The sequence below is a fragment of the Capra hircus genome, chromosome 6, assembly GCF_001704415.2.
Source record: "Capra hircus breed San Clemente chromosome 6, ASM170441v1, whole genome shotgun sequence".
NCBI classification, from domain to species: Eukaryota; Metazoa; Chordata; class Mammalia; order Artiodactyla; family Bovidae; genus Capra; species Capra hircus.
The window spans coordinates 86899102-87475817 of record NC_030813.1 but is presented as its reverse complement, the minus strand read 5'-3'; the positions used below and the strand labels follow the sequence as shown (position 1 = coordinate 87475817).

The following is a 576716-nucleotide window of genomic DNA, read 5'->3' as shown; positions in this document are numbered from 1 at the left end:
GTTATGATCCACACAGTCAGAGGCTTTTGAATAGTCAATGAAGCAGAAGTAAATATTTTGCTGAAATTCCCTTGCTTTCTCCATGATCCAATGAATGTTGGCAATTTGATTTCTTATTCTTTTTCCTCTTCAAAACCCAGCTTGTACATCTGGAATTTCTCAGTTCACATACAACTGAAGCCTAGCTTGAAGGATTTTGAGAATAACCTTGCTAGTATGTGAAATAAGTGCAATTGTATGGTAGTTTGAACATTCTTTGGCATTGCCTTTCTTTGGGACTGGAATGAAAGCTGACCTTTTCCAGTCCTGTGGCCACTGCTGAGTTTTCCAAATTTGCTGACATATTGAGTTCAGCACTTTAACAGCACCATATTTCAGGATTTAAAATAGCTCAGCTGGAATTCCATCACCTCCACTAGTTTTGTTGTTAGTGTTGCTTCCTAAGGCCCACTTGACTTCACACTCCAGGATGTCTGGCTCTAGGTGAGTGATCACCATCATGGTTATCTGGATCATTAAGACCTTTTTGTATATTCTTCTGTGTATTCTCTCTACTTCTTAATCTCTTTTGCTTCTGTTAGATCTTTACACTTTCTGTCCTTTTCCATGCCCATCCTTGCATCAAATATTCCCTTGATATTTCCAGTTTTCTTGAAGAGATCTCTAGTCTTTCCCATTCTATTGTTTTCCTCTATTTCTTTGCACTGAACACTGAGGGAGGCTTTCTTATCCCTTCTTGCTATTCTCTGGAACTCTCCATTCAATTGGGTATTTCTTTCCCTTTCTCCTTTGTCTTTTGCTTCTTTTCTTTTCACAGCTATTGGTAAAGACTCTTTGGACAACCACTTTTGCATTTCTTTTTCTTTAGGATGGATTTGGTCATCACCTCCTGTATAATGTTACAAATCTGTCCATAGTTCTTCAGGCACTCTGTCTACCATATCTAATCCCTGAATCTATTCATCACTTCCACTGTATAATCATAAGGATTTAATTTAGGATATATCTAAATGGCCTAGTGGTTTTCCCTACTTTCTTTAATTTAAGCCTGAATTTTGCAATAAAGAACTCATGATCTGAGCCATAGTCAGCCTCGGGTCTTGTTTTTGCTGTCTGTATAGAGTTTCTCCATCTTCGGCTGCAAAAAACATAATCAATCTGATTTCGGTATTGACCATAATCAATTTAATTTCAGTACTGACCATCTGGTGATGTCCATATGTAAAGTCATCTCTCAGGTTGTTGGAAAAGGGTGTTTGCTATGACCAATGTGTTCTCTCGACAAAACTCTGTTAGCCTTTTCCCTGCTTCATGTTGTATTCCAAGGCCTAACTTACCCTTTTTTCCAGGTACCTCTCGGGTTCTTACTTCTGCATTCCAATCCCCTGTGATGAAAAAGACATCTTTTTTTGCTGTTAGTTCTAAAAGATCTTGTATGTCTTCCTAGAACCATTCAACTTCAGCTTCTTCAGCATTAGTGGTTGAGGCATACTTGGATTGCTATGATGTTGAATGGTTTGCCTTGCAAATAAACAGAGATAATTCTGTCATTTTTGAGATTACACCCAAGTACTGCATTTTGGACTGTTTTGTTGACTATGAGGACTACTCCATTCCTTCTAAGGGATTCTTGTCCACAGTAGATGCAATGTCATCTGAATTAAATTTGCCCGTTCCCATCCATTTTAGTTCACTGATTCCTAAGATGTCGGTATTCACCCTTGCCATCTCCTACTTGAACACATCCAGTTTACCTTGATTAATGGGCCTAACATTCCAGGTTTCTATGCAATATTGTTCTTTACAGCATCAGAGTTTACTTTCACCACCAGACACATTCACAACCAAATGTTGTTTCCGCTTTGGTTCAGCAGCTTCACTCTTTCTGGAGCTGTTAGTACTTGCCCTCTGCTCCTCCCTAGTAGCATATTGAGAACCTTCTGACCTGGGGGGATCATCTTCTTGTGTCTTATCTTTTTGCCTTTTCATGTTCATGGGGTTCTCCTCGCAATAACACTGGAGTGGTTTGCCATTTCCTCCTCCAGTGGACTACATTTTGTCAGAACTCTTCACTCTGACCCATCCATCTCGGGTAGCTCTGCACAGCATGGCTCACAGCTTCACTAAGTAACCCAAATGCCTTGGCCATAGCAAAATGGAGCTGGGACTCACAGCTGGGCAACCTGACTCAGAGCCCTTGTACTCAACTTGTGTACCACTGTCTCTGCCCACTGGGCATGGTACTTAAGGAAGAGTAAATTCTCTAAGTGATGCCCTGGGTTATGATAGAAAAAAATTATTCATGGTTTGGCCAGAAAGGCATTATCTACCTCTATATTCTAACAGCCAGGCTCATTTAATATGTTTTATCTGGATCCAAAGCTTTTGTTTTCCTTCCTTCCCTTCCTCACTCCCTCCTGTCCTGTTTCCCTTCCACCTTTCTCTCTCTCCTACTGCTATAGTTATAAAATTGGTGAAAATGTGGTGGAACTTTTTGCATGTGTCCAGCATACTGCAGAATTGAAGGTGATAACAAAGAAGACACTTGGTAATGGCTTCCACCTATGAGAATGGCTTGAAGAAGTTAGGAGACGCAAAATTTTAATTAAATCTCTCAAATGGCACATATAGCCAAGAAAATTCCCCAAAATCCTAGAAATGGTTTTTCCTGGTAGAAGCCTGTGTGTTTCTCCTAACTCCGCTATGTTTCCAGAAAACACCACCAAATAAACAGTTCTAAACTCCTCCAGACATTCAAAACATTGTCTGAGGCAAAAGAACTGAAGAAACAAACCAGCAAGTGTGACAAAGAGAGAAGAATCCACTATTATAAGTTATTGTCCAGTTCAACCATAGATTCAACGAGTGAAAAAGAAAGTGAAAGTGAAGTCACTCAGGCATGTTCTACTGTTTGTGACCCCATGGACTGTAGGCTCCTCCGTCCATGGGATTTTCCAGGCAAGAGTACTGGAGTGGGTTGCCATTGCCCTCTCCAAGCCAGTTCTTAAATATTTAAAAGTTTATCATGGTAGATTTTAAATGCTATCTAATAGGCAAAATTAATTTATCTAAAATAGAAAGAATAATCTGTTTTGAAACAAGTATCATTGAAACTGGTCACATAACTCCTCTACTGCTCTGACTATAACAGCCTAAGTTGTATTTTATATAATGTATGCTGTGTACTCTATTACATGTACTCAATTAACCTTATTTTATCCTAGTAACTTTCAAAAATACTACTTCCAACCAGCAGTCTACTTCCAACCAGCATATTTCTAGGCTATTGTAAGTTATCAAGGGCCCAAGAAATGGAAACTTATTCTAGTGCAAGCATTAGAGAAAAAAACAAGATTATATAGAAGGAGTTACAGACATAGCCATCAAATATACAGTTATGGAGATATAGATGAATATCCATATTACAATATACCACTTTGCCCTTCTATTAACATAGCTAAGAAATGACTGCCAGAATGGGAAGTTGAATCTATTACATATACTGAAAACCTCACAATACTTCAGGCAAGTACTTTATTCTGTATTCTGTAAATTGAAAAGACTCCTTTTTCCCCACTGTTGGAATGCCAGAGAAAAAGAACACTAAATTGAAAGGGAAGAGACTGGAGTTTTATCCCAGTTTTGCCACCATCATACTGCATGACCTTGGAGATTTCATTCAATCTTCTCAAACTCGCATCTGTAAAATGCTAACAATGGACTGTATAACCTCTACAATTCGTTATTCATGCCACATTCTCTGACAACAGTATACATCATATGAGTTTGATGCTATTCTATGCCCAGTATCTGAAACTTTTTTTAATATTTATTTTTATTTATTTGGCTGTGCCAGGTCTTAGTTGCGGCATGTGGAATCTTCAGTCTTTACTGCAGCACATGAGATCTTTAGTTGGGACCTGTGAACTCTTAGTTGTGCCATGTGGAATTTAGTTCCCTGATCAGGGATCGAACCCAGGGCCCCTACACTGGGGATCACAGAGTCTTAAGTCACTGCACCACCAGGGAAGTCCCTGAAACTTTTTGAAAACCGTTAATTACTCAGTTGACCACTAGATGGTAGCAGATCCCTGGTTACTATGTGATTGCAGGCAGCCAAGTCAACCTTTATAATTGTGAATTCTAGTATCAAAAGGTTCATGGAAGAACTTGGCCTTGGTCATCGAAAGATTGAGTTTTATTCAGCTCTGCCTCTTATTACTTCCATGATCTTGGAAAAATGGGCCTTTTGGGGTTTCTGATTACCTACCATAAAATCAGAGGTCATCTTCTAGATCTAAAACTATGATTGAATATCATTACCTTAGCAAGAGCAAGATAATTTTAAATAGTAGTGTCCTCTTTTTCTACCTTGAACTGTTCAAACAGTTTTCATTTGACAGAAAGAAAAATTCTATTTTCTATCCATGATATCTTGGGCAATTAACAATATTTGTATTTGCTCACCTGTAAAATGGAGAAAATAAGAGTACCTCCAAGGGATATTATAATGAGTAAATAGATACAGCGATTAAAGTAGCTAATAAAATCAGTCATTTTTAGAAATTGTTTATTAATTATTTTTTCTAATTATTCTGATTGTGTTGTTTGGCATTTGGACTCCCTCAGACCATTATTCTTACCATACCTTTCCCCGGATATTTGAAGGTATAAGCCAGTGACTTTAGGCTGACTCTCATTTATGTGTTCAGAGTCTACATAGAACAGTATGTGTGTCCAGAAATACCTCTCGAAATCCTCTTTAGTCCGAGTGGCTGCAAAAAGTCCCAGGCCTTGGATCTGTAAGTCCTAAAAAAGTCTAGGCATTTTGCTTTAATCGCTCCTCACCAAAACTCCTTGATGCAGAAACCAATGTAAGTGGTTTGTCCTTGAACTGGCTCTGATAATTATTTAGCACAATCATCAATTACATTACTTCTAAATAAAAATACTATTTTACATATTGTGTGACAAGAGCTGCCATTTTCTCTTAGGTATTCGTTTAAATTCTTGAAGACATAAAATGCATGAAAAGGCCAAAGACGTCAGGTCATGAAAACAAATAAAATCCCTAGGAGCCACTGTGTTTCTTTGCCCTCATTAGCCATCATCACTTTGAAAATATTGGATGCAATATTGGATGTAATTGAAGTGCAAAGCAGAGCAAGAACTAGCTTGAGTTCCTAGCATGAACTATGCCTTTACCCACTCCATCTCTTTTTTCAAAGAAGCTTACATTGCAACAAATTTCTCTGTTTTTCTTTCTTTTTTAAAATAATACAGTGTTTAGCACATAGTTTATTTAGCAAGAATGTAGGTGTATGCTGTTAACTTGTTCTATGGTATAACAGGGTGAGTGCATCAAAATATCAGTGCTGACAAAGAATGGTGAGCCAGAGGACATGGCCCAGAACAGGGCAAATGCCAAGGAGGATATAGCCCAGCCACTCAAGGTCAGAGGAGGTGATGAGAAAACAAGACCAGAGATGAGCTGGGTCTAGAAATATCTAGCACCCTTTAGATTCTGGCAGGGTTGAGGACAAGAACATGAGGCAGTGGCACTCCAAGGTCTGAGGCTGCCAGGGATGTCGAAGAAACCAGAAAAAAAAATAATAAAACTGTGCTCATCCCTTTAATGAGGCAGTATGGGAAATCTATTCTGTAATAGCTCTGGGTTCTTTATTCGCCGTAGATGCCTTGTGCTAAGTTGCTTCAGCCGTGTCCGACTCTTTGTGACCCTATGGGCTGTGGCCCACGAGGCTCCTCTGTCCAAGGAATTCTCCAGGCATGAATACTGGAGTGGGTTGCCATTTCCTTCTCCAATAGATGCCTCAGAGAGTTCAAAGGCAAAAGCAAGATTAAACAGTTCTTAAATGCATATCTCTTATTTAAAAAGAATAATGAATACAAAATAGAATAAAAAATGTAAAGAAAAAAGGTTGGCCTCCAATCATACTTTTTAGCTCAGGAGAAGTTCTGCAGACACAGCCCACACTACACTGAACTCACTGAGGGCAGAGAATGAACCTGGCTTACCTCTTTTATTATCAGTGCTCAATCTGGTGCTTGGCACACCTGCTCTCAGCCAATGTTTGTTACTGTTGTTGTGGATGATACAACCAAGTACATACCCAAAGCAAAAGCCTGTGATAGTGTCCTGCTACGGGGCCAAAGTGCAGAGTCACAAACACCCTGATCTTTAGCCCTCTCCAGACCTTTAACCTGAATATATATGGAGCATACAAAGGAATTCAATCACTTCAAACAAGAACTAAAGTTGGGATGTAGGATTCAAAATGACATCAACTTCCTGCATGCCTCTTACATCTGTGTGCCTCTGACCCCCTAAACGCCATCCCTACCAATGGTGAGTTCTGTAGAATGGCTTTATAAACATGCCACACTTGGCTGAAAGTCAGAAGACCTATACCCTATGCCTGGCCTTGGCATCTACCAGCTGTGTGACCTGGAGCAAGCGATTTAATTGGAGTTTTTCATACATTAAACTAACGGTCTAATTTCAGCAATAATCATCCATTTCAGCAATAATAGTCTGATTCTAAGCTGATCGTGAAGAAGAGAAAATTGGATTCAACTGGGCCAGCCAATGCTCCTGATCTTTATAAATTCCCACACAGTCTTTCACTCTCCCTAATCCACATACTTTTCAGTGTGTGAACAACTAAACTGCTTACAGGAGATTTACTGGTGACAAACACAAGGAGGATTCCAGCAAATTACATGCAATCATCTTTCTGTGTGCTTTAGAGCAGTACGAACTCTCACCATTTCCATATGCTCCTACGCTGGTTAGCTAAAAACCTAAAACAAAAATTTTAACACCTTAAAGTGAAGCTATAAATATATAAGGATTCTCACACTTTATCCAAGAAATCTTATAAGCAATGGTTTTCAACTTTACTACAGAGGTCACATGAAAATGATGACAAAATTAGCAAATGTGACCAATGAAGCCATCAGTGACTGGAAAAATAGGGCAATGGAGGTAGAATTCTACGATGATCATAGGCCACTAATGTGACACAGAGGCTTATGGTAAAATGTGTCCCTGAGTCGAAAAGGACGCCAATCCTTTAATATGTAACTTCAAAGAAGGCCAGTATAGCGAGGCAGGAGAGAGAATAGGGGAAGAGGAAAATGAGTTTGACAGCTGAGGCAACTCTGGGTGATATTATGAAGAAGAAGCTATTTGACTTTGATTTTCATAGAACCCCTCATCATCACCACCATCAAAATAGAGAGCTAATGACCAACTGCAAAGGTTCATCATCAGTTCCAAGTGCATTACCTTCCAATCTAATAAAAATATCCTATTGAGTTCCTATTTGGAGTAAGATAGAACAAACACATTCTATCCTGTCTCTCTCCCTGAATGTAGCTAAGAATCTAGACAGATGGCATGGGCAGCTATCTGAAGACTTGGACCTGGTAGGAAAGGGGACAAAATTGAAATACCACTGATACAACGTGCAGTTACCTTCCTCTTCCACGGGTATCCCCTGGCCTCAACTCCAAGCAGCCTAAAACCCAGAAGTAAGCCTCAGTGAAAACAGAAATAATACCTGGAAAAACTCTTTAGGCTCGAGACCTGAGTAAGTTGTCATCTGAAACTCTGAAGGTGGGGGAGAAACTCCTCCCCACTTGGAAGAGCTACGGTCCTAGGACCCAAGAGGGTAGGGTTAACCTTCACTGTTTTGCTCTCTTTCAACCACCAACCCGCAAACACTGGTGGAGTCATGAAAAATACCTGGCATAGCAGAGTCAATCAACTTCCAGCTTTCTGGCAGCAGGACTGAAAAAGTGTGCCTTGAGGAACTGGAGAGAAATAGGGAAATCACAGAGGAAGGAGTTCAGAAAGCAGCTCTATAACATTGGCCATGAACTCCTGGGCTCACACCCAAGTCGTATATGCATCAACCTAACCCTAGTAAGCATAGAAAAGACTCTAAGAACTACGAGTCAGATTCTATTTATCAGACTGGCCACTGAATAAAACACACAGAGGCCAGATCCAAACAGGGAAGCAAGGATTTTGAAAATAGGAGTGAAAGAGAAAATGTCATGACAGATTCTTCAAACACTGAAAGGAAATTTAGGGGATACCAACCAGAGACCTATGCATACAAATTTGACAGCCTAGGTGAAATACACTGCTCCCAAACCACAAACTATCTAAATTCATCCAAGATGAAATGGAAAACTGGAATAGTATCATAAGTATTAAGGAAATTAAGCATAGAGATATAAACATTTCAAGTAAGAAATCCATAGGGCCAGATTGTTTCACTGGTGAACTTCACCAAAACACTGAACGAATAACAAAACTTCTACACAATCTCTTCCAAAAATTTGAAGATTAAGGAACACTTTCCAACTGATTTTGAGGCCAGCACTATTTCCATACCAGATCAGACAAAGACAATACAAGAAAACTATAAACTAATAACCCTTATAACATAGGTGCAAAAATCCTCAATAAAATGTTAGCAATTTGAATGCAGCAATATATTCAAAGGATAATGCACCACAAGTAAGTTGGGTTTACCCCAAGAACCCAATGCTGATTCAGTATAAAAATTCAACCAATGTAAACCACCATTTTAACAATCTATAGGAAAAAGAAAATATAAAATTATATCAACTGATGCTGAAAAAGTATTTGACAAAATTCAATACTCATTCATGATTTTTTAAAAAAATTTCTCAGCAAACTAAAATGCAAAGGCAACTACCTCAATGTAATACTACTAGTACCATATTTAATTGTAAGAGATCGAATGACTTCCCTAAAATAGGAACAAGGCAAAGATATGACTCTTACCACTCGTATTCATTAACACACTGGAAGACCTGGCCAATGCAACAAGGCAAGGAAAAAAAAAACCAGAATGTATATAGATTGGAAAGGAAGAAATAAAATTTTTATATTTACAGATAACATGATTGTCCAGTTAGAAAATCTCTAGTAATCTAACAGAAGGGGGAAAAAAGCTTCTAGTACTGATAAGTGACTTTAGCAAAGTTGCAGTGTACAGTCAGTGAACAAATATTACTCATATTTATATATATTAACAATGAACAAGTGGAAAACAATTTTTTAAAACCATGATTTATAATAAGTTAAAAAAAAACAAATACAGGGTGTGAGTGTAACAAAAGAGATTCAGACTCTATGCTGAAAATTACAAATGTTAATTAAAGAAAGCAAAGAACTTAAAAAAGAAAAACTGGATAGACATACCATGTTCATTATTTGGAAGATTCAATTAATGTAGTAAATGTAGTAATGTAGTAAAGATGTCAATTCTCCCAAATTGATTGACTCAGTGTTATCCATGCTTCTCATGTTATTAAAGAAGCAGAGAGGTACAAAGAGAAAGATGAGGCAACCAAAATATGAATATCACAACCTTGCAAATGGCAGGTATATTGGCTTTCCATTGCTGCTCTAACAAAATAGCATAAGCTTAGTCATTTAAAATATTTCATCATTTGGAGGATGTGTAATTTCATCGTTTTGGAGGTCAGAAGCCAAAAATTAAGGGTATTGGCAGGACTGTCTTCCTTTCTGAACACTCTAGAGGAGATTCCCTTTCCTTGCTCTTTCCAGCTTTTAGAGGCTAGAGGCCACTGGCACTTCTTGGCTCATGGTTCTCTTCTTGTATTATCAAAGCCGGCCACACTGCACCCCCCTCTGCCTTTCATCTGTAAATGTGTTTCCCTCTGACTGCTCTTCTGCTTCCTTCTTCCATTTTTAAGGATGCTTGTGATCATTTTGGGCATATCCAGACAATCCAAGATAATCTCTCTATTTCAAATTCACCTAATAAGCAAACAATTTCACTTTGTTTTGTAACAATGTAGTCATAGCTTCTGGAATATAGGAGGTGGATGTATTTGGGGAGGGGTATTAATGTACCTAGAAAAGCAGACTTTTTACCAACTAAGTTTAAGAATTTGACGAGGAATTTTTAAAGATAGTGAGATATTTAAGACAAAGCTGAAGCTCAGGAGGAGTTCCACATGGAACAATGAAAATTTATTTATATATGACTTAAAGTTGAAGTGTTTTTATTTTGTTCTTATATGTTCTCCTTATCTCATTAATACTACCCAGAAAGTCAATAACTGTTTTAGGTCAGTAACTCCATAAACATAAAGTTGAATAAAAAGTCCATTTGGTGTTCTGTATGGTTAGGAAACCAAACAAGTGCATCACATACTATAAAATATAAGCCTAAACTGAATTTAGAAGCACATCATAGCACGATAAATGTAATCAGAGAATGCAAAAAGGCATTACTTACTGATGTACCTGCAATAAAATGAATATAATTTCATTAGTAGAAAAAACTTTAGAAAGAAAATGGAATGATGAATAGAAGAGCACCATAATAACCAAAATTTAGTTTCAGTTCAGTTGTTTAGTCGTGTCCAACTCTTTGTGATGCCAAGGACTGCAGCACGCCAGGCCTCCCTGTCCATCACAAACTCCCAGAGCTTACTCAAACTCATGTTCACTGAGTCGGTGATGACATCCAACAATCTCATCCTCTGTTGTCCCCTTCTCCCACCTTCAATCTTTCCCAGCATCAGGGTCTTTTCCAGTGAGTCAGTTCTTCACAGCAGGTGGCTAAATATTGGTCTTTCAGCTTCAGCATCAGTCTTTCCAATGAGTATTCAGGACTGATTTCCTTTAGGATGAACTGGTTAGATCTCCTTGCAGTCCAAGGGACTCTCAAGAGTCTTCTCCAACACCACACTTCAAAAGCATCAATTCTTCGGCGCTCAGCTTTCTTCACAGTCCAACTCTCACATCCATACATGACCACTGGAAAAACCATAGCCTTGACTAGACAGACCTTAGTTGGCAAAATAATGTCTCTGCTTTTGAATATGCTATCTAGGTTGGTCATAACTTTTCTTCCAAGAAGTAAGCGTCTTTTAATTTCATGGCTGCAGTCACCATCCACAGTGATTTTGGAGCCCACCAAAATAAAGTCTGACACTGTTTCCACTGTTTCCCCATCTATTTCCCATGAAGTGATGGGACCAGATGCCCATGATCTTAGTTTTCTGAATGTTGAGCTTTAAGCCAAATTTTTGACTCTCCACTTTCACTTTCTTTTTTTTAATCAATTAAACAACTTTAATATTATTAACAATATCATTAGATAAGTCTTAGATATTATCTTTCCAATCAGTTTGATTTTTTTTTAATTTTTATTTTTACTTTATTTTACTTTACAATACTGTATTGGTTTTGCCATACATTGACATGAATCCACCACGGGTGTACATGTGTTCCCAAACATGAACCCCCCTCCCACCTCCCTCCCCATAACATCTCTCTGGGTCATCCCTATGCACCAGCCCCAAGCATGCTGCATCCTGCGTCGGACATAGACTGGCTATTCGATTCTTACATGATAGTATACATGTTACAGTGTCATTCTCCCAAATCATCCCACCCTCTCCCTCTCCCTCTGAGTTTGAAAGTCCGTTATATACATCTGTGTCTTTTTTCCTGTCTTGCATACAGGGTCGTCATTGCCATCTTTCTAAATTCCATATATATGTGTTAGTATACTGTATTGGTGTTTTTCTTTCTGGCTTACTTCACTCTGTATAATCGGCTCCAGTTTCATCCATCTCATTAGAACTGATTCAAATGAATTCTTTTTAACTGCTGAGTAATACTCCATTGTGTATATGTACCACAGCTTTCTTATCCATTCATCTGCTGATGGACATCTAGGTTGTTTCCATGTCCTGGCTATTATAAACAGTGCTGCGATGAACATTGGGGAACATGTGTCTCTTTCAATTCTGGTTTCCTCGGTGTGTATGCCCAGCAGTGGGATTGCTGGGTCATAAGGTAGTTCTATTTGCAATTTTTTAAGGAATCTCCACACTGTTCTCCATAGTGGCTGTACTAGTTTGCATTCCCACCAACAGTGTAGGAGGGTTCCCTTTTCTCCATACCCTCTCCAGCATTTATTGCTTGCAGATTTTTGGATTGCAGACATTCTGACTGGTGTGAAGTGGTACCTCATTGTGGTTTTGATTTGCATTTCTCTAATAATGAGTGATGTTGAGCATCTTTTCATGTGTTTGTTAGCCATCCGTATGTCTTCTTTGGAGAAATGTCTATTTAGTTCTTTGGCCCATTTTTTGATTGGGTCGTTTATTTTTCTGGAATTAAGCTGCATAAGTTGCTTGTATATTTTTGAGATTAGTTGTTTGTCAGTTGCTTCATTTGCTATTATTTTCTCCCATTCAGAAGGCTGTCTTTTCACCTTGCTTATATTTTCCTTTGTTGTGCAGAAGCTTTTAATTTTAATTAGATCCCATTTGTTTATTTTTGCTTTTATTTCCAGAATTCTCAGAGGTGGATCATAGAGGATACTGCTGTGATTTATGTCGGAGAGTGTTTTGCCTACGTTCTCCTCTAGGAGTTTTATAGTTTCTGGTCTTACATTTAGATCTTTAATCCATTTTGAGTTTATTTTTGTGTGCGGTGTTAGAAAGTGATCTAGTTTCATTCTTTTACAAGTGGTTGACCAGTTTTCCGAGCACCACTTGTTAAAGAGATTGTCTTTACTCCATTGTATATTCTTGCCTCCTTTGTCAAAGATAAGGTGTCCATATGTGTGTGGATTTATCTCTGGGCTTTCCATTTTGTTCCATTGATCTATATGTCTGTCTTTGTGCCAGTACCATACTGTCTTGATGACTGTGGCTTTGTAGTAGAGCCTAAAGTCAGGCAAGTTGATTCCTCCAGTTCCATTCTTCTTTCTCAAGATTGCTTTGGTTATTCGAGGTTTTTTGTATTTCCATACAAATCTTGAAATTATTTGTTCTAGTTCTGTGAAAAATATGGCTGGTAGCTTGATAGGGATTACATTGAATTTGTAAATTGCTTTGGGTAGTATACTCATTTTCACTATATTGATTCTTCTGATCCATGAACATGGTATATTTCTCCATCTATTAGTGTCCTCTTTGATTTCTTTCATCAGTGTTTTATAGTTTTCTATATATAGGTCTTTCGTTTCTTTAGGTAGATATATTCCTAAGTATTTTATTCTTTTCGTTGCAATGGTGAATGGAATTGTTTCCTTAATTTCTTTTTCTACTTTCTCATTATTAGTGTATAGGAATGCAAGGGATTTCTGTGTGTTGATTTTATATCCTGCAACTTTACTATATTCATTGATTAGCTCTAGTAATTTTCTGGTGGAGTCTTTAGGATTTCCTATGTAGAGGGTCATGTCATCTGCAAACAGTGAGAGTTTTACTTCTTCTTTTCCAATTTGGATTCCTTTTATTTCTTTTTCTGCTCTGATTGCTGTGGCCAAAACTTCCAGAACTATGTTGAATAGTAGCGGTGAAAGTGGGCACCCTTGTCTTGTTCCTGACTTTAGGGGAAATGCTTTCAATTTTTCACCATTGAGGATAATGTTTGCTGTGGGTTTGTCATATATAGCTTTTATTATGTTGAGGTATGTTCCTTCTATTCCTACATTCTGGAGAGTTTTTATCATAAATGGATGTTGAATTTTGTCAAAGGCCTTCTCTGCATCTATTGAGATAATCATATGGCTTTTATTTTTCAATTTGTTAATGTGGTGAATTACATTGATTGATTTGCAGATATTGAAGAATCCTTGCATCCCTGGGATAAAGCCCACTTGGTCATGGTGTATGATCTTTTTAATGTGTTGTTCGATTGTGATGGCTAGATTTTGTTGAGGATTTTTGCATCTATGTTCATCAGTGATATTGGCCTGTAGTTTTCTTTTTTTGTGGCATCTTTGTCAGGTTTTGGTATTAGGGTGATGGTGGCCTCATAGAATGAGTTTAGAAGTTTACCTTCCTCTGCAATTTTCTGGAAGAGTTTGAGGAGGATAGGTGTTAGCTCTTCTCTAAATTTTTGGTAGAATTCAGCTGTGAAGCCGTCTGGACCTGGGCTTTTGTTTGCTGGAAGATTTCTGATTACAGTTTCAGTTTCCGTGCTTGTGATGGGTCTGTTAAGATTTTCTATTTCTTCCTGGTTCAGTTTTGGAAAATTGCACTTTTCTAAGAATTTGTCCATTTCTTCCACGTTGTCCATTTTATTGGCATATAACTGCTGATAGTAGTCTCTTATGATCCTTTGTATTTCTCTTGTCTGTTGTGATCTCTCCATTTTCATTTCTAATTTTATTGATTTGATTTTTCTCTCTTTGCTTCTTGATGAGTCTGGCTAATGGTTTGTCAATTTTATTTATCCTTTCAAAGAACCAGCTTTTGGCTTTGTTGATTTTTGCTATGGTCTCTTTTGTTTCTTTTGCATTTATTTCTGCCCTAATTTTTAAGATTTCTTTCCTTCTACTAACTCTGGGGTTCTCCAATTCTTCCTTTTCTAGTTGCTTTAGTTGTAGAGTTAGGTTATTTGACATTTTTCTTGTTTCTTGAGGTATGCCTGTATTGCTATGAACTTTCCTCTTAGCACTGATTTTATAGTGTCCCACAGATTTTGGGTTGTTGTGTTTTCATTTTCATTAGTTTCTATGCATATTTTGATTTCTTCTGTGATTTGTTGGTTATTCAGAAGTGTGTTGTTCAACCTCCATATGTTGGAATTTTTAATAGTTTTTCTCCTGTAATTGAGATCTAATCTTAATGCATTATGGTCAGAAAAGATGCTTGGAATGATTTCGATTTTTTTGAATTTATCAAGTTTAGATTTATGGCCCAGGATGTGATCTATCCTGGAGAAGGTTCCATGAGCACTTGAAAAAAAGGTGAAATTCATTGTTTTGGGGTGAAATGTCCTATAGATATCAATTAGGTCTAACTGATCTAATGTATCATTTAAAGTTTGCATTTCTTTGTTAATTTTCTGTTTAGTTGATCTGTCCATAGGTGTGAGTGGAGTATTAAAGTCTCCCACTATTATTGTGTTATTGTTGATTTCCCCTTTCATACTTGTTAGCATTTGTCTTACATATTGCGGTGCTCCTATATTGGGTGCATATATATTTATAATTGTTATATCTTCTTCTTGGATTGATCCTTTGATCATTATGTAGTGGCCTTCTTTGTCTCTTTTCACAGCCTTTGTTTTAAAGTCTATTTTATCGGATATGAGTATTGCCACTCCTGCTTTCTTTTGGTCTCTATTTGCGTGGTATATCTTTTTCCAGCCCTTCAATTTCAGTCTGTATGTGTCCCTTGTTTTGAGGTGGATCTCTTGTAAGCAGCATATAGAGGGGTCTTGTTTTTGTATCCATTCGGCCAGTCTTTGCCTTTTGGTTGGGGCATTTAAACCATTTACGTTTAAGGTAATTATTGATAAGTATGATCCCATTACCATTTACTTTATTGTTTTGGGTTCGGGTTTATACACCCTTTTTGTGTTTCCTGTCTAGAGAATATCCTTTAGAATTTGTTGGAGACCTGGTTTGGTGGTGCTGAATTCTCTCAGCTTTTGCTTGTCTGTAAAGCTTTTGATTTCTCCTTCATATTTGAATGAGATCCTCGCTGGGTACAGTAATCTGGGCTATAGGTTATTTTCTTTCATCACTTTAAGTATGTCTTGCCATTCCCTCCTGGCCTGAAGAGTTTCTATTGAAAGATCAGCTGTTATCCTTATGGGAATCCCCTTGTGTGTTATTTGTTGTTTTTCCCTTGCTGCTTTTAATATTTGTTCTTTGTTTTTGATCTTTGTTAATTTGATTAATATGTGTCTTGGGGTGTTTTGCCTTGGGTTTATCCTATTTGGAACTCTCTGTGTTTCTTGGACTTGGGTGATTATTTCCTTCCCCATTTTACGGAAGTTTTCAACTATTATCTCCTCAAGGATTTTCTCATGGTCTTTCTTTTTGTCATCTTTTTCTGGGACTCCTATAATTCGAATGTTGGAGCATTTCATATTGTCCTGGAGGTCTCTGAGATTGTCCTCATTTCTTTTAATTCGTTTTTCTTGTTTCCTCTCTGATTCATTTATTTCTACCATTCTATCTTCTATTTCACTAATCCTATCTTCTGCCTCCGTTATTCTACTATTTGTTGCTTCCAGAGTGTTTCTGATCTCATTTATTGCATTATTCATTATATATTGACTCTTTTTCATTTCTTCTAGATCCTTGTCAAACCTTTCTTGCATCTTCTCAATCCTTGTCTCTAGGCTATTTATCTGTGATTCCATTTTGATTTCAAGATTTTGGATCATTTTCACTATCAATATTCGGAATTCTTTCTCAGGTAGATTCCCTACCTCTTCCTCTTTTGTTTGGTTTGGTGGGCAACTCTCCTGTTCCTTTACCTGCTGAGTATTCCTCTGTCTCTTCATCTTGGTTATATTGCTGCGTTTCGGGTGGCCTTTTTATATTCTGGTAACTTGTGGAGTTCTCTTTATTATGGAGCTTCCTCACTGTGGATGGGGTTCTATCAGTGGCTTGTCAAGGTTTCCTGGTTAGGAAGGCTTGTGTTGGAGTTCTGGTGGGTAGAGCTGGGTTTCTTCTCTCTGGAGGGCAGTGGAGTGACCAGTATGGGTTATGAGACATCAAAGGTTTTGGAATAACTTTGAGCTGCCTGTATATTGAAGCTCAGGGGAGTGTTCCTGTGTTGCTGGAGAATTTTCGTGGTATGTCTTGTTCTGGAACTTGTTGGCCCTTGGGTGGAGCTTGGTTTCAGTGTAGGTATGGAGGCATTTGATGAGCTCCTATTGCTTAATGTTCCCTGAATTCAAGAGTTCTCTAATGTTTTCAGGCTTTGGACTTAAGCCTCCTGCTTCTGGTTTTCAGTTTTATTTTTACAGTAGCCTCTAGACTTCTCCATCTATACAGCACCAATGAAAAAACATCTAGGTTAAATATGAAAAGTTTCTCCACATTAAGGGACACTCAGAGAGGTTCACTGAGTTACAAGGAGAAGAGAAGAGGGAGGGGGTAGTTAGAGGTGACTGGAATGAGATGCGGTGAGATCAAAAGAGGAGAGAGCAAGCTAGCCAGTAGTCACTTCCTTATGTGCACTCTATAGTCTGGACCGCTCGGAGGTATTTATGGAGTTATACAGGGAAGAGGAGAGGGAGGAAGTAGACAGAGGTGGCCAGGAGGATAAGAGAGAGGAATTAGAAGGAGAGAGACAAATCCTGCCAGTAACCAGTTCCTTAGGTGTTCTCCACCGTCTGGAACACACAGAGATTCACAGAGTTGGATAGAGAAGAGATGGGGGAGGAAAGAGACAGAGGCCACCTGGTGGAAAAAAAGGAGGAGTCCAAAGGTGGAGAGAGTGGTATGGCAGTAATCTCGCCCTCAGGTAAAATTGCGTAGTGAAGTTTGGGTTTTTAAATGTACATAATTGACAACAAAAACCAAAGAGCAAAGATTAAAAATCTAGAGTAGAGGTTGGATTTTCAAAAATACAATATTAAAGAAAAGAAGCAGAAGGAAAAAGGAAGAAAGAAAAAAAAAGAGGGAGAGAGAAAAAAAAAACAAGAATTATTAAAAAAAAAAAAACACACACACACCAACAACCACCTAAAGACTATATATGGTGTTTGCCTTAAAAAAAAAAAAAAAGTCTTTTTTTAAATAGTAATAGTAGGTTATAGAAATAAAAATTAGAGGAGAAATAAAAGACTTAACAATTTTTTAAAAAGTTAGAGAAAAAAAGAAAAAAAAAGGAATGATTTTAAAAATAGTAAAAATGTATCTGGCCCTTCTCTGATGTTGTGGGCTGTGTGGGATCACTTCCAAGGCGGTTCCCTCTGTTTAGCTTCTTCTGTTTGCTGGTTTTTTAGGCTCACTAGTTCAGTCGCGCCGTGGGGAGGGGGGATGCTGCAAACAAATAGCACTGTCGTGTGCACACAGTGTCTCAGCCCCACTTGACCTGTCCCTTCTCGGGGCGCACAAACCACTCTGGCTCTACGATGCTCAGCCGGGAACCGTCTGAGGCCGGCCCTAGGCTGCGTGCACTTCCCCGGTCTAAGCCGCTCAGGTTCGGCGCTCAGGTAGCCCTCGGAGGCACAGATTTGGCTGGGACTGCGTTTTGTGCCCTTCCCAGGTCCAAGTAGCTCAGGAGTTTGGCGAGCGCGATTGCTGCGACTTGTCGCCTTTTCTGCCTCTGAGGCTCAGTTTTCTGGGTGGACCGCTGGCGCCCCTTGTGAGGCAGATGGTGACTGTCCAGCACCCCCAGAAGTCTTAGCAAAGAAGCTTGCTTGCAGTTTGGTAAGTGAAGTCTCTCCGGGTCTGCAGTTGCCCCTTTCCAGTCCTTACGGCTCTGGCTGCCTGTCCCTGGTGGGGGATGGTCTGCAGGCAGCTTTTTCCGTTCTGTCCTTTGTTCTGTGCTTGGTCCTGGCAGTGTCTTATGTTCGAGCTTTTCGCGTGGTAGCTATCCCACAGTCTGGTTTGCTAGCCCCAGTTAGATCATTCTGGTTGCGCGTGGGGCTTTCCTGCCCGATTCTTACAAAGCACTGCAGCCCGCGCCTCCCGCGCGCCCCTGCCCTGCCCCCACTTCCCAGTGGCGGATGCAGGCGTCTGTGCTGCTTTTCCGCTGGGGGAGTTACTGTTGGGCTTGTAATCTGTTGGTTTTAATTATTTATTTATTTTCCCTTTCCTGTTATGTTGGCCTCTGTGTTTCCAAGGCTCGCCACAGACTCGGCAGGGAGAGTGTTTCCTGGTGTTTGGAAACCTCTCTTCTTAAAATTCCCTTCCCCGGACGGAGCTCCCTCCCCACCTCCTTTCTCTCCTTTTTTGTCTTTTATATTTTTTCCTACCTGTTTTTGAAGACAATGGTCTGCTTTTCTGGTTGCCTGATGTCCTCTGTCAGCCTACAGAAGTTGTTTTGTGGAGTTTGCTCAGTGTTGAAATGTTCTTTTGAGGAATTTGTGAGGGATAAAGAGGTCTTCCCGTCCTATTCCTCCGCCATCTTTACAGTTCACCTCCACTTTCACTTTCATCAAGAGGCTTTTTAGTTCCTCTTCACTTTCTGCCATAAGGGTGGTGTCATCTGCATATCTGAGGTTATTGATATTTCTCCCGGCAATCTTGAATCCGGCTTGTCCTTCTTCCAGCCCAGCGTTTCTCATGATGTACCCTGCATAGAAGTTAAATAAGCAGGGTGACAATATACAGCCTTGACGTACTCCTTTTCCTACTTGGAACCAGTCTGTTGTTCCATGTCCAGTTCTAACTGTTGCTTCCTGACCTGCATACAGATTTCTCAAGAGCCAGATCAGATGGTCTGGTATTCTCATCTCTTTCAGAATTTTCCACAGTTTATTGTGATCCACACAAAGACTTTGGCATAGTCAATAAAGCAGAAATAGATGTTTTTCTGGAACTCTCTTGCTTTGTCCATGATACAGCAGATATTGGCAATTTGATCTCTGGTTCCTCTGTCTTTTCTAAAACCAGCTTGAACATCTGGAAGTTCATGGTTCACATATTGCTGAGGGCTGGCTTGGAGAATTTTGAGCATTACTTTACTAGCATGTGAGATGAGTGAAATTGTGCTGTAGTTTGAGCATTGTTTGGCATTGCCTTTCTTTGGGATTGGAATGAAAACTGACCTTTTCCAGTCCTATGGCCACTGTTGAGTTTTCCAAATTTGCTGGCATATTGAGTGCAGCACTTTCACAGCATCATCTTTCAGGGTTTGAAATAGCTCCACTGGAATTCCATCACCTCCACTAGCTTTGTTTGTAGTGATACTTTCTAAGGCCCACTTGACTTCACATTCCAGGATGTCTGGCTCTAGGTGAGGGATCATACCATTGTGATTATCCACGTTGTAAAGATCTTTTTTGTACAGTTCTTTTCTGTGTATTCTTGCCACCTCTTCGTAATATCTTCTGCTTTTATTAGGTCCATACCATTTCTGATCTTTATCGAGCCCATCTTTGCATGAAATGTTCCCTTGGTATCTTTAATTTTCTTGAAGAGATCTCTAGTCTTTCCCATTCTGTTGTTTTCCTCTTTCTTTGCACTGATCGCTGAGGAAGGCTTTCTTATCCCTTCTTGCTATTCTTTGGAACTCTGCATTCAGATGCTTATATCTTTCCTTTTCTCCTTTGCTTTTCGCCTCTCTTCTTTTCACAGCTATTTGTAAGGCTCCCCAGACAGCCATTTTGCTTTTTTGCATTTCTTTTCCATGGGGATGGTCTTGATCCCTATCTCCTATACAGTGTCACAAACCTCAGTCCATAGTTCATCAGGTACTCTATCTATCAGATCTAGTCCCTTAAATCTATTTCTCACTTCCACTGTATAATCAGAAGAGATTTGATTTACATCATACTTGAATGGTCTAATGGTTTTCCCTACTTTCTTCAATTTAAGTCTGAATTTGGCAATAAGGAGTTCATGATCTGAGCCACAGTCAGCTCCTGGTCTTGTTTTTGTTGTCTGTATAGAGCTTCTCCATCTTTGGCTGCAAAGAATATAATCAATCTGATTTTGGTGTTGACCATCTGGTGATGTCCATGTGTAGAGTCTTCTCTTGTGTTGTTGGAAGAGGGTGTTTGCTATGACCAGTGCATTTTCTTGGCAAAAGTCTATTAGTCTTTGCCCTGCTTCATTTCGTATTCCAAGGCCAATTTTGCCTGTTACTCCAGGTGTTTTTTGACTTCCTACTTTTGCATTCCAGTCCTCTATAATGAAAAGGACATCTCTTTTGGGTGTTAGTTCTAAAAGGTCTTGTAGGTGTTCATAGAACCGTTCAACTTCAGCTTCTTCAGCGTTACTGGTTGGGGCATAGACTTGGATTACTGTGATATTGAATGGTTTGCCTTGCAAATAAACAGAGATCATTCTTTCATTTTTGAGATTGCATCCAAGTACTGCATTTCGGACTCTTTTGTTGACTATGATGGCTACTCCATTTCTTCTAAGGGATTCCTGTCCTCAGTGGTAGATATAATGGTCATCTGAGTTAAATTTACCCATTCTTGTCCATTTTAGTTCACTGATTCCTAGAATGCTGACATTCACTCTTGCCATCTCCTGTTTGACCACTTCTAATTTGCCTTGATTCATAGACCTGACATTCCAGATTCCTATGCAATATTGTTCTTTACAGCATCAGACCTTGCTTCTATCACCAGTCACATCCACAACTAGGTATTGTTTTTGCTTTGGCTCCATCCCTTCATTCTTTCTGCAGTTATTTCTCCACTGATCTCCAGTAGCATATTGGGCACCTACCGACCTGGGGAGTTCCTCGTTCAGTATCCTATCATTTTGCCTTTTCATACTGTTCATGGGGTTCTCAAGGCAAGAATACTGAAGTGGTTTGCCATTCCCTTCTCCAGTGGACCACATTCTGGCAGACCTCTCCACCATGACCCGCCCATCTTGGGTGGCCCCTCGGGCATGGTTTAGTTTCATTGAGTTGGACAAGGCTGCGGTCCTAGTGTGATTAGATTGACTAGTTTTCTGTGAGTATGGTTTCAGTGTGTCTGCCCTCTGATGCCCTCTTGCAACACCTACCATCTTACTTGGGTTTCTCTTACCTTGGACGTGGGGTATCTCTTCATGGCTGCTCTAGCAAAGCGCAGCTGCTGCTCTTTACCTTAGACGAGGCGTATCTCCTCACCGCCACCCCTCCTGACCTTGAACGTGGAGTAGCTCCCCTAGGCCCTCCTGCGCCCCTGCAGCCACCGCTCCTTGGACGTGGGGTAGCTCCTCCCTGCTGATCCTGCGCTGTCGCAGCCTGGCACTCTTGGCCACTGCCCTGACCTTGGACGTGGGGTAACTCCTCTTGGCCGCCGCCTCTCGGACATGGGGTCCTCCCGGCTTCTGCCCCTGACCTTGAACGTGGGGTAGCTCCTCTCGGCCACGCTATGCGCCGGTCATAGCCGCCCGGGCTATGTGCGCCAGTCAGGAGACACTCAAACACAGTTCTGGCTCAGACTCCGTGGGGTCTCTGGGTCCTGGTGTGCACAGGCTTTGTTTGAGCCCACTGAGCGTCACTGGCAGGTAAGGGGTTTGATTCTAAATGCAATTTCTCCCCTCCTACTGTCTTGCGGGGGCTTCTCCTTTGCCCTTGGATGTGGGGTGTCTTTTTTTGGTGGGTCCCAACATTTCCAGTCCATGGTTATTCAGCAGAGAGTTGTTTTTTGAGTTCTCACAGGAGAAGATGAGCACACATCCTTCTACTCAGCCATTTTCCAGGTTAACTAAAATTGTTCTATGACCTTATAGAGTAAGTGGAAGGAATATTTACAAGGACAATATCCTTGTGTTGATCTGGCAATAGCAAATGAGAAACTTAATCTAGGATTCTTTTAAACAGAAGATGTCTATGTTACTTTTAATAAACCATATTCACAAGTCACTTTTGCTCCATGTTAATATGTGTATTCCTGGTGACAGATGCACAAATGATTCTCAACCTTTCTTACACAGTGGGCATTCTCAAGAGATAATGGCATTCATTAATGTGATGCATATATATGAGATTTAAGTTTAATATCCTGTATAACATTTCCGATGCCACCTCTTTTTCTCCTACTCCAGGTAATATAGTTGACAATTTGAGAATTAAATCCGTGTGATAATAGGTATAACACAGAAGCCCACTAGCTACTTGGATTCTCCCTCCTCTAATTATTTACAGTCTGAATCTCTACTATGTGTGGCTACACAAAGTCCAACGCCCTTTCAAGTCCTGAGAAGTTTCAGAGAATTTATGTTCTCCTGGTATTGGCTATGCCAGGCTTCCCCACCATTTTTGTCCATTCCACCATCTCATAATTACTCCCCATGCTGGCAAACTTATCTCTGTTTAACCTCATTCAAAACTAGACACTATCTTCCTTTTTCCAAAACACAGCTGACACAAGGTTTTATTCTTCAAAATACTTCACTGAAGGAATTCTGCTATGATATAAGCTACCCTCTGTCTGGAATCTGTCTGTTTTGTCACTATGTATCTTAAACACCTAGAATATTGCCTAGCATGTGGTATGTGCCCAGTGAAACCCTGTCAGATATATGAAAAGTTTGTGGAAACAGGTAATTACAGTGCAAAAAAAAAAGAAGGAAATATGACTCCTACAACCCATCAGTCATTCCCCAGCTCTAAACTAAATTCCTAGGACTCTATTACTCTGCTCACTCCCCATCTTTGTTCTAGCTTCCCTGGAAAATTCAAGCCATTTAACCCCATAATACTCTTTCAGAAATGTTATTGTGACCACAGAAACACAGCAGTCATTGCTTTGTGGAACAGTTTGGATTTCTGTCGTTTCAAATCCAGCATTCCAGAATAGGATTTTATCTTACCTTTGCATAATCAAAAGTTCATGTAAATATTTACTCCAAAAACCAAACTGCCTTCTAACACAAACTTGATAGGGAATTCATCTTTAGCAATATAAAGCATGAGCGAAGCTCCAAAGTCCCAGGGTTTTTTTTTCTTTAACATTTCAAAGAATCCAGATCAGTTCCCCGCCTCTTCCATTCCCCTCCTGCTTTGCATTCGAATGGCAGTCTGAAAACAGAAAGTGTTTCTCAATCCACTCTAAACTAATGGTTGGAAGGAGAAAATGGGTCTCTGTTTATGGAATCACAGAGGTCATGGCTCCCCTCTGCCCCATCATACACATGCAAAGATGACTTCGAATATCCTGTAGCCCTTTTAAAAATAAATCATATGCAAACACTCTTGAATGATATTATTAGTAACATACCACTAGAGACTTTTCCTCACAATGGGCCGTGCCAGTGTATCATGACACTTCAGCTGAGGGCACAAAGTATAGCCTGAGGTCGTCAGTCCCCTAGCTTTGTTTCCAAACTTATGCCTGAAGCAAAAAGGAGTATTTTCCAAAAGGCTTAGAGACTTGGTATATAAAGTAGTACATGTATATAATCAAAGCAATAACATTTTGTGTCATAAATTAAGAAAGGTCACACAATACAGGATGGCAGTCAAGAACACAGGGGGTACTTCATGCTCCCTGGAATCCCAAAAGGTTTCATGACAATACAAGGTGGTTCATAGTTAAACTGACAGATTTTGCGATCCAAAGGACTTGAATTGGATCCCAAGCTCTACCTCTTATTACTATGAACTTGAGCAAATTATATGACCTCTCTGAGTCAGCTCTCTCATCTGTAATGTTGTGTGCATGCTACGTTGCTTCAGTCGTGTACAACTCTGTTCGATTCCATGGACTGTAGCCCACCAGCCTCCTCTGTCCTTGGGGATTCTCCAGGCAAGAATAGTGTAGTGGGTTGCCAGTCCCTCCTGCAGGGGATCTTCCTGACGCAGGGATCAAACCCACGTCTCTGCATCAGGAGGCAGGCAGGTAGATTCTTTACCACTAGTGCCACTTGGAAAGCCCCTCACCTGTGAACAGACATTAATACAGGTGTTAGAAGGTGTTCAGTGACAGATATACAGCGGTGCTTCTAGAAAACCAAAGTTCCAAGTCCATTGGGCCTGCAATATCATCTTACACCCTTTTTTTGCTTTGGTCTCTGCTCCCTTTTCCATGGCTATTGTTCCATATGTTTCATTCTTCCTAACCCTGTGGCTGCATCTCACCTCCAATGCCACTGAGAAAAAGAAGCCACCCTAAGTAGGGTGACTATATAATTTATCATCCAGACTGAAACAATTTTGAGAATAAGAGATGATACTCCCATAATTACACCAGGATCAACCAAGATTTTCCCAGACAAACTAGGACATATAGTTACTTCAATAATAAACTCTCTCAATTTCCAATCACCAAACTGAAATTATCTCACCTCTATTTGTACCCATCTTTTTTTTCCTTGCCTCCTATTAGGGTGAAAAATGTGCCACCCCTCCTTTCACTGGCAAATCCCTCTGCTTATTCTCTAGACCCATCTCATTTCACTTCTAACCTTCCTAGTGTTTCAGCCTTGCTCTGTTACTCCCTCTTTGCTTTCTCTCCAACTTCTCTCTCTCTCTACTGGCTCCTTTCCATCAGCATTCAAATATTCTTCACTCTTTACGGTGCATGTATTTTGTCGCTTCTGTGTGTCAACTCTTTGCAACCCCATGGACTATAGCCCGCCAGGGTCTTCTGTCCATGGGATTCTTCAGGCAAGAATACCAGCGTGGGTTACCGTGCCCTCCTCCAGGGGATCTTCTCGATCCAGGGATTGAACCTAGGTCTCCTCTGTCTCCAGCTTGGCAGTTGGATTCTTTACCACTGAGCCACTGGGGAAGACCTCAATCTTTCCTAATTAAAAACAAAAGTGAAAAGTGAAGTCACTCAGTCATGTCCGACTCTTTGCAACCCTGCAGGCTGTAGCCCACCAGGCTCCTCTGTCCATGGGATTCTCCAGGCAAGAATACTGGAGTGGGTTGCCATTTCCTTCTCCAGGAGATCTTCCCGACCCAAAGATTGAACTGGGTCTCCCGCATTGTAGGCAGATGCTTTACCATCCAAGCTACCCAGGAAAAGGTCTTCCTTAATTCCATGTCTTGCTCTGGTCGTTATCTAATTTTTTTTCTCTCTTTTACAGAAAAATATATTGAAATCCTTCTACTTGTTTCTTCAGTTCTTACCATACCTCTACACACTGCAGTCTGGTTTCTACCGAAACCAGAAATGCTCTTGACAAGACCTCCACCCCTATTTCCAATACATTTTAGTATATATATGTATATGTTCTCAACAACATGAAACATTAGTGATGCTGGTCTTCTCAATGCCTTCTCCCTTAACTTTTATGATACCACTTTCTAAGTTTCTGGCTATTCTTCAGTGTCCTTTCCAGACTCTTTTGTTTTTCCTTATTCATAAGAATTCTTTAAAGTTCTATGTTAAAACTTTTCCTGTTCACATTCTTCTAATTTTCTTATGTAATCTTAATTTGGGGGTTGCAAAGAGATGGACCTGATTTAGCAACTGAACAACAAATGATCTCATCGACTCCCATGGTATCAATTACCATCTTCATGCTGATGGCTTTCAACTATATGTCTCTAGTCCAGATTCCTTTCCTACTTTTCAGATTTGAATGTCCACTCCTTTTTAAATTCATACTGGAACCTCAAACTCAACATATCTGAAACTACACATATCTTCTTCAAAATAGTTGTTCCAACTTGTTTTTCCAGCCTGGGTGAATGGCCACCATTCAGTTTCCCTGGTTTAAAAACTGGAGGTTTCTCTTCTCTCTCTTCCTCTATAGCAATCATTTCTACTCTGTAAGTGTTGTTCAAATTAGGTCATTTTATCATTCCCATTGATACTACCCTAGTTCAGATTATAATCATTTTTCATCTATATTATAATTCTCTAGAAATAATTTGTGTTAGGTGAGCTGACGTGGGTTGTGAAAGAATTCATGGAAGTATTAACAAGGAGGAAAAAAAAAGTGTTTTTATTCACTTTCCAAGGGAGGAAAGGGGCCAACGCACACAGTGGCATTGGCCCTGATGCATGGGTGTTTGAGTCTTTTATTGAGTTTAAAGAGCAAATTGTAGGAAAGAACAGGTAAGTTTATATCTATTGTGGTCCAAGTTCTGTCTGGGCTGGATGTGTTTCTATAGAATATGATTTTTATGAAACTTTGTAACTTTTTGCCTTCAGTAATTTTCCAGTCCTTGGGTGTTTGAAAGAGACTTGATAGGGTGTTTGAAAGACCCTTGACAGGAGCTTCTCTGTCTTGAACTATGTTAGATGAGTTTAAAGTCTGCAACTGCTTCCTAAATGTACGCCAAGGGGTCTACTGGTTTCTTCTTTGCTATCTTTGTAAGGATGGCTTATCTTTCCAAAAATGACACAAAGAAAGCAGAAGTAAAGAGAAAATAGATGCCTCTGGTAACGCATGACCCCACCCCCGCCCCCAACCTGCCCAGGCAAGCAATGCCTGAAGCCACGTTTCTCTCTCAAACTTTCCAGTTATCTGAGCCAATGCATTTCAATTTTCTTTTCAATTATGCAAATGTATTGGATTTCCACTACCTGAAATTTAGAAGCAATATAAAATCAGTTGACCAGGACATGATCTTTTATCCTTGGTTGCTAGTACAGTACCTGGCCAATGCTTAACTTGTTGAGTAAATGATGTATACAAACCACCTTATATTTATTTTTTACCTCCATGATAACAAACAGTAAAGTGCTCTCACTCATTCAACAAATATTTGTTCAATTTGTACTATGAATCACTATTCTAGATATTGGGAATACGGCCCTGAACAAAATACACAAAAGCCTTACTCTAATGAAATTTACATATAGTTTATTCAAAAATAATGAATAAATAATTAAGGTATGCTGTTTGGCAGAGGATTTTCTATTTTTGCTATAAATATTAGAAAAGCCCCTTGGAGTTAATACAGCAAGACAATATGTATGAACCAAAGAAATCCAAAGAAACCAAAGAAATTCTTCAGTTTTTATTTGTTAGTATAAGATATTTACATGAGAGTGAATCAAGGACATTATATCCACTAAATATCAGGTCCAAACAAACTTCAGGGTTTAAAATTCTATCAGAAACAAATTCTTTTATAGAGCACTGAGGATCCAGTTCACAGAAACTTAGATTCACAGACCCTTTAATTCAGTATTCAAGGTAACATAGAAAAAAAACCATAATATATCAAGTAGGCAGTCCTAGAGCTGAATCCTAGATTAAAATAAAAACTCTGTCCTTTGGGGAGAGTTTCCTATATTTTCTAAGTGTTATTTCCTCATGATAAAAGGAGGATTATAACAGTTAATTCACTAGGTCTGTTCATTCACTTTGAAAATTAGCCAGTGACCATTTGGTATGAATATTAGTTGAATGAATGCTAATATAAATATTAAATAAGATGATATGTGAAAGTGAAAGTCGCTCAGTTGTGTCCAACTCTTTGCGACCACATGTACTCTATATTTCATGGAATTCTCCCGGCCAGAATATTGGAGTGGGTAGCCTTTTCCTTCTCCATGCAGTCTTCCCAACCCCAGGATCGAACCCAGGTCTCCCACATTGCAGGTGGATTCTTTACCATCTGAGCCACCTGGGAAGCCCAAGATGATATATATGAAAGCATAATGTGCTATACAAACTTTGCTTGATTTGGTATTATTATTATTCCTGCGAGAGCCAAGGTTGTTGAAGACTTGCATAGGAGAGGGTACTAGAAAAAGAAGGAAGCATAAAAACAGACTTGAAAAGAGATAAATGTCTAAGTGTCTAAGAGGAAAGTGAGAAAGGCCAACAGTAATGAGCAATATACTTCAGAGTAGTGGAAGTCTGGCGTCAGTCTCTGGGCTCTTCTTTGTAACACTCATGATTCTCCCCATAAAAACTCCTAATCTTACACTCTGCACATACCAGTTTCACCTCTGCACTGCCACTTTTAAAGCTGGTTTTAGGAGAGCGATCTGCTTAAATAATAATGTTACAATGTCACAAAAACATTGCTATTGTAGCACTCTGCTGCTTTGGATTGCATCTTGATTTCTCTATGGAATGCCAACTCTCCCTGTAGTTACTTCTTAAGGTTAAAAACTTCCCTGTACAGAATTAGCCTCTGCATGGCATTTTTCCTTTTTGGTTTTGTGTTTTCTAATTTTCCTGTAACAATTTGGAGTTATAATGAAAATGAAAACATTACTTTTGAAAACAAGTTTTAATAAAAACCAAAATCCTCCAACAGTTGGGCTATGTCTTTTCCTTCTACATTATCAACTGCCAATTTAGATTTCTAATCATCAGAATGAGCTTCTTTAAGATGACTCTCTCTCTCTCTGTTTGATTTTTTCCCCCAATTAAACTGACCATTATTGAAATCTAAATGTTTTGATTCTTGGCAAACTTGTTTACCACCCCCAGATTCTGGAAATTTAGAAGAGAGAGGTAGCAATTTCTTGTCTTGTCTCATGTTGAGAATTTTTCAAGGTGAATGCTGAGTATGGGCAGGAACTATCACAAAATAATACCTTGGAATTTAGGAAAGAAGAGATTCCTCAAGAAAAGAGGAAGCCTAAACTAACAGACTTATATTCTCTCATTTCTGAACTATTTTTCAGAGTATCCTATTTACTAAAGCTGTCTAGAAATATTTTCATTTAAATAAATGACTTACTATTTAAATGTTATTGCTAGCACAATCAATACCAGGCACCCAATTAAATGTGTTGACTTAGTTTTAGTGTTAAGCTTTCTTTGGAATAAGCAGTGTTATTTTATACCCTCCAAACTTTCGAAATTTCTGACATAGCATAGCTGCTTGCTTATAACCTTTTAAAGCAGAAGAAATACTGGTTATGTCCAGCAGATCACAAGGAGAGCTGAGACAAGGCTAGGGGCTAGGATGAGGAGAAGACGCAGAAGTGGGTCAACTCAGGAAGGGGCTCAGAAGCTGTAAGTTACAGAGGGTCTGAACCCAGTGAGGTGTGAGCAGTGGAAGTATTCATTAATTCTCAAAGACTTGCAGGAATCAATATTAGTATGAGTGGTCACAGTAGATAGGAAATGTATGGAGCAGAGGTTAATAACATGAGCAGAGTTTGGGTTCAACTCCTGGGAAAGAGCAACAAGCAGAAGCTTTCCATTTTGCTAGCTTCCTGTCTCACCCACTGGTTTTTATGTGGTTCCTATTGAAACAGAGAGGAACCAGCATGATATGTCAAGGTGTGAATTAAAGAATGTGTAATCTAAGAATATGGGTGAGAGAAGAGAGGTAGAAATTTTAAGTTTGTTTTGTGGGGAAGGGCAGGAGAGGTACAGGACAATGTTATTTTTTTCCTTTTTCCCCATTTAACAAAGCTCTCTTAAATATCAAAAATAATAAGAAAAATAAAATTTCAAATGTTGAATTTGGGGATCAAATCATCAGAGCCCCATTTTGACCACCATTCTTACTTCCTCACTGTACCTTATTCTTAGACTTGGCAAGATTCAATATGCAAATTTAAGAAATTTTAGAAAAAGGACACGAAAAACTATTAATACTTTCATTATATCTACAGAAAGCAAATGCTATCCTAATATTCATCTTCCTGAGGGCCTTTAAAAGGCAATATTTAGTCACAAACTCATCTTGAATAGTTGGTATAAGGGGGTGTGCAGTACAGGACAATTTTCATCTCCAAAAAATACAATCCTGGGTTTCTTCAGTGTGTAAATGAGACCAATACTGTATCCTCCTTGGAGCAAAATGTTGCTATGCTGAAAAGAAGTGGCAATCTTGTCCAGGACTTACCAAGAGAAAACAGAATACTAAAACACTATTATCTTCCAAAGCCCCAGAGAACCAAAAGCACCGCCTTGGATTTTTTTTTTTTTTTCTTTTGGCTGCACATATGGCATGTAGAATCTTAGTTCTGTGACCAGGGACTGAACCCATGCCCCCTGCAGTGGAATCACAGAGTCTTAGCCTCTGGAATACCAGGGGATTCCCTTGATTTTTTAAGTTTAGTCAAAAACTCCCTCAAAGGCAATCTGTTCAGTTCAGTTCAGTCACTCAGTTGTGTCCAACTCTTTGCGACCCCATTGACTGCAGCACACTAGGCCTCCATGCCCATCACCAACTTCCAGAGTTTATCCAAACTCACGTCCATTGAGTTGGTGACGTCATCCAACCATCTCATCCTCTGTCATCCCCTTCTCCTCCTGCTTTCAGTCTTTACCAGCATCAGGGTCCTTTCAAATGAGTCAGCTCTTTGCGTCAGGTGGCCAAAGTATTGGAGTTTCAGCATCAGTCCTTCCTATGAACACTCAGGACTGATCTCCTTTAGGATGGACTGGTTGGATCTCCTTGCAGTCCAAGGGACTCTCAAGAGTCTTCTCCAACACCACAGTTCAAAAGCATCAATTCTTCAGCACTCAGCTTTCTTTATAATCCAACTCTCACATCCATATATGACTACTGGAAAAACCATAGCCTTGACTAGATGGACCTTTGTTGGCAAAGTAATGTCTCTGCTTTTTAATATGCTGTCTATGTTGGTCAAACTTTCCTTCCAAGGAGCAAGCGTCTTTTAATTTCATGGCTGCAGTCACCATCTGCAGTGATTTTGAAGCCCCAAAATATAAAGTCAGCAACTGTTTCCACTGTTTCCCCATCTATTTCCCATGAAGTGATGGGACCAGATGCCCATGATCTTCGTTTTCTGAATGTTGAGCTTTAAGCCAACTTTTTCACTCTCCTTTTTCACTTTCATCAAGAGGCTCTTTAGTTCTTCTTCACTTTCTGCCATAAGGGTGCTGCCATCTGCATATCCGTGGTCACTGATATTTCTCCCAGCAATCCTGATTCCAGCTTGTGCTTCATCCAGCCCAGCATTTCTCATGATGCACTCTGAATATAAGTTAAATAAGCAGGGTGACAATGCACAGCCTTGAAGTATTCCTTTCCTGATTTGGAACCAGTCTGTTGTTCCATGTCCAGTTCTCACTGTTCCTTGCTGACCTGCATACAGGTTTCTTAAGAGGCAGGTCAGGTGGTCTGGTATTCCCATCTCTTTCAGAATTTTCCACAGTTTGTGGAACAAACTTTGACACAGTCAAAGGATTTGGCATAGTCAATAAAGCAGAAATAGATGTTTTTCTGGAACTCTCTTGCTTTTTTGAAGATCCAGCGGGTGTTGGCAATTTGATCTCTGGTTCCTCTGCCTTTTCTAAAACCAGCTTTTTAAAGGCAATTTTATTCTAAGAATAAAACGAATAAATTAGGTCTTCTTGAAAACTATTACTTTTAATACTATTTTTTTAAAAAGAGAACGAAAGATCTTTTCTTCCACACTTAGAAAATCTCATACTCAATACTTGTCTATTCAGTTTGCTTGATCCGTGTTATTCTTGAGGAAGTGGTGGAGAAGATATCCATGGAAATAAGAATTCAGTATTTCTCTTAATAGAAATGGACTTCCCTGGTGGCTCAGATGGTAAAGCCTCTATCTACAATGCGGGAGACCCGGGTTCGAGCCCTGGGTTGGGAAGATACCCTGGAGAAGGAAATGGCAATCCACTCCAGTACTATTGCCTGGAAAATCCCATAGATGGAAGAGCCTGGCAGGCTGCAGTCTATGGGGTCGCAAAGAGTCGGACACGACTGAGTGCTTACTTTCCTTTCCTTTCCTTAATAGAAATAGAATGATCATATTCTATGTCATCTTAGGTAGCACTTTGTGTATTTGAGTAAATAGTGTGACAATTTCAGAATTAAAGACAATCATGTGAAAAAGTTAACTGGGATAAACAGTGACAGGCTTCCTTGGAAAGCTGGACTTTTACTTTGAAAATTTATAAAAGGAGCAAAGATGGGCTAATACGAATTTAGGTTGTTTGAGAGCAGCACTTCAGTGTGGAGAAACCTATTCTGAAGCAAGTAAAAAGAAGTTTATTATCTTTTTATTATGACAAGCAAATTAGTAAACTGAAAAAGGTTTTGAGGGGCCAGTACTTAATTAATCCCTAGAAATTCCTCGAAGCCAAGCGACAAACTTTTGACCTTTGTCCATAGTTCTTATATCAGCAATGAGTAGGTAAGAGGATAAGGGGCAATTCCTAGAGACAATGAATAAAGTCTGTCTCCTTCCAGGAGTCTAGAAACCCAAGTTTTAACAGCTGTGGGATCTGGAGTTAGTCATTTTCCCCTCTGAATTTTAATATCCTCACCAGAGGATGAAAGTGTGATATAAAGCATTATTTGCCCCCGTATTCTTTTTAGTAATAAACCACCTCAAGTTTTATCAAGGCACAAGGGTGCCCAGCTAGAGAAGAATTTCCAGGCTTCCTTTTAGCTAGGAAAGTGAAAGTTGCTCAGTCATATCCAACTCTTTGCGACCCAATGGACTATACAGTCCATGGAATTCTCCAGGCCAGAATGTTGGAGTGGGTAGCCTTTCCCTTCTCCAGGGGATCTTCCCAACCCAGGAATTGAACTGGGGTCTCCTACATTGCAGGCAAATTCTTTACCACTCCAACTGAGCTAGGAGTGGTCATGAAATAGCAAAGACGATTTTTGTAATTTTCTTATCATTCCTTAGAGATGAGGTCACCTGACTTGGACTCTTCTCTCTTTCATCGGTTGGAAAATGCCAACAACAGGAGTCACCACTTTATTTTATTTACTGTTTAAAAAATATTTATTTGGCTGCTCCAGGTCTTAGTCACAGTGTATGTGGGGTCTTTAGTTATGGCGTGCAAGCTGTTATTTGCAGCATATGGGATCTAGTTCCCTCACCAGGGATGGAACCCAGGCCCCCGGCATTGGTAGCATGGAGTCTTAGCCACTAGACCACCAGGGAAGATGCAGGAGCCATGCTTTAGACCCACTGGGAACCCACACACTGAGGAGGGCAGAGCTTCCTCTTAGCCTGGGTTCCTGAGTAATATCATAGAACAGAGAAGTCCCACCAGCCCTGCACCACTTCCCTTGGGACTCTTGGTGGTGGTGGTGGTGGTGGTGGTGGTTGAGTTGCTAAGTCAAGTCCGACTCTTGCAACCCCATGGACTGTAGCCCACCAGGCTCCTCTGTCCATGGGATTCTACAGGCAAGAATACTGGAGTGGGTTGCCATGTCCTTCTCCAGGGGATCTTCCCGACCCAGGAATCGAACCTGGGTCTCCTGCATTGCAGGCAGTTTCTTAACCAGCTGAGCTATGAGGGAAACCCAAATTGACAATAGTTACTGGTTAGTACATAGCCACATTGCCTTAAAGAACACTGGAGTGGGTAGCCTATCCCTTCTCCTGTGGATCTTCCTGACCCAGGAATTGAACTGGGGTCTCCTGCATTGCAGGCAGATTCTTTACCAACTGAGCTATTAGGGAAGCCTTTTGGGACTCTTAGGTGAGAGCAAAGAAAAAAAAATGCTCGTCTTCTTTTAAGCTGCTTTACTCTGGGTTTTCTTTGGTGCATTAGCTTAGCCTGAACCCTAGCTAAGGCAGAAGTTCCTGAACAAATAATCACAGAAGAATGTCCCAGTTCTGAATAGAAGAAACATAACAGAAGCAACAGAGTTTTGCTTCAGGACGAAAACAAAAGGTAGAATAAACCTTGTTATCCTGCCAGTGATGATCACAGCAGCACATGTTCAAGCTTAAGATCACTTTTTTAAATGATGGTCTTTTTTTCATTCTTAGCAACTCAGACTCCGAGGCCCCTTTATTATACCTTTTAATTGCTCTGTTAATCACTTTCAATGTTCTTCCATTTTACTACCATGCAGTATGACAATAGATTGCCTTCTCTACAAAGGCTATCTTTAAATTCCCACGGGCATTTAGTAAAGTTTTATTATCCCCAGACCTAATCCTATGAGAAGATTAGATCGCTAGAAGTCGTTTTCTGCCTATCAGCATAAGGCAGCCAGGGAGGGTTTGCAGACATATGGGGTTTGAAACCTTGAAATCCTGCAGCTTATGTGGGGGAGCCAGAGGAGCTCTGGGAAGTCACCTGAATCAGACTGGCCTTTGCTTATGCAAGTCATTGACCATTAAGGCACTTGAACTCTCCTGTGGCTTTGTAAAAACCCAGACTTAATTACTCGATTTTACCCAAATATTACACCTACACACAAATCATCTTTTTATTAATTGTCAAACATTTTTATTAGCAATACTCTCATTTGAACTTTTTAAAAATTTTATTTATTTCAATTGGAGGACAATTACTTTACAAAATCGTGATGGGTTTTGCCATATAGCAACATGAACCAGACACAGGTATACATGCATCCCCTCCATCCTGAACCCCCTCCAATATCCCTCCCACCCCCTCCCTCCAGGTTGTCACAGAGCACCGACTTTGGGTACCCTGCATCATCCATCAGACTCCCACTGGATTTCTGTGTTACATATGGTAATGTATATGTTTCAATGCTATTCTCTCAGCTCATCCCACCCTCTCCTCCCATTGAGTCCAAAAGTCTGTTCTTTATATCTATGTCTCCTTTGCTGCCCTACACATAGGATCGTCAGTATCATCTGTCTAAATTCCATATATATGCGTTAATATACGATGCTTGTCTTTCCCTTTCCAACTTACTTCACTCTGTATAACAGGCTCTGGGTTCAGCCACCTCATTAGAACTTTGTAATCTGTTGATATCCAAAGGAGAAAAACACAGTATATATGACAGATGAATTTAGAAGCTTAGAAAATTTCCCAAGAAAGCATTTTGCACAGGGAAGAGATTTGGGCATCCCAAAGGCCAGCTAAATGGCATTCAAGGCTGTTGAGTAGGGAAAAATATATCTAAGGGAATGACAAAAGGAATGCTAACAAAGAAAAGTGGAGGAACGCAATATGGTCTTTTAACCCACCTACTAATCCATCTCCCACACTGAAGCCAGAGAAATCATTTAAAAATACCAATCTGATCATTTTCATTCCCTGCTTAAAAGTCACAAATGATTTACTATAACACTTAAAAACATGTACAAAATCCTAACTTGACCTAAAAATATGCTGTCTGAACCCTAATTATCTTTCTAAAATTGCATCAGACCACAATCTCTTCTCCTCTCTGCAAACTAGGAACATGGGGTATTGTGGTTGAACTGTGTACCCTCTAAATATCATGTGTTGTTGTCATAACTCCCAGTACCTCAGAATGTGGCTTTATTTGGAAATAGGGTCACTGTAGCTGTAATTAGTTAAGGTGAGGTTACTTTGAAATAGGGTGAACCCCCAATCCAATATGACTGGTATTCTTACAAAAGGGGGAAATTTGGACGTGGACACAGTGAGGACACCATGTGAAGAGGAACACAGAAATTCTACAAGCGAAAAAACAGCAGAGATTGCCAGCAAATCTCCAGAAGCTAAGGGAGACAGCTCTCAGGAGGAACTAATAATGCCAATACCTGATCTCCAGAACTGAGACAATACATTTCTGTTGTTTAAGCCACACAGTTCTTTGTTATGGCAGCCCTGGGAGACTAATACTGTGGGTCTTCCCAACTCTCCATAGATGTTTGTTCATGCTGTTCCCTTTGCCTTAACAGAGCAGCTTCTCTAGCCAAGCTTGACATCTTGCTTTAAGCGTGTTTTCCTTGAGAGAGAAATCTTCCTTAATCTCCCAGACTAGCTAAAGCCCCTCTCCTCCTCAATCTACACTTACCATAAATTCAACAAGACCCTGCACTTCCTCAATGCCCTATGCCCTCCTGAGCTATCTGTTTACTTAATGTCTGTCTTTTGCATCTGGCTATAAGTCCAGGCTAGGACTCAGTGTGTCTCATTCACGGCTGTGTCCTCTGTGACTGGCATATAATTAGTGCTCAAGAAATATGTATTGACTGGTTCCCTTGATTTTAACTTGGAATCTTCTGTTCCTAAACATTGTTTCAAAGATCCCACATCCTTAGTTATAATTCCCACCAAAGTATTCCTTTCCTCATGTATATATTCATATGCCTGAAGGCAAACCTCATATTTCTATAATTTGTTGTTGTCATACCTAACATTTTATTCCATTCCACCACACATCTGTATAAGCAATAACATTTGTAAATGTACTAGTCTTCAGGAATGTTTTTGATTTGGGTCCTATATTACTGAAAAGAATCTCAATTATTTGGCAAGCTGACATCCTCATAAGATTCTATCTGTCCAGCAAGGCAGAGGAGGGAAATTGTGAGAGAACACGAAAGCAATGCAGCACTTTTTAAACAAACATTCATTTAATCTGATTCCTGATATGAAAATTTGGGGAGTTGTCCTGATGTGGAGAGGGAGGGATGATGGGAGATTTGCTGAAAATTGCATGAAATCCATGGAATAATGAAAGCTAATCTCAAAACATCTATATCTATGCCTATCTCTCTCAATAGACATAGATATATTTGTAAAAGGGGACAAAAGAGCAAATGATTCCAGGTAGGCTATTTCTCCCTCTCAGGTCACTTCTAAGTTAGTTTGAATTTGACTCCCAAAGAATTGCAACAGTTCTTGGACAGGGTCTACTTAAACAGACAGATTCAGAAGTCTCTTTGTAAAGAAGGTCTTAGTGAGTATATTCACTGAGTGGAAACATTTTGGTTTATCCTAAAGAGAATTTCCTAAGTAAATATGTGTTCAACAGATATGCTCTTAATGGAGTAACAGTTGGATATACTACAATTTTTAGTATCATATCTTCAGACAAGACTCTGTTGGTCACAGAAAGAGACAATGACAAACTGTAGAAAGAACCATTACTCTTGAGCACAGGAAGAATAAAATAGTTAGACTTGTCCTAGTCATTCATTTAGTAAACAGTTCTTGAGCATTTACTCTGTGTTAACAATTGTGGCAGATGCTATTAATACACAGTTCAATAAAATAATAATAGTAATAAGAATAGCTTATTCATACTGGTTGCTGATTTTGTCTAGGCCCCAAGCTAAATGCTTTACATACATTATCTCCTCTAATCCTCACCATAGCTTTGTGACATAGGTATCATTGTCCTCACTTTTAGGAAGAACTTAGGTCCCAGAGAAGTTTAGCAGTGTGTACAAGGGTCAAAGAGCTAGGCTATAAGTACAACTATGCCTGAGTCCAATGCCTAAGCTCCTACTCAGTGCAGTAGGCTAACTCACAACAGAGTGAGTCAATTACTATAATTTTTCCCCAAATCCGCAAAATTCAGGTTGAGCTTCTGATCTGAGGAAGATAACATTAACAGGGAGTTTGAGAAGGAGAATTTAATTCCACAGTAATACAGAAATGGCATTAAGTAACCTTTTCTTAGAATGAGTTTATGGACCATTTCACATAAGCTCCCCAAGTTCAAAAGTCAGGATTATAGTGATTTGGGCTCATCTCAAGTGAGCTTAAGAAAAACAGAAATGAAAGTAAAGGACTTTAGACCCTAAAGTCCTGTGTGTGTGTGTGTGTGTGTGTGTGTGTGTGCACGCGCACCCGCACGCGCACTGGTGTATGAATGCAAAACAAAAATAGTGCAGAAAAAAGACCTGAAGTTTTGAGTCAAGAAAGAAATCCATCTCTTTTTTAATCACTAGAGAAGAAATTGAGTTTGTATTTATTTTTGGTAAGAAAGAAGTCATACATTTCATGAAATTCTTTTAAAATACTCTGACCCCAAATTTTGAGCCAACACAGAGAGCAAAAACATATTTTTCAAAAATTTAGACAGAAGATGGCATACAAATGTAACTGTTAGAGATATCAGAATTTTCAAGACCATGTTAAGGCCACCTCAGAATAAGGGAATCACTGGCCTCTGCTTTGTCACTGAGCCTGTGTACTTCCTGACACATGCCATTTTGGTATGGTATCTTTTGTGTTAGGGAGGGCATGCGTCTTCCCCATCGCTGATCTTTCAGTTTTTTTAACACTCCTGACCTCTCTCTGCTTCCTTCACTCATACAGTCCCAGAAGAGAAGGAGTGAGCTAACCTGATTGGTGAATTTGAGAAACTGTGAAAGCTTGCAGAAGCCACAAACTCGTTCTCCTCTGCAGTTTGGGTGGGATCTGGACTTGGAGAAGAGGATGCCTGCTCCATTCTAGTGCAGACAGTGCTAAACAGGTGAACGTCCTCATTCTAGATTCAGTATTTGAGAACCAGCTTGTCCACAGATACAAGTCAAATTTCCAATAGCAGTTAAGTCAGTAATTAAGGTCATAATTTTTGGCCTCTACCTATTGATTTTTTTTTCTTAGCTCACCATTATTCTGAAACATGAGGACATAGTATACCATTTATTAGGTCTCTACAAAGACCCCAAACTGTAGCTAAATTGATAACACTATACTGTGCCTGCTCAGTTGTATCTGACTCCTTGACTCCCATGGAGTCTGCCAGGCTCCTCTGTCCACGGAATTCTCCAGACAAAAATACTGAAGTGGGTTGCCATTTGCTCCTCCAGGGGATTTCCCCAGACCAGGGCTCAAACCTGTGTCAAGCCTGTATTGCAGGCAGATTCTTTATTGCTGAGCCACTGGGGAAGCCTAACAGTAGCTTGCAAACAGGACGCAAAGAAAGAAAAGCTTATCTTTGGTATATTCTGGAAATAAAGAGCTAGAATTAGATAACTATATTGGTCCAATTTTCCACTCCCAAGCATTACTACTGTAGCTCTGCTTGGCCAAATCCTGTGTGACCATTTGTAAATGGGTAGGTTAACAGTTTAACTGGAGAGCCCAGAAAAGTTATAAGAAGATAGCCTCTAACTCCAGTGCTGCAGTCAGTAGAAACATTTGACAGAAAAGAATTAGAATTAACCTTAGAGGATTAGTGGGGATAATTCTGAGTAATGAGGGAAAGGGCTCTATGTATTATTCAGATATTTTATTTTCTAGTCATGCTGTCTTTCATCTTTCATTTTCTTGTCTATCCATCATAACTGAAGCAAAATTGTATGAGGTGTGGGGGCCGCCTTCCTTCTAAAACAGACAATGTAACTGACCAGGAGCCCCAGCTTAGAAATCCAGAGTTTGCTTTCAGGATGCCATTACCACAAGCTGTTCCAGCCACTGACTGAATGCTACATACAGCAGTGACATTAAGGCAGGTCCCTTTCCAGAGAGACATGAGACTTCAATTGGCCAACTTCATCTGGGGGGGACTCCCTGATGGCTTTGCTGGAACTGTGTGGCCCTCCACCCAACAGCAAGGAGATTAACCCAGTCAATCCTAAAGGAAATCAACCCTGAATATTCACTGGAAGGACTGATGCTGAAGCTCCAATACTTTGGCCACCTGATGCGAAGAGCCGACACATTGGAAAAGCCCCTGATGCTGGGAAAGATTGAGGGCAGGAAGAGAAGGGGCAACAGAGGATGAGATGGTTGGATGGCATCGGTGACTCAACGGACACGAGTTTGAGCAAACTTTGGGAGATAGTGAAGGACAGGGAAGCCTGGCGTGCTGCAGTCCATAGGTTCGAAAAGAGTCGGACACAACTGAGTGACTAAACAACCAACCAACATTCTTTCCCTCTCTCCTTCACTCTGGGTTAGACTGGCCAGGTGGTCAGAGGCATCCCCCAGCTTCCTCTGGGTACCTCCCTATTTCCTTTCACATGGGTATGTTCTCCTAAGACAGCCCTTAAATGTTTAATTCCATCCTAGTATCTGCCTCTCAAAGGACACCAAGGGAAAGTTCAACAGATTACACAGGTAGAGCCCACTGATGCTGGAAAGGAGCCAGAGCCCAGCATTTACACAACTTGAAGAAAGAGGAACAGAGTTAGTGAAAGCTTTGGAATATATTTAACACAATCCTATAGCCAATGCAGAATGACTCTGTACCTTTTTTTTTTCAATTTTAAATACAGTTTTATTTAAGACATTGAATTTTTTCTCTTGTAATACAGAGCTTGTAAAGTGGAATGTTTTTCCATGTGCACACACATTCCATGTTCAAGTATCAAGAATCCCCAGTTATTTACTATAGCAGCTCAAGTTTGTAACTGCCACGGGATTTGCTACAAATTTGGGTCCTTCCATGTTTTGTGTGGAACAATGCTATATCTATGCTAGGCTGGCTTAATCAACCTCTTCAATGGTGGGCCCAGAGAAGGCATCACTTGATGGAGGAGCTCCATCACCAGGGAAGCCTCCAGGCATTCCTCCTGGCATTCCCCTGGGCATGCCTCCTGTGCTCTGGTACAGCTTGGTAATGATGGGGTTGTAGAATTTTTCCAACTCCTTCTGCTGATGTTCAAATTCTTCCTTCTCTGCAGTCTGGTTCTTATCCAGCCAGTTGATTATTTCATTATACTTGTCAAGAATCTTCTGTTTGTCCTCATCATTAATCTTGCCCTGAAGTTTCTCATCCTCAACAGTAGCTTTCATGTTGAAGGCATAGGATTCAAGCGAATTCTTTGAAGACACCTTATCCTGCTGCTTCTTGTCTTCAGCTTTGTACTTCTCTGCTTCTTGAACCATCTATTCAATATCATCCTTGCTCAAACGGCCCTTGTCATTAATGATGGTAATCTTGTTCTCTTATCCTGTGCTCTTATCCATAGCAAAGAGATTGAGAATGCCATTGGCATCAATATCAAAAGTGACTTCGATCTGAGAAACACCACAGGAGCAGGAGGTATGCCTGTGAGTTCAAACTTGCATGGTTCACTCACCTTCATAAACCTGAATGAACACACCAGGCTGGTTGTCAGAGTAGGTGGTGAAAGTCTGCGTCTGCTTGGTAGGAATGGCGGCATTGTGCTTGAGGACACTCATGACTCCACCAGCAGTTTCAATTTCAAGGGAAAGAGGAGTGACATCCAACAGCAGCGAGTCTTGAACATTTTCAGATTTGTCTCCAGACAAAATTGCTACCTGGACAGCTGCACCATATGCAAGAGCCTCACCAGGGTTGATGCTCCTATTCAGTTCTTTCCCACTGAAGAAGTCCTGGAGAAGTTTCTGAATCTTGGGGATGCAGGCTGAGCCACCCACCAAGACAATATCGCGGATCTGAGACTTGTCCAGCTTGGCATCCTGAAGGGCTTTCTCCACAGGGTCCAGGGTGCCACGGAACAAATCAGCATTCAATTCTTCAAATCGGAAGTTGATTCCTTCATAGAGGGAATCAATCTCAATACTGGCCTGGGTGCTGGAAGAGAGAGTGCGCTTAGCAAGCTCAGAAGCAGTACGGAGGCAACAGACAGCCCTCTTGTTCTCACTGATATCCTTCTTGCGTTTGCTCTTGAACTCTGCAAAGAAATGGTTGACCCTGCCATTGTCAAAATCTTCTCCAGACAAGTATCTCCAGCTATAGATTTGACCTCAAAGATTCTATCCTCAATAGTGAAGACTGACACATCAAAATGCCACCACCTAAATCAAAGATCAGCACATTTCTCTCTGCTCCAACCTTTTTGTCTAAGCCATAGGCAATAGCAGCAGCACTTGGTTCACTGATGATTCTAAGTACATGGAGACCAGCAATAGTTCTAGCATCTTTGGTAGCCTCACGCTGAGAGTCGTTAAAGCAGGCAGGTACTGTGACAACAGCGTTGGTAACAGTCTTCCCAAGGCAGGCTTCTGCGATTTCCTTCCTCTTTGTCAGGACCATGGATGACACCTCTTCTGGGTAAAAACTCTTTTTCTCTCCCTTGTATTCTACTTAAACCTTAGGTCTGCCAGCATCATTTGCCACCATGAAGGGCCAATGTTTCGTATCAGACTGGACAACAGCATCATCAAATCTTCATTCAATAAGTTGTTTGGCATCAAAAACCATGTTGGTGGGATTAATCATGACTTGGTTCTTTGCAACATCACCAATCAATCATCCAGTATTAGTAAAAGTGACATAGCTTGAGGTGGTTCAGTCCCCTGATCATTGGAAATGATTTCCACCTTTCTGTGCTCTCCCACATGAGAATCAGTGGTGCCAAGATCAATGCCAACTGCAGGTCCCTTAGACATGGTTGCAAAAACGTAGGCCCAGCTCTGCTGGAGGAGAAAGCAGCAATCTGGAAAGCTATGGATGCATCCATTGAGCTGGCTCTGTACTTTAATGGATGGATTTTGAGCAATGTCAAAAAGGGATAACAACGTTTTGATTTGTCAGAACTGATGCTGACTTTTCAGCAATTGGAGAAGAATTAGTGAGATTTAGTTGAGAGAAATTGTCAGTGTAGACTCAAAGAATGTCAGAGACTTCCTAAGCCACACTGACTATAGATTTTATCAACACCATATACAGAAGTGATTGGTAGTTAACACTTGAAATATATTATTTGCCTCTATTTGGTATGGTTTCCAGAAAGAACAGACCAAGAAGCAACATCCTTTACAAATTAGTACCTTGTTTATGTATAGAACCTTTCCAGAGTAACTCCGAGTCTCGCCAGTCCCTCATTGGATCATATCTCATAAAGTAAAGTACAAAATTTTGTACTTGGGCTGTAGTGTATTGGTAGAAAGATTCGAGAGCTGTGCTGTCTAATATGGCAGTCACTAGCCTCATCTTATTTTTTAAACTTAATATTACTTAAATTTGAATAAAATTTAAAATTCAGTAGCTCACTATACTATTCATGCTACAAATGCTCAATAGCCATGCATGTTCAGGGTTCCTTCACCGAACAGCGTAGATATAGGACATTTCCAACATCAAAGAATATTTTATTCAACAAGGGATATTCTAGAGGAGAATTTCCCCCAAGGAAAAAAGTTATCTTATTTTTAAAAGTAATTCTGCTACATTTGGTGTGGTGAGAGAGTGTTTCAAAGTCACCAGTTCAGCCCAGCTCCTCCTCACACCTACAAAGGATACTTAATGACTGCCCTACAAGCCACTGAGATTTTTAGAAACCACCAAGGAGGGCTCAGTTGCATCTAAAATGAGAATCAATAACCAATATTTCACAGATATCTTCAGCTAATGTGATATTTTCTCACTCATTGCCTAATGAGATTATGTTTTAGGACAATGGGGTACCCTTAGCAACTTTGGGGTAAGTGAGCAATGGACATATGGAAAGGAGGCTGGACCACCTTGTTGTTGAAAGACAGGATTCATGTAGCAGTCTATGTGATGCTTAGTGTGTCTGAGAAGAATCAGGGTTTGGGAGTCTCTTGTAGCTAGGGGTAGAAATTGAGTTTCAAACAGGAAGTTGAAGGTAGTATGTCTCACTCTGCAGAGATACCATGGTCATGCTCCTGAGAGAGTCCATGTGTGCAGAGCCTGTTAGGCTTTAGACAGAGGGATGATATCTCAAACAGAAAACAATCCTGCTAGGATTGTTGACTCTGCTGAAGAAAGTAATAGGATATTAAACAGTGACTTAGATATGTTGATCAATGAAGATCTCTCAGAGAAGGTGAAACTTGAGTAGAAACACAAATTATAAGAGTCAGTCATGTAAAGACCTAGGAAACAATCCTGCCAGGTTGAGAGAACAGCAAGTATACAGGCCCTAAGGCATGAATGTGTCTGGCATGTTCTTGGGAGACAGAGAACCAGTGTGGCTGGAACAGTGTAAGAGAGGGAGAGACTGGAAAAAGATAAAATTGAAGAGTTTACATTGAAGTTTCATCAAAAAGCTTGGATTTGACTCTAACTGGAAAGGAAGGTCATTGGAGAGTTTGGAATAAGGGAGTGACCTTCTTTGATTTGTTAAGAATCTGCCTGTAGTTCAGGAGACTCAGGTTCGATCCCTGGGTCAGGGAAGATCCCCTGGAGAAAGAAATGGCAACCTACTCCAGTATTCTTGCTTGGAAAATCGCATGGACACAGAAGCCTGGTGGGCGGCAGTCCATGGGGTCGCAAAGAGTCGGGCATGACTGAGTGACTAACACTTATTTGATTTAGGTTTGCAAAAGAGCTCTCCAGATATTATATGGAACGGAATTTATTTCAGACAAGGTCCCTATAAAAAAGAGTCACGCTCAAAAGTGTTTAACTGAAGAGAGTTTAATGAAGGAACTGCATACAGAGTAATGCATAGATGAAGGCAGTTAACAAAGATTAGTGAATTCCCCACAACAGAGAGGAGTTATCACTATGACAAACCCTAAAGGGGCAAATACAATGTACAGAAGTACCTGAACCCTGCAGGGGCCAAAAGAAGAGGAGATCACCCCACAGGAGGAGTTCTTCTATGGAAGAACACCACCACTGTCAGATGATGGGAAGAATTGGGGCAAAATAAGTATGCTTCCTCTCTCTCTTTCCCCCTCCAGTCTTCTACCGGGACTCTCAATTATCTGGACTCAACCATCAAGGCAAGAGAGATACAGAGGCCAGACAATGTATTTTGTAAAACTGGGGGTCAAAGCAAAGCAGAAAAAGAAGTGAATGAGGAGGGCTGGGCAGCAGTAAATCTGAAAGAACAAATTGAGTATATAGCATGATAATAAGTACTATGGAAAATAAAATTTCAATACAGTATAAAGAGCATTTGTCAATTTTAAATACCATTTCCCGAAATACTGTGGTGGTGAGACATTTATGCATATTATGATTAACTAGTTTATTAACCTGGCTTCATTCTACCTAAAGAAAACAGTGCCTATGAAAAATAGCCTCAGTATCTTTTGAGATAAATAAAGGAAGAACAAGTTAAGTCAAAGTCATAAAAAATAACAAAAAGCAGGTCATATGGGAAAAATCTACTTTATCTTCTGGGTCTGTTCCCCAGGGTATTCATGCTGGCCTCCCTACATCTTAAACAAATATTCTCCCAGGTAGAAATATGAATGATAAATTATTGTGGGTAGATTTTAAAACCATGATTCCATGAGAAGCAAACATTAACTTCAAGAAGAATGTTCTCATAACCACGGTGCCTAAGACCCAATATTTCTCCCACTTTTGTAACATCTTAGTATTTTCTTCACTCTTCACTCCCAAGCTAAAAAAACTTCAAAACAAGTTGTGAAATGATTAAACTAATCCACTAATGATTTAACTGTATTCAGAAAATAATAAAAACTTTAAATGAACGCAGAAATAAATATCTAGCTCTCAAGAGCAAAATCAGAGGCTTAGCAATCATTAAAGAGATTAGATATGCAAATAAGCAGAAAAATATGACAAATGATCAAAAGTGTCATCAATAGAAACATATCCAGAAATAACAGAGACAAAATTAGAAGACTGAGACCTTAAAATATTACCATATATTTACTCAAAGGGGAAAAGTGAACATAACAATGAAAGAAATGGAAGATATACAAAGGAACCAAATGGGACATCTAGACATGAGAATCATAAAAATTAAATTTAAAATCTACTAGAAACAATTGTTTGTAGTTTAAACCCTATAGAAGAAAAATCAGTGAAATTGGGGCCATAGCAATAGTACTTATCCAAATGAAATATTGCACAAAAATTAAAAAGATGGAAAAATCAACAGAAACTCAGTGACCTGTAGAATAATATCAAGTAGTCTAACAGATAAAATTAGAGTTTAAAGGGTGAGCAGGAAAAATATTTGAATAACAAATGGCCAGGTATTTTCCAAATTTGAAGAATTCGATCAACAAACAGATCCAGGAAATTCAATGACACCCAAGCAAGATGAAAATAAAGAAAATCACACAAAAGCTATTATGCTTAAACTGTGGGGGGAGAAAGCATTAAAGAGAACATTAAAAAACAAAATCACATAAAAAAAGAGAGGCACAGAGGAAAAAAAATGAGAATGTTCACAGACATCTTGTCAGAAAGTAAGCGAGGTATAGAATAGTACAGAGAGAAAACTATCACCAAAAAACGTATATCCAGAGACAATATTCTTGGGGGGAAAAATTAGATTTTTATCAGAAACACAAAAGCTGAGAGAATTTAATGAATAAACTATTCATGGAAACAAATGTGTGAGTGCTCAGTCACGTACAACTCTTTGCAACCCTTTGGAATGTAGCCCACCAGGCTTCCTCTGTCCGCGAATTTTTCAGGCAGAATACCAGAGTGGGTTGCCATTTCCTACTTCAGGGCATCTTCCTGACCCAGGAATCAAACCCACATTTCCTGCATTGCAGGTGGAGTCTTTATCTGCTGAGCCATCGGGTAAGCAAAACAGAACCCGAAAACTATTAAGTTATTGAAATAAGGCAGGAAAGTGAAAATAAACACAGAGGATTCCCTAGCAGTCCAGTGGTTAGGACTCCAAAATTTCACTGCCAAGGGTACAGGTTCGAGTCCTGGTCAGGGAACTAAATTTTAAAAAAAAGAAAAGAAGCAAAGAAAATAAATAACAAAATGGTAGATTTAAACTTAACCATATCGATAGTTACATATAAATAGTCTAAATATTTAAATTAAAAGTTAGAAACTGTTAACTGGATTATTTAAAAAATACAACTATATAGTGTCTACAAGAAATTAATTTAAAAAAAAAGACATAGGTTAAAATTTAAAGAATGGAAGAAAGATGTAACTTGTAAACACCAATTATAAGAAAGCTGGAATGACTATTAATATCAATGTTGTGTGTATATATATATATATACACACATATATATACATATATATAATGTATATCTAACACATAATGCTATTATGAAATATTATACTTTTTTTCAAGAGCACAGAGAACATTCATCAAGGTAGACTAAAATGTCATGCCATAAAAACTAGCTTTGACAAATTTAGAAGGATTAAAATTATACCACACATATTAGGTGGCACTAGCAGTAGGGGTAAAGAATCCATCTGCCAGTGCAGGACATGTAAGAAACTCAGGTTTGATCCCTGGGTGAGAAAGATCCCCTGGAGGAGGAAATAACAACCTACTCCAGTATTTTTGCCTGAAAGATTCCATGGACAGAGGAACCTGGCAGGCCCCAGTCCATGGGGTCACAAAGAGTCAGACTACAACTGAGCATACATACACACATCACTTTACTAAACTAAATTAAATTAGACATTTTAAAAAAAAGTTAGAAAATTCCCAAATATTTGAAAAATAAACTTTTAAGCAGCATTGGTCAAAGAAGAAATCATACACACACACAAAAATACAAAACTGTTTTAAATACATGAGATTAAAACCTAATGTATTGGAATTTGTGGGGCATAGCTAAAACAGAGCTTTTAGAGGAATTTACAGCTTTTTTGGTTGTATTAGTAAAGATCTCAAAACACTGGCCTAAGTGTCATTCTTAAGAAGCTAGAAAAATAGGAACAGATTAAACCCAAGGTAAGTAGAAGGAAGAAAGTCATAAATAATAGAAATCAAGAAAAATAGAAGAGCAAATAGTAAAGAATCAAACCAAAATGAAGCTGCTTCAAAAAAAAAAATCAATGAAGTTCAAAAACTAGTGGATAAGCTTACAAGGAAAAAAAAAGAGAAAAAATTACCAATATCAAGAATGAAATTGAGAATATCACTAGTAATATAACAAAAAATATTGGCAAAAAAACTGGCAAACTTTGATGAAATGGCAAACTTTCTTGAAAGGCAAATTATCAAACATTGCCTGAATAAACAAAAGAAAATCTTAATAACCTTAAGTCTATCATTGTCGTCTAGTTGCTAAGTTATATCTGACTTTGTGACCCCATGGACTGCAGCACCTCAGGCTCCCCTGTCCTTCACTATCTCCTGGAGATTGCTCAGATTCATGTCCATTGAGTCGGGGATGCCATCCAGCCATTTTGTCCTCTTCTGCTGTGAGACCATTGTTAACACGTGGTGCCTGGGTCTAACTTAACCTTTTACTTATCCTTTCCTGAAATATGAAGTCCAGTCTTATCATTACTGCTGTCACTGTGGGCATTTGCTGCTAATTGTGAACCAGGAAGCAAAATGCACGTTGGAATTGCCTGCTCAGTGCAGTTTCCCAAAGTGGAAGCCTCTCCTGGTGCAAGCAAGTAGGAGGGCCCCATAGGGGCAGGAGACCTCCAGGCCTTTGGGGCTAAAAAGGATGAGGGCAGGGGCCCAAAGCTGCCAGCACCAGTGTGATTCCTGTTACCTAGTTGCTCTATTCCAATAAAGTAGAGTTTCTTACACATACGCACACCCAAAATGAACTGTCTAATAAGCTTAAGAGGACAGAATGACTCAAATAGTTAATTCTAGTAACTGTTTTCCCACCAAGATTGAGAGGAAGGTGAGAATGTCCACTGCTACTTCTACTTAAAATTTTATTGAAAGCTTTTATGCAAAAGGAAGACATTTTTAAAAATTCAAATTTGAAAGAAAAGTAAAATTCTTTCCAGAATACATAATCATGTCCACTTTTTAGACAACTAAGGAATCTAGAATCCCATGGACAGAGGAGCCTGGAGGGAGGGCTGCAAAGAGTCAGACGTGACTGAAGCAACTTCACACAAGGAATCTAGTTTTTTAAAAAAAACTACTTAAAACTAATAACCTAGTTATTGTTGTTCAGCCACTAAATTGTGTCCAACCCCAGGGTCTGTAGCCCACCAGGCTCCTCTGTCAGTGGGATTTCCCAGGTGAGAATACTGGAGTAGATTGCCATTTCCCTCTCCAGAGGATCTTCATGACCAAGGGACCAAACCCTGCATTGGCAGGCAGATTCTTTACTGCTGAGCCACCAGGGAAGCCCAGCAATCTAGTTAAGCATGATCAAAAGATATACATAAATCAACTCTATTTATATATCATAGCAATAAATAATTGAAATTGAAATTTTAAAATAATACAATTTCTAGCAGCATTAGAAACATGAAATGCTGAGAAATAAATTCAATAAAATATGTTCAAGAATTGTTTAATGAAAGTAACAAAATATTGCTAAAAGCAATTGAAGGAGATCAAAAGAAATAGACATAGATACCATGTTTCTCCCTGGAGTAGGGCACGGCAACCCACTCCAGTATTCTTGCCAGGAGAATCCCCATGGACAGAGAAGCCTGGAGAGCTACAGTCCATAGGGTCACAGAGTCAGACACGACTGAAATGACTGAGCACGCACCATGTTTCTGGAGTGGAAGAATCAGTATTTAGAAAACAAACCTTTCCAAACTGACTTCAGATACGGTATTCACCTTGCCCTCCTGCAGTATGTCATCCAGACTATCACTAGAGTGACCTTGCTAAATTGCAACTTTGATCATGTAATTCATCTACTTTAAAAACTTTTATGTTTTCCCAGGGCTGATAGGATAAAGCTTAGTTTCCTCAGGATAATACAAGGCACTCTGTGATCAGAACCCACCTGCTGCTCTTTACAATGCCTTTTGACTGAAATACCCACTTTTATCCCATTGGTGAACTCCTTTCTACCCTCCAAGATCCAGACTTGACCTTGATCCATGAAGACTTTTCTCATCTACCCAAGATTTAACCACTGCCTCTTTTAAGTCTATAGGACCCTGTGTTAGCCCTTTTCATCAATATTGCCATAACTTATTTGATAATCTCTATCTCCTCAAAACAGACTGTGGGCTCTTTTGTAATCTCCATCTTGAGGATAGGGACTGTAGCTCATTCATTTTTGTTTCTCCAGCTCTAGTATCTCACCTGGCACATAGTAGGCACTCGGTAATTTTTTTTAATAAATCATAGTCTGATTTACTGATTGGATGAAACAGAATAGGAGTTCTTTCAAAGATGAAAGACTCAAAACAGGTTCAATTTCACAAGTGAATGGGATCCCTTCTCTAAGTTTGGCTAAGATAAATATGAAAAGGACATTTCATAACAGGAAGAATTATTAAACATTCTTATTCTGGCTCCCTCCTCATCCTGGCTTTACTTCTAATCTAAAGCAGTTCTGAGGAAATTATGTTTGACCACAAGCTCCACAAACTATTTCTAGTTTCCCATACTAAATCCAAGAGATTTTTTTGTAATATGTCATCTATAGCCTCATTTTACCTCAATCTTCAAATTCACTCTCACCCCCTTTCACTCTCTCTTCTACACTAGACAAATTTCCCCAGGGAAGAATGGAGATATTTATAGCAGCCAAATAAAGAACTCTCTCCCAGAAAGTCAGGGACGTTTGACCCAAGGAAGTTTGCCCACTTCCTTTTCACCATCCACAGAGTATCAGTTTATGCCCACCTCTCAGCCCTCTGGAATTAGCTGTTCCCCTTTCTAGAGCTTGATTCTCCTGCATTTTCATCGTCTGTGACCTGTAGGTTTGGATGTATGCACATTCTTTTACAAATCTTTTCATGGATTTCCAAAATTACATTGACATAACTTTTCCAGATGAAAGAGTCCAGGCACCCATGAAAACTAATTTCCTTTTGGTATCTGGAAATAAACCTATTTGTGCTAAATGATCTTCAATTTTTAATAATTATTCAATACTAATATACTATTTGTATTTGAAACAAAGTCTGAATAATAGAGAGCTACGCAGAAAACATGACAAAGCTAAAATGAAGGCAGGAAGACTATTGGGAGAGTTCCAGAAGCTCCTGTTCCAACCAGGGCAAAAGGCTGGCAAAACTGACAGGGGCAAAGGCATGCCTTCTGGAATGGCTTGTCTCCCCCTGTGTGTGACCTGATGCCCTCTCACGTGGCTTTTCTCTCCCACCCTGTCAGCCAGCTCTTAGGAAATATTCTCAGATTTCTTCACCCTGAAGCTGTACCTAAATGTGTAGTAAGAATGAACGGATTTCTTCTCCTCTGGATTTGCCTTTTATAGGAGGACAAGGTCTTTCCAACCTCACTTTGGTTTAAATCCAAAGGAATTATTTTTAGGAAGAAGCAAAGCAGAGGAGAGAGGGAGCAGATTTATTACTTCCCTTACAGAGGAAGAGGAGAGTACAAGGAATCGAACCTGAGTCTCTTGCATTGCAGGCAGATTCTTTACCACTGAGCCACCTGGGAAGCCACCACATTTAATATTTAGTAAATGGTCTTAACCTTGCTTAACTTTTTGCTCCACACTGTGGGGTGAATATCAGGCCTGGTTAAATATCAGTGCTTCTGAAAGCTTGTTACCTCTGTCTTTCTAGAGGGAGCAGGTTTAGAATAAATAAAATTATAAGTGAAGAGAAGTAAGAGAATATATTTTGAGTCACAAAAGGGATTGTTCAGTAACTCCTTGTTTTAGTCAGGTAAGGAATGTTACAGTCCAGTGAGAGATGTGAAAAAAAAAAAAATATATATATATGTATGTATGTATATATGTGTGTGTGTGTGTATACAAAAAAATATTTAGGGACTTACCTGGCAGCCCAGTAATTAAGCCTTCACCTTCCAATGTAGGGGGTTTGATCTGTGTTCAATCCCTGGTCAGCGAGCTAAGATCATACATGCCTCTGGGTCAAAAAAACAAAACATCAAACTGAAGCAATATTGTATCAAATTTAAAAAAGACTTTTAAAATATGTTCTACATTAAAAAAACAACTTAAAAGAATATTTAAAGAAAGTTACTAAGGCTTCTAAAAGGCCCAAAGCAACATCTTAACTGGTGAAATAAAGGCTGAATTTTGGCAGAAGGAGAGGTGTAGAGTAGATAACTGGTCACCCACATGTACCTGAGGTGCCAGCAGGTGCCTAAACTGTAGCACAGTTGGGGCTCAGACCTGGGAAGAGACATTAAGTGCTCCACAAAAAAAAAAAAAAAAAAAAAAAACAACTCTCTAAAATGCATCCCAAGAGGCATCTTAAAATTCTTGGCTCCTTTCCACTCCCCTTTATGGTTATCCACGTGCCCCATTCCTCACTTTCTCACTTTCTTTAGATCTCTGCTCCATGTCAGCTTTTTATAGAGGCTTTCCTGATCATCCAATTTAAGTAACAAACCCCTAATACTTTCTCACCACCTAGCAGCTCCTTATCCCTCCTCCCTGTTGTGTTTTTCCTCATATTAATATTTGATATCCTATAGGTTTTGCTTGCTGATTATATTTCTCTCCTCTCTCACAAGTAAGCACAATGAGGATGTGAAAAGGTCTTTTTTTTGGTGGGGGGGGGGGGCTGGTTTTGTTCACTACTTAGTATCTGAAACAATAAGTATGTACTTCATGAATTAATAAATCAAAGAGTAAATGCTGATATTGTTTCATATATTTCTTTCTGCAAATTCACAGAATCTTTCTCTTACCCTTAGACGACTCCATCTACCTGAATTGTCTACGGAAGGTTCTAGGTGAACTTAATAACACTAGACTCATAAGATGAGAAATAACTGCCTAAGGTTTCTATTGATTTTGGTCTTAACTGTGAGATGAGGGATATTACATTTCCTGAGCAAAAGGGGGCCTTAAAAGGAAATTGAGAATTAGGAAGAAATTGTTTCTTGGTGGGAACAATCCTTCTAGTTATCTCTGGTTTTAATCCTGTTTTGTGGGGTACTTTACCTCTGCTTGAAACTATTCTTGGATCAGGCTGTCCCTCTGTTGTGAATAATCACTTCAAACATCAATGAAAACCAGAATAAGGGAAGTATGCATATTTCACTTAGAAAATTCCCAGAATGATTTTATGACCAAATTGTAATTAGATTTTTTGGTCCTAATGCTTTGTCTCAGGATAGAAAGTACAGAATTACACCATTAGGCCATTTGCTTTGTACAGTATCCAGCACAATGAGATGCACACCCACTTACAATTTCATGGATTTTTTTGGAATGATCACTGAGACATTGATTGTATTTTGCACTTGATAATGTGTTGGAATCATGGTAAATCCAAGAAATATAGTCTCTTCTAAGTAGATTACAATTTTATGTTTTACATAATACTAATAACCAAAAAATGGCTAAGTATTAGATAAATTTATTGAGTATGTTCATTTCACCATAATTTTTTTTCTTATTCTCCTCTTTCTTTGATAATTAAAGTTTCTCTTTGAATCAAGAGATCTAACATTGTTAGTGACTTAATGGGCAACCTAATTTTTATTTCTCACCTAGAAGTTCCATATCTCCATCCTAGCCTCAGTTTTGCTTCAGAATAAATTATAATTTAAAGTGAGTTTAGCGTGAAGGATCAAATTTAGCTCAATTTGTCTTTCAAAAAAGGATATTTATCCGGCCCAGGAAGTAGGAGTTAGTGTCAATTAATTAACGATCATGAAGTGCTTTTTAAATACTGACTGAGTGTTCACTCTTGTGATAATTAGAAGTAAAATGCAATGACTCAATAACCCATGTATTAGTGGTTAGAGATAAAATTCTATTGGTTATACACTGAAACTTTTTAAACTTTAATCTGTGCAAGTTTTATTGATAAAGCTGCTTATTTGAGAATTATGTAGCAGAACATCTGCATGAATTAAATCTATCTAATTTAGTACAATATGCTTTAAAATTCATTAAATCCCAATAAAACCATGGTTTTTACATCACGGGTCGCTTTTTCCAATGTTTAAGATAAACTATTTCAAACTTAGAAGTCTTAGAAGAAAGATAGCTTCAAATTACTCATTCACAGCTGTATATGCCAGAATTTATCCCAAATAATTTTTGTTGCCAATTCAGAATTTTTTTCTACCTTTATAACAGCATGTTTCTTTGTCAACAACTCCTGTCACTCAGTAAATGGAGTGCAAACTACACTGTAATATTATTAGGAGAAAACTAATACAAGGATGTTCAGTTCAGTTCAGTCACTCAGTCATGTCCAACTCTTTGCGACCCCATGAATGGCAGCATGCCAGGCCTCCCTGTCCATCACCATCTCCTGGAGTTCACTCAGACTCATGTCCATGGAGTCAGTGATGCCATCCAGCCAACTCATCCTCTGTCATCCCCTTCTCCTCCTGCCCCCAATCCCTCCCAGCATCAGAGTCTTTTCCAGTGAGTCAACTCCTCACATGAGGTGGCCAAAATACTGGAGTTTCAGCTTCAGCATCATTCCTTCCAAAGAAATCCCAGGGCTGATCTCCTTCAGAATGGACTGGTTGGATCTCCTTGCAGTCCAAGGGACTCTCAAGAGTCTTCTCCAACACCACACTTCAAAAGCATCAATTCTTTGGTGCTCAGCTTTCTTCACAGTCCAACTCTCACATCCATACAAGACCACTGGAAAAACCATAGCCTTGACTAGACGGACCTTTGTTGGCAAAGTAATGTCTCTGTTTTTCAATACGCTATCTAAGTTGGTCCTAACTTTTCTTCCAAGGAGTAAGCGTCTTTTAATTTCATGGCTGCAGTCATCATCTGCAGTGATTTTGGAGCCCCCCAAAATAAAGTCTGAAACTGTTTCCACTGTTTCGCCATCTATTTCCCATGAAGTGATGGGACCGGATACCATGATCTTCGTTTTCTAAATGTTGAGCTTTAAGCCAACTTTTTCACTCTCCACTTTCACTTTCATCAAGAGGCTTTTTACTTCCTCTTCACTTATTTAGTTCCTCTTCACGTAAGAGTGGTGTCATCTGCATATCTGAGGTTATTGATATTTCTCCCAGCAATCTTGATTCCAGCTTGTGCTTCTTCCAGCCGAGCGTTTCTCATGATGTACTCTGCATAGAAGTGATGTTAAGACAATCAACTAGAATGTTAGGACAATCAAAAAAAATATTTTTTCCCAAATCAAGTATAAAGTTTTTTAGATTATCTACACTGTTTTTCTCCTCCATGGATCATATGATAAAACATTGATTTTCATGAAAAGTTACTTTTATTTAGTTTTCACAGAATTAGAAACTTAACCCTCCAAGGACAATCAGGAGTGATGGTAGAGTGAAAAGAGTACAGCTTTGGGATCAAACTCTCTCCATGGTCTTTCCTCATGGTACATATAAATTACCCAGTCTAAGGTATTCTATCTTAGCAGCCCAATCGAACTAAGCCAGAAATTGGTACTGAGAAGTGGATGCCACTGTAACAAATACCTGAGGAAGCACTCACTCTCTGGGTGCTCTCAGCCCTGTGCTTGCGTTTATCTAAAAGTGAGTGCCTCCTTAAATGGAGAATGCTAGTGCCACCCCAGTCCTCTTTTAATCCTAGGTTACTTATTTCAATTCTTAAACTTTTTCATATGATTTTTTTCTCATGTAATGTTGTGGCTTGGTTAAATTATATGGCCACTATGACTGTTTATAAAGTCTTCAGGGCATTTGTGTTTTGATCAAGACAAAAGAAAACATGTATTAGGTATCTACACCTGCATAGCCGCAGTCGTTTGAAACTTTGACTGGGTTGAAGGATCTGCTTCCAAATTCACTAACATAGCTGTAGGCAGGAGGTTTCGGTTGTTGAACACCTGGTCTCTCCATAGGGCTGCTCATGACAAAACAACTGGCTTTCCCCAAATTAATGATCCACAACAAGAGAGGGAAACCAAGACAGGGGCTATGTTTCTTTTATAACATAATATCAGAAGTGACCCTGGAGGAGCAAATAGCAACCCACTCCAGTATTCTTGGGCTTCCCAGGTGGCACTAGTAGTAAAGAACCTGCCTGCCAACGCAGTAGATGTAAGAGACTTGGGTTCAATCCCTGGGTTGGGAAGATCCCCTGGAGGAGGGCATGGCAACCCACTCCAGTATTCTTGCCTGGAGAATCCTATGGACAGAAGGGCCTGGTGGGCTACAGTCCATACAACCACACAGAGTTGGACACGATTGAAGCAACTTAGCATGCACCAGTATTCTTGCCTGGAAAATTTCTATGGATAGAGGAGCCTGGAAGGCTACAGTCCAGTGGGTCTCAAAGAGTTGGACATGACTGAGCATGCATCCTTCAGATGTGAGAAGCCGTCACTTCTGCCATACTCTACTGGCCACACAGACCAACCCCGATACAGAGTGAGAGGGAGAAAGAGGGATCCTAGCAGGCCACTCTGGAGGTAACTACATCGATGTGTTTTTAGGAGTTCAGTTTTGATACTATCAATTAAAAGCCATTCATTAAAAGAAATGTTGTATTGCTTTTAGACCTCAATTGTCTGGTCTATAGAATAAGAATAACACATACAAAACCTGCTTCATCTTATAGTCAGATGAGTGGAACTCTAAGCATGAAAGTGAAAAAAGAGAAACAAGACACAAGAACAACAGAATCACAGCATCCTGAGGTAAAGCCAGCTGTTGACTATGGAAATCCAACAGAAGGGTGTTCATCTAGCGAAACTTCTAGGAGTTCAGGAAAGCCAGGAATTTCAACAGGATGAAGTTTCATGGAAGGTGCAGTCCAGGTGAAAGCAGGAGCAGACCCACATCAGGCTGGGTGCAGGTGAAAAGAGAAACTAAGCTACAAGTGACCTTTCCACACAGCAGCGTGAGCCCAAGGGGCCCATCCACAGAGCCAGACAAGGATGGTGGTTTAGAAGTCAGGATCATCAAATAAGAGTAACCTCCTAGTGTAATTCATAGGATTCCAGGAAGCTGTGGAGCTGTTGTATACCTCTCAAATGTAATGTGCTTAGGGTCGCCTGGCAGTATTGCTACAGTATGGATTCTGAGTCAATAGATTCGGGGAAGGATAGCGACTCTGCATCTCTTACAATTGCTCAGTTGATATCACTGCTACTGGCCCATAGATCAAATTGAGGAACCAGGTATATGCATGCTTATGTTAGGAACAACTGGGGTATTGCTATGGGTCTGGAAGCCAGGAGCCACCTGAAAATATCTACTCAAACTTTCGGAATCATCTCTCTTCATTGTGGTTGCTAGCTACCCCTCAGCTAATACATTGGACAAACAAGTCCCTGTAGATTGGATTGATTATTTAATCTTTATAAAATAGGTTTCAAAAAGTTGGAAAAGGCAAAAGACTAATCCTATACAAATAAAATCTGGTTTCAAATAAAACGCTCACTCATACAGGGTAAATAGCTCCTTCAAGGCTAAATGGTTCCCCAAATTGAACTTCCCTTTTTAATCTCACATGTCCCCTCTGTCCTTGAAACTGCTTTCCCTCAAGGGAGTATTCAATCTCTTAGAAGTCACATTTTATGATTCTTGATTCAATGTGAAGTTAAGCTAAATCTTTAAATGCATCATAAATATTGAAGCAAGGCCCTCAATATTTGTATATACACAAAAGTCAAGTATTCAAGTTGTTAAGAATAGTTAATTTGGGGTAAGTATGAAGATTACAGAAAATTTAAGCTTTCTTTTTTGTGTGAAATTCTATGTATTCCAAATTCTCTACAAGTAGAGTATGTCAATTTCATACAAATAAAACATATAGTCATTGTATATCAACTAATTTTTCTGGTCAAGCCATACAGCTATCATCGGATTTTGTCACCTCCCAAGATTCAAAAATCCATGGAACATAAATTAATTTCCACTATTGCCAACAAAGGTCCATCTAGTCAAGGCTATGGTTTTTCCAGTGGTCATGTATGGATGTGAGAGTTGGACTGTGAAGAAAGCTGAGCACCAAAGAATTGATGCTTTTGAGTTGTGGTGTTGGAGAAGACTCTTGAGAGTCCCTTGGACTGCAAGATCCAACCAGTCCATCTTAAAGGAGATCAGTCCTGGGTGTTGATTGGAAGGACTGATGCTGAAGCTGAAACTCCAATACTTTGGCCACCTCATGTGAAGAGTTGACTCATTGGAAAAGACTTTGATGCTGAGAGGGTTTGGGGGCAGGAGGAGAAGGGGATGACAGAGGATGAGATGGCTGGATGGCATCACCAACTCGATGGACATGAGTTTGAGTGAACTCCGGGAGTTGGTGATGGACAGGGAGGCCTGGCGTGCTGCGATTCATGGGATCGCAAAGAGTCAGACACGACTGAGTAACTGAACTGAACTGATGCTTTAGACACAATACTAGGAACTGGGGATGTGTACACACACACACACACACACACACACACACACACACACAGTCCCTGTTCTTAAACCAGTCAATGCTATATCCCAGGGTGCAGAGTAAACACAGGACAATGCTTATATCAGTCCAGCACCCAGGGAAGTCTTGAAGAACAAGTGAGTCTGCCAAGCAGAAAAGCATGGGGAAGACATTACAGACTAGGGAAGTGCATGAAAGACACCTTCACTGCCTAATTCCTCAGCAAGTCTGATTTTAAAGCACATTATCATCATTAACCAGTTAGTCCATGTCTAATCTCTAAGGGTTATTTCTGTGAACAGTAAATTTAGTTGATTAGACTTTGACGTTAATGAGAGCCCCAAGTTAATTGGATAGCTTGCCAAAAGAAAGTGTACAGAGAAACCAGGGTAATAACCCTAAAAGACTTTAATCCTAGCCCATAAGGGCATTCTGAGACAGGCAGTCCCAGGATTTCATTCAACAGCTAGTCCCAGGAATTTATTCTCCACTGCTCCTGAGAGTCAGGTTTTTGAGGATAGCTTTAGGAAAGTTGTTTTTTTCTTCCCCTGCAGCCTCCCCATCCACAAACACACACAGGCAAACTCTCTCCTCATCACCCATCACCACCCAATATATGCATATAACACTTAACTCCAGAGAAAACAACAGAAAAAAGATAAACTAGTCAACACAAAACAGCTTCACATCTGAAGGGAAAAAACCAACTCGAAATGATGCCCCATTAATATTGGTAGAGCAGCTTCGGTTAGCCCTTCCTTCCTTCATTTGTTTATTTAACAAACACCTACCAGGCCCTAAGGATTGAAATCTGATTGGACATGGTGTTTTCCCTTAGAAAGCTGCAGATCAGACCACAGCACACTGCAGTCAGTGCTGTGATGATGGATGGAGAAGGACAGTATGTTAGGGGCACAGGTATAGGGCATCTAAGTCATCCTGGGAGGACTTGTCCTGACAAGTTGCCCGGTTCCCTGGGAGACTGCAGAGGACTACAAATTGCTCACTACAGCTGGAGCCAAGGGTGAATGTGAAGGAGTGTGGGCAATAAAGCTGAAAATATAGAAAGAAATGGGGTCACAAAAGCCTTAGATGCTAAATGAAAGAGTTTGAACTTTCTCCTTGAAAGCTATGGGGAGCTATTGAAGGAGTTTAAGCAAGGAAATGGCATGATTAAAAAGATCAATATCACAGCAGTGCGGACAGATTGAAGGGAAGCCACTCGGGAAAGAGGAAACACAGTTGGGGGCAATTGGAGGACCTAGAGATGTTTAATGAGTACAAATTAGGGGAGCTTGTGTGAACAAAGCAAAAGGGAAAAATATAAGAAACAGCGAGAAACAAGATCTTCACAACAAAGAGAGTCATCAATACCAACTCCAGGTACTGAACGTAAGGGGAGAAAAATTATAGGGAGAGCATGAAGCTCATCTCAGAGGCTTTCCAGTTAGAATAAAAAGGTGAACGGACTGTTCACAGAGGAGATTGAGCATGTAAGGTGGTTTCTTAGTGATAGACCATGAGTTCTTGAGGTCCCAATGGAAAGTTTTGGAAGGTCTGGTGACGGGCAGCTTGATGGAATAGATTAGGAGGAACATAGGGCAGCTTAGAAATGAGTTTCAGATAAAGAAAGATAGGTTATCTGGGAGTCTTGACCAGGGATGTGGGTTTGATGTGGCCAGTCTCAGGGGTTTGAAGGATGTGGTGTATCTATGTTAGCCAAACTTATTTGACCATGACATGCTTTTAAAGTCATGACGTATTACTGGGACATCAAAAGGAGTTCACGAAATATGATGAGTTCTATAATCAAATGGTCTTAAGGATAAATAAGTTGCTATAAAAATGATCAAAAATGTTTTATTTGTATCATTTTAGTGCCTAACAGAGAAAAATTGGAGGAATCAAATATTTTTGTTTGTTTTAGTAAAAAACAGAAAAGAAAATTACAGGAAATGGTAAAGATAGATGTCTATCTCTGCACAGGGGGCCTCCTTCCATATGCCCAGAGGTTTACTGTGACCCCAATCCCACTCAGGTTAGGTAATTTCTACACAGAGTATCCCAGCCTTTTTTCCAGGTAGGTATCTGCCTTTTAGTTTCCTCAAAGGAACTTAAAATTGGACAGGCAGGTTTGAATTTAGAATGAGTGGATTTTGGGGAGTTTTGTACCTGAAGCTGATGGGGAAGTTCAAACTCCAGTCCTGGCCCCAGTCCCCAGCCTAAAATCCCTTCCTCACTTCCCAGCCCAAGCTTACCTCTGAATCACCAGGGTCAGCAACATGGCCTTCCCCATAGAAAGTCTCAGTCAGTCCCCTGGAGTACATTCACTCTGTTTGGATGGGGCATTCCAGGGGCCAAAGCATCCAGAACACAACTAGATGGAGAGGTAGGGAGGGGCGGCAAGGGCTTCAGATCAGCCCATCTTCTTGGCTCCAAAAACTCCTAAACCTCAGGAGAGGAGCTGTGCAGGAGGAGGGCAAGAGGGCCATCTTTTAAGGTTCAGGATTCAGAGCAGAGACCTTCCTGCCAAGATGAAGTGTGGGGTTGAGCCCAGAAATAAGAAAGAGTATAGTTGTTTCTCACCATATGCAGACTTCACCAACAAGCTATAAGAAAAAGAGTAACCATTGCTAAAAACAAGACAAGAGGACCAAAATGAAGGCACTTATGCTAAGCTCTTCATCACCAACCTGAGAATTAACTCAGTTATTCAGGTACCTGCTGAGCCCCTTGAACTTGCTGCCTGCTCACTGCCTCAGATGGTGGGTAAGACCTTCTAGGATCCTAGGGCTGCAGCAACCATCATTAGCAACTTTCAGGCTTTTTTGGATAAATTCTTTTTTCCCAAACTGGGCCTGGAAGCTACTAAGAGTTTAGACTGGGTTTGACATAAAAACCAGACAGGGTTCAGAATTGAACTGGATCCAACTTAGAAACCAAATTGAGTCCAAGGTTAGACTAGGTCCAACTTAAGTAAGCCTGCACCCAATGTGAGGCCTCAGGTGAACAAAATCCTGTTTGAAGGCAGAGAAAGCAGGTTAACCTTATCACAGATAATCTTGAATTATAGTGGCCATAATGGAGAAATTCTAACCTAGATAAGTTTATCCATTTATGAGGTATCTTAAGGGCTTCCCTGGTGACTCAGACGGTAAAGAATCTGCCTGCAATTCAGGAGACCTGGGTTCAATCCCTGGGTTGGGAAGGTCCCCCAGAGAAGGAAATGGCAACCCACTCCAGTATTCTTGCCTGGAGAATTCCATGGACAGAGGAGCCTGGTGCACTACAATTCATGGGATTTCAAAGAGTCTGACACAACTAACACATTAGACAAAAAGTGCCCTTAGTCAAGCACTACCATTAAGGGTGGAGGGAAAATTGTTTCTCCTCCTCTACAGTTTCTGATGACCAAGTTGAGAACTGCTGGGAGTAGCCACTCAGTCCAGAGCCTGCAGCCAGGATTCTGGGAAAACTGGCAGGAGCCAGCAAAGGGTGAGAGTTCTTACCAAAGTCTACTGTCCCAGATCTCTGGTGCCTGATTGAGAGAGGAATGTAAGATCGTCCTTTCCTTTCCAAATTCATATTGGTAGGCAAAAAACATTTGTAAGAATTAAATATCTGATTTGCTGCCAGGTACCTACTGGTTGTCAATTCTTTCTCTCCCAGGGACAGCTGTTGTCTGCTTGTGTGTCTCATTTCATGTCGTGAGAACCTGACTTGGCAACCATCAGCTTCAGTTCAGTTCAGTTCAGCTCAGTCATGTCCGACTCTTTGCAACTCCATGAATCGCAGCAAGCCAGGCTTCCCTGTCCATCACCAACTCCCAGAGTTCACTCAGACTCATGTCCATCGAGTCAGTGATGCCACCCAGCCATCTCATCCTCTGTCATCCCCTTCTCCTCCTGCCCCCAATCCCTCCCAGCATCAGAGTCTTTTCCAATGAGTCAGCTCTTCGCATGAGGTGGCCAAAGTATTGGAGTTTCAGCTTCAGCATCATTCCCGCCGAAGAAATCCCAGGGCTGATCTCCTTCAGAATGGACTGGTTGGATCTCCTTGCAGTAAAGGGACTCACAAGAGTCTCCTCCAACACCACAGTGCAAATCAATTCTTCGGTGCTCAGCTTTCTTCACAGTCCAACTCTCACATCCATACATGACCACAGGAAAAACCATAGCCTTGACAAGATGGACCTTTGTTGGCAAAGTAATGTCTTTGCTTTTCAATATGCTATCTAGGTTGGTCATAATTTTTCTTCCAAGCAGTAAGCTCGGGATCCCCCAATTATGACCAGGCAGGAATATGCAGCTAAGGTCCTATCATCTATTTCCAACAATTTTCTAAAAACATTAGATGAGTGTTGGCTACCATTACAGAGAGAATTTTCCTAATAAATCTGAACTAAATTTTCTCCCCAATTTCATTCAGGTTTCTATTTTAAGCGGCAAGAGCATAATTATATATCCAGAAATTCAGATTCAGAGAAAATATAAAAAACTTTTTAATCTTTTTTTTGTTATCATCATAAAAGCAAAGTTGGAAATAGACTGCCTATTCTTTCCAAGGACATTGAAAGCTGTGATCAAACTTTGTCCAAACTATTCTTTTAATGCTTTATTGCAATCAGGTGGTAAAATAGATGAAAGGAATGTGTCTGACAGTGACCTTGGTGATTTTCTTCCTAATTTATATTTCTAGTTATCTAGTTATCTCCTCCCATACCCCAGTTGGCTGAAATTCTAGTATGTGAGACAGAACTTGTTTTCTGGAGCTATTGGTCTATAGTCAGGAAGTCTCTCTTTGCCTTCATCTTTTTTTCTGAGTATCTCCTCCACTTCTTTGCCTTTACTCCTGATTCTCCCATTAGGACTCCATGTTCCTAGCAGCCTCAGTGTCAGCAGTTGGGATCAAGAATTTCTTACTCCCCATTTTCACCTCCAAACTATTCTTCCCCTTCTCTGCCTAAAAGATAATAATTATCTCTACTCCCTTTCAGGAAGGTAGCTCTCTTGGGGTGGGGTTGGCAAATAAGTTCCAGACCGCCTACTCAACCTCCCAGCTTTCACATAAACTGTTCACAAACAAGCAAAATACTCCTCCACAGACTCGTTTTTACTTTCCAGAAATGGAACCAACTTTCAGTTGGTCAGATCATAAACCCAAGAAACCTCCTTGACTTCTCCTTCTCCCTCAGACCTCAAAACTAAACTATTCTGTTTCCTTGCTATGTTTACTTCCTATAGATACCTTGAAGCCATCTACTTTCTTCTATCTCCACAGACTTAATGAGTACAACCACCATCATCTTTAGCCTGGTTACGTGTAATATTTGTCTTAATGGTCTAGCCACTCTAATCTGGTTCTATCATCCAATCTGCTCTCCATCCAGAGACCAGAGACTATTGTTTGCAAAATACTAATCTGATAATGCCACTACATAGAAAGCTTTCAATGGCTTCTAAAAACTTGTAGGGAAAAAATCCCAAATCTTTATCAAGGCCTTGCATTGTCCTACGTCTAGTACGATAGCACCATTAGCCTATGGGCTCCAGTCACAGTGGCCTTCTCTGTGGTCTTGGAACATGCTGTGTGCTATCAACCAACTAGTCCCTCTGCCTGAAATATAAGAACATTTTCTCCCACCTCACCCTACCTTTCCTAGACCCTAAACCCCTAATTTTCACTCAAATCTCAGATTCAATCACTTGCCTAGAAAATCTTCTTTGATGCCCATGGGTAGATGAGGTCAATGTCTTATATGTTCCAAGAATAATGGTTTTCCTCTAGAAGTGTATAATTGTATTAATTAGTATCTCCTCAAATCAATTATAAGTTCCACGAGGACAGAAATCATGCTTGGTTTTGCTAATTATTGTATTCTTAGCAACTGGCCTAGTATTCAGGACATAGTAAAATTTCGATTAAATTGTTAAATTGTATAGGACAGTATATTAATTAACTTTTGCCTCATGACAAACAACCAAAAATAACTTAGTGGTATACAGCAAAAAGCATTTTTTCCTGCACTCATATGTCTATGGGCAATCTAGTGTAGACTCAGCTAGCTGACTCCACCTTAGACCCAACTGCATTTGGCTTTAGGCTGAATGTTGCACTCTAGTCTACCTCATAAGTCTTCCCAATGACATGATCACATAGAAAAGTCAGAAGCACTAAAAGAAAAATAAGCTGCCTAGTCATGTCTGACTCTTTGCGACTCCATAGACTGTAGCCTGCCAGGCTCCTCTGTCCATGGAATTCTCTAGCCGAGAATACTAGAGTGAGTAGCCTTTCCCTTCTCCAGGGGATCTTCCCAACCCAGAGATTGAACCCAGGTCTCCCGCATTGCAGGCAGATTCTTTAGCTTCTGAGCCATCAGAGAAGCCCCAGCAGCACTAGATCCAAGCCAAATCGCAAATATATCTGTGGCTTCTGCTCATGTCAGGTCCACTAGCATTCCTTGGCCAAAACAAATGTCATGGACAGACCCAACACTTATGAAGAAGAGGAATGTATTCCACCCAGAAGGGGGAAGGGGAGCCAATATTTGTGGGGCAATAATTCAAACTTTGCCAACAAAGGTCCATCAAGTCAAGGCATGGTTTTTCCAGTAGTCGTGTATGGATGTGAGAGTTGGACTGTGAAGAAAGCTGAGCGTTGAAGAATTGATGCTTTTGAACTGTGGTGTTGGAGAAGACTCTTGAGAGTGAGTCCCTTGGACTGCAAGGAGATCCAACCAGTCCATCCTAAAGGAGATCAGTCCTGGGTGTTCATTGGAAAGACTGATGCTGAAGCTGAAACTCCAATACTTTGGCCATCTCATGCGAAGAGTTGACTCATTGGAAAAGACCCTGATGCTGGGAGGGATTGGGGGCAGGAGGAGAAGGGGATGACAGAGGATGAGATGGCTGGATAGCATCACCGACTCGATGGACATGAATTTGAGTGAACTCCAGGAGTTGGTGATGGACAGGGAGGCCTGGTGTGCTGCGATTCATGGAGTCGCAAAGAGTCGGACACAACTGAGCGACTGAACTGAACTGAATTCAAACTATTACAGATAGAATCAGAACTTACTGTAATTTAATTTATAAAGGGTTTGATGACATAAAGATGACATATTAATAAAGGCCAGTGGAATTCAGTGGAATTTGTTTCAAAGCTAGAGCATCATAAAAGAAAAAAGATTCATGAAAGAAGTTTCATCTCAGGTAGTCCTTGAAAAATGAAAGCATTTGAACTTGTAGAGACAGAGGTACCTAGATATCTCAAGGGGATGAAACAGTCAAAGCAAAGGCCTAGAGATAGGAATGTGTGAACATATTTAAATATTGAGTGGTTAGAACACAGAGAACCTCTAGGGCTGTAGGCAGAGAAAATGCGAAGTGATTTTATTCAGCAGTGGAAGTCAGTAAATGACTTTTATTGATTTATTTATTTTAATGGAGGCTAATTACTTTACAATATTGTAGTGGTTTTTGCCATATATTGACATGAATCAGCCATGGGTGTACATGTGTTCCCCATCCTGGACCCCGCTCCCACCTGACTTTTAAGCAGTGGAGTTACATGGTCAGGGCTGGGCTTTGGGGCTATCAATTTAGCAGTATTGCATGCATGAGACTTTCTAGAGGAAAAGAGATTGAATGGAGGAAGAACCATTAGTAAATTCTTAGAATATTTATGAAGGTATGACAACTGCTTGATCCGGAAAAGTATTAGTAAGAAATTGGCAATTAGTTGGCAGTAGAGAGTCAAATCCCAAAAGAATCAAAGATAATTGAGATTTTTTTTTAAATCAGTAGACTTGTAAAAGAGTAATAAAATTACCAGAAGTCAAAAACCTCAGAAAGAAGAAAAGACTCAGAGAAGATGAACAGTTAGTTTTCGATATATTCTCCTTGATACCTCAGCATGAATATCAAGATGAAGATATTTGAAAGGTGTGGAGATTAAAAGTGAGACTAGACTGAAGACAGATACTCACTCATCCATTCAAGAACCATGTATTACCAAGATCTTTTCAGGGGTCACCCCATCTTGTCACTATTGTATGTCTGGTATTAACAGGTTCCTGGTTTAGCACAGGCTCCTGGAATATACTAACTGAATGAATGCCAGGCAATGGACCTACAATGGTGAGGGAGATATAGATCATACAGATCTCAGTAAGTTCACATCCTAGATTTGAGTGTTATGTTAGAAGTCATGCTGAAGCCATGAGCAGAAATACAATCACCTAGAATCCTTTACCCAATCCTAACTGGCCCGAGGCAAAATCATCATGAATATGAACATGCAGGAGTGAAGGGGAGAGAACAAGGAGAAAGGTGGAGCCGTCAAAGGAGTTAATAACAGAAAAGAAGCCATGTTAAGAGAAAATGTTATATAGGTGAAGACTAACAGATTTTAGCAGGAAAAAAAAAAACTAACATGTTATTTGACTTAGCAACAGCAGGCCTGTGATGTTTTTTAGGATTTGAACAGCAGGTGCAGAAATGAGATAGCAAGATCTCAAAGAAACAATAAGTCTGTGTGAGTCAAGGCAGTACATTCGCTCTCAACTTTTTTTTTTTTTAATTGATAGTAGTTGGAAAACAAGGAATGAGGTAGTAGTTCAGGAGGTTCTAAATTATTGAATTAAGATAACCCATAACCATGCGTGAATGACTCACATTCTTTTTTTTCTTTTCCTTGTTCAGTGATTTTACATTCCATGCCAGGTTAATTCCAATGTCTAATCTTGTGACTTTCTTCCTCATAACACTTCCACTGGTCACTACCTCTTAAAGTCTTAGATTAGATTTTTGCTCTAGTTCAAATGCCAAACCTGTATTTAAAACATTTTCATCCAGGTCTTTTTCTTATAACGTTCCAAAAAATTGAATAATTTTCTATCCACTCCTTCCATTTTAAAAAAATTTATTTTCAACCAGACAACTGTTCATACTTCTACTTATTTTGTCTTATTCTTTCAATCTTGCCTTCCCCATAAGGCAATTGATCCATGAAGTCTTTATTAGTCTCCTCAATCCACTGTCTTTTTCTCTTTTCTTACTAGAAAGATACGAACACCAAAATAGTGAACAGCAGCCAGTAAGTATAGGCACTCGGAGGTTTTAAAAATAATACATAGATGATTTGAACAACTCTGTGTTTAAAAATTTATAATCTAAATTAAATGGACAAATGTTATGTTCACCAGAACACAAAATGTCGATATAAATATCAAAAAAACATAGTGCCTCAAATGGAATAGTAACAATGCAATTAATCTAAGACCTAGAGGGTTTCAGGTCAAGTTTATGAAATTCTTAATGAACAAGTAACCCTGTATTATACTAACTGTTCCATAATTTTAAACATGATTGGAGAAGAAGCTAAGAGATCTTAGGATCCAAGTATGGCCTTGGTCCCAAAATTTGTTTTTGACTGTAAAGAAAATTATAGGACAATTTCAGGGGGCTTCCCAGGTGATACAGTGGAAAAGAATTGCTTGCTAGTGCAGGACACATAGCAGACTTCGGTTTAATCCCTGAATCGGGAAGATCCCCTGGAGGAAGAAATAGCAACCCAATCCACTATTCTTGCCTGGAAAATTTCATGGACAGAAGAACCTGGCAGGCTACAGTCCATGAGCTCTCAAAGAGTTGGACATGACTGAGCACAATTAAGATTTAGATTTACAAAATACAGAGGAATCAGACATCAAATTGCCAACATGCCAACATCTGTTGGATCTTCAAAAAGGCAAGAGAATTCCAGAAAAACATGTATTTCTACTTCTTTATTGACTATGCCAAAACCTTTGACTGTGTGGATCACCACAAACTGTGGAAAATTCTGAAAGAGATGGGAATACCAGATCTCCTGACCTGCCTCTTGAGAAATCTGTATGCAGGTCAGGAAGCAACAGTTAGAACTGGACATGAAACAATAGAATGCTTCCAAATAGGAAAAGGAGTGCGTCAAGGCTGTATATTATCACCCTGCTTATTTAACTTATATGCAGAGTACATCGTAAGAAATGCTGGGCTGGAGGAATCACAAGCTGGAATCAAGATTACTGGGAGAAATATCAATAACCTCAGATATGCAGATGACACCACTCTTATGGCAGAAAGTAAAGAAGAACTAAAGCTTAAAGCTCAACATTCAGAAAACAAAGATCATGGCATCTGGTCCCATCACCTCATGGCAAATAGATGGGGAAACAGTGGCAGACTTTATTTTGGGGGGCTCGAAAATCACTGCAGATGGTGACTGCAGCCATGAAATTAAAAGACGCTTACTCCTTGGAAGGAAAGTTATGACCAACCTAGACAGCATATTAAAAAACAGAGATATTACTTTGCCAACAAAGTTCCATCTAGTCAAGGTTATGGTTTTTCCAATAGTCGTATATGGATGTGAGAGGTGGACTATAAAGAAAGCTTAGCACTGAAGAATTGATGCTTTTGAACTCTGGTGTTGGAGAAGATTCTTGAGAGTCCCTTGGACTGCAAGGAGATCCAACCAGTCCTTCCTAAAGGAAATCAGTCCTGAATATTCATTGGAGGGACTGATGCTGAAGCTGAAACTCCAATACTCTGGCCACCTGATTCAAAGAACTGACTCATTGGAAAAGACCCTGATGCTGGGAAAGATTGAAGCCAGGAGGAGAAGGGGATGACAGAGGATAAGACGGTTGGATGGCATCACCAACTCAATGGAAATGAGTTTGAGTAAACTCTGGGAGTTGGTGATGGACAGGAAGGCCTGGCTTGCTGCAGTCCATGGGGTCTCAAAGAGCTGGACATGACTAAGCGACTGATGTGAACTGAACTGAACTGAGCACAATCACACACACACACAGAGAACCATTTCATTTATGAATACAGACACCAAAGTTCTGAATAACATATTAGCCTCCCAATTCCACTTTTAAATAACAATCAGGTAAAGGTCAACTCAGATTGAAAAAAAAGATTGAATAACAGAAAAACATACCAAATCTAATTCACCAAATCAATGATTATCTGGATTATCATGTGATTTCTCCAATGATATGGGAAATAGTTGAGTATGTATTACTTAAAAACTAAAACAAAGCAAAACATTTCCAAGACCAGGAATGGAAACCTTGGAACTTCCATAATTTCAAAGGTTTGACCACCAAAATTCTGTATCAACATGAAAGGAATGATCTATTAGTGAAATTTCAATAAATCAGCAAGTTTTTAAAAATCAGTTTGAAAAATTAAAAGCTGTCCTCTCTACCAGGATAACCAGCTACCAAATGGAGATTCATTCACAATAGCAACATAAACTGGAATTAACCTTATAAAGAATGCCCAAGAACTCTACGAAGTAGATATTCCATGTTGGACAGAGGGGTGACCTAACATCTATAATTTAAAGTCATCTCAACCAAAATTTCAGATTTTTTTCACCCTCTTCTGAGACTTTTAAAAGCTTCATCCTTGCATCACAATTGTTATACACTTGTTTTCCTCTCCAAAACCTGAAGTCGTTTGAGGATAGTGATGTCTTCTCCATTTTAAAAATTCTTTGGCATGCCTTCTTGTATGATAGGTGCTTAGAGAAATATATGTTGAAGAAAAAGGAGGAAAGAGACTGATGGTATATTTTCCATTTTTCACTGTTTCTCCTAGAAGAGCTCTTAACATACGTGTGTAAAGTAGCACATCAAGCTTCTCAATTTCTGTTCCTCTCCTATAGCTTTTAATATTATGATCAATTCTGTCCTAAACTGGCTGAAGTGCTAATAAAGGTTTGGTATACTTATATTTATATAACACTGATTTTTAAATACAAATTTACTTATTTTAATTGGAAGCTAATTACAATATCGTAGTGGTTTTGCCATAAATTGACATGGATCCGCCACTGATTTTTAAAGAAATAATAAAATGGAGAAGACATCATTATCCTCAAATGACTTTGGGTTTAGGAGAGGAAAACAAGTATACAATTGTGATGCAAGGGAGAGCATTTTAGAAGTCTCAGAACAGGGTGAAAAAAATGTGGAATTTTGGTTGACAATTATATATTTGGGGAATATATATTATATATATTGCATATATATACTACATATTTGGAGAAATTATATCATTTTTAAAGAGTATATATATATATTACTGTTCCTTCTCTTCTTTACATACACAAAACCCACACACCTCTATTTTGTTTCTAAATTACTTATTTGAATCTCTTTAAATAGCATATGAATCAAGCAATGCATCTGGCAAATTACTAGCTTGTATAATGTCCAAATAATTCCTCAGTAGAAATAGAGCCAGAATACTCACCAAAATTATTCAATGGTATGAAGGTTGTATCTATTACATGAAAATTTTAAATTCTCAGGAAATTTATGAGCGCATAGACTCATAACTATTAGTCCTCAAAATCAATAATTAGATGAAGACAGAGAGGTTAAGTTACTTTCTCACAGTCTCAAAGAAGTTGGTGAAAGAAAAAACAGTATACACAATAAATTAATAAATCAGCTGTTCATTGACTACCCATACTTTTTTGCTCTTATCATGAAACTATTATTCATGGCAGGGTAAACTTAAGCAAAGTAATATAGAACCCACACAAAACTGTGAGCTCAGTAAGGTTTTCCTTTCTTTCACAAATTTCTCTTCAGTGGATACCAGTTCCTCACTTTCTGGGTAACCTTGGAACCATTACTTAACTTCTGCGAGCTTGATACTTTACATGTCTCATTAGAGATAATGCCTATTTATAAGCCTGTTGGAAAAATTAAAGGGTTAATATAAATCCTTGCTTCATGGTAGCTGATGAAAAGCATCTTTTCTTTCTTCATCTCTTTAAGACAATATGATTTCTTAGTCTCTTATGGTCTACTTCTATCAAATCAGGAAAAATATCTTGCAGTCTAAATTACTTTTTTTAATGTTTGACAAGTAAGTAAATGATTGAACAGATCTTCTGGAAACTGTATTGTATTTTTAATTATTTTTTTCTCACACTGTGTGGCAAGTGGGATCTTAGTTCCCCAACCAGGGATCAAATCCATGCCCCTTGCTTTGAAAACACTGAAATCCTAACCACTGGACTGCCGGAGAAGTCTTCTAATTTACTTTCTAATGAAGCTAATTTATATCATTGTCCAAAAATATTCCTAAGTTATTTTATTCTAAAATAAAAATTACATTTGGCTATATACAAGAATCATTGGCTAGGTTATTTATGTGAACTCCTTCTTTGTGTCTACATATCATACTGAAAAATATTTATTTAGATCCTGAACTCTGACACATTAGCTTTATTACAAATTTATGACAATCCAAAGGGAAGATATGGTAGAGAGAGAACTAGAGTCAGAGTCCGGAAAATGTGCCTCTAACGCTGGCTCTGCCATTATTAATCATATAAATTAGGGTGAATCACTTAATCTCCCTAGTTACTCCTCTCCTCATCTGCAGACTCAAGGAGCTGAGCTGGGTGATTTCTGAGGTTCTTTACCCTAGAAATGTCTCTGTTTTTTAGTGCCTTTACAGATGTTCAGTCTTCCTGAGATTTCTTTTTTCCTCATGTATTGTAACATACAAAAAACACACACTAATGCTAATGAAACTTACACAAAAAACAATACTAATAATACTGATACTTGTAATTTACACAAAGCTACCAAGGACTTTACCACTTCTCAGAGATTAGCTCTTGGAAATTGGAGACGCAGCCTAAAAATTACAGCATTCCAGGCAGATTCTTTACTATCTGAGCTACCATGGAAGCCCAATAAGGAAATAAGAAAACATAATTATTATGTTTATGATTATACAAATGCTCATGCATATGTAGAATAATTTTAGAGTCTTTTCTCACCTGAACTATTAAAGGGAAACATAGCAGTTTCCCTTAGTATATGTGTTAGACATAAAAAGACCTTGAAAGGTAAGAGTACCTACATTTTGCACTTAGTAAATGGAAAAGGCTAAGCTAACTGTCAAAGTTGTTACCATACGTAATTACAACACTGCATCTCCAACTTTCATAACCTGAACATTCTAAATGATAAGATACTTAAGCTCTCCTAAGTTTTTTTTAATTCCCTGGTTACAGCTCTCTCTAAAGCCAGAATTACCTTCTACTGGTGGCTCAGATGGTAAAGCATCTGCCTACAATGCAGGAGACCCAGGTTCGATCCCTGGGTCAGGAAGATCCTCTGGCGAAGGATATGGCACCCCACTCCCCATTCAATTTTTAAAAAATTGAATCCCTCCACTTATGCCCTAGATTCCAACTCTTTTAGCTACTCAAGGGAATTTCTGCAGCAATTCTTCCCTAACACACATAAATTTGTCATCTTTTCTGGATATTTCCCATTTGTATAAAAATGTTATAATTTCTCCCATGAAAACATTAACCCCTCTTGACTTCACAATCCCTCTAGTTTTTTCTTCTCCTTATAGAAAAATTCCCCCAAAGAACTGCCTATATGTCTTCTCTCCAACTATTCTCCATTTTCTCCTGACTCCTACCCCAACCAGGTTTTGGCCATCACTACTTAACCCAAAAAGCTCATGCCAAAGTCAACAATTGCATTCATGCTGTTAAATCCAACAGCCAAGTTTCAGTTCTCATTTTAGACAACATATCAGCAGTGTGGGACATAGATGGTCACTTCCTTTTCCTGGAAATGGTTTCTTCATTTAGCTTCCAGGATAATCATTATAAAAACAATAATACTGACTCCTATAAGATAACACTATTCCATTTTGAAGTTCACCTGCATCTACCATGATACATCTGGTTTTCCATAAAGGTGACTACAGATAAGTTTGGCTTTGATATGATGAAGGCTGAAGCTCCAATACTCTGGCCACCTGATGCAAAGAGCCAACTCATTGGAAAAGACCCTGATGCTGGAAAAGATTGAAGGCAGGAGACAAAGGGGACAACAAAGGAAGAGATGGCTAGATGGCATCACTAACTCGAGGGACATGAGTTTGAGCAACTTTTGGGAGATAGAAAAGGACTGCGAAGCCTGGCGTGCTGCAGTCCATGGAGTAGTAAAGAGTTGGACATGACTGACTGACTGAACAGCAACAACTAGCCCTCCATCTTATTTGTCTTCTGTGAGATTACTCTAACTCCTCCTGGGATGGAGTCCTGTGGCATTACTATGATTTACTACCTTAACTTGAGCACAGGGTGGGAGTTGGGAGGTGGAAGTCAGAGGTTTCCACTTGACTTTTCTTAACAGAACAGCTTGTATTCCACAGGTGAGGGAATCAAAGTGATCTTTCTGCCAGTTGCAGGGTACAGTTACATGATTAGACCCATAAGAACTGAAGAAATGACCCAGGTAGAGGGTGGGTTGGCCTTACTGTGAGTTGAATGTAGGCCAGAACTCCACTTGTTTCTTGCCCCTTTTGTTGAGCAGGGTGCCACGACAGCATTTCGAGGTCATTGGTATTAGCACTGGCTCAGCTTCCTTTTTCAATAAACTTCACAAGATCTGAGCATTTCCCCAACCCCAACATACAGTGCATTGGTACATTACTACATCCCTTTAGTAATAAACTGATAAGAAAAAAATAAATTAAAACTTCTGGAAATAATATTGTAGCAATACATAGCCCTTCCTCATGGAGACTAGCCTCATCTTCGACTTGAAGCAGTTGTCTTCAATCTTCTACTTACAAAGTCTTCATAATTTGGTTTTATAATTCAAGCAATCCTCTTATTGACTGCCCATCTCTATTGACCCTAGGAAGCCGTGGTCCATCAGCCATTGCCACAGGGCCCCGTAACATCAAGGCCTCCTGGTTGCTATCCAGCTATGCTTCCCATTCTAGTAATTACGACCACTTTGTCTCTGGTAGGTAAGGGCCACCACTGGGCCTCTTCTGTTCTAGAATCCTATCATCCCACTGATGCTAAGAGTTAGTTCAGCAATAGCACCTCCTACCAACAGAGGACTACCTTCACTGAGTTTCTTGGTGATGCCAATGCCCTCTCCCAACTCCCCCAGGCTCCCTGCCCCACACCAGTGCATTCTTCATTGCTTAAGTGAAGGACGTGTCCCCTGCCTTCAAGGGGAACATAGTCAGCTGCTTATGCTATAAATGTGTTCTAGCATGGCCACCCCTCTGCGCTTTCTGATCCCTTGTTCAGTGGTCTACCAAGGCAATTACAGCAGCAGCCTGGCGTACTGCAGTCCAAGGGGTCACAAAGCGTTGGACACAACCTAGCAACGAAACAGCCACCGCCTCTTTACTATCATTGGTATCTCCACAGTTTAAGCAGTGAAAAGCACAGCACATTAGGACCAGATCTAAGTGTTATTGTCAGTATGTTAAAACCTGAGTCATGATATGTTAAACTCCATAGCAACAAACTCTTCCCTATCCAGTCTTATATTTTGCCCCTGCTTCTAACATTCACTATTCCCATACACGCTCTCCCAGTCCCTGTCAGTATTAGCCATATACTACAGCTCTTTAGGATATAACCACTTCCTCCAATCAGACTGTACTTTTGGTTTTTCCACGCTAAGACTCAACCCCAGATATTGGCGTAAAAAACAATGAGAAAGGGGTAAGCAGAACTTGAGCAGGGCAAGCACCTTGGAAGTTGTCAAGTGAAGCCCTTACAAGCCTCCAGGCAATAGGAGCTGCTAGCCCAAGGGAGGGGCTGCTTCTATCAATTGTTTTGTTTCCTGGAAACCTCATAATAGCAAATGATACATGCCAGGATTATTATCACTCCAAATTGTATCAGCCATGGAATCTTTATCTCACCCAGAAAATGATGAAATTTCAGACCTTTTATTCTAAAGATCTTTTTTCTAGGACCGCTTTTCATACCAAATGTCTTCAATTGAGTTTCCTAGAGCAGGCTTTATACAGTCAGCAAAAACAAGACTGGGGGATGACTGAGACTCAGATCATGAACTCCTTGTTGCAAAATGCAGACTTAAATTGAAGAAAGTAGGGAAAACCACTAGACCATTCAGGTATGACCTAAATCAAATTCCTTATGGTTTTACAGTGGAAGTGAAAAAAGATTCAAGGGATTAGATCTGATAGACAGAGTGCTTGAAGAACTATGGACAGAGGTTTGTGACATTGTACTGGAGGCAGTGATCCCCAAGAAGAAGAAATGCAAAAAGGCAAAATAGTTCTCTGAGGAGGCTTTGCAAATAGCTGAGAAAAGAAGAGAAGCTAAAGGCAAAAGAGAAAAGGAAAGACATACCCATCTGAATGAAGAGTTCCAAAGAATTGCAAGGACAGATAAGAAAGCCTTCCTCAGTGATCAATGCAACTAAATAGAGGGAAAGAATAGAATGGGAAAGACTTGAGACCTCTTCAAGAAAATTAGAGATACCAAGGGAAAATTTCATGCAAAGATGGGCACAATAAAGGATAGAAGCAGTATGGACTTAAAAGAAGCAGTAGATACTAAGAAAAGGTGGAAAGAATACACAGAAGAACTATACAAAAAAGATCTTCATGATCCAGATAACCACGATCACTCATGTAGAGCAAGACATCCTAGAGTCTATAAAGTCAAGTGGGCCTTAGGAATCATCACTAAAACAAAGCTAGTGGAGGTGAAGGAATTACAGTTGAGCTATTTCAAATCTTAAAAGATGATGCTGTGAAAGTGCTGCACTCAATATGCCAGCAAATTTGGAAAACTCACCAATGGCCACAGGACTGGAAAAAGTCAGTTTTCATTCTAGTCCCAAAGAAAGGCAATACCAAAGAATGTTCAAACTATTGCACAATTGCACTCATCTCACACACTAGCAAAGTAATGCTCAAAATTCTCCAAGCCAGGCTTCAGTGGTATGTGAACCAAGAACTTCCAGATGTTCAAGCTGGATTTAGAAAAGGCAGAGAAACCAGAGATCAAATTGCCAACATCCATTGGATCATAGAAAAAGCAAGAGAGTTCTAGAAAAACATCTACTTCTGCTTTACTGACTACACCAAAGCCTTTTTTTAAATTTAAATTTATTTATTTTAATTGGAAGCTAATTATTTTACAATATTGTATTGGTTTTGCTACTTCCCTGGTGGATCAGATGGTAAAGCGTCTGTCTACAATGCGGGAAACCTGGGTTCGATCCCTGGATAGGGAAGATCCCCTGGAAAAGGAAATGGCAGTCCACTCCAGTACTATTGCCTGGAAAATCCCATGGACAGAGAAGCCTGGTAGGCTACAGTCGGGCAAGACTGAGCAACTTCACTCACTCACTCATACATCAACATGAATCTGCCATGGGTATACATGCGTTCCCCATCCTGAACCCCCCTCCCACCTCCCTCCCCATACCATCCCTCTGGGTCATCCCAGTGCACCAGCCCCAAGCATCATGTATCGTGCATTGAACCTGAACTGGCGATTCGTTTCACATATGATATTATACATGTTTCAATGCCATTCTCCCAAATCATCCCACTTTCTCCCTCTCCCACAGAGTCCAAAAGACTGTTCTAGACATCTGTGTCTCTTTTGCTGTGTGGATCACAACAAACTGTTGAAAATTCTTCGAGATGGGAATACCAGATCACCTTACCTGACTCCTGAGAAGTCTGTATGCATGTCAAGAAGCAACAGTTAGAACTGGACATGGAACAACAGACTGGTTCCAAATCGGGAAAGGAGAATGTCAAGGCTGTATATTGTCATCCTGCTTATTTAACTTATATGTGGAGTACATCATGCAAAACGCCAGGCTGTATGAAGCACAAGCTGAAATCAAGATTGCCGGGAGAAATATCAGTAACCTCAGATATGCAGATGACACCACTCTTATGGCAGAAAGTGAAGAGGAACTCAAAAGCCTCTTGATGAAAGTGAAAGAGGAGAGTGAAAAAGTTGGCTTAAAGCTCAACATTCAGAAAACGAAGATCATGACATCTGGTCCCACCACTTCATGGGAAATAGATGGGGAAACAATGGAAACAATGACAGACTTTATTTTCTCAGGCTCCAAAATCACTGTTGATGGTGACTGCAGCAATGAAATTAAAAGATGCTTGCTTCTTGGAAGAAAAGCTACGACTAACCTAGACAGCATAATAAAAAGCAGAGGCATTACTTTGCCAACAAAGTTCCCTCTAAGCAAAGCTATGGTTTTTCCATATCCATTCATGGATGTGAGAGTTGGACCAGAAAGAAAGCTGAGCACCAAAGAATTGATGCTTTTGAACTGTGGTGTTGGAGAAAACTCTTGAGACTCCCTCGGACAGCAAAGAGATCCAACCAGTCAATCCTAAAGGAAATCAGTCCTGAATATTCATTGGAAGGACCGATGCTGAAGCTGAAACTCCAATACTTTGGCCACCTGATGCAAAGAACTGACTCATTGGAGAAGACCCTGAAGCTGGGAATGATTGAAGGCAGGAGGAGAAGGGGACAACAGAGGTTGAGATGGTTGGATGGCATCACCAATTTGATGGATGTTTGTGCAGACTCCAGGAGTTGGTGATAGACAGGGAAGCCTGGCGTACTGCAGTCCATGGGGTTGCAAAGAGTCAGACACGACTGAGTGACTGAACTGAACTGAGTCAAGGATTTGGATGCAAGCAGTTTCCTTGGGGAGTAATTCTAGAAAGAAGATTAATGGTATAGCGAATTGTGACAGAGATGGAGGAAATCACATAACCAGAATGCTAAAAGGAAGGATTTCACAGTGAACAGCTGGCATATACTGGAAACTATAGAATGTGCCTCAGAATTGTGCCATGAAGGAACAAAGAAGTTAACGTATTCATCCACAAACTCCTGACCTTCACCATTGTTAGCTGAGAGGAGTGACTCTCAGCTACCTTCAGGCCCATCCCCAAGCCCAGGTCAAACAGGCTCCCTCAGTCAGTTAGCCAGAAGTGGGTTTGTATAGCCTTGAGATCCAGGGGGGCTGAGGAAAAGTGGCGGGGCACTGATAGGACCTACTACATATGCTACCATACACTGAAAACCTGCCTCTCCATCCTTAAAAAGAAGCAGGCTATTACTACTACAATATCCAGAGCATTAACCAAGTAACTGTGGGTGGAATGGACAAAGGGACAGTTTTGAAAGATCTTAATGAGGAGCTTATAGGACTCACTGACTGATAGAAAATGGGAATTAGATGAACAGAGGAACAAAGATATAGTTAATGCCTCTTCCCTTCTTTTAGATGTGAAAGTTAAGTGCTTAATAACAGTCAAGGGAAAGAAATCATAGACATCTGCATAAAAATCTACGACTCCTCATATTGAATTTTGAACTAAACTCTTCAGATTATTTTGATACTTACCAAAGTTTGAGAACCAAGGCCTAATACTAGAATTCCTCCATAAGAGATTTGGGTATCTTTAACCATCCTACAGGTATCAATACCCAGAACATTATCTATTTTAGGGGTTCAGTTTCAATATGGAAATTTACAAAGTCATATTAGCATGATCCAAAAAGTTTAACCGTACATACCTCAGACTTCCTGTAACTACCTTGGCACATCACCAAATGGTGTGTTAACCATTGTCAGACATCATTCTGAGCAGAAACTTCCAGCAAAAGGAAGGGAACTGGGAGAAACATTGAAAAGCAAAAAAAACAAACAAAAAAAAACAAGTTAAAGCAAAAAAATCCAAGTGCCAAGATATAAATGATTCTTACTCTGTCTCTAATAAGCACTGACTGAATATCAACTGAGGCAGCTCCAGGACAAAGCAGGATGGATTCATGATTGGCCACTCAAACTTTTGAATTGCCTCGTGTTAAATTCATAATATGGTACAACCTGATTGCCCTGTCACTAACACAAACCAGCTGTGACACGTTCCTTCCACTGGAGAGATTGACTTAAAGCACCATTCAACAAAAGACTGTATCTCTGTCACCTTTGCATAAGGATTTCTGGTAGCAAAAACGTAACATAAAGAGGCCACTTTTCCTCCAGCTTCCTAATTACTGAAAATGTTTAAAAAAAAAAAAAAAAAACCATGAAATTTCAGCAGAAATAAAAACTGTAGGTTCAGTATGAGAGAAGTTATTGACATTTTAGGGATGGGGATGGTAAAATATACATCCTGGAAAGATCTTTGAGAAAAGTAGAAACAAATATGTATTTCTGACTGGGTTGGTACAGCTTAATGCATCCAACAAACATTTACAGTGTGTCTGTCTGTATTTGACTGGCACTTTCTCTGAATACTGGGGACATAGCAGTGAACAAAGTGTGTCCTGTGAAAACCACAGTGGTAAATATTTAACAACCAGCTCTCCAGAGGGAAATGTTCTGATTTGTAAACTTCACTAATTCCCATAGTGTAAATACTCCAATTGTGGTTGACTTCAGTCTACTTACATGACATAACCAAGGAGCTGGGGAGTGACGCACACAACCAGCTTTCAGGAGCCCTAGGAGCAAGTTCCAGCACACCTCGGGAACATAGAGACAATGGGCTCTCTCCCCGCAAAAAGCTGAATTATGTAGAACACATGAGTTCTAAAAAACACTGTATCTTTTTATTATATAGGGCTTTCCTGGTGACTCAGATGGTAAAGAGCCTGCCTGCAATGCAGGAGAACCGAGTTTGATCCAGGGGTTGGGAAGATCCCCTGGAGAAGGAAACGGCAATCCATTCCAGTATTCTCACCTGGAGAATTCCATGGGCAGAGGAGCTTGGCGGGCTACAGTCCACGGAATCACAGAGTCGAACACAACTGAGCAACCAAGATATTTTATTATATATTCTATTCTTCTCTTCAAGGTTCTCCAAACACATTAGCCCAGTGAAAGTCCCATAGTAAAGATTTGCTTAGAATAACCTAGCCAGTCTTTCTCAAAACAATATGACCATAGAACTAGCTTGTCAGCCTGGATAATCTTTAAACTACATGATCAGCCCTTAAAGTCAGTCCATCTGACTGTGAAGGACTTAAAGGTTAGAATCTCAAAATCCTCAGACCAGCAAGGGAAGGCACACCTTAATGCAGCCAGAATAACTTTTCTCAAAGTGATTATGTACTCCAAAGATGGAGAAAGTCTGCTCCAGATATAAGTTGGTTCTCATCACCAAGACTTGTTTTAGTCACCATATACTTTATTTCTCAGTGATTCAGGGAACTGTCAGATTATATCTTCATTTGTGATGTACACAAATCCATTTTATTTCCTTCTCCTAAATTCTTCCTTGTCATCCATTTGAGGCTGATACAATTTTTTTTTAAAGTAAAAGTCACACTAAACCAGTAGTTCTAGTTGATAATAACTTGACGATAAAAACAACAGCAACCAAAACTTAGGCTTCAAAACTATTGATTAGGGGTGGGAGGTGGGAAGGAGGTTCAAGAGGGAGGGGACATATGTATACCTATGGCTGATTCATGTTGATGTATGGCAGAAACCAACACAATATTGTAAAGCAATTATCCTCCAATTAAATATATATATATATATTGATTAAAAGACCATGATTGGAACAATGATTGAGCCAATTGCCCAACAGCATTGATAACTGAAAAATTATAATAATTCAGTTATACTTTTGTGACAAAACTATGGAGATATTTGAACATTGTTTTTTTCTTAACTTAATATATATGTATTTTGAATATGAGACCCAGAACAATGAGGTACACTAGAAAATATCTAGCAGTGATTTTGTGTTGCAGGGTTAAAATATATACAATTCTGAAAACCCATATTCTATCAAATAATGCCATTTTCCATCTGAAGCTTTAAGAAAATTACAGAATGTTGAAAGCTTCTTGGATAATAATACTTCTACCTCTCTATCTATCTAAGTTTTGCTATGGGATCAAGATGCTAAAATATACAATATGTTTACATACACTCATGAAAATATTTCTAGATGTTTTTAATAGGGTTTTTTGCATATATCTAGCTTTTTGAGAAAATCATCCTATATAATTTATGGAAACTGTGATGATTAAGTCTTGGACACTAGAAAATAAGATTTCAAGAACAACCTGGGTAAGTGATAAAACGTGATGCTAAATGAAACAATATTTGAATTTAATTCAGTAAATTTTTACCAAGAACATGCTACAAAAGAGGGTCTGTGCATGACAAGGAGGAAATCAGTCCTACATGTCAAGAGTTCAAGTCTGTCAGAAGCCGAAGTGTTTTAAAATATTTTGATAATTTTTCCAAGGGGAACAGTGACAATGAAATAAATATTTGCCATATAAAATAATCTTAAAATGTTTTTGGTTAAAGAGAATCCATACAAATTTGGCTTTACCGCATTGATGAGTTTATGCTGGAGAGTTATTGACTCCACTCACAGTTTTTGTTAACTTATGAAGTCACTGCCTAGAATAGAATCTACCAAATATTATAGAATGCTGACCTCATCCGTCTTGGCAGTGATAGTTATTCTGCAAAATCTGTTGAAGCAACTGATTGCAGCCTTCTTAGATTCTGTTTAAAAGGTTTTCTGCTGTGAAATAGATGAATTTGAATGAAATATTGCTTCTGTGCTTTCTGACCATTTTTTTCCTTATAAAAATGAAATTTGTTATCTGCCTCCTCTATGGTTGCTAGGATAAAATGTCTCCTTAAGGTTGCTAATAGTAGTAGCAACAACAGCTGGTGAATCTAATTTGCATTTAAATGAACAGTTCACAGCTCTGTCTTTCAAGTCTTGGATGCTCCTGATGGATTCTCTGAGCATGGTTGCAATAGTAGCTGCAAGATGGATATGCAGTCAACAGTACAATCTAAAAGCGGCATCTGTCAAAGGATCAGTCCCGCTATGAAGGGCTGCTGATATATTCACCATCCTTTTAAAAAAATAGTCATCCCAAATCTAATGTGAGATCTCTATGCCAGCCTCTCTTCTTATATTTCAAGTTGTTCGAAGGTTAATTCCAGCAAAACTAGAACTGACATGAGTTACTTTACCAAGTAAAAAGGGCTACCAAAAATCCTTTATCCTGGTCAAGATATGAAACATATGATTATAGTGTTGCCCTGTACCCTTGGGTCTGGACCAACTTGTTAGCATTGTTTAGTGGTAACAGTGAGACTGGTGATTTGTACCTAATATTTGTGAGACCCCTGAAGTTCTCTCTCAGTGTTGCCAGTAGGGACAGACAGGTTTCAGTGACTGAAGGACATTCCCAGGATCCAACATGACATTATTTTCCAATTTCGAGTTTTCCAAGGAAAACATACAATGTGGCAATTCTTAAAGTTCCCCTGGTGCTGGATATGGGCTTCCCAGGTGGCTCCAGGGTAAAGAACCCACCTACCAATGTAGGAGTCACAAGAGAAGCAGGTTTGGTCCCTAGGTCAGGAGGTATCCCTGCAGGAGGCAATCGCAACCCACTCCGGTATTCTTGCCTGGGAAATCTGATTGTCAGAGGAGCCTGGTGAGCTACAGTCCATGGGGTCACAAAGAGCTGGACATGACTGAGCAACTACGCACGCGTGCACGCACACACACACACACACACACACACACACACACACACACACACACACACACAGCCTTTACAGAGGTACAACAATTGGAGCTCCTGGCAGCCACTATGGATTCCTATCGGTGAGACAGCTTTGGACTGTAAAGTATTTTCTTACTTAAATCCTTATTTTTAAAGTTCTTCTTAATAATCACCCTTACAAGGAATCACGTTTTTATGATCACAAATTATTACCTGCTTATCAGAAAGCTTGTGGTTTAGTTGCTAAGCAATGTCTGATTCTTTGTAACCCCATAGACTATCGCCCACCACAGAATTCCTCTGTCCATGGAATCTTCCTGGCAAGAATACCGGAGTGGGTTGCCATTTCCTTCTCCAGGGGATCTTCCCCACCCAGGGATTGAACCTGGGTCTCCCGCACTGCACATGGATTCTTTACCAACGTAGCCACCAGGGAAGCCACAACTTATTAAAACAACTTAAAGATGATAAAAAATTCTGCTGAACAAAATTGCAGTTACTAAATGGCAACCCACTCCAGTATCCTTGCCTGGAGAATCCCATGGACAGAGGAGCCTGGGAGGCTACAGTCCACAGGGTCGCAAAGAGTCGGACATGACTGAGCGACTTCACTCATTCACTCATAATCTTACAATTGAGAAATAACTATTCTTAACAGTTTGAGTCCTTCTCTGCCAGGTTTTCTCTTTGCCTTCAGTTCAGTTCAAGTTGCTCAGTCATGTCCGACTCTTTGCAACCCCATGAATCGCAGCACGCCAGGCCTCCCTGTTCATCACCAACTCCCGGAGTTCACTCAGACCCACGTCCATCGAGTCCATGATGCCATCCAGCCATCTCATCCTCTGTCGTCCCCTTCTCCTCCTGCCCCCAATCCCTCCCAGCATCAGAGTATTTTCCAATGAGTTAACTCTTCTCATGAGGTGGCCAAAGTACTGGAGTTTCAGCTTTAGCATCATTCCTTCCAAAGAAATCCCAGGGCTGATCTCCTTCAGAATGGACTGGTTGGATCTCCTTGCAGTCCAAGGGACTCTCAAGCGTCTTCTCCAACTGGGATCCATATGCTCATAAGAATTTTGCATTCTGCTTTTCAGGTCACCTTGATAACACTAGCATAACTCCCTTAGTAATGTCATTTTACTGATGACATAATAATAACACATGGATATCACATGATCACAAAAAGAAATGTATAGTTGAAATTTTCATTTATTTTCATTTTTTTCTCATCAACTTAAAGAAAAACAAATACCATAAGAGTTGTGAGTTTAAGTTTTATTCCACATCTCACTGAGGACTATAGTCTGGGAGACAACTCTGAATAACTGTCAGAGCTGTCTTAATTTCCAAAGAGATAATACCTGTGTTCACATTCACAAAAACTGTTGGATCACTTTGCTATCCTATCATATATGTTGGAAATATTTATCCCTTCTTCATCATATCTATTGGAAAACTTTTTTTTTTTTTGCCTTTTATATTTTTGGCTTATGGCATTTTATAATTTTATATAATCAAATTTATTATCCTTCCTCTCTGATTTCTGGCACTACTTTTGCTTGAAAAAACACTTCTCCTACAGACTTTTGATAATATACTAATTTCTATTTTTCCCGAGATTTTCTACAGTCTGATTTTTGATATTAAAAAGCATTTTAAACATTTCCCCAAATCATAAGCTCATTTTTTTAGTACCATTTATTGAAAAATTTTAACATATGTTAATATATGTATTATCATGTATGCTGTGGGACAATATCTTCCCTGGATTTCTCAGTGTTCTTGAAAAGTCCTGGCCTACTGAGGCATGGAAATAGATACACCATAAAAACTGAGATTATTTTGTTTGACTTCACCAGTAGAAAAGTTGTTTTTCACTTGTATCATTTGCTTTTCACTGAGTATCAGATGTTTGGCTCTCTACCTCCTTAGTGGTGGAATTTATTGCTCACATGCAAAGGATTATAAACGTTTATCCTTAAAAAGTTTCCATTCCAGGCTAGGCAGCTGAATTGAAGGAAAGGGAGACTGAGTAAAGCCTAGACCACTGAAGGGATTTAGAACGTTATCTTTCCATGTATTTACATTTCAAAACACAGAGTCAGAATCAAGGGCTGTAAATTTTAGAACAGGTCTTAAAATCCCTAAAAGAGATTTATTTGCATTCCAAAGGTAAGAACCTAGTGTCCTTCCCCCTCTTTCAGGAGAAGGGGCAGATATAGCCCCTTTCTGTGTAGGGGAGAATTTCACAGTTCTGGATCCCTAGCCAGCACACAATCCCACAGCACGTGTCGGATTTATTCATCTACCTCTCATCAGGTCATTTGTGGGTTCAGGCCCTGCAAGGGGACCTCTGATATCTGAGGGAGTATCTGCACATGTTTCTCCCTCTCTCTCTTATTTGACTATACTTTCTATCATTCTTGATAAAACTATAAAATAATCTTATATTTAGTCTTTTTTAAACATAAAAAAATAAATCCCTGACAGATTTAAGTGTCTTAACTATCCAATCACATCAACTGGATATAATCATTAAGTACTATTTTGGATTGTTTAGCACTGGAATTTCTAAAATACATTTAATGGTGAAAATGATTGTCTTAACCACAGAACTAGAATTTTTTTTTCTTGTTGATCTAGTCATGTATCAAATATGTTCATCATGAGAATTTGTAGTTACCAAGTACAAGAATGCCAAATCTTGGAAAGTGACATAATCATGACCACAACCTAGTAAAGGAGAGAGTAACTTCCCTAAAAAACTCAAAAACTTCTATACATCTCTACATCAGCTGCAGACTTCAGGCATCAGAGAAACGAGATAGCAAATGATCAAGAAATTGGTGGATAGAAAGTTTCTTGAGTCTCTGCTCTAAAAAACAATCTATATAGTTTAGTACATTTACAGACTTCAAAATGTGTGTGTAGTCAGTTGTTCAGTCATATCCAACTCTTTGCAACCCCATGGACTATAGCCTAACAGGCTCCTCCATCCATGAGATTCTCCAGGCAAGAATACTGGAGTGGGTTGCCATGCCGTCTTCCAGGGGATCTTCCCAACCCATGGATTGAACCAGGGCTTCCTGCATTGCAGGTGGATTATTCACTATCTGAGCCACCAGAGAAGGGGCAGACTTCAAAATAATTTTTCTCATTTTAATTTTTTTTAATTAGTGAATTTTAAAAAATTAAAATTATACATTTAAAAAAGAGAAACAAACTTTTTTTTTTTTTACTCATTTTAAACTCATGTCAAAGCATATATAGTACGGTGAAGAGTCCAACAAAACTCAGATGTGGCAAAGAAAAAATTTCTTCCCTATACAGGTACCGTACCACGATTCAACCTTTCTGAAGTCCTGGGGACCTTTGGAATATAGTTTCTGAAGTTTAAAGATTATTGGTCAGTGTGAATTATTTCTGATTTTTTGGGTTTGTTCCTATCACGTGAGGGTTTATAATGGAGATTAGATAAAACATATTAAGGTACCTAGCAGAATTTGTGGACCAAGGAAATACAATAAACAATAATCCCCTATTACTGTGGTGTGTGTGTGTGTGTGTGTGTGTGTGTGTGTGACTTACTTGAATTAAACTTTTGGTTTTACTAAACTTGGACTCACTTTATGGTAGAAATAAATAATCTATAATTTTTCCAAAAATGAGTTGTGAAATTTTTACATTCAGCTGTTGAGAATTCTAATTTTGGCAGTTATCAAGCAAAATATAATTTTTCATGAATAGCAACCAGTTTGTATTTGTCACAGAGTGCAAAATTAAAACACCAGATCCCTTATAGAAATACGTGCAAAATAACATTGATATAATGATTAATAGATTTCCTTTTAAAATCCATGTAGACTTTATACCTATTAAACCTAATATTGTGATTTTCTAAATTTAAAATAATCTCAAAAGCTATTCTACGGTTCTTATATTTGCCATATATATGTATCTATATTCAGAATGAATTGACACAAGGCAAATGGATGGGTGGATAGATAGACAGGGGAAGAAAGAAAGAAATCAAAGAAGGAAGTGAACAGAGAAATTTTTCTGTGATACTTTTATCAACAAAAACTGTCATTTCTTGGAATCTCAATTATTGTAAAGCCAAGGTTAGTTTTAAAAAGTCACTCATGATCTAGCATATAAATCAAACAGTTATACACTTACTGCCCATTTCACCAACATTTTCCACCTTATCAAGGATTGATTTACCACAAACTTCGAGGAGGAAAATTTGCTGCCCAGTCTATTACAAGTATTTCTGTTTTCTAAAACTTGGGTATTCAACTGGGAAAATTTGAGAATAAAAGCTAATAAAGCCAGTTCTTCTAGAATGCTTGTTTTGAAAGTGCAAATTTGTTCCAAGGTAACTGACATATTAGGGAGTCAGTTCAGTCCAGTTCGGTTGTTCAGTTGTGTCTGACTCTTTGCAACCCCATGGACTGCAGCATGCCAGGCTTCCCTGTCCATCACCAACTCCCAGAGCTTGCTCAAATTCATGTCCATCGAGTCAGTGATGCCATCCAATCATCTCATCCTCTGTCGTACCCTTCACCTCATGCCTTCAGTCTTTCCCAGCATTAGGGTCTTTTCTAATGAGTCAGCTCTTCAAATCAGATGGCCAAAGTACTGGAGTTTCAGCTTTAGCATCAGTCCTTCCAATGAATATTCAGGACTGATTGCCTTTAGGATTAACTGGTTGGATCTCCTTACAGTCCAAGGGACTCTCAAGAGTTTTCTCCAACACCACAGTTCAAAAGCATCATTTTTTTTTCTTGCAATTTAACACATACATTAACAGAGGTAGTAGATGTTTAAGATGTTTGCATGAATGTGTTTTGTGTATTCTGACTCATCTCAGTTCAGTTTGATCAATTTTTTTTTCTCTGCAGATAAAATCATACCTAAATAAATGTGAAATTCTCATTATGTCCCAAAATTTCACACAAAATACATTCATGCAAACACCTTAAACATCTACTACCTCTTTAAAGTACGTGTTAAATTGCAGGAAAAAAGATTGGTAAGCATATGGATTGAAGACCAAATAAAAGAAAATTAGAAACAATCTTCCTGACAGTCAGATAGAAAGCACTATCTACAAAATATACAAAGACCTTCAGCCTGAAAGTGACTCTGAAATTGACCTCTTAAATCACAACTTTTAAACACAGTGAGGCAGTCGGCAGTTTCAAACATGGCTAAGACTCCCAAAGCCTTCAGCTGTTGGAGGAAGCCAGAAGTAAAATAAGAAAGGCACAAAAAAAGTTTCCATTAGTGATACAGAATTTAATTGAAAGAAAAGACTATGCTTTAGACCAAATTTTTAAGAAGCAGGTGTCTATTCTATATATGCCTAGAAAGACCAACACCTCAAGGGTAGAGAAGCATGCCCTCGGGTTTAAGGTTGTAAATCGTATAACTCTGATGTTTGGCTCAAAGCCCAATAAACCACACTTACCCAAACTTTCCATCTGACTTCAGATACAGTCCTGCTACAGTTCCCAACAACTCACTAGTCTCAACCCTTCTGATGTCCACTTCCACAAACTTCCGATCCTTCTCAAGACTGTGTCCATATTTATCGTATTGCATGCATGCTTCCTCAGTCACTTAATTGTGTCTGACTCTTTGAGACCACATTACTGTAGCCTGCCAGGCTTCTCTGTCCATGGAATTTTCCAGGCAAGAATACTGGAGTGGGTTGCCATTTCCTCCTCCAGGGGATCTTCCCAACCCAGGGATCAAACTCACATCTCCTGCATTGACAGGTGGCTTCTTTACCACTGAGCCACGTGGGAAGCCCCATTTATCATAGTACTGCATATTAATCATTTAACATGTATAAAAGCATGCTATCATTTCTTCTTTATATATACATGCATATATATATAAACATGGCTGCTGCTGCTGCTAAGTCACTTGGGTCGTATCCGACTCTGTGTGACCCCACAGACGGCAGCCTACCAGGCTCCCCTCTCCCTGGGATTCTCCAGGCAAGAACACTGGAGTGGGTTGCTATTTCCTTCTCCAATGCATGAAAGTGAAAAGTGAAAGGGAAGTTGCTCAGTCATGTCTGACTCTTCCCAACCTCATGGACCGCAGCCTACCAGGCTCCTCTGTCCATGGGATTTTCCAGGCAAGAGTACTGGAGTGGGGTGCCATTGGCACTGATGATGTTTTTGAGCTTTGTGACCCCATTTTTCCAATAAATATTTTTGTTACATAATTTTCACAGCTTTTCCATTTTGAGGAATATATCTTGTTATAGCAGAACTGGCTGTATTTCCCTTCAAAGAAGTTCTCTAGCTTTCTACAAAGACAAGTCATCTATACATTATATGTAGCATGACAATTATCCAGAAAGAGTCTAGTAAATAAGATTAATGGTTCATCAGTAATGAGAAGGGTGACTTCCCTGGTGGTCCAGTGGTTATGAGTTCACCTTTCAACGCAGAAGACATGGTTCAGTCCCTGGCAGGGTAGCAATAAGCCTGTGCACCACAACTAGAGTCTGTGTGCTACAATGAAAAATCCTGCGTGAGGCAACTACACAGCCAAATAAACAAATAGTTGAAAAAGAAGAAGAAGAAGAAGGGCAGGGGTAGGGCGGGGAATAGGGGTTTCATCTCTATGCTGACAACTCCTAAATTTACACACTGAGCTCGGATCCTCATTCTGGCCCCCAGACTTAAATAATCAACAGTGTACTTGACATTTCTTCTTAGACATCTTGCTGCCATTTCAAATGCACTTCATGCACCCAAAGCCAAACTTTTCATCTTCTCTTGAAAAAATATTCCTCCTCCAGTTTCCATCATCTGAGCTAGCTGCCCCTCACTCTTGTCCTTTCTCCCACTCATGTGAATCTTGGTCATTCTGAATAACTTTCCCCCCTACTCCCTAATACCATTGGCATCAAAACTATCATGACGCCTGTCTATTCTATGTTCCAAATGCATTTCTCTCTCTCCTTTCTGTCTCCACTGCCCTCGCCCAGCCCACATTTCCCTGGGACCCCACAGCCTCTTCCTGAGGCCCTGCTCTAGGGTCTCCCCAGAGTAATTTGAGGGAAAACTAGGATCAGCTCACACCTCTGACTAAAAAAGTCAATATCTTTCTATTACAACCCACACAATTCCTTAAATTCAAAATTTCTTAAATAACATGACCCAGACTACCTCTTAAATCTCATTTCACTTTACTCCTCCTCATCACTCCCATTTCCTACTTTCTGAAACCTGGCTTAATGGAAACGAGTTCTTTCTTGCCTCACACCTCCACTCATACTGTTCATTTTGTGAACACTTCTTTCCTATTTAACTTCTACTCAGTCTTCAGATCTCCGGCAAATATCATTTTTTTGGAAATACTTTTCTACTTCCTACTCTAAATTAGCACCCCCTCATTCTCTTTCAGATATTACAATCACTCTCTTTCTTACCTTAGCCTTACCACAATACTTATTCACTTGTATAATTTGTGAGAAGATTGGATGGCATCACCAACTCAATGGACATGAATTTGAGCAAACTCCAGGAGATGGTGAAGGACAAGGAAGCCTGGCATGCTGCAGTCCATGGGGTTGCAAAGAGTTGGACACGACTTGGCAACTGAACAACAATTGTTAAATTCTCAACTTCCCACTAGACTAGGAATCCCATGAAGTCAGAGAGCATCTGTGTTTTGGTCACAATGTTATCTAAAACATGACTGGTACCAAGCACACAGTTAAAAATATTTACTGAATGAATAAACTCCTTCAGAAAATGCTTGCTCCTTGGAAGAAAAACAATGAAAAACCTAGACAGCATATTAAAAAGCAGAGACATTACTTTGCCAATAAAGATCCGCCTAGTCAAAGCTATGGTTTTTCAATTAGTCATGTATGGGTGTGAGAGTTGGACTATAAAGAGTGTTGAGTACTTCTGAACTGTGGTGTTGGAGAAGACTCTTGAGAGTCCTTTGGACTGCAAGGAGATCCATTCATGGACAGGGAAGCCTGACGTGCTGCAGTCTATGGCATCACAAAGAGTCAGATACTACTGAGTGACTGAGCTGAGAAAATGTTTAGATCTTGGGTTAAGTTTTGGGAGTATATCTAAGAACATATGATCTTTTGGGGGGAGACATTTAATTATGTAATCATCATAACAGCAATCATTAGCATGTTGACAATTTGTGTTGGATGATGCATTATCAAAATCCACCTCGATGGCAACTCTATGAAGTTGATACTATTGTATTATTATCCCCAATCCACAGAAGAGGAAACTGAGATTCATCAAGGATAAGCAATTTGTCCAGAGTTACTCAGCCAATCAGAGGCAGAAGTTTAATCACATGTGTTCTAATTTCTCTCTACAGAGGCAGGAAACACCTATCTGTCCCTAGGGAGTTGGGACAGATTGTAATAAGAAGTGACATTTAATCTGTATCTCAAAGAATGAGTCAAAGGTTTCCAGATAGAAAGAAGTGAAGGCACGCTGGAAGGAAGAAAAAGCAGAATCAAGTGTGTGAGAGAGCAGGGCATATTTGTTGTAGGGCAAAGAGTTCAGAGGAGCTGAAGTGCTAAGTCACACTGAAAGGAGTCAAAAGAAATAGGCTGGGATCAAACTGAGAAAGTCCTGTGTTAATTCTAATCTGATGAAAGGAAAGCCAGTGGTAGTTTTGGTCTAACAACAACAACAACAAAACATATTCCAGGTAACTTGTCTCTTAAAATACTAGGTCCAGATAGCACAGTAGGTAAAGAATCTGCCTACAATGCAGGAGACCCAGCAGCTGTGGGTTTAATCCCTGAGTCAAGAAGATTCCTTGGAGGAGGGCACAGCAACACACTTCAGTTATCTTGCCTGGGAAATCCCATGGACAAGAGGAGCCTGGTGGGCTACAGTCCAAAGGATCACAAAGAATTGGACATGCCTGAGCAACTAGCATAGCATAGCACATAGATTCCACTGCAGAAAAGCAAAAGTGCCAGACTTATTAAAAACACATGGATGATCAAAAACAAAATGCTAGAGATCCCTACTTACTAATAAGCCAACTGCTGTCTTCCTCTTCCCTTTACTTCCTTTCCTGGACACATCAGTCCCAGACAAACAGGTGTGGCCTAGCGTGGCGGGGGTCCACCTCAGCACAGGAGAGCCGCACGAGCCCAGAGCAAGAATATACAGTAAGATCAGGAGGAGATGAGTGTCCACACAGGAAGGCAGGCCAGGATGGGATGTCAGCACTCAAGCGGGGTGAGAAGACATCCATGGAAAGCAACTTTGTACATGATGTAGAAAACTGAGCATTTCCACCGAGGCATAGTCCCCTGCAAGATAAGAGAGCTTAGATGGGTAAGAAAGGACCCACAGAGGTGGGTACCTGGCACAGGAAGTCAAAGGCCAAGCAGAATGAAGAGGGTGTAAGTGGGGGAAGGGTGGCCTGGGATGGGGAACTGGAGCCTGAGTTGGGTGAGGAGGAGGTCTGGGTGTGGGGGTGATTCAGGTCAGAGTATCAGAGCCTGGGGCAGGGAGTCAGAGGCAGGCAAGGAGGGCTTCTGGATGGAGAGTGGCCCAGTGTGGGGCATGAGGGCCCCAATGGAGTAAAGAGGATGCCTGTATGGGAGAGGGGGCCAGGGCAACAGCGTAGCATGGGGACTTAAAACCTGAATGAAGTGAGGACAGCATCTCCAAGAGGAAATGGGCTGGATCAATGATGGGAGGGAATTACATACATACAGTTTAATCAATCGATAAACATATGAAGAGTAAATGGGACGGGTTTTTCACTGCCAGAGAATGGAGTTACCAGTACAGAAAGAAACCCTACGGTGTTGATCGGAATCAAACACTTCAGTGTAAACTCAGTGTTTTACAAAATTATCTATATGATGCAGAAATAAATAGAGATGTAAGTGTGTGCATGCGTTTGTGTCAGGGGGTGTGTATGTAATTCCCATCTCTGTCCACTAAGGTGGCATGGTAAGGGCAAAAGCAATATGCGCACCAAGCACCCAGACCTTCCTTTCTGAAAACTTTTATCCACTGGAAACAGGACTTCTTTGAAGAATTGGCTGATTTCAAGGCTGAGGAAGAAAAGGTAGAAGATGAGCCTAGAATATTTTGTGTGTCTGAAAGTGAGGGAGTATTAAAAAATGATGGGGGCCTGTCAAAAGCCAGATTGAAGGACTTCTACTGGACAAGTCAGGGGTAAGTTCAAGGTCAAAATAAATACACAGGAACAGATTAGAATCAATTAAACAGAACTGTAAGGAATGGACCACTCAGGTAGGGGATGATGACAATGGAGGAGACTATATGTGTACTTTCCTCTCCGTTTTGCTATGTACTTAAAACTTTAAAAAAAAAATCCTTTTTTTCTTTTTAAAATTTATTTATTTTAAAAAAATTTTTATTTTACTTTATTTTGCTTTACAATACTGTATTGGTTTTGCCATACATTGACATGAATCAGCCACGGGTGTATATGAGTTCCCAATCCTGAACCCCCCTCCCACCTCCCACCCAATATCATCTCTCTGGATCATCCCCATGCACCAGCCCCAAGCATTCTGTATCCTGTGTTGAACATAGACTGGCGATTCATTTCTTACTTGATAGTATATTCATATAAGTAATTAAATAAATAAACGAATAACTGAAATTGATGAGAATGGGGATTTTACAGTCTCAAAACACTTCAGGGGAGAAAAAGTTGTTATTATCTGCAAAGAGAAAAAGAGTAACTTCACAGTGAACAACACAGGTAGACACCACGTTGCTGAAGCAATTAAAGTAAACACCACTAACAAGAGGACAAAATGAAATCATGCCCCATCTGAGAAAATGCAAAAAAAGAACACAGCATCACTTTTGTGGTATTTCTACCAAAGATGCACAACTTGAATCTAAAGATAAGGAAATACTAGACAAGCCCAATGGAAGGACATTCTCTAGAGTAACTGGCCTGTGATATTCCAAAGTGTCAGGATCATCAGTAAGGGAGAGACTGAGATGTTCCAGATTGCAGTAGGCTAAAGAGATAAGGCAACTGAATGCAACAAGGGATTTTGAACTGCAGCCTTTAGCTGTGAAGGATGTCACTTCCATGTCGTCTGAGGATGAGACAGGAGTAAGATATCGATGCTCATTTCCTGATTTGGAGGGTTGTGTTGTGGGTTATGTCTTTGTAGGAAATGTACATTAAAGTAATTGGGATGCTGAAGAAGACCAGCAATCTACTCAAAACAAAGACAGGAAAAAAGTTCTCTGTTGGATTACCTACTGTAATCTAACCTTTTTGTGGTTGGAATGTTTCCTTTAAGTAAAGAAGCTCACAAACAATATCACACTGATGTCAGTTCTCCACAACTCAGCTTGAACTTGAATGTAATAAAAGAGAATCTTCATCTTCTAACCCCTGGCAATATACTGTTTCCCTCCATTACATACTGAATACCACATTCATTCTTATTTAACACACATCCTTAGCAAGTTATACTTGGTTTTCAGTCTTTCCTGCCAATTACTTATTACATCACCACTGTTGAGACTGACAAAGAGTACCAAGAATACACCTGGGAACAGAAAAAACAAACAAACGAACAGTGAGTTTATTTAGCTTGTACAGTAAGGAAGGCTGCAAGCCCTTGAGCATCTTAGCAGGGGAAGCTGAGAAAAGATTCTTGTGAGGTTTGAGCTCATGCTGGAGGATTCTAAGAAGTTGAGGAAGCAAGGACCAGTTCTGGACTAGAAGCTCTCAAGGAGCTAGGGAAGTTCAGTGGTTGGGAATCTTAACATTTTTCCTCTATGAGGTGGGAAGATTAAGTAGATCTAGAGTTGCCATTGTAAAGCAACTGTACCCTTTCACGTTAGCACTCAGAGAAGGGTGTTTATTCATTTCTGTGGTCACATACAGGCCTTGTCTATGGCTTGTTCTCGGTATTGTTTATGTTCTATTGAGAATACTGTGGTCTGGTTGTCATCAAGGCCATTTTTCAATTTCTCGCCAAAGGACTAGAATAAGGAGATAAATAGTACTAGAAGGGCAGACACAGTACTAACAGAGGAAGCAATCACTGACTACCTGTTATTAAGGGAAGAGTCAAAAATTAAAAAGAAAACATGGAACATCAGCTAAAATCATCGTCATCAGCTAAGGCTTTACATGCGCCAAATATTTTTAATTCTCAAAACTAAACAATAAATTAGCTGCTAACTAAACAATAAATAATATTATCTGCATTTGACAGATGAGAAAACTGAGCGATAGATTAATTTGCCCAGTGTCATTCAGCTAGCAAAAAGCAAAGCCAAGATCACTATGTAACACATTTGTGGATTTATATAGCCAAAGGCCAAATATTTACTAAAGTTACTACATACAAAGTATTGTCTGAACATTGCAAGGAATCATAGGATGGAAGCACACTCTAAAATATTCCTTAATCTCTCCCACAAACATTTGCCCCTCTCATTCATCCCCCTTCTCACATTTTCAGAGGATATAATCTAGTCTCTTATTCATGATTGAAATATGGGATAAAAATTAACTTTCCTTTAACTTTGACATACCCTTAACTCAGTCCTCTGTTTGCTTTCACTCTCTTCCCTTTGCTCACACTGTTTTCTTTTTTGAACTCTAATTGCCTCACATATGCTCCATGCCTAGTCTTGCAACTTGTTGATGTATCTGTGTCTTAGGAGACGCTCTTTATTTATGGTTTTGGCTATTCAGCATCTTCACTTCCTTTTGACAATTACTCTTACCCAGTGATAAGCTGATAAATGTTTAACAACTGGCTCCCCAGGAAAAGAAAATGTGGAGATGATAGATATATATATAGACCAATAGATAGAGTTATATAAATATACAAATTATAAATTTTGCTCATGTAAGGAGTATGTTCAGATTCTTCACCCTCTGAGCCACCAGGGAAGCCCCAAGGAATATGTAGCATTTTATAAACAATAATAAACAACAATATAAGACTCTAAATTCCATGTAGTCAATTAATTTTTCCAACAAAAGAACGCTTTTGTTGATTTTTTGGCTGAACTCTTACAACCAAACTACATTTGTAGTTGGTGAGTGAACATAAATACTACTCAAAGGTTGTTGGATTTCTTTGGGTCTATGATTGAGTAAGGCAAGGTGAAACAACAAAGACAGAATGTTCTTGTTCATCAATGACATAAAGGAGTTCTTTGCTGAATTTGATGATAGTTTTGAAAATACTAGAAGACCATTTCCTCAGTTTTTTGTGCTCTTCACAATGTAATGCCCACAAACATGAAATAATTTTAAGCTTTATCTGCATTATTTATATTTCTCCCTCACTTTTGTAATCTAGACAACACAGCAATAAACCAAGCACTACTTTGCAGCATTTGTGAACCTCTGTAGTGTAAAACAGTCCCACTTTGGCCAGTTTTGAGCTACCAATTTGATGACACTGAACACAGAGCTGGAAGAGACCTGCAGGCACACCCATATATGATATTTCTGCCTGACAGCCGTATTAGATGTAAACAACCTCAAGAACATAAGCAACAGTAAAATAGGTTAGAAGTCATAAGTCTTGAGTATTTCTGACCTTTGCTTTTAAGTATTATTTATTTAATAACTTTTCTGAAAATGTATTAATTGGCTCTTGTGAGCAATACAAGGTGGTCCTAACACACTACTGCTTCTTCCCCACTCATCTTAGGTTGGATGGAAGGTATCATCTTCCATAAAGGAGATGAAAGGAAATATATCTTCTTTCCACATTGAACCAAGGGACAGGCCTGGAACCTAAGCTTGGTCACTCTTCACTCGCTCATGGGGTTCTGAATGTGACTGAGACATTAAAGGAGAGAAGAAATAGTTGGAAACCAATCACCCATCATGGTGGCTGTTGCTAACCAAACAGTTCCTGCTATGGGACTGTGCCTCTTTCCCTTGCTACTGTCCAGAGTGCCCTTGGTTACTGCCTTTTTCTACTGTCTCTGTTCTCTCTTTCTTATACCTGTTCTCAAGCCTGTGATTCTCCCATGTTCTTTCCCAAAATTACATATAGTACGTTTTCATCATTCACAGGCAATAAATCTGTTACTGCATGGGTTTCTTAGGAACAAGGGCTGGATCATCTTCCTGTTTCTAAGTCTTGCACATTACATGGCTCTAGGACCAGGTATTTCTCATGATAGTCCTACCAGACTAATTTATATGCTATCAGAAATAAATATATACCAAAAATTAATATCAGAAAAAAGGTCAGTATTTTTCTCCCTTTACTAGTGTGTTTCATCAACTACGCTAAAGCCTTTGACTGCGTGGATCATGACAAACTGTGGGAAGCTATCAGTGCAGTTCAGTTCAGTTCATTTCAGTCGCTCAGTCATGTCCGACTCTTTGCGACCCCATGAATCACAGCACGCCAGGCTTCCCTGTCCATCACCATCTCCCGGAGTTCACTCAGCCTCATGTCCATCGAGTCCATGATGCCATCCAGCCATCTCATCCTCTGTCGTCCCCTTCTCCTCCTGCCCACATTCCCTCCCAGCATCAGAGTCTTTTCCAATGAGTCAACTCTTCGCATGAGGTGGCCAAAGTACTGGAGTTTCAGCTTTAGCATCATTCCTTCCAAAGAAATCCCAGGGTTGATCTCCTTCGGGATGGACTGGTTGGATCTCCTTGCAGTCCAAGGGACTCTCAAGAGTCTTCTCCAACACCACAGTTCAAAAGCATCAATTCTTCAGCACTCAGCCTTCTTCACAGTCCAACTCTCACATCCATACATGACCACTGGAAAAACCATAGCCTTGACTAGATGGACCTTAGTCGGCAAAGTAATGTCTCTGCTTTTGAATATGCTATCTAGGTTGCTCATAACTTTTCTTCCAAGAAGTAAGTGTCTTTTAATTTCATGGCTGCAGTCACCATCTGCAGTGATTTTGGAGCCCCCCAAAATAAAGTCTGACACTGTTTCCACTGTTTCCCCATCTATTTCCCATAAAGTGATGGGACCGGATGCCATGATCTTCATTTTCTGAATGTTGAGCTTTAAGCCAACTTTTTCACTCTCCTCTTTCACTTTCATCAAGAGGCTTTTTATTTCCTCTTCACTTTCTGCCATAAGGGTGGTGTCATCTGCATATCTGAGGTTATTGGTATTTCTCCCGGCAATCTTGATTCCAGCTTGTGTTTCTTCCAGTCCAGCATTTCTCATGATGTCCTCTGCATATAAGTTAAATAAGCAGGGTGACAATATACAGCCTTGACGTACTCCTTTTCCTATTTGGAACCAGTCTGTTGTTCCATGTCCAGTTCTAACCAGTCCTGACCTGCATACAGATTTCTGAAGAGGCAGGTTAGGTGGTCTGGTGGTCTGGTTAGGTGGGAAGCTATAGAGAGATGGAAATGCCAGATCATCTTACGCGTCTCTGAGAAACCTGCATGTGGGCAAAGAAGCAACAGTTAGAACCCTATATGGAACAATTGATTGGTTCAAGATCAAGAAAGAAATATGACAGGGCTGTCTGCTGTCACCCTGTTTTTTTAGCCTATCAGCTGAGCACATCATGAGAAATGCTGGGCTGGATGAGTTTCAAGCTGGAATCAAGATAGGCGGGAGAAATATCAGCAACCTCGGGTAAGCAGATGATACCACTCTAATGGCAGAAAACAAAGAGGAACTAAAGAGCCTCTCGATGAGGGTGAAGGAGGAGAGTGAAAGAGCCAGCTTAAGACTAAATATTAGAAAACTAAGATCATGGCATCTGTCCTCATTACTGCATGGCAAATAGAAGGAGAAACGGTGGAACCTGTGATAGATTTCCTCTTCTTGGGCTCTAAAATCACTGCGGATGTTTACCACAGCCATGAAATCAGAAGAGGATTGCTTCTTGGCAGGAAAGTGATGACAAACCTAAACAGTGTGTTGAAAAGTTCTCTCGACCAAGGTCCATATAGTCAAGACTATGGTCTTCCCAGTGGTCACACATAGTTGTGAGAGCTGGACCACAAAGAAGGCAGAACACCAAAGAACTGATGCCTTTGAACTATGGTGCTGGAGAAACACTCCTGAAAGTCCCTTGGACAGCAAGGAGAGCAAACCAGTCAATCTCCAGGGAGATCAACCCAGAATATTCACTGGAAGGACTGATGCTGAAGCTGAAGCTCCGGTATTTTGGTCATCTGATGCAAACAGATGACTCACTGGAAAAGTCCCTGATGCTGGGAAGATCAGAAGGCAGAAAGATAAGAGGGCATCAGAGGATGAGATGGCTGGGAGGCATCACCAATGCAATGAACACGAACTTGGGCAAACTCCAGGACATGGTGAGGGACAGGGAGGCCTGGTGTGCTGCAGTCCATTGGCATTGCAAAGAGTTGGACATGACTGGGTGACTGGACAACAACAACAGTATAAGATCTACTTACCAATCAATGAAGAGATAATTATTTTAGAAAGGGTGTCTATATGACACCCATTTGGGAGGGGGGGTGGAGCTTAATGACATAAACCTCTCCAGGACTACAATTTATCAGAAATGAAACATTTCCATATACTGCTTTATAAATAATACATCTCTATCTTGGCAGACTTTTCTAGCTCTCAGATTTGGAAGAAGCATGCTTTTCTTATGTTTCCACAGGGAGAAGCGTGACTGGACAATAATGCTGAACACTGATAAAACCTGGGAAATGTTTATGGATTGTGGAAAGTATCTCAGACTGTAGAATAAAGATGGCGGATTACATTTAGTGTTTTTGTGTATTGATTTAATGCCTCATTATTTATTCTAGAACATAAAGTGTTCCCAGAACACTGCTAAAGACTCTCCTTTCCTTTTTCACCTTGGATCCATTACCAACCAATTGTGCAAGCAGATGAGCCATTGTTACTCTGGAGGGAGGGCATGCGCGCATGCTCAGTCACTCAGTCGTGTCCGACTTTTTGCGACCCCATGGACTATAGCCCACCAGGCTCCTCTGTCCATGGGACTTTCCTGGCAAGAATGCTGGAGAGGATTGCCATTCCCTTCTCCAGGGGATCTTCCCAACCTAGGGAATGAATCCTTATCTCTTGCATTGGCAGGCAGAGAGACCTACAAAGGATGGGAATACAGGGGAGGCCAACACGGCAACGCCTGTAAGCTGAGCTGAAATGAATGAAAGAGGCTCCCTAAAGGGAAAAACCCAGGGCAAGGCGAGCCTCATGCGCTGCCGTCTATGGGGTCGCAGAGTCGGACACGACTGAAGCGACTTAGCAGCAGCAGCAGCAAAGGGAAAAATATATATATTTTAATTCCTTCTCCCATAACCCACAGTTAAAATTAAAATAGAGAGATTACCAGATGATATTGATACCATAAGAAGAAATGTTATCTAAAACTGTTAGGATAGGCTGGGACACAGGCACATAAACAAACATCTGTAAGCACCTGAGTAACTTCACACAATGCAGCCATCACTGGTCATGTTTTCTAAAATACCACCCCAAAATTCCTGAGTTGCAATGAATATTTTTGAAGGAAAAAATTTTTTTCTAAGGAACTTTTTAGTCAAGTTTAAGTATATTGTTTAAAACTGATCTCTCAAATAAAGTGTCTACCAGGGAAATATAGTATTATCAATTTCTATGATAATAGTAGAGATAAAAACTGGCTTCAGCCAAAATGATATGACATGGTAAGCCTGTCATATATAGACAAACATATTTGTGTATCTAAATAAGCAGATCTGACCCATCTGAAGAATACTGACCTGACGCAGGCTGAAGAGTCACAAGCCCATTGTCTTTTGTGATCCCCAAAAGGACAGTCATGAAAGGCACAATATATCTCCCAAGGGGGACTGCTGAATCTTTTACTCATTCTAGCCTGAAGACTATACAGGTTTTAATATTCCACTACTTAATTTGTTGGATATGTTTAAAAGAATTGAATGCAAATTGCTCTGGGTTCCATTGCTTAGAGCCACATGTGTGATGTGAAATAATTACATCGTTTGAGAACAGTAATGAGATTATTAGCTAGTGATGATGCAGGTGCTGGATCACTTTCATTTGGTCATCAATTTTTAATATCAGCTGAGAGATTTACTTAAAATGGCATATTTAATCAACACAGATAAAGAAGAAATAAGTCATCAACAGAAAAAGAGGTGGCCATTGCAGGTTATCTAAATCACTACCTAGGATGATAGATGGAAAGTAACCTCATGCTGTGTTCAATAGTAACCAGCCTTCATGTCTAAGCTTCAAAAACCATTCTGAAATGCAAACGTGTTCTTTCTCTCCACAATCTGTGCTGCCTTTTCTAGTCTGCCAGTGAGAAGACCTTTTTTTTTTTTTCTTTCATTTATCTGTTCCTGTTTTCATGCTTTCTTCCTTGCATTCTGAACATGTGTAAGTCCTGGACCCTACTTTATGTTACAGATAGTCTGTCAAGAATGTAGAACAGACAGAATGGAAGAGAAACCTTAGAGGTCCACATATGAAGAAATGGATAGATGTTTGGGCATGATGTTTTGGGAAGTATGAAATACCTATCTTGAAAAATTCAGATACATACCTAGTGCTAAAAGAGACAAGGGTTGGGATATAGAAAAAAGTTCTGGAATGGTTGATGTTTACTAAAAAAGAGGCAATGCAATGCACAGTAGAGCTTTAATAGGGTAGTACTTAATTAGTACCAAAAAGAACTTTGAACTCTGTTTACCTGAATCAGTACAAAACAAGAAGACAGTAACTCTAATAGAATTTCTCTGTAACTGAGCAAATACACCAACTTTGGACAACAGCCTCTGTATATGAGAGCAACTCAGTAATGTAATTACTACTATTACTGTCAGAGAAAGTGGAGATGCTCACAGATTTGGGAGAGCATGTGGTCTGATGGAAACAGGCAGTAAATTTAGACCTATGTGATGGCCACTGACATGTAATCTTGGCAAGTTGCTTAATCTCTTTGAGAACTAGCTTTTTTCCATCAATGAAGTGTGGATAATAATAGCCCTAAATAATACAGCTATTTTCAAAGGGCTAGTCACATATGGAAATGGTTCCAAGATTTAAAGTAAAAAAATGCACTTAAAGCACATAACTTAGTGCATAGATACATGAGAAACGTTAGTTTCCATCTTTTTTCCCCTTCTTCATGTACCTAGTTCCCTGTTCATAGACTCTGTGGCATGAATGAACAAAGGAGACAAATTAATCAACAACTACTTAAGCAAGAATGGTCAAACTGTTGGACATTCCAACTCCGCTGAAAAGAAGTCCCATAGCAGAGGAAATAGGTATGCTATTTCTCCCTGCTCGGATCTCACTTTCTGCAAGAAGCACACTTTCAACAATTTTGTAAAACTAATATGTTGACGTGAAGGATGAGGAAAAGTATGAGAGCAAGACCTCCAAACTGGAGTTAGAAGGCAGTCAAGGAAGCTGCCTGATCAGCACCTTGCCTTTCCCCTCCAATCATAGGGGCAGGTGAGGCTGCTGAGGCTCCCTCCCCCTGCCCCCCAAAAATGTTAGAACTAGAACCTCTGTCAAAGTAAACTTATCCAAAACTAATATTAAAATTCTGACCCCTCTCAAAAAACTAAAAATAGAATTTTCATATGATCTAGCAGCCCCATTTCTAGGAATATATCTAGAGAAAATTAATTTGAAAAAATACATGCACTTCAGTGATCACAGAAGCTCTATTTACAACAGCCAGGACATGGAAACAACCTCAATGCCCTCTGACAGAAATGGATAGAGAAGATGTGAGATATATATATATATATATGTACAATTGGGATGTCACTGAGTCCTGAAAAGAATAAAATAATGCCATTTGTAGCAACATGGATGGACCTAGAGATTATCATACAATGTGAAGTCAGAAAGAGAAGGACAAATACCATATGATAACATTTATATGTGGAATCTAAAATATGATGTGAATGAACTTATTTACAAAACAGAAACAGACTCACAGAGATAACAGATTTGTGATAGCCAAGGGCTGGGAGGAGATACGGATTAGGAGTTTGAAATTCACAGAAATAAACTATTATACATAGAAAGGATAAACAACAAGGTTCTACTGTTTAGCACAGGGAACTATAGTCAATATCCTGTGATAAACCATAATGGAAATAAATATGAAAAAAGAACATGAAAAGTTAAAGTGAAAATGTTAGTTGCTCAGTTGTGTCTGATTCTTTGAGACCGCATGGACTGTAGCCCGCCAGGCTTCTCTGTCCATAGAATTCTCCAGGCAAGAATACTGGAGTGGGTAGCCATTCCCTTCTCCAGGGATCTTTGCAACCCAGGGATCAAATCAAGGCTTCCTGTACTGCAGGCAGATTCTTTACTGTTTGAGCCACCAGGGAAGAATATATATATGTACAACTGAATCACTTTGCTATAAAGTAGAAATTAATACAACATTTATAAATCAACTATACTTCAATAAAATAAAATTTTTTAAAAGTTCTGCCCCTCAATCTTTTTTGTGAAGCTAAAATAACAAGATGGGCCTTTATGGCAGAGCATAGGAAAACACACAGCAAAAACATGCACACAAGGGCTAAGTTTCCTGCTCAATGCAACCTTTTTAGATGAGACTTAAAATCTTTAAATATTCTATTTAGAACAATAAAAGATCTGCCCTGATCATGAGTGATCTTTCTTGTGAATACCCAACATTATCACAAGTCATTCTTGCCATGTGCTTTAACATAAAAATGAGGGTGGAGAGGAGGACTGATTCAGACAACAGGTCTGAAGCATAATTAAACACACACTGGCAGCCTCGAGCTCTAGCTAGCAGCAGACTTGGGCAGCCAAGTTTCCTCAATGTTTGCAGGGAAGCAGATACTCTATGACCACTGGCTTATGCTGTTCACATAATGATTTCATCAAAGTCCTCCAACCCTCCTGAAATCTGAATTGGGTAAATCATGAAATCTGTTAAGTTTTAGTTTTGAAATCAGCCTCATATGAGGAGAAAATAATTTTCAACTGTTACATATTAGAGACTTAATAGTTGCTGATAACATTTATTTATATAGACCTAGCCATCAAATTGCCAACATTCGCTGGATCATCGAAAAAGCAAGAGTTCCAGAAAAACATCTATTTCTGCTTTATTGACTATGCCAAAGCCTTTGACTGTGTGGATCACAATAAACTGTGGAAAATTCTGAAAGAGATGGGAATACCAGACCACCTGACCAGACTCTTGAGAAACCTATATGCAGGTCAGGAAGGAATAGTTAGAACTGGACATGGAATAACAGATTGGTTCCAAATAGGAAAAGGAGTACATCAAGGCTGTATACCGTCACCCTGCTTATTTTACTTATATGTAGAGTACATCATGGGAAACGCTGGGCTGCAAGAAGCATAAGCTGAAATAAAGATTGCTGGGAGAAATATCAGTAACCTCAGATATGCAGATGACACCACCCTTATGGCAGAAAGTGAAGAGGAACTCAAAAGTCTCTTGATAAAAGTGAAAGAGGAGAGTGAAAAGTTGGCTTAAAGCTCAACATCTGGTCCCATCACTCCATGAAAAATAGATGGGGAAACAGTGGAAACAGTGTCAGACTTTATTTTGGGGGGCTCCAAAATCACTGCAGATGGTGACTGCAGCCATGAAATAAGACGCTTACTCCTTGGAAGGAAGGTTATGACCAACCTAGATAGCATATTGAAAAGCAGAGACATCACTTTGCCAACTAAGGTCCATCTAGTCAAGGCTATGGTTTTTCCAGTGGTCACGTATGGATGTGAGGTTGGACTGTTAAGAAAGCTGAGCACCAAAGAACTGATGCTTTTGAACTGTGGTGTTGGAGAAGACTCTTGAGAGTCCCTTGGACTGCAAGAAGATCCAACCAGTCCATTCTGAAGGAGATCAGCCTTGGGTATTCTTTGGAAAGAATGATGCTAAAGCTGAAACTCCAGTACTTTGGGCACCTCATGCAAAGAGTTGACTCATTGGAAAAGACTCTGATGCTGGGAGGGATTGGGGGCAGGAGGAGAAGGGGACGACCGAGGATGAGATGGCTGGATGGCATCACTGACTCGATGGACGTGAGTCTGAGTGAACTCTGGGAGTTGGTGATGGACAGGGAGGCCTGGCGTGCTGCGATTCATGGGGTTGCAAGGAGTCAGACACGACTGAGCGACTGAACTGGACTGAGCCACATATATAAGCTTACCAAATATAAACCCAGAAGCAAACAAGTTGCACAGAATGTCAAAATCACAAAGGTCATAAATGTGCACATACAGAGGACATAAGATCAACTAGTGTCAAAGCTGAAGTAGGAATTTGCTTCCAATTTTTTTGCCAGCCACCGTGAAAGAGAAGCATTCAATTCAACAAATATTAATTTTGTTAGGATCTGCTATGAGCCAAGCATTGTTCTAGGTGCCAGGAATACAGTAGTTAAAACCAAAAAAATGTCTTGGTTGCTCTAGCACAGAGTAGCCAATTATTTAATTCTCTTTGATAATAAGAAATAGCAATTCTTTAAGGCAGGTGAAGCCTTCCCCGGCATAGAGCAATAATTTCACTCAGAGTTTCACGAATGCAACAGTGTTGTGCTACAAAGACCTTGTCTCAGTGACATACCTATGAAAGTGCAATATTAAATTTCTTCTTGCATCATTCAATGAAAACTAAAGATAAGACACCAAAGTTGATCTCAGTAAAAGCAACCTGGCAGGAGGTTGACACAGCTTAGTGCAAATGTGTAATTTTTAGCTGATTATATTAATTGGCCTGGCATGCTGTGGTTTCAATTCAGTTCAGTTGCTCAGTCGTGTCCGACTCTTTGCGACCCCATGAATCACAGCACGCCAGGCCTCCCTGTCCATCACCAACTCCTGGAGTTCACTCAGACTCACATCCATCTAGTCTGTGATGCCATCCAGCCATCTCAACCTCAGTCGTCCCCTCCTCCTCCTGCCCTCAATCCCTCCCAGCATCAAAGTCTGTTCCAATGAGTCAGCTCTTCTCATGAGGTGGCCAAAGTACTGGAGTTTCAGCTTCAGCATCATTCCTTCAGAAGAAATCTCAGGGCTGATCTCCTTCAGAATGGACTGGTTGGATCTTCTTGCAGTCCAAGGAACTCTCAAGAGTCTTCTCCAACACCACAGTTCAAAAGCATCAATTCTTCGGCGCTCAGCTTTCTTCATAGTCCAACTCTCACATCCATGCATGACCACAGGAAAAGCTATAACCTTGAGTAGACGGACCTTAGTCGGCAAAGTAATGTCTCTGCTTTTGAATATGCTATCTAGGTTGCTCATAACTTTTCTTCCAAGGAGATGGCTGCAATCATCATCTGCAGTGATTTTGGAGCCCAAAAAACTAAAGTCTGACACTGTTTCCACTGTTTCCCCATCTATTTCCCATGAAGTGATGGGACCAGATGCTGTGATTTATGGGGTCACAAAGAGTCAGACATGACTGAGTGATGAACTGAACTGAACTGAATTCAAGGATAGAACCTGGGTTACTAGATGGAACGTGTTTCTCAATATCTGCATCAGGATAATCTTGGAAGACTCTGCATCATGTAGACTCTTGGACTGCATTCACAAAATCTTAGTGAATCAGAATCTCTGAAAGCAGGCCTAGTATTTTGTAAGAGCTTGTTTGGGATTTTCTTTTATACACCAAATGTTGAGAACTTTTAACTTTGAGGAAGAAGTTTTAAACTGTTTTCATTCTTCAGGGGTTCTGAAATAAGTTTAAGGGGAAAGCAATTACTTACGAAATAGATTAAAATAAGATGGAAAGAATGAAATAGTAAATATTAAAGTGCATTGTATTTTACTTAAATATTTACATAAATATTGCAGATAACATAAGAATAGTTTTGTGAAATTTTTATTTTTATGAATATGTTCATGCATTGGAGAAGGAAATGGCAACCCACTCCAGTGTTCTTGCCTGGAGAATCCCAGGAATGGGGCAACCTGGTGGGCTGCCGTCTGTGGGGTCGCACAGAGTTGGACACGACTGAAGCAACTTAGCAGCAGCAGCAGCAGCAGCAGAGTATAATAGGTTATATGTATAGCTTACCCCGTGTCTCAATCAAAATACTCTGAAAACAGTAATCTAAAGGTATATATTGACTTCAGATCTTTCAAAAACTCTCTGAAAGTATCAGTCTTTTCTGGTCTATTTGAGAATTAAAAGTAAACAGTTGTGTACATTATTATACAAGATGCATGTAATACATATTATATATATAATATGTATCACAAGTTTTTGCTCACACTAGCGATGGAAAACATCAAATATCCTTTGGCTACCATGGTGTCCCTTCATATTTTTTAAAATATGTATTGTTAAAAGAGTTGAGATGTCCCTCTGGAATAAACACTCTTGTAAAACATATGCAAATTCATTACCAACAGCAGAAGTCTTCTGGGTGTATCCTGCTGAGATGTTAAGAATAAAATAGAAATAAATTTTTCCTAGCCATTTTTATGTTCTTGATTTATTACTATACATGAAACAGTAACTCACCCCAGTTTTATTTATGATATTAGAAGATAATACTTAGAGCATTTCAATCCATTGACTATGATTAATGAACCTGAATTTAATTTTCTATCCAATTCTATATAGTCAACTCTTTGTAAATTGATTCTCCTCCCAAAATTATGATGCATGTCAGATTATTATAGCTGGTACTATTTCAGACAGAGCAGATGCTTCCCTTAGTTTCAATGTGTATAATATGAATGCCCAAGAATTTTGCAGAAAACATAACTTTCTAAGATTCACAGAGCTGAAAGTGGCTTTAGTACCTCAGGACTTCAATAATGATATTGTCAGTTCAGAAGCAAAAGTACTAAGACTCTATTTCCCACTTGAATACATTTTCCTTTTTTAAAAAATACATTTTCATGGTAAGCAATTTAGTTAACTATTAAGCATTCTTTATTTGGGGAGAACTGTTCTCCAGAGCAAGTGCTTTCAACAAAAAATTCACAGAAAAGTTTCAGCATCTTTGTGAAGTCTCTAAAATGCCATGAAGAATTCTGTGTATGTTGCTGTATAGATTTCTCTAGGGAATGAATTCACAGCTTTCAGAAGTTCCCAAAGGCATCCATGACAAACAAAAACATCACAAGACAAACTTTAACTGCTTTAAAGCCAATCCTTCTTCTCTCATTCCATAATTTAAACTTTAGATCTTTTGCATCTGTCTTCAGATAAGATCAAACACATTTTTTCCCTAATGTTTGCACAATTTATTCCCGAGAGCTCTCATTAGGTAACACTCTGACATGCTCTTCTCCAAAAGAGATACAAACAAAGCTCATTGCAAAGAATAATTGTTTAGAGGAATGGTCTTATATAAAATAAAATTGCCAAAGTCTGTTTAGAAAATTTTTTTCCCACTCTGGAGCAGTAGGATAAAGTACCAAACTTGCTGAGCAATAAGGTGTAACTTCCATAGTACTGAATGAAATCACAATGGAATGTCAAGCCAGGCAAGTCCTTAGGAAAGTATTTACCTTTGAGAAGTCAACACTTCCTTCAAATAGTGGAGATAAATATTAACATGTCTTCCTAGAAAATGGTATCTCTTTACCACAAATCATACAACAAATGTACAACAGAAGTCATTTTTGAAATATCTTTTAAAATCTGCAGACAGGGAAGTATAAGTATAGTAAAATGTGTGTGTGTGTGTGTGTGTGCATGTTCAATCACTCAGTCATGTTCGAGTCTTTGAGAATCCATGGACTGTAGCCCACCAGGCTCCTCAGTCTATGGAATTTTTCAGGCAAGAATACTGGAGTGGGTTGCCATTTTCTCCTCCACACATAATATATTGTAAAAGATATGTGGCAAGTGTCAAAAAATGGTGATATTCCCAAGTAAAACTGCTCTTTCTCCACTATATTAAGATAAGCTTAGAACATGATATCCTTATGTGGATTTTTATTAAGGAAATCCCCAAATGCAAAAACCCTAAGTATCCTTTGTTCAATAGAAGTTTTATCAGACATTTTCAAGGAAATGTCACACTTTTTAAAATTAACACTGTTTAGATTTCAATATGCATGTGTATGGCAATAGTTAGGAGTGATATTTTGGTTTGCTTTTTCTTAAATCATAGAAATTAATCAATCATTATCACATTGTATCCCAAATTCATTCACTGAACAGATCATTTGATGTTTATTATGTGCTAGATACTGCCCTAAGTGAGTAATAGTACCTAAGTACATGTAATGATGAAAAGGAACAGGAATGATTGCTTAACCCAAACATGAACAGAATGGATGGTAAATGAGTATATCATTTTGTCTTGGACAGGCATAGATAGTGATTAGGAAATTTGGAAAAATACAAGTCAGATATGAGAAAGTGTATTGTTTTAAATAATAACAACATTCTGTATGCTTCTTAAGTGCCAGCTATTCTACTAAGAAACTGAACAGGCTTGCTGCATCTACACTGAGCAGAAATCCATGAAGTGAGTATTTGTGATAAGACTCTGGATCACAAGGACAGAAACCAACTCACAGATCCCAGTATTTAGAATGCAAAGAGAACTTTCAAACCACTGCCACCAAACCGCTGGTTTTAGAAGGGCTCAAGGTCTTACTCTGCCTTCTCTGCTCCTCTTTGCTAGTCTCCCACAATCTTCTTTCTTGGGTTTCCTCTGGTCCTTGTGTCTATATGACAGAAAACAAGATCACTAATTATTCAGTTCTCAAATTTTGCATACCAATAAAAGCTATCCTTTCTGAGTTGCAATTTTAATATCCCTGGCAAAGAACCACCATTGAGCAAGGATTATTCAGATGCCCAACACCAGATCAGCAGGGTTTGGTAAATCCTGTCTATTATATCAAGCTAACAAGATGTTGAAATGTCAATCTTTAAGATTTTACTTATTTTCATGCACTTTCATTATTCCCCCAATTTGTCAGAGGAGCTTGGAAGCATTAGTATTTTTCTACAGGAAAAGCGAAGAGAAAAAAAATACATGTACTCTCATTTGTAGGTTTGGTTTGTTTGTTGGTGGTTGCTTTTTTTTTTTTTTTTTTAATGCTTCCTAACTAGTCTCTTAAGACTCAAAGGGAAGTCCCTGAAGGAAGTGGATCAAAGGGTTTATAAAGCAGAGATTAAAAAGCAAAAAAGAGGGAAGGAAATGACTCCAACTCCCACATTTGGAAAATGATGGTTGAAGGTTCCCTGGGCTGAGAGAAAGAGAAAAGAGAATGGTGGGGCCAACCTCAGAAGAGGACCAAACTTCCAGACCAGAAGGGTCTCAGGGGAGTTAGGGGTGAGAGGGAAGTATTACCATGGAAATGTGTTTAATCATCAGTAAGGGGTCAGCAGAGTGGAACCCAAGATAATAGACTACTCTTCTGCTTACAGAAAAGCCATGTCGGTGACTGTCATCATCCCTGGGTAGAGAATGGCTTCCATTACCAGCTGCTGCCTCTTTCTATGCTCAAGATTTTGTAGAGTCTTCTGTTTCACTATCTTTCATTCACCCAGGACACTCATAAGTACCTGAAAGTGCACAGAAACTTCACCCACCATATGACAACGGTGGTGGGAAAGGGAAAGTTCTAGTACAGTTATTAGGGAATGCTGAAGAGTGGGAAAGTTCACCCTTGTTTTACCACCCTGTTGGCTTAGACAGTAAAGAATCCACCTGCAATGCAGGAAACCTGGATTTGATCCCTGGGCAGGAAGATTCCCCTGGAGAAGGGAATGACTACCCACTCCAGTATTCTTACCTGGAGATTTCTATGGACAGAGGAACCTAGAAGGCTATAGTCCATGGGATCACAAAGAGTTGAGTATAATGGAGTGACTAACACTTTTTACCACCCTGGCAATTTCCATGACAGTCGGGAAGATCCCAGTAGGGAAAATCCACTGGAGAAGGGATAGGCTACCCACTGCAGTATTCTTGGGCTTCCCTGGTGGCTCAGCTGGTAAAGAATCTGCCCACAGTATGGGAGACCTGGGTTGGGAAGATCCCCTGGAGAAGGGAATGGCTACTCATTCCAGTATTCTGGCCTGGAGAATTCCATGGGGTCATGAAGAGTCGGACACGACTGAGCGACTTTCACTCACTTCACATGTAAATGTCAGGATAGGAAGGAGAAAGTCTCAGGAAAAGTGCTGACTTGGGTTACAGGGCAGATGAAAAAGTAGGAATCTCTTAGAACATAACTATTCTCATTTGATACATGAGGCAACTGATTCTTACAAATACAGCTACTGAACCAAGATCACATGGTCAGGAAATGCTGAGCCACAACACAGACCAAGCCAGTGCGCTCAACCAGATGCAGGGGAGCCTCCACACTCAGATCCCTGTGGCAGCTTCTTTATAAACAAAAATGAGCAAGAGGCATTTGTGGAAAATTTCTGCAATCACAATTTCAACTCCTGGCACCATAGGAGGCAGCTAGCTATCTGAGCATCCTTGGCGACAGATGGTTCTAAGATAATGTGTACAGTACTGGGAGAAGGGGTTCATTTTTTTCATTTGAAGAAAATATATTTATTGTTATCGATCTACATCCTGAATTCAATTGGCACTGAGGTTATTCATTATGAATTTTGTATATGTATATTTCCATGTTGATAAAAAACAATATATATAGAGAGAATAGATCACTTGACCCACTAAAAGGCAAATTTTCAAGAGACCGCAGCGAACCCAAAAGCCACAGAAAGTGTGCATCTCCAATGTGTACATTTTTTCAACTTATTCATGTCAATGTATAGCAAAACCAATACAGTATTGTAAAGTAAAATAAAGTAAAAATAAAAATAAAAAAATAAAAAAAATAAAAAATAAAATATCTTAAATAAAGTTTATGGTAATTGAAGGGAAATCTTCAAATGTGGATTTTTATGCTTCCAAATCATCATTTTAATAGATCTGTAGTATTTCATTGTTTGAATATGCCAGATACGCACTAAATGGCAAGTTGGAGAAATTGAATTCAAGTTAAGCAACAAATGGAAATTCTGGCTCATGTAGCTGTAAAAAATACTGAGAATATGATGACGTTAATCTCTCTCTTTCTCCATTTTGCATCTCACCCAGTTTCTGCTGATCCTCATTCTGTTCCTTCACATATGCATGAGGAATAAGGGTGTAAGGGGACTTTCCTGGTGGTCCTGTAGTTAGAACTCCAAGCTTCCACTGCAGGGGGGCCTGGGTTCGAACCCTGGTCAGTGAAATGAGATCCCAGAAGGCTCAAAGGGCAGCCAAAGGAAACAAAAAAAGAATAAGGCTATAGAAGGTCTGAGTTGATGACATCACAGCTCATTATTCAAGAACAAACGAGAACTTCTCTCCAGTGTTCAAATATCAAATTCTTTATATCAAATCAAATAATCCTAAAGGAAATCAACCCTGATTATTCACTGGAAGGACTGACGCTGAAGCTGAAGTTCTAATGCTTTGGCTACCTGATAAGAAGAGCTGACTCATTGGGAAAGACTCTGATGCTAGGGAAGATTGATGGCAGTAGAAGCGGGTGACAGAGGATTAGATGGTTGGATGTCGTCATCGACTCAATGGACATGAGTTAGAGCAAACTCCGGGAGATAGTGATGGACAGGGAAGCCTGATGAGCTGTAGTCCATGGGGTCTCAAACAGTCTGACACAACTGAGTGACTGAACAATAACAAAATAGCTACTTTGATTAACCCAAACTGGGACACATGTTCACTTGTGGATGAATGAATATCTGAGGCAAAGGGACAGAGCTCAGGGATGGGTTGTGTCTCATCCACATTTTGTCTGAGTGTTGCTAGTACCAGTCCCACCAGAGTCAATGTCAGGTAAGGAATAAGAGGTGTGGTACGCTGCCCCCAGCTCCAGCCCACTGGAGATGACTATATATATCTCCTCTCAACTCCAGACAGGTAGCTTAAAATCAACCATGGTGGAAATATCTATGCAACAGAAATAAGCATACACTGCAAACCAGGACTTTTTAAATTTCCTGAGGGCAGGTTGTTAAATATTTACCAGAAATTCTTGGACAGGAGTTTTTTGCCACAGGGCTGTGGTGAGGGAGACAAAGTGCTAGAAAGAGACATCAGTATGCTGGTACCAGACCCACTTGTTCTCTACGAATGCAACTAATAAGTAGTATTCATAAAACCAGCAGATGCATTAACATTTACAATGATTCTTCATGAACAGAATGCTGATTAAATAGGTCTTTTAAAACTTCCACCTGTTTTCAAACCATTCAAAGAAAAGTTTTGGAATTGTTTTTTTTAATAGCATCTACTCACCTCACCAATGTTTAAATAGAGGAAAATAAGATCAGCATGATCCAAGAAGAGAAAAATACCATCCACATTCTGATAATTCTGTAAAGACATAACCTGTAGACTATGGTATTTCACTTGAAAGAAATTTTGTATCAGCCTTTCCTCATATCATTTAGGGAAAAATAGCCCTGTTGTTGAGTCTGTCTTTGCAAAGGAAACTATCATGTCTTGATGCATATCACCCTCTGTGCTATTTACATACCAGTCTCTGGTGTCATCTTATTGCAAGAGTGAAACTTTCCTAGAGCCAACTTTTATCACTCTCTCTCAATGCTGATTTTTCCCTAAGATTTGTTAGAATCTGCTTGTAAAATGGCTCATGATCTTGAGCTAGGCTGCCTATTTACCTACTCAGATAACACACAGGGCCTCCTGGTTTTGCTTCAAAAAAAAATTTTTTTTTTCCGGGAAGAAACTTCCATTTTGCCAAATTTAGATGTAACTGCATTTAGTGAGCAACTATGGAATAACTTAACCCAGTAACACAACTAGCACTTTTTGAGCATTTACTAGTTTGCTAGGCACTGTGCTAAACATTACTTTCATCATTTTATTTGATCCACACAACAGCTCTATGAGACAGGAAATGTTATCCTCATTTAACATACAAGGACAAGAGATAGAAAGAAGATAAATAATTCTCTAAGATCACATAACAATTGAACAGCATTGCCAGGAATGAGATGCCTGTGTGATACCAAAATCCACTCAACTCCTGAATATACTGGTCATGCCATGCACTGAGGTGCTTACGTATTCTTTCCCATTTGGTTCCAAGTGTGACGTGGGTTTTGTTATTCTCCTTTGCAAATGATAACAACATGGCTCAAAGAGTTTAAGAAATGTGTCTAAATTTCCAAAGCCATAGATAATAACTGTACAAGGTGGATCTCAAATCCATACGTAACTCCTTGCCCAGGTTTTGTTTTGTTTTTTCTTTCCTACTATAATGCACCTTTCAGAAGAGGCAAACCATCTGAATATGTTCTAAGTTTAGCTATTTAAAAAAATTTAAGGGAACAACTTTTGAAATGATGGATATATACTGGTGTTCAGCTATATAAAAACATAGCATTTATTTGGAGCCTTAATTCTATTTCACTTTGAGGTAACACCAGAGAGGGAGGACTAGGTGAATCATCAATCCCGGCAATTTTGTGGGAAGGAGATGTCGGGGAGGAATCTGTGCTCCAGAAGAAGTAGAAATGTATTATATCAACGTCAGCCAGTAGAAATAGAAAGAGCCAAACTACTAAATCCAGGAGGCACTGTGCCAGTGAGACAGAACTTGAAGAGACAGAGAAAACAAGGAGAGAAAACAGGCAGAATCATTTGTATTCTTGAATCACAATAGTTAGAGTAGCCCAGAAAAGAGCAAATTGAGTTCATCAAAGCTCCACTGCACAAATTCAACTCCCAGTCATTCCAGCCTTGCACCAATTCCTTGTGGCAAGTTTCCTCATGAGAAAACCACATGCCAGTGAAGTCAACAGTGGCTAGGGGGCAGAGTTTAAGATGTTTATTACCGCCATCTTGAAGTGTCTGGGAAGGATTTAGGGGGATGTTTTGCAACACAAAACAAGAGTGATTATCACGAAGTGAAAGAATATGACGAACAGAAGAGTTACCTAGAGCCTGTGCAGTGACGAGAGGCAACCCAGATCCTCTGAGCTCTGCCACTTGCTGCTTCTCAAGTTGACTCGAACAGGAGTACATCTGAATAACAAGTCACACGTGTGCCCTCATTGTCTTGCCACGTGATCACTGTTTCTTGGAAGGAAACCCTGGAATTCAGAAACAATGGGCAGGGATGAAGAACTGGGAAATTATGCCATATTTCTCTTAGCAGAATCAACATCACAGAGATATCAGTTCTCAAGTTGCTGAAAAAAGCAAACACAGTGCCCTCATTTAAGGCAAGGAATACACAGGAAGCCAAGAAATTGGCCAGTTTAAATCACCTCAGAATCTTGAAATTACAGAAGGAAACTTCAAGAGAAATTGCAAGTAAAACACAGGTAACTGATCAGTAGGGTCCCTGAACACAGATTGGAAGGAGTTAGACTATCAGAATTCTACTCAGTAGGACTAGAATTCAACTTAGAATTCTAACAAATCAAAGAAAAAGTATGATAGTTAGGAGGTTGGAGAGGTGAGCAGTTGCAGGTAAGGGGTGTTGTAGGAGGTGTTTGGGGAGGTGGGCAAAGAGGAAAGAAACCTCTGGTCATGAGCCAACAGGCTCAGAAAATTTCAAGATCTATATTTAGATGCCCATGCACACTGGCAGATTTGTGGACTGAGAAATCTGGACCTTGTGTTTGCTTTTGGGAATAATCAAAAAATGGGATGCTTTCCTAAACCTCTCCTATCTAGATGAAGTGGTATGATCTTTACTTAGAGCTCAGGTAGCAGCTCTTCCCACACTCAGATCAGATCTTCTTCCCTCATAAGGCAACCAACCCCTCACTGACAGAGAGGTCTACAATATTTGTCTTCTGTATGCATGTATACCTATACATACACATATATACAATGGAATGCTACTCAGCCAAAAAAAATGAAATTTGCCATTTTCAACAACATGGATGGACATGGAGGGTATCATGCTAAGTGAAACAAGTCAGAGAAGACAAATACTGTACAATTTTACTTTATGTGGAATCAAGAAATAAATGAATAAGCATAGCAAAACAGTCGTAGATGCAAAGGACAAACAGGTGGTTGCCAGACGGGAGAGGGTTGGGAAGGAAAGAAATATGTGATGGAGATAAAGAGGTGCAAACTTCCAGTTGCAAAATAAATGAATCATGGTGGTGATTACTTTGAACTATATGGAAATAACAAATCACTGCATTAACAGAAAGAGATGGGAATACCAGACCACCTGACATGCTCTTGAGAAACCTATATGCAGGTCAGCAAGCAACAGTTAGAACTGGACATGGAACAACAGACTGGTTCCAAAGAGGAAAAGGAGTACGTTAAGGCTGTACATTGTCACCCTGCTTATTTAACTTATATGCAGAGTACATCATGAGAAATGCTGGACTGGAAGAAACACAAGCTGGAATCAAGATTGCTGGGAGAAACATCAATAACCTCAGATATGCAGATGACACCACTCTTATGGCAGAAAGTGAAGAGGAACTAAAAAGCCTCTTGATGAAAGTGAAAGAGGAGAGTGAAAAAGTTGGCTCAAAGTTCAACATTCAGAAAACGAAGATCATGGCATCTGGTCCCATCACTTCTTGAGAAATAGATGGGGAAACAGTGGAAACAGTGTCAGACTTTATTTTTGGGGGCTCCAAAATCACTGCAGATGGTGATTGCAGCCATGAAATTAAAAGACGCTTACTCCTTAGAAGAAAAGTTATGACAAACCTAGATAGCATATTGAAAAGCAGAGACATTACTTTGCCAACAAAGATCTGTCTAGTCAAGGCTATGGTTTTTCCAGTGGTCATGTATGGATGTGAGAGTTGGACTGTGAAGAAAGCTGAGCACCGAAGAATTGATGCTTTTGAACTGTGGTGTTGGAGAAGACTCTTGTGAGACAAGGAGATCCAACCAGTCCACTCTAAAGGAGATCAGTCCTGGCTGTTCTTTGGAAGGAATGATGCTGAAGCTGAAACTCCAGTACTTTGGCCACCTCATGCAAAGAGTTGACTCATTGGAAAAGACTCTGATGCTGGGAGGGATTGGGGGCAGGAGGAGAAGGGGACGACAGAGGATGAGATGGCTGGATGGCATCACTGACTTGATGGACGTGAGTCTGAGTGAACTCCGGGAGTTGGGAATGGACAGGGAGGCCTGGCATGCTGCAATTCATGGGGTTGCAAAGAGTCAGACATGATTGAGCGACTGAACTGAACTGAACTAAACCTACTGTTTTAGGTCAATTATGCTTTAGAAACAACAAAGTTATAGAAGAAATCAGATTTATGGTGACCGGACATGGGTGTAGGGAAAATGGCATCAGATGAAGGCAATAAAGAGGTATAGACTTTCAGTTATAAGTAAGTGCTAAGGATGTAACGTACAACATGAAAACTATAATTAATGCTGTAGCACATCATAAAAATTAAGAGAGTAAATCCTGGGCTTTCTAGATTATGCTGGTAGTAAAGAACCCGCCTGCCAATGCAGGAGACCCAAGAAATGCATGTTCTATGTCTGGATGGGTAAGAGGCCCTGGAGAAGGGAATGGCAATGCACTCCAATATTCTTGCCTGGGAAATCCTATGGGCAGAGGAGCCTGGCAGGCTACAGTTTATGAGGCTGCAGAAAGTCAGACACAACTGAGCAACTAAACACTATAAGCAACTAAGCACAACTAAGTGTGTGCACACATACACACAGATACATATGCATGTGTATATATACATGTGTGTGCTTAGTTGCTCATATATACACACACATATGTACCACATCTTTAGCCATTCATCTATTGATAGGCACTTAGATTGCTTCCACTTCTTGACTATTGTAAATAATCCTTCAATGTACATAGATGTATATATCTTTTCAAATTAGAGGTTTTTTTTCCCAGATAAATACCTAGAAGTGGAATTCACAAATCATATGGTAACTTAATTTTTTGAGGAATCTCAATACTGTTTTCCATAGTGGCTGCCCCAGTTTACATTACCACCACCAGTGCACAAGAGTTCCCTTTTCTCCATACCCTTGCCCACACTTGCTGTTTGTTGTCTTTTTATTAATAGCCATTCTGACACGTGTGTGGTGATAACTTATTGTTTTGATTTGCATTTGCCTGATGATCAGCAACATTGACCATCTGCATGCCTTCTTTGGAAAATGTCTATTCAGATTCTGTGCTCATTTTAAAAATTGGATTGTTTGGGTTTTTATGGATGTTCAGTTTTATGATTTCATTTATTTTAAATATTAACCCCTTAACAAATATATTGTTTGGAAATATCTTCTCCCATTCAGTAGTGGCCTATTCATGTTGTTGACAATTTCCTTCACTGTACACAAAGCTTTTGAGTTTGAGGTAGTCTTGTTTTTGTTTATTCTTGCATTTTCTTGATTCTTATAAGTATTCTCATCTGCCTTCTGGTATTTAATGTTGCTATGACAAAATCTGAGATCAGCCTTATATTAGTTTTCTAGTGATTCTTCTGAGTGATTTAATGCTTTGTGTGTTTGTTTTCCTGCCAGGCTATTTCTATCAGAGTCCAGTTAGAAAAACAGAAAATCCTTTAGATGTTTCAAGCAACACTTGCAAAAGTGTTGGCAGAACTGTAAGAGGAAAAGGAATTAGATGATGATATCCAGAGATCAGGAACTGTAGGTAGAAGCAATGACCTGTAGGAACCCACAGAACTATCCTTGCCGTGGAAACTGCTGGAATTGCTGCTCTGCACTAATCGGACACCCAGGAGCCAGCACTCACTGTTGTTGCTACTGAAGCCCTGGGTCCCTGGCAGAACTGGTGCTGCTTCTACTTGCTTCCAGCCTCCTAATCTCACAACTGGCTCCCACTGGCAGACTCTAACTGAAACATCTGGCAAAAAGAACCTGGAAAATGTGGCATACTCCCCACCAGCAATACACAAGAGAACAGCGTCTGAATAACAGATTATTTCTGGCATGTTTCCCAAAGGATAAAGGGAAAATAATTAAAGGACTTTCCTTTGAAGTCAACTTTACTAGCTATATATTCCAGCACTGGCTATTTTGAATCAATTTCCATGGTTCAAGAAGTATTCTTCCAATATATAGATTCAGATTTTAGCTCAGGGAAGTTTTCCTGGTTACATTTGTGAATATTGTTCCAGTCCCTCATTTTCATTTTATTTGGGAGGGGCTTTTCAATGGTATATACCTTGGATTTCTATTTCTCCTCCATGGGTGCTCAGTTGTGTCCAGCTCTTTCTGACCCCATGGACTGTAGCCCACCAGGCTCCTCTGTCCATGGGACTCTCCAGGCAAGAATACTGGATTGGGTTCCCTTTTCCTCCTCCAGGGTATATTCCCGACCCAGGGATCAAACCTGTGTCTCCTGCACTGTTGAGCCACCACTGTCCATAGTTCTTTCCTCCATTTACCTGTGATTTATTCCCAACTTCCTTTTATTTCACTTTGCATTTTTCTCTATTTTGTTTTCTGCAGTGTCCATTCTGCCTTGGGTTCTTAAATGTATTTTAATTTCTATAATAGTTTTTCTTCTTTTTTCAGTTCAAATTATATCTTTTCATTTTTCGTCAGCACTTTTTCTCTGAGCTTTTCCATTTTTTTGTGTGTGGTTTCCCACTAAAGTAAAACATTTAAAATTTTCATCTGCAACATAACATTTTTTATGGTTAGTGTTCTGTTAATAAGAATTTACTACTACTTTCTCTACTTTCCTTTATTAGCATTTCTTAGCAACTAAATTTTACCAGTTCCTTTTTATTACTTGTCACTAATGCCTTGGATTTTGCAAGACCAGCTGTTTTCAGTGGTCTCCAAGCCAAGGATGCATCGTGTTGTTATATTAAAAGTCTCTCCCATTTTTCAGCTACAGAAACAAACTGCTTCCAGCAAATATGGCTTGTCTGTGTGATTCCTCTGTAAACACAGTATCCTCTGCTTCTTGGAACCAAACCAGCTCCAAGGTAATTCTATCAACGTAGGTCCCACAACGCCCACCTCTGTGGTCACCAAAAATGTAAGCCCAGGATGACCTTCTTTATGAGCAGCTGCCACTGGCCCTCCCACTGTTAATATTTTTCTCAATTTTTTCTGATCTACACTTCTTTTCAAAAGGATGACTGTTCAGTTATAAAGGCCTATTGAAACCCTTTTATATAACTGAAGATCATGCTTGTCTATTTTCACCATAAATGGTATTTTCAGAGGTTCCCCCCACCCAGAGGTTTTGATCCTTATTTTTCAGTCATTTGTAGGAGGCTCTTGGCCTGTAACCCACAAGCCTGCAAGCCTTGTAGTTGCCCAATCTTGAAATTCAGGAGCCTGAAAACATGGACAGAAATGGAGGTTTATTGGACATGTGATCGCAAACATCTGAGTGAAAGGTCCTGGAGTAATATCTCACTGTGTATGGCAGACAGCTGGCAGGACATGACAGCCATCTGCATTACTGGGGAAGAAGGCCACCATTTATAGGGGGAATTGATGTCAGGTTGGCTCATCAGTTACCAGGGAAACCAGCACTAGGGCTCCTCCCTCACAGTCCCACTGCCTCCCTCTGCCCTATTTAACAACCATCATGGCTGCAGATACTTTCCTTCAATCAACTAGCAGGTTCTGGCCAAATGATTAGAACAATCACTAATTGGAGCAGGGGGAAGTACATTCATGTGGTAAGATGTAGGTGTAGTAGGGACTGGTGAGGAGGGGATGTACAGAGAGCACAAACACAGCCATATTGAGTGGCCTGACCACACACTCCAATTCTACATGCCCTGCATGACCTTTACAATCTTGGACCACCCCTGTTGGGTGATATCCCTGCGTTCAGGTACGCAGAGGTTCACTGCAACCAAATACCACAAATGCAATGCAGACACCAGCAGCTAAAGAACATCACGAGTCCAAGAGGTGGGCAATCTTGAGAGCCAGGCATTTATCAGGCCAATTTTTCATGGGCGTCCAGAGGATGATGACAATGGCATAACACAATAGACCCAGCAATCAGACTCAGTTCTCAGTGAGATGCCACCATTGTTGCCAGTCCACAAAGATCCCTCCACTCTAACTGGTACAAAACGTTTAACAGGCACAACCAGGGAAGATCATTATGCAAATTACGAGCAGTAACAGCATTCTGAGATAATACCACCCCTGCCTGTGGATTTTGCCCTGGCCTGCCATATCATATTGCCTGTCCATCCTCAGTCCTCAGAGCCATGCTAAATTCTGGACAGGCAGTATAGCAGACCATGGGGTTAATGTAACCGTGCCTTTCTCCAGTGGGGGCCCAGATGAATTACCTTAGTAGTCTTAGACTTCACCTGTCTTCTTCCTGGCCCCACTTGAGTCTCTAAGTCTATTGAGGACTTCCCTGCCAGTTCCAGGGCCATTTTATAACATGTTCCTCTAGGGATCATGTTATAGGGCAAAAGATTGCCCTGGTAGTTGGCAGTGGTTCTGGTGATTAACAGTTGACTAGTTAGTTGCCTCTGGCTTAACATAGCATAGGTACTGGGACAATTGCTCCTGAGATGTTCACTTCTTAGGGCTTGAGAGAGTGAATCTCCAGTATCAATTGTTAAGTAGTCCATTCTTCCTTTCAATTAGCCCAGCAGCAGTAGAGCTGCAGGGCAGGTGGAAGGAAATGCCAGTGCATGCGATTTTTATTGGCCCATTCCTGAACTTCATGGCTGGTAAAGTGGGTTCCTTGATGACTACCAATGTCCATGGGGGTCCCTGTGTCATTCACAGCTGTTCTAGTCCTCAAGTAGTGTTTTTTGCATTGCTCAGCAACTCAGGTAAGCTTTCTGTGATATCTTACACCCGTCATGATGCATTGTAGACTGTACATAGCTGTCCCATCACCCTAAATCATTGTGCTATCCCCTTCCATAGCTAGGACCAGAAGCCACAAGAGTACTCTTACTATTTTGCCATTGCCACAGGTCGCAGAAATACCCTTCCGGGTAACTGGCCATGTCTAATTCACAAACTGTCACTTAGTTAATATCCCTAAAGTCCACGTCTGTAATTATTCAGGGGTGGTGAGTCTGTGTTCATGCTCTGCTCCGTTGTACAACAGGCTGTCACGTTGTACACTTTGCAACCTCATGGACTGTAGCCCATTAGGCTCCTCTGTCCATGGAGTTTTCCAGGCAAGAATGCTGAAGTGGGTAGCCATTTCCTTCTCTAGGGGATCTTCTTGGCCCAAGGATTGAACCCCAGTCTCTTATGTCTCCTGCATTGCAGATTCTCCTACTGCTTTTCCACTGGGGAAGCTGTTTTTCTTACCCATCCAGATAACACCAAAGTACTTAAAAGACAACCCATATCCTTGTATTTTATCTGCTTTCACCAGCCTTCTCCATGCAGTCAGATGAGTCATGAGTGCCAGGCTGCTACTTCTCAACTGGAAAGAGACTGAGATTTTCATGTCCCACATGCTAAAGGCCAGTCAACTCTCTGTTTCTTGTTATTTCCCGACATCTCAGCCCTCTTAGGAGCTTCCTTGGCATATTGGCTAACTCACCAATTGTTGGGCTGCACCCCACAGACCTGTAAGCCTTGTAGCTACCCAGCCCTAAGACCAAAGAATGAGCCCGGAAATAGAGACAGAGATATCAATGGTTATTGGAAAGGGGCTCTTACAAGTCTGAAGCGAAAGTTCCGAGAGCAGCACCCTCCATTGTGTACAGCAAGCAAGCGCGGCAGCCATCTTTGCTCCTTGGGGGAGGAGGCGCCATTTAGCGGGGCAATTGATCTCAGGTTGGCTCGCCAAGTTACCAGGGAAACCAATAGCTGGGGCGTGTCCCTCACAGCCCCTCAGGCTAACGACCATCAAGAGGGCAACTGTTTACCTTTAATTAATTAGCAGGTGGAACTGTTCTGGCCTAAGGATTAGAACAATCACTAGCCAGGGGAAGGGCAAGCAGGCACCAGCTGACCAGGGGAGGCACAAGAGAGCTCCAGAACAGCCGTCTTGGGTGGGGGGAAAATGGTGATTTATGCAGCCATGTTCATATATGAAAAATCCTTGTGCTGGTGACCCATAGACACAATTACAGAGAAAAATCTTATATATTTATGGCCTGATTGCTATGCTGCAAGGCAAAACATATTCAGTATCAAATAAATGATACAAAAAATAAAAATAATATCAAGAATGACACTAGGAAAAGTTTCATAAAGGAGGAGGTAGCATTTGACGTGGGTCTTTGTTGAAAGGATAGTGGAAGGGAAGGATTCAGAGGCAGAAAGAACGACTCCAAGGCACTGCTTGGAGAACTGTGAGGCTAGCACATCTGAGAAATACGTGCATGCAGGTGAGTAGAGGGAGAGACTATTCACAGAAGCAGTTTATAAATCCCAGGACTATTCGAGTTTTAAAGAGGATTACTAACCCTGGAAAGTTAGATGGTGACACACCTGGATTGAAGAGATATTTTAAAGCAGCAGAACCCTCACATCCTACCACATAGATAAATATCTTTTTTTGACCGACTCTAAGATATCTGTTCACCCTTAAATCATATGTAAAAGTGAGTTTCTGATTGAAGCCAAAAAGCATCACTAAATAGTGTATAAATGTAATGAAAGCAACTGTGAATCTAACATGGACATCCTTTTAATTTATTTCCCTTCAGACTGAGGGTAAGGACAGTAGCTACTTTATTCAATCTTATGCATTAAGCATGTACCACAATACCATGTAATAGGCATTTGATACATAAAGGCTGAATACACTGTAAATAAATACATTCCCTAAGTGTAGCTTCTTAGAGTTCCAGTTCTTTCTCATACTGTTTTATCATTTGCAATTTTCCTGTGGTATATTAAAATGTAAACTAAATTGAAAGATTTTAAACCTGGAATTTAAAAATAATAACTTTTCCCCATCTCTCAAAATAATTGAAGTTAGTGTGGTGACTTAAATGGCAAGATAATCCAAAAAGAGGGGGTATATGTATACATATAGCCGATCCACTTTGGTGTCGAGCAGAAACTAATACAACAGTATAGAGCAATTATACTTCAATAATTTTTTTTTAATCTGAAAAAAAAAATTGGAATCAGTCAGAATCACAAAGTAAGGATTTGGACGGATATCAGTGCTATAGGCAGTTATGCTAAAGAAATTTATATACTCTCTTAAAACACTGTTTAACCATCAGAATGAAGGATTTTCATTTATGAACACTGCGTGTCTGAACAGATGTGCTCTAGAAAAACAAGAATTGATCAATATTGGCCAGAGAACAAAGAGATTCAGACCCGAATGATTTCCACATGTGGCCACTGCCTATCAATCACAGGCGACAGCAGTGACTGCTCTACTGTGACCAAAGAAGGCTGTACTGATTTCCGTTAGACATGCTTCCGCCAAAAGATTAATTCTTAATCATCAGAATCTGATTTGGGCTCAAGCTTAGCAGGCTAATTTTCAGCCTACGGGAAGAAAGTCATGATAATTTTTTGATCATTTAATGGAAAAGAAATGGGCAAAGATAAAAGAAAAACAACCGCACCAAGAGGCTACCAATGGCCAATATTTCCTGCTTCTCTGGCCTTTACTTGTAAATGTATAATTCCTTTAATAATTAGGAGTGGTATGGTTTTCAGGGTGCCTAATTTACTATCAGAAAAAATGCCACAAAAACAAGGTGAATTAAGCCTTTGCTTTCCATCAGAGTTGTTCTAGTTCCCAATGATTTGAAACAGTGTTCTTGGGCTATATTTTATTTCCAAAGAAAGATAGTGTGCTTTACAGCAAACAGTAAACAGAAAGGAATATTCCAGTGGAAACTTGACTTTTAAGCAAGTAGTAACTGGTGACTTTTCTTCACCTTACTTCTTACTTTGAGACAGCTGTGCTCAGCTCCATAACCAATTTGGCTAGAACACACATATTTATTAAATCCTTACATGCCTCCTGGAGGCATTTTGTGAAATAATGAACAAATTTTGTCCTTGGTGCTATGTCGTGTTGTTACCATTCATTCCTGATTTGATGCAATGGGGATACTTCACTTCTCTGGTATTCTTCCCCCAAACTCGTAATTCCAACTTAATCACAAGAAAACATCAGACAAACCCAAATTGGAATATATTTTACAAAACACCTGACCCTTTCTCTTTTAAATGTTGAGTTGTGAAAAATACGGAAACACTGATGAACTTCTGCAGATTGGAGCAGGCTAAGGAGGCATGACAACAAAATGCAATGTTGGGTCCTGAACTGGATCCTGGAATAGAAAAGGACATTGGTGGAAAGACTGGTGGAATATTAATGTCTGTTGTTTACACAGTAGTATTGTACCAATGTTAAATTCTTCAGTTCAGTTCAGTCCCTCAGTCATATCCAACTCTTTGCGACCCCATGGACTGCAGCATGCCAGGCCTCCCTGTCCATCACCAACTCCCAAAGCTTACTCAAACTCATCCCCATTGAGTTGGTGATGCCACCTAACCATCTCATCCTGTGTTGTCCCCTTCTCCTACTGCCTTCAATCTTTTCCAGCATCAGGGTCTTTTCCAGTGACTCAGTTCTTTGAATCAGGTGGCCATAGTATTGGAATTTCAGTTTCAACATCAGTCCTTCCAATTAACATTCAGGACTGATCTCCTTTAGGATGGACTGGTTGGATCTCCTTGCAGTCCAAGAGACTCTCAAGAGTCTTCTCCAACACCACAGTTCAAAAGCATCAATTCTTCTGTTCTCAGCTTTCTTTATAGTCCAGCTCTCACATCCATACGTGACCACTGGAAAAACCATAGCCTTGGCTAGATGGACCTTTGTTGGCAAAGTAATGTCTCTCCTTTTCAGTATGCTATCTAGGTTGGTCATAGCTTTTCTTCCAAGTAGCAAGCATCTTTTAATTTCATGGATACAGTTACCATCTGCAGTGATTTTGGAGCCCCCCAAAATAAAGTCTGCCACTGTTTCCACTGTTTCCCCATCTATTTGCCATGAAGTGATGGGACCAGATGCCATGATCTTCGTTTTCTGAATGTTGAGCTTTAAGCCAACATTTTCACTCTCCTCTTTCACTTTGATCAAGAGACTCTTTAGTTCTTTTTCACTTTCTGCCATAAGGGTGGTGTCAGTTTTGATAAATGTACCATGGTCATGTAAAATGTTACAATAAGGGATCTATAAATCTAAGATTATTTAAAGTGAAAATGTTAGTCGCTCAGTTGTGTCCAACTCTTTGGGACCCCATAGACTATCACCTGCCAGTCTCCTTGGTCCACAGGGATTCTTCAGACAAGAATACTGGAGCAGGTTGCCATTTCCTTCTCCAGGAGATCTTCCCAACTCAGGGATCCAATGCAGGTCTCCTGCATTACAGGCAGAGTCTTTACCATCTGAGACACAAGGGAAGACTTTAAAGCAGCTTTCTCAGCCTCTCCTGCCTGCAGCTTGCCCTCTGAAATAACCCAGACTTGAAATCACCTTGTGTCTAGGGCCTGGAGGGAGGGAGGTTCCTCCTTCCTGTCTCCGCCCTCAGCAGGGAGGGGGAGGCAAAGCCTAAGCAAGGCCCCAGCCACAGGCCCCTGAGAGGTCACGGGGCACCACCACATTGGCCCGCCAAAGGGCGCAGCAACTCCGGCCTAAAGGAGCGTCCATTTGGAGTGTTTTGGGATGAGACTGACATTTGAATTAGTAGTCTGAATAAAGCTGAGTGCCACCTCTAATGTGATGGGCCTTATCCAATCCGTTGAAACCTGAAGAGAACCACAAAGCTGACCCTGCTGGGTGAAAGGAGAATTCCTCCTTCCAGACTGCCTTTCAGCTGAGATGTTATTGTTGTTGTTCCTGACTTTGAACTCAAACTGAAACTCTGGCTCTTCCTGAGTCTTGAACCTTCCTGCATTCAGGCTTGAACTGTACCATCAGCTCTCTGGTCCTCAGGCCTTTGAACTTGGTATGGAGCTACACCATGAACTACCTTCTGGTTGCCAGCCAACTCACTCTGCCCACCTCAGGACTTGTCAGCCTCCATAATCACATGAGCCAATTCTGTACAATCAATGTCTCTCTCTCCCTCTCTGTTTTTCTCTCTCCACATCCAATTGGCCCTGTCTCTCTGGGATATTGACACACCTTAACTAACACAGTGATAAATATAATTATTATCTGTTCATTTATTTTTCTGTCTAGAATGAATTTATCGAAGAGTTCCAGTGGCAGAATTTGTTGGTGTGTGGTACTTACAGAGAACATATTTATCTGTTTTAACACTGATAGATATTTGTTCTGTTTGGGATTATTACAATATTAATTTGAGGATTATTATAAATAATACTGATATGGACATTCCTCTGCATGTGTCCTGCTACAAATGAACATAAATTCCTCTTGGATGTAAAACTAGGAGTAAGATTCCTGCTGAAGTAAATTCAGCATAGCTGTAGTTTTTTTTTTTTAACTCAACAAAAAGTTTTTTTTTAAAGAAGTTGACATGCTTATTCTAAAATATATATATGAAATCAAAGGATTAAAAATAGCTCAAACAGTGTTTAAAGAGAATAGAGTTATAGGACTTTACCTGACTCTAAACTGTGGAAAATTCTGAAAGAGATGGGAATACCAAACCACCTGACCTGCCTCTTGAGAAACCTGTATGCAGGTCAGCAAGCAACAGTTAGACCTGGGCATGGAACAACAGACTGGTTCCAAAGAGGAAAAGGAGTATGTCAAGGCTGTATATTGTCACCCTGCTTATTTAACTTATATGCAGAGTACATCATGAGAAACGCTGGACTGGAAGAAACACAAGCTGGAATCAAGATTGCCGGGAGAAATATCAATAACCTCAGATATGTAGATGACACCACCCTTATGGCAGAAAGTGAAGAGGAACTAAAAAGCCTCTTGATGAAAGTGAAAGAGGAGAGTGAAAAGGTTGGCTTAAAGCTCAACATTCAGAAAACGAAGATCATGGCATCCGGTCCCATCACTTCATGGGAAATAGATGGGGAAACAGTGGAAACAGTGGCAGACTTTATTTTTAGGGGCTCCAAAATCACTGCAGATGGAGACTGCAGCCATGAAATTAAAAGACGCTTACTTCTTGAAAGAAAAGTTATGACCAACCTAGATAGCATATTGAAAAGCAGAGACATTGCTTTGCTGACTAAGGTCCGTCTAGTCAAGGCTATGGTTTTTCCAGTAGTCATGTATGGATGTGAGAGTTGGACTGTGAAGGAGGCTGAGTGCCGAAGAATTGATGCTTTAGAACTGTGGTGTTGGAGATGACTCTTGAGAGTCCCTTGGACTGCGAGGAGATCCAACCAATCCATTCTGAAGGAGATCAGCCCTGGGATTTCTTTGGAAAGAATGATGCTAAAGCTGAAACTCCAGTACTTGGGACACCTCATGCAAAGAGTTGACTCATTGGAGAAGACTCTGATGCTGGGAGGGATTGGGGGCAGGAGGAGAAGGGGATGACAGAGGATGAGAGGGCTGGATGACATCACTGTCTCGATGGACGTGAGTCTGAGTGAACTCCGGGAGTTGGTGATGGACAGGGAGGCCTGGCGTGCTGCAATTCATGGGGTCGCAAAGAGTCAGACACGACTGCGCGACTGAACTGAACTGAAGACTTATTATAAAGCTACAGTAAACAAGATAGTATACTATTTGTGTCAAGATAGGCAAATAGAATAATGGAACAGAATATAGAGTCTGAAAATACACCCACACATACTTTGAATTGATTTTTAGCAGATACAAAGCAATCCATGAGGGAAGCACAGTCTTTTGACCAACAGTGCTGGAACAATTGTATACCCACGTGCAAAAAAACGAAATTTAACTGTTACCTCATATTATATACTAGAAATAGGCCACAGAGCCAATGGTAAGAGCTAAAATTATAAAACTTCTAAAAGCTCAAATATCTTAGGTTTGCTAAAGATTTCTTACATGCAGCACAAAAAAACTCCAAAATATCTAAAAGAAAAAAATCAATATGTCAGCCTCAAATGTTAAAGCTTTCACTATTCAAAGACACTATTAATACAATGAAAAAGCAAGCCCCATCAATGGAAGAATGACCAGTAAATATGCATACACATATATATTCATATCATAGAAAACTATATAACACTAAAAAAAGGAAATTAATGATATACACTACAACACGGATGGTTTTCACATATATTGTGTACAGCCAAAGAAACTAAATAGAAAAGAGTATACATGATCTTCTTTACATGAAATTAAGAACAGACAAAACTAAGGTGATCAAAGGCAAGAGACGTCAGGGTAGTGGTTACTTAAAGATAGGATAGCACTGCCAGAAACTCACAAGAAGAGCACCTTTTGGCATACTGGAAAATGTTCTACATCTTGATCTAAGTGGTGGTTACACATATGTATACAAATGTAAACTTTCATTGAGCTAATAATTAAATGTAGTTCATTTTATGCTTTAACTCCATAAAGATGTTATGGAAATAATGAAATAAATTAACATATAGGTTACCTTACATGGAAAATAGAAACCATGCTAGATAAAAATATTCCAATAGAAACCAGCAAAATCTCACAAGCAAGTGGTACCCTTACCAGCAATCTTTCTTCACTAAGAACCACCTTATCAACCACACCAAGTCTCCAACCCCATGGATTCTATCAATGCTCTTAATCAGCTGAAACAAAGCAGTCTTGCAACAGAGGTACATAAGATGGATAAAGTGTGTCTCTCTTTAGCTTTCTACTACAGGGCTGACAAGGTTAGGGTTGTATTAGATTTTATGTGTCCTTCCTCCATTTAGAAGGATTATACTTTGCCACCTCCAGTCTTGGTCAAGAACAGTGATTGGAAGAGAGGTGGGTCACTTGTGAGCGTATGATCGGAGAGCGGTTGCGTGTGCCGTGTTCTCCAGTCCCTCTACCGTGACTGGCCATGTCTCAACAGAGGCCGCTACATCAATCTACATTCTGGAATGAAGATAGTCTGGTGCAGGACCAAACTGATTTGTAGCCTGAGAAATTAATCTTTGATGTTAAAACCCACTACCTGTTAAGATTGTTAGCATAATTGACCTTCAGCTGATTTATACAGAAATTGCTTGCTTGCTCAGTCACATCTGACTCTCTGCAACACCATGAACTGGAGCATGCCAGGCTTCCCTGTCCTTCACTATCTCCCAGACTTTGCTCAAACTCATGTCCACTGAATTGGTGATGCTATTCAGACATCTCATCCCCTGTCATCCCCTTCTTCACCTGCCTTCAATCTTTCCCAGCATCAGGGTCTTTTCCAATGCTCTTCACATCAGGTGGCCAAAGCATAGGAGCTTCAGCTTCAGCATCAGTCCTTCCAAAGAATATTCAGGGTTGATTTCCTTTAGGATTGATTGGTTTGCTCTCCTTGCTGTGTAAGGGACTCTCAAGAGTCTTCTTCAGCACCACAGTTCAAAAGCATCAATTCTTCAGTGCTCACCTTCCTTTATGGTCCAACTCTCATACACGACTACCAGAAAAATCATAGTTTTGACTATATGGACTTTGTCAGCAAACTGATGTCTCTGCTTTTTAATACACTGTCCAGGTTTGTCATAGTTTTTCTTCCAAGGAGCAAGCTTCCTTTAATTTTATAGCTGCAGTCACCTTCCACAGTGATTTTGGAGCCCAAGAAAATAGTCTGTCACTGTTTCCATTAATTCCTCATCTATTTGGTGCCTAGAAATGCAGTTCTACTGCATAAAAACCTGTTATGTGACTTTAGTTGAGAGGCCAGCCTATGATGATGAGGAAATTTTGTAAATGGAGTCTGGAAAGATGACAATACGTATTATGCATTTGCAAAACATTTGATAAAACTGTTGCTTGCATTAACTTGGAAAACAATTAATGTTTTGAATGGTCTTTGAAATTCTGCAGAGAAGTTGGTAAACAAAGTTGCTGGTACTTCTTCCTTCTCATGCATACAAGACAGATTAATTTGTTTAAGAAAAAAGTCAATTTGCAATCAAAAAGGGAATAGAATTAAAAGATGCATTTATTTTCTCTTTCCCAAACATTATTTCCCAAAAGGTAAAATTGAGAGGACATTTGACCTAAAAAAAAGCATAAATAAAATTCACTTCATTCCAAAGACCGAATCAAATATGATCATAATGTCCTTTGTTAAAATTTTTGAATTAATTAAGATGGAGTTGTTTCAGTTGGAGGAACTAGCTCATGGATAAGAGATTAAAGGCATCAGTCTACTCACTTCCAATAAACCTGATTAGCTCATCACTTTAATTAAGTTTAGAGAAATAGGCATGTCTTGAAAAGAATTGCAGATGAGGTTATAGGCAAGTGAAACTGCTAGAATCAAATAAACAAAAAAGCCTTATTCTGAGAGTATTCAGTTCAGTTCAGTCACTCAGTCGTGTCCGACTCTTTGCGACCCCATGAATTGCAGCACGCCAGGCCTCCCTGTCCATCACCAACTCCCGGAGTTCACTCAGACTCACGTCCATTGAGTCCGTGATACCATCCAGCCATCTCATCCTCAGTCATCCCCTTCTCCTCCTGCCCCCAATCCCTCCCACCATCAGAGTCTTTTCCAATGAGTCAACTCTTCTCATGAGGTGTCCCAAGTACTGGAGTTTCAGCTTTAGCATCATTCTTTCCAAAGAAATCCCAGGGCTGATCTCCTTCAGAATGGACTGGTTGGATCTCCTTGCAGTCCAAGGGACTCTCAAAGTATTAGTTGAGACTAAATATGATTGCAACTGTTCTTGGCTAAAAATGACCCCAGTATTCCTGTGGCCAAAGGAAATTTCTGGGGAGGGACTCATCTGTAACTGTCAGCAGCCAGTTCACCTCAAATGAGAGGCTGAGTCCTGAAGGAGTGCTGGGAAGTGCATCACGGCACTGCAGTTACCATGGGCAATCACTTAACGTCTCTGGCCCTTGGTTTCTTCGACTATCAAATGGGAAAAATAATAGCACCTCTCTCATGGGGTTGTTATGAGGACAAATTAATATTTGTAAGGCATGTGGAATGTTGCTACCACATAGTGAGGCTACACATTTGATTGTTAAGTAATAATTGTCTAGTGAAGGTTGTCAGGAAATAACTTATTATAATTAGTCTATTAATTGTTCCTATGGATATAGTTGGAGAAGGCAACTGCACCCCACTCCAGTACTCTTGCCTGGAAAATCCCATGGACAGAGGAGCCTGGTAGGCTGCAGTCAATGGGGTCGCTAAGAGTCGGACGCAACTGAGCAACTTCACTTTTACTTTTCACTTTCATGCACTGGAGAAGGAAATGGCAACCCGCTCCAGTGTTCTTGCCTGGAGAATCCCAGGGACAGTGGAGCCTGATGGGCTGCCGTCTATGGGGTTGCAAAGAGTTGGACACGACTGAAGCGACTTAGCAGCAGCAGCATGGGGATAGTCAACCTGAAAGTGCTTTGATATGTTTGTGTGTGGGTGTGGGTGTGTGTGTTAAGTCACTTCAGTCATGTCCAACTCTTTGTGACCCTATGGACTGTAGCCCGCCAGGCTCCTCAGAGCATGGAATTCTCCAGGCAAGAATACTGGAGTGAGTTGCCATGCCCTCCTCCAGGGGATCTTCCAAGGCAGGGATTGAACCTGCATTCTTTGGTCTCCTGCATTGGCAAATGGGTTCTTTAACACTAGTGCCACCTGGGAAGCCCTTGACCTGTTTGAAATCAGTTAATTTCTCAAATAGTTTAGAAGTTCTCCATGGAAACCTTAAGAAAAGCATGAATTTGCTTGGAATCTACATTTTAGCAATCATGCAAATCTAAAATTTATCTCTGGCTTGATTCAAACAATGATAGATTTTGAATTGCTAAAATATGAATCAAAGGGGTATGATTTCTGACAGCTACTGTACTAAATACCTCACATATCTTACACATCTTTTTTCATTCCAACCACCTTAAGAGATAACTGTACTGTTATTACCTCTAGGTACAGAGGGGTAACTGTAATTCAGAAGGTTTTGCAAGGCTGGAATTCAAAGCTGACCTCAAAGTCTTGATGCATAACCTCTGTACTCCACTTGTTCCATTTAAGTTACCCACATACTCAGTTGTTTAAGTTTTTGAAATATATTTGATCTCTTAAGCATTGCACTCAAAAGAAGTAGCCTGCCAGTGTTATCCTTCACAAAGATTTATAAATAACTCCATAGCATCATTTTGCAGCTTCTTAATGGAAGACTCAGGGGTCGCAAAGAGTCTGACACAACTGAGCAACTACACTGAACTGAACTGAATGGAAGACTCAAGATTCTCTCCTCAGATAATAAATAATTAAGATCTTGAAATGCTAAACCTAACTTGTATTCATAATGAAGATGTCAGCTTTCATGGTATTCGAGAAGCATTTATAAAAAGATATATTTTGTATCAAATTCTGTATTTTAGTATGAGGATATGTATCATGGCATCAAACATACTCAGCACTTTTCTAATAATAGCATCTAATCACAGTCTCACCCTTCAAAAAGCTGATCCTTTAAAAACAACCTATATATAGTTACTAATCCCTTCATACTTATTTGTAGTTCTGCCCAAAGTTAGCAATTGTGTCTGCCAGTTGAGAAACCTAATCAATAATTGAAACTCCACCATGGCTAATGCTCAGCTGATGCAACCCCTTGATAATTCTCTCACTGAATCTCAGTGCTTGAAATACCCTGACTAAGCTCAGTTTTTAGCAGGTCAGCCTGACATTCAAGGTCAAGCAGGGTAAAAGAAGAACAACAGCATTACACATACTAGAGAACGGCTTGTTTCCAAAACCGAACATATCTCTGTGCTTCTGCAACTTTTGGCATCCATTCTCCCTGCCCTTCGACACCATCCCCGGCTGGTTCAGACGATAGACTGAGACTCTGAACTCAGGAAAGAAAGACCCCCAACCACAACCTGGCCCCAGAAGATACTGATCATATTCCCATTAGACGGTGGTTGATCTAAATGTGAGGAGTCGTTCAGATCTATCCAAACAGTCACAGGGGGCCTGCTGGGCAGAGCTTCCTTTCTCAGATATGAAGGTAGAGTCTAGTTAAGAGAGAGTCCTTTGTCTACTTGCTTTTACCTTTGTTGTTTTTTTTTTTTTTAATATCTCCATTTTATTTCTGCTGAAACAATTCTTTTTTTTTTTTTAATTGGAGTTGTCACACAGAAACTGTGTGTGTTTCTGCTGTACAGTAAAGTGAATCAGCCATACCTATACATATATCCCCTCTTTTTTTGGATTTCCTTTCCATTTAGGTCACCGCAGAGCACTGAATAGAGTTTCCTGCCCTATACAGTAGGCTCTCATTACCTATTTTATACATCAGTTGAGTTCAGTCGCTCAGTCGTCTCCGACTCTTTGAGACCCCATGAATTGCAGCACACCAGCCCTTCCTGTCCATCACTAACTCCTGGAGTTCACTCAAACTCAAGTCCATCGAGTCGGTGATGCCATCCAGCCATCTCATCCTCTGTCGTCCCTTTCTCCTCCTGCCCCCATCCCTCCCAGCATTAGAGTCCTTCCAATGAGTCAACTCTTCACATGAGGTGTCCAAAGTACTAGAGTTTCAGATTCAGCATCATTCCTTCCAAAGAACACCCAGGACTGATCTCCTTTAGAATGGACAGGTTGGATCTCCTTGCAGTCCAAGGGACTCTCAAGAGTCTTCTCCAACACCACAGTTCAAAAGCATCAATTCTTTGGTGCTCAGCTTTGTTCACAGTCCAACTCTCACATCCATACATGACCACTGGAAAAACCATCACCTTGACTAGATGGACCTTTGTGCGAAAAGTAATGTCTCTGCTTTTGAATATGCTATCTAGGTTGGTCATAACTTTCCTTCCAAGGAGTAAGCATCTTTTAATTTCATGGCTGCAATTACCATCTGCAGTGATTTTGGAGCCCCCCAAAATAAAAGTCTGACACTGTTTCCCCATCTATTTTATAAATAGTAGTGTATATATGTCAACCTCAATGTCCCAATTCATCTGACCCCACCCCCTTCCCACCATGGCATCCATCCATTTGTTCACTGTGTCTATTTCTGCTTTGCAAGTAAGATCATATATAAGAGTTGGACACGACTTAAGTGACTGAGCATATACCATTTTTCTAGTTTTGGTATGATGACTGAAAGTATAATAGTTCCCTTGTGAATATGAGTGCAACAACCAAGAGAATCACAGAGACGCCGGCCCTGAGAACATCTGGATACTGAACAAAAGCCAGAAGCTGCCTAATCCCAGACTGTTTAAGCCACAGTTAAAAGTTGCCACTTCTTCCAAACATACTGCTAACTGACACTGTGTTCCCACACGTCTCTCCACCTTTTCTTCTTCACTCCTTCCCAACACTCCTTCAGTCTCCTTCTACATTGTCAGGGGGTGATCTCAGTGGTTCTCTCGCATTTTTTGATGCTCCATGCTATTTCTATGGGCTGGTTCTGGATATTGAAATCAATAAATAGTGTTTCCATTATTATGACTGTGGTAATATTCTATGTTAGCATGATGGCTCTGTTAATATTCTAGTAGAACCAAATAGTGGGGTATAATTCCAAATTCAATAAAATTACACCTGAGCCACTCAAAGGGAGAAAGTCAAGTTCAAGTAAATTCTCTTTCCTTATATTCCATCAATAGTTCAAAATTTGTACATATTTGGAGTATTTACTGCTCATATAGCATTTATTTTTCCTGACATTTCTAATTACTTTTTTTTAAAGTTATTTATTTTTAATTGGAGGATAATTGCTTTACAATACTGTGTTGGGCTCAGCCATAAGTATACATATGTCCCCTCCCTCCTGAACCTCCCTCCCACCTCACACCCCATCGCACCTCTCTAGGTTACCACAGAAGAGTGTCTTTGAGCCCCTGAGTCATACAGCGAATTCCCACTGGCTATGTATTTTGCATGGGCTTCCCTGGTGGCTCAGAGGGTAAAGCGCCTGCCTGCAATGTGGGAGACCTGGGTTTGATCCCTGGGTCAGGAAGTTCCCCTGGAGAAGGAAATGGCAACCCACTCCAGTATTCTTGCCTGGAGAATCCCATGGATGGAAGAGCCTGGTGGGCTACAGTTCATGAGGTCGCAAAGAGTCGGACACGACTGAGCGAGCTCACTTCACTTCATGTATTTTGCATATGGTAATGTATGTTTCAGTGCTACTCTCTCAGTCCATCCCACCTTCTTCTTCCCCTACTGTGTCTACAAGTCTGTTCTCCATTTTTCATTTGGTAAGATAAACGTATGGCTTTATCACCATATCCCTAGTATCTTCCAGATTTACTCCTTCTAAGAATCTTGTGCATTCTCTTCCTTGATATCTGGTAACTTCTATTCCAATTTGGACTGCTTTCTTAATTTTTGGACCATGATTCTTTTGTGTAAGTTTTCTTTCCCCAGGATTTTGTAAATGTACCTTTTTTTCAATGCTTTTGTCTTACACTCATGAACTGTAGCCCACCAGATTCCTCTGGCCATGGGATTCTCCAGGCAAGAATACTGGAGTGGGTAGCCATTCCCTTCTCCAGGAGATCTTCCTGACCCAGGGATTGAACCTGGGCCTGCTGCATTGCAGGAGTAATGAGAGAATATTGTATAGCATAGGGAACTCTAGTCAGTGGTCTGTGGTGACCTAAAGGCAGGCAGATTCTTTATCATCTGAGCCACCAGGGAAGCCCCAAGTTTTCCAACATTCTAGTCATTTTAACCATTCCATGGAGTTCTTTTTCTATGTGCTCTCAAGCCTGAAGTAGATCTGTTACTGTGACTTGACTGTTCAATAAGGTTGGATCAGTTGCTTTCTGTGACCTTGACTGTCTCGGTTAAATTCCTCACAGTGTAAGTAATTTCCTAGAGGCAGTTGAACTGAAGATTAACTGTTTGGAATTTGGTTTCTATTCTATTCTGCCTTACACTTGATTGATAGGCTGGTTGGGTCAAAAATCTTAGGTTTAAAATTATTTTCCTTCAGAGTCTTTAAAAGACATTGCACTAATGTCTTCTTTGTTGTTTTTCAGTCCCTCAGTCACGTCAGACTCTTTGCAACCCTGTGGACGGCAGCACGCCAGGCATCCCTGTCCTTCACCATCTCCCAGAACTTGCTCAAACTCATGTTCATTGAGTTGGTGATGCCATCCAACCATCTCATCCTCTGACATCCCCTTCTCCTCCTGCCTTCAATCTTTCCCAGCATCAGGGTCTTTTCCAACGAGACAGCTCTTTGCATCAGGTGGCAGAAGTATTGGAGCTTCAGCTTCAGCATCAGTCCTACCAATGAATATTCAGGTTGATTTCCTTTAGGGTTGACTGGTTCAATCTCTTTGCAGTTCAAGGGACTCTGAAGAGTCTTTTCTAACAACACAGTTCAAAAGCATCAATTCTTCGATGCTCAGCCTTCTTCATGGGCCAACTCTCACATCTATACATGACTACCAGAAAAACCACAGCTTTGACTAAGTTCCAATTTTTCAGTTGAAAAGATTGACTTCACCTTGGTTTTTATGTCTCTATATGTGGTCCCTTTTTCTAGAAAATTTTAAGATACTCTCTTTTTGTGTGTTCTGAAACTTTATTCTTGGTAATGTGAAATCCAACAGTGCTATGAATGTGTATTTTAAATTATTTGTTCAGAGTTGTTCAGATTTGTATATGAAGGTGTGTAACAACCTTCATTTCTGATAAATTATATATTGTTACTGTATACTTTTTCTTGCCTAGTTTTTTGATTCTATTAATATACTTTGATATATTTCAGAAACTTTTTCTTTCTACTGTTAAGTTTTAGATTTGGAATGGAATTTTAAATTTCCAAGTGTTTTCTTGATCTTTTTTTTTTTTTACAGAATGATGGGAGTATAATTTTATGTTTTTCCTGCTTTTTTTTAAAAAAAATTTTACAATACTGTATTGGTTTGCCATACATCAACATGAATCTGCCACAGGCGTACATGAGTTCCCAGTCCTGAACCCCCCTCCCACCTCCCTCCCCAAGATTGTTCTCTTTTAAATGAACCTGTTCAAATTTTGTACTGGTGTTCTCTCAAATGTAAAACAAATTAGGATTTTTCTGAAGTTATTTCCTAGTCTTTGAAATACTTGTTTTCATAGGATTGGTGCTTTCTATTAATCTCAGTCTTTCTTGGTAATACCTATAGGATTTCTTCAAACATTTTGTAATTCTTATTGTCTATACTTATCTTCACATTTTAGAAGGAGAATATTTGACAGGGGGCTTTATGTCTGTGGGTGAGTCTTGTTGACTCTCAGGCTTTGCCTGTGTATAAAGAAAGATAAGTACTCATTAACCTCAGATAAGGAGATCTTTTTAAACAGAAGTTTTGAAGCTTTCCTCAGGAAATTTGTTATCTTGGAGACGAACCCTGATTTTTTTTTCCCCCAACGTGAAGCTAAGAGCTTGGTATTAGGCTTATTAGCAAGCAGAGGCAGGAGAGGATGTTTTATATATTCTAATATATATATATCCTACATCTTGATCTAAGTGGTGGTTACATGTGTATAAAAATGTAAAGTTTCATTGAGTTGAATAATTTAGTGTACGTGGTGCTCCAACTCTATAAAGATGTTATAGAAATAATGAAATTAATTAGCACGTAAGCTTCATCCTCTCAAATAGCAACCTCCTCACCAGCCAACGTGTTCCTCACTATGTCTGTGCAATGACACCCTGTCCCATGAACCTTTAACTTCTTCCCTATCCTGTGACCCCTTCTGCCTTCACTGCTGATTCCTCTGCCTAAGGCCATCTTCCCATCACTGTCCGCCTGATCCTCCACTCAGCCATCTCTTCCTGCCTCCCCTGTTCTTCCCACCTCCATTAGTTTCATTTTACTCTTGTATTACCCCGTCTTCTCTATTCATGGTACTATTCATAATTCATAACTCGAGTTATTTTTTATTTGTTCATTGTGTATCTCCCAGACCACACACTTCATCAGGGCACAAACTATTTTATTCACTGCTTTGACCAAGTAGAGAATCTGGTACACAGTGAATACATACATAGCAATTCTCTGCCCGGCACCATTCTCTTCTATACCTCCCAGATTTGGGAGGCCTTCATCCATTTTCTTAATTCCACTGATACCATTTGTCCAGCAAACATTTTCTCACCCAAACTGAACCATTGCCTTAGAAACCTTTCCTGACATTTTGGCCTCTTACTCTCAAAAGAAATTGATCACTTCCTCATATGGCCTTCCCTGTACCTGACACATATTTCTGTCACAGCACTTACAAGTTTTCATTTCACTACTTTCTCTACATGTCTTTCTTTCACACTTGACTGTAAGTTAATTGAAATTAGGAACCATATCTTATTTTTGTTTCTCCAACAACTACCCCATTCATTCAACAACTGTAAATGAATGAATGAACAAAAATGGAACATAGTTAATATTTTTGGTGGCCCCAAATCATTTTGAATATTAGTTGCAATATATTTTAACCTTTAAACATATAATCAACAGATTTCAATCAATATAAAACCAATACATTTTACATGTAAGACCTGCTCTGGTGTCCTTGCCTGTGTAATAAATAGCCTGATTCTTGACTTCTTGATTATGTTTTATACAGTTTTTGTACCATCTCTCTTCCTACCAAGACTAAGTTATTGATTCTTACTAATTCAGCTTTCCTATGAGAAATCCATAGATTATTAAGGTTCACAAATCCAAGCATTTTGAAAAAAATAAGTGGAAACATTTTGAATGAGGATTTGAGCTCTCCTCTCAGAACCATGGTGCTCAAGCTGTGGTTCTAGACGTTGGCATAGATGGCTTGGTATTCCAGAGGCTTCTGTGTTTTAGTTCCCGGTTCTCTCGCAGGTCAGGAAGCATAATGAAGGGTTGCTGAAGTATACATTTCTTTTTCATAACGTGCTAAATATAATGTGAACCTAATTTCTTGACTCATTTAATGCATCATTGGTAGATATGTTGAGAAACCAAATTCTCCCATATTATGATCTATTCTGAGTACGTTTTCTGCTGTTGCTTCCAGCTCAGTGATGCAATTTAAACCTCATCCCATGTCCAATGTCACCACCACTATCAGAATGCTCAGAGCCACTGTCTCTATGTTGCTTCCCGATTAAAAGACTGTTTTAACCAGGGTCCCAATCTCATGACCTTTTTTTAAAAAATGCAACTGTTTATTGCTACCAGTGGTTCTTTTTCATCCCTCCTATTTGTCCCCCTGACCATCCGCCCCCCCCCCCACCTTGCTACCATTCTCTTATTATAAGTTAGGGCTGAATTGATATTTCCTAGACAGTTCCAAATATTACATGGAACCCTGGGGAGGATGTATTATGTATCTTCTATGGAGCACCATTCTAGGATTTTAATTTGAATAATTTTTAGTAAGTGCTTATGCTTAGCAGTTTTTCTGCTTTGAGAATTGACTATATACATCAATATCACACATAGATTCATCTTCTATTTCACTAACTATATTAAGAAGAATAACAACGTCACCTTTTCAATAAACCATTTCATTGCTCTTAGTGGACATACTTTTTCTTGCTTTGAGCCCTTGCATCATAGTCCTTTGTTAAGACTTGAATAGATAATTCTTACAATTTCTTATTTTACATAATTTAGACATCTATTTTATCCTCTTGCCTAGAGTAATGAAAGGCAATCAGAGGTCAGGAGTTTGAACTTACTCACCTTTGTATTTCCCACATCTTCCAAAGGAGGAAAATAACAGGCACTTAATAATTATTTGAAAAGTTGAACAGAAGCACTTGACACTCATAAATGCATAAAGTTACTTTATTTTAAGTATACATTTAATTTTGAAAAATATAAATGCTAAAATATCTCATCTTCTTCATCTCTTAATTCCATAAAAGTCACAATAGAAAGCTTCATAAAACTGTAAAATACTATAATGTTATAGGAATTTAAGGTTTTATATTGGAAAAAAATTATTAGTAATATATTGAAATGTTTTCTGTTCTTTATCATTTTGTTCCACCATGTTGATCTACTTCATTTAAAATAAAAAGATGCATCATTTCTCCAAAGTTAATAAAGACTTAAGAGAATAAAAATAAGAATATCTGAAAGTGCGTATTGATTCTGAAAAGTAATGTGTACGGATATGTACCAGCCATGAAAATGGCTAAAAAGAGGCAACTATTCACTCTTTTCACATTGTAGGATTGGGACAAAGTTACTTCTGGCTCTAAAAGTTTCACTGGATGACTTTAGCCCTGAGTTGCAATATTTGCCTAAGAAACAGAATTCAGGATTTTTGTATGTACCCATGGAGCACAAAGAAATGAGCCAAAAAATAGAACATATCTAAATTTCTGGTCAAAAAGCAACTTGACTGGTTAGCATATATCACACAACTTCTTTATTTCAGGCTACAATGAACCTCAAAGAAATCATCATCTGAAAACTCCCAAGGCCCAAGCAAAATATCATTCAATTGTATTCAGCCACTTGGTGCCACTGGGCCTCATGCTCATACTGTGAAGAGTAGATGTGAAATCTCATGGAATAAACAAGAACATCTCAAGTTCCTGCACCAAAATCATGAAGTGGTATGGAAAGGATTGAAGAAAGCTTTGTCCCATCCCTGCACAATGTCAACCTCTGTAATACAACTCAAACAGTTTTGTTTTTGTTTTTGAAAGAGAGTCAGCAGTCAACACATTTCAAGTACTTAACACAGTTTTTAAAAAAAGAACCAAAAACTCGGAAGACAATCGTTCTCTGTTTTAAACACCAGTATATAGCTGATTAACGATTTACTCTGTGTGTGTTGGTGCATGTGCATAGAATACATACAAACTGAATCTCTGCTGGCAGACAATTGTTTCTCTTCTCTCCATTCTTTGAATTGGTTGGGGGCTGACTAGAGAAGGTTTGTGTTCCTACTTCTCTGACTTCCTCCATCCCCCTACCCTACGCCACTGCCTGACTGGAAAAAGAGGCAGGAACTGTACCCAGCACGGCACACAAAATAATTAGGATCCCAACTTGATCATTATTTTACATAGTAGAGTGACTTTTATCCAGGAAAACAGTGTCTCCAAAACATCTTTCCAATGTAAGACCACAAGTCTTTATGCTCTGATAAAGCAGATACTTTCCTTCCAACACTGAGCCAGTACAACCATAGGACTTTTAACAACTCTGCATGTACCCTTAGTCCTTTACTCCTAACATAAATCTTTTATCTCTGTGTTTACATCAGGGAGAAACACTTGATAAAACAAATTTACTATCGTATTCTGTGTGTCCAGTTTACATAAAAACAAAACCACCCCAAAATCTGCTTTAGTTCTTTGATAGTACATTCAGTTAGTGAAAGTGTAAGTCACTCAGTCGTGTCTGACTCTTTGCAACCCCATGGACTATACAGTCCATGGAATTCTCCAGGCCAGAATACTGGGAGTGGGCAGCCATTCCCTTCTTCAGGCAGGGGATCTTCCAAAGCCAGGGACTGAACCCAGGTCTCCCGCATTGCAGGTAGATTCTTTACCATCTGAGCCACCAGGGAAGCCCACATTCAGTTAAAATACAGATAATCTGGTAGCTCTGTGTGGATCTCAGGGTTTGTTTGTTTGTTTAGTTGGTAACTACTTGTGCTCCTCTGAAAGTAAGTGATTTTTAAAATACTTCCCTGGGTTCCAAAATATTAAAAAGATTTTATACTAACTATTCCTTTTAGCAAATACAAGGTGCTTCTCTGCATTCATGAGTATCAACCTTCCATCATAGAATATGGATAATTAATGAAGGTACAGGTAGTTTTATCTACTCAAAGGCTGAAATATTGAGTTAAGTTGCTTCAGGAGTCCTTTGAAAGGGACAGAAAGGGACACAAATCCTCAGATACTTGATTCATGATCAGAAATATAAATTATTCTATCTAGAATATAAAAGTGAACCAATGCGTCTTTAATTTAACAAGATGCTAAGTTAGGCTAATCTCAATATGCATGGCATTTAAACATTTTATCAATGCTCCCATTAGAAAGACAGAGAAAAGCCTCATACAGTTTTAAATGAGGATAATGAAAAATAAGATAATATCATCATTTTAAGAACAGCTCTAAATACAAACATGATGCCAAAATTTGGCACGTAAGATTTTAACAAATAATGTTTATTCTGCCACCTTTATTTTAATGAAAAAATTGTAGGTCATTTATGTCTATTTTGTATAAAATTAAAAGTTTTAAGATTATCAGATACTATAAAAGTAACAGTTAATTTAGGACAATAAAATTTTTATAATCAAAATTTCAAAAGGACAGAATTATAATTTAATTAATAAAAGAATGAGTGGGAGTCAATATGTACATATTATGAAACCAAAATAAGTGGTTTCATTCTGCTTCTAATACTCCTCCAACAACCTGTCTTAGTCAGGATACATCACAAATATGGTTTTAGGAATCCAAAATTATGGATTCACCATTTAAAATGCTATTTTTAATGCAGATTCATAATATATAATACAGACTATTAAGATATTACAGTTAGATAACATGCTAAATTTGGTTAAAGATCTAATTTTCATTTGTCTAATTTTCAATATGGTACTTTGAAATACACATATACACATATATAGACATATATATTCTAAATGCCCCAATCACAAAGAATAATTGCCTTTCAATCTTAAAGACAATGTGAGTATTGTTAAAATGTATACATATATAATACCTCTGAGATCTATCTGCATTCCCATAAACACTTTTTAAATGTGTAAATGGTCTATTATATAGTCTTATGGATTTTGTATTGTAAATAAGGGCTACTGTATCAGTGATAGTGACTGCTATCTGGGTAATAAAATATATTTACTCTCATTTGCATAATGGTAAATCTCTTGGACCTCTGATAGATTTTTCATAAGTGGTTTGGATTTTATAAAAACTGACACAAGAGAACTAGTAACTTTGCCTTTTCCCTACCATCACTCTGACTCTTTCTAACTTTGCACATATGTGCACCAGCCACACACAGAGTACATACACAAACACACAAATATTTTCAAAATGAAAAAAAGTCTAACAATACTGCATAGGACACTGACATGGTAATACAATCAGCATCTGTGCCTGGATACTATCATCAAAACATCAGTTATTCCCATTACAAAGGAGCGTCTTCCTTCTCCCTCAATCTCCTTCATAGAACAGTTAAATTTCTCTTAAAGAAAGGGAAAAATGGATGCTTAGAAACATGGTGTTTTCAGTCCAATCTAGCCCTCAGGCATACCCTAGAGATGGTGTGTGTGTGTGTGTGTGTTTGTATGTAAAAATCACATTATATACAATACAATTTTTACAGAAAGCCTGGCAGCTACAAATAAGAGGTAGAACTACTCAAAACTATGTTTCCTGCTGCAGGAAAAAATTCATTTTCTTTACAGTAATTAAAAAAAAGTTTAAAAAATTGACAAAAAATAAGTTGCAGGTTAGGCCCCATAATTTAAACAACAAAATCTAGGAAGAAAAATATTTTTCAATGTACTCAACAGATAAGTTCATTAAAGGGTTAAAAAAAGTTTGCATAGGAAAAAAGGGACATTCCAGCACTTGCTACAATGATGGCAATAGTTTCTCTAATGGGAATAAAGTACCTTTAGTTTTCCTTCTTTTGATAATTCTAAGATTAGGGTTTAAAAGCGAGAGCAAGTTAGAATAGCAGCACGTTTTCCAGTCCTGGAGAGCAATACAAGCGAGAAGGGACTGTCTGGAGGTCAAGGTTTGTTCGACCAGACAGAAACACAAGCCAGTAAGCACAGCTCCAAAGCTAATGTTGGGAGTTCCTTCAGTATTTTAAGAAAAGGTGTTATAAAATCCTTAATACTTTTGCCCTCTGCATAATAAAGGAAAATGACAGGGTCTGTGCATGTCTTGAGTGACAGAGGAATTTGGTTGTCAGAGGACGTATCTGAAAGTATAAGAACAAAAAGCGATTCTTCAGATGTTGTTTTTAAGGAATGGTGCGCTATTGTCTGGATTTTACCTATGCAAGAGAGAAGCAGAGAGAGAGAGCTGTAGTGTTTGGCCAGTGACCAAAAACCAAAAGAGAACAAAAATTTAAAAATAATCAGACAAAAAACAAGGACATAAACAACAAAAAGGTCAGTTTTAAGAAAGACAAACAGGTTACAATGTAGTTTCTGTTCCCTTGCTCCTCCAGAAGTAATCATTGTCTTCAGGCTCAAGTTCTATTCTAATTCGAGGCACGACTTTTACTGGAGTTCTAGGAGGACTAGAGGAAAAGAAAAAGAGGGGGAAAAAAGGGAAACAGTAAGTACAACAGAATTCCTTTACCATCTGTCAAATGTTTATGCGTTGTACAGAAGTCAAGTGGGTCCTTCTTTGTTCTCTTTAAATACTTATCCCCTCCTTCTGTATTAAAAACAAACACTTTAAAAATGGGCTGAAGTTACCAAATAGGAGTTAAGAAATTCAAGTAAGAGTATCATAAGCTCTCATACCTAGGTAAGAAAAAAAGCCAACAACTGAGAAAGAACTACCAGGTAGGTGACACTGTGAGGAGTTAAAGGACAAAAAGACTGACATGAAAAACACTCAGAGATTTCACGATTTTGAAAATTTGAAATCTCTAGAGCTGTGTTAAAAAGGAAGGAAACTACTGGAGAAGAGCCAGCAGGAAATGCCAGCTACCCTTAAATCAGAGATGACACTGGTATGATCCTGGAATTTAATGATCCTGAAAGATTTCATTATTTCTAAGAGTAGGTGGAACAGGTCTCTTAGAATGTTTTCTACAAGTAAAAGCTTGGATGAGGTCTGATGTCTTGGTAATTTTTCTAAGATAAATTTGTAGGGAGGATGGAGAACAGGGTGTCCTGCCAATAACCTGCCATTGATTCCATGTCTGCAGGGCAATCACCCCACAGAACAACATAAGATACTGGGCTGTCCTTTACCTTGGCATACCGAGTGACTGAAGGAAAGGAATTTTATCAGCATGATGTATGGCGTTCAAGGAATGTTGGTGATCTTTCTCCTAAAAAAAAAATTAAATGTTAATCATAAATAGTCATTGGTGAAGTATAACACTAGAAGGAAAAATTTTTAAGTCTTTACAAAAATGGATACATTTTTCACAACTGGAAATAGTAAGAAAGACAAGTTTACACAATTTAAATAAACACTGTATCAAGAATCTAAGAAGTGTGATGAAGCCAAAATCACTCAGTTTCCTTGATTCTAGGTTTTCTGGGATGGACCACTGTTGTTTTCAGTGAGAGGACAAGCTAAATAATTTTTAGAGGATGATAACATCTACTGAACACCTAAGTCTTTGCCCTTGGATATCCTGCCATCTTTAGCTACAACTTTATCCTGCTATTATTTGTGGGGGTAAAATTAAAATTTTGAGGAACTTGCTTCTACCGCAAATCCACTATCAATTTTGTTCTTTCATGGATTTATATGATACTAGAAAAGATTTTAGAATGATCATGGGTATTTTGCTTAAGTAAATTTCTCATGTCATATCCACTACTTTCAAAATATCCTTTTAAAGGTTTTTGAGAAAATGAAGAACAACTAGCAATAAATAATCAATCTGCCATACACTTTTTCCAGGAGCCTCAAATTCTATCTGGTAATTTTTTTTTTTTTAAGTGTGAAGTAAAAGCGTCAGTCACTCAGTCATGCCTGACTCTTTGTTACCCCATGAACTGGGGCCCACCAGGCTCCTCTGTCCACTGAATTCTCCAGGCAAGAATCCTGGAGTGAGTAGCCATTCCCTTCTCCAGGGGATCTTCCCGACCCAGGGATGAACCCAGGTCTTCTGCACTGTAGGCAGATTCTTTACCTTCTGAGCCACAATTCTGATTTTTTTAAAGCGGTTTTTAAATTGTACTTGGAAGAGGTGTGCCAGGTTATGATGCCAATAGAAGACTTCTACAGTCTCTTTTTGTTCTTTAATGCTCCGGAAACGAGAAATGAAACCAAATAATGGTTTGAGGAGTTTGAACTTAAAAAAATAAAAATTCAACCAAATGTTGCTGATAAGGTCGAGAAGAAAGTAGTCTCAGTCACAGATTACAGATTGGACACCAAAGGTGAGACTGCTTTAATTCTCTTTTGTTTAAACCAGTGTGGGAGCCAGTTTCCAAGATGGCTCCCAATGCTGTCTGCCTTCTGGTATTCATGTCTTTCTATAATTCCTCCCAACACTGTACCAGGGTTGGTTTGTGTAACCCATAGAATATGCACAGGAAATACATCATTCCTGAGACATTATTATAAAAGATTGCAGCTTCTGTTCTGGTTTCTTTCTCTGTTATCACTGGCAGCCATGACAGGGACAGCCCTAGCAGATATCCATGAGTGAAGGATCTAAAATCTCCTGCCAACCGCCCTGTGCTTGAGCCTGGAAGTGGATCCCCAATTCTGGTCAAGCCTTCAGACTTAGACCCAGAGAAGAGCTTGAGAGCTGCCACCTCTAGAGAGCCCTTGGGCCAGAATCACCCAAATCAGTGGCTCCTAAACATCAGGAACTACATGAGGTGATCCAAGTTTGTTGTTTTAAGCTTCTGAGCTTTGTGATAAACACCAAGAGATAATTAAAATACCCATTTGCCATAAATACTCATTCATTTCAAACTTTTCTTGGTAACTTCTTATTGAAGCTGAAATAGCACTGTCAAATAGAAATAAAAATGCTTCAACTGTCTTTTCCTGTAACAGATCAGGATACTCTGAAGTGCACCTGGAGCTAAGAGTATGTTTCCTTCAAATGAAAACTCAAAATAGTTTGGAGGCAATTGGTACTTGCTATCGAAAAAGCTTGAAATAGCCACTAATGTTACTGCGAAAGTGTTCATCCTTTTTAACTGACCTGTTAACTCAATTACAAAAAAAAAAAAAAGATGACATGTCAAAAACCATTACACCTTTGCCACCAGCTATTACCCCCAGAAAGACCAGTACAATTACAAAGATGATTTTGAAATAGCAGAAGGAGAATAAAGAAATTAGGAAGAAAAATGCAAATATCTTATAGGCTATACCCAAAGGCGGGTGGTAATATTTAATGATTGCCAATTTAATTGAAATAGCATTTATGCCAAATTCTCAGTATTAACAATTGACTGACTCATTGATCTTTGAGAAACCCATGATGCAATCTCTCTTTTGAGCTGATTTGATCATTGGTGGAAACCTAAGGAAGACAAACAGTAACAGACAGTGATGTAGTACTAGAAGCTGCCATTCTAGATACCAGCAGAAAAAAAGGAAATCAATTAAAAACATGGTTATGAGTTTAGCAATTCAAAGAAACTGGCGGTAACTTGGATCAGAGAAAAGACAATCAAATAAAAACTTAAATGGTTATGGATAAAAGGAAAAGGTAAAGAATAAAGATCAAGGAATGTAAAAATGAAATTTCATAATAATTAAGTATAAATCTGCACATAGAAAAAAAGGAAAGAAAACAGGGGAAGTGAATGGAAATGACAGTCCTTAAGTTTTTTCTCTGTAAAATGCAAATCATATTCCAGCCGGCATGCAAGAGGTTAGTTCTACTCACTGTCGGAAGGTTTGCTATCACTTAGGAAAGGTTGCTGTTCCATGATGTCCATTGGAATTTTAATACTTGGAACTTTTTCTGAGTATGGGCAGTCAGACTGTGAAAGAAATTTACAACAGTTTTATTTTATGCAGATCTCACAGGATGGATTGAACCTATCACATTATCATTTATGCTGCACTAAGAAGAACAGCCTTAGATTCAATCACTTCTCCTCTGCTGGCTTTTCAAGTTCTGTGGCATCTTCCCATCAGACTTATTTTCCTTTCTTCTAGGTTAAGGGAATTAAGTCAGTTAAAACTAGAACCACACAAACGGAGCTCACATTGTAAAGTTTTCCATAAGCTGGATTCACAATCAAATATTTATGGGTTAATTGTATGTGTCTTTGAAACAAACAGTTAAGTGTGAAAGATTAAATTTAGGAGGCTTCCTAAACTATATGTTCTTGAAATTTTGTTTCGTTTATGCTTTCCAACACTACCCCCAGGAAAATGATGATTTATCTTTCCTTCCAAGAGACGTAAGGATACTTTTTCTAATATTCACTCTTAAAGAGTCATCCATATAGACCTGAAAATAACCCTCCATCCTCTATTCTAATACTCTATCAAAACTATTTTGTACTTAAAGGTTCATCTTAATTAGCTTATTCCAAATATATTTGGGAATTTAGCAAAACGTGAGAAGATAAAGTCACAAGGAAGGTGCCTATGATGGTCAGATAAGGAGAAAAGAATCATCACCAAAATAAAAAACCATGAAGCTTCTTAAAAGAATGGACCACTTAAGCCAAAACTGTAACAGATTTCCATAGGATTAACACTTTACTGTTTTTCAGGATTCATTATACTGAATCCATGGCTATGCCTGAACCCAAAAGAGGGAATTCATCTCTTCACTGAAAGTACCAAGGAGATGACATTTAGTTGAAAGGGGAAAAATGGGAACTACGGATGAAAGAAAGTAAAAAACAAATCTTATCATAAAACTATTACACATATAGAAAATTCCTTTATGATAAATCTAAAGAGGATAATGATCCTTAAATATTAAATTAAAATATTGAATTAAAATATTTCAAAAGATTAAAATATTGCACTGGAATTGAAAAAAAATGAAAATGTCAAGAACAGGTTTTGGTGCAGTATTTGAAAGTTTCCCCAAATAATAGCATTTATAGATGAACAGAATGGCAGCTCACCCTTAATCATACATAGCCTAATGGATGGGTTCAAAAATGACTGAGTGGCTCAAAAGGTGAGCAAGCCATAATTTTTACTACTTTTGCTCACAAATATTAGAGTTGGAATTCTCATACCCTTGTGTGGCTCCCTATATCCGTGGATGCCAAACCATACAATGACCAAGTGAACATTAGGAAAGCCACATTTCAAATGGAGAATCCCAAATAATGGGCTCAACACTCAGAACTTATGGTACAGATATAGTGTGGCTGGATTCACTGTCTAGGATACATATATTAGCTTGCTTGGTTGCTTTTGTGGGGGCAAGGGGACAGGGGAAAGAGGAGAAAGAGGAAAAGAAACACATATCACACATTATCTTCAAGAAATCTGTTGGAAATATGGATTGAAAATGATACATATTATTAATAAACGAATAGCACTGCTTAAATAAGATGTGATTTGCTGAAAATCAAACCTAAGAATTAGAAACAGGAGCTCATTTGATCCAACCTCTGACATTAGAGAGCACTAAATTTAAAACATTCTTAAAAGTAGATATTTTATTACTATTTTTTCCTTAAAATTCATTAGAGAAGATGATTCCATAAAATTATTTCACACATTTATAACGTGTAATGAATTTTAAGTTTGGTGTCCATGTACATAAACTGAGGTACTGGTCTTGAAAATTCAAGATGAAATACTGCTTTAATTATCTCAGTATTTCAGGCAATCTTTACTTTGCCTTGAGTAGCCTAGAAATTGATTTCAAAATTTGATTTCTATCAATGTGTAAACGCATCTTTCTAGTTAACACTGCATCTTAATCTGTGCTGCAGTTTAAGCACATTCTCTCTTTTTCTGTCATCACTGGGAACAGAAAATCTATACACCTGTTCTCATTGAAGATGGATGATGACGGTCACAAAAGCTTCCTCAGACTCCTTCTCTCTTTAGCTAAATGTGCCTCATGTATTTAGCCTTTTCTTATTGGATCAATTTATCTAAAATCCAATTTCATCTGTTGCCTTCCTTCACTGTACTCTTCCCAAGTTCTCCAAAAAGAATACAGTATCAGACAACTTGACCAATTGAAAATAACCAGACAGGCCTGTATGAGAGCTTTGCTTTTGCCAATATGTGTATGCTTAGAAAAATGACTCAACATTTCTCAGTCTAAAGTTCCTCATCCGTAGAACAGGAACAAAAGTAAAGAGCTGTTTTGGCAATTAAGGACAAGGTATGCCTGATCCATCAAAATGATCAAGTACAGACCAGACAATGAAAACTAACAAGACTCTCATGTTAGAAGGATACTGGGGATTCCATTAGAATGGGGATACTGCACTGTGTAAAATCTAAAACAAATCTACAAATCTTCATGTAGAAGGTGTCATTTTGGCTGTCCTTTCAGAAAGCTATTGAGATAAGCTACTCGTGTGAGTGTGTGTTTGTGTGTGAAAGAAAAGCAAATCCCAGATTTTCTTCCAATCCTGACTATAGACTCTAGTGAAACACCAAAATTTCTGTGAAATGTTTTCCTAAAAAGTGGACAATCATTTTTTTTCTTAGCATAGTTATACAATTGCAAGAAGATCACCTAAATGACAACACTGACTATTATAATTATGTAAAAAGATCCCCAAATGCCAATTTCCTTTCCATTTTATTGAAGGGTTACAGCAAAGCAATCTCAAATTATGCTTAAGTCCATATGACCCAGTAATCTCACTACTGGGAATGTACCCTGAGAAAACCAGAATTCAAAAAGACACACGTACCCCAGTGTTCATTACTGCAGCACTATTTACAATATAGCCAGGACATGGAAGCAACCTAAATGCCCACTGACAGATGAATGGATAAAGAAGACGTAGTACATATATAAAATGGAATATTACTAAGCCATATAAAGGAACAAAGGTGGGTCATCTATAGAGACATGGATGGACCTACAGTCTGTATATAGAGTGAAGTCAGAGAGAAAAAACAAATAGCATATCATATATTAATGCATATGTGGGGAATCTAGAAAACAGTACAGATGAACCTACTCACAGGACAGGAATAGATGCACAACATGTGGACACAGTGTGGCAAAGTAGGGGAGTGCGACAAATTGGGAGAGTAAGACTGACATATATGCACTCCCATGTGTTAACAAACAGCTAGCGTGAACTTGCTCTATAGCACAGGGAATTCAGCTTGCTGCTCTCTGGTGACCTAGACGGATGGGATGGGAGGGAGGTCCAGGAGGGAGAGGATATATGTATACATATAGCTGATTCACTTCATGGTCTAGCAGAAACACACAACATTGTAAAGCAACTATACCTCAATACATTTTAAAAAATTATGTCAAAGTCCAGTGCAAGGATAAATAAAATAGCTGAGAAGCTTGTTTGAGAGCCCACTCAAATAGATACAGAGATCCCAGGAGGGGAGGTCACCAGCATTTGTCCTCATCAGGCTTAAAATTATACAGAACTGAGTTATTACCTCAAATTTAAATCCTGGATTATCAATAATAAACCCAATATATTTTATAGCTATGAAGCAAGCTTCCTTTTTTTTTAATCTAGGAGATCAGAGATTAAAGTTGTTTAGATATGGTGGGCTTGATTTTCTAGAAGTCATTATATCATTACTAGCATATTCACAGTTACAAAAGATTCCAGAAATATTTTTTAAAAAACAAAGAAAGAAAATAAAGGGCAAACAAAGGTGAAAAGTGACAAACAGCATGACCAGTAAACATTCTTGGAACTCAGACATACATCACACAGAAGGGTTAAAAAAAAAAAAATACCATTTTCACATTTGTTTAACCAACTTTGGAATTTTACTTCGGAATTTTAGAAAGCCCCTTACATCATCATTGTCACTGTCCAGACTTCCCTTCTTCTTTTTCTTCTTCTTCTCATCCTCCTTCTTTTTCTTGTCCTTTTCTGGAATGACATCATCGAGGAAGCTGAGGTCGTGCTGGGAGAAGAGGTAGTCCATGCCTTTTCTGACAGCTACAAGTGCCAAGATCTGGAAGGACAGATACAAAGGGTAGGAAAGAACGCATGTCAGAGCAGTCTGAGTATTAATACTGCTCTACCAAGATCAGTAGGAACGTTTTTGTACAAGGCTAAAGTATGACAGAACTTGTCTGGCTTGTATGGACTTATATTAAGTGGACCATAAACATTTTCTTCACGAGGAAGGTTGGTTCATAGAAGTCTTTGGCTCACTTAATTTTGTTCCCTGTAATGTATGATCCCTCCATTTGGAATTTCTGTGTGAAAGCATTATTTTTTAAAGCATTTTCTTCCATGTCAGATTTTCAATAAAATAACTAAAGTTTCAAAGGAAAAACAGCCTGCATATGATTGCTAATTGTTCAAAATTAAACCATTATACAGGTTTTTGAAAGTCAAAAAATGTGTACAATGCATAGTTCACAGAGACATCTCCAAAATATTAATAATGGGGAGTACTCATTGGACAGAGAAGCCTGGCGTGTTGCGATTCACAGGGTCACAAACAGTCGGACACGAGAACTCATTGGAAAAGACTGTGATGCTAGGAGGGATTGGGGGCAGGAGGAAAAGGGGATGACAGAGGATGAGAAGGCTGGATGGCATCACCGACTCGATGGACGTGAGTTTGAGTGAACTCCAGGAGTTGGTGACGGACAGGGAGGCCTGGCGTGCTGCAATTCATGGGGTCGCAAAGAGTTGGACATGACCGAGCAACTCAACTGAACTGAACTGATTTAGTTTAAGTTAAGTTGCTCAGTCGTGTCCGACTCTTTGCGACCCCATGGACTATAGCCCACCAGGCTCTTCCATCCATGGGATTCTCCAGGCAAGAATACTGGAGTGGGTTGCCATTTCCTTCTCCAGGGAATCTTCCTGACCCAGGGATCGAACCCAGGCTCCCGTATTAGAGGCAGACGCTTTAACCTCTGAGCCACCACTCAGACCATTTATTCCAATGGGGTGACTTTAATCACTACCTTTAACTGAATATTTACCCTTAGTCAGACACCGTGTTAAACTCTTAGACAATTTCTCATTTATTCCCATGATGACCAACCCAAAAGGTAGATGTTAGTATCTCTAACCCAAAGGAAGAGAAAACTAAAGCTTAGGGACATATGCAGGTTATCCAAGATCACAAAGCCAGATAAAGGGAGAAGACAAAAGGTCCCAGTTTTCTAACTTGAACCCCAGGACTCTTGAGCTCTGTCTCTTTGATTTTATGAACTGCTCTTGAAGGTATATTAAAGATGCTTTTGCTCAGCAGCAAAATTAATATGCAGTAAGACCTGGAAGTCCTGACTCTGCTTCAAATTAACAGTTGTCTTTAGATTATGCTCTATGTCAGCCTCTGCATCTCTTAGAGAAATGACAACTTAATTAAAAAGAAAAAAAAGCAAAAAAAAAAAAAGTAAAGCTACAGTAGCATTATTTCCCACACACACACAAATTCAATGATGAAGTCAAATACAGAGCTAGCATTTCCTTATGTCCTTCTTCATTTGTGATTCAGAGTTGAACGTTAGCTGTTTCACCTTCCTTCACATCATAACATGGCAAGGAGAGCCCAGACTTACCCTTACACTTAGCATGATACAAATTTGAAGAACTTCAAAAACTAAGCTTAGCTCTCCATTTCTTCTAATTCACTCATTGACCTCTTATAAGCTGCCAAACTGGTCCTCTATTATTTGATCTGAAGTGTACCTGAAGTGTATTCTGATTGACTCTAATGTACAGCAATATTTTAAAAATAACTAATGTCATGTGTACTTGTATCTACCATGTGTCAGGCATTATGCTATCCACCTTATATTCATTATTCATGCACATAATAAAACAAAGATGCCATTCTCATTTTACTGATGAGTTCATGGGGGCTCAGGGAAGTTCACAGGTCTGCATGAACCAGAGCCAATACCTGAACTCAGCTGTCTGACTACAAGGTCCAGCCTAGACAACCAGAGACCTGGGAACCCCAAGTTATTACCCACCAAACTGATTAGGTCAAAACTCAAAACAACAACAACAACAACAACAACAACTGGAACTATCCATAAAAGACACATGTGTCATCAATATTATAATAACTGCATGATGTTGGTGTGATCTCATGGGTAGGTTCAATCAGAACAATCCCTACCATGACTGGAAAAATGATAGCAGCCACGGTGGACTTGAGGATCCAGAGCAAGGCTAGACAGAGCACCTGCAGGAAAGTGAACAAGTGCACTCGCCGCAGCGGGACGTGACGCAGGTAGATAAAGTCAGGCTGATGCTTCAGAGGCATCAGGAGCAGCTTCAGACGATCCATGAACTGGGGAGAAAAGGGAAGGGCAGGACAAGCGCATTACTTCAAGGGCTGAGGCACCAAGTCATTTCTTTCCATCTAACTAACCACGGGTGTTTTATAGCCTGTATTTTAGGCAAGCAAGGACCTTGTTAGAGAACACTGGTCAGGAAGAGAAGATGCATCATTTAACATAGTAAGGCAGTACGACTCTTCCAGTTTTTGTTACTTTGCAGGAAAGTTATGCAGCTATAGGACAATATGAGACAAAGTGGCCACTAAAGAATAAAGCCTCAAAGTCAAATATAAACTCAAGATGTTCATCTCCTACATTTTTTTTAAGATCCTGGAGTTTTCCTTTCATTTTATTAAACTTTATTTATTTTTGGTTGTGCTGGGTCTTCACTGCTGTGCATGAACTTTCTTGGTTGCAGTGAGCAGTGGCTACTCTCTAGCTGTGGTGCACGGCTTCTCATTGCGGTGGCTTCTCTTGTTGCGGCTTGCCAGCTCGGGAGCACACTCTCAGTGGATGCGGCATGCTGGCTTAGTTGATCTACGACATGTGGGATCTTCCCAGAGCAGGGATCAAACCCACGTCCCTTGCACTGGCAGGCAGATTCTTAACCACTGGACCACCAAGGAAGGCCTCAGCTCCTATTTTCTACATGTACTATCTACACCTTAGGAGAGAAGAGCCTGGGCCTATGCTACTAATAACGTGTTAAAGGAAGATAGCTAACTCATGTATTTCCCTGTGCCTAAGCTGACTTATCTGAAAAGAAGAGGCAATGCTATGTATCACATATATTTCAATACTGTTTTAAGGATATAAAAGAAGTATCTGACCTGAAAATGGGAATGCATTGGTATTTTCATAAATTTTGCATTATCTATGGCATAACTTAACTAATATATTCAGCAATAAATTACCATTTCCCAGGGAAAAGCCATGTGAATACTGTAGTGACTTTTAGATCACCAACAACTAGTTACCTGACCTAGGAAAGGGTATTCCACTGTTATGTATAAACAGGTATTAAAATGACTACTGAACACCTATGTGCCCGGTGTTGTGCTTCAAAGAACAACTACTGAGTTTACATCAATCATGATAATAATGATGATATTTAAATAACTATCATAGGAATTTTCACATGGAATATGCTTACTAAACATCTGCTGAATCGAATAATCATTTATAAGAACTCTGAAATAATATCTCTACTTTCTCTCTAGAGGAAAGGGGAAAATGTAAAGTAAATAGGCTATCACAATCTTCCCTGAAGTGATTTCCTATTTAAACAGTTTTCTTCCTTCCTCCAAAGTTATTTTTGACTGATAGGAGCAGTCCCACCTATGAAGACTGAGGTACCAAAATTGTTTACTAACTCGAATCTTGCCCAAAAGGTCTAAAAGAGGAAGAGTCGGGAATTCCCTGGTGGTCCAGGGGTAGTTCTCTGAGCTTTCACTGCAGAGGGCACAGGTTCAATCCCTGGTAGAGGAACTAAGATCCCACAAGCTGCACAGTGTGGCCAAAATAATAAATAAATAAAATTAAAAGAGGGAGAGTCAAGAGAAAAAGTAAAGAGAAAGGGCAATAGGGCAATACCACAGTAGAATTGTAAAAATCCACTAGCTATCCTTTCAGCAAGGGATCTTTTTTCCCCTACTGTTATAAATTCACTGATTTTCTTTCCTTTCTGTTTAACTTAATAAGCTTGTAGCTCCAACCATTGATTATACATCTAGAACACATAAATCAAACTTTTGATCTAGACTGACTTATTTAGGCCAAATAAAAATATGAACTATTTGTTTGGGGACCATGTTTGTTTCATATTTTTACATTTAAAGTAAGAAAGAATATTTACTATGTTAGGTAAAAATATTTTTACACATTTATACTTCCCAGAAGTTTCATGGACATTCATGAAGTAAACCCACATTCACATTCTTCTAGCCCAGTCTATGAAGAACCACCTTGTATTGTGTAATAAATATACAAATGGTGAAGAACTCTGCTCAAAGAACTCTACTCAATAAAAGAGCCTTTCTCTTTTTGGAGTTCTGGCCACTCTATCAGACTCTAAAATCAAATTAATCTAAATCCAATAAATGAAAACAAGGATTCTTACAAAGGGGTTTAAATAAATTCTTATGATGCTCACAGGACATGCAGTCTTTTCCATTAAAACATCACTAAGTGCTAAATAAGGCTACAGTTAACAAGGCGCCAGAAAGCAGAAGTATTTCCAGTTTCCTGGTGCCAATTAAAGTAAACCTCAATTGAAAGACAAAGTCCCTTAAGGTTTCCTTAATGATTTTTTAAAAAGAGGAGGCCAGTTTTACCCAAGATGTGACAAGCTGAAATTTCTGACAAAAGTAGCACATTAACCATGTTGACTTGATTCCTTCATTGGTGCAAAACTCTTGATCAGTGATCTCAGCCATGTAAAAAGCAAATCAAGTAAGAATAGGTTGCTCTTTATAGGGTAAAGGCAAATGGATAAATAGTGTCTCAAGCACTATTTCTCAGGAAGGAAAGAAGGGAGGGAGGAAGTAAGGAGGGAGGGAGGGAGATCACAGAGAGATTTCTTATTTTCCTAGTCAAATGGCCTTCAACAGCTTATTTCAAGGATGAGTATACATGACAACATTTGTTAAAAAACTTACTTTTGTTAATTAAATCAGAAACACAGGTGAATGGTGGAGAAAACAGAAAATAAATGCATTTTTAGCACTTTTTTTCAATGATCTATTACTGGACTGTTTATACTACTACTAGAAAATATAACTAACTATGCTTAGATTGCTATGGAAAACTTACCTGCACACCATTAAGAGATGCTACTCCCATATACAGGAACACACCATAGAGTACAGGCATGGGAATAAACTAGGATGGAAAAAAATTGAAGAAAGTTTAAAAACAATAATAAAATAATAATAATAATAAAAACAGTAAAAGAGAGGGTCAGTTTAAATAAACGCTAAATCTGAAACTAAAAGATAGGACTTAGTAACACAGTGACCACTCATCAGTGTGCTTTACTCATCATTGATAAACTTCTAAACACTTTGTACTAGAAAGAAAGAAAGGAGGGTGAAGGAGACTTTCATATTGATGAAGCATCTGATGCTTGTTTGCACTTTTTAAAAACAATTAGCATGCATGACCTTAAAATGACTTTTTCAGTGGAGAAAAAGTCTGTTTCCCTTTCCCTTAAAAGGAATGACCACGTAAATCAGATGTTTGCATGAACTGTGCAGCAGAAAGAAAGGCAGAGGGTTGCCCCAGTCCTGAGACCAAATTTCTGTCCCAATAGTCTGCTGGCTTTTCTCTAAATAATTTTCACCAAGTGAAAATTACAGTATTTACTACACCAAATATCAGCTTGGTGTATATATGCCTCTTTCAATTAAGTAAACATCAAATGACTGTCCCCTTTCTTTTTCTTGGGAATATTAAGAGGACTAAGTAATGAGAATGCTGCTTAAAAGGAGCATAGAGCATCTGGAAGCAATTAATCACACACACAGATTAATACATATCCTTTAATAATGAATTAATACATTTTCATGCATCAGTTAGCAAGAATTTATACAGTAACGTAAGGGAAGTTCCAATATGATGTTTGTAGCTTTTGTCTATTTCTAAACCTTTGAAATGTTCCTAGCACTGTGGAAACAAGTCAAATCAGGGATGACTGTTTCTGGGAAGTCTTCTATCCGAACAACAACAAAAAAGGGTTCTCAAGCTTGGATTTTGAAAAGAAGTTCAAGTTCAGGAGTTCTCAAAGCTCAAATACTAAAACCACAATCAATTAAGTCCAGTCTTACCAAATCTGCACAAAGGAGGCTATTGTAGCCAGAAAACAGTATGACTTTAGAGTAATTTTTAAAGAACTATCACATGTATTAAGAAATTGAAGCAAAATGTTTATCAGCCTTTCCTTGTGATTACCTCAAACAGTTCTGTATCTGAGACCCTAGAGAAATAGGATAAATTCCAAAATAGGTCATAACTGCCAACTGTTATTGATTAGCCATAAAAACTTAAACTTATATAGAGAAAATATACCATTTTATGAAAACATTATGTGCCTCTTCTAAAGAAGACCAACAATGTTAACATAGCTAATCTGATCTTGAACTCAGAAAATTAAATGACTTCGAAAGTTGAAGGTGGTGGGAAGGGCAGTGTGAGTGGCAGCGAAGCCGTGCATCCTGTAATACCCAACAGTCACCACAGAGGTGAACGTATCATGTTCCAGACACTGGAGTCTGGACAGTTGTTTTCATTTTCTTTAGAACGTATGTGTTTCCATTCCTTATGATGCTTCCATACAAATTTATTTGAAAAAATACAAAATGAAACTAACAAAAAGACCCTTTCATATTTTGACTTGTTTTATTTTAATTAAATTTTATTGGCATATAGTTGTTTTACAATATTGTGCTAGTTTCTGCTATAGAGCAAAGTGAATCAGTTGTTTGTATACATATTATCACCTCTTTTTATGTTTTGACTTATTGTTTTGTTTTGACTTATTTCTTAATTTTTAAAATATCTTCCACAGACAAGGCCACTTCCATTCTCCCTTAATATATGACGATTTCTTATCATTTCATTTCTAATTTCTTGGGAAGAAATGAAAGGTGGAAGGAGAGAAAAGTAGTATATAGTTCATGGGAAACTTGTTAGAAATCCTGCCATAGTTACTTTTTAATCTGGCTTAAAAGAAAGTAATCACAAAGATGATCTTGGACCTTATCCCCACCTGTCACCTAAGCTTAGCTAAGCATTTTCTTGAACGTGGTTCTAATGCCAGAGTGAAGGCAATTTGTGCCTTGAGCCTAGGTCTGTTCTCTCTGAACTGATGATGACACATATTACCAAATTAATCACAAGATGAAATCAGAAGGTAGCATTAACTCAGAATATGGTATGAGGAGGAAAATAGCTTTAGATATTATCATGTTTTTTTAAAAAATTATTCTGTGGTAAAAATAGTACATATGAAGAAGGCTATTAATTTGATTTTTAGCTAAGTTCAATGTAATACAAATGTCTTATTAAATCCACCATTTTCTTATGATAGTGTGGTGTCTCAGTAAAAATCTTTCAGTTCAGAAATTTTGATGAAACATAACAGAATTACTGGGTTAGAGGATATTTTTTATTGGATTTGATTTATGAGTCATATCAGAAGGTCAATCCCTAAAAATTCATCACAATATAATATTAATCACAATAGAAATTTCCCAAAGAAAGGAAGAGAAGAATGTGCTTTAAAAAAAAAAGGATCCCATTTTAACTACTATGATATACATAGTAATATCAGGGAGACACTAATATAAAGCAAGACAAGAGAAATTAAAACATATAACACAAGGTATACTAAATTCACAGGCATATCAAGAAGTATCAAATGATAAAATTCTGCCAAAAATCATACAAATAAGCGATCATACCCAGAATGCCAAAAAAGCATAATTGTAGATAAATATTATTGTATAATGCTTTCAATAAACATTAAAAATGAAAAAAAATTAAATGCTTGATCCTATCACTAGGTAGAATAATGAAACAGAGATGAGATCAATATTAACATATCAGACAATGTTACCAAAATTTTCAAATTCTGGTGACAGTCTTCCCTTTGATTTTGATACTGTTAGATTATCCCCATAAGAAAAAAAAACGTAAAAATGGTAAATGCAATTTTCAAAAAAGGGGAGAGGGGTTTGAAGTTGTCCACAGCACAGATTTCAGTACAAGAATGAGGTCTCCCAGCAGAATCATAGTCAGTGTGTGTGTGTATAAAACCGAGAATGAGATCTTGATAAGAGCATGGGCACAGAGGTTAGACAGACGTGGGTTACAATTCTGGTACTTGCCATTGTGCAACCCAGAGAAAATGATTTAACTTCCCCAGTCTTCAGTATTCTCATCCATATAGTGCTTATGGTAAAGATTTGCTGTTGTTTAGTCACTCAGTCGTGTCCAACTCTTTGTGAGACCCATGGACTGTAGCCCACCAGGCTCCTCTGCGCATGGGATTTCCCACGCAAGAATACTGGAGCTTCCTTCTCCAAGGGATCTTCCTGATCCAAGGATTGAATCCACCTCTCCTTCATTGGCAGGGAGATTCTTTACTGCTGAGCCACCGGGGAAGCCCCATAACAAAGACTGCATAGCACAGATATTTAGTTCAGGGTCTGGCTCATAATAGATATCTGATGAGTACAGCCCTGTGCTGTGCTTAGTTGCTCAGTTGTGTCCAACTCTTTGTGACCCCATGGTCTGTACCTCTGTCCATGGGGATTCTCCAGGCCGGCATACTGGAGTAGGTTGCCATGCCCTCCTCGACGAACGTAGTACTGAAATCATTATCAAGAGGGCTTTTAGCGGCAGGTCGAGAAGCCTACGAGTGTAAAGCACAGGTTTCTTTGGCTCCTCTGTGGTGGGCCTGACATGGCAGGAGTTTAGGACAGAAGAAGGGCTACAAAGGTCAGAATACAAGACTTGGTTTTATCGAAGTTTTACAATATTGCTTTTTCAACACTAACAACTGTCTTCAGGAACATGTTATTAAAACAATATCCTAACACCCTTAAGCCTTAAAAATCAACGTAAGGAAGCTGCAGACTTGCAATCTGGTCCGTAATCACCGAAATCGTGGAGCAAGCTATGATGAAAGAGTTTGTAAAAAGTCTATCTTTCTCTATACTTGAGAGAATTAGATATTGGGTCAGAGACGCTGGGGAAGATCATCTCAAGGAAAATGAAAGTGAATCGTTCTTTGAGGGCAAATACTGTTTTTAATCTCAAAGGTGGTACACCACGTGGTTATGAGATCAGTTAGGCTTTGGACTCAGAACTGCCTGAGTTCAAATCTTGGCTCAAACAATTCAGGGAACTTTGTGACCTGGCAAGTTCCTCACAGTTTTTCTTAACTATAAAATTGATTCAGGTAGGGATAGTTAGGGAGTTTTGGATGGATATGTACACAGTCTAAATTTAAAATGGATAACCAACATGGACCTACTGTATAGCACCTGGAACTCTGCTCAATGTTATGTGGCAGCCTCGATGGGAGGAGAGTTTGGGAGAGAATGGATGCATGTCTGTATGTGGCTGAATCCCTTTTCAATGTTGCGAATCAATCACAACATTGTTTGTTAAATGGCTATTCTCCAAAACAAAATTTAAAAAAATAAATTTGAGATGTTAACAATACAGTAACTGGGTATTATATGGTTGGTGAAGAAATCCAATTAAAACCTTTTATAAGATTAAAAAAATCCTAAGTAAGTATAATTTTGGTAGGTGTTATTGGAGAACTAAATATAAAAAGTCTGTGCAGAGTCCTTAGTCTAAGTCCAAGTTGAATATATGAGAGCTATGAATACAATCATCTTTATCATCATCATTATCACTTCTCCTTGTTTCCCTGTTACTGAGCAGAGTGTACAGCATATAGCAGGAGCTCAACAAATGTTTGTCAAATACAATTTAAATGCTCTCCTCCACATTCTAGATCACTGAACAAATCTGAAGGATAAATTCTGGTCACTCCTCACGTTAAAGATAAACTAATTCAAGCAAAGGCAACAGAAATAGCAGTGAACTTTTCTTGATCTTTATTGCTTTAGGCCTGCCAGAAGAATGGAAAAAGAAAGCTGCAGAAACTGCCTTTCATCTTCTTCCTGCTCTTTGGTCTCCCTGAGTCTCCCCATACAGAACCCTAGCTTAACAGTCAGTATTTCCGCTGCAGAAACACAGATCTAAACTGTCTAGCCAGCCTGGGAAGTCAGTTATTCCTGCTTCTAAGCAGTTCTGTACTGAACCAGTGGTGAGATGTGAAGCATGTACCACTGATTGCTGGCCAAGGTCAAGGGGTGTCCTCCTGAACTTAAAGCTAGTACATTATGATTCCCTGCATTGCATTCTTCTCTGTAAAAAGACAGAGTTTGGCAAAGAGATCAAAACAAAAGTCATCAACTTCAAAGTAATCAATGCTCTCAGTAAGTGCCTACACAGGCATGGGGAATGACTACCCAGACTACTTAATGCATGGCAGAAAATATAACTAGCATCATCGGAGACCACCAAACCTGTGAGGGATCCAGGGAGTTGGGAGGAAAGGGTGGGAGGAAGTTGGGAGGAAATTTTAAAAAGTCACATGTTTCTTTCTGTTTCATTCATTTAATCTGCCTTTCAAAGGCAGCTCTTTGAAGTAAAACCATTCCTTAAAGTTGTCATGTGTTTCGTTAAAACACACAGTTATATAGACACATAGTCACATTCCCTCCTCTAAGTTAGGTGCTAATACTGCTTTCTAAGTGACTTCTGAGGTTAATTGTTAATCTTGACTTTTCTCAGTTATAACTTAGGTTTCAGTTAAACTACTCTCAACGTCCGTTTCTTCCTGTGTTGACTTTTCAAATGAGCTAACAAGGTTCCTGTAGTGAAATGCATGTAACTTAGCAAACTTCAGTGTTAAGAAGGGCACCTGATCTGAAACTGGCTGACCTGTTCAGATGTGGTTCCTGAAGTAAGAAATAGCCTCACTAACTGAAGTAATGAATTGCAATAGTCAATGCTAGACTATTGAACCCTTGTTTTTAATCTACATTTCCTACAATATGTTGGAAACTACATTAACAAAACAATTTCATTTCCCAGATCTTGGGCAAAATTTTGCCTGGCACAAATGATTGTTGAACTCCTTTTTTCACTTTTCACTGATTCTCATATTGACTCCTTTGTATTGACCGGAACTTGCCAGGTGGAAATAGCCACAATTATGGATACTAGTACCCGAATGAGGGGGAGCTAGAACATGAGTACTTAAGGAAGGTCAAAGGAAAAGCAAGCTTATACTCAGTGATCCCTTATACCTATATCACTCCTTTCTCTGCACTGTAATCTGTTCCTATAGATAGTAACATGTTTTACAAATCAGGAGCAAAAAGAATCAGCATAAAATGAAGAAATAAAGTTCTTTCAGCTTTAACGTCTCTGCAGCCATATTTGGGTGAGAAAAGAGTTAGGAAGAGACCGCGCATTTCTTCCTAAAAATAGCAGTTTATACACTATTTGTTCTCTGTGTCCCTTTGGAATCAGGCATGATTACTCAGTTGACAGATTCTCCAAGATAAAACCAATCTGCTATAACAAACAAAAAAAATTTGAACACATCTGACTTTTTTGAGTTAGGATTTTACACTGCATTCATGAAAAGAAATAATATAAAAATAAAAGAAAAAAGAGTGGGTGGGGATGAGTACATAGGAACTGATGGGAAGATTCTGACTTATCTTTACTAGTGGCTACGTACTAAAAGATCCTATAAAAGAAACTCTGCAGCTGTGTCGTGTGAGTGCACCTTCAGGGGTTCCAGGGGCAAATTCCTAGTAGAGCCTTCCACAACCTGAGGCCACAATGATCTCTCTAAGAGCTGACCTGTCCACATGAGGGTCCATTGGCCATGTGGGAAAAAACTGCCATTAGACTTTCCACCAGTTGATGTGCTGGGGTCTATGGGGCGACAGAGGACACACAGCACTTTAGCAGAGAATTTGATGCTATGAAACTCACAGCAAATCAAATCTACCCCACAACTTGCTCTGCATTGGCAAAGTGACAATAGATTTCCCTCTGTCCCCATAGAACATAAGATCTGTCCTTTTTTAAGGTCCTCTGTATGTAACCAGAAACAAATCCCCTGCAGTTACTTTTACTTCCCCACACATTACATGAGATACATATTCCTTCACGATTCCAGTCAAAAATTAATTACATGAGTTAATTGATATTGTGGAAATAAAGGGCAAAAGATGAATACTTAAGTATTTTACTGTTTATAAACTGTTTTGTGCATATTGTATGCATCAATCTAATTATTCCGAAGGTAAAGTCAGTCCTAGCTGTAAGTTGAGATCATATTTCTACTTTCCACGAACTCATCTAGTCGGCAATTGTCATATAAATGTGTGAACTTGAAAGAAATGACGTTTTGCCTTTCTCTGTACTTCTGTATTGTTTGAGTTCTTTACAAGAATGTACTGTTTCATTACTTGCATAATTAAATAAGCATTTAAAAAACCTTTTTTAAAATTAGAATTGTTTAAAAGCAAACAAAAATTTTCAGAGAAAAATTTGGAAGGATACTGCTAACAGTGGTTATTGACAGTTATTATTAGGTCCATAGGTGATATTCATGCTTTGTACTATAATGCCAAGCATAAGACACAAATTATAAATCACTGGCAAGTATTGTTTCTATAATAAAAAAGAATAAAATATTTGTGTTGCAAAAGAAAATGGGAAACTTCATGACACACACACACACACATATATATATATTACACTTTTTAGTACCATCTCTACTTCTAAATAGGCTTTCATATACAGTTTATACTTATCTGTTAAAGAGACATTCACCCCATCAATCAAACCTGCATATTGACCCTAACTTTCTAAATAATCTATCATTTTTATTCCTCAAAAGTTCATTTCTAAAGTTTTCCAGTTATAAATCAGTAATTTCAGTCTCTCTTTGTGGATATTAGGCCTTGTGATTTGAAGAAAATAGAAACAGTCAGCAATCATTAAGAATAAGAGAACAATTACGAAATGATCATCCTGAGTCATTCATGTTATCCAGGAGTCTAATGTGGGAAGGGAGGGTATGATTTAAAGACAAGTAAATGGGAAGTGATGGGAAGAAAAGATGTAGAGAGACTAGGAGTGAAAAATGCTGGGAGTGGAGTTCAGGTCGTAAGTGAACTATATGAAACTGCCCTAGCCATAGTCAAAAAACTCGAATAGTGGTAATTTAATATGGTTCAACCAAATTACTACAATAATAATAATAGAAGGAATGAAGGAGTGAGGAGATCAAGATAAAAGGTTTTAAAGTCTTCATTCTACCTGATCCCTGCTTCATTCAGTGTGTTATGCATGTGATAAGAAACTCGTTGATACTTCCTGGAGAATTCTATTCTTCACATATCCAGTTATCTGTCAGTATTCTGAGAAGGAGGACAAGGCGAGTATTTCATATATTTACCTTCAAGATGGGAGCCATAAAGACTGACAGACCAGTCAGAATAAACACAAGGGTTCCAGTGACTCTCTGTTCCCTGAAACCAAATCAAAAGATTACCAATCTACCTCTTGTTTTCATAAACATGCTCTTGTCTTTTCACCTTCAAACAAAAAGACTCTACATTGACCAAATCGATATTTCACAAAGGTGTGGATATCATATGTAATTAACACCTCAAGGACAGCTTATAGACTCAATAGAACTATAAAGTTCTCAAAGTTATTGCAGTGCGTGATCTGAATTCATCAAGGGAAAAAAGTAATTCTGTTAAATCCTTTGTCTTTTAGAATCAGGGTTAAAAAATCGCTTGCTCTTGGTCAATCAGTTACTGGCCTATATGAAACCCTTTTTTTTTTTTTTAAAACAAGTTGTACCATTATATAATTACACCTTCCAAAGAGCCAGTTATTACATTGCCCCACATTCTAATTAACAACCAGCTCAGGGAATTTCCCAAATGCAATAAATCCCATCAGTCTCATTTCCAAATCAACAACAACAAAAGTAATTTTTAACAAATATGATTCCCATACAACAACTCCCTCCCCCAGCTCCCAAGAAAGAATCACCCACTGTTGTGGCGTGAGAACTGATGGCCCAGTCATGTGAGCTAGTCACCCGAGCACTTAGGAGCAGAGTCTATTGCGAAAAATACACAGTAGAGTATAAAGGTCTCATAAAAGCCCTTCATGGCTACCCAGGTTGAACAGCTGGAGGTCAAGGTTTCTCAGTGCTTATGAGACAGAAAATTAAGTGGAAAATAAGAATTCCTTTCCTTTCATAGAATCTTGAAAATCATAAGCAGACTCAAGAGTTTTAGAAAGTCTCACCAGAGCTGAAAAATGAAAGGCTTTAGCCTTTAGTTATGATTATGATATACTACACACCACAGCTCCAAAATTACCTGCATGTTGAAGAAATTGAATGACCTGTTTGAGTTTTCACTCTGTACCATTTAGCCTTTTGCTAATCAAAGGAAATGTATGTAACTTGAGAAGTGAACTCAAGAAATTGTTGAAGACTCTCCCGAGTGAAAATTTAGTCCTTTCTAGAATAGCAAGCCCAGAATAAATCATTCGTCACCAGTCCTTTCTCCTCCACATTGGCCCATCTCCTTCTGACTGACACATAGATGTGTGGAGTGGCATGGTCTATAGAGCCATTTTTTTCCCCTGATTTAACATACCTCACTCCTAGGAACTTGGGCTGTTCTCCAGGTGCAGAAGTCTCTGTCTCCATCTTCAAACTGTCGATGTGAGCAATGGAGATGACAGTAGCAGCCACATACCACGGAAGGGCCATGAAGGAGCACACCACCATGAGGATGGCCACCCAAAAGAGATCCAGGTGATATCCAGCTCCTTTCTGCAGCAAGAGGTAACAAAGCCATGTGGAGAAAGCACACATACTTCTATCTAGTCATATTTCCAGATGGGAGTTAAGATTACCAAAAGAAACCAATGCACTCTGCTTGGAATACATATCTACCGAAAGGTGAGCTCCTTGAATGAGGCTTCATCTTCCTCATGCTATCCCTCAATAATTAAATGCAAAGCTGTCACATGATATACCTCCTTGAGCTAAAGTCACAGCTTGCTTGTTTAGTGTTAATTATCCTCTCTGCATCCAATCACATAACTGGAACAATAGAAATGTACAACTACCTTGAAGAGTTACTGAGATCCTCTAATAAAGTAACTGAGGCAAACTTTCTTGTGGGAGCATAAAAGGTAGTGATGGTTATAGAGTAGGAGCTCAATAAATGATGATAGTAGCAATAGTGATACTGATTGTTTTTAACATAAGCACAATAAGCTCCTTAAAAACAGATACAATGCACTCTTTGCTTGACTGTTTAGCAGTATGCTCTTCACTCAGAGAGTACTCAGCACACGTAGACTAGAGATCCGAAAGCAACCTTAAGAAAAGCAACCTTGGCACTTTATGTGGAATCTAAAAAAATGATATAACAACTTATTTACATGACAAAAATAGACTCACAGACATAGAAGACAAATTTATGGTTACCAAAGGAAAAATGGGAGTTGGGAATTAGGAGTTTGGGATTAACATAAACACAGTAATATATATAAAGTAGATAACCAACAGTGGCTGACTGTATAGCACAACCGATACTGAATCTTAAAAAGCAAAAGATTTGTATGTATATATATATATATATATGTATATATACAGATATATATATATCTAAAAATATATAATATGAAAAACTGAATCACTGCTGAACGCCTGAAGCTAACACAACATTGTAAATCAACTATACTTCAATTAAAAAATAAGGACAAAAAGTACATAAAAGACCATCTCTCGCCTTTCATAGTACAAGAAAATAATGGTTTAACAACCTATGAAACATTACACTTAAGGTAATTATACCCCCTTAATAAGAACAGGCTGATTTCAAACACTGCCAGAGAGTCACAACAACATTTACCGACTGGAAGAGCAGACGATGTAACAAAAGGTCTAGCTCTTTTACTCACTAAATAAATATTGTTAAATGTGTCCACGATGTTATTCTATGATTATATTTCTCTGCTCTGTTTGTGAAGAAATCCAATGCCTAACCCCCCTAAGGAGCCTGAGCAAACGGAGCAATCCATTTTCACAGCATGGGAGCGGCAGCGGCAAAAGCCAGTGTGCGAGCAACCTGAGCGGATGGAGAGGCTGACTGTAAAAAATGAGAGTGGGCTTTACCCTAGGAACCCGGCGACTGCTATCGTTCAGATTCTGTTACATTATTCCAAACACTATTCTCTTCTCACCGAAATGCCAAGATTTTACCCCTGGCTTGCACACATGGGTCTAATCATGTTCTCAGAGAACTCATCACAGGGAAGGGTAACTGACACAAGAAGGAAAAGCTTATTTTTACTTTGTCCAGGTTTAGCTAAGAATGAGAGCCTCCTTGAGAGATAAACAGGGTAATATATCTTCATAAAACCAGTTCATTGCAGTACAAAGCATAAGGGTTTGAACTGGGACTAGTTTAACGTAGGGGAGAGGAGGGCAAGGTAGTGACTAATGAGGTGAATATATGCTACATCTGAGGTTCTCAGTCATTCACTCTGTCAACAAACTCTGACTGCCAACTTATGAACAGACACAGGCTTAGGTGTTGGTGACATATTTGCAAATAAACCAGACAAAAATTCCTGCTCTAGTGGAGTTTCCATTCTACCAAAGGAGACACCGCTAAACAACATAAAAAAGTAATCTATACAATATCTAAAACAGTGGAAAGCACGAAGGAGAACAAAAATTGGATTTGGAGGCTGAATACTGCGGGAAGCCACTGTAGGGTTTTAAAGCAAAGAATGACGACATGACTTGCTTACATTCTAAACGCCATGGCTGCTGTGTTAGGAGCAGACGGGAGAGAACAGGAAGCGTGAAGAGGCTGCTGCCATGACCTGTGCAAGCGACTGTCATGGTCAGAATCAGGGTGGCATCAGTGAACAGAGTAAAAGCTGGGTGCATTCTGGCTTTATATTGAGGTGGAACATAGAGGATTTGCAGACTTCTGCCTGCGGGTGTGTTGGCCATTCACAGTCTGGCTTCTATTCACATCAGCAGCCTCATCTTTGACCTCTGTCCTACTTGGACCTTACAGCCACTTTCAACCAATTCCTCAAATATGTCTTACTGATGCCTTTGGCGTCTTTGCCCACATAACATCCCTCCCGAGTAAAGCCTATATTTTTCCCTTGGCTCAGTCCTACTCATTCTTGAATAAGACTTAAATCAGCCTTCAGGAATTTTTTTTTTTTTTTCCTGATTGTTTTCCTTTCTCATCCCAGGGGAGATAGGTGAGTTTGGTTAGGTTAGGTCTCTTCCTTGATGGTTCCCTGTTAATTTATGCTTTCCTCTATCATGGCATTCATCATGCTGTTTTGAAATTGTAGGTGTGTTTATTTGTCTTTGATATTTGACCATAAGTAACATGAGGACCTGGACGGCATCCTGAATACCTAAGCAGAGCACAGGACATATAGCCAATGCTCAACTGAAGGTTATTAAAAAGTGAATGACAAGTAGAATGTGTACATTCTTTTGAGTGGCAAATATAAACTCTTTGTTAGCAATACAAAAAATTAAAACTTACTTGCTGATTGGCAGAAATGTGAACCTTCTGTGGGGGTAAGGGGAAGGCGGACAACATCTGGAAATATCACATAGCTACAAGTTTTATTTAGACTAAATCACTCAAGACTATATTAGAAGTACCAACATGGTAATTGATGGGCAAAATCCCCATATCTTATCACCATGGAAACTGTAATAACCTAAGGATGTGCACACTGACCAGATCAATGGGTCACAAGAATAGTTGTTGCAGAAAAAGTCATGGAGGTGAGCTACCCCCATGTCTTCTCTCTCTCTTCTTTTAAATCAAGCCAGCTTTGTAACCTTTTTTTTAAAGAAGGAAAATTATTTATTTTGGGCTGTGCTGGGTCTTCATTGCTTTGCATGGGCTTTCTCTAGTTGTGACATGCAGGGGCTAACTCTCGAGTCACAGTACATGGGCTTCTCACTGCAGTGGCTTATCTTCTTGAGTGGCCCGGGCTCTAGAGTGTGGGCTCAGTGGCTGTGGCACATGGGCTTAGCTGCCCCTCGGCATACGGCATCTTCCCGGGATCAGGGATCACACCCATGTCTCAACAGGTGGATTCTCGACCACTGAACCACCAGGGAAGCCCCTCCATGGTTTCTTCAACTATTTCAAGTAAAACAAGTCTGAACTAGATATCCTGCAGACTAGTAAAAAGGGGCCACATAATACCAAAGAGGGTGGAATGAAGACTGTAAAAAGTAGAATACAAAGGTAACTGCAAGACCACCAGAACAAATAAAAGTTCTGGGACAAAGTAATTATAGACACATAATTACCCTGCCTCTTGACATCAAAAAGTCTTCTTTCCCTCAACTAGGCTGAGAGTACCTGATGCTCTTACAAGGAAGGGAGAACCATCAACTTGACCCGAAGGCCCTACCTGGTTTGTTTCCACACTGTTCTCTCTCCCTGCCCAACCCTCCTCCTTTCACTGCAGCCACAGTCTATTTGTCATTCATTCTCAGCAGGTTACCGGCTCTGCAAAGCCTGTTCCTACATAAGGAGTCCTGTGCCCTCCTGTGTTCCTCTTACTACCCAGGCTCGCTCAGCTAATCCTACTGATGACGTGTGAGATCTCAGTGTAAGTGCTGCTACCTTGGAACTCCCAGTACCTCTGGACTGGATCAAACCCTCTCCTACAAACTCTTCAAGCACCCTCCCCTGTCTTTCATACTTATCTGCAATGCTACAATGTGATTGATTACTGAAATTACACATCTCTCCCTCAGGGACAAGAAGATCCATGAGGACAGGGACCATGTGCAAAGTTATTCTCTACTACTGAAACTCCAGCACGTGACACAGAGCCCACCACAGAGTGGACACTAGATAAATGTTCGTTGGATAAATGAACGCATGTTAATTCATCTGTTCGGAGCCACTCTGCTAGATCCTAGAAATATAATTACAGCTAATACACAGTCCTTGTTCTCAAATGGTTTATAATAGAGTAATAAAAGAGTTGGCGAAATCAACAGGCGTACCACAGTGCTAAAGGTCTATAGTAAGGGTGAGCTTGCAATACCATGAGAAGGGGAGCACCTTTATTTAACTCAGCTTACAGTCAGGGATGGTTTACATGGGAGGTGGTATCTAAGCTGAGCCCTAAAACATGAGCCATAACCAGCTGGAAGACAAGACATAGGGAATCAGGGGCAAAACAACAGGCAAATGGGCTGCCATTTTGAGAAAATTAAGTTGAGTCGGTGCTTAGGTGGAGATGGGAAAGGTATAAAATAAGGCTAAGGAAGCTAAGAACTGGCATGTTTTGTTAAAGACTTTGGAAGTTTTAATTATAAGAGCAACGGGAAGCATTTTTGTAAAATGCCATGTGACATCTTCTTACCCCTCATCCCTAGTGCCACTGCCTTCTTCGTGTTCCTGGCTTCCTTTACATTCACTCAGCAACCCTCGACCCTCAGGGAAGCTCCAGTAGCCACAGAAACTTCTGCTTTATACTTGTCTCTGACAGTTCACTCTCCTCATAGAGTAATCTCGTTAAAATCTCAGTCATTGCATGGTTCTTCCCTGCCCTAAACCCTTAATGGCTTCTTGGTTCACTTAGAATCTAACACGTAAGCACTGTAAAATTCTCCTATATCAGTGTTTCTTATATCAGTGTTCTATATGTGTTTCTTACCATAACCATTTTGCCCACCAGGAGACAGGTAGTAATGCCTGGAGATATATTTTTGGTCACAACAACTTGGGAGAAACAGTGTGACTAGCATCTAGTGAAGAGAGGCCAGAGATGCTGCTAAATACCCTACAATACACAAGATGGTCATGACCAACAAAGAATTATTCAGAAAGACAATAATGCTGAAGTTGAGACTGTTTGTTCAATGGTGATTTGGCCCCACTCCCATTGACTTTATCTTGAATCACTAATTCCCAGAGGCTCTAGTCACACTAGTTTATTATTTGTTTCCCAACACACCAAGCTCTTCCTCATCCCAGGGCCTTTGCATCTGCTCATATCTTTGCTTAGAAAACTATTTTTTTAAATAAACATTCATTGGACACCTATGCTAGATCTTAGGAGATCAAACCAGTCCTTTAGGAAGGAGATCAGCCCTGGGATTTCTTTGGAAGAAATGATGCTAAAGCTGAAACTCCAGTACTCTGGCCACCTCATGCAAAGAGTTGACTCGTTGGAAAAGACTCTGATGCTGGGAGGGATTGAGGGCAGGAGGAGAAGGGGACGACCAAGGATGAGATGGCTGGATGGCATCACTGACTCGATGGACTTGAGTCTGAGTGAACTCCGGGAGTTGGTGATGCACAGGGAGGCCTGGCGTGCTGCGATTCATGGGGTCGCAAAGAGTCGGATACAACTTAGCGACTGAACTGAACTGATGCTAGATCTTGTGTTAGATAAAAACAATAAGACAGAATACCTCCCCTTGAAAGGTTTATAGATTATGAGTTGAAGCCAGAGGTGGAAAAAAAGAACTTACTGTTTGTGCAAGATATAAGTACAAGGTCAATTCCAACCTAGCGGTGGATATGAGTAGTGAAGAGGGGAAATCCATGAAACTCCTTCAGGGTAGAGATCATGCCTGAGACACCAGTGTTCTATACATAGCAAGGACTCAGTAAGCTCACAAAAGGTTAAGTCTGTCCTCTAAAGTTTATAAAAGTCTTTATCTTCATGGATATGAATCCAAAGGATGTTCTGCTTTCTTAAACTGGAGAATATTTTAAGTACAAGGACAGGCATTGAAACTTTCACTTCCTTTGGATACTATATGTACTTTGCCAACATAGAATACCAGTCATTCAGGAGTAAATCCACAAAAATAAAAAACCTCTGAGAGAAAATGACAAGCCCAACAGTGTATTTGGTAGAGAGATGATAACAAAGGGATTAGGGGCGGTACATACACATGAACAGATACAGAATAAACGTTCATGCTAAAAGCCCCCCTGGGTTCAGAGAGCAAGGTGGTTTATGGGGACACTGAGAACCATGACACAGTTTTTCCCACCAAGGGAGGGGACACAGATTTGTACATAAATTATAATGTATTCTAAACTGAGATTCAAAGAGGTCTGAAAAAGACACCCAAGAGTACAGAGTGTTCAAGTGTGTCTAGTGTGAACCCACAAGATCTTCCTGCAGTGATGACATCTAAACAGGGCTTTGACTAATACCAAAATTCTCACATTCCCTATGAGAACCAGAGATGGGTTGGAAGGGTCTCGGTTATTACCTACCTTACACATTGAGTTCAACAACTCTGAGGACCATGCGGCCCCAGATAACAAAATTCCTCAGTATGTGTTTAGTATATCTACCTTATGGAAATCAGTGTGATAGGCCACAAGAGAGCTAGAAAAAGGACTACAACATGGTCCTTGCCTTCAAACTGTTTTGGCTCAGAAAAGAAGAAAAGGAAATTATACTAAAAAAACTACTGTGCAAGATATTATGTGACCAGTGTCCAGCATGAATGTGTGTGTTCAGTTTTTCAGTAGTGTCTGACTCTCTATGGACTGACCCCATGGACTATAGCCCGCCAGGCTTCTCTGTCCATTAGATTTCCAAGACAAGAATACTAGAACGGGCTGCCATTGATTCTTTCAGGGAATTTTCCCAACCCAGGGATCAAACTTGCGTCTCCTGCACTGCAGGTAGATTCTTTACCACTGAGAAACCAGCGATGACCAATGCATAGAGTAGTACAAACATAATAAGAGCAAACACAGGTGTGATAGAAAGTATATATTGTATATGTGATTATATAAATATAATAGAAATTACATTATGAGTGAAGATTTCACTGACAAGTTTTTATAAGGATGGAGATGATTTTGATAGGTGGTAATCACTGAAGAGTGGAGAGGAAAGTTTGAATAATCAGCAGAAGAAACTGGCAGATTTGATGCCAATAATTCATCTGACCAGTACATTTTATAGTATGCGGAATCATTTTAAATTTCAGGTGAGATTGTATCACTTAAATCCCGAGCTAGGGCAAATGGACCTTCTTCAATGGGGAAAGGTTTAGAGGAAATAAAGTGCACAAACACTTAGAACTATAAGACTGACATATAAGAACAAAGTTTTTTTTAAAAAGTTCCAGGTTTCAAAATGATGCAAAGGAGATCAGTCATTAACTCATGGTCAAACCATTAGAATAGTCTAGACATGAGAGTAAAGGACTGAATCTAAGGCATGAGAGAAGGAATAGAAAGGAAAAAGCTAAAACAGGGCACCTTTTGTAGTTATCCAAGAAAACACAGTCAAATGAAAGGTTTTACCATAGAGTATATAAGAGAGATTTTATTGCTACAATGATCTAATATCTGTTTCTGGATACTGATTCCAAACGATTTTCCCTCCCACGTCCTATCTTTACACTAAAATCACTTTCCTTCTGAGGAGCATCCCTTGCTTTGAGGTCTGAAGCTCAGACTCTCTTTCTGCTTCTGCCAATGACTCAGGGAAAAACCTTGAAGAAGTTATGACCTTGCTGAACCTCGTTTGCTTTTGAGTGCTCTGCAGGAATAATGTGGAACATAACTGAGCAAAATGATGGCCACAAAAAGCCAAGGGCCTCGGTGTTCCTCGTCAGTACAGAGCTGATCTGCACAATGGAAAGGAGGGTCCCATTCCAAACAGAGCAATCAGCCAGCCAGGACCACTGGACTCACAGCCAAAGCAAACACCACCCCGAACATGCTGCTTGTCACATCGCAATGCCTCCATCTCTCTCACTGTTTCAGGTTTCTTTTTTGAATCAATTTCATAGCAGTCAAGTCTCTCTATCGTTTTAGACAGAATTTTCAATTTCCACATTCCACAGCCTCTTTCCAAACAAAATCTGAACCAAACAATATCCAGAGTGAGAAGCCTTCAATTCATGATCATGGTTCACTGGTATCTTTAGATTTGTGTCAAAACACTGGCACTTATTCCAGAACTATTGTCATTCAAAGGAAAGATTTCAAACAAGCAATTCCAATGGTGATGAAAAGATTTTTTAAACATATTCAGCTCCTATTTTAAGAGGTAAATCCTAATATGCCTTGATTTTCCAATGTTTTCTACAGGGAATAGAACAATAAAATTTCAATATTTTATCTATCCTAAATTTGCTAAATTCAAAATTCTGCATTTTATTAGTAAGGAAACTTAATGGGCAAAAAGAATAGGCATTTGCCTTCAAGGACACATACCAAATCTGACCAACTAGATCTCAAAAGTAAGAAGATGTTTCCAAATATTTTAGGAATAAAATATATTAGTCAACATCCATTTCTAGCCTTTCAAACTAAACAAAGACCGAAATGCCTCCCAGTATAGAACATCTAAAAATGCTCAGCAAAATACAGAAAATGTCTCATAGAAATCATGGTCTATCTGTCAGAAAGTAACAGAAATACTGGAAACAAAAAATAATGGCAGCAAGATAGAATAAATCTACCACATCAGTAAACCCAAGAGCTTGAGCCAGCCCTGTAACACTGGGCTAATCCTTGGGGAGCTCAGGCATGAGTTAGAATGACTGAATCCTAGGGACTGAACACCAATTCTAGGGACACATGAGGGGAAGGGTATAGATGGGAGACATCCCCTGAAATAAGACTAGGATACTCTAAACACAGTGTAGCCATTTGGTCAACTAGGAAAAAAAACAAAACACCCCCCTCAGAGAGAGAGACAGTGAAGATACATACTTCTTTTTGCCTTGCCACTAGATATAATGCCATTACAAAAAAATCTCTAAAGATATTCCTAACCATAAAACTACAACTGAGTTTGGGGCTGGAATTCCCATTACCTTTACAGTTTGGAAAACTTTAAGCCTAAAACACAGAGTGCAGTGATCCTAGCCTTCCGTGAATTAGTCTTACCACCATCCCCTCAAAAATATATCGATGGATATAAAGTATGAACGCTATATCCATCAAGCGTCTAAGCAATCAACAATATCTTCTTTGCCACATATTGTCCTGCAACGTAACATTACCATCCCTCCATCAAACAGCAGAGTCTATCCGCATCTCCTTGAATGGAGGATGACACTGTGACTATTTTGACCAATTGACTCTGGCAAAGGTTGAAGAAAACCCACACTTTTATTTCAACAGTTTTTCAGAAAAAGCATTTGTCTTTGCCTTCATAAAGGACAGTTACCAAGTTAAAATCAGAAGGATAACAGTTGCTTAGTGGTAAACAGTTAATGTTGCCCTCTCCGGTGGTGAAGAAAAGATGATTTGAAACAATCTTTTCCAGGATTAAATAAGGTCTTCCAAAAGTAGTACACTGAGGAAATGTGTCCACACAGGGTGATCTATGATGCTCTCAAGTCTTAAATAACATGCCAATTAAACTATCTTGCTTTTGAAGTAATTGGTATTTTTATGTAGTACTTACAAAGAAAGGAGAAGGCAATGATAGCTGTTGTTACGAACATTTACCTTGAGTTTGTGTTCCTTCCTGTTTACAATCACAGCTGTGATTTGCTGGTCCATGAAAATCAGGATGGTGACCAGCAAAGCAGGTATGGCAGCTGCAAGGTACACCCACCAGGGGTTTCCGCCAAACGGAGCAACAAACCAGCCTCGGTTTGGACTCGTTGGCTTGAAGAAGAGAGAAGACATTATTTGAAACAATATTAATACATACTCCATGATGAAAAATAAGTGGGGAAGACAGTTTTCTATTTGGAGAGTCAACATGTTAAAAAACAGAAACAGTTTTACTGATAGGTTAGACAAAGATTATTCACCAAAAACTTCCTAAAGGAGGTTATTTTTAAGGCAATGTTTTAAATGAAGGAAAACTAAGAATATAGGGTGATGGAAAAGAAGTAAATGTCATTTTGCATGTTCAGCATGATCAAAGTAAGACTCAGGAGGGAAGAAAGTGATTTAAGGGACAGCCGTAAGAAAAACCCAAATGCAATATTCATTAATGAGGGAGGCAAGAAACTACAAAGTCACCTTGAATTTTGTCAATAAGTTTTAGCAACTGCACTGAAGTTATGTCTACTACTGCCAAATTGAAATGATTTCATAATTAATACATTAAAAGCTACAAATATTTAATGTTATAGTAAATATTTCTTATTTTCATATTTTCCTATTCTTTTCCAAATTTTAAACCATACAAATAAACTAAAATAGAATCCTATCTATGAATTATTTTCTCCACATTTACTATTGAGAAATCCTCACTTCTCCTAAAGATATTTCTGTTTCACTTTGCTCATAACTCCATCACTGAACCTATACACATTTTACTACATTTACCAGGCTGTGGGGTTAGAAAGAAAGGAACTTTGTCTTGCTCTTCAATGTATTTCAAATCCCCAGCACAGGGCTTGACTTAAAGCAAACATTCAATAAATGCTGACTTAAACAACTGAATAAATGAGAACTTATCTCTGTTAATGTCAGAGAAAATGCAAAAAAAATTTTTTTGTTTGCTATAACACTGATATTCCTTTCTCATTAGGTAGTCATGAAGCTAAAACTGCTGTTAGTTTAATTTTTCTTAGCAAATATATGGTTATCAGGGATGAAGAGAAAGATTAGGGGTATTCTAGAAAATAAGTGAAAGACTTAAAATGGAAAATTTAGACAGGGATATTCAAGAATGACTGAAATGTAAATTTTACCCATTAGGTCTTCACATACCATCAGGTTTATAAAGTGAATAATTCTCATAACTTCTAATAATTAAAACTCACATTATATAGAAACGTGTGTTATAGCAAGTTGTTTGGTAGCAGGAAAACAGCACTGAATTAGTAATGTAACCTTGGATAGTTTATTTAATTTTTATAAGCTTCAATCTCAACTTCACAAAATCAGGATGATAATAGTTACATTACATCCTAGAAATATATGCATCAAGGTTACAAGTTGTTCGAAAATGTTTTGGATGTTTTAATACTCTAAATAGATAAAACAGATTTCATAATGTATGTATTTTCAATCAAAATCAGTATAATGTGAACCTTGCATTTAGTTCTAGTCAGGCATTTAATTTCAGGGAAAAAATAGACAAAATGTATAGCAAGAGACCTAACTCAGAGATAAGACAAAATAGAATAAGGGAAAGGAAACAAAATCAGGGAATGACCAAGAGACAGAAATTCACCTACCTTGAACTCACTTGGCACAATTAGTTTTGGAGTGTCCACACCTACTAGAGCATCTATTACACAAAAGATGAGAATGGACAAGATAATGGCAAAGTCACTGATGAGCTTTCTTGCCTGGGAAGAGAAAGAAGAAACAGGAACCTTTAAGCATTGGATATATGTATGTCATATATATATATATGTCTCTGTTTGAAGTGAATGAAGAATTCTGTTATTTGCTAACAGTTTCTAGTAACAGCTTCATCAACAAATTAAGGGAGGTGTCATACTGCAGGGAGATTATTATTATTTTTTTAAGTTGCTTTTGCATCCCTTTCTTATTAGGCCAGAAATAATCTAATTGCACCAAGCAGGTGTGTGTGTTGTATGTGTGTGCATGTGTGTGTGTGTTTAGATAAAGGAAGGGAGTCAAAGAAAATATATCTTTGAAGTACTGTACCCTCTTCCTGTATGCCACAGAAAGGAGAGCTGGATAAGGATGAAATTTCAAGACATGTTATAAAAATCTGCACAGAGACATAGACTTCTTTTTACTGTTTGGGAGGTAGTATTGTCTAAATGCACTGGAGAAGGAAATGGCAAATCATTCCAGTATTCTTGCCTGGAAAATCCCATGGACAGAGGACCTTGGTGGGCTATAATTCAAGAGGTAACAAAGAGCTGGACATGACTGAGTGACTAAATAACAACAATGATGAGTGCAGAGCAAGATAAATTCCACAAGGTAACCTGAAAACTCCAAGAACTTAGCAGGGAAGGGGTTATAGTTTCAGGCTAACGAATAGGACTGAAGACCTCAGAGAAACAAAAAGTGATGGAAGACAGAAATGTGATGGCTTCACTAAATTGGCCAAAGAAAGAATTTTTCACTCTAGGCTAGTGCTTAAAATTTCCTGCATGTGGAGCCTCTCTCTCTCCACTACTTAACTGTGGTTACCATTAGCTTACAGCCTTTAAACTTCCTAAGTACCGGCCTCTGGCTAGGACAAGGGCTGGGCTTTGTGGGATGTGCATTAAACTCAAGTCTTTGCCATGGAGTGGGTGCAGAATGGCCATATCTGATTCAGCAGGGGAGCATGGGACCACTGAGTTGATTGTCAGGGCCTCTGCAGTTACTAGTGGCACTGACAACGGCCTACAAGCATTACTGGAGCACAGACAGCTGAGTTTCCCAGTAAGGTATGTATTCACAGTAGTACATAATTTGATCATTCAACAGAAATTTACTTAGCACATTCAGCTCTCTGTATTCACAACTTCTGCTTCCATGAAAATGAAGGACCAACTCAACCTAATACTTTGCTTGATGCCAGGGATACAAGTGAACAAAACAGATACAATCCGTGTCTTCATGAAGCTCACAGTCAAGTCATAGTTAAGAAGCCTGCTCCTAAACAAAATCAGGATTGATTCAGCAGTGGTCACATCTCAGGGTGAGCAGTCAGCTTTCTGACGCTGCTAGATGAAGAGAGATCAGTGATGGGACTTAGTGGCTGCACAGTTCTTAGGACAGATGGTCTTTTGGAAGAGCAGTATGACTACGGCAAGCAGGTATTCAAGAGAAACTAAAGTGGAGAATGGAATTACTTGGCAATGTGGGTGTAAAGGACATGTCGTAGTTCCTCAGTCGCTCAGCTGTGTCCGACTCTTTGCGACCCCATGGACGGCAGCACGCCAGGCTTCCCTGTCCTCCACTTTCTCGCAGAGTTTGCTAAAGTTCATGCTATCTAATCATCTCATCCTCTGCCGCCCCTTTCTCCTTTTGCCTGCAGAGTTATGCTTAATTCTTGACTGTGACTGGGTGCCAGGAGCCTTGAGGACTCACTAGCAGCAGGATCAAAGACGACCCTTTTGACCAGGAGTTCCTTTCCCTCTTGGAGGACTGGTCTAGCTTTCTGGAGAAGTCCACACAGAGGAGCAGAGAGCCAGCTATGAGACTTTAGGGACAATTTAACACCAATCGCATACAATAATACAAGCACAAATAGATGGCAGGGATCAATTTGGGGAGCATATAGTATAGCAGTTAGAAACACAGTTTTTATAATCAGATTGTCTGGCTTGGAACTCCAGCATCATTATTTCCTAGTTGTAAATACTTATCCTCTCTTAGCTTTAATTACTCCAACCACAAAATGTAGCCAAAGTAATCCTTATGACTTCATCAGTTTGTTATAAGAATTAAATAGGATAAGCCATGAAAGTGCTTAGCATAACACCTGCAACACCATAAACTTTCCTAATATACATTAACTCGGGTTATTTCAAGTTCCACAAAGTCTCTTTGGCTGCAGAAACCACTGGAATAACTCAATAATCTACTGTCAGGAGGTCTTTGAAAGGAATCTTGAATTCTAAGAAACAAGAAATAAGAGCCCAGTAATAATATGAAACTGCCATGCAGAGCTCATTTTGGTTGGAAATATCTGGAATTGCTGCAGAAAAAAGAATGTTTCCAGGGGCTCAATATTGGAAGAAACACCCATTTCTTTAGTTTGTGCAAGTTAAGTTTTGACACAGGCAATTCGGGACGGTCTGGCAAGTGATGGTTATTGTGAAGCAGGTTTAATATCAAGATGTTACAACTGCTCTGGTCCAGTAGGTTGTGAATCACTGAAGACCAGAGGTCACTGCAAAGGCAAAACAAGAGCTCTCTCTTCTTTATCACCCTCCCAATCCTTACTTAGCAAGTCCAAGTTTTCGACAACTCCAGTATCCTAGAAATTGCTCCAAAAGAGGGTAATGACTATTAAAAAGTCAGTGTCTCTCCTCACCTCAGGCCCCACCCCCATAAACAGGAGGAGGGAAGCAGAGGCTAGCAAATGAATCCAATCTTCCATTTCTTGGTGGCCCGCATCTCTGGCCCTTCTAGGAGAAAGACCTGCCTGACTGAAATCACTACCAAGTACTGGAGAAATGTTGCTTCTTTACTTAGGAGAGGAGCCATTCTCAGCCTTCCACACATGAGCACCAAAGCCCTAAAACTGCTCTTTCAGTAGTTTTCTCCATCTTCATTAACGGCGATTTCCCCCCCCCCCCCCCCCCGCCCCCGCTCTATTGCTTAGGCCAAAAACTTTGGACCATCCAAACAACTCTTCTCTTCCTCTCACATCCTACACCTAACAGGTCAGCCAATTACCTTCAAAGATCCTGTCTCTTCTCATCACCTCCATGGCTATTCCCACCCTTAACCACTATCTCATATGGTTCCTGTATCCCATCTTCTTGTCTCTCCACTCTCCTCCTTCAGAACATTGCCAAGGTATTACCCAGGATAATTATACAAAAATTTAGGTCAGATAATGTGGAAGGTAGAATAATGCCCCAGTAAAGATGCCTAATTCCTTGACTCTGTGAATATGTAATGTAACATGGCTAGGGAGAATTTGAGTTGCAGGTAGAAATTAAGGGTACTAATCAGATGACCTTGCGATTGGGGAAACTAGGATTATTCCAGTGGGTCCAGAGTAATCACAGTAATTCCCATTAACTGAAAGAGGGGGCAGGAGAATCTATGTCAGAGAGTGATGCAACATGAGAAAGACTGGACTGATCACTGCTGGCTTTGAAGATGGAGGGAAGGGGCCAAGAGCCAAGGAATGTGGGTAGCCTCTAGAAGCTGGAAAAGGCAGGGAAACAGTCTCCCCCAAAACCTTCAGAAAGAACAGTCTTGCCAACACCTTGATTTTAGCCACTGAGACACATTTCAGATTTCTGACCACCTGATCTCAAGACAATAAATGTGTTTCTGACACTATGTTTGTCGTTATTTGATATAGCAGCCATGGGAAAATAATATAAACGGATAATTTATCTTAGTTTAATCATTAGTTTCACAAATTTATATATTATATATAAATTTGTAAGAACCCTTGGCAATGGCATTCTTGTTAAGTGTGGCAATATTACTATATGTATCATTGTTCTTCAGTCTCTGAATCATGTCTGATTTCTTTTGCAACACCATGGACTGTAGCCCACCAGGCTCCTCTGTCCACGAGATTTCCCAGGTAAGAATACTGGAGTGGGTTGCCATTTCCTCCTCCAGGGGATCTTCCTGACCCAGGGATTGAACTTGCGTCTCCTGCATTAGCAGGCGGATTCTGTACCTTTGAGCAACCAGGAAAGCCCATATTATGTGTGTAACAGTACCTAAGAAGTCAAATGCTAATAATTCAGGATTACATTTCTTAAAATGTATGGGGAAAGAAAAGGTACTCTATTCATAATATTGCTTAACTCCATTAAAAATCACAGCCAGGGTGATATGCTCTGTACAATATACTGGCTTCTATTTCCCCTTCCTTCCCGTTAAATTGTACAATACTATTCAGGAACAGCAGAAACCACCCCTGGAGGGTGTTTATTGTAAGACATTCATTTCTAAGATATTGGATCTAATTTAAACTTCATAGTCAAGGAAATTGATTTTTCCCTGGCCACTTCTGTATTCAACTCTAAATCCTCTAATTAGAGAAGGTAGGTAGGGGTGCTATTTTAGCAGGCTCTTCTTATCCTATACTAAAATTAACCTTTAATTTGAATGAGGCAAAACCAACAGCAGAAACTAAAAAAACAAGCATTAAAAATGCCCTAAAAATGTCAAGCACTGAGTACATCCAGTTTACTAGATATATTCTAGGACTCGAATACAAGAGCGTGGCATCTGACTTTAAGGAATAAGAATCACCCTCTTTGGGCTTTTCTCACATTTTCCAAACATATTTAGCAAAAGAAACATGGATGGGTTTCCTTTCATTTTTAGTTTATTTTATCCTCCCTTTTCATCAGACTGGATCTCCTTCAAAAACACTAAAATACTACTCTTTTATATAAAGAAAGAAATCAAATTAGAAACCCACAGTTCCTAATTTCCTACTAGCTATTATTGATAATGATTAGAAGTGCCAAAGTTTTCATGAGAAAACTGTTCCTACAAGATTTCATGCTAACCCTGTGGATTCAGAGGCCTCAACTTTAGCTTGGACAAACATCATAACTAATGGGTCTATCCAGTCAAATGCTCTAAGTCCCTAAGTCTCTCCAGGCTCAAACTTCAACATCCTAGGAGTATAAACTATTACAATCTAAGTGAAACACAAGTTGACTTATATATCAAGGACTAACATAAAAAAAAAAATTTCTGCTCTTTTTTGAATGGTACACAGATGTGCTATGACATATAATAATTCCTCCACTCATGAATGGTGAAAGCAAAGCATATTTCAGTGAAGACTCTTTTATATCAGAATAGTTTGAGGTTTTTTTAATTTACCATATTAGCCATCTCATGGGAAGAGTTGACTCACTGGAAAAGACTCTGATGCTGGCAGGGATTGAGGGCAGGAGGAGAAGGGGATGACTGAGGATGAGATGGCTGGATGGCATCACTGACTCAAAGGACTTGAATCTGAGTGAACTCCGGGAGATGGTGATGGACAGGGAGGCCTGGCGTGCTGCGATTCATGGGGTCGCAGAAAGTTGGACATGACTGAGCGACTGAACTGAACTGAATTATAAAAATGAAAAGAAAAATATTTCTGTCCTCTTCAGACTTACAAAATATCCCAATGAATCTAATAAAAAGCAACCTGGCTTAAATATTTAAACTACCAAAGCAAAGAAGAAATTAAGTGGATGGGAAGGAAAATTCAAATAACCATACGCTGTTCTCTTGTTCTTGGGCAAAAACAACCTAATAAATCTATTATACACATACTCTTCATGAAGAATGATACTATATTAATTATTAAGAGAGTCATAATTGTTGAGACACCAACAGTGAGAAGCTAGTTAATTTACAGGGATGAAAAATGAATTGGGTTCCTCAGAAGCCCCAGAGGGTATTTGGTTTTCACTTTGCGAGGATGCAGCTGCTCCCAAATTAACTGGGGGAGAGGCTGTGAGCCTGCAGAGTGGTTCTCAATGGATGGAGCTGTTACAAAGAGACAAGCACAGCAGCAGGCACCCTGTGGGTCCTCAGTAAATGTTAATTCATGATATAATTCTTCTCATGATTGCAGTGCATGGAAAATGCTAAACAACACTGTAAAAAAAGCATTTATTCTAGATGGGAAAAAAAAGTATGTCAGAAAAATATGTGCCTTTTGGCAGTCATGAAAAGGCAGAAAATATCATTAAAAAATTTAAAATTTGATCCCCTCAATTAGAATTAGAATTTGGGCTTCCCAAGTGGCGCAGCTGGTAAAGAATCTACCTGCTAATGCAGGAAATACCAGAGACTCCACGTTTGATCCCTGGGTCAGGAAGATTCCCTCAAGGAGGAAATGGCAACCCACTCCCGTATTCTTGCCTGGAAAATTCCATGGACAGAAGAGCCTAGTGGGCTACCGTCCATGGGGTCTCAAAGAGTCAGACAAGGCTGAGAGTGAGCACACACACACACACATAATTAGAATTCACTAAAAGGAAAGTCTGATTTAGACTCCAGGATTTCTATGTCATAAGCTCCAGAGTCAGAGAGATTCAGGGAACTAAGAGGGAAACTGGATTGTGTTATTTATCTAGGAGGGCCTCAGAGCCTACCAGTGAAAGTCTACCAGAAAGAGATTGTTTTTCCAAGCAGGGGCAGAGGGGAGTGGGCCTAAGAAAGTGGTTTAGCAGGGAAGTTAAGGAGACTTCAGCAGTCACAGCCTCTTCCTCCATTCTGCCTCAAACTGAGCAGAAGAAAAAGACCCATATGACTGAGTGCCAGACCCAACTAAGTAAATCACCTGGAAAATACTATGTCCCAGTCTGGTCACTATATTCTAAGTTGAAACTGAAAATTTGGAACTGATTCAGAGAAGGATGACCAGTAGAATAGGAGTCCAGAAAACATACCACAAAAAAAAAAAAAAAAAGATGAGAGACCTCAAGAAGTTGTAGTGAGTAAACTACTTTCACACATGTGCAATCAGTCACAGAAAAGAAAGACTACACTTGTTCTGTGTAGCTTCAGAAAGCGAGGGCAGACCCCGAGGACAGAGGCCATGGAAAGGTTGATTCGTGTTTCTATCAGGAATGCCTTGGAGACGTGAGGTTCCCTGAGAGTCATTCAAGCAGCCCACAAATGACACTTGTCAGGAATGAAGAGGCAACGTTGGGCTTGATGCTATTCAAAGTCCTAACACTAAAATCCGATGATTAAGACTCAGTTATCAAAACTTCTTGACCCTCTAATAGGGCCATCTTGGCTATATCTCCTCTCCCCCAAACCATGATAATAAAGGGTTCCAGGGCTTTAAAAGAAGGTGGTTCTATAATTTAATATTAAGGAACAAAAAATAAACATCTTAAACGAATAGTTAATAAGTTATATGTATAAATTAAGGGCTTTCCTGGTGGCACTAGTGGTATAGAATCTGCCTGCCTATGCAGGAGACATGAGAGGCTCGGGTTTGATCCCTGGGTCAGGAAGATCCCCTGGAGGAGGGCATGGCAACCCACTCCAGTATTCTTGCCTGGAGAATCCCATGGACAGAGGAGCCTGGCAGGCTGCAGTCCATAGGGTCACAAAGAGTCAGACATGACTGAAGCACTTCACGCATGTATAAATCAAACAATCTAGAAATGGCACAGGAGACCATTTTGTATTAATGGATAGATTTCAATGCTGGGGACTTTTCTGTGATGGATAAGTAAGTTGATAGTGCTTCTGACCCACAAGGTACCACAGCCAAAAAGGCTTCTTCTTTCCACAGATTACCTCTATGCAATCATTAAAACCTCTTACATCACATAGCAAAATGGACTTTGCAAAAAACAGACAAACAAACAAAAACTCTCAATAGACACTCCAGTCAATCAATGCTCCCAATATTTTCTTTTTCTTTGGGTTTTTCTCAATTTAGGTTAACTGTAATTTTTGTCATATGTCCAAAATCTTTGTTGAATATTGAACAGATTGGGTTGCATTTAAAACCAAATATCCCTTTGTCATTCCAAAGGGAAAAATATGAAAACCAGTTTTGGATTAAAAACAAATTTGACTTTAAAAATCATTGTTCTTGGTACAAAATAACACAAGAATTTGAAAATCTGATTCCCCTTCAACGAGCGCAAAGCCATTTTCTAAATGAGTTTCAATGGCAGGATGTGGTCTGATAGTTCTACAAGAACTAGCCAAATTATCACCTAGTGTTATTAACACTAGAATGTGATAAAGAGTACGGGCCCATTATTTCTTCCTCATATTTGGATACATTATTTATTTCAGTTTGACAGTTTTTACTATTCACCAAGAAAGCTTCTGAGAGAAAAAGAAAGTGTAGGGATGACATCCGATTCTTGTAAAGAGCTGTTTATTAACTAAACACAGCCAACATTAACAGAATTGTTATAGCCCAAAATGACACATAAGAATCAAGGTTCCAAAAATATAGCTAATTGTGGAATCCAGACTGTTCTACATGGATAAAAACTAAGTATGTCACCTAAAAAACATGCTCATTATGTTTTCATTCAAATTCCTGAAGCCCTACACTTTTTTCTCATCCATAAAGCCAATACCTCAAAGACCACCATCAGTTTATTTAGGTCACATAAAGTCACCAAAGTTTGATCCCACTGTAAGTATGAATGGGGCAAAAGATTAAATTGAATAATCTCATTTAAAAATGCAAAAACTGAACTTATTCAACAAACATATATTAAGTTCCTACTATATTCCAAACCTAGACAGCATATTAAAAAGCAGAGATATTACTTTGCCAACAAAGGTCCATCTAGTCAAGGCTATGGTTTTTCCAATGGTCATGTATGGATGTGAGAGTTGGACTGTGAAGAAAGCTGAGCGCCAAAGAATTGATGCTTTGGAACTGTGCTGCTGGAGAAGACTCTTGAGAGTCCCTTGGACTGCAAGGAGATCCAACCAGTCCATCCTAAAGGAGATCAGTCCTGGGTGTTCACTGGAAGGACTGATGCTGAAACTGAAACTCCAGTACTTTGGCCACCTCATGGGAAGAGTTGACTCATTGGAAAAGACCCTGATGCTGGGAGGGATTGAGGGCAGGAGGAGAAGGGGACAACAGAGGATGAGATGGCTGGATGGCATCACTCCCAGAGTTCGTGATGGACAGGGAGGCCTGGCGTGCTGCAATTCATGGGGTTGCAAAGAGTCGGACACGACTGAGTGACTGAACTGAACTGAACTGATATTCCAAACCCACAAATTACTTGTCTTTGTATCCTTATCATCTAGTATTATATCAAGCACACAGAGCCAAAACAATTTTTTCAATACTGAATGAATATATTAACTATAGGATATAGAATACCTTTTTAAAAAAGAAGGATCTCAAATAACATTCTGCTCAAATATCATCTAAATAAAGCAAAGAAATTGTCAAAGCTATTAATAGTACTTGGAAGTTACAGATTTTCTCTATTTAAATGACAATAACAACCAGGAGGATATTAAAGAATCTTATCATTATATCAATGCAAGGAAGCATTAACACCATTGCTTATTCTAAGAGGAAATTAAGTAGATCCTTGAGAAAAACACTTTCATGCCAATTACATACATCAGCCGGCCACACTGCATCTGACTATGCCAAAGTACCAATTCAGTTCAGTTCAGTTGCTCAGTTGTGTCCGACTCTTTGCAACCCCATGAATTGCAGAATGCCAGGCCTCCCTGTCCATCACCAACTCCCGGAGTTCACTGAGACTCACGTCCACCGAGTCGGTGATGCCATCCAGCCATCTATAATTCTGCCTAATTCAGAGGCTCTATAGATTTAAGAGTTCTAATCACAATCCTGCTCTATCTTTAAGCTGACTGCTTTCATTTTGCCACCATATGTTGCAGTGATGGCATCTATGCTCCAGGAGTAGCATCACTGGTTGGTAGCGGACTCTGGAAGAACATTTCCTGTTAAAGCCCCAAGGCATCTGCTAGGATCACCGATTATGCTGTGATGCTCCTTCAGGAAGTTTTGATGACAAAATATTGGTAAAAGGCTTGAGGCCGATAGAACAGAACAGGAAATGTATGGGACAACAGACCACTGTACCCCTCCTAAAGGGATGGGAAGCACAGGGGACAGTCGGGGGTGGGGGGGAGGTATTGCTACTCTACCATATTCCAGTGAGCATCTGGAAGTATCTGACAGATTAAATTCCTGGGACTTGCCTGGCAGCCCACTGGTTAAGTCTTCGCCTTTCAATGCAGGAGATATGGGTTTGATCCCTGATCAGAGAGCTAGGATTCCACATGACTCATGGCCAAAAAACCAAAACATAAAACAGAAGCAATACTGTAATAAATTCAATAAAGATTTTTAAAAGGGTCCGCATCAAAAATAAGAAAAAATCCTGATGGACTATTTATTAGTTAGCAAAAGACTATTAGTTAACAAAGACTATTAGTTAGCAAAATTCCTGATGGACTATTAGTTAGCAAAGGCAAACTGTTTCATCTTAAGTGCTCAAACTGATGGACTGCCAGAGGCTGGCTTCATGAGGGAAGGTGAGAGTGGATAATCAACCCTGATGTGGGCAAAGACAATGAGAGAGACTGAACGGGGGGACAGAGGCATACATGTAAGTGAAAGTGAAAGTGTTGGTCACTCAGTAGTATCTGACTCTTTGCAATCCCATGGACTGTAGCCTGCCAAGGCTCCTCTGTCCATGGCACTCTCCAGGCAAGAATACTGGAGTAGGTAGCCATTCCCTTCTCCAGGGGATCTTCCCGACCCAAGGATCGAACCCAGGTCTCCTGCACTGCACCCAGATTCTTTATCATCTGAGCCATCAGGGAAGCTCATGTAAAGGAGAGCTATTACAGCAGGATAATCAAATGGAGATGAGTTTAACTTGATAAAGAAAATCCTAGAAAGGTAAATATGATGGATATCATTTTTTGTCATATCAGATCCTTTTCGACTCTTTTCTACCAAGCTCATTGCCTTGGGAAGCTGACCTATGTGGTCTACGATAGGCTCCCTTGCTCTCCAGATTTCAGAAGATTTCAGCCCAGACAGGCTATTGGGGGAAGAGAGAGATCAGATTATTGATTCCCATAGCTATATCCCTTTGAGGTTGACTCAGGCTGGCTAAATTCCTCAAGCCAAAGGAGGTCACGGGGCCCCTCTGGAAAGCTCTACCACTCTCTCTTCTCCCGGGTTCTAGCAACCACTCCCATTCCACATCCTTTGAGTCAGGGATCATAACAATTCCACTGTTATTATCATTGGACATTAAATGCTCCCTTGTAGTTTCCTTCAACCTAATGTCACCTTTGTACATCATACTTTCATTAAGCCCCTCAGACCATCCTAATCTGAGTGTATAATTTTGATTTGCTAGATGACAACTATGGATCATCCACAGACAGAGGCTGGCAGCAGCTGCAAGGCAGACCTGGCCTAAAAATGGAGATAATAATGGACTCTGGGGAATCTGTACTTCCTTTTCACTGCTATAAGCACAAATTAAACATAGAGAATTTTATTTTAGGAGATGGAATCAGAAAAATCTCTTTAAGATTATAGAACATTAGAGTTTAAAGGATATTCACTGCCATCTAGCTGGGCTCTCCTGTTATGGGTGTGGACTAAAGTCCACAGTCAGCTATCAAAGGGTGCACTGTTAGTTACTGGCAGAGCTGGCCTTCATATCCACAGCTTCTGGGTTCCTGCATATGTGCTCTTTCCATAAATTGCAGCATTGACCTCTACTTGACTGGGCTCCACTAGCCAACAAGAATTGAGGGCCTAGCCTGCATCCAATCTGTTGCTAACTTATGTGAGGAATAAAACAGAAGTGTAAGAGTTTCCCAGCAATTCTCAATCTTGATTGACTAACAACTCATACAAACATTTATTTTTTTTTTTTAATTTTTAAAATGAAATTGCAGGTTTTTTCTTATATCTCGCAAGTTCATTTTATTTATTTATTTATTTATTTTAATTTATTTTTTATTTATTTATTTATTTTTTTTTAATTTTTAAATCTTTAATTCTTACATGCGTTCCCAAACATGAACCCCCCTCCCACCTCCCTCCCCACAACATCTCTCTGGGTCATCCCCATGCACCTGCCCCAAGCAAGCTGCACCCTACGTCAGACATGGACTGGCGATTCAATTCTCACATGACAGTATAAACATTTAGAAACAGAAGTACAAAAAGAGAGGGATGGCTGTGTGAATTCAAGGAGAATTGGACACTTTGTATGGCAAGGGCACTGCCATCCAAGATTAGCATTTTTCAATTTTAGAGGTTCCACATAAATTGTTGCTGAGAGTGAGGAAGTAGTAACAGTTAGGCTTGAATACTAGCACGGTAATCACATTTAAGCATATAAGTTTTAACTGTAGAATATAAAATACAAGTATGTACTATGCTAAGTCAAGTCAGTTGTGTCCCAACTCTTTGCAAACTTATGGACTCTAGGCTGCCAGGATTCTCTGTCCTTGGGATTTTCCAGGCAAGGATACTGGAGTGGGTTGTCATGCTCTCCTCCAGGAGATCTTCCTGACCCAGGGATAGAACTCATGTCTCCTGCAGGTGGGTTCTTTACCACTAACGCTACCTGTGAAGCCCAAAATACAAGTATATGAATCTATAAACATATTTGCTCCTACTTACAGAGATCATACTTCTAAATGAAAACATATTTTGGCAAATGAGAGGAAAAAAAGATGTTCTTATAATTTATGTATGTATATATTATTAGTTAGCTATAACTGTGAAGTGGGTAGGGGAGGGAGGTGATAGTGTGAAAGCCTACGCACTTGAACATTTCTCCTTGGAAATCAAATATATGTCCTCCTACCAGTTTACTTTATAATTTGGTGTAAGCAGCTGTAAACAAAGTTGAGAACCTTCTCAACAGGAATTGTAACTAGATTGCCTTCACTATTTTATTTTCACATATTCAATATTTTCCCAACTTTTCTCAACAGTGTTTATCAAGGTCTGAGAAACTACCTGCTTGGGCTCTTACAAGGAGAAATTTCTTTAAGTCCAAAGAGCTGTTATCAATTTTGGAATTTGCAGGGAAAAAAAGGTGATGTTTACATAAATAGTTAAAATGATCACTATTCATCTTAAGGTTGAAATTATTTTGCTAATTACGATTCACAAGTGCTTCGCAAATTCTTTTCACACTATGACAAATGAGAGCAATAAAAAGGGTGATGATTCCCAAAGTGTGAGCCAAAAAAAAAAAAAAAAATGTCCCATAAATTAATAATTAAGGAAAAATCTCAATAGAGAAGAAAAAATCATCTTCAAAGACCTTTACCCAGGAAACTGTTCTACACATAACAAACCACTGAAGAGGTGGATCGAGTAAGCACATTTCCCAGGATGGGAACTGGCGTTACAAGCTCAGAGTCTCAAGGACAAGCACTTAACCTGAATGTGTGAAGCAGACAAGTCTTAGACAATAGAGAGGAGTAGTAGTGAGAACAATTAATTACCTGCAAAGGACAGTTTCCACCTATGCCCTCAAGTGTGTGTGTGTGTGTGTGTGTGTGTGTGTGTGTGTGTGTGTGTGTGTGTGTGTGTGTACAAACTATGGGCTAAACAAAGAATGGACAAGGGTTGAATTCTGCCTAAGGACCACCACTTAGTGATGCCCTTTCAAGGCAGACAAAGTTGAACACTTCTTGCTACACTTCCCTTTGAGGAAATTTTTCATCTTTTGGGCCAGCTAGTTCAGAATATTTCTAATGAAATCTGCAGACCACAGTAACCTGCTGTGATCTGAATGCTGTCCTTCCAAAATCCATATGTTGGAATTCTAATCCATGAAGATGATGATATTAGAAGGTGGGGCCTTCGGAAGAGCATGAGGATGGAGCCTTTGGGATGGCATTAATGTTCCTATAAAGAACACCCCCACAGAGCTCCCCAGCCCTTCTGCCACCTGAAGACACAGTGAAAGAGACGCTGCCTAAGAACCAGGAAGAGAGTGCTCACCCAACCATGCTGGCACCTGATCGTGGACTCCCCAGCCTTCCGAACCATAAAAAATAAATCTGTGTTGTTTACAAGTCCTCTAGTCTCTAGTATTCTGTTATAGCCACCCAGACAGACTGAGACAATCATCAACTCTTGCCTTTATTTTCCATTTCATAAGAGATATCAGAGATAAAACATTTCCTAGCTGAAAGTGAATATATTAATTTTCAGTCTCATTTCCCAGGAATAAAAAAGGAATTTAATCAACTAAATCTCATGTCTTCCAAGTTCTCCCTCTCCTTCTGCACAGCTGAGGAGGAAGATTCATGAGATTCCAGTTGCAGAGAGCAGCTCACTGATAAAAATCAAGTATAATCAAGATTACTAAGAACTCCTGACATCCTGAATAGTGAGAATTGAACTGTAAAGCAAAGGATTAGCTTCATTCTGCAGGTAAGAAAACAAAATGCCATTAACTAAATGTTGGTCTTATCTTGTAGTCTCTCCAGGAACCACAGTTTTGACTTGAAGCTCACCCAAGCATATTACTGGGAGACAGGATGTCTGCACAAGACAAGCCAGCTCAATTATCTGTGTTTCTCTACCGTGGCATTCGTCACTATGGGAAGGGAAGGCTGGTTCAGATGACACCCATATCTTATACCAGTACTTGTGTAACAACACGGTTTACATTTATTCCCACAGCCCATAGCCCAACTACCAAATTACTCACAAGTACAGCTGATGAACAAAGAATTCTGTGTCAAAATTCCTAATTCATATGGAGAGAGTTTTTGCTTATATACTTAAACACACCATGGATCTCAAAGATCCGTGGATCTAAATGGTCTCGTGCATTTTTATATAGAATACACCTGCTTTTCCCTTTCAGTACAGTCAGAATTCAGACAGGCAGAATTTAGGATAGAATTATGTGAGCAAAATCCTGAAAGGTTTTTCAAAGCTAGACTATAATTATGTCAAAAATACGTATGCACAGAGACTGGAAAGCAATTTTTAACACACAAAATCATATTGGAAAGGTTGAATTACAGGTGCCTTTTTCATTTTACAAAACTGTACTTTTATTGAAACAGTGGGAATTCAATGAAAATTATTTAAAGCTCAAGTACTCACCGTGGTTGGAAAGTAAGGACTGGTTTTGAATTTTTTCAAAGCCATAGAAGAAGTGTAAGTGCCCAAGAAGAGGATGAAAGACATGAGTGTGATATCGGGAACAAAACCACAGTTGTTGCCCACAAGCTTTCCTCCATATTTCAAACACTCCTTTGTCGTCAGAAATGCCCAGTCAAAGGTAGCATTATGGTACTGCAGAAGAAAAACATGAAAATTTTTCTGGAGAACACTGTGACACATCAAAAGCAGCTTTTAATCCTTGATGGGCTATATGGCGATTTATGCTAAAAGTTTCTGTAAAACAGTCCAAGGATAAACCACTGAAGGGTGAAATCTAAGGAGGTGTTAATGGAATAACAGGTAAGGGGGGCCAGGAGGCTGGCAGTTATTGAAAATATAGTGAGAATGATGCAATCCATTACCTGGTTTGTACTACAACCCTACAATCACTCATCTGTTCAACAGACACAAACCACAAAGTCCTTTCCTGAACCTTCCTGAGAGTAAACCAAGACACAATAATCTCCTAAGTCTCCAAACGTGAGACTCTCTGAAACATCTCTGATGTCCAAAAAGCCTGACTTCTGTGCTGCACAGCTTCTTGTGCTTCAATCTGATGGCCCCAGGTTCAATGCTCTAAAGTTTATATTTGGCTAACTAATTTATCCCACACTTTCACAATTGAGCTATTTCTTTTCAAAATAACTAGAGATCGGTGACTTGGGGAACTAAACTCTAAAAATGTTGGTGATCTCTGCTTTTCCAATTGTGTATCCTAATGGAACACAGCTTTTCTTTTTGACTCCAGGGTCAGCATCATGAGCATCCATTGCTGGAATGTGTTGTGATGGAGAAGGATATGGGATCTCCTTCCCTGTGTTTCATGGCCTCAAGCTCACAAGGCCATTTTCAAACTTTCTTCTGTCTCCTGAATTGCAGTCACGTTGTCAGAGCTGTACTTCTCGACAGCAGTGGAATTCTGTTCCTATTCACTGTTTCTAAAATGCGGGAGAGTCCTTTAGCTATGGTACTAGATAAGGCCAGGATACCCATTCTCCAAATGCTGAGTTTTAGCTGTTATAAGCTCACAGCTGTCTTCTTCTCTAGAAAACTGCCTTTCATGACGTAAGAGCAGCCTCATTTGGAAGGTTATGCTCTCTTGCAGCCACTTACTGACCAATGCTAATGGGGTGCTACTGTTCGAATATCTGGGCTCTCCTAAAATTCATATGCTGAAACCTTACCCTCATATGTGATGGTATTCGGAGGTGAAGCGTTTGGGAAGTGATTAGGTCAAGAGGGTGGAGCCTTCATGAATGGGATTTGTGCCCTTGCAAAACAGAGAGCTCCTTGTTCCTTCTGCCACATGAAGACACAATGAGAAGACTATCTAGAACCAGGAAGCAGAGCTTCACCAGACACTGAATCTGCTGGTACTAGAAGGTCAGACTTCCTGCTGGTACCAGGAGGTCAGACTTCCTCTTAGGTGCAAGGCTAATGTGTATGTCATGCGCTAACAGAAGAGTAATTTGAGGATACCTCGCAAATAAATACAAAAGATAAATTTTTCCTGTCCTTTGAAGGCAGGAGTTCTACCTCACACCAAATGCATCATCAATATCCTTTACTATTCATGCATTTTCTTGATATAAGTAATCTAGTAATAAAAGAATATCACACACATAAAAGAAGACTCTCTGGCCAGAAAGAGTTCGTATTTTTATAGCACTCAAAATGTAACATTCTTTCATAAGTCAGGAAAAAAAATAAACTCTAGATTTTTCCCTGAAATATTAGTTTCAACTTGTAAACAGCTGAATTGCAAAATTACTCTTTTATCAAACTCTGTTTCTGAGAGGTGATTAATCATGTTTCATTTTGTTTTTCAGATTTCTGTAAATGGATATTTTTAAGCCCAATACCTTTAAAGTTCAGAGGTCATAACAGGTAACAGATTTCTTTGGTTTAAAATAAACAAAAATTTCAAATTCACATTTTAAATGCCTGTTTGCAGTGAGCAAGGAGCCAAGCATGCTGCTTGCAATGAGAATTTGGCTTCACTGGCTCAAATTTTTCATTCCACCAAAAGATAGGGCATTTGCCCACCGTCCAGTGATGTTTGCTGAAAATACTGCAGCCTGAGTGTAGACAAACTTCTCCTGAAGTTGCTGGAAGTTGTCTTATGTCTGAAGGTTTCAGGATCTCCATACATCTTTCAAATACTTCTTTTCTGAGGATGATCTAACTGCTGGGGCCCTTAAATACAAACCCATTCTTTGGATAGAGTCCTGGCCTGGTCACTTGTGTGTCTCCATTACTACCAGCTAGTATGGCATCATAGGTGTTTCCTAAGTTTTAAGTCTTGGGGGGAAAAAATACTCCACTAACATCTGCCATCTCCACCAGGAACTCTTTTCTGGAAGCTCCATTTATGTGTGTTCCCACTCTTCTCCCCATCTTCTGCACAATCACGTGCTCTTCTGAAGTAAAAATAATGTCTTGGAGTACGTAAGTCCCAGACTTACAAAAAGAAATAAAGCTATTATTTTCCCAGAAAAAAAAATAAAATAAAATAAACAAAAATTTACCATAATTTCCATACTTTAATATCAGCAGAATCCTTCATTATAGCTACAGCTCCCCAAAGAGGTGAGCGGCATTAAAACAATCTCAACAGGAAGCTTTATTGATTTAGAGATGAAAACTATACAGATGTGCATGAAATGACAGATATGTTTCTTGCTTATATCACCTTAAAATGCTAGTATCACATTTTTTGCATGCCTAAAATGATTCTTCGTGTCATTGTACAGAAAATATAGCCTCCGATATCATCTTCACTAAGGGCTCCAGCATAAACTCTTTAGGTAGCGTGTATAAACCTTGGTATCTACACCTTAACAAACAGTTTCCTACTCCCATAGAACTTAAACTCTAGCTAATAAATATATGCTCAGTTGCTCAGTGATGCCCAGCTCTTTGCAACCCAAGGGACTGTAGCCCACCAGGCTCCTCTGTCCACGGAATTTTCCAGGCCATAATACTGGAGGTTGCCATTTCCTTTGGACATGAAGATGTTTGTGGAGAAAGAACCCAGTTATGGGTAAAAAACAAGAATGGAGGAAGATGAAAGATTAAGATAGAGAGAGAGGAAGATTGACTAGGTTCTGGCCTCTCTAGACCACAGATGGGTAAACCCAGAAAGACTAAAGTAGAGTGTCTGCACACTGAAGGGACTGTGTGTCAACAAAAAAATAAGGAAGAATGGACCAAGACAGGGGCAGAATTCAGTTTAGGATATAGCAAGCACCAAAAGAAATCTTAGTTAACTGAATGAATGAAATCACTCATCAAGATCCTAATATTTGACATATTTAACGGAAGATTATCTATGAATATCGGAGAAGGCAATGGCACTCCACTCCACTACTCTTGCCTGGAAAATCCCATGGACGGAGGAGCCTGGAAGGCTACAGTCCATGAGGTTGCTAAGAGTCAGACATGACTGAGACTTCACTTTCACTTTTCACTTTCATGCACTGGAGAAGGAAATGGCAACCCATTCCAGTATTCTTGCTTGGAGAATCCCAGAGATGGCAGAGCCTGGTGAGCTGCTGTCTATGGGGTCGCACAGAGTCGGACACAACTGAAGTGACTTAGCAGCAGTAGCAGCAGCATCTATGAATATAGCTACTCTTTCTATCTGGAGAACAAAGTTAAAGTACAATAAACTCTCAGTTTAGATTATCAGGTAAAATAAAGTATTTCCAGTTATATATGAATTTCAAGTAAACAATGAGTAACATTTTTAGCATTTCCCATGTAATATGTGGGGCTTTCCAAGGTAGTGCTTGTGGTAAAGAATCTGCCTGCCAGTGTAAGAGATGAAAGAGACAGGGGTTCTATCCTTTGGTCTGGAAGATACCCTAGAGTAGGAAACGGAAACCCACTCCAGCATTCTTGCCTGGAAAATTCCAATGGACAGAGGAGCCTGGTGGGCTACAGTCCATGGGTTCAGAAAGAGCTGGACACAACTGAGCACACACACAACTATACACACACATACATGTAATATGTAAGACATACACTAAAAAAAAAAATTGCTCATTATTTCTCTGAAATACAAATGTAACTGGGACTCTATTTTTTTCTAACTGTGATGATGCAACTTCGCTTAGACACAGGCTATTCTGAGTAACAAAACAAAAAGTGGAAAATTTAGCCAAAAGAAAACAGAAAATGCACTGGGCCCCTATGACATGGATAACTATGATAAGCTTTAAGGGAGCAATAAATAAGAATAAAAACAACATTTTATTATTGGAGAAATAAAATATGTCCACTGATATATTAACTAATAATGCAAGGCAGTAAAATAAAGTGTCTAAACAAATAGTACAGAGATTAGTAGATCAGAAGAGGGACTAACTAATTTCATTGACCACAGAGAAAACAAAAGTTAAACTGCACCTTGAAAAAATGACCGATCTCTATGGAACTCTCATACTCAAAAGGCAGTAGGCAGAAGTATGGCAAGGCAACAGAACTCGAAAGGAATGCAGAGAGAGTAACGAAAGCCCATGGAGAGGGGAATAAATGCAACAAACTTTGGGTGTGTATTTCCTCTGTACCAGCAGAAACAGAGAGGTACACCATTAGATAGACACCATGAGCAAAGATGTGGATCTGGGGACATATGATGCTTCATTCACTTATCTAGTGAGTCCTTTAGGCACCACTTATGAAATGTCCACCATGAGGAGGAACTCAGAGTGAATGGACCAGTTGGGCCAGAGCTGAGTGTCCGTGTAAATGGGCAGTGAGAGAAAAGATACAAAGGACATGGGACTAAGTTGCCGAGGGTCTTAACTGAGCTCAATCTCATGAAAAGAGATGTCAACCTGTTTTTTTCTGAATCTCATTTTCTAGAGAATGACCCTATTTGTATTGAATGAATACATTCATAAACTTTAAAAGTAAAGTGTATACTGAAGGATTAATTTTAAATTTTAAAATACCACAGCATCCCCCACAAAGACAAAAGTGGGGGATATACGAACAAGAATGGGCAAATGTTTGACAGTCATTGAAGCTAGGTGATGTGTATATATGAGGATTTATTGTACTGTTCTATTTTAGGGCATGTTTGAAATTTTCCATAATATTTTTAAAAGTAGGAACATGTAATCTTTAAGGAGATTTAAGAACAGAATGGTTTGTGCACTTGACTTTCTTAATGAGATAAAATCACAAAAATGTTATGCACAGGAAGATTAATATGACATTCCATTTCCCATGAAAAGAATGTTAACTCCTAGAATCACCCTGAAGGTACATCAAATCAAAGCACTTGTGCTTCCATGTCTGACTGCCAAGTGGAATTTATGAGACTGTAATAGTTCCTAGGCCCATGATTAACAGCATCTCCATGCAGACATAATATGTGTCACTGGGCAATACAATAAGCAAAAATTCAGACATAAAAATTAAAGATTCTGTATAATCAGAAGTAAAATAAAATATTAAAAAAATTTTTTTAATTAAAGATTCTACATTGCTCTCTTTGAGTATCAACTGGTAAAATACATGGCTTTAAACAGTGTATGTGTGTGTTTACACAGCTATGGGTAATGCTATAAATAAAAGTCTCAAGCCTAAGTAGTTAATGTACTCATTTAGGATTTTTTCCCTGCAGTGGGTAAGCCAGATTTGCAGTGATCTGCAATCTTACTTTATGACCTATGGGACGTATATGAGCTGCAACTCTAGTTACATATATTGTTGTGAAATATCCAAAGTAATTGGTTGTCCTACTTATTATTAAGATATAGAAAGTTGCAGGAGACTGTTGTTAGTCCCAACCTAACAACCAAAGCACAAGGATAAAAACTGGAGTGGGTAGCCATTCCCTCCTTCAGGGGATCTTCCTGACCCAGGGATCAAACCCAGGGGTCTTGCATTGCAGGTGGATCTTTTATAATGTGAACCACCAAGGAAGTTCTCATAAGATCATAGTTTTAAAAATTCCACCAACAAGATAAGGATGTAAAAATCCTAAGTAAATTAAATGCCAAAAAGCTACAAGATCTTCATAGGAGAGAAGAGGTCCTTAACTGCCTCATCCCTGGCAGAGTAGCAGGTGGAAGGTCAATGCACTGGAGGTCTGGAGAAGTGAGCCACATCTTTCATGAATTTTTAATGATTCTGTAGACTGGGTGACAAGTTAGAATTCTGTGAAGCCCTCCCTAGGCATCAACCAAGCCTGCATCCACCCACCAAACTTTCTAAATGTCTTTGCCAAATGCACAGAGAGTTCATAAAAGGCTAGAGATTTGACAAGACAGCTGAGAGAAAAACTACTTAGACACAGAATCTCCATCAAATACAAGAAAGACACTTTCCTAAGACAGGAAAGGAGAGGAGAGAGAAATCCCTGTGAGGCTTTCACGCACTTCTGAAAGGGCTAAGGTATCTGCCCTCTAAAGGAGTGGAGTGAGCAGAGCAGTTGGGCAAAGATCTCCCAAGGCTCAAAAAGCAGGGTCCTAAAACAAGAAATAGGGCATTTCAGAGGACTTTCTGGGATGATGGAAATGTTCTCTATGTTGTTTCAGGTGGTAGTTACATGAGGTATAAAACTGTCAAAACTCACTGCAATGAGCACATTAAGAACTGTGCATCTCAAGGTATGACTGAATTTAATAAAAAATAAAATTATAAAAATAAATCTAACATGAAAAACAAATATCAACTGATCCATTCAATCATGTCTTCATAAGAGAAGCTTCTGACATTAGATTCTGAAATCTGTTCTCTGCCTCTGAGAGCTGGTAATCTCGATTACCAGCCAATCTCAACACTTACTGTTCAGATAGAGTGTGGATAAATTGTGGCTGGTCTCAAAGACTTACAGAGACCTTTGCAAGAATTTCATTTGCAGGTTAAAGGGATATTCCAAGTGAGAAATGCATGGGAAAGCTGATCAAAGAGGGAAAAATTTAAAGACACAATGATAGAAACAGATATAGAAAATAAATGTATGGACGCTAAGGAAGAAAGCAGGGGATGAGCAGTGAGAGGAATTGGGAGACTGGAGTTAACATATATATATATACTATTGATACTATGTATAAAATAGGTGATGAGAGCGCAGGGAACTCTTCTTAATGCACTGTGGTGACCTAAATGGGAAGGAAATCCCAAAGGGAGCAGAGATATGTACACATACAGCTGATTCATGTTGCTGTACAGTAGAAACCAACACACAACATTGTAAACCAACTATACTCCAATAAAAATTAATTTAAACAAAGATACAATGATTCCAACAATAAAAGGAAATGTGGAGAACCTGGCTTTTTATTCTTGAAGGGTTGTTATTCTAATGTTCTCACCTCTGTCTAAATGCTCTCATGCCCTGTTTTTCCTGCTCTTTCCCCTGAAAACATACCCACACCACTAGGAAGAAGAAAGCTTGTCTTCATGCTGCTGTTGCTGCTGCTAAGTTGCTTCAGTTGTGTACGACTCTGTGTGACCCCATAGACGGCAGCCCACCAGGCTCCCCCGTCCCTGGGATTCTCCAGGCAAGAACACTGGAGTGGGTTGCCATTTCCTTCTCCAATGCAGGAAAGGAAAAAGTCAAAGTGAAGTCGCTCAGTCATGTCTGACTCTTAGTGACCCCATGGACTGCAGCCCACCAGGCTCCTCCGTCCATGGGATTTTCCAGGCAAGAGTACTGGAGTCAGTTGCCATTGCCTTCTCCGTGTCTTCATGCTAATGAAGCTAAAGAACAAAGGCCTTCCTTGCTCTGACAGGATGTTCTTGGGACCCTGTGAGAGGGAGTCTCATGGTGCCCAAGGGCTGCACGTCACTTTTATAGCATCTTCTTTCCTGACCTAATTATTGCTGAATGAAAAGAAGGAAATGAAGCCCTGTTGACTGTAGGTCCTAGGAAAGGTTCAGGCTAGCCAAGTCACTTGACCTCACTTATCATTCCACTAGGCCACTTGCTACCATCACTTAGGTTGGTGGAGAGAAGAAATTGATGGTGGCAAGTGGCCTATAAGAACACCTGAAAAGAATAAAAACAGCACAGAACATTGACTGAGACAAGAATGTGCCAGCCACTTTGCTGGCTGCCTATTTATTAACCTGGCTCTTCTAGTGTCTCTGAGGGAAAGACTCTTCTCATCATCATTTTACAGATGGGAAGCTGAGAAGGTTCCACAGCTTGTGATTAAATTAGTGGAGTCTTGCATTTGCAACCAGGCAGTCTGGCATGAAAACTCAGTATGTGTAAGTGCTTCTACATGACATGCTATTCTGCTTCCCTAAAGAATGGAAATAGGCAGATTTTGGAGTTTGAAAGCCTGAGTTCAAATTCTGATTTTACTGTATACTGGGCATACAGGCTTTCAAAAGTTAGCTAAGCTTTATAAGCCTCTGATTCATCTATAAAATACAGGTAACACCATAACTAATAAAGGTATTGTGAGGATTATAGACAATTAATGTAAATAGCCTGGCCCCTAAGCAGGTGCTATAATTGATGATAATAAATCATATTACCTTTTTAACATTCATTTCTGGATCATATATATATAAAAAAGTTGTCCTTTATAATTACGTACACACACACATTACATATTTTGCCCTAATTTCTTCTCTAGAGGAGCTGGACATAGAAACTGGAAATATTAATTAAGGTACGTAATTGATACGCACATGAGGGGCCTATTGCCCCGGAGTATAGAGCATTCATAGGGATGAAGAGAGTAAACAATAGTAAACATTCCAATTTGAAAACACTGAAGCATCATGGTGCACTAGCAACACCACAGGTTGTGGAACCACCCAAATTTCAGTTCAGTCTTTGTTCTACTAACTTATGGCTACGTGACCTAAAGCAAGAAAAGGTTATTTACCTTTTGGGGCTTCAGTCACTCTCATTTATAAAATGGAGATAATTATGCCTGGTAGGTTGTGTAAATGATCACAATACACATTAAGGTTTACAATAATGATAATATGTATAAAACACCTGGTCTCTTGTAGACGCTTTATAAATGGTAGCTAAATTATTTAGTGTGAGTGTACGTCACAGTCATATCAGAAGTCAACCACAACTTCCATTTGTTTTCCATGAATCTTACTGTGACATCTTAGTATAATTACATGTCAATTACTAGAGTCTCTCTAAGACTTGCCCAAAGACAGGACTTAAAGATTTATTAGTTCAGGGCTTCCCTAGCGGCTCAGATGGTGAAGAAGTGGCTGATAATTCAGGAGATCCAGGTTCAATCCCTGGGTCGGGACAATTCCCTAGAGAAGGAAACGGCAACCCACTCCTGTATTCTTGCCTGGAGAATTACATGGACAGAGGAGCCTGGTGAGCTACAGTCCGTGCGGTCACAAAAAGTCAAACAGGACTGAGCAACTAACACTCACTTTAAAGTTTTACTTGATTAGCTACAAAAAGAATTAAGTTAGGAAACATTCTCTTTTCAAGTCATTGGAAGTAAATGTTTTATTAATTTTAGTCCATATTAACCATCTTAATTAGTTACATATATATTTTTAAGTTAGGTTTTAAATATGTTTCTTAAAAGTCTAGAAAGGAGTATTTTTCTCTGTTTGAAGCTATATCCTTTTAGACACCAGGTCAGCTGGCTCAAAGATTGAAAACTGAATTTTTTTCTCTATGTGGCCCTTAAGACATATACATATCTCTTTCATACACACACACACACACACACACACACACACACACACACACTTGTGCACGCATGCGTGCTCTCAAACATGGATGAAACAAAGAGGCAAAGTTTGGAGAAACGCAGAGAAAACAGTAAGGAAAGAAGTCAAGAGAGCCACTGAATGTGAAAACGAGAGAAACAGGGTCAAGTGAGAGATATTCAGGAAAGACACAAAGCGTCATCTTTGAAAGGGATATTGTGGGCACTGATTATATAATATCTACAGAAGTGTTCTGGTCTCCTGAGAGATGGGCACTCTATCAAGACAAAGTATTATGGTTTCTGTCTTTATAACTGAGAGATTGATATTCCTTGGTAAGATTCCATATCCAGTGCAGAAGGAACACAATCACAAGTCTGAAACAGCACTTGCCCTTTTTTCTCCAACACAAAAGTCTTCTTCCAGTGTGTGACCTTCCATGCAAAACAGCTCATTTTTAAAGCTTAGTTCCAGTCTCTTAAAGAGCCTTGGTTACAAGCCATGGGAAAGGATATCACGTGACAGAGGCACAGTCCTTTCTAAGTGACACGGGAAACATCCTGCTACAATCACCCTCAGTGAAGGGAACACAGTACCATCTGGTCATCAGAAGAATTTGTAATCGTACTAGAAACAAAGAGAGGATTCCATGCTCTCATTTCGCAACGTACCTCACTTTCCCTTGTGAAAATATTTCAAGCTGATAATTAATGGATATAGCAGTCAAATTCCTGAGAAGATTTGAAAATTGTGTTATAGGAATAAATACTGAAGTTTGAAAGAAAAAAGGAAAAGGAAAGAAAACAGTTGATCAGAATGCAGAAAGTGTTTTTTCTTTCCCTACAATATCACTGACTATTAAATATGTGTTCAGACTAAGATTGCTGAATGGTAGGAAACATCATATCATGAATATTATAATTAGCATATACAATATGCAAATGATTTAAAATATTAAGTCACTTACCATGTCAGAAGATGAAACGGTTGGCAAATCTTCAGGAGCTAATGTAGTATCATTAGACACTGAGATATTAACTGTAAGAAAAACACCATTTTTTACTATGAAAATAAGATTAAAGTGACCCATATTCATAATTAGCAATTTTAAAAAGCAGGAAATGGCATTTAAAAAATGTCTTCAACAAAAACATAAAGGCATAATAAAATTTTCTTTATTATAACTGTATTTACCTTTCACCTAGATAAAATAACCAAAAATTTGGACACATCTTTTATGCTCTAATTTGATAAGAAAGAATGACTAATATTTAAGGAGATGGTATTGTAATTTGTTTAAGGTTTCAAAAGAAAAAGAAAAATCTCCTCTATTACAAAAACGCATTCAACATATTTTACCTAGTAGAAAAAAATGACTGTTAATAAGTGAGGAAATTGGTTGATTATGGCTTCACATACAGTTAAATCTTATAAACTGAAGCTTTACTAGTTAAGAATCATCTGATTTTGGAACTGTGGAATTCATAGCAGGCAGTATATCTCTGCAAAATGTGTGCAAACAAAAGAATAGTAAATAGTAAATTATATATAATTTATTATAATGGGCATGTACATTTATTCTAATTTTAAGTTATCTTCATATAGTTTGACATCATTTGTGGAATTAATAAGATGTCACTTGCCTAACAACTTCTTGGGCTCCAAAATCACTGCAGATGGTGACTGCAGCCATGAAATTAAAAGATACTTGCTCTTTGGAAGAAAAGCTATGACAAACCTAGACAGCATATTAGAAAGCAGAAACATTCTTGCTGACAAAGGTCTGTCTGGTTAAAGCTATGGTTTTTCCAGTAGTCATGTATGGATGTGAGAGTTGGACCATAAAGAAAGCTGAGCACCAAAGAATTGATGCTTTTGAACTGTGGTGTTGGAGAAGACTCCTGAGGGTCCCTCAGACTGCAAGGAGGTGAAACCAGTCAATCCTAAAGGAAATCAACCCTAAATATTCATTGGAAGGACTGGTGCTGAAGCTGAAGCTCCAATACTTCAGCCACCTAATGCAAAGAACTGACTCATTGGAAAAGACCCCATTGCTGGGCAAGATTGAAGGCAAGAGGAGAAGGGGGCAACAGAGGATGACATGGTTATATGGCATTACCGACTTGTTGGACATGAGTTTGAGCAAGCTCTGGGAGTTGGTAATGGACAGGGAAGGCTGGTATGCTGCAGTCCATGGGGTTACAAAGAGTTGGACATGACTGAGTGACTGAACTGAACTTAACTATAGAAGAATGTAAATTATTTATTAAACCAACACTCCTCTTTGAAATATTTCATTGTTTTCTTTCCATTTATGAGGCCAAAATTAAAATACAGTCACAATTATTCTATAATTATAAGATTTTTCTTTATCAGATAAGCCCTTTTCCTATTACATAGAGTTTTATGTATTAGAAAATGTATTATTATGCAGAGACCTCTAATATATGGAAATATGAAAAAGCACATCAAGTTTTTGTTTTTGAGATCACAAACCTCATTCAGTATCCAAACTGCTAATTACTGTTTGGTCTCAGATCATTCCCACCCCCAACCCAGGCCCCAACATCTGTAACTTGTCCTCTTAGTTTGCCATGTTTTAGGTCTCACTTACATAAACTTTTTAGAGGAAACAAACAGGTTTATTTGACTGCTGAAAGTTAGAACATAAGAGCCCTAAAGGAAGGTAAAAAGGGGCATGCCCTATGCACTGTTTTTTCCCAGAATCTGCCCAGTCTGGCACTTAACTAACAGGAGCTCAAAAATATTTGTTGATTATTCAACCTTAAAAAAACCAAATCCTGCCACTTTCAAAAACATGGATGAACCTGTAGGACATTATAAGTCAGACATGGAAAGACAAAACTGCATGATATCATTTATATGTGGAATCTTAAAAAAAAAAAGAAGAAGAAGAAGTCAAACCCATAGAAACAGAATAGAGTGGTGTTTACCAGGACTTGGGGGTGACAGAAATAGGGAGAGTTGGTAAAAGGGTACAAATTTCCAGTGGTAAGAGAACTAAGGTCTGAGGATCTGATTATAAGATGATGACTATAGTTGATAATACAATACTATATAATTGAAATTTCCAAAGAGAGTATAACTTAAGTGTTCTCACCAAATACATATAAATATGTGAAGTAATGGATATGTTAATTAACTTAATGGAAATCCCTTCACAATGTATATGCATAATGGGATCATTGAGTTGTACACTTTATATATAATTTTATTTGTCAGTTATACTTCAATAAAGGCTTCCCTGATGGTGCTTGTGGTAAAGAATCTGCCCACCAATGAAGGAGACTGAAGAGACACAGATTCAATCCCTGGGTTGGGAATATCCCCTACAGTAAGAAATGGCAACCCACTCCACTATTCTTGCCTGAATCATGGACAGAGGAGCCTGGTGGGCTACAGTCCATGAGATTGCAAAAGAGTCAGACACGACTGAACACACACACACACACATACATACTTCAATAAAGCTGAAAAAATATTTGTTTATAAACAATAAAAGAAGCTAGGAATGGGGTCATGTAGTGACTACAAATGAACGACAGCAGACAAAGGCAAAAGAATTGAAATATGGAAAACAAATAAAAGGGAATAAAATACTCAGCTTCAGTCCAAGTTTTTCTCAATCCTTTCTGATCTTTGAAGGCTTTGAAATTGTTAACTTTTAACTTAATTCTAGCTGCTGCCAGGGAGGGCTTCCCTACTTCATCAGTAAAACTAGCGCACCTGCAGACTCAGTTTCCTCATTCTTAGTGTTTCATTACAGGTCACAGAAAGAATCAAAATAGGATAGAGGATGCTTGGCCCAAAGAACGAAGATGTTAGTAAAGTATTATTATTAAAGCTGAGAAGTCTATTACTATTATGTTCTAAAAACCTTCAAGTACATTTTCTTACATTATTCCATTTGTTTATTTTAAAACACAGAAGACATATGTAGCAGGTATACTTTTACACCTGTTTTACATTGGATGGGACTCTGAGGCAAGACATGCCAGGTTTCTCGCCCAGGGTTACACAGTCAACCAGAAGGAGAGCTGGTGCCAAAACCTTGCTCACCCTTTTTTCCCCCCACCTCGCATTTCTATTTATCAGAATCAAAATGATTTATGTTGGCCACTGAATTCAAGGTGAGGAAATTACAACTCACCCACGTTAGATGGCTCTCTCTACCATAAACTGAAATGTCTGACCTGTCTGAGCATTCGAAGAGAAATAGCATATGTGACCTCAAAGGGACTATTTAGCTGGTATTTGTGAAGCTGTCCTTTGTGAGCTAGATTCTTTAATGCAGTTTTGTGAGTTTCCTGTCATAAGAGAGTGCAGGTCGTTTTGTAACATACTTTCTGCCTAAACTCAAGGAGTGAGGAGGAAGGAGGAGGATATTCCAGGCTCCTTTTTTTGTGAAATAAATGACAGATAGTAAAGACCATTGAGTTCCAATCTGGACTTTTAGTAATTGCTCTCCAGTTCTTGATATACGTCAACTTGCTCATCTAAATACCTTTTGTCTTTTTGGTTTTCCTCCAAGACAAGCTATGCACACTGGCTCCCCAAATCCCAAAAGACCAGTATCAAAATGATAGTAAGAATAATATACTCTTGCTACTTATTACAATAAGTAGTTGCTTCAAAAGAGAAGACTTCGAAATAAACATATAAGCAAGCACTTCTATAAATACATATTGGCAAAATACGGTTGAGCCCATAAATAAGATTAAAAGTAAATTTCTATAAGCTCACAGGAGAGAAAATGATCAATTCCAATTGGGAACTTGGTCTACAAGAGCACTTGATCACCACTTGGATCCAGACACATAAAACGCAAATATTTTGGCAACCAACTGCAGAATGATCTGTGCATACAGAATCTGTAATATTCTTAATTAGGATTCTGGAAAGGTGAAACAGAAAAGCCAAACCACTGTATTCTGTGTCTTCACGATTTGCTCAGCACCACGGCTTATGAAGCAAAGAACACTTTGCCCTAGGAACCTGGCTAATTTAGAATGAGCCAGTTATCACTGGGACCGTCGGTGTCCCATACTTGGTCTCAGGTAATTTACACAGGTTGGTCATTTTACGTTCCTTGGACTTTCACATCTTGATCCTCTTTTCTGTGTATCAAATGCTAACTGGTCCTCTGGAATGGAGAAAGGAACATAGATAGTAACAGACATTTAAAAATGTGTCTGTCACACGGATGACCAACAGGTACATAAAAAGATGCTCAACACAGCTAATTATTAGAGAAAGGCAAATCAAAACTACAATGAGGTACCACCTCACACTGGTCAGAATGGCTGTTATTAAAAGATATTGGAGTGGGTTGCCATTTCCTACTCCAGGGGATCTTCCCCACCCAGGGATCAAACCTGCATCTCTGGCACCTTCTGCACTGGCAGGAGGATTCTTCACCATTATTGCCATCTGGGAAGTCATTAAAAAGTCTACAAATAATAAATGCTGGAGAGGAAAACCTTCCTACATTGTTGGTGGGAATGTAAATTGGCACAGACACTATGGAAAACAATTTGGAGGTTCCTCAAATAACTAAAAATAGAGTTGGCATATGACTGTAGTCCCATTCCTGTGTCCATATCCAGTGAAGTGAAAGTCACTCAGTTGTGTCCAACTCTTTGCAACCCCATTGACTTTACAGTCCATGGAATTCTCCAGGCCAGAATACTGGAGTGGGTAGCCTTTCCCTTCTCCAGGGGATCTTCCCAACCCAGGGATTGAACCCAGGTCTCCCGCATTGCAGGCAGATCCTGTACCAACTGAGCTACCAGGGAAGCTGTGCACATATCCAAACAAAACTATAATTCAAAAAGATACATGTACCCCAATGTGGACTGCAGCATTATCTACAAGACATGGAAAAACCTCAATGTCCATTGATGGATGAATAAAGAAAATGCGGTACAATGGAATACTACTCAGCCATAAAAAGAATGAAATAATACCATTTGCTGCAATATGAATGAACCTAGAGATTATCACCCTAAGTGAAGGAAATCAGGAAGAAGACAGCAAATACCATATAATACCACTTATATGTGGATTCTAAAATATGACACAAATGAAATTATTTATAAAACAGAAACAAACCCAGACACAGAGAACCCACTTGTGGTTACCAAGTGGGAGGGAGAGTGGAGGAGGGAAGGACTGGGAGTTTGGGGATAGCAGATACAAACTACTACATAGAGAATAGATTAGCAACAAGCTCCTCCTGCAGGGCACAGGGAAGTGTATTCAGTATTCTGTGATAAACCAAAATGGAATATGCAAAAGAATGTGTCTGTGTGTGTATGTGTGTGTGTGTGTGTGTGTATAACTGAATCACTTTGCTGTACAGTAGAAATTATCACACTATAAATCAACTATATATCAATAAAATATGTTGCATTTGAAAGGCACTTAGTAAATGTTAGTCAAACCTGAATTTGTATCTTCAACCTAACTTCTTAGGGGTGAACTGATTAACTTGCTCTGAACAAGAAAAAATTTAACAATATTCTCCATGATAATGAAACTTTAATGCTGTATTGCACTCTATTTAAGCAACATCTTAAGGTAACAGAGCAACTGGAAAATAAGCACAGAATAAAACTGAGTAAGTTTCTTGCCTGCATGGTCATGCCAGATTTATTTAAGGGTTCTGAAAAACTTGAGCACATGAGTGCCTCTTGATAACTCACATATTTATGGGTTAAGTGTCCAGATCAATAAAAGGGCAAATACGGATTTTCAAGGATGACAAAGTGAAGGAGGAAAACTTTGGGAGGAGTAACTTTTGGGAAATTATCTGTCATTATCCCAGCTTGAAGTCTTAAAATTAACAGAAAGTTTTTATTCACTATTTCTTGTTATTATCCTTTGTTTTCCTGCGTTAACTGAGCCTCATGCTTGGGATTTTCAAGGTCAATGGACAAGTTTAAGTTATGACGCTCTTTATTCCATGAACACTATTCACATACTCACTTATAATGTTGCCCTGGAGCTGAGCTCCTATCTGATATTAAGCTGGATGTATTTAGCCACTACTTTCACAAAAACTTCTCTTCCATCCCCACCCATCTTTACATCTGCAATATACATAAGACATTATTCTGGGATACATTTTCCTAGTCTGGATTTTACACAAACCCAAAGCTAGAGAATTAGCCAGGTCTGGTGATTATCCAAATTCATTGCTTTTCCTTTTCTGATTTTTGCAAGTGTTATACAGATGCTACTGAAATATAAGTTAGGTCAGTTAAAGGAAATTAAAATGATGGGTCTTTCAAATGTCCATGGTTATCTCAAAAGACCATGTTACCATGAAAAACAAATTGTCAGCTGTGCTGGTAAAGTAGCATGGCAAATGCAAACCTAAGCAAGACTATACCAGGAGGCTCTGCCCTTCCTCTTCAACCCTTAGACTACAATTTAAATCTACTTTATCTAAAGAGGGAATAACATATAACAAAAGTCAAACTGTATATAATATGATGCAGGTCATGGAAGATGTTAGGACTACCTTTTATGTCCTAATTTTCTTTTAATGGGCTAACTATGGGTGGCTCAGAGGTTAAAACATCTGCCTGCAATGCGGGAGACCCAGGTTCGATCCCTGGGTCGGGAAGATCCCCTGGAGAAGGAAATGGCAACTCACTCCAGTATTCTTGCCTGGAGAATCCCATGGACAGAGGAGCCTGGTGGGCTGCAGTCCACGGGGTTGCAAAGAGTCGGACACGACTGAGCGACTTCACTTTATGAAGCACTTTCATGCACGTGCAGGTGCTCAGCTGTGTCAGACTCTTTGCTACCCCAAGGACTATATCCCTCCAGGCTCCTCTGTCCAATGCTCAGTCGTGTCAGACTCTTTACCACCCCATGGACTACAGCCCACCAGGCTCCCTTGTCCACAAGATTCTCCAGGCAAGAATACTGGAGTGGGCTGCCATTTCCTCCCCAGGGGATCTTCCTGAATCAGGGATCACACCCACGTCTCCTGTGTCTCCTGCATTTCCTTCACTGACTGTAATATGGGACCACAGGGGACAGTGAGCCAGCAGTTCTTTTTTAATGGTTATGACACACAGGTGCATAGCATTTGCGAAGATAATAGAAAAATTATACACACAAAAAATAGTAATAAATTCCACTCTAGAAAGAACTGTTTTAGAGCACTTGGAAACCTCCTCAAGCTGTAGTGTGGCTATGGAAGCGATGCTCACTACCATCACTTGGTCTGACAGTTTCATGCCAGGGAAAAGGCCACATTTTACTTAGAAATACTAGACAGTAATGCACTGGGTGCCTGCGAGAGGTTTTATTCCTCTTCATCATTCATCCATTATTAAGCATGTTCTCCCTGGAACAGTCAACAGTGAATCAATAAAATATATCCCTTCTGTTAAGAGTAAAGTATCGCGTCTGTCCCCTTGCGGCTATTTTTCTTGCAATCTAATTTGCTTGTCATATTTAACAAGCCTTTTTTTCTCTCCAGATACAAAACCAACACCTGCTCAGAAAATTTATTTTGACCCTTTCCAAAACACTAACCATGCCCTTAGGTGTATAGTCAGTGCCACCCTTGACACATTAGGTAAATGAACACAGGTATTACAGTAGAAATTTATTTCTAAAGTCTAGGTCAAATGTATTTCTGACCTTATTCATTCTAAAGGTAATTAACACTATCTTAAAAGTACACTTTATAAAAAGCAATGCGCACGTGAGGGGGCATGTGTTCTACTTCATTGCAAGCAGCACAATTCTTAAGCAATGAACTAGAGATTTAGTGAATTTTTGTTGATGGCAGAAGGGGAAGGAAAAAAAGGCAGAAGAAAGAAGAAAAGGAGTAGGGAAAAAAGGGAGTCAAGTCTACTTCCTGGTCCTTATTTACAGAATTCTAGCATTACATTTTTGAATAGATAGTTTCTTCTTAAAGGAACTAAACATCTCATCTCTGGGGCTTGAAAGCCTTTTTCTACATGACTCTGTATAGTGAACAACACTTCTGTAGTCTTGAGATTGAGGGGAATAGTAGTAAATGATCTAACTATGATGCACTGAACTTAACATTTTTTTCTAACAATTTTGCTACAGTGTTTCATATTTATCTACAACAGTTCCTTGGTTTTTGTTTGTTTGTTGGTAAGCTTCCAGTGGAAGCCTGCTGCTGCTGCTGCTGCTGCTAAGTCACTTCAGTCGTGTCCGACTCTGTGCAACCCCATAAACGGGGGCCCACTGTCTCTGGGATTCTCCAGGCAAGAACACTGGAGTAGGTTGCCATTTCCTTCTGCAATGCATGAAAGTGAAAAGCGAAAGTGAAGTCGCTCAGTCGTGCCAGACTCTTAGGGACCCCATGGACTGCAGCTCCTCCGTCAGTCAGAGTCTTTCTAGGAAATTTCAGGGGAAGTTAAATGCTTGAATCGCTTTTAAAAAATACAACTAAAAGATTTAACTGCTGGGGCATCTTTTGTGGGATAATGGGAATGAGAAAAAGAACAAAATTTTACTCAGTGTCTATTATGAGCCAAATAATTTTACATATACTATTTCATTTAATCCTTATAGTAACCTCTAAGAGTAGGTACAATTACCAACCCGGCTCACAGGTTATGAAACAAAGAGATTAGGAAATTAGCTTGGTCCAAGATCACACTGCTAACTAGAGCTAAAATTCAAGCTCAGTTTTCTTTACTCCAACACACTTCTGGTTTACACTTTATCACACTAACAATTTTCTAAATTGGGATTTTGGTGACAAATAACATACTATGAGTTGCCTTTCAACTGGATATGTTTCAGTTTTCACTTTGGTCTTTAAAAAAAAAAATTAATTGACCTAATAGCTGCTTTGCACTTCCCAAGTGGCGCTAGTGGCTAAGAACCCACCTGCTGGTTTAGGAGACATGAGATGCGGGTTCGAGAAGATCCCCTGGAGGAGGGTACGGCAACCCACTCCAGTATTCTTGCCTGAAGAATCCCATGGAGAGTGGAATCTGGCAGGCTACAGTCCATGGGGTTCCAAAGAGTCAGACATGACTGAGGCAACTTGGCAGCAGTAGCACAGTTGCTCTACAATGCGTTGTTAGTTTCTACTGCACAGCAAAGTGAAACGACTATACATATACACACAGTCCCTCTGTTTTGGCTTTCCTTCCCACTTAGCTCACTACAGAGCACTGAGTAGAGTTCCCTGAGCTATAGGTTAGGGAACTAACTTATAGGTTCTCATTAGATATCTATTTTATACATAGTATCAATCATGCATGTATGTCGATCCTAATCACCCAATTCATCCCACTTTGGGTTTTCTGAACCATCTGCTTCCTTATACACCTCTGCAATGTAACCATCAAGGCATAGTGGGAAATAGAATACCTGTTACCTCTACATTAATTAATAACTATCATATTTCTAAGAAAGGTGAATGTAAGCACAAAAACCTTGTGCTAAAAACCTGATGTATCCTACGGCTAACTTCCCTTTTAGCAACTGAAGACTGAGGTTCCCTTGTCTTTCAGTATGTGAGAAGCTGAGTATATGACTTGGGTTTACTAAGCAGCAGATGGGGGTAGGAAGAAGGGAGGAAAAGGTGCCTTAAGAAATGGAAACTCAGGAAGTGATAAAGTTTTATGGAAGCAAGTGAGAACAAGAAAGATCAGGTAGGGAGGAGAAAGAGCTGTCTTCAAAAAGCACCAGGAAAAAAAAATCAAAAACCCACAATGTTATTGTGGCCATGAAAATAGTTTTCTTAGTGATTAAATGACCCTGATTTCCTTTCCTGTAAAATCATTCCTCAGTTTGCAGGATCACGACTCCATCTGCGCAGTTGCTGGTTCATTGTTACAGACTGTACCAGTGTTGAAAAACAAGTCATCCGCCAGTTTAAATATTATGGACTCATTGATTGAATTCTTTTACTAGGAGTGCATGTTGCGATGAAAGGCCAGTCTTTTGTTGCTTTTAGAACACTTACTCTAGCTGTACATGCAACTGTATTATTCTCTCACTATTGGTTTTCAGTTTGTTGTCAAAGTACCAAATGTATTGTAAGTCTATGTAGTCTTCTACCAAAAAGTATTAAGGTTGTGAGAGAAATACACAATCATTAATCTTAAAGTTTTGTAAAACATGAGATTGTCCTGGAAATGCATTTGCCTTTGTCCACACCAGAAACAGATTTCACCTCCATGGGTGTGTGTATGTTACTCAGTTGTGTCCAAATCCTTGCAATCCCATGAACTGTAGCCCGCCATACTCCTTGGTCCATGGGATTCTCCAGGAAAGAATACTAAAGTGGATTGCCATGCCCTTCTCCAGGGGATCATCCTGACCTAGGGATTGAGCCCTGGTCTCCTGCATTAGCAGGAGATTCTTGACTGTTTGAGCCACAGAGGAAGCCCATACTCCCTCACATTTATGTACATATCTTCCATGAGTACCACTTATCTGAATGACTCTAAAGCTAAGGGGTGCAAGCAACAGTCTTGTTGCAGAATGAGCCAACGGTGCCACAACATTGCTTAGAAGGGAAGATGATGAAGACTGGTTTGTTTGTCCTATTGTTCATACTTACAAACCCTAAATTTTTATAACAACACAATTATAATGGTTGTTAAGTGCGTAACATTTAATTATTTATTAGAAACTGTCCTAAGTATTTTGTAATGCCTCATTTTTTTCCTTCAAAACAATTCTATAAGGTAGGCGGTATTATTAACCCCATTTTACACATGAGGAAGGTGAGGCAAAGCTACCTTGGAGAAAGGAACTTGTCCAAAGTCATACACAGGGCCTTAGCCAAGCAGGACTTGAACACAAGATTTTCCGACTTCAAAATCCTGCTACCCTGCTTTACTGGTACCCCATAGAGGTAGCAGGAGTTGTCAGAATCCTTCCAAGACAAAAACTAGCTATTTAAGACAGGCTTGATACACAACCAAGGGGAAACAAGTCAAAGGAAGAATCATCACCACTTTAGCCAGCACTTGCTATACATGGATAAAATCGGTTCAAGCCTCAATACCAGTGTCTCAGGAAAACAGAGATCCTTCCTGAAAGGAAAATCACATATAAAACCTTTGCTGTATTTTTCACAGTGAAAATGCATTCAGGTATGTCTTCCTGGTTCCAAATGACCTACTCCACCAGCATCCAATTAAAACAATACATGCAAGTTTTTCCATCAGCCTCAGGTCGGTGTGGGGCTGACACCAGGGAGATCTTTGTGGCAGGTGTGCTGACAAAGCCCTCATCTGGCTTTATGAACACTTCAAACCTCAAACAGCTGGTAGTACTTTCTTTCCTCTAGAAATTCTTAACATACAATTACTCAGAATGCCTGAAAAAGTCAGCATGCAGACTTTTCCACAAGTAAAGAGGCATATAAATGCATAGAAATAAATAAGTAAAAGGGAAAGTCCAAAATCTCACTATTAAATATGTCTATGATCCAGTATTTTGCACATGTGTAGCTCAGACTTCACCTCAAAGTCTAGGATGCATGATTAAAAGAGGTCTTATCACCTCCTCTCCTAGGACGAGCTCTAAGACTTGCGTAATGGTAATACACGCCTTCTGGGTTTCTCTGGGGAGCATACTTAATTGATTCTAATCATATCTATCATGTATTGCTTACTCTTTCCAAGCACTTTTTAAGTTCTGAAGTACTTCTAAACAGTGTACATCTTAACGGTAATAGGCCTTTATATCTATGCCTGAATCTTTCAATTTCCACTTTTTACTTGTTTCTCCTTGCTTTTAAGCATAGGGTTTATTTTAATGTGAACTGACTTTTCTTAAAAAGAGAAAAAGAAACCATAAGTGCAAAGCGCAACAAGGCCCCATCTTGTCACCAGTGTCACTGACCGCCCCATCTGTAGAGAGATGCTGCTCTTTTTCATCTCTCAAGGTGCATATAGGTCTTGTAAGACTTCGCCACCAAAACGGTAGAGAACAATGCAGATTCATCACCAAAATATCTGAGAGTCACAGGACACAGCCTGCACAGGCACTGAAACTCTTTATAGGATCTTGTTGAGTTTTAAAAAATTCATAAGCATTGTTCATTCTCGTCTATAATATAACCATGTTTGTTTTACTGTGACTAGTAAGTGGTTTTTCCTTAGAATCTATAGATAAAAGTGGCCATTACATGAATGTGTCCAACTTTTAATGGGTTTCCCTGATGGCTGAGGGGTTAAGAATCTGCCTGCAATGCAGGAGACCTGGGTTTGATCCATGGATTGGGAAGATCCCCTGGAGAAGCGAATGGCAACCCACTCCAGTATTCTGGCCTGGAGAATTCCATGGACAGAGGAGCCTGACGGGCTATAAAGTCCATAGGGTCGCAAAGAGTCAAACACAACTGAGCAACTAACACTTCGACTCTGACTTGCCCTACTTAAGCCCAGGTGTACAAAGCCCTCAAAACACTGCTGAGCTTCTGGTGCTACAGGATCCTACTCAAAAAAGCATGGATCGTGCACTAATTTTTATTTTAAGCTAATGTAGCTAATGTTACAACCAAGGACCACTAGGACTGTTAGCATTAATTGTCTGACACAAGTGTTTACTCCTCATTCTACCGTGCTGTGCTTAGTCACTCAGTCATTTTTCACTCTTTGCAGCCCCATAGACTGTAGCCCACCAGGCTGCTCTGTCCATGGGGATTCTCTAGGCCAGAATACTGGAATGGGTTGCCACGCCCTCCTCCAGGGGCTCTTCCCAACCCAGGGATTGAACCCAGGTCTCCTGCATTGCTGGCAGATTCTTTACCATCTGAGCCACCAGGAAAGCTTCATTTGACTAAAGCAGATGTTAAAGCAACTTTACCTGAAGTGATGTTTTTTTTCCCAAATGCCTTCCATATTATAAAATATGATGAATTTTATAATTCCAAGAAAAGATTCAAAGAAAAATTATTCCAAGAAAAAATTCCAAAGACCAAATTTAGCACTTTTTTTGTGATGTTCTTATGCTGACTCAGGTTTAGCAAGATGGATATCAAAGTGCTAGGTTTTATAGAATCATATTCTTTACTAAGAAGTTATTTTTATATCTTTCCTAACTCTAGAATATAAATCTCCAAGACCATAATATTCTTCTTTCATTTCTTTTATTCCTTCCTTCCCTTTCCTTTCGTATTTACATTGTCTAGGACAGATGAACTATAAAGCTCTATTTTATCACTAGGTGATTCTAGTCTGAATTTTTTTTAATTTCTTGCTTCAAATTATATAAAGTGAATTAATATTTGTTTATTCTGTACGTTTAAAATAATCTACTTAGAATTTACTTAAAAAGGAGATTCCTAGCAAAATAAGAAACAGAAGTTCAGAGGACTAGGTTCATCTGGTCCTTATATCTGTCATAGAGATACAGAGAAGATCCAGAATAATGTACACAAAATTATTTCTCACCTATCAGAGACGATCAAGAATAAGGTACACAAAATTTCCTTGCAAATTCTGTCACTTGAGTTAGTTTCAAAGTATTGAGCTAATGTGAATGTACGTTCACATTCCCGAGTTCCTGGTTATACCTCCTGGTTGAATCACATGGCTAAGACACCTCAGGCAAAGAGACTATAAATTCAGCTGCATGGTTTCTCAGAGAAAATAAAAGAAAACCCTTTTTTGAGGATCATAAAACCAGGTGGAAAGTTTGCATGCATGGAGCCTCCGGCTTCTTCCAAATACAAGGTAAGCATAAACACTAAGCATGATGTTCTGACCTGGGTCGGGCGGCATACAAACACAGGAAAATTGAGTATTGTAGCCCACTTTGAAGTTGGAGTTGATGGGGTAGTAATCAGCTAGCTTGATCATCTTCTTGAAAGCATCGTAGATAAAAATGAAGCTAATCAGAGAGGAAAAGCCCTCTTCAGTGAAGCGAGTGAAGTACTGAACCAGAAAGCTGGCATCGGTGGCTACTAAAATCAGACACAGAAAGGCCGACCAGAGGCCAATCCAAAGGCGAAACTCCAAATAGTCAAAATTATGGTCCCTGGAAAGAAGAGAAAACGGTATTTAGACTCCTCCTCCGTGGAACACAAACTGCAATACAAAAGTACCAAACAACTGTAAAGTTATTGTTAAAAATATAAGATCACTTATAGCTACTAGATTTAAAGATCATTCTTCATTTTATCCAGGAAGTATTACCTTTAGGATTTGGCCTAATGACACTAGCCTGAGAAATAATTCACGTGTTTGAGAAAAAACACAAGAGTAATCGTACCATTTGAATGTAAATGACTCATTAATTTTCTTCTTGTATTGATTCTTTTATCATTATAGAGTGTCCTTTATCATTCTTTATGGTCTTTGTTTTAAAGTCTATTTTGTCTGATATGAATACTGTGACCCCCGCTTTCTTGTCATTTCTGTCTGCATGAAATATCTTTCCCTGTCCCCTCACTCAATCTTCTCATTCAAATTGAGGATCCCTATGTAGAAAAAATAAACAGTTTGAAAGCGTAACACTGGTACCCAGCACATGTTCAATAAACGTTTGGGGAGCTTTCTGGTTAAGAAAGTATTTTCTCTTCCCCAAGTCATCAAAGTCTACTGAGAAAGACATACTGATTAACATAATCACACCACAAAATCCTAAGTGATACCTAAAGTTCCCACAGAGTGTCACAGAAGTGGGACTACTTTGGGCTTGGCGAGGTGGTGGGGATAGATAATCTTGCAGAAAAAAACTAAAAGTATTTAGGGATAAGCAAGAACTTTTGAGATAGACCAGGGAGGGTCAGGTTAGGAAGACGAAAAAGAGTGCTCAAGGAGACGTGTGGCATGAACTGCACGCAATGCCCCTTGTGAACCGAGTGTCACCAGTACAGGGAGATGGGATCAAATGAATTTGAGTCAGCTGTAGTGAGGTGGACGAACCTAGAGCCTGTTACACAGAGTAAAGTAAATCAGAAAGAGAAAAACAAATATCACATATTAATGGATATATGGGGAATCTAGAAAAATAGTACTAATGAACCTATTTGCAGGGAAAGAATGGAGATACAGAAGTAGAGAACGGACTTATGAACACAGCTGGGGAAGAAGAGGGTAGGACAAATTGAGAAAGTAATATTGACATATATACACTATCAGGTATAAAACAGATAACTAGTTGGAAGCTGCTATATACACAAGGAACCCAGCCTGGTGCTCTGTGATGACCTAGAGGAGTGGGATGGGAGCAGGGAGGGAGCTCAAGAGGGAGAGGACATATACATACATATATATATATGTATATAAAATATATATAATTATGACTGATTCCCACTGTTGTACAGCAGAAACCAACACAACACCATAAAGCAACTGTCCTCCAATTAAAAAGTAAAAATAAACAAATGATTCAATATTTAAAAAAAGAATACGATGCCTCCATTTAAGCAGGCCATTTTTCAATACCCTTTTAACTTCTTACAAGTGAATTAGTTCAAGATTCATATTTAGGAAAACATGGGTCAAATGTTGGCATTTTACCATTTCACACTCATTATTTTACAATTATGTGGACAGGGAATTAAAATAGCTTTTTTATCATCATTTGCAATGAAAAAACAGATATTGGTAATCACATTTCTTGTATGAGGAAAAAATAAATCAAGGATCATGCATGCTTAAAGCTCTATGGCTTTCCTTTTATACAATGAGTTTCTGATAACTGACAGCCACATGTTTTAATGCTTCCCCAAAGACATCATGTCAACATGTCCATTACCAACAGCCTAGTCTCGGCCACCAAGAAGCCTTTCCCTGATTCTTGTAAGAACCTCCTTACTAATATCCATGATTGCTTTGCTCAAAGCTGTTTTCCACATCACAGCCAAAATAACCTTTTCAAATGTAAATCAAATGTCCTAGTTTAAAGTCTTTTGGTGGCTCTGCACTGCTCTTAGAATAAAAATTCAAATTCTCTTCCTAATACAATGTCTGGTGCATAAAAGTGTTCCAATAAAGCTATACCTGCAGGCTACAACTTGAAAGTTGTAGTGTCAGAAAGTTACAAACACTGGTTTATGAGCTATCACAGGTACCCAAGTGATGACCAACCAAAACTTTTTACTGAATATTAGAATTAAAAGTTGCTTGATTTCATATGTCAACTGGACTAGGCCATGAGGTACTCAGGTATTGGGTCATACATTATTCTGGGTGTTTAAGGGTGGTCTGGGTAAGGTTAACATTTAAATTGGTAGACCTGAGTAAAGCAGACTGCCTTCCATAATGAGAGTGTGCTGCATCTAGTCAGTTCTTCAACTGAAAAGAACAAAAAGGCCAGCTTCCTTCAAACAAGAGAAGACTCTCCAGCAGACAGACTGCCTTTGGACTTGATCGATAACATAGGCACTGCCTAGTTCTCCAGCAGAAGGCCTTGGAACTGGAACATAAGTTCTCCTGGGTCTTCAGGTTGCTAGGCCACCTTGCAGCTTTTGGACTTGCCAGCCTCTAAAACTGTGTGAGCCAATTAGTTACGATAAATCTCGTATAGATGAATACACACATTGTATTGGTTCTGTTTCTCTGGAGAATCCTGATTAATCACCAAGTGGCCATATGTGCCTCTCTTTATGGATGAAGATACCAAGGCCACTGGAAACTAAGCCATTTATCCAATGTCAAGGCTTTAATGGCAGAGCTGGACCAGAAACCAATTCTCTGTTCTACTGGACAGGTCCTTTTAAAAATTACAGCGTGGTTCTTCCTGTTCAATTTATATTCAGAGTGTGTGTGTGTGTGTGTGTGTGTGTGTGTGTGTGCGCGCGCGTGTGTGTTAGTTGCTCAGTCGTGTCTGACTCTTTGCGACCCCATGGACTGTAGCCCATCAGGCTTCTCTGTCCACGGAACTCTCCAGACAAGAATACTAGAATGAGTTGCCATTTCCTGCTCCGGGGGATCTCCCTGACGCAGGGATTAACTTTGGGTCTCCCGCACTGCGTGTGGACTCTTTACCATCTGAGCTACCAGGGAAGCCCTAGCACATGAGTGGGCCTTAAAATCGCTGTCCCCTATTTCCTTCCTATCAGATCACACACACTGGAATACATTCCCGAAGCAGGAGATTAGTAACACTTGGGTAGAAAGTTATCCTCTACAGATTTCCCAAAATCTTTCTAAAGACATCTTTGGCATTTCTTCACAGTTCCCTCCATGTCTGGAATCCCAGTGTTTGATCCTATGCATGTCTTTCTGAGATAAGCAGACTCTAGAAAAAGCTAAATTCTAGGAGCTTACACTATAATTTACATTATCACACAATGAGTCAGAGCCTAGAAACAGTTTTATTACTTCAGACATTTTCCTTAAAACAAAGTTTTAAACAATTACCTAGTTTTGCTTTCCTAACAAGATTAAAGTTAGAACAATCCTTAAAGTGTTCTAAGACTGCTAATATTTGTTTACAGAACTGATGTTTACAGGACAGGATAAGAAATAATCTAGTTATCAGCTAATGGTCAGGAACACTATCAGTTTGAGTACAAAGGGGAAAAGTGCATGCATAAACTTGAATCTTAGGACCTAAACAGGATACCCAAAACAGCTCCTCTAAAATACTTAAATACTCCCTGAGTATCTCTGTAAGAATAACCCACATAAATTCACTAATACCAACTACCAATCACTCCATTAGGAAAGTGATATGTTTACAGCAGCAAGAAGAAAGAGGAATAAAAGATGAGAAACTTTAAACAAGCCAATCAACAGTGATGACTACAATAAAAGGCAATGTTAATGTCCAATAAGATTATCAGGCCTTGGTGCCAAGTTTAAATAGCAATTAAATTATAAAAAGTTATAAGCTACAGAAAGGAAATGATAGTAGAGACCAAAGAAACTATGGTGAGTCAGAAGGACAAAATCAGTGTATATTTTTTTGGTAACACTCAATGTTTCTAGAGATTTACACGATAGTTTTGAGCAGCAGAAACCCAAGGGTATAGGAAAACCGAAGAACTTACCTTTGAAGCATGTTTCAGAAATCAGTCACTGACAAATATAAACTCCCTAAACTGAATGAATAAATCTAGGTACTTAATAGAAGACAATAATAATTTGAAGGCCTACAAGTAAACTGCTCAAGAAATAAATTAATAAATGACCAAATGACAAACAAGATAAATCCAACTTTAATCACAAAGTTTTTATATGACTTAGACCACACTGCTTAAACTCCCTTCAGATTTCTCCCAGAAGAAAAGGAAAAGGAATCCGATTTGTTGTTGTTAAATCATGTCCAACTCTTTTCCAACTCAATGGACTGTAGCCCACCAGGCTCCTCTGTCCATGGGATTTCCCAGGCAAGAATACATGAATGGGTTGCCTTTTCCTTCTCTGGGGGATCTTCCTGACCTAGGGATCAAACCCATGCCTCCTGCGCTGGCAGGTAAGTTCTTTGCCACTGAGCCACGAGGGAAGCCCATTACTGAAATACAGGGTGTAAAAATAGTTCAAAAGACATCGCAGAATTGGAGAAACAAAACTATGTGTGTTTTGGAAAGTTGTGAGCTATTCTTTCATTTTGTTACTAATTTTAAACAGTGACAACATATCATTCATATGCCTTTTTATGATTTTACAGTTGATAAGGCAAATATTAAATCCTGTATTCCAAGTCAGAGATAAATCTGTGGATTATTTGGAGTTACTGTTTGAGTCCATTAAGCTTACAAAACAAGAATTTATCTATTTCTCAGAAAAACAAAGAAGGTAAAATATGATGGGGAAAAACCTGGGCAAAAGATAGTAAAACACTTTCTTTACTGAAGGATTTCTCAGATCGCTTAGTAAACTGAAGGGTAAAGTGAATTACCAATAGGGGGATATAATAAATAATGTACAGCACTTTCTAGACTTTTTGGGATCACAGATTTTTCTTTTTCATTGAGAATCTAATGGAACTAGTAAATGATGAAACACACTTTGGGAAACAGTGGTCTACACAAATACTCTGTATCTAGACATATCAGCACTGCTGTTACCATATGTAAGCAAATGATACAGCATTGTGAATAAAAGAATAAGGTTTGCCCCGTAAGTGTCATATGTTACTTGGTGATAGATTTAAAGCACAGTTTCTCAAATGTCTCTTGTTGCTTTACAGCTATTTTCAAATAAATCACTTGAAACTATGTTTAAGTTTCCAATTTTGATGAAACAGGAGGGAAAGTGAGAAAGGAACTTGCTTAGCAAAAGGAAATAATCTCGATCCTACAATTATCTAAAGCAAACCAGGGTGCAAACATTTTCTGTAGATTAAGGCTCTGATCACATTGTATACAATAAATCTTTCTGCAAAGGTTGCACATTTGTCCCTGTTTATAGTACGTGCTTGTTTAATCTTCCCACAAAGGCCTTCTTGTCTCACATGATGTTTTCTTAAACATATAAAAACTGTTTGACTCTTTCTATAAACTGACAGGAGCAGAATTTTTTCCAATGGTCTCCTGAGAATTATAATGGAGGAATTTCTGGTAATGATCTACAGAGAACATAACTCTACTTAAAATCTGAAGCTTTCAGTGTTTGGAAGACCTTTAGTTTTTGCCCTCAACCCAGTTTTCAAAATGCTTGTTTTAAATTCTCATTCCCTCCTTTCTCGTGATCACTTTTGACAGCATACATGGCTTCTTTCTTTTTTTTCTTTTAGTAATTTTTATCCCTCTAAGTTGATTTTTTAAGATTTCATTTATCTATTCATCCATTATTTATGACCGCACTGTGTCTTCGCTGCTGTGCAAGGGCCTTCTCCAGTTGTGGAGCACAGGCTCTAGGGACATGAGCTCAGTAGTTGTGGCGCATGGCCTTAGTGGCTCCAAGGCACGTGGGATCTTCCTGGACTATGGATCAAACTCGTGTGCCCTGCATTGGCAGGCAGAGTCTTAATCACTGGAACACCAGGGAAGTCCCCACGCAATTTCAAAGCCTACTATTTGAGTCCTTAAGTCTACGAGGATTAACTGGGTAATAACATTTCTAACATTAAAATCCTAAAGCTATGTAATGGTAGAAGTATACGGAAATTCCAACAAGGAATGCTAGCAAGCCATATGAAGTTTTGCAATATCTGTGTACTGAGATCTGCCAGTAAAGGCAGTTCTCTCTCAGAGGTATCAAGTTCATTAGAAAGAAGCTGGAATTCCCAATTTGATTTTGAAGCCATTTGTGTGCTAATGTGGCTATTTAGATTATTTGGTTAATTCAATTTTCCCCATCTTAAAATGATCCATCAATTTCTAAAAGAAAATACTGGTACCACAATTGCCAAGCCCATTAGTAATGTCTAGTGATTCCACAAGAGGTTTAGGCTCTGGAGTCAGAAAGCAGGGATTCAAATCCCCGCCCTGCCAATGACTGGCTGATGCAACCTTCAGCAACTTATTAACCACTCTGCGCCTGCTTTCTCATCAATAGAATAGGATATAGTCCCTACTTCACAGGACTGCTATAAGAAATAAATGAGGGAGTACATGTGATGCACTTAGGACAATACTTGGAACACGGCCAAGCACTCAATAAATGTTAGCTGTTACCCAGTTGATTCTAGAAATCCATCATTAGTTAAGAACACAGGAATGGGGTTTAGGAGCCGTGGACCACGGGAACACCCGGCCTCTTCCACAGACAAGCTATGTCACCTTGAACAAGTCACTTCACTTCTCCAGTGTCAGTCAGGATCATAGCAGGAGATAGAAGGCAACCTCAGATGGGATTCAGAGGAAAACTTGAAAGATGTGAACTATTCACAGAGGAATGAGTAACAAAAATGGCAAGGTTCTCAGGGACTAGAGATGTCAGGAAGTCATTTCTACCCCCGTCCCCCGCCCCTGCAACAGCTTAGAAAGGCCAAGGAAAGAACAGTCACCAGAGCCTGGTGAGGGCAGAGCCAGGGTGGAGGAGCCACCGGACAGAACAAGCCAGTGCCAGACTGCCCGGGAGAGCAGTGACCGAGCGGAGTGGGGCAAGCAGACACGCCCTGACCTCTCTGCCTTCCTGTGCTCCTGAGGCTCTGCTTTAGCCAAACCCAACAGGAAGGCAGAGGGCAGAGGAGCCTGCGTGCTGGGGTCCACCGGGGTCAGCCTCCAGAGGCACAAAGCAGGACAATAAGGCAGAGAAAAACGGGGGTGGAGGAAAGGCAATGCGACAGAGGGACCGCCACTGAACCAAATGCTAGCACCTGCCGGGTGACTTAATCTCTCAGGGCCTCTCAATCTCCAGATGCTAAAATTTCCAATTTCCGCTTAACTACTATTCTGTGCAGGTTTCCCTGGTGGCTCAGACAGTAAAGAATCCACCTGCAATGCAGGAGACCTGGGTTTGATCCCTGGGTCATGAAGATCCTCTGGAGAAGGGAATGGCAACCCACTCCAGTATTCTTGCCTGGAGAATCCCATGGACAGAGAAGCCTGGTGGGCTACAGTCCTTGGGGTTGCAAAGAGTCAGATGCGACTGAGGAACTTTCAGTTCACTATTCCGTGCTCTATCTAGACTGTGAATGTTCTACAACTCAACAACTCTAATTTATAATTTGATATCTATATACATACTTGCTGAAATTAAATAGAAGCCTCTCAAAAACGAGAACAGGTCCTGTGCTGCTCAAAATAGTGAGTGGTTGACCAGCAAAGAGGCAAAAGATGGCTCCAGAGACAGCGGTGCCCAGGAAACTCTCCAGCACACCCTAATAGAAAGAAAACAGAGGTGTTAATAGAAATATGCCTTATTTCTTTTCATGTGTGATGTCACTAGGGGAATTAAACCACATGAGCATGCTATTTTGAGGGCTGTCACAAACATATCAAACAAATGCAAAGAAAGAATATTGATTTTTACCAATATGGATATCACCTTCTATTTCACACACATATGATTTAGCCATTCCTGCCTATTCCAAGGGTTGAACTGCTCCTAAGTACTAAAATGACTGTAATGACTAGCAGTTGACTACAGAAGGCAAAGGATGACTTCAATACTCTTTAAAAAAAATATTAATTGACACCTCCATACATAAAATCACACAATACAATCCCACCAAGTGTGTAGAAGTGATTTAGTACTTCTGGTGTTGTTCTCTCTGTGGTTACTTTCAGTATTTGTTTTAGCTGAATTTCACTTTGCACACAGCAGGTACTTATAACTAGCTACATTTTATGCACAATAGCTATTTTCTATAGAGGAAAGCTTTTTAAGAGGAAAGGAGAGCAAAGAGAATAGAAGAAAATGATTTGCCCTCTATCCTGCAGTCTCTAAGACATCAATTCCAAAAAATATTCTATTGCATATTCATTGTCCAGTGTAAATATACACAAGAGCTGCAAATTACTTTCTCTCTAGAGGTAATAAATGTGTGGGGACATGAGTAACTAAACCTTTGTGGCCACGTCGCCCTGTAGATGTATCTCTGAGAATCAACCCATTATTGCCCCTTAGCATAATAAGAACAAAGGATTATAAATATACATATATACATACACATATATATAATATCATATAATCATATAATGTATACAGATAATATAATTATTATAAAGAAATTGGTCTTTTAAAATTGATTTACAGACCATTAAGTGCTATCCCCACTAAAAAACCATCCCAGGAGACTCTCATTATGATGATTACTTGAAATATTTTTTAATGTGGCTTTAGAGCTAGTAATATTCTCTTCAAAATGACACTAACAATAGTACATCCTTCTCTTTTAAGGGTAGGGTTCAACTGGGAAAACACAGAAGTCCTTTAGCACAGCACTATGTAATAATGAGCTTGGGGTGGAGATGGCATAAAAAAAGCAAGAGTTGACAAGTAAAAAGACTAGCTCCTCACACCGTGTGCAGAGACATTCTAAATACCTCAGTACACCTACTTTTGCCCAAGATGTTTAGGTCTGAAGTCTGGCAGGTGAGTGTTTCAACAAGACCCTACTTACATAACTCTACTGCATGGCCAAAGGGTACCATCTTGTTATTTATAGCCTTTGCACACATAATCATTCTGCACACAGCTCATTCTTCCTAAGGGAGCAGCAAGCAGAATGATAAACAAAGCCAGTAGAACCAGGCTGCATTTATGCAGAGAAGAGAGAAAAAGGTTCCCCAGGGCCCACTAAATAGTATCAGTCTTGATCTCTCATCCCTGAAGATACGGAGCTTCAGGGGGTTAAATGATATGCACAAATCCATGCTCACTGTGGCACAAGTCTCTGGAGTACGGGCACCTGCCCAGCTACTACTGCGTCCCTGGCAAAGGCAAGAGGTGTGTACGCGGCTGGGATCTTCTCAGACTTGCACTTTTTTTTTTTACCTCCTGGGCATTGACACTGGGCTTTTTATGTCTTTGTCATTTATCTTTGTGTGTGTGTGTGCCTTATTTTAGTGTGTGTGACATGAAAGAGTAGGGGCTGGAAGGCTCCTCATGGCAGGACAAGCCATGCTCTGGGCACAGGTGACGGGCGAAGCGTCACTGCATCATTCTCTCTCAAGCAGGGATGAGTAACTACTTCTCATCACTACTGCAGGATCAAACTAAAGCACACAGCCTGGGTGTAGGAGAGAACACAGTGAAAAAAGGAGGAATATGAGATTAAGAACACTCTATTTGATTTGATGGGCCTCCCAGGTGGCTCAGCAGTAAAGAATCTGCCTGCCAATGTGGGAGATGCAGGTTTGATCTCTGGGTCTGCAAGGTCCTCTGCAGGACGAAATGGCTACCGACTCTAGTATTCTTGCCAGGAACATCCCATGGACACAGAAGCCTGGCAGGCTACAGTCAATAGGGTTGGGAAAGAGTTAAACATGACTCAGTAACTAAATAACAACAACAAATTTGATTTCATGTAGCTATTAACCTCTGTGAGAGGCAAGAGCAAGATGACACCAGCAGCATCTGTATTTCTCTTTCCCCCATCATGCTACACACCATTCCCCACATGCTCTCCAGGCACCCAGGAAACACTAAAGGAATCTAAGAAGACGCCCAAATCACACCCTAGGTCCCGCTTATCAAAGGCCAACAGCCATGATTGCTCATCCAATAAAGATAACAACTAATCTCTTCCCGAAAACAGCTTTTGATTTATGGAAAGTCATGTGATCGTTTAAAAGGTAAGATTATTTTTATTTCAGTACTTGATCCTTTGCTAAGTGCTACAGTTTCCATTTGTTGCTGACAATTTTAAAACAGAGACAGATGATTTATTATACACATTACACTGGAAACTTGCTTAAACTCAGAGGTGTTTCCAGTCTTTCTGAGAAAAGAACTATTTTCACCACATCTTGACATGTTGCTCTTGACAATATAGAAATTTTAAAAAATAATCTCATGCAATGAATAACTTTAACTAGAATTTAAAGTAATTTGTAAAGTGAACTATCAAAAAAGCCCTTTTTTGACTTATTATAGTCAGTGTTCATGAATATAAAAAAGAAATAATGTGTGGATGTGTGCATTTTTAATAGCTATGGCTCATAAAAACACTTCCACATCTGATTCCCCACAGAGGAACACACTCCCTAGCAATTCATGAGAATGTAATGTACATGGCTGAACTCTGAGCGGGGCAGAATCAGGTGCAGCAAAGCACTCCAGCTCCACTTTGATTGGGTTTTTATTTTATTCCATTTCCGATCAGATGATACCCACTGCATAACAGAGGAAGGAGCTAACAACTTGCCCTTGGAAAACCCAGAGACTGGACTCTCTTCTGCCACCAAAGAGCTGATGACCTTGGGAATGTCACTTAACCTTTGTCAATTTCAGTTTTTTCATGCAGGAGAAAAACATTGAGGCATAGTACATATACTGTACAGTATAAAAATGGACTCTGGAGTCAGATCACCTCAAGTTGACGTCCAGACTGTATACCATTTACTCTGTAATGACTTAAACAGGTTACTTAACCTCTCTGTACCTTGTAACGTGAACATCAGATTAGATAATGTGTCTAATGTTTATCACAGCCATTGACAGATGTGTTTTTGATGAACAGTATAGTCTAAAGGAGATCAATCCTGGGTATTCTTTGGAAGGAATGATGCTAAAGCTGAAACTCCAGTACTTTGGCCACCTCATGCAAAGAGCTGACTCATTGGAGAAGACTCTGATGCTGGGAGGGATTGGGGGCAGGAGGAGAAGGGGACGACAGAGGATGAGATGGCTGGATGGCATCACCGACTCAATGGACATGAGTTTGAGCGAACTCCGGGAGTTGGTGATGGACAGGGAGGCCTGGCGTGCTGCAGTTCATGGGGTCGCAAAGAGCCGGACACGACTGAGCAACTGAACTGAACTGAACGTATACATCAGTCCCTGATGCTGGGAAAGATGGAGGGCAGAAGGAGAAGAGGGCATCAGAGGATGAGATGGCCAGATGGCATCACCGATGCAATGGACATGAACTTGGGCAAACTTCAGAAGGTGGGGGACAGAGAGGCCTGTCATGCTATAGTCCGTGGGGTCACAAAGAGCTGGACACAACGGGGTGACTGCATAACAACATACACATGATGAATCTACTCAGATAAGAGATGAAGAGGCTGAACTAGGTCTCTTCCAAGGTCTCCTCCAGGAGGCTCAGCACAAAGAGCAGGTCTTGGAGTCAGGGATATCGGAGTTTAATCCTAGCTCCACTACTTATGAACTTCTCTAAATCCTAATTTTCTCCTCTGTAAAATCAATGGCTATTTCACAGGATAATTACTTGGACTGAATATGATAATACCATATAAAAAGCTAAGAATAAAGTAGAGGGACGATAAGATGCCGGTTTTTCTTTTCTTCCTGCTTCCGGTCTCCTTCTTCCCAGTTACTTCTCTCTCCTTCAACAGAGGAAGGAGATGGAGCGTGACAGTCAACAGGAGTGACAGGAAAAGATGAAGATGACTCCTCGGAAGAAAAGAGGGCAAAAGCCTCTAGATTCTCAGTGTTTCCAGGGATGCGTGTGCTGTTCAGTCATGTCCAATTCTGTGATCCCATGCACTATAGCCCTCCAGGCTCCTCTGTCCACGGCATTTTAGGGCCAAGAATACTGGAGTGAGTTGTCATGGCCTACTCCAGGGCATCTTCCCAGGGATCACACTCAGGTCTGTGTGTCTCCTACACTGACAAATGGATTCTTTACCACTAGTGCCACCAGGAATCCACAGAAGCCTTAGACGGCAATGTTCCAGCCACTGATTTTGGTGCTTCTTTTCATTCCTTGTAGTATCAAACACATGGAATCAGCCATGATAAAACAAAATGGTTTATCTCCCTTTATAGCAATGAAGTAAAAATCCACATGTAAAGCAATTTGTGAACACTTTTCTGCTCACACGAGGGTATAACATTAAACCAAAGATGTTCCTTATTTTATAGAAGGGCCAAGAAAGTTAACTGAAGCCTCAGAAAGATCAAGCATAAAAGAAATTTGAGGGAGGGAGGTTCAAGAAGGAGGGAACATATGTATACCTATGGCTGACTCATGTTGATGTACGGCAGAAACCAACACGATACAGTAAAGCAAGTGTCCTCTAGTTACAAATAAATAAGTTTTAAAAAGTGATAAGAACATGAAAAAAAGGAAAAAATCTCACCACAGGAGCAAGTTTCTTTAGAAAAAAAATCCAACCACAATTGGTAGCACCAGCATTTTGTCTGTGAGCTACTTGTGATAAGTCAAGGCCATCACACCTGTCACGGCTAACACAAAGCAAATGCATTCAAGATGATAAAACATTCAACATTTATGCTGTCAACTTTGACTTCAATGCAATTTAGTACATTTAATATCTTCATATAGCACTAAAGAATGACCTTTGTTGTTTTACGTCCTTTTTATTAAGAAATGTATTACTTGGATTAATAATTAACCCCAAACTGCCTTAAAATACAAGGGATTTTCTATCTCTCTGACAATTTTCAATGAAGTAAAATGAGAAACAGAGAAGGCGATGGCACCCCACTCCAGTACTCTTGCCTGGAAAATCCCATGGACAGAGGAGCCTAGTAGGCTGTGGTCCATGGGGTGGTAAAGAGTCAGACATGACTGAGCAAACTCCCTTTCACTTTTCACTTTTCACATGCATTGGAGAAGGAAATGGCAACCTACTCCAGTGTTCTTGCCTGGAGAATCCCAGGGACGCGGGAGCCTGGTGGGCTGCTGTCTATGGGGTCACACAGAGTCAGACACGACTGAAGCGACTTAGCAGCAGCAAAATGAGAAAAGAATATTTAGGGGGCAATAAATGCTAAAATATTCACCAACATTATTGTTAGATTTTAAGACTTTAATAAAAATGTCTACTAACCATAAAAAGAAATTTCAGCCTGTACTGGTTGTAATCTATTGAAACTGTGTAGAATGTTGATCCATCAAATTAAACTTCTCTAGCATTTGAATCTGAAATTTAGCCAAGAAAATTGATGCAGCCTAATGACTTTTAAACATGGCCATCAGAAATAAGCAAACAAACCTGAATTACCTGCAGATCAGATCCCCAACATAAAGCCACAAGATCAAAAATAAGTGATGAGATGATGCAAGTACCTAAATCAAATTTGAGTCACATGAAAAATATCTCGGCGGGTTGTTTTCGTTTGTTTTTGTTTTTTAGGGAAAAGAAATACTGAATTTTTATTTCCACTTTAGGCTTCCCAGGTGACTTTGTGGTAAAGAATCTGCCTGTCAGTGCATGAGTACAGGAGACACATGTGGGAAAGATTTCCTGGGGAAGGAGAAGGAAATGGCATCCATTCCAGTATTCTTGTGTGGAGAATCCCATGGACAGAGGAGCCTGACGGGCTTTTGCACGGGGTTGCAAAAGAGCCAGACACGACTGAGCAACTAAACACATCTTCACTTTGAACCACTAAATCAAGATCTCCAAAGATCAGGTCCCAGGAATCCATAGGTTTTCAAAGTTCCCAAACTGATTTTTATATGGTCCAAATTTGAGGTACACCCATTCAGGCAATCTTCCTTCTTCTATCAAAATAAGAACTACCTGCTAGCATGGTTAATGACCAGCAGTTACACAAACCATTCACCTTCACTAGGAAGGAAGACTGGATATACAACCCTCATTTTTTACTTCACTTGTGTAGCTACAGACTATAAATCAATGATTTCTCTCCTGACATATCACAGCTGCCAAATCCTTAGTGTGCCATCTCTGTCTAAAAGTGCTTTGTCGTCATAAACAGGATTTCTGTTTATACTGCCCAGCAGGAACAGAAAAAAGGAGGCAAGACTTGAAAAACAAATTATCTCTCTGCTTGAAGAAAAGTATGAGCCAAAATCTCTACTCAAGAGCTCCAGTTCCAAGTCCAATAGAATGGATAGCAAGAAAGAGAGGCTTTACAATATTGTTTTGTTTGAAGAGCTGTGAATATGTATCTAGATCCTCTGAAGTGTCCAAAAATCACATACCAGTATAACCTTACACAAAAATTAAGTCCAGATGGGTAAGAAATGTAAATGAAAACATAAAAGAACTAAGATATGTGGGTAAATATTTTCTAATCTTGGGGTGGGGAAACTGCTCTAAATATATCATGAATATAAGAAACTATAAAAGACTAAAGATTTTGACTACATAAGAACTGAGATCTTTACAGCAAAAGAAATCATAAATAAGGTTAAAAGATATATAGCAGATTTAAGAAAAAGACATTTGTGATATTTCTGACAAGCAAAGGGAAGATATCCTTATTATACAAAGAGTTCTTATAAGTCAATGAGAAAAAATAATGCCCCAAAGAGAAATATCCCAAGTGTATTTACTTTAAAGACACGTAAGTAAGCAGTAAGCAAGGAAGGATATTACCTCTCACTAAAAGTCAAAGAAATGTAAATGGAATAAAAATGAGCTGTCATTTTTAAGCCAGAGAATGACAAAAATGAGAATATGAGACAAATTCTGTTTTTGCAAGAAAGTGAGCAAGCCAGCTCTCTTGTTCATTACTGGTAGAAGTTTAAATCAGTATACCTTTGTGAAGTGTAACCTGAAATCAATATCAAAAATAAAATAAGTATCTACTGCAATTACATTCTGCTAAAAATTTAGCTAAAGAGGTAATGACAAAGAAGGAAAGTGGAGTTAAACACCAAGAGTGTTTACAAATGAAAAGACTGAAAAAAACTAAAAGTCTAATAGAGAATTTATTAAGTAAATTATAGCACATACATCATGTGTATAAAGAAATGCAGCCATTAAAAATGCTGTGTTCAAGACTCATGTTGAGGTGGAAAGACTTTCTTAAAATGCTAGTTACATATATGATTGCATATATGATCTCATTTACAGAATATCCTATACAGTGATCTGTTTATACAAGCATTGCAAGACACAGAAAGATATTCATGAACAGGTTAATAATGGTTATTCCTGGGTCATGGATTTAAGGGCAAAATGATCTTCTATGCAGTGTTTCTGTACTATTTGAATTTCGTACAATGCTTAATTTTATCTTATTCAAAACAAAGCTATTTCAAAATGATTTCAAGCTAAACACAAAATATCGTTTAGAATTTAGCATTGTTTGGGATCTTCACCGCTGCTCAAATGACCATCATTTTCTGACCAAGAAAATAAGAGTTGACAAAGGTCATTTACATGAAAAAAACAACCAAATAGGTTTCTGCTAAATGGAATTTGGTAAAACAAAAAAACAAACTTCAATCAAACAGGTTTCATTCAAAACTTATACATAAAATGAAGCAAAGTATCTAAAGTTTCTTCCAGGGACAAGGAATGACCAACATACCCTGGAGGCAAAAAAACAATGCGGTGCCCTTTACTTTGTAACTGATACACATTTATTGTTTTCTTACCAACACAACCTAAGTAGATCATTCCAATAGACAACCTTGCCCAAACTGGAATATGTTTCTGGTGCAGATTAACACGTCACCTTCTATTTCCACTTCAAGGAAGAAACACACTTTGGTACCAAAGTGTAACATTCAGGGAAGATGAAATTATTATATAGTCTTCATGCAGTAAAGTAATTATCAGTTGCTTTAATCCTGCTGTTACAAATTGCACATGATGCTTTGTAAAGAAGTGTCTATCTTATTGAGGAATATCATATATGAGTAAGAAATGATACATTTCCAACTTAAGCAGATTGATCGAATATTCTCAGCACAGCAGTATGTTAAAATAAAGCCTCAAAGTTGGAGATGCCAAATTTATATTTATAAATGTTCCTTATTATGAAACAAGTTCCCTTAAAATGTGCTCTGTTAGGCTCCATAAATATCACAAAATTCAACAAATTCTAAAATCCTAAAAAATCTTACGGTCTTCTTTTACTAAAAGGTTTGTGAAAGTAGGATTACATTTATTCCTGAAAAAAATTTAAATGACTTTCTTCACTCAGTCTTCACTCTAGACCGTGCTCAGTCATTCACAACCAACAACAGTCAATTTAAATTAAAGCACTTCTCTGTGTTTCATAAAGCTAAGAAGGACAGCTTTGAAATAACACAGACTTGCCACAAAGTATCAAAACAATGTTCCTTATATCAGTATCTTACCCACAGACTAACCTATTCATAAATATTTGTTAAATCGACATTTAACAATTTAATTAATAGAACAGTATACTCACTTGGCAACCAAGAATATAAATCTAATGCAATGAGTTCAAAGCATGGTCATAAGAGACTTTAGTTGTGGGAAGGACATGTTTTTAAGATAGTGAAGATAAAAGCCCTTATTTTTACTTAACAGTATGGCAGGGTTCAGTGGTAAAGAATCCACCTGTCAATGTAGGAGAAGCGAATTCAGTCCCTGGGGTAAGGAAGATCCCCTGGAGGAGGAAATTGCAACGCACTTCAGTATTCTTGCCTGGAAAATCCTACAGACACAGGAGCCTGGCTGGGTTGCAAAGAGTCGGACATGACTGAGGGGAGAGCTTCCCGGGTGGCTCAGATGGTAAAGAATTTGCCTACAATGCAGAATACATGGCTTGGATCCCTAGAGAAGGGAATGGCCATCCACTCCAGTATTCTTGCCTAGAGAATTCCATGGATAGAGAAGCCTAATGGGCTACAGTCCATGGGGTCACAAAGTGTCAGACATGACGGAGGGACTAACACACTTTCACTTCATGGCAAGGAGAACAGAGCATTCGAACAGTGGAGCTTACTGAAAAGGGCCATGAGAGCACTGCATCTTCTTGGACCTCAGAAAGCCAGTGCTCTGATACTTTGTTGCTTAAGAACAGGAAACAAGCCAGGGCTAGATCCCAGAAGAATTAAGGTCAACTCTTGGCAAAGCAGTTCAGTTACTCCCAGAAGCCCAGGCTAAACTTTAATTGCCTACACTTAAGGAATCCATGCACACCCACTCTGGAAGCTTCAGAGTCCTCTCAGAGAAGCATGATGGCTCAAATGTATGTGGCAAGTTGCAGAAGTCATGCAGCTATCTATGCTGCCATTATAATTTGATTATATCTGGAGAGAGTTCAGAAAAACATCTACTTCTGCTTTATTGATTATACCAAAGCCTTTGAGTGTGTGAAAGTGAAAGCGAAAGCTGCTCAGTCCTGTCCAACTCTTTGCGACTCTATGGATTATACAGTCCATAGAATTCTCTAGGCCAGATACTGGAGTGGGTAGCCTTACCCTTCTCCAAGGCATCTTTCCAACCCAGGGATCAAACCCAAGTCTCCCATATTACAGGGGGATTCTTTACCAACTGAGCCACAAGGGATCACAACAAACTGTGGAAAATTCTTAAAGAGATGGGAATACTAGACTACCTGACCTGCCTCCTGGGAAATCTGTATGCAGGTCAAGAAGCAGCAGTTAGAACTGGACATGGAACAACAGACTGGTTCCAAATAGGAAAGGAGTATGTCAAGGCTGTATACTGTCACCCTACTTATTTATTTAATATGCAGAGTATATCATGCGAAATGCCAGGCTGGATGAAGCACAAGGTGGAATCAAGATTACCTGGAGAAATATCAATAACCACAGATATGCAGATGACACAACCCACAGAAAGTGAAGAAGAACTAAAGAGCCTCTTGATGAAAGTGAAAGAGGAGAGTGAAAAAGTTAGCTTAAAACTCAACATTCAGAAAACTAAGATCATCATGGCATCTGGTCCCATCACTTCATGGCAAATAGATGGGGAAATAATGGAAACAGTGAGAAACTTTGGGGAAATAATGGAAACAGTGAGAGACTTTATTTTCCTGGGCTGCAAAATCACTGCAGATGGTAACTGCAGCCATGAAATTAAAAGATGCTTATTCCTTAGAAGAAAAGCTATGACCAACCTAGATAGCATATTAAAAAGCAGAGACATTACTTTGCCAACAAAGGTCCATCTAGTCAAAGCTATGGTTTTTCTAGTAGTAACGTACGGATGTGAGAGTTGGACTATAAAGAAAGCTGAGTGCCTAAGAACTGATGCTTTTGAACTGTGGTGTTGGAGTAGATTCTTGAAGAGTCCCTCGGACTGCAAGGAGATCCAGCCAGTCCATCCTAAAGGAAATCAGTCCTGAATATTCACTGGAAACAGTGATGCTGAAGCTGAAACTCCAATACTTCGGCCACCTAATGTAAAGGACTGACTCATTGGAAAAGACCCTGATGCTGGGAAAGATTAAAGGTGGGAGGAGAAGAGGCTGACAGAGGATGAGATGGTTGGATGGCATCACCAACTCGATGGACATGAGTTTGAGTAAACTCCGGGAGTGGGTGATGGATAGGAAAGCCTGGTATGCTGCAGTCCGTGGATGGGGTCACAAAGAGTTGAACATGACTAAGTGACTGAACTGAACTGACTGGAGCCTCTGGAGCCTCAGCTGATTTATTTTGAACACAGTTCCATGGGAAATGATCCATATGCCTCTCAAGATTTGCTTCAAAATAGGTGTGTGCATATGTATATACGCAAACATAATGTAATATATATATATTACACATATATGTGTGATTATTGAATTTACATAACTGAGAATGTATGTGAATACTAATTACATATATATTTCTCTGAAATGAATGCTTAAATGTAAATTCGTGTCATTGAGTAGGCAAGACCTCCTGAAGAGAAGTTGGCAGAAGAGTTTGCTTAAACGACACCAGTGTGGGTGACTCACTCATGTTTTCACAACATGCTTCTTCTGCCCAGCATCCATGTCTATTTGTAGCCTCACAATAAAGGTCCTACGTGAACGTCTCTCAGCTGCCTGTCTCTAAAAGCAAGGACACTGTACTCAGTTGACTCATCTGAGCTGCCTGTGCTTTTATGAATAACCCACTGCCACATTTATGAAGGCATGTGATACAATTGAAGATTATTTCAGGCTATGCCAATGCTTTTCTGCTCCATTCTGATCTAGTGTTTAGAAAGTCAAATGAAGAAAGATTTCACCCCTTTAAACAGGTCCACTACAGACCACTACTGGTATCTCGGGGGAGCATAAAAAAGATTGCTTTATCAACTCTAGACTGTAAATACCATCAGAATAGGGATTCTTATCTACTTTGCTCATGTTACCTGTATCCCCAGGACTTAAAACAATGCCTGGTACACAGTAGATACCCAATAAATATTCACAAAGGAATGTATCGACATCTGCCTTAGACTGGTAAAACAAGCTGGGCCTTGACACCAAATCCACAAAGTATTTTCTTTTCCTGATGCCAAGTCAAGAAGACATTTACTGCCAGAACATCAAAACCTCTGTATGTTATAAGATGGCCAACAGGCTCATGAAGAGATGGTCAACATCACTAATTGTTAAAGAAATGAAAACCAAAACTACAGTGAGAGTTTTCATCTCACGCTGGTCAGAGTGGCTGTCATTTAAAAAGTCTACAAATAACAAATACTAGAAAGGGTATGGAGAAAATGGAACCCTCTTACACTGTTAGTGGGAATGGAAACTGGTGCAGCCCTATGGAAAACAGGATGCAGGTTCCTCAAAAAATCAGGAACAGAGTTGACATATGATCCAGCAATCCCTCTCCTGGGCATATATTTAGGAAAAAAACCCCGGTAATTCAAAAAGATGCATGCACCCCAATATTTGTATTGCAAAAACCACCTCTGTATGTTAAAGAACATACCCTTTCAGTTTTGAGACACTCTTCAACATATTAAATTCACCTTATTCCCTGGTCTTCAAAATAGATAAAACCAATAGATACACCCATCTAAGTCATCTACCACTGCAAGAAAACCTAATTAGATGACTATAAGCAAAATTTTTCCATATTTAAATTCTAGGGCATGTAAAATTACTATGTAACTATTGAGTTGGATATGCATGTGCACGTCCTAGTCAAATTATATTTACCCATATTATATCAAAAAAACCCATTGAATCTATGAACTCATTTACTAACAGCATCATTCCACCCAAAAGAAATTCATAAGAGAGTATTCTGTTCAAGAAATAGCTATTAACGATCATTAATTTTTTAATCCCTGTTTTTCAATGTTTTTGCCACCCACTGAAAGTACCAAATTTTAGTATTTCACTCCACATAGTTCTTAAAACAAAAAAGTCTTCAGAAATGACAAGAAGACTAAATCTATGTATATATGAGTGTTAAATATATCCAACACTATTTTCATTCAGAGAAAGTTTTAAAAAAAACGAATTCAGTTTCAGTGAAACTATCAATGGAGGTTACACAATTTATTGATATAATGGTCCATTATGTCTGACAAATTATCCTCATAGGTTTCAATTAGATACTTGATTAAGTCAACTCCCAGAAGTAACATCCAGCAAATGGTCATTTTAATGGACATCCTGACACACTGCAAGCATTTATATTTCTCCTAAAATCTTTAGAATCCAGAAAGTAGCTTACTCCACCAGCAAGGCCTTTCCCATAACACTTGTCACAGAGGACAAACCCACAGTAACTATATATGTTACATCACTGAATCTTTACAGAACTCGCTCATATGCAAAATAATGCACCACGAGGAGGGATCAACAGCAGACTTGAACAGATCTCTCTCTCTCTCTCTCTCTCTCTCTCGTGTGAGATGCATCATTTTAAAGCTAAGTCTCACGAAGTTGAAGAGTTCCATTCAGCTTAAAAAGGTAAAAGGGTAACACGTAAGAAGCGTCATTATGTCTCCATCTCAATAAGAACATTTAAAAAAAAACCACATGTTGAAAAATTATCTTCACCTGAAAGTCTATCTATAGTGTACAAGACAGAAGGAGGTTTTGTTCTTGCTACCCTCTCAAAATCACAGCTTTCTGTGATTTTTCTTTTTTTTAATATAAATTTATTTCAATTGGAGGTTAATTACTTTACAATATTGTATTGGTTTTGCCATACCTCAACATGAATCCACCACAGGTATACACATGTTCCCCATCCTGAACCCCCTTTCCTCCTCCCTCCCCGTACCATCCCTCTGGGTCGTCTCAGTGCACCAGCCCCAAGCATCCTGTATCCTGGACTGGCGATTCGTTTCATATATATTATACATGTTTCAATGCCATTCTCCCAAATCATCCCACCCTCGCCCTCTACACAGAGTCCAAAAGACTGTTCTATACATCTGTGTCTCTTATGCTATCTCGCGTACAGGGTTAGCGTTACCATCTTTCTAAATTCCATATATGTGTGTTAGTATACTGTATTGGTGTTTTTCTTTCTGGCTTACTTCACTCTGTATAATCGGCTCCAGTTTCATCCACCTCATTAGAACTGATTCAAATGCATTCTTTTTAATGGCTGAGTAATACTCCATGGTGTATATGGACCACGGCTTTCTTATCCATTAACATGCTGTTCAGTCGCTCAGTTGTGTCTGACTCTTCGCGACCCCAAGGATTGCAGCATGCCAGGCTTCCCTGTCCTTCACTTAACATGAGGTTGCCTGTATTATCTTCTTCATGCTGGCCTCAGGGTGCTTCCCCAGTGCTTTTTTCCTCCACTTTTTTTCTTTTGAATGATGTATTTTAATTATCATTAAACTTTCATTTAGATGAAGAATAGCCACACAATTTGAATACAGACAGATTTTGTAAAAATACCATTACTGAATTACTGTTACAATTAATTTACTCATTTTTGTCTATGAATGAGGAAAAAAGGGGAAGACACCCTCTTCGTATACTTCATCTTTGTGTCTACAATGCTTGGCTTCTATCCCCCATACTTGGGAATATACAGCTAAGTGCTTTCTGGCCAGCACAACGTAATTTTTAAAATGTTGATCATTGGCCAATATTTCAGAATCACCAGATTTCACTTAAGAATTTGAATTCCAACCTCTCTTTGGAAATCAGAAAATGAATAATGAGTGTATATCCACATGGCAACAAGAAAAGCCAAATGGCAACTGCCCCCTTTCAAAGGAGCGGGAGGTCACGGGAGGCATCACAGTGCCCAGCTGTGAGAAAACCCAAGCCAGCCTTGGTACAGTCACAGGGGGAGCCCCCAGCCCCGGCAGCAGTCACGGGAGGAAAGAAGCCCTCAGGCAACTCCAAACTCAGCTGCCAAAACACTGCAAGTCTACAAGGACCAAAGGGAACCAGCCACCCAAGTCCATCAACCGCCAAAACCAAAAGAAAAAAGGAAAAAATGGTTGTTTGAAGCCTCAGATTTGGGGTAGCATGCTATGCAGTAATAGATAAAGACTAAAAGATGAAAGTGCTCTTAACAAGAGAAATAAAATTGTTTAAAGTAATGTCTCCCTTTTTGCTTGGGTCAACACAGATGTCACAGAGCGTCTCCATCTTAATTTTGTGTATAAGCAGAAATCTAAAATATGAAATGTGCCCAGGGGAGAAAACAGAAGTAGAAAAAAAGCAATCCTTTGGAAGCAGCTCTATTATTTTAAATAAGCTGGTTGGCAGCACTTATTAATGTCACATAGGTTAAACAGTAATAAGTAGTAACACAGAAGAACAGTGTTTGAAAAGGGCTTGAATCTGGTTCTTTTCAGCTTCACTCACTACTCTATACTCCACAACTAGCACAATGCCTATTTTTTTCCATAATGAATGGATCAACTAAAAGAGGTTTTGTACATATCTTTCTGATTATGGGAATTAAAAATATCTTTTCTATCACTAAAACTTCAGCTATTATGGCTACAAAAGAAGGGCAAATGCCACCTGCAAAGCAAGAATAAAGCTAGACTCTTAATGGCTTAATGAGAGGCAGATCCAGGAATAGGAACACCAAATCGTAGCTTTTATCCTTAAAGCTGAGTTCTTCTCATAAAGATACAAATTCATTCTTGAGCAAAACACCCATCGTCTGCTCACATGTAAAAGGAAGCTAACCAGGCATTCCCCCAAAACTTGATATATCAAGTTTAACAGCGTGGTCCATACATTCAAGGTAATAGAAGATCAAAACCTTATACCCGGCACAAAATTAAAACAGCTGATCTGCTTTTGCCCAAATAGAGCTATATATCCTCATTTCCTTCCCTTCTTTTCCCCACTTGTGACTCAAGCCAGATTTCATCGAGCTATTTTTGTAACTACTAAAATGCTGGAAATACAGCAGCAGACCAGAAGCAAAGTAAAATGCAGCATCCAGCAAAAGAAAGAAAATCACGCTGAGTAACTGAAAGGCCATCTGCTTCTCGCTGAGCTGCAGGGGTGAGGAAGGCAATCTGGCTGTACTATTTGTGTCTTCCCCAAAACCAAACCCACCTGCATGTTGTCAGTGGCATCCCCAAGCAGTCCTCCAAAAGTGATAGCATTAGTTACAGTTGCCAGATAAATGAAGAGAATTGCTGAAAGAGCCTGAATATTTAAAGCATCATAAAAATCACTGGCAAAAAATGGTGCTTTCCTCTTTATGTCCTTAATTAGTCCACCACAGAACCTGGGTAGGGAAAAAGCAAACGTGACAATGTAAAATAAAGTATCGGGCAATGAACCAAGAGATAACTTATTTAATCACAGAGAAGGTGTATTTAAAGTGTTTGAATCAGCAAGATACTATTTCAGCCCTTAAGATAAAATCAGAAAGCGGTAAAGGAATACATTTTCTTCTGTCTTCTTTTTGATCACCAAATTAGGCAGTCACATTCCCTAGACTGTTGGTCTTTAGATGAGAGTGAATTGTGTAGATGAATTCAGTGTCAGTGTCTGAAAGAAAACATCCCAACATGTGAGCCAGTCCTAAGGCCCTTTCTGATCTGGTCAGAACTTCCATCCCAGCCTCATTCATTCATTCATTCCACAAACGTGTATTGGTCATTTGGGATATGCCCAGCACTATTCTGAGTACTGGAAATACAGCAGTGAATAACACAGGAAAAATACCCACCCTCCTGGAGTTGTTTTCTGAGTGAGGCGAAGGAAATAAGTAAAATGCATGAGGCTAAAAATCAAAGAAAAAAATTAAGTGGGGATCTGGGTTAACTGCTAGAGTCGCTATGGCTGAAATATCAGAGTGGCCAGAACAGGACTCCTAAAGGGTGACTCTGGGGTGAGGATCGGAAAGAATGCAGGGAGAAAGCTATGCAGGTGCGTCACGGGGGAGCGTAGCAAGCTGAGCCTCCTCATATCCACAGGCAGGCCAGCTGCCTGTCATGTGCCAGCTCACTCCCTCAGCCAAACCTCACTCAGCTTTCCCCACGTGTGCCTTCTGCCTTTGATGTCTTCCCTCGGAGCGCTACAACCCTTGGAAGTCTTGATCCTCCACTCATGCTAAGACTTGCACTATGCTCTCACACATTCTCGGGATTGTGTGTCTGTCTGTCTTAGCTGCATTCAATGCCCTGCTTCAGTTTTCTTGGTATGTACAGACATAGTGCATGGTAGCAGACATGCAATGCACTTAGGAAAGTTAAAATATCAAAGATTACAGTCGGATTAAATAAAGAAGTTAAATCCCAGAAATTGTATCTATAGAAGAGGAAAAGGATATTTCTAATGGGAATAGTTTGTAAAGAACCATTCAGGGAAAAACTGGGGGAGAGAGAAGGTTCTGTTCTCTAGTCTTTCGGAAGAGGAGAGAAATAACATCCTCTTCATTTGGGAAACAAACCCAAGTGGGTTACTGGAGAAAGAAAAGAACGTCATTTCATTCAGATTCAATTGTCTGTTAAAAGGACATACCTTTGTGTTTTCAAAAATCTGAAGTGTTTTTTAAAAAGTCGTATCTTCATAAATGAGTATCCTACCTAAAACGGTACTTAATTCAGATTGAAATGGAGAACCTAATAGTGAAGGCATAATTCTAATAAAAAGAGATTTAGCCAAAGCTGCCTGAGGAACCTGAATTCCTCACTGCAGGCCGAGGAGACGGTGGCCTGGCAGTCGCTCATTTCTGTAACATGTAACTCTGTACATGTTCTATAACTCTGTACTCTGTTTTGTAATATGGGTACAGTTCTGAGTAAATGTATCAGGAAGAGATGGAATCAAGAAAGTCAAGGGCGGGGAGAGACTGGCCTTTCTGCCACACCCACCCCCCATCTCTCTCCCTAACAGCTCTCATTCATGCCACTGCCGTCATACTGGCCTCTGTGCCAACCCAGCACCCACTAGACACCCTGCTGTTCTCCATCCCCGCCCCCCCACCCTAGGATCTGCCTCCCCACTTCTTCAGGACTTTCCTCAAACGCTGCAATTCCCTTTATGGCCTTCCCTTACAGACCACACTATGTAAAATGGTATTACCTAGTACCTTTCGCCTGTTGCAAAACTCCCGACTTCTGCTTTGCTTTGCCCCATACAATCAGATTCACATTTCGTTATTTGCTCACTGTTTGTCTCCCACCACTACAAAGTAAGACCCCTAAGGACAGAGGTTTTCCATTCATTCACTGCTGCAGCCCAAGCACCTGTGACTAACAGATATACCATAAACCTGTGTTGGCTAACCGAACATACAAACCAGTAACAAAGCACTGATAGAAAGATTAAGGGGAATTCAGACCAGAAGGGAACCTCATCATGAACGACAGAAGAATCCATCGGTTACCTTCCAGTGCGTTGCAACTCCTCGCAATCTGCATGTCCTCCTCCTCCGTGGCCTCCATCGTGGGGCGTGTCCCCATTCATCTGAACATTCTCTCCACCTGAGTACATATTCTTTCTAATCAAGACAGCAGAGCCCAAGAGAAGATTAGTTTTATTTTATTCATCTGCCTCTTAGCTACACCGTGCACTAACTAATGAAGAGATGGACCAAAAACCCTTCGGGAGAGAGATCATTATTTCCTGCCACCATCCTGTGTGTGCTTAATCGCTCACTGGTGTCTGACTCGTTGCGACCCCATGGACTGTAGGTTCCTCTGCCCATGGGGATTCTCTAAGCAAGAATACTGGCATGGGTTGCCATGCCCTTCTCCAGGGGATCTTCCCAACTGAGGGATCGAACCCAGGTCTTGCACATTTCAGGCAGATTCTTTACCATCTGAGCCACCAAGGAATCCGGTGAATACTGGAGTGGGTAGCCTATCCCTTCTCCAGGGCATCTTCCTGACCCAGGAATTGAACCAGGGTCTCCTGCATTCCAGGCAGATTCTTTACCAGGGAAGCAGACAACTTTAATGTGTTCTAGTTAGAGCCAAAAAAAAAATGAGTAGATGAATAAAAAGTTGAATAAACTGTATGTTGTATGAAAGGGAAATTGTTTCATCTGGAAAACCACAGATTTCTAAAAAATGGCTTCCCCTCAATTATCTCACCCAATTTCTTAACCTCTTAAATCTACAGGGAGTCCCCTTGAATAAACTGATCTTTCCACCCATAAAGGGGTCCCAGAAACATCCCAAAAGAATCTCTACAGTGTATTCCAATATCATAATCTGAGATCTCTAATTTGTAATCACTGAAGAATATCACCACATGCTCATTTTCCAGTGTCAACCAAATGTCAAACGAAGGCACATGTGTGATTCATTTGAGATAATACCTCAAGTTGAATGGAAATATGTCAATATTAAGGCACTAGACAGAACCTCTTCCCTCTTCCAAAAAAAAAAAAAAAAATCTCCTTCTCAAAGATTAAAACTCCCAATGGCCTGATCATCTTACCTTTTGTCAGACGACGGAAGACTCTTAGGAGGCTCTATCCTGATTGCTGGATCCCATTCCCCAGGTGGAAGGACAATGACTTCGTCTAGGAACTCATCTATGCCAGCAATCAGGTCCTGCCTATCTTTCGCTTTATAAGCAATGTCATGGAACACCTAAAGAAGAAGAAGAGATGTGCTGATCCAACAAGAGAACTCTCCACATGCCTCAGATGTGGAGGCTGAAGAATGCAATCCATAATCTACTTTAACATTACTGTGACCATAGCCTCATATTTCCTACTGTTCAGCTTAATCCAAAATTTTTCAGTATCTAGATTATGAACTCGAAAAATATAGGTAGAGGCATGAAAAAACAGCTGTGCTTCTTTTATATGATTTTTTCCTAACAATACCATAAAATAGCATTGCCTTTCATCTCCCACTGGTATGTACTATTACTGATATGGTTGCTATGGAAGCCAGATGAAAATAGTTTAGAGGAATACACAGACAATCATTCCCTGAAATAAAAACTACTGGGCCAAACCACTGCTTCTAATTCAAGAAGGAAAAGTTCAAACTGAGTGCTAAGACTGGTTAAAACTCAAACTCTGCAGCTCTCAAACACACAAATAATTTGAGTTAAAGCAAAAGGGTTTTAAGTAGGTGATCATCTGTCTGTTTTTTAGGAAGCCAATAACCAAACCATCCAAGGTAGCAAATGTTCCATGTGTTTTATGCAAATATCCAAAGCAGGAGCTTCCAGACGTGCATCATACTCTTTGTCAATCATTCCATTCTTCTAACCTGCCTGATAAATCTGAAAGTCCTTTATACATAACCCAAGCCCTTCATACCTCGTAAGTCAAATTCTTTGGTCTCCAGGAAAGAAGATGGCCCCTGTTTGATACCCTTGGCTATTCTTAAAGATTGCTAAGTCTTTTCTCCTCAGTAGAATTTGTAAAAGCTATCAAACAAACAACACATAATGGTGTAGGGGTTTTGGGATTTATGGGAGATCATTCAAAGTGTAAGCATAACATCTGCAGTGGACACAACTGGCTACAGCCTTATTTTCTCTTGCTACTTCCCACTATGGAGGCTGGAAAGTCAGTCACTTTCTTAGCCTAGCCTGCAGGTAAGGATGGGTAGTTCTGACTCATGGGATTAGAAAAAAACGAAAAAAAAAAAATGTGTGTGGGGAGCATTAAAATACCAGTTCAAAAAGAGAGACACAGCTAATATACCCTGCCTCCTCCTTCCTGCTTTTCTATAGATGGTGTGACTGGAGTTGACAGCAGTAGCCACCTTAAGACCACAAAGCAAGAGCCTTGGCACTTGATTTACCATTAAGCAGTTAACTTAAACCAACTCCAGCAACTGCTTACCTCCAAATTTCCTAATATGTGTACAAAACAAACCCTAAATTGTTTAAGCCACAATAAGTCAGACTTCCTGTCATTTGCAGCCTAAAACATTTCCTTTTCTTCTTTTTCTTTTTTGCCTAACGCATTTCTAATCAATACATCTTAGGGTGAAGAATTAAGAAATTGGAAATATGCAGAAATAAATAAAAGAACCCACTGAGATGCTTAGTTGCCTCAAAGGAAAAAAAACAGCATTGCTATTCATCAGTGTTCCCAAATTAAGTAACCATCTGAGTAATCACCAAATAGAACTGCCATAACTAAATGCTCTGTTCTCCACTCAACACATGGAGAAGCTAACATATCAAACAATGAAGCAAAAACAAAACATTTGGCAAAATAGCAAGCTAGAAAGGCATAAAAGCAGAAATCAGCGATCCTATATTCTAACAGTATTTCTCCTACTATGAGACTAGTTCGGAGTTTCAACGTGTCTAAGATGTGTGTAGTGACATTCAAGCTATTATGAGAATACAGTCATAATTCCAAAGTGCTAGATACTTTGCAGAATGGTTGCTAATGCATTTTAGTATGTGTATCATTCCTTCCCACAAGATAAGAAAACCACAAAAACAGGTACTTGCTGATCCCTAAGGGAAAATGCATTTTACTATGCGTTATTTTATAAAACCCATTTCTGAAACAAAACACTTGAATTTGCAGGATGAATATATTAAACATTTTAACAGATTATGTTAATACAGTGACTTGAACCTTTTAAATAATATTTAACATACTTCAGTTTTCAGAACTGCAAATGTTTAGAGAAAGGAAAATATGACTTATTCTAACATAAAATATATTTTTTGAAAACTATTAAAAGCAGATGTCAGCTCATTTGCACACATGACTGTACCTCATGTTTTAAAGAAGGTTGGTAACTGCATAACTCTAATTGAATAAATTGTGACAGCCAACTCACAGTATGAGAACCCAAGAACGACATTCACAGATCACCATCTTCCCGATGCCCTACCTCATCAGACATCAAGGTGGCAATGGCTCTGCCGATCTCATGGTAAGACTTGGCTTTCCCCTTCGGACCTAAGAGAATGAATAAGAACCTAATGGGAGAGGAAAGAAGCAAAGGCTATAACACATATTTCGTCAAACTCAATACACATAACACTGAGACATGTTTAATCCTAACTCATAAAAAGGTTAGGTCTAGAATTCATCTTTAAAACAAAGGTTACAGTCTTGGTAATATGAAAGGCACTCTTCCACACTATTGTGAAACACAAATTGTTGTTCGTTTTATTTGGAAGCAAGGGAGAATTGAGCGTGGAACCCTAAAAAGCTTCTTCATGAAAAAGGAAAGGTTCACTATATGAGTAAGCCTTTCTTTTCCAAACTTTCTTTTCTTTCTCTTTCTTGTGACTTTTCAGAATCTTTGGAGAAAACCCATTAAGCACAATAACTGAAAGACTTAGCACATCTTCTGATTTTTCAGACTTTTCTTCACCCAATATTGATGGTGACAAATGATCCTCTCCATATTTTAAAGAAATATTTCTACTCAGAAGTGGCTGAAGAGTCAGCAAAATCCAGCTCCTCTACAATAAGCCACATGCTGACAACCAAAGCAAAAGAGGAAAAATATGAGAGAAATTCAATATAAAACATCATTCACAGTTAAAATTCTTTTACAGGATTCCTCATTTTCTTTTCCAAACTTGTTTTCTTGATAATGCACTGTTCCACAGTAGTTAGGTCCTAAAACTTGCAATAACGAGCTTATCTCCACTCAAGTTCACCCCTTATCATGTTGGAAGGAATCCCTCACTGATCACAAGGGCAAAGATGCAACTCTCAACTGGGGAGCAGGAAGTAAATAAATTCAAAAACAGACAAAAGGCAATACTAGACAAATCCCTGCCTTGCTTATTTATGCTCATATCTTACCTAACATGGAGTTACTAAGGACAATAAAAATGATCAGATCCTATGTCTGCACAGTTTTCTAAAGCTTACAAAGCATTTCACACTCACGTATCATTTAAACTCCTACTATCCTTTGCTATAAGGACACGTATCTCACTCCCATTTAATGGTGAAGAAACCTAGGCTCAAGGAAGGTAATGGATGGGGTCAAAGACTGTCCCTAATGAATGACACAGTAGATGGCTGGATGGCATCATGGACTCAATGAGCATGAGTTTGAGCAAGCTCTGGGATGTAGTAAAGCACAAGGAGGCCTGGTGTGCTGCAGTCCATGGGGTCACAAAGAGCTGGACATGACTAAGCAACTGAACAACAACAAGATAGATAGGACTTTTTACCTCCTGTTTTTTTTTTTTTCAGCACACAATTCTGCTTAATAATACCTGTGCAACCTATACACCAGAGAAAGCTATCCAACTATGACTTCCATTGGCCACTCTTGGAAAAGACGTTGTGGATACTTAGCTGGGGACAAGAAAGCTTAAGTAAGATCTTATGAAACCACAAATGGCTTAGGACATTTGTCAGCAAAATTTTCTTTTTTACTAATTTATTCATATTTTTGTTGTTTAAGAAAGGGCTATTGATAGCCAACACTCTTCAAGGTATTAGGGTCTGTTCTCAAATGCCCTTGAATAGATAATTTCATTTTTCATCATAAAATTTAATCTAAAGAGTAAAGAAAAAAAAAAACAAATTGAGAATGTAAGAAGGTAAATCTGAATGTCTGAATACTCAAAGTTTATACCAGAATAACCATAAAACCATTCAGTGTTTATTTGCTTAGAAACCATTTCTGGAGTGGAGCGGTGAACTCGCTTTCAAGTGTTATCACAGTAGATGAAATGGGCAAAAGCAATCAGCAGGCATGAAAGTCATTCAAGTATGAAGGAAGTCATTATTAGAACTGGGTTTTAATTCTTCTAACTAGGACTTGCTTTCTCTGAAGCTGAACCTAAATTATATGCCACCACATACAGTATTATCAAGAGCTTTTTTTATTGACAGAAAAGTACAATGCACTTTTCTGAAGGGATGGCTCACTGAATGAGTGCAACAGCTGAAAAAAATATTTAACAACTAAAGTAAAATACAAATCTCATTAAAAAACACCTACAGTGCTTTTCATATGTCCCAAGTCTATTTACTTGTCTACCAAGGGCCAGCTGTCAGGCAGGACAATAGGGCATAGCTTTAGACAGAAGTGGGCAAATGTGGTACAGCAAGAGAACATATATAACACCTGGACGCTTTACTTAATACATTTTTAAATAATGTATTTCTTTTGCCTGTCATTTTTTTTTATTATTTCAGGCTTCCCAGGTGGCACAGTGGTAAAGAATCCATCTGTCAATGCAGGAGACTCAAGAGAGCCAGGTTTGATCCCTGGGTCGGGAAGATCCCCTGGAGAAGGAAATGGCAACCCACTCCAATATTCTTGCTGAGAGACCCCGTGAACAGAGGAGCCTGATGGGCTACAGTTCAAAGGGTCTCAAAGAGTCAGATACAACTGAGCATCTGAGCACATCCAAATACTAGCATCTGAGCACTACACAATACCTCACCCTTTCCAGAACCACTGTCTACATCTTCCTACCCCTCCCCAGTATCTGCATCATGATTATTTTACATTTATAAATATACACCATGGAAATGCATATTTATCAACTGACACGTGAATTAATTATCAGGTTGACTATATGGCAACAAAACCAAAATAGTGTCTTATTAGAAAGTGCAGAAAATGCTCTCAGTCATTAATAGTCCTCAAATAAATTCTGGCAGACAATGGGCAGCTGGTCCAAGGGATAACAGAGTAATGGATCCTCCACCTTAAATCCTATGAGATGAGGGGATACATTTTCTACAAATATTTACTCTGCTCTTTACTAAAGAGCACCAAAGAAGAAATGGCAGTAGCAGACCAGTGGTGATCATTAAAAAACCACTTATCATAGTAGCAAACCCAGTATATGAGAGCTACAGTGTTTTCATTAAGTTAGATACAAAGGCATAATTCCTCTTTCCTGAGTAATGTGATTTTTATTAAAACATATATATATGTTCATATATATAAAGTATAAAGAAAATCATCGAGTGCCAAATAGAAATAAAAAGTGATGTATCAGTTAAAATTTTCACATTACTTCAGTCAGGAACCACTGAGTAGATAGAGAGGAACTCTGGACACCTACAAGTAGCAGGAAATAGCACCTCAGGTCAAGAATTTCATCTGTAGGGAACCAGACCCTTAGGAAGACTGTAATTTGAAGTGCACTGTTGAAATAGGGGTGAGAGATGAGAGATCTGGGAAAACTAACAACACAGAACAACTCATCGAGTTGAAGTTCCCTCTGCCTAAAACATGTTCTCTCCTCTTTAACCCTCCAAGACGCAAAAGCTGTTACAACTTGTATGGCAGAAGCACATCTTGCCAAACTCGGCTTTTATAACGTACTCAAAACTTCTTTCATGACTCAAGTGGTCTGTTTTTTTTGTTTTGTTTTGTTTTGTTTGTCAATGGACAGATGTTATTTTTAACCAGAAGCTTTTTTTCTTTATTAACGAATTAGAGTAAACATTACATTTCTGTGGTTGAAAGGGCACAGCCCATATTGCTGGCTCAGGGGAAATAATTTATGTTGCTGAGCTCTTTGTATTTGCTTATAACTAGACACAAGTCACAGAATTTATAATAGTGCCTGGCTGTGTCAAGAATCTTCATGAGGCCCTTCCACTCTGATGTGCTCCCTTTTCCATGTAACTAATCGTGCCTGGCGGAGAAGGCAATAGCACCCCAACTCCAGTACTCTTGCCTGGAAAATCCCATGGATGGCGAAGCCTGGTAGGCTGTAGTCCATGGGGTCACTAAGAGCTGGACACGACTGAGCGACTTCCCCTTCACTTTTCACTTTCACGCATTGGAGAAGGAAATGGCAACCCACTCCAATGTTCTTGCCTGGAGAATCCCAGGGATGGGGGAGCCTGGTGGGCTTCCATCTATAAGGTCGCACAGAGTCAGACACAACTGAGGCGACTTAGCAGCAGCAGCAGCAGCAGCAATTGTGCCAGGGGAGAATGCCTCTAGCATTCACCACAACAAAAATCAGTACCAGATGATCTGCATCCAAAACCAATGGACTATACTCATATTCACAAAATAATTATAGGCATAAACAGAGCATAATATCCGAAAAAGAGCCAGCCTTCCTAAACTACTCCATCTTTTCAGAGATGTGCACCCCTCCTCCTTCCTTATATATCACAGCCATTCTAAAATAAATTCAGCATGTACCAATCCCTTACTTCCTTTTTTAAAACAATAGTGAATCAAATGACCCATTATTCATATTTAGTGGCTCTGGAAAATGTGGCTAAACTGTAGCTTCCTCAATAAATTCATAAGGAGCACAAACCCATCATAACCAACCATACTGCACACGGTAAACAGCAGTGAGCCACTGGAAGACTGTTACACAAGACAGAACTGAACCAGCAAGACCTCCATCCCAATTCCTCTATTAGAAATTTTATGGTTTTGACAATTAGGCACAAAGAATTGCTTTCAGGCAGATCATTATTTATAACATAAAATAGATGTTAACTAAGGGTGACACAAAGGGGTAAACATTCTAATTTTAGAGAGGGCTAGAGCTCCCTTTATAATTATTTGCCTCAGATGTGAAAATCAAGGTAAGAAAAGCATAGATTGATCAAGGGCTTTGATTAGTCTTCATGGGAAAACCCTAAAGCATTTTATTGCAATCCATTCTAGGAGTCTCCTTAGATTTTCCCAAAGAGCCTGGCTTCAGAGTCAGAAATCTGCGCTGACAGTGCGTCATCCATGTGGCTCCATCTCTGAACTGTAAAATGGGAATTATATTCATCTCCATGTGGCCCATAAATATGACTGAGCGGCAGCCTCAATGGAACAGATGTAAGATGACAGCAAAGCAAAGTGCCTCTTAAGACACTAAGAAAATCATAAACATACCCAACTAAGTCCCAAAGAACAGAGTTTATCTGCTTTCACATGGATGACAAGAAGGTCCTCTGTGTAGAAAACATCTACACAGTTTGTAGGAGTCCAGCTGCAAACAGAAAGCTAAACTAAATCAAGCACAGAGCAGAGTGGATAGAGAAATTCTTGAACTCTATGCAAAGGGAGTGGCTATTATCATATTTCCTAAAAGATGCATGGTAGTAATGCTATTTATTATAAATAGTAAGAATAATAATAATAAGTAAAAGAGCCTGTCTTCCACCTTCAAAAGGAAAGGAAAAATGGAAAAATTTTTTCAAAAGAAAAAATGACCGTCATTACAAGATGTGCACAGAAACAGATTTCTCAGGTTTCTGTGCAAGATAGTGGGGTGGCATGCATGTTAAAGCACACAGCTGAGTGCAGAGACATCTTCCACAATGACCACCAGGCTCCTTGTGGGATTTCCTTTATTGGATTTCACAGGATGCAGCCATTGTAAGTGGCCCTGTATTACTCACACACAAAAAAGCTAATGAGACTCCCTTCTCAGTGATTATAGCTTGCCCTGGTTCAGAGGATAGCAAATGGATAAAACTATTTCCTGGAAAAACGTTAACATGCTAGGATATATTATTGAGATTACTGCCCTGAAATAGCTTTATGACATTATTGAATTATATTCCCTTGAATAGACTGGGCTCCTTTTCTCAATTCAAATAATGCTTGATTTTTACCTCTAGACTAGTACCATTGTCCAGGACAGAAAAAGATGAGCCGGAGAGGAGCAGATGATAAGAGGGACTCCAAAATGGTCATGACTTGCTACTTAATGAGCTTGTGTTATTGTTTAAATAAAAAACCTTTTAAAATATTTTTATTTGTAGCTTCTAGAGAAAAAGAATAAAAAAATTAAAAAGAGCAACTGAATACTTCTTGGCATGTCTTTTTCTTTCAAGCTCCAGAAAAGTTGGTCCAAAGAGACATAAATAAAACCAAAGGGACATGCAAGCTGGAGTTCAGCCATGACTGAGTCAGCTAGCTGTTCGCCAGGTGATTGCTCAGATGGACCTGCAAGGCTCTGCTGGAATGTTTTCAAGCAAAAAGCTAAGTTACAGAAAACACAAATCATGATAATCCCATTAACTGAATAAGCTATAACTATCCCCTTTCCTCTGCTATTTGTCCAATGACTGCTTATATTATTCCTATATTGTTATATGATAAGTATTCTCCCTGTTGTTAGTGTCTAAGAAATAGAAAAATGGGATAAAAATGCCTGCGTGAAAAAGAATGGCCTGTAATGTATAAAATGGAAGGCCATAAGGAAATGTTCTCCTAATTTTCCTCCTGAATTGGCTCAAAACAAATCTTGAGCCCCTTATCTTGTTGGTTTACCTTGTTCAGACCATCTGAGACCACTGGAAATCCAGAGCCTCTCCTGCTCACCTGGAGAAACCTAAAGAAAAGTTCCCTGCCCTTGCCCTGGGCACTAACCCCCACAAAAGGCCCTATTTTATAATAATTTTCTAATGTCAACCTGAAGATTATAGACTTCTCTTTAACCTTTTCCTAAGCACAAATTTATTTGAAGCATTAGCTTCCATTTACCTACTACACTTGACATAGAAGTCAAGCTTCCTAGCTCCTCTACTGGGCTCAGATACAGAGGAAAACAAAAAGGATGACTTCTAAGGTACTGTGCAGCATGAGTACATGATTGTAATAACACTAGCATACTTTCTTTTAAAATAAAACTTTATGATTCCTAACACATAACAGTAAAATATACAAATTTAAGTGTACAACTTAATGATTTTTACTTTTGTGCATATATATAATAAATATATATTGTTATTTAGTCACTCAGTCATGTCCAACTCTTTTGCGACCCCATGGACTGTAGCCTACCAGGCTTTGTCCACATTCTCCAGGCAAGAGTACTGGAGTGGATTACCATTTCCTTCTCGAAGGGATTTTCCTGACCCAGGGATTAAATCTGCATCTCCTTCACTGGCAGGAGGATTCTTTACCACTGAGTCAAAACACATATATACATGTCTATATATGTACACACAGACACATTTACATATATTGACATATATAATGTGTCAATGGCAACCCACTCCAATACTCTTGCCTGGAGAGTCCCATGGACGGAGGAGCCTGGTAGGCTACAGTCCATAGGGTCGCTGGGAGTCGGACACGACTGAGAGACTTCACTTTCACTTTTCACTTTCATGCATTGGAGAAGGAAATGGCAACCCGCTCCAGTGTTCTTGCCTGGAGAATCCCAGGGACGGGGGAGCCTGGTGGGCTGCCGTCTCGGGTCACACAGAGTCGGACATGACTGAAGCAACTTAGCATATGTATGTATGAACATACTCACTATCAATTTTCTAATAAAACAGAGAGCAAATGAAAGCGACTCAGACCTCTGAACCATTTACCATCTATATGATCTTAGAGAAGTTACTTAAACTCTCAAACTGTTTCTTCATCTATAAAATTCCATATAGTTTATACCTTAAAAATTATTATGAGTATTAAATAGGCTAATCCATCAGAAACTATTCCATAGTCCAATGAATTGTTATAATCATTATTACTACTACACATCTGCCAAGTCAACCAAGAGCATGAAAGTCAGACTGAACCGTTATTTCAAGTTAAACCTTTTCAACATGCTTGCTTTGGATGTACCCTCATCCTATTAGCTCTCTAGCCTGAGTGGGAGGAGTTTTCCCTATGACCACACTGTGGACCCCAGTGGGTCAGGGAGCAGCTTACCTTGTGGGCACAGGGACCTCAGTCAGGGCACCCAGCATGACTGCCTGCTGCAGCCGAACAAAAGCAATGAAAGGAGAATCCAAGAAGTCTACCTCGCCAACAAGCACGTTGGAAGCTTCTGCATCACGTGGCAGTTTTTTCATGAACTTATTCTTCAGCTGCATGGGAAGAGCCAAGAAGACACAACTTATTTCCAGAGAAGGGAACTCAAAGAAATTTCTTTATGAGTCTATGTGCACCAGGCAGGCCCTAGCTAGCCATTCATCTATTATGTCTAACCATTCTATTATAATAAGTATTTCTCTGTATTTTGGATTCAAAAACATTAAGCGTATAGTCATGCGGTTTACATATAAAACAATGTTTACATACATATCAATTCATTTACTTATTCAACTCAATAAACATGAGTTTAAGAGTCTCCTGGGAGCCAGGAACTGATCTAAGCCCTGATGATAAGGGATGTGTCAACTAATGACATGGCCTTCTTGAGCTCATATTCCAGCAAGGGAGAAGTAAAATAGAATTTAAAGTAGTGGTAAGTGTTGAGAAGAAAAAGTAAGACATGTAAAAGGATACTTCTTTAGACAAGGAGGTCAGGGAAGGCCCCTGAAGAAGCACATTTGACACTGGGGTAAGGGAACAAGCCAAGTAAAGATATGGGCAAAGAAAATTCTAGGCAAAGAGAAGAGAAAGTGCAAAGCCTCTGACCAGGCAAGAGCTGGGCAGCAACAGTAGGTGGCCAAGTGTGTGGGAGTAGAAGAGCACAGGAGAGAAAACACAGCAGATGAAGTTGCAGACGTGAGGGGGGCCAGCAGGTGAGGATCTTGAAGGCACAGTAAGGAGTTTCAGATGTTTTAAACAGAACTTACCCACTCAAGACAAGTCCATGGAAAAGTGGAGTACAAAGACCTAAATTTAGGAGATATCACCATGTAATCAGGATTTAAGACCATGCAATAAGATGACACAACCTTGGGTGTAAGTGTAGACAGAGGAAAGGGCTGTCCATTGACCCTTAACATCTGTCCATTGATCCTAAACCCTGGGCTACCTTACCTTTTATAGGAATGGAAGCAGATATTGGCAGAGGACACTGAAAAAGAGCAACCCGGCCTTCACCAACCAGGACTTTAGGTGAAGAAAGGGAACAATGAGGAGAGGATTATCTGCTTCAGCGTCAAAGGCTGCTGGAAGTTCAAATAAGATGAAAACTAAGAAAGGACTAATGATGGAACCTGGACCACGAGGGAAGTCCCAGTGGTCTTATGGGAGACTCCATACTCCCAACACAAGGGTCTTGGGTTCAGTCTCTGGCCAGGGAACTAGATCTCACATGTGACAACTAAGAGTTAGCATGCTGCAGCTATAAAAAGCATCACAGCTAAAAAGATCCCACATGCAGCAACCAAAAGACCCAGCACAGCCAAATTATTAAAAAATGTTTTTTAAAAGAAAGTAAAGACCAATGAATTTGACAAGAAGGACGGGCTGGATGATCCATACAACAGCGGACACCAGGCTACCCAGTAAAGAATAAGACGTGAAAAAATGGAGACAGGAAGTAGACAGAATTCTTCTGAGATATGTTGCTACCAAGAAAAGCCAAGAATTAGGAGGTAGGTGAAGAAAGGGATAAATGGAGATTTTTCATGGGGAATGTGATCACAATTTGGAATGTTCATGAAGATGATCTAGTAAAGACAGATTACTACTGTAGGAGAAATGGGCATAACTGCAAATCAGCTCAAGCAACCTTGAACTATTGAGAAGAGAGATATCCATGCATAGCTAGAGGGATTAAATCCAGATGGAACACAGCCATCCATTCTAACCAGGCAAGGCAGACTCTAGGTAGAGTCAGGGGTGATCTGGGAAGTCTATGGGGTGAAGATGAGGATTCCAAGGACTTACATTTTTTCAGTGAAATATGAATGACCTGATGGTGAGGAGGAGGAAGACGGATGTACACGGGAGCTTGAGGAGAAAGATAAAGGTGTAAAGTGCTTTTCTTGGAGAGTAACGGTTGCCTTTGCCAACAAAGGTCTGTCCAGTCAAGGCTATGGTTTTTCCAGGGGTCATGTATGGATGTGAGAGTTGGACTATAAAGAAAGCTGAGCGCTGAAGAATTGATGCTTTTCAACTGTAGTGCTGGAAAAGACTCTTGAGAGTCCCTTGGACTGCAAGGAGATCCAACCAGTCCATCCTAAAGGAGATCAGTCCTGGGTGTTCATTGGAAGGACTGATGTTGAAGTTGAAACTCCAATACTTTGGCCACCTGATGCAAAGAGTTGAGTCATTTGAAAAGACTCTGATGCTGGAAGGGATTGGGGGCTGGAGGAGAAGGGGACGACAGAGGATGAGATGGCTGGATGGCATCACTGACTCAATAGGCACGAGTTTGGGTAAACTCTGGGAGTTGGCGATGGACAGGGAGGCCTGGCATGCTGTGGTCCATGGGGTCGCAAAGAGTTGGATATGACTGAGTGACTGAACTGAACTGAACTGAAAGGTTGCCTAACAGTCACTTTGAAAACTTATCCTGTAGACGTTATTCATTCATTTCCCCTCCCAAACCAGCTCCCACTTAGAATAGGCTTGTTCAAGTATCCTACAATGAGTGGGAAACGTCTCCCAACAGCTCAAGGAAAACATCTCAACAATGACAAAAAGATAGAGATAAGAATTTTGCAAGAAGATTTCTGATATACCCTTCTCACCAATATGAATGTCTCCCCACTTAAGTTAAAAGTTACCAGTGAACTTTTTTCTGCCACAGGTTATCACCTCTATGGGAAGTAGGAGGCGTGGACCAATTTTCCCCAGTAATGAAAAATTACAGTAGAGTTTTATTTTCTATTTCCATATAAATAGTTCTCAAAAAGGGAAAATAAGTGCCATGAAAACTGATCCCCAAAACCATCACCTTCAGTAGCATTTTAACAAGATTCTTGCCTTTGGAACTTCATACAAGAAGAAAACTGAGAGGCAAAAAAAAAAAAAAAAGGAAGTTGGAGCTAATAATTTAGTGGAAACCAAAAAAAAGCCACAAAGGCAAGATATATATTTTTGGATGTTAGAAACACGACTACTTCTAGCAGTAAAAGACTTTTCCAAAGTTTACACCATTAATCCTTCAAATAATACTAATATTTCCAAAAAGTCTGTTTATTTCTACAGATACAAAAAGAGCAGCCATGGGAATAGTCTAAAACCATCAAATTGTTATTATAGTCAAAGGAAGTTGCAGTAATGCATTGCTCTTTGTAACACGGAGTAGAGTGTGGGATATGGTCAAGTGACCCAAAGGCATAATGTGCTAGAGTAATCTTCCGACTCTTTCCAGAGAGAGCTCCTATTACCAACACGGGCCATGAAGCTCTATAATCATCTGATTGTACTTGCCATTCTCTCCAGCACTCTTTGCTGTAGCTAGGTAGGTAATCTGATCATAATCTCCTGTTTCAGGTACTTAGCTTCCCACACTTAGGACCAAAAAACTGTCCTTTCCTCATTTCTACCTTTTCTAAATCTCCTTCAGAGTTCAGAACAAGCCTTTCCACTCTCTCAGCACTGCTCCTAGGGAACTCCAGAAGCACTCAATTCTTTTTTTAAAAAATTTTTTCAATTGGAGTATAATTGCTTTACAATGTTGTGTTTCTGGTGTAAAACAATGTCAATCAGCTATGTGTATACATATAGCCCCTCCTTCTTGAGCCTCCCGTATAACCCCCATCCCACCTGTCTAGGTTATCTCAGAACACTGAGCTGAGCTCCCTGTACTGTACAGCAGCTTCCCACTAGCTATCTGTCTCACACATGGTAGTGTATGTATGTCAATCCTACTCTCTCAATTTGTCCCAGAAGCATTCATTTTGGAATCATGCTTTTGCCAAGGTTGAAGTCTTTGCTCTTAGCTCCCTGAGGGTTAGAACAGTTTATCCCCCACAGAAGTGATCGCTTCCTTTGCAACATAAGTCAGTTATTGTAAATATTTTGAATGGAAGGAATGAGCTCTGCAGCATTTACAGTCAGACCATAAGAACATTAAATACCCAGGAAAGTTCAAGAGGTTTTAGAGGCCCATTCCAGAACATACTAAATGTCTGGATCTATCACTAAGCAACTACTGACTCACAGAACATGCAGAATATCCCACAGTCATATTCTTCCACAAAATGTTTTACTTGTATGGTACCTTTACTGAGATGACTACACCATTTTGGAAAAATTGAAGCATATTTTTAAAGCTAGAGGAACTGCATTCTATGTGCTCAGAAGAGAAGTAGTTATAAAGATATATTCTTTGAGATCAGCAAATCTCACACTGTGTTTGTAGGACACTAGTGTTCTTGAAGAAACTAGTAGCCATTCCAAAATAAAAATGTGTGGTGCCTGAGGTACCCTGGAACTTAGTCCTCAGATGACTCTTTTCTCTACACACGTTCCTGGATGATCTCGACAAGCCCCCTGCCTTTAAATTCCATCTGTGTCCTGATGGCTCACAGATCTATGGGCTTTCCTGGTGACTCAGATGGCTAAGAATCTGCCTGCAATGCAAGAGACCCAGGTTCAATCCCTGAATAGGGAAGATCCCCTGGAGAAGGGACCCACTCTAGTATTCTTGCCTGGAGAATTCCATGGACAAAGGAGCCTGGCAGGCTACAGTCCATGGGTCACAAAGAGTTGAACAGATTTACTTCAGCCAGGACCTCTTACCAGTCCCATTACATCTATCCTCAGAAGTCTAATCAGCATTGCAAATTTTACAAATCCAAAACCGAGCCCCCCTCCCAAGAGTCCCCTCAAACTAGCTCATCCTGGAGTCTTGCTCATCTGGTTCATGGCAGCTCCATTTTTCCAATGCCCAGGCCCAGACCTTGCTGTCATCTTCCACACTTCTCCTCCTCTCACACCCCATGCCTATTCTATCAGTGAATCCTGTTGGATCCACCATCAGAGATGTCCAACCATTTCTCACCATCTTCACTGCCACCACCCTGGGCCACGTTACAAGCACCTCCCTCCTGGGTTATGGCATTGGTCTCCCAGCTGGATTGTCTGCTTCTGCCCTTGCCCCCCGCCCTACTCCCGTCTGTTCACCGAAGCAGCCAGAGCAATCAAATCAGGAGTCAGATAAAACCTTCTGTTGGTCCCCATTCCACTAAGAGAGAGGGCAGTCTTATTATGACAAGCCACAACTCCAGCACCATCGGGCTCCCCATCAGCTCCCTGACCTTGTTTGCAGCTGCTTTTTCCTGGTCTTCTTCAGACCCACCATCCCAGGGGTCAAACCTTCCCTCTGACACACCGGGCACACTCTTCCCTCAGGGCCTTCACATCTGCTGTGTGTCTGAATGGAATGTCTGCAGGGCTCCCTTCCTCACTTCCTTCAGATCTTCACTTCTCAACACTGAGACCTTCCCTGGCCACATTTGTTAAAATTTCCACCTCCCCTTCCCCACAGGTCCTTCTTACTCCTCTGTCCTACCTTATGTTTTTCTTTGTACTTATTACAAACATGCTACAATTTTTACTTATCTTCCTTATTATCTGCCTCCTCACTAGAATGTAAGTGCCCTAATAGAAGGATAATACCCATCTCTTTTGTTCAGTGTTACATCCTTAATGCCTAGAAAAAAAGATGAAATATATGTTTGTTCATTAAATGAATGGTGCTTATTATTTCTTCTCTTTCCAATGAGTTTTCCTAACTCTTCTCTTAAAGCAGTTGTTTCTGGGCATCCCACCACCACCCAGTCCATCTAAGCGGACAAAAGGCCTAAATAGGACTCATCTTAGTAAACTCCCCCACTGAGAACAGGGATTGGTCCAAAGGATGGATGCACCATCTACACAGGGACCAAAACATTTTGGAAAATTAACATTCAAATAAATGTGCAAAAATCAATGTTTCCCTTTCACCTAAGGTTGTTACCCTCTTTGCTGGAAGGGCCTGTCACAAGATTGTCCACACTAGGAGAGAATGAGGTCAATGGCCAAAATGAAACACAAAATCGGGAGAGAAAAATGGATGAAAAGAGAGATTGCTGAGTCCCCAGCCTCAGGCCCTGAGGTCCTGTAGCTTCTCCATTCTGTGAACTCATCAAGAATTATTACTGGTTATATAAGCCAGAAAATTCCATTTGGGGCTTAAATTAATTTGAGGTGATTTCTGTCTACTGCAGTCGAGACCCTTTCACAAAAAAGTGTTTTGTCAAATGAATTTGAGGAGTACCAGGTCAGACAGAATTAAATAAGTTTCTGTGCTACACACTCTGTTAGAGCTTTGAGTAGGCATGTACGCCAAAGAATGCTTTATCTCCCACTCGGAGATAAATAAGGCACATTTTGATATGAAAGCAGATTTTAAAATGCTGTTAGGGACAGAAATTTTCTCATCTCTCATTTAATCCTACTCTCAGCTCCATTTAATTCTCTTTAAATTTAACAGGTGCCTCAAATGTTCAAGGCCTGATGTGGGCACTGCAAGGAACACACAGACTCTGCTCGCCTAAAGTTTAAAATCCAATGAAGAGAAGCAAATATAGAAATAGCTCTACTGAAATAAGACACATAAAGATAGTATGAAAGGTATATTGTTCAATGGAGGTCACAAAATACAGCAATAGAGTTCAAGAGTTCTTCTATGAATCAAAGTCTACAGATTCCTCTCATAAAGGTGGCTCATCAAATATTGATTCATATAGGTTCCCTTTTTCAAGTACCTCAACAATACCTGAGAACGGAAAAAGTAATGACTGAAGTATAAAAAGCAACTATGGGCTTACACAATAAAAAGTGAACAGCAATGAAGTACTAACAAAAACATTATTAACATTACACAGAATGGTGAAGAACAACTCACAAATTACAAAGAACAGCAAAAGATAATGAAAATAAGAACAAAATCAGGTTGAGGATCATTCAACAACCTTATCTGGATTGAATTACAAAGACAGTCTGACATTTCTTTCTTATAGATCACTAGTTGATGCTCCAAGGGATATATAGCCTGGATTCTATGCAGGGTCAACTATGAGAACACACAGCAGAAAAAATTGCTTTAGACAACCTTGATTCCAAAAGAAATGAATTTCAAAGGGCTGCATCTGGTAAGAGGTAATCTGGCTAGCTCAGGGGCTTCCCAGGTGGTGCAGTGGTAAAGGATCTGCCTGCCAACGCAGGAGGTACAAGAGATGCAAGTTTTATCTCTGAGTCAGGAAGATCCCCTGGAGGAGGAAGTGGCAACCCACTCCAGTATTCTTGCCTGGGAATCCCATCGAGAGAGGAGCCTGGAGGGTTATAGTCCATGGGGCTGTTCTGACCATCTCAGCAATTTGGGAACACTTTTTGTCTACCAGATAACAATACCAACTCTGTGAGTCTGGGGATGTACATTTCAGGTTCCTTTAATGCTAACCTGGGTTAGCATTGCTATAATGCTACAGGTTAGGTCTTGCTATAATAATTCAGTTAATTACTTTCTGATTGGCTTCCTAAGAACCCAGTGATCACAGTACCAGCGTAACAAGAAACTAGAGATTATAAACAGATAAAGCAGAACAACAGTGATAGCTTCTTGGAATGATCACCCTATGTGATGATGGGAAAGTTACTCATACTCAAGTGATATGCATCACATATAGCTAACTGAAAAAATCATACTGTAATCAATCTCAACTGACTGGGATAACATTATATCCTCCCACCCATACCATCACCCTCAGACCTTCAGCATCACCTGGTAAGTAGGTTCAGGCTATCATATTATTGTAGTCATTAGGCAAGTATTTAAACCCTACCTATTATTCTTTGCCATTAGCAGCATATGCTAAAATAAATGTAATAAAGTGTCATTTATAACCAGGAGCACTCACAATTTGTCATTTGAGTCTGATTTATTAGAAGGTGACCCTATAGGCTGTTCAATGCCCTTTTTAAAAATGAATAAACTAAAAAAAAAAAAAAGATGGAAACTTACATGAAGCCCCCAAAAATAGAAAATAAAAACATAATTGCCAATGTCATGTATATTTACATCACATTAGATGTTTCTCTTCACAGTTCAATAAAAATAAAGTTTGATAATACCTGAAAAAAATCATCTAATTTTAGTATATTTTCTCATTATTTTTCCAAAGCTAACACTGATGCTATTTCCCATTACATACATTCTCTATTCCTCTCAAGAAGAATGATTTTAATCTTCCAATCTATACTTATTCTCAATTCGCTTAATGCCTCATGTCAACAGGCTACCTGGGCAAAGAGCTGATGCCCAGCTTTCTTCCTGTTATTCTTTCCTCTCTTCTGTTCTTCTTAGCTTCTTTTTTTTCCTGCTGATCTCCTCCCTTCTATTCTCTTTGAAAATTGGCAGCTCTTATTCTTTGCCAAACAAACTCATCCGGCGATCTCAAAATCCTGCTAGGCTCACTCCACTACCATGCCTTTCCAGTGCAAAGGAGTCTATATGTGTTAGTGGTAAAGCAGGGTCACCATACTTATGAGTTGAGTCACATGTATGAAAGCCCCAGGTCACCCCCATTGTATTGGGGCAGATATTAATATTACCTTCTTTCATTCTCAAACATGTCTCAGGCTAAGGAAAAAACTATATGATCACCTCACACTTTAAGCTCACGGAGGTCAGCTCCTGAGCAGGATGCCTAGGACATGGCATTGGAAAATAGTTATATGCTATGAAGGCATAAAATGCAAGGAACTCAGAAGCATGAGGAAATGACTGGATCAAACAGTATCCTAGCAAACTATGCTCTCTGAGTATGAATTTATTTGTTTACTATATACAAACAATACTAACTGCTGGGGCAGGAAAACAGTGTTCTCTTGCTCACCATAGACGAAATAATTCTGCCTCTGCCCCCTCCCTATTTCTACACCTTGGGAAAAGTAGCCAATTTGATGGATTAAAGTTTGATAAAATTCACTTTTTCCTAATGAGAACGTTGTAGTGATGAAGACAAGAAGTACACTATTTTCTCTTACAGCAAGTCAAATGAACAGAAAAACAGAGTTACATCTTAATCCATGCAGCTGATTAAATAAGTAGATTCAGAGTCAGTTTCATATGCTTAGTTAACTACCAGAACTCATGTCTCTTTAAGTCTATCAATCTCAGAATTTATATTCTGTTTATGGGTGGTTTTAGGCATGGAGCTGTATATTTGGTGAACTAGAAATTTCCGACCTAATTGATGTTTCTAAGAGACTTCAGCTCCAGCTATCATAAATTAGCTTGTATCACACTAATCCTTCCAGTAAGAAAAACTGAAAAGCTGGATTTCTGTAATCTGTTTAAAGGAATCAGAAAATCACTATGACATTAAAGAAAAAAAAAAAAAACCCTAAGCAGCCATCCAATGTCCCTAAAGAAGAAAACTGCATGAACGTGAGGCTAAAATCAGCTCATCTGTTTCTCCTAAAGGCATCTGATAACTCCTAAGTAGCTGTAGAGATTCACTGAGTAGAGCCTTCAGCAGTCCCAAAGTGATGGGCAAACATGCCAAGCATTCAGAAGGGACGCCTAAAAGACAAGATTAAAGGCAAAAGGGAAAACTAGTAATAAATCAACCCACATAAAGACTTGGAGAAGGAAATGGCAACCCACTCAAGTATTCTTGCCTGGAGAATCCCATGGACAGAAGAGCCTAGCAGGTCACAGTCCATGGGGTCACAAAGAGTCAGACTAAGTGACTGCTGCTGCTGCTAAGTCACATCAGTCGTGTCCAACTCTGTGCAACCCCATAGACGTGGGCCCACCAGGCTCCCATCCCTGGGATTCTCCAGGCAAGAATACTGGAGTGGGTTGCCATTTTCTTCTCCAGTGCATGAAAGTGAAAAGTGAAAGTGAAGTCGCTTAGTCGTGTCTGACTCTTCACGACCCCATGGACTGTAGCCAACCAGGCTCCTCCATCCACGGGATTTCCCAGGCGAGAGTACTGGAGTGGGTTGCCATTGCCTTCTCTGGACTAAGAGACTAACACACACATAAAGACCAAAACCTAGGTTCCAATCAGTTCAATTCCAGACTAAATATAAGGTAGGCCTGCCCCTAGCCTAAATGCCAGCCAAAAGCAAAATAAATAATCTCTGAAGAAAATGTTATCTAAAGTATTAACTTAGCTCTAATATAAGTATAATATCTGACATTCAATCAGAAATTACTAGGCATACTAGTAGACAAGATCGAATGATGAGAACCCAAGAGAAAAAAACAGAAATTAGAAAGAAATTTAAAGGAGCTATATACTAGGTACCAGAGGTAGACTCTGAAATAATATTTTTAAAACACTGACGAGATGAAGACTTTCAGAAGAACCATTTAAAACACAAAGTAGATATCCTAGAGATTAAATTTTAACATCAATAACACCAATGACTTGTTAAAGTCAATATTATTCATAACATAAAAATGGGACATATCAAAATTTGTGGAATGCAGCTAAATGTACACTGAGTAAAATTCATAGCCTAAGTGCAAATATTTCAAAAGACCAAAAGCTAAAGTGTGATGATCTAAATCTATATCTCATGGAATAAGACTAAAACAGCAAATGAAACTCATAGAAGGTATAAAGAAGGAATTAAAAATAAGAGAGGAAATATGGCATTAAAAAACAAGTATACTATGCTGATCATGTTCTATTTCATAATCTGTATGACAATTATACAAGTGTCCACATTCTAAAAAATTATCAAGTAGATTTTATCACAAATATGTTTTACTTTAATAAAACAATGATACTACAAAGAGTATCTTAATAGATAAACTGTTATTTCATTCCAATACCGCTTACATTCCCTTGGCAGGAAACTTTTAAAAGAAATCAAGGACAGTGAAAAACAAAACTGTATTCCATAGCCCCACCTCATATGTCAAAGGCTTTTGTAAAGATAAGAAAAGGTAAGAGGTAAAATGCCTAGCAAGATACAAATACAAGGCTCACTCTTCCTGGCTTCTTTTTAGTTTCTCTAACATGGAAAGCAAACCTCTCTACTCCCTTCTTTCCTCCTACCATGCATATCCAGGAGACCACCTGACTGTGCTGTGTTGGAGGTAACATATTCCTGCTTTTACCTTCCAAAGGTGTGTGAACCCTATGCAACATAAACATAACTTAACCCAGTATACTTCCCTTGGGTTAAAATTAGCTTCCAACAGGGTTGGGAAGAAGAAGCAGTTCATCAAAAGCAGCCTTGTGAAAACTAATCCCTGGGGTAATTCTGAAGTAGGTTTGACCTAGCAAGTACTATGTGTATATATTTGGAACAGACCTACCATCTCAAATTCTGGGAATCCTGGGGTATGATAGGTGGAGGCCAGGCACTGGCTATAGTTGGCTTCTGTGGTTAATTGAAGACTGACACTATTGCCCATCCTCTCCCAGTTTTCCAGCAGCCCTCTCATCCCATATCTAAGGAAGAAGAGGACTGATCTGAACGAATTAAATTCTAAGTCAATAAGCTTACACTAGCTTTTCTCAGGCACTAGGAAAATAGTTCTTTTCACTGAAAGCTCTACTCTGGCCTTTCTTTGTGGCAGGGATTCTCAGTAAAAAAAGCATGTCTACTCAAGTCCCAAGTTCAAGGAGTATCTTTTGCTTCAAGGCTCTTTCCAGCTACTAAGATGAGGCAGAAGGCTCTGCCTAGGTCACCCAGGTTCTACTGTGGGGTTTGCAGTCAAAGTCTCAGTCTGTAGGAGTTCCCTGACCTTTGATTATCTGTGTACACATTTCTCATCCTGATCTTTTCAGGAGTGTTGGATTGAGAACAGGTTTGGGTGTTCCTCAGTAGCCTGGACAAATACCATCTTAAACACACCCCAGTGTTCCATTCCTAAATCTCACTTCTTTACTGTAAACTGTATAATTTCCCAACAAAGAAATGTCAGAGGAAGGGAAAAAAAAAAAGGAACTGCTGTTTTATAAGCTTAATAGAGTATTGCTTTTTATTTCAAGACTACATAAGAAAAATTATTTCAAAACTTTCCTGTTAAATAAAGACAGTCTTTAATCAACCCCTAAGTAAATTTGAGGCATAGGATTTTTTTGGTGTGATACACAGAATTGCTGGAATAAATTAGTTTAAACGTTTTTTGTTTTGTCTTTAATGATTGCCCTTTAGGTTATCTTCAAGCTGTAATTTAGAAGAGTATTTCCACTGGCTAAATTTAAAAACCATCAGCCTAATGTCTAAGGGGCCTAAAAAGAGGAGCTCTTGCTTGATTGCCTACAGAATCCAAAATTTAGACACTCACTTATGATGTTGTTAGTACTGAATTTCTGTAATATGGTCTGAGGTTTCCAGAGTGTATATAATATGAAAGAAGGAAGACAAAGTAATTAAATACAACAAAATGTCAAAAGGCTGTGGCTACATGTTCTTACTTCTTAAAAACTTTTCTACTTTTACTTATCCCATCTTTACAAATAAAAAATGAAAACAGGCCCCTGAGGGTGAAAATCTGATTTTCTAATTTTTCCTTTCAAATATAGCCATCTCACCACCATTAATGCAAATGATTCTGCAAAGCAGCACATTCACAAACGGCTATTAAACTAAATAAAACATTAAGCACAATCCATCAGTTCTGATTTCCTAAATAGGATGAAATTTCAAGTACTGACCTAGTTTAAAAATCAACTTGCCAAAACCTCTAGTCACATTTTCTTGTGTTTTACATCACTAAAAAACATCAATATGTTTCTAGCTATTTACAGTGTTTAAAACATTTTCACATTTACTATTTCACTTGAATTCTCACAGAAAGTTTACAAGAAATGTACTATCTAACTATTTCACAGATGAGGGAAACAAAAGTCCAAGCAGTTTAAAGGACAGCTCGATGTACGGGCCAGAATGTGAATTATGTCCACTGCACTACACTGTGAAACCTTCCCATTTCTGATGAATATATTTTACTACCTGAAGTTCAAAAAGAATTGTCCTAAAACTTCTAACCTTTTCATATAGTGCACTAATGCTAAGTGTTGACAATGGTTTATGTGCTTAGTCTCTCAGTTGTGTCTGACTCTATGTGACCCCATGGACTGTAGCCTACCAGACTCCTCTGTCCACAGGGATTCTCTAGGCCAGAATACTGGAGTGGGCTGCCATGCCCTCCTCCAGGGGATCTTCCCAACCCAGGGATCGAACCCAGGTCTCCTGCATTGCAGGCAGATTCTTTATCATCTGAGCCACCAGGGAAACCCAACAATGGTTTAGGCTCTGTAAACACATCCTTTAAAATTGTTAAGAAGCACATTTAGGATATTCAACAGGATTTAATTACATAAAATAAAAATAAGCCACACAGAGAGGAGGAACGCAGAAAGTCACACAAACACAGTACTTTAAAAAAGTATTTAAAGAAAATTGGGAATCTGCAAGTTCCAGGTGCTGGGTAAGTTAAGTAAGGTTCTTTTTTTTCCCTCTTTCATTGCTGTGTCATGAACCCCACACACATAAACACAGGTTAGGGAAGGAAACTTGAAACACTCATCAATCTACCTGGTGGAAAAGGCTCTCTACCTGGATGTCTCTTAGATGGTACCTGTACGCTATACCTCTCTAGCCAAGTCTGACCCTGACTGCCCCAATTTTCTCTGATTTCATTTATAGTGCCCTTGCCTTCCCTCTGTGATAATATACTTTTCACCAATGTATTCATCAGCTGGCTTGACTGTGATTCTTATTAGATGAAAAGTATCTTTTCAAAAAAGGGTTCTAAAGTACCCTATAAAAAGAAACTACATATTATTCAACTGTGTTTCCCCAGTGGCTTATAAAGGCACTGCTTCACAGTAAATGTTCACTCCACATTTCTTTAATGCATGGAATCCATGTGATCATACCTGTGCTGTGTCATTTTTACAATCCACAAAGATAAAAGCAAGGATACCAAAAGTTCCAGGAAAAGTCCTCCATTTGGTGGAAGCAAATTTAAGAAAGGTCTCTGGTGAGACACAAAGTTCAGTTCAGTTCAGTTCAGTTCAGTCGCTCAGTCGTGTCCAACTCTTTGCGACCCCATGGACTGCAGTACCCCAGGCCTCCCTGTCCATTACCAACTCCTGGAGTTTACTCAAATTCATGTCCATTGAGTCAGTAATGCCATTCAACCATCTCATCCTCTGTCATCCCCTTTTCCTCCTGCCTTCAATCTTTCCTAGCATCAGGGTCTTTTCAAATGAGTTAGTTCTTTGAATCAGGTGGCCAAAGTATTGGAGCTTCAGCTTCAGCATCAGTCCTTCCAATGAATATTCAGGACTGATTTCCTTTAGGATGGACTGGTTGGATCCCCTTGCTGTCCAAGGGACTCTCAAGAGTCTTCTCCAACACCACAGTTCAGGAGCATCAATTCTTCAATGCTCAGCTTTCTTTATAGTCCAACTCTTACATCCATACATGACTAATGGAAAAACCACAGCTTTGACTAGATAGACCTTTGTTAGCAAAGTAATGTCTCTGCTTTTCAATATGCTATCTGCTGCTGCTGTCGCTTCAGTCGTGTCTGACTCTGTGTGACCCCACAGACAGCAGCCCATTGGGTTCCACCGTCCCTGGGATTCTCCAAGAAAGAACACTGGAGTGGGTTGCCATTTCCTTCTCTAATGCATGAAAGTGAAAACTGAAAGTGAAGTCGCTCAGTCGAGTCCAACTCTTAGCGACCCCATGGACTGCAGCCTACCAGGCTCCTCCGTCCATGGGAGTTTCCAGGCAAGAATACTGGAGTGGGATACCATTGCCTTCTCCGAATATGCCGTCTAGGTTGGGCATAATATGAAGAGCCTTTATCAATTCTAAAACTTATGAGTGTAGGTCAATAAAAAATAACTTTTACTTTTGGGTTGCCTGGTAGCTACCATTCATTGTGGTTTTTTTTTTTTTTAAATCCATGCCAAAATGCCTTAAAATCCTACCTTCTCCAGGATTTATCAGTAAGATTTTTAAAGGGAGTCCTGCTTTTGAAGAATAACCTCATGTTGCACCCTTCCTAACTTAAGATTTCAAATCTCTGATTAGTAAAACTGCACTCTAAAGGCACTGTTGTTACCAAGAAGCCCCAAAGGCTCCAGTAATACATTTTTAAATGATTAGTAGTAATACTAATAATTACTAACATATTTCTAATCAACCGGCACCAGACCAGGAACTTTGCACGTGCTATTTTATTAAATTATCATCCCTTTTCTACAAGCAATTACTGTTGTCATTGTTGACACTTCAGGAAATGATATTTAGAGATTACACAACTTGGCTAAAATCAAGAAAATAGGAAAGGCAGGGAGAGGATGCAAAGCAAAGTCTGTCTCCAGAGTCCAAGCTTCACCATGCTAAGTTTAGTGATTATTCTCCAGTTCATTAAAATTTTTTTTTCTGTCATGCCACATGACATGTGGGAACCCAGTTACCCGAGAATCCACACCCTCTGCATTGGAAGCACGGAGTCTTAACCACTGGACCTCCAAGGAAGTCCTGCAGTTCACTTAAATTCAAGAGGAGAAAAAGAGAATGAGCTTTAGAGTCAGAGTTATCAGCAAATCTCAGTTCTTCTTCTTACTAGCTGTGGTTACCTGGGGCAAATTATTCCACCTCTTTAAGCTGAATGAGAATAAAATGGGAATAATGAGTGACCCCTTTAAAATGGGAATCTTTAAAATCTTTCAAATGGGAGTAACTAATAAGTAACTCCTTTAGTTATGAGAAGTTATTGAGATGATGTCTGAAAGTGTTTAAGCCCAGTGCTGAGCAAGTAATAGGCCCTCAATACATGTGTTAAATGTTATAAGGCTCTGAAGCAAGGGAACATCAGCGGGTTCAGAATGATGAAAAGAGATTTGAGAAAAATTAAAAGACAGGATGTATAGGACATGTTGAAGCCTGGATAGAAGGAGTGAAGCAGAAGGAAGGGTCCAGAATGACACACAAGACTAGAATTGCACTTCTTCAAATGCCCAATGCTCCCTGACATCAAGAGCAAATACTTCAGCAATACAGGTGAATAACAGATGCACCAGTGAGTCTGGCCGAGCACTAAAAATATGTGTCCTCAATTTTCACTGTATTTTAACCAAAGCAATAGTTACTGAGAAGATGACAGTTACTTATCTTTTGCATTTAGCCTCTTCAATTTGTAAAGTCGAGTTGATAATAACATATCACATGTTGTAAATAATATGTAAAAAGCTCCTAGTACAGTGACTGAATAGCACAGTGGCTATTCCATAATCGGTAGCAATAGTCTTCTTGGCAGAGTTTTAATATAATCCTAGGATCTACCAAAAACAGATGATGGGCAAAATAAGAAAAAAATTTCTCTCCCAAAGGAATAAAGTTACACTGGCATACATTTAATTCAGATACTCAATTCTCTGAATTTCAGATAGAAATCTCTCTCCCCAGTTTGTGTTATGGGCTTAAAAACATATATTCATGCAATACAGTGTCTCTCTACGTAAGTTAATTCTACCAAATGTATAGCTGCATGTGTTTTAACTTAAGTAGTTTGCAGAGCTATCTTCACTATAGTAAGGCTAAAAAAAAAAAAAACAGATAAATCAAATGCTAAGATGAGCATGACTAGTGCAGCTATACTGTAAAACAAACAGAATTATTCACAATAACAGCATCAGTTTATCTGCATCCCCACTTGTCCTTGAATGACTGTGTTTTCAGCAGGGAAAAAAAAAAAAAACACATGACATGGTTTACTTCTAACTCTCACCCTACCTATTAATATCTTAAAAGTAATATCTGTTTATAGCTTTCCTTCTCCCATCCCAAAAAGAAAGATCCTAAACACAGGGTTTCTCTTGTTCTTTCTGCTCCACAACCTCCAGCTGCCACTGGGAGAGAGGGATTGAAGAAGACAAAACAAACAAACAAAAATTAGCATCATGGGGTTAGTGACTTCAAGAGAAAATTATAGTTTAAGGGGAAATGTTTCATGTGCATTCCTTCTGCACTCACCCCAGTCAGGAGAGCTAATAAAAAACACAGACTGCGCTTTTAAAAACAAAAAGTTCAAGGGATGAGGGGTAAGAGGGTGGAACCATCAGAGGCAATGTAGACAACCAAGAGTCTAAAGTTAATGGCTTGCAAATACCCACGCAGAGTGCTTGTCTCAAGTGGGACCCAGCAAACTCTGTCTAGCACCCCTGCCATCTGCTCTACCTCCGTGCAGTCCAGGAGCCCGGCAAGGCTCTGCCATAGGCACAATGTGAACCACTCTGGAGCTGGTAGTCCAGGCTTCTCTGTCTTCAATCTTTCCTGCGGTTCCCTTCACTCAGAATCAAAGGAAAAGGCAGGGCTCTTATCAAAGCACAGAGTGGCAGTTCTGAACTTGGGGTCCCTGGCAGGAGTCCAGGGAGCCCATGGGTACTTTGAAATTACATGCACATTGTTAGGCCTACATACTTACTGTTCATTTCTCTGGTGAAAGCCCCCATTGTTTCATCACAAACTCAAATGGATTCTTGACATGGAAAAAGCTTGAAAACCACTGCACTAGACAGTGTTTCAACCAAAAACGTACATATGAAGACCTAGACTGTTACTCTCTGAGGTGTAGGCTTTTATACAATGTTCATACGGAACCATTTTTGTGGCCCAAGGAATGGGAAATTTGGGGTTTCTAAGCAATAGGGAAAGAGACACACAGAATGCCACAATGGAAAAGGAATGCCACAATGGAAAAATGCCCTCAGAATATATGTCCTTGGAAAGAACATGGTCCCCACCTGATTTTCCCAGAATTTTGGAACTGGAAGGGACCTAAAAGGGCCAGTTCTGGCTCCTTTAAGGCCCAGAGAAGCTAAAATTCATTCAAGATCACACTCCCAGAACACAGATAGTAGAGAAGATGCCCTCTCCTACGCCCTCCTCTAATTCTGTTTCCACCACACCACTGGAACAGAAAACAATGAAAAGAACCATTCATTGAAATACTCGGGAAAAAATGGAGTGAAGCTGAATAAATGCATAAGTACCTTTCACTTTGCACATCAAATGTGGTAACAAAAATCAGACCGGAAAACTAGCAAGTAGACATGACTCTTGCGACCTGTCTGGGTGGGTGCTTCAGTATCTGATTGCTTGGGGTCTAATAAACTATCGAAAAAATGGCCATCCACATGGAGACAACAGAGGGAAAGCTGACTTCTGAATGGCTGCCGTCAGTTCTCTGAGAATTCGATACTATCAGCCAGGAAACATTTAAACCAGGTCCTTGCAGGGCTAGGATATACAAGGGACCATATGGTCCCAGCAGAACACTTCAAACAGGCAGCTGTACAGCTATAATTAAATCTGTAGTAGTCATGCTATTATTTATTTAGCAGATTTTTTAAAATGTACCCTTCACTGAGGTCTCTGAGAACACACACCAAATTAGAACAATAGAAAACACTGAAGAAGCAGAGAAAGGGAAACAAGGGGCTGAAGGAGGAACAGGCAACAGCTTTCCAAAAATCTCCCCGAGAGGTTCTTCATTTGTACCTGACTACACACCAGAAGGTGATGATCACTTTACTGACATGAGTCAGGAAGCCCAAGGGTCTGTTCACTCCTTTGTTCCATGGTACACTTCACTGCAAAGGTCTACCTCTTTTTGAATTTTTAATCCCTATGTATCATTCATTTGGCACTCATCAAATCAGAAAATCTTAAGGAGAACTCAAAATTGATTTAGTCCAACTTCCATCCAGTAACTATATTCCTAACATCAAGTCATTTGTTTTTCTGAACGTGATAGTAAAAGAAAAAAGCATTCAACTCAAGAGTTACTTCAAATATCACCTGTGCCCACTCCCCAGCCCCTGGCATAATTCATTCTCCTCTCTGTGGTCAGACATTCTGGAGGAGGCAATGGCAACCCACTCCAGTATTCTTGCCTGGAGAATCCCCATGAACAGAGGAGCCTGGTGGGCTACAGTGCATGAGGTCACAAAGAGTCAGACATTTCTGAGCAACTGAACAGGCAAGTAAACCCTACATTATTTACAGATTTATCCCACAGTCTATAATCAGAACCCCTAAGAGACAGAAACCGTATCCTATTATTTTTATAGCCATGATTCCAAATGCAATGCTTAGCCAAGAGGGACTTAATAAAACTTTCATTAATAAGTTTGTAATGAAGCTCTGGTTCCTATCTAATTCACACTAATATTAAAAATAAAAACTGCCTCCATGAAACATTTACCCACAAACACAAGTTCATGACAAGAGCAACAGACAATAAATCTATTCTCTTTTACTGGAACCTAGGCTTCATGCCAACCTAGATAGCATATTGAAAAGCAGAGACATTACTTTGCCAACGAAGGTCCATCTAGTCAAGACTATGGTTTTTCCTGTGGTCATGTATGGATGTGAGAGTTGGACTGTGAAGAAAGCTGAGCGCCGAAGAATTGATGCTTTTGAACTGTGGTGCTGGAGAAGACTCTTGAGAGTCCCTTGGACTGCAAGAAGATCCAAGCAGTCCATTCTGAAGGAGATCAGCCCTGGGATTTCTTTGGAAGGAATGATGCTAAAGCTGAAACTCCAGTACTTTGGCCACCTCGTGCGAAGAGTTGACTCATTGGAAAAGACTCTGATGCTGGGAGGGATTGGGGGCAGGAGGAGAAGGGGACGACAGAGGATGAGATGGCTGGATGGCATCATGGACTCGATGGACATGAGTCTGAGTGAACTCCGGGAGATGGTGATGGACAGGGAGGCCTGGAGTGCTGCAATTCATGGGGTTGCAAAGAGTCGGACACAACTGAGCGACTGAACTGAACTTAACTGAATGAGGCTTCATGAACTTCCTATCCCTCAAACCTTCTCATCTCTACAAGTTATGAGTGAGTTACTTCAATTATTCTCCTCTGGCTAGCGTCCAGGCATCTCACCATCCTAGTTTCCATAACCACGTCTCCTCAACTGTTTTTGAAAATGGGCACTTTCAGGGAACTCCCTGGTGGCCCAGTGGTTAGGACTCCACGCTCCCACTGCTGAGGGCACGGGTTCAATCTCTGATTGATAGGGAAACAAAGATCCCACAAGCCACACAGTGCAGCCAAAATAAAATACTACTACTAACGATAAAATAAACAAAGTTTTAAAAAGAAAATGAACACCTTTAAAAAAGAATCTGAATCCAATGAAAGTTACAAATTTTCTGTCCAAATACAGTGGAATTTTCTCCATTATTCACCTCATGTTTGAACTTACATAGTATATAATCATTCCTATTAAATTCTTTGTTGGTTCAGCCCATCAAGATCATTCTCCATCTTAATTCTATCATTTAAAATTTAAATAGCTAACCATGTCTGTTTTGTGTCCTCTGAGAATCTGATAAGCATGCATTGTGTCTTAAACCAAACTGCTAATCAATCTGTTCAACAGGATGCTAAAAAGTACCATGGTTTTAGAAATTCCTTCCACATCTACATTAGTTATTAATCCACACACCTGAGTACAATTATTCTCTAGCTGAGAACCTCTGACGGCTGCAAGCCCTCAGTTCATCAAAGTGTTTACCACTATATCATCAGGAACTTTATGGATGCCTTACTCCCATACAACCACGTGGCCTGCCCAGAAAAGAAAATGTGATATATAAATCTACTTATGTTCCTCTATTTTAAAATGTGGGGCAATAATTCAGATCACAGGTTGGCAAACTTTCTTTTAAAAAGTTTAAAAGCCAAATTAGGCTTTGTAGGCAACATACGGTCTCAGTTATACATTCTTTTTTTTTTCCACACCCTTTAAAACTTAGTTTTCCAACCATACAAAAACAGACTACCAGGAGGCTCACTACCAGTGAGTCACAGTTTGCCAGATATCATCTTTTCAACTTTGAAGTAAATGCCCTATTGGTGAAGATAAACATTTAACCAAAAATTAAAATAAGCAGTCACTGGATGACAGCTGTGGTGGACACCATGATGGAGAAGCACAATGTGCAAAGAGAGCTCACAACATAGGCTCTCTAGCCTAAACCAGGGGATCCCAGGAGACATCCCTGCAGAGGTGGCTCAGAATGAAAAATTATGGGTGAACCCCAGTTGCCTGGGCAGGAAGAGCATTTCAGTCAGTGGAAACAGTATGTGCAAAGGGCCTAGCATAATAGTGGACCTGGAAAGTACAAGTGCATGGTCAGAGTAAAATCAGGGAGGGAGAGAACCTTGCAAAAGGCCTCTGGAGAGAGATGTTAAGCAAGATAACACAGGGCTTTGAAGACCACGCTCAGGATTCTGGGCTCATCGCAAAAAAACAATTTCAAGTCATCAGTGATGCTGTCTGTCCCCTCCTTCAAGACAGAGCCTCTCTTGTAATATCTATATACCTTTATAGGCTTCTCTGGTGGCTCAGATGGTAAAGAATCTGCCTGCAATGCAGGAGACCCAGGTTCGATCCCTAAGTTGGAAAGATCCCCTGGAGAAGGGAATGGCTACCCACTCCAGTATTCTTGCCTACAGAATTCCATGGACAGAATAGCCTAGTGGGCTACAGTCCATGGGGTCTCAAAGAGTAGGACATGACTGACCAACTAACTTCAACCCTTTCATAGTGCTTTGTAAACTTGACACATTCCTAGGTTTAAAAATCACATGGTTGGCATGAATGTAAAAATAATTTTTAACATACTACTACAGAAGACTGGCTAGTTTCAGGAAAGAAGAGAGGAAAAAGAAAACATCACCACTATAAAATCTTACCTGTATACTCTTATTTAAATATAAAATCATTCTAAGCTAAGAACTATTCTAGTAAGAACTAGAAATTCCCCAGTGTTTTATTTTGCTACTTACTCTTGAACCATTCCCAAAATAACAAAAATTTTGTCTCATTTATTTCACTGGTTCCATTTCCCCTACTTTGTTTCATAGTTTGTCTTATTCTTCTATTCACAAAGAGGCAGGAGAAAGCAGGTGGGGAAAGGGAAGTAATATTTTTTTTAGCACCTAATTAGTCTGTGCCTGGAATACTTCACATATTATTTACCTCTTTTTAGCCTCATAAGAACAGGAAAAGTAAGTTTTACTGATTTTTCTAAGGCTTAGAGACATTAAGTGCCTATATAAGATCACTTACCTAGTAAGCAGGGAAGCCAGGATTTAAAAGAACATCTCTAGGATTATATAAAACGCAAGCTTTTCTGCTACATTTCCTATTAACTCAGAAAACTCTAAAAGGGCTCTAAGTCTTCCATTCCTTTGATTTACATCCTTTTCTTCTATTCTTTCCACACTGAAGTACTACCATTTGTGAATTTAGATCAAGAAGGCACAGCTAAAATGAAGACAACATAGTCTAAAGTGTAGTTCAGACTATCACGGCACAGATTAAGAAATATACAAGCTCAGGACCATATAACCCCTAGTATAACATTAGAGAAGACAGAGTCTTCTTAAAGCCTTTTATTGTCATTTATTCTTGGTTTTTATTTTAATTAAACATGCATGTTGTGCTACTTTAGCACATCTCTGAAAAATGAAACACTCTAGAAAAATTTTTAAACTGAAAACCAAAATGTGACCTGAGTCAAGGTCTTTTAGAAGAACTGATTACACTCCATTCCCTCAGCAGGACTTCAATCAGGGGCTTCCACAAAGACAGGTGGTAATAAGCACAACATTGCCATCATCCCCCAAAATCTCCTTATGACACATATTTACAGATGTTTTCAAAATGTCCTGATGCAAAGAGCTAGTCCTAGAGAATTCCACACTTTGAAAAAGAGCTTCATCACCATTTTTAGTCCTGACAATTATTTTTCTAAACAGTCTTCCTCCAGAGTGAGTGCCTGGGGATATCGTTTTAGAGATGATAATTCAACAGGCAAAGAATTATGCACCCAGTTTTTCTTCATACAAAACATCGATGCAGAGGCTACTCACTGAAATTTCTGAAATTACTTTGCTTATTTTTCGTTGTCATAAACAAGCTGATATGGAAACAGACTTTATCCATAAGTGTCAGGTGAGAAACAGAAAAATGCAGCCAAAGGCACTATGAGAAGAGAAACTTCTTTCACCTCTGACCACAAATTTTTCTGAAAACATGTCACCCTGATTGATACATAGTTGTATTTCAACTTGACTTGTCTTTTTAAATTTTAATGATATACTTGGATCTTACCATAATGCACTCTTGCACTCAAAATTATAATAAAAATTAAAAGTGAAACAGAGTTATAACAATGTATTGAGTAGAAATATATAATAGACTATTACTCGGCCATAAAAAGAATGAAATAATGCCATCTCTGGTAACATGGATGGATCTAGAGATTATCATATTAACTGAAGTCAGAGAAAGACAAATACGGTATCACTTACGCATGGGATCTAAAAACACGACACAAATTAACTTATTTACAAAATGGAAATAGATTCACAGACATGGAAAACAAACTTGTGTTTACCAAAGGAGGAACAGGGGAGAGGAATAAATTAGGAGTCTGGCATTGACAGATACTGAATATAAAACATTAAACAAGGACCTACTGTATACTACAGGGAACTATATTCAATATCTCGTAAAAAACAATAATGTATAAAACTAGTAAATTCTATAATAAATACAGTCAATGATAAATCCTTCCCAAGTCTGATATGCCTCACTCCTACCTAATTTCACACTATTTCATACCATGCAAAATAAAGTAACTCATGTCTAAAAGTAGAGTGTTGGGCACTCCACAATTTGAAACGATCTCTGCTTGGGAAAACTTAGCAATACCATGTCATCTTGCAATGGAACATCTTTCTGTGCTTGACAGTTGACTTTTCCAATATTTCCTCATGATAAACTGAATTTTGTTTTAAATAAAAGAAAAGAAAAATATTTGGTGTTTTCTGTAAGCTATGTCAATCAGCCAAGTAACTATGTTCACTGAGCTTTCAATTATGATAAAAAAATGTATAAATGAACTTTAACGAATTAAAGAGCACACTATATTTGAAATGTTACCATTTATATGATTGTTCTAGCTGAAAAATAAGTTAATGTATGACACAGGCAAGGATGTTCATTTCAAGCAACTGATTAACCTAATGAAATACTCTGTCAATGCTCATGATAAGAAATACTAATTTTCAAAGCTGCCAGAATGAAAATATAAGACCTTAACAATACTTTCAGAAATCATCTTTCTCTGAGAAACTCTCAGAGTCAGTCATTTTCTCAGCCTTTAAAAAAAAAAAAAGATTTTTTGAGAAAAAGAATAAGTAGAAGCTGATTCTCTCCCAATTAGCCATCATCATCTTGACATCAACAATTTCCATGACTCCTCCCTCTCCCTCTACCCCAAACTCTCTGCCTCTCCACTCCCACCCCATAAATAACATCAGACATTCATATGAAAACCAGTGACAAACAGGTGAGCCCCTGTGAAGGGACAAACAGTAAGTACTTAACGGTATTAGAATTTGGGAAAGTGAAAATGAAAGTCGCTCAGTCGTGTCCAACTCTTTGTGACTCCATGGACTGCATACTCCATGGAATTCTCCAGGCCAGAATACTGGAGTGGGTAGCCTTTCCCTTCTCCAGGGCATCTTCCCAACCCAGGGATTGAACCCAGGTCTCCCTGAGACAGGTACAATTAACATGAGTCGGAAAACCCAAAGATGCGTGTAAGGAAAAAGTGGCACTTGACTTAGATCCTGAAGGAAAGGTTGAACCTGGAAAAGACACATGTGGGTCCAACAGAAATGTGTGTGCCATACCACTATCCATGGCAGGCAAATCAGACACATTTCATGGGTGTGCGAGCGGAGCAGTGGAGTATGGAAGCTAAGAACAGTGAAGCCCCAAAAAGCCAGATTAGCAACGTAAATCTAAGAAGTGAAGAATGACATCTAAAATGAAACTGACCTCCATCCTAACCAACCTTCCTGTCAAACAAAACCAAAAATAAAAAGTAGTATGTATGAGTATGTTCTTAGTCGCTCAGTCATGTTAAACTCTTTGTGACCCCCATGGAATTCTGCAGGCAAGAATACTGGAGTGGGTAGCTACTGGAGTGGGGGACCTTCCCGATCTTCCCAATCCAGAGATTGAACCCAGATCTCCTGCATTGCAGGTGGATTCTTTACAGTCTGAGCCACCAGGAAAGCCCCAAAAGCAGTATAAACAATGAAAATGATGAAGATAAATTAAAACTTATATAATATTTAAAGTATACCAAGCACATTCTTTCTCACATAACAACTCTGTGAAGCAGGCAGTTCAGACTGAATTATAAAACCTTATTATGAATCAGGAAACAGTTTTAGAGGAGTTAAGGTACAACATGCTTATTTAAGTCTTCAAAGCTATTCCTATGACCAGCTTTAAAAACAGTTCAATAATAATTGCTTTTGCCACTTTACCAGAAAAAAAAAAGTGAAGGTTACAGTGATATTTATTTATTAGACCTAATGACACAGAAGTGAACATATATTCATAATAAGAACGAATACAATACCAAACAGCCTGAAAGTTGAGAGACTGTAGGGTGTTTTTAAAAGCACAAGTAAAATTTTGTAAATCAAATGAGCATCTACCAAGGTCTGTGGACAAGTCAACTAGTTAATTAATATAATCTACTTTTGCTAATTCTACAGGTAAGGCCTGGCGAGCTGCGATTCATGGGGTCACAAAGAGTCGGACACGACTGAGCCACTGAACTGAACTGAACAGGTAAGTATAATTTTTAAAAAGTTTTTAAAAGGTTAACATTGAAACCCTGTTGTATTTCATCAAATTTGGGGGGTTATTGCCATTATTCAAAGAATTTTAAAAGTCACATTATATTCCAATTGTTGGATAAACCAAGTCATTCACTTGTACCTGGTAAACTGCAGCAAGTTACATTCCAATGTATTTCTCACATTTTCTACCTAACACCTTCTCCAACGAAGAATGTTTTATTTGGCTGAAACTCTTATCTTCCGTTATTTATGTTCTCTAAAATGAAAAGATGCTTCTAAAATCTCTCATTCCTCTTTGATGGACAGCTCAGGCCCACACAGTTATTTATCTTCCCTTTCCCTGAACTGCTGCACTTCACTGTCAGCACTACACGCTTATTCGGTCTCCTCATCTAGATATAAACTCACATTCTGAAACCGTATTTTTTTACTTTATTTTTATTCTATCAGCCCTCATTGACCTCCACCAATACCACTCAGGGTATGAGCATACAACAAACAGTTAATTCACAGAGTCTTTTAATCACTGTGGCAGCAGAAACATCCAATCACCATAAGACTCAAGAATTTTTTTAAATTGTTGGTTTATTTAATAACAATTTTGGTGATTAACCTATTTAGCACAATGCGTGCCCCAAAGACAAACCTAAACTCATAAATTATCAATCAAACACCTGGGGCTTAAGATCTAAAAAAGACCATACGGCAAAGAAGCAGAATTCACTGTACTTGTTCAGAGCACAACCCCAGGGCTAGTGCTACCACTCAGATGCCATTTGACTTCAGAAAAAACTACTTAATGTCTTTGTACCTTAAATTTACCAACATATTAATATAAAACAGGGTTGATAATACCATCCAAAGCACTAGTATAAAAAAGTGCTGAATGTATGTCTGTCATTATTAATTACTCTTTAGAGAGGAACAGACAGACTCATCACTTTCAGAGACAGCCCCTGAATGGTCATCAGTGCCACTAATACTGAAATTACAATGGTGTCCTCTAAATTGATTTGATTACTTCTAGCCTCTTGTATGCATATACATTAAACACTGATTAGGCAGTAATACTGACTGGGAGCGACTAACCACTGCCCTTCAGATTGTAGAAAGAATTACAGAAGCATGGTAGTTTTCATTTCAGTTCAATACGAAGGAGTGAAACCAGACCATGGGTGGTAACACCCAGAGATATCAGAAAGCTCTTGTGGCAACTGATAAGATCACGAGACTCCATGGAGGTGAAAAAAATCAACTACCACTGACCACTTAGACAAGCGAGCCAGAAACAGTGGGAAACCCTTCTCTTTGTGAAGATGAGCAAGAAACACTTCCTCCCATGGCTTGACCTCTTTGTAAATCTACTCTACAGAGATTCCCTGTTGCAAGGGAAGTAAGGAAACAGCAAAATCTGCAAATACCTCTCAACATGTAATGAATAATCTGCTGATCTTTTCATCAGTTATCCTAGATGACAACACTCCTCATAAAGGCATAAACTTTTCATTTAACTCGCTTTACAGTATGTATGTAAGTTCACTTAGAATCCTCTGGAGGGTGGGGGACTGGAGAGGAAAGAGATGCGGGGCCAAGCTGCAAATGTGCTGGATAGGGCTTCAAAAAAAATACGTGTTCAACCCTTCTTGCAAGTTTCCTTTTTGTTCCAAACACTTACCACCAAGAAGGGCTCTTAAGAGGAAGCCATTTTTGGTTGCCAAGGAAATTCTCGCAAAGTCACAGGGTGTCTCTCAGAACTGAGAATAGCTTCGCCTTAAGGAGAAGCAATCAGAAACACAAAGGCAGCCAAGTCTACGACCACTGTATTTCTCAACTCCTTACCTCAAAATACAAGGCAGATTAGCCAGTCCAGAGATCCAATTAGATCAGGAAAATAAACCCAGTTTTAGCCTTGATATTTTCAGCTTCTAGAAAAAAAGTCCCCAAAGTGAACTAGGAGGCAGATGCTAGTAACTGGGATACTTTTCACTTGAATTCAGTCGCTAAGCTTTTAGTGGAGTGAATCACAAAAGAGAAACTCAAATGTGACTGGCAAACAGTATTCCAGCAGTGAAGAAGATTTATCCAAGTGTTTAAAACACCTAGGACAAAACTGACATAATCTTTTGAGAAGGTAATTGGCAATACAAGGTGATCCAGCAATTCAACTTACAAAAATTTCTCCTTCAAAAGGACTCATGAAAGAACATACAAAAAAAACCCCAAAAAAACTCAGTTACAATGAGGACATTTCTTAAAGGCCTGCTTGTAATTGCAAAGAAATAAGTAAATATCTATTAATAGATTACTTAAATGAAACATGTGCACTATGTATCCTTTAAGGAAAACAAGGTAGATGTCTGTGGTATTGTTAGGTTTCTAAAAACTCCAGTTCCAGAACAGCATGATCTCATTTGTAATTTATATAAGTAAGCATATATATTTTTATGACTAGAAAAAGTCTAGAAGACTATATCAACCTGCTAATAGTGGTTATTTTGAAGGTGAGAATTTGTGAACTTTCATTTTCTATTTTATTCATTTTGTTCTGCTTGAATTTTTATAGCAATTTTGTATAAATATGAATCAGAAAAACACTAAAGTTTAAAAAACACTATTAATCCCATGGACAGAGGACCCTGGTAGGCTGCAGTCCATGGGGTCGCTGAGGGTCGGACACGACTGAACAACTTCACTTTCACTTTTCACTTTCCTGCACTGGAGAAGGAAATGGCAACCCACTCCAGTGTTCTTGCCTGGAGAATCCCAGGGACGGGGGAGCCTGGTGGGCTGCCGTCTATGGGGTCGCACAGAGTCGGACACGACTGAAGTGACTTAGCATAGCATAGCATAGATAATAAAATGTTACTACAGCAGGTAAAGAATAAGTCAACGTTTATAGTTATACTTATTAGAAAGGTTTTTTAAACATGCCCTTAGGGTGTTTACCAAAAGGGACTGTTGCTTTCTGGTTTTCCACTTCCAAGGGGAAAAAAAGGTGTTTTTTGTTTTGGGGTTTTTTTTTTAATGACGTCTGATCAGAGGTAGGTAATATGTGACATAAGAGCAGACATCCATCAAAGGTAATTCTTGACGGCATTCCACTACTCTCTACAATCTATTCTAAGTATATTCTTTGCATTGGGATACAGCAAACTGCTACATACTGAAAAGAGAAAAAAAGGGACATCAAATAAAAAAACATGCCAGATAACCATTTAAGGCATATAAACCCAGCAGTGCCATTTGTTCAGTGGTGAACACAGGATTGCCCTGTGGTGCTCCTGGAGTTCTTAGTTCTTCCATGGGTACCTGTGGCTCAGACAGTAAGGAATCTGCCTGCAATGCAGGAAACCCTTGATCAGGAAGGGTCAGGAAGAGCCCCTGGAGAAGGAAATGGCTATCCACTCCAATACTCTTGCCTGGAGAATCCCATGGACAGAAAAGCCTGGCAGACTACAGTCCATAGGGTCCCAAAGAGTCACAAACAGTCAGATGCACAACTAACACTCACTCACTTCACAGGTACAGATGAGATCAAGGTTCAGGAACCCCTTATGCCACTCTGTCCTTCATCCACACATCCTGATCCCTCTTTCAGAACAATAAGGAATTAGTTGCTTATCACCATTAAATTCTTAGAGAGACCTCTGGTGAAGGTCTCATGAGTCATTACCAGACAATATCAAAAACAGCACGTAAACAGATACAATCACTCATAAGCTCAGTCTCACTACTCTTGGTGGCCTATGCTCACTTCTAGTGCATTAAAACATTTTAATTTTTATTAATAGTGACTAATAATTAAAACTAATTAATAGTGCATGGGAAATATGCTAACTAGAAAACTCACTTTCTCCCTTATAATACTTTCATGGTACAGAAGAACTTGCCTTGTTGATAGGAATAAGGTCTTGACACCTACGGCAAACCCATTAAGAAACTGGCTCTTGTCTGTTGAGCTGTTCATCCAGTGTTTAATTATAGGAACAACACCAGATGATCCAGAACATTAGCAGATTCTTCCATCCCATCACACACTATTCTCAGTGATCTTTTTTCAGAGTAAATCAGAACACACCACTCTCGAGGTAAAATTCCTACAATAGTGTCTCTTGGTACTTAGAATACAATTAAAAAGTCCCCCTGTGTCCTTCCCTGGCCTCATCTACCTCTGCATACCTGCTTCCTTTGCTCTAGTTACTCTGGAATTTTTCTTCTTCCTCTGTCTTGAATACAGCACACTCATTCCTGCCTCAAGGCTTTCCTCTTGCTTTTCATTCAGCCTAGAAACCTCTTTGCCCAGAACTTCTCTTCTCTGGGTAACCCTCCTACTTAAACCAGCTTTGCTGTACCTCTCCACATTATCCTACTATAGATAACACTTAGCACTGCATAACATTATCCTACTTGTTTATTTACTTATCATTGTTATTTATTGTCTATCTGTCCCTTGAAGCACAGAAGTTCCACGTGTCAAAAGATCTGTCTGTCTCATTTACCTCTGGAACCCTACCACCAAGAACACTTGCTAGCATAGAATATACTCTTTACATGGATCAGTGAGTTCAGCAGCCTACAATTATAGGGTGATTATTTTTGGGGGCTCCAAAATCACTGCAGATGGTGACTGCAGCCATGAAATTAAAAGACGCTTACTCCTTGGAAGAAAAGTTATGACCAACCTAGATAGCATACTCAAAAGCAGAGATATTACTTTGCCAACGAAGGTCCATCTAGTCAAGGCTATAGTTTATCCATTAGTCATGTATGGATGTGAGAGTTGGACTGTGAAGAAGGCTGAGAGCCAAAGAATTGATGTTTTTGAACTATGGTATTGGAGAAGACTCTTGAGAGTCCCTTGGACTGCAAGGAGATCCAACCAGTCCATTCTAAAGGAGATCAGCCCTGGGTGTTCTTTGGAAGGAATGATGCTAAAGCTGAAACTCCAATACTTTGGCCACCTCCTGCGAAGAGCTGACTCATTGGAAAAGACCGTGATGCTGGGAGGGATTGGGGGCAGGAGGAGAAGGGGACAACAGAGGATGAGATGGCTGGATGGCATCACGGACTCGATGGACGTGAGTTTGAGTGACCTCCGGGAGTTGGTGATGGACAGGGAGGCCTGGCATGCTGTGATTCATGGGGTCGCAAAGAGTCAGACACGACTGAGTGACTGTACTGAACTGAACTGAAGAAGTTCAAATTTGCTGCAGCTGGCTTTATATTTTACATGGTTCTAAATTTTACAAAAGACTTCTTTTCTCACCTGAAAACACAACATAGAGCTTAGATTACTTGAGACAAGTTTATCTACTTCACTTTCAAGCTGACACAAAACCTGTTTTTAAAGGAAGGCTAGCTTTCTGATCTAGATAAATGGCTTTCACAGGAAACACAACAGTATGAAAATAGGGAAATTCAACTGTCAGTTTCAATTGGGACACAGGTTTTTAAAATCAGTAGGAATATCTGTGCTTCTCAAACACTACTAATAACAATTAGTTGTTAAATCTTTCAGAATATGGGAGAGAACACAAGGTGGAAGGAGGAGGCTAGAGAAGGTTAAATTTCTTGTAGAGAAGGAAAAGAGAATGGCAAACGTCAATTTTGTTAATTATCTCAGTGACAAGCTAAACCCCTGGGAAAGGGGCTCCAAAGATAACCACTGCCTTGGTGTTGCCAGTTCTCATCAAGGACTCCTGGTCAAAGGAAACCTGCAGCCTCAGAGACCCTCTCTGCAGTTACTAACACCACAGTAACTAAGCACATCTAATGACCATAACCACCTCCTCACAACATGCCTTTCTTCTCGGGTTTTCACAGATGTGATTCCATCTGGAGCTTTCCCAGCAGTGTCTCACCGGTCTCTGAACACATGCAAAAGACAGTATCATAACGTGAGCAAACACAAGCCCTTCCCCACCGCTGTGTCTTCTCTGAGGAGTAGAGCAAGACCACCCGTGCTCTGTGCGAAACAGAGGGGTTTCTGTCTGAGTGGTGAATAAAGAAAAGCAGGTGCTATTGTACTTTTCCATCACTATGAATACGAAATAGCTATGAATGCTAAGGGAAGCTGTATGTGAGCCTCCGGATGGAAATCAAAATAATGAAAGTATCATCTTAGCTGAATTTAGGTGAAAGTTAAAGCGTCAGTTGCTCAGTCATGTCAGACCCTTTGAGACACCGTGAACTGTAGCCTGCCAGGCTCCTCTGTCCATGGAATTCTCCAGGCAAGGAGACTGGAGTGGGTAGCCATTCCCTTCTTCAGGGGATCTTCCTGACCCCAGGATTAAACCCAAGTCTCCTGCATTGCAGGTGGACTCTTTACCATCTGAGCCACCAGGGTGACTCGCTCCTTTATTCCACATGTGTAAGAAAGGATTAGGGGGATGTCCAATCACAAGATGTATCCTTCTAGATTCCATTTTAAGACAGTCATGGCTGAGCAGTTTTGAAGTTCTACATGGTTTACTGATTTCATCCTCTTACTCCCTGACAAAAAAATTTAATTTAGGTCTATCTCTACACAGATAAGGATTTCAAAAATAGATACCACAAAGTATATTAAGGACAATAGTGTACTTAAAGATAATGCAAAAACTGATTGCACTACCCTTTAGAAATTAACGTTAGGCCCAGTTCCACCAGGAAACCTATGGATAAGTTCTCAGGCAAGCTGGCTAAATAACCAGTATCAAGGAAGTGATGACTAGTTAAGAAGTTACAAGGATATGTGTGCAGAAGTGTCTCTCTTAAGTGTCTGCAAGAAATTTATCGACTGCTTTCATTGCAATCTACAGACTGTGATTTCACTTAACATTTATGCAATTGTGAGATGTTATTGCATTACTGCTAAACATGAAAAAAAATCCCTTTTAAAACAGTAATCGTACAGAGACTTCACTGGCAGTCCAGTGGTTAAGATTCTGCACTTCCACTTCAGGGGGTACAGGTCTGATCTATGGTTGAGGAGCTAAGAACCCACATGCCTCACAGTCAAAATGCCAAAACATAAAAAACAGAAGCAATAGTGTTAACAAATTCAATAAGCACTTAGAAAAGATCCACACCAAAAAAAAAAAAAAAAAAAATCTAAAAAACACAAAAGTAAATAAAAATAAAAATAAATTAAAAAGTCATTGTACCACTGAACACAGTATTTCCTCCAGAGAGTTAAAGCTACAAGGTAAAATAGTAAGAAGGAATTTTCTTATTCTCGCAGATGATTCCATACTCACATGAAAATTATAGCTAACCCATTGGATTTGATAAGCACCCACAGAAGCTATAATTTTTTTTTTCAAAAACAGAAAAGAAATAAAAGGTAATAGAAAAACAAATCAGTCTAAGGTAATTGGGGAAGATAACTGGATAATGAAGAAAAAAATCCTCCACAGCAACAAAACAGAGATTATTTATGTACATTTACACGTCAATGAGCTCCAGATGTATTTTTTAAAAATCTACTTCTCCCCAGGTGTTTTCCCTTTTTTTTGCCTAATAAATATAACATCCAAGTTGGAATACTATTGAAGCATTGCATCATCTAAATTTTGGCGATGCTCTTTCTTCTGCTGTTAACTATTGTGAGCTATTTCTCAATAAAGCAGCCGCTACTGAAATCATAAGAACTAGGCTTGGCAGAGCCAAACAGAAAAAGTGCCGTCCACAGATCTGTTTCTTCTGTTTTCCCCAAACAGAATCTCATAAAAAATATGCCCTCAAATTTTGTCACTATGTCACTGTCAGAAAGAGAAATTCTGCTCCTCTTCGTATCTCTGAACATTAAATTCACTCCTTGCGCTACTGGGAAGTTATATAGCTCCAGGAAGCTGTGAGGCACCATCGCAACTATTCATTCAGATTGTATCCAGGCAGAATAATCAGTCCATCAGAAAACTTCAGTTCCAGTTGGATGGAAGTTTTTTGGGCCAACTTGGAAAAGCATACCGAACAAGTTTGACTTTACTGCCAAGATCATTTCCAGGACATTGGCTAATTAATTATAAAAGCTTTTTCAAAACAAATTTGAGCCTGGCAACCTTTTTTCCTACCCAAACAGAGAAAAAGCAGGCTAAAAAATAAAAAGCCCAAGTTTATTGCGGGGTTTTGAGTGTGTGTGTGCCAGGGTTTCATCTTCTTAGCAAGCCTATTTTCCTCTTCTCACCAGAAAATGATCCAGGAGCTTTCGTATTTGAAGTTAATCAGACTGTAGGTATATAAACTGGAAATATTAGTTTGCATTTGTACTCTACTTTTGATTATAGAGGAGATCATGGGTCAGTTACAAAGCGCCTCTTCAAACTCTTTGGTGGGAAGCAAGGATGAAGTTTCTTTCTCTTTGAGGGGATGAAGGGTTCATTGAATGAACAATGGCTATTGTATGAGATAAACGAAGATGAACAGTTGCTCTTTATAATGATATACTCATCACCTGCATTTTCTAGCTTTGAAAACAAAAAGAACAAAATTCCTGAATTAAATCTTCCTTGTTTCAACATCATATGAACCTGGGTGAATAGGAGACATTGGAGATAGGCATCAGAGATTCTGGTTTTAAGGACAACCCTTGCTTTATTTAGTTAAATCAACACCCCAAATCATAATCTAACACGGGAATCAAAATCTTATGTAATACACATCTGAAACCATCAAATTTCTTTTGTATATGCTCAGATATGAAGACAACCAAGAAGGTAAGGAAATTTCTCTCAACATTTACCAGCAGCTATTGACAAATGCCCGACAAGAGAAGAACTGTCACCAGTAAAAGAAGTCTTCCTGAGAAATTGTCAACCCAGATATTCCTAACTTCCTTATCCTGTATCAAGGCTCCAATAAATCTCATAATTAGAATGCTGCTTTGTCAATCTATGGAGCCAAAACGTACAAAATAGTTTTGCATAAAATTCTCAACAAGTCCAGACTGCGTTTTCCCTTTCAGTACTGTTATGATTCTACCAATGCATTCAATATTTAGACGACCATCCTCTACAGTATTTCAAGAGGTAGGCCAATGGTAGGGAGGAATGCTATCCATACTAGCGTTTAAGAGTAGGCAGCAACTTTAGAAGTCAAGAATTAACCTCAATGCTGGGGCAGGGCCGGGGGGGTAGCAGGCCAGTAATTAAGCCTAACCAAAGCAGAGTCTCTCTTCTGGGAAACACAGGTAAGTTAAAATGAGAAAGACTACACCAGATTTCAGAGAATCTTCAAAGTTGGCATATTCTGAACTGAACTTGATAAAAGCCAATATAGGCTTTTGACCTGAGGGGAAAGATAAGAACAATAATATGAAAAGTGTATTGGATTAGGAGAAACTGGGGACAGGGTTATTCCAAAGCTGGTTAAAAGGAGAATAAAGAAACCAAAGTCACTTTACAAGAAAGAACATAATTTTACCTTGCCAGTACTTTTGGGAATTCACTAAGGTCTGAAAACCTCTGTCTAAAGAGAAACACAGTTGTAAATAAGGTGTCATTGCCTTAGGAATATATAATTGAGGTTTATTTATTTATTCAAGTAGAATTTTCAACCCATTAGCTCAAATTACTCATTTTATTCTTTAATGCAAAGTCCAAAAGTGCCGAAGAATTGATGCCTTCCAACTGTGGTGCTGGAGAAGCCTCTTGAGAGTCCTTTAGATAACAAGATCAAACCAGTCAATCATAAAGGAAATCAGTCCTGAATATTCATTGGAAGGACTGATGCTGAAGCTGTTGCTCCAATACTTTGGCCACCTGATGTGAAGAACTGACTCATCTGAAAAGACCCTGATGCTGGGAAAGACTGAAGGCAGAAGGAGAAGGGAATGACAGAGGATGAGATGGTTGGATGGTATCACTGACTCGATGGACATGAGTTTGAGCAAGCTCTGGGAGATGGTGAAGGACAGAGAAGCCTGGCGTCCTGCAGTTCATGGGGTCGCAAAGAGCTGCACAACACTGAGGGACTGAACAGCAACAAAGTACAAAATTATACCTAGTCACATTTTTAACTAGTTCAAGTCCAGATACTCACTCAACTAGGAAAACGATCCAGCTTCTATTATATTCTTTTAAAAAGAAAACAAATTGAGGTTCAAAACGTAATTGCTTTTCATTTCAAATGGGGTACTTACCATTTATTTTAATAAGATCATTACCTTTGCCTGAAGTATCCCCCCAAAGTTCACAACAGACAGCATTCCCTAGCCCTTGACAGTTCACCAGAGCACTTTTCTCATAAATTACCTTATTTAAGCACTATAATAAACCTGAGGTAGGAGTTATTATTACTATCTTAAAGCTGAGAGAACTATAGTTTCAATATTTAAACTGCCCAAGTGAAGACCTCTGGACTAAGCTAACTTTTACCTTCTGGATTTCAAATCCCTTCACAAACTGCTTCCTCTTCTTTCCAAGGAAGTGAGGGCAGGGAAAAAAAGCCATCAACACATATTGGTTCATTTGAAGTTAGGAAACCACCATTTCTCATCTCTTCCCAGCATCTTCTAGATACACATTTAATCTTACACTTTAAAGAAGCAAGAATTCCTGGCTTACCTGGTCCTTCTCTGGTTTATCAGAAATGTCATTCAGGCTGGAAGAAGTCAGATTCCTGTGGGTCATGGCTGGGCTACCTGTAAAAACAGAAGGGGACCGTAATTAAAGACTTCTTGTCAAAAACACAAAGCTTCTGGTTGTCCACTTCATGAATGCTAGTAGATGATGATGGGAATGGTGATGGTGCTTGAGCTGTGTTAGGACTCGCCCGAAGTTTTCCGGAGTTGGAAAGTAAGGTGAGAGAACTAACATGGTTAAACAAAAAATATCTCAAAGACCTTGTTTAAGTCTTCTTTCTCAGCTTTATTTCCAGACAAATTCAGCTTTGAAAGAAAGGTGTAAAACTTATATACGTAAAAATAAATTTACTCCTGGTTTTGGCTTGCCCTTTACATCCTAATCTATCTATTTCTTTTCCTATAGATGTGGGCTCCTTCCTCATTTCAGCAAAGCTGGCCGCAGGACAAAAGGCCTGGACCTCCTCTCCATCAGCCTCTGCAGTCCTTTCTAGGCACCACCTGCTCTGATCAACCCCCCAAACCATCTGTATTCCATTCTCTGGCTAACATTTTATCAGGAATATTTCTCCTTAGTGGGCATCTGAGCCAGGACCCCTATACTTTTCCTCAGTGTTATCACTGCTCCCCTTACTTCCTGCATTCCCATTTACCATATTAAAATAAGCATATCCCATCTTCCTCCCTAATATGCCAAACTTCTCATTCAAGTCAAGGGACAGATTTTATCAGGAATACTCCATGGGCAACAAGCTCCCCAACAGTATAGGTACTGTAGATAAAATCCACTGGCAAATCAGCCAGTCACTTCAGATGCAATCACACAAGAACAGACGGGGGCACATCTAGATGAGAGACCATATTCAAATAAACTGGTTAATCAACAAAATACTGAGCTTTCATTTTGCAGGTGAACTTGAAATTTCTCGGCTTACTAAGCAAAAGAATAACTTTTCAAAGGCAGGGTGTTTGACCCACCCCTGCAAGGTGCTGAGTAATGTATTCCCCATTTAATTCTCAGCGATCTGACTCAGTCTGGTCTTCACACTGAAAGGACAAGGGTTGAAAAACAAGCACCCAAGTTCGAACACAGCTTCATGCTTGCTTCCATGTAATTCTTCAAATCACAGACTTCCATTCCTTCAGGCTAAAACATCACACAAAATTTTACCAAAGATTAAAATCTACTCCTAATAATTTAATGTCTATATAACAGCTACTCTTTAAATAATATAATTGTCTTTAACTACTAGATCAATTTTCTTGAGCTGGCAAAACCAGAATTATTTTCCACTCTGCTGCATTTCATTGAGTAAGCATGGCCTAGATCCCTTAAACCCTTTACCTGGTAGGATGCTTTATTCTAGGAAAATTTAAGCATAGGGCATTTTTCAAAGGAAAGTAACATCTGAAAAACTGCTTTATGAGCACAATTAAAAGAACCTCTTTGAAAGCCACATTTTCTTCTCTGAACTGCATACAAGGTTTCTAGGGTCCATTTAATACAAAAGACACCAGGCACAAACATGAATGCCCCCAAATAATGCTGGGCTAGAAACTAACAGGAATTGATGAGTACATACAATTTTGTACTTTACATTAAAAAACAAAACCAGGTTTTTTTGGTTTTTGTTTGTTTGTTTGTTTGTTTTTTACTAAATGGGTGAAGATTCTACCTACATAAGCAAAAAAACAAAAAACAAAAACAAAAAAACTGAACTATTTATTCTTTTTTCCCCTGAACTTTAAACTTTATATTTTGTAGTGGAATATAGCCAATTAACAATATTGTGGTAGTTTCAGGTGAACAGCAAAGGGACTCAGCCACACATATACACACATCCATTCTCCCCTCAAATCCGTCTCCCATCCAGGCTGGCACATAACACTGAACAGAGTTCCATGTGCTATACAATAGGTCCCTGTTGGTTATCCATTTTAAATATAGCAGTGTGGATATGACCCTCCCAAACTCCCTAACTATCCCTCCCCACTCGGCAAAGTGAGTCTCTTTCTGTTTTTTAAGTAAGTTCATTTGTATCATTTCATTTTAGACTCCACATATAAGGGAGAAGGCAATGGCACCCCACTCCAGTACTCTTGCCTGGAAAGTCCCATGGACGGAGGAGCCTGGTAGGCTGCAGTCCATGGGGTCGCTAAGAGTCAGACACCACTGAGAGACTTCCCTTTCACTTTTCACTTTCATGCATTGGAGAAGGAAATGGCAACCCACTCCAGTGTTCTTGCCTGGAGAATCCCAAGGACAGGGGAGCCTGATGGGCTGCCATCTACGGGGTCGCACAGAGTCGGACACGACTGAAGCGACTTAGCAGCAGCAGCAGCATAAGGGATGTCATATGATATTTCTCCTTCTCTATCTGACTTAACTTAGATTACTGAATTATATATTGTTAAAGCAATGAAGCCTTTAGCAATCCTGTTAAAAGCAGCTTATGTAAATAAATAGGTATACTGATTTCTAATTATTAAATCAACTGTATATAAGCATGAATATTGAATAAATTTGAAAGCAGTTTTTCACTAAGTAATTTAAATTTTCTAGGCAAAATTCTAAACTCATTGATTTACACTGGAAATTCTTCATAAATACTGCAAAGGTACATTTCACCCAAGCACTGTCCTGCTGCTGCTGCTGCTGCTGCTGCTGCTGCTGCTGCTGCTAAGTCACTTCAGTTGTGTCCGACTCTGGGTGACCCCACAGATGGCAAAATCGGAAGCAGACAAGTAAGGTTTCCATTATAATGGTAATCCTGACTGACGTTACAACTTTTCCAAGAAAGCTCATATACTGCCGCATTTCTCTTGTTTCTGAAAGACAGTTATAGGATAGCTATCTGTATTTGTATTATATCGTGGGGGCGGGGGGTGGTGCATAGAAAAAGCACAGGAACAAGGGAGATGCAGGAACCAGATGGGGAAAAAGAGGCCACTGTTAGAAACAATCACATCCATTGTCCCTCCCAACTTTATCTGATTCTCATTAATAAAAGTATTATTAACAGTTTCACTGATGTTTAACTTTGTAATATACTGAAAGAATTCAGAAGTCAACACTTCTAGGTAAACCTTAAGCAAGATGATCAGCATTCTTGCACCTTTCCCACCTCCCTCCCTAGTAAACTCTCCACCTCTACCCTTTACAACACCCTGAACTAAAGACAAAGGCTTCCTAAGGTTCCAACTCAGTAGTTCCCAAAGTATGGTCCCCAGACCAGCAGTAGCAGCATCACCTGAGCACATATGAGAAATGCAAATTCTTGTGACTCACCCCAGACCAATTAAATCAAATGCTGGGTATGGGGCCAAGCAAGGTGGGTTTTACCAAACCTTTGAAATGATTTTGAAGCAAGTGAAAGCTGGAGAACCACTACTCTAAATAAACCAGTTTCTTAACCACAGGGTGTGTCCTAGTTGGAACTGAACTGCATGAAACATACATAAATTGAAGTAGCAAAAGAGGCAGATCTGATAACCCTGTCCTCCTCCAAGCCACTGCTCAAAACCATCCCATCTCAAGCAAATCATGGAGTTAGCTTCTTTGCCACATAAACACACACAAAAAGGACTGTACACAGCCTTTCCTCTAAATCTTCACCTGCACAATCAATAGGCTTCCCTGGTAGCTCAGATGGTAAAGAATCTGCCTGCAGTGCAGGAGACCTGGGTTCAATCCCTGATTTGCAAAGATCTCACGGAGAAGGATATCATAGAGGAGGATGAGAAGGCTGAATCACATCACCGATGCAATGGGCATGAACTTGGGCAAACTTTGGGAGATGGTGAGGTACAGGGAGGCCTAGCATGCTACAGTCCATGGGGTCACAAAGAATCAGACATGACTGAAGTGACTTGAGCACGCACACATTCAATGAATAACTTTGTTATCAGAATTCACTATTTAATCAGCCTTTTCCAGAAACACATCACCGAAATCAAAGAAGGCAAGGACAAGAGATTACAAACCAGATTATACCTGGGAATCAGAAATTTCCGTGTGGCACTTTAGCAAACCTGGGAAACTTACACAAAGAGCCCCTAACAATGTTCTATCATGGATAATTTGTACCCAATAGTCAATAAGACACACTGTCAGGCTAAGTCAGTGTTTTCTAGAGTTTTGGCCTATGATGTAAACTCAATATACTGCAATACTGAGGGAGTGGGGGTAGCAGAAACAAATGTCATTGTGAATCAAAAAGGTGAAACAGAAATGTACCCAAAAGTCTGCTACTTCTTGTGCAGGTAAAGATTCATCTACTCAGAGCAGCAGAGAACGCAGTGGTTGGATAGTATCATCGACTCAACAGACATGAATTTGAGCCAACTCTGATAGTGGAGGACAGACGAGCCTGGTGTGCCGCAGTCCACGGGATTGCAAAGAGATGAACACAATTTAGCAACTAAACAATAACAACCACTAGTAGGCCTTTTCTTTCTAATACACAGGGCACATGAATGTTTTATACCTGCTCCTGGTCTAAAGCAATTTTGTTTTTTCAAATCTAATTTTTACAACAGAAAAAGAAGAACCAGCCTTGAGTGAATAATCATAATACTTTCCATATCATTGTATTTTGGCCATAAGAAAAAGAAAGCTTGGAGGAGCACATTTTCAAGCAGTTTCACACAATTGAAAACAATTTCATTTTCAAAGTACCCACTTGGCAGGTACATACTGTCTTCTATAAAAATTAATTACATTCTGTACAAAGTTTGAAAAACATTGTTATTCTTTAGCACACATGTAGCAATTCATAAAGTCCTTTGCAATTATACCTGTTAGATACTATAAAAATAGGTAGGAGAATGTACAGCATAGAAAAATGATGATACTTATATGTGTACATGTTAAGTAAAAATGTAAATATGTACGTGATGCAATGACACATAAACTGACCTCCCCATCTCATACCTTCATAATGAGACTACAGGATATATTCTCTGCACACCTCACTGACTCACTGATACTTTTTCCCCCTATGTTGACATAACAAATCTACTTTAAGATGTGTATATCTAAGATTAAGGGTCAACAAATCTTTCTGAGCACTAAGTAGTTTAATTTACATTATCTTACTTAATCCTCAGATAAACACTCTGAGATCAGTATCATTATTACCACTTACATATAAACAAAATGAACTTCAAGTTCATGATCACACAGCAAGTGTCAATTTAAATCCAGATCTCTTAATAACAATTCAGGGGTGTGGGGGGGGGGTGGGATTGGTCTCTCTATGTTATTTACATAAATAAACATATAAACTTCATCGTTTCTAATGAAGAGAAAATATAATGTACAACCACAAAAGATATATCCTATTTCTATGGCAATTATATGCAATATAAAATCACCAAGGAGGTTTAAGCCAAAAATGTTCTTGGTTTCAAAAATGGAGTCTGCATTTCTTTACTTTTTCATTTTCATAAAGTAAAGGAGAAAAATATTCAACTCAGCTACTCTGCTTGCCACAGTGATTGAACAGTAGCCCAAAACCACAGCCCTGTGAAAAAGGAGAAAGGATACTAAAAGCAATAGCAAAGTAATTATAAAAGCAGTAATGCTACACACTTCTGAATGTCCGAATTCACAGTCATAACCAAGTATCTGTAAGATTCCACAATGAACATACAGCCAATTCTCCACTATTTCCATACTGGTTTCCCACCTTTCAGGAAATTGCAATTTCTTCCTATTTCAACCACTAAGAACAGGAATATAACAGGACAGGGATAATAAATCTGTTGAGATATAACAAGTTTGACTGAGAAATCATTCTAGAAGCAATGGTTGAGATAAGCTTGAATTCTGTCAAATCAGTTTCCTAGTCTTCCATGGCAACAGACCACCAAGAGCTGTCCCCACCAAAAGTAATTTTAAAAAAAGCATGTCATCAAGACCTCCAACCCATTCTCAGTGCCCACCTCCAAATAAAATGCAGAAATATTTAAAATAGAAATATGAGACTAAAGAAAGTTTAAAACTTTATCAGTAAGAGCTCTTTGAAAGAATCTCATAACTAATAGAAAATCAGTTTGGATATTTTTGCTTGTATAATTTTTAATTATTTTGTTTTATTTAGAGGATTTCTATTGTTTGCTCATGATTTAATATCATGTAAACTCCAAGAATGCAAAGCCAAGGCCTTTGGTTTGTCTTGTTCACAGCTACAGCCCCAGAGCTTGGCACCAGTGGCACTAAATAAATACTTGTGAATGAATGAATAACAGCAACTGGGTATCACTTTACTTCCATTTGGAGTTACTACTATAAACACTACTGTTCAAAGTCTATTTCCTATGGAGGGAGATGCAATGTGCAGACTCCAAGAAACTTCAGACTTGGAAAGCCTTAGAGTAAATAAGGAAGAAGTTTGTAGCTGGCCCAGAACTAACGGAATGGAAAGACACTGCCAAACTGGCTAAACGCCTGTCAGTCAGCAGTAGAAACAGAGGTAAGAAGCAACAAATGTGAGAAAGAGACATCCTGTGTGCAGGAAGAATCAGGTGAGAATGAGAGGAGGCATAAGGGAAGGTGTCAGGACCTCACTGAAAGGAAAGGACAGCCTTGGGTAGAGAAAAGTCTGGGGAACAGATACAGAATGAGGTTGGTTTGGAAAGTTAAAGCAAATCTGGAGGAAGGAAGAAGACATCAAAAGATCCAGATAATTATGGAAGTACGTGAGCCAAGTTCTAGCCAAAAGCTGGAGTCATCTCTAATGTGTGGGGCAAGGATGACAGAGAAGACATCCTTACAGAGAGAAATGGAAGAAAGCAGAAGCAGAGGCAGTGCAAACACAAAGACTATTCTCTGTTTTAAAGACCATTCTCTATCTTTTTGAGATCTCTGCTGTCTACAGGCCCCTTGATAATCTACCCACCCTCAACTTCTTTGACCCTATTTTCTGTGTTTTTGAATTTTCTGAACTACTCTGTTGGCTTTTCCCAAGATTCAGTGTTAGGGCTTCAACATCTCTATGTTGAATATACAGCCTTCATTTCTTCTAAGTCTTTTTAAATTTCAACCAGCAAAAGCAAAATGCTCTCACCAGAGTGACTCCCATTCGCAATCCAATGATATTGCATTGGATATTTAATTTTTATTATGATCTAAAATAAAAATTAAATATTTATTATGATCTAAAATGGCTTCCCTGGTGGCTCAGAAGGTAAAGAGTCCGCCTGCAGTGCAGGAGACCCGGGTTTGATCTCTGGGTTGGGAAGATGTCCTGAAGAAGGAAATGGCAACCCGCTCCAGTATTCTTGCCTGAAAAACCCCATGGACGGAGAAGCCTGACAGGCTACAGTCCATGAGTTTGCAAAGAGTCAGACACGACTGAGCAACTTCACTTTATGACCTAAAATAGGTAGTTAAATTTTTTAAAGGCATTTCATTCTCTTTCTGTGCACACACAATACACACGTGACATTTGAAAAATCTCTAATCAGTTGCAGAAACATTCAGAAACAAACAAGGACTAAAAGACTTACTGAAATAGGAAGTCCCCATAAAGGACTTCAGGGCATCTGTGGTCCCTGTGATTACATATAGTATTTGTAATTCTTTGTGTCAGCTGCACATGTGTGCATGCACACACACAAACATAAAACTATGAACCAAAAGTTACCCTGTACAAAGAATATAGGTGGAAGCATAGAAAATAATTTGTTACCTTATCTCATGAAAGTAGAAAAAGAAAAGAACAGTGATGTCAGCAAGACTATGCTATTTAGTAATAGGGTAAGTTAGAAAGATAGATGGAAGATTAAGAAACAAGGAAAGGAACATCTCACTATCTTCATGACCCAAAGCGATTTTACTAAATACTCTCTCATCAGGTTGAGAACCTGCGATAGGTCTCCATAGCCACAGTATTCCAAGCACACATAACAAAGTCAGATTTCCTAATTTGGACTCTCTTATATCTGTATGTTGATACTGGATCCAAGACACAGTAAAAATTTCACTAATTAATGGAGAAGTTCTCTGAATTGATGAAGTGTCTAAATTTAAAACAATTTAAGAAAGCTACCAATTCAACTTAGTATATGACTTGGTAAATGAGTTTATCCTTCTCCCTTCCTAGATAGTTTTAAAATAACAGATTAAAAACAAAAAATTATAAAATCACATCAATTAAAAAACTTAATAAACAACCAACAGAGACAAGAGACTTTAAAAACTTTCTAGAAGCAAAAGAATAGGTAAGTGTATTAGAACCTGAGAGAGGATCAAGAGGGAGGGGGGAGAAAAAGAGTATTAGAACTTGATACTATTTGTGCTACATAGAAACTACAGTGTGAAATATGTGCAGAAAGTCGTGGAGTCAAAAAAGAAATCTTCCATGAAAAACACTGAAGAAGCTCCACACTGGAAGAGGCCAAGTCCAATGGAGGCCCAAGTAAGATGCAAGCAGAAAGGGATGAGTTCACGGAAAGTCACTGCACCAAAATTTGCTACCATCTCAGTGGGTGCACACCCAGAAGCTGAGGCATTTACACCATAGGGTTCGTTGCTGAAGTGGGATTTAGAACAGACCAGACAATCAGAGTAGCAAAATCTTCTGATTTCTAGAATTCAGGATGACAGGATGACATTTCCTACTCACTCTAAAACAAATGCTCTTTCAGTTCAGTTCAGTTGCTCAGTCGTCTCAGATTCTGTGCTACCCCATGGACTGAAGCAGGCCAGGCCTCCCTGTCCTTCACCATCTCCTGGAGCTTGCTCAAACTCATGTCCATCGAGTCGGTGATGCCATCCAACCATCTCATCTTCTGTCATCCCCTTTTCCGCCTGCCTTCAATCTTTCCCAGCATCAGGGTCTTTTCTAATGAGTCAGTTCTTTGCATCAGGTGGCCAAAGTATCGGAGCTTCACCTTCAGCATCAGTCCTTCCAGTGAGTATTCAGGACTGATTTCCTTTAGCACTGATTTACCTGAATACAAATCCTCTTACTTGAATACAAATGAACAATTGAGAATTATCAGATATATGAGAGGAAGCACAAGACTGAACACATACACAACCAAAACACAACTTCAATAAAAGAAATATAATTTAGAAAACTTAAACAAAGATCCTTACTAGTTTGCAAGAGATTTGAGAAGATACTGTATCCATAAAATGTGGACAGAATGCTATAAAAAATAGAGAAGGAAAATGCTTTACAGTTATAATAATTTTCAAGACTACATGCGATAGTAATAAATGTATATGGGCTTCCCAGGGGGCACAGTGGTAAAGAATCCCCTACCAATGCAAGAGATGCAAGAGATGTGGGTTTGACCCCTGGGTCAGGAATAAACCCTGAAGAAGGACATGGCAACCTACTCCAGTATTCTTGCCTGGAGAATCCCATGGACAGAAGAGCCTGGTGGGCTACCGTCCATGGAGTCGCAGAGACTCGGACACAAGAAGCGACTTAGCATAGCATATGGGTTAGAAAATACAATCAAGCGAATCTTCTGAAAAAGTAATGGTCAAGGGGGCAAAGATGCAGAAAACAGGAGAGTACAGAGTATCAATCCATGAAGGCCAATTAGAAAGACATATTAAGAGTCCTACTAAGCCGGAACAAGGAAAATGAAAAAGAAAATGCTATTACAGGAATATCCTACAGCTAAATTAAGGACACATTTCCTCAATCACAAAGGTCCCTAGAGAAAGTAAACAAAACAAACCACATACACACAATCCACCACTGTATGTAAATAAATCATTAGGAAACTTCACAACACTGAAAGTGAAGCGAATACCCTAAAATTTTCTATCTAGAGAGAAAAGCAGTAAGAACTGCACTTGGAATTCTCTTAAGCAACACAAAAACAGAAGAAGAGAATGAAACTATGTTTTCAGAGCTCTGGAAGAAATATTATTTTCAACCTTCAACTGTATACTCATCTAAACTATCAATCAAGTGTGAAAAAACAATAAGGAAACTTTCGATCAGAAAAAAAAAAAAGAAAACCAAACAAAACGTCAACCTTTATACGCCCTTTCATACAAAGTTATCTGAAATGTGACTTGCCAAAATGAAAAAACCAAGAAAAAGAGACGGATGGTCTCCAATTTAGGAGAGGAATGAGAGTAAATGCTAGAACAGAAGCTGTGCAGCAGGTCTCGGGGCAGCGGTATCTTAAGACGCAGGAAAAGAGAGTAGAGAAGAGAGGAGACAGCAAGGAGGGAGAGCCCAGTGAGAATGAAGCAGCCATAGGGTTTATCCGGTGCCCTTCAGATACTGAAAGAGCTTGGGGATACAGTAACAATAGGCAATTTGAAAATATACAATTTAAAACTGCAGGTAAAAGAAAAAAAAAAACTGTACAAGAAAGAAAATGTAATTATAAACCATGGCATAGCTTTAAAGTACATTCCTATTGTCATAATAATGTAAATATATTTATGAATTTCTGACTTTAACATCAACTGACAGAAAAAGAACAAATGTATCTATAAAGACAAGGATGTAAATCTAACCAATATTGACAATAAAGGGGCTTCCCTGGTGGCTCAGATGGTAAAGAGTCTGCCTGCAATGCAGGAGACCCAATTTGATCCCTGGGTCGGGAAGATCCCCTGGAGAAGGGAATGGCAACCCACTCCAGTATTCTTGTTTGGAAAATCCCATGGACGTAGTTGCCTGGAGGGCTACAGTCCATGGACTCACAATGAGTCGGACATGCCTGAGTGACCTTCACATATTGACAATAAATAGAAGTACCAACGACAGAAATCCAGAAGCAAAAGTGAGGAGAGGGCCAAGGAAGAGCAGGAAACTAATATCTTTTACTGACAAACTGCTGCTTAGTCACTCAGTCGTATCCGACTCTCAGCAACCGAAGGACTCTAGCCTGCCAGGCTCCTCTGTCCATGGACCTTTCCAGGCAAGAATTATGGAATGGGTTGCCATTCCTTTCTTCAAGGGATCATCCTGACCCAGGGATCACACTCATATCTCTTGCTTCTCCTGCACTGGCAAGAGGATTCTTTACTACTGAGCCACCTGGGAAGTATAAGATCTTTTGAAAAAATAAAAATAGGAATTAATAGGAAATATCTAAGATTGATAAGTCAGAAATAGCAAGATAAGCTTATGATATAAAGATAAGAAGATAACCATGACAAAGCTGAAAGAAAATAGAAACAATTAAAAGCATTAAAAGTGATTGCTACAAGGGCAGGGTCTGGAAATAGGGAAGACAATACAAAGGAGCTTGTTTCTCATTAGAAGTCCTCTGTTTACTTCAATTTCATGATTATTTACACATAGTACTTTAATAAAAAATCTTAATACATATGTTTATGCACCATATGATAGTGTTAATTAAATCTACTTTTATTATTTTGAAATACCTGAGATTAAGTTGTCTATTGATTAGTAGACAATCTTGGGAGTTCTAATTAAGTCAAATTTCTAATATAAACATGGAGATCATGAAGAGTTTAAAATCAATTTTTTTCTTTATTTTTTGGCCATGTCGCAAGAAATATGGGATCTTAGTTCCCTGACCAGAGATCAAACCTGCAACCCCCTGCATTGGAAGCACAGAGTCTTAACCACTGGACTGCCAGGGAAGTCCCTAAATCCATTTTTAAGTAGCTTCAAGATGCTCCATGGAGTGATATTTACATTATTTTTAAAATGATGAAAAGGGAAATTTTTCCTGGAGGCTGTATCGAAATTATCAAAGATTCATATCAATAGCTTTAGTCAACAAAAGGCCTTATATCCAAAATGTCTATGAAGGAAGAAAAAAAGTATGTGCAGAAAAGCAAGCCATTTAACACAGTCCTACATCTGCAGACAAACAAATATATAGATACGGATGTCAATATCAATGTTGATATAGATATAGTTTATTAGTATTATACATAGACATAGATACAGATATAAAACTTTAAAAGAGCAACAGACACATTATCTGGGCCTCCGGCTACAAACACAACTCCTCCTAACCACTCTTGATTTATGGCTCACAAAACGTGACCTGGAGAAAAGCCTCGTGCAGTAACTCCTCCTGATACATATCCAACTAGTTGATACACATTGGGCAATCGGTGATCACAGGTCATACTCAAGTCAGAAAGCAGCCTCCAGGAAAGAAAGGAACAAGGACTTTTGGGCTCATCATGCCCCTATCACATACATGGCCCCAAGTGTTTGCGTGAGAGCAAAAAGGCACAGGGTGTAACAGAGGAGATCAAAGGCACAGGGCGTAACAGAGGAGAACAAATCTGACTCCATATTGGATCTATTCCTTTAGCTCGAACCCTTCCTGCTCTGTGGTTTGTGCTTCGTCATGCTGGCTCTGCACTTTCGTCTAGTCAAACAGTAAAAGAATGCTACCTATATCCTGAAATATACGTAATAGCAATGGCAAAGTTCGGCCTCCCAGGCTGGACCTTCAGAAACGTAATGCTTTTCATTCCTATAGAGAGAAAATTAGCAGAACAGAAAACAACATTTGTCTTGTTGAAGGTTTACAGGGACATCATGACCAGATCCTCCATGGATAGCTGTAAGAACAAAAGATTATCACATTCCATCTGGGGTCTGGTGGGCAAAAAACCCACCACACCCTCTCCCTCTTTAGTATAAAAGAAGCTTGAATTCTAACTCAGGCTTTTCAGGTGGCGCTAGTGGTAAAGAACCTGCCTGTCAATGCGAGAGACTTAAGAGATGCAGGTTCCATCCCTGGGTTGGGAAGATCCCTGGGAGAAGGAAAAGGCAACCCACTCCAGTATTCTTGCCTGGAGAATATCATGGACAGAGGAGCCTGGTGGGTTGTAGTCCATGGGGTTGCAAAGGGTCAGACATGACTGAAGTAACTTAGCACATAAGATGGTTTTTGGAAGACTAAATCTTCTTGGTTAGCTGGCTTTCTGAATAAAGTTGCTCTCCCTTGCCCCAGTTCCTTGTCTCTCAATTTATCAGTCTGTCCAAGCAATATTAACTTGAACTTGGTAACAGGTCCAAGCCAACAACCTTCCCAGTGTATGCTGGCTCGTATACTCATTTTCTCTGCCTTGGAGAGGTTTATTATACAATTTAGCCAAAGTGACACCTAGGTTCCAAATGATGAAATAGCTTTGAGGCCTCAAGCGATCCCAGGGTTACTCTGGGGAATTCTGGTCAGAACTAACACGGGCTTAGGATTTCCTTCGTTTTGGAAAGCTCAAGTTGAATTGAATGCCCAGCTGATACTGTTTCACTTCTAAATCTCATCTAGTCATCTTGTTCTAAGAAATCCCAAGGCTGAGAGTCTTCAACTCCAAGACACAGACCTGTGTGACATGGACTGCCACAGCCATGGTTTTTCTGGCTGGTGGGTGAGGTGTACAGAGTGGTTAACTCACACCTCATCTCTCTCAGATAAACCTAGTGGGTCCATGAGGAGAAATATAAAAGGAATACAAGGAATAAATCATATCAACCTGAAACGATGGAAAGAAGTCAAAGGTAGAGTAAGAAAAGATTAGAAAATGAAATAGTAATCCCCTATAGAATTGCTGTAAGGATTAAGCATACAGCAGAAAACTAACACAGCATTGTAAAGCAATTATACTCCAATTAAAAGAAAGGATTAAGCAAGGAAATGCATGAGCAAGCGTCCTACACAGATGTTCAATGTTAGTTTCTTCTCTTTCCTTTTGGCCTATAATCATAAGCGTAAATCCCCTATGAAATCAAGATCCTTAGAACATGAACTACAATTGCCAGGGTTAGGACCCTACCATTTGTCATTTTCCAGCCTAAGGCAGGGTGTCCAGAGAACTAAGAGGTTGTAGCTAGAGGTTAAAAGCATCTGAGTTGAGTCAAGAGATGAGGACTGAGGCCCAAATGTAGGTGTCACTCATCACACAGAGGGTATGCAGTGACTTCTGGTAAACCAAAGTTAGAGCACTCTGTCTATGGGGTCACACAGGGTCGGACACGACTGAAGTGACTTAGCAGCAGCAGCAGCAAAAGTGTTATGATGTCTCCCTGAGCGCAGAGGCCATTAGTAATTATTTACTTGAGGAACTTATGCAACATGTACCTAACTTACTTAGCTGTGCCCCATCATGCTGAAAGGAAGTTCTTTAGGTAACCACTAATGTTTTCAAAGGACACCTTGGTCTCCTTGGAACCATAGGTTCCATCTAGCACCTGTCATTCTGAATTGAGGGTAATATACGCCTTTCTCTGTTTCTTCCTGAAGTGGTATGGAGGGTGATTTGGGTACGAAAACAGACAGTGATAAAATATATGAAGCCTTGCTGTATTGTGAGCTGTGCTAAGTCATTTCAGTTGTTATATGAAGCCTTGACCAACAACAACAAAAAGATGCAGAGACTCTAAGAATACTTCACTGGGTCTAGTTAAGATGTTTAAAGATTGCTTAAATCAGAGGGCAAAGGTACTTCCTAGAAAATCTACTTTCTGCTGAACCAAGATAAAACGGGGAAAGAAGCAGAGGATGAGGGAAAAAAAAAAAAAAAAACTCATGTGAGTGATAACTTGAATCAGTATCAAAAAGTTAGCTTCAGAAATTCCTCCAACAGAGTACTACTGGAAATTTCTCACTGTTATACATGTCTCTTACAGGGAAATAATACAGAAAGCACAATAAGGTTAAATGCCCCACAGGATAGATATTCTGCAATGCTGGCTATGTTATTAGAGATGCAACTGAGAGAAATCACAGAGATAAAGGACACTGAGAACATAAACCAACTTCTCTCCCATGTCTGGGAGATATGTCTTCCATGTCTTTTTCTCCTATAACAACACACAGCTAATATCCTAAGGTCTGTTTATCTACTTTTGATGACAGGGAACTTGGCACTTAATGAAGTGATCTATTCTATTGTAATAAAACTCATTCTTACATTCAGTAAAACATCTGATTTCTCAGGTTAGTAGTAGTATCTGGATGGACCAAGAGACAGTATGTGCCAATCAAAGCACACACATGCTAAGAAACAGCTGGATTTCATTTAAACACACAGAACTTCCTAGAGATAATGTACAGTCTCACATGTCCCCAGACTTAACCAAGCACTTTCATAAGGGTAAATCCCTTGCTTTATCCTTTATGTTTCCTAAGAGTGGGGACTTGATCCCTGCAGCCTTCATTCCCTCCCAAGAAGCTGGTAAACAAAGGTCCCTTAATAAGAAAACCCTGTATCCTCATACAAGAGGGATGGATCTCTATCCTTGTCAACAGGGACTGAACCTGGATCAAGTTATCAATCCTTCTTAAAAATCACTGACTTTCATGAATCATTGAATCATGAAGATAAAAACTACACTCAAATCCTAAAACAACAATCTAAAACAATGTTGTTGTTCAGTCGATAAGTCATGTCCTACTCTTTGCAACCCCACAGATTGCAGCATCCCAGGCTCCTCTGTCCTTCACTATCTCCTGGAGTTTGCTCAAATTCACCTCCGATCCATTCATATAGGGTTGGTGATGCTATCTAAACATCTCATCTTCTACCGCTTCCTTTTCCTTTTGCCTTCAATCTCTCCCAGGAGTCCAAATAATATCTTATTCCCTAAAATGTTTCCGGTTCTGTTCTTTGAAGCAGCAAAGTCTTCCTTCCTCTACGTGTTTGTATTAAGCCCAGCTCATGAAATGACTACATTGCCCTTTCTCTGATTCCTCTCATCCATACCCTGATGGCTGAGGAAGATTCCTCATTATCTGATCACTTCCCCAAAAATCTCTAGATTCTCATTCTTTACCTTCAGACATGATCCACCCTTCTCCACAAGCATTTCCAACTTTATTCAAGAGAACCAGCTTAGCACCAATATCACTCTCCCCTTGGCAAAATCAGGTCTAGTGAGTAGGTCTGTGAAGTAGGTGTCTGCCTTGTTCAATATATTTTCCCAGGACTAGCTGAGCACCAGCCAAGAGAGGTACTTAAAACTATTTAAGTGAATGAATGAATTGACTGTTTTTAAAAAAATTAATATAACACCCCAAAACTGTATCACTGCAACTGAACATAACAAAATTATCACCACTAAAGGGGAAGTGTTAGTCGCTCAGTCATGTCCAACTCTTTGCAACTTCATTGACTGTAGCCTGCCAGTCTCCCCTCTCCATGAAATTCTCTAGCAAGAATACTGGAATGGGTTGCCATTCCCTTCTTCAGGGGATCTTCCCAATCCAAGGACTGAATCCGAGTCTCCTGCATTGCAGACGGATGCTTTACCATCTGAAGTACCAGTGAAGTACCAAAGGGGATGGGACACTCTGAATCCAAGATGATAACAATTATTCTTACAAAGATAATAGTCACAGCTATCACCAAAATCATTACGAATGATCATAACAACCTACACAGCCTAAGCCTCTAGATGGTTAAAAGGATATGCCACTTTCTTATAGGCTTGAAGCACTTTCCTAGAAACACAGATAGAAATGATTCAAAGATGTCTTTTGGAAACTGGGGAAATGATTCAATCTTGACACAGCAATTCCTAAAATCCAGACCCCAGCTTAGGAACATGCTACAAGAATCTATTTTTAAAGGAAGATTTTTATTAAGGGAAAATTTTGTCATTATAATTGGATTTCTCCTGCTCTTTCTCCTCAAAAAGGAGATATTAGTCTCTCCACTCTATGCACCTCACGAGACTGTTCTTTGATTTGTAACCATGGTTACTACTTGCAGAACCCATCATAGTGTATGGCTCTTTTTGAGGCAAAAGCTGATCATGGCCCGTAATAGTCTGTGTGCTCCAGATGCTTCCTGGAGTTAATAAGAATGGGCCTGAGAAAACACAACCATCCCAGAAAATTATACTTTTGAATGCTGCCTTGTTGCCCCTCATTGAGAAACACCAAGAATTTCATTTTCTGATTTGAAACAACAAAACCGAGTCATCAGTGTCCACATCTCTTATTAGCAGACAAGAGCACTATCGGTGGCTAAAAGCAGAGAGATTTGAGGGCACAGAGAATGACAAGCAGAGAGGGAAATAGAAAAGAACTATGTCATCCGGAGTCCACACACCTGAGTTCAAACCCTGGTCCCCCTCTTACCATGTGATCTCAAACACTCCCTGCCAGACAGGCAAGGTCAGAGCAAAAGAACAACCTCAGATTCTCATGGCTTAAAACAAAGGTCATTTATTTCTCCCTTATGATAATAATGTCCACATGGATTTTCTGGGGTTTCTGTTCTACATCTCTGTCCTTAGGCCAGGACCGAAATGCAAAGAGCAGTCCTCACAAGACACACTGCTTGTTTGAAAGAAAAGAAACTCATAAAACATGTATTGACTCTCACAGCTTTCCCTGGGAATGATATCCATCACTTCTGTTCATGCTCCACTGACCAAAGCAAATCATGTGGTCACACCTAACTTCATGTGGATGAGCAAGAGAGCATTCTTACATGCCCAGAAAAAAAAAGAGCTGCAGCAGTTGTGAACAGCCCTAAAGCACCATGTCAGCATAAGTATGTAACCTCAGTCGTGTCTGACTCTGTGGGACCCCACGGACTATAGCCCACCAGGCTCCTCTGTCCATGGGATTCTCCAGGCAAAAATACTGGAGTGGGTTGCCATTCCCTTCTCCAGGGCTCTTCCCAACCCAGGGATTGAACCCAGGTTTCCTGCATCACAGGCAGATTCTTTACCAGCTGAGCCACCAGGGAAGCCCTGACCTCACTGAGCCTCAGCAATTTCATCTATAATAAGGCTCAGGGATGCTTACATCATAGAATATTTGATAGGGATGGCATTTGGTTGAATAACTGATAGCTGGTAATAGTTCTAGTTACTTTGGTACTGGTATCTCAACCATGGATAGAATGATCTAGTCAGACAGAAATGGATGTCCTAGGCAAGGAATCGAATTCTCAAATTCTACTACTATTAGCAGTCACAAAAAGGCAGCAGCACTTTCCATGCCAGTAAAGCTGGTGAGCTGGGGATGATTTGAAGACTATGATCCAACACATTCAAAACAATCATTCTTGTTCTACTGCTGCTGCTAAGTCATGTCAGTCATGTCCGACTCTGTGCAACCCCATAGATGGCAGCCCATTAGGCTCCCCTGTCCCTGGAATTCTCCAGGCCAGAACACTGGAGTGGGTTGCCATTTCCTTCTCCAATGCATGAAAGTGAAAAGTGTTAAGTGAAGTCGCTGAGTCGTGTCCAACTCTTAGCGACCCCATGGAGTGCAGCCTACCAGGCTCCTCCGTCCACAGGATTTTCCAGGCAAGAGTGCTGGAGTGGGGTGCCAGTGCCTTGCTCTAGATTTGCACATTATCTCTCATTTCAGTCTTTTCTCCCATTTTCAGTGTTCAATTAATCAACAAACGATTCACAAAGTGTTGTGTGTCAGGTATTATACACTAGCCACTGAGTTAGAAGCGAACCAGAGTTTTTTTTTTCCAAAAGAACCAATTTAGGTAATAAGAATCCCCATTTATGTTCTAGAAACAGCCCACACACTATCAGCATCTGTCATCAAAAGAAAAAAAAAATTAAAGAAAACTAAGTCACACAAACAAGGAAATGTAGATGAATTTGAAAAGACTATCCAACAGTCAAAAACTAAAATGGAAAAAAGAGAAAGTTTGCTTCAGGTACATAGATTCTGTACATTCTAGGTAAGTAGATGGTACGGTTATTCTATTTCCTTTCTTACTTGTTTTCAGACTGACTAAGCTCTTGAAGATGCTGAGAGCCCATCTTGTCCATATAAATCTAATGGGGCAAAGGAGATACAAGCGTGACTGATAGTACATGATCTGCAAATAATGTACCCACAACAAGATGTGGGTAGATGAGTCCAGTACAACATTTACTAAACATCTACTAAGTGTGCAACGCTGTGCTTTGCAGAGAAGATTCAAAGATGAGTGAGACATGGTTTAGGCTCTTTGAGCACTCTGCCAACCATGAAGGAAGCATATTTGTGCTATGGTGTGGTGATAAAATAATGGCTGGGAGAATGAGCGCAGAAATGGAGAGGCACATGGGTGGGAGGGAAGGAAAGGAAAGAAATGAAAAAGAGACTCCTGGAGGAAATAAGAACTCCAAGGATTAATTAAATGCATTCAGTCACGTGGGAGAAGTTGCAACAGCATGAATAAGGGATACAGAGATTGAAAGTTCTGGAACCTAAGTAAATGAGGACCCCAAATATGATTAGAGCTTGTAGTATCAAAACAGAAATGTCAAGAGATAATTAAGAGTTAAGCAGAGACCAATGCAAGGAGCATCATCTCCTAGGTTAGAGAGCTTGACCTTCTCAACATCACCAAGGCTATGAAGTTTGGCCTTGAAAAGACAGGCAATGGGGCACTAAAGTTTTTGAGCAGAGGGAGTGACATGTTTGCATCTGTGACTTAGATAGGTCCTTCTGGCAGTTGTGAAGGATGGATTTCAAGGAGTAAGAATGAAGGCTGGGAAAAGAGGAGGATATTATAATAATTCATGCAAGAGATAATACAGATCCAAAGTAGAGAAGTTGTCATGGAGAGTTAGGGAAAGGCAGGCATGAATAGGAAGGAAAATAGCAGAAGGGGATGAAGGACAAGGAGGAGGATGAGATGACAGGGGCTTCTGGCCTGACAAGGGAAGGATGAGGGGCTCCTGAGATGAGGGGCACAGTAAGAGGAATAGAGTTGGGATCCAAATTACCAGGACAATGCTAAACACCGTAAGCATTCAGTTTACCACAGAAAGAAGGCCATTATTTCTGAAGATTCTGCCAGTGATTTTCATCAAAGTAAAATTCTACTGCTTGCTGCCAAAAAGAAATTTCATTATTAACTTTGGAATTGATATCTGCAGCTAGAATATTACATTTGCTTTTCCTCCAGCCTCTCTAATTCACATGTGGACAGACATACTAATTCAAGTAGTTAGATCTTCAGTGGTCTCCAAGAATTAAATTCAGGCATTGTTTGGTCAATAAAAGCAGTTTACTCTGTATCTGCATGAAACATTCTCCGTCAGTTTTGAATGAATCCCTTCTATCTCAGAAGTCTCCCGTAAAACCACAGCCTCAGCAGTTCTTTGGGAGGCCTTGAACTGGCAACTCCAGTCCTTTCTCACTATGAGAAAAGCTCTCTTCCTCCATCTATGAGGGTATGCAGGAGGTGAATATTTCCTTCACACTGGCCTTGCATAGTTTGACATAGCTCTCAGCATTGCCCAAAAGGACACACTCCAAAGTCAAGCCCACAGTTTCTGTTACAACTAGGTGGGAGTCACGGGTGCTATTCACCAAAGATTTCTTAATCTCCACCCTCTAGGCACATGGTAGGATAACAATTCTTTGAAACTAGGTGTGGACATATGACTCACTTTGGTTAATGAAATATGAGCGAAAGTAACACGTCATTGCTGGACACAAGTTATTGAGGCAACCCATGAGTCACTATAACTCTTCCTCATGCTACAGTGATTGTGGAAGCATGAACTGGGATAAGGCTGTTGGCCTGGATCATGTCTAAGGATGATGAACACAGCTCTATCGAGTCCCATATTAAACATGTAATAGCGTGAGAAAAAAACTTCTATGGTGTTAACTGAGAGACATTTGGGGTTAGTTGTCACCGTAGTAAAATCCAGCCCATCTTAATTATTAGTTGTCCTGAAAGCAGCAAAGAAAGAAGGGCAGGAAGTCCCTAAAATTAAGATAACACTCTTAATCATGTCAGGAATTAAACCTAAGGTTTTTAAATTTTCTGTTTATCAATTTACAATAACATAATAAACCCACTGCAAGTTGCCATAAGTAATGTATTTTATGAAAAATAACTGCATTTGCCAAAACAAAAGAACAGCACTGTTTCACATTTTTACACATCTCTTGAATGTATGGCTTCCTCTATATCTAGATTCTCTTGTCTGACTCTGTGTTCAATCTTTTGAGATTTATTGTTTTGGTTGAAAATGACACAGGAAAAATCCAAAGACCTTTCAAACTCTTTGGAGGAGTCTCAGGGGTGCCCAGAGGTCCCCAGTCCCCATTTTCAGAGTCAATTCTGTAGTATGATTGGTTAGAAAACTTTTTCTATAAAGGGGAACATAGTAAATATTTTAGGCTTTATAGGCCACACATGGAGAAGGCAATGGCAACCCACTCCAGTACTCTTGCTTGGAAAATCCCATGGACGGAGGAGCCTGGTGGGCTGGAGTCCATCGGGTCGCTAAGAGTCGGACACGACTGAGCGACTTCACTTTCAGTTTTCACTTTCCTGCATTGGAGAAGGAAATGGCAACCCACTCCAGTGTTCTTGCCTGGAGAATCCCAGGGACGGGGGAGTCTGGTGGGCCGCCGTCTATGGGGTCGCACAGAGTCAGACACGACTGAAGTGACTTAGCAGCAGGCCGTACAATCTCTGTTGCAACTATTGAACTCTATCACTGAAGCATGAAAGCCGTCATAGACAATACATAAACTAAACAGCGTGGCTGTGTTTTAATAAAACTTTATTCACAAAACCATGCAGTATATCAGATTTGGTCCATGGGCCTTAACTGTTCCTCCCTGCAATAGAAGATACCTAAATCAATTCAATATGGGTCCTACTTCACGATATGGGTCCTACCTCTATTGCAGACCACACAGTACAGTAAGATATACCCCATGCAACAATACAAAACTGAATGAGACAAGGTCATAGGAGGTGGTACAAAAAAGGTGCCTGCAGAGTTCAAGGTCAGTAGAGGGTATCTCAGGTTGCAAAGGTTTCAAGGAGAATGTGGACCTTGAACAACCAGCTGAATTTTGACAGACAGTTTCAGGAAGAAGGAGAGTATTCCAAGTGGAGAGAATGTTCAGGACAAAGACAAAAACAGAGGGAAGAATTCGGCAAATTTAAGAAATGGTAAGCAGCTTCTGAAATCTAATGCAGATAAAGGGAAACACAGCAGCATAAGATGCTGCTTCCTCAACCTCAGGGCACTGCCAATGGGCCTTGAATGCCAGGCCCAGGGGGGTTGGATATGATCTGAAATGCACTGACATGCCACTGACCATTTCCACACGAGGATGTCAGCCAGGAACGATAAGATTAATTGGAAGGCAGAGTTTAGGACACATTTCCCTCTACCCAGTTATAAGCAGTGACCCCAGATAACAGGAAAAGCAAGAGAAAATAAGAATCTGAACAAAAGCATTGGCTGTAAGACCAGTAAGGAGACAAACGCAAGCAACATGACAGGTATCATTTAACAGACTTAGTTAATCTGTTAAATTAATCTCTTCCCCTCCCAATGCAGGTAGAAGGGAAGAGAGAATGCATACTCAAAGATGACTTTAAGGTTCCAATTCTGAAGGTAGGGAGAAAGGTGGTAATAGACAGCAAGGTCAGGAAAATGGCCAGATTTGGTGATGAGAAGAGTTTGATTGTGAACATATTCCACATACCACCATCTGCAAACAAGTGTGAATGTTCACAAGTCTCAAGCTCTTCTTGTTGGCGGGGGGGTGGGGGGGGACCTCTATTTTATAATTAAAGCAGATGGTCAAAGTTTTTTGAAATTTGTGCCTCTTAAAATCTCCCCCAAGTCCCCAGAACTCCAAAATACAACAGAATTTCTAAGTTTTTATACTTTTCCCACCTTGATTCTTTCTATTAATAACTTCAGGAGTCAGCATATACTTTAGTCTATTATAAATGTGGTATATCAATGAAATAAATAATGAGCCATCTTTAAGGAGTTCAGGATAAACAGTAACCAACACCCCCCCCAACTTTTTTTTAAAGTGGTAAGGGCTGTCTGCATTTGAAGAATGTTGTAATTAATTCTTGGATACTACACAAGTTTTCTGAATGTCTATGTTAACTAAAAAATCTGAAGGTAGCTGTCAGATTCTTGGAAGATTTCATTTCCTATGGTCTTTTGAAAATTGTGACTATGAAAAGCTACACTGAAAGGATTTTGAAAGTTATACTTGGATTTCCTTTTTCCCTTTTAAAGGCCAAAAAAGGTATGGAAGAACCATACAGTAAATGATCAAATAAGTATTCCCAATCAAGAACAAGTCCACATCTCAACCATAGGATGGAAGGTGAATCAAGATGAAAATGCTCTAAATTCATTAGTTCTCTAAAGAGAACTGACACTCTGTACCCCAAAGGTCAATTTAAATGGGTCCCCTAAACGAAGGTGAGAATGTGATAACAAAGCACAATTCTAAAAGAGTATTGGCCCATAATAAATAAGCTAAAAATCTCCTACTGAGGACATCCCTGGAGGGCCAGTGGTTAGGACTCCAAACTTTCATGACAAAGGGCCTGGGGTTCAATCCCTGGTGGGGAAACTCAGATCTGACAAGCCACACAGCATGTCCCCCCACCAAAAAAAAAGAAAACACAACCCAAAACCCCCAAACCTAGTGAAACGCATCTTCAAAGATGGTCACAGCAAGCATGAAAGGGGCAGAAATCAGAACTGCTATATTTCTGTAAACCCCACCACCCTTTTCTATGGTGGGTTTCCTAGCATCTCCCTGGTTGCAAGCTCAAACTGAGTTCCTTTCTCCTCCTCCCCTGACCTTCAATTGGTGCCAAGTCCTGCAGATGCCATCTCCTCACATGTCATGCAATATCACCACCGTTCCATCCCCACAGTCACAATCCTAGCCCAGATCCTCATTCTCCCCAACTGATCTCTTGCAATCATCTAACTCTCTCCCTACGTTCAGGGTCCTCCCTGCTAATAATTAATTCCCTAGTACAGTTCTGTGTGTGCGCTCAGTTGCTGCAGTCATGTCCAACTCTTTGCAACCCTATGGATTGTAGCCTGCCAGGTTCCTCTATCCATGGGATTCTCCAGTCAAGAATACTGGAGTGGGTTGCCATGCCCTTCTCCAGGTGATCCTCTCAACCCAAGGATCAAACCCATGCCTCCTGCATTACAGCAGATTCTTTACCGCTGAGCCACAGGGGAAGCCCTCTGATCATGCTACCTTGCTAACCAACGTTCACAGACCTTCCACAAAACAGCTTCATGATTTCACCACCTTAACACTCACATATTCAGTTCCCATCCCCTGTCTGCTAATTAAATGTGTGAATTTATCCCATGTCACATAAACTCTTTTCTGTTCTCAACAACCTAGTTGCTTTTATACTTTTCCCTCAGCATAGTATCACCTTTCCATGTCTCATCTTGCTTTCACTACAACTTTCATGTACGGAAGGACGATCCACCCTTTATGGCCCATTGAAAAGTCTACCTTTCCCGAGAAGAATAATTCCCCCAATTTGTTTTTCATGCCCACTATCCATTTTCCCGACAAGCATTTTCAGAGAATATAACATATTCTACTATTACATGCTGCAGACAAATAGGTCTGCCCTTATACTCTTGTGGTGGCACTGCTTCTCTCAAAAGTGGCAGCTGGGAACTTCCTTCACTTCTCTTTCTCTCCCACTGGACTATGAAACTAGAAGAGGAAGAGCATGGGGAATGTTTGTTGACTTGAACCTGTTCAAGTGAACTCTCTGGGCTCAAGACTTTCCTAAAGAAGTTCCAAAACTCTTTAAGAAAACTCTTGAGCCAGAGAAAATTACAATTTTTATTTTATCAGTAAACTTTCCAAAAGTTAAAAGACTTGAACTGCTTAATTCCAGAAATGCCCACAAAGATGAAAAAAAAAAAAAAAAAAACACATTTTTTTCCCCCTAAAGCAAAAGAGCCCCCACTTAGATTTCAGTTCTTTAAATTCTAATGTTAACTGTACAACCTGGTTGTAAGATAAAACAAGAATCCACAGAATTATACCACCATGGTTTCATTTTTAAAAATATTATTTAATATTAATACTTGGGATAATAATAATATCACCACTAGATAAGCACCTAAAAACAAAACACTGAGCTGGACCAGGAGATCCTTGCCTGATAGATTTACAAACTAGACAGAAAAACACACACAAAGCAAAGTGAAGACAGATGCTGGAATCTGCAGAAGATGGCAGGAAAAAAACCCTAAATCCTCATTTTCTTCTCTAAAGTTCAGACCTAAGAGTCTGAAGCAGCTGATCTCCACTGCCAATAACTGCAAAAGGACATAAGTGTTTTCTAAGGGGCTCAGAGGATGTGGGCTGTTAGCCATCAAACTGAATTCAGAGATAAGCACTCAGAGTGGAGACCCATTCCGAATCTAGCAAGACAGGGTACACACCTATGCTCTAATAATGGCAAGGCATTTAGGTGGGTATTAACTTGTCCTGAAAAGTAGAGGTAAAAGCTTCTCTTTTGTTCTCAGTGGCCCAGACTGGTTTTAGACCTGCTGGGGAGATCTCTAAGAGGAAATCATTTTTGGTTTTCTTCCAACTTCTAATTCAGTACCTTAGCAGCAGTTGAAATGAGTAAGAGTTGTAAGCGCACATCTGCCTCAGGTGACAACCAAGATAAGAAGCACACAACGTAAAAATGATGAGAGCTTACTTCCCAAAAGCAACTTTAAAGGTAGCTTGTTAAAGGCAGCTGTCATTTCAAGTTAACACTGAAAATATCTTTTTGAATGTCTTTTCTAAGAATACAAAAAGATTAAATTAATGGAACCTTGTCCACAAAACTGTTTTTAGGTGACATTTTGGGCAGTTTTTATTATTGAAAAATAATTCTATGTTGACTATTAGAATGAACTGATCAAAACTCATCAAACTGAAGTGAGCAGAAATATGGGGAAATAATTTTTCCCAGTAAACAATATTCACTTTTGGTTACTGTGGTCGAGATGGGCCCTAAAGAAAACTGGGCTACTGGTTACTCTTAATGAGATGGTGGAGTGTCAAGGATTAATAAATATTTACTGTACAACTCCCATGTTTCAAGTGTGTACAATGCACTGCAGGGGATCCAAAAGCATGATACCCGGCCCCTGACCTAAAGGAGTTTTTAATATCACTGAAATGAAAAAATGCAAATAATGAAACAACAGACAGCTACATAAAACAACACACAGTAAATCCTCAACTGTGAAGCACAGACATCAAGAACTATGACATATAGGACCTGAAAAGATCTTTTGTGTTTTTGAGAACAATTTTATAAAAGGAAATGGGATTTCATCTGGGCCTTACTGAATAGTTTTGGATGCCTATACTTAGAAAGGTGTTCGCAGAAAGGCCAAGGGATCAAGAGGGCACAGAAGTGGGGCTTACCACAATGGAAGCCAAGAGAAAAAGGACAAGCAGATTAGATAGAGCTTTGTACCAAGAAGAGATGAAAATGAGGTTGGCTAGGCAGATAAGATACTAGCAAGATTTAACACCACTTTGCACATCTTAATTTTTTTATATGTGTATATTAAATATATTGAACTGATGTCGTGGGTAACAGGAAGCTCTGGGAAGGTGACTGAGATGATATATCAAAGCTGTTTGTTTAGGGAGAGAATATATCATATAAATAATGAACAGAATACTCTCTCATGACTAAAATGTTTTCTTAGAAGGACTGGCCCAGGTGTGGTCTTAAGTTAATTTCTAAATATTTGCCATATTTCTATAACATAAATGAAATGAACATTTTGGTTAATTTCCTTGATACTTCATCCACAACAGTATATCAATGTCTAAATGCCTGACATGGAATAAATAAAACTTTAAAAGGATAAGAACAGCTACAATGTCTTAAGCAATTCCTATAAGCACTTGGCTAATAACAGTAAATGCTATATTTATTGAGGGCTGAGCAATACACTAAGCATTATACATTTTCTAATTTAATTCCCACAACAATCCTATGTTGGTAAGATTAACCCAGTTTTATGGCTGGGTTTTATGTAAACCCAAATGTACAGTGGAGAAGTAACTTGCCCAAAGTCAAGATGTTAATACATGGTAGGTACAGGATTCAAATCCAGTTCTGTCTGACTCCAAACTCTAGTGACTAAACTCTGTACCTGAATTAATTTTTTTCCCCAATTGAGAAAAAAAAGTTTACTAAAAGAAATACACGACTTTTGCAGAGAAAATCAAGTGATTGTTGAAGGTTCACTGCAAGGTAAGTAAGTCTTTCTGGCAATGTAACCATGTGAATTTCTTATACCTTAACCTCAGTAAGACATTATTCATCAAAGTCATAGATGAAACTACTACATGATGAAGTTCAATTCCTGCCCAAGATACTTAATGATCTCTATGATTTGGGCAAGTTATTAAACCTCCCTAATCCCCATTTCTTCATCTGTAAACCGTGGATAACAATAGACATTTCATAGGATTGTTCAGAAAATTAAATGGTACCCCATAAAGGTACCAATCCTTAGCTCAAGGATTGTACCAAAAGAGTGATGAATTAATGTTTGCCTACTCATTATTATTCTACACAAAACTATCATTCAAGCTTCTTCAACCTACTGTACAGCAGAAATAATTGCAAAGTTAGTAGTTCAGTAAGTAGCCCTTCCTCTCAATTCTCCTGCCACCAAATTCCTATTTTTTATTTAAGATTAACCCCCAAATCATCTGGTCCAAAAGCCTCTTCTACCATCACAACTCCCAGGCCCAGCAGATGTTCCCATAATCTTGTTGTGGGGTGGGGAGGGGTGGGTGGATGTGTGTGGGTGGGTATGGACTTTCAGTCATTTTACCTAACATATGCTACAATTGTTATCTATTTTACCTGCCTTCTTCATTAAAAAGGAAGCCCTGCTGAGGGCAAGGACTCACTTATACATTTCTAAATACCCAGTGTCTAGTACAGTGCCTGACATGGACAACACATATTTATGTTTTTATGGGACATGGAGATTATGACTACAGTTTCTAAAAAGATCAAATTCACTCCAATAAATCCTGGAAGAATTGACCACAACAAACATTATTTTAGGATGAAGTAAAACTTTCCGCATTAAGTCATCTGAGAAAACATCTTCTCCGGTAAGTGAAATTTCCTTACACTAAGCAAAAAGCTTAATCAATAGGTTCATTTTAAGAAAGCTAACAGTATACAGCTAAAAGCCCAACAGTGTCACCATGAATGGGCTTCTTCACAACTAAAAGAAATTTATATCACATATAATCAAATTTGGAAATCTTGGGGGAAAGCTCATGTGTTTTGGGTACACATTCTCTTTTGGCTGCAGATATGTACATCCTATCTAAAGAGATAAGTTTTTAAGTTTTAAGTTTTTCCTCTTGACCAGCATTTGAATGCTTTCAAACCTCCTGTAGAGACCTCATCTTCATGATATCTTCCTCATAATCCTCTGAAATACGAAAATATGACATCATCACCTCCACGAGGAAACTGAGGTTCTGATGTATGTTCCATGGAGGGACACTGCCAGTGCCAAGCCTAGCCCTTCATCTCCAACTCTTTCCACTGGCTTATGAGGTATTCAACTTAATTCAGGGTGGCAGGTCACACAGAGAATACATTATTACTGTCCTCTTTGCCAGTAGAAGAAATGAATCCATAATTGTGAATTTCGCAGTCTGTGAGCCTTACCCTTTCAGGCACTCTTGAGGACGCTTTCGTCCAGTTAGTTACCATGAGCCCCATCTTCACGCCCTCCCACACCACCACCGCCACCATCCTTGCCCTTTCCCGGTCATTGACTTACTTAGCCATCCCACGCTGGGAGTGCGCCGCACTCGGGGGTCATCGTCCAAGGTGCGGGTTGCTAGGCAGGGCACTGAGTTCTCAAGCGGGCTGCGGGCTTTAGTGCCAGAAGCAGAAGACAGGAGGAGGAGGACACATGAGCAGCCACAGCAAGGATGAGGATGAAAGCATTGATTAAGAAGAAAAAAATACTAAAGCAAATCACACAAGCGGGTTAAAGGAGAACAATGACATATTACATTGACACACACCCCCTCCCATGACCCTCCATTCTTCGATGGAACAAATCCCAACACAGAATTTCAGAGCCTGAAACAAATCACACTCAATCATCATAGTTCCCCAACCACCAAAGGCTGATCCGCCCTGAAGCACTAATACACAAAACATGGATTGTACCCAGAGAGAAGATTTACATAATGAACACTAATCTCAAGATGTAAGAGCAAGACTGTTAACAATCCTGCATCACATAAGCACACACAGAGGGAAGTTACACACACTTGTGCAAGGAACAGGGAGCAGGGTGTTATATTAGCAAGGCACTCTCTTGTGATCTGTCCAACACACCCTTTTATGGATCTTCTACCCAAAGCAGAAAACAACATCTCATATTTTGACTTAGGAAATATTTTCCTTGATGAATATAAAACTGGTTTTTAATACCCTTTGCCTCCTGTTTTTCAGCCCTTCCGCAACATGAGACTAGGATATAGATAAATCAGTATCGTAATACAAATCCATTTAGAATGGCACATTAGTTCTTATTTTCTGTTGCTCTTTAATCCTTATTTTTAGTATAATTTTAATATGTGGTGCACCCATGCCAAATCTTAGACCACATCAGAGACTGAATAATGATGTAGGCTAAATAGATAGTATGGCTCCTCCAAATATTTTTAATCAACTGGAGAACACCATCAACTTCAGTCTGGAGATCGTTCCATTTGGGTTTTATGTCATCTGTTTTGCTATTCTCATCAAATGCCCCACTCCCAGTAAGAAATAGGCAGCATAATTATCCTTCAAGGGACAACAATGAGGTTGGAAACTAACCATCAGACTACATACAATTTGACTTGAGAGAGTTTTTTTCCCTTAGTAATATAGTTGTTAAATGATCAAAGTAACACAGCAAGCATATCAAACAGAACCAAACATTAGATAATCTATTCACACAAGTATGCAAGTGACAGGGCAGACAAATAGTGCTCTTAAGGCTACTGGTGACTGCGGAGGTCAAGTTCTAAATTAAATCAATTACAAATTAATGTAAGTTGATGGCCAAATTTGGGCATTCAGCACATTATAAAATCTAGAAACATTTTTGTCAATTTATCTGTCTGTGTTTAAAAGCTGTAAATAAAGCCAGGACTTGTGAGCGGGCCATCTGTGCCAACACCTGTTTGAGGCAAATCTGATGTCTTTTCTTTGCAATCTGAATTTTTAATTGTTTCCCATAATTGAACTTCTTTGCAAGTTTGTATTGCACTAAGAAAAATGAAAAAGGGAAATGAACCAGTTGAGATAATTCCAAAATTGCTTTTGTTAAGAGGGAGGCATTTAGAAATATATATTGTCATATGGGCCAACTTTCACCTCCTATTTCTTCTGACAATGAGGGGACTGCTTGTGAGCCAATATTCCTGCAGGCTTCAGGAACGGAACGTCACTGAGTCGTGTCCGACTCTTTGCGACCCCATAGACTGTAGCCTACCAGGCTCCTCTGTCCATGGGATTTTCCAGGCAATAGTACTGGAGTGGAGGGCACCTGCTTGTGAGCCAATATTCTGCAGACTTAGCTAAAGGAAATGAAGGAAGGCCAGACTACTGGCTGCCATTTATCTGGGCCCAAGAAAGGACCAAGGAAAATTCCAGTTCAATGAGAGCAGACAGAGGTTAGGAATGCAAAGTAAACTAAAAAGAGCCTTCACATTCTTCAGCGGCTGGACAATACAAAGTTACCCAAATTTTATCACCGATACCATGGCCTGCTCCTAAAATAAATATGCTCCAAAACTCAGACGCTGATGACTGGCTTCCCCAAACAGCTTCTCTTTCCTCTACTTTCCCTACAACATGTCAGCATATTATTAGTTGGGAACTAAAGATGGAAACACCTTTTTGCATATACAGCCTCCATGAATGCTGAGCCTCGCCATCAAAGGGACAGTGGAATGGAGCCTGGCACACACTGGCAAAGAACCTGGCTCCAAAGACAAGCATGAAAATGAAATTGCCCATAGAGACTTGGCACCTGGGTTTTAGGAAAGCTGATTGGAGCCATCTGGCTGCTTACCCTCATGAAAACTGGGAGGCTCACAGCATCCATTACTTGTATTGGCAAATTCCAACATTTTGATTGTTAGACCCTCCCTGTACTTCTGTGCAGGAAGAGATACAAACTCTGTAACCCTTTTATGTTGCTTTTCTTCTCTTCACAAATTTACTCCATAGACAAAATGTTAAAAAAGCTGTTCTTAAAGCCAAGCCAAACTTTATGATTATACCATGATAATGATATATTATGTAAGCCTTTTCCAAATAATATTTTCATTGTACTTCTTCTACACTTAAGCTACAAAATAAACAACTGAGCTTTGCTACTATCTTACATATTCTCTTTTAAATCATTTTTCCCTGGCTTCGGGCATAAACAAGGTAGAAACTGGTTTATATTACTGAGTCTTGATGAGGAAAGATAAAGCCCTGAAGAGTTCTAAGTGACGGTTCCCAACATCTAGACTAGAAAAAGGTGTTCTGAACAGGATTTTTTTGTAATGATTCATCTTTTCCTTGAGAATCAACTTGTCTAAAACCATCAATCCTAAATCTGTTCAAGTAAGGGTGTCCCTACTTGAATCATGCAAATAAATCCCCCCCCAAAAAGCTTCTCTATCAATTTTTTTTACAATCTTATTAAAAAGATGATTAATTTAACTACTACTAAAATTTTAGGACTCTTTCAGGATTGCAATGCTGTATGTATTCCACACCATTATTTAGCCAAGAAATTTAACTCAGGAGTTTAGCATTATTTCACCCATAAACACATGACATGTTGCCTAGAAATCTCCATTTGGAAAGCCAATAAAGATGTCCAACTGCCACCTTTCACATAAATTTCTGCCTAGACATAGAAAGACCTCAGAGCTCGTTTAATATCACAATATTACACAAAGCGAGAGCCCTGGACTCACTGATGTGTGGGAAACAAACTGTGGTTGAAGAAACTCATGACCACTGTAGCTGAACCAGAATACCGTTATTAAGTATACTAGGTTCCTCTATTTTTGTGTGTTTAGCTAAGTTATTTCACATATCTAAGGTGTTTTACATTTCTTCAGGCTTTTCATCTGCAAATGGAGATACGATATAGAAACTTTAAAAACATAACACATGTACACCCATGGCAGATTCATGTCAATGTACAGCAGAAGCAATACAATACTGTAAAGTAAATAAATAAATAAATAAATAAATAAACTATAGGTATGAAAGTCAGATAAATAAATAAAAACATCCTAGAGAGCAATACCTTGTGTATAATAATAGGTGCTCAGTTAATGGGAGGCAATACTGTTGCTGCTATTACTACTCTTATCACTGATGGAACCATGTTTCCTTTATTCAACATCCTGAAGGGTGTTGGAAAACATGGAAGGCAGCAATCTTGGCCTCATTTGATGCAGCTTTAATTTCAATATGTCATTTTTAAGAAATCAGGTTCACAAACCTGAAAAAAAAAAATCTCCTTTTTGCCCTTTGTACTTTCACTGAAACAGGTTTGAGTAAAATGAGACATGTTTAGTTATTCTCAGAAGACTTTGGTTTTCTTCTCCGTTTTTTCTTTTTGGGAGACATGGCAAAGAGTACACAGTGCTCACATCTCACGTCTCCACTTTGCCTTCCCTCATTCCTCACGTTTTCCTGTCCTTCCCTTTGCTCTCCTCTCCTCTCTATTCCTCTCTCATAGGGACCGGGGCAGAGAGTAGGATAAACACTACTTCCCTGTCTGCTTTGAGAGTAACCTGAGGCTGAGGAGAGAGATTTCACAATGGCATCTCCATCAAGATCTCAAGCCTCAGAAGATTTACTCCTGGTTTGGCAGCAGAAAATCAGTTAAGGACTCCTTTTCAGAGAAAGAAAGTAATGGAGAAGAAATATTCTTACATGGTAAGATAAGACAATGACAATTATTCCATTCCTTTACTCCATTACAGACCCTGGTTTTGTAAAATAGACTGGCAATTAGTAAAAATTTTAAATACATTTATTTCAACATCCTGATATATATACATATATAAAATTTATTAATGTGTGTATTAAGCCGCTTCAGTCATGTCCAACTCTTTGGAACCCTATGGACTGTACTCACCAATGGGGCTCCTCGATCCATAAGATTCTCCAGGCAAGAATACTGGAGTGGGTTGCCATGCCCTTCTCCAATATTATTACTGATAGCTAAGAACTATTGTTGCTCAGACATATTAATCAATCTTCATACTCCTAAGTTAAAAACATTATAAAGCCCACGAGTGGCATCTCCTTATGTATTATTTGGCATCTGTAACGTTGATAATGAAAGTAGCACTGTTTTAAAAACAGAACTCCAAGAATGCTTTCAAATATGGAGTAGTAGGGGAAAAAAACTAAGAGATGCAGAAGTTAAAAGCATACAAAATAATGGTGGGGAACTGAAGCTCTGTATTCGGTTTTAAATCTGAAAGGCACTACATTTTCCCCTTAAAACCTTTCTGAATAATAATTTTCCTTACAATGGTATCTCACATAAGGATTATTAAATACTACTCACAAAGATATCTCATTTACTCCTGGTTGTATATGCTGAAGGAGACATTACTATCCCATTTTACAGGTATAGAAACTGAGGCTTAAGACTATAATAATGTAAACTGCTCAAACTCATGCTGCTGCTAAGTGTTTCTCCTGGATTAGAATGAAGCCTAATCATGGAAAAGATGGTGTGTCTTCAAGGAGATATCAAGTAGGCTTTGAATATCAAAACCTAAACACTTACTTGTGTTGTATCTCTTAAGCCTGACTCTTCACTGCCATAAAGAGCAGACTAGACTAGCAAATACTCAGAGAGTATGACTCTTGGAGAAACTGTGTTAAATAAACTGTGTTGTTTATTTAACAATCTGAACATTATAAAGCTGGATGTTCAGTCACCTGCCCAGGAAAATAAAATAAGAATAGTGTCTGATAGATGGTTTAGAAATACTACTGTTATTTCATCACTGTTATTAAAGATTACATTTATTGAGGCATTTTTCTAGTAACTTTCCATGGATGGGTTCATTTAATCTAAGGCTGAGAAGAGCTTGGTCATTCATTGAATTCTGGCCAGGACACTCATCTGTGCTGTGCAAATGAACGGAGAATTAGAGTTCTCAACAAAACAGATGGATGTGTGCTGCTGGTTTTGGAAAGAGCTGATTATACACAGAAAGGCACCTGGGAAGCTGACTCTCCTCTAAAGGTGATGGAGGCCTGCGAGCTGACCTATCTTAGAACTGGAGAAACATGATGACCGCTTCTGGGACAGAACCTTTGAGGAAAGTCAGGGAATTGTCTGCCTTCCCCACTGATTCAGGGAGCAGGTCTGAATTCAAGGGTATGGAGGGGAGAGGGGAACTGCAGGGTAGAATAACCCAGAGACTACTGGGATAAGCTGGAATCCAAAACCCGGATAAAACCTAAGAATGTCTACAGGGAGTGAGAAAGCTGCCAAACCCAGTAGTGGTCCCAGCCAGATCTACCACGTGCCAGCATCTAGGCAGGTTGACCTAATACCCAAACCAAGTAGCTGGAATATGTCTAACCTCCAACTGGGTGAAAAGCAGTGAAAGCCTAGCTAATTCCACTTCCATTTCAATGGGGCCGAGAATTAACAGAATAAAACACTGATTTCTTTTCATTGTTTGTTCTCTGTTGCTAACCACTATTTATGTTACTGTAGGTGATAGCAAGAGACTACACTTTTTCCCTGGTGACTCAGATGGTAAAGAATTCGCATGCAAGGCAGAAGACCTGGGTTTGATCCCTGGGTTGGGAAAATCCCCTAGAGAAAGAAACGGCTACTCACTCCAGTAATCTGGCCTGGAGAATTCCATGGACAGAGGAGCCTGGCAGATTATAGTCCTTGAGTTTGCAAAGAATCAGACACAACTTAGCAACTTTCTCTTTTCACACTTTTTAAGGGGCTTCCCAGATGGCACTAGCAGTAAAGAACCTGCCTGCCAATGCAGGAGACATTAAGAAATGTAGGTTCAGTCCCTGGGTCAGGAAGATCCCCTGGAGGAGAGCATGGCAACCCACGCCAGGATTCAAGCCTGGAAAATTGTTCTGTTCTAATGTTAGAAACTGCAGGGTAGGAAAGAGCTAGGAATCAGCATACTGCCTGGAAGTTAACAATGAAAAGAGGAATTAGCAGAAAAAGTACAGGGTAGGAGCAAGTGGTAATGCATTTCTCATAACTGATAGAAAAAACAGAAGGTAAATTGAGATAAAATTCAGAGATGCCATCAGGAGCAGGCCCTGGCTCCCTGTAACTACAGAAGAGGCCACAGTGCACCAGAAGCAGCCTGATGAGGTCTAGAAGAAGTTGCCCTGACATGGAGCTCCCCTCCAAACTCTCATCTACCTACTGGAGAAAGTCTTAGATTCTCAGTGTGGTTTAGGGTTTGCCTGACAGCCAGCAAAGAGGAAAATCAATGATGGGGACAGACTATTCTGCAAGAGGGCTGTGATGAGAAAGAGTTTCTCCTCTCCCAATGCTAGTGAAATGGTATCACTTACTGAAGGGCAGAGGAAATAAATCAGCAATATATCCATGAGATTCTTCCCAAATGGTAAGTTATAGAGCAAATATCGCTCCAGAAAATACCGTCACTCAATATGAGATTTTTCTTCCTTAACTGTGCTTAAACATATAATACATATAATTACATATAATTTAATATTATTTGTTGAGTGATGGTACTATGGTACCACTGTATATAGTACCAGTGATGGTACTATGTACAATTACTATTCGAAACATTTTACATGCATTATCTCATTTAATTTTCATTTTATGTTTTATACAGATAGAAGCTGAGTACTAAATTAGCTTTATAATTTTTAATGTGAATCAAAACCACAATGAGGTACCACTTCACACCAGTCAGAATGGCTGCGATCCAAAAGTCTGCAAGCAATAAATGCTGGAGAGGGTGTGGAGAAAAGGGAACCCTCCTACACTGTTGGTGGGAATGCAAACTAGTACAGCCACTATGGAGAACAGTGTGGAGATTCCTTAAAAAATTGCAAATAGAACTACCTTATGACCCAGCAATCCCACTGCTGGGCATCCACACCGAGGAAACCAGAATTGAAAGAGACACATATACCCCAATGTTCATCGCAGCACTGTTTATAATAGCCAGGACATGGAAACAACCTAGATGTCCATCAGCAGATGAATGGATAAGAAAGCTGTGGTACATATACACAATGGAGTATTACTCAGCCATTAAAAAGAATTCATTTGAATCAGTTCTGATGAGATGGATGAAACTGGAGCCGATTATACAGAGTGAAGTAAGCCAGAAAGAAAAACACCAATACAGTATACTAACACATATATATGGAATTTAGAAAGATGGTCATGACGACCCTGTATGCAAGACAGGAAAAAAGACACAGATGTGTATAATGGACTTTTGGACTCAGAGGGAGAGGGAGAGGGTGGGATGATTTGGGAGAATGGCATTCTAACATGTATACTATCACGTAAGAATTGAATCACCAGTCTATGTCTGACGCAGGATACAGCATGCTTGGGGCTGGTGCATGGGGATAACCCAGAGAGATGTTATGGGGAGGGAGGTGGGAGGGGGGTTCATGTTTGGGAACGCATGTAAGAATTAAAGATTTTAAAATTTAAAAAATAAAAAACTATAAAAAAAATAATAATGAAAATTGGGGTCATAAAAATGGATTGGGCAATATGAAATTCATAGTCTGGGTCTAGTTGGATAACCAAAATCATTTCTCAGTAAAAGGCATCTCCCAGACCACGGAGGGCAAGGATTTTTATGAGTCTAGGGAGTAGAAATGAAATCAGGAAAACACCAGGGACAAATTCATGATAGCACTGCCCAAATATCGATAAAGGCAGTGAAAGCTGAATACTCAAATTAAGGTTCTTGGTCTTAAAGTTGGGTCTTATTCATCTTTTGTAAGACTAGACAGTACATATCAAAAGTATCCATTTAAGTGGTAAATGACATTTTAAAAAATCATATAATCCTATAAAACATAGCTCTTTATAACAGAGTTATCAGGTAACCTTGTCAGAAACATACTACTAAATATTTTTGAAAGAATACCAATTAGGCCCAAACTTTCACTTTCTAATAAAATGTAAACTAAATATACCTTATTTGACTTTTAAACACTATTAAGGAACATTCTTGAAGAGATCTCTAGTCTTTCCCATTCTGTTGTTTTCCTCTATTTCTTTGCATTGATCATTGAGGAAGGCTTTCTTATCTCTTCTTGCTATTCTCTGGAACTCTGCATTCAGATGCTTATATCTTTCCTTTTCTCCTTTGCTTTTCCCTTCTCTTCTTTTCACAGCTATTTGTAAGCCCTCCCCAGACAGGCATTTTGCTTTTTTGCATGTCTTTCCATGGGGATGGTCTTGATCCCTGTCTCCTGTACAATGTCACAAACCTCCATCCATAGTTCATCCGGCACTCTTATCTATCAGATTTAGTCCCTTAAATATATTTCTCACTTCTACTGTATAATCATAAGGGATTTGATTTAGGTCATATCTGAATAGTCTACTAGTTTTCCCTACTTTCTTCAATTTAAGTCTGAATTGGGCAATAAGGAGCTCATGATCTGAGCCACAGTCAGCTTCCGGTCTTGTTTTTGCTGACTGTATAGAGCTTCTTCATCTTTGGCTGCAAAGAATATAATCAATCTGATTTCAGTGTTGACCATCTGATGATGTCCATGTGTAGAGTCTTCTCTTGTGTTGTTGGTAAGAGGGTGTTTGCTATGACCAGTGCCTTCTCTTGGCAAAATTCTATTAGCCTTCGCCCTGATTCATTACGTATTCCAAGGCCAAATTTACCTGTTATTCAACAGAATGGGAAAGACTAGAGATCTCTTCAAGAAAATTAGAGGTACCAAGGGAACATTTCATGCAAAGATGGGCACAGTAAAGGACAGAAATGGTATGGACCTAACAGAAGCAAAAGATATTAAGAAGAGGTGGCAAGAATACACAGAAGAACTGTACAAAAAATCACAATGGTATGATCACTCACCTAGAGCTAATGTGAAGTCAAGTGGGCCTTAGAAAGCATCACTACGAACAAAGCTAGTGGAGGTGATGAAATTCCAGTTGAGTTATTTCAAATTTAGAAGATGATCCTGTGAAAGTGCTGTACTCAATATGCCAGCAAATTTGGAAAACTCAGCAGTGGCCACAAGACTGGAAAAGGTCAGTTTTCATTCCAAACCCAAAGAAAGGCAATGCCAAAGAAAGGTCAAACTACTGCACAATTGCACTCATCTCACATGCTAGTAAAGTAATGCTCAAAATTCTCCAAGCCAGGCTTTAGCAATACGTAAACCGTGAACTTCCAGATGTTCAAGCTGGATTTAGAAAAGGCAGAGGAACCAGAGATCAAATTGCCAACATCTGCTGGATCATGGGGAGAGCAAGAGAGTTCCAGAAAAATATCTATTTCTGCTTTACTGACTATGCCAAAGCCTTTGACTGTGTGGATCACAATAAACTGTGGAAAATTCTGAAAGAGATGGGAATACCAGACCACCTGACCTGACTCTTGAGAAACCTATATGCAGGTCAAGTAGCAACAGTTAGAACTGTACAGGGAACAATAGACTGGTTCCAAATAGGAAAAGGAGTACGTCAAGGTTGTATATTGTCACCCTGCTTATTTAACTTATATGCTTAGTTTATCATGAGAAACGCCGGGCTGGAAGAAGCACAAGCTGGACTCAAGATTGCCAGGAGAAATACCAATAACCTCAGATATGCAGATGACACCACCCTTATGGCAGAAAGTGAAGAGGAACTAAAAAGCCTCTTGATGAAAGTGAAAGAGGACAGTGAAAAAGTTGGCCTAAAGCTCAGAAACATTCAGAAAACGAAGATCATAGCATCCGGTCCCATCACTTCATGGGAAATAGATGGGGAAACAGTGGAAATAGTGTCAGACTTTATTTTTTTAGGCTCCAAAATCACTGCCGATGGTGACTGCAGCCATGAAATTAAAAGACACTTACTCCTTAGAATAAAATTTATGACCAACCTAGATAGTATATTCAAAAGCAGAGACATTACTTTGCCGACTAAGGTCCATCTAGTCAAGGCTATGGTTCTTCCAGTAGTCATGTATGGATGCAAGTGTTGGACTGTGAAGAAGGCTGAGCGTCAAAGAACTGATGCTTTTGAACTGTGGTTTTGGAGAAGACTCCTGAGAGTCCCTTGGACTGCAAGGAGATCCAACCAGTCCATTCTAGAGGAGATCAGCCCTGGGTGTTCTTTGGAAGGAATGATGCTAAAGCTGAAACTCCAGTACTTTGGCCACCTCATGCGAAGAGCTGACTCATTGGAAAAGACCGTGATGCTGGGAGGGACTGGGGGCAGGAGGAGAAGGGGACGACAGAGGATGAAATGGCTGGATGGCATCACTAACTCAATGGACGTGAGTTTGAGTGAACTCCGGGAGATGGCGATGGACAGGGAGGCCTGGCGTGCTGCGATTCATGGGGTCGCAAAGAGTCGGACACCAGTGAGTGACTGAATTGAACTGAACTGAACTGAAGGAACATTCTTAGGCTTTAATGTCATTCTTTCACAGTAAACTAAAATAATACAGAATTATTACCTAAGTATCTCTGACCAAACTATTAAATAGAACCATAGGAAACTGTTGGTTGCCAACTATATTTTACCCACAAAAATGGCAACTGTATATGGTTCAGCCCAAAATAATAGAAAGAAAAAGATGGTAAGTAAAGGAAAATCTAACACCAGAGGAAAGGAAAACCTCATTAATTTTCTTCCTGTGACACTAACTTGATAGAAATGCCTCCATTAATAAATTGAGCTTGCCTCAATATATAAAATATGGCACTTGCCTCAAATTTCATACCTGGCAGATATATCCACCAGAATTCACAGTTGTCTTGGATAAGTAGAAATTTCACAATAATTAAGATATTGTAAACCTGATTCTTCCCTAATTTATTACAAATAAAAATGTTTTTCATTTCTTTTTAAAATCATTCAATCATCTTGAATCCAAAGCCACATCAGGATCCTAAAAAATTTAGCCATGGATAGACAGTGGTGGGCTGTGGTAGTGGGTGTTTTGGTAAATGTTTGAGAAGCAGCTCTCTGGTGAAAACACTTGTGCACGCTTGTGCGTGCGTGCGCACGCGTGTGTGTGTGTGTGTGTGTGTGTACAAGTGCAAATGGGTGTGAGTGGTAAATTTTACTGATTTAAAGATGTATAGCATACATACGAATAATAAATGTACAATACTCTATTGTAAACTGCATACAGCCAGTTGATTCTCATACAATGCTTTTGTTGAGTTTTACCAAACTCTTCTATCAGTAGCTGACTTATGGTTGCAACTGACAAACAAGCATAAGCCTAACACCCATGCTGAACATCCATTATCATATATGCTATCGAGTAAGACAAAAGGGAAGCAATGAAAATGTATCGACTCAATCATCAATGGCGTGGGTGATTCCTTCATTAAACTGAATAAAAGTTTTTTAATACTGAAAGAATATTTCCTCAATTCCTTGTACGATTCACATTCTAACAGTTGTTATGGACTGAATGCTTTCATTCTCCCAAAATTCATATGCTGAAATCCTAACCCTAGATGTAAAGGGTGCTAATTCCATTTATGAAGACTCTGCCCCAAATGCCCCTCCTCCTAGTACCATTACATTGGGGGTTAGGATTTCAGCATATAAATTTTGGCTCCCATAAGAGCATCCTTATAAAAAGAAATAGGAAAAAGATGATCGATTTCTCTCCTCCACCTGAAGATAGAATGATAAGGTGACCACCTACAAGCCAAAGTGGGCCCTCACCAAGAACCGCACTTGTGGCTTCTTGATCTTGGATTTCCCAGCTTCCAGAACTGTGAGAAATAAATGCTTGTTCTTTAAGTATTTATAGCAATCTTTGGTAACATATTATAGGAGCCCAAGCTAAGACATTGGCTATCGATACTACATAGGTAAGCTTAACCTGCATTATTAGCATTTTCTCTAACTCTTTTTAAAGTTGTAAATAACTGACAAAACAATATATCAAGTCCTGATTTGTACTCAGCAGCAATGACATAAATATAAAAGTTACTCAACAGAATCGAACTTTTCATCTGATTCCGCTTATTTACTAAACACTCATTTAAAAAAACAATGTGGAATGATTCAAAAATATAGCAAAGTTTGCTAATAGTAAGCTCTCTGCCAGAAAGCCATTAATTTTAATATTAAGTAAGAAAACTCAATTTCCAGAAATAGAGTGAACTGAGTTAGAATTCAGTTTATACACTTCACTTAGTCCATCTTTTCTATGACAACATGTTTTCTATTATTCTGAAAGTGCAGCTGAGAACAGCAAATTAAAAGTTCCCTTATCTACTCATTTCTCTTAACACCAAAAAGACTGGGGGTGGAATGGAAGAGGCCTAGTTTGACCAGTCCAATGCTTAGCAGGTCTTTACACCTTAATTTTCCATACCTCATGAGAATAACTTCTCCCTTCTCAGCCTACACCCAATTATGAAATTTATTCAAAACAAAGAAAATGATACAGAAGACAGACACTTTGCAAGAAATTCTGGTAAATGTAAAAGAGTATAAATAAAACACAGTACCTTTCCTATTGTTACATAATGGGGCTAATATCCTACCTGAATAACTATTCTCATATCTATCACATAGCAAAAGAGCAGATTGGTTTTTTTAAGTAGTAAAAATAATATTGAACCTTATTTTGATGAACGACCATTTATAGGCTGGACACCATCTCATACATCAAGCAAACACTTCACAATGCGAGATTTCAGAGTACCTATCAAAGCTTAGTCTGTCCTCCTAATTCTGACAAACTAGCATGTCAAAAGCATATTCCTTGATGTACTCAATAATATACAGGCATGCTGATTCATTGGAAACATTCAGTTGTTTCATCACTGCATTATTACCAAACCCCCTCAGTCGATCAGAATCGAGGTATATGGAGCAACCATGGTGTCTTGGCATTTGCAGCCTACAGTAATTGCTGAAATCTTTCCAACAAGACTGCCAATCTGCCCAGTTGGTTAAAACATGTCATTATGAAATGGTTGTGGCATATGAGTTGAGAAAAGAAGAAATAAAAAGAGGGATTTTTAAAAAAAGGTGACAAGAGGTGGAGTCCAGTGAGGAAGGCAGGTAAGAAAGAGCAGCAGCCAGGCGGCCCCTGCATTACCATTATCAGGGTTGGTAAACATCCTACTTGCACTGGAGACGGTCTTCCCAATGTCAGCCAGGGATCGAAGGTTGGATTTCTTGGTTTGATGCCGGTGCTTCCGGAGCAAAGTATAGGTCACCTTATCCTTAAGGTCAGGTTTCAATAGGCCTGTCTCAATCTGATGGTCAACAATCATCTCTGAAATAAAAACAAAGCAAAACCAAAATTCAGTCACAAGACCACAAAGTTAAATTTTTTTAACCCATTTTTTTAGTAAGTTATTTAAATTTTTAAACTCTAATTTTATGGATGTTATCCTCAAATCAATATATTATTTTTCAATTTCCAACTTCCCACTTTCTGTGAAGGTAAAGATACAGGGTATAGTGCTACTGGCATTAAAGAGAGTTAGAAATATTCCACTATTAATTACATCTTTGGAGAGGAAGAACTGTCTTGTAAATTTTTTTCAATCCTGGTTGAGAGTGAATTCATATTAATCACATTCTTCTATGAGTAACACAATAAATTATGCTTTCCAATTGTTTAAAAGTAAGATTAGAAAATTTCATGTACTCTTTCATAGGAAGTGTGCCAGAAATATAAATGATACGAAAAAATCTTGAAGAGACTATATAAAATTTAGCATCACGTCATTATTGATTTTCTTCATCTATTCTCCCAAATCCTTCCGTAAGTTCCTTATAAGACAAAGTTAAAAAAAAAAAAAAAGATAATACCTTTGCCCACATCAGGTTATTTGAACACTAATTAATCCAGTGAAAGAAAGGTTAAAGTACAAAATTATACGTTAGTCTTTTCTAAGAAGGGAGGTTTATTCTTCCTGTTTAGATCCAAATAAAGCCTTTACCACATATTCTATTATTCATTTTAAAGTATAACCTGACCAGAATTTTCTAGAAAGTTTAATATCTTAGTTTTTCTACGAAAAAAAAAAAACAACCTAAAATTTCTACTAGCTTTAAACTACCTTCTCACACTGTTTACAAAAATAAACTCAAATGGGTTAAAGACGTAAATGTAACACCTCAAACCATAAAACTCATGGAAAAAACATAGGCAATATACTCTCTGACTTCAGTCTCAGTAATATTTAGATCTGTCTCCTCAGGCAAAGGCAACAAAAACAAAAATAAACAAATGGAACTACATCAAAATAAAAAGCTTTTGCACAGTAAAAGAAACCATCAACAAAACAAAAAGACAACCTACTGAATGGGAAAAGATATTTGAAAATAATATATTTAATAGGGGCTAACATTTAAAGTACTAAAGAACTCACATATTTCAATATCAAAAAAAATTCAAAAAGTTTAATTTTTAAGTGGGCAGAAGATCAGAATGGACGTTTTTCCAAGAAGACATATAGATGGCCAACAGACACCTGAAAAGGTGTTCAACATCATTAATCATCAGGGACATGCAAATCAAAACCACAAGGAGATATCACACCTATCAGAATGTTACCATCAAAAACACAACAAATTAGCAAGTGTTAGTGAGGATGTGGCAAAAAGGGAACCCTTGGAGAAGGAAATGGCAGTCCACTTCAGTGTTCTTGCCTGGAGAATCCCATGGATGGAGGAGCCTGGTAGGCTGCAGTCCATGGGGTCACGAAGAGTCGGACACAACTGAGCAACTTCACTCTCACTTTTCACTTTCATGCATTGGAGAAGGAAATGGCAACCCACTCCAGTGTTCTTGCCTGGAGAATCCCAGGGACGGGGGAGCCTGGTGGGCTGCCGTCTAAGGGTCGCACAGAGTCAGACATGACTGAAGTGACTTAGCAGCAGCAGCATACTGTTAGTGGGAATGTAAATTGGTGCAGCCACTACAGAAAATGGTATGGAGGTTCCTCAAAAGACTAAAAATAGGACAATCACACAGCCCAGCAATTCCATTTCTAGATTCTTGGACAAAGAAAACAAAACACTAATTCAAAACAATATATGGGAACCCTCCTACACTGTTGGTGGGAATGCAAACTAGTACAGCCACTATGGAGAACAGTGTGGAGATTCCTTAAAAAATTGCAAATAGAACTACCTTATGACCCAGCAATCCCACTGCTGGGCATACACACCGAGGAAACCAGAATTGAAAGAGACACATGTACCCCAGTGTTCATCGCAGCACTGTTTATAATAGCCAGGACATGGAAACAACCTAGATGTCCATCAGCAGATGAATGGATAAGAAAGCTGTGGTACATATACACAATGGAGTATTACTCAGCCATTAAAAAGAATTCATTTGAATCAGTTCTGATGAGATGGATGAAACTGGAGCAGATTATACAGAGTGAAGTAAGCCAGAAAGAAAAACACCAATACAGTATACTAATACATATATATGGAATTTAGAAAGATGGCCATGACGATCCTGTATGCAAGATAGGAAAAAAGACACAGATGTGTATAACGGACTTTTGGACTCAGAGGGAGAGGGAGAGGGTGGGATGATTTGGGAGAATGGCATTCTAACATGTATACTATCATGTAAGAATTGAATCGCCAGTCTATGTCTGACACTGGATACAGCTTGCTTGGGGCTGGTGCATGGGGATGACCCAGAGAGATGTTATGGGGAGGGAGGTGGGAAGGGGGTTCATGTTTGGGAATGCATGTAAGAATTAAAGATTTTAAAATTAAAAAAATAAAAAACTAAAAACAAAACAAAACAATATATGCACCCCTATATTCACTGCAGCATTATTTACAATAGCCAAGGTATAAAAGCAACCTAAGTCTGCACTGACAGATGAATGGACAAAGAAAATGTGATATATAACTTTAATATATATGTGTGTATATGTATATGTATATATATATGCTGCTGCTGCTGCTGCTGCTGCTGCTGCTGCTGCTACTGCTAGGTTGCTTCAGTCGTGTCCAACTCTGTGCCACCCCATAGACGGCAGCTCACATATATATATAAAATGAAGTATTACTTAGCCATAAAAAAGGACTGAAATCTTGCCTTTTGTAACTATATGGATGGATCTAAAGAATATTACACTAGGTGAAATAAGTCAGACAGAAACACAAATACCAAATGATGTCATTTATGGAATCTACAAAATAAATTTCACTTGTGGAATCTACAAAACAAATGAACAAAAACAGAACCTGACCAAAAGACACAGAGAAAATAGTGGTTGCCAGAGTACGGGAGAGATGAAAGGGTGGGCGATGCAAATGAAAGGAATTAAGAGGTATAAAATTCATTCTGAAATAAATAAACCACATAATGTAATGATAGCACAGGGAATACTGTCAATAATAATATGCTAATCACTCTGTATGGTGACAGACAGTTACTAGACTTTTCATGGTTGTCAATTCATGAAGGTGAAGGAAGGAAGGTGAAGTCGCTCAGTTGTGTCCGACTCTTTGCGACCCCGTGGACTGTAGCCTACCAGGCTCCTCCGTCCAGGGGATTCTCCAGGCAAGAATACTGGAGTGGGTTGCCATTTCCTTCTCCAGGGGATCTTCCCGACCCAGGGATTGAACCCAGGTCTCCTGCATTGGAGGCAGACGCTTTAACCTCTGAGCCACCAGGGAAGCCAATCCATAAAGTATATAAATGCCAATTCATAATGTTGTACACCTGAAACCAATACAATATTGTACGTCAACTATGCCTCAATAAAATATAATAAAATAAAATAATCTTAGAAAAATCTTTCCCCCAAATTTCTATTCACTCTTTTATTTTCCAGAATGGTTCTAACTAGAAAGGATGAATGTGCTTCATAGAAATTGCTCCATGAGTGTGTCTGCTTGAAGGATATGTTTTACTCTATCAGAAAACAAGAAGTCCTCTTTCCCACAAATCAACATGTCAGTAGTAGGACATAAATGTAGCATGTCACACCACAGGTTGATACTCTTTTGTCCAAAATGGGGCACAGGAGAAACTATCACAGAATCTGTATGAAATAGGCAATGGTGGAACAACACCTCATGTCTGTGGTTAGGACTTGGGTCCCCAGCAGAGAACCAGAACAACGGGTCCCGGGCCCACCTTTTGCAGACACATGGCTGCATCGAGCACACGTCAATTACTTTCCTCTTGCACAAACTTCTCTGTATACAAAAGTGGAGGAGAGAACAAAAGCTCTTCTTCTCCAAAAGTCTGACAAGAAAATTAATGGGTACTGATAGGACAACAGCATCTTCCAAACACGGACATCTCTTTTTGCAAAGAGAAGTTACAGATGTTCAAGGGGCTTTGTTTGAGCATGACTGTACCTCTCATGAGTCCTCTTTTTAACAAGCACTCATAGAACTGGTCTCACTGTGAGAGCTGACAGTTCACACAGTGCACAGTCAACTTCCTGGGATCCAAGGAGAGGCTGAATCCAGGCTTTCCATCACATGCCTTACACAGATGCTGTCAATGTCACATATCACTGGACCACTTTGTAGACAGCCTGGGAAAGGCAGGAAGAGTTTCTACCATAGGAATGTTTTGGCTTGAGAGTGATAGCTCTGAGTATTTTTAACTACACAACCCTTACTCAGTAAAACTCTCAGAACAGACCCTGTAATTATAATTAACCCTCTGTTCCATATTAAAATAATTAAGTGCTACTGAACACAAACCTCTCTCCTTTCCCTTGAAGTCTCAATCAAAGTGGAAAGTCCATTTTACAGAAGAACCATAAAAATAAACATACAGCCCTGGCATACCTACTGCAAGCATATCAAACTCATACTCTAATTTCAGGGTTGTGGATTAAAGTGTTTCTTATCTACCCTTTCTTGGCAGGGCCTCCCTCTATTCTTGCCTTCCCCTGTAATCTCAAACTAATCCATATATAATGCACAGCCAGCCCTCTGTTACTAATTTCTGGAAATCACCAGTTAGAACACATTAAAACATCTGTGTAGCTTATGCCCTTTATTAAGTTTCCATAAAAATGGCCCACATTACAGGGGTCTCTTAAGCATAAACTACAAAACCTTTCAAGGAAAGTGGAGGCAGTTAACATTTTACAGCTACACTGAAATTAAGCCTTCAATATTCGAAATCCCACCAACACTACCAATAGAGAGAGAAAGCGCCTGCTCAAAATGTTCCCAGAGGTGAAAGGAAATTCAAAAAAGCATCAAGTTCAAACTCTTAAACAGATGAAAGAAAGCGCAAGAGAGGAGACACTCACAGACACAGCTTTAATAGGGCAATGCCCCACCCCCCCCGACTCCAAATTAAACCAAGTTTTCTGATTCACAGTTTAGATCTTTTTCCATATCACACAATACTTCTCCATATTTTAAAAGGAAACACTAGACCAAACAGGAAAAAAAAAATGAAGAGAAAGATGGTCATTCTCCCCCCAGAAAAGATTAAGGGTAATATTCTTTTAAAAAACACGCAAAAGCCCAAGAAATATACAGTTTCAAGACTAACCGAACTCAGATTTATACAAATGTAACCCATTTTATGTTAATCTATCCAGTTGGCAAAATTTAAAAGACCAGTCTCCAGCGATGTGAATGTCTTATGTAATAGACAGTGTCCATGATGACAGTAACAACCAGGACAAGCTTTCTTGAAGGCTACTTGGGCAATACAAAACAAAACCCTTTACAATGTTCAAACCCTTTGAATATTTCACCATTAGAAACCCATAATCAAGAAATAAGCAATTTCACAAAAGAATAACAAAAATGTTCATTTCTTGTCTTTATGATAAACACTTGACGGCAACTTAAAAGCCCAATTATAGGTTAATAACTATTTTGCAGCCATTAAAATGATGTTTATATTTATGTTTAGTAACATGGAAATATTCCTACTATGTTTTTCAGTAAGGAAGGGCAGATTAGAGGGTTATGGTATGATTCCAGCTCTAAAATAAATTTCATATGTGTAAACAGAGATGTACCCAAAAACTGTTGAGAAAAATATCTCTACGATAAGATTAATGGTATTTTGATTTTCATGTGCTACATTTTTTCTGCATTACTAAAAATGAACATATTTTACTTTTGTGATGAAAAATAAATATATTATCATTTTGAAAATATAAAAGGTGTTAAAAGCAAGAAATAACATGACTAATATATCTGCCAACATGCACAGCTCAGGAATGCCTTTAAATATAAAAATTAGAGCTCCAAAAATAGAACTACATTTTCCTAATCATTTCCCATCATAATACCTGAAATGGCTTATAAATTTTTTTTAACTTAGGAGGGGAGGAAAATTCCCACGTACTTGGCTTCATATGTGAATGACATTCTTTAAGTGTAAAATAATAATACGATTGCAATAATGAAGCTATCAAAATAACCTATACAATGACATTATCCCTTAAATAAGACAAATTTTCTATTAGTGTTTAGAAGGGGATCTTCAAGAAGAAAAACTAGGTCCTGGGAAGAATCAGAATGAGGCTGAATTTTGTACACAAGTGTGAGAAGTGACACAGCTTCAGGCACAGCTTGTGGCCTCATATGGTGGTGACTTTGCACTTAAAAAGGGAGGGTGCCCCTTGGAGGCGACTGAGAAGAAGTAGCAGGTAGGCTGCAAAAAAGGATTAAAATCATGCTATTGTTTGTTTCATATAGTCACACTTGCCATGATTTCTTTCTCTTCTCTTTTGTGGAAATAAAAGTGGGGTGAAGAGGAGATGTATCTTAAGACATAGCTGCACATAATTCTCAACTCTGAATAACAGCACCATTCAGGAGACAATAACAGACTGCATCCTCTGTTAGAAAAAGATTTTTTAATAATCAAATAATGGCAGTAATTCAAGGTACCTCACCAATTTTTATCACTCGATATCATGGCAGTTTTTTTCTTTCATGTTGTTTAATCTGCTGTAAAGCTTTGATTCTGTCAGAAGATTTTTAAGTATTTCTTTCAGTCACTGACACTCTCTCAAACAGGCTTTTTTCTCTACTCCTCCCAATCTGGTCCATTTTTGTTCTTTCTTTATTTTCCTTGTAAAGTACGTTATTTGCCTCTGAATTGTTTTTCTGTGTTATCAGCTCCAGAATGACAGCGCTGTCTCTCTCCCACTTGCCTCAGGAGTGGTACAGCAGGCCTAATACTAAGTGATGACACTTCAAAGCGACCTAGTGGTGTCCAATTTTAAAACTGAATGACTGTATTAAAGCAAACATGTGGAGGTCAGAGAAAAAAAGCCACAACTGATAAACAAAAAGTAATGGAAAATGAAAGTGAGAATGTAAACTGCTTGATGAACTTTTCTTGGTGGTGATTTAGTGGCTAAGTCGTGTCCAACTCTTAGACCCATGGACTATAGCCTGCCAGGCTCCTCTGTCCATGATGTTTCCTAGGCAAGAACACTGGAGTGGTTTGCCATTTCCCTCTTCAGGGTATCTTCCCAATTCAAGGATCAAACCCGGGGTCTCTTGCACTGTAGGCAAATTCTTTACTGACTATGCTACCTAAAGGTAGTAGATACCAGAAACTCTCTCTTTGGCTATTGGTTAATGAGGCTCCAATATCATGTGGGACTTGGTCTTCTACCACATGGAAAGGGTCAGCAAATTACTGAAGACCAGAAACTCTGTAAGACAGCTTTTTTCAGCTTCTGAAGATCTCGAAGACAGTTTAATAAAAAAGCACAAGTATATAATTCAATTTTAACATTCATCACCCTTGCTGATCATCTTCAGGCAGAGCAAAGAAGCTATGAGGTTGTTTCTAGCTCTATCCACTATACCTTTCAGAATCTTTCCTCCTGTTCATGAAGTCTCTGAGCATCTCTTGACCTGACTCAGTCTATACTCAGGTCTTGCTAGGTAAACTTTATCCTGGTATAGTCATGGAAGTAAGAACAATTACATCTGAGATTCTCATTCAATTCTATCAAAAACCCTGAGAGGTCTACCTTTATCCACCTCCATGGATGATATACAGAGACGGATGAAGAGCTAAGTAATGAGCCTTGTCCATGGTCATACATGCTACAAAAGGGAGACCCTAATTAACCACTCCTCAACTTTAAATCCAACATTCTCTCTACGACATCACTCTGCCTGTCATGGAATGAATACATACCTCTGCCAGAGAGTAGGTATATTTTAATAGAGAACAAACCCTGGGTTCAGTGAAATGACTCTCCAAATAGTGGAATTACAGGAAGTAACCATGGTCTAAGGTAGGACTTTTTTATTCAACACAGGAAACCTCAATGACCCTTAAACCACAACATATATTCTCCCCCTATGGATCTTGCCGATCCATTGCCCAGTCACAAGTTTAATCCCATTTGGCTCTGCCTTTAGGCATTTCTAAATTCAGACATCTTTGCTCTACATTAGTTCTTAAAGCCTGAAAATACAGAAATTGTGATTCTCACTCAAAAACTGGACTGGTTTTCATTAACCATGATACATTTTTAGATAACAATCTCACTTGCAGCTTTTAACAAATGCGAATAAGTCAGTGAAACAAATAGCCTAGAAAACCATTCCTTTCCTTTGCTTCTCTCTGTCTTTGCAGATCTTCCCTGGATACAATAAACCAACATCTCTTCTCACATATCAAAGGTCCGTTTTCAGGCTCACCTGCTTTGTCAACTATGAAAAATTCTGTAGAAAGCAGTATTTCCTACATTATCTTCTCACTACTTATTTATGTGGACATGGATTTGTAACATATTCCACTTACAAAGTGGTAGATTTGCAAACCTAATTCCAGGGCCCAGAATAGTGTCTGGTACATGGTAGAAGGCCATGTACCACTGCTGAATAAATGCATAAACCAACCTCAGATATGCAGATGACACCACCCTTATGGCAGAAAGTGAAGAGGAACTAAAAAACCTCTTGATGAAAGTGAAAGAGGAGAGTGAAAAAGTTGGCCTAAAGCTCAACATTCAGAAAACGAAGATCATGGCATCTGGTCCCATCACTTCATGGGAAATAGATGGGGAAACAGTGGAAATAGTGTCAGACTTTATTTTAGGGGGCTCCAAAATCACTGCAGATGGTGATTGCAGCCATGAAATTAAAAGACGCTTACTCCTTGGAAGAAAAGTTATGACCAACCTAGATAGCATATTCAAAAGCAGAGACATTACTTTGCCAGCAGAGGTCTGTTTAGTCAAGGCTATGGTTTTTCCAGTGGTCATGTATGGATGTGAAAGTTGGACTGTGAAGAAAGCTGAGCGCTGAAGAATTGATGCTTTTGAACTGTGGTATTGGAGAAGACTCTTGAAAGTCCCTTGGACTGCAAGAAGATCCAACCAGTCCATTCTAAAGGAGATCAGCCTTGGGTGTCCTTTGGAAGGAATGATGCTAAAGCTGAAACTCCAGTACTTTGGCCACCTCATGTGAAGAGTTGACTCATTGGAAAAGACTCTGATGCTGGGAGGGATTGGGGGCAGGAGGAGAAGGGGACGACAGAGGATGAGATGGCTGGATGGCATCACCGACTCAACCGATGTGAGTTTGAGTGAACTCCGGGAGATGGTGATGGACAGGAAGGCCTGGCGTGCTGCAATTCATGGGGTTGCAAAGAGTCGGACACGACTGGGCAACCGAGCTGAACTGAACTGAATTCATTCTATTCACCTATTCAATGCATTCTATGCATCTTCACATTAGACTTCCTCTCTTCTCCACTTGCACCATAAGCAAGTGTAGAGCTTCCTTGTAAATCTAACAAGCCCTCTTAAGAGGACATAGATATGTATAGATCAGCAAGATATATACTTAATTTGAGAACCAATCTTCTTGTCTAATACACATGCTATAGACTTCCCACTGTCTATAAAGACACAGATGCCCACAGCAAGCCTTTGACTTCTGATATTAAAAGAAATTTTGAGATTACACAAGAATTTTACACAGGTCAGTGGGGCCATGATCCACATCCTCTTCCCACAGTCCCAGAGTAAGCACACTGCAGGCCCTTTAAAAAAGTGCAGTCATCCCTACAGGAGGAGAGGTCACCGACCTATGGAATTTTTTTGGAATAACAAGCACCTCTGCTTAAGGAAAACATGGTCTTGAGCACATCAATCTGAACGATAAGACAGCGTAGGCCAGGTTCTTGCTAGAAAATGAAAACAGTTATTACTCTCTGGAATGCAGCAATGTGTGTACAAGGTGTTCGACATGATACAGTACTCAACACCACACAACACTAATCACAAAGATGCCAAAGTTGCCGTGCACCATGATGCCAGTGCCTTGCCGGGGGTTCTACAAATGATCCTCAACAGCAACAAAACCCAACTCATTCACTAATCAATAAGGTTCCATGGGCTTCTTGCCCCACCCAATTTTCCCTACATACAGCTAAAGAAGCTTGACTGTCACCTACAAAATCAACCCAACTGAGGGACTAGACATAGACTAGCTTCCTTTTTACAGAGGATTTAAACCCTATCTTACAGATGACAAAACTGAGGCCCAGAGAAGCTCAACACAATATCTAAGATCAAGAAGTTCTAGAAATCTAGTGTGCAGACTTCCAGTCCACTATAGCAAAGGCTATGGGGGGAGAGTTCTATTTAAAAACCTCAATCTATGCTAATATCTGAAGGAATGCAAATCTGTCCAAGCAAACATGGTACCAATTATAATTTTAAAAATAACATAAAAGTGAAAAGCATAAGAGAGAGGACTTAGAAATAAAACTGGAAATATGCCAAAATATTAACAACAGCTATGCTCAGATAGAAGTACAATGGACGATTTCTTTTCAATTTTGTTCTCAGTATTTGTCTGTACTTTCCAAATTTTCTGCAATAAACCTTAAGAGAAAGACGAACTTCCCTGGTGGTCCAGTGGTTAAGAATCTGCCTTCCAGTGCAGGGGATGCAGGTTGGATTCTTGTTTGGGGAACTAAGATCCTACATGTCACAGGGCAACTAAGCCCACTTGCTACAACTACTAAACCCAGGCACTTCAACAAAAAAACCCGCATTCTGCAACTAGAGAGAGGCCCGTGCACCCCGATGGAAGATCCCATGTGCTTCAATGAAGATCACAAGTACTACAACTAAGACCTGATGCAGCCAAAAATAAATAGGCAAATATTTTTAGAATAATAACAAAAATTAAAAGGAGAGAGAGATTAAATGCTATAGAATATTCAGCTCTGCTTATACTAGAAGTCATCTGCATTGAGAAAGATTCATGGAGAGGCAGATAGAGCAGAAAAAATGCTAAGAGCTCAAGACAACATACTTACCCACCAACTGCGGGAGAGAAGAAGCTTCCCTGTCTAGCATGATGGATCCTTTCTCCATACACGTCCTCAGCTCAAATAAACTGTGGAGGGACAAGGTGGCCACGTGGGGTTTGCTCCATCTCTCTCCACCCTGTTCCACTTTTTCTTCAAACTTAATCCACCTAGAAACATGAGAGTCAAGTGAAGAGCAATTAAAAGTGTTCTCATCACCTCTGGAAATAGCAACACCAACCTCTCCAGTTCCACCCCCACCAGCACTTTCAAAATGTCTCCTTTTGTGGAGTCTTAAAAGCTTATTCTATCATTAACTGAATTATCTTTATAAATATACCAAACAGATTCACCAGACTGCTCCTCTCCCTGATGTTAGAGAGAAAGAAAACAAACCAATGCATCCTTGGTTTTATATCTATCTACATGTAACCATGAAATCTTTAAGAATGATTACTGAACCAATTTTTTTAAATAATGTAGGAAAAATATGCATTTCAAATTCTGCATGTGGGTAGAGCCTATAGTGTGTAAAAATAATCACTATTGTGAGAATTCTGTTGTAACTTCACAAGGCAAGTTTATACAAGGTAAAATGATCAGTAATGAATCAATATTTATTGTAAATATTTAAAAATATGGTGTGCAAAATGGTTAGACAAATATAAAATTCCCCTTTCATGCTTAAAGAGGGCCAGCATGTGTTTCTGTATCTTATATTAATAACTCTCTCTAGGTTGACACAAGTTCTCTTCTCATCAAGATGCTAATAGAAGCTTTTACCCCTCGAGCTTGGCTCCACGTGTGTTTAAAAATATACAAGCTCAGTAAACAATGCATCTCATCTGATAATAACAGATCTCTTATTAACCCTAGTAATGGAACAAATAACCCTATTTTATAGTTTCTTCTTTCTAAGATTTATAGACATTTTGATAACTTAACAATATATAGGAATGCAAAAAGTTTAAAGGAAATGAGAGCAAAACACATTTGACACTCTTCATATGCCACATATTATATATATTGACTCTTCCTACACTGGTAAAGGAAAACAAGAAAACATCATGATTTTGCTATATATCATGACCAGAGAAAATGTTGCTTTCTATCACTTCAGAACTCTGAAAGATATTGGACAAGATAAAAAGGGGATTAAAAATTCTTTTCCTACACTCTGCACCAAAAGTTTAATGATTGAAAAATGTTTTCCTAGGAAAAGCTAAACACTCATCCAACTCACTGAAGATGAGAACAAAGGGCAGAGATCAGAGGAAGCTCTACATAAGGTATTATTTATAGACTGCTCACCACTCCCAAGGGGAATAAAAGAACATATTATTAGAATCATGAGTGAAAATAGATCAACAGATCAGCCACAATGTCAAGGAAAATTCAGATTTCTAATCAAGCCCAACACTCATGTGATTCATGAGTATATTAGCTATATTCTAAATTCCCTCTTTCCTCTCCCACTCAGGAACTTCTCACACTTCAATGACAACCTTATCCCGAACCTCACCCTCCACACTAAGACCCTGATCCTTCCCCCTGTATCCCCAAAAGTATAAGGAGTGGAGGTTTTCACATGTTTTCCCTCACATTAAAAAACCAACACCAAAAAGTTCTAAAACTTCAGAACTGGACCTTGTTTATTCTACAAAAGTAGCTTTGAAACATTCTGAAAAAAAGACCTTTAATATTCTTGTGTGTGTGTGTGTGTGTGCTGTGCATGTGTAAGTGTGTGTTAATTAGCAGTTCTTCACCTTTGTTGGTATTAAAACCACAGAAGTAAATGGAAATGAGAGAAAAATGACAACTTCACATCACATTCTTATAGAATTCTATGGATTTGCCCAGAGGATAAAAGGCAATTGGGTTATTTTGAAAGTAATCATTTTACAGAGTATATTACATTGGCTAACTTCAGGCATATTACCTTTTCAGACTTACAGAATCTCTAACATGTTGACTGGTGACCAGTATGTGAATCATATTTACATTTGATGTTATAATTTATCGCTCAAGATGAGACTCTAGAAGATTCCACCGTATATGAAACCTAGTCGGAATTGCATATAATTATGTTATCCAAAAAGATGGTAGTAGTGGTCTTGCTTTTATTTCTAAGAGTATTCTTATTATGTGAGGGATAGAATCTTTGGTCACAGAATTTAAGTCCAAGATGAATAATAAGGGCCAGCTAGAAAGTCAGTAAATGGGAGTGCTCCGTATATTCAGCCTTTACTTCCCTCTCATCTCTTCTGAATGACGACCACTTGCTCTTCTATCAGTTGCCATAAGTCCTTATAGCCAAATGCATTTTGTAAAAGAAAACTAAGCCTCACTTATGTACAGTATATGACAAGAGCTCTTTCTGCCATGATCTTCAATTGTCCAAACAATAAGTTTGACAAAACCTTCTTTTTAAAAAAAGGAGTAAAACCATTGCATTCTTTTGTGACCAATTACTCTCCATAGTTCATCTTAAATATGATTTTAAACGAGTTTCAAAAGCATATTTAGAAATAATCCCAACTAGCTTGGATTTAGAAAATAGTATTATTCAACCTCCTGAATTATACCAGTAAGATTTGGTCAAGGTTTAACCATAATGAAATGGGAATGTAAAGTCTCAAAACTAGCCATTTCCTTAAAATCTATGAAAGACAAGTATTGTCTCAAAGTTCAGTTTAAGTATCTATTTCAGTTTGACTTCAGTAAATATTATACGTTGTGATGATATCATATCATAGTATAGCAAATAGCACAAGGCAATTTTGGGATAATGACTATTAAATTCCTTTACAATACATTGTTTGAGGGACTTTCCTGGTGGTCCAGTGGTTAAGAATCTGCCTTGCCATGCAGGGAACACAGGTTTAATCCCTGGTCTGGGAACTAAGATCCCGTATGTTGAGGGGCAACTAAACCCACATACCACAACTACTGAGCACAACCAGAGAGTCTGTGTGCCACAGTGAAAGATCCTGTGTACCGCAACTAGCACCCGATGCAGCCAACTAATGAATGGATGAATTTTTTAAAACACACTGCTTGAATTGTTCAAGGAACTGTACTTCAAACATGTAGGCATAAAGTAATGGTTTGCCCATTTAAACAAACTGCACGTAGTTTCATTCCAGAAACTATATATGCTATGTCTATCTTCCTCACATATCAAGGACAAATTTGAGAAAAAACTGAAAATGACTCAGTTCAAATCAGAACCCATTAAAGAAAAGGCTAAGGCAAAGGTACCGAAGTTCAGCCTATTCATGTGTCAACGAATTTGTAAAGGTGCTTTAGAACCATGTAATTACATTTCTAAAGACCAGACATTTTTACTGTAAAATGTACTAAAAGCTACTATCTACCCTTCATAATAACTATGAATAACCATATATTTGCAATAAGTTCCCTACTTATCCTTTTGTCTTAGTTACTTGACATGTTATAGAAAAATTGATTTCAGAAGTTGGCTTTTTAAATGCTGGCAATCACAAAACTGTTATAACCTTGAAGAAAGAGTTTATTAGGTGAAGTTTATTTTTTCCAAGGTCTTAGAAGAATAATGATAAAGTACACTGCAGTTTAACACACTTTGAGTGACTGCCAACCAAACAGTATTTCACTAGTTTGTTGAAGAAATAGAAGGCCCACGGGAAACACTGAATATTTCGCAACTTTCCAATCGTGTGATTAAATATAATTAAGAAAAGAGAAGACCTCTAACTTAAAAACATGCCAGTTTTACAGTGGAAAATAGACATGACCTTTGCCCTAGAATATAATCCAACTATATAAAGCTATTAAAACAATAATAAATTTCTTGTTAACTAATAAATGCCTCATCGTACATAAAAGATGCCAATGCTAGTGCGTATCTGGGATAAAAGATGTTTTTAAGGAGAATTCTTAAATTTCTAGATCAACTGTGAAAGTTATTGCAAAACAGTGTAGTAACCACATATAATTACATAGATGATTAAATTCCTTTTTCTTACAGGAAAAAAAAAAACCTGGTCTCAAATGGAATTTTCCAGAGTAACACAGTGGAGAAGAGATAGTGAATTCAGTGTAGATTTGGGTCCCTCTGCAAAACCCTAGGGTATGGGCATGTGGCTATGTTTGATGGCCAGGCCCTGAAGTCAGGTTCTCCAAAGGGAGGCAGGGTCACTCGGCCAAGCAGAAACTGTTCCTCCATGTCGCCCACTAAAACTGAAACATCAGTACCCTTTTCCTTTGTTGGCTTGTTGGGTTTATTGAAACTTGTGATGTCTTTCTTTTTTACGCAGGTTTGGCAGTAGAATTTGCGTCTCACTGGGGAAGTGATCTTTAACACAGATTCTTATAACAGTGATGAATCCCAACATGGTCCCTCTGAATATTCACTGAGGGAAAACTGAAAGCCAAAAACCATGTTGGCAAACATCACTGACTCACAGAAATAAAGAGTTTGGAGTCATGGAGGGTTGTGACAGCCTTTCTAGCTGGCTTAAGGCCATCACCAAAACTGGATCATGACTTATTCTTTTACCAGTTTGCTTCATGAATCAATTAGCTGATGCCTAGTCACCTAGAAGGAAAGCTATGACAAACCTAGGCAGCATATTAAAAAGTGGAGACATCACTTTGCTGACAACAGTTCATAGAAGCTATAGTTTTTCCAGTAGTAATGTATGGATGTAAGAGTCGGATCATAAAGAAGACTGAGCGCCAAAGAATTGATGGTTTCAAATTGTGGTGTTGGAGAAGACTCTTGAGAGTCCCTTGGACTGCAAGGAGATCAAACCAGTCAATTCTAAAGGAAATCAGTCCTGAATATTCATTGGAAGGACTGTTGCTCAAGCATCAATACGTTGGCCACCTGATGTGAAAAGCCAACTCATTGGAAAAGACCCTGATGCTGGGAAAGATAGAAAGCAAAAGGAGAAGGGGGCAGTAGAGGATGAGATGGTTAGATAGCATCCCCCACTCAATGGACATGAATTTGAGTGAACTTCAGGAGATGGTGAAGGACGGAGAAGCTGGTGTGCTGCAATCCACTGGGTTGCAAAGAGTTGGACATAACTTAGGAACTGAACAACAATAACAGTCACCTAGAAATTCTTAATGAGAAGCACAGGATCATTCACTAGTACCAAATGTTCCATTAGAACTACTGCTACATCACTAAAAGTCAATATTAAAGTTTTGGTTTTTTTACTTTTTGCCATACCATGCACACTCAGGGAATTTTAGTTCTCTGACCAGGGTTCTCTAAACCTGCACCTCCTGCAGTTGAAGCATGGAGTCTAAACTCCTGGACCACCAGGGAAGTCTCTGAATGTCAGTATTCTAATGACCTAACACTAAGGATACTCTTTTGAAAAATAATATTCTCTGTATTGCACTGATTATATATATTTCTCAGGTCTGATCATTCTACCTTTGGAAAAGCTAGTGAAAATTCAAAGTTCTTACTTTCAGGAAAGAAAAAATCAGGGAAAAGATGTGGGAAAAAAGAAGGTGGTAGGGTTGGCTATACTTCAAACGTCATATAAATAAAGACTTCCCTTGTTTATAGTTTTACATGACTACTGTGCTTTGTGAGACTTAAATGGGGATATTTTTCCTACCAGTGAAAGCATTTTCCTTATTTTTTAAGACACAGAGCTAACCTGAACTTCCTGAAGTAGGACTAAAACTGCAGTAATGTTGAGACTCCATGTAGGATATTCTTGGTCAACTGAAATCATTAGTCAACTGAAAAAAGTATAAGACATTAAAAGGGTAAATACTAAAGAGGGTGTTATTGTGTTCTATGCGGTGTGGACTCACAGCAGAAACTACACAGAGCTGGAGAGATCGGGCAGGTTAGCTCTCTATGGAATAAAATAGTCCTTTTGATTGGAGTTTTCACAAAAAGCAAAGAATTCTGTGTAATGTTAGCCAAAAAAAAAAAAAAAATCATGCTGCATTGTCATATGTAAAATGAGTCCCTTTTAAGTCTTAAACTTTTATTAGTCTGGGAGGTTTCGGAGCTTTCCATGGGCAAGAAAATCCCCATCGTGCCTGGAAACTGGACATCATAAATGGCAGTCATAAATTACTATCAAAATATTCAGAAGCAGAGTCATGTTGCAGGAAGTAAAACCCACCGACAATCTGAATCACTTCTGGAGACACAACCATCTCCACGCTTCCCAACAGAATTTAGGTGGAGCAGTAAGCTAAGAATCAAGGCTCTATTTTTCTATTCATTCATTCTATAAACAAGCAGTTTTCAGCAGTGGGCTGTGTCACAGATAGTTGAAAACACTAGGAATATAGTGGTGACCAAAACAACCCCAAATTCTTGCCCTCATGGAGCTTTACTTTTATTGGAGAGAGACAATAACAAGATATGTTAACATGCCAAACGTTGATAAGTACTAAAGACAAACAGAATAAAGGATGAGGGATAGGAAAGTTTGGGGAAAGTTGCTTGTTTCCAATGAGGAGGTCATGGTTGAATAGAGACCTGAAGGAGGTGAGGAAATGGGCCACAGAGATGACAGTGGGAACGCAGGGAGAGCATTTCAGACAAAGGGAAGCTCAAGCGCAAAGGCCCTGACACAGGAGAGCATGACCAAGCCCGTGAGGCTAGAGCAGAGCTAACCAGGAGGACAGAAGTAGGAGACGAGGTCAAGAGATCACAGTGTAGAGTTCACGAGGGAAGTAAGGGCAGGTTCAGGGAGAGGGACTAATTACAAAGCATCTGCAGTCATCTAGATGAAAAAGAATGGTGGGTTGAACCAGGGTTGTGGCAGCAGTGAATGCAAGATAATGGTGAGACTCTGAATATCTGAATAACGTTGAGGGTAAATTAGATAGGCTTTGCCAGTGGATCAAGTAAGGGATGTAGAGAAAAGACAGGTGTCAGAAAGACTCCAATCTTTCTGGCTTGAGCAACTAGAAAAATGGAGTTGTTCCCTGTGGTGGGGAACCTTGTAGGAAGAGCAGGTCTGACGTGGGAAGATCAGAAGCTCAGTTTCTGACATTTTACTTTGAGATGCCTGCATGCATGCTAAGTCACTTCAGTTGTGCCTGACTCTATGTGACCCTATGGAATATAGCCCACTCCTCTGTCTCTGGGGATTCTCCAGGCAAGAATACTGGAGTAGGTTGCCATGCCCTCCTCCAGGGGCTCTTCCCAATCCTGGGATCTATCCCAATCCTGGGATCGACATAAGAAAGTGGTTCTCATATCTTCTGCCTTGGTAGGCAGGTTCTTTACCACTAGCGCCTCCTGGGAAGTCCTTTGAGATGCCAACTACCCACCCAAATATTTGTTTTCAATCAAACAAGGCAAGAAGTCTGGGCTAGAGAACTATATGCAGATGGCATCAGTGTATTGATGAATTAGTTTGAAACATCAAACAAAGGTCCTCTTCTGGGCTTTGTCAGTGGTGTGCTGGCTACCTTGGGCTGGGTACCTGGGTACACTGAGCTGTACATCAGTCAGAAAGAAATGGACTATCATAGACCTCTAACTTTGATCACATAATAATTCTAAGAAATTATTATATTTAGAACAGTAGCCTCTAAGGCAATCAGTTCTCAACTAATCATAATCATAATCTCTCCCTTCAGGGGAATGAGCATAATGAGGTAAACAAAATGAAAAAAAAGAATATCACATATATGATTAATTAATTAATAGCAATTGTGGCAAGTCCTATATAGGAGAAGTTTTAGAAGGTAGACTATTGTCAGTATGTTTCTTTCTGGACAGTTTCCTCCGTGACACGGTGTACACCCACCACACCTTTTCTCCAGCAGTACAGTCTCTCAGGAACCCATGACATCACCAAAAGGACACATATGTTGTTCCCAAGGAAATAACCACCTTTTAAAGACGGTAAAGTATTTATGACCATCTTAACCTTTAAGAACCTTAAATGAAAATACTGTGTCCATCTCATTCAATTTTGAACTACTGATACAATGAGCTGTGATCCCTTCACATTTCTGGGACCAGAGGTCACATAAAATAAAGTACAGTCTGCATGTGGCTGAAATTAAAAACAGAATGCTGTACCTGAATTCTACTCTATATAGGTACTCATACAGAATTTTAAGATGAAAGTTAAGAATCAATGGTACTTTTCTAGTTGCAGCTGATGACACCAATATACAAAGAGGGATGGAATTTTAGAGCTATAAAGTGCAATGATATTAGAAACAGTGCAACCCAATATGACTCTCATTTGACAACATAAAAAACACAAGCTCAGGAAAACTACATGATTATATGACCTGCTAGTTAGCAGCAAAGTCAAAACTAAACCAAAATCTCCCCTACACTTAATTAATGCTGCACCAGTATAATTCTCACTCTGATCTTTTCTGTTAGAAAGAAGAAAAAGAAATAATGAAATAGAGATACTGGTACAAGTTTTCAGTTTGACAGACTTCTTCGGGAGAATGTTTTATCAACTAAAAGCATAATTTATGAAAAACTTTTAATATCCAGGTGATTGGTGCGAAGAGAGGGGAAAAAGAGACAACGACCAGAAAGAGGCCCCCAAGAGAGCAAAGAAGGAAGAGCTTCAAGAGGGAGCATTTGAGATGCAGGGGCAGAAATGAGTTACTGCTCACTTCTCTATTCCCAGTACCTAAAACAGTGCTCAACACGTACTGTATATTCAAAACGTAATGGCTAAATTTAATTGATTTGAAATAAATTACAGCCTATAAAAGGCATGTTGTTTGGGCTTCCCTGGTGGCTCAGATGGTAAAGAATCTATCTGCAATGTAGGAGACCCAGGTTAGAGTCATTAAAAACATACTGGCTGAATTTAATTGATGTGAATTAAATTACAGCCTATAAAAGGGATATGTCCATATTATTTTGTTGGTGAAAGTCAAATACATTGAACCTCCATACAGTGATGACAACAGACCAATAACTGCCACTATATCAACATCTTTGTATTAAATGATTTTTATATGTCATAGACGATTTAATGTGGCATATATAACTAAATCTACATGTAGAAAGAAAGAAAAGCTCTGTTGCGAGATTAATGAAACTTTAGATATTTGTGCAGTGCTTAACAATTTATATAGCGTTTCCACATATATACATGTATGTATGTAAACATCCAAGACACAATGATATATCTAATAAACATGATATATATTTATAAATAAACTATATAATATAAATACAACATAGTTTAACATATATATTTATATATTGTATATCTTAAGTTGCATATATATATATATTATATGTATATTTATATATGATGATGAATGTTATGAGCTGGCAGGTGACAAGGGTCTGAAATTAAACTCGGGTCCCTACTACTCCCAATCCAACTGAACCTTCTACTTGTTTTCACTCTATTTTTAAAAGATGACAAGTTTTCACTTGAAATAATGGCAAGTTTGTGGATAATGGTTTATTGTCTTTGCCACCTCCCCCTAACAGGGAATGGGTAACAAGTAAGACATGGTACCACAAGATACCTTGGCATGTGGAGACCATGGGTATATCTCTCCAGACCATCATTTTAGGTGCCTGACTTTCCCTCTTTAAAATATTTTATTGTTAAATACCTATAAATGGCGATTTACTTCTAATATCTTATAAAGGTTAAAATGAAGACCAATGACCCCAGCAGTGAAACAAAGGGTGTCCTGCATCCATGTCAATGTCAAAGAGAAGAAAAAGAATCATTTTAATCTTTAACCAGCCAACCTCAGGCTCATCGGTCATTCAAAGTGCTCAGGTTAGAGAAAGGGGCTCACAGACGAGGATCTTGCCCCGTCCTTGTTTCCCTGGCTCAGTCCTGCACACTCAGTCATGCCTCACCTCGCTGTCTCCTTCCACTCCATCTCTTGCCCATCCACGGCCAGCAGCTCATCCAGTTCCGTGAAGAGCTGAGGGGGTGCTGGGCTGTCATCTTCCTCGCCCAAGATGAATCGGATGCGTTCTGCTGCAGGAGAGACTGCAGAAGTGAAAATACTGCGGTTAAACATCGGCTGGACAACCCTGAGCAAAGTGTAGCTCCGAGGTCTTCCTCTGTCCCCAGAGCTGGTGGGCTTCCCTTCCACATTTTCAGTGGACATCTTCCTCGCTGAGCCTCCCTCGCCCCCAACCTAAAGACAAAAGGAATCCAAGGCCTTCTCTACTCCTTTGGTTCTGAACCGTGTCTCAGTTCTCCACCACGCTCCAGGACAGAGCTCCAATTCCACGTCCCGACTGACGGAGAACCTTTAGCCCTCAGATGAGCTGAGGTCCAACCACGTGAGCTTCTCTCTTTCTTTACTGATGACCCATCCAAAAGTCTGAGACAGAAACCAGCTGGAGCCAATCATTTTCTCTACAGCAGTGGGAGGGGGCAAGACAGCACCCCAATCCTAAGTTTCCCCCAGGCCCCCGCCTCCCAGCCACCCTCCCTGTGCCCAATGCCCAAAGCCCATGCATGCCCTTGCAGGCTCCTTACTGCCCGTAACTGCCTAACTGCAAAGTTGATGAAGGAATATTTAACAAGACGGAGCCTCTTCTTTACATAATGGCAGTACCCAAAAATGTTTAGTCACACTTCAGTGCACTTGAAAAACAAGCCCAAGTAAAATATTGTACACCAGAAGGGGAAAAAACCTTCCAACTTGCTTGAGCACATAATTGAATGCCCTACTAGCTCCTTCTGACCCCATCTCCTAAAAGTCATGTAATGAAAAATTAACTAGAATCTCCTCCTAGATGTGGGCTGTTTTCTCTTTCTTTAAAATAAAAGGGGAAAAAAAGGAAAGCTTTTGGAAACTGACAGTTGTAAGATAAAGCCCATGGATATTCCTTATAATCCCCAAAGAATGGTATATACATGTGACTGTGGTCCAAGTCCAAAGAATGGTATATACACGTGACTGTGGTCCGAGTACACAGATTTATTCATCTGTAGAGCTTTGTAGTAATATATGCTCTCAACCTAATAAAACAAAAATAATTCCTACCATCTGAAAACTGCTATAATACTAGGCAGAATAAAATTCCATAGGTCAAAATACATTTACTACAAACTCATGAAAACTATTCAACCTACCTAGTAATCAAAACTAATTATTAAAATAAAATACATGTTTTGCCTATAAAAATGGCAAAAACTTCAAAGAATGACACTCTCAATGTGGGCAAGGGTTTAGGACATATGCACCAGCATCTTTCAATTTACATCACTGGTAGGAGTCCAAACAGAAACATCTTTCTGAAGGGAAATTTGAAAAAAAATATGGAAATGTTTTCAAAGTATATCTATCCTGTGAGCCAGCAATTCTACCCCTAGAAAGATGTTCATTTCAAATAAATAACAGTTGCTATCGCAACATCTTATCTACAGAGCTGACCACTATAGCGTATTTTGTAATTGAGAAAACTAGAAAAAGCCTAAATGTCCAAAAAGGAGGATTGGTTAAACAGACCATTGGTTAAGACCATTCAATCAAATACTATGTCATCATAAAACATAAAGATGAGATTACTGTTTTTTGACTTGCATATCATATAATATTAATTGAAAAAATAAAACTACAAAATCACATGCATAAAGCAACCTACTTTGCCAAAGAAAAAATACACACGTATCCATAAGATAGTCTGGAAACGAGGGAGCCCTCATTTTGCATGGTTCTAATGAGTGTGAATTTCAGCTACTACAGTTGAGTTAAATAACCCCAGTAGCCCAGCACCACAGCTTCAGTTTCAGTTGTGTGGTATATTAACTATGCGTAATTGCATAAAATACCAAGTTCACTGCCAGCTCTTCAGTCCATCAGCTACCATGTAAATAACATACGTGCATCATGATCATGACCAATCATAGCGCCCCTTTCAAAGTCTGCCAGTGACTGGTCACTACGCATTTGTTATCCAGTTCATGCACAGACAGCAAAGTGCATAGTGGTGCAGCCTCCTTTTCTTGCAATGATAAATGCATATGACATGAATAATCAAAAGAGGGAGTTGGCCAACAAAGATGGAAGTACAGCCCAGAAACAAAAAGTACTAATGCTGGAAGTGCAACCTACATCAAACACAAATGGAGTTAAGATCTAACTGACTATGGGAATGTAGATAACGCTGCCGTTCCCCATTTGAGAGACTCCGGATGTACAGTCAGGGGAACTTAGTGAAAGCAAACTCATTAACATAAATAGTAAGGCAAGTGGTTGTAACAAAATGATAATAATGTCCCAGAGGAAGTGATACTGGCAAAAAAAAAAAAAAAACCTTCACGTTTAAGGAACTCTCATACACATTTCCTGACATGGAAAGCACAAAGGATAAAATGTTGGAAGCTGATCCAGACTTAGGAATATGACAACTCCTCTGGGCACAGAAAAGACGTTCACTCCATTTCATAAACTGTACTACAGGAAACAAGCAAACTACTTCTGACAAGATTTTACAAAGAAATCACCGCTTTAATCTCAATGCTTCTAATGTTTTAAATTAACTTGTACTAAGTAAATACTGGTTTTATTATTTCTTTCATTTCCCTCTACCTTTACAGTCAACACTAAGAGAAATTTTAATGATTTGGAAAACTTTTTAAATGTCCAAGAACAATAATAACTTTTCTCATTGATCATTAGGATTGTTTTATATAATTTCAGCTTGCATAGTCATTTTTATGGTCCTGCAATACAATGCAAAGCAAGGACTGCCTGTATATATATCTTTTAAATGCTATTCAGTTTATTTCTAGAGCTTCTATTTTCTTCTTTTTGCTTTCATATCAATTCTAATACATGCATAATTCATTAATGTATTCATTCAGCAATATTTATTGAGTAATGTCTATGCTTTAAATAGGTTTTGCTTCAGGCTTTGAAGATAAAGCAAAGAACCTAACAAAAATATTCTAATTTATATGTTGGAAGGAAAACAAACATTAACTAATTAATTAATTAGTTAAGTGAATAAGAAAGTATATAAACCAGCAAACAAGAAAAACATCTGCAAATTGTTCTGTGCTTCCAGAACATTAAAACAAGGTAACTGAATACATATTAACGTAAGATACAGTATGTTTTACTTTTGTAATTAGAAAAAAAGTGGCTTTGAAATTTCCTAAATCTCTGGGAGAAAAAAAAACCTAAAGTTCTAGGATTTTTGTGTAAAAACATTTGCAATGTCTTTCCAATCAAGAAACGGGATGTGTGATTATTCTAGAGGATCAGAGAACACATAAAAGGAATGATAGGAGGGTAAGAAACGATTGGGAGAGTTTGGAATCTAAATACTACACCTAACAAGGAAAGCGTTCACATTACTAAAGATATAGCTATTCAGCACAGTGGTTCTGAAACTGACAGTCACAAATTTGACTGATTTTCATCAACGTTCAACATCAAAGATCCCTGAGACAGACATAATTAGCTTTCAGAAAAGTCTATGTTTAGAGAATCAACTTTTTGTTCATTTCTAAAAGATGCTGTGTGGCTTTGTCTTCACCTCTAACAAAGAATGAACATCTCTCCTGCTTAAAAAACAAACTCTCCTGCACAGACCCTGCACAGTTCATCTGTGCTGAACTGGAATCCACAGAGCACTACTCTGCAGTCTGATGTTCTCATGTTAGAAAAGTACAGCTCACTGCTTATCAGACAGCAACTTGCTGCACCTCTGCAAAACAGAAAGAAAGAAAGATGTCATGTTACCTCCAGGTCTTCCTCTCTGGGCACCGCAACTGAGCACCTTTCACAAGTTGTCTTATTTATTAAACATAGCCTCTGAGCAACCAGTATACTGATCTCCAGGATAAAATTCCAAAATCACACGTCATAAACTGGCTTGCCACTCTAGCTTCTTTCCTCAGTTGCTCCCCTCATCAAAAGAAAGCTTCTCCAAGAATCAGAAATAAGAGGTATTGTATTGTCAATATCAACATGTGGGAGAGGCATCGTCCAGGGCCAACAAACACCCTCCCCAATTTTTAACATCATTATTAACACCAAGATATGCAGGGTGCAATGAAGTATGTCAGGAATTCATTTTTCCCCTATAACTTTTGATCAGATAAAAGTGAAGTGAGTGAAGTCGCTCAGCCGTGTCCGACTCTGCAACCCCATGGACAATAGCCTACCAGGCTCCTTTGTCCATAGGATTTTCCAGGCAAGAATACTGGAGAGGGTTGCCATTTCCTTCTCCAGGAGTTCTTCCCAACCCAGGGACTGAACCCGGGTCTCCCGCATTGCAGGCAGATGCTTTACCGTCTGAGCCACCAGGGAAGTCCTGGTCAAATAAAGAAATGAGCTAAATACAAGCTATACCATTATTTTCAGACTCCTTAGCCAAACTGGGTTTGAATCCAAACTCCATTACTTATTTGTTGTGTGATCTGAGACAAGTTAGTTATCCTCTCTGTGTCTCAAGTTCCCCCACCTAAAAACTGGAATGGTGATGATCACCAGAGTAGCTAAAATACAAGATACAGATTCATTTAAAAATTGCCAGCCCTTGCCAGCAAAACCTGCCTGGCTTCTAAGAAAGCAAGCTCTCACAGCTGTTAGCCTTGACAATCCCTCTATGTTGAAAAGATACTAGATAAGAAAGAAAATAGCCAAAAGTTCTGCACAATTTACTTTAGTAAATTAAGTGGCTTCAGTAATGAGAATGCAAAGGTGTCCATACAGTCCAGGAAATAGCCAATAAAAGAACAAGGAAATAAATAAGCCCTTTCAGTCTTAATTTAATACCAGAGGAGTAGGGGGTTTGAGAACATCAGAATATCACAGAATATACACATGAATAGATTACAATTCTAAGTAATAACTAATCTAGTTTCATCATAAAAGAAAACCTAGAGAAAAAAATGAGAGAGGGTAAGAGAAGAAAGAAAGGAACGAGAAAGAGAAACCGTCAAATCATCCAATTACTTTTGTCAGAACAGAAGGTCTGCAGATCAAAATGAAGTTAATGCCTTTAATCTGCTTTGATTTTTTTTTTCCTTTTTTCATTCATCCTCTGGGTTAAAATATATTTTGGGTTTTTGAGTGGTTCAAGAATTCCCTGGAGGGTCCTACTTGAATGTGGTTACCTCTGACCCAGGTCCACCTGTCGGAGGACAACGTGATGGTCTGCAGGGGCTGGGGACACGTGGTGCCAGCAAACCCCTGCTACCTACAGGAAGAAGGCAAATGCATGGCAGGAATGCTGTCCACCCACTGCCACCAGCAGCCACCACAGCAGACATCATCCTCACACTCTCTCCTGCGGAGCTTGAACTTGGCCTCCACGTTCATCTGGGCAGCCACCATCCACATATCAGCAATGGCAGATGCAATGAAACCTCTCCACCATGCCTTGGCTACACAACAGTCTACTCCCCATTTGCCTTTCTCGTCACTCTGGCCTCAATCTGTGTCCATCCTTGTCTCCCACAGCAACCCAGAAGTGTCCCATGACAGAATACAACTACACTATTCTTTCCTCTCTGATTCCATTTCTAAGGCCCAGTTGAAAATGCTAACTTTTCCAATAACCTATAGTAACCATTCCCCAGAAATGTGAATCTCTCATTTACTGAAATCATAACTACACTTTGAATTATTCACTGAGGCACCAACCAATACATGGCTTGCTTGTTATTACCTAACGTTTCTAGATGTGCCTTGTCTCTTTAACTAGGTCACTGAGGTCCTAGAACACAGGGGCTGTGTTTTACGCACCCTCCTTAAAGACCAATACAATACTGTGCACGTAAGAGTCATTCTGAGTATTAATGAATTAAGTTAAGTCGCTCCCTCAGTCATGTCCGACCCTTTGCGATCCCATGGACTGTAGCCCACCAGGCTCCTCTGTCCATGGGATTCTCTAGGCAAGAATACTGGAGTGGGTTGCCATTTCCTTCTCCAGGGGATCTTCCTGACCCAGGGATCGAACCCAGGTCTCCCGCATTGCAGGCAGACGCTTTAACCTCTGAGCCACCAGGGAAGTAGATATGGCTAAACAAACCTTGTACATTTTCCAGCACACAAATATGTGCTTGCAAAAAGCAGCTGACATCAAGGACTCTGAAATGGAAAATATCTAAGTTTTGAAACCTGCCCTTATTCTACCCTTCCCCTTAATCCATCTTTGCATGAACTGTACCAAAATACATTCGCCATTTCCTGTTATGTCACATAAAAGAATGAATACTTCAGGTCAACTATTTTCCTCTGCTAGATGCAATCTCCTTCTACCCTGAGGGACCACAACATTTAATGTGCACATCTATTAAGACATTTAATATCCATGGTTCGGTGTGTTATTCATTGCTGTACTTTGTCTTCACAGGTTTTCATGCCTTACCTAAACTGTTCTTGGCACCTATCACATATACAGTGAAGTTATACAAAAGAGAATGGATGGGAAATTGAGTAAAAGAATGAATGAAAAAAATGAATAAAATCTATTCTGCCCCAGTTCCTCACAGGATATCATTCTATGCTTCTGTCCTCTGCCTCTTGTTAATAAGCTCAACTAGGAAAATGACATGATGGAAAAATGCAAAAAAATGGAAAACGGGGCAGTGGGGTTAGCGAGATTTGAAGTATAGTTCCTACACTTTCATTTGGTACTGTAACTGATTAGTTTTCAGTGTATTCAACATGCCATGGTATTTGTTGAGATAATACAAATATTTTCAAGATAATATCTCTATCTTCAAGGAAATTAATGCTGGAAGATAACATATAATAATGTGAAACATGCTATCAATAAAAATGTAATACTCAATATGTAAGACTTTTGAATGGTTACACTGGACTAGGCATTGTGTGAAGCACTTTCCATTTACATAGTTTATTTTACACAAGCCTATGAAATATCCACTACTATTATTCTCTTGTATTTCTTTCGCACTACAGCTAGGGAAACTTGAGTATTAAGAAGCTAAGAGATTTCTCCAAGTTGACATAACAATAAGTGATATGACCTCAAATCCACTTGTGTTATTTCCAAGCCTACTTCTTAGCCACCACACTCTAATGGATGATCTCATCTTTAAAAATGCTCAGATCTCCATATGAACAGTACAGACAGTAAATGTACTGGATTTCAGAAGAGGCAGAAATCATAATGGCATATGAAATAGTCCTAAAGTAAATTAATTGGACATTTGGTTCATTATCTGCTGAAAGGCAATTTGTGAACATGCTCTTTTATTTTTGGTCTGTAAAACCTCCCACTGTGGTCACCCTGCAGGCTACCCCAAAAAAACTTTTTTTCAATAGAAATAATGACCATAATGAACATTCATACTGAGCACGACAAGTTTACATGCAAATCCCCTTCTGTGGGTTAAATGAGGACTTCTGGATTTTGTATTTTCTCCTTGTCAAAGTCCACCATCTGGTAAAGTCTTAGCTCTCAAACCAAAGTATAAAAAGAAATAACTATTTGCTTCTCCAACTTATTAATGTGCTATCACCAACTGGTTTATATAGTTATCATTTTAAGTATTCATTTCTCTTCTTCATGCTGAGATAAAAGTTTGTAGGTCAGTATCATGGTTGTTAAAACTTTCACAATTACCTATTAGGCCACTGTAGTACTCAAACACACTTAAATGTATATATAAAATCCTCAAACTTCTTTTCACATTCTTAACTACAAGAAATGATTAAATAGCTAAATGTATAAATCTCCATATTCATACAGATCTTTAACATACACACATACATTGCAAAGGCATTTGTTACTCCTGCCCACCTAGCAACCCTGACCTTTTTTTTTTTTCAATAACAGCACCCCATTTTCCTTGAAGAAACATCTTTATACTTAGAAGTCCACTGATATTGAATTACCCGCTGTGCCCCAGGCCTGGACAATAAGAACATCACCATTCTTGGCCACAATAATTAATTTTTGACTGGATATTTTATCTAATCCAGGACAAACAGAATAAATAAGCATTAGCTTTTTTTTTTTTTTTAACTTTCAGGAAATAAATCTTCACTTTATGCTTAAGGTGCTAAGATGGTAATAAAAGCTTTCAGTGTAGATGGCCACCTTGCAACCCTAAGGGAAAAGCCTGCCTGGGAATAAAGAACTCAGAACCAAGACAGAAACAGGGTCCTGATACTATCATTTAAGCCCCTAGATCCAACCATGCCTGAAGTCAGTAACTTTTCAATCATATGTAAGGATTCCCTTTAAGCTAAAAGTAATCAGAGGCAATATTTTTCGTCACTTGCAACCAAAGAGTTATGATATAGATGTCTATGCTTCCATTTGAATGAGTTAGGGTAGGGCGAACCTATATTAGCCATCCATGTTTCAGCTCCTTCAGATTAACTGAAGAATCTATTTTCATCAATCCAACTTTTATTGGAGTGATCTGTTCAAGTCATGAGACTTTCTCCATGCCTGAACTCACCTCTCCTTCCACATATCCAGAAAATGACTATTGATTTACATGCTGGCAGGCTCTAGACAGGTAAATTAGACGGTTACTTTTTCTGTTTCAAATTAGCTAAGAAATTGAAACAGGCAAATAGCATTCATTAAGGTGGATAATTTTTTAAAATACTTAGGTATCCATGTATTTTAAGCTCCCACACATGAAAAGCTGCCAATTATCACAATTATCCGTAATATGCCATGACATTATTACTCAGCTATAAAGAGTCAATAGCAGTAAAAGCCTGGATTTCAGAATGCTACCAATTTCAGCCAGCAAGAGGTGATAAAAAGTGGAGTTTGCTGAGACATTTTTGGAAAACACATGTGTCTTAGCCTTTCATCTTCAAAATATTGGAAAAAAATTAATTTACCTAAGGGTAGCATTACAGAAATGTTAACAGGATGCCAGTCATGTCTATAAGCTATTCAGAATTCTTTTTTTTAATTTAAATTTATTTATTTTAATTGGAGGCTAATTACTTTACAATATTATATTGGTTTTGCCATACATCAACATGAATCCGCCACGGGTGTACACGTGTTCCTCATCCTGAACCCCCTCCCACCTGCCTCCCCGTACTATCCCTCTGGGTCATCCCAGTGCACCAGCCCCAAGCATCCTGTATCCTGCATCGAACCTGGACTGGCGATTCATTTCTTATATGATATTATACATGTTTCAATGCCACTCTCCCAAATCATCCCACCCTCTCCCTCTCCCACAGAGTCCAAAAGACTGTTCTATACATCTGTGTCTCTTTTGCTGTCTCGCATACAAAAAGGTGGTAGCCCTTACGTTCTCCGATTTATTCTGCATTTCTCCTTCATAATTTCTGCTAACATGGTGTGTTGGAAAATTAGAACTAGGCTTTTCAGTGGGGTTACTATGTGTATTTACAATGCTGCTGGGAGTTCCCTGGTAGTCCAGTGTTTGGGATTCAGTGCTTTTACTGCCATGGTCTAGGTTCAATCTCTGATCAGGGAACTGAGATCTCACAAAACCACAGCACAGTCAATCAAAATAATAAATGCTGCTAAGATGTTCACAGAGAAGCAGTCCCAGTGATGGCCTAGCAGTCAAACAAATTTTGTCTATGAAACTTCAGGGCACATCATATTGAAAAAAACATTGGCTCAAAGTCTTTGGGGTCTGCTGATGCTTTTAATTAATCATTCCAATTATATTAATTATATTAGTAACATTATTCCAATATTTCAATAATCTCTTTCAGAAAGACATAAAATTTTAATCAGTCATTTGGGGTTTTAGCAAGCCCGGTAGTGATCCAAATTAAGTAACTGTTACAAACGGGGCTGTGTCCCTGACAAATTTCATATGCTGGAAACTCTAGTCCATAATGTGATAATATCTGGAGATTATTAGGGAGACAGTTGAGTTTAGATACGATTATGAGAGTGGATCCCTGATAATGTGCTTAATGCATTTATGAGAGGAGATGCCAGCGAAGTTTACTTCCTCTTTCTCTCTGCCATGTGAAGGAGACACAGGGAGAAAGCTCCCATGTGAAGCCTGGAGCTGGGCCCTGACCAGGGAACAAAATCACCTGGAACCTTGACCTTGACTTCTCGGCCTCCATAACTGTGATGAATAAATTCCTATTGTTCAAGTATGGCAGCCTGAACTAACACAGTAACTAATCAATGTTAAAACTGAACTTTTTGACTTTTTTTCTAGACTTCTCTTATCACCCTATCATTTTCCCTACTTCACTGAATCCAAGTTTGCATGGTATTCATGAGCCCTTGGGGAAGAAATGGGCTCACAGAAATAGTAATAACCCAATTTCATTGACACTGTCCCAGTTGCATATCGTGAAAAATCTGCAGTCTGCACCCCACTGATATATCTACCTCTCAAGTATTTTCTGGGTCCCCAAGGGATGATTCACACTTATCCTTTCAGCTCCAGCCCCATTGTTGATGCCCTCTGTCTGCAAAATCATCTAGAGAGGGTACCACACTATAGACATAGTCACTAGGGCCCAGCATGGCAGTGTCAATACCCTGCTAAGGAAGCCAGCACCCAGAGTTTCCAAGGAGGCAATACCCAAGGTGCCAAAACAACACAGTAGTGAAAAAAAACAGCGAGTGACCAAGAAGTCTGGATGGAATGTCATGACCAATAATGTGGATCTGATGAGTCAGTACATTGTTCAGAGTGTTACTTGGCCCCTGCTAGAGTCGTAAGTTATGTCTTTTGACACCTATTACATGCCAGAGAATTTCCAGAAGAAAAACGACTCAAGCAAGGAAGAAGAATTCCTATAACCATGCCTATTCACTCAAATGTAACCAGAAGGGTGTATCTGCCTTGTTAAAGTTACAAGATACCTAATGCCTTGCACATTTGGATAAGCATTAACTTTGGTTCTTATTTTTAACTCCCTTCTAGTCTTTTGTTCAGATCAAATTCCTTTCCCCAAAGAACCAGCTTCATCCTGATCCTTCCGTGAATCACTACATTCTGTTTTGTTTATTCCAGTTATAATTGGGCTTCTTCAAGCTTACTGATTTGTATAGTATGTATACAAAAAAACACCAGAACCAAATGTTAGCAATTATTATCCCTTAATGATAGAATTATTGATGATTCTTGTCTTCCTCATTTTGCTCATGTGTAATCTCCAAATTTTCTAAAATTAACATTAATGTCATTATTATAAGGAAAACAAACCTATTAAGGTATATTTAATTGCTAACTTGAGGGCAGTCATGCCAAATTAGTGCCAGGCACTTCCCTACCATACTTGAAATTGCAGAATCTCAATTATCTTTCTCAACAAAACAAGCATAACCCTCATGCATTTGCCTTTACTGCTGTCTAGGGATTCAAACAGCCACTTCTGAACCATGTTACAGGACTGGCCATGGTTCTGAAAGCAAGCAGATGGAGCAGCCACAAAGGTCTAAAAATAATTCCATGGACTCAGAAAAATGGGGACAGGGTGAGGGGCTTCATGCAACTGGCTTGGGAAAGCAAGATGCTATCTGTAAAGAGGAACTCACACTCTAATTAAGATGGTTAAGAAAAAGGCCACCAGCAAGCTCTTCCTAAAAGATGGAAAAGTTCCCAATGCATGCCACAGTTTCCATTTCCATTTTCCTTTAATTTCTTACTCCCTACTTCACTTCTCTTTGCTCTGCCAGAGCTGTCCATGATAAGCTTTACATGATGAATCACTCTGCTTCAGAGTGAATACATCAGCATTTTCTCCAGGTTCAACTCAGAACAATTATCAGCACAATTTATACCCTGAGGTTCCTAAAGTCAGACTCAATTCTCATCAACATTAAGAAATCTACCCGATTCCCAAAATATCCTCTACAGACTTGCTCGAGTGCAACTCTTTTCTATACAAAGTAGCTAAATTTATTGCTCCAATATTAGCATCACAACCACCATGGCTAATGCTGCCATTAGATGCCTGCATATACAAAATAAGTCATCTTCCTTCCCGCAGACTCTCTTTCAAAATGCCTAAGAATATAAAGGCACCAAGCCTAAAGCAGTCTTTAGGACTTCTGACCTCATCCCCACAAGGCCAAAATATTTTACCCACCTTTCCTGGATAGTGATATTGAGAAAGTGATTCAAAACATAATCCTGTTAAAAAGGAAACATTACATAGGTTCTAAATCTTTCTAAAGAAAAACAGTCACATTCTCCACAGACATATCATTGCCCTAAGGATTTTGATAGAACTCTGAAGGTAATACAGAAACATCAGCAAGATTCTATAGTATGCTTTTCTTGTTTTCTGCCTTAAGTCTGCTCTGACTTGAAGATCCAAAATTGGTGGTGAGTGATCCCTTACTTCTCTAAAGCTTAGTTCCATTCTCGGCAAAGAAAAACATACAGCAGGTCCTCCAACATGACAGACCTGACTTTAATAGTTTCACTGTTCTCACACAACATGATGCTTCATTTGCCTTGTTTTAACCTTGGAAGAAAAGCTATGGCAAACCTAGACAGTGTATTTAAAAGCAGGGACATCACTTTGCTGACAAAGGTCCATATGGTCAAAGCTATGGTTTTTCCGTAGTCACATATGGGTATGTGAGTTGGACCATAAAGAAGGCTGAACGCTGAAGAATGGATGCTATCGAATTGTGGTGCTGGAGAAGACTCTGGAGAGTCCCCTGGACTGCAAGGACATCAAACCAGTCAATCCTAAAGGAAATCAACCCTGAATATTTATTAGAAGGACTGATGTTGAAGCTCCAATACTTTGGCCAGCAAGACTGAGGGCAAGAAAAAGAGGGGGTGACAGAGGATGAGATGGCTGGATGGCATCACCGACTCAATGCACATGGGTTTGAGCGAATTCTGAGAGATGGTGAAGGACAGGGAGGCCTGGGGTGCTACAGTCCATGGGGTCACAAAGAGTCAAACACAACTTAGTAACTGAACAACAACAAAATCTACCCAGAAGCCTCTGCATTATTGAAGCCAACCAGCAACATAAGTCCATTGGCCAGCAAAGACCTCAAAACCGGGCCAGAATTTTAAAGACTGAATTCTTTACTAGCAGGTAAAGCCTGAATTCAACTACTTCAGAAATGGCACATGCTTTTGCCATACATCAACACTGTAAAGTAATCAGCCTCCAATTAAAATAAATAAATTTATATTAAAAATAAATAAACAGCAAAAAATAATAATAAAGGTATATATATATATATATACACACACTTCAAAATCTCCCCCCAAATGGTACATGAATAACAAGAGTCCAATTAATATAAACAATAAGTTTTCATGCTGTTTCATTAAGTACCTTCCCAAGTTATTAACAGAGATTTGCTAAATCCATTTTCAACAGCCAATAAAATGAGATCAGCTAAGTTTTGAAAACCATATTTTAGAAGAGAAGAGCATCATTTGTTATAGAAATAAACTTCCTTCTGAGTTATCCATACAGTTAAACCACACAAAGCTGATGGACAACATAGATCAGACTGTGCATGTGGGCTGGTTAGGGATTTTCATTACCCATTAAGGTCTGCTGTGAATCATCTATGTATTTCACAGAGTAATGTCAACAAACTAAGGAGGTCACCCTTTTCAACACAGTATGTTTTCACTATAATCCTTCTATCTGACATTTCTTTATCCCTTATATAAAAAGTCTGTTTATGACTTCAAGTCATCTGGAGATAACCTCAGTTCATCAGAGGAGAAAGGAAATGAGCACCACTTCAAAAGTCATTCATTACAAACAGCCTGAGTCTGCAGAAAGAACAGGCAGTGACAGTATTTAGTCACTTCTAAGTCTTGTGGTGATGTGTAAGGCTTGGCCATTCCCTAACTGGCTGCAGAATTTCCAATTAATTATCAGTCACAAAATTTAGAGTTCCTTTGCCTTCTCAGACCACTCTTTCCTTAGATCCATCATGGATCTAAGCTGGTTTAGAAATACTTTCGTCAATTTATCACATTTTTGAAAACCTACATAAACTCAAATCTGTCTTTCCTAACACTATGTTCAAAAAATGCTCTAGTAACCTTATAGAGATTATGCATTCACTTCAAAATTGTCCAACCCCTTTGCCACTTTCCTTATGAGGAGGGGCACGCAGGAGCCATGAACAAAGTGGGGTATCTGGGATTCAGATATAAAGGGACACAAAGAATGAGACAGAAAACTCTTAATTAAGTAATAGAAGGTCTCTGGGTCTGAATAAATGAGACGAGTCAAAATCTCTGACAGGAAGCCAAGGCCAAATGCCAAAGTCAGCAACTCTAAACAGCAAACCTAAAGGAACCAAGAGAAAGAATCAAGATCAAGTAACCAAATTAAGAGTGAAATGCTAGGATAAACTGAGATAAAAGCAACAGTATGGATAGGTAGGTAAGTCAGTAGGTCAAGGCAAATATTAAATATAAATACTCAAGTTGTCTAATAATGTGAAAATGACCTAAAGAACTACTGTTGTTTTAGGGGGTATGATGAGATGTGGTGATTGTTCTCAATGTATTTTAAGGAGGACTCACACAAGATACTATGTATACTAAGTCACTTAGTCGTGTCCAACTCTTTCCAGCCTCATAGACTGTAGCCCATCAAGCTCATTTGTCCACGGGATCCTTCAGGAAAGAACACTGGCGTGAGCAGACATCTCCTTCTCCAGGGGAGCTCCCTGACCCAGGGATCGAATCCACGTCTCCTGTGTCTCCTGCATTGGCAGGCAGATATTTTACCGCTAGCGTCATCTGGGAAGCCATGTAAGATACTAAAGACTCTCCAAATCTTGCTGATATGTTGGCAAATCCCCCCCATGTGATCAACAAAATGTTCACAGGAGCTTTTTCTCACAATCTCGGGGGAACTATATCTTTATAGCTTAGGAAGCATTCATTGTTCAGATGGAGTTCTGCACATGCCCTCCTGTCTAATGACTGCCAGGCAACTTAGCTATTGAGACAACACAGCCCTGAGTCAACAGTAATCATGGGTGGAGTGATAGAATTGGAATTGTAAGTCCTAGATCCCGTGCTTGGCTCCAATTCCAAATGGTCAAATCTCCCTTACCCTCTGACTCAGAGACCTTCCCTGTCTCTTTGACATATAACAATAGGAAAAGGAAAAAAAGAGATTATTACAAGGTATATCCATGGATGCTGGAATTGAATTTTGTTCTTCTGCATTACAACATCTATTCAGAAATACAAGACAGTGCTATTAGATCCAACAGTCTTCTAAAGCACTGTTCATGCTGTTATTTTTCATTTCACCTTTCCTTTGAGAAACAATACCTATGAACAAATGCAAAGACTAAAAAAACTAAATTTGGCATTCCTAAAGGTAAAAACTAGTAAACCTTAGCAATGTTCTCACCCTTTATTTACCCCTCTTTTCAGTTAAAGACATGTGGTGAGCAGGAACTAGGAGTATTTAAACACCAGCTACATAAAGGAATTATAAAATCAATGAAAATATTTACTCTTCCTTTTTCAATGAATTTATCATCAATAGTGGCAAGAAAAATGAACCTCAGTTTAAAAGATCTAAAGAGGTAAAGGCACATAACCCACTCCAGAGACCTAAGCGAGCATGAAATATCTAAGATGATTTTAAAAACCAAGACTTCACTGGAAGAATAACAAAGGCCGGAAGGATGAGGTATCCCAAACACAGAAAAGGAAAGGTATGTGTGATGGGTCACAGATTAATAAGAATATATGGTGAAAGGAACTAGGCTACGCACAAGGGTGACTTACTGAAATGAATGTGGAAATTCTGTGTAGCGCATCCATTTTGATGCACAGATCCTACTGACAACCATCTACTTTTTCTCTTCAAGCAGTGTCTGTTTTCAAAGTAAATATACATCAGCAACCCAAGAGATATTCAATAAGTATTAAACAACACTGGTTATTTCTGAGCTGCAACAAAGCACAGACACATGAAGATTATTATACCATAAGGTATACTCAGTCTCTACTCTTGCCTAACAGATTTAGGAAGTTTTGTTACCAAGTTCCTTTAAAAAGTCTAGATTTTAAAACAAGGGTCTAAATATTTTTACATAGGCCATTGCTGATTTACACAAGAATAAATATAGTTATTAAAATACACTCTGAACGTCTGCCTTGTATACTCAAAGAAAAACTGGCCAATGCCCAGTTCTTATGAAGTTATATTCATCTAATCTTACTTGAAACCACACCCTGAAATGCTATCTAACAGTTACTTGTGATTTCAGCTAACTGAATTCTGAAAGTCAGTTAATAATCATTTTCTCTGGCCACTATTATAAAATAGACCTAAACATTAATATTTGTATTTTTGGATATTAAATCAGTGGCTACCAAATTTTCTCCTACAGAATAATTCATCTGAGTCATACACATGGCTATGCCCAAGAATTCACTTCAGAAACATCAACTGCCATTAAAGTTTTTCTGAAATGTTTGTATGGTACATCCTGCCATGAATGACAATTGGTTAATTTGCCTATGAAATTAGTATGCTCTGAACTGAAGATCATGGCATCCAGTCCCATCACTTCATGGGAAATAGATGGGGAAACAGTGGAAACAGTGTCAGACTTTATTTGGGGGGGGCTCCAAAATCTGCAGACGGTGACTGCAGCCATGAAATTAAAAGACGCTTACTCCTTGGAAGAAAAGTTATGACCAACCTAGATAGCATATTCAAAAGCAGAGACATTACTTTGCCAACAAAGGTCCATCTAGTCAAGGCTATGGTTTTTCCTGTGGTCATGTATGGATGTGAGAGTTGGACTATAAAGAAGGCTGAGCGCCAAAGAATTGATGCTTTTGAACTGTGGTGTTGGAGAAGACTCTTGAGAGTCCCTTGGACTGCAAGGAGATCCAACCAGCCCATTCTAAAGGAGATCAACCCTGGGATTTCTTTGGAAGGAATGATGCTAAAGCTGAAACTCCAGTACTTTGGCCACCTCATGCGAAGAGTTGACTCATGGAAAAGACTCTGATGCTGGGAGGGATTGGGGGCAGGAGGAGAAGGGGACGACAGAGGGTGAGATGGCTGGATGGCATCACCAACTCGATGGACATGAGTCTGAGTGAACTCCGGGAGTTGGTGATGGACAGGGAGGCCTGGTGTGCTGCAATTCATGGGGTCGCAAAGAGTCAGACATGACTGAGCAACTGAACTGAACTGAGTCAAAAAATATTTATTCTTTCACATGCTGAAATCAAGCTCACTTCAGAATTGAGAATCTCTTCTATCTTGAATCTATTACTATTTTAAATGATCAAAGACTTCGAGAACAATAAAAACTTGGCTTACAATCTCATTTAGGATATAATCATATGTAAGCAAACTGGGCTACACATCCATTTCAGTCTCTTCTTCCAAAATTTATACTCCTAAATTTGTCCAGGATCACAAAATTTCATTCTTCCTCTGTCAACTGAGCACCACAGGCAAGCTTCTTCAAAAGAAGTTGAACTTCAAAAAAGTTACTAATATGGGGTTTACTGAATAGTCTTCAGCTTGCTTTCTATTTTTTCCAGCCAATCAGTTTAAACTGTAATATTTGCATTAGTTAGGCCACTTGATTGAAAATACTACTTAATAAGAACATCGATCAGTAAATAGCACAAACTAGGAACATATTATCTCTTTGAAGAACACTTCTATAACCTAGCATTGTTATCTCTATACTCATAAATGAAATATGTTCAAGGAGGTTACATACATTACTCAGATCACAAACCTAGTAATGGAGGAATCTAAGCCAGAATGCAGTTATATAGATTTGGCTGACTACAAAGCCTGGACTATTTTACTGTATACTATTTTATAGAAATAAAGTCTGTACTATTTTATTATTATAGTAATTATATTTTATTATAGTACATACTTTATTTCTATTTATATTATCTTTCTTTACACAGGGTACCCTTCAAGAGTCCATGAGCCATAATTCAAAAAGATATCTGGTCACTGACTTGAACTCTGTGAAAGTGAGTCACATTAAAATCTTGATAATAACAACATATATTTTTTCTTTAAGTAACCAACCATTATATATTACCAAGTGCGTTCCAATGAGTCCTCAACTTTTGCTACACCAAGCTTGGGATTGAGCCATTATTCCTTCAATTTTCAACAAGCCATTCAATCTATTACTTTTATTTTCCTCTGATTATAAGTGGCTTTAAGAGTCTAAATTCATTCCAGAGTTCAAACAACATAGCCTATGAACTTGTCAGTTTTAACTCTGAGGGTTATAGATCTGTTTGAGAATCAGATAAAATGTGTACAAACCCATACAAGCAGAGTTTTGTGTAAAATGAATGCAATTGCTTTGGAAAATTATTTTCTTCAAACACATCAAACAACTTTCAAAAATCTTTTTTAAAAATGCTCATTCCAGGGAATAAACTAACCTCCTAGGGTTTTATGTGCCTAACTTCCAGTGATGAATGGATGCTGGAAAATAAGAATAAAATCAAATAACAGCACACACACACATGTTCATAAAAGTCTTAGAGGTTAAAAAAAACTAACAGTACACCATAAAAATTAGCCAAGGAGAATTACAGTCTTTCAGTTCAGTTCAGTTGCTCAGTCATGTCCGACTCTTTGAGACCCCACGGACAGCAGCACGCCAGGCTTCCTTGTCCATCACCAACTCCCAGAGATTGTTCAAACTCATGTCCATTGAGTCAGTGATGCCATCCAACTGTCTCATCCTCTGTCATCCCCTTCTCCTCCTGCCTTCAATCTTTCCCAGCAGCAGGGTCTTTTCCTAATGAATCAGTTCTTCGCATCAGACGGCCGAACTACTGGAGCTTCAGTTTCAGCATCAGTCCTTCCAGTGAATATTCAGGACTGATTTCCTTTATGATTGACTGGTTGGATCTCCTTACAGTCCAAAGGACTCTCAAGAGCCTTCTCCAACACCACAGTTCAAAAGCATCAATTCTTCGGTGTTCAGCTTTCTTTAAAGTCCAACTCTCACATTCATACATGACTATTGGAAAAACTATAGCTTTGACTAGACGGACCTTTGTTGGCAAAGTAATGTCTCTGCTTTTTAATATGCTGTCTAGGTTGGTCATAGTTTTTCTTCCAAGGAGCAAGTGTCTTTTAATTTCATGGCTTTAGTCACCATCTGCAGCGATTTTGGAGCCCAAGAAAATAAAGTCTCTCACTGTTTCCACTGTCTCCCCATTTACTTGCCATGAAGTGATAGGAGCAGATGCCATGATCTTTGTTTTTTGAATGTTGAGTTTTAAGGCAACTTTTTCACTCTCTTTTTTCACCTTCATCAGGAGGTTCTTCAGTTCCTCTTCACTTTCCACCATAAGGGTGGTGTCATCTGCATATCTGAGGTTATTGATATTTCTCCCGGCAACCTTGATTCCAGCTTGTGATTCATCCAGCCCAGCATTTTGCATGATGTATTCTGCATACAAGTTAAATAAGCAAGCTGACAATATACAGCCTTGACATACTCCTTTCCCAATTCGGAACTCGTCCATTGTCCATGTCCATTTCTAACTGTTGCTTCTTGACCCTCATACAGACTTCTCAGAAAGCGGTAAGGTGGTCTGGTATTCCCATCTCTTTAACAATTTTTCACAGTTTGTTGTGATCCACACAGTCAAAGCTTTCGCATAGTCAATGAAGCAGAAGTAGATGTTCTTGTGGAATTCTCTTGCTTTTTCTATGAGCCAGTGGATGTTCACAATTTGAGCTTGTTCCTCTACCTTGTCTAAATCCAGCTTGAATATCTGCAAGCTCTTGGTTAACATACAGTCTTTAAGCCTATCCTACTGTCAGGGTCAATTACTGCTTACAACAATTCAGCACATTAGCTGAAAAAGTACCTTTCCATTCTACAGCCCTCTCTAGAGAACTTTTAAAAACACATGTAATCCGTGTTTTAAAATGGCCTGTACCACCATGGTGACCAGCTGACCACTCTGCTTTATGGACTCATTTCCCTAATCTCCACCTCAGTGAAACATGTCAGACAGATGTTCCGAGGCACATCTCTTAGCAACATGTTCAATTCCAATTAAAAACATTTGCAGATCTACATTACAAATGCTTGCAAATAGAATTAGTTGCTAAGTCCAGAAATGTCAGAAATGTTCAGAGGAAGGATTTTCTTCTCTACTTCAAGTGCGGCAACTCTTGTTTCAAAAGTCAGGCCGCGGGGCGAATAAATTGAAGCCCGGTGGATGACGTTCCGTCAAAACAATCTGCAAACATCTATTTTGCTGCCACATTCAGTAGAAACCAGTTCCTACGGCGATACTGACGCTGCTATAATATTGATTCATGCCCTTGTGTCTTCAAAAATTAATAACCATAACTTTTGTTTTTTTAATGCTTTGGAATTGCCAGCAGTATGCTACCTCCAACTGGCTCAAAATAAAGCAGTTCGTGATTTAACTTGTTCTCAGAAGCAGAAAGGCATCTCTCCGAAGCTCTGGGTCCTAACTGGTTTTTTACGGAACAAAGTGAAACTAAAGATCCTATCACTATCCTCTGTGCCCAAGAAGTGGTGAGAAACTGCAGAGCCCTCAATGAAGAAGTCAAAAACAAAGACTTCAAACTGTGCACTTTTAAGCTGAAAATGGCTATGATATGGCTATTAAATCATCCATGTTGCCAACCAATACTTTAGTCTAATGTGCTAATGTGTTCTTAAAACTTTAATCGGGGGGAATACTGAGGCATCCACCCAGCCTCAAAATATCTCTGTAAATGTCTATGCTTTGCCTTGAAACTTTAAAGACTCTCATGGATTTTACACTTAAAATTAATAAATTTATGTTTTATTATAAAATATTTCCTTCCAAATATATAAGTACAAGTGATGCTTCAGGTAAATATTATATATTTATCCTATGTTCCACACCACTCAACCTCAGAAGCATCTGGAGCCCAGTTTGAGAAGAAAGACTTTTCTGTATCCATTAGAAGAAGGGCTAAGTCAGTGCCAGCACACAGCTTGGCAATGGCTCAAAATGCATCCAAGTGACTCAGACCAACTCTCATCCATTCCTTTCAGCTTCTCATCATAACCAAACTGGCCATGATAAAGTAATACAATGACTATTCAAAATCTCTTGTCTATTTTTGTTTTCCCAGGAAAACCAACACAAGCCCACAAGCCCAATCCTTACTCAGCTCAACACACTTACTTGCCTTCTCAATCTTGATGGAATGTGATTCTGGACAGGTCAGCTCTGCCTAAATATATGATATTTGCATGAGTTTTATGTTTGATGCTGTTGGACATAGAACAGAGGAAAAAAACAAAACAAAACAAAGAATTCCACTGGAAAGGGAGGAACCTAGAAAGTCAGCCAAATTTCCAGTCTCTCAAGATTCAGTCAGTCATTGTTTGGCTTGATAATTTTATAAATTCCAAGAAAATCAAATATACTATTATTTAATATGTTTGGCTTATTCAATCTCCCTTCAATAGCAGGGATAACGAAGGGCTGACCATGAATGTGCAAAGTAGATGTCGTCTGTGATCCTTTCGGGTAGGCTACTGATTCATTCACATTTGTAACAAGTTTCTACATACCTGTAATGAGTATACTATATACATGTAGTGAGTAAACTATATGTGATAATGCTCTGAGTGGACTCACATCTCACAAGGGGAAAACCCACATGTAAACAGATAATTATAGCAATTGTGTTAAGAGCTTTTGATTTATTCATTCATCCAACTGATGCTTATTAAACACCTTCTGTGTATTGAGCCCCAACCAGGCAACATGCTATAGGCCCTAACAGAATAATGCTGTGTTGTTTTTTTTTTCCTTAAAGCATTTTAGAGGCCTACAGTTCGGTTTGGTTGGAGCACAGAGCATTAGAATGTGGTAAGAGAAGAAAGAGGTGAGTATAAAAATAGATACATGATAAATTGTGAATGGCCCTATATACTTTGATAAGGGACTTAGACTTTATCCTCTTATACCAATAGGGAAGTGCTGAGGGCCTCAAGCAAGGAGTGGCTAAACCAGGTGTGTGTTTTAGAAAGCTGTTTAGGGCAGTGCCAACTGGTGGGGTGGGGAAGGAGGATATTCAGTAGTTCTTATAAAGACCTATAAATACACCTACAAAGTTGTGATAAGGAGTTGTGGACACCTATCCAAGTTGACTGTTTTTGCATGTCAGTGTCTTTGTTTTCTTAGCTGCACACACCTTGAGAACATAGTGGCTGCTTCTATTTTGTTCCTAACAATTTCACGATCTGTGGTCCAGCTACCTGGCTTCAAAACTGTATTGAGCATTTCTCCTGCAAATCTGTTCACAAAAACACCACTTCCACTTATCAGACAACATCTGATAAGCTTACCTGATGTTCATTCTATAGTCTTCACCAACCTGAAAAAACTAAACTAACTTGTGAATCGAGCTAGACAGCAGTTCTGGCTGTAGCCAAATAATGGTGGTGTGGCTTCCAAAGCCAATGGCTTAGGAAGGCAATCGACACTCAGACATCCATTTTCTTCACTACTCTCATTCTACGTTCACCGCTGTCAACCCCTGGTAGCCAGTTACATTTGACACATCTTTAAGTGCTTTTTCCGACAGTTGAAAGCAAAAATCTAAAGCAGGCTTTTAGCCAAGACAACACCTGAGTTGTCTTTTTCAAATAGGCCTGATCATCACATTTACCTGAGGTGATTAAAAATACAGATTACCAAGTTTCCAAGTCTCAGTTGGTCTGAAGGGAGAGAGGCGAGACAGGAATCTGTATTTTTAACAGACCCCCTGGGTGAGTTTATGAATTAGGTTGGTTTGGTAAACCTTAGACCTAATGAGTTCCTTATAATTAAAGCAGCACTAAGCACATATTTTTCTCTTAAGTACTTTAATGAAACTTAGGCAATCACGTTAAGTAATTGCTACCCATTTAATGTTTACTGAGACGGTTTACAACTATTTCACATGCCATTTTCTAAACCCTTAAGGCTTACTTGGCTTTCCCGCTGTGCATTAAACAGTTTGTTAACTATTAATAAAGAGTGAAGAAAAATCAGAATCTGGAGGTCATTTGAACAGTTAAAGGGGCTGCCAAGAAGCATGATTTGTAATTAGTAAAACACATGTGAGCTCCTTGTGGCATTAACCAGGTCCTTATGATCAAAGGTTTAAAGAAAGAGCAGACCATGAATAAACAGCTCGCTTCCTAAAATAAGCCACTTTTTCTTTTTTTCCCTGTCACTCAAAAAATGTACAGGAAAATGCTGTTTTTGATGGTCACAACAAGCATTTGTGAGATGACACTAGAGATAAATGAACTCAGGGCAATTGGTTTAGTTGTTCAGTCATGTCCAACTCTTTGCTACCTCATGGACTGTAGCCCACCAGGCTCCTCTGTCCATGGGATTTTCCAAACAGGAATACTGGAGTGGGTTGCCATTTCCCTCTCCAGGGGATCTTCCCCGCCCAGGGATTGAACCTGGCTCTCCTGCATTGCAAGTGGATTCATTACCAACTGGGCCACCAGGGAAGCCCAGGGCAAAGATGTGTAAATGAAACACAACAATTGTTAATAGCTGTTAAGTAATTACTATTATTAAAGCTCAGTCTTTGCATTTAATTTTTTTCCATTTAATATAATGCTAGATTCCATTATTGTCCCCATATTATAGATGAGGAAATTGAGACACAGAGTAAATTACCTGCCCAAGGTCAAATAGCCAATAAGTAGCAGAAATAGGAACTGAAACCAGAGTCAATGCTTTTAATCATAATGGTGTACCGACAGAAAAAGAATTACAGGCTTGAACTGGGTTTGAGAAAGGTACAGAGCTATGACCAGAAGCATGGGAAGGAAGAGATTTTCAAACCAAGTCAGGCTTGCAAATCAGTATCCAATTTGTTCCTGAGGGCCTACTATCTGTTAGGCACTGCACTCAATACCTTGTGAAATATCAGTACAAAGATGAATAAAACGTAACCCATTCTCATCTTCACTGGTTGAATTAATTGTCAATGCCTTCCTAAAGCCTCCTCTAAATCCAGATAGAATTAATCAGTGTCTCCTGTCTCCTGGAGGTACACACAGTACTTGTGTGTCTCTCAAACACTATGACATCGCTCTTGACACTGGAAAATTATAATTAAGTCTTCATAACTCTGCCACCCCTCCCATTAGGTTGTTAGGTTTCATGGGCCTGGCTGAGAACAGGGATCATATCTTAACTCTTTCTCCAGTACCTGCATGCCTAGCACAGTGTGCCTGGGCACGCTGCTATCTCTCCATCACAGATGTTTGATGAATGAAAGAACAAATGAAACTCAGAAAGGACACAGCCAAGGCCATGCAACACAACTACTGAGCCCACATGCCTCAACTACTGAAGTCCGTGCACCCAAGAGCCCATGTTTGGCAACAAAAGAAGCCACCACAGTAAGAAGCCTGCCTACCGTAACTAGAGAGTAGCCCCCACCTGGTGCACCTAGAGAAAGCCTGCACGTAGCAACGAAGACTCAGTGCTGCTGCTGCTGCTGCTGCTGCTGCTGCTGCTGCTGCTGCTGCTAAGTCACTTCAGTCGTGTCCGACTCTGTGCCACCCCATAGACGGCAGCCCACCAGGCTCCCCTGTCCCTGGGATTCTCCAGGCAAGAACACTGCAGTGGGTTGCCATTTCCTTCTCCAATGCATGAAAGTGAAAAGGGAAAGTGAAGTCACTCAGTCATGTCTGACTCTCAGTGACTCCTTGGACTGCAGCCTACCAGGCTTCTCCATACGTGGGATTTTCCAGGCAAGAGTACTGCAGTGGGGTGCCATTGCCTTCTCCGAGACTCAGTGCAGCCACAAATAAATAAATACCTGGGATGCTACAGCTGCAGCTCTGTTGAGAAAGAGCATGCAGCCTTTGAATTCATACAAAATCTTGTGATTCTGATGCTGGCTTATATCATTAAACAAGGACCTCCCGTTTTATTCTCCGTGCTGAGGTTAACAGATATTATGATTCCTAATCAAAAAGTAAAATGGGATGGGTCATAAATAGATACTTTTCATCCATACATACTAGGAGAGTTGTTTTTCAAGTGATGGTCCATGGGAAAGACGCTGGGAGACCAAAAAAACGCCTTTAAGTCTGAGCAGCAAAGTCATCTTCAGACATTCTGACAGCAAGACAGAAAAATGTGTGAAACACTAAGAGCCTTGTTGCACTGCTGTGAAATGAAACTTACAACTGTGTGAGTGCCATTTGAGCTAAATTTTATTATCAACAACCAATCTGTGTGCATTTCTTTACTCCCAAAGAACCACTACATGAATGATAGATCAACTGATCCCACCATCCCATCTGAGCATTTACCAATCCCTCCCTTCTTCTGCTAAATCCTCAGATTTATATCCATAATGTGCCTCAAGTTCATGAGATGTACCATACAAGATCACCACCACATTCACAGCAGAAACTAAAACAGAGGAAATAAGATCTGATGGAAATTAGAGAGAGTAAAAGATTGGGCACAACCTGATTTTTAGACTTTTCTTTTGTAGATGGAAAACTTCATTTATAATAAAATACATCTACTGTAAGCCCCAGAAATGCAATTATTGCTTAAAGTAAAAAAGTTTAAGGAAACATGACAGAGTTTGAAAAGCAATCTATCTAAATTCCATTTACCAAAATCTGTGCTTAGAGTATGTGATGGTTCCATCTCCAAAACACCCTATGTGAGCCTAACATAGCACCTTCCTCCTTTCCCATTTGGTTGCATCCCAGGCTTAGTGTTACAAGTCATATGATGAAGGCTGCCACTGAAGGTCACCACTGAAATACATGCATCCTGCCTAGATACAGGCTACTGAAACTACACATTGAGGACAGAATGCCTGCCTTCCTGAATCTCAGCACACCTGGGCATGGAGAAACAGCTTAGAGTTCACAGTGCAGGTAGTCCACACATCACAGAGTGAACTACAGACAACCAGCCAAGTTCAACCCCAGAGGTTTGTATCCATACGTTCCCTTTGCAACAAAGTCTGCTGCCTTATATCTTTAAAAGTAATTCTCATTAATAAGGAATATCGCTTACTGTCACACTCTATGGAAGGAATCAGTCATTACAGTTACAGAGAAAAATCACAGTCACAGAATTTGAGATCTAGAAAGGACCTTAAAAATTACAAAGAAATATCATTTTACAAACAAGAAAACACGTTTAGAGACATTAAGGGAACCATCCATGTTCAGCAAGATTTTTTTTAATTCATTACTCTCAGCAACTGTTGCTTTTTTTACTACAACAACACATTTTATCAACAACCAGGTTGTTTTTAAGATCTTTCCTTTGTGAAGACTGAAAAAAATCACCATTATTTCCAATCCCTCAAGAATAAGCATATAGCTCTTAACTCAAATACACTGGAAAAGATTCTGATGCTGGGAAAGACTGAGGGCAAGAGGACAAGGGAGCAACAGAGGATGAGATGGCTGAATGGTATCACTGACTCAATGGTCATGAGTTTGGGCAAACTTAGGGAGATAGTGCAGAGAAAGCAATGGCACCCCACTCCAGTACTCTTGCCTGGAAACTCCCATGGACGGAGGAGCCTGGCAGGCTTCAGTCCATGGGGTCGCTGAGAGTTGGACACGACTTAGTGACTTCACTTTCACTTTTCACTTTCATGCATTGGAGAAGGAAATGGCAACCCACTCCTGTGTTCTTGCCTGGAGAATCCCAGGGACAGCGGAGCCTTGTGGGCTGCCGTCTATGGGGTGGCACAGAGTCGGACACGACTGAAGCGACTTAGCAGCAGCAGCAGGGAGACAGTGAAGGACAGGGAAGCCTGGCATGCTGTGGTCCAAGGGGTCACAAAGAGTCAGACACAACTTAGCGACCGAACAACAACAAAGACTGGAAAAAGTCACCATTATTTCCAAGTCCACAAGAATAAGTATATAGCTCTCAACTCAAATACATGCCTCCTAGCCACATCTATAGTAATCACTCCTACCTTAGAAACTAAAATAAAATAACATCTTTACTAAGCTATACCATCTTTCCCAATACTACAAAAGCATCAAACACCAAAAATAGAGAACAAAACTGGGAATGTGTCAGACTTGTCATAGTAAGTGTTATTCATTTCCTCAGCACCTGTCTCCAAATGCCCTATTTCCTATGGCCAAGAAATCAGGGAGGCTGGTAGACAGCCAGTTGGCTGAAGTCACAGCACATTCTCCCGCCACTTTTTTGTCTCACAGAAGGCAAAACCGAATCTCGTAACTTGGCTAACTCAACCCTTCAGGAAAACCTAGAATAAAACTTTTCTTTAGGATTATAAACGACGTTCACATTGTGGACATTTAGACGTGTCAAATGTCCTGCTTCAAAAAAGATGTTATAAGGATAAACGTAAGAACTAGACTCATAAATAAACCTTGCCAAGATTTCACTAAAGCTGAACCCCAAAGCACATTTTCAGCAGAAAAGTTTCCAATGGAAAGAACAAGGAAATAAACTGAAGATGAAGCCAAATAAGTGAAATGAAACCAGCCACTTAACTATGAGGCTGGCTGGAAGAAAATCAAGCCCCCTACTGACCCCCAGAAGCCTTTCTGCAAAGTGAGAAACAGAATCCATCTCTTCCTGAACCGGAACTGTTTCCTGTTGACATTTTCTAACCTGAAGACAACCCTGGCATCCAACTGAGGGAAACACATTTTCCAGGATGTGAAGCTCACCTTCGGAAATCCTGAATCTTCCTTCCTATATTGTTGATTGTGTAACCAAAGGACTCTTACTTTCACCAAAACATCTAGATAATTTCCCTGAAAAAGCATAATACACATCTGCCATTATGTGTGTATTTAGTGATTCACAAAATTACTGTTTTAATAGTTGATAAATGCTACCCTAGGAGTATCAATGTGAAGTATAAAACACTATCAGCCTCAACACTGAACTTAATCCTTCAAACTGTAGTCTTTCACCAGGCTGTACAGAAACTAAGCCATTACTGATCTCTGTTCTCAGCCTCTTTCCATTTCTCCAGCCAAGGCTGCTTGCAGAACCCCAGTGTATCTGCAACTTTCACTCCTTATCAGTAGCTCTTCAATGAATATAGCTTCTGACCACCAAAGTACGGTATATTAAGTTTATATCTTCTCTGGGATTAAGAGGACTCATGAGGCATTCATTACTAATGCTGGATTATACTAGACAGAGTAAATTTAAAATAATAACAATAATTAACATTTGCATGGCAGTTTACAGTTCACAGAATGCTTTTAACTATATTACCTCACTTGAAGCTCACAAATCCCAACCAAGACGGGAAAGGGTAATGGAAAAAGAGCCTCAACAGGTCAGAGTGCTATTAAGTGGCAGAAGCAAAACCTGAACCCACAGTCCTCTAATTTCAAATACTATGATATCATGTTCTTTTTTTACTATGGCAAAAGAAACAAATGTATTGGTCGATTTTAAAATTTTATTAATATGTGCGACACGGGAAATCCCCTAGTGGCTCAGTGGTAAAGAATCCACCTGCCAATGCAGGAGACATGGGTTCAATCCCTGCGTGCAGAAGATCTCCTGGAGAAGGAAATGGCAACCTACTCCAGTATTCTTGCCTGGGAAATCCCATGGACAGAGGAGCCGAGTGGGCTACAGTCCATGGGATCGCAGAAGAGTCAGATGTGACTCAGCAACTAAACAACAATATGTACATATATAGGGCAAATATGAAAGCAAGAGGTGAGGCTAAGTAATCATCTTCTATAGAAAAAAAAAACATGTGAGAACACAGAGTAAGCAGTTTTTAACGATGAAGTGTGTTATGATTCTGGAGAAAAAGCACGTGATGTTACAAGGGCAGCTCCAGGGTTCAGGGATAATTATAACGTCAATAAGCTAAAGAAGCTCAAAGTATCTACCTGGAGATGAGGACTCAGTCCATGATGCTGACGGTTTACAGTACAGGGGTTGTAGCTGCATGGCCCTGGGCAAGGCACGGTTAATGCAGATTCTTCAAGGACTCTGTCCCATGGCCAAGTCTCTAGCTGAGTTTCACAAGGACCTCTTTGTCTTGGGCCCCCTCCCAATACATGGGAAACCTCAGAATGTCTCTTGCCACTGAGCGCAACTAAGCTGAGCCACTTGGTATTACTGGCTCTCGAGGGTGGCCAGCTAGTTGAGCCAAGACATATTTCCAATATTTCTCAGTCCTGCAAACAACCTATACTTTGTAAGAGCTTGTCTTTTATCTTTAATAAAAGATTAGGGGATATTTTTTCCCAATAATACTTTAAAATCCAGATAATTTGAGAGAACAGCGTACTAGCCAATGGGGGATAATTTCTTATTTTCTACCCTTTATTTCCTATTACTCAGCCAATATTGCAAACCAATATGTCTGTGGAAATGACACATCTACAAAGACAGAATATTTCTCCATTTTAATCTGAGAGAGCAGAGTTTTAAGCATGTGTCAAGAACTGGAGCAACATCTGAAATGATCAAATCCAAGGTATGCCAAATATACAGAACTAAGGCACTTTTGAAATTAATAAAACATTAAGGAGACAATACAAATAACCAATAGAAATTATCAAATTATATTTCAGTCCTCCAAAGCCTTTTTTTATATTTAAAACATTATGATTTAGTTTAGTGTGCCTAAAGGGCTTCCCAGGTGGCTCAGTGGTAAATAATCCACCTGCCAATGAAGAAGATGCAGGTTGGCTCCCTGGACTGGGAAGATTCCCTGGCGAAGGAACTGGCAACCCATTACAGTATTCTTGCCAGGAGAAGCCCATGGATTTAAAAGCCTGGAGTGCTACAGTCCACAGGGTTGCAAAGAGTCAGAAACAACTGAGCGACTGAGCATGCACACAATATGTTCAAAAGTAACTAGCGGACCCCAAACAGAAAACACATCCAACTCTAAATCAGAATAAACCTGAGAAGCCTACAGCTTTGGCATTTACCCAGACATATCTTATAACATAGAAATGTTGCATGCCACTAAAAGGTACCAATTGAAATTTTAAGCTCATGGTTCATCGACCGTTTCACACAAGGAAGGTCAATTACTATTACAAAACACAAGTTAATCCTTCTATATGTGCATTTAAATGCATATAAATCCCAAGATAAAAGAGAAGTAAGATAACGTTGGAGAGGACTCAAGAGCAGAAGGATTAAGAGAGGCTTTGCCTTGCTGCTCCATTATTTGTTCTTTATTATATTGCTCTTGACTCCATTTTGCTTCAACTATGGAAATAAAATATGTTAAAATTTTATTTGCATGAATTAAAGAAATAAAATTTAAAAAAAAAAAAACAAGTTTAAAAGATTTGGTTCAAAGTAGGACAACTAAAGACCTGGAAACAAGTGCACAATGGCACAATGCTTTAGAAATGGAAGAATGGACAGCTTCCATCATGACATGGTTGAGCACACTCCCATAATGAAGACTCTTTCAAAGTGAAAAGGCAGGAGGGACTACAGACATTTTCTTCTCCAATCAATTTTGAAAAGGGATTCGGTTCTGTGATTGCCTCCTCTCTTAGGAAAATCAAGGCAAATCCCCTGAAAATCCCTTACATGGGCATTAAAAAGGACCTGTGTGTTCCAAACTAGAGGTGAAATAGCTAGTCCAGCATTGCAGCATAAATACCTGGGTTTGCAGTTCCAGGGTCTAAGTTGTCCCCTAGGATCAAGAGACAATTTTTCTCCAGCTCTAAGTCCAGAGGCAGGGCAGCAGCCCCTAGTTTCTGTGTGCTAGACTCGAATGGAAAATGACCTAGCTCTGAGCACGGCAAGAATCTCAGTAGAGAGCTCTGAAGAAGAACCTGACAGAAAGGCAAGTGTGTGGGTGGGGGTGGCGGGGGAAAGGAGTCCTCCCTTTGCCACCATCCATGCTTGATCCAAGAATGTCGTTTTAAATCGTAAGAAAGAGGAGTCTGGCTCAGGACAGATTTAGCCTAAACTATTACCATCCACGACAAAGCAGAAGCTGAAGAATGGTCCAACTCCCAGAAGGAGGTCCCAGGTGCTAAGCTAAACTGTCAATCATTCCAAGTTACATTACGATGGCAAAGCCTCGGCTATCACCTCTAAAGAGAATGCCACCCACATATACACTCTCATATACCACTGACCATACTGCAAACTGAGACAGACTTTATGGAGGATAACTGTGATAATGTGTGGCAGAGACTTCCAGTTCTGCTTCTGGACCCAGCAATTCCACTTTTTGCAATTTATTCTGAGATAACTATGGATGGCTTCAAGAATTTAACTGCTGAGATATTTGTTGAAACAATGCTTACAGTAACCAAGAGGAAGAATCTAACATCCCCAAACAGGGGAATGGTTAAGTAAATTATGGTATATCTGTACAACAGCCTTAAAATGATACTGGGTTGGCTATAAAACTATATAATAATCTAGGAAGACATTTGTGAGACACTGTTAGGAAGAAAGAGCAGGTTTTGAAGATAGTATGTATTTACAGCACATTACTATTTCTGTCAAAAATATATATACAAATTTAGGAGGATATTCTTCAATACATACACATATGCATTACTTTTGCAATTAAAAAATATTTTGAGGTAAAATAGGTAACTCCTAAATCTACATCTATAATTATGCTGTTCCTAAACTTTAGTCTCCAATTATCATTTCCAACAGAAAGGAGCTCTATTCCCCACTTGAGTCATTGAAATTACTGCCCTCGGTCATCCATACCTAAAACCTTCAGGTCTGAATAAGCATGTTTTATAACTTGAGCATACCTAAATGGTCAGAACTGTAGAAAGGTAAATAAACAGTCTCATAAAAGCATAAAGTTATATACTGTGGTGATCATTTCACAATATATGTAAGTCAAGTCATCATGCTATACACTTTAAACATATACAGTCCTGTATGTCAATTATGTATCTCAACAAAACTGAAATTTAAAAAGAAAAAAAGCAGTACATTATAAGAATCTCTTATGGAACAAGATGAATTTTTTTGCAATGGATAAACTACCCTTCTGACTAGAGACTTATGCTTTAATCCCAATATAACTATAAATATAATATTTGTAACAATTGTGGGTATCATTGGTTCTTTCCATATCATTGGTTGAAGGAAACCAACTACTTTTAGGACACATCCTAAAGTTTAAATTAAAAGAGAACATTCAGCCCAGAAAGATGGTACTGATGACCGTATCTGCAGAGCAGCAACAGAGACACTGACATAGAGAACAGACTTATGGACACGACTGGAGGGGGAGGGAGGAAGGGGAGGGTGGGCTGTATGGAGAGAGTAACATGGAAACATACATTACCATATGTAAACAGATAGCCAATGGGAATTTGCTGTATGACTCAGGGAACTCAAACAGGGCTCAATAACAACCTAGAAGGGTGGGATGGGGAAGCAGGTGGGAGGGATGTTCAAGAGGGAGGGGACATGGGTAAACCTATGGTTGATTCCTGTTGGTATTTGGTATAAACCAACACAATACTGTAAAGCAATTATCTTTCAATTAAAAATAAATTTTTTAAAGTAAAAATAAAAGAGAATATTCAATAGATAGAAATCAATCTGTCAAGAGGTAATTTCTGTCTTTCGTCCTTAAATCAGTGGCAATGTGTATCATCTATAATTAATGGCAAAATCTCCCTCAAAAGTGGTTTCCAGATGCCTTCCTTAATCAGTCACTGATTCATCATGTGCTCAGGAATGTTATTCTAACAGGCACACTTGCTAGCTCAGTGCAAAAGAAATATTACTACCCATTCCACTGAAATAAAAAAATTCAAATGAGTTTAATCTCTTTCAGGATCAGTTGAAGACATACATTCCTCCCCTACCCAAGTTCCAACCAATATAAAAACATCCCAACATGAACTTACATCAACCATGATCTAATGTGATGAGTTTACCGAGGTCTCCAAGAACCCAAATCAAGTGCCAGGAAAATACAATGATCAGGGAGCTCCAGAGTGAAGACACACTTCATACCTGTTAGAGGAATCAGTTCCACTGCAGCACTAAACAGATTCACAGGGGGAAACTTTCTAGAAGGGAGAATTTGCTTCTCCCTTCAACTCACAGAAACCTTACTGTTATTTTTCTGAAATGTTCCATCTGGTTCCAGAAAGAATTTACTGAGGTTACTAGTATACTCCTAGTTTTGGAAGGAACGTGAAAACTATTTCTGGAAATTTCTGTCAGGTTAGGTTCTCCTTTAAATTCACTGGGGAACCAAAGACCCTAACATCTTCCTTGGAATTTCTTTATCATCTACTCCAAAAAATTATTGTGTAACCATTACCTCACCCTTCACTGATGTGATGAAAACTCATCCTCTTTGCTGGTTCACAGTAAGAGGACAGCTCATACCCACTCCAGTATTCCTGCCTGGAAAATTCCATGGACAGAGGAGTCTGGTGGGCTACAGTCCATGAGACCGCAAAGAGGCAACCATGACTGAAGCGTGATCGAGCGTGAGCACACAGTGAATGCTTTCAGCAGGAGGGCTCTGACCTTAAGTGTGACAGAGCTACGTCCTGGGATGCCCTGAAAGCTCAAAACACGTGAAATGGAAAGAAATGTAGTTACCCTCAATTTAAGGACCAAGAGAATGAGCTAACTGACCCTGGAGAGCCACCACTGAATTGACCTTTTCATGTGATACCGGCAGTCTATGGACTCATGGAGTCAGTTCATGAGAACTTGCCTGGTCTCTAACCAAGCTGTTGTTCACTGCATTATATAAATTAGCTCTGTTTATTTCTTTTTGGGTCTGGGTTGGTGATACCTGTGCCTCTCCTAAACAAGTGATTTGTTTCTAATTTGTTGTCTCTATAAGAGGAATAAGCAATCAAGTTTCTTATTGATAGAAAATTTAAAACCAAAAATGAGGCCTACATATACCACATGGCCATGACTTTTCATTGATTTACATTTGTTCTTTCTTGACTCCTTTTAAGTTGCTATCCTTTTTTTCCCTTTCATTTTCCTACTTACTTATAATTTATTTTACATTCGTGTAGTAATGATCTGTCACCTATCTGTCATAAAAACCTATCTGTTTTTTGGTAACAATGTAGAGTTCAAATAAGTAAATTTAGAAAGTTTCTAGACCTTTCAACAACTATTGGCTCTATTCAATATGCACTGTATACTACAGCTTTGTGGGAAGTCAAGATGAAACACACTATCATGAATATCACAGTCATGCATTAACTTGAACAATCAGGAAATTTTCAGATTCCAATGCAATTTGAGTTGAAGCACAGTTTCAGGTTTACCCACCTAAATGACATTTTATAAAGTACTTCAAAAACACTATATTTTATATAAGAGACACAACACAAGCAGTTCATGTTTTGCTGTAGAGACATGAAAATCTATAGAAACACTAAAGTCACCACTTCAATTACAGCAAAACTGTATTTAGCCCCTAGTTATTTCTGGGCATCTACTAAGTATATGCCTAAGAACAGAAAGAAAAATGAGCTAAAGAAAAAAAAAATCATCCTATCTCTACATTCACCCCTTTTCAAGTAGCTTGCTGTGATTATAAATTCAAAATCACATATTTAACTCACCAGAAAAGCAGTACATTTCCATCTACTTACATCTACATCTCACTATGCTACACCTAAAGTTCCATCTTTTCTTTTTTTTAATTTTTTTTTTTAAATTTTATTTTTACTTTATTTTACTTTACAACTAATGAGGCTACCACTAATCAGTTGAAGAGGAAATAAACTGGAAAGTCTGTTTTCTTTTACAAACTTCTCTCCTTTGAGTTGTGAAAAATTTGAGGTCTTCACCATATCTAACCTATCACCTCCATTGATAAGTCTAAATTTAGAGTGTTGGTGCAACGTTGACCAAAATTTCTTTGGTCATGTAAATTAATATTAATTTTTTCATAACCTTTAATTGGATACTTATTGTTTTCCACAGCTCAACATTTTTGACAAATACTTTTCAAACTCATCTATTACCATACACCAAACAACAGTATTCGTGACACTGCTATATTTAAAATGGATAGCCAACAAGACCTACTGTATAGTACACGGAACTCTGCTCAGTGTTATGTGGCAGCCTGAATGGGAGGGGAGTTTGGGGGAGAATGGATACATATATAGGTATGGCTGAGCCCCTTTGCTGTCTACCTGAAACTATTATAACATTGTTATTTGGCTATATTCCAATATAAAATTAAAAGCTGACTAAAATAAAAACTCTTTAAAAATTGTACTCATGAATTGACTTTCAAATATTGGATTTTACTTTCTCCAAGGGATTTTCCCCAGAACCAGTTTGAACTTGCGAATCCAAGCCCAACAGTTCAGCTTCGAGAGCTTCCCTCTCACGGAACACACCAAATCACCTGACTGATTTGCATAATACAAGCAATCTAACCTCAACCTCTTCCTGAGATGACCTCATAAGTTCCCTTGAAATATTTGAAGACCCAGATAGCCACTCATATGTGCTAAAGCAATTACAGAAGGGATTTATTTTTTAAACATTAATCCCCTTGTCATGCAGAGTACCTAGAAAATCCCTGATGCACTTTTGCACTGAAACTTCACTGGAAACACATTTTTCTAAGACTCCACAGACCTTTCCCTTAACAAATCCGATAGGCCTTTCTCAAGTTCTCAATCCCCTTGACCTCTATGCTTCATTTAGCACTGCTGAAATTCTCTCCTCGCATGGTTTCCCTGGATGTTCTCTGTGTTCTTCCACCACCTCTTTGTCTCATTTGCTGACTTTCCTTTTTCCCTGCCTCCACCCCCTTGGCTGGCAACAGCTCCTAAGGTTGAAAACTGGCTTTCTGCATTTCTCTCTCTGTATTCCCCACTCTAAAGCATATACCACATGCACTACTGAACTAGTATCTCACACAGATGCCTCAAAAATCAATAGGCTTGACCTCTCAAATTGTGATCCATCTCCAGTTACTGACTGGTCATCTCAGGTTATGACCCTAACACCTAAAATTAACATCTCTACCAGGGGAAAGGATGCGGGGAAGGGACACTTAGGGATCAACATGTACACACTGCTATATTTATAACAGATAACCAACAAGGACCCAGGGCTTCCCTGGTAGCTCAGCTGGTAAAGAGTCTACCTGCAATGCAGGAGACCCCGGTTCAATTCCTGGGTCAGGAAGATTCCCTGGAGAAGGGATAGGCTAACCACTCTAGTATTCTTGGGCTTCCCTAGTGGCTCAGCTGGTAAAGAATCCACCTGCATGTGGGAGGCCTGGGTTTGACCCCTGGGTTGGGAAGATCCCCTGGAGAAGGCAACAGCTACCCACTCTAGTATTCCGGCCCGGAAAATTTCATGGATTGTACAGTCCATGGGGTCACAAAGAGTAGAACATGACTGAGGACTCTCACTTTCAACAAGGATCTACTGTATAGCACATGGAACTCTGCTCAATGTTATCTGGCAGTTTGGACAGAAGGGGAGTTTGGGGGAGAATGGATACATGTACATGTATCGCTAAGCCCCTGTGCTGTCTACCGAAACTATCACAACATTGTTAATAGCCTATACTCTAATACAAAATAAAAAGGTTTAAAAGTTAATAAATAAAATGGATAAGCAAAAAGGACCTACTGAAAATAGTACAAAGAACTCTGCTCAATGTTATATGGCAGCCTGGATGAGAGGCGAATTTTAGGGGAGAATGGATTCATGTATATGTATGGCTGAGTCCCTTTGCTGTCCACCTGAAACTATCACAACATTGTTAAGAGGCTATACTCCAATATAAAATTAAAAGTTAAAAAAAATAAAATAACATGTAACAACTCAAAAATCCAAGCTCATTTTTTCCAGTGCAGCAGACTTTCCCAATAACAAACCCCCCAAACTCTCATTACTTATACCTCAATTACAAAACAGCCCCTTAAGACTCTCCCCACCTCTAGCTCCACCCTTCCAATCCACTGTAGACATTTATGCTGCCTAATAACTACCATATTTCAGCACACTGCATGTATTCAAGCATCTATGGCATGTTCCTAGTGTCTTATCACAACAAAGCAATAACCAAATTCATCACAAATGATCCACGGCCATGAGAGCGCTATCGCAACCAAGCCAGTGCGCTTAGGAACCATGGCCACCGCTGCTGCTGCTGCTGCTAAGTCGCTTCAGTCGTGTCCGACTCTGTGCAACCCCATAGATGGCAGCCCACCAGGCTCCCCCGTCCCTGGGATTCTCCAGGCAAGAAAACTGGAGTGGCTTGCCATTTCCTTCTCCAACGCATGAAAGTGAAAAGTGAAAGGGAAGTCACTCAGTCGTGTCCGACTCTTCGCAACCGCATGGACTGTAGCCTACCAGGCTCCTCCGTCCATGGGATTTCCAGGCAAGAATACTGGAGTGGGATGACATTGCCTTCTCCAGGAACCACCACAGGACGTGCTTATTATTGTTTCCAAACCTGCGTCCTCACATTTACCTTTCTTCCCATGCAAAATGCCATCCTCATTTTATTTTCCAATTTACGTTTCTCTCTAATCCAGTTCAAACCTCATCTCCTGCCTCAGTTAGCCCCGTATCTTCATCATTATTCTCTATGTCACTCAATACTTATTCTATTTACACTATTCTTTTCACTTACTGATATGTTACTTGGCAAGCACTCTCCACTTGTGTCATAAATACACATTATCTTTATCACTGCTAGATGATAAAATTCCCTAGAAAAAGGGAATCTCTCTGATTTATAATAACATTTTAGCTGATATATATAAAAACATTTAGAACACGATGGTACTCTATACAGTACAGTAAAAGTAGGTATCCACTAAGTAGCTGTTAATTAATAATGCAGTTGTCAAAGCTGACTGATGTCATAATCCTATATACAAACCCTAAGAAATAATACCATGAAGATTTCAACCAACAGCTCCAAAAGATACAATTTCCTTCAATAAAAAGTTTTAAAATATTCCATTCTAGACACTTTCCCTCTTCAAACGAGCCTTATTTCTTTTCTCATACTTTCCTGTTGAGCTTGTCTACCTGCTAGAAGGAACAGGAGTCATTTCTTACCTAATGTAATTACTTGACTCCTGTCTGCATTGGAATCCTGCCTCCTCCACCTGCTTTACTCTGTGCTGTTCTCAAAGGAATACGAAAGCACCTTATCAAGGTCAGCCTAGGCCTCTGCTTAAGTCTCGAAAGTTTGAGAACCTAGAATCTAATTCGATGAGTCACCCCCAAAGTCAAGAAACAGCCTACATTTGATTGAAGGGTAAAAGGTCACACACATTTTGCCAGTCATACAAAAGGAGAAAAAAGTAAGAATTAGAATTGACTTTCTCTTATCTACAGCATGGAGTGAAGAAAAAAGTAGGGTACTCTCCATAGAATTTCCATGGAGATTTTTTTAACTGAATAAATAACTGAACTACACAAGACGTCTTGAGTTAAGATACTGACCTGATGCTATGAGATGCCCTCGAAAGCTTCTCAAGAAGCCCTGCTCCACCTTTGCTCTCCAACTCCTAACGTGTACTGCAACTTTTAATATGTACTAATCTCATATTATATCTCCAACTTGTTACTGAAGAAAACTGTATCTTCTTGGACTTTTGGTTGAGACGTGCATTCGATGCGCAGTGTTTCTGATAGTTACAGGATTTGGGTATAGGATTATGACATTAGTCAGCCATGACAAAAGTATTAGCAATTTTTTAAAGCCAAACCATCAGGAGCTGCATGGACTCACTGTCTCCATCAGAAAGTGAGGCCTCTGAAAGAAATGCATTTACAAAACACAGGGCTAAACTGATCTAGCTTACCCATGGCTCCTAGATCTTTACCATGTGAGATGGAACCAGTCTGAGTAGGACATCATCCTGAAGGCTGCCCCTTGCTGGTCCAGTCCCCTCGACTGTCAGAACCAAAAGATGTCAGTATGCCATCACTACATATCAAAAATCAGATGGACATGGAGAATTGCTAAATGCACTTTGTTAGACAGAGAACTTCAAAATGTCAAAGCAATATGGCCTGGGGATTTTCATCACCATCAGTAATAGATGATACAAGCTCATGATAAAAGCTTGACTTGAGATTTTTTTTAAAAAATGTTTTGTGTCATTTATTCACACAGATCTTGGTGAAATTTAGTAAACAGAAAATACTCTTGTTTTACCTCATAGTTTAATACTCTGTTCTATCTCATAGATTCAGGGCAAAAAAATACTTAAACATTTTGTTTATTTCTTCTGTGTTAAAACTGGTCTTGGATTTTAACCAAAGCTACCAAAACCAAACGTTTTCATTTTGAACTTTCAAGAGGAAACCCAGGATAAAAATAGCATCACTGAGACTTTTCTATCAGTGGGAGAAAAAAACTAGCACAAAATAATAGATGTATCTAATAAAAGCAAACTTCTGCTTCAAAACACAAAGGCCATACTGTACACTGAAGATATAGAGACAATCACTGTCAAGGGCATAGACATGAAGGTCAAATGCCAGTTGGTATTAGTAATGGAAACATGATTCCATAAATGAAAGGCTGAATGACACTCAAAAGCCCATAAAACACAGGAGAACTCTACTGCTTCCAGATATCAGAGTGTGTATAGACTACAACTTATATCCTTCCAAACTTCTGTATTTCCAGTGTCTCAAAAGCATAAAATGCTATTTTTATCAAGTTTTCTAAAAATGTGCAATTGTGTTTCCTTTCATTTGGTTTTAATTTTTACATTTTGTATGTCTGATTTGCTTCCTATTAGATCTTTCTGTGACTTTCCGTTCTTTCTAGAATGAGGTACAGCATGGCTTGGTACAATGTATACTGGCAACTTACTGTAATCTGTACTGGTAACTTGCCTGGAAATACTACTGCTCAGCTTCCTGAGGACCGAGACATCTAATTAGAGGATTTTAATCAATCCAGGCAATCTGCCTTCATGCTACCCAGAGTCAGAGCATGAACTCTGGCGTCAGACAAACATAACTCAAATCCTGGCTCTGCCATTTACTTAAAGGCGTCACCTCAAGAAGTTACTGTTACTTAACCTCATCAAGGGCCAATTTTTTTTTAAAGGTCATGATAATAATAAAGATAATCATAATACCTCACAGTGTGTTCTTATGAAGATTCAAAGGGAGAATGAACAAAATGTACGTCATAGTCCCTGGCACATAATAAATCCTGCCTAATGCTGAAGTATAAATGATGTGGGTTAGAGTACCCATGTCCACATCCCCTCACCAACTTCAACTTCCTACTTCATAAAATGGAAATAATACCAACTGCACAAGACTATCATAAAGATCAACCAAGATAATGTCAGTGAAAATACTACTTAATTGTATAGCTATGCACAAATGTAAGGTGATGTTACTCCATCCAACTTAGTAAGTTGAGTGTTTTCTGAATGTCATAACCAAAAGCAACATAAAATGATCAACTTGAATTTGCACAAAGTTACAGAAACTGCTGGTGATGATTCCAGTTTGGTTGAGTGTCTCTGTATTTCAACACAGCATAAGAAGAAACACATGCTAGAGAAAAAAATACAAGCCTTCAAAGCAAATGATCCTTTGATAATACAAAAAAAAAAAAGGATCCACCAGCTGGAAGTAGGGAAGCATCATCCTTCACACTCAGTGCTGTTCAGTGTTCGATCTTCTGACCACTTCCAAAAGAAGCCATGTGGCTGCCTTTACAAAACACTCCAGAGCAGCACCCCAACTTATTTATTAGTCAATATCTGGGAGTGAAGGTCAAAAATCTGAAATTTTAACAAGACCTCCAAGGGATTCTGATGTCTACTCAAGTGTCAATACTTCTGCTTCCAAGTTTTTATTATGAAAAATCATAATAAACACAGCTAGCATTTGTCACTATGGAAAACTATTTACCAGAAACAAGGTGAAATAAATCTTAGCAAAACATTTCAATTCAAGTACAAATTCTGAACTGAAAAGGGTAGACAAAGTTCAAAAAAACCAAGATTTTGCTTTTCTTTAACTACATCTTTTCAGTGGCATTTATAGAGTAACACAAGAACTGTTTTACCACTGGTCATTCCTGAGCAGTCTGGTGTCTCAAGTGCCCTAGATATTGACTTTGTTTCCCTTATGGTTGCCCACGTGCTCATGTCAGCAATATGAGCAGGTGGTGAAAGTCAGTGGATTTCCAAGCTCCAATGTTTCATCAAGCCCCAGCTTTTACTGTACTTACCTGAAATACTAGCACCCACCTTCTGAGCCCAGAGACATCACAGACCACCTCTGGGAGCAGCCAGTTCTTTCAACCCAAAAGGTTACCAGGAGCCAGGATGGGATCACAAAGAATATGCTACGCCAAGAAAGCCTCATTTCCTCTTCTGATTAAATGACTGCCTCATTTATCTTAAGTGAAATATCTAACCCTAACCCATCAATGACTTAGTAGTACTCTGGTCGATTCCTTGAAGCAATGCTTGTGGCTCTGTCCCATCATGGGACATATATGGATGACACTGGTATGTCACTCCGAAGTGAACAGAGGAGACTGGACCCACTGAGGGCCTGCTGAAGATCAATCTCTCAGTGTATCTGTAACCCACTGCTGCAGGACACCCAACAGGAGCACTCCACGGAACATTACTCCATGACTAAAAAGTTGCCTAATCAGACTCCCCATCAAAGGCATCAGGCTGATATCTTAACAGTGAGAGAAGTAAGCTGGCAGGTCTACAGCAGGAAAGACCAGAAACCGGAGGTGACCTACAACTGGAAATGGAACCCAAAGTGCAAGAACCGGAAACACTGCATGTCCCCACGCCAACAAACGGATGGGGAACAAACGCACCAGTGAGAGTATAGGGGTTCCAAGACCAGCACACACACGGGTCACTGTCCTCACTGAAATGCTACAGTTCAGAAAGACATAACACAAAGAAGGTTGACTGACAAAGCAAGATTAGCCCGGACACGTAATGCACTGCTACATTCGACATTATCAGCAATGACTTGGAAGAAAAAAGAGAAACAGACTATAGCTTATAACAACATCAAACTGCCCAAAGCTGAGAGATGTCATGATTCCTTCCTGTTTTCAAGAGCTGTTATGTAGGGGAAAGGAGAAAGGATTAATTGTATTATCCAGGATACAACTAAGACCAAAAGGTCAACATCACAGGAAGGTAGATTTTGATCCAATGTAATGAAAGGCATTTCAGTGATTAAAACTGTCCACAAATGGGATGGACCACAGTGAAAGAAGTAAGCCTCTCTGGCCCTAAGAGTGTGAATTATAACCAGTCAGAAAAGTCATAGCAAGAATTTCTGCTTTGGTCAGAGACAGAGTAACTCACCCTGAAACCCACTTTGTGCTCAAATTCTATGAAAAAATACTTTTGGTAGAAACTGAGTCTTTCTACCATTAAAGGAGTAGCAATGAAACAGGCAAAGAGCATAACATCTAAAATGACCCCAGGGCAAATTACAAGTAGAAGCCTTTCATTTCCATTCTGGGAAATACAACTGATAGAGGCTTATTTTTATCTTATGACATCATACTACTATTAGCCTTACGCCTATTACCCTTATCACTATGGGTTAAGTTTCCAACAGAAGTTTATAGAGTTTATATGTCAAAACAAAGAAAAATCATGATTCTGTTCCTGAAAGCTGACTATCTAGAAAATTCTAAGATGATCATTGACTCTCCTCATTCAGCTAGAGAAGCAAAAGAAGGAGGGCTCTGCAGCCAGAGGACTATAAAAAGCTCACTTGAGTCTGAAAGGATGACACTCTGGACCAGCCTGAGATCAGCTTACACTGAACTCTGCACAGAAGTTCCCTCCGACCTGAAACGTTTGCAAAACCAATGGAAATTTTGTAAAAGACAAGTAATTATTTTCACATCCAACCTGATTTCCCTAAATAGCAGTAACGTCTTAATGGGTACAATTTGGTGATCCACGGTCATGAATCTTAAGGAAAGAAAGTGGGTGTCATATAGCACTAATGTTGATTCAAATGCCACTCCCCCAACAGCCTCATATTCCCTTCTCCAGAACTTAGGGTAATGAGGCTCTGGCCTTGCCCGCAGGACACGAGAGTGGCCTTCATGCCCAGTCCTGTTGAGATCTGCTGACTTCCCACCCACAAAAGCCAAGATATTCAGCGCAACTGAGGCAGAACTAGTTTGGCCCTGTGTGCCTCTGATGACAAGGAAGAGAAGCTCCTTCTGTGAATCAAAGGTCAGGACTGCACACACCACAGCCACTGCAGGCAACTCTATACCCAGAGGCCTTATTCTGGGAAATGTCACCATATGACAGCGGATCAAAGACGGAAATGGGTTTTTCATCCAAAGGTTTCCTAAGACAATAAGAAAGAAATGAGGATCCGGGGAGGAGGGAGAGAGGGGAATGAAGACTGTTATGATACTAAAGAAATACAAAATCAGCAACGCCATAGTCACTGTCTGTCACCGCACTGACGCAGATAAACCGTTTTAGGTTATCATAAAAGACAAAGAGCCACAGAACTTGCCCAAAAACGCATGACGGCACATTTGGTAGGTATTCTCATTAATGGAACTCTGCTCATCAGATTCACAAACCATGTGAATTTGGCATTATTGGACCTCAGCTTTAACTGTAATGCGATTTCTCTTATTGTACAGCCCAGGAAACTATACTCAATATTTTGTAATAACCAGTAAGAGAAAAGATTTTGAAAAAGTATATATATATATATGTTTGTATATATATGTAAAGGATATGTGTGTGTGTACATATATCTGAGTCACTGTGCTATATACCTGAAACTAACACAGCACTATACTAATTCAGCACTATACTCAATAATACTTCAATAAACTACAAATAGAAATTAAAAAATGTAATGACCCCCTTTTCTTGCTTATTTGAAACATCTAGTGACCAGTCATGGGTGTTCCACTCATTCATATGGATTGACACAGTTCTGGTTCAGTTAAAATCCGCTTTAAAGCTGCCCTTTTCCTAACTCAGGTACCTGTCTGCTTGCCATACACTATTAACACTCTGGCCAAGCAGGTTGTTTTCTGGCTTTCCACAAAGCCTATTTGTAACCCTATCAACCCATCCAACCTACTTTTTTTCCCTAAGAACTCAGATCATTCTCCCATTTCTTTTCTGTTCAAATTCCATACCAGAGTTTTGAAGGTTTTTAAAATAGGGTTCATTAAAAGTGAAGTGAAAGTCACTCAGTCAAATCTGACTCTTTGCTACCCCATGTATAGTCATACAGTCCATAGAATTCTCTAGGCCAGAATACTGGAATCGGTAGCCTTTCCCTTTTCCAGGGGATCTTCCCAACCTAGGGATCGAACCCAGGTCTCCCACATTGCAGGCGGATTTTTTACCACCTGAGCCACAGCAAAGCCTACGCTTTTTTAGAACTTCTACCAATGAGCAAGAACTGAGATTATGTAAATAAGAAATATAATAATGAAATAACAAGTAGCATGCAGTCATCTTATTTAGAAAATTTAAGGGAAATTTTTAAAAGAGAAAATAAGCTGAATGTCCCTTGCCATCAGTCACTGATATTGTGTATTGTTCAAAATGAATACACAGTTCACATTTCATTGGCAGGCCTAAGATACTGCTAAAGAAAGAAAGTGAAGTCGCTCAGTCGTGTCCGACTCTTTGCAACCCCGTGGACTGTAGCCCGCCAGGCTCCTCTGTCCATGGGATTCTCCAGGCAAGAATACTGGAGTGGGTTGCCATTTCCTTCTCCAGGGGATCCTCCCAACCCAGGGATCGAACCCAGGTCTCCTGAATTGCAGGCAGACGCTGTATCCTCTGAGCCACCAGGGAAGCAAGAGGACAGGCTCCTCTGTCCGTGGGATTCTCCAGGCAAGAATACTGGAGTGGATCTCCTTTCCCTTTTCCAGGGGATCTTCCCCTGGACCCACATCTCTGATGTCTACTTGCAACGGCAGGTGGGTTTTTTACCACTAATGCCACCTGGGAAGCCCTTCAAAGAGGATACACAATGTTTAACATGGCATTCAGTTCAGTTCAGTTCAATCGCTCAGTCGTGTCCAACTCTTTGCGACCCCATGAATCGCAGCATGCCAGGCCTCCCTGTCCATCAACCAACTCCCGGAGTTCACTCAGACTCACGTCCATCGAGTCAGTGATGCCATCCAGCCATCTCATCCTCTGTCGTCCCCTTCTCCTCCTGCACCCACTCCCTCCCAGCATCAGAGTCTTTTCCATGAGTCAACTCTTCGCATGAGGTGGCCAAAGTACTGGAGTTTCAGCTTTAGCATCATTCCTTCCAAAGAAATCCCAGGGTTGATCTCCTTTAGGATGGACTGGTTGGATCTCCTTGCAGTCCAAGGGACTCTCAAGAGTCTTCTCCAACACCACAGTTCAAAAGCATCAACTCTTTGGCGCTCAGCCTTCTTCACAGTCCAACTCTCACATCCATACATGACTACTGGAAAAACCATAGCCTTGACTTTGGATTATAAGCCCTCAAATATTTTTCAAAGAGAATCTGTCAATCAATTAACTCACTGTGGCACTAGAGACATTTCATGAGCAGAAACTCGAGGTTCATGTTGGTTATCCAAGCTGCAGAAAGTCATAAAACCTTACTGCAGAACTGACATTAAATCCAGGCTTTCTGACTCTTGCCCTAGTGCTTTTCTGCTACCTCATGTTGCCCCTCAAAATCAAATTCTAGGCTAATCTTTTCACCTAGCCATTCTCGAGCACTGTATCAAATACAAAGTTGAACTCTGATCTCCCTTTGCAACCCTTAAGTAGAGCCCTCAACAGGGCCTCCAACGCAGGATATCTTCAGCCCGTAATACAAGCCTGAGTGTCTGCCTTGTAGTTAGCATGTACTATCCAACTTCCCGCTAACTATGGTGCATCCGAGTGGTAATCAGGAAATAAAATTTGGGGTGGGAGACGCACTCCTTTAGATTTCTGCTCTGCCTGAAATCTGCTCTCACCTATCTAATACTCCCCATGCCCCAAAAAGGCATCCAACATAGGTAAATTTCTTCCTTTTTATTTCTTCACAGTGACCACTTCTCTGTAGTACACATTGTCTAATATAGAAAGTGGGCAACATATTAACTTTACATGGACTTATTACATGCGCCTTTTCATACAGGTATCTTTTTATGTAGAGGAAAAAATAAATGTATATGTGTAATTGAATCATTTTGCTGTGCACCTGAAACTGACACAATATGTTACAACTATGTAACAACTATGCTCCAATATAAAATTAAAAATTTTAAAAAGAAAAGAATATTGCTTCAGAAATTTTGGTTCTTAGTTTAAGCACAGGATGAAAATACTACTCAGAATAGAACAACTCTAAAAACTCAGTAAAAATTTTTAAAAATAAAATAAAAACTAAACCTTAATCTAAACCTCACATCCTATATAAAAATTAACTCAAAACAGATCATAGATTTTAAATGTAAATTTTTTTTTAATCTCAAATGATAACAAAGGGAAAAATCTTCAGGACTAGGGCTTAATGAAGTTACTAGAATGACATGAAATGTATGATCATAAAAGAAAAAAGTCACTGATAAATTAGAATTTATTAAAACTTAAAACTTTTGCTCTGTGAAAAACTCTGTTAAAAGAATGAAAAAACAAACTATACACTGGGAGAAAATATTTGCAGATCACATATCTGATGAAGGACTCATATCTAGGCATATCAAGAACTCTCAAAACTCAACAGTAAAAAAAAAAATTAAAATAAACAGTCTCACAAGAAAATAGGCATAAGATACAAAGAGACACTGTACCAAAGAGAATATACAAATGGCAAACAAGAACATGAAAAGCTGTCAATACCATTAGCCCTCAGGAAAATGCAAGTTAAGACCAAAACAAGATTATCACTACAAACCTATCAGAGCAACTAAAACAAAAAATAGTGATATCATCAAAGAAACTGGATCACTCATACGTAGGTGGTAGGAGGGTAAAATGTTACCACCACGCTGAAAAATATGTTGGGCAATTTCTTTAAAAACCAAATTACATTTACCATACTGCCCAGCAATCACACTCCCTGGCATTTATCTGAGACATGAAATAGTATCTCTTCAAAACCTTATATGTACACAATTGCTCGTGGCACCTTTATTTGTAATAACCGGAAACTGCAGACAATGCAAATGTCTCTTAGTAGGTCAGTAGTTAAACAAACTAGTATATCCATATTGTAGATTTTTACTCAACAATAAAAAGTGAACTATTTGCAACAACTTGGACAGATCTCAAGGGCGTTAAACGTTGTTCAAAAAAATAGCCAATATAAAAAGTTAACATACTGTATGATTCACTTCTGTAACTTTCACAAAATGAAAAACTTACAGAGACGGAAAACAAATTAGTAGGTGCCAAGGGTTAGGGGCAGTGTGGAAGAAGAGGGTGTAACTATAAAGAAATAGCCCTCAGAAGGTTTCTGTGGTGATTGAACTATTTCATATCTTGATTGTGGTGGTGATTACACAAATCTATACAAGGGATAAAATGACCTGTAACTATACACACAGCTTGTACCGTGTCGATCTCCTGATTTGGATACTAAACTATAATTATACAAGATGTAATCACTGAGGGAAATAGGATGAAGGGGTCATGGGACCTCTCTGTGCTATCTCTTGCGGTTTCCTGTAAATTTAGAATTTTTTTTTCAAATTAAAAGTTTGAAAAGGGATTTCTCCCTGGTGGTCCAATAGTTAAGATTCTATCTTCCACTACAGAGGACATGAGTTCAACCCCTTGTCAGGGAACTAATGTCCGACATGCCATGAGCATAGCCAAAAATTTAAGCCAAAAAAATTTTGGAAAAAACACATTATTCTAGTTTTCACTACCATGGAGTTTCTCCAGATGGACTGTCACATTCTCAAGCTTAGAAAAGTTCTCCTATCTGAAGCTAAAGCCCACTTGTTCACTAATGGCCTCAGAAGCTTTAGTCAGTCACACATGCTTTCACACTGCCCTTCCAGTATCTCTTATTTTCAGGAGAGTCTGGCAGCCATATCCTCATGGACTTGACTCTTCAGAAAGATGGAAAGTCTTTTAACTCTCTGAAGTTCTGATGTTGGTGGAGGATGGGTACTGCTGTGGCAAATTCAAGTTATTCTGTAAGAATTAGGAAGTCACAGCCCAATATAGGAAGGAAATGTGGCGTGGGAGAAAAAACACCCGCTTGAGGGTTAGAAACCGAAGTTAACCCTTTGGGCCAAGTCACTTTTCCTCAGTCGTCTCAAACATTAAATGTGGAGGTTTAACTAACTCCTTGAATATGACTACTGTTCTCAAAGCACTACCAGAGAAAGAAGAACTGAATTTCTGAGAAGAATCTTATTACCTCAAAATGCTGAAAGGCAGAAAACCAGTTCTAGAATCTACTTTTTAATCATCAGTCTCTGTCACCGTTATCTGAAGGAAAGTTATGACAGCCGGTTTGAACAAGTCCCAAGTGAAAGGGAAACTTCTCAGGAAGTACTGTAGAAAGAAAGTGACAAGCCTTTCCAAGGCACCGTGCCAACTATATCTCCAGTTTAAATGACCCTTTGCTCAAGACAAAATTGTTCTTTGGGAGGGGAAAAAAAAAATTGTGTTCTGTTATTTGGATTTATCTTCCCTATTCATTTGATTCATTCATATGTTCACTCTGGTGACAGCTCAAGGCGACTCAGAAAAGGGCTGTCTTGCCACTGGCTACAATTAAAATAAAGACGCTTCCTGTGCCTCCATCCTTTGGGGCTACTCCTGCTGCTGTACTGAAAGAATTTAAAAGAGCTTTTTTTATTTTTTCAGTCAAGGAAGGAAGCAAAAGATTCTAAGCCTGTGAATGAGCTGAGGACATTTCTCCAAAGGAATCAATGAAACATAATATAAAGGGTCTTTTGGCCTAAGGGACATTTTGGAATGTCCAGCAACCTACTTGGGAGTTTCTGTTTTGTTTTCATTTATTTCCTCTCTATTTCATTTGTGACTATTTGGAAAAAAAGCTCTTTTCTGGCCACTTTTGTTTTTTACTGGTTAATTTATCTAGCTTCATAAAACTAAGCTAATTGACAGCAGAATATGAGACCTGGAAAAGAATTCAAACAGTGCCTATACCAACCCCAGGAGAGCAAACTGCGGGAGATGGTGAGGGACAGGGAAAGCCTGGCATGCTGCAGTCCATGGGGTCGCAAAGAGTCGGACACAGCTGAGAGACTGAACATCACTACCACCACCAGCTCCTCATTCCAAGACACAGTAAACTGAAGCCCAAAAAAGATTCAATGAAGTGCCCAGTGTCAGAGAGTGGTAAGTGGCACAGCCAGGCTAGAACTCTACCCCTTGAGTAACAGCTCCAGGCTCTCTCTGCTCTATCACAGGAACACTCCATTCCTTTCAGGCTGAAAAAAATTCTATAGTTGCTAATAAGAGCCTCCAACTCCTCCAGAGATACTGATTGCATATAGAAAATTAAATTCTGACACCTAAATTATTCAGGAATATTTTATTTGGTAACCCTGAATCCCTGTCATAGTGTTCCCTCTAATTCTTCATGTGTGATTCTATCTGAATGGACTCAGGACTCACTCTACCCCATTTTTAATGAAAGAATGAATAAATATGGCACATATTTATTCAAGTCACTAGGCTAAGCATTTTATACTATTTAATCATCACAAAAACTCTGAGTTACGAAGTCTTCTTCCCATTTTTCAGATGAGAAATCTGAGATGTCAGGAAAATGGCTCAAGGCTATATACATTTAATCCAGGTCAGTCTGATTTCAGCATCCAAGGCTCAACCAATATGTTTCTCAGAGCTACAGACTATTTAATCACTGAGCTATTCTTTCCAATCATTGTGCTAATTTTTTCTTTATCAATATACATTTGGAGAATTCTCAGAGCAATATTCAGCTTAAGGAGAAAGTGGACTCCAGGTAAACATATCCTACTTTCAATAACTGAAACAATGTGTATTACCTAAAGAAGAAACCTCTCAAGGACAATGTCACAGGATTAGCTTTTGACACTGTGGACTGAAACCAATTATGAACCAAACTGCATGAACTCAACAGAGACTTCTAGTCATTTGGTACTTGCTCCACTGCAAGAATTGGGCTGGGCAAGAATGGTCTCTCCTAAGTGACCTAGCACTTTTACACTATTTTTTTAATCCCTGTCCCCATTATCTATTTCTAAGGATTTTACATCATTTTCATAGAAACGGGTTGCACTGTAACCTACAACAAAAAGAGGGGTGTATCTTTGAGTCACCAGATATAAAGAACAGACTATTGAAGTGAGCAAACCATTTATCAGCTATGTGCCTTGGGTGAGGTACTCATGATGAAAAAATGAAGAAACGTAGAGAAGTAAGTAACTCGCCCCATAGGCTGGTTATGAGGATTAAGTAAGGCTACTACCTACCAAGCATTCAGAAAAATACTTAGTGCATGTTATCTGTTCTTACTATGGTGATGGGATACATGATCATTATGACTACTAGAATAATCACAAAATGGGATTTTTCACTTACATCATTGATAATGGTATTGAAGGACTATCAAAATGCACAATTCTGTATTAACTATTCTCTACTAAAGTCATTATATTTGGGTGCATGTTGTAAAATTAAACTTGTCTGTATCAATTCTTGACACCCCTATATCTAGCAGTTAATTCACCCTGGGGAGTTCCTCAGACACCCCATAAGATAAAACCCATTGAAATGTGTTTAAGGTTTTCCTGTGGGTTTTAAGAAACTTTTTAAAAAAGGAACTTTAAAAAAACTTTTTAAACTCTTTTAAAAAGGAACACTTTTTTTTAGAAATTTTTCAGGTCAAAGGCATGCCATTCGCGTTCCACAATGTGAAACTGTACATGAAAGCTTGGGCACAGGCTGAAACTGACCTGACTGCGTTTCAAGGAAAACTTTCAGTTGTCCATAGCTATTCCTGCACCGATCACAGTGCTGAGGTGAGAGCACCTTCCGTCCAGACAAGAATCTAGACCATGATCTCAGTTTTCTTCAAGGATGAACAACTTGACCATTTGCTCAGCAAGAGGCCCACTAGTACAATGCTGAGGCAGGAGCTCATTAGAGTCAGAGTTCCGTATTTGAATCTTGCCCATGAGCAGCTACATGACACTTTCCGAATTACTTCACCTCAGTGAATCTCCTTTCCTCATTTGCAAAATGAGAATAATAATGGTACCTTTTTTTTGTTTTCACTTTATTTTACTTTACAATACTGTATTGGTTTTTGCCATACATCAACATGAATCCACCACGGGTGTACACGTGTTCCCAATCCTGAACCCCCCTCCCATCTCCCTCATTGAGCTGCTGGAAGGACTAACGAAGACAAGGTTTATAAAGTGCGTTAGTATTCAACAACAACAAAGACCATTATTCCCAGTTGAGGGAAACACCATTAGCAGCAATAGCGCAGGAGTCTTCTACTATCCACTTCATACTAAATTCAAACGAGGGAAGTTAAATTTACAAAAGATGATCCTCCAATGTAGGTGCAAAGAACCACTAAGGATGACATACCAATACTTGCTTTTAGCTAATTTACCTCTGTAAAGCATTGTAACAGAGTGAGGAGAACACAGGCTCCAGAATAAGCAAGGTCTCACAGGTTTACTCCTCACAAGCTATGTGACTCTGAGGAAGTTGTATAAATTCCCTGGGGCTGAGTTTCCTTATCATTAAATGGGCATAACGATACTTTAAACGATAGTTGTAATGACTAAATGTTTATGAGGGTTAAATTAGGCATGCAAACTCTCTAGTACAGTGCCTGACACATAACAGGCACCCAACAAATGCCCCCGTACAGTGCATTTTATATCCCTGCATACCTATAAAATTTGGTTGAGAATTTTATTTTCAGTTTTTCTTATTGCTCCTCATCTAAATGGAAACACTCCTTTTTAGAATATAATTCTACAAAAACCTTCACTTCCCTTTAGCATGCTTTTACTTTTCTGATAAAAAAATATCTTACCGATTGTTTAATCAATACACAGAAATCACCTGCATTTTTATATAGTAACAATGAAAAATCAGAAAGAGCAAGTAAGGAATCAATCCCACTGACCACTGCAATAAAAAGAATTAAATATCTAGGAATAAACTTACCTAAGGAGACAAAAGAACTATACACAGAAAATTATAAGACACTAATGAAAGAAATCAAAGATGACATAAACAAATGGATAGATATTCCATGTTCCTGGGTAGGAAGAATCAATCTTCTGAAAATGACTATATTACCAAATGCAATCTACAGATTTAATGCAATCCCTATCAAATTACCAATGGTATTTTTCACAGAACTAGAACAAAAAATTTCACAATTCATTTGGAAACACAGAAGACTCCGAATAGCCAAAGAAGTCTTGAGAAAGAAGAATGAAGCTGGAGGAATCAAGCTTCCTGACTTCAGGTTATACTAAAAAGCTACAGTCATCAAGACAGTATGGTACGGGCACAAAAACAGAAATATATACCAATGGAACAAGATATAAAGCCCAGAAATAAACCCATGCATGTATGGGTACCTTATTTTTTACAAAGGAGGCAAGAATATACAATGAGGCAAAGACAGCCTCTTCAATAAATGGTGCTGGACAACTGGACTGCTACATGTAAAAGAATGGAATTAGAACACTTTCTAACACCATGCACAAAGATAAACTCAAAATGGACTAAAGACCTAAATATAAGGCCATAAACTATAAAACTCAGAGGAAAACATAGATAGAACATTCGATGACATAAATCAAAAGAAGATTCTCTATGACCCACCTTCTCAGTTTAGTTCAGTCGCTCAGTCAAGTCCGACGCTTTGTGACCCCTTGAACCACGGCACCCCAGGCCTCCCTGTCCATCACCAACACCCAGAATTTACCCAAACTCATGTCCATTGAGTCAGTGATGCCATCCAGCCATCTCATCCTCTGTCGTCCCCTTCTCTTCCTGCGTTCAATCTTTCCCAACATCAGGGTCTTTTCAAATGAGTCAGCTCTTTGCATCAGGTGGCCAAAAAATTGGAGTTTCAGCTTCAACATCAGTCCTTCCAATGAACACCCAGGACAGATTTCCTTTAGGATGGACTGGATGGATCTCTTTGCAGCCCAAGGGACTCTCAAGAGTCTTCTCCAACACCACAGTTCAAAAGCATCAATTCTTCAGAGCTCAGCTTTCTTTATAGTCCAACTCTCACATCCATACATGACTACTGGAAAAACCAAAGCCTTGACTAGACGGACCTTAGTCGGTAAAGTAAAGTATCTGCTTTTTTTAATATGCTATCTAGGTAGGTCATAACTTTCCTTCCAAGGAGCAAGCATCTTTTAATTTCATGGCTACAATCACCATCTTCAGTGATTCTGGAGCCCAGAAAAATAAAGTCAGCCACTGTTTCCCCATCTATTGGCCATGAAGTGATGGGACCGGATGCCATGATCTTGGTTTTCTGAATTTTGAGCTTTAAGCCAACTTTTTCACTCTCCTTTTACACTTTCATCAAAAGGCTTTTTAGTCCTTCTTCACTTTCTGCCATAAGGGTGGTATCATCTGCTTATCTGAGGTTATTGATAATTCTCCCAGCAATCTTGACTCCAGCTTGTACTTCATCCAGTCCAGCAATTCTCATGATATACTATGTATATAAGTTAAATAACAGGGTGACAATATACAGCCTTGATGTTCTCCTTTGCCTATTTGAAACCAGTCTGTTGTTCCATGTCCAGTTCTAACTGTTGCTTCCTGACCTGCATATAGGTTTCTCAAGAGACAGGTCAGATGGTCTGGTATTCCCATCTCTTTTAGAATTTTCCACAGTTTATTGTGATCCATACAGTCAAAGGCTTCGGCATAGTCAATAAAGCAGAAGTAGATGTTTTTTCTGGAACTCTCTTGCTTTTTCCATGATCCAGCAGATGTTGGTAATTTGATCTCTGGTTCCTCTGCCTTTTCTAAAACCAGCTTGAACATCTGGAAGTTCATGGTTCACGTATTGCTGAAGCCTGGCTTGGAGAATTTTGAGCATTACTTTACTAGCATGTGAGACGAGTGCAGTTGTGCAGCAGTCTGAGCATTCTTTGGCATTGCCTCTCTTTGGAATTGGAATGAAAACTGACCTTTTCCAGTCCTGTGGCCACTACTGAGTTTTCCAAATTTGCTGGCATATTGAGGGCAGCACGTTCACTGCATCATCTTTCAGGATTTGAAATAGCTCAACTGGAATTCCATCACCTCCACTAGCTTTGTTCATAGTGATGCTTTCTAAGGCCCACTTGACTTTACATTCCAGGATGTCTGGCTCTAGGTGAGTGATCACACCATTGTGATTATCCGGGTCATGAAGATCTTTTTTGTACAGTTCTTCTGTGTATTCTCACCACCCCTTCTTAATATCTTCTGCTTCTGTTGGGTCCACACCATTTCTGTCCTTGATTGAGCCCATCTTTGCATGAAATGTTCCCTTGGTATCTTTAATTTTCTTGAAGAGATCTCTAGTCTTTCCTATTCTATTGTTTTCATCTACTTCTTTGCATTGATTGCTGAGGAAGGCTTTCTTCTCTCTTCTTGCTATTCTTTGGAACTCTGCATTCAAATGGGTAAATCTTTCCTTTTCTCCTTTGCTTTTCACTTCTCTTCTTTTCACAGCTATTTGTGAGGCCTTCTCAGACAGCCATTTTGCGTTTTTGCATTTCTTTTTCTTGGGGATGATCTTAATCCCTGTCTCCTGTACAATGTCATGTACCTCTGTCCATAGTTCATCAGGCACTCTGTCTATCAGATCTAGTCCCTTAAATCTACCCACCTCCTTGAGTAACAGAAATAAAAACAAAAGTAAACAAGTGGGACTTGGTTAAATTTGAAAGCTTTTGCACAGCGAAGGAAACTATAAGCAAGGTGAAAAGACAACCCTCAGAATGGGAATAATAGCAAATGAAACAACTGACAAAGGATTAATTTCCAAAATATACAAGCAACTTATACAACTCAATACGAGAAAAACAAACAACCCAATCAAAAAGCGGGAAAAAGACCTAAACAGACATTTCTCTAAAGACATATAGATGGCTAACAAACCCATGAAAAGATGTCCAACAGAACTCATTATTAGAGAAATGAAAATCAAAACTACAATGAGATATCACCTCACACAGGTCAGAATGGCCCTCATCAAAAGTCTACAAATAAATGCTGGAAAGGGTGTGGAGAAAAGAGAACACTCTTGTACTGTTGGTGGGAATGTAAATTGATACAGGCACTATGGAAGACAGTATGGAGATTCCTTAAAAAACTAGGAATAAAACCACCATATGACCCAGCAATTCCACTCCTAGGCATATACCCTGAGAAAACCAAAATCGAAAGAGACACATGTATCTCACTGTTTCACTGCAGCACTATTTACAATAGCTAGAACATGGAAGCAACCTAGATATCCATCGATGGATGAATAGATAAAGAAGTTGTGGTATGTATACACAATGGAATATTACTGAGCCATAAAAAGGAACGCATTTCAGTCAGTTCTAATGAGGTGGATGAACCTAGAACCTATTATACAGAGTGAAGTGAGTCAGAGAAAGAAAGATAAATACCGTATTCTAACACATATATACGGAATCTAGAAAAGTGGTACTGAAGAATTTATTTACAGGGCACCAATGGAGAAACAGACATAGAGAACAGACTTATGGACATCGAGAGAGGGGAGAAGAGGGTGAGATGTATGGAAAGAGTAACACAGAAACTTACATTACCATATGTAAAATAGATAGCCAATGGGAATTTGCTGTATGGCTCAGGAAACTCAAACAGGGGCTCTATATCAACCTAGAGGGGTGGGATGGGGTGGGAGATGGGAGGGAGGTTCAAAAGGGAGGGGATATATGTATACCTATGGCTGATTCACATTGACTGTGTCTCTCTTTTCATCTTAGCTGCCAGGAAGCTAAGAGAAAAAATTCGTCTCCATATAGTACTGATCCTAGTGGCTCTGCAAATTCTATGTTCTCCCTGGTTCTGTCATCTATTTTACTCATATTTCATTATTACAAGACACCTAATTCTTCTATAGAATGTGAGAAGCCATTTACTAATTCACTCAAGAGGAAAATTTTGACTTAAGCATTAGGAAAAGAACACCTCACCTGGGATATTCAAGAATATTAGATATTAGAATAGGATCTAACTATTCTTCACATTTATCCCCTTTCCTTGGGCAATTCATGTAACCTTTCGGACCTATAGTTTCTCACGTCAAGTAGGAATAAGAATCCCCAAAGACCTCTCAGAAGCATTTACGTGTACAAGTGTGCTTGTCAAGTGCTCTGTAAGGTCAAGAATGATCATTTTCACAATCAGAAAAGAGGTGGATGTTCACTCAAGTGAAGGTGTGCACTTCCACGTGGCTCCAATGCAGCGCTGAGGACCCCTGCAGGCAAGCACTGAAGATGAGCAGTGACGGCACTCTGAAGCAGCCACCATGCTGGGCTCGCTAGAATGCTTCAGCAGGACTCCCCAAGAAGGAATAGGCCTGGTGGAAATGAGTGCAAACACCTCCAGGAACAATCCCAATTCAGTAAACATCTTAAGCCAATTTGTTATTTTTGGTCACTAATCTAAATTGATCAGCTTAAACTATAGTGGGAATGAGACGATGGCTTGTTCCTCATGAACCTGTGGGCCACAGCTGTCTCTCTCACCAGACCCATCACAGGAACAGGCCGTGGTTCACCAGGGGCCTACACTGTGGGAACCCACATCTCTCCTTAACCACCTACCAATGACAGGAGACATATCACCAATTGCTGCAAACAAAAGTACTCATATACTATTAATGTAATTCAGAGAGGGGAATTTTTTTTTAAGGTTAAATTTGGGCTATAATCAAGTAGCTCTTAATAAGTAGGTGAGAGTAGGTGTTTCTCCATTTTTAGAATAACTTGCTGACTTATCCCAAGAAGTTCAAACGTTTTCTTAACATCTCTAAGTCTTTTATTCCAAAAGTCCATCCCTTCGCTAACCACCAAGTGCAGCAGCTGCCTACCCATGGAGGAGAGAAGGAGGAATTGCTACAGAATGGCATGTTGGGAAGATCATGAGGGAGGAGAAGTTGAAAGGCACAGGTTCAAGTCCCACTCCACTCCTTGCGAATGCATTACTGTGATCCCATCACTTAACGATAACTCATACATGCTGCTGCTGTGCTATGCTCAGTGGTGTCTGACTCTGCAACCCCATGGACAGTAACCCGCCAGGTTCCTCCGTCCATGGAATTTTCCAGGCAAGAATACCAGAGTGAGTTGCTCTTTCCTACTCCATGGGATCTTTCTGACCCAGGGATCGAACTCACATCTCTTGCATCTCCTGCACTGCAGGCAGATTCTTTACCACTGTGCCACCTGGTATAGCCCAATAACTCATACATACTGAGCCATATTATTTGCCAGTGCCCTTTGAGGGCCTCATGACTCTTTTTACCCTCACAGCACCTCAGTGAGGTAGATACCTTTCTCACCTCATTGTCTAGATTGTAAGAGCTGAGACTTCTTAGAAAAGTCAAATGACTTGTCCCATATCAAAAAGCTGAGGAGTGAGACACACTGGGATCTGAACTCAAACCGTGACTCTAAGCCCCTGAGTCTTGACCACTGTGCTATAGTGTTTTCATAAATCCTGCTTTTCTCCATTTGCAAGATAAGGGAATGATAAAAACAGGCAGCAGATTTCCCACAAGGCTGTTCCAAGGATCAGACGCACTCACAAAGGTGACAGCACTTTAAGAAGTCTAACGTGCTAGACAAACAGGACACGTTTCTACTCAAGTCAGCACGCATTTCCGAACACCAACTACAAGGCCAGAAGGAAGTTACTTCTACATACATTCTGAACACAGAAGAAAAACAACAACAGCAACAAAAGACTTTGAAAAGCCATCTGTGAAAATCTGTGACTTTGGAGATGAGAGCAATGGAAAAACCCATTCAGGACCTGTCCAGGCCCTTCAGAAAGACACAACTGTCATCTCCACTGCTGGAATTTCAGGCAGTAAAAGCTGTTCTACTGCAATGCTCATCCATTTCCAAGGCAACCCACTTGCAAAGGAGTTTTCTCCTGGATTTAGTTGACTTTAGACCAATCAAGTGGAAAACAACTATTCATAGCTGTAACTTTCTAATTTTGAATACTCAAGCTTTGGAGAAATGAATAATAGAATCCTTGGGACTTGACTGCACCTGATCAAATGCTTCTCATTCTCAGCTGAACCACTCCAGTATCATGGCTGCATGATACAGTACAAAGAGAGCCAGGCCGGGGGTCCAAAGACCTTGTCCTAAGCCTGACCCCAACAATACAGAATGTGTGACCTCCGGCAAGTTGCTAGCCTGTGGGAAGCTCTGATTTGTCTTCCTAAAATAGAAATCATGCTTGCTCTAATTGCATCAAGGGTTATGGAACAACGGTACAGTGTATAAAAGCCTCTATAAGTTATATAGCACTACAAAAAAATAAAGTATTTTGTAACATATACTCAACCCAGCTTCTTCAACTCTCTGAATGCCCTTTGAACTGTGCCCAGGGGAAACTTTCAATGCCATCTAAAATAACTTTGATCGAAAAATGCAAGCTGGAGCAAAAGAGGAAAAAGCAAAGTGTAAAAGCATGAAAAGTGCTATAAAAAATATATTTTGCTATAGTCAATGAGGACCTCCTGGGACCCTTCCTGATTTTTTTTTAGGGAAGACACATATTTCTTGATCACAGACTTTAAAAGTACAGTGGACAAAAATAAACTGATGTGAAAGTTTCAAATATATGAAAGTTTTAAAACTCCTCTGGCCAAACAAAATCTCCCTTGCATCGGAAATTTCTCTCCTCGCCCTGAATAAGCTAACAAACCAAAACCACAGCATAAATTTTCATAGTAAGATACCATTCCATGCTACAGTGATAGATGCAAGGCCTTCTGGAAGGAAATCATTGAGCAAGCAGAAGCAGGGCTGAGGTTTTGTATCCTCTTGACCCTGTCATTTAATCCTCCTTCTCTTCCTTACATCATGTGAGTCACAGACAGAAAAAGCATATGTATGATTTAAAGTCAAAGCTCCTGAAATTTTCCCCAGAACGGTTTGCCCCTCTGCCCTTCTACACACTAAACTGTGGAACTGGCATCCTTGGGGGAGGACTCTGACTGCCAGTAGGGTATGACGTCAAAATGGACAGCCCTGGAGTCACTAGAGAAGGTAGGAATGCACTTCTCCTGCCAAGGCCAAAAGCTTTTACTGGGACTCACCAGTGGCTGGAAAACAAATGTTTTATTTGACACCCTGATACAGTAAGGAAGCAACTTTTGCAGAAAAGAAGGTAACAGCCTGTGAACAGAAGTTGGAGATGGTTTGCTAGATAAAACAGCACGGGAGAAAACAATATGATGTTGGATTCTATTTCAACTGAAATTTTAAAAACTGATGCTTTAATTTGCTCCTATGACATTTCATATGCCTAATTATTAAACTGAAATTGGCACCTTTTATTTTCTCAACTATTAGTCAAACAAAATGGAATTATTTTCTAGATGGAAATTTTCTCAGTGAGGCATGCCCATACTTGGGCAGTGTTGATGGTATGTCTTTTTTTTTTAATTTTTGCCTTCATGATCTCTGCTTTAAAAAAAAATTTTTTGTTAAAATATAACTTATACAGCATGTAAGGCATACATTTAAAGTATACAATTTCATGTTCCTTGCATGTTCACAGAGTTGTACAACTATCACCACAATCAATTTTAGAACAGATTTTGATCACCCCAAAAAGAAATGCCATTATAAAATTTAAAAAAAAAAAGAAAGAAATGCCATGCTTATTAGCACTCATTCTTCTTTCTCCCAACCCTCAGTCCCTGGCAACCACTAATCTACTTTCTTTTTCTATAGAGCTGGATGTGTGCATGTGTGACTGTGTGTGTGCGTGCGTGTGTGCGTGTACACTCAGTTGCTCAGTCGTATCCAACTGTTTGGGACCCCATGGACTGGCTCCTCTGTTCACGGGATTCTCTACCAAGAATACTGGAGTGGGTTGCCATGCCCTCCTGCAGGGGATCTTCCCAACCCAAGGATCAAACCCACACCTCCTGTGTCTCCTTACTGGCAGGGGGATTCTTTACCACTGAGCACCGGGAAATCCCTATAGAGCTGAATGGCATGTCTTATATAAGAGTGCTTATGCTCAACATACCTCTGTGAGCACAGAGCCTGATTCATTGCTCCCCTTTTTACCTGCAGTGTTCTCCTCAACCTTCACCCAATTTTTTTCTTTCTCATCCTTTGGAACTCAACAAAGTATGACTTTTTCAGAGAAGTCATTCCCTGACCTTCCTAGCAAATCCTACTATTATCAGATTTTTATAGCACCATGAGTCACTCCATCATAGCACTTACCATAGATACAATTTAACATTTATTTGTATGGTATTGGATTAGTAAGTGTCTCTCCCAAAAGACTACTAGCTGCCTAAGGGTAGAAAGAGTCTTTAATTTTGTTCATCATCGTATTTCCAGCATCCAGCACCATACTTAGTACACAGTAGATCTTCAATAAACATCCTATATGAAGGAAATAAGGGACAGATGTATGAATGAGGTATCTCAGTCTTTCTGATACTGTTGCGGTCCTGCGGTTTACTGAGAGACTCTCTCTAGAGTTTTCAGTACTGAATAACTTTGCCGTGACTTCACTTGTTCACAAGGAACAAAGATTAGAGGGCTAAGGATCTCCTAGAGCAGGGAAGCTGAGTAATATTTTATAGTAAAATCCCTTGAAAGCAAAATAGGTTCAAAACATGCAACCAAGATAAACTTGACAAATTTTAAAACTTTAAAATAAAAAAAAAAATTAAAGAACAAATGAGTGAATGACCAAATGACAGATAACAGATTTTAATATGAGAAACAAGTTGACATTTCACCCAGAAAAGAAAACTATCTGTATCTGCAGCAAAATCTAGCCACACCACCCATTACATCCAGTCAATTTTAGCTACTTTAGTTAATTTTGTTTGATGTACTTTCTCAAATAATAAATGTAATCACTTAGAAAATAAGTAATAAAAAGATACATAATATGACTTCTGATTCTAAGCTAAGATTTCTGGATTAACCATGTAGGACTTCAAGGGAGAAAAGGAAAGGCTACTTCATCTATTGTGCTTAAGTTCATCACTACTCCAGAGTGAAAGGAAAAGGAATCAATATTGATAATATTACACAAGGTGAATTTGGATGTGAACAATGACTTTCAAATTTCATTCGCTCTAAATAGATGCTGTGAAAAAGCCTGATCTAACCTTTATCCTAATCACTCTAGCACAATGGCAAAGAACTTTGCCTGGAGTCAGACAGACGGCAGTGTCCCAGCAATACCACTTGCCAACCATGTAATGTCAGGAGAGTTACTCACTTCTGCAAGCTTTAGGTCCCTAACCCTAAAAATGAGGACATTAACCTCAAGGGCTTTGATGAGGAAAACTAAGATTACAATTTTTAGGTACCTGCAGAGTACCTATTGTAGAGATTGTGTCCAGTAAATAGTAATTGTTATTATTCTCAGCAACATTTTATCAACAAAATTTGTCACCTTCTACACAGATTTATTCACATTACTGCTGATAGCTCTCCTTTGTAAGATGAGTGTGACAGGACAGGTAGTCATATAAACAGACCAACCTGTAAAATCTGAGGGCTGCTCAGGCTCACCAACAATGACAAAATTAAGAGATTCCAGGTCTTCACTTCCTCTAAGTAGAAGATATTTTTTATCATTTATGGAGTAAATAATGGAACTAAAAGATTCACTCACTAATATTTATTAAAATAAGTGTCAGTCACCTATCCCTTTCCATTAAGAAACATGCATTTCTCCAAACACCACCCAGTTCACCTAAGCTTACATCTCATTGGTCAGGACTAAGTCACATGGCTTAGTCTCTAGCCTCAAGGGACCCTGGGAAATCTATGTTTTCAGCTGCCACATTGCTGTCATGAACAAAATTGGCGTTTTGAGGAGAAAGAAGAAAAGGAGAATATATACTAGGCAGGCTACCAAGCAGAGTCTCCTAAAATGTACTTCTATGGTTGTTTTTTCCATCTGGTTTTTGTTTGTCTGGCCCCATCATGCAGCATGTGGGATCTTAGTTCCCTGACCAGATATCGAACCTGTGCCCCCTTCAGTGGAAGTGTGGACTATTAACCACTGGACCCCCAGGGAAGTCCCATATGGTTGTTTAACTACAGAAATATAATGACCACATTCTTTCCTTCTAAAGGGGGAAGGGATCTTTTGGTAGAAGCCCCTCAGTTTGCTCACCCTCTGTGCTGGTCCATTGCTGGGTGAAGAAGCAATGAAATCTCACCAGCTCCTCACTCCCCTCTCCTACCCTCCAGACACTCCTGTTGCTCCAAGGCTCAACTCAAATGCTCCTTTCTCTGTGATGCCTTTTCCTACTCCCCATGTCAAACCTAGACATTTTCCTTGATGCCCTCATATCACCTCATGTATAGCTCTACTATAGTACTTGTCATAGTCTCTGCAATTTGAATTGTGTCATTTTTTCCCACTAAACTGTCAGGTTTCAATTTTCATCTCTGCAGGCCCGGTGCCCAGGTCTATGCCTGAAAAGAAAAAGTACTCTCTAAATATTTCTTTTGAACTGTGATGTTGGAAAAGATGCTTGAGAGTACCGTGGACTGCAAGAAGATCAAACCAGTCAATCCTAAAGGAAATCAACCCTGAACATTCACTGGAAGGACTGATGGTGAAGCTTCAATACTCTGGCCACCTGATGTGAAGAGCCAGCTCATTAGAAAAGACCTTGATGATAGGAAAGATTGAGGGAAAAAGGAGAAGGGGACGACAAAGGACAAGATAGTTGGATGGCATCACCGACTCAACAGACATTGAGCAAACTCCAGGAGATGGTGAAGGACAGAGAAGCCTGGGTGCTGTGGACCATGGGGTCGCAAAGAGTCAGACACGACTGAGCGGCTGAACAACAACAACAAAATATTTCTTGGACTGAATCAAAATGGATTAAATTGAATTGACTTGCATTGCACTGCACTGAGACTCAGGGATCTGACTGTATCTCTCCTCTCACCCTGTTGTGGTGGCTCGTGGGGTGTCTGCCCCAGAACCATGAAGGATGATGACAAGCTTACTAGCTTATGGTTCATACAGAGATCATGTCTCAATGAGATCATGCATTAGCTTGACTTTCTGGCCAAAAAGGAGAGTCAAAAAAAGAAAAAAAAAAGTTACATTAGCTTATTTCCTCTCAGGGGAACTATGGAGAAAAGAATAAAAGTTACTGTTTAACAAACAAAAGGCTGAGAAAACATTTTTTCATTTAAGAATATGAGAAATTAGTGAAAGTGACAAAAATAAATAAAAACCTACCACATACTCAAAAAAAAAAAAGCTGCACAATGGCCTAAAAGCCAAACTGTAATTGTGAATGTGCTGGCATTTGGCACAGAGATCAGGATTTCAAGGAAGTGAGCCACTCTTTCATGAACGGGACTAAACTGAAATGTCAACTACAATTGTTACAGTATATAGGAATGAACTAACATATGGTGTTTTTAAAATAAACTACTAACCACATCCAGTGGTTTCAATTAAAGAATGGTTCATTGCTTACAAAAATTCCCCTAGATCCAGCTGTCTTCCAAAAAAGTCCCATTGCCTCACTGAATTTCCACTGTCATCAGGCAGATTACTAAGGGACCAGTCTTGGATTAGATGTGAACACTCAGGGCAGCCTTGTAGAAAGTACTTTCCCCAGCTTTATCTCATGGCTGGACAAATCCTGAGAGTAATCTCCTATAAGGAACATAAGTTGAATTGTAGCTATCTTAAATGGCCTACTAGAAATCTTAGAGATTAATAACCAGAAGAATTTTTCAGAATGCTAAATATGGTTATTTATACCTTAGTGTTCTGGAATTTAAAAAAAAAAAAGATAATAAACAAGTATTAAGAAAAGGTCTATTAAGACCCAAGTTTCTGACAGAAGGAACATCTCTTAGGGAGGACTCCAAAACCAATACAAAGAGGTAATGTAAACAGAAGAATGAAAAGAAGCTAGAGAATCATGGTTGAAAAACTATCCCTTGGGGGATTAAAGATAAGACAGGCAGAGGCCACTTGAAACTCGTCTGAGGACAGCGTTAGAGATCTGGTCCTGCTAAGAAATGTGGTTCTATTTTGAGGGGTGAGAAGCTAGCCTCTGCCACTCACCCAGTGATTTTTCTGTTCTTTGGTCTCACTGTCTTTCTCAACAGTCAGGGTCCCTCCACAGTCTCTCCTCAGAACTGGTCATCTCCTCTCTCTCCTTGGGCTTCCCTAGTGGCTCAGATGGCAAAGAATCTGCCTGCAATGCAGGAGACCAGGGTTCAATCCCGGGTCGGGAAGATCCTCTGTAGAAGGGAATGGCAACACACGCCGGTATTACTGCCTGGATAATTCCATGGTCAGAGGAGCCTGGTGGACTACGGTTCATGGACTGCAAAGAATCGGACACAACTGAGCGGCTAACACTTTTCTACCTTCTTACCTTCAGTGCCATCCTGTACTTTTTTCCTGTGCGACCCCCTGCCCCCTGCACTGGCCAAAATGTGGAATTCAATGACATTTTAAAAAATCAATTGTTACTTAAAATAAACACAAGCTTCAGGTTGGTTTTTCTACTAATACGTTGCCCTTGATTGATCTCTTTTTCATCCAAGCCTTCTATTCAAATTCCCCATCTTCACACTTAAAGGCAGAACATTTCCCCCCCCCCGCCAGACAAGGAAAGCCTCTCTGTCACTTCTACTGTACACAAAAAATATGCAATGCAAAGATCCTGACATTTATCCCATTATATTCATCACTTAGGTGTTTTTACAAATGTCAGAAAGAATCAGAAAACAATAGAATAAAAGGAACTTAAAGAGAATATGGCATATACATTTTCCAGTCCATTTGATAGCGGGAAAAAAAAAATCTATAAACCTTCCAAGTTTGGTTTAAGCAAGCAAGCAACTCAGGAAAAGTTTCCTTTAGCCACACACTTCTCAGGTACTTTAGAAAACTTTGATTAGCATTTGATCTAAATGAGTGGCCAGTGGAACACCAGTTATCTACCTTCAGTTCTTATTAACCCTAGTAACTTTTGTTCAAAATCTATATTTAAGAATTGGAGGAACAAGGAAGAATATTAGCCATCTCTGGGTGTGGACATCAATAAAAAAATAATCCAAAAATCTCTCTGAAATTTTCTGCTTGTTTGTTTCCTTGGTTTTTGTTCATTTGGGGAATTCAGTAATTTCACAAGAAATAACAAAGCAGAGTCAAAGAACTGACCTAGGATTTTATAAGCTGTTCATGCATGCATTCTGGATACTAGACGAATCTGCAGCGAATTTCTAGTTATAGAAATTGCTATTCCCATGACTTGGTAACAGAAATCAACCTATTTTTTTCTGAAAACAACTTCAGTTTTGAACAAACACAGCCAGCTATACAGTCGGCGTGTTTCCTGTAAATCTGCGTCCAGAAGTCACATTTTCCATTACACCTAAGTTATTCTTTCCCAAAACCTCGTAAATGAAGCAGAATCAACTAAATGTAATTTTTCTGTGGCCTCTGTGTTAAAATTTTGGTAACTGACAAAGGATAATTTTAATACAGATTGCTGGAACACAGTAACACCACTACCAAAAGTAACTCCTAAGGGTACTGAGTACACTCTGCTTTTTTTTTTTTTTTTAAAGGAATTTGGCTTAATTCGCAAATAGCAAAAGAATAAAAAATTTCAGGGACATTCTTGTTTCAAAACCATTACATCATAATTCTGAGAAGGATGTACAAAGGTCACCTAAGTTCATCTCTGCAGCAACACAGATTAATCTGTTTATCCATGATAAACATACATAAACAATTCTTAAAATTCTCCATGTAGGACACTCCACAAACAGCCTTGGTGACATAAACTGATTAACAAATCTCACTATCATAAGTAACCTCTTTTATATACTATTCTCACTCAGCAAAGTGAAATATGTACCCCAAATAGTCTTATGCAGAGGGAAGCTTACTCCAACTCAACATGCTAATACAGTTCTTTAGTGAAATGCCATCTTAAATAACATTTTGCATTCTTGTACTGACATGCATATCTTCACACATTTTAATATTTTCTCATGAGAGAAAGTATATGCAGGGTAGCACTTTTTATTTCTGTTTTGAAAATATGAACAATTTGTATTTTTTATGTGCTAACCAGTCATTTTAAAGCAAAGTTGCAGAACTATACAGCATGAGTAAAAATACTTTTCCTGGCCTTCTCTCTTTTTGTGTCACTATTGTTGAACTCACTCTACTGCACAATTCCAGTGATTTCTATTTTAATCACATTTGAAGAAGATTTAGGTTGGGAAAAATAGCATTTTTTTTTAACTAAGGTAGTTGTTAATATTAAACTTTTCTCTTCAGTTTTTATTTTTGCAGACAGAGCAGAATATTTTAACCGAATTGATCATTTCTGGACATTTTATTTGTATACCCACTCAAAGGATATGCTACTTCAAAACATGACTCAAATTAAATATGAGATATTGCTCCTGCCAGTGGGGCTCTAATGATATCGTTGGAGAGACGACACATACCTGAATTAAAGAAGTGAATCAATACTCAAACCACCTCAGGTCTAAGCATCAGAACATGTAACATACTTGTAAAATAATGTAAAATACTTGCCACAGGAGTTCAAAAACTGGGCAAGTCATTATGTGCTGGTATAAATGCTCTCTTTAAGACCTGCAGAAGCAGAGTAAACCTACAATTTTCACTGAACTACTTAAAATATTGAAGACAGTAGAGGAAGCTCCATTACAGTCGCAATCTCTTTTTAAATGTCTAAGGAGCCCAAGTTAGGAAACTGTTTTCAGTAATGAGGAGCATTGGAAGGGTTTGTTATTATTATTATTATTATTACTATTTGTTTAATTAAGGAGAGACAAGACGAAAGAGACAGCTTAGCAATCTGGAAACCTTGTCAGAAATAACTCCCTTCTATTTCAAGTTAGACCCTAAAGGCAGAAAATCCAAAGAAGATAATGCCTTAGGAATGCAAAGGAAAAGGCAGACACAAGAGACACTTTGATGGAAAACCAACAGGACTCAAGTGAGTGGCTGTCTACGGAAGAAGAAGAATACTTAAGAGTCAAAGATAACGAAGATTTTGATTATATAGGTAACAAAGATGACAGGGACTCCACACTCACCACACCTCTACAGAAACGTGCTGAAAAGTCAAGTAACACTCCCCATCCATGGGAAAGTTATTAAAAGAACCCAACATTCCTGCTTCCAGATTGTGGTCGTGGAAGAATTCCAGAGAATTTATTTATAGAGTATACCCATGGTCCCCTATGGTCCTCATAGCGATTTCTGCATTAACAGTTCAAGTCCATAAAGTCCTGAATCTAAATCCTTGGAATTAAGAACCCATAGAGTCCTTCAAGAACCTTTTATATGAGAAATTTCCTAAACAGAATTACCATTTCAAGAAGATCCCTACCGATATCTTCCTTTTTTTAATCACACACATACTCACAAATACGCTCACACCCTCAAGATTCCTATCTTACAACCTTGAACCCAAACCACAGGATGTGTCGTGCCTTCTGCTGAGGAGCTAATACCTGTGATCCACAGTCATTTATATCCTCTTCGCTTCATTAAAGTATACTTTACATCTGACATTCCACACAAGGCTCTGGTTTTCTCCCATTTTCCACCCCAAGTCACAGTCTCTTTTTAGCCTGCGTACCCCAGCCCCTGGAGCACAGTGGAACCCTCTGAGGCCTCCAAAACTCATGAGTCACTATAAATAGCAACAACATCAACTCTCCCATGACACACGTAAACGCACTATTCATAACATCTCATGGCATGATAAAATGGAATAACTATTGTAATAGAACAGTCAGAGGCTACGAGAAATGACACTCTTCCATAGCGTGAAGGACTGCCACTTGGAGGCAGCGTCAAGGTGACTTCAAGTAAATCGCATTTCCAAAACGCCAGGCTCCCTATGAGGTTTACATAGTTAACCAGTGAAAGAAGGTGGAAGCACCATGACACAGCCCTCCTGTACTCATCAGCATCACAGAGGAAGAATCAGCAATTATGTGTACCACACAAAACACAACATTGTTGAGCCTGCCTCGTGCCACCAAAAACACAAGTATGCCAAACATTTTCCTCTCTGCACAGCACTGCCTTCAAGTTGCTGACTCGTCCCATCCAACTGCCCTTCTTAGCCAGATTAATTTCACTGAGAAACACAAAGAAAGAGGCAGAAAAGAGATCCTTCTCAGGAAAGAAGGGACAGCCCATTTGCCTGCAGGGGCTCAGAAGCGAAATTCCAACTACTGGCTGAATTCAAGGACACACTTGGTAATAAGCAGTCACTTGCTCTACTGGCTGTCTTTTACACAAAGTAGGAGCATGATCAGTATCACTTCTGCCTGGTGAACACCTTGTTTCCTTGGTCCTTTCATGCTGTGCAGCATCAGGCTGCACCACCAGCAAGTTATTAATAAGAGACTGAATTTAAGGTAGATCTCCTGAAGATTGTCACTGGGATCCAGGAGTCAAGCTAGTCAAGCCAAAGCAAAGGAAAAGCTAGTGGGCACTGATGGCACAAAAGGCAGAGGAGCTCAAAGAAGTAATCTCTGCAGTTTTAGTCTGACGCTGTGTACAGTGGATGGGAAAAGATGAGCTTGAAGAAAGTGTTCAGAAGAACTCAAAATAATAATTGCTAACCAGATACACCGCTCATTTAACACTCAGAGCACTATGGATTAACTTCTATCATTATTCCCTTTACAGGAGAGGAAAGTGGAGTACTGAGAGCTTAAGCATCTTGCCGAGTTCACGCTGCTGGTATGAGCTGGTATTCGAACTGTCTAGCTCAAATGTGCTCCTAACTGCCGTGACCCACTGCCTTTTCACTAAAATTCCATCACAAGTGACCCTTCTGAAAAGGCCAACTTTTAGGTTTTCAATTATTTTTTAATACAAAAAGCCTTTGTTTCAGACCTAAAGATAAAGGACATCCTCCTATGTATATAGCATGAAAAATAGAGAAGAGGATGAAAAAGACAGTGTATTTCCTTTGTGTTTTATTTCTTAACAGGGATAGAATCTACTCCTTTCATGCACACTTCAGACTTCCTTTTCTCCTGCATACTGGTTCATTGGGGGGATATGCAAATGGCGCACAGAAAATTGTAAGAATCTTAGATATCAGTATTCGAGGCCTTGCCTGAAAACATGTAAGAATCAAGGAAAAAGTAGAAATGCACCCAGAAGAATGAAGTCAGGTCGGGGGAGGGCACAGGGATGTATGCGCTGGGAAAAGGGGAAGTCAAATGACAAAATCCCAAATAATCTTGGCTCTTATGCAAAGGTACTCTGTTCATTTCCCTGGAAGCACCAAGCAAAAGCAGCTGTCCATTTCTCTGCTTCAGTTTCCTGGCTATAACTGGATCACCCACGGGCATCCATTGTTCCAGGCTCACAGAACAATGCTCACTAGCATAAATCCATCAGTTCTGGTACTCATCCAAAGAGCTAAAAAAGACTACCACACGACTGAATGAACGTCTGTGTGTGCATACCTAGTGACAGGATCCCACCATGGGCAAGACATATGTGTGAGAGGCAGTTAGCACCTCCCAGCACTGAGGCATGTGCGAGCTTGTCAAGAGATAGATTACACATCAGACCGAAATGCTGAACAGAATGTTCTGCTTGTAGCTCTGTTTGCTAACATCTTATACATCTTCAGAGTCTCTGCAGTCACAGAGAGGCCTGTGAGTCCCCCACGAGCACCCCAGGACACTAACAAAATGCAAAGTGCAGAGGTCACTCCATCGATGGTAGGAGTTTAGCTCATCTAGGACCACCTCCCCATCCAGAAATGGGCAACCCTCAGAGGACGGCAGTTGCTAACTTAGGGCGAAAAAAAATGCACAGTGGGGGAGGCAAAGGGTTATTTTTAAGAAAGAGCACAATCGAGCTTTTCTCTCCACCACCCACTCCACACCACCTCCTCGCTCCCTTGTCTCTCCTCCTGCCTGCTCTTCCACTTCACTTGTCTTTCCCAGCCTCCCGCCCCATTGCTCGTGTCCCACACTTCTCACACGCATTTTCTTCTCTGTGTCCCAAGGTGGGACACAGGCTCAAACGCCACACTGAGAAAAACAGCTGTGCGAGGCCTCAGAGCTGCTGCTGAGCTTGGGGGTAGGAAGAGGAAGACAGGGACAAAGAAGCTGGCTACCTTCCTCCTCAAAGCTCCCAATGCCTAAGATTCAAAACACGCATACACTTTTTAGAAACCCTCTCTTGACACCAGAGCCACAGGGAAGAGAAAAAAGCTTCTCTGTTATAAGCTAAATGAACCCATTAATTATGTCATCTTCCCAATGTGCCTGAATACTGGAAAATATTTGGCTTATGTCTTATTACAAATGTCGTTTACTATTTGTCCTATGCCTCCTTAATATGGTTTCCAAAGCTGAGTCACCTGAGCTCTTGTGTGGACTAGTGAGCATTTTTAAATGTAAGTGATAAATCCACGAGCTCTGTGGATTGATTTCTTCCAACAGCTATGGGTGACAAGCAGCTCAACACCCCTGGGAGTCGTGTGCCTAGATCAAAGTAGTGCTTCAGCAATAGTTGAAATAATGAGGCAGTTTCCAAAGTGGAATAATTAAAAATCAAGGCCAACTTTAACATGGCAAGAGAAAAAGGCAGAGCAGGAAAGATCATGTATGAGGACTGCAAACAAGAAAATCACCTGGATTTTTATAAAGTGGAAAAGAGTGAGACCAACGGAAGCAATACCTATGTCTTCCTCTGCGGCAGTTCATCAACTCCACTGCTCCTCAATAAGCATCTATTAAGCAAAGAATAGCAAGAAGAGATAAGAAAGACGTCTTCAGTGATCAATGCAAAGAAATAGAGGAAAACAACAGAATGGGAAAGACTAGAGACCTCTTCAAGAAAATTAGAGATACCAAGGGAACATTTCATGCAAAGATGGGCTCGATAAAGGACAGAAATGGTATGGACCTAACAGAAGCAGAAGATATTAAGAAGAGGTGGCAAGAATACATGGAAGAACTGTACAAAAAAGATCTTCACGACCCAGATAATCATGATGATGTGATCACTAATCTAGAGCCAGACATCCTGGAATGTGAAGTCAAGTGGGCCTTAGAAAGCATCGCTACAAACAAAGCTAGTAGAGGTGATGGAATTCCAGTGGAGCTCTTTCAAATCCTGAAAGATGATGCTGTGAAAGTGCTGCACTCAATATGCCAGCAAATTTGGAAAACTCAGCAGTGGCCACAGGACTGGAAAAGGTCAGTTTTCATTCCAATTCCAAAGAAAAGCAATGCAAAAGAATGCTCAAACTACCACACAATTGCACTCATCTCACACGCTAGTAAAGTAATGCTCAAAATTCTCCAAGCCAGGCTTCAGCAATACATGAACCGTGAACTCCCTGATGTTCAAGCTGGTTTTAGAAAAGGCAGAGGAACCAGAGATCAAATTGCCAACATCTGCTGGATCATGGACAAAGCAAGAGAGTTCCAGAAAAACATCTAATTCTCCTTTATTGGCTATGCCAAAGCCTTTGACTGTGTGGATCACAATAAACTGTGGAAAATTCTGAAAGAGATGGGAATACCAGACCACCTGACCTGCCTCTTGAGAAATCTGTATGCAGGTCAGGAAGCAACAGTTAGGACTGGACATGGAACAACAGACTGGTTCCAAATAGGAAAAGGAGAACGTCAAGGCTGTATATTGTCACCCTGCTTATTTAACTTATATGCAGAGTACATCATGAGAAATGCTGGACTGGAAGAAACACAAGCTGGAGTCAAGATTGCTGGGAGAAATATCAATAACCTCAGATATGCAGATGACACCACCCTTATGGCAGAAAGTGAAGAGGAGCTAAAAAGCCTCTTGATGAAAGTGAAAGAGGAGAGTAAAAAAGTTGGCTTACAGCTCAACATTCAGAAAACGAAGATCATGGCATCTGGTCCCATCACTTCATGGGAAATAGATGGGGAAACAGTGGAAACAGTGTCAGACTTTATTTTTGGGGGCTCCAAAATCACTGCAGATGGTGACTGCAGCCATGAAATTAAAAGACGCTTACTCCTTGGAAGAAAAGTTATGACCAACCTAGATAGTATATTCAAAAGCAGAGACATTACTTTGCCAACTAAGGTCCGTCTAGTCAAGGCTATGGTTTTTCCTATGGTCATGTATGGATGTGAGAGTTGGACTGTGAAGAAGGCTGAGTGCCAAAGAATTGATGCTTTTGAACTGTGGTGTTGGAGAAGACTCTTGAGAGTCCCTCGGACTACGAGGAGATCCAACCGGTCCATCCCGAAGGAGATCAACCCTGGGATTTCTTTGGAAAGAATGATGCTAAAGCTGAAACTCCAGTACTTTGGCCACCTCATGCGAAGAGTTGACTCATTTGAAAAGACTCTAATGCGAGGAGGGATTGGGGGCAGGAGGAGAAGGGGACTACAGAGGATGAGATGGCTGGATGGCATCACTGACTTGATGGACGTGAGTCTGAGTGAACTCCAGGAGATGGTGATGGACAGGGAGGCCTGGCGTGCTGCGATTCGTGGGGTCGCAAAGAGTCGGACATGACTGAGCGACTGAACTGAACTGAACTGAAGCATATACATTGGGCTTCCTAGGTGACACTAATAGTAAAGAACCACCTACCAACACTGGAGACCTAAGAACCTCAGGTTCGATCCCTGGGTCAGGAAGATCCCCTGGGGAAGGGCATGACAACCCACTCCATACTCTTGCCTAGAGAATTCCATGGACAGAGGAGCCTGGTGGGCTCCAGTCCATAGGGTCGCATAGAGTCAGACATGACTGAATTGACTTAGCACGCGCACACACACACACACACACACACACACACACACTCTGTACCAGGCACTGTGCTAGGTGCCAGAGATAACATAGGAGAAGAAGACAAACCTGATCCAAGCTCTCAGGGAGCTTATGCTGTCCCATCAGCACAAGACAAAACTGTAGGGTATTTTTACTAACAGTAGGTTAGTAAACTCCTGAAGTGAAACATGTATTATGAAGGAAAGAGATGAGAACTGTGGAAGACCAACACTGGAGAAGCTATTAACACATCAGATAGAATAGCAGGGCAAAGCATCTCTCTCTGAAGAGACAACACTTTGAAGGTGGAACATAAAGGCAGAGAAAAGCTAACCAGAGCAAGAATGAGGGACCATTCCAGAAAGACAGTATTGCACAAGCAAAGGTCCTGAGGCAGGAAAGGTTTGGACACCACTGAAAAATCCGTGTGGCTGAATTACAGTGAACAAGGAGCAAGTAATGCAAAGGACTCTAGTGGGACACAGTGGGCCCTGAGGCTTGACCGGGATTTCATTCTAAAGAGGGAATGGTATGACCCAATTTGCACTTTGTGATAATCACTACTCCCTCTGTGTGGGAAAAGATGTGAAACGCAGAGGCAGTTCCAGTTGTCTTAAGCAAGAGAGTAGGATTCCCTGGATCAGAATATGGCAGTCAACATCAAAAAACAATAGACAGATTCAGATGTATTTCAGATGCAGAACCAACAAAAGTTATTGACATGTTGCAGATGAGGGTGACAGGAAGGAGAAAATCAGAGATGAGTCTCATTAAGGGGCTCTATTTCCAGGTGGGTTTTTTCAGTAGTGACAAGCACCACCTGATATAATGCCAGGTCCATGCAAGAATCTGGTCCAGGGGGCCTGGCATGCCTGTAGACATAAGTTACTTAAAAACCACAGATTTAAGAACAAGAGAAACTTTTGTCTTCACGTTGGCTCCAGAGCCCTATAGGTTCCCTGAAATCACAGGCTTAAATATCCCTTTTCATCTGAGTGCAACGATTTTTAAGTAGAATTGCACCAGATAAACCAGTTACCAACCCATCTAGTCTCCATGATAAGCAGTGGAGAAAATAGAGTAATTTCTTTGAGGATCTTCATGTCATGTTGGATGATTCATATCAAATATGTCACAGGCATATGATAGCATAATTTATTGACTAGTAGAAAATAACTAACTGTAAAATACAAATTTATTGATCATTTCTTTGTTATCATTGTCCTTAACAATGATGTCTCCATAGGATCGCTTCAGAAACCAAATATACAACACAATCCAGTACTCTCCAAGGAGGAGACCTCTAAGGGTAAAGAGCAGGAAGTGCCTTCCGTCCTCTACATGCTCTACTCAAACTGGTCTCCAGAGGCCACAGGAAGTCACAGCATTCCAGGGAAGACAGAGATTCAGCCTCAGTGCCTTTCTGACCTGTTCATCCCTATTACCTACTTGAGTATTACTGGCATAGTTTCCACTGCCTTTCCTAAAAAGCTATTACATAATGATCATCTCAAAATCCTGTGGCCCATTTGTGTAGGTGAGCATCTCTTTCCCTTTTAGTATTTATAGAGATGATGCACTCTTGTTCTTAAATTGCAGAATGAGAGATGATAAGACAGACAGACACAGACACACAGACACAGACAGACAGACACACACACACACACACACACACACACACACACACACTGGAGACAGCACCTCTGATTCTGGCTCAGGTCTTACCAAAACAGATAGCAAATCAAGATAAACTAGTAATGTATTTGGAAAGGAATGTTATCTTTCGTTCCTCCAGACTATTAACTGTGACCTTTTTTGTCTGCATTTCAAGGACTTTGCTTGAAACAGACCCCATTTTTTTTAGTCAACATACAAACAATGCCTTTCAGAAAGGCTCTCCCCCAGAGTTCCAGTGAAAAGCATGGAACTTCTGCCTCCTGTCCTCTGGTCCCATGTAAGTCTTACATTTACTCCAACACTTTAAACTTTTAATTCAGTGGTCCATCTCCAAACTGTCCTCAAAACATTCCTCTTTAATTCAGTGGTCCAGCTGACAGCTCCTCTCCACATAAGTATCCCTCTACTTCCTAAGCCACCTGCTCAGCTCCAGTAGAGACTATAAAAAAAATTCACAGATTCGCATCACTACACTTCACACCCTCATATTTAACTCTGTAAACTCACTTTCAACAGTTCTGAGCTATTAATTCTAATTTAGCCTCTCATCACCTACGAAGACTGAATTGGATCTTTATCTCTGCCACCCATGATGGATTTTATTGCAAGTTCTGGATTTCTGCAACTGTAGCAAAGAGAGGAAGAACTGGGCTGAGCGCGCCAACATGAAAAGCTGTCACTATGCAACTCATGTTGGGGAATCTTCCCAAACTGGCATATGTTTCTGCTGCTTTTCGCTTCTACTGCATATATTTGTTCTCACTCCAGCCACAAAGCTGCCCAGATAGCCCAACGTTCTCCACATCAAAAGAAACCAAAGCAACAGACACATAAACCCAAACACACATCAATCCGCTTGAATCCAAGGATGTGGTTTGACCTCCTGCTATTCTGTGCCAAGTAACACCTCTATCCAAAGTCTGATGATGGCTAATAGTTTCAACATTTTCAGAACTGCGTCACTCTCAATGACCCTCTGATTTTGCGGATGTTTTCCCACTATTCTTTTTTAAATCAACCTGGCTAAATGTAACCTATAATCCTGTAAATGTCATGTAAATATGTATGCATGTATATGAGGAGGGCATGACAACCCAGTCCAGTATTCTTCCCTGGAGAATCCCCATGGACAGAGGAGCCCGGAGGGCTACAGTCTGTAGGGATGCAAAGAATTGGACAAAACTGAGTGGCTAAGGACAGCACAGTACGTGTGTGTGTATATATATACACACACATATACATAAAAATTTCTTGAAAAATTTCCCAGTTACTGCTGATAACTTCAGTTAAATATCACCTATAACACTCTGTCCTACTTCACTAATGGAAACACAAAATGCCAAACGCCTAAACACTGTCAGATCTCTTCTGACCAGCTCAGAATTTTACCAGGTCTCCTCCTAGACCAATCTACAGGGACAAGAAAAGCATCACCTCCAGAGACATTATGCTTTAGAGGCGAGCATCCCAGCATCACTGTACCCCTCCTCATTCACCCTAAGATCTTCAAGCGTGTCTTTCCCAAGGCCAGGGGAGGGAGGCAGGGAGGGAGGCACCAGCACCCAGGGGGAACTCACTGAGAGGCTTCAGGATGCTGCTGCTGGACTCATCCGCATTCTCCACATCTGACTTGTCAGAATAGTTCTCAGAGATTCTCTCCTTTTCCTTCTTTTCTCGGTGGCCTGTCTTTCTCTTGTGACGTCTCCTTCTCCGGTAGCTCTTTGGCACATGGACCCCAATGTAGATGGTGTGGTGGCCTGAGGAAGGAACACAAATCACCAGTCATTTCAAACCACAGTCTCGGCTACACAGAAATCACACAAGACCCAGAGGTCAGGAAAAAAAAAGAAAAAAAGTCCATAAATTCAACATTACCATTTCATATTTGACAAACTGGAAAACTAAAACTGCCTTCCAATTTTCATTGAACTAGATTGTAATTCAACCTGCTGGCTGGTACCAGGATTCAGTGAGGGTGTGCTCTAATTCTATCCAGATAGACTCTTTATTTTTAAGCAATTCAAAGAATACTGAACTAGAAATCAGGAATCCTTGATTCTGGTCAAACCTCTGCCATCAGAGAGCTATCTGACCTTGAGCAGGTAACTTAGTCATTCTGGGCCTCAATTTCTTCATTTATATAATGAAGGTCTTAAACTGGGTAATCCTTAAGAGTCCTCTCCAGTGCCAACTTTCCTGGAGCCTATGATTATACTGAATAGAGTGATGAAAAAGGAGTTATTGGGAAAAGGGTGAAAAAGTCCTAATTCAAAGTTCAAAAAGTCATTCTGCGGGTATAAGGTTTACACTAAAACTCTTTTTACCCAATCAGCAGAATAGAGACTTAGAACTGGGACAAACTAAGAAAAAAATGAGACATACTTAGAGAGAAAATTTTAGAAATACTCAAATGTTCACACTAGGAAACAGCTAAAATGAATGTCAGCTACAGTGCCATTCTCATTTTTCTTTTTTCGTTTGCAAAAGTGTCTAAAAACTGGTTGTTGCTGTGATAAAAATAAACCCAGCCCAGTAAAGACTGCCTTGAAGAGAAGGGCATGAGGAAAAGAGATTGTGAAATGCTTTTAGTTCTCGAGATGGAAGGAACTGCAATACTGACAAGTGGTATTATTTTTACAAAATCTGATAAGACAGAAAAAAAAAAAAAGGAACTCAAAGTTCTACATCTTTTTTTCCACTGGAAACCTTTTACTTTCACTTTATACGCGGTCTGACTTCTGAATGTGGGAACCACCATTTCGGAAGCAATGTGAAAACTTCTTTTCTTTTTGAATTGCAAAACAGATGAGATTATCTAGGGATTTCCTCCACATTCTGGAATTATTCCTTAATGACCACTGTATAGCACCAAAGACAATAAATATCACACACTCACATGCAAGACACATACATGCAAATGTCTGATGAAAATACCATGAATTCCTTTCCACTGTCACTCACCAGGCATATCTAAAAACACTAATTCACAGGGGTGTTCCCTCAAACTGGAAGGATTAAAACAATTATATCAAGAAAGATGTTCCAATCAAGAATGCAGAACCCCATGTGAATGAATAGGTAGTCAAAAAAAAAAAATCTGATACTTGGAATGAAGTCTGAAACATATAAAACATGAAGTCCCTGCCCCCAACACATACAAAGACACACAAACACCCAGGCACACACACCAACTCAGCTACTAAAAAGCACAGTGAAAATCCCCCCGCAGAATGTGGTGCCAATGAGAAATTTATCATCTCTAACCATTTACAAGCAAATTGTTCTCATGGGAAAGCTATATTATACTAGGAAGTAGGAAATGTCTAAAAAACAATGTGAATTAAGAAACAGTGTCAATTGTTTCCTGCGCTCCAGTTATTGAGGGAGTCCTGAAGCTTTATCTCAAGTCACACAATATATGTAAGCAAAGCATCCAGTGTCTTTGGTAAATCAAACACTGAAAGCTTGGTTGCCTTGGGTCAGGAAATAAAAAAACATCATGAAAAATGTTCAGAAGTCAAAGAAAAAAATTTAACCTGTCACATTAACTATTTTCTTATTAAAAAATAGTAACTAAGCAAAAAGAAAAAAAATAGTAATTAAACTGCAAGAGTCAAATGGATGTTATATGTAAGGATTTTTTTGTAATATCTTTAGCCAAATCTGCATAGTGTATTTGCTAGATCATTTAAAAGACAGTTCGTGTGCATGCTAAGTCACTTCAGTCATGTCCCATTCTTTGTGATCTTATAGACGACTGTAGCCCACCAGGCTCCTCTGTCCATGGAATTCTCCAGGCAAGAACACTGGAATGGGTTGCCAGGCCTTACTCCAGGGGATCTTCCAGACCCAGGGATCGAACCCACATCTCTCATGTCTCCTACATTGGCAGGCAAGCTCTTTACCACTAGCGCCACCCAGGACGCCCAAAAGACAGTTTATATGGGCTGATAAGATTTGAAGGTAAGATTTCTAGCTATCAAGTGTTGATGTCAATCCAACAAAAGGATCAGCGTGATGTAGACAGTGAGCTTTCAAAGCCCAGGAGAGAAATGCACCTTACCCTCTGGAACCTAACTGGAGTTGTCATCACCACAAAAATGGTGCCATTTTATTTCCATTGCAATCCTAGGCCTCATGGCTGCCTTATGAATTAGACTCAGCTGATCCCCATCTCCTCCAGCTCCTCCTTCAGACACTCCACCCAACCACAAGTGGGGGACACATGCTGCCCCATGGAGCCCAAGTACCAACCACAAAAGTGGTTCCTTTTAAGATATTTCCAATTTCAGACATTTTTATCAGCTTTATTAAGGTACAGTTCTTCACATGCCATAAAATTCACTCATTTTAAGAGTTTATCTTTCTACTTTAATCTCTGACATGTCTGAGATTTTTCTGGAATAAAAACTAGTATTTTATAAAGTAAAAGAAAAGAAAAAGAGAGTATATATTGAATGATTTTTAGCTTATTTACAGAGAGTTGTGCAACTATCGCCATAATCCAATTTCAGAACCTGGCTACCAATCAACAAAGATCCCCCATGCTCATCCACAATCACTCTCTGTTCCCACTCCCATCCCTTAGTACCCCTCAGGCATCTTTTATGCTGTCAGTGATGGGCTCCGGGAAGCTACAATTCTCTGGTACCCACATGCTATGAACTTTTGGGGGACCCCTCACAGCAGAGCAGAACAGAACATGCTTTGGGTAAGGAAGCTCTCTCCTTCCAAGAGTGGTCAGAGGAAAGCATCACTGACCTGAGTAATTCAAAAGCAAAGCATCAGGAAACTCAAACAGGGGCTCTGTATCAACCAAAACGGGTGGGATGGCGAGGGAGATGAGAAGGAGTTTCAAAAGGGAGAGGATATAGGTATACCTATGGCTGAGCCATGTTGAAGTTTGACAGAAAACAGCAAAATTCTTCAATAAGAAATTCAGCAATTATCCTTCAATAAAAAATAAATAACTTTTTTTTAAAAAGGCAAAGCATCCTCCTTTTCCTCTCAGACATTACTAGTAACTAAATTTTCCTTTTCTGTCTTTGTTCAGATAAAGGAAAAGGGATAGAGTCCCAAGGTTAAACAAACCTTCGGGACCTAAGGAACAGTGTCTGTGTTTCAGGAGTTGCTTCTCAACCTCTTTTCATTTCAGCTTCTTTGCCCACAGGAGAGAGGAAGGCAGCATCACTTTGGTGGGTAGGGGAAAGGCACGGTTTCTCAAAATGATGACCAAATATTTTATAAGCTGTATATGCTAAGTACCAAACATACCAAAAGTAAAGTGAGCTGGAATGAAAGCATTCTTATCACCCCCACAAAATACCTGTCTTTAGGGTCAATAGAAGCAGTGTTACTGATTTTTTTTAATGCTATTACAAATAAGAATATCATGGTGAAGGTGAAGTCGCTCAGTCGTGTCCGACTCTTTGCGACCCCGTGGACTGTAACCTACTAGGCTTCTCTGTCCATGGGATTCTCCAGGCAAGAATACTGGAGTGGATTGCCATTTCCTTCTCCAAGGATCTTCCCGACCCAGGGATCGAACCCAGGTCTCCCGCATTGGAGGCAGACGCTTTAACCTCTGAGCCACCAGGGAAGAACATCATAGTTGATCTCAATATTTATTTTCATTAAAATATCTTTACCTGTTTCAGAGATATGCCATGAAAACCGATGGCTATTTTTAAAATTACAACTCACCAAATGACAGCAAGCTCTTAGGAAAGCCATAGAGGTGGAGGATATAGTATTATTTTCAGTGTAAAATGAAAAGGGGAAACTTGATAGACAAGCCTTCCAATTCAGCAAAAGTCTACAAAATAGTAAGATGCTCGGAGAATCAGAGATAGTTAACTGTTTAACTTACGAGGGAATACGTTTTAGGCTCAAAAGAAAAAAATTCTCCCCTAGTGAGTGAAAGTCTCTCAGTCATGTCCAACTCTTTGCAACCCCATGGTATAGTCCATGGAATTCTCCAGGCCAGGATACTGGAGTGGGTAGCCTTTCCTTTCTCCAGGGATCTTCTCTAGGGACTGACCCAGGGATCGAATTCGGGTCTCTCGCATTGCAGGCGGCTTCTTTACCAGCTGAGCCACCAGGGAAGCCCAAGAATACTGGAGCGGATACCCTATCCCTTCTCTGGCGGATCTTCCCAACCCAGCAATCGAACTGGGATCTCTGGCATTGCAGGTGGATTCTTTACCAGTTGAGCTACCAAATGTCAGTAAAGACTGCTTCCAAAGATAATGTAAAAAGAAGGAGCAAAAAAATTTATTAGCTATAATTCATAAGGAAACGGCGATTGGTTTAAATGTTATTAAAATAAAGGTTACATTCTTGCTACTCAAAATTTTGTAGAATAAAACTACTGGAATCTGCATTTGACAGTGTTCACTTAGGTGTGAGTCAAAGGGCATTCAGTTCTAGATTTGGCAGGGCCTCAGCAGCATGTGTTCAAATAAATACCCTGCATACCTTTCTGTGACAGATGGTGCAAGTTCTCAACAAACTCTAAATATCTTGAGAATATCTCACAATCCAACCACAGCCAGTACTCCTGGGAAGAAAACATAGCTTTTCTGGTTATCTCCAGCCTTCGGAAATTATCACCAGGTGATCCATGTTTCTTCCCGCTTTCACATGCTCCACCTCAGGGGAGAGCAGAAGCCCTCCGATGCACTCATGTCCACTTCTCCCAGTTCCTAAAATATTTCTACACTAATGGCATTGAGAGTTGCTATTGTGATTTGAGGCCACCAGAGAGCTCTTACACTTAGTAACTGTAGTCATTTAAGGGAAAGAGGCTTCCACAGATACCCACTTCACTACCAAAGATGATTTAGGACTTTGAAGAACGAAACCCATCAAGTGAGTCAAGCTAAAATTTCTGTAGAGAACTGAGTGGTTAACAATATATGCCTCTCTATGCAACACAGATCATTAGCTCCTTTAAGAAACATAAATGAGTGAGTGAATCAAAGTCGCTCAGTCATGCCAATGCTTTCCGACTCCATGGACTATCCAGTCCACGGATTTCTCCAGGCCGGAATACTGGAGCGGGTAGCCTTTCCCTTCTCCAGGGGATCTTCCCAACCCAGGGATCGAACCCAGATCTCCCACACTGCAGGCAGATTCTTTACCAGCTGAGTCACCAGGAAAGCCCTCGGGAAACGTGGTTCTATGTTTATATACATGCAGATGACAGAAGTCACTTATGGAATTCTCACAAAGGTGCCAGGTTGTGCTAGGTCTCCTCTTTCTATCCCCTCATGCCATCCTCACCACTGCACGAGTTAAGTGAACGACAGAGGATGAGATGGCTAGATAGCATCACCGGCTCAATGGACATGAATTTGAGCAAACTCTGAGTGACCGTGGAGGACAGAGGAGCCCAGCAGGTACAGTCCATGGGGTAGCAAAGATTTGGACACGACTTAGTGACTGAACAACAACATCGCCATTGTACAGGCAAAGAAACCAAGGTTCAGGGAAGTCAAGGATACTGTCACCAGCTAACTCATAAAATACTACAAAAAAGGGACTTTTCTGATTGTCCAGTGGTTAAGACTCTGAGCTCCCAATGCAGGGAGCCGAGGTTCGACCTCTGGTCGGAGAACTAAGATCCCACATGCTGCAAAGCATGAACAAAAAAAAATTTTATTAAAAAAAAGATATTAATCTCTTTTTAAAAATCCCTCAGAAATATCTCCCAGGTCTCAACATTAAAAATAGTGAGTGCTTCATCACTGCTTTGGTGGTGCTTTGTCTGTTTTTAGGGGGCTTTTTTGTGATAGACACTGTATTTGTACTATCTTATAACTGATATTTCCTTCCTCATGTTGACAGCTAGAAATAGAAGAGACAAATCTCAGGCCAACCTGCAATGGGTAGATAGTTTTGTGACATGCATTTTAAATACTAACCTCACGCTTTCAACTTTTCAATGGTTACTTCCTGTTCGGGTTGAAATTTTTTAGAATAAGGCAGCATATAAATATTTTTTAAAACCTGAGATGTCAGTACCAGGGGTAGAGGCTGAGGGTCGCCATCGGGGAATGTAGATTTCTAGCCAGAGAGTTAATGGGTCCTTGGTGGTCCTTTAAGTACACTGAAATCTACCAGTCTAAATCTTTGTCCAGAAATCTACCTTGCCCCAAGGCCACCCTACCCTCAGCCAGCCCCAGGCTCCTACAGAACATCACTAATTAAATTCTGAGGGATGTCCCCAATTTTATTTTTCTACATTGTTCCTGTTTCTATCATCAATGGGATTTCTGTTCTCTCTGGTTCAAAACAAAGATTCTACAACACTTGGGACTTTACATCGTTCTTTCAGAACCAATCAGCAATATTCCCCAAGCATAAGTTAAATGCTGCCTTTCTTGGCTTATCTAAAGTAACCTGGTCTTATGCCAAGGTGCCTGAAACTTGTAGCTATTGCCAAGAAGGATATAGGGGAAGGAGACAAATTAAAGAGAGATTTATTATTTCTTTTTAATTATGAAAAGAAAAATGTTGGAAAAGGAGGCAAGAGACCCTGGATGTGGGATAGACTGTCTAAAAGATGCTGGAAAGACTATTTCTTGTACCAAAATGCATCTCAAAGGTATTTTGGAAGTGCATGCATAAGAAACCTTACAGAGAATCATAGTACCAAGTCCAGATGCCAGAGAGGTTGTGTATTTCTCACTTTATATAATAAGAAACAGATCAGTCTGTCTAATCCTAAACACTTTAATAAAGGAAATAGAAGTAACTCATTAGTGCTTTTCCCACAGACCCATAAGAGTGTCCGTAACCAGTTCTATTAAGATATAATCAATGCAACATTGCTAATTTACTTCGCCATAAATACCAGTTCATGAAAAGAAAAACTCACTTTGAAAGGAATGTTATAATTTTGCATTTAACAGGGGGTAAGTCAGCCCCTTTGGTTAGATGTTTGCTTGACAGTCCACAAAACAGATCCCACTACTCAAGAAAAGGGATCATTTCTATTCTTATATTTTGGATAGGGCCAACTTTTCACACAGAAAAAATAATAATAATAATGCACGTGTTTCTTAAAAGTTTATTGCATGCTACATATGTCATTTATTTACAGGCCATTCTGAGTGCTGATTAGTAATCTATTTTAATATTAATGCTACCAATTACACTTAGGAGCAGGCATGCAAGCAAATAAGTAGTAAAAGTGATGAAAAACAGGGAAATACTTTTCTCCCCACTGAATGACATGGGACTTTTGTTCACTGAAAACCTCCCAGAAATTCTTAAGGCAACTTAAGGTACCCCAAGCAAGACTGATAAGAAATCTCAGCTTGTTACCTGGTATTTACTGAGCAGAGTACTTTTAATATTTAATATTTGATGATGAAAATGATAACAATCTCGAGGCAAAACAAACAGCACAAGGAAAAGGTCTCAAAGTGGAGTTGAGCTTATGCTAACTTAGCTAAACTCTTGTCCTAAAGAACAAGCTAAAGCTCAAAAAACTTTTGCACTTGCTTTACAAGGGCTCATTTTTAGCAAAGTAGTTCTAATCACAGTTTTTAGGTAGGTAGGCTACAGTCCATGGGGTTGCAGAGTCAGACAAAACTGAGCAACTAAGCACAGCACAGCAAAGGTGAGGAACCTATGACCACACACTGAAGTTATACTTTCATTACAGCTAATAGCTGTAATGGGCTTCCCTGGTGGCTCACAGGTTAAAGCGTCTGCCTGGAATGCGGAAGACCTGGGTTCAGTCCCTGGGTTGGGAAGATAACAGAGGCTAAAACTGACCAGCACTGTATAAAATCTGAATCAGTGCATATTTTTAAAGAAATACAGCTTTCTTATATTTAGTGATCATCCATTATTTGAAAATATCTAGGCCACGACGACGACTTAAAGGCACTACGGGAGCCAACCTTGATGAGTAAACAGGACTAAAAATCATGTTATCTTTTATAAACTGTAGCTCCTGAAGTGCTTCACAATCTCTAAAAAACTGCTTGTCCACAGTAATTTTAACTCTGCTCTAGCAAAACCTCTTTTAGCACTAGTGGTAAGGAATCTGCCTGCCAACCCAGGGGATGTAAAAGACTAGGTAGGGTTCGATCCCTAGGTGGGGAAGATGTCCTGGAGAAGAGAATGGCAACCCACTCCAGTATTCTTTCCTGGAGAATCCCATGGACAGAGTCGATGGGGTCACATAGAGTCAGACATGACAGAAGCTACTTAGCACACACGCACATAGTTTTAAAGTATAATCAATATTTATACCTATATCTATATATATTTATGGGTTTTCCTGGTGGCTCAGACAATAAAGAATCCACCTGCAATGCGGGAGACCTGGGTTCGACCCCCGGATTGGGAAGATCCCCTGGAGAAGGGAACGGCTACCCACTCCAGTATTCTTACCTAGAGAATTTCATGGACAGAGGAGCTTGGGGGGCTACAGTCCATGGGGTGGCAAAGAGTCAGACACAACTGAGCAGCTAACATTTTTTAACACATTTATATTGAGATGTGTGTGTGTGTATATATATATATATATGCACAATATATATACAATATAATATATACAGTCTCTACATAGAGGGATAGAGAGCTAAACATCATTTTTCTGGACAAGCCAAATCCAATGTCAATAAAATATCCTCCATTGTGTATAGTGCACAAAGATGCACAGTAAATGCTGTTCTTATCTCTCCCTCCTATTTCCAAAGAGGGGAAAGAAAGCCCCATTTCTCTTCCTTCCCACCCACTTTGAGCCCTGACAATAACTTGTGAACACCCTCTGTTCTCCAGAGAAGGTACTCCAGAACACTCCCCCAGAGCACTCCCCCTGGGCAAGACAAAAGAACCAACTTTAGATCAAGGCTCCTGGAGAAGAAAATGGCAACCCACTCCAGTATTCTTGCCTGGAAAAATCCCCTGGACAGAGGAGCCTGATGGGCTACAATCCATGGGGTCGCAAAGAGTCAGACATGACTGAGCGACTTTCACTTTTAGATCAAGGCTAACTCACCCTTCAGTTAGCTGTCTAGTCATTATGCTGAGTTTAACTGTGCCGCAGAGGCAACACCTTCCATAACCCCAGTCTGCCCTACCCCTGCCAGGAGCCAGAGTCAGGTCATCACCATCCTGCTGCGGGAGGGTCTCCCCAGAGCTTTCACACTGTGGGTGCCAAGCCCCAGGGCTCAGGTCTGTCATCCTTTTTACTTGAAAGCACAGAGGAGAGTGGATTCAAAAGGTCTGGAAGGTCAGAGCCAGCCAGGGCAGTGCAAAGAGGAGCCACCTAACAGGAGGAGATGAACCCTTGACTCCCTCCTGACATCCCAGAACCCTGAAAGAGCTGGAGAATTTTAATGTGCAATACACATGCAGTCAGACAAAATCCACCTGTGAGCCAAACGCAGAGAACTGACAGTTTCCATTATCTCTCTTGTGGTCACCATTTGCACAACTGAATGGCAAGTAGGGCTGGAAGAGAGAAAACAAAGGCTAATCCAATGGTCATTGATAACCGGATTTACAATTGCAGCCAGAGAGGCAGCTTAGACAGACACATAAATGCACACATTCACACTCTCATTCTAACCGCATTGTCCGTCTGCAACTCTATTCTGGCTTCCCTTTTAGCACTAGCCTAAGCCCTGCTGGGCAATAGGAAGAGTAGACTTAGTCACTATAGACAGATAATCCACTATACAGTCAATGCACTCCCAGCTAATCAGGTATCAAACACCTAATATTAGTTCACATAATTCCCTCCTCTCACACACCTGTACATAGGTAAATGAGATTTGGATCATGCAGCTGGGGGGAGTGCCGGGGGAGCAGGTTGGAGGGGGCTAAAACAATGACCAAGAAAGAGAGAAAGTGCTACGAATGACTCAAACAGCACCAGTTCAGTCACTCAGTCGTGTCTGACTCTTTTCGACCCCATGAATCACAGCACGCCAGGCCTCCCTGTCCATCACCATCTCCCGGAGTTCATTCAGACTCACGTCCATTGAGTCAGTGATGCCATCCAGCCATCTCATCCTCAGTCGTCCCCTTCTCCTCCTGCCCCCAATCCCTCCCAGCATCACAGTCTTTTCCAATGAGTCACCTCTTCGCATGTGGTGGCTAAAGTACTGGAGTTTCAGCTTTAGCATCATTCCTTCCAAAGAAATCCCAGGGCTGTTCTCCCTTAGAATGGACTGGTTGGATCTCCTTGCAGTCCAAGGGACTCTCAAGAGTCTTCTCCAACACCACAGTTCAAAAGCATCAGTTAAGCCCAATTCCAGAATCATCATGACTATGATTTTCCACATGCACCCAGGAAAAGAAGACAGCATTCACTGACAGCAGCACATAATCACACTTTCAGAACTGAAATGACCTTAAATATCACCTGATTAAATCTCTTCATGTACCAATGAACCAAGTAAAGCCAAATAGCTAATGATGTACAGGCTGGGACTCTTGAAGCTCCTGGTTAAAAAAGGTTTCCTTTCTTACTTCCCCACTACCATGGTACTACACTCCACCCTACCCTCTATATTCCATTGTCTGCAAAATATAGCCAAGTGGGGACAAAAAAGATTAACCTTTTCAAGTTAGCAAATACAAAAGAGGACAAAACAGGCTCAGGAATTCTCTGAAAAATGTGTCTTATAATCACAGAATAACAAGTTTAAATCTACAACCCTTAGCTCTGTAAACTGCCCCAGAATATGAAGACACCTGTCCTCCCATGAGCACCTGAGGTCGTGCAGCCACAGGTCACGGGCTTGTGCCTTCTTTCCCTTGCACCTTTTCACAAGCTCTCCCAACACTTTTTATTCTTCTGCACTCAGTTCTTCCTATTCCCTGCTCTTCCAGGCTCCCCTTCCAGCTCTCAAGATGCAAAGGGACCAGATCTCAAGCACACATTTTGGAAGGAGCACTGTCCTGGTAAAGTTAAGAAGTCTGGCTCCTTGTCCTAGTGTTCCAAATTACCATCAGCATTACTGCAAGCAAATCACTTTACCTGCTCAAAGGCTTGTCTCTCCATCTGTAAGGTGAGAACGCTAAGCTACATTATCTCGTAGATGCTTTTGAGCTCTAAACGTTCTGTAATAATTCTAAGGATTTTAATTGGTTAAGTATAAAGAAGCACAGAAGGGAAAGGTTAAAAGGTTTTCTACTATTTCTCAAAGTCCCTCCACAACTACTTACGATGGTAGTTTTCTCTTTGGGCCTTCTTCAAGCTCCTCTGATTTGACTCTTTCCTGACAATGCCACCTAGACTGCTAAAAGCCACCAATCACCCTTTCCTGCCAAACTGACCAGTTACTTTTCGCTCCTCATCTACTTGACTCCAGACAGCACTCAGCACTGTCCATCACTGGCTCCTTGCTGAAAACAGTCTTCTCTTGGCCTCAGAAGACTTTTATGATTGCTCCTTCTCAGTGTCCAAAGCTTGGCATTAAAGAACACAGGCCAGTCCTCCTCCCACCCTTTTTTCTTCCTTTGGTAATGCCATCCATTCCTGTGGCTTAATTTTTTAACATTTTGTTTGGGGGATTTAAAAAAAATATTTATTTATTTATTGGTTTATTTGGCTGTGCCAGGGCTTCACTGCAACATATGGGATCTAGTTCCCTGACCAGGGATCGAATGCCGACCCCCTGCACTGGCAGCAAGGAGTCTTAGCCACTGGACCACCAAGGAAGTCCCCCCAAGGCTTCAAATACTAGCTAGCTCCCTGGGATTCCCAAACTTCTATCCCATCCCTATCCCTTCTTTTTAGCTCCAGCTTGTGTGGCCAAGTACTTTAGAGTTCTACTGAATGTCTCACAGGGGTCTCAAAGTCAAAAAGCTGAATGCCTACCTTCCTTTACTACTATCCCTCCAGTGTCCCTCATCACAAATGGCATGTAAGTCCCCAAACTGCTCAAAGCAGAAATCGAAAAGCAATCACCCCCCCCACCCGCACATCTTTCCATCAGCAAGTGCTGGCAATTCAACCCATCTTTTTTGTCCCAGGCTAAACCCTAAAATCACCTCTCAGTTGAATCTTAGCAACAGTCTCCCCACTTTTATCTTTGTCCTCTTGGGATGCTTTCTCCACTCATCAGCCAAAGAGATGTTTTTTAAAATGCAAATTTTGTCTGTCACTTTCCTGCTTACAACACCCTGTAGTGGCTCCCCAGTGCACACTAAATGAATCCTAAATCTTTAGCAAAAGTCATGAATTATCTGGGTTCCACCCACTTCTCAGAGAAGGCACTGGCAACTCACTCCAGTACTCCTGCCTGGAAAATCCCATGGAGGGAGGAACCTGGTAGGTTGCAGTCCATGGGGTCGTGAAGAGTCGGACACGACTGAGCGACTTCACTTTCACTTTTCACTTTCCTGCATTGGAGAAGGAAATGGCAACCCACTCCAGTGTTCTTGCCTACAGAATCCCAGGGACGGGGGAGCCTGGTGGGCTGCCATCTATGGGGTCACACAGAGTCCGACACAACTGACAAGACTTAGCAGCAGCAGCATCCACTTCCGGCCATTCTCCTGGTTCATGTGGTCCAGCTGCATGGGCCTTATTTTCACTTCTCAAACAGGCCTACTCACCACTGGGCCTTCACACATGCTGGCCTAGGAGGTTTGCCTCCTTCTTGACCTAGCTAATCCTCTTAACCCTTTAGGTCTCAAGTTAACATCACTCTACAGGAGATACATATCTTGGTCTCCATGTAAACTCACCCACAGGCATGATATACTCTCAAAATTATCATATCAGCCAACTTTGCATCCTTAAATGATGATGAGTTGATTTGACAACACATTAGTTACTGACCTAATTGGAATATGTTATCACTAGTAACACATTTGCCTGGAAAAGCAACATAGCAGAGCTTATATATCTGCAAGTGTTCTTACCATTTTTATAAGCTAAAAAAAATTACTAAAAGCTTTGTCCATCAAAGTTAATGAGAAGAGTTAATGAAATGCACTCAGTCTTGTCCAACTCTTTGCAACCCCATGGCCTACACAGTCCATGGAATTCTGCAGGCCAGAATACTGGAGTGGGCAGCTGTTCCCTTCTCCAGGAGATCGTCCCAACCCAGGGATCAAATCCAGGTCTCCTGCATTGCAGGTGGATTCTTTGCCAGCTGAACCACAAGGGAAGAGAAGAGTTAACATAATAATCAGCTAACTTGTTGATTATCAGATATCAGTACTAGCTTTAGTCAGGAAGCACTCTGCAGTCACAGCAAGCACTTGAGAAAGTGTTAAACACAAAAATAAATCACAGGCAAGGACCAGACCCAAAGAAGTTAACACCTTACATTTAAAGGATTCATCCTGGGGATTTCAAATTAGTTTCTTTAGATGGGGAAACAGTAGAAACAGTGTCAGACTTTATTTTTGGGGGCTCCAAAATCACTGCAGATGGTGATTGCAGCCATGAAATTAAAAGACGCTTACTTCTTGGAAGAAAAGTTATGACCAACCTAGATAGTATATTCAAAAGCAGAGACATTACTTTGCCAACTAAGGTCCATCTAGTCAAGGCTATGGTTTTTCCTGTGGTCATGTATGGATGTGAGAGTTGGACTGTGAAGAAGGCTGAAAGCCGAAGAATTGATGCTTTTGAACTGTGGTGTTGGAGAAGACTCTTGAGAGTCCCCTGGACTGCAAGGAGATCCAACCAGTCCATTCTGAAGGAGATCAACCCTGGGATTTCTTTGGAAGGAATGATGCTAAAGCTGAAGTTCTAGCACTTTGGCCACCTCATGCGAAGAGTTGACTCATTGGAAAAGACTCTGATGCGGGGAGGGATTGGGGGCAGGAGGAGAAGGGGACGACAGAGGATGAGATGGCTGGATGGCATCACGGACTCGATGGACGTGAGTCTGAGTGAACTGCGGGAGATGGTGATGGACAGGGAGGCCTGGTGTGCTGCGATTCATGGGGTCACAAAGAGTCGGACACGACTGAGCAACTGTACTGAACTGAACTGAACTGATACCCCTAGCCGTCTACGGGGTCACACAGAGTCGGACATGACTGAAGTGACTTAGCAGCAGCAGCAGCATACCCCTAGCAAAACTAGGAGATAAGGAAGCACCAATGCTGTTTCTTTGCATGAAAATCTGAGATTCAGAAATTAAGTAATTTGACAATGGCTTACTGCAAATATCAGAATCCTTAGAACATCTCTAGTAGGTGGAGAAGACAGGTGATTAACTGCACTCTGCATGAAGAAAACACAATCACACAAGCATGATCGGCCTCATGTCACCCAGAAAGACAGGGCAGAGCCAAGAACAGAAATAGGTCCTGAGACTCCTGGTCATCCACCACATTCTCTAACTCACAATACAGACTGAATTAAAGTACCTCAAACACCAGACGCTGACTGAATTTGCCAAATAAACATGTTATCTATTGGATTCAACTGTGTGCTACATCCAAGACACTGTCTTTATCTTCCAGCAAGGATAGAATCACATTGCAAATTTAATAATCAACTAGGGGGTAGGGTTGTGATTTAACTAATTCATAAAATGTGTGACTCTGGCCCTCTAAAGCTGGTATGTTGGCTGATTTCACGAAAATTCAGACACTCCTTTTGATTTCCAGAAGTTTTGGGCTTGTCAAAGGTATTGAGTAACCCACCATTAAGAGGGAGTAGAATCACGTCCCAAGAGGGCTGAGTCTGCTCTCCTTTCAAAGTCAACAGAGTATCAAGAAAGGTGAACATGTTGGATCTAGCACTTAGGATGGCTGACTTCTAATTCTAACTCCTGGTAAAGGTAAGAACAATTCAGCAGATTTAAAAGCTTTTGCAGCTATTCAGGGAAGGGAGTTATTTAAGTCACCTCTACTAATGATTCAATGGGTGTCACTCACCACCCTCCTTCCCTTCACCTTCATCCCACCTGGCAATCAGCAGCTTCAGGGGCACAATATTTGGAACCTCCTATGAACTCCTACTATGGCAGGCTCTCACCTCAGTCCCCTACGTGCTATCAGCCAAAAAAGTGAAATGAAACAGAACAAAACAAAATCCCATCAGCATGCCCACTTCAGCAACGGGAGAGCCTCCACTGAACTTTATTCAGTTTTATTCTACTCTTACTCTGCTCTCCCTCATCAGACCCACTTTTCAATTCCCAATGACTTTGAATCTTATAATGATAAAAATGGGGAAACACTTAGCTGAGGTTTGAATACTTAGTATTACTTCTATGCTATTGCATAATCTCATTGAATTGGCACCTAAATTATATAACAGCCAGTAGAGAACAGAATTATTCTAGTTCATGCTGCATATGGGGAAAGGAAAAAAAGAAAAACATATACACAGTGTGTATGTGTGTTTATATACATTACATATATAATAAACCCTTGAATCCTCCTCATTGGTAGGAAAATACCACACACTTAAATCTGTTTTCCAGAAGGGCAACTTTGCAGGCCTTATTATAATGGGCACACATTTATAATTTATCCTGTATGCAAGTATAATTAGTATATCTTTTCTTGGAAGAGGAGACAATTTCACAAATTAGAGGTAATGTCTATCGGAGAAATCTAACCATGGAAACCAGATCTCACACCCAGAGCCTAAAGGGAATCAGAACACGGTCAAAGAGAAATAGACAGCAGGCCTCAGGAAAATTCTCTTGACCTTCCTGGCTTGCCTCTTCCAAAGCAAGAAGCAGTATGTAAGTGTGGTTATTAGGAAGGCAAGGGATAGATGTTGGTAAAGATGAATTAAGAAAATAATGGGTTCAGGATGGAGGGGACACATATGCCTACAGCTGATTCATACTAATGTATGACAAAAACCATCACAATATTGTAAAGTAATTATCCTCCAATTAAAATAAATAAATAAAATTTTAAAAAAGAAAATAACAAACATTTTGGTAGTTCAAATTTTTTGGAATGATAATCACTGAAAATTATTGGTGAGGTTGTATCAATCAGAAAGTGAAAGAATAAGACAGTGATATAGTATAAAGTAGGCTTCCTCAACGGCTCAGCAGTAAAGAATCTGCCTGCAATGCACGAGCCTCAGGATATGTGGGTTCAATCTCTGGGTCAGGAAGATACCCTGGAGAAGGGCATGGCAAGCCACTCCAGTATTCTTGCCTGGAGAATCCCACAGACAGAGAAGCCTGGCAGGCTACAGTCCATAGGGTTCCAAAGAGCTGAACATCACTGAATCAACTTAGCATGCACACACGCCTTGTATAAAGTACTCCTATGCCTAATGTCAAGTACAGCAGTAACACTGTTTCTGGTCATTATTAAAACAGTTCTATGGTGAATGGTGTATTTGATTCTCATTGTGCAGAACCAAGAAATTCAAAATCCAAACTTTAAGTTTTGTTCTCCACTTATGCAATGCTTCAGCAACATAGCAAGTTTTAAACTTTTATTCCCAAACTGATGTTTAGTCACTCTGCCTTAACAACACATAAAAATTACAAATGATAGAGACTCCCCAAAATCAATATGAAACAACTCGTCTCAAAAATATGAGCAGATACAAAGCTTCAAGAAAGAAACTCAACCGTAGACAAAATTTGCTGCAAGTGTATTATTTCAGAATTTCTGGATCCTTGGAAAACATGACTCAAGTACCAAGTTCAATTCTGCAAACTTCTTGCCATAAAAGAATGTAGTCATCTAGGACAGAAAGTGGCTTCCAGAAGGCTTTAGCCCATACTGTACCACCAGGGAATTCTCTACAATTAGAAAACTCTGAGAAGGGATGTCTGATTCCTGCTTCCAAACCCCATGGAATTATCATCTGATTTCCTTGAAGCTCAAGCAATCTATATACAAATACTTAACTTCAGTGACACAGCAGGAGGTGTCAGAGAGCTGGGTGCTGCCTGCTTTAGGACCTCTGGCAGGCTTCCTGCTGAGGCCATGTCGAGAAAGAAGCAGGACGCTGAGAAAGGTCTGTGTCGGTTCAAAGTGCTCTGGGAACCCAAGCTACTTTTCAAGGGTCAACCCTTGAAACACCTGACCACACTTCCTCCAGGCTCGCCAACGTGTGGATGCATTGTTTCTTTTAAGAAGGCTTTTCCTTCAGCAATATTTGCCCAAGTATTTCCTCTGTACACACTGTTTTCTGGGCAATTATAGAGAACAGGAGAGAGGAGGTCAGCAAAATGCAACCTGACACTTACATCCAGCGCTCAGAATAGCGCTGACCCCAACCAGCCCCTCCCTTCCCATCCACTAGGTTCTCATTCACTCCTTCTTGGCAATTACGTCTTTTGACCATTGTAATTATTAACAAATGTCCACCAGGCCCCGCCTTTTCTTTAGAATACTACCTCCTCCAATACACATAAATATATCATCACAATATCCTCCAGTGAAAAACAGGTTTAAGTCATTATGATTTCATGTCTGTAAAATGTTGAGATCTTGACCTCCCAAAACACAAAAGCCACCAGTTCACCACTTCAGTCTCTCTCTTCAAAACACAAAGCAAAAGAAGGAAAAAGAATATGGTGGATGTGTTTATGGGGCTTCTTTTTCTTATCAGTATAAATGATGTACATACATCAATGACCTTTGCAAAATCAACTAGGATCGTTAGACAAAATATCATCTCATTTGACTAAGAGAAGAGAAATCTCTAACTGAAAATTTAAACAAAGGCTTTAGAGGACTATATAAATCAATTCTATATATGCTTCATTTGGTTTATTTACACATTCACTTCTTCACTCTTTCAACAAATATTTAGTGAATGTCTACTTTGTTCCTGACCCTGTCCTACTTTTTTACTTTTATTTCCCTAAAAATAACCTTCCTGTGAATTCCATGAATTTTCAACAACACACTCTCTCTTAATGCCTAACAGTAGACCTGGGAATTTGTAGAATTATTCTTCCATTTGGACAGATGGGAGCCCATTTCCTCTTGGACTTGGTTTTGAATGGAAAAGGAAAACCACTACAATATATCATAATGGATTTGAGAGCACTGATCAAACTTCAGAAATGCAGACCCATTTCAGCCAATATTGTATTTCTGTACTTTATGTTTCCTGAGTTGCTGCTTAGGATTGATGTTAAGAAAAGGGCCCCTCGTCATGAAGTTAGAGTTGCCAAGGCTTGCCAGGGAGTTACCTAGCCTTGCAGAGCCAAGGCCTTATCTCAAAGGATAAGGTGGAGTTTGCTCTTTTCCCCCTATTGCGAAATATGAGAATATTAAGTAATCTGTTTATATCATACAGATCCAAAACCCTCGCTGACTTTTTAAAGGATAAAATATCCAGAGAATTTCCTCCTCTTTAGAAAAAGCTACCTGGGATCTTCCTCTCTCAACCTTGGTTCACCCAACAAAATTTGCCAATTTCCCCTAAGTGTGTTTGAAATGAAAAATCAGTCTTGTTCCTCATAGTGGACATTTCTGGGTCCCCTTGAAAAGCAAGGAGATCAAACCAGTCAATCCTAAAGGAAATCAACCCTGAAAATTCATTGAAGGACTGAAGCTGAAGCTCCAGTACTTTGGCCACCTGATGCAGAGCTGACTCACTGGAAAAGACCCTGATGCTGAGAAAGATTGAGGGCAGAAGAAGGCGGCTACAGAGGATGAGATGGGTTGGATGGCATCACTGACTCAATGGACTTAAGTCTGAGCAAACTCAGGAAAACAGTGAAGGACAGGGAAGCCTGGAGTGCTGCAGTCCATGGGGTCACAAAGAGCTGGACCTGACTTAGCGACTGAACAAAAACAACTGGTAACATCAATGTGTCATCTAACAGACCAGTTCTACAGAAATGCCTGGGCTGGAGCTGGAGCCTGTGGGTATAAAAACAAACATGGCATCTGACATGTTACAAAGTTTAAATGAGTTTAACCACAGTAACCACTCTATGCCAAAAATATTAGCTTCACCAAACACACCACTGAAAGAGCAGACATACAAGCTTCTCTTTATTTTAAAGATTAAAATTGACACTTGGTTTCCTTTCTCAAGAGTATCTTTTTAAACCATTATTATAAATGTACAAGAGGCCTGGGTGCTAAGTCGCTTCAGTCATATGCGATTCCATATCCTATGGACTGTAGCCCGCCAGGCTCCTCTGTCTAAGGGGTTCTCCAGGCAAGAATACTGGAGTGAGTTGCCATGCCCTCCTCCAGGGGATCTTCCTGACCCAAGGATCAAACCCGCATCTCCTTTGTCTCCTGCACTGGCAAAAGTGTTCTTTACCACTGGCATCACCTGGGCAGCCCGGTTTATCAGGCAAACTACAATGAAAAAGAGCTTTAGATCTTTAAACATATCCCACATAGATAAATTCACTATTTAAACAGAAGATGCCCCCTCTTCTGATTTACTCTATTCTTTGTGAGTTTGCAGCTGATGGTTTTCTATTGAGTTTTCAGAATGCTGATTAAGTGTCATGCCACCCACTGAGAGTAAAGTTGAACCAGGTGAATTGAGGGTGTGGTTGAAAGTCTCAGTCTGTCTCCCTTTCCAGAACTACAGCATTAGAAAGAACTATGAGGCAGCATTTGACTCTTTTTGCCTTCAAGCTGAGATGAATCCAATCATCCCAAATTGAGCAACCTTAGAAAAAATTTTAAAGCATAATCATTTCAAAATAACCAGAGTTACTGGAGGTCACTCGTTTAATGGGAGTGCATCTTATTAGTGCAAATTACCTTAAAAAGCAAAATTTTAAGTTCACCTTTACCAAGTGTGCTGCAATATACCTCAACCATATTTATTCCAGAAGCAAGAGAAATACTTTTTGGGTAAAAGGAAACATGTTTGATAACAGGAATGTTAGGTGTTCCAGCTCCTTGCCCTGTGAATTTCTGATCCTTAAACTAGAGCACTTACTTTGGACATAAATGTACCAGAAACTCAGCTACTTCACAACAAAAATAAGTCTTCTTTAAGAATACTCTTCTCCATGCAATTAAAAATATGAGATAGACTCATGTCCTTGAGGAAAATATTCCCATCAAAATCCTAATCAGAGGTATTGACAGTCAAATCAATTGTATCTTCATTCTCAACCACTGGAATCATGGTAAGCCATTCAAACCCATCTCCATTTCAACTTCCTTACCCTGTCGCCTAGAGTTACTGTTAAAATTTAAGTGCTACGACTCTCACCAGATGAAGCCAGGTGAGAAAATGGGAAGGTCAACTGGGAAGGCACTGAATTAGAAACACCAGTTCCTAATTAAATTTCATGACCTGTACTGTAAGGACCCCATACCGTTGGATGCCTCCACCAATCATGGCCATAAGCAGCCATCCTACATAGTCTCAGCATCCAACAACAGCAACTAGCTAAACAGGCTTTGAAAGCAATGTAACCAACCCACACTCCACTCAACACGAAAGATTCTCATTAAAATAGAAGTTTCACCAGAAGACGAAAACACACAAAATCCATACAGCAAAGTGAATCACCACAAAGCCAATCAATTTTACAGATATTTTGATCACCTTTGTCTTTTTTGCTTCTCCTTATCTGCAGATTTGTGTGCTACTCATTACATTGTTGTCTTAATTTTCTGCTTGAAAAATCAAGGGGAAAACTGCAGGAAATAAACTTCTTAGTCAAAGTGTTAAGAAACCTATGTATAATATCCTGCTCCAGTAAAGCGCTGTCAATCCTACAGATATTACAAACTCAAGAAGTGATTAACATCTCCTGAGAACTTAGCTAGAGGGTTATTCTCAAGGAACATGCTCACACACAGAGTACATCTCATCCCCAAGCTCTCACTGATTTTTCGACTTTAAATGTTCTGAAATGATCAGATATTTGCGCGGTCCTACAGTGTTTCTTATAGTTATCTGCTATAACTTTAAGATTCTTATCTCCTCTTTGACACTGACTGGGACAGTGACAGGATGACCACAATGGAGACTTAGCATCAAGGGTTACAAGAATCTTAAGACAAAAGTCTTACTATTCTGCTTTCACTAGCTTGGCATTTTCCCACAGTCATGCCGTAAAAGTGCAAGGAACCCATGAAACAATAGGAACAAAAATATTGTGGTTTCCTTTTTCCTAAGAAACATAGGCATCAACTTCTAATTAGTCAGCCTCAAGAGCGTACATGCGGGAAGTGGGAAGGTGGGGGTGAGGGGAACCCACCCTCCGACACTACATAATCAGAAGAAACTCATCAAGGAGACATAATGGCCACACTATTCAAACTACCCCAGGTGAAACAGGAGCATCACTTGCCTGGAATCTGGTATTGAGACTGGTTGAAGACTCACTCCAAAACACACAGCACCCACCTTCTTTACCCAACCCCACCACCACCCTGGTCCCAGTCTTTGGTAGCCATTAAGTAATTTACCAAACAGTACCAATCAGACTCGGGAGTTTCCAAAATACATATGAATTCATTCTCTGGTGATTTTAAAGGGTAGAATTTATGATGTGGTTAATCAGTAAGCTTTACTTAACTTTATGAATACTGTCTAAAACCTTGCTTATTTTTAAAACTGTCATTATAAATGTTAGTAATACCCTGTATATCTGTGATGCCTTCACATGCTTATTTTAATAACTATTAATTAAACCCTGCCTTCTCACTATCAAATAAGTAGGATTATTCCCATATTACTGATAAGTCAAGAGACAAGAGAAAAGAAAGCATACTGAAAGCACCATAGTACCAGCTAAAATTTAACTCTTCTTTGGTTTTTAACTGGCACTGGGGAACATTAGCAAAAGAGTTCCTTGGGGGTTCTAAGTGAAAAAAAAAAAAAAAATACTTGTCCATCTTTTCCTAACAGAGATGCATCTGTAATTACCACTCTATATCCTCAGCTTAGACCCATGCTTCTTGCAGCAATGGTATCATTCTCTCTCTGTAACATCTGCTTCTCTATCCTGCAGGCTACAAGGAAGATATTAGGAGATATTGCCAAATATATCTATATAAATCTAGCAGCCTCCTTGAATTAGTCACTGGAGTGTGGTTAATATAATCTGGCAAAATATTCATTTTTGACAGAGAAGCACAGCTAACATAGGAACCTGCTTCAAAATCAGATCTTTTTTTCTTGTTGTTACCTATGCAGGACCACATTGATTCAGATTCTGACAGTCCAGTGAAGTTCTTAGAATTACTTTCTGTGCTGAAGCAAAATGTGGAGATGAAATGAAACTCCAGAGATCAACTTGGGTTTTTAACTTCAAAATTATAAGACATATGCCATGCATGGGTGCTATAAAGACTTATGTATACAAATACAGACTTCCCCAGGCCCATCAAACTCACCTTCTACTTCTTCTTCATCACACACATGCTTAAGGAAGGAAGCCCCTCTGTCCAGGACAGCTTCATCCTCCATCCTATAGTAATAAAAAAGAAAAAAAGAATGCTCAGACTTCTCCTTGAGGGAGCCACTGGACGAAGCCCAGCTTCTGGGCAGATGAACCTGCAAGCTGCTGCTCATGTTAACGGGGCAGAGTCCCTCTTCCTTTGGTGTTTGCTGCTCCTTCGCTCCTTCAGCTCCTCTCATCGGGTGCTTGAGAATATGCCGGTCCCACATAGCTTCCGTTCTAACCTTGACAGGGCCCCCGCAGGGACAGGTAAGAGAAAATCATTTCAATCCTGGAGGCTGGATGTTGGGGGTTCTCCCCTTTGGGATCTGCCCCCAAAAAAAAGATGAAAAGAAAAAAAAATACCAAGAGAGGAAGTTTGGTGTGCCTGGAGTGCTCGTGATGGTCGTTTGTGGAAATCCAGCTTCAGTGCTTAGCTCTTTAAACACCCACTGCATAAAAATGTATACCCTCACACACACACGCACACATGCACACCCACCCACACACAGAAAGCGACAGGGAGTTAGGCTACTGCACAGTGGGAGCCTAGCTTCCAGCCAGCCTCTTAATACCAGCACAGCCCAGTATTCTCTGTTGAGTGGCAAGCTTTGAGTCACATGTTGGCCTTACGGAAATCTGACATCTGAGGATTATCCAGCAACCCCGGCTTCGGCAACGGTCACATATATATGCCCCCCATTCATTCATTTTCCACATTCTTATCACACGTCTCTGTCTATGTATATCTGTTCTGTTAACTCTTCCCTGAAGGGCATGAAGTGCTGCATTTTGTAACCATGTTATGCTGCCCTCCTGTCTCCTTACATAATAGGATCTACTCTGCAATTTCCTAGGCTAAATAAGACCTCAGGATCCATCCAAGTAATGACAGCGTTTGTACGGCCTCCCAATGCCAAATGTGTCTCTGGTTTATAGAACGAGGTAAGGTTGATTTCCATATTCGGTGACTCCTTTTCATTGCATCAACTTTGACATACAGAATTCCATGAACTCTATTTATAGTGAAAGCAGAAAGAACTCTCGAATTGCTCAAATGCTGCTACTGTCGTACCGGTCTAGAAACAAAGCACTTTCTCTGGGGACAGCTGCTCTATGTCATACCATACATGAGCCCCGCCAGAGAACCAAATGTTCACTCTGTATTCTATCCATCCAGTTTTGTGCTCGGGCATTGGATACTGTGGGTCTGTTTTCCATATTGTCTTTGTAACTTACTCTTCTGCTTCCCATATTTGTTATCATCTATATGAGATGCACTCAATTCACTTTTTCTTCCTTTCTATTTCAGGAGCATTTCCATCTCACAAAGCAACCATCTGAGCTTAAAAAGTCAGAAATCTGGTGTCAGGGAGACACCAGTTTAAAAAGCCTATTCGTACCTGCATCACCTGGAGCAAAGTATCCAAAGTTTTAAGCCTCAGTTTTTCCATCTAGGAAATGGGAGGTAATAATATCAACTATGTGGGACTGCTTTGAAATTAAAATCAGGTTAACACACATGAAAGCACTCAGTTTTGTCCCAGCACCTATTACATGTTTCATAAAGTTATGTTTCTTTCCTGTCTTCTTTCCTTTTTTCTTTTTTGCCTAACCTGGGTTGGGGAACAATGCCATAAAAAAACTCATTCCTTTGGAAAGTTGAAGAATCTTTTCTTCTGGGATATGGCTCTTACACACAGAAGTTCATCTTTTTCCTTTTCTATACTCAAACTAAAAATATAAAACTAAATGCAAACAGGAAATGGGTCAGCAGGCAGGATCATGGTAAAAAAGAAAATGCTGTGAAGACTTGAGAGGTCAAATCAGTTACCAGCCTCTATGAGCCTCTGTTTTCCATGAAAATTAAATTATCCAACATACTCACCAGTTCAGCAAATATTTATTTAGTGTCTGCTATGTTCTTGCCACTCTTGGAACTGGTACTCTTGGAGGGAGAGGAGCACATCTCTGAATAAGCCAGGCAAAATGCCTCAGAAACTAATAATAAATAGATGAACAAGATAATCTTAGATATCATTAAGTGCAATGCAGGAAAAAAAATAATAGTGGGCTACTTAGCATAAGGTGATTCAGATGTGGCTTCTGAGAAGGTGACATTTGAGCAGAGGCAAAAATGTTCGGAAGGAACCAGGCATTTAAGAACCCAGGGGCAGAATATTCCAAGCAAAGGGAACAGCAATGCAAAGGCCCTAAAAGGGGAAGAAGTTTAGCATGTTTCAGGAACAGAGTAAGGCCAGAAAGACTGGACAGAAGGATGGAAGGTCCCTGGGAAGTAACAATGTGGAGGGAATAAGGGCCACACAGGCCACGGTAAGCAATTAGAATTTTAGGTGTTACGGCAGCCCCTGAAGAGTTTTTCAGATGGAAAGGGACTTGACCTGCTTTGTTATGTGAAAAATTCATGCATGCGTGTTAAGTCACTTCAGTCATGTCCAACTCTTTGCAACCCCATGGACTGTAGCCCACCAGGCTCCTCTGTCCATGGAATTTTCCCAGGCAAGAATACTAGAGTGGGTTGCCGTTTCCTCCTCTAGGGGATCTTTCCAACCCAAGGATGGAAACTGCATCTCTTAAGTCACCAGTTTCTTTTAGTCAGGATGTTTCCTCACTAAAAGAGACTAGGAAACTATCTCAGGAGCCCAGGGAAGACTACAGGAAAAACATATTTCAAGGAAGGAATCAAGAGTTTTTTTCTGACAAGGTTATTTTTGAGATGCTTATTATATATGAAAAAGGAACTGTCAGGCACACAACTAGAGGTCAAAGTCTGGAGCTCAGGAGCCGAGGGCTGGGGATAAAAATTGGGAATCAATGAATAAAGCTGGTGTCTGAAGTTATTACTAGATGATATCATCCAGGAAGAAAACGCAGAAATAGAGAAGCTGACATAAGACCAAGTGCCAGGCATGCCGGGCATGCCAACATTTACAAGCAGAGCAGAGGAACAAAAGCAGTCAGTGAGGTAAGAGGAAAACCAGGAAACAGTGATGTCAAGGAAGCTGAGAAGAGAGAGTGCTGCTCCTGAGAGGCTGAGAAAGAATCAGAACAAAAAGGGGTTTGGCAATAGGGAGGCCATCGGTGATGATGACCAAAGCACTTGAAACATACCATACACAGTGCTAGACACACACAGATAGCATTCAATCATCCCCTTTCCTCTTTCCTGACATCCTCCCTTCATTCATTAGCGAATATTTGCTGAGTACCTACTAAGGGCCCTTCTGGGCACTGAATATACAGTGATGAGCAAGACAGACAAAGGCTCTAGTGTAATCACATCCTCCTTCTCAAGACGTCCCCTAGCAATCTGAGGGCTGATCCAAAGAGCAAGAACCCACCAGTAATACAGCATTTGTAGACCTAGATAAAGATGACAGGTTAATGGAGAAATCTCCTTAAAAGACCCTGGAAACACAACAAAATATTGGGTCCTGTACTATCGCATCTACACTCCTAGTACTTACTATCTCCCCTTCAGGAAACAAAGAGTAGTATAGGCCACATTTCTTTTCAAAGTGCATGCTTTCTGGTCCTACGCTGCTACTGCTGCCGCTGCTGAGTCACTTCAGTTGTGTCCGACTCTGTGCGACCCCATAGATGGCAGCCCACCAGGCTCCCCCGTCCCTGGGATTCTCCAGGCAAGAACACTGGAGTGGGTTGCCATTTCCTTCTCCAATGCAGGAAAGTGAAAAGCAAAAGTGAAGTCGCTCAGTCGTGTCAGAGCGTGGGACTGCAGCCCACCAGGCTCCTCCATCCATGGGATTTTCCAGGCAAGAGTACTGGAGTGGGGTGCCATTGCCTTCTCCGTTCTGGTCCTATAAACCTACAGAATCCAACACAACTTCCTGTAGTCATTTCTGCACCCCTACTACTAACCAAGCTGGTCCCAAAGCCATTTACTAACTTTTCACACATTTCCTCAATGAAAAGGTTAGCCTTTGCACCTAAGCTCTTCCCCAAATTGCACACAGCAAACAATCAAAGCAGAAGTGAAGGAAGTAAACAGTAACAACTGAAGAAGACTGGACAAGCTTTAATGACTAAAGCTTTAATCACTTCCTAGGCGGAGAAAACCATCCAGCCTGACTGAAGCACTGTCCACAGGCTCCGGGTTAGAGGGAGCATAATGGTAGGGGCATTCTTTGGCTCTTTGAGACATATTTCACATTCCCTCCAAGACTATACATAGCAAGTAACTAGAAACCCAGCTCTTTCTGGTGGACAATGCGGAGCATCTGTAAGCACCCTCCTCCCTGTAAAAAGTGCAAAGGAAAATGCAAACTGAAAATATAGAACCTGCATGCCCAGAGCAGCCCTTTCCTTGTCAAGAGCAAGTACACCCTGGCACATCTGGGCTTTGACACAGAATTCAGTGATTGTATAGCTTTCTTCCATCTTTATACCACAAGTGTCCATTGTTGGGGTTTGTGCACCCCCCCACCCGAGACCAAATCCTCTCAGCAGTTGCTTGCTATTATTAGTAAGACAGAGATATCTTTTAAAATGCCCCGTCTGACCCAACTAGTTTTTCCCTCTATCAGTGGGAAGAAATGAACTCCTCTAGTTCCTCATCAGGCCCCCAAAATCTACGCTAAAATGTTCCTTTCACACCAACTGCACTTGCTGAAAACAAAGAAGGGAGGGAGCATGCTTCTAAACAGTTCCCTAGGCTGCTCTTGTCGCCAGCATGAGGCAAAGTTCAGAATAGATTTGGAAGCTTCTCACCAGCATCACGGGGAGAAGGGTCATACCAGTCAGTATAAAATCCATGCAGGGCCAACACTGCCTTCCTTCAGCCGGACCTCTGACAGCAGAAGTCAGACCCCTTCCCCCAGCAATCCACATAACCAATGTGGGGCTTCTCCCATCCTCTGTTATGCTGGGAGCTGCAAGCAATTTAACTGTAACCCATGTCAAATCAGCTGCCAAAAGGACCGGCCCTCAACAGCCGGTCCTAATCACTGCACAGGCTTGTAAGGGTGACTTAAGCCTGGCACGAGAAACATTTGTGCAAAACTGTCGGCCATTGGGCCCTGGGCACCCATCTACATTCCACCCCTCTGAGTTCCCAGCCCTAGAGCCCTTGCCAACTGCCAACGTGCTCACCAGCTAGTCCACACAGCGCATGCAGCTGCCACTCAGCCAGTCAGCAAGTGGCAGGCCGCCAGCACGCAAGTTTCAGAATGCGAGCATGCCCCGTCACAGTGCTGCTAAAGGTTGAAGGTCTCTGTGTGCTAGCCTTTAGATTCGCCTCACTTGCCCTCCCATCTCCCTTCTCTCATCCCTCCCGGGTTCTGCCTCCCACGGTAGCATTTCACTCGTCTCTATAGTAACAGCATCTGGTTTCAGGGTTATAACTTTATGCAGAGCATTTCTCCTCCGAAGCAAGGGCTTTTGCCAAAGGATGCACTAGCAGCAAAAAGGCTGCTGCTTGAGGTGGAGCCACGTGTTCCCTTGTCACCCCCCGGAATGAGGCTATGTTCTCAGCTGCAGGGTCAGAGCAGCGGCACCGCTCAGACCCAGGGAAGCAGAAAACAGCCCTTCCACCTTGGCATGCTCATGTGTACAGAGAGGAATCATTCTGGAGCTTGCAGCCCCACTCCCACTGCCAGCCCCTCTCCTCCACACCCTGCTCTCCACTTAGCTGCACGGGGATCGAGTGAATACTGGGGCTTCCTGACTACGTTCAAGAAGGCACCAGACCATACACGGCACCCTCAGGAGCAGAGTAGCTCTAGCTGTTCATAAGCCTGTATCTAAGCTCAACACCACTGGTTCTTTCTGTGCATACAGCTTAAAATTTACTACTTAACCTCATATTTAAACTCATCTCACTTTATCCTCACTAGCCTGATCTGTTTACAAGAGCCAGGGAACCCCGTAATCTCTCACTTTACAACAGCTTTCCCATGCACAGCAAATGTTTACACACATGCCCGCACACACCAAAGTGACGCACACGGGGAGTGGACAAGTACCAGGAAGTGAAGAGTTGTATTATCATTGTTATTAGTTGTTGCTGCTGTAAATTGATATTTACACTGTGTGTAAGGGCCTTTCCTTGAGGGGAACAAGGAGTTCGTCTCAAGTCTCAGAGGTCACACACACACACACACACACACACACACACACACACACACACACACACACACACACACACACACACACACACACACACACACACACACACACACACACACACACACACACACACACACACACACACACACACACACACACACACACACACACACACACACACACACACACACACACACACACACACACACCCCTCTCTCCAAATTCTATTTCCTATTCAAATCATCTCTAAGAAGTGGGGAACCGTTAGCATCACCAATCATTTGCCAGTGTAATGTTTTCAAACTTTGGAAACCACACAGTGTTTTACTGGTGTCTTTGCTGTTTTGGAAAATCTGCCTTCCACGTTTTCAACATACACGTAAAGGACAGCATCAGTTAGTTCTCCAAAAGCACAGGCAACACGGGCCAGCAGTCCCAGCGCTGCAAAGAATACTGCCATCTATCGGCCACACGTGTTCACTACAGGGAAGTGGAGGGCAGGAGCGGAGGAAAAGTTGCAACTGTTTCCTTCCTAACTTCACTAGTCCCCACCAGTGCTGAGAGGGCCTTTGGCTTCCACAGGGAGGAAAGAGAAGGACGTGGGTGCTAGCTTAACCGTGGAGACTGCTGGAGCTCTGGAAATACCCACTAGGGAAAAGAAACTTCAGTGTGGCAAGCCCGAAAGATGACTAATGGCAGAGGAGAGTCCCAGCAATCAGGAGGCAACAAAGCCAAACAGGTCCCCTCAGCAGAGTTCCCGAGGCCCCTCAGTTCAGTTCAGTCGCTCAGTTGTGTCTGATTCTTTGCCACCCCATGAACTGCAGCACGCCAGGCTTCCCTGTCCATCACCATCTCCTGGAGCTTGCTCAAACTTATGTCCATCAAGTCAGTGATGCCTCAGTTCAGTTCAGTTTAGTCGCTCAGTCATGTCCGACTCTTTGCAACCCCATGAATCGCAGCATGCCAGGCCTCCCTGTCCATCACTATCTCCCGGAGTTCACCCAAACTCATGTCCATCGAGTCGGTGATGCCATCCAGCCATCTCATCCTCTGTCGTCCCCTTCTCCTCCTGCCCCCAATCCCTCCCAGCATCAGAGTCTTTTCCAATGAGTCAACTCTTCACATGTGGGGGCCAAAGTACTGGAGTTTCAGCTTTAGCATCAGCCCTTCCAAAGAACACTCAGGACTGATCTCCTTTAGAATGGACTGGTTGGATCTCCTTGCAGTCCAAGGGACTCTCAAGAGTTTTCTTGCCTCATCAGGCTGTAAATACATCAATACAGGCCCTGGTCCAGGGATAAAGGGATGACAGCCCCTCACAAAACCAGACTGCAGACTGGATAAAAGATGAAAACTGAATTCTGAACAGGATCACACCAACATAATTCTGGATTTAGAACTGTAGTATTTTTTAAATGACCAAATTTTAGATATGAAGGACAGGTCATATCCAGAGATACAGAATATGACCAGAATATCCAGAGATGACCAGAATACAGAGATGGCAGAAGTGGTGTTTGTTGTTATAAAAAGGCGACAGAAAACAGATTTGGAAATTTCAAATCCAACTCCTTGCTGACTTGGTCCTGTTGAGCATCTCGCTTGTGGTGATGAATACATGAATCTACACAGGTTATAAAACTATACAGAATGGAAAACACATACATACACATACAAAGAAATGAGTACAAACTGAGGAAATCTGAATAACTGCATTATATGTGATCAGAAAATCATGGTTGTGATATTATACCAAAATCCTGGTTATGATATACTCAAGTTTTGCAAAAAGTTAACAGTGGGGGAATACTAGCCATATAGAAGTGATCTCTTTGTATTAGTTCTAAAAATACATGTGAATCTATATTTATTTCAATAAAAGTTTCCATTTAAAAAGCTCATCTGCAAATCTGCTTTTTTAAACTTTATTTCACATGATGGTCAGTTACAGAAGCTGGTCCATCCATACATATGCAGAATCAAGTAAATGGTGCAAATCCCAGACATGCACTTTAGTAACTGTAACCTTGGGAAAGTTAGCTAACCACTCGCTTCAACTGTCCTTAAGAATGACCCTAAAACACTTGATAAGTGATTCAGGAGATTAAATATGTTCCCAGAGTAAATAAATTTAATTAATTTTAGTTGAATCTAAATCTAAGGCTTCACGGACCCAGAAAGGATAGTAATTAACAGTCCTACAATCCCAAAGGCTGTAATTCTGTCCCCATGAGCAAATACATGGCAGTATCAACTGGGGAGACCAGCAATGAACTGCCCCTCAAGGCTGGGTATCAAACTCCTCTCTCCCATCTTCTGCATGTTGGGAACAGTCTCCTACACAGTCTTCAGATGGCTGACTGAGTTCTGAAAGGCTGGAGCAGGCTCAGCAATAAAGGACAAGAAAAGAACTGGTGGCGTGGGACTTCCCTGGTGGTCCAATGGCTAAAACTCCACTCTCCCAATGAATGGTTGAGAGGGGGCGCCCTGTGTTCGGTGCCTGGTCAGGGAACTAGATGCCACACGCCACAACTAAAGACCCTACATGCAGCAATAAAGATCAAACATCCTGCACGTCGCAATTAAGACTCGGTGCAGCAAAATAAATACACAAGATTTTTTAAAAAAGAACTGGTAGCAAGATGGAGACAGGGACTCTGGGTTGAGGAAGGGCGTGGAAGCTCAGGAGTGGTGACAGATGAAAGGAGAATGTGCTGGAGAGGGTATTTCGTGCTGAAAAGGGAACAGCTCGTCTGACCTCCTGGGACACCAGCCTGAATTACCCTTGAAACGTGAAGTGAAGTGTTAGTCACTCAAGTCGTGTCGGACTCTTTGAGACCTCATGGACTGCAGCCCACCAGGCTCCTCTGCCTATGGGATTCTCCAGGCAAGAATACTGGAGTGGGTTGCCATGCCCTCCTCCACGGGATCTTCCCAACCGAGGGACTGAACCTGGGTCTCCTGCATTGCAGGCAGATTCTTTACCATCTGAGCCACCAGGGAAGCCCGAATTACCCTTACATCATTTAATTTATTTTAATGGGTAGATCTACTTGCTTCCCTGACCACCATATGCTACAGCTTCTAACCAAAGTTCCTATGTCAAAAATTCAGCACTTTGCCCAGTGAAAGTTTTCCTGGAGTTTTGACTGTTAGGGACAGGAAACGGAGGCTCCCTTCTCAACTCATAACTTGCAGTTGTCTTTCCTCAAAGGCCCTGGAGTGAAAACAGAAAAATCCTAAGAGAGGGGGTAGGCAAAAATAGAAAGACTGGGACTTCTCTTCAGGAGTCAGGAGGGTGGCTCTGAGCATGTCCATCCTGTCCCCCCGAATCCAGTGCCAGGTCTCCAGCCAAGAGCCAGACTGAACCAGCTGTCATGTAAAAAAGGCAGAGTAAAGGGAAGAAGGGAAGCAACTCACAGGGTAAAAGTGGGAGAAAGGGCTTCGACAGCTGGAAACCCACCCTGCAACATGCCAACTTCAGGCTTAGAAGTGAGCGTATCATGACTGGATTGCTACCTGCCCTCCCACTGATGGTTTCTAACTGGTCCTCCTGGCTCTGAACTCACTCCTCACTTATCCATACATCTAGAGAACACAGTCTGGTATCATTCTCCTTTTAAAGATCATTTATTACATTGAAGATGAAGTCCAAACTGCTCAACATGGAACTGAAGGCTTATCATGAGCTTACACAGAGTTCCTGCCATTCTCCATACCATCCCACTCCCAGATCAGGCTACCATGCCTTTGTGGACATGCTGTTTCCTCTAAATAACACGTTGCCCTGGTTAACCCATTCTTCTAGACCCTAATCTCTAGAACACTCTCTACATTCTTAGACACATCCTTCCCCAAAAAGAGCCACACTCCTTTCCCCATTCTTCACTGGCTCATTAAATGTGTCTGCTTCTCACGGAGCATGTACAACAGAGAACATCACCATCACTGAGCCTCACACAACTGTCCTCGGACATATCATGGGAGACTTCCACATCACAGTATAAGCTCTTCGAGAGCAAATACCATCCTTCTGAAGTCTTTCTACTTCCAGATTCCAGCACAGTGACTACACATAGTATAGTAAAAGTGAAGTTGCTCAGTCGTGTCCAGGTCTTTGCAACCCCCATGGACTGTAGCCTACCAGGCTCCTTCAGTTCAGTTCAGTTCAGTTCAGTTCATTTCAGTCGCTCAGTCGTGTCCGACTCTTTGTGACCCCATGAATCACAGCACGCCAGGCCTCCCTGTCCATCACCAACACCCGAGAGTTCACCCAAACTCATGTCCATTGAGTCAGCGATGCCATCCAACCATCTCATCCTCTGTCGTCCCCTTCTCCTCCTGCCCTCAATCCCTCCCAGCATCAGGGTCTTTTCCAATGAGTCAACTCTTTGCCTGAGGTGGCCAAAGTATTGGAGTTTCAGCCTCAGCATCAGTCCTTCCAATGAACACCCAGGACTGGTCTCCTTTAGGATGGACTGGTTGGATCTCCTTGTAGTCCAAGGGACTCCAAGAGTCTTCTCCGGCACCACAGTTCAAAAGTCTTCTTCACAGTCCAACTCTCACATCTATACATGACCACTGGAAAAACCATAGCCTAGGCTCCTTAGTCCATGGAAATTTTCCAGGCAAGAGTACTGGAGTGGGTTGCCATTTCCTCTTTAAATGGTGAAGAATGAATAGATCAATCAATCAACTAACCCGGGATGCTGTATCTACAACTTAGCCTTATGAAGGCCAACCACATCTGCTACCACCCATAGGCAGGACAGCTGGCCAGCACATGATGCCATTTAAACTGGATTACAAACCATTACTCACGTTCCACTTGCACTAGGCTATGAAAATAAAATATGTACTTAGGAAAAAAAAAAAAAACAAGTGAAGAAGGGGTACACTAAGGACACACACATGTTTGGAACTAAGTGCATCTCTAAATGCAAAGACCTTGAGTGTAGTTTCAAACATGAACCCCATATACAAGCTAACTTTTAATCACTTGGCAAAACAGTGATTTGCTCCAAAGAGTGGGGAAGAGGCTACACTATATCCCCTGAATGATGTTATGTCTGTGGGTGAATTATGAGATTTTTTTTTAATAATCTTAATTATTTAATTTTCTCCTTATTACCTAACTTGAGAATTTAACCCTTTCTATAGACTATAATTATAATTGCACCATAATATCTAAAATTAAAATCAAGAGAATTTCCCTTTGTCTACTTTTGAAACAAAAGTTTAAAATTAAATAATTTTTTTAATTTATTAAAGTAAAGCAGTATCTAGATCTGTCACACAATCTAGATCTAGATCTGTCAAAGCAAATATCCCCTTAATAACTATACAAATGAATAAACTTAAATCACAGCTTCGACTGCCTTAAAAATCCAGAAGAAGCATGAGAAGCCATCAGTTTAGTTCAGTTCAGTCACTCAGTTGTGTCCAATTATTTGTGATGCCATGGACACATGCCAGGCTTCCCTGTCCATCACCAACTCCTGAAGCTTGCTCAAACTCATATCCATCTTCTCGGTGATGCCATCCAACCATCTCATCCTCCGTCATCCTCTTCTTCTCCTGCCTTCAATATTTCCCAACATCAGGGAAATATAAGGTAACATAAGGTAAATACTTTCAACATCAGGTAACATAAGGTAAATACTTTCAACATCAGGGTTTTTTCCAATGAGTCAAGTTCTCTGCATCAGGTGGCCAAAGTGCTGGAGTTTCAGCTTCAGCATCAGGTGGCTGAAGTATTGGAGGTTCAGCTTCAGCATCAGTTCTTCCAATGAATATTCAGGACTGATCTCCTTTAGAATTGACAGGTTGGATTTCCTTGCAGCCCAAGGGACTCTCAAGAGTCTTCTCCACCACCACAATTCAAAAGCATCAATTCTTCAACGCTCAGCTTTCTTTATGGTCCAACTCTCACATCCATACATGAGTATTGGAATAATCATAGATTTGACTAGATGGACTTTTGTCAGCAAAGTAATGTCTCGGCTTTATAACATACTGTCTAGGTTTGTCATAGGTTTTCTTCCAAGGAGCAAGCGTCTTTTAATTTCATGGCTGCAGTTACCATCTGCACTGATTTTGGAGCCCAAGAAAATAAAGAGAAGGCTCAGTTTTGTTCCTCAGCCTGCAACTGGACAAATAAAACTCTGTAATGTGTTTAGGTAAACCAATAAAGACGCTGGATAGCAAATACCTGCAAAAGGAAATTAGGATTTGAAATGTCAACATAAACTTTGAGCTCTGGAAATTGCAGCCTAACTTTAAAATTATACATAGTCAATGTTAATTATCTATAGTAATTAGCACAGGGACAACGCAGATAACCAGAGTTAATTTCGTACTTCTCCTCTGAGTCTGTGATTTGGCAGACATTCACTGCGGCTTTTACAGTGACCTCAGGTCAGATCCAGGTTGGCAGGTGGACAGGAACTCCAGAGTAGGCGTCTGTTCCGGGACACAGCGCTGGGAGTCAGCTAGAGGGCAGCTGAGCAGGTACAGTCCGTGACCTCCCACCTCTGACACCAAGAGCTGACCCTGAAGAAAACAGCCTTCCCTTCCCACCTCTACCTGAAGTGGCAGTCACTCCATTCACATCTTCCATCTTGAACCACCACAACAGGTAGCAAGGATGGGGCTCCTGGCATTCTACTGAGTTCTTGCTACAAGCCAGGCACTGTGTTATGCATCACGCATGTACTATTTCATTTGTTCTGCTGTAAAATTGTGCCCAGCTGGCTTAATAACAGGATGGGGCTGAAGGTTCTAGTTAAAAGATTTCAATACCTATAACAATGTGGGGACTGAGGATAGGGACTCTGATTATCAATTAATTTTTCAAAAGTCCCATGTTTAAAACATCTACTACATACCAAGTGTTGGGCTCATCACTTTACAATGCTTGCCTGATTCAATCCTCACGACAACCCCATAAGGTAAATACTTTCAACATACCCATGTTGAATTGTAGTTTTAAGTTGATAACTTACTCAAAATGACTCAGTAACCTAAGACCCAGGCAGGAAGTTTATCTTAAGCACTCTCCTATACCCCTTCATAATTAATCTAACAGATGTCCATCAGGGATTACCTTCAAGAATCTTTTTTTATCTTATTTAACTTCAATATGCCTTCACATAACTTCATATTCTATCACTTACACTCACTTCTTACCCTATCTGGGTATACCTACTGGCCTAAAGTTGAAGGACCCTATGACAGGCTTCCCAAATAAATATCTTTATTTAATAAACACTGAGGTCAAGCTTACTATGTGCCAGTCACTGTTGTAACGGCTACAAATATTATTAGCTCATTTAATTCTTACAACAGTCTAGTGAAGCATGTATCATTTTTATCATCATCAACTCTGAGGCACAGATAGATTAAGTAACTTACCCAAAGTCACACAGCTAATAATTCTCGAAGTCAGGATTCAAACCCAGGTTGTCTAGATCTCCAAGTCTGTGCTCTGAGCCACTACATGTCATGCTGCCTCCCTTCACCTAATTTGACTGATCTGTTCCAAACTCTCCAGGAATCCAGGCTCACACAGATTAAACAGATCTTTGGAGAAACAGCACACTCACCAGAATACCTCCAGAGTATGCAGACCCTAGACATTCATAAAACTCCTCCTCTCAATCCTATTCTGCAAATGTTCAAACTCACAAATATCATGGTAGCATATAATTTCTGATATAATATGTGGTCAAGTGTAACTATACGAGTTTGTGAATTCAAGGAAAAGAGGGATACCAGGATGACCTGCACTTCAGGGGGTGTGTCATCTGCCAGGTTCAGTCTGGGTTCACCAGTAGCATCTCTACAGGGCTCACCACGAGCATCTCTACAGAGCACAAATGACTACATGGTATGACCCTTCAGGGCTACCAGCAAATAGCCAAAAGGTTCTACTGTATCAAAAATCAGAAGAATGCATCACTTCCCATGTGGGCTATACTACTAAGCGGAAAGACTACTTTATCTTATAAACGTGAAGTTTAAACATATAAGCTTAAACATATAAGTGCTTAGACATATAAGCACTGCTCACTGTTACATGAACAATGAACGTACGTCTCTAATCCACATTCCCTTACCAATATCTCTTACTACAATACAGTAAGTCCCCTGCATACGCACCTTCAAGTTGCAAACTTTCAAAGATGTGAATATGCATTAGCATGTCCGATCACATGTGAATATGCATTTGAGTGTCCAGGGACATGTTAATCCATGTGTCTGGTGTACACTGTCACATGTGTGCATCTCTGCAAGTAGCTGTGCTCTTGTGTAGTTTCCTGTACAGATCTGTATAGAGTACAATATACAGAATCTTTACAGATAGAGTTGAATCAAGCAAGGAACCAGAACCTATGCGTCAATGTCAGGCATGAGTGGAACTGCAGCTTGCCCCTCCACCTCCTATTGCTGATAATCCTTCAGCTCCACCATCTCCCCCCAGTTTACTGCTGTATGCCAGCTGCTGTACTCTACTACTGCACTTTTCAAAGTATTGGACCATAAGATTAAAAATGTTTTATTTTTTGTGTGTTTGTTTTTTATGTATTATTTGTATTTAAAAGTGTTATAAACCTATTACTGTACAGTACTATACAGCCAATTGTGCTAGTTGGGTACTTAGGCTAACTCTGTTGGTCCTAAGAACAAACTGGAATTACAAACATGCTCTCAGAACAGAACTCATTCATATGAAGTAGACTTACTGTACTTTTCAAAGTTTATCCTTCAGTTTCCTCAAGGAATCTCTCAGTGGATACTTATGATCAAATTTTCCAAAGTTTAACTCATCTACTCATTCATTGAACCAATTAATTGAGTGTCTCCTATGAATAGGCCTTATTCTAGGCACTAAGGATAAATCCATAGTGGAAAAATAGGCAAGAAGTAAAATTTAAAAGTAAACTGCATAACACATTAGAAGGTGATCCTGCTATGGAAAAAAATGTAAGCAAGGAAGAGATTTAGGGGGAGCTAGAGGGATGGGATAGAATGGGAGTCAGTTTTAAATAGGCAGTTAGGAGAGATCTCACTCAGTGACACTTTGAGCAGAGACTTGAAGGAGATGAGGAAGTAATAATTCAAGGGAAAAAAACAAATACAAAGGCCCTGAGGCAGGATAAAGTGGCAGATTCTTGGGACATCAAGCAGGCTGGTGGGTAAAGCAGAGCAGGCTGGGAATCAAGTCCAGAGAGATAGAGCTAACACAGGAGCAGCCGCCGTGGCCTGGGAGAGCTTAGCCATTTACTCTGAGCTACTGGAAACCACTGGGGGATTCTGAGCAGCTGTGATATTTCCTCAAGCTTACAGTCTTCTTTACTTTTTAAATCTCTGTCATTAAATAAACATTTTCGTGAAGGCCCTTCCTGGAACCTGATTCTACCCAGAAGGTCTTCCAGGAGCCACAGCATGAAAGTTACCAGCAGGTCTGCCAGGGCAGCTTCCTACAGCAGCCAGGCCTCTGGGTGCAGACCCACCTGAGAAGACTGGATCCCCAGCGGTCAGAGCCTGTGCACTGACTTCCGCCTCGGGTCAGTCCTCTGAACTCTGGCTGATCTGCATTAACTTCATATTCATATAATCTTCATTAACTTCTGCAAACTAGCCTCAAAGTTCATGACTTCTGCACTTGCCACCTGAATCCTCACCTACCTAAATGTGCCCCAGGGATGGCAACTCAGTGTTAGAAGATGCCAAAGCAGATGACTAATACCCATGTGTCAAGAGAACAGCATGGAATTGATTTGTTGGTGGCTTTTTAACACCCATGACTCAAATCTATGTTTTACATAATAAAGAAATATATTTAAAGTTGTCTTTAACAGTAAACTTTCTGGATTAATTTTGTGAGAATAGGAAAGACAGGGAACAATTGTAAATTCCTTAGTTAACATCTATTGTATTTTAAGGTAAATGCCCTCAGTTTGTCATCCTTTGCCTAAGGGTGGAAGAAATGCTTGTCTGGCTCTAGCGGATTCTTAGCAAGGGGTGGGCCATCCCAAAGAAGCATGGTACTTTCAAATTAAAAACATCCTCTTTTACTCTGGTAGATTGAAAAAGAATCTACCATATGTAACTCTCAAATGCATTATGTAATTTGAGATCCTGATTCAATCAAATCATTTTTTTAAAAAATGAGGGGACAACTAAGGAAGCTAAAATATTAATTAGGTATTAGATGATACTAAGGAATTACTATTAATTTCCATTAGGTATAATAATGGCATTGGGGTTATATTTTTAATGTCTTTATTTAATGGTTGTTAGAAGCAATCTAAATGTCCATCAACAGAGGAATGGAAAAAGAAGTTGTGGGGTGTATATATATATATATGTGTGTGTGTGTGTGTGTGTGTGTGTGTGTATACATATGTAATGGAATAATACATGATATATATATTATGGAATATTACTCAGCCATGACAAAGAATGGAATAACGCCATTTGCAGCAACATAGATGAACCTAGAGATCATCACACTCTTAGGCAGTTAGACTAGGAAAAAGGAGTCCAGAATGGCAGTGGCTAAAAGCCAAGCAAAGGAAAAGCCCACAAAAATAGAACAAAGGAAGGTCCGAGGACTGGAATAAGGACCTCAGGTAAAATAAACAGCAGTCCCGGCTAGCCCGGGGGAGGAGGAAAAAATCATATGAAAAGAGGAGCCAAAATTGGGCAGGGGGCCTCTCTTCTCTTCACATCTTTTGGGTCAGCAGCCCCTCATGCCTCGAGGATATATTTTCCTTTACTTTCTAAATAAAACTGAGCTGTAACACAGAGCTGTAACACTGGTCCGTCCGAGAGCTGTAACACTTGTCCATCTGAAGGCTGTAACACTGGTCCAACCCTTCAGATTTTTGTTGCGAGAGACAGAACGGATGAAATTACACACTCCCCCGACAATACTAAGTGAAGTCAGACAGAGAAAGACAAATATAGTATGATATTGCTTATATGTGGAATCTTAGAAAAAGAGTACAAATGAACTTATCTACAAAACAGAAATAGAGTTACAAATGTAGAAAATAAACACATGGTTACCAGGGAATAAGGGAGGATAAGGATAAACTGGGAGATTGGGACTGATACATACTCACTAGTATATGTAAAACAGAAAACTAATTAGAGCCTACTGTATGGCACAGAGAATTCTACTCAATATTCGGTAATAACCTATATGGGAAAAGTCTTAAAAAGAGTAGATATATGTGTGTATATACACACACACACACACACACACACACACACACACATATATATATAACTGATTCACTTTGCTGTACACCTGAAAGCAACAGGTCAGAAAGCAACAGTTAGAACTGGGCATGGAACAACAGACTGGTTCCAAATAGGAAAAGGAGTACGTCAAGGCTGTATATTGTCACCCTGCTTATTTAACTTCTATGCAGAGTATATCATGAGAAACGCTGGGCTGAAGGAAGCACAAGCTGGAATCAAGATTGCTGGGAGAATTATCAATAACCTCAGATATGCAGATGACACCACCCCTTTGGCAGAAAGTGAAGAAGAACTAAAGAGCCTCTTGATGAAAGTGAAAGAGGAGAGTGAAAAAGTTGGCTTAAAGCTCAACATTCAGAAAACTAAGATCATGGCATCTGGTCCCATCACTTCATGGCAAATAGATGGGGAAACAGTGGAAACAGTATCAGACTTTATTTTGGGGGGCTCCAAGATCACTGCAGATGGTGACTGCAGCCATGAAATTAAAAGACGCTTACTCCTTGGAAGGAAAGTTATGGCCAACCTAGACAGCATATTAAAAAGCAGAGATATTACTTTGCCAACAAAGGCCCGTCTAGCCAAGGCTATGGTTTTTCCAGTAGTCATGTATGGATGTGAGAGTTGGATTATACAGAAAGCTAAGCACCGAAGAATTGATGCTTTTGAACTGTGGTGCTGGAGAAGACTCTTGAGAGTCCCTTGGACTGCAAGGAGTTCCAACCAGTCCATCCTAAAAGAGATCAGTCCTGAGTGTTCATTGGAAGGACTGATGCTGAAGCTGAAAGACCAATACTCTGGCCACCTGATGCGAAGAGCTGACTCATTTGTAAAGACCCTAATGCTGAGAAAGATTGAGGGCAGGCAGAGAAGGGGACAACAGAGGATGAGATGGCTGGATGGCATCACCAACTCAATGGACATGAGTTTGGGTAAACTCCGGGAGTTGGTGATAGACAGGGAGACCTGGCGTGCTGTGGTCTATGGGGTCACAGAGTCAGACATGACTGAGCTACTGAACTGAACTGAACTGAAAGTAACATAAGATTGTAAATTAACTGTACCACGGCAAAAATTTTTCAAAAAGGAATATACTTCAGCAATAAAAAGAAGGGGAGGGTTATGAGACAAGACTGGAAACATTCTGGGAATTGCTAAAGCTAAGTAATGATAGATGTGAGTTCATTGTACAATTCTCTCCCCTTTTTGTTCATGTTTGATATTTTCCCCAAAAAAAGTTTTAAAAAATTCCTAACTATCCTACTTAAGTATCCATTCTTCTACGTCCAGTGCCTTCCAGAAAACATGTATTAATAGAAAAGTTGTAACAAATATATTCACAAGTTATAGAGACAGTTCCGTTCCCAAAGATTATTATAAACTCGAATGTCCACATTCTTGTCCCTCATTTTAGACATAATAAATTAAAATGTATAGGAAGACTTCAACGTGTGTTTTCTTTTCCTTCACACCTTAATCCACAGGCTCTCATCCAAGGAGTACTGGAGTGACTTTATCATGCCCAATAATTTCATCTTAGTCAAAACAAAACAAAGTTTATGGTATGTTTATGTTTCTCAATACAAGCATCAGCATTTTGAAATTTTTCCCCTCATTTGTGTAAAGCTGCATGTTAAAAAGGCAACAGGAATTTTCCGGGTGGCACAGTAGTAAAGAAAAATCTGTTTGCCAAGCAGGAGACACAAGAGACACGGTTTTGATCCCTGGGTCGGGAAGATCCTGTGGAGTAGGAAATGGCAACCCACTCCAGTAGTCCTGCCTGAAAAATTCCACAGACAGAGGAGCCTGGCAGGCTACAGTCCATGGGGCTGCAAAGAGTCAGACACAACTGAGCACACACACAAAATGCCACAAAACATCCATATATCTGTAGCAACAAACACTGAGGTGCAAATAAACCTGGTGACGTCGACAAAACAGAACCACGGGCTGTATGAGCGGCCTCTGCAAATTCCCTCCAGCTCCTCACTGAGTGCAAAGAACACAAGTGCAACGTGAAACGGCAATTACCAGGTGGGGTGGGTGGGGGCTGCTGTTTGTATATTAAAACATAGTCTGCACCAAAGCTGAAGGTATGAAAGTCAGGGCTGCCTGTATGTACAAACGAATGATGTTCATGCACAGGACAATGAGCTTTCTTTGGGATCCTGGAAGAACAGAAAGTATCCACAACCACCACAGTCCCTTCTATTGCTAGGCAAGGTACAGAGAGAAAGCGGAAGGAGGATGTCCTGGTGACACAATATTCCTTTCTTGCCAAATACAGGGCACCTATTTTTTCCCAAAGAAATAATATTACATTTGTTGGTTAGGTTCCAAAGACAGCTCACAAAAAGCTATTTACTGCAAATGTGGCCAAATTATAGTAATAATAATAAAAGCTAATACAATAAGTGCATTGTATGAATAATTTAAAACCTAATACCAGTCCATGAAATAAGTGCTATTAATATCCCCATTTTACAGATGATGAAAGTGAGACATGAAGATGTAAGCGGTTGTCAAGGTTACATAATAATGGAATCCACATAGATTATCAGCTAATAGTATTGAAATAATCAATAACTGTATAGTACTAAAGTAGCGTTTTAGGTAGAGAATGGGTAAAATAGGCTTCAGCGGTGTTGAATGGAACCCCAAGCATCATTCTGGTATTATTTTGTATCAAAAAAAATACATCTTGAGTTTCAAATAGCCATATTCAATGATGGCATTCCAAAAATGAGTAGGAAGTGGTATGCATTTGGTTAGAAAGGGCATCAAACAAATAACTGAAACTAGAGGATAAATTCAGTGTTATCTTTAATAGATAATCACAAATAAATGAACTACAATCAGTTGAGACAAACCTACTCCAAGAAGAAATTATATACACATATTGTCTAAGGCAACTTTCTAAATTTGCTTTTTTCCTTATCTCAAAAATCAATTATCTGGATAAATACATGATAGTGGGCTTCCCTGGTGGCTCAGAGGTTAAAGTGTCTGCCTGGAACGCAGGAGACCCAGGTTCAATCCCTGGGTCGTGAAGATCCCCTGGAGAAGGAAATGGCAACCCACTCCAGTACTCTTGCCTGGAGAATCCCATGGAGGGAGGAGCCTGGTAGGCTACAGTCCATGGGGTCACAAAGAGTCAGACACAACTGAGTGACTTCATTTCACTTCACTTCAAAGACCAAAGTAAAACACCGGTCAGTTCTTAAAGATCTATTCAGTGTCATAACGTTTCCTCTCTGGAGATCTGGGACTTGCTTGTGAACTTTTATCAACTTGAATCAATTTTACAAACCACTAGTTTAAAAGGAAGAATTATTTCTTCATTTAAATAGCAGAAGATAATTCCCTTTGCCAAAAAGAGTCTTAGAAGTTATGATGACTTTCTCTCCAATCTCCATTTGGAGATTTTACAGTCTTCCTGTAGCTTTTCCAGTCCTTTTACAGTCCTCCCAGCTTACTAGCTGCAGCCAAGCTGAAAAGAAAGAGTCAAAAATAGTGCAAATCAGACTGTCACTACTACATTCCAGCCTTGATGGAGACCTTCGAGTCTGTTTTGTAAGTCTGCCTACCTGTGCTTACAGTTCTGTAAAACTAAGAGTCAACAGTAGGAAAAGTGAGCTAAGAACAAGTAATAGTTCTCATACCCAGTGGAAACCATGCCTAGCTGATCACTGCCTGATTTTGTGACCTTCATAGATTCATTTTTGTTTACAATGGGTTTTGAAAGGTAAGCATATAATAAGCACCCATAGATTAAAAACTACCTGCCAACTTATACAGATGCCATTTTCTTAATAGCCCAATCATTTATCACTTCATCACACTATGGATTTGCACTGCTTTGTCATTGGCACTGATGGCCCATACACTAGCGGAAACATCTTATTCACCCTCAGTCAGGATTAGCTTACTAAAGGGAAGAAACTTTGACGTCTGGGCAAACTTAAAAGTGGTATTGTTTGCCCAGTTCTGGTTCCCCTGACCTTATTCCACACACACAATTTCTCTAAAAAAAAAAAAAAAAGTCAAATTTAAAAATGAGGGATTTCCCTGGTGATCCAGTGATTAAGAATCCGTCATGCAATGCAAGAGTCATGGGTTCATTCCCTGATTGGACAACTAAGATTATACACGCTGTGGGGCAACTAAGCTCGCACATATGCACCAAAATGAAGACCCCGTACAGCCAAAAAAAAATTTTTTTTAATGAGTGAAAGACCTAAACATTTTTCTAAAGAATATATACAGATGGCCAACAGGTACATTAGGAGATGCTCAAGATCACTAATTATTAGAGAAACACAAATCAAAAGCACAATGAGGTATCACTTCACACCTGCCAGAATGGCTGTCATCAAAAAGCTTAAAAACACTGGCAAGGACAGAGAAAAAGGAAACACAGTATATTCACTGTTGGTGGGAATGTAAAACGATGCAGCCACGATGGAAGGGCCTCAAAAAGCTAAAAATAGAACTACCGAATACATGATCCAATAATCCCACTCCTGAGTATAATCTACAGAAAATGAAAACACTGATCTGAAAAGATTCATGCACACCAGTGCTCAGAGCAGCATTATTTACAACAGCCAAGAACACAGCCTAAGTGTTCATTAACAGATGAATGTAATAAAAAAGATATGTGCACAATGGAATATTATTCAGCCATAAAAAGGATGGAATGAAATTCTGACATTTGCAATAGTATGGATGGTCCTGGAGGCTATAAATCTTAGTGAATAAGCCAGAGAAAGATAAATACTATACATTATCACTTACATGTGGAATCTAAAGAATCAAACAAATGAATGACTATAACAAAACAGAAACAGACTCACAGATACAGAGAACAAACTAATGGTTACCAATGGGTAAAAGGAACAAGAGGGGTAAAATATGGGTAGGGGATGTATGTGTAAAATAAATAATCTATAGAGACATATCATACAGCCCAGGAAATAAGAGCCAATATTTTATAGCAACTTTATATGGAATATAATCTATAAAAATATTGAATCATTATTTTACACACTTAAAACTAATACTATAAATCAACTATACTTCAATAAAGAAAAGAATATTTTACGAATTAAAGTAATTCAAGGTATTAACTCTTTAAGTCTCAATTTTCTCATCTGAAAAACGGGTTTAAGAATAATACCTACATTGTTCAACTGAGGGAAACTTACAAGAGAATATAGACAAAAGCACCCTGGGGACTTCCCTGGCAGTCCAGGGGCTAAGACTCACTGCTCCCATTGCAGGGGCCCAGGTTTGATCCCTGGTCAGGGAACTAGATCCCACATGCCACAACTAAGTTTGCATGCTGTAACTAAAGATCCCGCATGCTGCAACAAAAGTCCCAGGTGTCACAGCTAAGCCCCGGCACAGACTAAATAAGTAAATAACATTTTTTAAAAAATCAAACAGTACAAAGGACAAATAATTTGTTTTAAAAATACACACTACATGACAGGTGCTGGTCATAGGTCTGCAGTCTACCCAGGCAGCTTGTTTTATTACACAGGAAGGTCCTTAACTTTCCCCAGACAGGCACAAGTTCATGAAGGTTACATCTGCCAACAACTAGCAGAGAGGGAATTCAAACCCAGCTCTGCCTGATTCCAATGCCCTCATGCCACACCTCTATCCCTGCATGGAACAGGAGGAATAAATAACCAGGCAGTTCTTCCAAAATCTCTCCAAACTTACGAGTCCCAGCTTGGGAGCCAGAAACAAGAGAGAGTTTCCCTCTTTTAAACCTTAAGTGACCCGCAGGGGCAGCAAGGAAAGAGGTCATCAGCCTGCACCTCTCTACATGCCAGAGGTCACAACTGGTTGATAACACTCAGACGACTCACTGGAAAAGTGCCTGAGGACTGGAAATAAGCCAAAGGAATATTTTTGAAAGGTGGTCACCCTGTGAAACACAGACTGGCTTGTGTAATTTTTCAGCCTTGGAAAATGTTGAAAATGACCCCAAATGCCAATTTTTAAACATCAGAGTAAAGGAAAAATTAAAAATAGAAGTGACAGGGGGATGTAGGTAGAAAAGAAAGAAAAACATGTGTTGCCGGGTCTTTACCAATATATAGCTTTGGTAGAAACTAATTTTCTAAGATTAATGATTTCCTGAAATAGAAATGACAGATTTGGTAGATGAGTAATAATAATTTTTCTTGTGTTACTAAAACTACTGACTCTCTACAATGTTAAAGAATTACCAATAATGATAATTACATGTACACTTAGTTCTCATCCATATAGATGGATCAGTAGTGGTCTTCGTAACAAGGCCCAAGTGCTAGAGTTACTTTAAGCTCCACTTTTCTTAGGAAGAAATCTAGTCTCAGAGCCATAAAGGGAAAGGCCCAAGAATGCAGACATTAAGAGAGGAAGAATGGAAATTCACACTCATATCTGACTCGAAAACAAGCTTCTCCCTTGTTAGCTTTGAAAGTGCCCAGCGTAGAGTCCATTTCCTGTGTCCTCCAGTCCTTTGTCATTGTTCCCGTTCAGTTGCTAAGTCGTGTCTGACTCTTTGCGACCCCATGGACTGCAGCATACCAGGGGTCCGTGTCCTTCACTATCTCCCAGAGTTTGTCAGATTCAAATCCAATGAGTCAGTGGTGCTATCTAACCATCTCACTCTGCCGCCCCGTTCTCCATTTGCTTTCAGTCTTTCCCAGAATTAGGGTCTTTTCCAATGAATCAGCTCTTCACATCAGGTGGAGAAGGTATTAGAGCTTCAGCTTCAGCATCAGTCCTTCCAATGAAGACTCAGGGTTGATTTCCTTTAGGACGGACTGGTTTGATCTCCTTGCTGGCCAAGGGAGTCTCAAGAGTCCGACGAGGGAAAGGTACAAGGTCGATGGAGACTCCTGGAGAAGCAGACCCGGAGCATCAGTAGAGGAGTATCACCTTTCCCTCAAGGACCCAGCAAATGATGCCGAATATAGTGAAACTGAGAGCACATATTGATTAATTTAAACGGGTGCCATTACGACGATAAGTTGTTTTGAAAGCACAACTACCTGCACCTTGGACAGGGCCAGAATACAAAGTTCTTAGTAAACCAAAAAAAAACAGTAAGAAGCAAATTAATGAACTCCCCCACCCCCATAACTCCCTGCCAAAAAAAAAAAAACAAGTCCATCTTGTGTTAGTCTACAATCCACAGGACTGAGTGGAGCACAGTAGAATAAACACAAGGACTTCCAAATTTCTGTGAAACCACCGCAATCATCCAGGGTGTTATTCTAGTGCTCAGAGTCCACACGGTTTATCTTCTCAATATGCTTAATAGCTAATAAGATAGGTTATTCTACTAGAGATATAACAAAGAGTCGGACACGACTGAGAGATTGAACCGAACTGATAACACTTCAAACAAATGGAAGTTCTAAGCACATGAAGGAATCACAGCAAAAGCAAAAATCGCAATTCAAGCTCCTAGCACAGAATTTATTTCACTGATAAGACTGCCACTGTGTCAACCGGGAATCCTGATGGTTCCCAGCCAGTGAGCTGGGACCATGCTCCAGTTGGGCTGAGATGTCCTTCCTCATTCCAGGCAGAGTCAGGCACAGACAGGGCCCCAGGCCAGTTACCTCCATCCACAAGATGTCTAGACTGCTCATCCAGAGTACTGTGCAAATATTCTTACTTACTAAGCATTCTATGACGTGACAAGGGTCAAAAGCATTAGCAAATGAATGCATCATTTCACCAACTTTTTGATCAGAAAATGTCAACAGCTTAGAAAGTCTAGAATGTCCCTAGAGAAGCATGAATAACCACTTCCCCCTTCATCCTGGTCCCTCCACCATAGGGCCATTATTTTTCTAACAGCTGTTGGCCAGCATCATCCCAGGCTGAGAATGACACACTATCTGAAGTACTGTATACAAGGCTGTAGAAACCAAGGTGGGAGGCCACAGCAGGAGGCACTTCAACATCCCTCAGTGCAGGCTCAGTGGACGCCAAAGGGGGAGCCCCATGTGGTTCAGTTCTGCACACAGACCATTCACAAACTGTACTGGGGTGTATCTGGGAGCCACATTAACAGATTGGGGCCTAAGTGAAGTTGGTCAGGCAGAGAAAGACACATATTATACAACAGTCACTTCTACATGGAATCTAAAAAATAATATAAATGAATTTATTCACAAAACAGAAATAGAGCCACAGACACAGAAAACAAACTTATGATTAACAAAGGGGAAAGGGTGGGAGGGACGGATAAATTAGTTATATGCAATTAACAGATACATACTAATACACGTAAGGTAGATAAACAATGATTTACTATCAAAGCACAAATATATTCAATATCTTATAGTAACCTAATTCTGAAAGAGGTGGGAATACCAGATCACCTGACCTGCCTCTTGAGAAATCTGTATGCAGGTCAGGAAGCAACAGTTAGAACTGGACATGGAACAATAGACTGGTTCCAAATAGGAAAAGGAGTACGTCAAGGCTGTATATTGTTACCCTGCTTATTTAACTTCTATGCAGAGTACATCATGAGAAACGCTGGGCTGGAAGAAACACAAGCTGGGATCAAGACTGCTGGGAGAATTATCAATAACCTCAGATATGCAGATGACACCACCCTTATGGCAGAAAGTGAAGAGGACTAAAAAGCCTCTTGATGAAAGTGAAAGAGGAGAGTGAAAAAGTTGGCTTAAAGCTCAACATTCAGAAAACGAAGATCATGGCATCTGGTCCTATCACTTCATGGGAAATAGATGGGGAAACAGTGGAAACCGTGTCAGACTTTATTTTTTTGGGCTCCAAAATCACTGCAGATGGTGACCGCAACCATGAAATTAAAAGACACTTACTCCTTGGAAGAAAAGTTATGACCAACCTAGATAGCATATTGAAAAGCAGAGACATTACTTTGCGAACAAAGGTCCATCTAGTCAAGGCTATGGTTTTCCCTGTGGTCATGTATGGATGTGAGAGTTGGACGGTGAAGAAGGCCGAGCGTCGAAGAATTGATGCTTTTGAACTGTGGTGCTGGAGAAGACTCTTGAGAGTCCCTTGGACTGCGAGGAGATCAACCAATCCATTCTGAAGATCAGCCCTGGATTTCTTTGGAAGGAATGATGCTGAAGCTGAAACTCCAGTACTTTGGCCACCTCATGCGAAGAGTTGACTCATTGGAAAAGACCCTGATGCTGGGAGGGATTGGGAGCTGGAGGAGAAGGGGACGATCGAGGATGAGATGGCTGGATGGCATCACGGACTCGATGGACGTGAGTCTGAGTGAACTCCGGGAGTTGGTGATGGACAGGGAGGCCTGGCGTGCTGCAATTCATGGGATCGCAAAGAGTCGGACACGACTGAGCGGCTGAACTGAACTGATAATGGGAAAGAATCTGAAAATATATATATTTTGTGTATAACTGAATCACTTTGTGAGAACACCTGAAACTAATACAATACTATAAATCAACTACATTTCGACTTTTAAAAAAGAAAGCAACCATGGAGGCGCTAGTGCTATGAAAGCATCAGGACAACACTGCAGAGGAGCAGCAGCCTGAGTGGGAGCAGGGAAGAGGCAGGTTTCCTTCCTACCTTTTCACATTGCACTGTATCTAACAATACCCATTGTAAGGACAGCCTCAGAAATGACTGTTTTAAAGAGCAATTGATGTGTGATGGAAACTCATCTCTGCACGCTAAGATGAGCCTGTGTGGTGGCAAATGTGGCCCCTGCCTTCAAGCCCACCAGCTAGGCAGCAGTGCTCTCCTGTATCTGCAAACCTCAAACAAAGAACAGAAACCCCCTTACTCCTACTTCACTGATTCCTTCTAACATGTCAAGAACTACATTCACAGGCCAATTCTTTTTGAGGCAAAATTCAAGAGTACTGCTAGAGAATAAAAGAAGGTACAAATTACACGCCAGTTAGCAACAGTGCATGTAGAATGATCCCAAAGTCTGAGACATCATCACGTCTCACACTCCAATTTCATTAGAAAACTCTCCTCAGCATTAGAGGAGTTTGGGCCTCATGGCAATCACTCTGCTTGGCTCTCTGGTATCTATTTCATCCCAGTTTCTATAATGTGACCTGGCCTACCCAAAACTGTACCCGGCACCCTATTCACATGTGCATGAATACACATACAGACACACACACACACACACACACACACACACACACACACACAGAGGCAACATCATTACCATTTTGGAATATAGGCCAACACTTCCTCATTCACCTACTCTCAACCTCTGCATCTCACTTTCACATTCCACAGTTCTCTAATCCCAATGTAACTCTGCCCTGGGGAGCCCAATTCTGGCCTTAGTGACTTCCTGGCTCTTCTCTTATTTCTGGTGAGACTCTTGGACCAGAGCAGGTCAACACTGCTCTTCACCACCTGCTCTAAGCAAAGGCCACCCCACCTTCCACCCAGCCTCAGAGCACTGGGCCTCTGCCTTGCTGCTTCCCCAGCCAGACACAATGTTGCCTGCATCCATTCCTTCTCCTGAGGATTAAACACAGTAGGAAGACTATATTAAAACTAACCTTGAACTTAACCAAGAAACTAAATCCAGTGCATAAAATACTAAGAAAGTACCAGAGTGTTCCAAATCAAAGAATAGAAATATGGATCTCAAAATTTCAGGTGGGAGTTAGGCAATTTTGGAATGAGGCTTGAATTCATTATTTCAGATGGAAGACAGACTCTCTGAGGGCAGACACACTTGGACAAACAAAGGTTGGAAGATTAATGCTGGCTTAAAACTCAACATTCAAAATACTAAGATCATGGCATCTGGTCCCCTCACTTCATGGCTTTCCTTGGGTGGCATCTAAGTTGTCTCTGTGAATGGCCCACAAGACATCCTAGAGGTTGGCTGACTTCCTTGGTGACAAGGCACTGCAGTCATCACGCCCATGAAGCTGGCTCTAAGTCTGACAACCCCTGACTTTGGTAACTCCAAACAAGCCTCTGCTGTCTCTGTATCTGTTTCCTCAGCTTCAAGAGACAAGGCTCACTTTCCGCACAGCCTGAGGCCTGATGATGCTATGTGTGTTCTGAAAAGATCCACAAAACACTGTGAGCTCTTCACACACACAAATGGGATGGGGAGGGAGGTGGGAGCAGGGCTCAGGATGGGGAACACGTGTACACCCATGGCTGATTCATGTCAATATATGGCAAAACTACTACAATATTGTAAAGTAATCAGCCTCTGATTAAAATAAATAATTTTTTTTTTTTAATTCAAGAGATAGTACCACCATTGTGTGTTTACTCCTAACCTATGCGGATTTAGATTGCCATATGTTCCACCTTCTTAGCAAGAGAGATTTGGAAAGGCTCATCTGCCTGATGGGGGTGGGGTCCCAACTCTCCAGGTTCATGCCCACATTTATCAGGAAGTTGTGTTACACAAACCCACATGTTTTTTAAACTTCCAAATGCAGCAACATTAAGGTCTGTGCTATTTTATGCCAGTATACTCTTAATAATTCGGACAGAAATATAAAAGACATTTGAATAGAAAGTGTCTTTCTATCTCCCTGATAAAAGTACCTAGGGGATGGTGTAAACAATCATTCACAATTTTGATGTTTTAATCTTGCAAATTGTTTGGTGTTTCAGAGGCAGTTTGTAAAAACTTTTGCATTTTAAATGAAACGGTAATAACAGATCTAAATTCACCCTGGTATAAAAACATAGGAGTATCACTATGCCTTTATCTTGTTAAAAAGCTAATAAATTATAAATCCTTTTGAAATCACCAGCCAAAGCCAAAAATCTGTAGGCACAAGCAAGGGAAAAGATGGAAGGTGATTATGAAAAGATAAACTGTTTTATGAAGGTGCTTTTGTGGCAAAAGGGTATGATGCAGTCACTCTGGCATACAAAGATACTATTTGAAAGCAATCTAAAAACCACACGGATCTGCAAATGAATAAATGTTCCCAAGACAAATTACAAAGAAAAGCATTCTGAATGTGACTTTGCTTTGTCGTATATTTAGCTGGAAGTCTCTTCAGACTTTTTAGACGATTCTTTGGAACTCTGATTATCCAACACTCTTTTTCACTTTTCGCCTTTGTTACTGCAACTGTACAGCTACAGTTCAGCTCACTTAACTTTTTATTGAAGATCTACTCTATAGCAGTCCAAGTCAAGGACTAGTGACATAAAAAATAAATATTTATTATGAAAACTGATAAACATGTTTTTACTGTTAATAAATAAATAAAATACTGTCACTTCATAGAGGAGAGAGTCTAGTCAACTGAGACAGAAAGACTCATTACAGACAATTCTGCATAGCTTCAAACACCAAGAAATACACTTGTTCAAGATTAACAGAGATATTTCTTCGTCCTTTCTGTCTACAAAGATAGCATTCCCGGTAGCAGGAAAAAAGCCTTCTCAGTTGGGTTAATTTCCCTAAGCTTCTACTTGGGGTAAGGATGATGAGTGGAAGGAAGGAGGCAGAAAAAGAGAGATATCACAAATAATACTCTTTTTGTGAGAAATAACCCATAGGAAAATGTTTCCTGAAAAATTACAGTCATTTTAACATGGACAATACATTGACTACAAACTCAGCTAGCTCAAAAACACTTCAGCATTTCTTGCAATGGTCACTTTGAGTACACGGGTCATTCATTCTTTAGACACTGACTACATAAATGTCATGATTTCTCCTGAAACCAAATTATGGCTATTCAACAGCCAAAAAAAAAAAAAGATAACTATGCCCTTGCTTACTAGCAATATCAAGTCTGCAAACTAGAGGAAAAAAGCTGAAAGATATTCATCTCAAGTCAAATGTTTTTTGTTTAATGACAAGAAAGTTACCCTAGATCCAAGTGAGGGTTTTCTGAGTACCATGTGCAATCCTCAAGAGATGGTACAAACAAACTGAAAAACTGATTCAGACATACTAGAACCCAAATTAATGAGGTTAGCTTGCTCTCACAGGCGTAAACAGGAAGGTGACTTCAAATGGAAGAGTCCAGATGATAATAAATGAAAGCAAATATTAATACCACAACAGGAAGGAAAATTATAATTGATAAATCATTAAATGAGATTACAAGATTTTAGTACAAAAAAAAGGAACCAAGTGTGCTTCCACACACTACAATACAACCCTTTTAATGTAATGTGATAAACTGTGTAATGTCAGATTTTATTTCCAATAATCTTTTTTTAATTCTAAAGATGTGATTAGCCAACAGTAAGAAGATATCTGTAATAGTAACCTTGATATATCAAATTATTTTAATTTCCCCAAGGAAGGAAGCCTTCCAAAATCTTCTTAAACCCAAATGTAAATGAAAGAGGAAAAAATAGTATTCAAGCACTAATTTTTCTACATAAGGGGGAAAAGGCTTTCATGCAGTTCTTAAAAATTCAAAGATGTTCAGAAGACCATGTAATGATTCATAAAGGAGAATCTGAAGAAGCAAGCTCTACATCACTTTCCCACTTCCCAGATCTTCCTTTACCACTGCAGAAAGATGAAAATTAAGTTTATTTACTAAATAGTCTGATCTCAACATCTGAAAATGCATTTCACAGTCTATGGCCTTTGTTTAGTTTGTATGTATGTATGAAATATTGGGAAATCATATTTAGATTTAAAGTTGTCAGTGATATGTACCTATAGGCACAGTTTCCTTTAAGGTTTTGGAAGCATATCCTATAAATTTACCCTCACACATGGTTATAGATTCATTTTAATTTTTATAATTCTGAATTAAGAAGCTTAGAAATATTCGATTTGGAAGGCCCATGTGTCTAGACATATTAAATCAAACAAAACTCTCTAAGTGCCTTCATACTAGTGTCAATAACATAAAGCATCAACTCTCATTTATTCATGGGACGATTATAGTATTTGGAATACGGCCAACATCTCATTTCTTCTCTCTGTCCTTTCGGCTTGCTATATCTTATCTATCTTATTGGCAGGCATCACTCCAAAAGTAGTAATAAACTGGCAATTATTAAGTCCTTACCATGAGACAGGCACTGCTGTCGATATATACAAGAGCATATGATTTCCCACAATTGCTCTATGAGATCAGTACTCTTGCTATGCTTATTTTCCAGAAGAGGGGCTCAAGGAAGCTAACTGACTTGTCCACAGTCATAAACAGCAAAGCAAAACGACCAAAGTCTGATGCCAGAGCCTGAATACTTAAGGACTTCAAGATTTGCCTCCAAGAGATAACCATGATAGAGGAAACGAAATCCAAACTGATCAATAGAGTAAGAAACCACCCTATCCCTTTCTAATAGACATAATCAAAATGAATGTGCATTTCATGGGTGAAATGGTTCCAACTACTGATCATAATGAGATTCATGGATTATCCATAGATTTTAACTCACATATTCAATCCCAGGCCCTCAGTTAATTGCAGGGTACTGGTTTGACCTTTCTTATCTTCTTGAGTATTTGTCAAATCTAATACGTATTTATCAAACACTGTACTCGGCCTTAAATTCTTTTTTTTTTAATTGCATAAAAATTTCCATCTTAGCCATTTTTAAGTGCACAGTTCAGCAGTGTTAAATACATTTACGTTGTTGTGTACTAAATCTCCAGAACTTTCAGCCTTGTCTTAGTCCCTTTAGGCTGCGGTAACACATTATCATGGAGGAGAAGCTTACAGATAACTGAAATGTACTATTTGAAGTTCTGGAGACCAAAAGTCTGAGATCAGGCCACCAGCACAGTCAGGTATCAGCCTCTTCCAGACTTCTCACTGTACATTCTCATGGCAGAAGGGGCTACTGAGCTCTGGGAATCTCTTACGAAAGCAGAAATCCCATTCACGCAGGCTGCATCCCTATGACCTAACCACCTCCCGAAGGCCACACCTACTAATACTATAACCTTTGAGAATTAAGATTACAACATATGAATTTAGAGGGGAACACACACATTCAGCCCACAGCAGTCCTAAACACGTTTGAGGTTCATTCTGTTGTACCATTTTACTCTTTTATCAATGACCCATCTTTAAACTTCTGAGGTTGAACAAAATCTTCAATATAGAAGGCTTCTTTCTAGATAAGCATACATAAGACTCTGACATTATATAAGTTAACGATTCTTTTGGAACCACAGACCTTTTGAAAATCTGATGAAACCTGTAGTCAATATATCAAAATAAAATGGATATATGAGTATATAACTTAAATGGTGCTCTATTTTCACGAGGTGCTCTATTTTATTGAACCTCTGCCCCCGCAAAGGCCAACTATGAACTCCAGTAAAGAACCCTAATTATCTGATATTATTTTGCACTAGTATTTACCAATTCTCTTGCATTTGCATCATTCCTTTAAATATCAAGATTCCCCTAAGGAGTTGTAATCAAGATCTTATTTGTAAAATTTCCCATAAACATGATTTCATTTATAAAAATTAACCTATAAACATTCAGGAAAATAACTCCATTGCTTATAAAAAGAACCCCATGGGCAAAGAATCCCCTATTTCCCATATGTACCACATATTCAGTGAGCAGTTTCCCACAAAAATGCTGTCAAAGCACCTTACATCTGAAAGTAACCTAAACCACAAAAATACAGTCGAAGCTGCCTTATTCTTATGGGCACACCTTCTTCGGCTCTAATAGGAAGAAAGCTCCATGACTGATTGTAGATAAACTGGACTCAACCACTACCTTTCCAAATTTAATGTGCTACAGTTAAACAACCATGTTCAGTGGTTTTAATTGCATCATTGCACTTTCTGATGTTTCTGATACCATAAAAAGATTGGATTTTAGAGGTGAAACCTTAGAGCTGATAGTCTCTCATTTCCTTTCCACCCAGATCTGGGGGAAGTAGATAAACCTGAAAACTATAATGTTTTGTTATTTGTAGGGGATTAATAAGCAAACACTCTTAAGGGATACTAGTCCATATTAAATATTAAATATTTTGTATATGTCACCACTTTAGCAACATGAATAATCTGGATGCACTCTTCCAAAAGCATATACATATACAAATTCTATATATAATATCTGGTGTGATCATGAGCCCCCACCTAAAGGCCAGCTGTGGCCTCCAGATCTCAAAATAAAGAACCTATCTCTGCATTCAGCAGACAAGTGTGAACAGACACTTCTAAGAGTTCCAGGACTTCACCTCCTTGAAAATGACATAAAGAACTGAATTCCGCACTGCCTTTAAAGGTGTTCATCCTATGCAAAGAAACTCGACACTCATCAGAAACAGTCACCACAGCATTCTCTTGGTTATCCGATCAGTTTCTCAAAACAGAAATATTTTGGTTAACTCCTCTTAAAGGAAGGCTCTGGCTCTTTTCTGTTTGGAAGGCTGAGAAGCTGAGGGATGGAGAGCCTGCTGCCACTGCCACAATGACTTCGCAATGCATCCCTCCAGAGAGCTAATCAGTAGACATTCTGACGCTGGCAACACAAACAAGCCAAGAATTAGCCTGGCTAATGCAGGTGTTATCATCTGGTAGACTGAGGTCACCACCAGAAGCCATCTCACCAGCACTGCTCAGCTACCCACCTCCTCAGGGCTCTTCCCATCCTGCACCTTCACTTAAGACGGCTGTCTTCTCAAATTCCCTTCGGATTTTTTAAAAGCAGTGTTCAATTACACATTTTATTCTACACTAAATTAGCCTCTTATCCTCTTTCTTGTTCTCTAGTTTCTTAAGTTTGTCCTCTATATATCACACAGCTCAACTGTCTATAATATACTACTAAAACAAACACCTATATATTCATTATTCTTCAGACTCCAAGGTTCAGTTTAAGTTACAAAAACTAGTGTTTGAAAGATTCATTAATTTATTAAAACCGTTGTTAGGGACTCCCCTGGCGGCCCAGTAGTTAAGACTCCACTGCAGGGGGAATGGGTTCGAACCCTGGTTGGGGAACTAAAATCCCATATGCCACACATCAGGGCCCAAAATAAATAGATTTTTTTAAAAGACACAATTTTATTTAATGCTAAAAAAAGGTCTTCCAAATGTGACTTTTTTGCCACTTAGATTTACTGCCATCATTCCACCAGGCTTCCCACGTTCTGAATTTACCAGGTGAGATTGAGACTATATTAATTTCAGAGACTAAACTTAACTAACTATTCCATTAAAAAAAAAATTGTATTCCAAAATGATGAGCAGGTAGAGCTGAAATGAAAACGACAGGAACAATAAGAAGAAAAAGTTTTCAAGTACTCAATATCCTTGGTTACTTTTCCCATGACTCCGTGATTGAAAATCAGGACAGCATTTTAAGAGCTGGTCACCTTGGAAAGCACAGAAACCTCTAAAAATAAAAATCAACATTTACAGACTCTGCCATAATGGTTTCCTGGTAAACAGAAAGACATGCTTGCAATTTTACCCCCACACGGGGGTTGTGGTAATTAATTATTCAACATTTGGAAAGTGCTTTAGAGATAAGAAGCTAAGTGCTAAAAACCACCATCAATTTGCAGCAAACCGCACTTAAAGTGAACTCACCAGGTTTACTGTTGGAAACTGAACCATTAGTCTAAGTCCATGATTTTTTTCTTTTTCTTTTTTTCTCATTTCATTTAGAACATTAGACCACACAGCTGACACTCATATGCAACCTTCCTTTCCCTTTAGACAACCTTTGAGTGTCACTGAGTAAAAAACCAGTCCTTAAAATATATAAATTCTAATAATGTGGTTTCACTGGAATTCACAGTGAGATTCTTATTAAGTATCCTTCCTTCTTTGCCTTTTATTTAAGTAACAAAATGAACAGTTAATTTATTAAAAATTTCATGTGCGAAGGTTTGAGAGTAATCAAAGCCTAGTTTAACATATTTATACTGTATTAGTGATCATTTAGGCAAACATTTAATGTTCATGACTATACTACATATATAAATTTAGATGAACAATCTAAGAATTGATTAACTTTGATTAATATTCTAATGAAGGCAAGAAGTCATTCTATTTAAATAAAAAAATTAGGCTTTGTTAAGAATTTTTCCTTATTTATAATATATTCTGGTTTTAATCTATTCATTTTAAAACTCAAAACAGTGGTCCAAGATTTAGGAATTATTTTTATCAAAATACAACTAAAACCTACATAAAAGCCAACCTGCCATAACTCAAGACAAATGTATCCCAATGTTCATTGCACACTATTTTTACAGCAGTCAGGACATGGAAGCAATCTAAATGTCCACAGACGGATGAATGGATAAAGGAGATGTGATACACATATGTACTAGAATATTACTCACCCATAAAAAGGAACAGAACTGGATCATTTATAGTGACGTGGGTGGACCTAGAGTCTGTTATACAGAGTGAATCAAGTCAGAAAGAGAAAAATAAATACCATATATTAATGCATATATATGAAATCTAGAAAAATGGTACAGATGAACCTATTTGCAGGGCTGGAATAGAGACACGGAGGCAGAGAACAGACATGTGGAACAGGGTGGGAGAAGGGGCAGGTGGGACAAATTGGGAGGGTAATACTGACATACATACACTACCAGGTGTAAAATAGCTAGCTAGTGGGAAGCTGCTGCATAGCACAGGGAGCCTAGCTCAGTGCTCTGTGATGACCTAGAGGGATGGATGGGAGGCGGGGAGGAAGGCTCCGATGAACGGGATATATGTATACGTATAGCTGCTTCACTTTACTGTGACTCACTTTGTCGTAACACAACACTGCAAAGTAATTATACTCCAATAATAAATTAAAAAGAAAAAAGAAAACCTGTGTTCATGCTAAAAAAAAAGGAGGAATCATGAAGCAGCTTTTTTCAAGTAGTTTTTACTGGACTATAGTTGCTTCACAGGCTTCGCTGGTGGCTCAGACGGTAAAGAATCTGGCTGCAATGCAGGAGATCCAGGTTCAGTCCCTGGGATGGGACGATCCCCTGGAGAAGGGACTGGCTATCCACTCCAGTATTCTCTCCTGGGGAATTTCATGGACAGCAGAGCTTGGCAGGCTACAATCCGTGGGGAAGCAAAGTGTCGCATACGAAGGAGCGACTAACACACACATAATTGCTTCACAATGTTGTGTTACTTTCTGCTGTACAGAAAAGGGAATCAGATATACTTATACGTATATCCCCTCTTTTGAACTTCCTTCCCATTTAGGTCACCCCAGAACACTGAACAGAGTTCCCTGTGCTCTGCAGTATGTTCTCATTAGTTAACTATTGTATACATAGTATCAATAGTATATATGTGTCAATCCCGATGACACAGTAGCAGGCCACACTCTGCAAAGCCATCATGTGGTAATTGTGGTCACTCTGGGATCAAATATACAACATACAAGATATAATCATTCTTACCTATGCCCATTTTGGAAACAATTTTGGGCAGAATATTAATCTTTTTACTGCCTGTCTCTTACACAGTTAAAGATCATATACACAAATGTCATAATTTCATGTTTTAGAGAATTAAAAGCTGTACTGACATAATCTTCTTGGATCTGAGACTTATTTCCATTACATCGAGCTCAACAACATTTCTCTAAAAAGAGGGTTTATGCATTGTAATCCCCAAAATGCACAGTTTTTAAAAAGTCATCTTTGGTTTCAGAAAGGGCTTATTACGAGATGAGTTTTCACCACTTTAAACATGAATACCTTCTACACATCTATCAGTCTTAAATCTTTTATCCATATTCTTCCTTCCCCAAAATTTCCCCCACCAAGAAAACAAAAAGAGCATGCACGTAAAATCTTAAATGTACTCAACATTCCTAACCTCAATAGAAAAAAAAAGCCCTCTGGTTGCTGGTTCTGCCTTCTTCGTGAAGCTCCTGGCTCACGGAACAAAACTAACTGTGGAATTCTGCATGGAACCCACAATGCAGTGCTCAACCCCCAAATAAGGTAACACCGAAAGACAAATTTTCTCATTGACTCAGCTTGATATTTACTGTGCATTCCATATAATCTTCAACTTCTATGGATCATTGTGTAATAAAAAGGCAGAGAAACGATTTTTCATGGTTCACTCCTAATATTGTCATTTATTTTAAAGAAACTGAGAATACTTTCAAACAATTGCAGACTAGGAAAGAAAGTGAATCCAGGGAAGGCCTTTTTTAAAAAAAAATTCCTTCAGAGGAAGTATCACAGTATTTCCTCCTCTGCTCTGCCAGCTTTAATAAGATATGCCAACAGTGGACTATTGGTGCAAACAGAAGAAAGGGGAACAGTTTACGTCTTCAAGAAGTGTTTTGTGGCAGACATGGTTAGCTATCTCTGTTTCAATGTTAACAGGGCAACCGGACAGTTTCTTAAAAATAAACAATTTACTTATAATTGCCTGAGGGTGTTGGGGTGGAGGGGAAGTAAGTAATTTCAAGTGCAATGTTTTCCATCCATACAAATATGAAGAAGATAGAAACTGTCCAAAGGAATTAGGTATGTTCCCAAGTGACTGAGAAATGAACTGGCAGGGACTGAGCCTCCATGAGAACATTATTTTGATCAAAACCAAATTTTGAAAACACTTCAGGTGATCTGCTCTATATTTATGAAACTTAAATACTGGACTGTTGAAAAGAACGATTCTGAAATGTTTAAGAAATGAAGCAATTTAATTAGGTGGTAATGCTGTATTTACTGATTGTGTTGTAATGTTCGGATCTAGAACCAGAGTGACAGGAAAGACAAAGAGCAAGACTCTGGTGATCTTCTGTGTGAAGGTGTGTGTACTCAGTCATGTCTGACTCTTGGCAACCCCACTGACTGTAGCCCACCAGGCTCCTCTGTCCATGGGATTCTCCAGGCAAGACTACTGGAGTGGGTCACAACTTCCTCCTCCAGGGAATCTTCCCAACCCAGGGACTGAACTCGCGTCTCTTGCATTTACAGGCAAATTCCTCACCACTGAGCCACCTGTGAAGCCTGGTGACCTTCCGAGATGGACACTATCACCTGGCCATGAACTGCCTTATCCAGCCACTCCCCAACACAACAGCAGCAGTGAGTCCATGTCCCCTATTCTTGGAAGGTCCTTACCTAAGTTACTTTGAGAGAGGCTAAAACTAACACACACACCTACCTAAAAATTTCATTCACCATATGTCCAAATCCTTCAAATTTCATCATCAGGGATTATCTCCTTTGCTCCTTTCTTCCGGTAAAAATTAAAACTGCGAATACTAAGATACATACCACGCTAAATTATTTTTCTTACAAGGATATTGTCAGCTTTTTCCTCTTGCAAGGAAAATCAAGAAAAAAATTAATAAAGGGCATTATCTTTTAAACTCATATTGTACTAAAAGAACCATATTATAAGGGAAATGTAGAGCTGAAAAAGTTATGGATGACGATAATAACTAACACCTAAATCATTCTCACGGTGTGTTACAAACCCTTCTCAGCATTTCACATTTATTAACTCACTTAAGAGCCTTGGAATTAAAGGAGGGAGGTTCAGATGAAGAGCTGGAGCACTAAGGATTTGGGGTCCGGGCTGCACTACCCAGCTCTCCTCCTCACAAAGGAGGGGCTTCCCCAGTGGGAATGCTGGGTAACTGATAATGCTCAGCTCAGCCTTACTCCAGAGAGTCACCTGAGTCAAGGTCACGGCCCTGTCCAAGGACAGCCCCCATCTCACAACTGGCCAACATGGGGTAGAAAGGCCTGGCTCCCTTACCTCGAGACAAGACAACTCTGAAGGGTCTGCTCAGCTCCGGAACTCCCAAGGGGATCAGCAGAGGCCTTGGCTGCCATCATATCGACTTCACCTCCTCCTCCTGCCCCATCCAACTTCCTTCACTCCCTCACAGGTATTATATACCTCAGCACAAGCCCCAATAAACATCCCGCCCAATCAGAACCTGCTTTCCAGGAACCAACCTAAGACCGTCCTAGGACTCAAGTCCAGGCACTCTGGCTCCAGAGTCCATGCCCATAAACAGTACACTGAAATCCTGACGGTAAGGCAGATTCAGAGAACAAGCTCCACGGGTGTTTCCACAGGCTCCGGAACCTGTAGGCACAAAGAGGTCTCGCTAACAAAAACCGAAATTTGCCGCAGGACTGCTGGATCTCCGCAACCTTCCCTCACTTCTGGGATCTGTCAGCCGTGCTCACCATCAATCCTTTCATGACTGTCTACTCAGGCCTCTTCACTGAAGGCCACTGACTACTGGAGAATGCCAGTATTCTGCCCAGAATCCTCTCTCCTGGTCTCCTAATTCTCGAAACCTTTGAGGAAGACATAGCCACCACCTCCAGCTCCATCACCCCAGAGCCCTACTTTGCTACCTGGTTGAAGCAGCCCTCCCTGGCCTATGCTTCTCAGACTCCCTCATGGAAGTGAGTCCTTCCCCTCTATCTTACAGTCTCTCTCTCAATACAGCTAAGGCCTCGTTGTTAGGGCACAGTCCCCATCATGGCCCTCTCTGGACTTTGCTTGTGGTCCAGTGTTCAGAACGCTGCACTTTTAATGCATGGGGTGTGGGTTCGATCTCCGGGTGGGGAACTAAGATTCCACATGCCGTGTGGCATGGCCAAAGAAACCAAACCAAAACAACAGCAACAACAAAAACTGTTCAACATGCTCAAACATGCTCAATTCATGAGAACACACACTTTGAGGGTCACTGCCCACCATGAAAGCAAGTAGCAAAACCCTTAATCCTTGTTCAGACATAGCTCAGACATCCTCTTTACAACATAAAAGATAAGCAAAATAACGTCTAAAGCACAGCAATATGAGAACACTTGGCGCAGAAGCAATAGCTCCACACACCCCCAGCCCAAAGAGCACTGCTGAACTGTATAAAGACCATGAGAAATGAACAAAAGGGGAAATTATTTTCAATAGATTTGAGAGGGTAACAGGCAGGAAGGCCAGGGGTCTCCAAATGGAGGAAATAGCCTGCAAGTGTCAGACATTTTTACACAAAAGCTCTGAGCGATCAAGCCTCATCTTTGGCCCCAGATTGAAAACTTCTCCGGGGGCCAAGAATCCCGGCGTCGTAATTCAACAACAACCTTTCAGATTGCTAAGAAAGGAGATAAGTGTGTGCAATTCATTTTAGAATGATATGCATCAGAAACATATTTTAAGACAATTTTAACTGGATGCTTATCAGAAAATTCAATTAAAGTGAATACTTCATACTGTAATGACAGTAGATAAATAGATCACTCCTGCAGTTTAAGCAGACAGAGCTTTATTTCCCAGAGATGGGCTTCCCAAAACATGACTTCCCCTCCCTTGATTCCACAGACTGGGATCCATGGTACCTTCAGGCATTCACACCCTGCCATCACTGCTCCCCAAGTCATTAGGGCCCTGTTAGATCCCGTATCCCTCGATACCCACCCTAGAACTGAAACCTTCACTGTCTCAATAAGACTGAGAAGTTATACCACCAGCTCCTTATTCAAGCAGCCACCTGCTTAAAGCCTGGGCCACTTCCTCGAGCCTGGTTTTTTCTGCCACTTCAGTTTTTATATAAAGGACACAGTATTATTCAAATCCTTATACAAGAGTCCTTCCATCACAGAAGCTAAGAGCTGTGGCTCAAACAGGAATACATGGCGCTGGACTTTCCAAGCTATTTAATCTGTGGATACAATATGACATCTAGGGTATCCAACTCACTTATTTTTAAATCTACAAAATAAATTTCTCTTAGTTAGGAAAGCAAACTCTTTTAGAGTAATGGAATTATCCCAAACGAACCCTGAACCAAAAGTGTTGGTTTTAATTATTCAGAAACACCCAATTTGATTTTCTCAGCAGCAAGGTGTGGACTTGATTTAGGGAAATTTTACAGGGAGTGTTAAATGATGTGATCATTTTATAGCTTCAAGTAAAACAATGCACTTACACTAGTACCTTCCGGTCAAGGTCAAGAGCTAAGATAAGACCAGATGAAGCAGGTAAACTTTATAGGAAATGTCACGTGAGGCCAGACCCACGATCCCCCATACCACCCTTCAGTGACATCTGACAGAGACCTTAAAGAGCAAGAAATCATTCTACAAAATGAAAGGTGATTCACACAAAGGGTTGTGACAGAGCTCTGAGTCAAGACAGAAGCCTGTCCAAAGAGATTTCCAGATCAAACATATCCATCCTTTCTTTTAAATTGTACAAATTACTTCATCTACCTAAAGATTTATTCTGGGCCTCCTGAAAAGCCCATTTCTCCTCCTGGGGTAAAATGTTGCTCACAGAAATACCTATTACATAAATTTAAACTCTTCTTTTATGTGAAACCCATGTCTCTCAGTTGTATGTTGTCTTCCTAGCACTGCTGTTCTTGGATTTGCGGCAGAGAATTCACGACTTTCCTTAGACTTGGACTCAGATGAAGGTGAGGTCTCCTTTCAGACTTCCCTGTTCAAGACTACAGCATTCATATCGATTTAAAGACACCTCCCTACTCTCATGATATGCAGTACATTTCTCTAGACCTTTCCCAGGTATGTCTGTCTTGAGGTGCAAGAACAAACCTTCAAGGGAGCCATGCAGGAAAAATTCACAAGGTTCAGACACATGGATGAACACAGACATTCAGCATGAAAAGATCCCTATTAGGAGGTGATGAGTGTATGTGTGTTAGTCACTCAGTCATGTCCATCCAACTCTTTCTGATCCCATGAACTGTGGCCCGTGAGGCTTCTCTGTCCATGGAGGTCGCCAGGCAAGAATACCAGAGTGGATAGCCATTCCCTTCTCCAGGGGATCTTCAGGACCCAGGGATCAAATCTAAGCCTCCAGCATTGGAGGCAGATTCTTTACCATCTGAGCTACCAGGGAAGTCCTAGGAGGTGATAACTGAACTCAAATATGTGCTCAAATGCAATATTTATCAATACACCAAAGAATAGTGAAATTCTTGAGATTTCACTGGATATATCATTTACACACAATAAGGAAAACATCTGGGGCTTCTCCAGTGGTCCAGTGATAAAGAATCTGCCTTGCCATGCAAGGGACACAGGCTCGAACCCTGGTTGGGGAATTAAGTTCCCACATGGCACAGAGCAACTAAATTCAAGTGCCTCAACTAAAGAGCCTGTATGTCACAACAAAAGATCCCACAAGGCACAACTAAGACCCAACACAGCCAAATAAATAAACAAATAAAAATAAAACACATGTTCTCTAATGTCTCAATATATTGTGCATTAGCTCCTATTATAAAGGCACACATACTATAAGGCAAATAATATACATCGAATAATACACAGATATATATAGTAATGATATTCTCTTACCTTTATATAAAGCCCAGTATTATCACAATGCCCTAAGGGCTACACCATAAAGAAGTTTTACTTTCCCTCACTTTTATTTGTGTTATATCTTCCAAAGATTTTATGAGAACAACATCTGGATTTTAAACTCCTAATTCAATACAGTATAAAGGAATGATCTGAGTGAGGCAAACACCAAATTCACAGACGTGGATACCTAAGTGAATGAATGACTCCCCCGTCACCTACCACAGGAGGCACCCATTCAGGTTTGTCAAATGATACTCAGAAAGTATCTGGGCGCCAAAGAACTTATGCTTTTGAACTGTGGTGTTGGAGAAGACTCTTGAGAGTCCCTTGGACTGCAAGGAGATCCAACCAGTCCGTCCTAAAGGAAATCAGTCCTGAATATTCATTGGAAGGACAGATGCTGATGCTGAAATTCCAATACTTCAGCCACCTGATGCGAAGAACTGACTCACTGGAAAAGACCCTAATGCTGGGAAAGACTGAAGGCAGGAGGAGAAGGGGACGACAGAGGATGAGATGGTTGGATGGCATCACCGACTTGATGGACATGAGTTTGAGCAGGCTCCGGGAGTTGATGATGGACAGGGAAGCCTGGCGTGCTGCAGTCCATGGGGTTGCAGAGTCGGACACAACTGAGTGAGTGAACTGACCCCGAAAGTACTCCGTGTGCTTCATTTCACCGTGTTTTGTTTTGTTTTTACAATACCTTCTATATATATTCTTCAGAGAAGGCATAAAAATTACAATTCCTTATAAACTTTTTTTAGGTAGATGCCTCTTTAGAAATCTTAAAAGCATTGCTCATTGGGGTAAGCTGGGTGAAAGCTAAGTAAAAACTGGACTATATTTTTCTAATTTCCTGTGAGCCTACAATTATTTCAAAACAAAAAGGTTTAAGTGCTAACAATTCATTTTTACTTTCAAGAAATTAGTGTATAAAACTGCATCCAATTCAGAGAATAGATAAAATAAAGTCCTATCTAAATAAAAAGGTTAGGTAATTTTTCCAAGGAACTATAAAATATAAAACATCACAAACTCTAATAACAAAAGTTTCATCCCCAAAGTTACTGGATTCCAAACTTCATGACAACACATTTCACAAGAAATATTTGAAAGACCAAATAGCAATGATCAAAACTATTGATACTACAGTGGAGGAATTTCTCTAGAAGAAATAGACTTCAGATTAAATTTGAGTGTAATGATTGGTCATCTCTGACTGGTCTGTCCAGATTTTTTAAGTGACTAATTATCATTCCACTAAGTAAGTATTTTCACTACAAAATATGCTATCCACTGTGAGGACCACGGAAGCTACTCCGACACAGTTCTCACAGTGAGGAGGCAGAAAGTGTACGAAGACAATAAGAACACATATGAAACCAAAGGCAGTGCAGAGCAGTAGGCAATAAAGGGATCAATTAGTGTTCAATTCACTGCTGAACATTTTGGCAATAAAAAGTGTGAGTACTGGAATAATATTTTCTTCTGGTGTTTCTGGATGGATGTTTTAGTTTCATATCTTAATGTGCTTTTCAAGGGAAATTATCTGATCTCATTTATCTAAATCTTTTGAGATGCTTCCTATCTGCCTTCTCTCTTTTCCCTGGCAAAGCAGTTCAACTTGTAAAACTGCAAATGTGTGAGCTGTGTGTTTCTTCTCAACCTGTTAACACTCAGCAATTTTCTAAAAGCGATTGTAATCAGTACGCTAGCCATCTCCTGCCACGAAGCCCTACTCTCTGCTAACATCAGGAGTACTCATCTCACATTCCTAAGGACACGTCTCTAGAGGTCAAAGGAATGAAGACATTTCTGCAGCAGCTCCAGGATGCAGCTGCAGCTGCAGTCGACATGCAACACTGGAGGGGAGGGTTCTAGGAGGGCAGCCAGCCACACAAGGTCCAATCAAACTGCCCTGCTGAAGATCGCACTCCGTCCTCACTCTGAACTAACAAGTTTCACAAATAACACTTTCAGAACTTCATTCATGGTCAGTCTGGGGTAGAAAGTACCAAAGCCTGCCTTGTGTTAAAGACATTAAGAACCTCCAGGGACTTCCCTGGTGGCATAGTGGATAAGAACCCACCTGCCAATGCAGGGAACACGGGTTCGATCCCTGATCCTAGAAGATTCCACAGGCTGCAGAGCAACTAAGTCCCAGCACCACAACTACTGAGCCCACGTGCCACCCTTACTTATGCCTGCACACTCTAGAGCCTGCAAGCCACGAAAATGATGCTACAACTACAGAAGCCCCCTGCGCCCTAGAGCCTGCAAGTTGCCACTACTGAAGCGCATACACCTAGAGTCTGTGCTCCCATAGCAAGAGAAGCCACCGCAACGAGAAACATAAGCACTGCAACTAGAGGGTAGCTCCCTCCCTCTGCAACTAGAGAAAGCTTGCGTGCTGCAACAAAGACCCACCAAAGCCAAAAATAAATTTTTAGAATATATAATAAATAAGTAAATATAGCAGTGTGTACATGTCAAAAAAATTGAAAAAAAAAAAAAAGAATCTCCCCATCAGACCATTAGAGACAACATATTTCCATGCTGAAGAGCAGGAGAAATGGAAGAGCTAATCTCACTTCACTCTCATGGGACATCAGTTTAGATATTATCATTGTCATGATCCTGCTCTTTAAATAGTTGCTCTTCCCTAAATCCACAGCGTCAATGTCTTTTAAAAGTCACAAGTGCTGAGTAGACACAAAAGAGAGGAACCTTGCATCTAGCATTTAACACAGCAATAACCAGACATGCCTGGGTGCTTTTTGTTTTTAAAAGACCCACTTTAACTTCTTACAGGAATGAAATCACCCAGAACAGAGGATGAGGCTTTCTGAAATTCACTATTTGTAAAATAGTAGTTTAACAAGGCAGACCATAATTACCCCTTGTATTTATTTCAATTTTCCATAGCATTATGTCTGTAACAAGAAAACAAAAGCTGTCTTGTTATTCCAGATGATTCCATTTTTCCAGTAAATCACCCTAAAGCAGCCACATTCAGGTCAAGCACATATGAGGGATGCTACCTAAAATGTAAACGTCCTCATAAAATATAGACTAACTTGTGTTATTCTGAAGCAATATGTGTTACATACTCAGTACTCTGAGAATCACAAAACAGTTTTACTTAAATGACAAAAGCCAACCAGCCAACACTACCACCACCAGCTTTCAAAAGAAAAGGAAAAGACTCAAATATGAGAAAAAAGAAAATTTAGCCTTTGGGTAAGAAAATCTAACTAGATTTACACATCAAATTCCAAGTTCCTTCTGCTGCAAGTCTGGTTTTACAAAGGGATACCTTCTATTGTTTATCATGTAATTCTCCAAAATAAAGGTCATGCAAATTCTCGTTCTATTTCATTTAAATATAAAAATAGGCATTAAACTCCTTTTCAGATGAAGAAAAAAAGAGGGTCAGAAAGTCAAACCAATAGTTGAGAGTCAGACCTTTCAAAGGATTAGGAATCATTGCTTTACACAAGAGTTTATAAAGTATATGCTGCAAGTTTGCTTCTGACATTATAATTAACATATCTGAGAATGATCTTATCCATACTAAGCAGAAGGGGCTCTCTACAAGCTCCAGTCATCAGATTGTTCATCTTTAAATATTCAATTTTTCACGAAACATGGTTACCAGGGTATCAGCAGTGGAAAACCCACGACAAGATTTTAAATTTGAAAATTGTTGGCCAGCGTTCTAATTATAGAAGCAAAAAATATTCAGTGTGTAAGCTCTGAGGGCTCACCCATAGGGTGAAGAGCACTTTAATCATTTTCGAGGGTTTTCCCAGTCCTGTGTATGTTACTTGGGGGCATAAATTTGATATGAGCTATACAGTGAAACGGGTGATCTCAAACTGCTGGCTATTAGACTCACTTTTTCAAGCTGATGTTTAATAAACCCTATTCCCTGCTCAGCTTTAGCAATAAAAAGTAAAAGTCCTAGAGGAAAAAAAAAATGTAAAAGCACAGCGTGAAGCATGCAGAGTCAACAGCTCAAAACGACTGCTTAAGTGCGTAGTTCATTCATTCAGCAAACAAGCATCTATTACTGTGTCAGGAACTGTTCTCATTGGTGGCACAATTCAAGAGTAAGGTATGCTTAGAACACAACAATAATGAAATAACTAAAATATGTTTGGCCATTTACAGTTTTGAAGAAAGCTTTATAAATAACACCTCCATTGTCTTCCATAATAGCTCTAATGAATTCGGTTTTACAGCCATTTTAATAATAACGAAAAAATAAGAGATCTCGATGATTTTCTAAATTCTCCAAATCAAGTAACTTATAAGTAATAGAGCTGGGTCTCCAGCTCATACCTTCCAAATGTACATTTCCATCAGTCGCTGGGCAGTACCACATTACGAGATGCTCTGCTTTCATGGTGGCCACAGAGGATATATTCTGTACGGTTTTGAACTGTTAAAGCTTTTAAGGAAAAAGTTTTACAGATCCAGACTAGGGTGTGTACAAGTTCGAATATTTCTAATCAAACAAGATACTACAAAAAACTGTTCAGAACCAACTAGGCCCAAGATGTTGCAAGGTTCTACTTCCCCAGAGACATGCTAGGTATATGCTCATCTAATACATTAGCACATGCTAAAGGGCACACTCACAGGGGCCATGATAGTCCATAAAGGGCCAAAATGTGGGCTGTGGCCCAATTCCTGGAAATCCCCGCCCATTCCCCAAAACAGATGGAATCTCCTCCCACTTGTTAGCTGATAAAATTACCCAGCCCATAAAAACCAACAACCCCATACCTCCTGGGCTCTGGAGCCCCTCTCATCTTCTGAGATGGCCACACGCTGCCTATGGAATGTATCTCTCTCTGAATAAACTCATTTTTACTTAAAAAAAACTGCTCTAATCTTTTCACCCATTTATTATTATATAAAAACACTGGTGAAATGAGTCTGCCTGGTTAGCTGAGCTTTCTAGACAAATAAGGTAGGTTTATTCCCCAAGTCCTAAAATGTTTCTTACTTGGAATAATATACTGGACAGAAACTCCTAAGTCAAAACCTTGAACTAGAACTTCACAGAAGAAAAACAAAGCCAATAAATATATTAAAAAGTATAAAAGGTACTCCAGGAAATGCAAATTAAAGTGATACCACTACATACCCACTAGCATGGGTAAAATTAAACAGAGAGATAACAATAGCTGTTTTTAAGGATATGGGGCCGCCAAAACTCTCATTAGATACTGATATCACTATCTACTAAGACTGGCTCAACAATTCAACTCATAACACACATCCCAAATTCCTATCCGTACTAAAAGACATATGTAAGAATGCTCAGAGCACGGCTTTTCATAATAACCAAAAACTGGGGGAAAAAAACTCAAATGTCCATCAGGAGTGAAATGGATAAATAAATGTGGCCTTTTCATAAAATGAAACACAACAGTAAAATGAGAAAAGACAAACTGTTGCAAATCGCAAAACAAGAACGAACCTCATACACATAACACTGAGCAAAAGAAGTGAAGCAAAAGGATACAGAACATGTATTCTGGTAGAAAGTTCAGTAACAGGTAAAAGTAACCTGCAGTCCAGAAGGGACTTCAGGACAGAAGCTACCCTTGGCGGGGAGGAGAGTGGGGCTTCTGGCTACTGACAATGGTCTATGTCTTGGCCTTTGGTGCTGATGCCCAGGGGCTATTCACTTAGGTAAATCACTGAACTGTTTCAGTTCACTTCAGTTGCTCAGTTGTATCCGACTCTTTGTGATCCCATGAATCGCAGCACGCCAGGCCTCCCTGTCCATCACCAACTCCCGGAGTTCACTCAGACTCACGTCCATCGAGTCAGTGATGCCATCCAGCCATCTCATCCTCGGTCGTCCCCTTCTCCTCCTGCCCCCAATCCCTCCCAGCATCAGAGTCTTTTCCAATGAGTCAACTTTTCGCATGAGGTGGCCAAAGTACTGGAGTTTCAGCTTTAGCATCATTCCTTCCAAAGAGATCCCAGGGTTGATCTCCTTCAGAACGGACTGGTTGGATCTCCTTGCAGTCCAAGGGACTCTCAAGAGTCTTCTCCAACACCACAGTTCAAAAGCATCAATTCTTTGGCACTCTACCTTCTTCACAGTCTAACTCTCACATCCATACATGACCACAGGAAAAACCATAGCCTTGACTAGATGGACCTTAGTCGGCAAAGTAATGTCTCTGCTTTTGAATATGCTATCTAGGTTGGTCATAACGTAAGCGTCTTTCAGTTTCATGACTGCAATCATCATCTGCAGTGATTCTGGAGCCCCCCAAAATAAAGTCTGACACTGTTTCCACTGTTTCCCCATCTATTTCCCATGAAGTGATGGGACCAGATGCCATGATCTTCGTTTTCTGAATGTAAAGCTTTAAGCCAACTTTTTCACTCTCTTCTTTCACTTTCATCAAGAGGCTTTTTAGCTCCTCTTCACTTTCTGCCATAAGGGTGGTGTCATCTGCATATCTGAGGTTATTGATATATATTTCTCCCAGCAATCTTGATTCCAGCTTGTGTTTCTTCCAGCCCAGCGTTTCTCATGATGTACTCTGCATAGAAGTTAAATAAGCAGGGTGACAATATACAGCCTTGACGTACTCCTTTTCCTATTTGGAACCAGTCTGTTGTTCCATGTCCAGTTCTAACTGTTGCTTCCTGACCTGCATATAGGTTTCTCAAGAGGCAAGTCAGGTGGTCTGGCATTCCCATCTCTTTCAGAATTTTCCACAGTTTATTGTGATCCACACAGTCAAAGGCTTTGGCATAGTCAATAAAACAGAAATAGATGTTTTTCTGGAACTCTCTTGCTTTTTCCATGATCCAGCGGATGTTGGCAAGTTGATCTCTGGTTCCTCTGCCTTTTCTAAAACCAGCTTGAACATCAGGAAGTTCACAGTTCACGTATTGCTGAAGCGTGGCTTGGAGAATTTTGAACATTACTTTACTAGCATGTGAGATGAGTGCAACTGTGTGGTAGTTTGAGCATTCTCTGGCATTGTCTTTCTTTGGAATTGGAATGAAAACTGACCTTTTCCAGTCCTGTGGCCACTGCTGAGTTTTCCAAATTTGCTGGCATATTGAGTGTAGCACTTTCACAGCATCATCTTTCAGGATTTGAAATAGTTCAACTGAAATTCCATCACCTCCACTAGCTTGTTCGTAGTGATGCTTTCTAAGGCCCACTTGACTTCACATTCCAGGATGTCTGGCTCTAGATGACTGATCACATCATCAGGATTATCTGGGTCATGAAGATCTTTTTTGTACAGTTCTTCTGTGTATTCTTGCCACCTCTTCGTAATATCTTCTGCTTCTGTTAGGTCCATACCATTTCTGTCCTTTATCGAGCCCATCTTTGCATGAAATGTTCCCTTGGTATCTCTAATTTTCTTGAAGAGATATCTAGTCTTTCCCATTCTGTATCATTTAACGACATGCATACTTTTCTATACCATACTTTTCCCTAGTAAAGAATCTGCTTGTCAACGCAATAGACGCAGGTTTAATCTCCGAGTCAGGAAGATCCCCTGGAGAAAGGAATGGCAACCCACTCCAGTATTCTTGCCTGGAGAATCCCACAGACAGAGGAGCCTGGCAGGTTGCAAAGAGTTGGACACGACTTAACAACTAAACAACAACATAGTTTTCTATACACGTTTTATTTCCATAAAAACAAACAGACAGGAAGAAGAGTAGGAGGAAAGAAAGAAAGAAAGCAGAGAGGGAGGAGGGGGAAGGAAACGTATGAAGTGATGTTATCAGGACGGTGGAAAGAGTCCTCAACCACCAAGCTTCTTTTCATTCTCACGTCTCTTAGCTCTTAGTCGATCTCTTCCTTGACTACCAAGCTGTTCTCGGGGACTTTTCAGTGTTATCCATGCAGCTGCCAGTACCAGGCCATTTCTATCTTCCAATCTGTAGTTTACTGTTTACCACAGGGCTAGAAATGTTATAATCAGCCACACTGCATGTGAACAGCCACTCATGTGAGGATCTCCTATGAGTAAAGTGAATCCTCTTTAATGTAGGTCTTTCTTTTTAACCTCTGTTTCACCTGCTTAGAGGCTGTTTTGCTGATGAATATGCCAGATGCAGGAGTTACTGAAATATGGAGATGTTCCTGGGTTCTACAGCTTTCCTGGTGGCTCAAATGTCTAGTAAAGAATCAGTCTGTAACCTAGCAGGAGGAGAAGGGGATGACAGAGGACAAGATGGTTGGATGACATCACTGACTCAATGCACATGAGTTTGAGCAAGGTCCGGGAGATGGTGAAGGACGGGGAAACCTGCAGTGCTTTAGTCCACGGGGTCACAAATAGCCAGACACAACTGAACGACAGAACAACAACCACCCAGGAAACCCCAGGTTGATCCCTGGGTCAGGAAGATCGCCTGCAGAAGGGAATGGCCACCCACTCCAGTATTCTGGCCTGGAGAACTCCGTGGACAGAGGAGCCTGGTGGGCTACAGTCCATGGGGTCGCAAAGAGGCAGACATGATTGAGCTACTAACACTTTCATTTTTCCACTGGGCTCTACCCATGAATACTAGGTCTCTAGGCTAAATCTACAATCAACCAACATAAAATTCCAGATCCCAGGAGTTTACTTACTTGCAAATAGTATAAGAGAATATCACTAGTGAATATATTTATAAAAAAGAAAAGAACTGCTAACTTCTTATCCAGGACATTATGAACAGCTTTGCTAACTGTGTCATTCACAGAACATCCTATCAGTTTCAAAGAATATATTCCTTTCTCATTTTGTATTTTTATTAACTTTGATTTTTTAAATCCTCCCAAAAAGTATACTGCAAGTTTTATTTAAATCTTTAAGGTTTCCAAAACAGAAACTCAAGTGCAACAGACAAAGTCTCTTTCTACACAGTAATCCACAATGTAAAAAAAAAAAAAAAATCCTGAAATACTACTTGTAAAATCCTTTTACATCTTAATTTATGTAACTTCTTTCTGTACTCATTCTCCATGAAAAATAAAAGTTAGCTCTCAAGACCAGAGCTAGAACTGGGGCACACAAACTGAAAACAGTCACCCATGGGCACTGCAGGTCCTGAAATAAAGACGAGCCGGGTGTGTGCATCCACTACACAGAATGATAAACAAAGAACAGGAACTCTCACCTTACATCAGGATCAACATTTATCTGCTTTAGTATGTTAAAAACTGTGACTAAAACAACACTCATTTGAGGACAGTCATTTCAGAAATAGCTATCAGTAGTTCAAAGATGAAATATTCATTCCCACCTCAACCAATAATTTTCCGCTTAGTTTAAGAAAAGCATACAAAGTTCCCTGTGCCTTGGCTTCCTCATCTTTTAAACAAGCATGATAATCCCTTACATCTACTTAATTTGCATAAAAAGATGATGCTTTGGCTTCTAGAAACAACTATAGATGTACAGGGTTTCACCATGATGAGGTCTATCTCCATTTTTTCGAACACATAACTTAATCCAAAGGCAAATAAGACCATATCATTGAGGGTGAAATTATGAACATCATGAAGAAGATTGGAAGAAAAAGTTTTCTCTCTTCTTTGTCACAGCAGGTAAATAAATCCATCATATTTCATAGCTGGCTGTCCTTTTGATGCCCTGTTGGAAATGCCATTCCACTGCAGAGACTAGAAAAATGCAATAAAAGTCATTGCCACAAAATCATTATGACAGTCATAAATACAGCTTCAGGTAAAATAAAATCGGCCACCTCTACAAATGAGGAGTCCTCGTGCACCTGTGCGTGTGCCTGTGTGCTGTGTAATGTGCTTCGGACAAAAGACCTGAGTAAAATGGTGGGTTAGAAAAATCCATCTTCACTGCTGGAAAAATAGCTAACAGTGTGCACTACAGGGGATATAAAATATCACATTAATGTTAGAAGGACAGCAGCATATTTTCTATTTGTGACATAAATCAAACTCTTAGCTATTGGGAGAAAGGCAAACATGTATGTGAAATACAACTTAGCCCTGATCTTGTATGAATGAAACATTATTCTTTCCCTTCTTTCAAATTCCTACATTATGCGAAAAATCCCTGACTGAAAGTAGCAAGATCTAGTTTCGTAAAGTCTTACGAACTTTCTGGATGTTCCTAAACTCTGTGTTTTGCTAAATGGCCCTCCCCAACACAGTTAAATTTCATAATTCACAGGTTGGCCTCAGAAACTGCAGCCACAGTGAGAACCTAGATATGTGTTCCGCTCACAGCTTCCTCTGTCCCATCAAATCATGTACCCTGATTCTTTTCATTCAGCTATATAAAGGAAAAACCCCTTAAAACTTTCATCATTACTACATTTTTCTCTTCTGAGTTTGTTCTTTCCACTTCCAATCTTCATACCTATCAACTCCAGTCTCGGCTTTCATTCACATTAAAAACGAACACAAAAAACGCTCCAGGAAACAAGCAGATGATGTGTATTGGCACACTTAAGTAGCAGTGAATTCTCACAGGACTAACAACACTAGTCCTCGCGGACTGCAGCGCCCTCAGAGGCAGGCAGAGAAACCTGATTATCTACATGATTCACCAACTAATGTGTATTTCCTTTCCTTAAGTGTTGTGTTTTCTTTAAGATGTAAGCCATGGCCAGACGATCAATCTTGTTATCAGAACGAGGGATCAGAACCTGAAAATTATACTTGCCAGAGTTCAGTGAAAAATGAAATTACCAGCAGAGTGTGCTGGAATTTGTCCCAAAGGTTACCCATTTCTATCACATTTTTTCTCTAAATATGAGAAAAAATTCCCTGGAGTATTTCACTGTAGTGCTTTCACACATGGTTGTAAACCCTAAATATATTCTAATCCTTTAAAACATGAAAATAATAACAAAACATTCATACATTTAAAGTCCTTTATGTTAACAAAATGAACTAAAAGAGATACACCACCATAAACAGTACATTCTGGATATTTCATTGGCTGGCGTGCCTTATATATGTTACTAAGGGTACAGAATGACCCCGAACCATTAAATGATACTCCAAATCTCATTTTGAAGACACCTTCTATAAGCTGTCTGTTTTCTGTTTTCACAAAGGTGGACATGCCTAGAACTATCAAACTATCCCATCTTATCCCTTCCACCCTCACACCCTGATAAATGCGCTATGCCTCACGAGTTCATAAGAGTACTACTTTCCTCTCTCTACCCATATATGCAGCAGGTTTTTGTCATCTTACCAGAGACGCTGAGATAAAGTAAAAGCTACTGAATTTCAAGATGTAATAGCAAGAGAACAGAATCCTATCACTATGTTTAACTTTAAAATGAAAGTAAAAGTTTTTTCTCAGTTGTTAAAGCTATAAAAAAAGAAGCAGACATTTTCCTTTGACTGAAGCTATATCAATAACCTTAATCTAAGTGCCATTATGACCATGAAAATCACTTAAATGCTAATGTGATAGATACAAGGAAGAGAGTTCTTAAGCTAGAAACCTTTCAAAAGACATTATGTTGGCCATAAGAAGCTACTGGATACTGCTCTCATTGCTGTGAACAATCTATACAAATCAACATGAAAAAATAAGCCCTAATGGGCAAAGTATGCTTAAATTTAATTCAGGTAATATTCAAACTTCAAGTCCCAGATACAAGGAAAAGGGGAAATATGGTACAAGGCAGTGTCTCTCAGAAAAGGAACCTTTCCAGGATTTGAGACAATGTGTGTTTGGCACAGCCCAGTGTTCACGATTTCCCATTAGCCACAACTTTCTCCAGCACTGAAGTGAAATGGGAAAACAAATGAGGAACATAAACCAAAACTGTTAAATGCTCTTCATTGTCAAGTCTGGAAAGACCTCGCTGAGGGCCATTTACGTTGTGAAGGTAAGGCCTTGAGGAGTGAGGGGTGGGGAAAAAAAAAACAAACAGAAGTTTTACAAGGAACTCTTCTGAAAAATGGTTTACGATGGTAGAACAGAGGTAGAATGGCTTCCTTCTCCATCTTTAGTGTCAAGTTCGGTTTTTTTTGCTGCTGCGATTCTTTTGTTCTTTAATTAACTTCCCTCCTTGCGGGGCTTGCTGCAGTTTGCTGATGTAGCTCCCAACTGCTACCTTCCTTTGGCGACTCTTATTAGCGGACTGGCAAAGCCTGGGTAAAATGCACTTAAGAAAGAAGAAATCACCTCCTCTTGCCAAGACGCACATGTGCCCAGTACCTGAGGAAGAGCTTCACTGTCGCCGGCCAAGAGAAATTCCAGTTTAAAGTGTATGTGTGTGCCACTTGCAGAGAATCTGCCTGACTCACCCCCGCTTTCGGCGTGCCAGGGAGAGATGTGAATGATCGGTCTCCGGGCTGGCAGTGAAGTCCCGGTGGCACCGAAAGTCCCCTGCCCCCATCCCCCGGCCTCCCCCACGAGCGTGTTTGGGAATGTCTCCCTCTCTGGCAGGTGCCGTCCACGCTGGGGCCACCAAAGCTCACCCAGGCAGGAACACACGTGTCCTGCGCCGGAGCCCAGCCCCCGGGATACAGTGGCCCCACAGTCCGGGCAGGCACGCCAGGTGAGCGCCGCGGAGGGGTGTCGGGGAAGGGGGAGGGCTTGACCATGCGGGTGCAGCAGGATCATCCAACGTCCCCCTCTAACGCTAAGAAGAAAAAAGTACTTTTCTGCGGTATCTGCTTCCACACTCCGCCGGGCGCCCAGCCCCCGAAGATGCCCGGCCCGCAACTGACCTCTCTCTCTCTCTCTCGCTCCCCGCGCGCGCCCAGGCCGCCCGCGCCCCCCCCCAGGACCTGCCCCGAGCTGACCCTCCTTCCCCGGCCCCAGCCGGGTGCTCACCTCCTGGGGTCCGGCTTCCGTCGCTCGTCCAGTTTGGCGGTTGAGTGTGGGGCTGCAGCAACCGCTGCCGCCGCCGCCTTCGCTGCCACCGCCGCTGCTGCCGCCGCCTCCGAAGCGCTGCCCCGCGCGCCGCCGGGGCTGGAAGCCGGGAGCCCGCGGGATCCCGGGAGGCGCGGGCCCGGGGCGCGGCGGGGCCGAACCGCGGGAAGTTGTCGGCGCGAGGCGCGGGGCTCGAGACACCCCCGCCCAAGTAGTCACAACTTAGCCGTCCGGGTGGGTGCGCGCTCCGGGGCGGAGGGAGGCGAGGACGGGGCGAGGGCGCGGGGGCGGGAGGGTCTCGGGAGCCGGCGGGACTGGACCCTGAAAGAGGGGAGAGAGCGAGCGCGGGGGCAGATGTCTACACGGCCCGCGTGGTGCGTGGCGGGTGAGTGTGTGAGAGCGCGGGGCGTCTACTCTACTTTGCCTTCTGCAGCTCCTGCATATTTATGGGGATCGCCGAGGTTCCTGCCGGTAACTACCACTGCAGCGGCGGCGCCCGGCCCGGACGCCCCTCGGGAGCGAGCCCGGGGAGGGGGGTGGATCGGGAGGGCGGCGGTGGCGGAGGCTGTGCCACGAGCGCGAGCCCGCGATCCATATTTAAAGCCGCGACTGGCCTCGGCCGGCCCCCCGGCCCTGCCCTCGCTCGCGCCCGCCCGCCCGGCCCCCACCGCTCCCGGCCGCCGCTCGGCGTCACCAGCCCGGGCATCGCGGCGGCGGGGAGGGGCCTCGGGCCGCACCGCCCCCGGGGGCCCGGGCTCTGGGCGCCGCGTCCGGCTGGAACTGACCGAAGACCCGGCTCCTGACCCGCCGCCTCCGCTTCCCTGGATTCCCTCTGTCTCTCTCTCTCTCTCTCTCTGTCTCTCTCTCTCTCTCTCTGTCTCTCTCTCTCTCTCTCTCTCTCTCTCTCTCTCTCTCTCTCTCTCTCTCTCTCTCTCTCTCTGACTCTGTCTGTCTCTCTGTTTCTCTCTTGTGCCCTGAGCCGGCTGTTAAGTCCCAGCTTTTTGTCCGGTTTACAAGAGTTCCTCGCCAGGGAGAGCTTGCTCTCTCTTGCAGAACTGAAGTGACTGGGACAGATCACTCTTGAAGCTACTTTTATAAAAGTGGAGGGAAACAGGTAGAGAGCGCGCTGCCAGCTCACTGTGTGAAGTTGTCGTTCACCTCTAGCACAGGATGTCTGGGGAGAGCGCTGCTCTCAGCCTTGTCCTTCGCTGGTCACTGATGACTTCTGTCTTCCTCAACCAGTTTGGGAAGCATCTTTAGTCATCCAAGGGAGTTTCTTGAGGATATAAATGGATTATTGTATTTACTCTGTTTCTAAGGCTAATAGAAGTTTAAGTCCTCTTTGCCAAGCAAATAATACTACTAATAATATATCAATGACCCAGCCCCATTTTGATCAGTTAAGTAGACCATAAATATATGAACAGACTGTCGGCACTGACACCGTCTAATGTTCCGAATACTGCTAGAGAGGAGCCACTTAATGGATTTGAACCACACAGTATATGATATAAGCCCATGTGCATTTCCTATTAATACATATTATATATTTAATATACATGTGGAAGTCACTGACCAAACTGCATCTCTGAGGGTAACCACTAGAACACCTAAAACCCTAGAGAAATAATGTCACATGCTGACTACCTCCACCAAAGATTTGTTTCCAAATTCTTTCTTCAATAGCAAGTAAAAGTCGCCCAGTGGTGTCTGACTCTTAGCGACCCCATGGACTATACAGTCCATGGAATTCTCCAGCCCAGAATACTGGAGTGGGTAGCCGTCTCTTCTCCAGGGGCTCTTCCCAACCTGGGAATCGAACCCAGGTGTCCCGCATTGCGGGCGGATTCTTTACCAGCTGAGCCACAAGGGAAGCCCTTTCTTCAGTACTAACCTATAATTAAATAAGACCCCTAGTGGGGAAAAAAAAAATCTGGAGGAAAATAAGTTGGAGACAAAAGTCTTCTTTCTAGTATTTAAAACTGGAATAGACATATTATTTACTGTACCTCACCAATGCTGGCAAAACAGGTATATACTTGCACCTTTTAAAAAAAAATAACCTAGTGTGTTTAAAATCCTTGGTTAGTGCTCAGGAGACTCTGGGATGACCAGAAACTATCTAATGTCTAAAATTGAAATGCATTAATGTCGTGTGTCTGGCTGTTGTTACCTCAATGCTCACACAGTTTACATGACCCACTGCAATAACGTGGGAAATTCAAGTTGTTTTTTTTTTTAATGTAAAGATTTTGCCTACATAACTATACTTTGTTTTTAGACTAATGTTAAAATTAACTTTCAGTCCCTGAGCACATAGTTAGCAAGAATCAGCAACCCCAAAGTAAGCTCACGGGAAAAGAGAAGCCACTTTTGTATTAAGAATTTGCCATTGCTGTTCAGCAGTTTTTTCACACTGTGGATTATGTATTTCAACATAGCTGGCAATTTCTCATTATCATCGTGAACCAGCCATGAATGGTCAGTGTTAGTGACTGTTTGGGAAAGGAAAAGTCCAAGAAACTTACGTTTTCCAATATTCTGCTGCAAAATCCATCAAACTGGCCTTTACACAAACCAAAAAAGTAACCCTTAAAGGCATTTTTCTATCAAGATGAACAAAATTTTACCCTGAAAGGAGTATAAAGTTGGAGAGTGGGGTGGGATGCAGAGAGAGAATTAGAGCACTATGGGGTGAGGGGTTGTGTGTCCCTGATATTAATGAGAAAAAGAGTTGTCTTTGGCAAAAAGCCAGCAACCTGTTATCATTCTCATTATTTGATGTTTGCTATCCCACAATTAAAAGCGCAGGTTCCATTTCCTTTCCTATTGACTATTGTCCAGTAATTGAGATGCATGTGTTTTTCTTTTGAAAGGTCATTGATTAACTTTTCTCGTTATCTCTGCCGTGTGGTCACCTTTGCTATTGCTATTCAGAGCTGAAAAAAGTGAAAGTGAAGTGGCTCAGTTGTCCGACTCTTTGCGACCCCATGGACTGTAGCCCGCTAGGCTCCTCCATTCAAGGAATTTTCTAGTCAAGAGTACCAGAGTGGGTTGCCATTTCCTTCTCCAGTTCAGAGCTAGGACAATGAATTTCACCAATCCTAAAACGTGCTATGTCCCTTGATTCTCATGAGCCCAAAGAAAGCTTTATTTGTTCATTTCATATTGGTGTTCACACAGTTTGGTGACAAGAAAAATGAACAGAAAAAATGAATGGAATTAGAAAAACAGTATAAGTAATCTTTACTGATAATGATTTATTTGTTTAATAAATAACTCTCTCTGCTAAATGACCTTCTAGGATACTAAACCACTATTTTAGCTTATCAATCAAGTTTCTTTGATATCATCCAAGGTCCTTATAGGCACCTAAAGGAAACAAAGATGGGAAGAAGAACCTTTGTGTCAATGACAGGCACCATCTAGTGGCAGCAGGTGATGAAACCTCGTGTCTGCGTGATGTCCCCAGCAAGAATGAGGATGAAAGTTTTTGAATAGGTGGTTCAAACATCCCTGGTCTTGAAGAAGCATGGTTCTCTTTGATTCTAAAGCAAGAAGGTTGTACGTAGAACAATAATACAACTAATGGACCCCAAGATGATTATTCAAAGAATTAGGCTACAAATCTGACCTGCAGGTAGAATTATTGCCACTAAAAGTTTTCTCAGTCTTTGTGTAACTTCGTATAGTCACACCTCTTTATAAAGACCTCAGTGTTGTGGTTTTTTTTTCACTTAAAGACTTCTGTATTTAAGTTTCCTCATTGTAAAATCAAAGAGAGTGATGGCTCGTCACTGAATATTATCTATAAAGGATTTTGTTCAACAAATAGCAGAGCCCATAAATATAACTATTATTTCAGGGTTTTTATTATACTATTTTACAAAATAAAAAAGGATAAAAGATATCAATGAATGCTTATCCCTGAGTTACACAAAATTGCAACATTCAAACACATCTTATTTGGGGCCCTAAACAGAAGGAGACAGTATAGATTACAAACTTCAAAGAATGATCAGTAATGTTTCTCATTATCAGCTTCTTTTTAAATATATGGCTCATTAGTAAATGTCTGACAAAAATCTTGCCATATAGAATAGGTATTTTTCTTTGTGCTAGTATTTTGACTTATAGTTATTCCGTCATTAAACAATATTGCCATCGAATGATCATTGAAGTAGCCAACCTGGAATCGGTTTCGTTAACCATTTCAGGATATAAGAGTAAGGAGAGAGAAAATCACTTGTCTTTCCATCCTGGGACTAGTCAGGGATGAAACTGAAGATATAGACAAAGAGAGAAAGACAAAGAGATCACTTAGAAACTTCATTTTTGTTTCATTCACACTCTAGAAATTACATATTCAGGCTGGCAAATTCCTGAATAAATTCAGCCAACCTTAATTTACAATCTATATTTCCTCCTTCAGATTCCAAGTTTAAAAATAACTGTAGTCCCTTTTTATGAGGAGTAAAGAAAGGTGAACACTTTTTGTAAGCTGTCAGCATGGCATGAGCTAGGGAAAATAATTTTATTTGGTTAAACGTGTCATAAGTTGCTTCACAGCTTAAACTGCTAATCTCTCAACCATATCCAATTGTCATTTTTAAAACATGTACCTAACATCAAATATTAAGAAAGGTTCTAACATCTAGAAACAGAAGCCTACTCTGTTCAGGTCGAGGAAGACAAGTTACTCAGCCTTTCTAGATCTCAGTTCCCTCAGTAATAAAATCAAGGAGCTTGAGATAATCACTCAAAAAAAAACCCCAATATTTCAACAGGATACTAGAATATTTTAATAAAATTTGAATACATTTGTGATAGAGGAACATGCAAATATTTTATAAATAGCATTGATACACTTATTATGAATGCTCTGTTTTATAACCTTAAGCCAGAGTTTCAGCCTCTTTCCCCTACAGGAATTCTCCTGTATACATCAGCCTAACAACAGGACACAGGCCTCTCTGTTTGAAAAGGAAAAGGGAAAATTAAATTGAGCTACTAAGCCACTGAAACCTACGCCCTCTATGATTAAAAAGATTAGTCTGGTTTTAGGTAAGATAGTAAAGAATTACATCAGACTTCTCTACCAAAACCAACTCCCAGGGCCCTAGGACTCTGCTAATCAGTGTGTGTGTGTGTGTGTGTGTGTGTGTGTGTGTGTGTGTCTGTGTGTGTCTGTGTGTGTCTGTGTGTGTCTGTGTGTGTCTCTGTGTGTGTGTGTGTGTCTGTGTGTGTGTGTCTGTGTATGTGTGTGTCTCTGTGTGGGTGTGTGTGTGTCTGTGTGTGTGTGTCTGTGTGTGTGTCTATGTGTGTGTCTATGTGTGTGTCTGTGTGTGTGTGTGTCCCACCAGCCACGTCCCAGACACAGACAAGTACTTGTTCCTCTGTATCCCGCTGGCCTCTCACCTCCTGGAGGATGAATAAGCCCAGATGGCAGCTGCTTGCTCTAAAGTTGCTCTTCCTCTTCTCCTGTGGACTGAGTCACATGGACATAGTTGTTCCACTGCATGTAGACAGGTTTTCTACAGATTAACTAACCACTGGGTCAAACTGGTCCACGGCCATTCTCTCCCCAGACCAGGCCTATCCTGGAGACTACAATACACCCATCCTTTTGCAAATAACCGAACAGCTGATACTTCCAGTACACATCTGCCAGACTGATCTCTTTACAGGAAACAAAGCAAGATTGTAATTTGAGTGTTAAAAGCTCCTTATCCTGAGGGAGGAAACATTCTGAGCAAATCTGCCCTTTATGACTTTTCAATTTCCCCTTGCTGACCAGAAGGGGTTCACTTCCACACAGAACATGAAGCTTGACTGGGTCATCTGTTCAGCACACAAATATTTATTATGAACCTACTATCTGTCAAGGACTCTTCGAAGTGATGGGTCCCTGAAACAAGCAAAGTTCCAGTTTTGTGGAGCTTACAAGTGAACAAGTAAATTAACAAGATAATCTCCATTTCCTTGGAATGCAAACTCCTGTGAAGCAGTAAATGGTATAAATAGGGTGACCAACCATCCCAGTTTACACTTCCAGTTTACCCCTGTTATTCCCGTGTCATGGCAATAGAACTCTCCTTCATTGTCAAAAGATACTGGTCAGAAGTTATAGACTCACCCTCTCTCCAAAAGAAACAAAACACAGAGGATAGGGAGAATCATTTGCAAGTGGGTGTCAGAGAGGACCTCTCCTGCTTCGTGATGTTTGCGCACACAGATCTGAATGACAAGATGAATACGTATTAAAATGTTAAAGGCAGCTTGACAGGACAAACAGCATTTGACACAAAGTCTTACACATAGTAGGAACTCAATAATTATTTAGTGAATGATCAATCACATCCATTCTTGTAGAGCATTAAAAAAAGAGAGGCTTACTCAACCGGAATACATTTCTATTAAGGCAGATTCAGGCTCCACAAATTCCTTAAAACATCACTTTTCCTAATCTATAACTTGTGAATCATATTTATGCATTTATTTGCATGTACGTAAAACATCTCTGGAAGGACAGGATATAAAAGCAACTAAAAACAGTATTTACCTCCAGGAAAGAGAACTAGGTGATTGTGGGGTAGGCCTGGGAAAAAGACTTTTTCACTATAGCCCTTGCAAGTTTTTAAATTTTGAGCCATTGTAGATCAATGACTTATTTTTTAACTTAAGTTTGAATTAAAATATATAAATAATTCCATTTTCCTGCCTATAGCTATTTTCCATACAAGTAATATATAATGACAGATTATTGTAATATATAGTCACAAGAAACCCTTCTGATAGACAGTAATTTCTTTACAACCTATGAAAGAGTGGCTACTGTGATGCCAGTGACACTGCTGGAATGTCTGAACCCTTTCACAGTTATTGGATGCTATTCAGTGCTGATGGGGTTTGCTCACTGCCCACCTGGGCTTCATTCAAATTAGTGTCATGGAGTGAGAAGATCTTACAATATTGCTGCTTTTCTTGCACCTGGGCAAATAAAAATACAGTACAAAGTTTTCAAATAACATTTTATTGGGCATCTTGCTGTACTTTTGCTTATAGCTGTTTGCTTTTCAAAAATGAAAATTGTTGCTTTTTTGTCTGTTATGATAGTAACAGTTTTATTATTTTAAAAAGTTGTACAACAGAGACAAACTAGATGGAATGGCATGAGAAATACCCTCCTTCAGAGATGACTGCTAATATTTTGGCACATTTTCCTTTTTGCATAATTAATGTCTGAGGTTTCAAGTTGATTGATCATAGTGTATTTTTTTTTAATGATGTGGTCATCGAGGCTAACTTTAAGTCAAGATGATCTCTTTTGACATTAAACACAAGCTTTAACAAATACAGCTAGAAAAAAGGGGGTATGGGGCCTGAATTTGGCCCCATCTTTCTAAACCCGGTTGATAGTCATTACACACTTACATCATCACAGTTCCAGATTGCCTTCTGCTTATGAAAATTTATATGAAATATGCTCTTTATTGACAGTTTCTATTACCTGGCAATGAAAATATTGATAGCCCCACTAATAACACTAATACTGTTAATAGCCAAGACCTACATAGTCATTACCATGTTCCAGGGACTGTTCTAATTACTTAAGTGAACTCACCTAATCTTCACAATAACCCTATTACTCACTCATAGAGTTATCACTCCTGTTGTCTAAAGAAGCAATGTGAATACCAGAACTCCATACAGCTTCTTACACATCACCTCTGTTTCAGATTTCCTCAAAATTGGTGGAAGTTTGGAGTTGGGGGTTGGTCTTGCTCTGTGAACTTAAACATCTGATCCAGAGGGTTGGCTAATTGTTGGAGAAATCCATATAATGTGATACTTAAATTACATCTACTGCTCCAGTTTCAATCGAACCTGACAGAGCACACGCATAGTAATATAAACACCTGTGTATACTTTCTGAGAACTCAGTTATCCAAAACCAGAACTGGGGGAAGTGGAAGCACTAGAGTTTGGGTTTTTGTTGTTGTTGTTGTTGTTGTTTTTAACGGTGGCTGCTTTTAAGTCACAACATTTAAACTGAGATTTTTTTTGGTGCTGTTTTCTTTTAACTTCAATCACATGTATGTGCTTTCTAGCCACAATCATTCCTATAGGGCATAAAATAGACATACAACATACATGTGTTTGAAGGCCATTGATAACTTTCCATGAACTTAATACTATGGTATTTGTTTGTTCCATTCCCTCCTTAACTTTTTAATTTTTCATATTGAAATAAGTGGTAGAAGAAAATATTTTTCTTTGTATCCTGGTATTGTCATTGTTATTTTAATAAATACCAAATAGGCCCTGGCATGGGCTTCCCTGGTGGCTCAGTGGTAAAAACTGCCTGCCAATTCAGGAGATGTGGGTTCGATCCCTGGATCGGAAAGATCCCATGGAGATGGAAATAGCAACCCACTTCAGTATTCTTGCCTGAAAAATCTCATGGACAGAGGAGCCTGGCAGGCTACAGTCCATGAGGTTGCAAAGAGTCAGATACAACGGAGGGACTAAGCACACATCTTCGTCTCCACGTGAAATTTTAAGACTTTCATCTCTGTTTACCAAAAATGAACTTTTCATCCAGCATTACACAGAAATGGGTAAAAAAAATTCCCTTCAGCATTTACTTGCTTAAATTTAAAGGTTAGTATTTAGCAAAAGTATTCAGTATTTAGCAAAAATCATTCAGAAACTTCTGTGCTAGCATCTATAATGGTAAGACAGAAACTGAAAGAAGGTAATTTTCAAATAATTAAAAGATAAATCCCTTTCCTTTCAATTTTCCATTTGATTAGTGTGATAACTTTGATTCAGGGAAAATTTAAATCACTAAATCAATAAATCACTAAATCACTCCTTGGTACTCACATTTCTTCATAGATGCAGTGATGTGTTGGAACCAGCACCCTGGCATCCTGGTCCAAGGATGATATTAAAATAAACCCTAAAGAGGGACAAAATGGAAGAAAGGGTGCTAGACAGCTCTTGCTGCTCCAGCCAGTGACCCTCAAATTCCATTACTGCTTCTTTGATTAAATTAAAATACAATAAGTATTGAGTACTTATTTAACACTTTGTCTATCCTGGCAAGAGTAAAAGACAGTCCATTTAGAGAAACAACTCTTCAAAAGTTTCTGCTGATGCTGCAGTTACTATTTGGAATAAAGAGCAGGGTAATCAAGCAGATGGAGGTGATTTTTCAGAGAATACAGAAGAAAATATGACATACTAGGTATAGTGGTGCCGTCCTAACAAACTGCTTTCATCATCTTGCTTTATCATAGACCACCAATCAAGCAGATGGAAGTAGTCCAGTGTAATGCTAAGATATTTTAAACAAATAAATTCAGTGCTGTATTCAATAACTAATGATAGCTACCATGTGTCAAGAACTTCCTAATTCTTGTGAGACAGGATAAAAATTATCCAGTTAAGGAAAGAGAAGCTCAGAAACAAGTGCCAAAGTTGTGGAGCCAGAGTTCTGAAACTAGGCCTAAACTTCCACATTTTATACTCTACCATGCTTCCTCAATCCATCCCTAGGAGATACATGAAGAAAGTTAAGATTACATGATCTTTGGTGGGAAAAGTCTGGACTCCTTACAACCCACCCACCCCTATTTTCAGTCTAAACTGCACATAATTAGGTTAATCTCCTAAAGCACCATTTTATTAAGCTCCTGCCCTCCCTATGGGAAATAGATGGGGAATCGGTGGAGACAGTGTCAGACTTTCTTTTTCTGGGCTCCAAAATCACTGCAGATGGTGATTGCAGCCATGAAATTAAAAGATGCTTACTCCTTGAAAGGAAAGTTATGACCAACCTAGATAGCATATTAAAAAACAGAGACATTACTTTGCCAACAAAGCTCCGTCTAGTCAAGGCTATGGTTTTTCCAATGGTCATGTATGGATGTGAGAATTGGACTGTGAAGAAAGCTGAGTGCTGAAGAATTGATGCTTTTGAACTATAGTGTTAGAGAAAACTCTTGAGAGTCCCTTGGACTGCAAGGAGATCCAACCAGTCTATCCTAAAGGACATCAGTCCTGGGTGTTCATGGAAAGGACTGATGCTAAAGCTGAAACTCCAATACTTTGGTTACCTCATGTGAAGAGTTGACTCATAGGAAAAGACCCTGATGCTGGGAGGGATTGGGGGCAGGAGCAGAAGGGGACGACAGAGGATGAGATGGTTGGGTGGCATCACCAACTCGATGGACATGAGTTTGGGTAAACTCCAGGAGTTGGTGATGGACAGGGAGCCCTGGTGTGCTGCGATTCATGGCGTCGCAGAGTCGGACACGACTGAGCAACTGAACTGAACTGAACTGAACTGCCCTCCCTAAACAACAACACTTTCAAAGCTCTTTATCAACTACTGAATAAAGTCCAAATTATTTGGCTTAGTGACCTTGCTTGACCAGGTTTCAGCCAACTGTATTTGCTACTGACCCCATACATAGTTTGATGTATGGGACATCTTACCATTTCCTAAACATGCATTTCATTTTCTTGGTTCTGGTTACTGGCTGGGACCAATTTATTTTACCAGGAATGTCTTTCTTTCCTCCACTTCCATTTCCAACTATTGAAAGCCTTTTTATTTTTAAATGTCCAATTAAAGTGCTGGGCTTCCCTGGTGGCTCAGCAGTAAAGAATTGGCCTGCCAACACACTAGATGAGGGTTCGATCCCGGGGTCAGGAAGATCTCCTGGAGGAAGAAATGGCCACCCACTTCAGTATTCTTGCCTAAAAAATCCCATGGACAGAGGACCCCAGCCGGCTGCACTCCATGGGGTCACAAAGAGTCAGACACAATTTAGCCACTAAACAATAATAACAAATTACAGTGCTACCTAATTCCTATTATCTTCTCTGATTAGTTCAGTACAAAAGAACTCTCTCTTTTCTGTATGGATAGCTTTTAGGTTGTGCCACTTACATCTCAATGTAATGAGGCTTTCAGTGTATGTTCTCCGTTTCCCCCACAAAATTGTAGGTTCTGTGAGAGTAGGAGATGGATGTTATACATTTTTACATTCTCCTCTAGTACGTTCCCATGAATATAGGATGCTCTCACTGAGTGAATAAATGAAAACTGAATGAATAAATAAAGAATGAGTAAATGAAGCTTAAGCTGAATTAATGACAACTACAACTTCAAATATAGTAAGATCCCACTTGAAAGACTGGATTGAACTCAGAAAGCACTTGTGAGTTTTTATTTTTCTGTGGCTGTTAATTTAAAAATCATCTTTCGTGTTCAGTCATGGGCTTTAGTAAAATATGGATATGTTTTCATGAGAAATTAGGCTTAAACTATGATTTCTCCTTGTTTTAAACAACCTTGCTTTTATTTTTCAAAAAAGTATTTTTGGAATGTCTATTATGTACAAGATCCAGTGAAATACTAAAGAAACAGGTGAGCAAGACAGACCAGGCTTGTCTTCAAGGAGCTTAAATTCTAGTTGGGAAGAAAGGCAATAAACGAGTAAGCAAATGTACAAAATAATTGCTATTACAGAAATTAATATGATGGTAAACGAGAGAGTAATAAGATAGAGTACTTTACATTGGCTGGTCAGAAAAGACTTGAGGTAACAGCTGACTTTTAAGAGTCAGCTATGTGTAAAACTGGATTGGGGGCAGGAGGAGAAGGGGACGACAGAGGATGAGATGGCTGGATGGCATCACTGACTCGATGGATGTGAGTCTGAGTGAACTCCGGGTGTTGGTGATGGACAGGGAGGCCTGGCGTGCTGCGATTCATGGGGTCGCAAAGAGTCGGACATGACTGAGCGACTGAGCTGAACTGAACTGATGTGGAAAACTATGAGGAAAACAGACAGAGAAGACAACAGGTTCAAAGGCTATTGGGGGTTGAGGGTTGGTGAGGGTAGAGTACAGGAGCAAAGTAAGTAAGTAAGTAAAGTCACTCAGTCGTGTCCGACTCCTTGCGACCCTGTGGATTGTAGCCCACCAGGCTCCTCCGTCCATGGGATTCTCCACGCAAGAATACTGGAGTGGGTTGCCATTTCCTTCTCCAGGGGATCTTCCCGATCCAGGGATCGAACCCAGGTCTCCCGCATTGCAGGCAGACGCTTTAACCTCTGAGCCACCAGGGAAGCCCTAAGGAAGGTATGAGATGAAATTTGGGGAAGGCGGGAGCCAGACATTGCAGTTTCATAGAAAGAAATTAATATCATATTCTAAAAGCAATCATAAACTACCAAAGACTTACAAACGAGGGTATCACATGATCAAATTTAGGATTTGGAAAATGTGTTCTTAATACTAAATGACTCATCAGAAAAAACTCTGATGCTGGGAAAGATTGAAGGCAAGAGGAGAAGGGGACAACAAAGGATAAGATGGTTGGATGGGATCACCAACTCAATGGACATGACCTTGAGCAAGCTCCAGGATATGGTAAAGGACCGGGAGGTCTGGCATGCTGCAGTCCACGGGGTGGCAAAGAGTCAGACACGACTTGAATGACTGAACAACAACAACGATACTAAATGGAGATGGATTAGAAAGGAACTGATGGTTTGCATTAGGGAGAAAGTACTAAAGATGCGGAGAAGTGGGTGAATTTCAGAGGCACTTTAGAGGTAAGACTAAGTGGACTTGGTAGATTAGATTGAAGAATTGGAAGGATAAGAAAAATCAAGGATAACTCCTAAGTTTTGACTAAGAAATTGTGCTATTTCCTAATACCTGATGAAGACCAAATTTGGAGAAGACAAAAATCACTGTTTTGATTTAGGAAGAAGAAATAGAACACTGTTTTGAATGTAGTTGGTTTGAGGTGACTTTTAGACATCCAATTCTTATAAATAGCACATCATAAAAATGTTAACATTTCACTGAATACTTATATTTTTCTCTATTCTGTATCCCCTTTTTTGGCCAGTGTGGCAGAGCTTATTTCCCAAAGAGGGTCTCAGTAATGTTGCCAAGAAACTGAGTCACTTCTAACATTCAACACCTCCCTTTGCTCAAATGCTTGCAGAAGATGTTTCTACTCTAAAGGTTAGATGGTGGCACTTGTTCAATTAAAAGAAATAAAAGTCTCTCTCCTTTTCTGAAAAAAAAAAAAAGGCAGTCTATTCAGCTAATGTTTTCTTCATCCATTTTTCTAATTAGAGGATAATTACCTTACAATATTGTGACAGTTTTTGCCATACAACAACATGAATCGCGGAGAAGGTAATGGCACCCCACTCCAGTACTCTTGCCTGGAAAATCCCATGGATGGAGGACCCTGGTAGGCTGCAGTCCATGGGGTCGCTAGGAGTTGGACACGACTGAGCAACTTCACTTTCACTTTTCACTTTCATGCATTGGAGTAGGAAATGGCAACCCACTCCAGTGTTCTTGCTGGGAGAATCCCAGGGACGGGGGAGCCTGGTGGGCTGCTGTCTATGGGGTCTCACAGAGTCGGACACGACTGAAGTGACTTAGCAGCAGCAGCAGCAGCAGCAGCAACAACATGAATTGGCATTAGGTATGCATATATTCCCTCCCTCCTGAACCCCTCTCCCACCTCCCTCTCCATCCCACCCCTCCAGGTTGTCACAGAGCACTGGCTTTGGGCTCCTTGTGTTATACATTGAACTCCCACTGGCTGTTTTACACACAGCAATATATATGTTTCACTGCTATTCTCTCACATCAACCCACTTTCTCCTTCCCCCAATGTGTCCAAATTGTGTGTTCTCTGCTGCCCTGCAAGTAGGATCGTCAGTACTATCTTTCTAGATTCCATATATAAGTGTTAATATATGATATTTGTATTTTTCTTTCTGACTTACTTCACTGTATATAATAGGCTCTAGGTTCATCCACCTCATTAGAACTGACTCAAATGGGTTCCTTTTTACATTCACCTAATGTTTGAACTACCATATTGCTTGAGTTTTTTGGCTTTTATGTTGACTTGAGATTCTTAAAATATGTATACTTTACTAAAAGTTTACTCTTGGAGAAAGCTTTTAAAAAATCCCCATTCCTACATTCTCATCTCCAATGTAACCTTGTGTGTATGCTCAGTCACTCAGTCATGTCCAGCTCTGCGACCCCACGAACTGTAGCCCACCAGGCTTCTCTGTCCATGGGATTCTCCAGGCAGTAACACTGGAGTGGGTTGCCATGCCTTCCTCCAGGGGATCTTCCCAACCCAGGGATTGAACCCAGGTCTCCCACATTGCAGGTGGAATCTTTACTGTCTGAGCCACCAAGGAAGCCCAAGAATATTGGAGTAGACTATCCCTTCTCCAGGGGATCTTCCCAATCCAGGAATCGAACTGGGATCTCCTGCATTGCAGGCAGATTCTCCACCAGCTGAGCTACCAGGGAAGCCCAATATAACCTTACCACTCCCATATAAATAAGCAGGGTCCATCCTAAAGGAGACCCCTCCTGGGTGTTCATTGGAAGGACTGATGCTGAGGCTGAAACTCCAATACTTTGGCCACCTCATGCGAAGAGTTGACTCATTGGAAAAGACCCTGATGTTGGGAGGGATTGGGGGCAGCAGGAGAAGGGGATGACAGAGGATGAGATGGCTGGATGGCATCACCAACTTGATGCACATGAGCCTGGGTGAACTCCGGGAGTTGGTGATAAACAGGAAGGCCTGGCATGGTGCGATTCATGGGGTCGCAAAGAGTCGGACATAACTGAGCAACTGAACTGAACTGAACTCCCCTCTCCTGGAATCTGGATGGTCTTGGGACTGCTTTGATCAACAGAATACAGTGGAAGTGAAGCTGTATGCTTTCGAGGCTGGGTCATAAGAGATGATGCAGTTATCACTTTGTTTGCTAGAATAGTCATGCTGGGAGCCTTGAGCTGCCACATAAGAAATCCAACTGTCCTAAGGCTAACATGCTTGGCTCCAAGCCAAACAACTTGAAGCGCCACATGAAGAGACCACCTATGGGCAGTCCAGTTGACAGTTCTAGCCTTTCCAGCACAGGCCCCATTCATAGGAGTGAAGGGGCCTCCAAATGATTCCAGCCCCAGTCATCGAATCACCCCTCAGCCCTCGAATTTTCTCAGCTAAAATCCTAGACACTGTGGAGCAGAGAGAAGCAATCTTGCTGTTCCTTGGCCTGACCCACAGAACCTGTGAGCATAATAAAATGATTATTGTAAGCTAGTAAATGTTGGGGTATTTCATTAAGCAGCAGTAGTATCCAGGTCAGGATGTTAATCAAACATTCAGGGAATAAATACATAGAAGCTATAATCCTACAAGATGCTGCTTGTACAGTTAAATACTACATTCTGAGAGGAGCATGCAGTTCTCAAAGTTCTGAAACTGTCATTTTACCTCTTCAACTAAAGGTATGAGTGGTGACTATGGGACAGACAAAGAATCAAGTTCAGCTGTAAACTCGGCACTTAATTCTTGGTAAAATTAGTTTGGTAGTAAAGCATATTCAATTTTGATAAAAGCTCAAGTCAAATGAGGCCATGTTTTAAAGCCCTGATGCACATATCCACATTTCAAATCTTGTGACTTCCCTGTATTTCATAAGCAGTTTTCCTACAGCTATTGCTAGGTTCACATGAGTAGAGCTACCTTTAGAATAGACTGCTGATAGATACAGTTCCTGTATGACAGATGGTTAGGGGCTTGGAACACAAAGTTGCTTTGTTTTCAGAAACAACCTTCTACATTTTTTTTTCTTTTCTTAACAATCACTGTTTTATCTTCACCTTTCTTTCAAAAAGTGTGAAACAGGAGAATTTGGCCTTGGAGGGTAGGATTTTTTGTTTTGTTTTTTGGCTGTGCCTTGCAGGATGCAGGATCTTAATTCCCCTGCGAGGGATCAAACCTGTGACTGGGCACGTGGAGTCTTAACCTCTGGACCACCAGGGAAGTCCCAACAATATTTTTTTTCAAATAATACCTTGATTTTAAAACTGTCTTAAAAACAATGTATTGAATTTTAAAAGTGAATTGTTTTCCTAGGAATTAGTGCCTGCTGTCCTATGAGTGAATAAAGCCTATTTGTTGTACCTCACCAACAATCAGAAATACTTAGTGAGTGGTCACTTTCATATGAGAGACTATAGCAAGCACTAACAATAAATTACATCACTGAGATAGCAGTTATTTTAGCTGATCTTGGATCATATTTAACTCCTTAGTGAGCCAGTAAGTTTTGATTACTCTTGCAGATCCATAATCAATACGAAGTTTTTAATCTTTTACAGGTAAAATAAATTGAACTCCATATTATGTCGTATGGATAAGTATTAAGATTCAGGAAACCAGTAAAAAATTGTAACTATGTGTGTTTATATATCTTTTTTCATTTCTTTTCAAAGAAAGAAACTGAAATACTCAATATTTAGAGCCTTATAATCTCCTGGCTTCCATATGGAAGTTTTTATTTTGGAAATTATGGGGTCATGTTATTTTTTTGAATGATGTGCTCTAACAGCTTCAAAACAAATATCTGTTTTCCAAACAGTTTAAATTTATGGGCTTGTTATATTTCATGAGTGTACACTCAGTAAGAAATAGGATAAGAAATTAGTTTAAACCAGGGGTCATCAAACTTTTTCTGTATGGATAGTAAATGATTTTGGCTTTGATAGCCATACATTATGTCTCAACTACTCTCAGCTCTGCCATTGTTGTGAGAAATCAGCTGTGGGTAATATGCAAATGAATGGTTGTGGCCAGATTTAGCCCACACTTTGCCAACCCCTTGTTAAAACTAAAGGCAGACTACATTAATAAAATATACTGGAATGTAAGGGTTTCCCAGGTGGCGCAGTGGTAAAGAATCATCTGCCAATGAAGGAGACGCAAGAGTTGTGGGCTCAATCCCTGGGTTGGGAAGATCCTTTGGAGGAGGAAATGGCAACCCACTCCAGTATTCTTACCTGGAAAATTCCACGGACAGAAAAGGGCTATAGTCCATGGGGGTGCAAAGAGTTGGACATGACCAAGCACACACACACAATGGAATGTGAACATGTTTATTTATGAAAAGATCTACCTCTGAAGTCTTGTTAGTATGTCTTTATACCTCTTGTTTTGTTTTCTTGCAGACTCTACCATGCCACTCACTTGGCCAGCCTTCACGGTTGCGGCAGACTGACTCAGTTATATTGCATCAAAGATTGGAATGCCACAAAACTACTCCGAGACACCACTGCAGAAAGAAACAGACTGGAAGACCACATCTAGCATTTTAGAGCTGGAGGGAGATGTGAAAGTACTAATTCAAAATGTTTAGCAGAGCATCCTGTTGCCTTGTGTAGGTTCATCTAGATTTAAAATAATGGCTGATGTGGGGTAAATTCCTCAGAGGCACTAAAAGCACATCCAGCGAAGTGGACATTCCCATGTCACTTAAATTAGACAACCTAATAAAACTAGAATAACAAACACAAACCCACACCCTAACCATTCTCACGATTAAGCAAAAGTCAAAGAAAATGGTAGATTAATAGATTAACTTTCTAAAGTATTTATATTCCTCTGGTCAACCTAGCTAAACTTTTTCTTCCCAGTTTGTGTTACTAATCACTTCCACAAAAGTTATCTCCCTTCTACCTGTATGACTCTGATTTCTAGCTCTGTGACCCCTGCTGCTGCTGCTAAGTCACTTCAGTCGTGTCTGACTCTGTGCGACCCCATAGACAGCAGCCCACCAGGCTCCCCCGTCCCTGGGATTCTCCAGGCAAGAACACTGGAGTGGGTTGCCATTTCCTTCTCCAATGCAGGAAAGTGAAAAGGGAAAGTGAAGTCGCTCAGTCGTGTCTGACTCTTAGCGACCCCATGGACTGCAGCCTACCAGGCTCCTCCGTCCATGGGATTTTCCAGGCAAGAGTACTGGAGTGGGGTGCCATTGCCTTCTCCACTGTTACTCCTAATCTCTGCCAAATATTGAATCATTACTGATAAAGAAGCACAGAACAATTTTAGGAACATTGTTTTAGCTGGAAAAAAAATGTTACCAAAAGTAATAATAAAATCAGGAGCAATAAAGGAGGTGAAAAAATAAATGGAGCTGAAATATCAAATAAATATGTCTAATGAATCCTTGAGTATCTTGTCTTCTTAATCTTACATAAAGAAATTTTGACCATAGATTGTGGTCTTAAGTAATTATTTTTCTTTTCCATTTTTTCCAAGTTTTGAACCAAAATGTGGCACAATGGTGAGATGCTCTTTCTTAGTAATAATCTTTAGTTCTTTCTGGAGTGAATCCACTAATCTACTTTACCCTGTGCTCTGCAATCATTAATGATTCACAACCATTCTTGTGAACTACGACTCTGTTTAAAAGATAAAGATGAGATCAGGGCAAGGTTAGCCGGGACAGAACACAGGTGTTCCACCACTTAGCCTTGAACTGAGACCATGAAAACCTTGGAATTATCTGATTAACAACCAGGCACTTACCTGAAAGTTTTGGTATCAAGTGGGATGTAACTGTCCTGATCCTTATATTGATAGGACGATCTGGCTGTGAAGATTTGCTTTGTAACAGGAGTCAAAGAGGAAAGAGCATGAGCTTTGGAGTCTGACCAATCTGGGGCTGAGGCTTCACTCTACTGTTTATTCTAGGAGTGCTTGCGTGCTAAGTCGCTTCAGAGCCCAACTCTTTGTGACCCCATGGATTGTAGCCCTCCAGGTTCCTCTATCCATGGAGTTTTCCAGGCAAGAATACTGGAGTGGGTTGCCATTCCCTTCTCCAGGGGATCTTCCTGACCCAGGAAGAGACAGTGATCGAACCCATGTCTCTTATGTCTCCTGCGTTGGCAGGCGGGTTCTTTTCCACTAGAGCCACCTGGGAAGCCCTCTACTATCATGGTGGTGGTGGGCTCTCAACCAGGTGGTAGTTCAGTAACCATGCAAAGAAAAGACAAATTATAGTGCCAAAATAATATTAAACAGCCCTCTTGGTCCATCAAACATATTGAATGCCTCAATCCATATTCTATCTTCAACCGAGTGAGCAAGAATATTATCTCTTTAAAGTGATATTGATTGATGTAAGGCCACTACTTGGCATGGAAATAAGTACTGGAATAGTCTTCACTATTAAATTCATCCTCTTATTTCCTATGGAACTGCAAACCTCACTGTAATCCTACACTCAATTAGTAGATTGGGGTGGGAGTAAGGTCAGAAGAGGAGAGAAATAGATGCCTTTCCATACATTTTTATTTCTTTCTTAAACTCTGAGAACAGAATTAAAAAATCATGAGAGCAGACTATTCTTTCCCATTGTATCATGATGTCTTTCTTTCATGTCTTAAAAAGTCCTTATAAAGATATTCTAACCCAAGTGGTTCCCAACCTTTGGGTACCAGGGACCATTTTCATAGAAGACATTTTTTCCAGACGGAGGGTGGCGGGGTGGTGGGGGAATGAGGGGGTGGGTGGAGGGTTGCAAGGGGTTAGGAATGGTTTGCGGATGATTCAAGCTCATTACACTTATTGTGCACTTTATTTCTAATATTATTACATCAGCTCCACCTCAGATCATCAGGCATTGGATCCCAGAGGCTACAGACCCCTGTCCTAACACAATGTTAGACCTAGAGTCTATAACTGTCTTTTATCACCTGCCATGCTTCTAGTTGATTTTGCTCTTCACTCCGAATTTTGTTTTTAATTCTGTTCACTCAACAATTTAGACAGTTTACATGTCAAATACTATGCTCAGTATTGGGAATAAACAACAGCTAACAAGATGTGACATGGTGCTTGTTCTCATGGTGCTTACTGTAGAGTTCCCATGGAAAAGAGATACTAAAAAATATACAAATAAGCAATTTGCTAATTACAGATGGGATCAGACAACAGTCCTCATGGACAGCGAGTAGATTGAGATTTGCTCTAGGAAGTCTGGTGAGCTATCGCCTCTATACCTCCTGGGATAGCAACTGAAGACAGCTTTCCTGTCTCCACATTCCCTGCTGCTGACCTCATCCCCTCAGTAAAACCCAACAATGGGAGATGGATGAGGATGCCCAGGTAGGGCAATAAATGTTCCTGTAGAGTAGGTTAATGAAATAATCACATTGCCACATGATACCTTTTCTCACCCTATAACACTGTACTTGCCTTCAGGGAAATCACACAAATTGTTTATTTAAGGCACACTGAGAAGCTTATTTGCTTTGTGGAGGAGAACTCAGGGTGATGTTTCCATCAGAACTCTGTGACTCTTTCATGTTTCCATCTTCATAAAGGAAAATCTAGTTGGAAACACTGAAGTCTCTTCTCCTTCCGCCCCCTGATAAATTCAACCCCCTCCCCACCCCGCTTGGGCACACAGCCCTAATCAGTACTGCAGAAGTACAGTTTCTTTGCAATTTTCGGCAGTCCTAGGATTTTTATATTTATCTAGAGGTAAATACTACTGAAGGTACTACTTCTCTAAACATAAGTCTTCCCCCAGGGTTCATCAAAGTCTCATTTTTAACATCTACCCAATATATGAAAGGAGAGTGTTAGTGTAAGGAAACAATTAGTCAAAGCGCTCTTTTTCCTAATTATTAGGATTGTAGTTGCATCGTTTTTACTTTTCAAATGTGGTTACAAGATATATTCCAAGCCACCAACACTGTTGCTAGTCTGGATATTTTTGTCAAACTGTCTTCATTTATGTCCTTTCCTTAGACAAAGGTTGTTTGGGTTTTTTGTTTTTTTCATAGCTCCCTTCTTTATTCTCTGCTTCTTTTACCTCATCCTTCATCTATGCTGTCTTCCATCTTATGATACTCAAGATATTACATTCCCTTCCCTCTGCCCACATCCTCCCCCCAGTTTCAAGCTTCTTCTCATTATATAAGCTGTTTTCTGAATATGTAAGGTGAATGTTCCCTTTGCTTCCTAAAGCTCAATATATAACAGAATTACAATTTTGTCAAGCACCAAAAAAATGGCATCGAGTAAAATTTGACATTTATAATGGCTGTCCCTGTGTTCTTGGGAGGAAAAATAGGGTGAGAGTTAACACTTACTTGGACATATGTATAAGATAAAACAACAGGGAATGTGTTAAATTCTTTTCAAATAGAGATACCATCAAGGAAGAGAGAGCACTGGGTCATGATTGAGGCTAAACTCTAGAATCAAATTACATGGGTTTAAATCCTGGAACATTCATTACTAACTGCCTCCCCTGGTCAGTGTTACCTAACAGCTCTGAGTTTCAGTTTCTGCATTAGTAAAAAGTAGCTACTTCATCTAGTTGTTGTAAAGATTACATTAATTAAACAGATGTAGAGTGCTCAGAAGTTCTGGTACACAGGAAGCATTCAATAAATGTTAGCTATTGTATTATTACAATAGATTCCAAATTATAGAAATACCCATCTTTCTTTTTTGAATCCTAATACTATAGAAAATAAATGCATTGGAAAACTACCCAGATTTTTCAAGTGGCTTATTGATCATCATTTAGCAGTACAGGAGAGTCCTATATATTTTCTCATTATATAGAAATAAACATATAACTCTACACACACACACCCACAAACACACACACACTTCGTATTTATATTTCTCTTCTATAATTAAAATTGCATCTCATTTTGTCTTTTTTATTATACATTTATACTTCTAATAAACTACACATGCACGCATGCTCAGTCGCTCAGTTGTTTCTGACTCTTTAGGACCAGACTCCTCTGCCCATGGAATTTTCCAGGCAAGAATACTGGAGTGGGTTGCCATTTCCTTCTCCAGGGAATCTTCCTGACCCAGAGATGGAACCCACATCTCTTGTGTCTCCTGGATTGGCAGGTGGATTCTTTACCACTAGGCCATGAAGAAATCCCAAAACTATACATGAGGTACTGTGAAATTCACCCAGGTGTTTCCTGGGTTAAAACATTGGACTTTTAAGATCTCCCACGCAAAAATACTGTTACATGTTACTTCAGGACTCCATTTTCCAATTCACATTAGATTCCCCATTAGATTCTTTCAATCTGAGACTCACACAAGCTAACTCATCTCTTGCTGGCCCGCCCACACTTTACCCACACTCTCCTCTGCCCTGACCCAGAACACCCTGGGTGGCAAAAAAGAGATGGAGTTCCAGTAGAATCCCCAGAATCAGGTCTGAGAAGGAATCTGAATCCATATTGACAGAAGAAGTGCCTGCCAACACCAAATACCCTTCTTCATTTCGGCCTCTCTTTTTTCAGCACACTGCTACAGGGCAAAAGGGACTTACGGAACCGATATTTGAAGCGGTGGTGCTTTGCCATTCCAAGTAAATAGCTGTGAGGTCACCATGGAAACCATCACTTGAATTTGGGTGTATTTAAAACCTCAACTCACCATTTAAAATCTATAGTTTGCCTTTGAGAAACACCCCTGCCTTTTCAGAAAGCTTTGGGTAAGTGGGAGCAGGGGATCAGAGGTGTTGATTAGTCTGTTTATTTAGCTAATAAAACTAAACTGTTTTTTTAGGCACAGTAGTTGGTTTCTTTGCCAGTGTAAGCAGAAAATTGGATTCATTATGTTTAGACATGCCCTTTCATTCAGGTCACAGTTGTACATTCATAAATCCCTTTATCATATTTAATATCTATTCAGATACCATGTGGCTGCATGTTTATATTAATCCTTCCTTAAAAAAGAGACACAGTCGAGGATGTGTTTGCCTGGCATTCCAATTTTTTAATTGGGTCTTTTCCCATAAACCTCGGTTGTTGTTTATAGTTTCATTCTCTTATAAATGCCATGGTAATCAGGGAAAGAAAACTTTTCATGACATTCATTGTTCATCATTCCATAGTCTGAAAATTGCATTAAAATTGTAAAAAATGGCTCTAAGTCAGAGGGTGCCAGTTTTCCTGTTATATAAGTTTTCCTGGTTAGTCCTGTTTTTCTCTTCCCACCATTCCGCCTTGCCAGAGACACCAGCAAGCAAGGAAGGTGGTCAGTGTTTCTCCATATCTCCCTTCTGGGGGGCTTCTCTCATAAAAATCTTACAAGTGTAGAGTAAAAGCCCAAAAAGCAAGTGCAAAAGGCAAACTGAGGTATACATAATCCAAAGATTAGCAAGTCTCTGAATAATCAAAAGTTAGTCAAAAATTGTGTACTGAGTTAATGTAATTAGAACATCACATTTCATTTCAAACTAATTCCAGAGCTTTGAATTTTTACATTGACTTCTATAACATATGCAAAAGTAGTAAACGCAAAACCAATAACACAGTGCTTATGCTGGGACTTCCCCAGTGGTCCAGTGATTAAGAATCTGCCTTGCCCTGCAGAGGAACGTGGGCTCAGTCCCTGGCTGAAGAACTAAGATCCCACACGCCATGGAGAAATTAAGCCCACACACTACAACTAAGACCTGATATAGCCCAATAAATACATAAATAAATAAATATTTTTAAAATATTGCTTATGCTAATTTTTTGCCTTTTTGTATGCAAAATCTAGCAATTCCATTTAAAAATTAACATTCTAATGACAATCTTAATTCGTATCATGTGAAAAGGTGTTTTCCAATTACCAGTTTGATATTGTTACAAACATATCAATGCATATACTATTAACATGTATTACTTTTACATCATTAAAAGTTGTATTATTCTTATACCCTTGATTTCTAATGGTATGGCAGCATTATACATACTATTAATTTGGATTGTCATTAGGGTCTAATCATTTATATTATTACTCTAACTTCCTTTACCTTTAATAGTGTTTTAACCCACTCCAGTGTTCTTGCCTGGAGAATCCCAGGGATGGGGGAGCCTGCTGGGCTGCCGTCTATGGGGTCGCACAGAGTTGGACACGACTGAAGCGACTTAGCAGCAGCAGCAGCAGCAGCAGCAGCCATAGACACATAGTCAATTTTACCTGAAGAATTCTTACAGGTATCAGTTGAACATCACAATTCAGGTTAGCAGACCTTCTATAATTGCAGGTTGGAGTGTGAGTTATTTACAGCTACAGATTAAGGAATAGATAATTAACAATCTATGAGTAATACTGCCATAATTATGCTATTTAGACAAATGCTGGGTAGGAACAGTCTTTTTTTAAACATGAAGCATTTTCTTTATGACATTACATTCTAAATATCAATTTAGAATAACTAATAAAAATGATTATAAATTGCTTCACAAAAATAAAACTGCTAAGCATGAGCTGAATAAGTACTATTAATTAAAACTGTTAAGGATTTGAAGCAAAAAAAAAAAAAATGTTGCCTCAGCATTACTAAAATGAGGCCAAAAACTACTGCTGATGAAAGGCAAGAAATCCATAGGAGAGTACTAGAGGTAAAAAGGTGGCTTCACTATAAAATAAATCTTGTGTTGCTTCAAAGGTTGTTATTTTTTGATAAAGTATTTTTATATCAGCTGCCTATAGAATCACTCTATGTGTGCTTGCTTGGACATAAACCAGCTTCTCTCAAGGTGTAATTTTATTGTTTTTATATGAATATATTTGGTCATATCAGAGTCACTTGTGATGAAAGCCCTACAATTTTTACTTGCAAGGCTGAGAGTGTAGTCTGGTCAAAGACCATAAAAGATACCCCAAAAAATGTCATATATACATGAGATGTACACGAAGTGAAAATTCATCAGTGTAATGAAATTTTATTAAGCTATAAATTAAAAAAAAAATTAATCCCACCCAACTGTGGTCAGGTGTCAAGAGTCCTTCCTGAGGTTCACCAGAATCTCTGACCGACACGCAAGCAGAACAGGTTGTTAGGAAACCGAACTCACTTCCCTCCACCGCAGCTTCCGTAGCAGCACTCTGTGGAATTATATGCCCCAGGACTGGCCTGTTTACACAGCGCATCATCCTTCCCACAAGTCCAAAAATGGGCTGTTATGGATAGTAACAAAAAAATATAATAAGAAAGGATAGACCGAGCTCCTTTTTATTAAATTAGTCTGTGAAAAGCCAGCAGAGCTCATGTGTGTTCTTGTAAATTCTGTACCAGCTGCTCTATAAAGAATCATGACGTGCAAAGTTTATGCATATATATAACCAAGAAATGCAAATAAATGTTTCCAATACCTGCAACACCAAATGTACTTTTTAAAAAATCACTTATTTTTACCTCAATTTATGTATTTAGAATGCCTCCAATTAAATGGATAATTCTGGTAAACTCATACAGAGAAACAGCAGAAATATTTTCATGTGATGGAGCTTCCCCTTAATTATATCTACCAGCTCCATAGCTTTAGACTGGCTTCAAGATGGGGACAATGATGTTTATTCTTTCCTAGGTTCTTTAATAATTAAATGCTCTCTTTGTTGAGTCCAAAGTGGAGAGACACCTTAAGTCAAATTCCATTCAGCAGAAACTAGTGTTATTCCCAGACAGAAGTACCTGAAATCCTGCAAAAGGATTCCTGTCTACAGAACTCAACCTGTTAAACATACAGAGTTGCTGTACATCAGAACTGGAAGGATTTATGAGATGTCATGTGGGTTGGTGGCTTTCAAACTTTTTCAACCATACACACACACAGAGAACAGTGTCACAAAATAGTAAGTACCCCTACCCTATGAAAGGCACTCAGAATTTCTATTCCATTTTCAAATGCTCATTGTCACCGAATGAATTCATTTTGTGACCCACTAGTGGGTTTCACAGAGAAGGTGATGGCACCCCACTCCAGTACTCTTGCCTGGAAAATCCCATGGACGGAGGAGCCTGGTAGGCTGCAGTCCATGGGGTCACTGAGAGTTGGACACAACTGAGCGACTTCACTTTCCCTTTTCATTTTCCTGCATTGGAGAAGGAAATGGCAACCCACTCCAGTATTCTTGCCTGGAGAATCCCAGGGATGGGGGAGCTTGGTGGGCTGCCGTCTATGGGGTCGCACAGAGTTGGACACGACTGAAGCGACTTAGCAGCAGTGGGTTTCAACCCATATGTTAAAAATTTCGGCCATACTCCAGCTTTTGGCAGTTTATATGAGTGAAATAAATTATAGATGAAATTCAATTCTTTTCATTTAAAAAATGATACAAAAATGGACTTATATATTAATCTTTTCCATAGCATGGATCATCCAATTTTCCTTCACAAATATAAGAAATAATAAATGATTATTTCTAACTACTCTCCCTTTAATTGGCATAGATTTGCTTTTTTTCCCCTAATCTTTTAGGAAAGATTAGTTTCTTCTTAATCTATAATATGTACCAAAATGAGTTTTGTCTTCCTGTGTTGTCTCTAATGTATCTTAGCATTTTTACTTTACCTCAGAGTGTCAGTGCTTACAATATTTATTATTCTCTAGCTGTTTTCCCTTTAACCGAGTCCGATATACATTTTCATAATGCTTTTCTAATTCTATGAACCCCAACTGTGAACACTCACCCAGACTCTTTGTTGATTGTACACTGGCCTTTCAATAGGAGAATTCTTTCCTATACCCTCTCTTGTACAAACATCTTTTCTTCATTCCTCTAAAATGTGTCAATAAATTAAAAGTTCAGGCTATTTTACCTTTTTGCTTTTTCACTTTTTAGGTTTTCTAATTTCTTTTTAAAATTTCAGCTTGTTAGTTACATATTTTAAGTGTCTAATAGCCAGATCGATGTCTACATGTGGCAGGGTATCCCCATCTCCCCACAACTAGGAATGAAATAAAATCATGTGAGAACAATTTGAGGCATGGACTTTCAAGCAGCAAAATTATTTTTTAATTGAAGGATAACTGCTTTACAGAATTCTGTTGTTTTCTGTCAAACCTCAGCGTGAATCAGCCATAGATATACATATATCCCCTCCCTTTTGAACCTCCCTCCCATCTCTCTCCCCATCTCACTCCTCTAGGTTGATACAGAGCCCCTATTTGAGCCCCTATTTCCCGAGCCATACAGCAAATTCCCGTTGGCTATCTATTTTACATATGGTTATGTAAGTTTCCACATTACTCTTTCCATACATCTCACCCTCTCCTCCCCTCTCTCCATGTCCATAAGTCTCTTCTCTATGTCTGTTTCTCCATTGTCAAGCAGCAAAATAATTCTCCAACACACCTGAATCACAGCATTACTCTTCTTCTACCATCACCCCTACATTCCTTTAGACTTACAAGAAGACAAAAGAAAAACATAAGAAGAAAAATGAGAAGAGCTGATGGAAAAGGCGTGGTCAACTAAAGCCAGAGTGTGGTCCCAGAGTCCTTGCCAGCCTGAAGGACAAAGCAAGCTGCCGAAGGGGGCATTCAGATTGCCCCTACCCCCCCACCCCCCCACCCCCACCCCCAGCCCCTTGACAAAGCATCCCTGCCTGCCCTCCTGCTATTCCCATCTCTGCACTTATTTAAGGAGTCACTAGTGGAAAGCAGTTGATGCAATAAGGCAAAGGATTTTATTTTTTAAATCATCTTTTCTGCTAGTCCTGCTGGATGGCAGGACTTTCACAGCATTTTGCAAATTGAATTTACCTTTCCATTTAGATAACACACGTAACTGAGTTTTCCTTTGCCTTTTGTGGACTAAAAAAAGTCCTGTGTATTTACTGGCTCAGTCCTCTGCCTGCACATGAGGGAATCGGGGTGTTTATATACCACTATTTCTTGATAAAACTAAACCTTGGTTCCCAGAGGAAGGCAACTTGCAGAGCATCTCCATTTATGAGAAGGGCATCTGTTTCCTCAGCCACATCTTACATGTGGCTCTTGGTTCTCCCCAGAACCTAGTGGCTATTTCTCCCTCCGCTCTCAGCCAAAACCAAGTTTGGTTTCTCAGTTCCCAGATACTCTCTGTTTCCCTAGGCAACATCACTGTGTACAGAAACTCAGTGCTTGGACGCTCCTAGGATTGTCAGGGCTCAGCGTTTATTTCTATAATGATACTCAAAACTAACAACGCATTTTCTTTTTCAAGCACAAAATTGAAGGGATACTGAAGCATAAAAAAAAAAAAGGTCTTATGAACATATACTATATGTAACTATTTATAAGCAGGTAATATAAAAATGTAATATATTTCACACTTCAATTTATGAACAATTAAATTAAGCCAGATGGCTAATTGGATTTATGGGCTCCATTTGATGAATCAAAAAATAATGCCATCTTTGAAAGTAGGCCAGGAAAGCGCTGGCCCCTCTGCATTTTCATAGTGATAGGAAGAGAAAAGCCATTAGTTAACAGCAAATCTCATCCAAATCTATCAGCAGAATTGACAAAACTACTTCCAAGTTAAGCTTCAGAAGGTTAATGAGAACACTGCCCCTCTCCTACCCCCATCCATTTGGAGCACAGAATCTGACAGGTGATTGGGGCTTAATAAATATTTGTTGAACAAATAAATAATGAGAAACAGTATAGATAGTCTCCATACCTATGAGTGGGCTTCCCAGATTGCACTAGTGGTAAAGAAGCTGCCTGCCAATACCGGAAAAACGAAAGATATGGGGGTTCAATCCCTGGGCTGGGGAGATCCCCTGCAAGAAGGCATGGCAACCCACTCCAGTATTCTTGCCTGGAGAATCCCCATGGACAGAGGAGCCTGGTGGGCTAGAGCCCATGGGGTCGCAAAGAGTCAAACATGACTGAGGTGACTTAGCATGCATGCTCGTGCCTGAGTAGTTCCAGAACTTCAGACTCACACCTTAAAGAAGTTTAGAGGTCTCCTCTCTAGTGTGATCCAGTAGCTGAAGTAATTTAATGCTCTCACATCCGCTGCTTTCCTTGCTAGGAAAAAAAAAAAAAAAGCTATGTCTTATTAATATGTCCTTTCTAAACCAATGCCCTGAAGTCATATCAGAAGAGAGCCCAGAAAAAGAACACCATTTGGAGGAAGAACTTGCATGTAATTTTTTTCTTAGTGTGGAATTAGTCCATTTTTAGTCCTTTAGTTTTAAACTAATAATAGTAATAGTAAAGACTGCCTCCACGCCATTTTCTAAAGAATTAATAGTGAGAAATGTCAACAACAAAGTGTTACCATTCTGATTACACTCACTGAGCTTATGGTACATCTTGCTTCAATCACTTTCTTCTATCCCAGCTTCGAGTTGAGGCTATTTCTACCGAGGACCTCAGAAGATTTATTCCTCTAGAGGGTCTCAAGACCCTATTTCCTTTTAGACTGACCTGAGACTCATTTCACAGGGTCCCATAAGAGCATTAAGAAGGGTCAATGGGAAAACTTTAGGCAGAAGAGAGAGGTTGACTCAATAGGAAGAATTGTCTATAAAATTATAAATACCAGAGGTGCTATCTCAGCATTCTGTCACTGTTCAGATAGAGGGCTGAAGCAGAGAGGAAGGAAGAAGCATTGCTCAGCAGTTGAGAGTGAGGGTTTCTAAAGTCATTTCCACTCCTAAGTTTCTGTGATTCCATGAGCCTCCCCTCCCGGCCTTCTGAAACAAGTCTGCTATCTGAACTGCAGAAAGTAAGGAGGAACATGGGAGAAAGAGAATCTCACAAGGGTCAAGCCCAGGGCTTTCTAGAGATCAGCCTTGTTCCCTCTCGAGTCACAGCTTATTGAAGGAACTCTACCCTCCCTCAGGACAACTGAGCCAGACCAGTGCTTTACCAGGCACACGGAATCTAGCCAAAACAAACCCTGCCTTCGGGCTGTGGAAAACAGCTATTTTTCTGGCTACCATGCAGACAGATGGCTGCGGTGCCTTTTCAGGACCCCTCTTCAGAAAGACTACACCTGAAAAACCACAAGATCCGCCTTGATTTCATTCCACATCCCGAAATATGACTTTCCATGTCACAGGGCTATAAATTAACTTGGTATTCTGACAATGAACTCCTGGTGTGATTAAGTCAAGCCCCACTTGTTTCCTATTTCCTCTTTCCGGCTTCACTCCATCACAGGGCACTAGCAGAAAAACCCAAGCCCTTGGCTTGTACAGGAGAGAAGGGCAAGGAGAGAGGAAGGAAAACATCACTGTGGTGTGTGGTTTGGTTTCTCACAGTTGACTTTGGAATTCATCTCTCCGGCTGCTTATTACTCATTGATTGTCATTGACCGCCAACTCCTGGGAGAATTCAGGAGATGGCAGACAGAGGTGAGGACCGGAAGAGCAGAGGAAGGAGAGAGCCAAAGATAAAGGAGAGGAAGAAGAAGAAAAGAAATTTCAGTGGAGAAATTTGAAAGGAGAGGAAGAAAAAAGCTTTTTGTTAACAACACATACACTAATCCCAGCCCCCCACTATGCAATGCTCTTTAAAAATAAATAAATATATAATCACTCCCTTGGAATGACTGCAGAGAGTTGAGTTTACTCTACCGAATTTCCAACTACGGAATATTATCTCCAAGCAGAACATGGGAAGGTGCTGGAATGAGGCTGGGACTCAGGCCAGGTTGGTGAATTCCCTGTAATAGGATAAGACCACTGCTTTCAATGATATAGGTGGATAGTTGACAATGGGAACATCACTGAGAACTATTTTCTTCTAAAACAGAGAGACAGCAAGAACCACAGTTAAGTTCAAATGTCATAGATGTCCAGAAATGGTCCCATGAGTTCCCAGTAAAATTACTCCAGCAGGTTCCAAGTCGTGTCTCTTTCTCCATTGTTTCATGCTTAAATGCTTTCCACTTTTGTGGATGCAGTGTTTAGTTTTACTTTTAATATGTTTATTTTGGTTTTAGCACAAAAGGAAGAGGCTGCTAGTGAGGCACACTTATAACTGGCAAATTCACAGGGAAGTTCCATCCTGGAGCTAAACTCTCAAAGACTATCTGTAGTTTTGGGAAGTTTCTTTACTTCTTTTTGAATAAGACTTGTCCTTCTTACACAAACACATGCCTCATACAAACATGCAGGGCCATGTGTTATGCAAATTTGAATTCCCTTCTTCCATGCTTTGGATATAATAAATTATCAATAAACGTTATCTTGGTTTAGTTTAAGCCTTCTGATTAAAAGATAGTTAAGGTTAGAAAGGTGTTACCTAATCAAGCAGGATTTTCTTCTTCCTTATTCACTCTCCTATTAGTCTATAAACATTGAACCCTGACTTGAGAGCTTTGCTGATCTCTAATACATTTGATTCTCTCTAGTTGAGTTCTCAATATAGTATATGCACAAATGGGTCCACCCATTCATTCAGCATGTATTAAGCACTCATATGTCCCAGGCACCGTTCCGAGTGCTGGCAGTACTAATGAAGAAGGTAGACAAGGTCCTCCCAACACAGACTTCTTGGAATTCCCAGTGGGGAAAACAAATTATAAACAAAGTTTTAAAACTTATTTATGAAAAGCTGCTGTAGAAGATATTTGAGCTGAGACCCAAGGGAAGTGAGAGCACAAGTTAAGTGAAGGTGTGAGGGAAGAATGTCCAAGAGAAGATAGGAACTGCCCTCAGGACACCCAGGCCAGAGCTGCGCTTCACCAGGCAGGTAGAATCCAACCAGGTTCTGAGACAGGAAAACCTTCAAATGTTTGGGGACATGTGGCTAGAGCAGCATGGATGAGGGGGAAAAAGAGCAGAAAGTGAGCATGTAAGATGATACGGGCTGATCATTTTTAATACACATTCTGAAAGTAAACCACCCATGGATGGCCATGTTGTGGGGAAGTGAGGGAGAAAGGAAACAAGAAGGAGTCTTAGGTTTGGAACCTGAGCAATTTAGTGGTAGATAAATGAAATCGTCGAATGAGATGAGGCAGTTAGAGGTGGGGAGGGAGCTTTGGAGGGAAAATCAAAACAACGTGTTATGATGTCTGTTACGAATCGAAGTGGAAACCCAAGGCAATTAAATACAGAAGTCTGGAGATCAAAGAGAAGTCAAACTTGGAGAAATAAGTTTGGAGATCATTAACAGGTTTTATTTGTTATCATTAGATGCTACAATGAATTAAAAAACAACCTATTTTAAAACAGTTTTACTAGAAAATCCAAGAAAAGGGAAACAGAAAATCAAGGACCTCTGCTGCTGCTGCTGCTGCTGCTGCTGCTAAGTTGCTTCAGTCATGTCCGATTCTGTGCAACCCCATAGACAGAAGCCCACCAGGCTCCCCCGTCCCTGGGATTCTCCAGGCAAGAACACTGGAGTGGGTTGCCATTTCCTTCTCCAGTGGGTGAAAGTGAAAAGTGAAAGTGAAGTCACTCAGTCATGCCCAACTCTTTGCGACCCCATGGACTGCAGCCCACCAGGCTCCTCCATCCATGGGATTCTCCAGGCAAGAGTACTGGAGTGGGGTGCCATTGCCTTCTCCGCAAAGACCTCTACTATCCCCAAAAGAAGCAGTTGTGCCTGATGAATTAGATTAATCACCACTTTCCTCTAAACTGGATAGTCCCTTGTGTTGAATATAGAAAGAAAGATCAATCACTGACTCATTGATGTTTTTTTTTTTAACCTATGCTCTTTTTTTCTAGCCCCAAAGTACCTCACCAGTCTCCTTCCCGCCTGCACCACCCCCCCAACCCTGCAAAACAGAAATTCAGTTTCACAGGCAGGGAAGTGTGAATCACTGTGACAAAGGTAGAGGATACAATCAGGATCCTTGAGGAGAAGCAGCAATGTTTGGATAATCTGTGAACCTTGAGATATGCTTGTTCAAGAGAACTTTGCTCATTGACTGTACAGATCCTTGGAGATAATATGAATTGAGTGAGATTTAATAATAAACTGATTTCTCAAACTGAAAAGATGGAAGGTGTTGGTGTGCCCTTGGTTTCCCTTTCTTCCTAAGGACAGTTCTTTCCCACAGGCCATATTTAGAGTTTTGCAAGAGTCAACACTAGCCATGACCATTATTGATATGACTGCCACCTGTGGTTTGTCTTGCTTGCCTGGGCAAGCTTTGGGAAAGAGCTTAACCTAAAAACTAAATTAATAGATAAAAAAAGAATTGATTAGTGAGGCTAGGGAATGGATAGTGTTAATATTTTCATAGAAGTGATAACACCGGCCTCCAGAAAGTGTTTGTTTATTGACCCCTCTGACTTCCTTTTATTCGAAGTGGTGACTAAACATTCCCTTCATTAATCAACTTAACTACCTGGTCTGTCATTCCGAGGCCACACTGACATCATGCACAAAGTCTGTCTTTTGGAACTCTGCTCTGACTTTGTTAAAAATGGAAACAAATCTGGCAAATACATCCATGGAGCATTCTTATATTGAAAAACTAACAAGATCTTTTCATTAGAGCCCAGTATCAGCAAAAAGAAAAAGTCCCCAGGGCATTTTCCCAGCTGCTCTTGCCGAAGTACTGGGACCTATTTCATGAAATTGCTTGGCAGATAAAACTTCCTAGTAAAGTAGACCCTTTGCCTTTAAGCTGGTGAGCAGAACAAACCAGAAACAAGAGAGTCTTTCTCTGTACTAATATTTGTTGTTGTTCTGTAACTAAGTCATGTACAACTCTTTGTGAAGCCGTGGACTGCAGCAGCATGCCAAGCTTCCTGTCCTTCACCATCTCCCTGAGTTTGCTCAAACTCATATCCATTGAGTCAATGATGCCATCCAACCATCTCCTCTGTTGCTCCCTTCTCCTCCTGCCATCAATCTTGCCTAGCATCAGAGTCTTTTTCAAAGAGTTGGCTCTTCCCATCAGGTGGCCCAAATATTAGAGCTTCAGCTTCAGCATAAGTCCTTCCAATAAATATTCAGGGTTGATTTCCTTCAGGATTGACCAGTTTGATCTCCTTGCTGTCCAAGGGACTCTCGTACTAACACAGCACCTTTATTCATCTCCACTTCTTCTCTCAGGTGGGACCAGTGGTGAGCCTTACTCTCAGAGGTCAAAGGGGACAGGTAGGAATGACTTGAGAATTTTCTATCCTAAGATGGTTGAATGTTCAGAAGACAGGTGAAAAGCAAATAAGAATGAAGTTGCAACCAGGAATTATTTCTCAGGAGAAGTGAGGGTTTGTTCAAGCAATAAGAAGGCTCTAAAAGAGAGGGTAGTTAAAAGACATTGTGGGTATCTTGAGGTCAGGAAGCTTATAGTCATGTTCGCTAAATATTATTGAATTACTGAATGAATGAAAAGGTCTCTTCAAAGTAAGAAGCTAATCCAAGAAGCATCACTTTCTAGACCATAGAAGGAACGCTGAGCAAACTGTTTAGGTATCTTGTCCAAAGAACAGCTTGATGTCTAGATAGAAAAAGGACCAGGATAAGAAGTTTCACGGATTAGCAATCAGTGGAGGGTGACTCTTGAGGAAGTTAGGTACAGGTTGAAGTATAAGGTGTGGCCAGAAGGAAATACGACAGTTATCAGAACTTGGGTCCAAGATGGAAGCTTCTATCACAACCTTGGTATATGGTATAGAGTCAGAGCAGAATCAGCAGTAAGATGCCTCCTGGCCTAGAGCTAACATTCTCCCTGATTAAAGTCTGAGTCAGAGTCTGAGCCAGATCTAGGTTTAAGTGTAAGATTTACTCCATTTCTGGGAAATGGTAGTTAAAATGCCAAGGAAAGCAAATTGGTCATTACACTATCTTCCTCTCAAGGATTCCTATAGCTAGTTTTATGGGAAGGAGCTACCAGACTACCAGAGATGTTGCCTATTTGGCCAAGAGTAAGAACATAGGCTTTGGAGTTAGGCAAAGGTTTCAGCTTTCTCATCTGTTTGCTGTTAATATTAAGACCCTGGTCATATCAAGACTCTTTGTATGTAAAGCCAGACTTACTGCTGCTGCTGCTGCTAAGTCACTTCAGTCATGTCCAACCCTGTGTGATCCCATATATGACCACCCACCAGGCTCCCCCGTCCCTGGGATTCTTCAGGCAAGAACACTGGAGTGGGTTGCCATTTCCTTCTCCAATGCATGAAAGTGAAAAGTGAAAGTGAAGTCACTCAGTCGTGTCCGACTCTTAACGACCCCGTGGACTGCAGCCTACCAGGCTCCTCCGTCCATGGGATTTTCCAGGCAAGAGTACTGGAGTGGGGTGCCATTGCCTTCTCCAAGACTTACACTAACTTATACCAAAAAATGTGATTGTTTTTATTACTTCAGAGGGTTTATGACATACCAGACCCCATCTCATTCAGCTCACCCAGCATTCCTTGAAGTAGGTGCTCTTGTGGCCACATGTCTATGAACAAGGAAAGTGAGACCCCCAAGAGATTATATAACTTGTCCATGATTACACAATTAGTACTGGAGGAACTGGTATTTCAAACCAGCTTGTCTAACCCCAGAACCTTTGCTCTTATAATATACTAATCTTTGAAAGTATTACATAATAATAGAGTCTTGAGTCCACTTTAGTATCTCAAATGGCCCTTCCCAGATGGCTTCTCAGAGGATGGTACACAAAACATATGGAGTTTATAGGCAACTCCACCCTAATACTAACTCTTCAGTTACTAAAGGGCAATAATTAGCCCTGCTTTAATGTGTTCCAGGTGACAGGTGAACTTCTGGCTCTTTCTCAAGAGAACTCAAGACATATATTCCTGTGCAAGATTCGTGAGGAGAACATTCGGCTATGCATGAGGGCTCTTCCCTAACTACATTGGGCTTGTAGCCAATTCTGTTGGTATCCAGGTTATCAAGGACATGCTTAGCATTGAGTTCCCAAGCCCCAGAGTGCTCAGTGAAAGGCCCTGGGACGAGACTAACTGAATCCAGAAGGATTAACACAGGGTCTGTGATGAACACCTGAGCCTGTGCTTACAAACAGTTTGGCTACACTGGACTCTCAAAGCAAGCCATCCAAAGTGACAGGACAAGGTATAGACAAGAAAAGGAGGTACAAGGTCTGTGGTGCCCATCATGCCTAGCCCTGCAGCACTATGAAGCGCAAGGAAAGAAGCTCTGAAGGTTTGAAAATTTAATCAGAACAGCATTAAAAGTGCTGAGGGTCTCAGCTGAGTCCAATATATTGAGCCATCTCATTCAGGGCATGGTCATTGGGCTGGGCTTCAACCACTCAACAGCTCAAAGAAGACAAGTAGTCACTTCTGGGTTCCATGAAGATCTCTGAGCTATGGTAAAGAGCAACCTCAAATGAGCTCAGCAATGGACTCACAGCAACCATGATCCCCAGTGAGCACCAACCACAGTCCACTGTCTCTCTCTTCAGTAGAGGCACCATCATCCTGGATCTCTTTGAGGTGAAGACCCCAGCCTCTGCCACACACAGAGGAGAAAGCTTGTTGGCCTTCCTGAGGCCTGTCTAATATTCACCACTAATCTCACTAGGATCCACTGCTCCCCCACTGGGCAAACAGGACTGGGGTCCATGGTAACTGACTCAGCCTATGGGGCAGCAGAGCCTTCAGAGACTTCTTAGAACACCTGGGAACCAGACAGAAGGAGCTGCCGAAGTTCCCAGTAGTACGACTGAAGCCTCTTAGTCAAGCTTAGGACAGTGATGGAGAATAAAATCCCTGGCATCCGGGGCTCCCATTCAAAGTGATACAATTCAGCATGGTACTGAATGAGTATCCTTAATCAGTGGTGTTGAGAGGCTGAGAAAGCAAGTGTCAAGGGCGGTATGCAGAGCAGATGGTAGGGTCTGCTTTTAATAGAGTGATGTTTAGAACAGGATTTGGGCTCCATAAAGAGGGTATGGAAACAATATACTGCTCCTCTTCCTTCATGGAACAACTTTCTCCCTGTATAGGGAAGCTGCTGTAGACAAGCATTGCAATTACCACAGCCAGGGCCCAGAGCATAATAAAGTTTAACCAGGACCTGGATGGATGGCAGGATAAGCAAGACAGGCAGAATCTCTAGTAACAAAAACTTAGCGAGACTTCCCTGGTGGTCCAGTGACTAAGACTTTGTGTTTAAATGCATGGGCCTTGAGTTCAATTGCTGGTCAGGGAACTAGATCCCCCATGCCACAACTAAAGATCTTGAGTGCCACAACAAAGATCAAAAGGCCCATGGGCCCCAACTAAGACCTGGCACTGCCAAATAAATAAGTAAATGGATACTAAAAAAAAAAAAAAAAAAAAAAAAAACCCTCAACAGACCTACAGTGACATAAAAGAATATACCTGTGACCCCAGCAGCCACACTATACTTTGAATGTCCTTGAAGCCTTGTCTTCCACCTTAAATACTCAATAGAACCACATTTTCTTCCATATTCACATATGCTTTTATGTAAAAAGTAATGATTGAAATGAGAATTTTTTTAAATCTTTATTTTTGAGTAAAATCAACTTTCAGGGAAAATGATTCATGTTTTTCTTGTGCAGTTCCCACACGTCCTTGGCACACTGTTCCATATGCCTATATTTAGGCCTCTCAGAGTCAGGAACACTGTGAAGGTCCAGGCAATCTGGTAGGCAGCCTCCAGAAAACTTCATAGGGAAAAATCAATGGTTGTGTCCACCAAGCAGTGGCACTGGTGGTAAGGAATCCTCCTGCCAAGGCAGGAGATGCAAGAGATGAGGGTTCGATCCATGGCCCTTAATATCCTCTGGAGAAGGAAATGGCAACCCACTCCAATATTCATTCCTGGAAAACCCCATGGGCAGAGGAGCCTGATGGACTACAGTCCATAGGGTCACAAAGAATTGGACATGATCGAGCACACATCAAGTATCAAAGAAGTATGAGGACAAAGTTGGAAGAGAAGGGCTTCAGTCTTTGGAAGTGCTGACAAGAGGAAAGCAGAGGACTTCCCTGGCGGTCCAGTGGCTAAGAATCCACCTTCCAGCGCAGGGGGTGTGGGATTGATCCCTGGTTGAGGAACTAAGACCCTACATGCCTCATGGCCAAAAGACCGTAACATAAAACAGAAGCAATTTTGTTAGAAATTCAAGGAAGACTTAAAAAATGGTCCACACGAACATAAAAAAAAGAAGGTTCTGCAGTTTCTGCTTTTGTATTCTGGGGGAAGATAGTCAAAATGCATGAAACCTGACAATCCTGGACCACCTTGCTCTCAGGAAGTTCAGACTGACCACATGGAGAGGAAACCAGGAAACCTGGCAAAGGAGGTGCCATTGGCTGGCATGGCCAGGTAAGTACCAATTTGTCAGCTGTACTCAGCCATCTTGGAAGGTAACACCACATGGGGCAGAATCACACTGTCCTTGTCAAGAAGTGGTCAAAATACAGAATCATAAGCAGGTTTTCCAGTTCAGCATGTAAGAGACTTGGAAGCTGTCACTCTGTCCTAACAATAAACAGACTGAAAATCAACAACTCTTCTTGGATCCATAGAACACGAAAAGGCACAAGGCAAACCACTTCCCCCCAAATTAGAGAGCCAAAAGGAGAATTCAGAAGATAAGAGTTTACCAGAGCAGAGACTCCTGGCAGACACCAGCATGGGAACCCGTGCCTGGGTAGGAAGACCTGAACTGTAATCAAGGAATTGCTGGAGGCTCAGGGCAGACAACTCAGAGAGCTAAAGACTCCAAGGGGACCCAGTCTGGGAGGGGCTCCCACAATATTGTGAGATTTACCACCAAAAGCTCAAAGCAGATTCCCTTAGTAAATTCAGGAGAAAAATCCACTCTTGTCTCCTGCAGGAGAAGAGAAAAAGGAACCATTCTGAAATATCCTCATTATGTTCTTCTTAATAAGGCCTGCCCTCAGGGGAAATAAGTTAAAGAGAGTCCAGGGTGCTGGGGTATTAGCAGAGCCTAACTGATTTGGGGGCAGGGAAATACACAAATCCAACAGTTCTGGCCTTCCATTAGGGAGAAGGGAAATACTCAACTCCAGTCCACCCTGAGGGTATGCATGTTAAATTGCTTCAGTTGTATCCAACTCTTTGCAACCCTATGGACTGCAGCTTACCAGGATCCTCTGTCCATGGGATTCTCCAGGCCAGAATACTGGAGTGGATTGCAATGCCCACCTCCAAGGGAATCTTCCCACCAAGGAGTCAAACCCCCATTTCCTGCAGCTCCTACAATGCAGACAGATTCTTTACTGCTGAGCAATGTGGGAAGCTCTAGCCAGCTTCACCTAAAGTGAAAGTGATAGTCACTCAGTCGTGTCTGACTCTTTGCAACCCCATAGACTATAACAGTCCATGGAATTCTCCAGGTCAGAATACTGGAGTGGGTAGCCTTTCCCTTCTCCAGGGGATCTTCCCAACCCTGGGATTGAACCCAGGTCTCCCACATTGCAGGCAAATTCTTTACCAGCTGAGCCACAAGGGAAGCCCAGGAATACTGGTATGGTAGTCTATCCCTTCTCTAGTAGATCTTCCTGATTAAGGAATCAAACCAGGGTCTCCTGCATTGCAGGTGGATTCTTTACTAACTGAGATATCAGGGAAGAGGGGTTAAAAAAAAGAGAGAAAAAACCCTGAAGAGTGTTTGTGAAGTTTACATTCCAAAGACAAAGGCTCTCTAAAAGACTGGACCTAATCATCAAACTACAGAACACTTGCCTCCCTCTATCTCCCCACCATATTATTAAGGCTGACTTGTAGCAGCCCTTTTTACTCAGTACAACATGCCCTGCAATAAAGAAAAAAATTACAAGGCATACCAAAAGACAAAAAATACATCTTGAAGAAACAGAGCAAGCATCCTAACTAGACATGCCAAGGATGCTGGAATTATCAGATCAGGAATTTACGACTATGAGTAATATGCTAAGGGCTCAAATAGACAAAATAAACTGCAAGCAAAAACAGATGGGCAATGTAAGCAAAGAGATGGAAATTTTAAGAAAGAACCAAAGGAAATGCTGGAGATCAAAAATGCTATAACAGAAACAGAGAATGCCTTTGATGGGCTTATGAGTTGACTAGACATGGCTGAGGAAAGAATCTCTGAGTTAGAATATATATTGATAGAATCCCTGAAAACTTAAAAGCAAGAGAACAAAGACTGAAGAATCAGAAGCAAATAAATGATTGTTGTTTAAACCATTGAGTTTGGGGGAGAATAGATACCTGGAATACAAGGTGAAACATTAGCCTTAAAGAGCTATGCTGGAAATAAAGTCCAAGTGGAACCTTGAAAAGATGAATGGATACTTCCATGCTACTAACCTAGAAGTCTGGAGAAGACTCTTGAGAGTCCCTTGGACTGCAAGGAGATCAAACCAGTCGATCCTAAAGGAAATCAACTCTGAATATTCACTTGAAGGACTCATGCTGAAACTCCAAAACTTTGGCCTCTTGATGCAAAGAGCCTACTCTTTGGAAAAGACCCTGAAGCTGGGGGAGATTGAGGGCAGTCAGAGACGGAGGTAGCAGAGGATGAGATGTTAGGATGGCATCACCAAATCAATGAACATGAGTTTGAGCAAACTCCAGGGATAGTGAAGGACAGGGAAGCCTGGTATGCTTCAGTCCATGGGGTTGCAAAGAGTCGGACACTACTTAGCAACTGAACAAGGACCTTGAAAAGATGGCTGAACACTTCCATGCAACTAACCTAAGGCTCCTAAAAATTTTTCCCTGGGGAGTATAGGGACAAGGAACTAAAAACAGCTCAAGTGCTTTCACCATTTCCAAACTAGGATGACAATATCCAAAATTTCCACAAATCTCACCCTGATAAACATGGAAATCACCAAATGTAGTGCGCAGTAACTGATAAGCGATGCAAATGTACAACCTTGTCTGTTCCTCTGGTGCTCAAAGCTTGCTAGCTTGCTTCCCACCACATTCTCCACATCTCCATTAGCATGGGGTGGTCTTGAGCTCTCTGGCCTTTACAGTGCCTAACACAGTGGCACACATGTGCAGGCACTTAAAATCCCATAGAGGACAAAGGTAACAAAGATCATGATTTCTGGATGGTTTTGGGGTTAGTCAACACTAGTTGTGAAGTAACATTGCAACAGGAAGTGGGATCTAAAAATTCCAAGTAGGTACACTGTTGGTAAAGCTACATGGGGCAAGACATGATGACTTTCTCTTTCTCTGCAATACCTGTAAGCGATCACAAAAGAGATAACAGTTATCAAGGCCCTATTATTGTATGCAAAGCTTTGGAGGAAATTTGCAAGATCCATCTACCACTCTGCATCCAGGCAGAGCCCAACCCGCTCCTCCCTCCTTGCTATACAGCCTATTTAGAGACAAGCATTAGGTATATTATCCAAGAGGTAGCACTGGTCTGACTGAACTTGCAGTAATTTCTAAAACCAACAAGGATGCTTAGCCACAGGATGCCACTTCTATTTCCATGGCAATAGACAGACTTTGGGCAATTTCAAAGTACATGCTTAAAAATAATTGTGCAGCTTCCTTTGAGCCGAAACATACTGTCAGCTGATATACATTTTAAAGCCCCCGTCAACATGTGTCTTGAGAAGGGGCGGATTAATAATAGCTTACATTTCTATAGTGCTTTTCATCCCAAAGGATCCCAAACAAGGGAAACAAGCTGAATCTCATCTCCTTGTATAAAGGAAAAGCCCTAGTGAATTTCAAAGCAATCCTGAACAGGAGAACTAATTACAAAGAAATTCACTTTTTTAAAGTGTCAGGACATAATTATTATTTTTTTAAAACTTAAATAGTATCCACATTGCTTCTGAGAGCTCACAAAGAAACGCCGCCATCTCCATCTCAGAAGGCTATCATCTCATTCCAACAAAGACAACAGTTGCAGTGCCAGGAGATTTAGAGACATTACGGGTAAAGAGATAAAAATAATAGTAATAATTAACAATTGCACAGGAAGCTCCATCTGGAGCGTCTGATAACACAGTAGGAGATGGATACAGATGGGAAAAGGTGGGTGGCACAGGGTAGAGCCTGTCCTGATCTCATGGGCTTGGGGCCTCAGACACACTCAGATTAGTACCAGCTCAGTTCTTTCCACTCCCGGTGATTCAGATGGAACCAGCCAGGACACAGCCAGCATGTTTTACCGGTGTCCAGGAAATCTGGGCTCTGGATCATGGTATTATTCTGTCTGGCGTCATGACAAGGTCAATAACACATTTACCAGTGTTTGATAATCCTAGATTAATATAGCTTTTCCTTCTCTAAAGTACAGAGTCTTTCTTCTTTAACCCAAGCAATTTGCATATACTTCTCCATAGTAATTCTAGGCACAATGCTGCCTATTCTGAGCTTTTTTAACCTGATTGGCAGCTAATTAGAACCTTGAGATGTCAGCAGGTGTCGAGATGAAAAGACATCATAAACCCAGTTACAGCACAGACAATGACTTTTTAATAATCCGTTTAAGTCACACAGTTCCCAACTAGCTGACGCTTTTAGGATGAGTAGTTACTTGATCCTGGAGCACTGCTGAGCTAGGAGGACCTCTGCTGTTAAAAAAGAACCAACATCTTCTGAGGGACAGTGAAATTCAATTCCGAGAAGGAAAAACCGAAAGGAGCCATCACAAAAATCTCAAAAAGGAAATAGAATTTCTTTTTTATCAACTTGTTTCCTCTCTGCCGAGTTGCCAAACCAGCATGAGGTGGACAGACACACCCCTGCCTCCCATCTGCTCCTGTTAGTGAACATGATCTTACAATGAATAAGGCAGAAAACTAAATTGCTGAGAAGATAAAAGTATCTCATTTGGTAATGAGAATATATTAATGGCATTGTGACTCTAAATAAAGCCATTCTTTCCCTTTAGTGTCATAGCCTGAAATTTGAGTGTATACTACTTACTTGATATTCTTCATGATGAGTGTACTCTCAGCATGGGATAAATGTGTAAAGGGGAGAACTCTCTTCCACTGTGTCATCAGGATGAAAAAAATCTGTCATTATGACACACGCCCTCCCCCCACAAGGGTTTTGTGAACACCAAAGATATCTCCCCTTAACTTGATTTTTACCAAAAATGGTATTGATTCCACAAATCTTGAGAGAGGATCTATTATTTGCATAGTCTTGTGTAAGGTGCTGGGGAGATACAAAAGTCTGAGCAAGAGGTTTTACCTTTGAGAAGCTGCAAAATAAGACATACGTGCATTAAAAAATAAGATAATAAAAGAAGTTCCTTAAGGTATGCTATCACCTGGTGCTAAGAGCATGTTAAAAATAGTAAGTACCATTCATATATCAAAATGAGGGAACTCTAAAAACTGAAGAAGCCAAGGGAGTGTTTGAAGAACAGGTCACTGCAGAGAGACAAAATTTGAGTTAGCCAGAAGAAAAGGGGATATTCCAAGTTGGAAGTTGGGGTAGGATTCACTCATATAATGACACTAGAACAAGAATATAAAGACTTTTTTAGGGACTGGAAATAATTCAGACTAGAGAGGCTCTTTAATACTTCATTCAATGATACTCAGGTATAATGCCTAATTCAATGATACTCAAATAGTTTGGATTACTCATCTTAATTAGCAAATATTTTAGCACATCTCTAATTATATGGTGATTGCAGCCATGAAATTAAAAGACGCTTACTCCTTGGAAGAAAAGTTATGACCAACCTAGATAGTATATTCAAAAGCAGAGACATTACTTTGCCGACTAAGGTCCGTCTAGTTAAGGCTATGGTTTTTCCTGTATGGATGTGAGAGTTGGACTGTGAAGAAGGCAGAGCGCCGAAGAATTGATGCTTTTGAACTGTGGTGTTGGAGAAGGCTCTTGAGAGTCCCTTGGACTGCAAGGAGATCCAACCAGTCCATTCTGAAGGAGGTCAGCCCTGGGATTTCTTTGGAAGGACTGATGCTAAAGCTGAAACTTCAGTACTTTGGCCACCTCATGTGAAGAGTTGACTCATTGGAAAAGACTCTGATGCTGGGAAGGATTGGGGGCAGGAGGAGAAGGGGATGACAGAGGATGAGATGGCTGGATGGCATCATGGACTCGATGGATGTGAGTCTGAGTGAACTCCGGGAGATGGTGATGGACAGGGAGGCCTGGCGTGCTGCGATTCATGGGGTTGCAAAGAGTCAGACACGACTGAGCGACTGAACTGAACTGAACTGAATACATGTATAACCAATTGATACATCATGTACTTTATAGAGGGCTTCCCTGGTGGCTCAGACAGTAAAGAATTTGCCTGAAATGCAAGAGATCTGGGCTCAATTCCTAGGTCGGGAATATCCCCTGGGGAAAGGAATGGTAACCCACTCCAGTAGTCTTGCCTGGAGAATTCCAAGGACAGAGGAGTCTGGTAGGCTGTAGTCCACGGAGTCACAAAGAATGAAATAAAATTATATTTCTTTAAATTTTGTAATTGTGGTACAAAAATTCTTTTTGTCATCAGTGAAAAATCAATATTTTTAATGAGAACAGTACGATTTAACACACTTTGCTAATCTTTTAATAATGTTTGGTGACACAGTGATCAAAAGTCTGGCTCTACGTTTATTGTATTTTGATAGTTGGTTTTAGTGGCTGATGTAAGTGGCAAAAGATATGTGAGTGGGTATTTTTTTTTTCACTTTTAAATAAAAAAGGACTCTCAATAGAATTTACCATTAAATTCAGCAACATTCTATGTTTTATTGTTTCACTTCCTTTTTGGTGTTGTTCAGTCACTCAGCTGTGTCTGACTCTTTGCAACCTCATAGAAGCACACCAGGCTTCCCTGTTCTTCATCAACTCCTGGAGCTTGCTCAAACTCATGTCCATTGAGATGGTGATGCCATCCAACCATCTCATCCTCTCTTGTCCCCTTCTCCTGCCTTCAATCTTTCCCAGCATCAGGGTCACCATTAAAATATTTTTTTCTGAAGACAGAGACAAATTTACTATGAAACTACTGAAGCTTGAGTTTAAGAGCCCTCACCTGACTGAGCATCTCCCCTGGAATGTAGCCATGTGGTCATATATTTCAGCAAAGGTTGCAGAGGTGAGATAAAGGTAGAGCATTTTGACCACAATTAAGACTGTTTCTTTCCACTCTGATGGCCTCTGTGGCACTTCCTTTTTGTTGGATGAGGCATAAGTGGCTACAAGCACTTTCTGGATCTGAATAAGGGGAAACAGAGTTGGGAACACATTTAGCTCAAGTTCTGTTTTGTTTTCTTAATTTTTGTTTATTTATTTTTAGCTGTACTGGGTCTTTTTTGCTACACATGTGCCCTCTCTAGTTGTGGCAATCAGGGGTTACTCTCTAGTCGTGGTATGTGGGCTTCTCGTTGTGGTAGCCTCTTTTGCTGTGAAGCATAGGCTCTAGGCATGGGTTCAATACTTGCAGCTCCCAGGCTCTAGAGCACAGGTTCAGTGCTTAGGACACACAGACTGGGCCACTCTGCAGCATGTGGAATCTTCCCACACCAGGGATTGAACCCGTGACCCCCACGTGGCAAGGCAGATTCTCAACCAATGGGCCACCAGGGAAGTCCTAGCTCAGGTTTGTGTGTGTGTGTTAGTCGTTCAGTCGTGTCTGACTCATTGTGACCAGGCTTCTCTGTCCGTGACATTCTCCAGGCAAGAATACTGGAGTGGATTGCCATTTCTTTTTCCAGGGAGTCTTCCTGATTCAGGGATCAAACCCAGGTCTCCTGCATTGCAGGAAGATGCTTTACCGCATGAGTTATTAGGGAAGCCCATAGCTCAGGTTTAATAGGATATATTTATATGGTTCCTAGGCTCTTCTATGAACTCAGGTTAACACTAGTCATCCCAATAGAAGATGCCTTTCAGGAATGTTCCTGCCCACTGTCTTAATGTATGATTGTGACATGAAGATGCAATATCAGTGTGTTCTGTGATGTGTAGGGCCAAAAATATTTGAAAGTGGAAGAGAAACAAGGTTTGAAATTATGGAACCAGAAGCGAGTCTGTGAAAAATTCTTCTAGTCACCAGATGTGTAAGATGATAAGTGAAGGGTTTGGTTTTCCATAGGAATTATCTCTGTCATCATATTCAACTTTAAATAAATCATCGATTTGCTTTTTATTGTATTCATGTTGTTGCAAGAAGGGGGACCCCTTCCAGGGCCCAAAACTGGGCTCTTGTTTAACATTCAGAAATGAATTGTCCAAGCAGATACATGTGCTGACAAAGCAAGAAATTGTATTGGGAAAGAGCACCTGGGTGGAGAGCAGGAGGGTAAGGGAACCCAGGAGAACAGCTCTGACATTTGGCTCTCAGTCTCAGGTTTTATGGTGATGGGATTAGTTTCCAGGTTGCCCTTAGCCAATCATTCTGAGTCCCTCCTGGTGGTGCATGCCTTGTTCAGCCAAGGTGGATGCCAGAGAGAAGGATTCTGGGAGGTGGACGGACACGTTTGACCTTTCCTGAACTATTCCCGTTGGTGGTGGCTTATTAGTTCCGTGTTCCTTACCAGGACCTCCTGTCGTAAAACAACTCATGCAAATTGTTACTATGGTGCCTGGCCAGGGTGGGCGATTTCAGTCAATGTGCTTCCCCTAACAATGTGAAACAAAATTGTTATAATTCTAGCGTTTTCAAGACACAAACCTACAGCAATATTGCAATCAGTGAGTATGTCTGCATGTGAACTCACATATTTTGTGTATCTGGGCTATCAGAGCATGTTTTATCATGTCTCACATATTTTGTTCTGGTGACATCTGGCAGTTCTGGATAAAGTGGCATACAAAATTGCCACAAACTAGTTTTCCTATGACAGAACTCTAACACATATTTATCAATAAGTCAGGATATACAGCATAAGAATAATTTGATTATATAATTATATAGCTCACTACAACATAAGGGTAATTTTTAAATGCACTTGAATTTGCTCTAATAAATTAGCATTGTTAATTCAAAGAGCATTTAGTCTTGCATGATAAAATATCATATACACAATGGAGTATTACTCAGCCGTTAAAAAGAATTCATTTGAATCAGTTCTGATGAGATGGATGAAACTGGAGCTGATTATACAGAGTGAAGTAAGCCAGAAAGAAAAACACCAATACAGTATACTAACACATATATATGGAATTTAGGAAGATGGCAATGACGACCCTGTATGCAAGACAGGAAAAAAGACACAGATGTGTATAACGGACTTTTGGACTCAGAGGGAGAGGGAGAGGGTGGGATGATTTGGGAGAATGGCATTGAAACATGTATACTATCATGTAAGAATTAAATCACCAGTCTATGTCTGATGCAGGATACAGCATGCTTGGGGCTGGTGCATGGGGATGACCCAGAGAGATGTTATGGGGAGGGAGGTGGGAGGGGGGTTCATGTTTGGGAACGCATGTAAGAATTAAAGATTTTAAAATTTAAAAAATAAAAAACTATAAAAAAATAAAATAAAATAAATAAAAATGACAACAACAACAACAACAAAAAATATCATGCAAGGAAATGGGAACCCATACCAATGATAAAATCTGAAACTCTCTCAATTCTTACAGCTCAAATATAAACATGATAGAGGGTTCCCCAAATTTACTACTACTCAAAAATCTGTGAAACATTATTAATAGCAACTATTATCAACAATAAAAAACAAATTTTGATCATGCTAAAGGAAAACATGAATTATCTTTCTATTTTCTCTTTAGAAAATGTTAAAAAGTGATTGTCATTCTGAGGGGTGCTCAAAGAAGATGCAGCTAAAAGCACACATGAAAAAAGCATTATAGAGGCATGTTAGCAGTTCACTTACAAAAAACATTATGTTATTTTTCTGGATCTTGTGTTATTTTGGTATTTCTAGCTTTTCTTAAAATGAGTAATCTGTTGTGATTTTTTTTCTCATTCTAAATAAATGTCATTTTCACACTTGATTTTGCATATGCAATTTTGTCTTTTTACTTTTAAAGAGGCCTCCAAAACTAACTCAGGTTAAAGCTCCACAAAACCCGAATCTGCGCTTTTTTCATGCTCAGTTTACAAGTATCTTGCTTATTTAATGGCTCTATACTATTGCTAGGGGCTTCCCAGGCGGCGCAGTGGTGAAGAATCTGCCTGCCAATCAAATGCAGGAGATGCGAGAGAGGCAGGTTCCATCTCTGGGTCAGGAGAATCCCCTGGAGCAGGAAATGGCAACATACTTCAGTATTCTTGCCTGGAAAATTCCACGGACAGAGGAGCCTGGTGGGCTACAAACCATGGGGTCACAAAGAATCACACACGACTGAGTGACTGAGCATGCGCACACACATACTATTACTAACAACCACAATGTACAATTAAAGTAAGATGTATTATTAAATGTCAGAATTCATATTTCAAATTGTTAGTTCAGTAATTTTGAATCATTTTGACCAAGTTCTTTTCAGACCTGATTAACTGTATTATTTTTACTGCATAATGTGGCTTACAAAGTGTTTCAGTTCTTTTACCTGAAGAGAAGTAACAGCTTGGCAGTTTTTATTGTTCTCTCATACTTACAGTTACTCTTCTCTTTAATCTGTGATTTTTTTTTTCAGATGTTTTGTGTTTTATTCTTTTCTAACAGAAAATGGAAGCCAGTTTATTTTGTGAAATTTCCTCCTGAAATCTTTGTAAGCCACTTGCTCTTTCATTAAACCATACAATCAATAAATCATAACTAGACGCATTTAAGTAGAAAAATACCACAGTATGCTGGAAGTTAATCACCAAGATAAACTACTATCCTCTAAGCACTTTGAAACTTCAACTATTACCTCAAAATATCACTTCAGATACCATGAGTGACATGGTAACCTGTCACAGAATCTGAAAGGCAGCCCCTGCATCAATCTGTATATGACATGTTGAGTGAGTGAGTGAAAGTTGCTCAGTTGTGTCCGACTCTTTGAGATCCCATGGACTATATAGTCCATGGAATTCTCCAGGCCAGAATATTGGAGTGGGTAGCCTTCTCTTTCTCCAGGGGATCTTCGAACCCAGGTCTCCTGCACTGTTGCTGGATTCTTTACCAGCTTACCCACAAGGGAAGCTCTATGACATGTTCAATTCAGTTCAGTAGTTCAGTCGTGTCTGACTCTCTGCAACCCCATGGACTGCAGCACGCCAGGCCTCCCTGTCCATCACCAACTCCCAGAGTTCACCCAAACTCATGTCCATCGAGTTGGTGATGCTATCCAGCCATCTCATCCTCTATCGTCCCCTTCTCCTCCTACCTTCAGTCTTTCCGAGCATTAGGGTCTTTTCAAATGAGTCAGTTCTTCGCATCAGGTGGCCAAAGTATGGGAGTTTCAGCTTCAGCATCAGTCCTTCCAGTGAATATTCAGGACTGCTTTCCTTTAGAATGGACTGGTTGGATCTCCTTGCAATCCAAGGGACTCTCAAGAGTCTTCTCCAACACCACAGTTCAAAAGCATCAATTCTTCAGCATCAGCTTTCTTCACAGTCAGACTTTCACATCCATACATGACCACTGGCAAAGCCTAATTTCTTTTTTACTTAAAATTATTTACAGTTGTTTATATAGTGTGGAAACTGCAGTAAAAAGTTCTGTCATATTCTCCTACTCCAGGAGATTGTCTTTCACATCCTCTAAGCATACCCAACTTGACTCTGGAGATTACTGGTCTAGTGAATGGGTGTAAACTTATTCTGAAAAAAAAAAAAAAGAAACCACTGAAGATTTTTGAGAGACATTAGAACAATATTTTGGGGAAATTATTTTTTTCTATGATAATTATTCTGTCTATCAAGGATTGAAGGCTTGAGTTTGGAGGTAGAAAGCTGAGTTGCGAGGCCAGAACAATAATCTAAAAATGAGGTGAGGGACTTTCCTGGTGGTCCAGTGGTTAACATTCCATGCTTCCACTGCAGGCGGTATGGGTTCAATCCCTGGTTGAGGAATAAACATCCCACATGGCATGGCCAACAACTTAAAAATTAATTTTAAAAAAAGAGATAAAAATGAGGTAACATGAATGAAAATTAGTCGTGTGAAAAGGAAAATAAGAAAGAAGAAACAACAAACTGACTTGATAAAAGAAGAATGAACAGAATTTATAATACACTCATTCATCAGACAGGATTTGAAGGTGTGGGTGGGTCTAGGACATTTGATTAACTGCAATATTTCCTGTGATTACATCATATATCAAATTACCAGACTGCAGACTACATGTCCTCTGAGAAAGCAGAGTGTTAAAGTGCTACAACCACATACTAGAGAAATTACAGCAGTACACATAAACATATGGGATTCAGCTACCTAATTAAAATCCCAGTGAGCCAGCAAAAGCCTAAAACTGTGAGAGTTCAGTGACTGCCCGAAGAAAAGAGCAAATTAGACACTCAAAATGGCAACATCTCAGATTTGTTCCAGTTGACGCTACTTATCAAAAATTAGCAAATTTTAAAACACCAGTTAAAACCAGCTCAACTAGGAATATCCAAAGGCTATATCAAATTTTAGATCTTCAGAGTCATTTGATGTAGAAGATTCTCAAACAGTAAACCAGACCTTTTTCCTTATTGATAGACTGGAGCATTGAATAAGACAGGATAGAAGGAGCAAGAATACCACCTCAATTTATTTCAAAATGTCTATATCATTAAACCTTATTTTTAATTTAGTTATTTTAGTTTCATTATTTTCAAATCAGTAAATATTCAGGGTTAAATATTAAATGAAACGCTTCTAACAACAGCCTTGTCCTGCCCCACAACCACTTTGCCTCCCAATCCTTCTCCCTATAATCATATTTAAATAATTCAGTGATTATATAAAAATCTTTAGAAAACTGTTATTTTTTCATTTAATATCATTAGTCATGATATTTTTGCTTTATGCTATGAGAAATGAAGATTTATCTATTGGTTCCATTCCCAGTTCACCTAAACAGCACTATATCTGGTGATATGGTTGAAACATCTTGTACCAGATTGCAAGAGTCTATTATTTTAGGAATTTCACAAGCCAACTATTAAACACAACCATTATTAAAAATTAAATTATACAAACTTAAAGTTAAATAAATTATATTTAAAACAAAGGCAATAAATACTTAATTTACACTTCTTGTCACCCTGCTTATTTAACTTATATGCAGAATACATCATGAGAAACGCTGGGCTGGAAGAAGCACAAGCTGGAATCAAGATTGCTGGGAGAAATATCAATAACATCAGATGTGCAGATGACACCACCCTTTTGGCAGAAAGTGAAGAACTAAAGAGCCTCTTGGTGAAAATGAAAGAGGAGAGTGAAAGAGTTGGCTTAAAGCTCAACATTCAGAAAACGAAGATCATGACATCTGGTCCCATCACTTCACAGGAAATAGATGGTGAAACAGTGGAAACAGTGGCTGACTTTATTTTGGGGGGGCTCTAAAATCACTGAAGATGGTGATTGCAGCCATGAAATGAAAAGACGCTTACTCCTTGGAAGGAAAGTTATGACCAACCTAGATAGTATATTCAAAAGCAAAGAAATTACATTCCCAACAAAGGTCCGCATAGTTTTTCCATAGGCTATGGTTTTTCCAGTAGTCATGTATGGAAGTGAGAGTTGGACTATAAAGAAAGATGAGCACCGAAGAACTGATGCTTTTGAACTGTGGTGCTGGAGAAGATTCTTGAGAGTCCCTTGGACTGCAAGGAGATCCAAGCAGTCCATCCTAAAGGAGATCAGTCCTGGGTGTTCATTGGAAGGACTGATGTTGAAGCTGAAACTCCAATATTTTGGCCACCTGATGCGAAGAACTGACTCATTTGAAAAGATGCTGATGCTGGGAAAGATTGAGGGCAGGAGGAGAAGGGGACGACAGAGGTATCACCGACTCGATGGACATGAGTTTGGGTAAACTCTGGAGTTGACAATGGACAGGGAGGCCTGGGGTGCTGAGGTTCATGCGGTCACAAAGAGTCGGACATCACTGAGCAACTGAACTGAACTGAATTATGTTACTTCATTTTACTATTATCTATATTTCTGAGGTCACTCATATCTATTGTATCTGTATGGTAGAAATACTACATAATGGCATGTCACTACACATACTTTCCCAACTCTGCTTAGTGAGGTCACAGTAGTAGTTTGATATTGATTACAGTGGGAGTATTTTACCAGATAAGTCAGCAAATGCCATAATCTCAGGTTTGATTTATTGGCTTGATGATTGTCTAGACTTGCTTAGAGTCAGGAAAATAATGGAGAAAAACTTTTATAACTTAGATAAAATGTAGAAGTGTATTATATTTATACCCATTATGTTGTGGATAGACAAAAATGAGGGTATATTTTTCCATTATTCAAAGAATATTATTCATTTTAGCAAAGAGGTTGTTCATGCCATTGGTAAATCAGTGATGTTCTGACATATGTCTTTATTGTTTCATTTTTTTCTTACTTGTTAGGGTAAAAGAAAACTCAACTACCATTCATATTAAAAGTATGTTCCTTTGTCAGTTGCAACCATATTTGCTAGAGTTTAAGAATTCAGCAAAAATCAACAAAACATTATATGAGAATCAATCACAATGGAATTTACACAATAGAGTTTTTCATATTTTATCATTATTTGTATATTGTGGGCTATGTATCCTTTGTGCTTAATTGCTCAGTGGTGTCTACCTCTCTGAGACCACATGGACTGAAGCCCACCAGGCTCCACTGTCCATGGGATTTTCCAGGCCAGAATACTGGAGTGGGTTATAGTGTCCTCCTCCAGGGGGTCTTCCCAACCCAGGGATCAAACCCAGGCCTCCTATGTTGCAGGCAGATTCTTTACGTCTGAGCCACTGGTGAAACCCCTTGTATCCTTTATATAATTTTGGATTTAAGTAAAATTTATAATAAATGTATGTATATAAATACATGCATTTCTGAGAGCCATTTGTTAAACATCCACTTTGGAGAAGGCAATGGCACCCTACTCCAGTACTCTTGCCTGGAAAATCCCATGGACAGAGGAGCCTGGTAGGCTGCAGTCCATGGGGTCACTAGGAGTTGGACACAACTGAGTGACTTCACTTTCACTTTTCACTTTCACCCACTGGAGAAGGAAATGGCAACCCACTCCAGTGTTCTTGCCTGGAGAATCCCAGGGACGGGGGAGCCTGATGGGCTGCCGTCTCTGGGGTTACACAGAGTCGGACACAACTGAAGCGACTTAGCAGCAGCAGCAGCAGCACATTATTGGTTACATAACTATTTTAAAGTTTATAAACAATATTTACATAATATGATAACATAGAGTTCACCAAAGAGCTAGATATGTTTTCTTTCTTGGAGAAATGTCTTTCCTGAAGCTTATTTCATCTTGTAGAATTTTTATTGTAATAATTCCCCATTTTTCTTTCTGAAAGTTCTATCTATCAGTAATGCTATGGAGTCTTTTACAGGTATGGGGGGAAGTAACTCCCTCTTACAGCCCTCTGGCACGTGACTGCAATTTGATTATTTTCTAGGTTTATGGGACAAGAGATATCCTGGTCCACACACATATGGTCACCTTATCTTTGACAAAGGAGGCAAGAATATACAATGGAGTAAAGACAATCTCTTTAACAAGTGGTGCTGGGAAAACTGGTCAACCACTTGTAAAAGAATGAAACTAGATCACTTTCTAACACCGCACACAAAAATAAACTCAAAATGGATTAAAGATCTAAATGTAAGATCAGAAACTATAAAACTCCTAGAGGAGAACATAGGCAAAACACTCTCAGACATAAATCACAGCAGGATCCTCTATGATCCACCTCCCAGAATTCTGGAAATAAAAGCAAAAATAAACAAATGGGATCTAATTAAAATTAAAAGCTTCTGCACAACAAAGGAAAATATAAGCGAGGTGAAAAGACAGCCTTCGGAATGGGAGAAAATAATAGCAAATGAAGCAACTGACAAACAACTAATCTCAAAAATATACAAACAACTTCTGCAGCTCAATTCCAGAAAAATAAATGACCCAATCAAAAACTGGGCCAAAGAACTAAATAGACATTTCTTCAAAGAAGACATATGGATGGCTAACAAACACATGAAAAGATGCTCAACATCACTCATTATTAGAGAAATGCAAATCAAAACCACAATGAGGTACCACTTCACACCAGTCAGAATGGCTGTGATCCAAAAATCTGCAAGCAATAAATGCTGGAGAGGGTGTGGAGAAAACGGAACCCTCCTACACTGTTGGTGGGAATGCAAACTAGTACAGCCACTATGGAGAACAGTGTGGAGATTCCTTAAAAAATTGCAAATAGAACTACCTTATGACCCAGCAATCCCACTTCTGGGCATACACACTGAGGAAACCAGAATTGAAAGAGACACATGTACCTCAATGTTCATCGCAGCACTGTTTATAATAGCTAGGACATGGAAACAACCTAGATGTCCATCAGCAGATGAATGGATAAGAAAGCTGTGGTACATATACACAATGGAGTATTACTCAGCCGTTAAAAAGAATTCATTTGAATCAGTTCTGATGAGATGGATGAAACTGGAGCTGATTATACAGAGTGAAGTAAGCCAGAAAGAAAAACACCAATACAGTATACTAACACATATATATGGAATTTAGGAAGATGGCAATGACGACCCTGTATGCAAGACAGGAAAAAAGACACAGATGTGTATAACGGACTTTTGGACTCAGAGGGAGAGGGAGAGGGTGGGATGATTTGGGAGAATGGCATTGAAACATGTATACTATCATGTAAGAATTAAATCGCCAGTCTATGTCTGACGCAGGATACAGCATGCTTGGGGCTGGTGCATGGGGATGACCCAGAGAGATGTTATGGGGAGGGAGGTGGGAGGGGGGTTCATGTTTGGGAACGCATGTAAGAATTAAAGATTTTAAAATTTTAAAAATAAAAAACTAAAAAAAAAAGAGTTATCCTGGGACATTCAGTTCAGTTCAGTTCTGTCGCTCAGTCATGTTCAACTCTTTGCGACCCCATGAATTGCAGCACGCCAGGCCTCCCTGTCCATCACCAACTCCCGGAGTTCACTCAGACTCACGTCCATCGAGTCCATGATGCCATCCAGCCATCTCATCCTTGGTCGTCCCCTTCTCCTCCTGCCCTTAATCCCTCCCAGCATCAGAGTCTTTTCCAATGAGTCAACTCTTCGCATGAGGTGGCCAAAATACTGGAGCTTCAGCTTGAGCATCATTCCTTCCAAGGAAATCCCAGGGTTGATCTCCTTCAGAATGGACTGGTCGGATCTCCTTGCAGTCCAAGGGACTCTCAAGAGTTTTCTCCAACACCACACTTCAAAAGCATCAATTCTTCGGCGCTCTGCCTTCTTCACAGTCCAACTCTCATATCCATACATGACCACACGAAAAACCATAGCCTTGACTAGATGGACCTTAGTCAGCAAAGTAATGTCTCTGCTTTTGAATATACTATCTAGGTTGGTCATAACTTTTCTTCCAAGGAGTAAGTGTCTTTTAATTTCATGGCTGCAATCACCATCTGCAGTGATTTTGGAGCCCAGAAAAATAAAGTCTGAAACTATTTCTACTGTTTCCCCATCTATTTCCCATGAAGTGATGGGACCAGATGCCATGATCTTAGTTTTCCGAATGTTGAGCTTTAAGCAAACTTTTTCGCTCTCCTCTTTCACTTTCATCAAGAGGCTTTTTAGCTCCTCTTCACTTTCTGCCATAAGGGTGGTGTCATCTGCATATCTGAGGTTATTGATATTTCTCCCGGCAATCTTGATTTCAGCTTGTGTTTCTTCCAGTCCAGCGTTTCTCATGATATACTCTGCATATAAGTTAAATAAGCAGGGTGACAATATACAGCCTTGACATACTCCTTTTCCTATTTGGAACCAGTCTGCTGTTCTATGTCCAGTTCTAACTGTTGCTTCCTGACGTGCATACAGATTTCTCAAGAGGCAGGTTAGGTGGTCTGATATTTCCATCTCTTTCAGAATTTTCCACAGTTTAGTGTGATCCACACAGTCAAAGGCTTTGGCATAGTCAATAAAGCAGAATTAGATGTTTTTCGGGAACTCTCTTGCTTTTTCCATGATCCAGCAGATGTTGGCAATTTGATCTCTGGTTCTTCTGCCTTTTCTAAAACCAGCCTGAACATCACGGAGTTCACAGTTCACGTATTGCTGAAGCCTGGCTTGGAGAATTGTGAACATTACTTTACTAGCATGTGAGATGAGTGCAATTTAGCGGTAGTTTGAGCACTCTTTGGCATTACCTTTCTTTGGGATTGGAATGAAAACTGACCTTTTCCAGTCCTGTGGCCACTGCTGACTTTTCCAAATTTGCTGGCATATTGAGTGCAGCACTTTCACAGCATCATCTTTCAGGATTTGAAACAGCTCAACTGGAATTCCATCACCTCCACTAGCTTTGTTCGTAGTGATGCTTTCTAATGCCCCCTTGACTTCACATTCCAAGATGTCTGGCTCTAGATTAGTGATCACATCATCATGATTATCTGGGTCGTGAAGATCTTTTTTGTACAGTTCTTCCATGTATTCTTGCCACCTCTTTTTAATATCTTCTGCTTCTGTTAGGTCCATACCATTTCTGTCCTTTATCGAGCCCATCTTTGCATGAAATGTTCCCTTGGTATCTCTAATTTTCTTAAAGAGATCTCTAGTCTTTCCCATTCTGTTCTTTTCCTCTATTTCTTTGCATTGATCGCTGAAGAAGGCTTTCTTATCTCTTCTTGCTATTCTTTGGAACTCTGCATTAAGATCCTTTTATCTTTCCTTTTCTCCTTTGCTTTTCGCTTCTCTTCTTTTCACAGCTATTTGTAAGGCCTCCCCAGACAGCCATTTTGCTTTTTTGCATTTCTTTTCCATGGGGATGGTCTTGATCCCTGTCTCCTGTACAGTGTCACAAACCTCAGTCCATAGTTCATCAGGCACTCTGTCTATCAGATCTAGGCCCTTAAATCTATTTCTCACTTCCACTGTATAGTCATAAAGGATTTGATCTAGGTCATACCTGAATGGTTTAGTGGTTTTCCCTACTTTCTTCAATTTAAGTCTGAATTTGGCAATAAGGAGTTCATGATCTGAGCGATAGTCAGCTCCTGGTCTTGTTTTTGCTGACTTTATAGAGCTTCTCCATCTTTGGCTGCAAAGAATATAATCAGTCTGATTTCGGTGTTGACCATCTGGTGATGTCCATGTGTAGAGTCTTCTCTTGCGTTGTTGGAAGAGGGTGTTTGCTATGACCAGTGCATTTTCTTGGCAAAATTCTATTAGCCTTTGCCCTGCTTCATTCCGTACTCCAAGGCCAAGTTTGCATGTTACTCCAGGTGTTTCTTGACTTCCTACTTTTGCCTTCCAGTCCCCTAGAATGAAAAAGACATCTTTTTTGGGTGTTAGTTCTAAAAGGTCTTGTAGGTCTTCATAAAACTGTTCAACTTCAGGTTCTTCAGCGTTACTGGTTGGGGCATAGACTTGGATTATGGTGATATTGAATGGTTTGCCTTGGAAATGAACAGAGATCATTCTGTCGTTTTTGAGATTGCATCCAAGTACTGCATTTCGGACTCTTTTGTTGACCACGATGGCTACTCCATTTCTTCTAAGGGATTCCTGCCCGCAGTAGTAGATGTAATGGTCATCTGAGTTAAATTCACCCATTCCGCTCCATTTTAGTTCGCTGATTCCTAGAATGTCGACGTTCACTCTTGCCATCTCTTGTTTGACCACTTCCAATTTGCCTTGGTTCATGGACCTGACATTCCAGGTTCCTATGCAATATTGCTCTTTACAGCATTGGATCTTGCTTCTATCACCAGTCACATCCACAACTAGGTATTGTTTTTGCTTTGGCTCCATCCCTTGATTTTTTCTGGAGTTATTTCTCCACTGATCTCCAGTAGCATATTGGGCACCTAATGACCTGGGGAGTTCCTCTTTCAGTATCCTATTATTTTGCCTTTTCATACTGTTCATGGGGTTCTCAAGGCAAGAATACTGAAGTGGCTTGCCATTCCCTTCTCCAGTGGACCATACTGACTCTTTTTCCCTAGGATATTGCAATGTAAACTTATGTTCCTTGATATAGGTCTTTGAATATATTTTATAAGGTATTCAATATGGCCTTTAGATCCAGAAACCTCCTTACTTCAGCTCTTATCTTACGTATTTGATATATTCCCCCTCATTTGCTCTGTTTTCTCTTCCTAGAACACTGATCAGTTTATTGCTCTTTTAAGTCTCTTCTTCTCTACTTTCCATATCTTTGACATTTTTGCTATACTCTCCGAGAGATACTCTTCTGCTGATATTTTTTCAGCCATAAAATTTTTGCTTTTCAAAAGACTTTCATTGTTCTCTTCTATCTTTTTATTTTATCCTTTTCTTGTTTTATGAAAGTAGTATCATTCTTATCTCTATAAGATATTAGTTTTTTACTCTTTTGAGGTTTTCTGCACTGCTGCAGTTTTCTCTGAAAGTCACTCAGTCTTGTCTGGCTCTTGCTACCCCATGGACTATACAGTTCATGGAATTCTCCAGGCCAGAATACTGGAGTGGGTAGCCTTTCCCTTCTCCAGGGGATCGTCTCAACCAAGGGATCGAACCCAGGTCTCCTGCATTGCAGGCGGATTCTTTACCAGCTGAGCCACAAGGGGAGCCCAAGAATACTGGAGTGGGTAGCCTATCCCTTCTCCAGGGGATTGTCCCAACCCAGGAATTGAACCTGGGTCTCCTGCATTGCAGGCAGCTGTTTTCTCTGACTTTATGTTATTCATTTATTTCTGTCTCTTCTTTCACAAATTAAACTTTGTACATTTTTTTGCTATTCCTTGGTTGCTGTTCATATTGACCTGAGGTACAAATACATTAAAAATGGTTGAGAGTTCTGTGTATGTTGCTGCTGCTGCTGCTAAGTCACTTCAGTCATGTCTGACTCTGTGCGACCCCATTGATGGCAGGCCATCAGGCTCCCCATCCCTGGGATTCTCCAGGCAAGAACACTGGAGTGGATTATCATTTCCTTCTCCAATGCATGAAAGTGAAAAGTGAAAGTAAAGTCACTCAGTCTTGCCCAACTCTTAGCGACCCCATGGACTGCAGCCTACCAGGCTCCTCCGTCCATGGGATTTTCCAGGCAAGAGTACTGGAGTGGGCTGCCATTGCCTTCTCCTCTGTGTATGTTAACAATGTTTTAATCAATGGATTTTGCTTTGTGGTAACTACGTACAAGAAGATGTCCAAGAGAATATTCTGGGGGAAATTCCAAGATCAGCATGTGGAAGTCAATGACAGTTGAATTTCTTCAAAGAAACTTCCTACAGGGGAAAGGCACCTTTGGTCAGTGTTGTGCAATCAATCTCTTTTAGGTCCTCCATTACACCTCCACTCCCCTCTTTATCTGGCATCACTGAGTCTAAAGCCTTTGTGAAATTCTGTGGGGGCAAATCAAATTTCTATGATTCTGTCTTCTGAAAACACTCAGTAGTAAAATTCCACCTCTTAGTTTTACTGATTATTTCTATTCCATCCACTTTCTGATTCCAGAATTACATTAAAATCTTCCTGGTTTCCAGCAATGGCAGAAAATGTTGCTCAGGCCATCCTCCTACTGAAAATGACTAAAATTACCAGATCAAATATTTGTTCAATATTATTTAGAGCAGCAAAGAAATCAAAGTTATTAAGCAATTTTGAGGCCAAATTGAAAGGAATGCAGACACTCCAGAGATAAACCAGCACAGAAGCAGAATTGCCGTGATGGCATTGACCACCAACGGGAATAAACTCAAGTCCCAGGGCCCACACACTGTGAGGTTTCTAATAAAGAAGCTCCCCTCAGTAAACTAGGGTTCCAAAGGACTGCAACTTGAGAAAATACTGAAGTGTTAGCATCTGGATGAATCAAGGAACCCAGAGCCATGCCCATGGCTGAGCCAATCCCAGACTGGTATTTGCTGCTGCCTGACAGAAACAATGCAAAGCTTCTCTGGAGGTGGCAAATGGGATAAATAAAAAGAAACTCAAACCAATATACTCCATAGCGAAAAAGCAGATCCTCAAAGATTATAATAAATTTTTAAAACTGTTAAAGAATCCAGAGATAAGAAGGAGACTAAAATGAGCAGTAGATGGTCAGTTATCTTCACAAAAGCAACAATGGAAGCCAGAAGATAGTGGAGTAATATCTTTAACGTGCTAAAAGCAAATATTTGCCAATTTGAGGTCTACTAGTAACTGTTCAACAATATAGGCATAATAAAGACACTTTCAGAAAAACAAGAACAGAGATACTTTACCACAAATAGATCTTCAATTAAAAAAAACACCCTCTAAAGGGTGAGGTTTGAGCATAAGGAAAATACTCCTAGACAGAAGGGTAAAGAAGACAAAAGAAACGAAGAGCACAGTAAATGGCAAGTATGTAGATAAAGCTAAATAAACATTTTCTCTATGATACAATAGTAGCAGTATCCTGCGGGTTAATTAGTTTTTGATGACAGTACCACGGAACACAGAAGAGAGGTATGTGAGGTGAAGGCATCCTAAGGACCTTGTATTGTCCAAAAAAAGGATAAAGATATTGGTTAACTTTAGACTCTGATGAATTAAAGATTCATGTTGTAATTTCTAAGGAAACCACAAAAGAAACAGAGTGTAGGATTTCCAAATGCAATTAAGGTAGAAATCAATAACAGAAGTAACTAGAAAATATGTTTAAAAGTTAAGAAATAAACTTCTGAATTTTGTATTTGTCAAAGAAGAAATCATACTAGAAACTAGAACTACAATATAGTGCAACATCAGACCCTTTGCTCTTGGAAGGGCTGGCTGTTTACCCACAGAAGGGTAGATCCCTATATCAGATTAATAATGTAGGAATTCTCCCACTAGATAATGGCCTCTATCTCACCCTCTTTGACATTGCAGGTATAGGAATTTTTATTGCTTACTTTCATTTTAGAGACGTCTCTAGAAGAAAAGGGGGTGAACACGTTTCAGTCAGCCATGTGTAGCCAAAATTCCACTAAGTTGTTTAAACAGGTATAAGATATAACACAATATGATGCACTATTTCTCCCTCTTTTTCTCTAAGCTTTAAAAATTTTCCCGTTTAAACATCAGTTCTGCTGCTGCTGCTGCTGCTGCTAAGTCGCTTCAGTCATGTCCAACTCTGGCTCCCCCATCCCTGGGATTCTCTAGGCAAGAATACTGGAGTGAGTTGCCATTTCCTTCTTCAATGCATGAAAGTGAAAAGTGAAAGTGAAGTCGCTCAGTCATGTTCGACTCTTCGCGACCCCATGGACTGCAGCCTACCAGGCTCCTCTGTCCACGGGATTTTCCAGGCAAGAGTACTGGAGTGGGGTGCCGTTGCCTTCTCTAAAACATCAGTTCTAGCTACATTTTTGTTTTCAAGTACAGGACAGGTTCATTCACAAGCTGTATATATTTCTGAGAATTTTCACTATTTTGAAAGAACCCTATAAGGATAAAATTCCACTTATTTTCATTAAAAGAATATATTTATACTTAAAACATTTGGGGCACGACAGATGATGAGACGGCTGGATGGCATCACCGACTTGATGGACATGAGTCTGAGTGATCTCCGGGAGTTGGTAATGGACAGGGAGGCCTGGGGTGCTGCAGTTCATGGGGTAGCAAAGAATCAGACATGACTGAGCGACTGAACTGAACTGAATGAAAACCAGCGGGTGTCCACCTCCTGATTTTTTTTGTCTTATCCAATTGAAGTGAAGCAACATTTATCATGGGTTAGAGAAGGCAATGGCAACCCACTCCAGTACTCTTGCCTGGAAAATCCCATGGACAGAGGAGCCTGGTAGGCTGCAGTCCATGGGGTCACTAAGAGTCAGACACGACTGAGCGACTTCACTTTCCCTTTTCACTTTCATGCATTGGAGAAGGAAACAGCAACCCACTCCAGTGTTCTTGCCTGGAGAATCCCAGGGACAGGGAGCCTGGTGGGCTGCCGTCCATGGGGTCGCACAGAGTTGGACACGACTGAAGTGACTTAGCAGCAGCAGCAGAGAAGAGATGCACAGAAAATGGTCACAAAATTTTCAGATTTTTAACATCATATGTGTGTGTGTGTGTGTGTGTGTGTATGTTGACCCATTTTGTGTTCAAGGGAGGAAATTTTGAGCCAGGTATATTATCTGAAATATAAAATAATCTTAACAATAATAACAAAACAGACAAAAGCAAACTACTGCTGGATATCATCTTAAACACAGTGACAAACCATAGAAACTGAAGAGTATATTTTGCTTTCCCGAATATGTATGAGTTAGTCTCCATACCAAATAAAGGACTAGTTTGGTCCATTAACAGAGTCTGGCTTAAATACTTTTCAAATAGAAAATTATTATCCACAATGAGAAAATAATATTTTGTTCATATCTTTAAAAATATTTCAGAGAAAAATGTAATTCCCAGAAGCAGACAACTTGCTAAACAATCATTTGTGGGAGTTTGCTCACCTTGCATATTAATAATAGCACTCTATTTTCAGCAACTTAGTTCACTAAATTTTTATTTACTTGAAAAAAAATCTGTACTACACTGCCCTGATGGTCCAGTGGGCAACGAAGCCAGTGAACCACAGCTACTGACCCAGGCTCTAGAGCTTGAGACCACAACTACTGAGTCCAAAAGCTTCAGCTAATGAGGCCCATTCGCCCTAGATCCTGTGCTCTGCAATAAGAAAAACACTGCAATTAGAAGTCCATGCACTGCAGCTAGAGAGTAGCCCCAGCTCACTGCAACACTAGAAAGTCTGTGCAGCAACAAAGACCCAGTAAAACCATAAATAAATGAATAATCTGCTTTAAAAATCTTTATTACTAAAACAGTTTGTGGTAATAAAAAACAACTGTTAAGAGAAAGCATGCTATACTGCAAATATTCCTCACTTTGAAAGAATGTAGTAGAAGATTAGAATCAGACTAACTGTTTATAGTGAAGAAACATGAGGTCAGATTCTGTATCGACAAATTTCAAGCTAGCAGTATGTCTTGCGGGCTTCCCTGGTAGCTCAGTTGGTAAACAATCCACCTGCAATGCTGGAGACCTTGGTTTGATTCCTCGGTTGGGAAGATCCACTGGAGACGGGATAGGCTATCTACTCCAGCATTCTTGGGCTTCTCTCGTGGTTCAGCTGGTAAAGAATCCACCTGCAGTGTGCAAGACTTGGGTTCAATCCCTGGGTTGGTGGGTTGGGAAGATCCCTTGGAGAAGGGAACGGCTATCCACTCCAGTATTCTGGCCTGGAGAATTCCAAGAGTCGCAAAGAGCTGGACACCACTGAGCAACTTTCACTTTCAGTATGTCTTGCTGTTCTTTTCGCTAACTCTATCTTAGATACTCAGATCAGCCTTTCTATATTTTGGTTGCTTTTTTTTTTTTTTTTCAGTTAAACACATGGATTTGGTCTGCTAATAAAGTATGCTTATTAACCATTTTGGTTTTGGAAAGATATGGGATATCTTTTATGATATTTCTACCTAGAATACCATAAAAAAGAAATGAAAAAAACTTTCAAATGATCTCTCAAAGCTAACAGGGCATGCACTTTTAATTTTACACTGAAATGTGTAACAGGTTTAATTTTTCAAAAGTAGTACTATATCTCCTTGGGTTCAGTCCCTAAGTTGGGAAGATTCCCTGGAGAAGGGAATGGCAACCCACTCCAGTATTCTGCTCTAGAGAATTCCATGGACAGAATTCCATGGACAGTCCATGGGGTCGCAAAGAGTTGGACACAACAAAGTGACTTTCACTCCCTATGTCTCTTTAGATGCCAACCCAACAATTTCTCTTTTTATAAACTGTGCTACCTATCTACCAATAACTCAGGGAATCTCACTCCATAAATTAATGTTACTTATTTTAATCATCTGTGGGATCTAGTGGCTCTCTATTCATGTACCAGTTCACTGCAATCAAATATAGAAAGGGAAGAGAGTCCAACTGAAAGTGTAAAGGGAAGCTGGGCAGAATCTAATTTAGTTATCAAGGCTGAAATAATTCCAGGACTCCACCTGCCATAAAGAGTGTATCCTGGGATCTTTAATGACCAAAGTGGTCAGGATTTCAGTCTTACAGCCCATCCAATTAATTGCCAAGCACATCTTCTGCTATACCATTAGGTGACAGGGCGGGAGAATCCACTCTGCTAATTAAGAACTTAGGGCCTCCTGTTAGTTTCCCAGATGACTTTTCAGGGTATGTGTACATGGCCATGTAAACATACGCTCGGTAAGAGATACTTCTATCATAGACAGTGAACAGGAGAGACTTCAGACATCTCTTCTCCACCCTATTAGGACTGTGTAATCTCTATAGCACAAGTCAGACAAGATTGAAGATGCTGGACTCTTCGGCAGTTCCCAGGAGCCAACTCTATCTCTTCATTATGATCAAGTATAGAATGTACGAATTGGCTTGCATAGTTCTACATGCCCTCTGGAGGTATGTACCCTCATTCTTTATAGCAGGTCTCATTTCAGGACATTAATATACTCTTAAAAGTGAAAGTGGAGGGTAAAAATTCTCTTATTCTTACATTAAAATGTAACTCTAACTTTCTCAAATTTCCTCTCTTTGAAGGAAGCATAAAGATGCTTACCATTGCAAAAAAGTGAAGTCAGGAATATTTTTCTCAAGTTGAAATTAGGAAAGCCTCTTCAAATAGCCTAGCCCAGTGGTTCCAGACATCACTCCGTTGATCAGTTGCATCTCTGAGTCACTTTTGAAATTTACTAAAAATAGAGATTTCAAAGTCCCACCCCAGAGCCACTGAATCAGACTGACCAACCATGGAAGCCAGGTACTTGAGTTTTCAACCAGCTGGTGAGATCAATCTACTTTTTGAAAATCACTGGACTCTGACTTTCTTTGAAGGCAATATAACAAAGGTCATTGTGTGATTTTCTTTGGAGGCAAAATAACAAAGTCCATTGAGTGAAAGAAGAGAGTGAAAAGTTGGCTTAAAACTCAACGTTCAAGAAACTAAGATCATGGCATCTGGTCCCATCACTTCATGGCAAATAGATGGAGAAACAATGGAAACAGACTTGTTTATTTCTTGGCTCCAAAATCACTGCAGATAGTGATTGCATCCATGAAATTTAAAAGACGCTTGCTCCTTGGAAGAAAAGCTATGACCAACCTAAACAGAATATTCAAAAGCAGAGACATTACTTGGCCGTCAAAGGTCCATCTAGTCAAAGCTATGGTTTTTCCAGTAGTCATGTATGGATGTAAGAGTTGGACCATAAAGAAAGCTGAGCACCAAGGAACTGATGCTTTTGAACTGCGGTGTTGGAGAAGACTCTTGAGAGTCCCTTGGACTGCAAGGAGATCCAACCAGTACATCCTAAAGGAAATCAGTCCTGAATATTCATTGGAAGGACTGATGTTGAAGCTGAAGCTCCAACACTTTGACTACCCGATGTGAAGAATTGACTCATTGGAAAAGATCTTGATGCTGGGAAAGATTGAAGGTGGGAGGAGAAGGGAATGACAGAGGATGAGATGTTTGGATGGCATCACTGACTCAATACACATGAGTTTGAGTAAGCTCTGGGAGTTGGTGATGGACAGGGAAGCCTGGTGTGCTGCAGTCCATGGGGTGGCAAAGTCAGACACGACTGAGCGACTGAACTGACTGATTGTGTGAATTTGCAAAGAAAACCTTCTTTATCCATCACCCACAGTACTCACAACATCTTTCTCCCTTTTCTGTGCTTATTTTCTTTCTTTCAAATCCCTTGTATTGCTTATATTTTAGATCCCATCATTTCAGTTATCAAGCTTAATTTCTTTTTTCTCAGGAAGCATTGTATAAAATTACTTTGGGATCTTATTAAAGTTGATGCTAATTAACCCAACCATATTTATTTTCACACCCAGATAATATGAGTAATCCATGAGAGACATTGAACTTTAGACACGAGGGAAGTTAAAATGTCGGTGACGCAAATAAAGGCATTAGAAAAAGATAATTGGACAATTTAAAACTAACAGAATACTACTTTTTCCTGTTACTGTAGCTGATGTCCCAACATAATCGTTTGTTTTTAATTAGTGGGAAAGGAGATGTTTGAAGACATTGCAGAAAACTGGTACCATGGCAGCTAGAGTGGAACAAAGATAGCAAAAACTTCCTAATGCAATTGAAATTTTATTCATCTGTAAAATGAGATGGTTTGTAGTGCAGGATCTCTTAACTCCCTTCTCACTCTAAACTCTCAGCAATCCATGAATGTTCATAATCCTTGAATGACATCCTTAGAAATTTAACAAGAAAATGAACATGTAAAATTATCAAAGTCACCTGTTACTCTTAGACCTGGAAGAAAGAGGTGGCTTTACTAGAGGAACCCAGGAAATATCTTTAGGCCAAATAGAGTGGCCTATAGTCCAGGTTTACTCAGTACTGAGAGATTAACCACAACACAGGATTTTAGTGCTAAAACCTGGACTGTCATAGCCAAACCACAATGGTTGGTCATTCTAGAGCCAAAGATTGAGCTCATGAGATATAAATAAAAAATGTTTACCTTGTAAGTGTAATTAAGCTTATGACACATTGAGAGGTGAAAATGGAGCTCCCCAGATTTTAGACAGGTGGCTGGGATATGACAAGCGATTTTTAATCATCTGAGGTGTCCCAACCATGATTGAAATAAAAATAGCATTTGAGCATAAAAGGACCCAAGGTATGATCTGAATAAAAAGCAACAGAGCACTTGGGAAGGAATGTGGGTAACACCTTTATCAGAGAGGGGTATGGGGATTGTATTGAACATAGCACTGATTATACATAGCACTTCAAATTGGGGAGGCCATCAGTAAGTGAATTATTTAGTAGGAATCTAGTGCCTCCCAGTTACAAAAGCCTACAAATGAAACAGCAATTGACTTTTCACGGGGGTATGTGCTTAGCAATTGTACCTATTTACCTGACTTCCTAGCCTGTATTTCTGACCCTCAGATATACAGGGTCATAGATTTCGGCAAGCTCCATGTATTTAGGCAAGAATAAGGATTCATCCAGAGAACTTACAAAGAGATGAATTCTTAACATTAAGGAATTATTTCATTTTGCCCTAGAGTTGATACAAAAACTCCATGAGGTTAAAAATGTGTTTGGGGAGAAATGATCCTGGGAATATAATGGAATAGGAAGTGCCAGGAATCTGCCTTCTCACAGACAACAATCACACTAGCAGAATCTGTCTGATTTAACTGTTTTGGAACTCCAGAGCCTACTGAAGGCTTGCAACTTTCAGGAGAAGACTTGGGCAATAAATTGCAGTCCTACTAATATTAGTCAATTTCAGCTCTTACCACAGGAAATGAAAGACAAAAGAACTATAAAGTATATACAGAAAACAACAGTATGATGTATGTAAATGGATTAAATTCTTCCTTATGTAAATGGATTAAATT

At 39.8% G+C, this 576716-nt stretch overlaps 1 protein-coding gene and 1 pseudogene across 3 annotated transcripts; both read right to left on the bottom strand.

The window, feature by feature from the left end:
* Positions 40408-42352, bottom strand: LOC102175939 (annotated as a pseudogene).
* On the bottom strand, positions 140310-509686 carry SLC4A4 (solute carrier family 4 member 4). 3 transcript variants are annotated; one of them, XM_018049558.1, is made up of 26 exons: positions 509572-509686; positions 454002-454075; positions 431309-431488; positions 354849-354984; positions 345011-345171; positions 333821-334000; positions 291669-291745; positions 255413-255570; positions 247673-247760; positions 245289-245443; positions 244231-244344; positions 241947-242121; positions 225848-225981; positions 218027-218298; positions 204236-204306; positions 193537-193728; positions 178484-178597; positions 176793-176954; positions 166914-167092; positions 165689-165761; positions 157435-157503; positions 154461-154634; positions 152163-152324; positions 148102-148198; positions 145484-145563; positions 140310-144798 (listed from the first exon to the last, which is right to left on the bottom strand). In XM_018049558.1, the coding sequence occupies exons 2-25, from the start codon at positions 454072-454074 to the stop codon at positions 145520-145522; spliced, it is 3240 nt and encodes a 1079-aa protein (XP_017905047.1). In that variant the 5' UTR covers position 454075; positions 509572-509686; the 3' UTR covers positions 140310-144798; positions 145484-145519. The 3 variants fall into 3 exon arrangements, with proteins under 3 accessions (XP_017905047.1, XP_013820163.1, XP_005681797.2); XM_013964709.2 differs by lacking the exon at positions 509572-509686 and adding an exon at positions 458795-458859; XM_005681740.3 differs by lacking the exon at positions 509572-509686 and adding an exon at positions 454412-454524.

Bases quoted from the DNA above. Each gene is read 5' to 3' on its own strand.
- SLC4A4 (XM_005681740.3), bottom strand. From the start codon at position 454,503: ATGCAGTGGGTGTTTAAAGAGCTAAGCACTGAAGCTGGATTTCCACAA. The intron at 454,076-454,411 runs GTATTTTTTTTT...TTATTACTATAG, and splicing joins ACACCAAACTTCCTCTCTTG to GATGGAGGATGAAGCTGTCC. The intron at 334,001-345,010 runs GTAAGTATGTTG...TTTTTATTTCAG, and splicing joins TTCTCTCCCGCAGTTGGTGG to AGATGATTGTTGACCATCAG.